At 40.4% G+C, this 576,716-nt stretch overlaps 2 protein-coding genes across 7 annotated transcripts; both read left to right on the top strand.

Moving 5' to 3' along the window:
• The first annotated feature begins 180,755 nt into the window (after positions 1-180,755).
• Positions 180,756-461,354, top strand: LARGE1 (LARGE xylosyl- and glucuronyltransferase 1). 6 transcript variants are annotated; one of them, XR_009486501.1, is made up of 18 exons: positions 180,756-180,894; positions 182,733-182,819; positions 263,217-263,403; positions 273,515-273,613; positions 313,529-313,830; positions 320,018-320,100; positions 329,552-329,675; positions 348,983-349,154; positions 392,203-392,307; positions 408,214-408,326; positions 409,776-409,901; positions 418,856-419,011; positions 428,931-429,094; positions 433,457-433,735; positions 440,593-440,739; positions 445,930-446,125; positions 450,293-451,059; positions 452,038-461,354. XR_009486501.1 is itself a non-coding variant. In XM_059846291.1 (18 exons), exons 4-18 carry the CDS (start codon positions 263,298-263,300, stop codon positions 450,488-450,490), a joined length of 2,370 nt encoding a protein of 789 aa, XP_059702274.1. In that variant the 5' UTR covers positions 180,756-180,894; positions 182,733-182,819; positions 199,104-199,270; positions 263,217-263,297; the 3' UTR covers positions 450,491-461,354. The 6 variants fall into 6 exon arrangements, 5 of the variants coding, with proteins under 5 accessions (XP_059702274.1, XP_059702273.1, XP_059702277.1 ...); XM_059846291.1 differs by adding an exon at positions 199,104-199,270 and having other exon boundaries at positions 450,293-461,354; XM_059846290.1 differs by having other exon boundaries at positions 450,293-461,354.
• Positions 461,355-536,468: 75,114 nt separating this feature from the next.
• Positions 536,469-576,092, top strand: LOC132327261 (synapsin-3-like). Its single transcript, XM_059846288.1, has 5 exons — positions 536,469-536,964; positions 548,436-548,493; positions 558,134-558,225; positions 569,735-569,891; positions 575,667-576,092. Exons 1-5 carry the CDS (start codon positions 536,648-536,650, stop codon positions 575,778-575,780), a joined length of 738 nt encoding a protein of 245 aa, XP_059702271.1. The 5' UTR covers positions 536,469-536,647; the 3' UTR covers positions 575,781-576,092.
• The last annotated feature ends 624 nt before the right edge of the window (positions 576,093-576,716 follow it).

Here is a 576,716-nt window from a genome sequence, read left to right as displayed (position 1 = left end):
CTTTTTGTCAGGCATCAGCAAAGCTAACATCAATTCCAGGGTGGTTCAACCTTATTTAAAATATTCACCACTCAGAAATTGTACTAGGCTCTGTGAAAGGGGTGGAGAAGGTAGCCTGGAGGTGGTAAACACATTGAAGCATCACCTGAATGCAGTTAAGTAGTACTATTAATATTTCAGAAGTCACTCCAAACCAGACCAGGAGAATTATTACAGAGAACACCAGACAGTTTCCAAGGTACCTCAAGTTGTCCTGTAAGACCTAAAATAGATAAAAATACAGTATGAAGAATAGATGTCTATGACAATTACTGTCACCTATACACCTTCTATCTGGTGCTTATCCTTGGCTTTTAGACATCATCAGACAGATAATGGTGTGAGAGAAGACACAGAAAAGAGTTTCTTTCTAGTGACAACCCAAGTGCAGGGCATCTTTCAACTACCTTAAGACAAACCCCAGCCAGTCTAACTTTAACTTGGTTTATCAAGAAAGGAGAAAGAGGACATGTCAGCATGGAAATGTTCTGTGGGAAGTAACCAGCTGCAGACGTTTTAAGTGAGAAGGTCAGACTACTGAGGTACTCTCAGTTTAGTGGAGAGAAGAAAGATGCCCAGCATCTTCCAAAAGAGAAGAATGTATTCTTGTAGGGCTTTTTTTTTTTTTTTTGGGTGATTTGTTTTATTTTTCTTTTAAGCCATCTCTGGCAGGGCATTTAGGCAGGTCCTGTGAGGTCCATTAATGAGTTTTATCCTTCCTGTCATCAGATTTTGATTTTACTTCACAATTTTTAGAGATATAATTTCACTTTCATTGATGTGCAAAACTCTGAGGGCTTCTTACTTCTCCCCTTCTTACATACTCCCTTTGTCTCACCATTTGTCTCTAAGACAAACATACTACCCCCCCACACAACCTTTTTGATCTATTTTTGCTTTGCACTGACGCCTCCTTCACACAGCATTCAGCACTGAGTTCCTACTCAGCTTTGATTTCTAGTAATTTTCCATCTTCCTTTGTCTCCCCACCTCTGAAGACCCACTCTGTGGTATTGTTCACAGGGGTCTTAGGATGAGGGAAGAGACGAGAAAGTTGACTCCATGTTCAGAAGGCTTGGTTTATTATTTTATGATATATAGTATATTAAAACTATACTAAAAGAATAGAAGAAAGGATTTCAACAGAAGGCTTAGCTGAGAATAGAAAAGGAATGAATAACAAAGGCTTGTCTCTGACCAATACAGTCTGGACAGCTGGACTATGATTGGCCATTAATTAGAAACAACCAGATGAGACCAATCACAGATCCACCTGTTGCATTGTACAGCAGCAGATAAGAATTGTTTACAGTTTGTTCTTGAGGCCTCTCAGCTTCTCAGGAGGGAAAAATCCTAAGGAAAGGATTTTTCATAGAACATATCAGTGACACCACTCCTGAGAAGACCATAGACTTGGGTCTTCCAACCTTTTTTTTAATTATTTCTGTATAAGAAGAAATATTCTAGATGGGCCAGACACTTTCCTAACTGCTCTCCAGATGAGGAAGCCACTGAATTCAGTTCCATTCTGAGGAGTCAGGTTTACATGGTTTTCAACTCCCCATTACCATTTGTGTACTTTATGCTAAGCACATGCTATTGACATCATATCTGTCATGTTTACTATAGAATAGTAGAAAAGAGAAAGCACTCTTCTCTGATTTACAGAATATTGAATATACCTGAAATTTAATCAAGAACACATTCGTAATGAGGCTGAAAATGGCCTGTCAAATGCTATCTGATGATTTCTTAATTAAAAACAACAATCAATCTTCTATATGAGAGGTAAGAATATTTTATTAAGGTATCAGTGTGGGACCACATAGAATACATAATGAAAAACAAAAAGAAGAAAGCTGAACACCTGCCCTACCCTCACCCCCCCCCCCCAAACCAGCAGACAAATCCTCATCTTAGTTCTATTTTTAAAACCATGAACAAATACCAATCTAAAAGTAATAAACCAAGCACAACCAGTACCTTGGAGGGACTACTCAATAAATTGCTGTAAAAACATCACCATTCCTGGTCTGATGTTTATTTCTAGAACTCAGCTCTTGTTTTTCATGCCTTGCTTCAGCAGTATGCAAGCTCTGTGGCAGCCCTCCTTTAACAGCTATCCACTTCGTACTTTTAAAAGGAAAGAATTCTCACAGAGACTGAAAAGTGAAGCCCAAGACACTTAATTCAGGAAAGAAAAAAGACTGGGTATTTTGCACCAGTCCTTCACATGCTGTCCATGGAACTGATCACAAATATTTATGATGTGGTTTAACCCCAGTAGGCAGCTAAGCCCCACAGCCCCTCTCACTCCTCTCTGTGGGATGGGGAAGAGAATCAGAAGGACAAGAGTGTGAAAACTCATGGGTTGACATAAAGACAGTTCAATAGGTAAAGAAAAAGCTGCACATTAAGTAAAGCAGAATTTGCTTATAGGATTTGTTCATCATTTCCCCTCAGCAGGCAGGTATGAGCTTGCCTCAGGAGAGCAGGGCTCCATCATATGTAGTGGTGACTTGGGAAGAAAAGGTATAGAATCGCGGACTATCCTGAGTTGAAAGGGACCCACAAAGATCATCAAAGCCTATCTTCTGGGCCTGCTGCCACTGAAAATATTCACCCTGCCTGCTTTTCCCCACAGCTTTTACTGCTGAGCAAAATGCTGTGTGTTGTAAGTTAACAAATCTCCATTTTTTCCATTGGGTTCAGTTGTCCCAGCTGTTTCTCCTCCCACCTTCCTGTGCACGCCCAGCTTCCTCCCTGGCAGGCCAGAGTGAGAAGCAGAAACAGCCATGATGCTTTAAAGGACTGTCCAGCAATAGCTAAAGCATTGGGGTGTTGTCAATGCACAAATCCAGAATACAGCACCCCACAAGCTACTAGGAAATTAACTCTATCCAGGGAAAACCAATATGATCAATTAGCTCTTCTCTTTGCACCCAATGGATCACTATTCTACTTGTTTATCTTTCCCACAGATGTCTGCACAAAGCACACATATTTTCCCAAAGGAAAAATGCCTAGTTTTGACTATCCCATACAAATTTAATCTGGGCCCCAGTGGGGCTGTTCTGTTCACAAGGAAGACCACAAAATACAGATAAGATCTGTCATACACAGCCAAATCAAATTTACAACTGCCATATAAATCCCATAGGCATGGGCTGTGCATGTCAAAACAAGACTCTGAGCCCCCTGTCTCCTCAGCCATACCCCTCCTGTACTGTTTCCCACCTTCCAGTTGAGCAATCTTCTAGACTATAGACCAGCCTGCAGGACCTAGCAACTCTTTGAGAATATCCAGCACCAAATGCCTCCATACACCACACAGGGGCAAGTTTGGGGGCATACACACATCCTTATTGCTGTGTCCTGGCATCTTCAGAAATGAAAAGTGCTCGCATTGTCCAAATGAAATCTGAGGTACACATTAGCCAGCTCTCCAAGAAAGGAGACACTGGGATTCCAGGACATACCATATTTCCCGTCTCCTGCAGAGCCTTCTCACTGCTTCTTCTGCTTTGGAGGTAGAGACCACCTCAGGCATAGCCAGGAGGTTTAAGGGAGCATTCCCCTTTACTTGGCAGTCCTGAGCCTGCATGTAGAGCATTCTGTCCAGTTCTGGATCCCTGTGAGTGATAACTACATCAAGTTTGGCAGAGTGTTATGAAGATGGATAGATGGCTGGAGAACACAGTCTGTGAGGAAAGATGGATGTAGCTGCATTTCTTCGAGCTGGAGAAGGGATGGTGGAAAGAGATTTAATTTCTGCCTGCTACAACTGAAAGTAGATTTACAGGGGAGATGGAGCCAATCTCTGAGGTACACAACAAAAACCATAAAAATCAATGATCAAAAGTATCAGAAAAAGTAAATCTGACTGGATATAAGGGAAACAATCTTCACTGTTGAGAGTGGTTAAGCACTGGAACAGGGGACCAGAGAGGCTATGTATTGTCCATAAACAAACTGGAGAACTATGGACTGAGTTGATGAGAGGGTGGAAAACTTGTGGGGCTTCAACAGTGGCAATCCACAGTAACAAGTCCAGCTGATAGTCTTATCAGTGGCATCCCACAGGAACTAGTAATGGGACAATATAATTTATTATGATTGTTAACAACCAGAGTGATGAGAGAGAGCTCACTTCTGGCAAGGCTGCAGATGATACCCAGCCAGGGGGAGCAGTTTTCATGAAAGAGGGTGTGATCGCTACTCAGAGGGACATAGACAGGCTGTAAGAATGGACTGACAGGACCATGAAATTCTAGACAGGCAAATGCCAAGTTCCACCTGAGGGGTGGAATAACCCCATGCAACAGTGCAGGCCAGAGACTGAAGGGCTGGAAAGCAGCTTTGCATAAGAAGACTGAGAGAACTGAATATGACTCCACAGTGTTTCCTTGTAGCAAAGGCAGCCAAATAAGCACTAGGAGGTTTTAGAAAAAGGGTAATCAGCAGGCAGAGGGAAGTGATTATTCCATTCTGCCTGGCACTTCTGAGACTGCATGTCCCTAGTGCAAGAGCTGTTGACATATGGGAAAAATTCAAAATTTCACTAGTCAAGACATTTCCTCTGGGATTTCTTAGCTTCTGCTGGTCAAATATTCCAGAAGTACCACAGGCACTCAGGAGTGTCACCTTGACTGACTTTCCATTGGATGTACTCGTCAGGGTACTTAGGTAGTTCTGAAGCTGTTGCATTTAAGAAGGAAACTAAATCACTCTGCAAGAAAAGACAAAATAGGTTGCAGAGCTGGCAAAGGAAACCCAACTGAAAATATGTCGTATCAGCTCCTTGCCCTTATGCTTAATAGTGGTGAAAAAGGTTTTGTACTCCCTTCAGCTAAACTGCTCCTGTCCTTAGCTCATCAGTGTAAGGAGATCCTCTTGCTGACCAGGAGTAATTCTCCTCTCTTCTTGGCCCCTGCACTTGTAATTGGAGAGAGTGAGACAAGCAAAAAAAGAAAAAAAAAAAAAGAGTTTTTCATTATAGAACAAAATTTGAAGATGAGACAGGGAAGGGAGATAGGCTGAAAAGATCTGTAAATTTTTTTCAGATGTTTCTTGGAAGGCACTTGATAAAACCCAAAATTCTGTACTAAATGTCAAATTGAGATCTTTCTTTCCCCTTCTCATATTGGTTTCTCTTACATGCAGTAACTATTTACCCACATTAGACATGCAGTCCTGAAAAGAAAGTCTGAGATACAATTTCAAAAGCCATGTGCTGCTTCCAAATAATTTATAAAAAGAGACTTTATAAATATCCAGAGACATCGATCCTCTGCTCTGCAACAGTAACAGATATGTTCAATGCACCTAATGCAATTAAAGTGCTCAGGAGAGGCAAAGATATGGCAGTGTAATAAAAGTAAATGGCTGTCAATGTTTAGCAAAGTATAAAGTGAAATAATAATATAATAAATAAGGTAGAGAGAGTCCAAAACAATGATGGTTAAAAAAACCCCGTTGTAAAGAACCATTTAATTATATCACACATGAAATGGGTACTGGTGCTTGGCTCACTGGTGCTTTCTAATCTTCCTTTTTGGAAGTCCTGTATGACTTGGTGGTTTTTCTCCCATGAGCAACTCAAGCACACAAACAGGAACAAATGTTGTATTTTTAGGTCTGCCAGTAGCTCCAGGAGGATGGTGACTTTGGGAGAGTATCCACAGGCAGGTGAAGCCCAGCACTACTTGGCCTCTGCTAGGGATGGCACCTGTGTGACTGGGGAAAGAGAAGAGCACCCTGCCATGAGATGGATGTTGTACCATGTGAGCAGAGCACATACCCCCTGTGAGGGTGCTGTGAGGAATGGATGCAATCCTCCAGCTTCCCTAAGGGAATCTGCTTCCACGCTCACAGTGCTGTTACAAGGAGGAGGGATGAAGTCCTGACACCATCAATGTTAGTAAGAAAGACAGACTCCACAGAAAGAGAAGTGAGAAACCTGCACTCTTTCCTCCTATTCTCCACCTGCTCCCACATAAACATCAACACCTGCTTTTTATTACCACTCCACTGTTGCTGCCCCTGTTCTTGGGGTGGATGTTGCAATGTGCAGTCTGGAATGTAAGGCCATAGTTCCTGAAATTATTGAACATGTTGGAAATGCAGAAACATCCTACATGTCTGGCTACTCCTGTTTCCCACTGCCTTTTTCTACATTATCATATCTTGACATTATTGTAACACTGCTTTGGAAACAGAGGACAGGATACACTTAATTGCATAGTATATTTGTAGGCTACCAGGATGACAGCTTGTTTTTAGCAACCAAACACTTGATGACAACCAAACATAATTTTTGAGTTTAGCTGACAAAGTGCCAGCCGGAAGAAGGCCAGCAATGCAAAAGATGTGGGGACTTCTGCAAACATGGCAAAACCATCCATCCACCTGCCTGGTCCCAGGGTGAGGACCCCAGTGTTGTGCTGCCCAGGAACCTCTACCAAAGTGCTGTAAAGAGGATTTCGTTTCTGGAAACTTTATTTTGACAGATTGGTGAGAGGAAATAACTTCATTTCTTTTCCTTTTTCATAGCCTCCTGTGAGAGCCCTCCATATTCCCCTACTCCTGATTCAGCATACAAATATTCTCATTGATGTTTCTTATCTGGTAAAGACTTAGCAAGGACTATCATCTGAACCACCCACAATGACTGGAAGATCATGAAAGATCATGATAGAGAAGCAAAAGCTCTCTCTATGGAGATATTTCACCTTTGATTGCTAATCTCAGATAAATGCCACACCCGGTTTTCTTTCCAGCCACATCTGAATTTACCCACCTCTCTACACTGCAGTGCTTGTAAAAGCAGTCTTTCCTCTCACATAAACCCTGCATCATATCCAGAGCACAAATGAAAACTTTTCTGTATCTCCTAAGAACTTTCAGCATATTCCTAGTGCTTTTTGTAGCCTTGGTCAGCCTTTTCCTCTCTGGTGGCCAAATACTGGCTGCAAAATGCCAGACTTTTCCATAGATGGTCTTTATCTCCCCTGATAGTCAAAGCTCCAGGTACAAACAGCTCCAAGCTCTCAGCTTCACAGTCTTTGGAAGCAGCTTTTATTCTGTGTACATGCCTTCACAAGACATGCCTAGAGACCTCTCTCAGGGCCTGAAGCTAAGATGCTCTTCTGTGACACATCCCACACTGCCAATGCAGTGATACAATGGAAATTATGTTTCCTGTGACTGCAGGCCATTGCTGGACAAGGAAATTACTGACACAATGAAGATTGTTTTGGAAGCATTAAAATAAATTTCTCCCTATTCCTCTCACCACCTATACAAAAAAGTAGTTATTTCATTCCTAAGAAGGAAAAAAGGAAAGTGGTTCTCTGTGATAGCTGAACCATAATAATCAGAACAACAAAAGACAGAGAACAGTTGAGAGAGAGATATTCGTCAATACCGCAAAATTATTTACTTTGTTTTATTTAAAAACAAATACTATATTATGCAATCCTCCACAGGAATGAAGACTCTTTTAAAGCCTCTCTGAACTTCCTTCTCTCTAGAGGCTCATTTCCTTGTTCATTCCAGTGGGCTGCTTTCCTGTGTTCTTGAATTTTCCTCTTTTCTCCTCTCAGAGGACAGCACTCCTGGATGACTTTTCCCTGTCTAAACTCCTGATGAATTGGTAGGTGACAGGTCACTGAGTCTTTGTAGGAAGCCAGAGCATGAGAAGTTGAGTTCCAGCTCTTCCCATGGCTTTTCCCTGTGTTATTCATAAGGAATCAAATTGCCCCTCAGCCAGTTACTCCCAAGTTCTGTTGTAGCAGAAAAGGTCTTTAAAACCCAGGGGGACTTTCCATTCCCTGGCACCAGGTGGTGATGCTGGCATGGACCAGCTGGGTAGATTTGAAAGCTGTAGGCATGATTGGTGCGAAGCTCCCCTTGGCAAAGTCTCCATAAGCACAGCACCCACTGCCTCTGCTGGATGGCCATGGGAACTTCTCTCTGCCTCTCTGCACTGGATGCTCAATGCTCAACCCTTCTGCACAAAATTTGGATCAAAGTCTCCAATGGATGAATCATTCTGGAGTAATATTTTTGTCCAGTTTTTCCACTGTTCAGCCTTGGAGTTGTGATAAAGATCTAATTATAGCATGAAAAAAGTACAAATATAGTAACAGTTCAAAAAAGTGTTCCAGTGGCAGCCCCACTTTCAGGGGAGAGGAAGTAAGTTAAGACTGAAGTACGTGTGTCACATTTACCTTGTAACTTGCTAGCACAGGAGGACTATTTGTAGTACAGTTGTGATATTATTTAAATAAAGTAATTTTGAATCTGAATTATAGATGATGTTTTGTACTTTAACAGATCTCAGTGGCTAAATATTTATCTTTTCCTCTTTCAGGTGTCTGTCTCCTTTTGCTGGCAGATTTCCAGTTCTCTCTGCATTGCTTCTCTCCTTTGAAAATAAGGCACTGAATAAGGATCTCTCTTCTTCAGAACTTGGCTCCTCTTTCACTTGGCTCCTGGAGTGAAAGTAATTAAGAGCAATTGATTGCTATAGAAATATTCATATTTATTATTGGTACTGCAGCAATATCTTGAAGCCTCAGCAGCTGTGATATAAATACATGTGAGAGCAATAATTGTGGTAGGGCAGCTGAGGATTATTACATTGACCAGAAGGTCAGTAACTCCGCCATCACATAGTTGGGCTCTGAAAAAAGTGAAGTAAGAAAAAAAAAACACTGCAAAACATAGTTGCAATCATTTGCAAGCAACACAAATGCAATAATTTTCAGTCTGGTTTCTCCAGAAAGGATGTCTGGGAATGGATATCTATGACTCAGTCTTTTGAGAAGCTGATGAATATGAATTGAAAGAAGAAGAATCCTCCATTTAAACTTCTTTACCGTGGGTCAGCCTAGCTTCTGCAACAGTGCCACACACTTCATTCTGCTGAAAGTTTACTGCAACCATCAGAAAATTTTGCCATGACATTAGCACAGTAGAGAAGAATTTCTGTATTTTTGTGCCTTGACTACCAAACCACCACATTAGAGCATTAGCTGCTAATATTTCTTCTGAAGTGTGTCCTATACTATCTTCCTTTTGAGGAAGAATATGTTGGTGAGATTTGTGAAAGCAGACAACATTCATCCCACCTTTCTACCACTTCTACCTGCAGTATCCCTGACTTTGACCAAGAGTGAAGCAATTTTCAATGTTCTCACTCCAAAATGTTATTTTGTCCACAAAGTCAGCATGAAAATTATATCATTGCAGTATGTCCCAAATGATACAATTTCAAGGTACTACAACAAAAGGGCTATGACAGAAATTCACACATTAAAAAAATAATAAAGAACAATTGGGGTATGTCTAGTTTTTCAAATTATGATATAATAGTTTGAAGAACATGAGACATTTCTTCATGAAAATTCCTATGCCTTATTCCTTTGTCCTGCAAAAAACCACTTTAAATAAAATTTCACCCCATAATGCATTGGTGTATTCCTATTTATATACACAGAGATTAAGAAGATATACACATCAGATAAGTGTTTGTTTGAGCAAGTTTTGAACAGTTTTATCTACTTATCCAGAGTCAAGATGATTACTGTTAGATCATGGCATGAGATGATCTAACAGTACACTTTAAATATATAAAGAGATTTTATAAAAATGACAAGGGCAAATCATTTTAATTAGCTAAGAAAGAGAGAACAAAATGTAAAAGGATTTAAAGGAACATTGTCAAATTACATTTCAGAAACCAGCTAATTGTAAAAAGTCTGTATTATGACAGTTTACACTTTTAATAGCATGTCCTGCTTCTGAGATTATTTAAAATTCTGTTGAGAAGGAAATTTCCATTTCCTGTTCATTTTTGGAAGAAATATGAAAACTGGTTTCTTGCCATAGAAGTCTCATGAGTAATTGTATGTTGAACAGTTTATGGGGTTTTACATAAAAAAGTTAGAATAAAATAACTTTATCAAATCTGCCAATTACAGCCAAATTTTCATCTTAGTTCCATTAAAATAAGTGTTTTTTTTTTAAAGAAATGTGGCATTTCTCTACCAGACAAAGAGAAATATAATGTTCTCTTTCTGCTATGCTACTGCCTGTGTTCCAGTAATACAATTTAGAACACATGTTCCAAAAGAAATATTAGTTCTGGGAATCTCCTTTTTCAACTTCCAGTTTAGGACAACTAAAAAAGCACATTTTTCAAAATTGCAGTACTTAGCTCTTTCTGAAAATGAGGCTCCAGCTCAATGTCCCAGAAAATGCAGGTCTCTAAAACAAACAGCCGTTTTGAAAAAAATTTGCAATTTTTTAAAATTGCATAAGCTTTCCTGAAGTAGCATGTCAGGGACTGAAGAAGAAGTATTTGGTGCCTTTCAGTATGTTCCTTCAAATGTGTCATCTTGTGACAGTAATTCTTCAGAGGAATGATGGGCTAACTACAGTATGCTAACACAATTGCAAATATCCTCTTTCCTTTTCCTGCAGAGATACAAATCTAGATTTAAAATTCTGTTATATAAGTGCATTACTAGTCTGCCTTAAAAACATCGCTGACAGTCTTAAATGTTCTAGCTCAAAATATTTTTCAGTGACATCAAACATTTTGTGGATTATTTCTTTTTTCTCTTGCTTTTTTTCTTCTTCTTCTGCTTCTTCTTCTTTTTTTTTTTTTTTTTTAATGCCACAGAAATATCCCACATGTTTAGTAAAGAACTAAGATATTTTTTTCTTTTGGGATAAATATTTACTATTTCCTTGCCAGCCAAAATATTTTCCTAGAGTAGACCTGCCCTGGGACTCTGTTAAGCACCATTGAGAACTGCTTTCCATTCCAAGCACTGCTATTAAAATAAAAAACTTACTGAAAAATATGAAGAAGTGTAAAAAAGTGCAGTAGAAAGCAGATATGCTGGGATAATAGGAGAGCTGGAGATGAGTGTAATGAATGCAATGAGAGCCAAGAATCTTTTGAATAACTGAATGACCCCATGAACTGTCTTACAGACAAAGATGAAGGAAGCTTGGCACAACTAGGTTGTCTAAAAAAATGAATGGTCATTGGCAAATCTGCTACATGTATTCATAATAAAGAAAAAATAATACAGAGAGAAGAATACTGTTTGGAGGGACATAACTGGTCATGACTTGACTATTGCCATAACCTTTAGATCTTGACAATGCAAGTCATAACAAGGGAAACTTCCTGACAAGATCTTCCGGCTGTTCAAAATGACAAAGCAGGTAAAGGAAGCTGAGTGCCTTAGGCTAGACCAGGCAATAGTTCAACCTGTTGAGTACACATTTTACAATTTCTTGAATTTCATATCAGGAAATTCTAGAAAATGTTTTAGATGGCAAAGCCAAGGTACAAACAAAGAAATGTTCTTCGTAGGTAAAATTGCTGACCTTGTTCCATTAAAGCTCTGCAGAAACCTTTCAAGAAAGGACTTTTTTGCGACTCTCAGCTTCTGTCACTGCTACAAATAGAGAGTGCAGCCTTAAGCCTTTGGAGGTAAGATGAACTAGATGATGCAATAGATCTTATTCATCTCTATTTTTCAGGAGTGCACAAACAAATATTCATGCCTGGGAACATTAATCACTGTTGGCTAGAGGTCTAAATCAAAGAAGGGATATAATGTACATGCTCTGCACACACTGTTCTAATGTTTATAAGTATGTAATTTCAAAACCAAATTTCTTCAAACACAGCAGTGCATCATTCAGGAGTACATTCATTTTCAAGGATGAAGTTTCAAAACAAAGTTGTTTTGAATTGCTGGGGCTGAAAAGCCTATGAAAAATGCCTTAAAAGGTGAAAACAATTTTTTCCCTCCTCTTCATTGGATAACTTTAAAAAAATATATAAACAGCTGGATTGATGTTTATGAAAGTTTCTAAAACCAATCAAGTCTTGAACTGAGACAGAGCATGAAAAATTTGAGCCCCAAAGGTAATATTTTTTTAAGAAAGTTATAAATGGCTGTGATTTAGAATTGAAATGTCATTTCCAAGCTTGTCAAGATCATCACAACTGCAATGCTACATTAACTTGTGTTGTACAAAGCTGTAGCTATAATAGAAAAACAAATTCTCCTAATTTCCACTGACCTGCAGCAAGTTACTCTGTCAGAAATCTGTTACAAAAACAGAAAAGAGACAGTAAGAAAGAAGGTGAGTAGAACTAAAGGAGAGAAGGAGAAAAGGAATAAGAAGAAATGATAATTCGGGGAATGAAAAACAAAACAGAAACAAAATAAAATCGAGCAGAACAATTTATCTTCAATTCCTCTGTTTCCCCAGAGGAGGAAAAGAGTTCTTTGGTCAATATTCATTTTTCACCACACAGTGGGGAAAAACACAAGACATAGAGATGGTAAAGAAGAAGCCAAAAAGAAGATGAAAGTTGCAGGGAAGGTAGAAGAGGTGGATAAAATAGGGAGCTTAAAAGAGAAATTATCAAGGAAAGTAATTCTGGAGGCATTGCCAGAATTCCTTGAAGAGTCCTGGAATGATTCTCTCAGTAAGAATTCAGTGAGAGCTCCACTTAAAACCATTTTTAGAAATCTGCAAAAGCAGAGCAAAGAGAGAAGTAGGCTGTGTGGAGCCTGGGTGGAGGAAGACACAACCTGGAATTGTCCAAGGCTGTCAAACCATGTTTTTTCTTCCTACCACTTGCTCTAACAGCATAGATCTGAACCCTTATCCGTTTTCTGCTGATATCATTTTCGCTCTTCTCAGATGCAAAACATGTGCCCTATATTCTGCATTTTCTACTTGTCACCAGGTGGTATTCAATGAAGGACTCCTCCATGAGTTTGAGCCACAGGCCCCACTCTTATCTTCTTCCAAACCACCCTCAGGGTTGAGCTTGATTCCTAGTTTTTCCTGGATAAACCAGGTGTCACATTACAAACAGGTTCTGATTCGTCAAGTGTGAACTAACTGTTTGCTGCTTTGTGACCCTAACCTCATATGGACAGACAACAACAGGAAAAAGCAACCTCCCCTCTCCTCTGATTACAGATATTCTCTTTCCTTTCCCTACTCTTATTTTAAACTAGCCATCCTTGCTCCCTAGCCAAGAGCAAGACCAGTTCAGTGACTCATTTCACCCACTCTGGTCTTGCTGACATTTAGAAACAAATGTCATGTAGATACTTCTCTGGGAGACGAGAGAGAGACATTGTCCTCTGCTATTCAAAGAACCTTGGTGCAACATTCTTAGCACTTTTTGCAATATTCTACATATTATGTATCTTAAAATGTATAAATGATCTCCAAATTCACCTTTATTTTAGCAAATTCTGAGCAGGTAATAAAAGAGTGTATAGCAGGCACATCAGAATAAAGTTAATAAAGCTGATAAGAGAGTGCCTAATTTCCTTCCTCTTGGGAACATATGTGTATGTTAGTTTTAGGGACACCTTGCACCAAATACAAGAAGCTTCACTTAACCCTAAGGATGCCTCATGAAATGGGTGTCACATAACAGAGACCACAAGCAAACATTAGGTACAGTGTGAGGGTAATGAAAGGCAGGTATCAAGCAGCATAGATTCAAAATTCTGCTATTTGAAAAGTTTCCATTTGGTCTGTTTTTCGAAGACAAATATCTCTGATAAATGTGTGCACATAAATATTTTGATCTGGAAAATGCTGATTCTGTAGAAAAACAAAGCTCCTTAAAGCAGAACACATCTATAAATCTCTATCCACATCTACATCTAAACAGAAATGAATTTTGGTTCTGCCATATATCAATAACCATAAAGATGCATTGTGGGACAGAGAGTCTAGTTTGTTGAAGTTCAAAATCTCTGTATTAGTTTGATGTTCCCTGGAGAAAATGTATAATTTTAAGTCTTGTAAGAGACTGTGAGGCATTCCACAGGCAAATAGCTCTATAATGCTGTGGTATGGCTCTGTTTAATGCATCTCTGAGACAAACAATTTTTGCACCAAAATATATGGGGTTTAATTTTTCACGAATACTTAACAACTTACTTCAGGAAGCAAAAATAATATTCAGCTTAATTCTTTAGAAAACAATAACATGTCTAGTAAATATGAGCTCATACACAGGAGTTTCCAGCAATGAGGAGGCTTAATATGAAAGCTGGTGTGGAGGTTGCTCTGCACCCTTAGGGGGAATGGGTAACAGGTACAAAACTTCACAGGACTGTGGTACTTGTTGACTTCCTAATGTAAAAAAGAGTGAGAAGCCTCTCTGTAGTGTAAGTCATTCCCATAACATGGTTTTGCTATTTTAAGGACAGTAAAAAATTCTAGGCATACTTTATACTGAGAGATATATAAGGATAAGATGGAATTTCATTTCGAGGGAAGCTTTTAGGGATAATTAAATCAGCTCTTACATAATTTAGGTGAACGGCCTAGGCAAGCAATTAGAAATGTATCCCAAGCTCAACAGCTCTATGACAAAACATGCTAAGACAAAGTGGATTTAATTGCTCCTTTTTTTTTTACATTAAAAATTCTGCCGGAGGTAAAGTCTAAGAGACATTAAATAATTTGTCCAAAATGTCCCCAAAGTTGATGGAAACACAGAAATTGTATCTGACACAGATTCTATAAGAATAATACTCTATGCAAACTAAGTATGTCTTCTGGGTAGCAATCACAATGGTTCAAGTCTGCCTTGATCAAAGCCAGGGTCTGATTGCAGGATGAGACCTGACAGCCTCATATTTAAAAGATTTGAAGACTGTGCAGTTAAAAGTTACAATGGTTATCTACAGCAATGGGATCTGTGTATCTTGGAATGAAAACAGGGTCTGTAATGACATCTAGTCACTTCTGATTTTAGTGAAAGTCAGAACAGCTAATCCTTAACTTTCTCTTCAAATGGTGATACACTTTTGATCATGAAACAAAGAGGAAAAAATAATGCAGAACATACACTTTTTGAGCCAATTTTTTTTTGTAGAGAGGTACAAAGGTTCTAGGTGTTGGTCACTCTTGCACCGAGAATAACACAGGAACACGCGGGAGGCAGTATTGTAGAAAAGAGCAAAGAAGGCTTTATTTAAGAGAACCGTGCGGTTTTTATAGAGTGATATGATAGATTCTATTTGACTGGCTAACTAACAAAAACTTCCTCACACACTGTCCTTGAGAAGAAGAGAAAGAAGAGTAGAAAAACACTACCTGCAGATTGTTTATACTTAAAAAGTTATTACGTCTTTATAACTCCCTAAAAATTCTTACAAGCTGCTGTGAGAAACACTTGTCGTTTCTCTCTCTCTGTCCCACGGCATCCACAGGTGTTTTCAACTGATACTTTGGATCACTTAGTAAAGGAAAATGTTCTGGAAATACCAAGAGCAGTACTCCATGTGACAGCCTTCAGCACAAAAGATGGCTTAAGATGTTTCTGCCCATTGCCTGCTTTCCTTCCTCCCTCATTTCCAACACTCTCTTGGTGCTTACCGGTGCCTTACCAGTGCTCTGTTCCATATTGCATCTATGGGTACAGTTTTCTTTAACAGAAAGGAATCTCTTACAGAGGGTTTTTGGTTAAAAACATGGAGATTTGTGTGTGCATGTGTGTTAAACAGATCTTCCACATCTTTAAACCAATCCCACACAGTAGTAGGATGGAAGGAGGTGAAGGAGTAACTTTTGTCAGGATGTAGTTCACTTAAAGTACCTCTGCCACCAAAGGGGTCATAACATGAAAAAAAGATATTTGTAACACTGTTCACAAGTAGAGCAGCATTTTCCAGTCTTACACAAAACATGTTTCTCCATCCTGCAGACTGATAGATTTTTATTGAGCTTTCTGATTGTTCTATTTTATCACTAGAGGCAAGTAACAAAGCTATTAGAGCTTTGTTTTAATTGTCCATCAGGTACTATTGAAGTCTTTTGGGTCTGTTTGTGCTACACTGTTTTTAATTAAGAGGTTATGGACCTGCTCACACCCATGAGACTCCATTAAATTTAGCTGGATGGTACATAATGCTCACTGAATTACAGCACAAAAATCTGTGTGACTGTAAACATGCTGTCTTAAGACATGTCCAGCAAAAACGCAATAAAAAGTTTAATGAAGCTTGTCAGCTTGTCTAATAAAGACCCCTGCTACTCTGTAAAGAGCTGGAAAGCACAGAAAATTTTGTCACAGTCTTTTTGTTAGACAAGATGAGCACTGAAGCCCAAGCTGAAGTACAGACAAGAAATAATTGCTTTTCATTTAGTATAGTTATGTTGCTCCCTCAAACAAATTCAGAAAAAATGTGGAAAAGGGAGAGCTATGAGTCTGGAAGGAGAGAAAGAGAGAGAAGGAAGGACGTAGTTTGCATTCTGAAATAGTTTGGTAAGAGGTAAAATGAAAGGGGGGCTGCTGGTGAACATCTGGTGAGTCCAAGAGTTCTGAGTGTTAGCACACAAAGAGGTCTTGGGTGATCAGAGTTGGAATGACTGCTTTGTTAGGAAGGTCCTTCCATTCATACCTGGGTCCAGGAACTTGTGCTGTGGAGTGCTTGTTACAGTCCACTGCATGGTATTCATTTCAGTCCGAGAAAAGCAGGGATTCATTTATTTCTGTATTTCTACTGCAGGATGTCTGAAAATCTTACAAATCTAAGAAACCAGTAGTTTTTACATTTGTTTCTCTAGCACAATGTGATTGTTTCTTTAGCACTATTTATTGTTATTTGCCACACTCACTTAATGTTCTTTATAGGTGACTGGTTTGTGGAGAATATGTGGCTGTGCTGGGGGTTTTGAACATGACTGTTCAAAATACATTTATTTTGTAATGTTAACCATGATAATTAGGAAGTTGAGGTTGGTGAAATCCATGGACACTCTAATGGCCTGGTGATTGTCAATAAATTGTTGAAGAAAATTGCTATAGGATTCTTAGGTTTTAGGCCGGATGAAGAAATTATACAACAATCCTGCTATATCCAACTTCTCACAAACCTCCCTTTTCTCTGATTATTATTCCTTCAAGAATAACTGCTTGTATCTTTCCATGGGAATTGGTGAAACTCCAAGTGAGTGAAAAATAAATGAACTATTTTGCATTATGCCTAGTTTTAAAATCTGCATGCTGCTATGTTCTTCAATGTGAGATTGATGGTATAGGATCCTGGTAAAATGCATGGATACACTCTGAATGATTAGAGAGGTTTTATGCTGAGAAATTTTTGAGAGAAAAAAATTTCTGAGAGAAAAAAATGCTGTCTGAGTAAAAAAGCTGACACAGACATTCTATGTATCCGACTTCTATTACAACTGTGGTTGTGTGTGATGCTGCTACCTGAGTTCAAGTATTCATGATTATTGAGAAATGTATAGAAAGCTGTGGGGAACAGGGGTGGAAAAAGAAAGCTGGTAGTGTAGCTTTTTGTTGGAAGTCTCTGAGAAATCATTAATAGTGTCTTTGAGTTTAAAGACACAGAAGCATATGTCTTTTTGCCTTGAGTTCCTTTTTGTTCTGAGTATCAGAAAATCGCTTGGTTGTCTTGCTGATGCAGTCTTGCCTGATGCATCATTTCTGTAGCTCTTACAGAACTTAAAGATCCTCATTTTTTTCAGTGAGAGGTAAAATATAGCTTGAGTGGAGATTATTGGTTGCTCTCATCCATCTACATGAATATAAGGGCAGATTTTGGGCTTTCAGATGTGTGATTCCCAAAGCAATCTAATTTAGAGCTTGACAAGAGGAAGAGCACCTAAAAGCAGAAAATATTGTTCCAGGAAAAGAGGTTATTGATATGTAGCTATGGGAAAGAAGACTAAAATCTGTTTTACCATAAAAGTCCTACCAGTTGGGCTGGCCATCACACACCATGAAGGATATCAGATCATCCATCCTCATTAGCTCTCTTCCTTTTCCTACCACTAGCTGTCTGCAGAGCAGGGAGCATCTAAGACGAGACAGGGGCCAGAGATTTGGTGGAAACTCTTCATTTACTCAGTCTGTGTGAACAAAAGAAACTGTGTTGGAAAGATAAGAACAGAAAGGACAGAGGAGTGCTGGACAGTTCCTCATCAGTTCCCCTCAGCCCACTATTCTCCTGCCTTCGCAGGAAACAGAAATGGAACATTTTTCAAGAGTAAATAGAGAAGAGAGAGAGGTCATGCAAAGGGAAAAAAATAAAGCAGAAGGAGAAAAAAGCAGCAAGAAAAATACTGACATTTGTTACTCCGTGGCATGGCCTGAAGGTCCCATTTTGTTTGTGTACCCTCCTGCATGCCATTATTTCAAACTTTACAAAAATATAGCCGTTACCCTGAGAGTGTAAAAATAAACAAATCCTGCAAGAAACAGGGGAACCAGATTTACTGTCAGAGGTCTAAAAATGCTGGTAGCAACAAAACATGTTATAGGGAATGGATATAATAAAAGAGAACTGTACAGCTTCTTAGTCAAACCCACATAGATTTCAACAACACCCAGGTCCTGCAAGACATCTTTCAACACCATCAAAAGACAAGGAAAAAAGTTGTCCTTATTGAAAATAACTTTCAATGTGCTCAATGGCATAAAACATCTTTTGGTTGCTGGAACCTAGCATACCAAAACCTAACTGTAGAACTGTAAAATATTTTCAGGCATCAGCAACTATCTAACAGAGATGAAATCAGGCTAGTCTAAAAGATGTATTTTACCACTGTGGGATATGCCAGCAAGACAAAATCAAAACCAAGCCTCCTTTGAACAAGCAGAATGAAAGGGTTTTGAAACAAATTCTTTGAGCTTTTTGTCCCCCATCTACTTGGGATCTTGGATTCTGATATGCCATGCCCTGGGAATATGTGTGCAGCTGCTGGAGAAGACACTTTGTGCAACTGGAGTCCAGCCTTGGGTAAAGGCAGGAGGAAGGACCAAGCATCTGTCAGCAGCTGTGCCAGGATCACATCTCACATAGCACATTGGTCTTTTCAGGCAGCTGGTCAGAGTTCAGCTCTACTCCCCTGATTTTTTGTAAAACGAGGATTATACTTGCTCACTGGAATTTCTAAGCATTTTTCCAGGAACATTTAGCCCTCATATGCAAACACATTTGTCTGAAAAGCTGCAGGAAAACTCTTATTTGCTCAGAAAACTCTGGCAAGATTTTTTAATGCATATGTTAGAATCTCTAAGAAAGCCAATGAGGAGAAGAGTGAAAAAGCAAATAACAGCTGATTCTAAGGTTTAACTAGTAACAGGGAAACTGGTATACAAAGCAGGTACTAATGCCCTTGGAGTAACAGTAATATCATTATATACAGAGAGAGCAGTAATGCTCATAGCTATACACCGTGCACCAGTTACTATGCTAAATATGCCTTTTCTTTTCTGTGTAAGAATTTCTCTGTGTAAAGTACTATGCTCAAAGACAATTACATATTTTCTCTAATTGCAGCAAAAGGGTGTTTCAATCCTTTTAAGGAAGGTGAAAGGAGATAATACTCTATTCCTTTGTTTTTCATTAATGAATTAGTTCCATTTTTATTTTTAAAAACAAATTTTCTAATGCTAAACACAGACATGACATTTGCTTGCTGGGGGAACTGGGAAATAAAGAAAAGCTCTTCATTATGACTGACAAAATTTAGTACATTTTGTAAGTCAGAATTTTTACACTCATTAAAAATCTCTCTAGATACCAAACTCACTTTACATTTTCCCTGTGTATTGTGCATGTTTCTAAACTCCCCTAAACCATCTCTTCTGTGTATTTTGACTCTCATAACATTAAACCTTCTCTCCTGCCAGAAATTTGAAGCAGCATCCAGCGGTATGGAATCCCCCACTGCAGAGACCTGGCCATTCCAACAAATAGCTTTAAGCCACAGCTGTGAAATGTGTGTTAGCTTCCACTCCTGTACTTAGGTTTCATAGACAACAAAGGTCTACTGACAATATCAGTTACTCCGTTAGCTAAAAAAACAGGGTTCATGTTGGCACCCAGCCGCCCAGGGAAGGAAAGGGAGTTGTTCCACTTGCAGCAGTTTTTGTGGAAAAGCCAGGGTGCAAGTCCAGTGAAAAAATAAGCTGGCAATATTAAAAGTCTGAAGAGGCAAATTGTGAAGCTGAGGAAATGTCAGAATTGCACTAAATAAGCATACATTGCTCTCTACTCCAGGATTCTTGTTCAATACATAGAGTGGATAATAGAGGAGATAGGAGCTGGCAAGAAGAGAAGGGATGTTCTCTGTTTCAAAAGCTGGATGGCTGAGCTTTATTTCAAATTCAGCTGCCACCTTTGTACAGGATGATGGATAAAAGTGTAGCAATAATGGATATATACAGGAAAGGTTGATGATGTTGTGCAACTCACCTTGAATCTGCTATCTCTTAACTTGATTGTCATTTCAACCTTAAACATCTTTTGATACATTTCTTTCAAAAAGCATTTTAATATACTTTAAAGTGGGTCAGTTTCTTACACCCTGGAGTGCCTGTTGGCAGGCTGTCCAGTGCCGATCTGTTGCATCCAAGGAGCTGTTTATCATTTTACTGAAGTCCTGTGTGCAGGAGTCCTGCCATCCCAGTGCCTCACTTACACTGACACATATGGCAGTGTGTCTTCATGACCATGTGGAGCTGTTCATGGGCAGACAGAAATCAAGCAGGTTTTAAGCCACTGTAGCCAATGGTGTAATTTTAATCTAGTCCTCACTGGTTCTTCACCAGAAGAGTTATGAAAACATTATAAAATCATGTGTATTGCTCATCTGAGACCTTGGAGAAACAGCAAAAATCTGATAAATGGTAAAAAGTCTGAATAACAGTAAAAAAAAGTGCAACCAGGCCATATGCATGCATTGTTTGGAGATGTGTATGTGTGCATGTATTCACGATGTATTACAGGCTCACATCATAGCCTTTCTGCAAGAACACTGCATAACAACATACTGCTTTTTACCTTGTAGTTGACTGAGTTTTGCCATTTTGCAGAATTATCAAAGAGAAAACACACTTCTCCTTCAGTTCTTTTTCTCCTGATATTTCTGAGAAGGCTGGAATCAGCACTGACCTGTGCTAATAGGAATCACTAGCCAAAACACCACAGCTGAAGAGATTGACCTTTGCCAAAAGTGAATTCATTTTGTGGAAACCAATGGACAGGGACAGAGCAAGAGAGCAGGAGACAGCTCCGACAGTAATGGGCTGTAATTGAGTTCTCAGCCTTGCTGTAAGTGACTTGGTGCTATTGTGAGTGAAAGTTGCTCTGTTTTATGCTCTTTGTTAGGTTCTGTCAAGCCCCATTTAAAATAATGAGGCCCCTTCACTCACTTTCTCTCCATGTAGTTCGTAGCAGACAAGAGAACTTTCAAAGGAAGAATAAAAACTCATCTGCAGAGGAGTATGTTGTTAATTACTGATACCCAGGATTCTTGCAGAGGCAGTCAGCCAGGTGTGACCTTGACAAAGGACAAATCAAACACACATTGTTCAGTACTTTCAGCCAACACCTTCTGTTCCCAGGAGGTTCAAACTCACTCTGGATGCCCTATAGAGCTCATGCTCTCTAGCAGCCTATCACACGTCACAGGAGCAGGATGGATATAAAGAATAATGGGTCTTAGAAGAACCTTTATGAAAGTTGTGTTTGTTTTGGGAGCAAAGGCCATGTGTGGAGAGGTGCTGAGCACTCACACCCATGCAGTTCTCCAACAGAGCTGAAATGCCCACAGTTCCTTTGCAGGTAGGACCGCTATACCGTGAATTGATTGATCTCATGTTCGGGTATGTGCTGTTACTATACTCAACTGTTCAGGGTGCCATAACCTGCATGTGACACAATATCCATTAGCTGATCCTGCTACTAGTGGCACTAAAGAAAAGATATTTTGCCCTTATAGAACTCCGCTTAATCACCTTTGAACAAAATGTAAAATATTAACCATTGTTCTGAGACAAGGATGGGTACAGGTTTAATTGCTGCTTTCTTCCCTTGTACTAAGAGGATTGGAAATCAGACACAAGTTCAGCTGACTGCAGGATCTTTACTGATCAAAGTAGGAGCTTAGGGCTTGAGGCTGGAATGTTCTATTACTTCTGGGCTGAGGAATGAAGATCCAGTTGGTTTGTCTCTATCACAGCAGCACCAAATTTCAGCATTTTTCAGTTTCTAACCCTGTTTTGAGAAAGGGGCAAATACATAAAACTCTAAGATACAAGTTTCTTTTCTTCTCCAGAATGGAAAGCCAAAAGAAATTAGGTGATAGAGGGAAAACTCTATGGAAAAGACATAAGTACCTGGCAAGCAGAACCTGGAAAAATTCATCACATGGCACCCATTCTAGCACTGAGTTTGCTTGCAATGTATGAACAAACTATTAGATGTTCCTTTGCACCTTGCAAAGATCCAGATAGGGCATAGTCCCTAGGTAAAAAAACCATCAAACAGAAAAAAAAAAAGCTGGAGCACATGCTGTGCAGAAACCTTTCTGCCTTTTTTGCCTGTTGTGGTGCTTTTTAGTAAATTCCATTTGTTCAAGAAGGAACATGTTTCATTATATAAACAAACTACTGGCATTCTCCACTCTCTCTGGTAAGCATTTCCTTCTAATAAATTGGCCAGTGTTGAACTTCAAGGCTATTGGAGCAGTATGTTGCTATTGGAGATATTATCTACCTGCCCAGAGGAGTAGGTGGATAATGTGCTCTTGCGAAGTTTAAAAAGGAGGCCCAGCTCTGGAGTTTTACTTTGCCCTCCTGCAGGAGGAAAGGTTATCCTAAAATACTGAAACAGCAGAAACAAGTACATCTGTCAGAAAACATGGCACGCAGCATGTGGCTGGGAGGAAGGGTTTCTCAAGGTTGCTGTGGTCCAGAAGAGGGACTCTCTGTAAGGGGGGATGAACAACATCCTTTCTTCACAGGAAGCAAGAAGATGAGTTGTGTGTGTTCTGGATGCCTGCCTCTTAACCCATCTACTCCTGTGTTGTCAGCAGTTTACCACACTCAGCATATGCTTTAGGTATAAAGAAAGGAAGAACAGTTTATTATTTAGTCATAAGTGTAATCTTATGATCTCTAAATTGGTGAAAAGACAAGAATTGTTTGCTATTCCAGCTCTGATCACATGTAGAGCTGCAGAAAGAGACGCAAGGCTGAGTCTGCAAGAAACCTTATGATAACTCATTGCTAACTATCCCCAGAGCTGCTGCTTTTCTTCCACAATATTGCTTTTCAGTATTCATTATGTTTTCTTCCTCCTTTCCTTCTGAACACTTTCCTTTTGCTTTTTCTCAAAGATCCCATTACCAGTACTCTCCCCTTGCTTCTAACTATCTCAGAATCAGGTAATATATTTTTACATTGGGTTGGGTTTTTTTCCCCCCTCCTTCTTTGGTGCATAACTTTGTTCTTCTTAGTATAAGAAGACTTAGACAAAGCATTGTGAACTACAGTCTTTAAGTCTGGTGTTTATTTGCCTTCTAGTTGGTTTTATCTTTAGAGCTATTTATTATTGGCTGTTCTCTTCTTTGGTGTTTCTCAGTGGTGGCACTCAGGTTCCTTTATTATACACATCAGCTGAAATTTATATTCACTGTTCTCTCATAATAGCAGTAAAAAGAAGGGAAGATACTTTATAATGGTGTCTGTTTATTAGTAGCCTTGAAGGTGTCTTTGGCACTGGTGTTGCTGATATAGTTCTGGACCCACCAGATTTGAGACACAAAGTAGCATTTGCAATGACAAAGACTTCACATTCCTCATCTTTCCAACTAGCTTACTGTCAATTGCTTGGTTGCATTTTATTAAGACAATGTTTTATGCTATTTTTTTTTACTTTGCTTATGTTGCTCGTGTACGTTTAAAACTGCTGTTCATCTTGCTGCTCAAGGCTTTCTGCAGCACAAGACGCACATGGACTATGACTTAAGGCTGTCTGTGGAAGAACTGGGGAGCTGGGAGCTATGTTTTCACATAGCCTCATCCATTAAGTTTTAGGAACTTGGTCTGGGTGGTAGTGTAGAACTACAGGGCAATAATATTCTGGATGTACATGTTCTGCCTGTCTTTTCCCATGGCACAGAACAACACAACAGGGGCTGCCTGCCAAGCAGACACCCCAAGCTCAAGGCAGAAAGCACATATAAAATAGCCAGAGGAAACTTTTGCAGTACAATCAGTGCCACACCAGTTATTTAAGAGTCACATTTGAAAAAAAAGTGCCTGGGGATAGGTTGTCAATTCTGTTTTACCTGAACCACACCCTAACCTGAGGCTTGTCTGAAAAGCTGACCAAGTAACATGCTCGGCCATGAGTCTCTGATATTCTTCAGCATGGGTGCTCACTGCAGTAGCCAAGCAGAAGCTTGGAGACTTTAACTCATCTGCTTGATGCATCATCACCTAGGGAAGAGATTAAGTGTCATATTATTCTTATTGGACTCAACTTAAGTTTTAGCATTTTTTTAAAGTTTTATTTAAGTAAATAGCTTTTGTCTATTTACAGTCATTTCTCAAAGGTGGCTTGACTTTGGCTATCTAAGAACCAATCCCCTACAAGACTCATTAGTATTGTAACTACAGATGGATTGCACGTTTGTCGTTCTTTGTTTAAAGACTTGCTCTAGGAAGAAAAGTGTTGCATTTTAAGTAAAAAATCACCCACCTTCGTTTGTGATCATCCTCTCTCTTTTATTGTAGCCAAGTCAGTAGCAAGAGAACAGAAGTAAGGTGGCTGGGCCATGCTAGTAATAGTACAGCATTTGCAGAAATATGAAATCCATGCTGAGATACTCAACTCAATCCTAAAAGCAGGGAAGTCTCTGCTGACAGTCTTGAGCCCCAGTGAGATATTATGGCTCAGTACTAGAGTATCCTTTTGCTTAAGTTGATTTTCAGGCCTGTGAGGCAGTGCAACATCCAGAAAGGTCCATTTTCTTGCAAAACTGGGAGGTCTGAAGCTGCAATGAAGTTGCCTTCCTATAGTAACTGGTCCAGCACTGCAGGAAGTCAGAATTCCACATTAGGGCTTGGAGGAGAAAGGAATCCCTGGGATAAAGAGTAAAGAGCTGTCCCCTGTGAGAAACGGGACTTAGGCAGATAGTTGAAGAAATCAGCAAGCTCCCCTTGAGCTGGGTGGGATTCAATGAGTTTGGCATAGCTCTAGGAAGCAAGAAGAAAAGCAAGGGGAAAAATATTTATAAGGAATCTACTTACTCTTTAAATGTAATCTGGATTTCAGTTTGTTTGACTTGGATATTTGGGGGATGTCTGGAAAAAACATTTGAGTTCCCAACAGCAAAACCTGGGACGCAAAAATATAATATCTACAGGGAAAGCTTTCTTTTACTTTGCTGCAAATCACTTGGCACAAGCTTCTTTATGTGCCAGCCTGCAAGAGCTTCTCATGCCTCTGATCTCAGTTTTAATTAAACTCCACTCCCATAGTGATTCTCATAAGAGACAATGCAACAGCCTGCAAAAGTGATTCAGGTGAGAGACGAGGAGCAGGAGAATGATGGAACTCTCACTTCTATCTGGGCTATTTTTATACTGCTCTCATCAGCACAGTACGAGGATGCCTTCCACTAGCACAACAAACTGCACAATTACCATCTTGTAACTGGGCCTCTTTCTCTTCCCCACCTCCACTGTGCACAGGGAGTCGTGGTTTCAACTAAACACTTTATATGCAGAACTAGAAGTTTATAGATCTTCTGTTCCTGATACTGAAGATGTGGGTTGTTAATGGCTAAGCCAGAAGCATTCTGACAATGTAATATATTATGACATAACATAACCCAGCGTAGCATAACATAAGTTGTCTTAACCCGTAGCACTTATTTCTCCCTTGAAAATCACTAAAAACTAACCTATAGAAAGCTACTAGCATTGTTAGGCTAGCAGGGAAGATCCAAGAGCCATTTCCCAACAGGAACAGCAGGCATCCATGTTGGTGTCACGGGTGAGAGGTTAAGGCCAGATAGGTGTGTTTGATGAGTAGCAGTAGTGAGTCAGCTCCCAATGACCCCACGTTCACCACGACAGCGAGGCAGACAGGAGAGGGAGGTTGAAATATAGAAAAATGAGGAGGGAAACTACAATTAAGTAAAGCTTTTTTCCTGGGCCACAAATCAGGGGAATACTCTGGGCCTCACATGCCTGCCTCCTTCAATGCCATTTGATCTCTAATTGCTGCAGTGACTTTGATGGGCTGTGATCCCCACTGTGGCTTTGAGACGAAGTAAAATATGGGCAAAGAAGGAAGATTCTGGTACATAATTCATAAAACTCCCGTGTAAAAGATCCAGTTCATGAATTCCAAGTTGATGAAATATTCAAAGGAAGATAAATATATTTGCAGGTATTAGACTCCCTGGCACTTAAAATCTCTCAGGACATTATGCCAGAGAGTTCCCAGCCATGTTAATCACACAGTGCTGTGAGTAACCTGCTGCAGAGTACACGCTCTTTCAGATAAGGAGAGGTAGGAGACCAGGCAGCTGGAGAGTCATGGATGGCACCAAAACCAGCAGCCTGGCTTCCAGTCATCAGGGTCTTAGGGTAGCTTGGTGCCCCCTATGGACTTCTTTGTGAGAGGACATTGGACAGAGTGAGAAGCCTGGGAAAGCCCCAAGAAAATGCTTCCTCTAAGCAGAGGCACTGGGTTGTTCTGGTCTGTCCCAGGGGTGCACTGAAGCGTGTAAGCCATTGGAGACCAAGTGGACAAGGCACTGGAAGGTTCTGAATGGGCAAGGGAGGGAATATACAAGTGGACAAGCCACTGGAAGGTCCTGAGTGGGCAAGGGAGGGATCACTCTGAAACATACCGGAGAATGATCTCTCTGGTATATTCTCACAGCCATCACCTGGGGATGATGGCCCTGGGGAGAAGGGCTCTGTAATGTGTTGTTGGGATCTCCCATGCACCTGGGACTGGTGACTGCAGTCACCATTACTCTGAGCACTCACATGTCCCAGCCCTGGAGAGGTGCATCTGGGTGTTGCTACCTTCAGCTCCCAGGGACATCACATCTGACATCCCAGAGTCCCTCACGGCATCTGGTACACACTCCACAAAGCATCCACACACCCCACAAAGCATCATCACTGAAGGCTCAGGCATGTCCAGTTTCTCTTTTAAGGGAGACAAAGTCTGTAAGTCTTGCCACAATAGTCAAGTTGCTCACACCTCACTGACCAGAAGGTTATATCAGTAGACAGAGAATATCTACCTGCTGAAATATGAGGGAAGCTTTACCGAGTAGAACTCATCAACCTCTCCTCCCTGTTAAGGTAGTCTCATTCTGTAGAAGTAAGAAAGTCATGCTCCCTTTTCAAAGCTCTGGTGTGAGACCTGGCCAAATATTGTGTCTGGCAGGATCTGAGAGGTCTTTTGCATGCTAGACAAGAAAGTCAGTCAGCCAGATGCAAGGTGAGAGGGAACAGCAGAGGCCATTGAACTGGAGCTTTTGAGGAGCTAGAAAGTAATATGTCAGGAAAGTGTCTAAGGTGCAGCAATATATGGACTTCCTGGTGTCACTCAGCTTATGAACTACTGTATTTTTGGAAGGAAGATTTTAGATCTTGGCTGGAATAAATATTCACTCGTCCAATTTTATATATGTTTTAGCTTTATAGATCATAGTTTCAAGAACATGCTTATAGCTGTTTTCTGTTTGCTCTTCTTGGATGTGAGTTAAAACCTCGGATTATATGATGGCAAAAGGCAAGGACAAGTCCCTGCAGTGATGACATCAATGCAATAATATCCTAATGCTTATAATAAGCATGAACTTCTTACTCAGGATCTAAGTGTGTGGCTGAGAAAACAGGAGTCACAAAATAGAAATTATAGGAATTCAGCAACACTGCAGGAGAAAAACAGTCAAAGACAACCTAAGAAATATTTTGCAGTAATCACCACTGATTGGTAGTGTGCCCCAATAATGTATTTCTTTGTATGCTTCTTAGTAGGTTCCCTAACCAGTGCTGGAAATGGGTTTCCACTGTCATTCTGGGCAGAAATCCATGAAGTCTCAGAAAGGTGTCCATATGTTCCTAAGCAGTCACAGCCAGATAAATGTAATTACAAAGATAAAACAAAGCCAGCTGGTGAGCCAAGGAAGATGTGCTCTACCTCTAAGAGTCAGTTGCCCAATGCCCAGAGTGTTGGCAATCAGATCATCCTTTCTTCTCCAGATCAGTGAAGACTGAACTAGTTGATATTTGGTACAGAAATGTCAACCTTCCTAATCTTCAGATTCCAGCCCTCAGGACAGGACGAGTTTGTCTAAGGTCAAGAATCAACTGTTCCAGAATTGCAATCAATGCCTTCAGGAAGGCAAAGGCTGTCTTAGTTTCTACTTTCTTCTCTTTCATTATTAATGCAGCTAATGGGCCTAGGGTAAATAGGAGCAGAAAATATTGTTGCCAAACATCTTAAAAGGTTTTCAGCTGGAGTCCTGAGAGCTATTACGTTTCTAGAGAGCATAGAATAATTTGTTTATCTCTTCAATAGTTATACTCTTTCATTCCATGCCATTGTGAGTTGTTTTATTTTATTATACTAGTGCAAACAGATCCAGAGAGAGACTATTTGCTTTCAAAATGAAGTAACCTATGTGTGTACATTAAGATACGAGCATGCAGACTGAAGGGTACTCCTAAAGGGTAATTTAGGTAAAAATAAAGGAAATCAGCCTGCTCAGTCTTTTTCCACAGTCAATGAAGTGAGAGAGCTCTTCTAAGCAGGCCAGTTCATGGCATTTAACATTACGTATGTAACCATTATCTCTCCACAGGCCGTAAAGTGAGGCTGGTCTGCCCCATATTATCATTATTCTCATAAATACCCCTATGGCTGGAGCATTTATTGACCCAATGACATTGAGGAAGGTTAAATCCAGCTTTAAAAACCAAGTGCATTTATAATGGATTAGATAAACTGCATTAAATCCTTGCACAGCCTCTGGAAAATGAAAATAAACTGAACTGAATAAAAACTACATTTGTTCTGAAGAAGCATCCATCACAAGATTTGAATGGAGTCAAATGGGCTTTAATTTTTTTTTTTTCTGAATACTACTATATGAACAATATTTCTAAAAGTGTCAGCACAAAGTATATCACCTGCTGTAAATTTATACCCTGATTTGCTGTGCCCTGCTTTTTCCACAGACAGACCTAAGAGTCTAATGCATTTACCCTGGAATTGCTCATCTGATTCCTACAAAGCTATTGCTATTGCAGAGGGATCTCAGTTTCCAGATTTTTCTGACTGACCTGGAACGACCTAGAGAGGTTAATAGATTACCAAGTGAAAGTGGTCAATTTTTTTACCTCTTTTTATTATTTTGTTACACAGTATCTTGTTTGGCGAATTGTGCCAGGTGAGTTTTGTCTCCATTTGCCTCAAGACATAGATTTTACTTTGTCAAAACTTTTCCTTTGTTGTTCTTTATATCTGGTCTGGAAACATTCAGTAGGTACAGACGAGTGTTATCTCAATATTTCACTTGTGATTTTACAACAATTACGGCTTTGACTAAAAATACAAGTGAAATAAAGATTCCCAAAGAACATTGCAAGCGGTGCATGAAGAAAGGTGTTTTTGAAACAGACCTAAAGTGGTATAATTGCAGATTGTTTCCCAGGTCAGAAATTAGGTGCATCATCAGAGCCATCAGGCACAGTTGCAGACAAAGGAAAAGAAGTGAAGTGCTGGTCACTGCCTGATTATGGTCTCATTTGCTTGCTCAGAGTTTGCTTGATGGTATTCCTTCCTTGTCTTTCCTTCCTTTAGCAATCTGATTATGGAGCTGTTCACTGTAAAAATTGCAGAAGCATATTTGCTATCTTAATCTTTGAAAGCTCTAAATTGCTGTGGAGACAAAAAATGCTATTTGAAATGGAACTGATTTTGGATGCCATAAGGCAGACTTTCTTCCTCATGCATTCCACACCCCTTTATTCATCAGAAAAATATGGTCCATGGATAAAATGAAGAGAAAATACACCTGATCAAAGAGCATGGGTTGATAGAGCAGATTTCTCTGCAGAAGATTGAAAGTGGAAAAGATCTCTTCCAAGCTGAGAAACATCACCCAGGAAACTTCTATAAAATTAATTTAGTGCTGTTGTTTGCCTGACACTTGAACTAGACTTAGCATTAGTGGCCAGCATCTCACACAATGTGTAAAATGCAGTCACAGCAGGTCACTTACTGGACTTTCCATGGACAGACAATATCTCTCTGTTTTACTTTAAATACTTTAATTCTGTGATGGGCACAAACAAGATTTAGTACAGAACTGTCAGCCTGACACTACAGGACACAAAGGAAGATTGAAGTTCAGTTATCTTGGGATGAACAGCTACAGTATCAAGTACCCACTGTGTATTAAGGACCTGCTCTTGAAGGAGACTTTTTGAGAAAACTAAGTTTTAAAAAACTGAGCACTGATCAGTTGCATGCAAATAAATAAAGCAGCAAATCTCCTTTCAAAGGAGACCAGGAACATCATAAAACATTTAACAAGGCAAACAGGACAAGGTTTAAAGTGAAGTGAAAAAGCAATTTATCTGCTGAATGGCACTTCACCAGCTCAGCTCTTTCACTTCCACACCAGAGATGGCTACTTATAAAAAAAAGGCAAAAGATTGTCCCTATACAATCATAGGTCAGATAAAAAGAAAAAGTAAGACCTGGTTAACTGTGTGGTTAGATAGAAACAATAGCATCAGTGGGCCCAGTAGTTCAGTATATTTTCCCCACTACCATGGCCCAGGTCTCCATGTCCTCTGTCTGACATTTTGTGGCACAACCACAAGCACGGCTGTCCAGAAATAGCTAGATTCACAGACAAAGCAGAAATTACACAAAAGGATCAAATAAGGCCTTAGTTTTGTGCCAGCCCTGATGATGTGTTTGTGTTTTCATAGAGGCTTTGTTATAACCTTGGGGAATGTCATGCTACGTCTAATTCCACACAGGATCGAGATGAGCTGTCAGTTTCCACCACAAGACAGAGTGAATAGGTTTAGAGGGAAAAAGTTCCCACTGCAAATTTGAAAGACCAGCCAAGCACAAAATCTGCTGGTTTATATCTAAATAATGGGGAAGGAGACATTATGGACAGATTCATCTCACCTAACTTCCATTTGACTAAAGAGCAGTGGCTACGATGCAGTTGGATATATTTGAATTAATGACCTTGGCTTCCCTTCATAGCTAAATGAGACCTCCTCACTGTAGCCAGTAGAGACTAGACAGCAATTCTTCCTTTTCCCAGCTTTTCACAGAATATTTTCTGGTAGTCCCAGAACCTGTGTCATGTAGGCTATTGACCAGTCTGAATAAACATGCTAAGCTGGAGTATTTCTAGTTTGGTTAGTCAAGACAGAAAAAAAAGTGGGAGAAAAGCATTATTATCATGTACTACAACTGTGCTATTTCTTTCCCCTTGTTCCTAAGTGACACAAACTGCATACAAATTAAATTTAAATCAGGGAGCATCAGGGGGATGTGAAATAGCATTATTTGGAACAGAATTCTGAAGGAAAGTGTGCAATGCATCACTAACTGTGGAGAGATGCAGCCAGACCTTCAGATCACCTTTCTTGCAGGGCCAAGCGTACATCAAACTGCTTCATGGAAAAATACAAAATATAAATGCTGTTTCTTTCCCGCAAAACACACTGATGGCTCATGCAAATGGTCACATTTAAGCAGTGTAAAAATATTGTGGCATGGCAGATGATCCACACTTAAACTCTGGATAATGTAATGACAGTAGACTGAGCTCTGTCATGGTGGGTTTTTTAAAATAAGGTATGGAGAAGCACACAGAGAGTTCCAGAAATTTCACAATTCAGTTGACCAGCAGTGGTTGATCATGTGTCCGAAAATGAGATTTTGGGGGGGGCTTATTTTTCTACTCTAATTTGTGATTATTGCTGTTACTTTGCACAGAGTAGGTCTTATTCCAAGAGTATTCCCATCAGGCTTAGGTGCAAATTTATCCTCCATTTGTAAATATGCAAAACATGAGTAGAACAATGAAGAAAAAACAGCATGTTGCTGGATGTCTATGGAGGAAGTAAAATTGCTTACACAGAAGGTAAGACAAGATGTCCTGATGATTCCTAATGGCCTTTTAATCCATGAGACCTGAATATCTGAGAGGGATAAGGAAGATAAAAATCAGAAAGGAATGTAAGACTTTGCTCATAAGTCTTGACAAGGTTAATTTGTTTTTGAATTTGAATGACAATAACTACCCACATGATCATCAGATAAATCCCACTAAGAGGGTATTTTTTTTTTCTGCAGTGAAGATAGGATGTGCCTTAGAGTATCCTGCCTGAAATTTGGCAGGAAAAGCATTAAATTGACTTTTTGTCAACACTGTTGATACATCTTTCATAAAAAACAGCAAACAGCAGTAGGAATATGAGTAAAGTTGGCTATCTCACCTTTCCTTGGATAGAGCCAAAATTAATTTTTCCTGAGTTTCTTGCTGGTGGAGGTGAGCTTAAACAAAATAAATTTTGCATTCATAGTAATTTTCCTATTTGTCTTCATAGTAATAAGCTCAAATGACAGAAACCTAGTTTGCAAAGTGTGAAGAACTGAAAAGCCATATGGGTGTATTTGTGTGTGTATACATATATAACTGGAATTACAGCTACCTTATGGAAGAGTGTAATATGAGACACAAACTTCATACCCATAGATGATATTTTCAGAAGATACTCTATACTTATTCCTAGAAGGAGTTGTTACCTCCAGATAACTTATAATTGCATAGAACAAGATATTAAACGGTAGAGAAAGTAAGTGCATGTCTTCTTCACTCCTTGAATTTATGCTTTATGAATTGACTAAAACAATTTTTAAAAACATATTTTAGCATGCCAGCACAAACTTTATAACCCAGACATCTTTATCAAGAAAATTCAGGAACCTCTATCCCACTTACTCTCAATAAAGCTTAATCTCTTAAGGGCCTCTTATTTTGAACATGGAACTTAACTCCAGATCCTCAAAGATATTAAGTCCTGTAGCTTCTGTTCATTTGAATGGAAATACCTTTGAGACTATGAACTCTAATTCTAAGCAAGTACATGTGAAAATGTCACTCTAGCGTTATGGACATATCTCCAGCTGAAAATTAAACCACATTCAACTAGAATGCACATTTGAAGTGTAGGAAATATTCTGGAACAAATCTGTGAATAAAAATGCATGATCCACCACCAGAAACCCGTGGTATTTTAACAAACTGTTGACTTATGGTCATTTTAACACTCCAGTGGGGCAGTTTGTGCACTTGTTGCTTGTAAGGCAATGAGGTTTAATATGGAGCATCATCTGATAATATGAAAATTAGTACTTTTTTCCCCATAATCTGTATGTGGGCAAGCTTACTCAGTGTTTTGCTTTCATTCCACTAAATTCAAGAAGACCACATTAAAGTGAAGTGGCACACTGTTACTCTTGAGTATGTCTGTACCTAAATCAGTCTTTCAGGTAAAACCAGGCAGTTCAGCCAGGCATCTGGAAACTTAGGTCTCTTCTATAGCCCATAAAAGTGGTGGAGAGATGTAACCATGCCAGAAGGCAATTCATCCTCCTCAAACACAGCACCTAAGAGTCTCTATCGGCTGGAGAGCAAATCTAGGCAGCCAGGCTGCAGAAATCATTTACTGTTTAGAAGGCAAAGGTAAGAAACATTAATCACATCACAAGTGTCCAAATACAGAGCTATTTGGAAATTGTAGAATTGGGTTTTTCAAGTAATTCCATGTATAGGGTAGCTTTAAATCTTCATAAAATAACCACAGTGATATGTGGAACACCAGACACAACATCCAGTGCATTTCTATTCTAAAATCCTGGGGGGGAGAAAGGTAACTACTGTGGTGCTGTTGCCTACCATGTAATATTTCAGAAATAAAAATAACTGAAATAGTTTAAAATTTTGCAGTTCAAATAGAGCCTATTTTCAGGAAAATGCGGCACTTATAATGCAAAGATTAGAATGGGAGGTGAGACTAGAATGGTCCATCCCTCCATGATTTTCTTGCATGCCAAAACACTACATTTTAGGGTGGAATTTCTAAAAAGGTGGCTGAAATCATCATAATACAAAATTTTTTACTTGTGATATTTTCTCATTAAGATAGTGTTGTATCTCACACTTCAGACTATAGGCTTACAAATGAATTAATATGAGCAGTTTACTGAAACATCTAGTCTGTGTCATATCTTTATCCTGGGATGATTCACAGATAGTAGTTACCCAACTGAAAAGCAGGTCTTTCATTAACAGCTAAGAAAGTTTAAAAGCTCTGGAGTTAAGGTCTTTGTTCAAGGGACCAAACAAATAGTTAAACTCTATCTGCAATTCATTACAGTCACTCTCTTTTTGCTACCTTAAGAAAAATACAAGTCAGTTCTTTTGAGTTCTGCTCCTCAATATACAATGCAAGAAGGAATTTATCTTATTTTTATCACTGAAAAAGCAGAGCTGTGTAACATTATGGGGATACACTGATTTTCACAGTGACCCAATAGCTTCAGTCACATGGTCCTGGAAGCAACCTAATGCATTTCAACCATTGTATTTTTGTGTATATGAAAGGCCAGAACTCTCCGTGATCCTGTGCAAGTGAAATTCAACTTCCCTTATATTGGGTTAATAAAACTATAAATGCTGCCCATTCTCCTAGAATCATTCATTCACTTTTAAATCTACTGACTGCATTTGGTTTGATGACCTTGTCTGGCAATAAACTAACTATAGATCATTAATTGTTATTGGGAAATATTTGTAAAAGCTGCAAATAATGCCTCAGAGGTATGAAAAAAATCACAAGGAAAAAAGGAAAAAACACAACGAAAAAGGAGAGAGATTCCAGCTCCATGGTTTCTTTTTTTTTTTTTCTTTCCCCTCCTGTCATGCTGCAGGTAATTCTCTCTGATGTGCAAGGCTTTCCACTAGGGTACTGGGACTCTGAGGCTGGACAAGGAACTGGCCTGCATGACTCACACCATCTCTTGGAGCAGACCACACTATGCATTACCTACACTCAAAGCAGGCCATGGAGGCAAAAGCAAACTAAAAATCTTTATTTACAAAATCCGAGAGAGACCTTAGTTAGAAAGAGATATAAAGACATGGGTGGCAAAATGGAAAGAAAACTGTATTTGGTCTATTTATCCCAAGATGAAATCTAAACTTTGTTGTCTTCCCATCTGTGTAGCTGACAAGCTTTTAGACAGTTTTTTAACCCACATGGTTAGGGAAAAGTCCTTGGGGACAATCTACATCTTAACTTATATTTATAGGACATATACTTGAGCTGAAAAAATATGTTAGATTTCATGTCTAATTATTCTTTTCAGTTTACTTGGAGGTCAATGTAGACTCTTAAATCCCTTTCTCTCTTCATTTCTTCCCCTTAAGGATTATTGATCCTTAATTAATTTCATATAAATATGTCAAATGACATCTGCATTTTATACAGACTTTTTCCTTTTCCTTATTGAGCCTAGACATAAGATTAGCCAATCACACAGAGATGATGGCAAATCTCAATGATTTTCCTCCACCTTTTTTTTTATAGGATAAGGAATAAACCCCCTTTTTTTCTTCATGTATCTTCTATTCTGCTGGTTGGGCTGAACTCGGTTCAGTTAATGGGGAAAAATAAGAGTGTTTGTGTCTAAAGCATCCTGGTTAACATGACCCAAAGTTCATGGACAAGTCACTGCACAGAGAGTGAGTGCTCACCACTGCTGTTCCACTCAGGGCACCCTCTGGTACCCCTTCACCATGGCCCTAGGCTGCAGTAATCCCCTACAACAAAGGTGAGCTAGCACTGCAATTTACACCCTTGTCCACAGTGTAGAGCCCTGGAATGGAGGGAAAGGTGCTTGCAGGGAGGGAAAGAAGTCTATGCTGATTCCTTGTACAGAGGCCTCCAAACCAGCTTAATGAGGAAAGGCTCCAGAGCTCTGTTCATCTCTCTTACTGCAGGCATCTAAAGCCATCTGGGATGCCCTGCAGTATTCTCCCTGGCTTCTAGAAGCTGCTTCAGGGTGTCCCACAGGTCCTGTGCCATGTCTGTTAGACCTCTGGGAATATTTCACTGACTCCTGGGGTATTTCAAATGTTCCCAATTCTTATGCTTGGAGGGAGTCAAGTAAGTGTTCAATATCTATGATCACACCACTCACTCAGAACACTGACATTTACCATTTGTGTGCTCCTCTCACACCTCTTGTTCTGCAGTAAAGGACCTTCACCAAAATCAGAGTCTGTGTGCCAGGAGTTCTGCACAAAGCTAATGAGAAATAGTCCCTAACCTAAAAGCATGGGGGGGGGGGGAAGCACATGCCTTGCCCAAACTTACACAAGTGATCTGCTGCAGATAAAATACCACAAATTCCTATCCTCAGAATATAGACAATAGCTACACAGTCCAGACTCTCCTTTTGTAGGGTACTTTTGCAATATCCCCTTTATCTTGTCTGCAAGAAATCTAACACCTTGCAACCCAGCAGGGTCAGTGAAGGAGGACTGTCTGAGTCTGTAAAATATAAGCTGAATTAAGACAAAATCAGGCCTGCAATGCAATTATCCCTTTTCTGCTCCTTGAAATATCTCCACTCTCCCTGCCTTTTCCTACCTTCATTTCATGCCACTTGGAGTAGGATTTATTTTCAAGCAGAAGTAGTGAATTATGTCCATTGTGCTGCAGCCTCTCATACCCTATATATCACAGAAAGCTCTTTACCAGCAATGTATTGCTGAGAGTATTTTTGCAAAAACCTCAGCTACTCCATGGGGATTTCCTTACACGCACACAACACAAAAAGCAGTTCAATGTTATGATGCTTGTATCTTTTATTCTTGTTCTGCTTGCTCTGTTCAGACTGGGGGCTGTATTTAGGGACCTAATGGGTGTCAGATGGGAGTGGATTTCTTGGCAATGACTCATAATCCCTGACAAGCTGGAATTTTGAACAGAAAGGACCACTGAGAAAACAACCCAACCCTAAATCTCAAATAACTTTGGAGAGCCCGACATTGCCTTGCCTAAGGCAGAGCTCCCATGGATTCACTCCCACTTTCACAAGGGAAAGAAGAAAATGTATCCTGTTGGGCAGCTGTGCCATTCAAGTCTAATGTTGCTACTCTCAGGGTTAGCCACTTGCTGGTAATCACTTTGTCCTGCATTATCTGGCCTTTGCAGCACAGATCAAGCTCAAGGAAGCACTGCAAAGCTCTGAGCTTGCCTCAGGCTCAGGGCAGAACCATTCCTGACACTCAAACACACAACACCCATCACCAGGTAGTGTTCCATACAGCTGAACCACGGGTCGGCAGCCTGCTGCGTGTGGATGGCACAACCTTAGCACAAAGGATTAAGTCTGAGCTTTGCCCTTGTCATTGTTGAGGTTCCATGTGCTTCTGTTTCCATTTCCTTCTAAAACTATGGGCTCAGACACAACTTTTATCGTCCACTCACTCATCACTGGGAGATGTTCATTCACAGGTCTCTCCACACAGCACCTACAGCCAGCCACCACTTCCATAGTGAGAAGGAAAGAGGCTGGAAAAAAAAATGGAGCAGAGTTCCACTCCCACTAGGAAAATGTGGAACAAATGTTTCATAAAATTAAGGAGGCAGACTATACCAGCAAACCAAACACCTTGCCACATTTCAGTTTAACTAGCAGCACATATTCAATGAAATGTTCTGAAACATGTATCAGAATAAACAGAGACAGATAATAACTTGGGGAATTGCTATATAATGCCAAACCTTTTATGTCCACTTAGTTTTGCTTTGTTAACATTTTTAAGCAGCTAAGTGCTGCGAAGACTAGGAGACAATGCCAGTAAAACACTGGTTTGCATTGCCCTGGTCAAACTCGTAGTGGAAAGGCAACCTTATGACAAATCACTCTGATATAGATTGCATTTCTGTGGAGTTTCCATCAAAAATAAGTTGTTTCTGTAGCCTCGCATTCTGAGAAATGGTCTGATCAATCAGATATTGCTGGGGAGTGCTGACAAAAGGATTCTTGTGCTGCATAATAGAAAGTACTCTATGGACACAGCAATTAGTCTGACATCTCCACCAGCCTATGACTGCCAAGAGACAGCCAAATTTCTAAAGGAGACTGGGTGCCTTTGCACTTCAGTGTTGTGAAGTTCTGCTGTTTGTTGTAGTACTTCAGTTGGAGATAACCTACTTGGAAAAAATCTAGTCGTAAAGATTTTGTCCTTTGAGTCTTTGATTCTGGCTGTTGGAAATAACTGTATTTAAAAAAAAAAAAAAAGGAAGGAAAAGGTTTATTTGCTTGATGAATCCCCAGCAGGGAGTTGCAGACAGATGTAAATTAGAACCCTTTTTAAAAAGAAAAGAAACAAAACACTCAAAAAAAAAATCATTAATTGCAAACCAACCTCAAAAAGCCAAATTGAAAAATCAACTAACTGCAAATCAATTACATACAAATAGATAAAGTAAAGAGAGAAAGAAATTGGTTGTCTGGTTGGTTTGCTTTGCTTTACTGTGTCCTGTCACAGTGGATATGACATGCACATTAGCCCCAGATGGATTCATTAATGATCAACACAGTCATTACATGACATAACAAATAAATAATTAATGAGAGAGTAGAGAGTAGAAAGCATCCCTTAAAGCAAGTGGTGGTCAAGGGTTCAGCATGCTGAATTGCCAGGAGGGAGCAGCAGTGCAGTTACTGTTCCCAGTCTTCTGCTCCCCAGAGAACAGGACCATGACCCAACATTGCTTGGTTAGTGTCTGCAAGGAAGGCAGCTCTTGCACACCATTTTAGAACAATCTTCCTCCCTAACTGAAGACTGACACTTTGTGGCTTCATTCAGTGTTTGCATCCCCTATTCAGAAAAATGCCTTTGAGTAGTACAATGTCACACAGAGGAAAATGATGGGACATGGCCTCTGAGCTCATCAGCAGGCATTCAGGCACACCAGGATCAACAACTCAAACAAAGGTACCTGGTATGTCAACCACAACCTGAAAGAAAAGAAGTCATTATGAAAGGAACAGCTGGTTTGCTGAAGCCACCCAGATCCTTCACTGGCTGCAAGAGATAAAACAGCTCCCACCTGCTCTTCCAAACCATCTCCCGCATCTCTAAAGCTGCTGTCAGCTGGATTCCTGGGGCTTGGAGCTCTGCTTTCACTGATCCCTGCCACCACTTGTGGGACACAAGCACTTTTGTATTGTGGGGCTTTAAGTGGCTCTGGAGTTATCTCAGAAATGGTTCCCAAGGCCCACCAGGCAAGAAACACAGCTCCATTTTTTAAACAAGCAAGAACTTGTAGAAGGCCAGCAGAGACAAGTCTGTGAGTTTTATTTTGTCCCAGGCACCAGTGTGTCTTCCTTCTTGGATAACACCTTCCTCTTTCCCCTTCTTAAGGGAAAAAATTAGAGATGCTTGGAGAACAGTATGGAGGAATACTTCAGAGTTGTTTCTTTGTTGAGAAATTTCTGCTGGAACATCCTTTCTGCTTTCAACAGTGGTTATACAAGGAAAAGAAAATAGAGATGCTGTCATCCCTCAGTTTTTCTCCCTTGTGTGCATCAGACTTCTTAGAGCTGTGTCAGGAAAGAGTTTGGAGTAATTTGTTTAATTTATATCTCATGTCCTGGGACTTTAAGGATTCCTGAGGTTTAGATTTCCTGAGGTCTCAGTGAGCAAATGAATATTTTGTTTTTTTCTCTTTTCCCTTAGGTCAATTAAAAAAAAAATCAAACCAAAAAAACCCTCACTGTAGCAGTAATACATGGTTTTCAATAGGTAGCAAAGGCAGTCAGTCAAATCTCCTTTATTAGCCACAAAGGAAAAGGACAAGGGAAGATGCTGTGCAAGGGCACAGGGACTGACCTGGGAAAATGTGAGAGAGGGGACCCAGAGCTTTTGGGAAAGGGAAGGGAGGGGAGGACTCTGCCCACATGGGGACAAAAGGGAAAGGGAAAGGTACAACCTGGGGGTGGGAATGCAGACTGGAAACCTTGGGGGAGCAGGGCTCCTTCTGTGGCTCAAAGTCCTAAATGAAGGGACTCACATGTCTCACTTAAACAGAAGAGAACAGCAGTTCTGTTGCCAGTTAACTCGATACAGACATACTGTCAAAGGAATATTTGTGCTCATGGAAAAACCCCAGTGATGGCTGCAGCTGCGTTTTTAAACAGGGCTCTGTTTCATCAGCATGAAAGCTGGAGTCTGCATGGAGGGATGGCACAGGCAGGGAGGATTCAATTCCAAGGCAGAGGTGCTCTCACTACCTCTCTGATTTGTGCCTGGCTTAACCTGCAATGAAGGGCTGTGGCTTAGGTTTGCTGTCTCTTTTCTCCCTCATATGTTAGTCCAGCACCCAGAGAGTTAGCGCTCAGCAAAGAGTAGCTCTGCTTTGTTTGATTTGCACCCCGCTGACATGAGCGAGGTCACAGAGTGCTTGTGTCACTGGCCTCCGAAGCTCTCTGGGGTGGAGGCAGACCCCAGAGTGCACTGGGGAATCACATATCCTCCTGTGGAGCATGGAGGGTGGCACAGCTAGCCCAGGCACCAGGATGGTTAAATCCAAATGCAGGGGAGGGAAAGGCCATCTCTGTTTAAGTGGAAACGTCTCTGATGTGGGTACCACTGGTGTCAGCTCAGAAGCAGGTCTGTCAGGAGACCAGAGCAGGGGATGTGCAGCTACTCCCTTTTCTTTGCACCCCAGGAGACCAGACCATGCTAAGGAGAGACAGCTCCTCAGAAACCTTCATGCTCTCCCACAAATCCAACCTGAGCTGTGTCTGGTTTTACATGCTGAAGCAGCAGCCTGACTAGTGTGAATATTCTCCTGGCTTTTAAACACCCTGCAGGTGAAGAAGAGACATTACTTAAGCCCTGTTTAGTGTGCTCAGCTTTCAACTCTTTTCTGGCTGCATTCACACTGCCATGCAGAGACAGGAAAGACATGGCTGGAGTGGGACCGACCAGGCAGCTTCAAGGCCTGGATGCTGAGAGCTTTCCTGAGAGCCATGTGAACATTTGCCCCCGTTACAGGATTTCATAGCTCACATCTCACACAGATTGTATCTTTCCAAGAAGGAAGACTCCAGACACAAGCATCTACAAGATGTGCTGCATGGCTCAGGACACTTCATGAGATATGAAGTGTAGCTTTTTATTCTGTTCTCAATTCTGCAGCTACTTTTCCTTGGTACCATCTTTCAAAGGCCAGCTCATTCTGTCTCAGATTTCCTGGAAAATGATTGAAGAAACAGACCAGGAAGGTGATGAGGAAAAAATAGATGAGACCCTCCCAGTCCTTGCATGGCAGCTACAGTCCTTTCAAGTCAGGGAGGATGAGACAGCAGCTGGGTTGGACTTATTATACTCCTGGAAAAGTTCAAGGAATACCCCTTTCTCATCTTGCTCTGTCTCCAAATCTCTTTGGAAACCTGCTGCTGCTGCAGCCATGTCTCCTGGCCAGACCTGATGGAGTTAAAAGGATCCAGCAGTGCAAAGAGAGGAGTCCTACAGGAGAAATTCTGAGTTGCTGCCAGTCAGTTCAAGAGGGAGCAGCAGGCAGTCATTTTACTGCCTTTCATCTGGAGCTGTTTCAGTATTTGTATTTATTTTCTTGCTTTCTTTATGGCTTTCTCCTTATTAAAAAAAATAAGAGGAGAAATAAAAGAAAATGGGATAAAAGGGAACAGCTCTTGTCTTCTATTAAATTTGAAGGTAAGGGAATGAGGATGCAAATTAGCAATAACACATCAAAACAGAAATGATGATAACACGTAGTTAAGTCTTTTAAATTGCTCCTTCAGCTCTGGAGGTAAGACAGGAGTGTGGCAGTTCAGGAGTCTGAAAAAGAACCAAGATTTGTATTTAACTTTCAACTAAGCAGAAGAAAAAAATACTCAGGAGACACTTAACTGCACCTGTGGAAACCCATGCTAAGGGCTTGTGCTCAGGAAGCAACTGGAGGGGCTAAGGGATGCTCCAGAGGAGAATTGCTGTGGACATTCCTTCTTCCTCCACAGGTAGAGACAGAGGAGGGAACATGATTTTTTACTGTTCCAACTTTTACCAGTAATGGGAAAAACTTGTAACTCTAGGCAGGGTATTTCACTCTTGTTGTGAGCTTCAATTAAGATTCTGGTCCCTCCATCCCCCTGTAGCTCACCCAGAGCAGGATGCATTGATCTGCGCTTCAGGTGCCAGCAAATGATCACTGCCATCCTCAGCTGGCTGGCTGCTGGGGCCAGGTCTGCCTCATTATTGAACTATCTTTCTAGGTGCTCAGAGATGGCTGAGTTGCCATACTGCCCTATTATGAAAGCCACAAATCAAGAAAAATTATTGTGCCAAGTTATTTTTGCCTCCTTTAAGACCTGTTTTCTCTCTTTGTTTCTGTCATTTGCTTCAGCTACTACTGCATTGCCAGTACATTGTCTTTTCCCTGTCAGAGATAATCTGCCTTCTTACAGACCTGCCTGTTTCTTTCGGACTCTCATTTATCACTTCAACAGCTGCATGGATAGCAAAATGAATGTTTTCCATGTCCAATATCTAGAGTAGCAGTTTTCAGCTATTTGGCTTATGGATACCTATCAGGTCAAGTAGATGTACAAACAACTTCAGAAATTAAATAATAATCCATTTCCTCCACACCTTTCTTTCAATGCCTGTGAAACATCCTACAGAAAACAGACATCTTCCAAATAATCCCAAAACTTCTCTAGAAAGACCCAAATCCTCTTTGGGTACCTATGTTCCACATATTTTCCTTTTATATAATTTTCCTCCCTTTTTTCTTCTTCCTCTTTTCTCCATCTGGTTCTGGTTCTTTTTCCCTCTCCCTTACCTACTCTTTTCCATACCTACTGATATTTATCTTTTCCCTTTAGCTCCATTGTCAGAATGGTGGAAAAGCTCTTCAAAAGTTCTACTTCTTTGCTGGTTAGTGCCCTCTTCCATTGTAGCGTCAGGAGTGCTCCTGACAATCTGAATACATTTTTCCATGCAGCAAGGAGATATTAATATAATGTGCCAAAACTTGTGCCTGAAGTCATTTGGATCTCACCAATACGGCTGGTCTTGGAAAGGCAATAACTCACACCACTCAGTTCCCTGTGCAGAAATGGGCCAAGCAAAAGAGTTTCTCTTTAGGAGGGATTTTCAATAGATATTGTTTGTTCCTGCAATAATGACAACCATCTGTGGGATTTAATTAAGCTCAAAAGTCAGAAACGTGTGAGAAGAAAAATTTAAAAGGAAAATCTGATTCCAGCTGAAGTTTTCTCTGGAATACTCACATGCACTAAAATTGCACAGCATTCAGTTTAGCTAGCTGGGTAAACATGGATCTGGATTGAGGTCCTTAGGACTTTCAACTAGCAACTTCACAACAGGAAAGGCTAATCTAGATGCAACATTGCCAGTCCAAAACACTCAGATAAATCAGGTCAGTTCCCCAAAACCATGAGATTACCCTCCCCACAAAATTATAAATCTCACATCTGAAAACAATAATTTCCTGGTTTCTGTCTCTTTGACTCACAAGCAGGAAGCAGGAACAAAGCCCTGCTGGACAAGATCCAGTGTGAATGCAAGATATTTAGCAATCTGCAAGTGAATTGCCTCCCATAGAGGAATGATTGGAAAGAGGATTTAGCACCCATGTATCTACCACTGTAATTGGCTGGCCTCCCATCTCTCACCTAACAGTTGTGTGCAGGCTAAGTCTGTGGAGACAGATCTAAATGTGTATTCAGAATTGTATTAGATCAAACCCAAGCCTCATTATTACAGCCAGGTGGTTTCCAAACTGGAACTAGACTGCATCCACACCTGTAGGCATGGCCAGTTCAGCCCCTTCACATCTGCCTACATAATGGTGCCCAGAGATGCCTAAACCCTTTAAGCTATCCCACATCCCTTCCTTTCCTGACAGCCATGTTCCCATGTGCTTTACTCCTTCCTTCTCTCTCTGTTGCATATTTTTTCTTCATCTCTTGCTTTTTCTCATCAGGTAGAACTTGGAGTCAGAAGTGGTACGTGTTTCAGGTGAGCTCTCCACAGACACAGAAATTCATAGCAAAGGGAATTTCACAAGGCTGCAGCACTTGGCCTATGACTTGTCAAAGTCTTACCTGTATGTGTTTAACTTTAGGTGCTGTGAAGGTGCACTTCAGGCAGCACTGAAGTCAGCTGAACTGCTCACAGAGCACGAAGTGCACTGCATGCTGAATGCATTGTGTGAGTGGAGCCTGAGGCTAGAGACACTCTGGGGCAGGACTTTTCTCCTTACAGTTATTTCTATCTGAATGATATCCCACTCAGACAATGTGTTTCCCTCTTCCCCAAGGTGCATTACAAAGGAAATCAGCACCAGGTGCATTTTGCAGTAGAAGCAGCAGAGGGGCAGGAAGAGTATGCAGCAATAATGAGTCCTCTCATGTTTTCCTTTTAAGCCCTGTCCCTGCAAAGTGCCTTGAAATTTGAAGGTACAAGGTGCTCTAAAAAGCTGTCTTACTTCCAGTCTTGCTAGTTTATGTGACAGATATGCTACAGCAAAATATGATCTTCCAGGACATGAAATGTTGTTTTATTCCATGAGTGACCCAGCTTGAGAAGCAGGCCGGTGTTCTAGGATGCTCGGCAAATGATTCTGTCAATATTACATATCATGTCACTGCAAAATGGACTTTCTTACTGCCAAAGCTTGGGAATGCCTGTGCTAATTAAAAAAAAAAAAATTAAAACTATTACACTGGATTTCACGGTTTCTCCAGGAGACAAATGCTCCCTATCAGTTTTGGCCTAATTTTTATTTTTTTTTTTTGTGTAGATGTGCCTTTTTAAAAATGGAACTGCTTTGTAACTGCATCAAGCAAAAGGTGGCTGAATTTTCTTCAGTGTTTGGAACTGCTATACAAATTTTTAACCTCTTTCTCCATATTCCCCCTCCCCTCAAATGAATTAAATTTAAAAAAAAATGCAGGAGGCAGAGGTCCTCCCTAGCGATATAACAGTAGAGCCTTCCTTTTCCTTTGCAAGTCTGAGCAGCTAGTATTATCTGAACACACAAATCAGAGTTATTGTGCACTTTATAAAAAGGTACATCTAGTCTATGAATAAATTTAGCATAAAATTCACTGTTCTCCTGAAACCTTAGGAATTAATACAAAATCCCTTGCTGACTCCAAACAAATAGTCATTATAGGTTTTTCAAGTGATGACCATGTTTCCTTGGTGAAGCATCTGGTGAAATTACCTAAATCAGCTCCCACTGCTTGGAGTCGTAATATTCTCACCATACTGAAAATCTTTTTAAGGAGTTTGGGTGAGAGTGAGACTCCAGGTATGATTTCATTCTCCATCAAGAAAAATGTTTCCTGCATCGTTGGAAACTTGGTATTGCCAAATTCAAGCAACCTTGAAGTCTTGGGAAGCTCCAAAATCTTTGATTGTATTAAAAACTTCCTAAGATTTTTAAAGAGAAAAATAATGTGATATTTTTTCCTTTATTTTGCTGTCAAAGAATAACCCAAGTTTACTCAAGTTTTGTGGCAGTGGTGGGAAATTGATTCTTGCCATCTGAGCTGAGATAGACTAAATTGCTAGTGTCCTAGAAAATGAGACTAATGAGAAAAATTCTATAACCATGTGTTTCATGCGTCAGAGGTCTTACAGAAAGTCCATTGGTTTCCCATGGACAAACCTCTCATTGCTGTCAGCAGGCTGCCATAGGATATAACTTTTTTGTGCCATACATTTGCCTTCTATAATTGTCTAATTTCACCAGAGTCAACAACAGTATCCTCAAGAATGCTCAGGTAGAACCAAGGCATGTGAAAATAGGACCTGCCAGTAACCTCTGCATTACAGATCTATGCTACAGATTTTCCAAGAATTAGGAGAACAATTATAACAAGTACAGTACATTGAGAAGAATTGGCAGGGCGAAGTTAACTTTAAAGAAGCAACCTGAAGATGGGTTTAGAAATTAGTGTTGAAGTACAGACTCTGCACTGACAGTCTGATGCGTCCATGCATGACTGGCCATAAGGGATATGGCTCAGAGGGCTGACCAACCCTGGGAAAGGGAGCTAGAGGACAGATCCTGCTTTCCTCCTTTTCCTTTTCTCTCCTGCTCCAGCTTCCAACTCTGAGGCTATCCTAATGATGGCAGAAAACACATTGAGAAGAAAAGGAAGTAACTACCCTTTTGTCAGTTCATTGAGCTGAATCAGGTTGCTGATGACTTGGAGGAGAGCTGGACAGTACACTAAAAGTAGAGGATGGACAGGGATGAGCAGGACAATCACTTCAGCAGAAGTCATGCAGACAGCACTGACATTTTTGCCTACTACATCTTCATTACAAACCCCTGGCTGCACTGATAGCAAAGCACCATCAGTGCATATTTCCAACACAGCCACCAGTAACTTGTTGGTTACCTATTATCTACCCATAGACAGACTCCTCCTCTCATCCCTATGACTCTGCTTTCTGGACTATACTTTCTTCAAGCGTCACATAGTGAGCAACAGGCCTATTATTGTAGCTAATTGGAAATTCCCTGCACAGTTTACTTTTTTCCTTCCCACAGAAGAACTGCTTATTCATCAAAAAATAAAATTATTCTTTGAGACAGTTAAATTGCAATGAAGTGGCTGTAAAACCACTGCCAGGCTTCCAAACCTGACTGGAAACTTCACCTGGCCTGCTACCAGCCTGCCTTTCCAGCTGGAGGACAAGTAACTCCATTTTTTGGATTCCCCTCTGCTTGACAGTTCACTCTCCTGTCAGGCTGATGAGGGATAGAAAGCCCAGACCCTGTGGGATACTGAGTTTACAAGCTTCAAAGTCCCCATCTCCCCACCTCCTGCCTGTCACAAGGCATTTAGGCTTTCATTGCTCCTGGGCTTCAGGAATGCAGGATTTCAGCTAAGGAGTGGAGCTGACAAGGAGCTGAGAACCAGGAAGCTCCTTATTCAGCAGATACTGTGAATAATTTCTTGTTTCTCCTCCCTAGGAGAAGTTGGATTTCAGTAGAAGTGGGATTGTTCTCACTTACCTCATGAATTTGAAAACTTTTGATTTTATTGATTTAAAATTAAAACAGCAGCCAAACCCTGGCATAAAATTTCTGTGTAGAGTTTCACCTACGAGTGTTCTTTGTAAATAAACAATACAAACTCCCAGAACCTCTCTTGGGTAGAAGTCTACAACCTGTCAGTCCCAGTTTTTAGAAGCATTACTGCCCCATGATAATTACAAAAATAGTCATACTCATCTGTTTAAAGAAGACAGAATTACTTTCAGAAACTACAGTTATTTAGCCAATAAATGACTCATTGTGGATCCTGCAAGGATATTATTTTGCATTCATTTTTGTCACAGCACATACTTATTGCAATTGCACAACTTATGAAGGAAGCCACAGGCTTTACAATTACTTATGGGGTTATTTTATTTTATCCTAACTTATTTTTCTTTGCTGTCACTGTGCTGTTAAATGTAGTGTTATTACAGCTTAAGCAAGGCTCCTCTCCACTAGTCAGTTAACAATAGCAGAAAGCTCAGACGTGTCTAGAGGTATTACCCTAATTACTGAAAAGCTATCCTTAAATGAAAATCAAGAGGATGAGAGATAAACACAGGAACAATGAACACTCCCCAGAGGGCCACCTTGCTTGAAAAATGTCATGGTGTCACCTGTATTATGCAGAAAAATGCTTCTTCCATAGTGGAAGGTCCATTTTCAATTCTTTAATGGATCCAGAGGAAATATCTGTACCTATAAAAGTGTAATCAAATCAATATAAAAGTGCAACCACATCAAACAAAGCAGCTGAAACAAGAAAGGCTTTGCTATTTCTATTTGATCCCATGCCAGTAGCCCCTAAGGTACCTGCATCCATGGACAACTTGAGAATTCCAGCCTTGCCAATATCACTGCTTTCATGAGGTTGATTGCTCAAGACAATTTCAGAGATGGCTGCCATGAATACTGATCATGTATTGACAAACCAAGTTATGTCCCTGACAGCAAGTATTTCAATATAACAAAGACTGAGACATAACGAAACATTTGAGAAGACTGAGTTTGGACATAGGGCTGACAGTAGAAGTTTATAACGGAAGTAAATTGCAAATCAGATTCAACACATCAGAAATGTTAGTACAGTAGGAACAGAGAAGCCTCAAAAAGTCCAAAAAGTCCTTCATCTGGGTCTGAGAACAGTTTTACTTTGCTGTCACTTCTTCTTGTGAAGAACATTTTCTCTCCCTTCAGACTGCTCTGTGGATCTGAGTAATGAGTTTTTCATTCTGCTGCCTTAATTCTTCTTTTTCTCATATATATCTAAGCTTTGGTTTTCATCTCCACGTCAAGTTTAGCATTTGAAAAGTAGGCCACACTACCATGTAGAGACCTATTGCCCTCTGCTAAAACACAGATATTTCTGTGTTCCTTTGTTTGATATGTGTTAGGCATCCAGGGTCCGCTATATTGAAGATAACACCAGAAGACAGTTGATTCAGTTGACTCTGGAAAGTCTCTGAAAAGGGCGGAGGCCAATCTGAGGGGCTGACAGCAGCCTCTGTAGATAAGAACTCAACATATGAGGTGGCTGAGATCCAGTGCAATGTAATGGAAGTGTGAATGACTGAGCCCACGGTTCACTGACCATGAGGACCAGACAGATTCTGCTACCCAGGAAAATATTACTGAAAACAAATCACAAATGTAAGTATATGTCAGTTTAGTACAAGACGCATCTAAAAATACACCTACAGTATCAGCTGAACTGGTGAATCTTGGGTGTGTGCATTCAACTCCTGTGACACCTGCTACTGTAATTTGCTACAAATACGACAAAAATATCCCTTTTATTAAATAGTACCTGTCTTTCTGAGCCAACATGCAAAGAACTGTTTGAAAATACCCAGTCAACACTTGACCTGGGTGGTAGTGTAGTCATAAGTGTTAACAGCTGAAGAAATATCTGCAACCTGGTAGCAGACCCAGTCCTATGTGATCACCAAATGGCTGCATGTGGATTTGAGAAGCAACAAAGGCACCTGTGGTATCCTGTTCTCTGAGTATGGTTCTATATCAAATTCAGGATGACCCCAACATCTGGGAATGATTGGCATCTGACTCCATGATTCAGAATGCTGAACAATTGCTTTATTAAAACTATACTATATTACATTAATACTATATCATAACTGTACTACAGAGATACCATACCATACCATACCATACCATACCATACTATACTATACTATAAAGATACTACTAAAGAAAAACCCATGACTGTCTGAGACAGACAGGACACAGCTTGACGCAATTGGCCAAGGAATCAGAACAATCCTCAGCAGAATCCAATTGGCAAATCACTTCAGGTAAACAATCTTTCTAACACATTCCACATGTGCAAAAAAACAGGAGCAGCAAGTAGAGATAAGACTTGTTTTCTCTTCTTCTCTGTGCTTCTCCAGGAAAAATCTTGAGAGAGACAATTATGTCTGCCTCTGTCCAGAGAATGTGAATGCCACAGTTCTAGAAACTGAGAGATGCACCATCTTGAAACATTCAAAAAGGCATTTAACCATTAAATAAAGATGAGGAATGAGGACCACGGATGACAAATTAAGCTGGATCATATTCTGAATTAAGTTTTATACTTGGAGCTGTCCCAAACTACCTGTTTTGCAGAAAAATGAGGATTAACAGAAAAATACTTCTCTGTTCAAACAGAAGTTGTCATTGTAAGAACATCAGTATCTCTATGAAATTTTTGTGAGAAAGGTTTACTAAGCCCAAGGGAGGACTTTAGGTCACAGCCAGAAACAGAGCCAGTAGTTTCATCCTGATGCAGATGAGGAAACAAAATGTCAATTTTTGATATTTAATGATTTTTTATGAATGAATTTTTTCTCACGAATTTTTAATATCCACACAAAGTAGAACACATTAAAAAACAGGGTCTGATTTCCTACTGTCATTAGCTGGGTATTTTCCTGGGTTAGTCCAGTTTCACATCCATACTCTGAACTAGTAAAAGCAGAGGTCTTGATTGTTGGTGTTCTGGGGGAAATTTGAGTTCTCAGAATATTTTCCAAGAGACAGACAAAGTCATGGATTGCTTTAAGCACCACCACTGTCTTCTGGTCAAAACTGGAACTGCACAAATAACATGTACAAACATAGTATTGTTAACTGTAAATTAACTTTCTCCTGGGCAGTTTGATCTGTGTTCATCCCAAAGTGAGCTATGAAAGCTCGGCAAAGCAAGGCATTAATGACAATTTTTAATTCAGTAGTAAAAAACTTGCTTCATAATCCTTATAAATAGGAGCTAATGACTGTGAAATAGCTGTAATAGTGTTCTTTTAGGGGAGGGTATGATACTTTTTTGTTGTCTCTTATCACATAAGCTGTACTGCTGTGAGAGGGACTCATGTTACCACTCACATCCAAACACTGGAGCAAATACAGTTTAAGAACAGTCGTCAGGTCCTTAAGCTAAATCTGCTTAGCTTGACCTAAATTCTCCATCATGATTCAGTTGCTCAGATACAGACTAAAAGCAGAGAAGGTTTTCCCACTGCTTTGGCTTGTTAAACAAAGAATGAAAGAGGATAACTCTGTCTCCAGACAGGAAAAATCAGGACTCCGTCATCACCAAGTTTTGGAGATACATCACGGTACCTTTAGGGTATCCATTCCAGCTCCTTATTGTGGTGCTGTTACACCAACACTACCACTTCTCACTGTAAAGACTTGCTCATAGGAAAATTGTTTGTATTTTCACTTCATCAGCAGCTAGAATTTATCATCCATGCTATTTCATCCTCATTAGTATTGTATTTTCTTAACCTTGGATATATAAATTTGACACGGCTTCAGGAAGATATCTCAGATATGATGAAAACTTGGCCAAAGCTTATCATCTATTACAAAATATTAAGCCTTCCTCATGTTGCTTGCTATGCTCTGTGCATAAAATTTGCCCAGAGCCTGGTCCTCAGACTGGGAGAGAAGATATTCTCTACTGACACCACAGTCAGCCTGTTTTGTCTCATGGCAGTGGTGGCTGCCAAAAATCCTCCATTCAAATGGGTATATTTCTCTCTCCTTTGATATCTCTGGGTGTATGTTCATAAACTACAGAAGTAAAATGTGCCTTCATCCCTGGAAAAGATTTAAAGGAGAGATTCATGAAGTGTTGCAGGTGGCTTATCATCATTTATCACACAAAGGAAAGTTGACTTCATGGCAAGTTACTGCAGCATGGGTCGTAGCAAAGCAGGGGTACATGAGTAGTGCACAGCTCTGCTTGCAAGCATCCCTCTGCTCTCGAGGTGCAGGAAGGACTGGAACATTGCCAGAGCTGCCTCATTTTCTCTCCTAAATACCAAGGGTGCCAGGGGAGAATGTGGCTCTCTGCTCACTGCTTCCTCTGACAGGAGGAGTTGTCATGGGTCTCTTGGTCTCTCCACTTCTGTTCCTGGGTCTCTTGGCTTTTGCACTGAATCTCATTCCCCTGAAGCTTAAACCTCCACTCCTATGGCAAAACAAGTATTTCTGATGGACATTATGCTTAAGTATCTCATTAGGATAATGAATGAGGTAAACAATCGGAGATAAATTATGCAAAGAGGGTTATTGTGTCAGTCTGAAGAAACCAAGGAAAACTTCATGCATTGACTCTGACTAATAATTCTTCAGCCTTTTGTGTTACTATCTTTAAATGCATACTACTAAATAATTTTTACTTTTCTTGAAGAAGCTGCCTTTGAAGATCTGCACCTCTGTATATATCCCACCAAATGGGTAACTTACAATTCATACGACCTTTGTATCCTATAAGCACTAATTTTGTGTGATATAATGAGGTCCTGGCTGGGTATTTACATAAAGCCCAGTTCTGCCTTTTGGCAGCTCTACATAGTAGCTTACATTAACAGTAATGTAAGCCCTTCACATCCATTCAAGACCTTAATTTAGCCCTAGGTAGCATCACATAATTTCATGGTAAATTATTTCTGTCTTTTAAGGCACAGAGCAAATTGCAGGTAAATTATTAATAATAATGCTTAGATCTTATCTTCAAAGGACTTTACTAACAGTAATTAATTCCTGCACTGCTTTGAGGTAGGTAGTTGCATTATTACTTACATTCTTTACAGAAGGGGGAATTAAGACAAAGGCAGGATGAGATCTGCCTGCAGATGCTATGGGATGCTGGCTACCTGGCAGGAGTGGGAGAGCATCCAGGACCAGATAAAATGCTCTGCGTCCATCAATTTGCCATTTTACCCTGCTGGAAGTCACTGCTTCTGAGACAGACTGAAGGACAGGACTCAAAGTCAGACCCTGTCCCAGCCCCTTCTTTTACAAGTCTGGCACCTTTAGTTAAACTTTCTTTTGGGGAAAGCAATTAGGAGGCTGCACAAAGTTCATTGGACCTTACTTACTAAGGCTGGTTATCTCAATCAGTAGAAACAATACAGCTGGTCTAGCATCATTTTAAACCATTAAAGCCAAATTTACTGTAGGTTACTTACTAGCAAGCTCAATTTCAAATATGGAAGTAGAATTCCAGAAAGAAGAGAAAAAGAATCAGACTTCCAAAAGATTTCTTTTTTTAATCTTCCAATGTTTGTTACCTGGCTTTCAAAAATAATTCTGAATTTTGTGTGGGTTTTAAAAAATCATTTTAATTAAGACCATATAACATTTGTTTCTACTCCTGATGGTACATCAAAGTGAATGCAAGTGGTCATTGAAATATCCTGGTATTTGTCTGCCTTCAATTATTGAGGGCAATCACATTGAGCTAATTAGAGTGTCAGCTCTTTCTGTGAATTGGATTAAATCCTGGCTTCATTAATATCCAAGAGATTGCTTTATTGTACAAAAATTAAAATGAGAACATTTCAACAGTGATCTCATGAAAGAAGGCGTACACAAAACAGAAATATGAAAAATGTATGGAAAAATAGTATTGATACAATTTTCCTGTTTCAAATCAAAATTTTGAAATGGGATCTTAAATCTGTTTTTATTTTTAAAATGTTTTCTCCTGCAGGAATTCCACAGAAATTCATATGGTTTTGCAAAAAAACTAAAAGTGGACTTAATTAAAGACTTCTTTTCTAATGAAAACTGTCTGGGAAATGTTTTCTAATCAGCCTGACTCCAGATAGCTTCCAGGATTCTGCTCACGCCTCTAGAGCAAGCTTTGTTCTCCTTTGAAATTATATGGGCCTGTATCATCTCCTTCCATAATAAAACCTCTGTTAAATAGCCTCAGGAAAGGAAATCCACACAGCAGTGCCCTCACAGAATTATAATATGCACACAACTCAGAGCTAGTCGACTGCTGGGGGTGGATTTATCCTCCCTAAATTCATCTGTCAGCAAGTGCAGAACAAGAGCTGATGGGTTCTGTGGTCAGGAGTGATGCTTGCACCCACTGCCCTCTGTGGTCCAGTCTGCTCCACCCCAAACCATGGACTGGAGATGCTTAGCTCTGTCCTTTGGCAATGAAAGAAGCCTGGGAAAACTTTGGTCATCCAGGCAAATGCCTGAAGTTGGGGCAGCTTTGCTATAGCAGCTGTGCAGCTGAAAGGATTCAACATTGGCCATGGGGAGAATATGTAAAGTCTTCTCTGAACTAGAATTGGATGTGGCCCACCTGTGTTAAGGACTCAGGAAAGTATTCCAGAGGGTCTAATTCCTCATAGTAACTAATTCCATAGTAACTAGCTGACTAGTTACTATGGAATCAGAGACTGGTTTGGGTTGGAAGGGACCATCAAGCTCCATTCGCTGTACCACTAGACCACGTTACTTGAAGCCCTGTCCAGTCTGGCCTTGAACACTTCCAGGGATGGGGCACCCACAGCTTTTCTGAGAAACCTGTTCCAGTGTCTCACTACCCTCACTACCCTCACAGCAAAGAGTTTCTTCCTAATTACTGATTTAAACCTACTCTTTTTCAGTTTCAAACCATAACCCTTGGTTCTATCACACATGCCCCTGTAAAAAGTCTCCCAGGTCTGAAAACCAAAAGAAATGAAGTTCCCACTGGAACACCACTAATTAGGGATCTAGGATGTGGTGCTTTTTTCAGATGTTGATCCTTTACAGAGTGTGATCTGCTAGTTGTTCCAGCTGTAACTAAGGAAATCACTCAGCACATACCTAAACCTGTTCTTCTTCAGCTCAGGCTTTAGTCCATGCCCAAAATGTGAAGTTATCTGTTTGGAATAGGTCACAACAAGCAAAGCCAGCCTGGTAACAGCTGGGGAGACATCCATCTCCTCCAGTGATGGTCCAGACAGCATTCCAGGACTGGAGAATAATAATTTTCAGTGGAGGAAGTCCAGGGATCTGTGATGAGGACAAGCCACCCACTGTCCCATCTGTCTGCACCCTAAAAATGACCTAGTAGCAAAACAGACAAAACTGTGCTTGATTCTTAAGCAGTTATTTCAATTCCTGTTGCACTGGAATCCAAGCTGTAAGCAATGGAGTGAACACAGCCCTGCTGTTCTTAAATTCATTTCTTTTTAAGATTTGTTTTACTTTTTCAGTTTTCATGCACCAGGAGAACTTCACGTACTTTATATTTCCTCATTTTAAGGGGAAAGCATGTGACTGTGTGCCTGCATATATACTCACTGTCTATAACTACCAGTGGGTAAGAGCCAGGAAATAAAATAAAAAAAAAAGCCCACAAAGTTTTACTTTCCTCACACTCTCAAGCACATTTTAAAGAATATTTATATAGGACAGGATTTAGGACTGTTTAAAGCCATCAGCTACAGACTGTCAAACAAGGGTAGTGAAATTTCAGTTTCCCCTTGTGCCCTGGCTGGGCCTCTGTTGCAGCAGAGGAGAGAGAGAGCTGCTCTGGGAGAGCAGCTGCCTATACAAGGCACTTTATGTCTATGTCTAGATAGGTGATTCAGACACCAAAGGAACATAGGTTTGGTGCCACCATCTTTTACCAACTCTTGAAGTTTAGTTTCATTACATACTTCTTGTTGGTGTCTCCAGCAAGTCACACCATTCTCACCCCCTTCTGTTTCCAAGAGTTTTTAAGACTGGGAATATGCGTTTGGTTGGTGACTGCACAAATGAGATGATTAAATGCTGCCTCTAATATTAAAACTGGAGTGTTTAGCTCTGGACTTCTCATAATAAAACCAGCTGAAATTAATATCTAGTTTGGTAATGTGTAGTCTTGAAATTTTTTTTTTTGTTGTTTGCCCAATAGCTTCAAGACAATGTACAAAATCCATACTAACTGCATTTTCTTCTCTGCAGGTGCCAAGCCTTTGAGTAATGGGACAGATCTCAGACAGACATCCCAAAAATCTGACTAGATGTCCACCTACATACTTTACTGTTTTTACAGGGAAGAATAAAGAAATAAAAACATCCATCTATATTGAAGCTGAGGGTATGTAAAAAGCTTTATGATTCTGTGTAGCTATTCCTCAGAGTCACTTCAAATTTAATAGTACCTGAGGTATTAAAAGGCAGATTGGTACTTTGAGTCTCAAACAAGCCAGCAAAAGATAAATTGCTGAAATGTGGATCCATATCATCTCCATTTGATGCCCAGCATATGGGCTGTTCTTTCACGGCATTGCAAAGAGAAAAAGCAGTCACCTGAGAAAGAGGGAAGAGAGAGGAAGAGAGAAAAAGTAGAGGCACATGGTACAAGGAAAAGAAAACATAATCCAAAGACATTCTTCTGCCTTCTGTTTATGTTTCTAGGGCTAATGTGCTTATGGGAGCAAGTCTGCTTGGAAAAGGCCCTGTTCTTGACTGGCTCCTTCTGTGCAGCAGCTGCTGAAAAGAGCCATGCAGTGCAAGATTGCTGCATTGCACTAAAAAGTTATTTAGTTGTTTTGCACTGGGTTCTGTATTATTGCACAGAATAGTATGTCTGTATCCTCATGAGATTCCTCTTCTATATCACGTGGTTTTTCCCTCCCGCAGAAGCCCCCGTGGTGATGGTTTGTCCCAGGTTTACTCCTCCCCTCGCGCCCTCCTCACTTGTATCCCATTGGCTGTGGTCCTCTTCCTCCGCCCCCCATTCCCCCGGGTTTAAAACTCTCCTGCCATGAGCCATCTGGTCTCTACTTTTTCCATCTGGGGGGTTGTCTGGATGATCTGGTGTCTCCTATCAAGGAAATAAATTAAGGCCTTTGCCCTCATGTGGAGAAGAGTGCTTCTTGTCTTTAGCCTTTTGTCCTATGTAAGATCATGTGGGCTGGGGTCCATAGCTAGCAGGATTGGACCCGAACAACCCAACAGGCATGGATTCTTACACAAGATGAGATCAGAACTCTGATTTGTCTCCTACTCCCAGCCTCAGTACAGGCTTGAGTGTCCTGTCTCTTGCATGGGCAGCCTAAGGTCTGAGCATGGGGTGGAGGGGGAAGAGGGAGCACAAGGTGCAGCTCCTGCCACAGTCAGGGTGATCTAAACCCCTTCCTGACCGCTGAGATCAGTTTGGGCAAAATAGCAAACTGTGTGAAGCCAAAGCCCAGGGCTCAAGTCTAGGATGAAAATACAATATAAATATAACTGTTCAGAGCTGTGGAGCATCTGGCGTGCTTGGGAAATGCCAAGGGCACTGCACAAAATCTCTGAATGCTAGTATTGGAAAAATTTCAGGGGCATTAGCTGTGCTCATGTTAAAAAGGCAGGGAAAATAAGGTCAAGTAGAACTCTTACTGGGATGAGTGTCAGAGCCAGTGAGGGCACTTTTGAGCTACACTGTGCTGTGCTCCATGGTGGTTTTGATGTTTTGGTGCCTTGTCATAAATGCAACTGCATGCTTGCAATCCACCAATCCTCAACAGAGCAGGGCAGCAAAGACTGAGACGCTCTGAAAGCACCATAGTGAGACAGAGTAAAAATTTTCCAGGTTCCAGGGTAGAAATCCATTTTGATTTAGGTTAAATGTACATCTTTTAGTTAAGCCTTGGAATCTTAGCTGTTTAGTCTGAGCTCAGGAAAAAATTGCTTCAGTGAAGGGCAGAGATAAGGGGCGGGGGGGGGGGGGGGGGGAAGACAGGTCAACTTGGCCTAGGAATTCTTTCTGATAACAAAAGAACTAGTGCTAAATGTATAGCAAAGTCTGTAAAAAAAAATTATGTATGAACCTATTGTGAAATTGTATGCATATGTATTTGGTGAGAAAGATAAAAAGGGGACCTGAAGATCCCAGAGGTACACATGCCTTTTAAGGGGAGTAATCCCCACATGCATCCAGCGCTGCAATAAACATACCAGCTTTACAACTTTTACAAAGTTGTGGAGTTTTTGATTTTCTCCGGAAAACAATAGGAATAGTCCTTTTTAAGCAATTCTGTAATCTACAGGAATATTCTTAAATTTTCCTTCAAGTGATTAGGACAAAGAGGAGTCTCTCTATTGGCTTATTTACATTAAAATAAATATTTGAATATAAATGACCAGGTATCTCTAGTCCTCTCCACACAACCTTGAATCCAATATTTTTACCAGGAATACCCAATACAAGCTAAAAAATGGGTAGATTTATTCCCACTAGTCTCACTCTAAGGCAGGTAAATGGGAAAAAGATTGATTACATGACTTGACCAGGTCAACCTGCAGGCCAGTGACAGAGCTGAAAGCAATGCTGTCATCTCCTAAGCCTCATCTGGATCCATCAAACCACAGCATTAAAATGCACAAGGCAAAGTTCTCATCTTGTTTAAGCTAGAATGACAGACTACACTCAAATGGCCAAACATGATGCCTTGACAAAGGACAAAAAAGAAGTTTCTTCAAAGCCTAGAAGAATAGAACTATCCTATTATAAAAAAGAAATTTTTTTCCCCCCAGAAGGCATGTATTTCCCAGTCACTGTTTCTCTCCATACCTTCACATTCCCAGTCAAGACTACAGCTTCCCTCCATCCTTCTTTCCTTACTTACATTTGTATAAATATTCCTCTCACCTGTCTTATATAAGAACTTTTTTTTAACTCAGGCAAGACCCTATGTCTGGGTCCTTTTACTGCCGTAAACCCATTCTGATCAGAGACACATTAACAAAACCTTCTTTGCTTTATTTGGTTTTCTCTTCTTGTTGACAGGGTGCATTGAGCTACATGATAAACATTTATAGCCAACAGTAGAAAAGAAAGGAGGACTGTAATAGGGTCTTGCTTTTTGTCTTTTACTCATAAGACTGCAGCAAATATAACTCAGGCTGCAGGTACTTTGGTGGATTGGGTCCCCAGCCCACTCTTCTAACTAAGATCAGCCCCATACTGTACCTCCAGTGAGGGAGAATCTCTCAGCTTCATTTTCAAAGTTACACAGGTTGTAAACATCAGAGAGGATAAGCAGTGACAGAGGGGAATGGTGGGAGAGACTGGCAGTGCTTTCTGCATAGCAGCTGGCAAAGAGCCAGCGGTGATTCTCCCAATCCTCAGCACCCATCATCACCTCCTTTTTCAGCTCCTGGTGGGTGTGAAGGGTCAGGAAAGGAAGGGAATGTTCAGGGTACCACAGCTAAGACATATTTTAAAAGCAGTTTCCATAGCTTCACAATAGATTCAGCTCTAAGATGATAATGAATATGTCTAGCAGTTTATAAAGCTGGAAAAGGGAATTGAGACATCTCCAAGCATGTCCCTAAGCCTTGGGAAAGAAGCTTCATTCAATATGGTTTTGTTTGCTTTCTTTTCTTATTGCTGTGGGATTAGGAGCCTCAGTATTTGTTGAGGAAAAATGAGAAGAATAGTCAAGCAATCACAATGCAATATTAGTTCTGACTCAGGGAAACTCAGGTGATGATGGTTGGGCAGGGAATCATCTGGGACACTGGAAAAGTATGGGAAACCAGAAATCAGGGTAACAGTAAGACTAATGACTAGCAAAGTGTAGAAGGGACAGTGGGCTGTGGGTGAAATCAGCATGCTGGGAAGGAAGGCACTTTAAAATGCTGATGGACCAAAAGAAACTCAATGGTGAAGAAGGAAAGAGCCCTGTACTGGAACCAGGTCTGGTACTGTTAACAGAGTACTTCTGCTGCTGCCCAGGTTCACCTGCATCTCAGAAGATGGTCTAGCATTTATTCTGTTTCAAACTGTCTTTCAATGGAGAGATTCAACATTCATTTTAGGGTTTGTTTCCTTCACTTAGTACTAGAATTGGAAAGTCTGTCCAAACCATGAAAGACTTGTATGATACAGTAAGACTGAAAAGAGCAATTCTTCCGAAATACTTAAGAGTAGGAAATATCTGAGAGGAGATGTAAGATCCCATATAGAGCTCAAGGCCTCTTTATAATTAGTGTGTCATGGTAGAAACGGGGAAGGAACTGAGCCTGTACAGAACACCAGGGACATAATATTATGATTTTTTTTTTAATTGCGAGAAAATTATGAGGAAAATGGTAGAACCCTATCACTTGGAACTACTTGAATAAAGTCTTAGTTAGTAAATCAAGAACAACTCTACATTAGGAAGATGTACTGGGTAATTATTTAGTCTCCAACATGTTTTTTTTACAAACTGCTTGGACTGATCTGTTCTTTAACCTCCTGACTCTGCAGAATCACCTCTCTACCTCTTTTAAACGGCTGCAGTACTATTGACTTTAATGAAACAGGGCTGATTTTGCCATCTGGATTGGCTCATGACTACTTTTGAAAAAGGAATTCTTTTCATAAAGAAAAAAAATCCAACAAAGGATTAGTTTCCAAAGGCACTCTTTATAGTATATATATTAGATTCATGTGCTTCTCTCAGCTTTACAAGGAACATGGATGAGAAACAAGTTGCATATGCACAGTTCAATCAGTGTTGCAACCTACAAGGTAAAATCAAGAGTGGAATATTAGTAGGACATCATTCTGGCATAGATAAAGCATAGAAGGAGCAAAGATACTCCTAGACTCATGTGTGTGACAGCTACACATGAGGAAATTTCTCTCCAGCATATTTGCTGCCATAGGAGAGCAAATGATCGTTCAACTATGTCTGCTGATTTACTTTAATTATAACACATCGGTTATTCTCCACCTGCCCACTTGATTTCTTTTAAATCCCAGTGGGAGGTGGGGTGATGGTCAGCACTGAGACAAGGATGTGCAGACTTCAGGCAGGGATGAAGAGGAAGCAGGGCTCTGCAGGGCACACTTTCTGTGACAGCAGATGCAGGTGTGAGGACAGACTGCTTAGCAGCTCACTGTACAACACGTCCCTGTGTTTACCCCTGAGAATGTTTCAAGCCCATGAGGCTCTTGGATAGCATTAAATTTACATGATTTAGGAATACAGCCTTCTTGGCATACAGCATCAACAAGAAACTGAAATAAGGAGAGGCTAAAGGCATTCTAAAATTCTTAAAATACTTCTTCAGGTCCTGAAGATTTATCCCCTATGGAGAAAAACTCCTCAGGCGTTGCTCTGACATCTGTGCTAGCAACTCCTCTGGGTTTTCCAGGTTTCTGTAGTGAACTTGTCTTCCTGGGAAGCCTTGCTGGGAAAAGACAAGCAACCTGACCTCTGACAGCCCCAGGGAGTGCATAGGAAAGCTTCACCATAACTAAGTAGCAAGGCATACTTTGAGGTTGAACCATAGCATTCCAACTAGCTATCTTGCAGTAAGCAAAAGGAGTGGGAGATAAATGGGAGGTAGCAGAAATAGCTTTCTGTACTGAAAAAAACCCAAGTCCAAATAACATTTGAGAAACTTTCAAAACCATTTTAGAGCCACAAAATACCTCTTTGAAATTTCAAAGGAGAGGTGTCTCCATGCTGGCACCTGCTATTTACATGTAGTACCTGTACATCCCATTAATGCAGATAGTGGAAATTCAGCACTTAGTATTTTGTCACAAAGCAGAACAGTCAGCAGGCTTGAAATTCTTTGAGCCAGCCATAAAAGTGGAAAATTGGCAGATGGAAATAGAGTATTTTCATAACCACATCACTGCATGGAAAGAAACGGTAGCTCTTCATCCAGTGCTCAAAAGACCAAAGATGATGTGCATCACAGCAATCCCCACCATTGTGGAGCTGAACTCTATAGGGATTTTCCATGGGAACCACACACAGCAAAGGGAACCCGTACAGAGCATCAAACATGTAGGAGAAATTAAAAACTGCAAAGGTAGTTCCGAACACTGTCTGTTCAGGTCCTGATTTCTCTCATGCCTTTCCTTCCTGTGTTATCTTCAGACCATAAGATTGCCAAAGAAAAAACCTATTATACCTATCCACAGAATTGCTTTTACTTGTTTGGGCCTTCTTAAATTCAATGAGAAAGTATTTCTACTGCTTCTATTTTAATAGGGAGGCCAGATACTGCCTCATCTCCAGGGATTTCATTTCCCGCTTGCCCTCTGATGGGCAATGAAAAAAGAGAAGACACAGTACACTTTGCTACCCACTGTAGGTAAATAATTCTTCAGAGCTATTAAGACAGTACCTTTCACTGGAAACAAATTCATGAGATTTTGAAGTTTCCTTTTTTCTATACATTTTGCAGCCACCTTTAGAGAGGTGGCAGAAGAGAGTTAGCCCTGCCATGCTGGCAGAGGGCCAGAGCAGGTACCCTCTTGCAGATTCCTCTCAGCAAGCTGCACATGTTCCTCTGGCCTTTCAGTCTCTTCAGTCATGGAAGCAGACTAACCTTGCCCTCCAAAAGTTTTAAAACATCATTTACTAAATGTGGAGTCACTGTGTTGTAAGGTTCATTCAATCCTCTGAGACGTGAGAACTTCCACAGGAGCCTGAACCCTGGTGCACTGTGAGACGTCTCTCCCAGGGCTCATAATTCATGTTTCTTTTCCAGGTTTTGCTATGCAAATTCAGGTACACAAACCTATGCCAGGTCAAGCATGTGAGCTCAGCAGTTTCCCATGAGATCTCAGGCACAATATTTACTGTAATATGCACATTTCTTATAGTTCAGCCTCTATGGTAGAAATTAATGTGCCATTTAAATAGCTTGCTGGCATTATGGTCAAATTGGTTTAAACAGCTGCATGATCAGTTTAGGAGTTTCTTTTTTTATTTATTTTCCTGGTTTTTTGCAAGCAGGGAATGAGCTGACAGGTAGATGCATCTTTATAAATGGCTTTGTTACCCATTTTTCCCTGCTGGAAAAGGACCCAATTTTGGGTCCTTTCTTCATGGAATGAACTGTCCTTGTGGTAAGTAGCTGAGAAAAATCTCTTGGAAGATTACTTTGCAATTGTGGCTGGCAGTGAAGACGTTAAGCATATACACAAGGAGTAGGGACAGGTCTGATGGAACTCTGAGGCAGAAACCAGTAAGGAGGACTAGCATCAGCAATGAAGTTCGAATAAAATCTATTTTAACAAGCTATTTTAAACAGCTGTTCTTTGAACTGATGTGCATTTTAGTCAAGCTGAAATTGGTTACAGAGTTATACAGGAGAAGGGGGGAGAATCGTTTATTTACTTAAAGGCAAGAAAAGACCTATCTGCAGAGTTTTCTGACTCTGTACTCTGTTATGTGGAGGTTGTGCCTACAATATAATTGGCTGGGAAGGAGGGCTCCTGGAAGTGGGCGGAGCTGCTCAGGTATGACCTGGAAGAATTCATCACCATAGCACCGTGGGCACGTGACCACTCAGGTACATTACACAGAAGTGCTTTTTACTTGGTGATCACACTCTTAATAATTTATTTTTTCTTCTATTTTCATATACAACTGTCCTTGTCCTCCTAATGAATTTCCCCTGAGGGCTGAATTTGGATCTCCCATAACAAAAATCATGAGTGAATCTATTATTGATCAGGAGCTAGGGCACCTCTGGGGTTAATGTTAATCACCTGTTTAGACTACCAGTGGGGAAAACCAAAGGCTGTCTCTGTTCAGTAAGAGTTGCTGCCACAGGGACCCAATTCCTCATAAACAATCATCATAGAATTCTTCAGGTTCCTTTATGGAAATTCCTGTACTTGAATGCTTACTCAGTCTAATGGAAGTCAAGAGTGCTGCCTGGAAAAGGGACCCACGCACAAGAGCTGCAGCATCATTCTCATTGCTGCTAATGCACTGCTGGATTCCCTTCAGCAGCCATATCCGGGTTTCACCAGTGGGGCGAGCTTTTCTCTTTTCTGTTTCCTACACATTCACCAATCTTTCAAATGCTCCTCTCTAATCAAGAAAAACAAACATGCATTGTGCTAAATGCTCAGTACATGCACTGGCTGGTGGAGCAGTTAAAACACCAGCCTATAATTAGACAGTTTTCAAAGCTTTCCTTTTCCTTCTGTTCTTCCCCATCCCACTGATAAAAACACTCTTTCTCACTGAGGGAGAACAGACCTCTCCTCCCAGGCATGCATTGCTTCCCATTTATGGCCATGGGAGTCACACGAGCTCATCAGGGGAAGAATAAACTCTTAAGCGAAAGAAAACTTTGACGAAACCCAGCCACCCTATGCTAGGTCTCTGTATGAATTCTAAGAAGTTGGATCTAAGGAAAATGAGAGCATATTTGCCCAAGAATTTCTCTGAAGTACAGAAAAGTCTGTTTTACTCTATTGTGGCTCTGAATGTGATGAAAACCTCAGATAAGGCTTGCTCATGACTGATATGTTGCAAAGTGACAACCTTATCCAACCCTGGTAAAAACTGAAGAGAATGTAAAAGATAAGTTGATCCCTTTCCTGTGGTTTTGCCAATTTCATCCTGGCCTGTGTCAGGAAAAGTGTGTCCGGCAGGACCAGGGCAGTGATTGTGCCTCTGTACTGGGCCCTGGTGAGGCTACACATCAAATCCTGTGTGGAATTTTGCACACCTCACCAGAAGAAGGATGTTGAGGTGCTGGAGAATGTCCAGAGAAGGGCAATGAAGCTGGTGAAGGGTTTAAAGCACAGGTCTTACCAGCAGGTTAAATGTAACCAGACATGTGTAGGCAACAGCAGCCTAATAAATAGCCTAACTTATATCTGAGTGAAATATTTACTTTTTTGATTAATCTCTTTTAGTAACAAAACACTGATGTGATCCCATTCTCCTAATTATCTCTGGTTCCAAATTAACAGAAGAGTTATAACCTCTGTAAAGGCCCCTCACACAACAACCCATTAGGAAGAGGCCAATGATCCAAGGAAAGGAACCTCATTAGTTAAAGCACACATTAGCCAACATTCAGTCACATGCAGGGACCAAAGGGAACCAACCTCACAGCCTCTCTCCTTCCGAGAGAGAAATCAGACAGTACTTTGTGTATTTCCTTACTGTATCACATCTCTGCTGTCTTATGTTGGAGACTGGCTAAATCTCTCGACTTCTTTGGAGTTCTTCCAGATTTAAATCACACAGCTTTGGATTTCAGCACTTCTTTTCTGGATTAAATGGAACAACGCTTCTGATATTTGTTAATTTCTTTCATTATAAGAGGATAGCTTTGTTGTGTAATTAACATGCTGGTAATTAAGGATTCCAGGTTGATGTACTAATTTCCCTCTCTCTCATACACACAGTCTTTTGAAATGTTATCAGCAGTAATTGCTTTAACATCTTTTCTTTTCCTGTTCCCTTTGGGAGTTTATTAAGCTTTCACTTAGTCTTTTTCTCATTTCACAAATATACACATTTCCTTAACTACTGTGAAAATTTGCTTCAGACTTATACACTTTTGAGCAGCTTGATCCACTTCCTGTGCAAATACAGGGGAATCTTCAGTGCCATTCATTTTTTCAAACTTTTACAAGGAAGATGAAAACTTGAAAGTTATGCTCTATTTTTTTCCATTGATAGAAGAAGTTCAGATAATTCTTGTGATAGCAAGGTCATTCATGCAAATGCACTAAGTCTAGCAAGTCAGCAGAAATTGGGATGGATTTATGACTGTGGATTACTATCATGAAACTCTGAGGAAGTCTTAAAACTGTCCTATGGACAGTTCATTGCTTCTGGAATATTTCTTTTTAGTGGTCTTAAGTCAAGGTGTAGAGGACTGTAAAATAACCAACAGTTTTTTCCCAGTATGATGAAATGCATAAAACAAAGTAAGTTAGCATAAGGCAGAGGATGGTTCATCTTAGTTCTTGTTCATTTTCTGTCTATCATTTCCTTAGACTTTTAAAATATTTTATTCCAAGTTTGAACTCTATGGCTGAAAGTTATAATGGGGAGCTTAGTCTGTGTGGCCAGTGAGTTTAAAAGCTAAAGCATAAGCCCATGATTTTTATGTTCAACCTTACAGCAGTTGTCCTCCCGCCTTGGTACCCATGCAGCAGCCTTGCTACCATGTTTGTAAGTTACAAGCAACACAGTCTTTTGCTCTCACTGTTGGTTTTAACTTTCTCTTTTCCAGCTATAACACATTCCTAGGACAATGATGTTAGGGATCCAGCCCTGGTAAATCCTTGGTGGTCAGTTAGACACCCTTCTTTAAGTTCATTGAGGTGTAGCTTCACTTTGTTTCTTGGAGTTTAAATGTGTGTGTGAATCCCTTTAAAAACAGTCTTAGTTTCTAAGCTGAAATATTAATATTTAGTATTGCCTTACTGCCCCAGCTGCGAAGAGTGAGGAGGAAACACGATCCAGACTTTGAATCATAAGCTTGACTCAGGTATTGACCTTGACCTGCAACTCCGACTTGTCCAAAGTCAATTCCCAGTACATGCCTGAGTCTGAAAATAATAGCTACCCATTCATCAGCACACTCTGACAAGAGTGCTCATTCTTTTTTCCTATCCCTTCACTTTCTGCTGCATTTTATTTTTCATCTGCATTTATTAGCCTCTATCTGTTTGTCTAGGGAAAACAAATTTGCTGAAATCTATGACCATAGTGGTAAAGTCACAGTGTTTGGTTGCATGCCAACTTGATGCTGCTTAGATGATAAAATAGGCTGGGAAAGAAACAACTAGGTTTGTTGCTCCCTTATGCGTATAAGTTTAAAAAGGAGTAAATCTGCATTTGTTTCCTCTTCTGTAACTTTGAATTTTGCCTGAGACCAGAAATGTGACCCCTGCTTATGTTCCAGGCCAGAAGGAAGGGAGGAAGGGCTGCTGTCACTGCCAGGGCAAACCCAGGATTCTGTTTCTGGGAAGTGAGATTTTGCTGTATGGTTGGAAGGACAAACTTGAGGCTGCTGCTCTTTTAGATCTTTGCAGAGAATGCCCACCCTGTACAATGTTTGGTGGGATAGAGGCTGATGAATGGCCCTTTGTTTTGTCAGGTAAGATGGCTGGTGGTGATGCAAAGAAGAAAAATACACCCAAAGTTCTCCTTGCCCATGCTGCCCAGAGATAAACCTTTCCATTTCCACTGACAGGCTGCAGTGGGAACTACATGCTAAGCTGATATTTGGTTGCTCGTTTTTCACATCTTAAGATTTCAGCTTCAGGAACAGACTGATTTCCTTGGGAGGGTGAAAGGATAGGATATGAAATACCAAAATACCGTCTTAACTGAGCCACACAAGGAGACTGTAACTAGCGGAGAAGATTATAGGACAGGGGAAAACCCCAAAACTGATACAGAAAAGCTGGATACATCAAAGAAACATGTAGCTTGTTATACATAAATAAGCTATCAGTCCTTTAATTTATCTGTTATGTATTTAATGCTGTTTTTCCAGGTATAAGGCTCTCTGTGGGGTCCAGTCAACTGAAATAAAGGCTGTATGTAGGACAAGGGTCTCTCTGCTGAAGCAGAGGTGGGGAAAGAGAGAATCTATGATGAGAACATATGTGATTTTTAGTCTGAATGGAAAAGATAACTCACTGCCTTTGCAGCAGCCTTATTTTGTTTACTTCTATACAAATAACAGTGTGCCCTCCATTACTCTAACATGGGAGAATTCCATGGAAACATCAGGACTCCATTTCATTTAAACTCTGATGCCCAATTTCCCTGTCAAGCGGAAATCAATGTGTTGGTAACAGGAAACCCATTCAGAGTATCATTTAGATATGTTGCTTGTGCAAAAGTCTCTGGATCTGCCCTACGCCATCCCTGTTCACCTGGGCATGATCCATTGCTTCACTCTTCTTTCCTTTCTTTCTTCTATTTAGTTAGCACTATCTTCAGTTGCATTGTTCACTTTCTCTGCCTGACCTCACATGTAATTATTATCCTCCCTGTCTGGGGGGTTATACAGAGAAAGGGGGAATCAGCAGTTCCTGGGTAAGTATCCCGATTCTCTACACAAAATCAGGAGCATTCATGTAACTGGGAAGTGAGGCTAATTTATAAACTGGAGCAAAAAATTCTTAAAACTGAGAACCAGACAGAATTATTTAAAGACAATTTTTCATGTCCAGCTGAGGGGGGAGGGAAGAGAAGGGATGGAAGAAAAGAAAGAGCCATGAGTTCCTTGCAGCACATCATAGCCCAGATCTTTTCTCATTTTATCTTCTCACATGCCTCAAGCAGCTACCTTTTTTGTCCAACTAAAATTGGTCAAGAACTTTAGATCTCTTTATAGTGGATCCCACTACTTAAAGGTAAACATGGTTTCTTGTGTGGCCCATCCCAGAGCATGGGCAGACTGAGAGAACAGTGATTGCACACTTCTCAGTGTCCACCTTCTACTGAGGAACTAGAACACAACCAGCACTCTCCACATCTCTACCTAACTCCAGCTGTAAAAAATCAGCTCCCAGTCATGTTCCTCTGACTCCCAGATATGCTCTGAGACAGAAAAAGCCAGGGAATGAACAAAGAATGCACTATGTTGGTGTAAAAATGGGAAGGAGCGATGAGACAAGTCTGGAGAATGTCTTAATATTTTGCAGGGTGAAAAGATCCCTTTAGAGAGCTCTTTGCAAGAGGAGGTAATGTGGAAGGCATCACTGCAGAGTCACAGGAAGACCACCACACCAACATTTCTTCCCTTGAAGCATTCCCTCTGATGGCAAAAGCTGGTGACACAGTCATCCTCCAGGGCTGTGGGTCCTGTGGTTTATATGAGTGCACAGCATTCCCATGAGGGACACACCTCAGTAGCTCCTGCACATGATGCTCTCCTTCCAGCTAAATATTCCCCTGCTGTCATGTCTATGTAGGCATGAACCCAACTCCTCTCCCCTTGCCTTCATACCTGCTCTTTGCCTACACCCACGTAGTGGCAGAAGGAGCTTAGCTCTCTCTGACATTTTTAGGTGGCCCTTGGACTCTGCAACGTCCATACAAAAGGTGCCACAAAGGAAAGCTTCTTTTAGTCTTCAAAGCCTGAGAGACCAAGTCTTATCTTAGAAGGATTTCAAGAATGATACAGGGGGTTGATATTCAGAGTGTGAGCTTTTTCAGAAATGTAGTTTATCCAGCACTTGCCATCAGGTTTTTTCTTTTCCTTTTTTCTGGGTTCTTTCCAGGCTATAATATATTTTTAAGTGTGACCCTCAAAGAAAGGCATAAGTAATTCAGACAATGGTGTCAGAAAGGGAATTGTTTTAGCGGGAAAGGGGATGCAGAAGAAGGGAGATGTATTGGGAGGCTAAAGAATACACCCTAAATTAATGTAATTCAGTATAGATGAGTGTAAGATCCTGGAGCCCTGGATTCCCAGTCTTGGCCTTTAATCACTGCATATCTTTTCTTGTCTTAAACCATAAGAAAATCTTAGGTTGCAGATAAAGGTTTCAAACTAATCATAAATTACTTTCAGTCCTTCCCTTGGCTGGGATAAGGGCTGAAGTACACATACACTAATCTTCCTAAAGGCTATTTTAAAGAGATTCTTACTTTTTAAAACCTTGTAAATCTTCTCTGCATATGTATCTTGTATTTTTGGCTTCTGGCTAGTGGAACCTCCTCCTGCCTGCTGCAACTGCATACTGTGGGAAAACAGAGAAGTCCTTCTTCTTGCATAGCTAAAACAATGGAGAAGCAAGATCAATTTATCTCAACATAGTAGCAAAGCAAAAAAAATCAGACCACTAGTTTATTCCTGTCAACCTCACTTCAACATTACAAATTACACTTTCTGCCCAGCCTGTCAATCAGGGGCTGTAATGCATATAGGAAGGTGCTTTCTCTTGATGAACAAATATTTCCAGGGTGGGAGGAAGCAGAAGGAACCTGACCAGCATCACAATCGGTTTGGGAAAGTTTCACACAAGAAAGACCTTAAGACCCTGCAGTGCCAAAGGCAGCCAGGAGGAGAAAGCCAACTGGAGACAATGCTGAAGAAAACTCAACAGAGAACACTGCTAGAGTCCAGGTGTTCTTTTTGTTGCAGAGGGACATTGGCCTTTGTTAACTGTTAACACCTGCAGCATTGCCAGGGAAAGCCCAGGTGATCTTTGCACACCTTCTGCAACCCCCTCATGCCCCATCCCTGCTATTTGCAGATTTCCCAGTCTGCTCCAGCAGTGGCATTTCTTGTGCTGGGGAATGTGTCTGTGAACCTTTTCTGCCTCTTGACATAACATGCTGCATGAAGATGTACAGAAGGGTCCATTGTAGCCTTTCAAGTGAATCAACTAAGCCCTGTTCTGTCATGAGTCAGGTTTATCTTCTGTGGGGGAAGAAGAGGGAGGGCTTTATGTAATGTGATAGGACCCACTGGGTCCCCAGTTCCATTAATGAGAAGAGGAAAAGATGCTGTTAGTTGCAGGAGGTTTCGCCAATAGAGTCATAGAATCATTTGCCCTGGGTAGCCTCTTCTAATGTTTGATCAAGAAAGGGAAAACTGGGAACCACTGAATTGGGAAGACAGAGGTGGACTAGGACAGACAAATAACATTGTGACAATGAAATTTGAAGGCTTCAGACAACCCCCATACCCACAATTTGCCCCCTGCAACTAGAATTCAGAAATCTCAGTCTCACTATTTCAGACTGCCTGCAAGTACCTGTGAAACCCACAAGCAGCTCTTACCCCCTGCTAGCCCTGCAAGGGGTTCCAAACACATAGAGAAATAACAATAACTACAGCAGCAACAACAAAATTAACTAACACCACCACCATTCAGAATTATAAGTCTTGAAATTCAAGTGGTCTGCCTTAGAAAATGCCAAAAGTCACCATCATACAAAACTTAACTCCTTCCCAGTTCACACAACTACTTTTCCTGGGAGATTGTGTCTTGTGTTACAAAAAACCACATCATTTTACAATAAAACTGGAGATAATAATAATAATAATAATAATAATAATAATAATTTATTTATTTTGCAATACAAATTTAAATCCAGGTACAGTAAGGCGACCTAACTAGGGTCAGGCTTGTCTGTTCTGGAGGCTCTATTGAGAGGAAAAAACCAGACCTTTGCCTAGGGAGCTTTGATTAAAAATCCAAGTTAGTACAGGGAAACTCCCATGGTTTTTTGGTGACAAATGATGATACTTGTTCTTAAATTTGCCTGGATCAAAGTGTAGCTAGAAACTAGCTGTCAAGAAGCAGTTCTGTTGGTCCTTGCAGATTAGCAACTGCTGTGTGGAGTTGACAGAATTACTATCTTTAGCACCAGTGTTTTGCTATCTCTGTACTTCCAAGTAATTTTTGAGCCAGAACTCTTGTGGAATAGAATAAGTGACATCTATCCATTGAGCCATGATCTGAAATATTAAAAAAATCTATATATTCTCTGTCTGATGGGATGAATTTTTGTTTCCCCTGTGATGATATGAGATTGCCTTTTAGAAGCAAGATATATCAAGTAATGCTAGTGAATTCAGAAGCATCTCATTTGAATTTGCCAAGAAGCTGATAAGCAGAAGATAGGAAGAAGTGGGATAAGCTTCATCATCCCTTCTGAAAAATCAAAAATCTATATTGCTCTTTCCTCGCCCCTGAAACTGGGTCTGCCTGCTGCTGCCATCACATAACCACCACACCTTCATGTTCTCTCTGCCTTCCCAGGCAGCCACAAAAAGTGGGCAGATGTGCTGAAATACACAGGATGATTGGACAGAAAAATTATCAGTGTAAAACAGGTAATTCAGGGAAACATTTCTGAACAATATGTTAGCTTCCTGAAGCTCTCAGAAAAAAGTCATAGGAATTATATCAGCTAAACATAATTCTGACACTTAATGTAGCTTTCTCTGTGTGTATACACGTGTTTGCAGATAATATGGAGATTTTCTTATTAATGACAGCTAACTAATATATTCTGCATGTCTAAAGCATCCCTAACTAAAGCATCTACTTTTTAGAATCATACATGCGCAAAATCTTAGATTGGGAATGTTATGTAATTAATCCTGAAAGCATTTCTCAGTACATTTTCATCTGAGTTTTGAATGTAACAAGCTGCATCATTGTGATACACACCATGATGTTTTTATGTGGCCTTCCTTGGCAAAGCAGAGACATTGGCTACTGTCTGAGCATCTGTAATTTGAACAGACTATCTAAATGAACACCACTATCACCTTTGATCTGAGAGTGACTGACACCTTGCTACATCTGGCATTCAGAATGAAATAAGATGTTCCAGCTGGTGCTGATAATGTTATGTTGTGCTTATGCCTGGCAGCTAACTGCTGTCCTCCAGTGTGTTAGATAAAGCTTATAAGGTTGTTGATTTCCTAAGAATGGATTAATTATCCTGATAATTAGATTAATTGGTTTTGTTTATATCAACATAAATTAAAATAAATTGGGTTAATATTTATGTTGCACTTCTTAATTACTTGATTTTGCAATTAAAGCACATAAAATTGTAAAACAGGAGGAGTGGAGGATGAGGTTTTTTCTCTCTCTGGAAATCAGGACCAGGTCTCTGAGGAGTTCAGAAGAAGTTAATACCAAGCAATTGTGTGTCCCAATGATAACATACATAATGAATCATTGGTTACTCTAACACTTGTGACACCCACCTACAGAAGAAATACAGTCTTGTGAAGATACTTTGGTACCTAACAATGTGTAATGAAATTTAGTTTTATTTTTTAGAACTGTGTACACTTGTTTGCATCGTCAGGAACATTTGATGTGCAACATCTTTGAAACTCTAGACCAATTAATTTCTAGGAATGCCAGAAAGTCTGTGACAGAAATAGTTTGGAGAGAACCATGTTTCCCAACCAAAGGAGGTAAAATTTATCACATTTTCAACTACATTTTTAAATTTGAAAGGAGAGAAAAAGTCTTTAAACTTTTTCAAACTGAAAGATTTGGCAACTCTCTTTTTTTCTTTTCATTTTGTACCAATTGTCAAACAGGCTGAGTTTTCAAAGTGTTGGTACTTGGGGGGAAAAGAAGCCTGTTATTATTCTCAGTCAGCTTTGATGCAATCCCACTGACAGCACCAGCAATGCATGTTTGCTGTATTTCAGATTTGTAAATCCACCCCCCCCCCCATGCTGGTAATGATTATCAGTATGGTGCTATATAGAGATGCATATATATACAGAGACTCTTTTAGATACATATGTATGTAGGTGTAGATTTCTAAAATACATAGGAATGCATTCCACAACCTGCACAAGGGAAATCAAAGATAGCCCACAGAAATGAAGGTGGAAAGGCTGTTCAACAACTCCAGCATAACATCTGACATTCCTCATCCACCAATATGCTCACTCATCACACCACAACAAACTGAAATGCTTCTGCTGCCCAGGTCAGGGTAACCAGAGGCACTGGAGGAGCTGCTGGGATGCTACAGACAGAGTTCATAATAGTGCCGAGAGTAGTGCTGGTTTTCTTGACTTAGGTTTGCCTCCTGACACAGCTGTTGCACCTTTCCAAAGCTGCATAAATGGTATTCCACAGCAAAATGAAAGAACCCTGCAAGTGGTAAATAAATATTGTATGACCCTGCAGGTATACACTCTGCTTGCTTTCCAGATCTGATCTGGTGATTTAGTTAGCAGAAATGTTCTGCCAGACAGCTGCAAGGGAATATTACATAATGGTTATGAAAAGTGAATTTTGAACTCTCTAGAGACCTTCTTCCCAGTGTTACATTTGCCCAGCACAGGCAGAGAAATACCTCCACTAAAAACAAGTCAATGTTCCTGTGAATCCCTCCACACACGTGTGCATGGTGAGTCCTGAAGCAGCAGGAGAAATGGCTTTGGAGAGAAACAAGTAGACATTTCACCAGCAGCTCTTACCTGCCCTCTTGTTTGCCCCTGAGAGGAATCAGTGACTGATGACATCTGGTTCTTTGGCTGCTTTCATACAAATGAGGAAGTGAAGGAAGGGATTTCCCTGTGTGCCTTGCAAGTGATGGGGCTGCAGCTGGGAAGGAGTTAGAACACATCAGGTGGAAGCCTGAGACTGTAGCCATGCTGAGAGCTCAAGCCCAGCCAAAGGACCCCAGCATGCGCACCCAGCAGCAGAATAAGCAGGCACAAAGGATTTGGGTCTCCTGAGAGGCACCAAGGTCCTGTCATGCAGACTGGATGCATCTGTCGCACAGCTTTGGTTTTGAGCACTCTCTAGGGCACTGCCTGAGGATAAGCTACACATGCAACATCACTCACGGGAAATATTCAGGCAGTAATGTATGACTGCAAGCATTGGTCCTCACGCTGTCTGAGAACAGGGAGGAGATGAGACAAATTTTGGCAAGTAAATTACTCATCATAAAATGCATTCTTCCATCCACCCCATACACACCAGAGTTTGCCCAGAAGGTGGCTATTGCATGTACAAGAGGAATGGAGGCTCTAAGGCCTTTCATCAATTCAGGACTGCCTTATTGAGTCATCCTGATGATGAATGCCTGTAGCTTGCACAAAAGTGCAGTGCAATTACTGCTGAGTAATAGCAGCAGGTGGAGCTTTTCAGCTGCAGCTGGCATGTGAGAGGTGATGGTGAATCAATCAGTGTGGAAGAGACCTTGATTTGGGAGAGAGAGTGGAAATATGGAGGAGAGTTTTTCCTTGAGTAGCCCCTGAATTTAGGGAAGAGAGAGCTTAAATTGGTTAAGTGTTATGAGTGACTGGAGTCAAATTTATTGTTCACTAAAGTTGCACCTGGAAGGAAATATATCTGAGCTGTGTGGAGCAAAGTGGTAACTATACCAGATTAAACAAGGAAGAGATAAAAACTTTAACAGGGCAAAGGAAAGAAGTAAGAATTGAGCATGTATACTTGAACAACCCCATATAATTACAGCAAGTGGAGTCTGCTGATCTTTCCAAGAGACCCAGGACCTTTGGGAAGGCTGTTTTGAGTGCCATGAGGTTTATCAAAGTAAAATGCCAAAGAAGGTGAGAGACTGGGCCCTCATTTTCTTCAGTCAGGATGTTAATTGGTGTTTTGAGTGATTTTCTGCTTCTTTTCTGGAGAACATGAGCTGCTGAGTCTCTGAAAGCACATCACTGCCTAGAGTAAAAAAGACTTGGATTTCAAGGCTTGGCTGGTACTTTCATGGTGAAGAATTGCCCAACTGTGGCTGACACAGATGTACCAGGGGAAAAAAAAGCAATAAACCAATGTTGTTTATTGTATGGTGAGGGATTCTTTTTTATGCTTGAGCTAACCAGTAAGTCCAGCCAAGGTTGCAAACTGAAGGAGCAGCTGGATCCCAGCCTGTATAGGTTGGTGTGCTGAGGCCGTCCATGTTTCCTTCACACCCCACAGCTCCTACTAGAGAGAAGGAGCAGAGCAGGGCTAGGACTGATGGGCTGGAACAACCCCTGAGATGCTCTACTCTTCACATGCTCCATGGATATCTGCTGGTAGTTGATATCCTGTGCTGGACAGTCTGGTCTGGAGCCTGGCAGAAAGCTCATCAAAATCAGACACTGGGGTAAAGAATAAAAACATATTAAAGGAGAGAAGAGGCCATGGATAAAATTGATGCCAAGCCTTATCAATCTTCTGCTTGAAAATGACAGGTGATGCCTATGAAACACACTTAAAGCTCCTGTGTGTAATAGGGAACATTCTTTTTTCCAGAATCCTAAAATAAACTGGACAATTATATATTAAAACAGATTCTATTTCTGTTCACCTGTGTTTTAGATGTCTGAGCTGTGCATGTTAGATGATATGTCAGGCAGAAACAGCAAATGGATTATTTATTTCTCTGTAGGGAAAAGGCTTGACCAAAAGCAAAGGAAGCAGAAGTTCTCTGCTGCTACAGTGCTGACTGGAAATGAGGAATAAAGTCCTACTTTGTCTGGCAGGGGCTGCCTTAAGGAGTGTCACCCTGTGCTCAAAGCACCAGTGTTGGAGCCTAGAGACCTGTGCCTTGGTCCAGAGTTATGCCACAGGCTATGAACTACATTGGGAAAGTTGCTTCAATGCTCTGCAACACTGTTTTTCTGTTTGTAAAAGAGGAAAACTGGTAACTAACTGATCCAGAAGGTTATTCCAAGGTTAGTGCTGGTGAATCACTTCAGTACCTTATGATAAAAGTTACCATAGAAATGCTTATTATCATAACCTCAGTCTTCCCCAAAGGTTAATACTGGCAGAACATAAGGAACTTGCCATCAAGAGTCAGGATGTTCATATTTAGGCAGAGACTATTTAAAGGTCAGGCTTGTATCTCGCGTTAATTTTTCATTATTTCTCTCTTTTTTTTTTCCTTCTTTGCTCAATAGGAAAAAAAATAGGAGGTGGATGAATGAAGAAAGACTCTTCTTTTTCCCCACCTCAATGTCCTCTTCATTTGCTCCCATATTCACTGCCAGTCTGCTGTCTAAGAAAAGGTGTGCACATTGACGTAGTTTAGGACACATATTCTTGCTCTGGGGGAGATGCATAAGACAGCAAGAATATAGGAGTTCTTTAAAGTCATTTCAAACAAGGCATGAAGGTACTTATAATTGTCTGACCAGTGCATGAGGAGGGAAACAGTTATTAATCACTAGTGCTTCCCTTTCTTTCTAGCATGTAAATAAGCTAGATATGCCTTAATAAAGGGGTAGGTGAGAGAATGGGCCAGATGGACACACTGGAATTGAAATGGCTCACAGCTGCCCTGGCTCTGGCTGACTGGAAACACTCTTTAGTATTCACGCTGATACTGAGAGAATGGAAAGGAAATTTCTTCCAAAAAAATGTGGTTAGAAACCCAGAAGGTTCATGGTAATGACAAAGTTTGAATCACATGGTCTCACTTAAAGAAAACACAGACCCTAAATCACTGCCCTTTCTCTCCAAGCTTGCTGGAAGGAGAAATGCTTATTCTACCTGGCTATGGTTACTGCTCTGGGCTGAGAGGTCTGCAGCTGCAGATGGAGTCTGAGTAATCAATCCAGCATTCATGTGACAATCCCCCTTGACTACCGCCTTCCTGGGAAAAATGAGACCAAAGACTCTGATCTTCAGTGCTCTTCTTGACATGCAGTGAAAGGAAAAAATGAACAAAAAAAAATCCTCTGCAAGTTTGTTTGTGTTTTGTTCCTATATTAATACCCATTGTGGGAATGGATAGAAGAGGATTAATAGTGGCTATCCTCTCTTCAATCTAATCTCCTATTGACTGAGAAACATCACATTGGGATGTCTTGAAGGAATTAACTCAAATCCTTTTAAAACTCTTCAGTGCCTTCTCTTTTCCCTTCCCCCTCCTCAACCTCAGCCCCATTCTCCCTGTGCCCCCTTATACTGAATTTGTGGCAGAGAACATGGCCAAGGAGGAACATGGGTAATCAATTAAGATGCAGACTTTACCATTTGAGATGCATTATCATGGTCTCACTCACACATCCTGAAACACAAACTCGATCTATCACATTGCAAATGAATTCAAAGTGGAAGATTAAAGAGGCAGAGAGGCACACAGTCTCAACACAAAATTCAATTAAAAAAAAAAAAGGTGGGTGAAGAAAAAAGCATGAAAGTAGGAACAGCAGAAAGAAACCTGCTCCACCTCTAGCCAAACTTTACCCTCTGTCCTGTAATTCTTCCAATAGAATCAGATAGGAACAAAGATAATTCAGGATAGTTTGAACCATGACCTGGGTAAATAGATGGGGTTTTGTCAGTTCTAAGTACAATGAAAGCATTTGCACACAAAGACACTTCTCTGTTTTCTATTTAGCCTCCCCAAAAGGATTTCTCTGGCACATAATGATGGAATGAAATGGGTGTTTGTCACCTGTGGTCATTTCAGGCCAGCAAAGAACTTCACCATCACTCTGGGGTGAGCACTAGGAAACTAATAGTATTCAGTGTACCATGTCTTCAATGGCCACGAGCCTCTGAAGTACAAAATGTTTACTCCTCTCCAAGGGGGTTGGTGCTTGTCTGTACTCCTCACCATGACTTTAGAGAAGGCAAATCCACTGCAGACTAAAAGCAAAGATGTAACTTTGTTACTCTGCAATGTTACAGAATTAGAGTAGATACTTTTACTGCCTTATTTGTTTTATTCTCATTACCCCCTTGCCTCTCTTCAAAGGTTGAGATGGTCGTTCCCACCCTGTCCAGCATTCCTCAAAAGTCATAGCATAAAGAATAGAAAAAATTAGAAGAGATTTTAAATTATGCAAGACCTTTTCTTCTCTCTCAAGTTTCCTGCAATTATTCTGAAGTATTTGTATTTATGAGATCAATACCATAAAGGCATTAAGCTTTGAGATGAAAACAGAACTAATACAACTTAAAACAGAACTGTGCATAAGTATGATCAATATGTAGGCCAATCCACAAATAAGAGCCCCCAGATCACATTCGCATCTTTATCTTTGCTCCCTGGACTTGTCCTTAGCACACATGCAAATTCTGTGTGTGGAAATCAAAGGACATGTGAGTCTGAAGGCAGGGAATGAAGCTGAAGTCATATTTTGGATCAGTTTTTACCCACTCCAGCAAGGGCTTTGACTTTCACTTTAGAAAACCACTGTCTGCTAAAACCTGTCTGCCATTTCTAACTTTCTCAGTAAAAAGCATAAGGAGCAGTGGTGATTCTGCTGAGAAACTATACTAATTACACAGCTGCCAGAAAAATACATGTCCTCTTTCTTTAAAATTGAATTGTTATGTAAATCCTACCTTTGGGAGCCTCCATGTAGAGTGGCTGAGATACCAGAGGGAAAGACGACTGCTAGATTCGCTTGCTTCCCATCTGTTTGCTCACAGAGCTGGTTAAGGAGCCCTTCCAGCAGAGACAGGAGACAGACACACGTAGAAGGTAACAAGGACATGCTGTGGATTCTTTATCAGCCATGGCTCAATTTGAGATATATTTTAGTGCTGGAATTAATTTGACGCTCGTGAAGGGGACAGGCTGTCAGCACTGACAGAAGCCTGCCTGACAGCAGGAGGCAATGAGTGGGTTTTCTGTATATAGCCTTTGCCTGGACCCCTGGTTCCTGGTGTGCAGCACCAGCTGCCCTGATCTCTGCCCCACTGCTATGCAGCCAGCAACAATCCTGGTCGTAAGTTTTTTCATGTCCTAACATTTTCAGTGAAGTATTTGCCTAACCTTTATTGATGGGCAGGGTAGAAGAGGGAGAAAAAAAAATGAAAGGAAAGAATTATACAGCCTGGAAATTAAAAGAAACAATTCTTTCGAGCTGCCAAGGAAGTTCAGGAGTCCCAGTGCCTTCACCTGGAGTCCCTGTTTTAGTGACTGGTTGAGTTGTCAGTCACTGTTGGCTGATAACTGTTGTCACTCCAACAAGAAATACTCTATTTTTCTAGATTTCTCACTTAGAAAGTGGTACTGAATCCCTGGGATAATCTCTCCTGAAAGAAGATGCTGAGGAAAATCTATGTATGTGCTGTCTGAACTATGAAATGGTTTCTGTTTCCTGTTTCTGCAGTAAGTATTTCTACTTTTGCCCTGTGCATGGCAAAACATTTTGGTTGACTTCTTGTAAAAGCAATTTCTCTTGTAATTCTGTTTCAGAAAACCTAAAATGCTTCAGCAGACAGTTCTGGTTCAACCATTTTAGAGTGGATTTAAAGGGCTTCCAAAGTAAACACAGTGCTCAAAATTAGCCTGAAATATTGTACTTTGTATAATCCACTTTGGAAGGCTCACTCATTACTAAAAATATGTCAAATATTCAGCCCCTAGAGGCATATAAAAAATTTTTAACAATGGCCGTCAATGTAACGACAAACTGCCGTTTACAGAGACCTCAATCCAAATGTCAGCTCTTATTCCTTGCTAGCATCCCCGCAAGTACTGATGCCTGATTTTACTACCTCCACTTGTGGAGAAGGCAGAAAAGACTCTCCCAGTAATTACCTCCATCAGTAGTGACTTCTAGATTGTAAGGAAAGAGCAATTGTGCCGTTTCCTGTCCTCTCCCTGCCTTTCTTATTCAGCCCGAGTAGATTAAAAAAAGGAATATATAGTGGCCTTCCACATTTTTCTGCTAAAGTTTCACAAATATTTCAGAAACATGGAAAATTGTCATGCACAATGCTTTTACTTAAAAAGGTAAGAATACTTTTACTCTGCCTCAGCAAAGAAGCAGAGAGGAAATCCTACTGCAAAAATCCAGACATAATCAATCTTTTTGCATCTGCGGTGATGCATCTGAAAAATAAGGAGCTAGCAAAGGATTTTCTTTAAAACAAGAGCAATTCATAAACTGGGCCAGACATAGCCCCAGTGTGGAGGTTTTGGCTGCATGGCAGTGCAATGCCTCTCTTGTCTCACAATCAGAAGCACACTTATTTAATCAGGCAGCACTGGCAGGGAAAGAGAGAATCTACATCCCATTTTTATTCTACCCCTGTGAATCCGTTCCCAGGAATACTGATGACCCTTCACAAGAACCATCATCTGCCCAACAGAGAGAGGAAAAACATATAGAAATGAAAAAACCAACACTTGAAAAGCAAAATTATAAGCTTGAAATACATCAGACTCATGCTAGCACACAAGGACATCCTGAATGCAGAACTCTGTTTTTTCTGTGATGGAAACTGCAGAGCAAAGGAGTTTGGGTTTCTACCTACTGCTGGGTGCATTTCCATTTCCAAAACAACACCCTGGTACTTTATTTTGTTTTTTCAAGGAGGCCTTCACACACCTGAAATCCTTCCATCATCCCAGAACTGAGAGAGAAGAAAAGGATTTGCAGGGTACATATTCTCTCAGTCCATATTTCTGAGCATGCTGTTTGATAGTTAAATAGACACAGAACTATAAAATACATAGAGTGGAAAAGCACATACAGAGAAGATACCCACGTATTTCTTTACTTTCCTCTACTCTTCTTTATACATTCGTCTCCTTCTCCTGCTAGTCCTTTATTGCATTCTGATGAAAGATATGTAATAAGGATCTTCCCTCACTGAAATTTGTTGTATTACATTAAGATATTCCCCAGTTTAAAAAACAATAAGCCACACTGGCTTAATCCATCATTCCCCTCAGCATGTAAATTATGTAATTTTTTTTTTGTTTCTGGAATACCTGGCTGTATTATAAATTCAGAGACCGACCTAAAAAAAAAAAAAAAAAAAAAAAAAAAAAAGAAAATTAGTTGAAAATTCAAAGCACCACACTGTATCAAGGTGGGATTTTGAAGGGAAAAGGTACCGAGAAGTAGGCCATTTGTCTCAAGAAGCTGGGAAAAATGCCGGCTGCATGCCAAAAACACATGCATGTGTGTGGAAACACCATACTGAGACATTCAATAGCTCAGCTGTTTTGAAAAGCCTGCTTCTAATTTAATTTTGAACAGAAAATGCCTCAAACTAACTGACTTCTATAAAAAGCTGGAGCCACTGACACAAGATAATTACTTTTGCTTCACATATTTTAGACATCAGTGGTCCTGCAGAGGTGACAGGAAGGTGTGCTGTGACAGATAGGTAAATAGCTGTGATGTCTTCACACCTCTTAGTCTAACTGTTCTTTATCCTTCTGCTCTTTCTTCTTCAGTCTTTTTGCTTCCACACCCATGCCCTTTACTGTCTGACCAAAAAAGACCCTACTTTCAGAATCTGCTTGACCCCCACCTTGCTGCCAGACAAATCAAGGTAGCCATAATAAATTAAAATTAGCTACCAGGGTCCCATTTCAGATAGAGGAAAAGAGACATTTAAAAAAAAGTTAAATCTATAAGATCATCAGAAACCATAATAGTGCCGAGCAATTTTAACACCTTAAAAGACGTTTCAACGGTCACCTCTCAAGCCTGAAATCTCTGGAATTCCTTTTTATCACATTTTAGATACAATTTTTGCTGATTTAGGAGTTGTAGAGAGCTTCTTACAAACTCAGATGAGCAGAAAATTTATCCATCCTATTTATATCTTGGCAGCACAGATTTGTTTTTATGAAAAAGGATCTACCCTTTCCCAGCTCCTCCTGCAAAGTCATCACCATGGTTTGATACTCCCATCACAAAATAACATGACTTCCTGGCCTCAGCAGCCAGTCCAAAATATCAGAGTTTTGCAGGTTCTTGCTGTCAGGAAATGAAACATTTGGATGATGAGGGTCTTTGGACACACTCCTGTAACTACAGTGGAATGCATCACAGTCCTGCTGTTTTAGAGGCAGGAGGAAGTGAGCAGTCAGAATTTATCTGCTCACCTGCTCCTGCCATGCTGTTGTGCACCAGCTTACAATGCACTCCCTCCCTCTTCCCTTTCACTTTTTCTGGAGGCACTTTTTGCCTATTCTTTAGACACATTTTTTATACCAAGTGTTTGTACTTGATCAGTTCCCTGGAGTTTTTCTTAATTCTCTCTTCTTGAACTGTTCCTTTTGATTACACAGGTGTACCTGTCCTCTCAGCAAAGCCTTTCCAACAAAAAACGTTCAAAATTCCTCAGCTGCTTGGCATTCCCTGCCATCTGCATGACAACTGTGTGCTTGTCTTTCTGGTTTGGGGATTGCATCATTGTCAAAGCTCCCTGCTTTCACAAGAAGATTTAGGGATCCTCTCAAGCAAATAATTAACTGGTTACACAAAATTTTGGTAGATTTAACACTCAAACCATGATAATATTTTCTATTTTAAATTTCCAAAGGATTTAGTAGGCTAAATAGGTTTCTAATCCCTATGTCTTTCAGGAACCTAAATTGGGTACAATGTATATTTGTGTGGGGAATTAATGAAACAAAAGAGCCGACAATTGTATTCTATTCAAAGCATAGAAGGAATAATACCCACTTATGGGGACTTTTAAAGTTTCTTCACAGGCATGTTTTAGAAAAAAAAACCCAACCAAACCAAAAACGAACATACAAACAAACAAACAAACCCATAACACCATTATTGGAGATCTCTACAGGAAAAAAAGATATGCATTCAATTTTCAAAATTGAATAAGATCAAATAAATTTATAAAGAAACTGATATTTTATTGCCAGATGGTTATATCAATTTTTTCCTTTTGAGCAACAATAAAATGTATTATTATTATTATATTTATTAAAAAAGGAAAATCCTTGTTTGGATTAAAAAATCAATTTTCATTGGAAAAAGCTTCACAGTGAAGACCCACTAATCCCATATACATTTTAAAACAAGTAATGTGAACATAAATGGGCTATTAGTTACAGCAGACTTCCCAGGACAAACCAGTTTTCAGGACCAAATTTAACCCTGTTATGAGCACTGGAATTTAACAAACTGAACTAAAAATAAATGTGAAAGCTGCCTTTGTTTTGCATTTTTTTAGCAGTGAGACAAGTGCCATGAATTCATACCTGGCTGTCATTCAGAGATGCAGAAAGACTGGAAGTGTTGAATTTTATTTTTACCTGTATTTTGTAATGAGGGGGAAAACAGTCTATTTTTAGTCATAATTTCTCCCACAGCACCTCCTTTTTTTCCTATTTTCAACAGGACTGACGTTTCCCAGTGCGGCCCCTCTAGCCAGGTATCTGCAGGAATTTCAGATCAGGAGTTCAACCACGCTGCAGGCTGTGCGGTGACCAGCTGAATGAACTCACACCTCCCACAGAGCCAGTACCTTTAAAAGTACAAATGGAACTTCTGACAATTCAGTGTCTCAGACTGTGCAGTTTCTTCAAGATTTGCAAGCCTGAGTCTGTAAAAGCATCTTTTCAGATCTGACCTTTTCCCAGCTATTTTCCCAGCTTCCCTGACACTGTATGAAATAAAAGATTTCCTCGTAGATTCTGCAGCACCTGGTTCAGAGGGGGATTATAGAGCAGCAGCTCCTCTCAGGACACGGACCTGCTTGGTACTGATGCACCAACACAAGCTGTGATAACTTGTGGGTTTAGGGGCAGTGATTCCCTGGTCCAATTTGCAGTGTGCTGGTCAAGATGACAGTTGTCATGAAAGACAGGACATCCCCTGGTGACACACTGATTTCAGGCAGCAACAGGGACCCGGGGTTAGAGCTTTGTGATTCAGCCCCATAATGAGGACAGAATAAATAGCTTTTGTGGGCATGGATTTGGTTTCGTTCTAGCTTCAGAGGCAGGCTTTGCAGTGCCATCTCCCTTCCTGTGCTTGGGGCTGCCCACTGGTGCCTATGACTAAGATACCAGTGGACCTTTGAACCTGTAGGCACAGGGCAGCAGTGTTGAAAACATAGGGTGCCTCCACTGAATGACAATGACTAGATACCTGCCAGCTGTAGTGCTTCCTTACAAAGTCAACTTTTCCTCATAATCTGTACTTAATAAATTAATTTTGCTTTGCTTTCCCCCTCTCATAGGAAAATAGCTCACATGAGTTATAGACAATAGAATTTCCACTGTCTTCAGAATAGATATTTTAAAATGTTTAAGTCAAGTACTTTTGTCCCAGGAAGAGGCTTCTGCTACTGAATTGCTGACAAAACAGTTGCTTTCACCAGGAAACAGCTGTGAAACAGAGATTTGTCTCGTGAGTAGTAAAATAAATGATAATTTGCTAGGCAGAAGGAAGACATTGGCGACCAGGATTCATGGGACTACCCTGGGCATGGGAGGGAAATATGGTGTAAAACTTACAGGCAATACTGAGAACATGACACTTGATTTAAAATGCATCAACTGACATCAGCTAAAGCAATTTACAAGGTGAAAGATCTACACTGAGCCCCTAATGCATCCTGAAATGTCTTCATCCATAAGGGTACTTTGCAAGAGAAAAAAGCTAATAGGACCTGTCTGGTGGGCAGTTTTGGAGATACAAGATTTTTGATCAACACAAAAGGCTGCAAAGGGCATGGAAATAAAAGGAGTAATCCATACAGGTATTATCCAGCCATCACAAAACACTCTCATTACAGCATTCTGGATAGGAACTCTTACTCTGCTGTAATTCTAAAGCCCTGTCAGCCTTACTGACAAGTTCATTAGTCAGTCTGTGGTCCCCTGGGCAAAACTCAGACACATGTGGGGGCTTTGTCATCCAGACAGTTTCCTAGCAGTTACAGAGACTTATAAGATCATTTGTTGCAGCTGACGTATTTCTGTATCTACATAACATGAATTCACACACTCTATGTTAAATGTTTGCAATACACACTTGATTTTGGTAAGCCCCTTGAAGTCTAGAGTAATGGAATGATGCCCTTTTAGCCAGTTTGTTCTGTTTTCCCATTGCCTTTGTTATATTTCATTCAAAAGCCAACAGTCTATGGCTGTGCATGCGTACAGCCAGGCATCGTACTGATGAACACTGCTAACAGACTTGGGCACTTGACTCCTACTAGGCCCAAGGGGTTCACTCTTGCACTCTTTGAGGGAAAGAAACATTCCTAACACTCAGCTCGCTCCCTGGAGAGAAGCAACTGTCTCTGGAAAAGCACTGAGAGATGTGGCAGGCTGGGACTGCCTGGGTAGTAAGTCCCATCCACAGGCTGTGGGGAACACCACTTCCATGAAATGCTAAAATGCTTTAGTCAAAAGAAAGGCCTCATGATGCAGTTTAGAAGTAATTTGGCTGCCCTCAAAATGAGCATCCACTCCGCACACTACTGGCCAAAGCCTTAGGAAAAGCAATCATAGGGAATGGAGTACCACTTCTGGGCAATGGTCATAACACTTTAGGAACCAGCTTCTCCCTGGAAGAGATGGTTCAGATTTCTTATACATTTTTTATTTTCTTCTCCCCACAATAATGACTTTATCAGTTTGTTGAACTTTTCAGTCTTTCAAATTACATTAATAAACATCAAGTTTTCATTAATACTCGAACAAAAAAACTTTTTTGCTACAGTATCTAAATTATATTCAGAAATAACTCAATAAGCTTCCACCTGTTGCAGAATGGTTAAGCTTAATCTAGCAAAATCAAAAAAGCCTCAAAAACATAGAATTTTTCTTATTCTCATTTTCTTATTTTTCTTAGTTTTGAAGTACCTATATCTTTAGGGAAAAGGTAAGTGTATTGTGAAGAAAGGTCTTGTTTTCTCCAAATCAATTATCATAAAGATACAGGATGACTGGATATTGATTTAGTTGAGGAGTTCTACAGAATTTGTATGCTTATCATCAGCACAAAAGTCCTGATTTTTTAGGCATGCAATTCTTACTCTTACTGCCATTTAGCCATGGGCTAAGTTTCACTTCTAGTAAGTTTTACCCATTAACCACCATTGGCCTAAAATATATGGTTAACTATTCAACTGGGAGGCAGTTTGGACTGAAACTGCACACAGCCTTTACATTGTCTTAAGAGATTGATATTAAATACTCTAATCTGAGAAAAAAATAATTGTGCATAATATCTGCAGTTGAGCTACCTACTCATAGAGCCTCATCAAATTCTTAAATATTTGCAATACCTAAACACACAGAACACAGAAACACAGTTTAGCTGATGATGAAAGGGTAGTGAGTAAAGAAAGGCTGTTTTGGAGATGAAGAGAGAAATATATCAGTGTTTCTACAGTGTCACTGATTTTGAGCCCTGAATAAAGGTGTCTTTAGCCCCTTTCTTGAATTTTCTACTTGCAAACAATATGTGTAACTTCTTGTGATCTTGCTGCTTTTCTATATGACCTTAGGAATTTCACTTCTGCAAGCTGTGTTCTACACTGCTGAAAGAAACAGGCAGTTTCTTTCAGCAGTTTCTATGTCTTGTCGTAGCCTCCTCATTCTAATAGCCACTCTTACTGTTTCCAGGATTTCATCCTGAGCAGCAATGGTAACAATCACCGTCTGCCTTCCATCTGCCAACAAACAGCTTTTAGGCTGCTTTCTGAAGTGAAGACAACCATACCTGTGCAATTGCACTGGGCGTGTCAACTTTTTTATTCTCCATGCATCTAACATTCCTAACTTTTGAACTCTGGCTGATTTCAGCTAAATTATCAGAGGAACAGTCACCTGAAATATTTTAAGCTCATTTAAACTGCTGTTGATAGTCTTGAAAAGAAATATATTGTTGGTATCCATGAAAGGAGAGAAATGTGAAGGGTGTTATCTCTAAAGAGGAAAAGTCAATTGACATTCCCGCCTTTAGAAACCAATCCAGAAAGTTTTATCGGTAACCAGACCGCCTTTGATCTGCCACTCACAGGAAGACTTGCTGAAGGCAGTCTCAGCTTTGGTTACCTGTGGAGGTATGGAAGGAGTCTAAACAATTCAGCTTCTCCAGCCCCCTCCCTGCCCCTTACATTTGCATCCCTACTCTGTTGTGCATATACAGCAGCACTCTCAAATTGCTGATTAATGTAGCCAGGCTAAATATGAGTTTCCCTGTGGCAACTGCCTCACTTCCTACCTTTTCTGTCCTTGCAGGCTTGCAGGTGATGATTTGAAACTAGCTGTGCATATCCTGCTGCTTTAGCTTTCCTCCAAGGCTTCCACAAAGGGTCCCTCTTTTCTAGTAAATTTAGACCTTTTCGAGCAGCTGTAGGCAGGAACTCTGTCTCTCTCTGAAGTTGCCAAAGGCCCTTGGCCATACTTTTTTGCTGTTTTTTTCTCAGATCTAAATGTTATCAGTGTTGAACAGATTTTACTGGAGAGTATGTTTCTCCGGGAAATGCCCTGACTTCCCAACACATGCCAACTGACAGTTTGCCAAAACCATACCCTAAAGCAAGAATTAAATTTAGGCAAATGTAAGTGCCCTGAGAAATTCCAGCCAGAAACAGAGGGGACACAGCAAGCGGACAAGAAAATATTTTATGTCAGCAAGAAAAAAGATCTCTGACTTGGGAAGTGTTTCCATTTTAATGGAAATTTTCTTCTTGTGCAGATGTAAATCTCAAAGAAGAGACTTACTCCTCCCTTGGCTAATGTGAATATAGCCTTTCTGTCAGCAGTTCTGTTGACCTGAGTTTAAAACCCTTTCAGGACTGTTTGGCTTTACACGAGGAAAGAAAACAGTCTCAAGACCAATAAGGATGGGGAATTTGGGATCCTTCAACTCTAATCTACACTCAGAGCTTCACTGTTCTCTAAAGACATCCCCATGTGTAACTACTGCCCTCCTGCTATTGCCAGTATGATTGTTTATACATTTATTGCTGTTATTAGGTAATTATGATCGAGTATCTTAACAGGAACATCATTAATTCCCAGAAACTGTAAAAATACCTCTCTGACCCTGGATTCTCTTGAAATCTTTCACCTGTTTGTTGTATTTTTAGGTAAAACCTGCAGTTATCAATTTTATTTTTAATATGAGAAAAAAAAAGTCTTCATTACAGTTTAATAATTAGCCATCCCTTCAACTAAAATTTTAGAAGCAATGTTTGACAATAGACAGAATGAGAAAAATACAGCAACCATGTAAATTTTATTATCTTTTGCCCACCACTTCATATAAAGCAGAGCAGAATTCAAACTTCTTGTGGCTTTCATGTACGATCTCAGTGGTTTAGCTCTGCAGTGGTTTTACCTGATACATTTCACAAAGAAGGACACTTCTTTGCTTTGTTTTAGATGTGGTATTCAGAAATCCCTTGGCACTAAGCCTTTGGACAGTTCTGCTACTGTTCCAGCAAAGCTCTGTCACCCACGTACCTGTTTTTGAAGCTTAATATATCAGCATGTCCAAACCTAAGCTTCCTTTTAAATGCACTTTTTTCCTGCCAAGGTCCTTTTAAAGGCACGGTGTCCCCATCAGGGTGATCTTTTCTCCTGCTCTTGCAAAATCTATGTAGCATGCCACATCAGTGATACCTTTCAGCCTCTCTTCAATTTTTCAGCTACCACAGTGATGTTTAAACCCTGTATCTCAGCATTCCAAGTTCCAAGAATTAAGGGTTGTCAGGCTGTCTTCCAAAGCAGCAAATAGGGAACCCTAAGGCCTTTGTCAGCTCTGGTCTGGGAGTAAAGGATGTTGTCTAGAGCAACTGAAGAATGTTTAATTACTCATTGTTCTGTCTCCCTGCACTACTTGTACCTTCCCCTTTGGTCAAGTATTTATCCACAATCTTCTTGAATCCTTCTGACAGTACTAATGAATAGCATCTCAGGGAGCTTTCCCTTTCCCTTTTCCAAATCCTTATGTGTTTTCTGTCCCATAGCTCTTCTAGCTTATAGCTATTCTTATAGCTATTCTATACTATCCACAGTTCCTATCCCAATGTTCTCTTCCCCATGATTCCCCTTCTCTAACCAAGCCCACAATCAGCAGCTGACAAGGCTGTCTCCCAAGTACAGTTTTCATTTTCCTCAACCCACCACCACCTAGTACCATCCTGTTTGTCTTCAAGGAAAGGGATTGCTCTCAAGCTAAGTATTTCTGATAATTCCCTCTGTTTTCTTCCCTGGACTGGATACCTAACTGAGGTAGGAATTCTCTCTATGTGCAACCAGGTTATACCTGGCTTGTCACCATTAGCCTTGTGACAAGTCTTTCACTTAGCACTCAGCTCCACAACTCACCAAGCCTGCAAGCATTGCTCCTTTTTTCATCACTCCAAAAGTTCAAAAACACCCAGTCTAGCAGATGGACTTGTGTGTGGACACCAGTGAGTTGATCCTTGACCACCCTGCTACCAAAGCACTCATTCTTCCATTATTAGCACTGAGCTGTGAGGAGGCACCCCTAGTTAAACACTGAAAAACTATTATTGGGCTTGCAGAAAAAAATTCCTTAATGATCTTTCCCAACCCTCCAGAAAAATCTCATTAGCAGCAGCAGAAACCCTGGAGTTGTGCAGAACACATCCAGTATGTGTCGAAGGAGACCATTAGTTTTCCTCCTGATGAAAGAGGCCTATGAGTCACAGTGTAGGAGTCACTTGGGGGCCAGCAGAGGTTTTGAGAATAGTGAGAAAGGACATCTAAGCAATCTAAGTGGAAACCCAGAGGCAATAGAAAAGTCACAAAAGGGGTAGCTGTAGACATTCTCAATGGAGAACAAATAAGCAGAGTGTCAGGTTCAATATGTTTTGGCTTTTGAGGCAGAATGCCAGTTTATGTTAATTTAGAAGAAATATCAGCATGCAATAAAAAATTATCTCTGCTACATAATATCTCTTCAAAGAGAAGGGTTCAGCACCTTTGGTATGAACTTGGCCAGAACTTGTTCAAAGTTATTCTTTCTCATTGGCAAAAGCAATGATTTCACTTTTCCAGCGAGTAAAGTTCAAGCAGGAATTATTCTGCCCTTATACCCCCAGTGCAAAACTAAAACATCCAAATGCACAGATGTAAAAATACCTTCAGGATATTGAAAATAACTTTTCAAATTCTCCTGTTTCAGACTATATCTAGTTAATGTAGCTAGTGATGCTGCACCAAAATCACACTTGAATTTTTGACCTAGGTGTCTTTTACATTTACATTCCTTGGTCACCCTTATTTTTAATGATGCTCAGGAACATTTAAGAGATTCAGATGTTTTCATCTCTCCATTCTCACCCTCTACTTCCCTGTCAGGGACAGCCTTCATCTTTTTCAGGGAAGCAATACTTGCAAAGTGCCAGGTATGCTCAGGTGACATTTAACTGAACAGAAATTGGGCTGCTCAGTCTCCTGAAATAACTGCACAGATTTTTTTTTAGGACTTTCCAGATATACTGACCTACGATGGACTAATTGGAATTGGAACAAAACCTTACATTGATTTGTCTTGAGCTAAGCAGGAACAAGAGCAAAATTCTTCAGACTGATGGCTATCCTGATGGTGAGTCCATGCTTCTTATTCTTCTATCTGATACAATTCTCCTATAATCTGGGTTTTGATGTTGGTTTTTTTGGTTTGGGGTTTTTTGTTGGTTTTGGTTTTGGTTTTGGTTTGGTTTCGTTTTGTTGGGTTTTTTGTTTGTTTGTTTGTTGGTTTTTTTTTAATATAACTTGTCCCCAGTCAACAGAGTGACATTTTCTGAATATTTATAAGTCTCACTCTCTGGTTTATTGTCATTTTAGCTAGCTTTCAAACAAGAGAAGATAAAAAATTATGCTTATGAAATCTAAATGCCAGAAAGTAAAATAAAAGGAAACCTCATCTTATTTTGGTCCCAAAAGTCAGCTGCAAGATCAAAGAAGGTTTAGGACTGGTGATACCTACTGGTCACCTACTGGTGACTTTCCATAGCTGTTTCTTTACAGAGTCTTGTCTCCCTTAAGTGTGACAGAGATTCACAGTTATCCTTGGTCATTTACAGAACGGTGTTCACCTCCCAGACTCACCTATTTGCAGATGTAGAAAGTAAGAGGATATGCCTAACAGCAGCAGAATGTTAAATAAATCACAGGTATCTTAGACAGTCCATGCCCTCTTTATCTGAAGAGAAGAGCATAGGATACAAACTTGGTGCATACCTTCTCCTGTTTTGAAAGTCCAAAGAAGGGGTTTAAACCTGCAAACAGTAACTAAACTTTTTCTCATCCATTTTCTGTTTAATTTTCTGAAAATTAAACATTTTCAGATGCATCTCTATCTATGCCTGGTGACAAATATTCCTTACCTTAGCATGATCTTGCATGTTACAAAGTGGTTGCTAACATCAGCAGAGCTCTCAATTTCATGGATACAAAGAGGCCTTGACCTCTTGTTCTTCACCGTCACAGAATCACAGAAATATTAAGGTTGGTAAAGATCTCCAAGATCATGACGTACAACCATCTTCACCACTAAATCCTCTCCCCAGCTGCCACAACTAGGCACTTTTTGAACATTTCCAATAAATGATTTCATCACATCTCTGAGCACTCTGTTTCAATACTTGACCAACGTTTCAGTGAGAGAATTTTTCCTAATAGCCAATTAAACCTCTCCTGGTGCAACATGAGGCCATTTTCTCATCCCTTGTTACCTGGAGAAGGTATCATCTACTGATTTGGCATGAGTGGGTCAGACTGCCCTGAATGCCATGAGCATAGTTATGCATTTAGCAGGCTGTCAAAGGAAAAAAGGGAAGACAGGGTAAATCATAATCTCTTCTTCTGCCAAGATTTTTAGATGCTTTGAATGGAAATGCTTTGTTTTATGCTATGGTGACACGGCTTCCATGTGCTGACAGGGACTGAAGGGTGCACAATGGCCCATTATATCAATTCTGGAAGACACTTTCCCACACAGAATAAGGAATCTATTATTGAAATCTCCATGATCACTGCTGCCTTCTCCACAAACTCTTTCTATCTCTCTCCTTATAAGTGGGACAGAAAGGAAAAAGAAAAGAAAGCCACAGAAAACACAATACTCCCAGCATTAGATGATGGATACTCATAGAAAAACCACAGCATCAAGACTCAGAAGAAAAGGACACAGATACTTCTTTTTCTGGATCACCTGGAAGGTACCTATGGAATCAAGCATCTCTGTCTCACCAAGTTCTGGAATACGTACATGTTCCATCCTCTCCTTCATGAAGAGGCACAAAACCAAGGGCCTCTCTTTATGCATGTCATTCTGAATCAAGGCCACATGCCTAAGGATGGTACCACTAAACTATGAGTGGAAAAGTGACAAAACCTCTTCAAAACAAAGCTTCATATGTTGTTACTTCTTACGCTCTGTCTCATGTGAAGCTGAATTAGTGAACGTATGCAAAATCTTTGGCAAACTTCCTCCATAACTTCCTCCATGTGGCTTCTGTGTAAATAAATACTTGTTTTGTGCAGACAAGGGAAAATACATAAATGCTGAATACGTAGGGATTTGTATAAACCAAAGAGAGAATGCAGTGCAAGTAGATGTGAGCATCTGAGTCCATGACTTCTGTGCAGTTACAGATTATTGCAATAGAGAGGGAAAAAGCATGGATAGGACCAAACAGTGATTAATGAGGGGACAGCCTGTTCAAGAGCATGAGACAGAGCTTGACACTGAGAAGAAGAGGCATGTTACCATAGAAGGTAAAGATGGAAAGCAAACTATTCTGATGTCAAAGGGAGAGGAAGCACAGAGACAGAGCATTACATAACTCTGCAGAGGTTTGCAGAGTCTGAGGCCATCCCTCTAAGTGTTCAAAACATGTAGACGGGTCACTAAGAGATATGGATTAGTGGTAGCCTTGGTAGTGATCAGGTAATGATTGGACTCAGTGATCTTAGAGGTGTTTTCCAACCTAAACAATTCCATGATTCTTTGATTCTGTAATTCTGTGAAGTGGCAATGCCATTAAGGGAACATCCTGTTTATTGAAAGGCAGTGAAGTTTGGGTCCATTTGCATGACACGTCATCTTCTGCTTCCTTATAGAGTTTAGGGTGGCTGTCTCCAACACAAAACTTCAGAATACAGAATGATTTTTCCTCAGATGAAAGAACAGAATGAAAAGAAAAATTGAAAAATTAGATTTTTCTAGAAAAAACAGAAGAAGTGTGAAACCAGTTTAGAAATATTTCATGAGACATACAGGAGGTCTGTGGCACACATAGGGGAAAAACAGTGTACACTAATGGCAATGTTTATGAATATATATGTAAACATCTTCCAAAAAGTAGATCAGACAAGGCTGGCAGAATCAATGAATGAAAATTACAGTCAGCACCAGGGAAAAGCATTGTGACCTAAGAATTACTTACATGCAGTTCTGAAAACAACCTTACCTCAGTACATGCTTAAGTGTTTCAGCAAAACAAGATTAAAACATTGCCATTGTCCAAAGAGACTCTGTAATTAGAACTGGACTCCCAGGATAGCATATAAGGATGAAAAATTCTCTACCTTTTCTTTTTGATCACATTTCTTAAAAAAAAAATATACTCAGAAGAGTTTCATTTACATGTCACAGACAGCTTGATCTATATTCAGAAAGAACATCATGTGCTCCTTCGATGTCAAAACAATTTTATCTCTTAAACCTGAGTTAGTAGTTAGAGATCAAGGATGCAATGCATGTGGCTCCCATTAAAGTGTTAATCTGTAACACCTGCAATTCACAGAAGTTACCATACTTTAAATAAACTAAAACTTTTCTTTTCTATTCCACTGCTGTGCAGTGCTTAGTTGCAAATTGTTTTTCTAACTTGACTTCCAACTTTGAAAAAAAAATGCAATTTGGACTTGCTACCTGTGAATCTTAATTCAATTTCCTGTTCCATCATAGATTCCCTGTGTGTCTTTAAGGAAGGCACACAGGTTGTGATTAAAGAGATAGACTGAAGCTTTGCTTCCCTTTAAAATACTTTGTAGTTCTGGCCATAGTCTCTATGACTATGTATAATATATATATAATGATACAGATGTAAAATCCCATTGGATATATCTTGTAGTGGATTAAGATTTTTCTGCCTACTGACTATCCATCACGAGCCTCTGCCTGTCTTTGCATCCAGCCTGCATCATGAGGTTGTGTGAGTGTTTATAGTCTGCTTCAGTACAAAATCAGCTAGTTTAGCCTGAATTGTGACTGAAGGCAGTGTGGGCTATTGGCACAGCTCAGGGAGCTGAGGGAGAAATAATGCCTGGAAGACAGTCAATTCAATAATAAACAGTGGGAAAAAAGGATGGGGCAATGAATAACTTGATCAGCTACACTTCTGCTTCAATACAGAGGACATCCCTGCCTTTAGGCGTAGTCATGATCCTCAGTAGCAGGCAGACAAAAGCAGGATGAGAGTAGACAGGCTGGGATTGTGGTGCACCAAAAAAACCCATCCAGTCCATTTGTCTGAAGACAAAGAATACATAGAAAACTATACTAAGAAGGGACACAGTCAAAAGTTTGTGTGTGTGCATGTGTAGTGGTTAAACACCAGCAGGAATTTAAATTCTAAATAAGCTACTCTGCTACCTCTACCCCTTCTGGTAAGGGAGGGACAAAAGCAGAAACTATGGGTTGAGATAATAACTTCCTGTAAGCGCAAAGCAATGGAATAAGAAATGCACAGTAGCAACCGCAATGTTGATGACTAAAGTGTTGAAACGGAGAAGATGTTTTACCCACCAGAAGGCACTGACCACCAGGAACAAAACCAAAATGGCAGCGGTGCCCCACAGGCCACACCCCCGGCTTCCCCACAGAGAGGTAAGATGGCGGCTGCTCCCACAGGCCAGGCCACACCACACGGCCAGCGGAAACAGAGACGAGATGCTGGGGGACTCCCACAAGCAGCATCTCCTCCCCCAGCCCAGAGCAATGGACAGCAGTGACAAACAGACCCCTGGAAGGTAGGTTGGCCGAGCTGGGTCGCATGGCTGCTCCGCTGGGCTCAGTTCCTCTCAGGTGCCTGTGCTGCCATTTTGACCTCTCCACTGCACGGCGGGGGGGGGAACCAAAAATTACTGAGGAAAAGCTCCCTTCTACCCAGAGTCTGATGAGCAAGAATTATGTCTGAGATCCTCCCTGAATATAAGCAGCTGACTCTCTTCCCAGGTTGCTGAGATATTTGGTAGATATGTGAGATTGGAGGATGGTGGAAAACACATTCTTTGTCGGATTTTCTGTCAACATATTAATTTTCAATCAAAGCAGCCACTGTTGCCTGGAATCAAAAGAAAAATTTTCCAAACAATATAAAAGCGGTATTATAAAGAGCTGTTATTTAATGAAAGCTTTCAGGTGCACAAAAATAGCTACAAGCATGCACGGCATAGGATTTCTACAATTTTTATAAGGTTAACAAATTAGTCTATCTAGCAGGTACATCCAATAGGAGAGCAGTTGCCCTGGTGACCCAGCCTTGGGCCTGCCTCTTGGAGTGTTTCCAGGGAGTTTTTTGCTTTATATCTTGTTTTGTCTCTCAAATGCTGGTGCAAAACAAGATGTCCTTGTTAGAAATTCTTTTCTGGAAAATAACAATAAACAAAATTTCAAGAGTGTGACATAGTCTGTTAGAAAGGGTTAGCAATAGTTCTCCAGTGTGAAAAAGGCCTAGAAGGTGGGAAAAGGGTAAGAAGGTGTTAGAAACTATAAAAATATATATTAAATTCTACAAAGCTACAAATATATGAAATAACTAAAAATCTTTAGGCATCACAGGTCCTCCAGAAGTGACATCCATGTTAGAAAAGAAAACAATAGATACTTCTAAAACATTCTGCCCTAAGTATTTGGAAGCTAGGAACTCAATTCTGGGTTTATCTGAGATGCCTCTTACAAATCACTGGCATTTTACATTGTCTTTTCCCTCATCTCCGAAAGATAAGTTGTGTTTGTGTCACAGAATTACTAAAGTCGGCCAGTTTTTGCTGAGAAATCTAACCTCCAATGAACCCTCATATTAGTAAGCTATGTTTTCTTTAATGAGGTCCTTACACCAAGCATAGAGACTGCTTATGAAAATTGCTTTTAATGAGGTCAGCATTACCACTCAGCATTTGGTTTACCCCGTGGAAAGGTAAAAATGAGCTCTGCTTCTGCAATGTTAGCAGATCTAGCGCAGCAATTGTTGTGAAACCTGGTGTCGGACTTTATTCTGCAGCTCCTAGGTCTTTGTGACTATTTGGAATTCTAATTTGTGGTAAAAAACACCAGTTATGGTAACAACAGAATTAATAATTATTGGATTTCTGTTTACTTGCGTCCTACATCTGTTCATCTTTCTGCCTGCTCCTACCACAATTACCTTGGCTAGTCCTCTGCCTACCCCAAGTCCCTCCCATGCAACCAAACTTCAGGTCTATAACTTTATATTTTTCATCTACTGCGGTTAGTTCAGTCCATGCTTGTGTTTGTGCTGAAGCTTTTGCCTCAGTGACAGTATTAATCTGAGGCTTCCTTCCTTTTTTTCTCAGCTGTCAATTTTTGTGAAACTTGTCAGACCTTTGTAACTTGGAGATACTTTGCCCTTTTGCTGATTCTGGTAGGAGCAACCAGCTTGGTCATGAAGGTGAGAGAGCAAAGAGCAAGCAAAGAGGTGGATGGACACAGATTTCACTCACATTTCCTTAAAAAGCCAACCTTTCAACAAGTCATTATGGTCATCAAAGAATGCTCACACTAACCTTAAGTTAACCTTAAAAGTTAAGTTGCAGCAAGTCTGCATAAGTTATAGGTCTTTGTGACCTCCTCTAGCCTTTTAGATAGCTAGCTTTCTGCTAGCACACATCTTTTTTGGAGATATGTGATTGATGTCACAAAGTCTCATTCTTGTTAATTTGTTTCAAAATTATTTTCTGAACCCTCAGAAGAAAGAAAGCACCTTTACTTCTGCTATCCCATAGGCTGTACAGTGTATAAAGGCTGCCAGTCCCTAATTGTGCAGTGAAAACTGCATTGCAATTTTACTCCTCTCAATGGAAGGTAAATTAAAATAGGTTTTTCACCATGAAATTACCCTTACTCTAATGGTCCTAATCTTCCAGGTTTAAAGGTGCTCTCCACAGCTCCCTCTCTTATATTCAGCCATGTATTGACGTTGCTCTCCCCACCACTTCCTTTTATGCATTAGTGCTTGCATTTAAAATGAAGAAAACCCTGGGAACCTCCCCTTGGAAAGGCAAGCTGACTTTTCCGACAGATACAGCTCCTGCCATGTTGCTCATTACCCTGACTGCCTCTCACATGCTGGCATGCATGTGAGAAGGGGGTCACAGCAGCTCATCCTGCCCTGGAGGGTGCTCACTTAGATGCCAGGGGCTATCTGAACCAGAAACAAAGGATGAAAGTGCTTTATAACCACCCTACTGGGACAGCAAGAATCTGAGCCAAGGCACTTTGCTGCCACTGGAAAAAAAGCCTCCATCAGCACTGTCTTCACAGCTGCTGGCACTGCAAACTAGTTTGTAGCTGTGTGAGCCCAGCTCCAGAAAAACAGCAACGCTTAGTTATGGGTCCTCACCTGCCCAAAGAAAACAGTGACTCTGTCTGTGCCAAATTCTGCCAGGTACATACCAGCCAAACCCCAGAAACACTGGATTCTCCTATGTCTGTGAAATCAGTCAGTCTGAGTCACATATGCAATCTGTGTCTAACCCCAGCCGCCAGTCCCACAAATCCAAAAAATACACACTAAAATGACATGATTATCTTATGAATCCTGATATGCTCTTTACACCTTTTGAGTCATTTTAGGCTCTTGAAGCCTTTGAGGTACACTGACATTATCTTTTCCAGCTTTGCTCCAGAAAACAAAATGATGAGAAACTGTGTTTGTAACACTGGAGGGGCTGCCGAGGTTCCTGCTCTGGCTTGGCAGAGTGGACAGCTGAGCTTCTCCTGCCATTTATAGACACAGCCTTAAGCCTGACATTTTATGGCAGAGCAAAATCAAGCTGTAAACTGCAGTGGATCATGATAAGCTTCATGAGCACTTCATCAGGAATGGGGGTGTGAAAACATAACCCCAGCAGCACCCTGAGGGAGAACTTTCCTTTTCATTATCTCTTAGTTCACTAAAATCGGGGGAAATCAAGAAATTGCAAAATTCAAGAGGTTGTGGGGAGATGAAATAGCTTCAGACAGTTAAATGGTTTTAAGATTCAAAATACTCTTTATATTTGGAATCTCTTACTATACTTATGATCTCGCCTGCCTGATGTCTGTGAAATACCTCTAGCCAGGAATCAGGATAGGATTATTCAGGGAACGGTGTTTGAATTCTCATACAATTCTAGTGCCTGTTGAAGATTTTCCGTATGGTGTCTATGCATCAATTTTCATCATTCATTGTAACCTGCATACATGATAGGTCTGCCTTGAAAAACTCACAAAGAGAGAGGTGGGGTTATGTTGGCCAAAAGCAAATGTTTGAAGTCAGAAGGGGAAAGGAGAGTCTGTGACTTTTCCAAAGCATTATTGCAAAAAGAGAACAAAAATTAGAAAGAATAATTTTGCTGAAAAGCTGGTAATGGGCATATTATTCTTTGATTTTTGTGTTCTGTCAATATATCTCAGTCTGATTCATGGGGTTTCACAGGTAAAATCCAGAGCTGGTGAAGCTAGGATTGGGACTTTTCAGACATAACAGTTTCTTGTACAAGTCTAGTAGAGTGAAGTCCAGAAGATTTAGCATCTTCCTTAGGGTTTAGAGTACTATTAAGACTTACACATCCTGCAAATGTCATCTGTTATGCAGCTCTCTAATAAATGAAGTAAGACCTGGTCATCTGTAACAGTATAACATTCATAGCTGAGGTCAGAAAGATGGGAAGATGCTGCAGGAGGTTTCCACTGTTGTTTTCATGGGAAGGCTGTGTTTTCCACATTCAACAAAGACCCGTGTGATATATTTTCTTGTTAAGCTCAGACTTCAGAGGTAATTAGGAAATTACTGCTTTTTTCTGTAGTCTATAGGATACTTTTTTAAAAATTTTATTTTTATTTATATTTTTATTTTGCTACTCTGTACCATCGGTTGATACTGACACCACAGTTGTCTCTAACTTCTTTACTTCATATGCTAAGGACAGGTCTGACAGCAACTTAACCAGAGTTAAGCAAGTACTTAACTGATCCCTCAGGAATCAGGTCTTTCAGGTCTTTCAATGTTAAAGAAGAGAAAAAAAGAGGAATAATAATGATTTGAAGTTCCTCTGTTTCTTGGTGCCCTTCTGGAAATACTTAAGGTAGGCTTTTATTTTTCTTATTTTTCTTTTTTTTTTTTTCTTTTTTTTTTTTTTTTTTTTTTTTTTTTTGAGAAACTTCAAATCACCAAACATAAATTGGCATGTAAGTAAGTCTTCACAGTACTAGAATCCAAGTAGGTTGCATAGTGGAGAAATATTTTGTAGTAATTTAGACATGTTTCATAAAATGTAATGAGTGATTATCTAATATTCTGTTGTGGCTTTCCTGTAACAGCTATTAGAATATTTTGAATACAACAGAACATGAGATAAGTTAAAAAAATAATCAGATTGAGAGATAGCAATGAAAACTGAACAGGCAAATGCAATCTACCTGAGACAATGATGCCAGATTCTTGCTGATAGTAATTCTGCATAGGCAAAACCAAATGTGAGGGAGATGCAGCAGGGCAGAGCTTTTAGCAGAAGTGCAGCTGTCTCATATTCCAAACAGTTATTGGGGTGATAGCTTCCAGTAACTATCTAGGCATTCTCAAAGGAAATAGGGTGTGTAGACCCAAGATCAGGGCACAGCAATGAGAGTTTCCCTGATGAAGGTCAAAATCTGCATTACCATTATGTGGTATTTTACAGAAGAACATTTTATCTTGCAGATGAGCAAAAGAGCGACTGTTACTATTGTTGCCAGAGATATTTTTGTGTACTATGGAAATAGTCTCCTCATCCCTTGAAGACAAGAGTAGTTTTATAGTTCAGGCCAGGAATGCTAGGCCTGATGTTAAAGCATGCCAGAGCCTGCTTGCATTCTTGTTCAGCAGACCTGGACAGAACACCAAAAAAGTTATTCCAAACAAATAAATTTAGACTATTGTTATACATAATAACATTAATTGTGGTGTTAGTATCATAATCAATGACGCTATGAATATCCAATGGAGCTTTTGCAAATACCTTATAAGCACTTGTAGTAGAAGAATGTTGCTGAAAATTAATGTATTCACACTGTCTTCAGTATTCTTAGCAGCAAAAACTTCAAGCAAGTACCAGGAATTCAAGAATAAATTTTCAACAGGCAGAAACATAATGTGTGTCCAATTTAAGATGCTTCAAAGGACCCAGTTTTCCAGATCACCACCACTCAGGTCTTTATCAGAAATGCTTTAAGATGTTTTACTTCTGAAAATAAAATTCCAGATTCCCAGATTCCAAGAGTTAGGCTTGTTTCTTCAGGGATTAGAAACTATTTTAAAAGCATTTGCATTTCTCAAGTCTCAATAACTGTTTTATATTAATATTTCAAAATCTTAGTAAGTTTGCTAGTCCTCAAATTTCTTGGTTCACAAAGTCTTCAAGTAGATCTGGGATGCTTCTTCCCCTAAATGAACCCAAGAGATCATTCTAGAAATAAGAACCTTCCAGTTTCTCTGTATAATTCATGTGTGACTTCAAGAGGGCATTTCGACAGATGCAAATATAAACCAAGATGTCTTTTCAACTTTAGAAACTTCGATGCACATATTTGTTTTGTCTTCCTCCCTCCCTCCTTTCCCTCTCGTTTTTCAGGGTCACTCAGTTGAAAAGTTGCTTTGTACTTTCTGAAATAATGATATTTTTTTTTATTAAAGCAAAATACCAAGACCCTCAGGAATCTCTTAATGAATGAAAACTGAAACAGTATTTTGTCAGGCCAATTGCATGCTGTAAAAGATTCCGGGTTAAATCTGAAAATATATGTGGCTCGAGGTTGCAGGATGAAACACTAAGAATGTCCTTCTTCATTATTACCTGGCTTATTTCTTTGAGCAAATAAGAATAGTCTAGTCATTGCCCTTGGATATACACTTGCAAGTCACTCTGAAGACAACAGGATTTTTGCTGCATGTCCCAGAGCAAGGTTTTGCCCTATATTTCCAGTGATAATGAGTATTTTATCCCATTTGTAATTAATAGTTCATCCAGAGTTCTTTTTTCCCCCTTTCTTTTTTGTGGATAAACTGGTTAAAATGTCTAAAGTAATAGTGGCAAATATCATTCTCTCTGGCAGAAAGGCCAGTGTAGCAAAAGTGACAGGCTTTGGTTCCATTTCTTATTCCTTATGAACATGACTACATGCTGTTCATACATCCTTACCTGTATGGCACAGGCACAGTGTGGTGATATCCTGTTGGGATTTAGTTTGTTCCTTGTGTGTGTAACAAAACTGAAAAATTTAAATTGCATGTAATGAATCTGTGCAACTTTTTCTCGCTGAGAAATTCAAGCTATAATTTCATCAGAATAAGAGATTGAAAACCCCTTTTATCCACTGCATTACCTATCTATCTTTGGCGTGTTTCCACAGTGCATGTGCTGACGTTGTGATCAGCTTAATTTTAAATGTCCCAGGTAATAGGACAGCAAGACTTTCCTATTGCCATAGCTCTTCTGTAAAAAATCTCAGTGTCAGGAACTTGCTCAGTTATAAAATAATGCATTTTTTTATTTTCCATCATTTAACAATGTACTATCCTATTGCCTGTGCCTGTGTGGGTACTTTTCGAGTGCTTTTAGGCTATAACTGTACCAGGATCTACCCTCAAACATAGTTTTGTATCCCATTTGAGTGCCCACCCTTGCTCATGGCCCATCCCTGGTCCCTGGCTGATGCCAAATGCCTGGGACCATCCCCAGTGTCCTGCTCCCTGGCTGGAGCTGTGGATAGGACCTGGCAGCCAGGACCTGTCCTGCCTTATGGCTATGCTATCCACAGGGTCTCACAGATAAAACCCATCTCTGCATGTGCTTGTCCTGTTATTGATGCCCAGTGTAAGAGAATGGGATCAATACTATCTGGGGGATGAAGCTCTCACAACAGTTTTTTGGCCTGTTTTGATTTTCACATGAGGAAATGAGAAGACAATTGCTGTTAAACAGAGTCCTGCTGGGGATCAAAATTTACAGGAGAAAATCAGAAGCCCTGGATTGTCAACACTCTCAGGAAATGGCACAACACAGAGAGAGCCAGGCTGCAGTTACTGCAGCTCCATCACACTCTTAGCCCAGAGGGACATCTGCTCCTGGTGTGAGCGGAGCTGCTCCAGGGCGGAGCTGCTCTGGATTTCATGAAGATAATGCAGGAGCAGTTCAATTAAGAGAAGAGATTAATTAGAGAATTGCCCCATAATTACACATCCTGAGGCAGCTGCATTCTCTTTGTGTGGCTACAGACATTCCTTCACTCTCCAGGGTGGCAGAAAAGCTGGGTTTACTTTTTACAACATCCCCAAACAGGGCTTTGTATATCAGGTGTTGATCAGGGGATGAATCAATCCCACTGTGTAAATATTAAATAATATTAAATAATAGGAACAGAGTGTGACCAAAGAAAGCTGTAGTATTGCCTAGAGGAATAAAATCTTTCAGTGGAAATGAGGGGAGAAATTCCAAGAAGATCTATCAAGCTAGACGAATTTGCAACACAATAACAGATTTATTTTAGACAAGTGCAAGGTAACCAGCACTGGAAGGAACCATTTAAAATACTGATATATACTGATGGATTCAGAATAAGCTCTTATTTCTTAGGAAAATAGTTCCAGGCATCATTACAGATCATTCAGTGAAGACATCTGCTGTGCATGAAGAAGTAGCAAATAAGATGTTTGGCTGCATGGGAAAGGAGATGGTGAATAGCAAAGACAAAATTATATAAAATGCCATTGTATACAACTGGTTCTACAGCATGTTCTTACTTCGAACACTGCATTTACTTTTGGTCAATTCAATTAAAAAATCTGTTAGAAAAACCAAATAATATTTTGAGAAAGGGAAGTGAAACTTACTAGAATCACAGCAGAATGTTTCAAATAGGGATTAAATAGAAGAGAGCTAGATCCATTAATTTGGTTAGGAGGAAAGTGAAAATGCTGTGGTTTAACTTCAGCTGGCAACTCAGCCCCACACAGCCAGTTGCTCATTCCTCCCCAGTGGGATGGCAGGAGAGTAAAGGTGAAAAAGCTCATGGGCTAAGATGAAGACAGCTAAATAGGTAAAGCAGAAACCTTGCATACATAAAAGGAAAGCAAAGCAAGGAATTCATTCACCACTTCCCATGGTCAGGAAGGTGTACAGCCAGGAAAGCAAGGGTCCAGCATGCATAACAGTGACTTAGGAAGACAAACTCAATCACTCACTCCAAATGCCCTTCTTCCTTTTTCCTTCAGCTTTATATGCTGAACATGGTGCCAGTGTGCTGTAGAATATCCCTTGGGTCAGTAGGGGTCGTGGCTGTGTCATCTCCTAACTTCTTGACCACCCCCAGCCTCCTCCTCACTGGTGGGAAGCAGAAAAGGCCTGGACTCTGTAAGCACTGCTCAGCAGTGCCTAAAACATCCCTGAATTATCAACACTGTTTCCAGTACAAAACTAAAGCAGAGCCTGATACCAGCTACTGTGAAGAAAATTGTCTATTCCAGCCAACAACATCACAGATAGGAGAGAGCTCTCCAAAATACTGAAAAATTAGTAAGTTAAGCATAGTAAACAGTCTCAATTTTTCTATAATGTAGGTATACTCAAAGAATGTTCTAAAAGAACACAATGAAATATCATTAGATTGGATATCAGTAAAAATTCTTCACTAAAAAGGTGACCAAACATTGGAATGGGCTGCCCAGTGAAGTGACATGATCACCAACCCAGGAAGCATTCAAAAGATATGAGGATGTGGTACTTAGGGACATGGTTTAGTGGTGGACTTGGAAGTACTGGCTTAGTCTTTGGACTGAAAGATCTAAAAGATCTTTTCCAACCTTAATGATTCTGTGACACCATGATCATTCATAAAATAGCCTGCAATGCCCTGAGATGCAGGATGAAATTGCAGCAAGAGTATTTAGGTCCTAATTATCCATTAATGATAATGACTGTCATTTACAGGAGGGTCTCCAAACAACTGCAGGAATGCTCTGTAAGTGCCTTACTATAAAGAACAATAAGTCCCTCATTAGAATAGGTGAAGAGGCAGATTGGACTAAAATTTTCTGGAGTTCAGAGAAGATGTTAAGGTTTACAATATCTGTCACTAACCCACTGCTGTTGACAAAATGGAAAGGATGACATGACACACAGGATCTTAAAGTTTTGTTAATGTAAAATTTTAGTTTGCAGCACTGAGCATCAGCCCCACCTGCTAGACTAACTCCTGGATTTACACAGATATCCCCAAGAAGCCCATAGCACCTCTCCCTCTCCACAAACCATGCTCATTAATCTCTGTGGGACATTCTTCACAGTTTTTTAACCCACAACTGAATTTAGAAAGGTTTTTTGTCCCTTTGCAAAAACTGGCAGTGAGGCTGAGGACAGAGGGAAATTATTGTTTGGGACCTCGCAGAAATGTGGAAGATGAAGTTTAGGAATAGACACATGCATGTGTTAGGAAAGGGACATGTTAAAGTAAAAAATCTTCAAATGACTGATGTAGGGAGAAAAAGGTGAAACATCTGAGAGACAGGAGGGTACAACGAAACAATAGAAAGAGTGAAGACAAAATGGAATAGAAAGAGACTGGAAAGAAAAAGGAGTGGAAGGAAAAATTATAGCGCAGATTATTCAGAGGCCACAAAGAGTAGGAAATAAAAAGGCATATAGATTTGAGGGAAAAGAAAGGTAGGTAAGTACAGAAGAAGCAGAGAGAAAAGGCAAAGGAGACCTAAAATTAAAAAAAAAAAAAAAAAAGAAAAAAAAAGAAAAATACGTAGAAAGACAGCTTGAAATTTGCCACAGAATAAGTAAGAAAGACTGTTTCCATAGAAATAGAAGTATCAGCAAAGGTTGTGGAGAGCCCTCTAAATGGCAGAAAGCAGATAGACTGAATTGAGGATGCATGTAAGGTGAAACCTGAGAGAGAAAACATGCACTGCCAACGCCTTCCAGTGTGGAACAGAGAGTGAGCCCTGCCCCTGCTGCCCACCCCCAATTTGGAGTTTCTTCTGTGTAGGGTCAAAGTGAAAGATCCACAAAAATACAATATAATTAATGTATCTTAGTGGCATAAATGTTTGACAATTCATAATACAATGTATCTGAGAGAAAATTCTGCCTACCATCTTAAAAGAAATCGTGTATTTTCTAAACACTGTTGCCAATCCCCAGGGAAAATATACATTCTACGGAAGTGCTACAAAAATGGACCAGTTTTGTGTCCTTCCACAAAAATGTAAAGCTAATGCCTTGTTATCTATGAAGTAAAATTAATATAAATTAATTTTAGACAACTTTCAAAATTCTTTCAAAAAGCCGTTCAATATCTAATTATTTTCTGATTTTAGAATATGACTGCTACTCAAGGCATAGGTACAAATTCTACATTTCACTGACTTCCATGACTTCCTGACATGTGATTTTACAATGCAGTTCCAAAACTCAGTGTCATCCACTCTGACTATTTCTTACTCATTAGGGCCTGAGATCCAAGAACAAGTAAGCCGCATATCTGTTCTCCTACCACTTGCTTCAACAGGCAAGCAAGTTGAAGGGAAACAGGTCTAAAGAAGTAGATCTTGAAATTTTGGGCACCTTCTTGGGAGTTGTCACTGGTTTTTGTGACTTTTTAGTAACATTATCAGTGTTACCTCCCTTGCCTTTTGCCCATTTAGATAGTTTCATGCAAGGTATTCTACAGCTTACCTGTGCTTGAACACATCTGGTCATGCTGCAGGGCAAGGAGAGTAATCTACTAAAAGCAGTTACTGCATTGTCCTTGGCTGTTAATTGCAATCTGCTTAGGTGTTCACTGCTTTCATAACACATCTTGTCCTGGTCCAATAAAAGCACAAACATCAGATGTTTGGCTTTTTTTTTCCTATGTATTTAATCAAAATAATAAGCATTTGACTTATTTCCTGACCTCCTACTAAGCTTGAGATATATATTTATACTGTAATTAGGATGTAGTTAACAACTTCCTGTGAGTCTTTCAGCTTTTTCATTTTTGCAGGTTGAATCACTGTCAAAACCCCACTTTCTAGAGATTATGTTTTGGTTCCTGAAGAGACTTCAGTCATCTCCATAATATTTTTTTATTTTGCTTCATTTAAATTTTGCAATTAATTTTCAGACTGGAACAATGAATAAGCTTAGGACTGGGTGGAAATGGTAAGGGTTAAGAGACTTTTTTGTTTCTATCAGATCTCCTTTCTATTCTGATTAATTTTCAGAAGTAGCAACCCCTCTTTGATCTTCCAGTGTTGATGAAAAGGTGAAAAAAAAGATGGAAGAGACAAAAAGATGGAAAGAAGCGTTGGTTTAAAATGCATATTAAGAATGAATTACTATCTATAATTTAATATTACTTATTCTTTCTGCTCACGGATTTGAAAGAGTGATTTGGTGTAGGCAGTTTCTTCAGGTCTTTGCCAGTGATTTCAGAGTCAGGATTTTGCTGCTGCTTGTCCATTTCATCTGGGGCTGTCTTTTACTTTCCTTCTTTTTATATCTTGAAGAGTAGCTCTGCACCCCCCATTCTATCCCCACCCTTTGGCAGAGCAACTTTAATGGAAATAGAAGCGAAAATGAGATTTACCTTCCCCACAATATTTAATTATCCATAAGACATACAGCCAGGCTCATCTCCCTGGACTTTCCCTTAGTTATACCTGACCATCCTGGTTAAACTCTTTGATTCCCATCCTAACAGCTCTGCATTCTGTACTCAGCTTAGAAAGGGATGGATTTCTGTTGCTGCTCTCAGCAGTGGGGTATCTGATGCCCTGTGAGTCTTGAATCATTTTTACCAGTGGGAAAGGAAGTCCAGATTTAAGCAAGTCCTCATGGACAATAAATTCATATCCACTGAATTTAGCAGGGCTGCATTAGTGTTTATAACTTCCTAGCCTTTATCTGCACTCCACTCAGAGCATTAAAACAACTAGTTTTGTGGCTCATTTTATATATGCTTGTTTATCATTCCCAAGAATAATTTGATTTTATTCTTTGTAGACCATTCTCCTGTGGCTTTTTCCTGTTCAAATTCACCATTTAGCAGTTATGGCTTCAGTTCAGCAAAGCACTTAAGTGCATGCTGAAGCAAATGCATTCTAAATGTGCAGAGACATATGTTGCTGATATATCATTAGGACTTAATATTTATGTGGACACACTGCCTAGCAACCCAGCCCTGTTCCAGGAGTTCTGCTGCTGCTGCTGCTGCGTGTTGTGCTGCCACAAAACAGAAAGACAAACACTGTTCCCAGAAGCTTCCAGACCTGAGCTTGATATACTCTATGTCCCTTGAATGTGTAATGAATATTAACCTGTGTACCCACTGCATTATGCTGAGGGTTGGAGAGCTGAGGTAGCTCCCCTTTGTTGATAGGAAAAAATTAGGCAGCAAAACAGTCGTCAGTGTCAGCCTTTTTGCACCAGCACTGCAGCTGAGCCTATTACCCCTCGTGGGCTTTATTTATTTTTTTTTTTTGGAATTAGGTTTGGAAGCTACACCAAAGTACTGCTTCCAGTATTCAACATCAAAATTGAACATTTTGGTCATCAAGAGAAAAAAAAATTAATGTGCTATATTGATTACATGACCATAGAGGATTTGCAAGCTCCTAAATATGTGGTACAGCAGATAACAAATCAGTGTTACAAAGAAGACCAACCATTATATTAAAATATCAATTTGCATCCCAGCATAATTTTGTTCTTGCATGGTTTATTCTGTTACGAATTTCTACTAACTTTTTGTCAGGTAATCAGTCTTTTTGAGTTTTGACAGTCACTCTGGAAAGCTTTATTTTAACTCTGTAACAAGATGGGTTGAAAAGGCCATATTTTTTTTTTAAGTCCTCACAAACTGGGCTTTAGAAACTCAAACTTCTATCAGTGTGTTTTATATATATTTCATCTTGTGCTCTCCTGACCCAGACAAGGCAGAGAAATAATTTTAGATGCAAAAGGGAGAGTAAATTCCTCCTCCTGCCTTCATTCCCAGCTTACAATTGTTAAATGGGAATGGCTCTGTAAGAAAATTATTCTGGAACAGCTTAGCTCCTAATTTATTGTGTCCAAACTGCCTTGTTACACTCCAGCATTAGATCTGTCTAGTTGTTTGAATGCTAGGCTAGTACCAAGAAGATATTCCACCTACTCTGGAGACCTCCACACATCTCTCTCAGGTCATTTTTAGAGGCAGATAAAAAAATTAAAAAGCTTTTGTGTTTAATCCAGCATGTAAGCCTCCTCAACCAGTTATGAGGATCTGATTGTGCCCTATCTCATGTGATAATCACTGCTGGTCTATCTATTTAACGCTCACTAGTTGTTACTGTGGAAAAGTGCTGAGACCATCAAGCCTTTGGTCAGTTATGGTAGGGACCCTCCTGTGGTCCAGAGGCCAAGGCAAATCTCCTTGTTTTAGCTTGACCTGCAGATGGTTTTCAGATCTATTAAAACATTGTCTATATCCTTGTGTACACTGACACACACAACAAAAAGGCTCATTAGGATAAATAAGAAGAAGATGTGCTCTTGTGCCTAACAAGGACGATATTGCAGTCTCCTGGCTCCCATTCTGCTTCAGGTGGGCTTTAACCCTGCCAAGACAGTGCCTGCTCCCAAACCCCTGCTGCAGAGCACCCAGCACTGCTTGCAGACACTACAGCCTTGCTGCACACAGAAGCCTCGTTCACACGTGAATGGCAGGCAACTACTACTCCGTCACCTTCCAGGGATGAATTCCCATCTGCACCTGCCTCTTTCCCCACTAGCACCATGGATGGAAGCCACTGCTTTTGCATTCCACTTCCCAGTCCCATGTCCTTTGGGGGATTTTGATGGTTTTTAATCAAATGTTTAAACTCATAACATTTAAACTGAATATTCCTATCTTCCCAACACTGTTTTTCCTTTATACTCCAGGGTTTATTTCCTTTTTATCCTTTAAAAAAGACACCAAACATTTTTATTGCTGAGGCAAATAAAAGAAACTGCTAGGCTGTGGAACAGAAGCAGCAAAGAATCCTGAGAACAGAGTTTGGTCATCAACACAAAAAGAATGTGCTATAAGAAGTGCAACAAGAGCATCCAATTCACTAAAAGGCTTATTCTTCCCTTTTTCTTTCATCCAGAAGTAGCCAGTAAAGGCAAAATAGTAAAGAAGGCACAGGGAAGCATACTGACCACAGAAGCCAAGAATTCCAGGGAAAGATTTTTGTCACAAATAAACATGACTTTGGTGTCTCCTGTTTAGATTTTCTTTACAAAGCCTGAGCCATACCCATTTCTCAAATGGGTAATTATTTGATAACTAAAATTGCAGTTTGAAAATTACTTACGTTTTTTGCAAATCCAGGTTGGATTTGCAGACTGCTTTAGCCAAAATGAATAAAAGATATGTAAGGGGAAGGGTGGGTAAAACTGAAATGTTTCAATTCCACATTTTTACAAAAGTTTGATTTTTGTTTGTTTTAATCTTGAAGTGTGCTTTAAAATCAAGTGGAACAAAATTTTTATTATTTCCCTATTTTTCATTTCAGTGTTAAATAAAATCATCATTATTGAATTTTTTGTCTTGGTGCAGAGGAAAATTTCAAGTATGTTTTGACAAGAATATTTTATTCGTTTCAAGCTATTATCCTTTGTAGTCCCCTCCTTTCAGTTACAGAATTAAAAGTTTCAAACGCTAGAACAAATCACAAAATTGTTTTGTGCAATCAGCAACTTTGTTTGACAGAGACAGAAGAATTAGAATAGCAAAGGGACAGATATTTATTAACAAGGTCTCTGGAGTACAGTTATGTCTGGCACTTGAACTTGAGGAGCTTCAGAAACAGTGCTACACAAAGAAGAGACACCAGATTGGCATGGCATAAGCAACTCAATATCAGATAGGGAACAGTATATTAAATTAGAGGCCAGCAAACCAAAAGAAATTCTGGTAATTTAAATTAAGATGAACTGTCACAGCTGAACCAGATCAGCTGGTACAAAACCCAGGGGAAATCAAAGGTAATTTGTGTGGTTAAAAAAATGAACGTGCCAAACCTAAGATTACGTCTTTCAGACTTTATCAAGGACTGTGCAAGCTTCATGTGATGTGTGTGCCACTGCCACCAACTCCTGGTTCCCTGGTACTTTAGCAAGCTTGCTTACTCCCTGGAGCCCTCTGAGGTGTTAATTGTTTGGCCCGCAGCAGTAGCCTTGCTCTTTGTTGTCCAGTAATAACCAGTCCCTGTGTCATCAGCATTAGCTGTCAGTGTCATCATACAGCAGTAAAATCTGAGTCTGAGAGTTGTTTCACAACAGCTGCTTGTGGCCTGAGAGGGAAGGAAGCTTTCCAACTCCACACTCTCTCTAATGCATTTTGTTTTTTGAGTCATGTTCTTCACCACCTAACAGGACATACTTTCAAAGCCTTTGGACCCTTTTGCACTGCTTGAGGAGAAGGATGAAAATGACAGAGGTAGCTACAGGAATTAGCTACCTGTAAAACAGCAGAGGTGGCTGAGGCTCATATTTCTACACTTCCCAGCCAGTGGCCAGCACAGGTAGGAACAGACTGTTTCTGTGAATGTGGTCAGTATATCCTGAGCAGTGTTAAAACTTCATACAGTATTGGCAATTTCAGCAGATAACCTGTTCAACATCACTTTGTGTTCAATGCAGTTCTGGGATAACTGTAGAGTTGCCACATTACACCTCAGTCGCTCTGTGTTCAGCACACGACTGGCTCTCCCCAGACCTGCACCCAGGTTGGCATCTCCAGGGATAATTCTCAAGGAATTGGTAGGAAGAGCATCCTGTGAGTGAATGCACTGCATCATTGTGCTCAGGAGTCTCAAGTCATTGTAGATTCCCCCCGCCCCCATTGCTTTTCCAGATTAGGCAAAAAGAAACCTCTTATAGTTAAATATTCATACAGCTTGAGTGGGAAAATGTTGCTGCTCTTTGCATGCATTAGGCACATCTTTTCAATTGAGAATGGAAAAACAATGTTCAATGTTCAAAATCCGTAAATGACTTGCATTAATACCTTTATCCCTTAACGCATGGAACATAAAATTCAAAGTTTCACTGAGACTTTTTCAAAATATGTAGAGGTTGTTCCTGAATTTTTGTAAGAAGGACCACTCCAGGGAAAGTGTATAATAACTCTGATGGGAAGTCTGTATGCTTAAGAAAAAAGAAATGAGAAAGGATCCTTATATCTTCAGCTTAGCAGATTCACTGGCTTACCTATGTGGCTGCATTTAAAACTTTGATATAAAGATTATATGTACATGTAAAAGTGAGGCTCTTTCCTACAGACCCTGTGTACTGTACATCCATTGCTCACAGAGTGCAGTTTTTCTTTGGATTCTTGTTGTGACACTGAAGATGAAAGAGCAGGCTTTACCTGAGAAAGAAAGAAAGAAAAAGGAAAAATAGAGTACAGATAGGGAAAGAAAGGATGGAAAAAACAGTAGGAATGAAAATGTTTGATGTTGCATTTGCTATCTTTAATTGAAAAAGGTAGAAAAGCTGTGCAAAATCCCATTATCCTTATCCTGAGGAATAGGGGTACTGAAGATGTGGTTGCAGCTGGGAGGGAGAATATGACTTCAGCACTCTGCAGGGTTCATGGAAAAAGAAGATGTGTGCCCCACACAATGCTAATAGGTCCTGGTGCTGCTCAGAGCCCCTCCAGCAGCAGCTCCTATATGCAGTTAAGATGGTGCTGGATCCAACATAACCTGGGCAGCTGAGCTGGTGTTATTCTGGTCCCAGGTCCTTCCAATACTTCCAGGGACATCACACTAGAAGCAATGGATCCCTTACGTCAGCTAGTCTATGGATTTCTCTGCTTAGAAAAAAAGGCATACCATCAGAAGGAGACAGAGTGCCATATGAAATGTGTAGTTCCAGGAGGTTTTTTACTTACTTACTTACTTTTTACTTACTTTTTTACTTTACTGACCTACATTTTTTACTTACTATGAAGCCAGAGATATCCCTGAATGTTTGCTTACTGTTATTATTTTGACTGCCCCCTGACATTCAATTGCCAGAGTTTTATTTCAAATTTAGTAGGTCATGTTTCCTTTGCTGTTACCTTTTGTCCTGACAAAAATAGGTCCAAATCAACTTCTCAATGAGAAAATGGGCTCCAGTATTTCACCCCTTCTGTAATTTCTTCCCTTCCTTCCCTTTTTATTTCTGTCTTTCTACAGCATTTTCACTATTTTTCTTTTCCTTTTTTGTTTTGCTTTATGGCATATCCAGTAAAAATGAAGTATGGTAAAGGAGTGACCAAAAATAAATTAATGTGTGGTTATGGGTATGTCCACATTTGATGATGGTGAGACACAGAGAAAATAATCTACATACAGCAAATCTAATAGCAGAAGTTAGCTGAGCTTTCCCAAAATGATTCAGGTCCACATTTAACCTATCAGCATTTGCTTTTGGCAAAGGAAGTGCATCTTTCCATTTATGGAATCACAGAATATGCTGAGTTGGAAAAGAGACATAAAGATCATTGAGTCCAACTCCTGGCTCTGAGGAGACCATCCCCAAGAGTCACACCATGTGCCCAAGAATATTTCCCAAATGCTTCTTGAACTCTGTCAGGCTTGGTGCTGTGACCCCTTCCCTGGGGAGCTGTTACAGAGCCCAGTCACCCTCTAGGTGAGGAACCTTTTCCTAATGTCCAACCTAAACCTCCCCTGACACAATTTCAGGCCATTTCCTTCGGTCCTGTCACTGGTCACCACAGAGAAGAGATCAGGGTGTGCCCCCTCCTCATCCCCTCACAGGGAAGTTGTAACTGCAGTGAGGTCTCCCCTCAGTCTCCTTTGCCTCAGGCTGATTAGACCAAGTGATTAAGCAGGTTGCAGGCTGGAATATGAGTGGTATTTATCTGCATTGCTGATGTTAAGTCAGTCTCAGTGCTGGTTCATCCATAGGGGTGAAGCCCAATTTGTGCAATGTTCCCATCTGGCAAATGGCATCTAGGGACATCACTGTAATATAAGGCAGGGATTCCTAGGGAACAAATAGTGTTCAAAAAGTCACTCAGCAGACTGGTGATGGGACAGATATAAGTTTATAAGCCCAGGCAGACATGGAAGTGTTATTGCTCCCACAGGAGACAGCTGGTGCCTGCTGGATAAGTTCAGGAACAGTTCTGTAGTTCAGACTATAGTGTCATCCAGCCCTGAGCTCAGCTTTGACTTTTTCCTTCCCACATGTGATTTCCAGCAGCCCACTATCAGACTGACATTTTTTCTCTTTGCTGCTCATAGATGGCTTCCTTGTTGTTTGGAAAATCCAGTGGGGCGTTGTGACTGAGCCCTATCAGGGGGGTTGACAGGTTTGTACACACACTGGGTAGAGGCATCCAAGAAATACTGATGATATCTCATATGTGAAGGCAGAAGAGAGAATGAATTTGCTAGGCTGAGCAAAATAGGCTTCAGCCCATGAGCCTTGAAGAGGCAATCTGGCCAGTCAAGAGTTTGAATTTGGTGCATGGGATTACTGAGATGCATGAATGGAAGGCAAAGAAAGATGAACAGATTGAACAGCCATGGGAAAAGAGAGACATCAGATTAGCAGGAGAATTCAAGGAAGAAGAACAAATAAAAACCACAAAATAGTATCTTCCTCACCAAAGATGACTGCTATGAGCATTGCACTTCCTCCTTACCACCCCCCAGGAAAGAAATTACATTTGACTTTCATGCTTTCCTCACTAGTATCCCCGTAAGGAAGAACAGCCTTTTGAACTTGCACATTCATAGAGCAGAGCAAATCTCTTTCCTGGCTACATCAGGAGATTCTTATCACTCTTCCTAACCTGACAGAACACTTCTTACATAGGTCTTACATTTACTGCAGGTCTTCCCCACAAGTTCAGTGATACAAGTATTCACTGTCTTAAACTATCCCACCAAGAGGATAACACGACTGACCCTGAATTTAAGTCACTGTGCTGCTAATCCAGGAGGATAGGCTGAGTACCCAAGTCTGCTAAAAGCTGTGGAGTTTCCTTTGGTTGCCGTCTGCCCCCTGGAAAATAGGAACACTCCTTTCTTCCTTTATTCAATATGTGCCTGGACATGGGTAGGCCCAAGAGATGCAATCACTCCTCCTCCAGCTTTGATCCTGTGGAACAGAAAGCAGAAATGCCAAAATATCTGTCCAAGGGTAGCCATGAGGTTAGCCTGGCCAAATATTTCTTATTGGTCAGAGGAAACACTGAAAGGGCAGTCCAGGATTGGTCGGTCTTATCTAGTTTGGCTGTAACCTTTTGGAGGAGGGTACTGGCTGCCAGTATGGGCTTTACCTGTTAGGAACTATGATCTCAGTTTTCTCTCTTGTCCTTTCCTCCCTCATCATTCCCAAGAGCATTGTGGATTTCAAAATATTTTCTTAGTAGCTTTGTTTTGTTTTTTTTCTTTGTTGTCACAAATGTCTAAAGAATCATCTGGAGGTGTATATGCAACGTGAAATTTCTCACAGTTTGGGCTGTCTTATGTCTGTGTTTTTAGCAAGGTCAGCTCCGAGAAAGGATTTGTCTTCTCTTGTATGCAATCTTTGTCATTTTGCCATTTGTCTGGCCTGTTCACCAAGTTTCACTGAAAAAGTCAAGCTCTCTTCTACTCCTTTCAAATCAGGGCAGCAGCCATGCACTGCACTATGCTCGCATGAAATGCATGTGTGTCTGTGGGGAAGGGGAGCAGAAGCCACCTCTGTATGGCCTGTCTTTGATCCAGCCCTGCTTTGCTTTGGACACTAGCTCTTCCTTGAACAGGATCTTGTATCAGGCAGTGTCCAAGAGTCGCTTCTGACCTAGGTTGTTCCCTGATGCTGTCTCAGTGAGACAGGCTGTAACACACAGAATACCAGATACCCTCACTTGCTCTGCCATACTGTCTTACAGGGAAAATCTACACCTTTCAAAAGCCAGTGACCAAATTTTAGCTCTTAATTCCAGTCACTCAGACTAAATAGATCACATAGGAGAGAACATCTGTCACTGAAGAAGTTATTCAAGGCCACTTATATATATATATATATATATATATATATATATATTTCACTTTAAGCAACCAGTTTTTGAAAATCTCAACATCCTTGAATACAAGTGTTGTCTGTTGACACAGCTGCTACTCTCTTGCCATTGTCTCTCAACCTTCTTTCAGCCCGATACATCACAACAACACAGCTGAAAGCGTCTCTGGAGGCAGTGTAAAAGGCTTCTCAGCTCCCCTCTTTCTTCCCACGCATAGCCCACACAACCACTGTGCATGGCTTGATGACCCTGTCTGCTAAAACGCGGTTGCTTCAGAAGAGGTGGGTATATTCCCAAAGACTGCAGCTTCCACTTTAGGCTTCCTTATTTAAATATATACATGGACTGGAGGTAAACGTGATCCAAATCCAAAACTCAGCATGCATCTGGAAGATTTATTTGGGCCTCTGGATCTCCTTTTAAAGCCATTTGGATCAAAATTCCTCCAAGTTTCACAGCTGTCTAGATGTACACAGTGAATAGTGATGGAGCAGGTGTGGTAGGAGTCCAAGACACTATGAAGTGTGGAGGCAGAATTCTAGTTCCAAGTAGTATGTCTTTCATGGCTTAGTATGGGACCCCTTCAGGGATAATAAAGCTCAGAACTGTGTGCTCAAGGAGAGCCACACCTTGCTGATACTGCCAGCAATGATATCCTTCCTGCATCCATACTCTGTGCAGCAAACCTTCATGGTAAGAGAGTGTGTTTTCCAACTGGAAAACTACTGCCAAACCTTCTGTATTAAGAAGAGAGCACTGACTTGGACACAGAAGCTGAGAGAAACAGAAAGAGAAGGTGATTTCAATTTTGCAATAAAAGCAGAAATAATTTTGCTAAAAAAAAAACCCCCAATTATTTTGCTTTTAAAAATTGGTTAAAAAGCACTGGAAGAAGTTTTTCTGTCTACTCCTTGACATTTCCCTGCTCCTCCAGGAATTCCAATTTAGCCTAATTAGGCTCTGTTTCTCCTTCATTTGGGTTCCATAACTCATTAGCTTCCAGCTGGGCAACTCATGATTCTAGGATGTCTAATTACCTTCTTCTAGCAGATATCCTGATTGCCTCTGGTCAAAAAATGCTGATCCAGTCCCCTCAGCTGATCTGAACTGATCTCAAAATGAGTTGTGTCATTAGCCCCTTCTAATTTCAGCCATTCTTTCTACTTATTCCCCTTGGCCAAGATCAACATCTCGTGTGACCTGATGTGGCAGAGGACCAAGAATATAATACAACTGGTATTTTAAAGGGGAACACTCACTAACTCTATTGGTCTGCATTATTTTGAAAATATGAAGAAGTTTAGTTTGAGGTTACTGAGGCCCATAGATGGGTAAGTATCTTCATCTTTCAACTAACCACAGAGGCCAGGTTTTTTTATCTTCTTTTCAAGGGGACATTAAATCCATTTTAATCAGGTATGAGACCCTAATTCAATTTTGACTGTTTTCTGGGACCATATCCAAAGTTAATTTGTCATAGTCACATTCCAGTTTAGCTCAGTCAGGTTCAAAGCAAAGTTTATAATATTCTTTTAAATTTGGATAACTCATCAATGTACATCTAGACTTTATTAACAGGCTCATTCCATTCTTTTTGTGGTTCAGTTTATTCAGATTTAATTGACCGCTTTTCTCTAAAGACAAAAATTCTCCTGTTGCAAGAACTAATCCTTGTTTATCTACACAGATAATAATTTTTGTCTATAATAAATGCCCCAATCACAAGACATCTGTTGTAGCAGGGAAGAATTGCACAGTTCAAATTGTTAAGACAGATCAGGATTGAAGTGTTTCGTTGATTTATTAATGACAGGTACTTAAATGTCAGTTAGCAAAATAAACATTTGGGACATAGTGTCAGCAATAAACCAGCTGATAAACCATAAGACCAAACTCTTACACCCTACAGCTTTGTACACCTACACACTTCTAAACATATTTTAACAACTAGTTCAAAACTTCTAATCCCACCAATATACACACACAGAATTAATTTTCCAAAGGTGGGCTGTGTGGGTACCTCCACACCCAACTATTAGAGAGCTATAGATTATCAGTATCTGGGACTTAATGAGTAAGTATCTACAACATGATCTCTTATGTTTGCTCTAAATGGCATTAAATTATGTTCTCTCTTTCCAGTGGCCTCTTCCTGTCTTGCTTTCCCAAGCTTTATATAACAATTTCACTTGGGCTGCAGAGAATTTTGAAGACATTCCAGAGAATCATTTTCTTATTTCTCATTGCTGTAGACTATTGTTTCCAGACTAAAGGCTGCAACTAAAGTGTCATTTTCCTATGTGGAAAAATAAAAGAGACTTATCCTCTCCCTAGAACAAAAGTGTCTGCCTATTGTCTGTCATGAATAAAGGCAGCTTTATTCTAATATATCCTCACTAATAATAGAAAAGTTCTGTGCTGATATTCTGCCACTCACCATGCTCTGGTAATTCTGTCATCTGAAGGTGGTGAAAACTGTGCTTCAGCTGTAATTGAGACAGTCCTTCCAAATCATTGCTCAGCAGATGGTCACTGGGTACAGGGCTGTTACCACTACCCTAAAATCCCTACTCTGATCCAGGTGCTTATGGATACAAGAGAGTTGAGGAAGTGGCTTGTGTTGCCATTTCCAGAGTAGCATCAGTATTTCAGGCAGAGCTCTGTATTTATGTGGCAATGATCTCTGGAGTGAGCCAGGGACATGGCAGTGAATTCATCCTTGTGGTGTCACTGCAAGCACATCAAATCTGCTTTTCTGCTGTGGAAATTGATACCTGGAAAGGTGTCTTATTTAAGACCACACAAACTAGGTCAAAGGGATTAGACTCTGGAAAATATGTTTAGCCAAGGGACTATGACTTTCTTCCTGTCAGGATTCTGAGTTTCAAAACTGGGATACATTGAACAGATGATGTTCAAATAAAGCAGTAGGGCTGATCTAAAGTTTTAAGAATTTCCACCCTAAGAACTGTATATTGACTTCATTTTCTCATTACTTCACCAAATATTTTGACATCCAGTTGTGAATTTAAGTTTCCCTTGAGTTGTTACATTTCCCCATTAAGTGACAATTTTTTATCTGTTATTAAAAATTTGTCATAAAGACCCTGGCTATGGCATAGGAAGAAGATGCCTTTATGAGGATAAAATATTTTTCTTTTGCAGCAACCGTGTTGTCAGAAATAATGGGTTTTTTCCTTCAAACTACTTTGATGGAACATTATTTCTCTTATGCCTATTTATTATAACCTATGATTTGGTGGTTTTTGATTTTAGTGGAGATAGTTAACTCCTTGGCTTAGGCATGTTGACCACTTTGTCTAAGTCAACATGGGTTATTCAGGTATGCAATTTAAAATGTCCTTTTGCTGACATAGACGAAATGTGGTGCATCCTTCCATAAATGAAAACACAGATTTTGCTATTAAAAGGGTCAGCTGATGCAACACATTCCACTATTTCAAAAGAATAACAACTTTGTAGAAGTAAATAACATCTCTACAAGAAGTAACTGCAGCCTCTTTAGCTGCAGGTGAATGTGCTCCCTCCCACTAGCACTCCAAAAACTGGGTTAGCTGATATTTTGCCCTGATGTGCCAACAATAGTATAATATGATAGATTAATCCAAGGCAGTTACAATTAATTCCTAACTAGTTTTAATTTAATTTTCCTTTTTACATAAACCAAATTTACCTCTGTGGAGGTGTGACATGTCTGATTACACACAGAGATGCTGGGAGCAGCCATGCTTGAAGAGGGAGGGAGAAAGAGACAAGAGTGAGGTCTGAGCACAATGTGATAAGAGATCAAAGCTAACAGAGCTCCTCAATATTTCTATTAGCAATAATTCAAAGGAACCTGCATTCCCAATGTACCTCTGTAACTGCTTTAATTGCAGAGATAATGACTCTGAATCCTGGTAAAGAAAAGGAGTCAGGGGTCGGTTCTCTGAGCAGCAGAAATTATGGAAATTAGAAAGTCTAGTTAAGGTAAATAATCCTTGTAGCCTCCTGCTTCCTCCTGACTTTAGAGTATTTGGTTTTCAGCTCGTGAGAGAGTAGCTGAGCAGTGGATGGTGATGTGCATTGGGCCTCTTGCAGGAATCAGAGGCAAGTTTTACAACTAATGTTAAGCTCTGCCATAGGCTTCCTGGTTTTCCTCCCATTATGACCTTCTATACCAGCTCCAATAACAAGTTTTTAAAGCTTTTTCAAAATTTCCTTCCCCTTGGTAGCATAGGCTTGGTTGAGCATGTGTGTGAGTTGATGTGTGTGTCTGTGTGCACATCCCTGTGAGAGCCCATGGCTTTGTAGTGATTTCTAATTCTTTAAAAGCTTATGGGCCTCATTCCCAAAGCACAGTCTGTTTAAATATTTTCATTCAACTGGAATTACATATTCCAGAAATTTGAGAAGTTTAGCACCAATGGTGGCTTTAAATATTTTAATATATTTGAAGACAAAACCTTTCATTGTGACTAGATTTAGCCCATGGGAATTTTAAGGAAGTGGTAAAGCTCAAATCACAGGGGCTGTTGCTTGGCTGTTGTGACACTCTAAAGCAAAGGTTAGAAAGCAGGAGACTGACAGGGATTTTAACTGTCCAACACACACAGGCAGCCCAAGGGCTTGGCATGGCGAAAGACTTATTGGTGAAAGGAGAAAAGGCTTGCACAGAAAAATAATCATGAAAGTGACACCCAGCAGAGATATAAGCATCCAAAATCAAGTGGAAAGATTCATCAGTGCCAGAATCGTGCTAGGTGTTAGGGTACAAAGACAAATTTCAAATATCGAAGAGTTTAGATTCAAAAATCAGACTTTTCAGCCCAGAGCTGCGCCTGGTTGCCCATCCAGAGTTAAGCTCCTGTCAAACTGCAACCTGGTTCTCATCTGCACTGAGCGGCTTTGACCTTCCAGGTCTCAGGAATACAAACACACTTCCTGACAAGTATCTTGAAGCTCGTATGAAAGGAGGTTTGCCAGCCTGAGTGTCAGGGAATGGGGATGGTTCACTGTGTGCTACAGCTCTTCCCTGTGTCTCATGATCTCTGTCTGGGAAGGCAAGGGCAGCCACAGATCTGCTCTATCACGGAGCAGAGCCTCAGGATGTGGTGGTGTTCACAGGGGTCCCAGGAAGAGGGAAGAGACAAGGATCTGACTCCATGTTTCAGAAGGCTGTTTTATTATTTTATGATATATATTATATTAAAACTATACTAAAAGAATAGAAGAAAGGATTTCATCAGGAGCCTAACAAGGAATAGAAGTGGAATGGAATGATAATAAAGTCTTGTGACTGAGAGTCCAAGACATCTGGACTGTGATTGGCCATTAATTAAAAACAAGCACATGAGACCAATCAAAGATGCACCTGTTGCATTCCACAGCAGCAGATAATCATTGTTTACATTTTGGTCCTGAGGCCTCTCAGCTTCTCAGGAGAAAAAATCGTAAGGAAAGGATTTTTCATAAAACATGTCTGTGACATCAGGAAGACCTTCAGTAGTTTTACAGATACAGGGCACAGGAAATAATTTTGAAGCCATCATTGCCAAATCCTTTCCATCTTTTTCCATCTTACACAACAGCAGGAAGGGAGAGCCCTGTCCTCTCATAAGTACCTGATTCCCATTGACATCAGTAGGGATAAGGCATTTAAATACCTTGGGGAATCAGAGACATTGCTGGAATGCATCTGTGTGAAGCAGTCACCACAAAGATGTGTGTTTATTTGGCAAGGTCATTTCTGACACCCACTACTATAACTTGCTCAAGAAAGCTCAGCACTTGTCAGGCTTGTAAACACCATGCAGACAGTGTGTATGAAATCCTTATCCCATTGGATTCCACATGGTGGTCCATACCACAGGTTTTTAAATCTCACTATCACCAGTCCAAAGTACAACACTGTGAAAGGTGACAGGCAGCAACCCAGAAAATCTTCAAGAGCTGATGGCTTTGATCACACCATGTAGTTGCACACTCAGGGTCACAGGAAGTGATTTCTGTCTTTGAATTTGATAATTTCTGAATACAGAAGCTCTGAGTTTAAGTGGAACTGAACTAAAATAGGTTGCCCGGAGAGAGAGATGGATACCCCACCCTGGAAACATTCAAGGTCGGGTTGGGTGGGGCTCTGAGAAACCTGGTCGGGTTGAAGATATCCCTGGTCATTGCAGGGGAGTTGGACTAGATGTCCTTTGATGGTCCCTTCCAACCCCAACTATTCTATGATTCTATGATTTTGTTATTGCTTTTCTCCTGTGTTATTTATCTCTAAGCAGTAACCAGGACTACATGAAGTTAAGAATCAAGTTTTGGGTATGTTTGGTAAAGACTGAAAGCTACAGCTGTTTCTCTTATTCTCTTTCCAGTTACTCTGTCAAGATTTCTAGCTGTTTTAGAGATTATTGCATTGATCCTCAACCTTCTCCATCCAGTTTTCTATAAATGCAGAGTTCAGACTATCTGGACAAATCTTTATCTCATTCATTTGATTTTCTCTACTCATGATCTAGCTTAGATCAATTTTATTAATAATACAACTAAAATTTTTGCACTGCTTTCCAGGTGGACTGTGGAGGTTGAAGTGTTAATGTTCCTATTTTCTCACACATTTCACATTTTCAGAAACTAAGAAAACCTACTTTATTGCTTCTGTGCCAAGCACTCTGTGCTTTGACCATGTTAATTCAGTACCATCCTTTAAATGTGTGCTGGAAAGCTAAAGGTTGTAACATATTTAATGTAGCTTTTCACTGAAGTGGGGCATATGCATATTTTTTAAAGCCCACATGCAAGAAGGATGCCAGAAGTTTGATTACATTTGGATTTTGCTTCACATTTGCTATTTCTCTTGCTGTCTCTCTGTTCAGGGACACGGTTATTCCATACAGTTTCTGTGTCAGTAATGTCTATCTGCCATGCTTGACTGGCAATTACCACTCTTCTCTCTCAGCACCTTGCATTCTTCATCTTATACTCCATCTTATACACATCTTCAGCAAAGGAGAAGAGGGTCATCCTGAGAAAAACAGAAAAGCAGTGACAAAACCAGAGAAATTAAAACTAAATATAGAGATCTCTACCTCATCTTACCTTTTCCTGGGCCACTTTGCAAAGCCTTGCAGATGTAGAAAATAATCTTTTTGGGGATGATGATGGTGATCGGTAATCAAATAGGCATTTACCTTGCTTAGGTACCTGGATTTGTGGTCAGGATCTAGCACTTTGATTCCAGAAGTCTTCTTCGGGTCATCTTTCAGCATTCATTAAAGGTTTAGAAATTCATTTGAACAATGGAAATTGTGACCGGAAAGCAAACAGCCTTTTTCAGTATTGTGTAATTGTGACATCCCATCCTTCTCTCAAGGCCAGGTTTTCTACTAGATACCATTCTAAGGCATATCTATTTTAACCAATGTCAGCTTTCCTAAATTCTACCAGAAATCCTTCCATCATGAATATATTCAGGCACAAAATGGCCTCTTAAATTATTGATCAAATGTTTGGCTTTTCTTAATTCTGTGGAAAAAAATCGGCAATTGCATTTGTGAGGGAATTGCAAGGGCCTGTTCAGTTCTGTTTAGACCAATTATTATGTTTATGGCTCCAATCAATAGCATATGGCATTTAGTAGAAAGGAGATAAATTTAAAGTATATACACAGCATTTGCATCCAGAATTCTGAATGAGAAATAACAAACTTCAAAGTAATTATTTGCAGAGTTCTACACTGTACTTTATCAGGCTTGACTTCATGCTTCTTAAATGAACTTTTTGAAAAGTTTAGAGGAAAAGCATTTGTGTTTGACTCATGCTGCATAACGGGTAGAAGAACAAAGGACAGATATTAATTGAGTATATGAGTTTACTTAGTAGCAAGACCATCCTGACTCTCGGGCTCAGAGGCTGACCTACTGATAAGGTAACCAAACTGGTGATTGGATGCTTTAATTGTAATAATTATTTCCCCATTAGGTATAGGGATCCTGCTGTCTTCAGCACTACACTTTAAGGCAGCAAGGTGACACTTTGCTCAAAGAGCTCTCTAAGATGTTAAAAAGCAGCTGCAACATGCACAATAGAGAACACGAGATCAAATCCAGGCTGTGGCAGCTGCAAGAGCAGGCATAAACACAGGACCTCCACTCAGCTTGCTGGTATTGCCCAGTGCTGCATTGGCAGGCTGCCTCTGCCCCCACTACTGAAAGCCGAGTGTGGAGAAGAAATCTCAGCAATCTTCAGCACTGCTCAGCTTACTCATTATGCTGATGTACACAAAGTTCTAAGAAACTTCAAAGAGAACGCGAGACGTGGTGCTGCACATTGCAATACACTCAGTCTTCATGCTTCCTAATCTCCATGTATTTTTGCTTCATAGCAGCTGCATTATAAGATTTACCACTGGTACTGCAGCACTGATTCCATTTCAGGTGGCTCCCACAGACCTAAGATGTGACATAGCAGCTGACTCTCATTTTCTATGAGAGCCTTAAAGGTTTTGACAGTCCTATGGAAGGAACAGGAAGTTCTTAGGTGAGACAATTCTAGTATAAGTATAAAAGCAAGGAAAAAAATCTCTTTGAGACTAAAAAAGAAATTTTTTTCACTTAAACAGATGATACTTAATTAACAAAATCCTAATGCTGCTCCTGAACACAATGTTTTTTGCTCCCTCTGCTGGCTCTGACAGGGCAGCTCAGCAGCACCTCTTTGCCAAAGCAAGCTGCTGGTGGCTCTGGGCACAGGGGTCAGCGCAGCTGGTGTCTCAGAGAATGGCTGCAGGAGTAGCTCTGGCATCACTGACATTGTACCCACCCCTTCTGGGAGAAATAATAAAAAAAAATTTAAAAAAAACCCCAGCAACCCAGAAAGCACAAATCTGATAAAAAAGTCACAAGAAATCATCATTACAGCATTTTAGAGTGTGCATCAGACTTGCAAATCCAATCACATCTCACTTCAAGGCAAAATTAGTGAAAAAAAATGGAGAAAGTTTGCTCTCAGCTCACACAGAAAATGTTGTTGAGTGACATAAAAACAGACATATGAATCTCACATAAATAAACATACTGCTAAAACAATTTCTTCTTAGGAAGATAATCCCTCCCTTAGCTGAGATTGAATCTATTCAGATCTCACCACGGCCACTTCTTCACTGAGCAGTTACAACCCTGATCCAAAATAAAGATTGAGTTAATTACATTCACAGGTGATACAAAACCAGGAATTGCTGCAAATCCCAAGGAGAACAGAGAAGTAATGTGGATTGCATTTAATTCCATGTCACTTCTTGTACTTGCCCTGTAACTGTCAAAGCTGAGAAAGAAAGAGAGCTTGAAAATAAAACAAAATTAGATTCAGCCTGGGAAAATTCACACAGGGGAAAACTCTTCTGGTACTAATTTTTTTTTTTTGAGGAAAGGGAAATACTTGAAGAGCTGACTGGTAAGAGATGGATGGTGGGAATGAATAAATGAGTTACAAGTCTGCAATGCAATGCACTGAAGAGAAAAGCCAGTGTGATTACAAGTTTCTTCCACATGAGGTTATGTAATCATGCAGGAAAGATTAAAAGATCTAACTCGGCCAAAATCAGGTTGTTGCTTTTGATGGGGTTCATTTTGTCCAAAATGCATGCCTCAGCTTACGGAGTTTGATTAAACTGGGGGGAAAATAGCACCCACCAAGCATGGTTAATTTTCCTGATCCCCTATAAAACATAACTCAAAGCTTCAGGGGATCACAGTCAGCAGGACATGTACCTTGTAGAGCACACAGTGGGGAAGCGTTGGAGTGGACCACACACAGCTGGTGATAGGGTTTTCCCAGGGATCCTGTTGTGGCACTGCAAGACCAAAAATGAAAGTGGACCTGGGAGCCTGAATGAAAGATAAATTTGAATTGCCTAAAAGATCTAGGTTGACTATCTATGGCTAGTCTATTTCTAACAAAAAAATAATCAGCAAAAAGAGAGCTGGATCCATAGGGGGTATGACTTTAAAGAAATGACAGGTAAGTGAGCAGAGGATTTGAAGAACAATTTATCTGTTGAAAATGTTCTAGTAATGAGCTCTAATAGACTGCTGAATAATCCCAGGGGAAACAACAGAAGCAGTTCATACATTAAAAAAGCCCTGGTCAAAGTACTAATGAACAGAAAAAAAAAGGACAATCCTGCAATGGCTGCAGAGAGATGACAAGACAAGCTGATACAATCTTTAACTCACATTATTCTATATCAATGCATCACTGAGCACACAGGAACAGGAGTGAGGCCAAATTTAGCCCTGGTAAAAGCAGATTAATCTGTTTAAAAGACGGGAGATGGTAGATTATGTGCACTAAGCTCCTGACAAATATTATCACCCAGTAATTCCTGAACCGTACACATGCATTTTAGTTGTTTTCAGTATTGATGGAGAAATTCAGAGTGCAAGATGCCACTCAGTAGGTGGAAAATGTGTTATATCTTTTGATAAGCTAATTCAGCAGTTAATTATCCTGATTCTTTAAAACATGCTCTTTGATTCCAATTTGATTTTTTTACTCCTGTTTTCTAATGATTGGGCTTCGTCATGCCTTTGCTAAAGAGCCTTCAAACACTTTCCTCCCCGCATAGGCAATGCAGCCTGCAAACTAATCTCCATGAAGTCAAATTAAGGCATTCAATCCCCAAGAGAGACGTGATTTAAAACTCATCCCTCCTGTTGTTTTCTCCTATTGGCTAATTTAAGTAGCTCTCTTCTCAGCATGCTGGCTCTAGTGAATTCTGTTCCTTAGCACCCAATCCTCCAAAGTGTTGTTAAATCAGGAATGAAGGATTTGAAAGCCAGGCACTGCAATGTTCAGTGTTTGCAGTGGAAATACATTCATTGATCTGTGTCCCAGGCTTTGCAACCCTAAAAAAGAAGACCCTAACAAGATATACCTATCCTATATGGATCCTGACATCTCCACACCAATATTTCAGGAGTGCTTTATTACCTCTGCAATTCCTTTCCTCTAAATCTGAGACCTTGCTTTATGGAATATTCAATTTCAAGTTATAGAGAGGGTATTTAATGCCACTATTAACAGATGTTCTAATAGATTTCTAGATAGTGACCCACAGACAGGAGCTAGTGAATTATGAAGAGAAAAGGGTGAAGTAAATTCTGACATGTTATAAATGGATGCAGTGACATCAGGTTCATAGAAAGTCAGTTTTAAATCAGTCATAGGTCAGACTTCTGCTTATTTTGTGGGTCATAGTAAAGAACTGCAACATGTAGAAAGATACCAAAAATTGGCAGGGCCCACCAAGGATCTACTAGATAGATCAAGAGTGAGTCATTAACCTATTCAACTAGAAATACCTGAATAGAATTATTTGGCTGAAACCTACTGGAGAACTAGCTCCTTCATGGCTCTGCAAGTGGACGAGGCAGCTGGAAAACCTCAGCAGTAAAGAATCAGGAATTCATGGTGAGACATACGAAGTCAAGTGCTTCACAGGCAGACCACTAAGGTTTGGGTGAGAGACAGAGAGGAGAAATGCAGGATTTTACAAGTGAAGTTTTGATTAACTGTGGAACTTAGCAAGCTCAAAAGAAACCAGTCTGGAGGCAGTTCAGAGGCACCATAGCTGGGAGACTTAGCCAGCTGGTCAGATTGATAGACAGCTGCAGGGAGTAATTCAGCCCAGCTAAGGTCTGATTCACCCTCTAGAAGTGCCAAGTTTTGATTTAGATCTTAGGTAAGACTGACTCACTCCCTGAAGGTGCCTTTCTCCAAAAGCAGTAGAGAGACCCTTCTGTCTTTTAGAAGGGGCTAAAAGACAGCTGGAAGGACCGGGTCTACCCACAACTGATTTTCACTGCAGCCTGTCCCAAACAGCTGAGCCTGAGGACAAGTTGCCTTCAGGAGTCTGGGAAAGGGTTTGTGCAGGTACTGACTCAGAGAATTTGGTGCTTTCCTGTGAGAGAAAGTCATGATAAGGGAAACTCAGGGAAGTTATATCCCAACAGAGGGAAGCACATGATGTCAGTTGGCAGGTACCTTAACAACCAGCCTGATGAGATTCTCACTAGGAGCAGATTACAAGAATTGCATGAAGGCCAAAATCGTGATGTACATTTGCAATTTTATAGCTATTACTAAGCATGTGTGTTTCAGCTGACTCTGAAGAACCAATCTAGAATAGGTCATACCTTTCTAATCCTAAACTAATAATCAGTATTTATTCTTTATTTAAGGAAGAAGTATTTAGTTCTTTTAGCTATCTAAGATATCTGTATTTTTGCCTTTACACATCTTTCTCTCTTGATTCCATGTGGTTTTGAAATCTATCAGGTGAAACATACACTGCAGGATGTGGAAAGTTGATCTTCCTACTTGGTCCTGTCCTTACTATACTGGTGATTAGTTGTTTCTTAATGCTATTGTGAAATTTTATTACTTTGTATGAGGTGCCACAAGGCTCTTGGGTGGACAAGACAATGACCTCGTAAAAATTTGTGTTTGGATGGTGTATAAACTATACAGTTGACAGTCAAGCCCAGGGATAAAATATTGCCTTTTACCTGCTCCATGCAGAGAGGTACTACAGAAAAATTATTTCCCAATCATTTCTGCAGATAAAACTCATTATGACTTTCTCAATTCTTAATCAATACTTTAAAGGCCCTCTGTTTTATAGAACATCTCATCAATATTTTATTTATTTTAATAATTTATCCTTTATTACAGAACCAGATGGAGCCTGCGGCACACTTGTCCTCAAGAAACCAGAACAAGGAGGAGAAGGTGCCCAGAAACCACATCACCTGGGATGAAGACTCGCATTTTCCTCCCTCCTGTCCATATGTTAGCTAAGTCTTGGGTTCAGTCAGAGGAACTAACCATATCCAGTGGTCACCTTGGGATGGCAGGCTTGTGGAGAGGAGATTTTTCTGCTCTCCTTAACACTGATTAACTGTGGGAAATGCCATCTGTTCCTGCAGAATGGCTCACATCTCTCAGGAGACCTTAAAATCATTTGCCAGGTTTCCCTGAGTGCTCTCTGGACTTGGGGGAAAGGAGCAAAATGTTGTGATGAAAAGGTCCATCACAATTCATTTCTCTGAAGCTGGGAAGCAGAGTGACAGTCATCTCAGCTTAAGTGTCTTGGGTGCATGATTTTGTAAAATTGCCCCTCACCCTTTCCTGCATGTATTTATAAACATGTATGATCCCAATCAAGGAAAGGGATTTTTTTTTTTTTTTTAATTTGAGGTGTAGGTCTGAACTGAGGGGCAGGTGAAACTGGTGAATTAGAATAAACAAAGTAAACAAAGACAGTAGACAACAGAGCAGCAAAGGAGAGCTGGAAATAGAAAATGCAGAAGACAACAAAAAATCAACCCAACTAGACAGGTTGCTAGATGTAAGATGTTGACGCAAATGTGTTCAAACAGTTTTGTATCACGGGAAAATCAGATTAAATACAAGAACAGTAGAATATGAAAGAAATTGTATAGAATAGAATATAATGGTAACAGATATAAAGAAGGGGAAAAAAGTAAGGGGAAGGAAAAGAAAGACCTAAAGCGATTGAGACAGAAAAAGCACATAACTTTTTATTATTTTGCAGTGCAGAACAACTAAAATTGGTTCCTTGTAAAACAGGCAAATAGGCAGACAAAAGGGTAAGATTGGACTGACGCTTTTCTTCCCTCCCAGGCACAGATTAATCCTGCTGGTAGTTAGATGCCTGACTGTTCTCCCTAAAGCCTGGAATATTATTGCCTTAAAATCACTCTGTAGTCAATGACTAGCAAGACAGTACCTCCAGGAGGGAATTCAGACAAATTCATCTCTCGCTTTTGACTGGAAGGACTCCAAGGTGATGAGAAGCCAGGTCTCAGTCCTGTGCCTACCTCTCAAGCAATCTTTCTTACTACCCTACAAGCCTTAATCTCTGTGTCCCTCAATTTATTTGTGTATAGAGCCCTAATCTGCACACTCACAGCCACTTCTCATCCTCAGAGCAAAGGCTGCTGCAGAGTCCTTTGCCAGGGCACAGGGGTGCTGTGCATGCCACCACTGCCTCTGTTGAACATCTTTTGTGAAGAAATATAACATTTCAGTAGGTGGATCTGCTGATACATGTCAGTCACAACCTGTAGCAGTGCATCTCCCACACTACACTATGATCTCAGAAATGTTCCTTAGACCTCAGCCTTGAATAACAGCACTTGGGCTAAGCTCCTCTTGAGCTTATCAGAAACAGTGTCTGTTCCCAGGAACTTGTGCTATTTCATGAGCTTGTTTTTTAACAGCCTTGGAAACTTACTTTTCTTGCCTAACAATGCAAGTGGAACAACAATTTTGAACTTTTAAAGAAAGTTACTGACCCGAGTTGTGACCAGGATGGAAAATTGCTACAACTAAAGACAATTCTCTTGAAAATCTACAAACAGCAGTCCTAACTGAGACCCTTGGAACTCAAACCAAGACAACTTTCTTGTGCTTTAACTTTCATATTAAACCTTATTTTGCTGATACCTTTAGTGATGATTCCCTGAGCAACCTAAATCACCAATTCATGACACATCCTAAGACACACTCCAGGTAAAACAACTCAAGGCTTGTCTAGAGCCAGAGAAGGCCACATACACCCAACTCTGCTGTGGCAGGAGAGTTGCAATTTGAGCTAGGAGAAAGCAAGTCAGTCCCCTATGCTTTCTGAACTTGCTTAGGATTTAAGGACTTTTCCAGCTGTGAAGAAATTGGTAGCTGCTACCAATCCCACTAAGTTCAGACATTGCACATCTTACATATTTCCCCTTCAACAGCTCCATCCCTTTCAACAAAATGCTTCATTAGAGTCACTGAGCTTAGCAGAGCAGCAGAATCATTCTTTCATTTGTCCTTTCCCTATCCACTGCCCAGGCCTCAGAGCATTTTAAGTCACAACACATGAGCCCAGTCAGATGCTGACATGGTGTGACAAGCTTTGCTTCTCTGGCATCTCTTTTGTTTAAAACCCTGTCGATTACATTTTCGTCTAAAACACAGGATGATTTCCAACTTTACGCCCACAGAATGATTCATTTGACTTCTGAGGTGTCTGAAAGCTTATGTAGATACCCTCCCAGCATCCCCTCACAGAGAAGAGGGTAAAAAAAGGGGTGAACATAGTTATTTCTTTTGCGTCCAGAACTTAAGGGCATACTCAAGCTTGATAAATGCTCTCCTCATGCTTAGTGGAGGGTTAATTAAGATGGAGCAATTGAAGTCAATGTTTAATTTAGTCCTAATAATGCAGACGTCTTACATGTTCCTTGAAACCTGCCATACTAGAGGCAGATGACAGCAGTGGTTTTTACAGCACCAATGGTAAATGTATGCAAATCCCTACATTATTCAGATTAGACTTTTGCTACGTGGAAGCAAAATGGTTTCTTCTGGACCTAATTCTCACAGAAGCAAAGAAAAGATCCATGCAGACAAAGGCTCAGTTCTTCCAATAAGAGAAGGGCCAGGTGAAAAAGTGAAGATAGAAAGCTAACCACCTGTTTATCCATTACATATAGGAAGGATTCATTTACTTTAGAGAAAGAGAAGCTCAGAGAATGGAAAAGATTTGCATCCATGAAAAAGCTTGTAAAACAGATCTGCCTACAGAATATCTATTGGTTATAATATGTCTGGCAAAGGACAATACACGGACAGAAAGGAATTCCCTGCCCAAAGAACCTACAGCCAAATATTGGTACTTTCATGGCTAAATATTTTTTTAAAAATCTCTGTGGTAACAGAAGTTCACAGCTTTAAAGAACACAGTGAAAGTGTAGCGCCTAAATCTATTTATAGAGATGTGTAGGAAACACAGTTAAGGAGAGAGACAGTATATTAATGGGAATGGCTTGGCTATTGAATTTCTGGAATTCAGCACCAAAGTGAAAGAGCCTAAAGGGAGAAAATTCAATAAGGGCTGAAGAGTTCAGAGGGGCATGCAAATAGTATCTTTACTCAAAGAAAGATTTCATCTGTACCACTACTCATCCATCTGAGACCTTTCCAGTCCAATATTTCCCTAACCTTACAGTTCAAAGAGCTGCTGGGCAATATCAGTCAAGCTTGGTGAATTGTATGACTTTGAGCAATGTCCTTTTCACAAGTAGTTCAAACAGGTCTTGGGCAGGGATATATGACATGACTTACAGGGAGAGGTAGAAGGGAGAACCATGGAGTCTGGCTAGTGGATTATCTGAAAGAAGCACAGGAAAATGAGGCCACTATCACTGGTCTACCTGGAATCCAGTTCACTACCCGCAAGGAAAGGGAGAGATGCCCTGTGAGCCACCCACCTCTGAGCTGCTTTTGATGTATCTTTCTGCTCCCCTGGCCCTCAGTGAGCCATAATGTGTGTGAGGACTTAACAAAATTCTGCAATACAGTTTGCAAGATCAATGGAACTGACCCATCTCTCATGGGCTACTCAAGAGAACAGCCACAGAGACTACCCTGTTCCCCAGGACATAATGCTCTTTTATTTGGCAAAAGGAATGAAAATTAAGAGGATTTTAAGGAAAAGGGTGAGCTGCACACAAGCAGGCACAACTTTAGGGGAAAAAAAAAAAAAAAAAAAGGAAAGAAAAAACTAAAAGGTTAAGAAAAAACAGGATTTTGGAAGTGTCATGGTTTGACCCTGGCGCAATGCCAGTGCCCCCATGAAAATACCTTCTCCCTGGTGTCTGTTGTGAGAAGTGATCAAAAATAGAGCAAAGCAGGCTCCAGCTTAGGAATAAAAGGGGAAAAACTTTATTAACCTACAACTATAAAGAGAAACACACAGAACTCATAATGAAAACTTTCCAAAAGCACTCCTCCTCCCCCCCACCAAATTTCCAATACATCCACCCCTCAGATCACCAACTCTCAGTCCATCACCACCCTTTAGATAATCAATTTTCAGTTCATCAAGGAGAGAGGAGTCCCTCTTGTACCATAGGCTTCCCCAGGAAACACAGCTGAAACCTCTTGTGTTTCCATGTCACACGTGGCACCGCCCGGAGATCATTTGCCGTTGTGACAATCTTCCTTCCATGCCCAGTGCTCTCACCACTGCACATGAACCAGAGCTGCTTCTAGGGTTTTCTTTTTTAAAGGGTGCTTTGCCCAGTTCTAAAAAAGCACAGTCTCTCACCTTTGGGACACCTGTCCCCCCCAGATTTCACCCCCTGGGGCCGAGGGGTCTCAAGAACAGAGATCATCTTCTTCTTCCCTGAAGACGGAGGGCACCACCACCACCCTCCTCACCCGCCGTCTCTGTTCACGCACTCCTTCGCCTAACATCACTGCACTCTCTTGGCTCTGAGCCATTGCCTCCCCCTAAATGCAGTCTCTGTGTCACAGGAAAAATGACCATGGCTATACAAGAAAAGTCCAGCCAAAGACCACTCCATCATCTCCTCCCACCTAGGATTCTTCTCAACTTCTCTCCTGGCCCATTTCCTCTTATCTTTTCTCTATCTCTCTTCTCATTCAACTCCAGGAGGATCAGCATTTGTAAGGTTTCCAGCATCCAAGAAAAGGGTTAAAAGTCTCAGGCTCTGCCTGTCCAGAACTCCCATGGCTGGCCCTGCCCGGCACCTTCTCACAGCACCCCCCCCTTTCTCCTTCTCGGCTGGCTGTGCTATCAAATTTCAAGGTGGCACAGACACAGACACCAGCTTGCTCTCTCTCTCTTTCCTGGGGGGGGAGCAAAGCCTCTCAGGGTTCCTCCACCCTTCCATCCTGCAGGGGCCTTCACCTCCCTTCTCTGTCCAAGGCCCTGGCCTACCTCACTCAGGCCTCGTGGCTTCCCCTCCCCCACCCAACCCAGAGCCGGGCAGGGGAGGTCTGACCTCTTACATGGACGGAACCCAAGAGAGCTTCCTCCTGAGCGTTCTCAGCTTTTTACGCCCCTGTGTTCTCAGAGGCGTACCCATGTCCTCAGTGGCCACACCAGGTGCCAATATTCAAATCTGAGCACCTATTGGTTTGACCACAGCATCCCAAAAAATTCACTTCCTCTCAAACCACGACAGAGAGTTTAAGAAAGAAATGAGCATCAGTGTGGTGGAAATGGAAAAGCTGCTATTGCATGGAGCTCATCCCAAACCCTTCTTGGGGTCTGGCTTTTTGGGCTCAGGATCAGTTTTGCTAAAGCCACTTGTCTCTGGCCTTGAAGTTAAGACAGAACTCTTTGAGAAGCTTTTGGGAGAGCCTTCCATTACCCATTATCATGTTCTTTTTGGCCAGAAACTTACTGACAGTTAGAAAAGATATTTTGCCCCTTCTCCAATAAAATGAGATAAATAGCTGATTTAATGATGTAATGACATCTACCAGTGTGGTAAAAAATGGGCTGTAAGTAGTAGCTACATATAGAGAAGGGTGACTTTATCATTGAAAAGTTTTGATGGAAAGCACTATTTTCATTGCAGTCAGAATATTTGCCTAGAGAATCACTGTTAATCAAATCCTCTTAACAAGAAATACAAGTTAGAAAGCTAATTTCTTTCATATAAACTATCTTTTCAAGAGAAAAATATGCTCCTTTTTCTTTAATGAAAAGCTTTTATTTTAGGTTGCCTTTAATGCATTGTTTCCAATTGACAAACTCCTCTCTGAAGCAGAAATTCTTATTAGTCCCCAGGCTCATGATAGTTTAAGGTAGTGACTGTCATCCTGTTCCTGTCATTTCAGTCCTTAACATTGGCCCCTTGTCCCTGTAGCATTGCTTTCTTCTCCTGTACATTGACAGTATTTCCCAACTTAGTATCATTGAGGAATATCTCCTATGAGGTAGAAATGCATCACTTGGGATCAATGGTGAATGACATAGACCTATGTGATAAATCAGTCACAGGGTAACTGTGCCTAATAAATGTGATTGTGTGATACATCCCCAGTATGGAGACAGAAATACTTCTGCCGTTGTATAAAAAGGTGGTCAGGCTGTTTATCACCCTCACTGTTTCGCAGTGAGCTGCTGAAAGAACTTAAGAGAGAGTAGAATGGCTGCATCATTAAAAGATATAGTACTGAGACTTCCTTGAACAAGACACCATGACTGTAGGAAAGATGGCCAGGAAAAGAAAAAGAAAAAAAGGAGCAGATACAGAGGGGAAGAGAGAAGGAAAGAGTGTTCTTGAAATGTGTGGAAAAATGTATGTAGGTAGAAAATAGATGCAGTGGAAGAAAAATCAGTGAAAAGGGACAGATAGAAAGAAAGCAGTAAGACCTATGGTGGTTTAGGATTGTATCTACTCTAAAATTTTGCCCCAAGAAAGGTGTTTGAGAGCAGCAGGGAAAGGCAAAATGGCAGCTTAGGAGTAAAACATTTGAAGTGAGCTGGGCCTGCCAGGCAAACTGCCGTCTGCCCCAAGTAAGAAGTTTACAGAAAATATCTTCTTACACTTGGAGTATGACAGAGATAGTTTTAATTTGTATTGTCTCTTATTTTTCTTTGTTTATTTGATTCAGTTGACTCACTGTGCACCAAATAACTTGAGAAAATGAACACAGATGTGGAAAGTTGAAGCAGTCTGTTTTAGCAATTTGTGAATCAAACTATCAAACTCTTGATTTCCCCCCATCCCCCCCCCCCCACCCCCCGCAAATATTCTCTTGTTTGGAAAGGTCCTAGCATTTTATTTTATAAAAAGACAAAGATTTAACTCCACAATGTACCATTCTGCTTAATCTAAGATAAAACTTTCATTCTTAAAAAGAAAAAAAATGTTTGCAGGTGGTTTTGGCACCAGTGGTGAGCCCATAATCTGCTGCATCTCAGATGCACATTTGGTGTGGATGGCAACATGGCACTGAGCGCTTGCAGGGCTGCATGTCTTTGCAGAAGTGATCACACATTTAGTGAAGAGGTATGGTAGCAGCAGGCAAGCCATCGCCTTGGTGCCAAGAATATGGTCCTTCTACATGGAAGCACAGGACAGAATTCTTAATAAGCCATTCTCGCCAGTTTCCTTATTTATAACCCCTTTCCATCTCAGTGCTGTCTCAAGACACTTGGATGCTTGTCTTTCTGGGTAATTTTTTTATGCCAACCCATCTGACAGTGTGATTTTCTATACTTCCCTAACAAGTGTCTTCTGAGCCTGAAAAAGTGTAGATAAGTGAACTGAAAAACAAGGAAATCATTTGGATGGAATGGTCAGAGGGGGTGAGAAGTCTCTAACCCTTTCTAGTGTTCCTCAGAAAAATTTAAGGTTGAGGGGCTGTTGGGGGATTTATTTTATTTTATTTTATGTTTTTTCTCCCTATTGATTTCTGTTGTGGTAGCAGATGCTCTGTCTAGTGGGCAGGTAAATTACAAAACTATCAGGTTAAAAAGGCACCAGAAATGGCCAGATCAGATTTGCAGATCCCTGGACCTGCTAACACAAACGGAGAGGCCACAGGCAATAGCCACGGTTGTCTGTGGCAGGAAACCACCTCGTGCCTTAACTCTGCCCACATCACACGTAAACAAAGATATCTTTCTGATTCTTCCTATCCTGAGCCTCTTCTGTGGAATTTCTTAAGGGCCATATGTTTTCCAGTCCTGATAATAAAGGAAGACATCTCTCTTGATCCCACTTCTGCCCAATTAGACAGTCTATTTTTTAGGGCAGGAGGAGGAAAATAATTTGATGATACCTGAGAACGCCACAGTTTTTCCCAGTATCCTAGTGCATTTTGCTAGGAAGGCACAGTATTCAATTAATTAGTTAACACTTGGCAAATGAACAAGAACAGGATATGAGGGAGGAAACCACATGGAAGTGAACAGCCATGTGTGGAGTATGAATGACTACAGAACAGAGAAATCCAACAACTCTGTAGGAAAGGAGGTGGGAGTTACAGCAGATCACGAACTGAACATGAATCCACAGTGTCCTGCTGTTGTGAAGAAAGCAAATATCCTGCTGAGCTGTATAAACTGAAGAATCGTTTGCCAAGTCCATGCAGTAATCCTGCCACTTCACTCAGAGGTGTCCATGAGCCAGCCTCAAGAGCTGCAGCTGTGTGTTCCACCCTGGGTGCCAAACTCCAACAGTGCTTTTAGGAAATCTCCAGGACCATAGACTTTGTTTAGATTTGATAACCTTCACTGAATGGCAACTAAGAAGTAGTAATTTTGTTCCTAATACAAACAGCCTCCCCACTAACGATAAATATACTTTTGTGCTATAATACTTTACATCAGCATTATGTATTTATTAGCCAAAATAAGAATTTAATGCAGAGCATCTAACAAATTATGTTCCCTGTTAATATGTATCATAATCATGGAACATAATATCTTCTCTTTGTTAAAATACATACATGCTTTAAAAACTTTGAATCTGTATTTTAAGCAATACATTAATTCTCCTCTTCGTACTTCACATCTTTCCTGAAATGATGACGAATATTTTTCTCTTCTTCATCAGTTGTTTGACTAGATCAGGTTCAAAGCTAGCACATCTCTCAGACACTGCATTCAGATATACTTCCCTGCTTACCTGAAGGCTGAAACTAAATCACATTTCCAAAGCCCCAAGATTACAGGGGTTGTTGTTGACAAAGTCGTCCAGCGCACAGGCAGTACTATCAGCTGTTCACCCCTAACTCTGAGCACAAGTTCACAGTGCAGAGCTCCTCACCAAAACCCTCCCTGAAGGTTTGCACACAGCTCATATTGCATCTCTCTTGTATAGTGAGATGTTCCGTTCTGCTCCGTTCCATCGCTTTTGACACAATAAGTCTGATAATGATACTCATGGAGTCAGACACTCTGTTTTTAAGTCAGCAAAGTTCAGCTTAAGAAGAAACTGGGAACAAGCTCCTACTTTTCTGTAGTCTCAGGGAAAAAAATTAAATCCATTGTTTATCTTTGTTCCCTTTACAAAAATATTAGGTCTCACAGGTTCACCCTACTTGCAAGTTTACCAAAAGTGTTGTTGCCTGGTTGGGCATCCAGAACAGCATAAAGGATCAATAGTGGTCTACCTCTACCATTCAGTCTCAGTCTGCATTTCAGTTTTCTACTGCATTTTTAGAGGGACATTGTTGTTAACCCAAGCCAGTGTAGAGGACATCCATCTTCAACAACCATTATAACTGATTTGTATCCATCATCTGATGAACAGATAAGATGAAAGAGTTAATTTCCTTCAAGAACATATTGCAACAATTGGATTTATGTATTGTAAAGAAGAGAAGAATGAACAAAAACATAACTGTCTCTAGAAATAAATATAAAACTGCTGCAAAGGAAAGAATCAAGTTTGGTTCATGGCTGTGGTGGTTAAGGTGGGAAATAATGAGGGAAAACTGAAAGCAAGATAGCGTCAGAGAAGTTTTCACAGTAAGGGTAACAAAGCATTGCAATAGATTTCCTCCTTTATTGCAAGTTGTCATAGAACTATTCTGTTCTCCAAGAGATTTCGAGAGAACTCTCCAGTAACTTTACTGAGGGCTGAGTAAACTCATAGTTAAAATTCTTTCTTAACAACAGTCTGAAGTTAGGAAGACAAAGTTTTTCTGATTTGGAAGCCTCTGTTTCCTTTGAGAAAGCTAAGTTTCATATTAATATACTATTTGAAATTCACCTTCTAACCCATATCAGGCAACACTGAGAATCTTGGAATTCTCTGTGCCTTTGAAAATTTCTTCCTTGGAAAATTGGTCCTGAGGCCCTTAGCAGAGCTGAAGCCCTTCACTTCCTTCAGTCTCAGTGAATGTGGCCTGCAGGCCTACAATCTCATTCAGTGTCAAGAGACATTAATTTCCCAAGGTTCAGATTCGTGAAGGCATTTAGGCTCTCCAATAAAGTCTTACACAATTCAAATGATTGAGAAACCTAAAACATAGTTATATAGCTAATTTAGACCTAAAGTCTTAAAACTAAAGTACTTTGAAAGGCCACAAGACCTTTATAGACCTAGACCCCCCCCAAGACAAGGAGTATTTAATCTTCAGTGTTTTCACTAGAATGAGATGCTAAATGCTGATAATATTCAGTACCTAGGTGTCTTTCAAAATAAGACTTTATTTTTTAAATCACATATGAGCTTTCAAGAAATTGTCCATCAACCTTTATTTCAATGCCTTCAAAAAATGCTTATGGTCCTTTATTTTTTATCAGTCATCTCTGTGAAAAACCCTGGAGCTCAAAATAGTCCCTGTACAGTAATTCAGAACACAACTCAAGACGTTTAGCATTAGCTAGAGGTTTGGGGTTTCTTCTTAAGCTTTGTTTGTTCTCCAGCTTTTATGGAATTTATCAGAATTTATGTTCTTGTATGTGTAAATAAACACCCTGCTGCCATGTCAGTAGATGGTCTATAAATCAGGGGAATAAATAAACAAACAGACTGGGCCTGATTCACCAGGATGAAGCCAGCATATGAAGCTCCCAAGTGTTTCCTCTTGTTCTAGCATATCTTTTGGGATCATCACTTGAAACAGCTTACTTTGCCTTACAAAGTGAGTATAGCTATAGTTTTTTTCAGTTTCTGGGTTTTTTGGGGGGGAATTTTGTTTGTTTTGTTTTGTTTGTGTTTTGGTTTTGTTTGGTTGCTTTTTTGGTATTTTACTTTTGGTAGTAGTCTAGCTTTAGAACATCTTGTTGGCATCAGTCAGAAGCACTAATACTCCAAGTGTTAGTCTTCTAAGCATCAGTAAGGACCTTCCATTGTCAACTGCTTCTCCAGCTTAGGAAGCATCCATGGTCAGGAGCACAAGTGTAGAAGAAGAGCAAAGGATCTCACAAGTCTGTTGTTGCAGAGCAATGTCCAGCATAGGGTGTCTAATGGTACTTCCATGCATGATCATATAAATTACCATAGTCTCTATTTCAAAAAGGTCAGGATTGACTTTACCCATTGTGTTACTATTTTGCTGTTTATTCCTCATATTCTTTTAAATATCTCCCAGCAGATATTTGTTCCAATCTGCTCCCTTGAACCTTAGCATCCTTTTCAAATTTGAGAAAGCGTCAGTGGATTGCACTCATGCCATGCAGCTGTGAAGTAAAAACCTCCTGTAGCTTTGTTTTTCTTTGGTGGTTTTATGCTTTGTTTTTCTTTTTAACAAAGCTGACTATTAACTGTTGTGGAGGGCAGATCTCATAACTTGAGTGTGGCAAGTGGTTTACCATTTCCATCTATTTATTACTGTGGAATGCTGACCTGCAAATTTTGCATGCGTTCCCACAACCTCTGAAGTAGTACTCCAACAGGATATAAATACAGCTGTGCTGCTGTCTGCACTATCAGAGCAGGTTCTCAGCTTATCAGCAAGGAAAGCAGAGTACATGTTGGGGCACTGGGAGCCCAGAGAGCTAATATCTTCAGAATTAAACACACTTGCATGAAAATTACCTAGAGCATGACTACACTTCCTAGTTACACGTCATTTGTATAATCCAAGGGTTTAACTGGGATTTTGCTGAGCCTGTGCTGACTCTCTGATGTAGAGAAAGCTTCAGCTATTACAACTAGTAGTGAGTTTGACCTCTAGATATTGAGATTTATCTTATCCATACTGGTTCAGATAATGTGTCAGATTCATAATGTGCTGATGTTGCACCCTCATGGAGACTCTTGGAATAATTACAACATGCCTGAGCTAAGCAGAGGAACAACATTTCCTTCAGCAGTAGCAAAGTTAAAGTGAAACAAGCAGCATGGTAACAGTCTCTGCTATTTCAGTGACACTGGGCTTTTTTTGCATATGTTACTGTTTCTGATAAACACCTTTGCAATTTTTACTCTGCATGGCACCTTCACCTTTCAATAGGTTGCCATTAAAACCCACAATTACTTTTGCATTGTTTTCCTCCAAAGTCACATTAAGGCCATCAAAGCTGTTGACACCCCCCCAAAAACCTTGAGTCTGGCCGAGCAGTTGCTACATGTGCTCTGGCTGTGGTTACTGAGCTCCTCATCACTGTCTCACAACCCTGTGTGCTCAGGGAAAGAGCCATGGGTTTCTTTTGTGTTTGTATAACACTTATCACAGCAGAGTCCTGGTTCAGAATTAGGTAGGATGAATAGATCCTCCCACATTTCAAAAAAAACAAATAATAATGACATTGAAAAGAAGGAAAAATGTACAGCAGAAATAGCTGCATTGCCAATTGATGCAAGTCAGAGGGATGGTATTAAATTTAACCTCCCACAACACTCCAAAGTTAATTTGAGGTCCATGGGATTTTTAAGAAGAAACACGGCCTACTTTTCTGAATAGTTAGACAAAAGGGTTTTTGTTAAAATGTACTAAACTTGCATTAAGAACAAAATAAATTTAAAGATTAAAATTTCCTCAAATTAAAAGCTTGAATAAGCATTTTCGGGGAAGGAAGAGAATCTCTGCTCCTGAATTTGCATAAAACCTTTTAATGGAGGGTTTTATTTAAAGCCCCCAGGTAACTCCAGGGGAGCTAACATTTTCTTTGGGAGAATGGAAGAAGTCAAATGCTGAAGTTTGTTTCTGTGACCATTTTTACTGAAATTAATTCTGGGGGTTGGTGGCAGAGAAAGCATGCACATTTATATGGTTGAGCATAAGGACTGATGATTGCTCCTATATATGGGCTTTTTTTATGCTTTTCAATCTTATGCTCTGTTTTGTATTTTCTTTTTCTCACCTGAGCTTCATGTAAAAACTCACTGAAGCAGAAACCAAAACTCCAATTGCTCCTGGCTTCCACAACAGAGAATATTTCTCTGGTGAATATTTAAATGTGTATCCCAGTAAAGGAAGCAAATCAAGAGGAGGTTTTGAGGGAGAATAATTCTTGAGAATCCTGTAAACCAGGGATAAGGGCTGAGCTGGACCTCCTGATCTGAGGAGGGGGTGGAGAAGGTTCCTGTGATTAATTTCCTTTAGAAATGCCCTTCTATGAAAGATAAGAAACTAAAAAGAAGAATCTGAGCATGCTGGAAGAGAAGTTGTTACTCAAATGAAGCTTTTCCTGTGCCAGAGACATCAGTAACAACTTTCTCCTGAAGATTTGTTAGTGATGAATAAGATGGGATGGAAGAGCCAGCACAGCTGCCTTTGCATGGCAAAAAAGACAGTCAAGCTCTTGATAGAGGGAATGGGCACTGGAAATAGGAGAATGGAGGCTGGAGCCAGGTTGTGGTTACCTCGTGCTCATAAACCCTTTGGCTTGCAAAAAAATTGCTGGCTAGGGGAACAGTGTTGGCTGTAAGCAGCACCACTCCAGCAGAGCAGCATCATTAAAAATTCACATGCTGAAACATAGCTACTATGGCTCTAGGTACATATCCTGGGCTTTATGGGACACAACAGCTTCAGGGAGGTGTATCTGAGTTTTAATCTAGGGATTGCTGATTTGCTCACCAAACAATGTGGGGAAATAGCTTATAATGCTTTGCCCTAAGATCCCAGCTGTTAGGTGGATCCCTACAGTAGTTTACATGGAGGTGGGTGAGGCAGAGTCATGGGTTTCGCCTGCAGAGCACTACATTACTGCAGCAGCAACATCTGACAGACATTTTAAAGAGATGCTCTTCTCCTACAGCAAAGAGGGAGTGAATAATTGCACCGTAGGGACACCCCTGGCATGCAGCCATTTGTAGTTAATCAGAATTATTCGTCTGTTTGGTAAACTTTTATTTCTTTTATAGCAAGTGGAAAAATTGACTAAGGATGCCACGAAGAGTTACAGTAAACATACCAGCCTGGGAAGCCTGTGGAGACAAGGTAAGGAGCATGCAAAAGAATCATTTACCAAGCTTGTTTTCGGGTGGTAATGCTGAGCACAGGAAGTCTGCTCATATTCTTTATGGTGAGACTGGTCAATGCATCTCCCAGTATATCCCTGAGATGGGTTGTATTTTAATAGGCCTGGCTTCCATAGAGAGCAGCTTAATGCTCCACTTGACAGATGATGCTTTGCTGGAGGGCTGGCAGCTCCTGCCAGGGCAGCGTCTTGCTGAGGTGTCAGCATCAGGAAAGAGCCCAGTTCAAGGTGTCCATCTCTCTTGTACACACACACACACACACACAAACACAGACACAGACACACAGACACAGACACACACACACACACACACACACACACATGCACATGCACACAGCCTGTCTTCTGAAAGGGTTAGCAGAAGGGAGGAGGAAAGCAGCAAGACCTATTTAACAGGTGCAGGTGGCTGATGCTGTAACTTTAGCCTTTCACAGCCTATTTGCTTCAGCTTTAATGAGTATCATGGAGAAAACTGATCTTCTCTGTCCACACAGGCATTCACAGGGGTTGCTGAAACCAGGAAAAAACTGAAAGCAGAAGGGGCCAAAAGCAGGGTCTCCATCTGCCCAGCTGTACATCACACCTACATGGTTCCCCATCTAGGGCCATTCTCACCTGCAGCACTTTCTCTAAACCAGTGGTGGAGTTTCCTCAGCAGAAATCTGCTGTATTATTCCAGGAATAATATTTCCTCATTATCAGCCAAGAGGGTCTGATGGACCAAAGGGAATAAGTCTCTGCTGAGAAAGAAAGATCATTGATCCAGCATGTGGCATTCATGACCCACATTGTGAATCACAGGTGTGTGAAAGACCACTGACCTTTCCACCCTGCTGGGAACACATACCCTGTTTATTTCCCCTCTCCAGAACTAAGCTTCCTTGCTACATGAAGAAGGAAAGAGCACAGAAATAGCAAGAAGAAATCCAAGAGTTGCCAGGATAATTCCCTATTCTTATGTTAGACAGATTTATTAAATACTTCCAGCCATCTGAGAAGCCCAGACCAAGGGTCTTACAATGAGTACTACTATGGGGAAAAAATATATATTAAGCTTTCTGCCATTATCACCAATACCTGCAGCTTGACTCTTGACTATTTATTTGTTACCCTCATTTCCTGAGGAAACAAGCCTTATGAAATCATTCTTCTGCCTGCTGCTTTCCTACATCCTAAAGTCATTACCTATTTTCAACCAACCTTTCATGAGGTTTCAGAGATTTGAAACACCTATCCCTTGTAAGAATTGGGTCTGGATAGAGGAAAGCAATCCAAATCAGTGTCGTCATAGAAGGATAGGTTTCAGAGCGAGCTCCGTGGTTACCTGCTTTGCTCAGCCTGCCCATGCAGGTCTGTTGCCCAACAATTTTCTCTCCTGAATTAGGGGCACAGGAGGATGATGCAAGTCTCATGATACAGCCAAGGAAGTGGGCAGGCTATGAAAAGTCCTGTAAGCAATAACATTGTACAGGAATTGGGGGACAGAGAGTTGGGGGCTTGTATAGAAGCAGGGGTATTAAGGCAGGCATTACTAATCCTGCTACTCTCAGAACATAGTATTTGTGGCGGTGTCAGCAGCACTAGCTACGCCCCAACCCCAACCATAGGAGCTGGTCAGTCATAGGACTGACTAAAAGACAGTCCCTCCCCCAAAGGACTGCTCACTAAAAGCTTGCTGGCCATTTTTGTGGAGTCATTTAGGCCTTCTTTCAATGCATTTAAGCCTTCTTTCATTTAAGCTTATCACCCATCGAAATCATTTAAAGAAAACCCTTGGCTTCATCTGGGCTATTTTCCAAATAAGGCCCCAGGATGTGTGTCTGGTTGTACTAAAGACCTGTGCAGTGAAGTGAGGAGTGAGGTGATATTGTGGTAAATACCCCACACAGGCCTTAGTGGCCACTGATCCTGTGGGGGTGCCCTGAGTACCAAAGCAAGCCTGTGCAGTTAAACAGTGTGTTGAAATTTCCAGTAACAATCTAGGAAAGCATAGGGCAATATTTCAGATAATGAGGCAAAGTTATCTACTTGTCAAAAGTCAAACCTGTAAATTTAAAGGACCCTATTCTATTTTGCCTGAAAGGAGAAAGGAGTTAAGAGAGATTTTATTGAGGTATTCATAATTACATGAGAAACAGTGAAAACTAATCTGTCTGTACTTTTCATATTGTCACATAGTGCAAGAACAAGGGGACTCTTAAAATGTAAATTAATAAGCAGTACATTTAGCGCTCAAATGTATTTAGTGAATAATGTTACAATTATAGTATATATAAATAATCCACCAATTTCCATAAAACTATCTGATAAAATTCACCTATTACAATAGTTCATTTCCCAATTCACTTTTCATTATTCAAAATCCTTTTGAAACCCAAGGGAAGCTGTTGGCCAGGGATTGTAAAAGGCTGTATATTTAGAACAAATCCGAGGAGTGGACTGGCTTGTGCAGTGTGTTCTCCTCTTCACAAATTCACAGTCCTAGGAAGCTAAGGACACTAATGCAAAGACTATCTAAAAGGAAGGGGGAAAAAAGAGACCGCACTGGATAATTTCATGACCATTAATAATATTTGTATCTATACAAGCTAAGGTAATTATAATGGTAATCATATCTCATGCTTCAGAGCCTAAAGTGATTGCCTACTGAGGCCAGGGAAGCCTTGGAGAGTTTCCATTGAAAGGAAGATTAGAAATGCTTAAGATTATTTAATTTGGTCATAATGGACATAGCAGAAAGAAGCCACTTATTTCCCCTTTTAAATGCTTTTCCTTTCTCTTTTCTGAATCAGTTTCTTCCCTGTTGGCTTGACCTGTAACCTGGTATCCCCACTGGCATCCGCATTTTTCCTTGTCCATCTGTTTTGTTTCTGGGTCTTCAAGTTTTTCCCCAGAACTGTCTCCCAGTATCTCAGCCTATTCCTCTCGAGCTCATTCACTAGATAGCACCCCTTGAATGTAAAGAGGCTTTTCTTGCATCCAGTGACCTTGACCAGACTTCATTAGCAATCCCTGTTCTGACCCAGATCCTCCCCAAGCAGCATCAGCCTGTCTCCTTTCTTTGCGTGTGAGCAGCACCTTCCAGCACAGGAGCCTTTTCAAAGCAAGTTCTCCAGCTGTTGGTATTTCTCTGCCCCAATCATTCCCCTAAGATCCATAGTCTCTATTATCACAATACCAGCATCAAACAGAACAGTCTCATTTTGCTGTTTTAAAAACTAAAGGAGGTGAGTAAATAATTGGAAATGCCTCATGTTGCCTTTTAGCCATTTCAAAAGTTGCTGCAGGATGTTATCATCTGATTTTCTCCTTTCCCATCCTTCTGTCTTTTTGTGCCTTCATTACATGATGAACCCATATGGGCCAGATCCAGAAAACCTCTCACAGAGAATTTTAGATGCTTCCACAAGATGAGATCTTCACTGACTTCAGTGAACTTACATGTGTAATAACACATGTGAGAGAATGTCAGAAATCAGCCTCAGGCAAAGAAGACGTGGTCATTCTCCACATTTACCAAAAAAATGAGACAGGAAAGAAATAGCATCCTTTTATTACTCTGTGCCACCTGCTCACAACAACATGGAATAATTGACAACAAAGGCCTGCTATTTTCCTCTCCATGCATTGCTTCTGAGCTGGAGTTTATGCCAAAGATATGACTGTAAGGTAGTTCACTTTAAGACACTTCAGAAGAAGAAAAGTATTAACTTGAGAACTGAAGGCAGCTACGCTAAAGGTATGGAGAATTATAGATTATAAAAGGAAGGCAAAGAAAGCACTACTAGTCAGCCTTTTTGATAATAAAAAATAAATTGGTGGCCATTGAATGAAATTACAAAGCAACACATTACGAGTGGATGAAAGGCGATGTTTACAAAAGGTATAATTAAACCATAATATTCACTGGTCTAGATATTGAGAATGATCATTCCCCATGTTCAAGTGGTTCAGCATTTATATAAATAAAAAGAACATCTGCAAGGACACCAGCTAAATACAATTACAAGGGCTATCAATTCTCATGCTTCAGGGCATGGTTACCTGCTGAGGTCAGGAAGAAATTTCTTCATGGTATAGCACTAAAAAGTAAAATGCATTATTGAGCATTGATGAGTATTGGACACCTTATTAGAAGGACCTGTAATCTGCTCCCCTATGCAATTCTTTTGTTTCCCCATATAAAAAATCAGTGAAGCATTTAGGTGTGTGCTTAAAATCCATTTTAAAATCAATAGTACTTAAATGTGCATAAATGTAAGTGTTCAATTAAGTGCTTTCCAGAATAGATACATTAAGCAACTACTTAGATTTTTAGACGTATTGAAGCAGTTTTTGGTTCTGGTCTGATGTTTGGTGTCCAAATCACAGATTCAAAACCAGTAGAACTTACTGTATCTCTTATATTATCAACTCACTTTGCAGAAACTCTAAAAAACAACATGCTGTCAGTTCTAAAAAATGTAAATCGTTCATCTCAAAAACTCAAAAATTTGTGACTATAGCTCTACAATTCATTTGTACAGATAGTCCAATATGTATACAGGCATAATCACACGGGTCTAAAATAGTTAGGGTATTCATCTTGGGTATTCTTTAGTGGAAATAAATTGAGTTTTGACATCTGCTATAGTCTCCTCCCTCATGTTTGTATCCCACTGGTTTGTCTTGCAGTTCTAGGCAAGGCATCGGCCAGACATGGAAGATATTTGGAGATTTAAGCTGCCCTTTAAACTTTGAAGCCCATCCCTTTTTACCCTTCTTTCTTCTTAGAGGAGATATAATTCAACCCTCACAATTTTTTTGAGTCAGTAGTTGGGCCCTGAATACAGAGGAAGCACAGTGTTGATCTGGTCTCCTACAGAGCCAGGACATAGCAGATACTCCCAGTGTGGGAAGGGCTTTGATCTGGAGAAGGTCACAGAGAAGTACAAACAGAAGCTTGAGAGTTATTCACATCCTTCTCAAATGTTGCTGACAGGTTTTGATAGATAAAGGAGACAGGGGTAACTGAAGAAGCTGAAAAATAAGCCAAAAAACCAGGATCTTGTAGCCTATAGATTTACTCAGTGAAAGGCAACTCAAAATATGGCCATAATGGTGGGAGAGATTCCTCCCCTATGGGTCTGTCTCCTCTGTTTTCCTCACTGGACCAATTGCACCTTTTGGAGAGGCTGTGGCAGCTCACCGGGGTGGCTGGGAGGGCTCCAGCAATCACAGCAGACAGTAATTCTTCCTTCCAGAGGCTGAACGTTCAGCCTGAGCAGCACTCAGAGGGACCTACATGCTGAGATCAAGGGAACATTTCCAATGACTTATGAAGGAGCTGAAATTAGGCCTTTATGGAATACTAAATAATTAAATCAGACCTCATGGAGACCTCTAACACTTAAGAATCAGCACTTAATAGCACACAGAAAGGCATAATTTTCAGATCTGTGCTAATAAGAAAAACCATAAATTGAGGGATTTTTCTTAAACAGCTCCTTTGTTCCCCTGATTGTTAAACATAACAGTAAAGATGTTGCCTGCAGTAGTCAGGCATACATCTTGAATTGCTATTTTCTTCCAGCTTCATTTAAGATAAAATTTAAACTGCTTAATTTAAATGCGCAATCTTTGATGCCTATAAAAGACTGACTTGCAGGAAGTATTAAGCAGATGCTTTCTGCAAATCTGTTCTACTTTAGTCATTTCTAGTTCAGTGTTGAAAACATTTCCAACCTGGTACCTGACCAAATTGAATACTTCTATGATGAAAGAACTGGCTTGGTAGATGAGAGGAAAGCAGTGGGCATTGTCTACCTGGACTTTCCTAAGGCTATCAAGGAAGGCTTAATCCCGTAAATTCCTCATAGACAAGTTGTTGGAGTATGGGCTGGATGAGCATACAGTGAGCTGGATCAAAAACTGTCTGAACAGCTGGGCCCAGAGGGTGGTGATCCTCTGGCACAGTCTATGTGGAGGCCAGTAAGTAGCACTGTGCCCCAGGGGGCAATACTGAGTCTGATTCTGATTAGCATCTTCATTAATGATTTGGATGATGAGGCAGAGTGTACTGTCTGCAGGTTTGCCAATGACACAAAACAGGGTCTAGGGGCTGATACTCCAGAGGGCTGTGCTCCCGTCCCAGAGGGACCTTGGCAGGCTGGAGAAATGACCTGACAAAAGCCTCATAAAATTCTACAAGGGGTCTCAGGCGCCAGTAAATGCTGAGCATGATCTTACTGGAAAACAGCACAACAGAAAAGCACCTGGGATCCTGTTGGACACTGAGTGGAGAATATGCCAGCAGCATGTCCTTGCAGAAAAGAAGGCCAGTGACATCCTGGGCTGCATTAGGAGCAATGTTGCCAGCAGGTCAAGGGAGGGGATCGTTCCCCTCTACTCACCACTGGGGAGATCACATCTGGAGTGCTGGGTTCAGTTTTGAGCTCCCCAAGAAAAGAGAGACATGGACACATTGGAGAGAGTCCAGTGAAGTCCACTAAGATGATGAAGGGACTGGAGTGCCACACATATAAGGAAAGGCTGGGAGAGCTGAGACTGCTCAGCGCAGGAAAGAGAAGGCTTGGAGGGAGATCTTACTATTTTGTATAAATTTCTATAAGGAGGGTGCAAAGAAGATAGAGCCAAGCATTCTTCAGGGGTTTTTAGTGACAGGACAAGGGACAATGGGCACAAACTGAAACACAGGAGGTTCTCTCTAAACATCAGAAAATACTTTTTCGCTGAGGGTGACCAGGCACTGGCATAGATTGTCCAGGGAGACTGTGGAGTCTCTACCATTGGAGATATTTGAAACTCATCTGGAGATGGTCCTCAGGAACTTGATGGTGGCCCTGTTTGAACAAAAGCAGAGACAAGAGGCCACTTCTAATCTCACCCATTCTGTAATTCTCTGATAACCAAAAGTCACAGGCACAATTGCATGTCTTAGCCTAGACTCTTCTGTTTAAGCAAAGGGAGAGTTAAATACTTTCAGAGGAAGTTTCCATATATTAGATTTCCTTTATCAGTTAGAAAGGTCTAATATGTTGAGAACTCCCTTGCACATGAAATATTCTCCGTAGTCCTAGTAATGTAGGAGAACAGAATTGGCTCAGAATTTCCTGGTCTTCTAAACCATTAGCATTTCCTATAGAATAGTATATTCACTTATGATTTCCTTTTAATATCGGATTTATGAAAACATTATCAAAATATGTACTCAGCACTTCTAAAGAGTTCATGTTTCTGTATCTCCACTCTGCTGTCATCAGACAGAGCTCTACATCCCTTTCTTCGGCAGGTCTCATTTTCTGGGAGGGCTGCAGAAGTGCTCAGCATTTTCTGGGTTAACACTCAACAGAAGTGAAAATCTTTATCTCACAGTGTGTGGACAAATTGGTTTTGAAACAGCTACAGAGGGTCATCAATTCTTCAAACAGACATGGTGTGAGTATCCCATAAACTGAAACAGCCGGTGCTGCACGGATTCATCTGGAGAGGTTATTATTAGGGAACTGGGGGGGGCTTTCAAATGCAGAGATGTAATTTATCATGACCAGGTTTTGTTAGCAAGGAATTTAGACAGTTTTTGTTATTGCAACCTAATAAGTCATTTTATCAGCATATTTGTTTCCTTGACTGCTGACACCTCGGCAACTTTCATATCTTCTTAGTATCACACGGCAGGAAAACAACTGACAAATAAAGAGAAATCACTGGTTGTGAACTCACTGAAATTGCATATTCCATCTGGGAAGCTTGGATAATGCAGTTCAGTTATAAAGCAGAGTCTATTGAAGGTACACAGGTCTCTTGCTCTCTCTCTCTGTCTCATCCTTTACAGTATAAAGAAGGAAGACTCTGTAACGAAGGGAATATGTCATGAAATCCTTCCCAGATGCTTAGCTACAAGGGAAACTGGCAGCTGTGTTCCTCAATACAGAATAGGAAAGGGTCCTAAGAGGAAGCTCAGGGTAATGACAGCACAGCTGGGCCTCCCTGCTTTACTCCTTCACCAAATATTGGAAGACTTACAGAGGTAACTGCCTTACCCTAGTTAGATCTCTGGACCTCTGCATAACCTAGGGTCACAAACCGGTGTTTGCTCCCCTTAGAAAAATCAGCTCCAATTTTGTGCTGCAAGATCAATCTCTCCTCATTTAGCTAATCTCTGCTATTGCTGAATAATTAACCACTTATTTGACAAGTACTTTGCATCTTCCTGTGTCCCTGAATCCCCAACCACACACGCAAACAGAAGGCCAATTAAAAGTTCATTTACCTGTGACCCTCTGGGATTGCCACATGCTGTGAGAGTCAATGTATTTTTCTTCTATTAGGGTAGCAGAGAAGCAATTTTTGAGGTTTCGGTGCATCAAGGAAAAGTATGCAGACAGAATAGTCAGATCTCTCGTGTGGAAATTAAATGGAGAAAAGCCCCAGCTTTTTTTCAATTGCTGTAATGAACAAAAACAGCCTTAGGAAGGGAAACCACAGCCCGCAGCTGGAAGGGCTTTGTAAATCAGAGACAACTTCTCAAAGTGTTCCTAAAAGCTGTGACAAAGCTGCAAAAGTACAGAAGGGATTTTCCATTTCCTCTGACAACCACAATGGAGTTAGCAGGCAGTCATAATCACTGACACAGGGTCCAGTTGTAGCCTGTTACTAGTCTTGTCCCACAAAGTCCAGAACTGAGCCCAGTATTGTTTAGCTTGTTCATCAATGACTTGGATGAAGGGCCCTGATGACACCAAGATGGGAGGAGGGACCAATACCCCAGAGGGCTGTGCAGCCCTTCAGAAAGACTTTGACAGATTAGAGAGATAGGCAGAGATGAACTGTCTGAAATTCTACAAAAATAAGTGTAGGGTCCTGCACCTGGGGAGGAGTAACCCCTTGCACCAGTACAGGCTGGGGTCCCACCTGCTGGAAAGCAGCTCTGTGGAGAAGAACCTGGAGGTCCTGCTGGACAACAAGCTGTCCATGAACTAGCAGTGAGCCCTGGGCCAAGGAGGTCCATGGTGTCCTGGGGTGCATTAGGAAGGGAATTTCTAGCAGGTCAAGGGAGAGGATCCTGCCCCTCTATTAACCCTAGTGAGGCACACCTGGAGTGCTGTGTCCAGTTTTGTGCTCTGTCCAATACAAGAGAGATCTGGCACAGGGAGGCTGGACCAAATCACTGACGGTGATCCCTTCCAACCTGACCCATACTCTGATTCTGTGACTTCAGTGAAGTTACTTCTGGTTTTACACCAGCAAAAGTAGAGTTGGAGGCAGTGTGAAAGAAATCACCAATGAGAAAGGAGAGCTCAATCCACCACCAGTGAACTTCTGCCCACCAATGGCAGTTGTATGCACAGGAATGAACGCTCCACCATAGTTAATGAAACCATTTATTATGAGCATACAGAAGTTGTTATGCTCTATTATTTAAGTATTCATAAATAAGCAATTATTTCTAGCTGTACTTTGCAAAAACCTTCTTTCTTTTCCTTCCTGGTTGAAAGTTTCTGGTCAGTTCTGGAAAGTTGACGGGTCAGAAATCCTTTTTGCTTTACTGTAAGCTCTATTTGATACCCTCGGTGTCATTTCAGTTTTAAGGAAGGCACCTGTGTTGAGCTACACTGCTGGAGCTACAGGATAGTCAAAGAGAAGAGCAGGAACCAAGTGGACTGTGCAAGTTATATCCACCTGCCAATGTAAAAATAAACCCTGAGCCAGCCTTATTTGTCTTTTCAAACCACTTCATGTCAGAGAGCAGGAGTCGTGTCAGAGCACAGGACCCCTGCAATGAACAAACAGGGGAATTAATGTTCTCTGTGAGGCAGGGATGGAAACAGGTAATGTGGCATTTGTGACAGCTTCCCTCATTCTTTGGGAATTCACAGCACAGTTTTAGATCAGTTCAAAGTGAAAACTAAGAACAGTAGGAGAGGCAGAGCTAGAAAGAAGCCTTGGCTTTGGGTGCCTATATCTGAAGGCAGGATATCGTCTTTGCAGAATATTTACCATGTACATAATTAAACCCCTAAGTGCCAGCTGAACTGGAAATCATGCTGTGTGGTGCCTCTCCTACCATCTGAATGACTGTTAGACAGTTGGCTCTGTTTTGACACAAAAAATGCAGTCCATCATAGGCCCATTAATCTGTCATCTGTTGCCTGCTTGTCTCTTTTCCCATTTAGTTGTGTGCAAGATGAAATATTTTCCTCCTGATGCTTGTCTGGTTTTTTTACACTTCATTTTCTTTGCAGTTTTTTATATACCCACAAAGAAATAGCCTCAGAAAGTCACACTGCCAGCCACAATCATGGATTGACATTATATTGGCTTAAGTAATAAACAGCCATCCTCATGTTTTTCCTTTCTCTTTCTCATTACAAAGCTGAAATGAACAAATTATTAATTAGATGCCAGCCTCTGCCCCTCCTCCTTTCACTTTAAATAACTTGGAGATAAGCAGGGGAAAAGTTACCAGGCATTGTTATGCATTCATTACTGTGGCATATTAAGCGGAGAGCCAAAGTAATGATAGAGTATTGCAGCCAAAGAAAATTACCTGTATTGTTATAGGCAATTGAGGCACAGTCAGTTACATGTACACAAACCACAGGTATTATTTAAAGAGCAAGTAGTTATGGGGCCAAGGGACAAGGAGTTTAAGATAAATACTCTCATGAATTATTTACGGAAAGACTGTGGAAGATTTTTTTCCCAGAAATAATTGCAAAAAGTAGGCACAAATCAGGCTATTTGCTGAGCTGGTCTAAAGGAATACATAAGTATGTTGTGTTTCTGTGCTGAACTGTGCCAGAGCTGTTTGGTCCTCTATGCAAGGGGAGAAGTTCTCATTTTGTCTATTTTTACCCCTCAGCAATGAAGAAAATAGGATAAATGTTTATCCAAGAATTACAGCTCTACGTGACCCTCTTGATTTGCAAGGACAAAAACCTCCCAAACTTTGGAATATTGCCTTTTGGCCTCCTGATGTGTTTTTACATACCACATAGACAGCTCCTGAATCCCACTTCTTCCTAAAAAGCATTTTCCTTTTCAGTCAATGAAAAAGAAGAAGAAACTTTTGAGAACCATGATTCATCATGAGTCACGGTGCCTCAGTTTTGAAGTACGCTAAACATAAAAGTTAAACTTATCTTTCATTTCTTAAGGAAAGAACTGGGAATAGATTTGCAAATATTTTCAGTCATCAGAAGATTCAAGAAAATGCTTTACAGCACCTTAATGGGCACCTCCTGCTCCCAATAGGCCCAGATGGACATAATTTGTGCCATGCTCATCACGACATGTTCTCCCTTCCCCCAGTCTCTCTTTCTGCCCGTGGAATCATACTTCTGCAAAATAACCAGAGTATCTCCGAACAAAAATAAAATAACTCAGTAAAATGACAAATAGATAGGATTGGGCACCAGCAACAATTGCATGCTCATTGTGCTATGGGCACTGATTTTCTGGAGGAATCTGTGTGTAAAGATGAAGATGCTATCTCTTAGAGATACTCTGACACAAGGTTCATCAAAGCTTGAAAAGCCACTATATTGCTAGCAAAATTTATCAGACTGGATGTCAGACTCCCACTGGCTCTCACCCAGATTCCAAGTTATCTGAGGAATTATTAGCTAAAAAGCTTCTTTAGATCTTGTCAGCGGCATCTAGCTCACCATGGATGTAGATAAGATTCACAGTTCCTGACAAAGGAGATGGGATCTGACTCCAGGGCTCCCTGTCCTATTTTAAGAATGCAAATTCTTAATGGCTGTAATGAGGGATGAGGGTGTTACAATTAAACATATTGAACTGATAATTTTCAGATTTTTTTTTCTTTTTGAAACAAAAGGTTTAAAAAGACATTTATGAAATTCTCAGTGAAGGAGAAGGGTCAAAATATCTGGGATACATAAGAGATAAACAGTGAAAATCAAATCAAAATATTTTAAAATTATTGAAATGAAATAGATCTCTCTTCTTGAACTAGTTTTTGTGTCTGGGGAGGGTTTCTCACAGCAAACATTTTTAAGAGATTGATTTCTTTGTTTTTGCCCAGGTTAGGAATAAATCTAAAATTTTAAAAAAACCATAATGGGACTTGAAGCGTTTCCCACTCAGCATCATTAAAAACAACAAAGTAGAACTGCTTGACTCATATGTAGTTTGGGCAACATAAACTTTGAATACTTTTGCTTGCCCTGACCAGACTAGCAACACCGTGATTCTACTTATTCCATTTACTGTCACACAGTTAAATTTACCCAAACTGGTACTTAACACTCTACATGGGACCTTGCTAATGGTCTTGATTAACCATCCTCGAGAGTTTCTTGCATTCACATTGGAACTACTTGTGATTTCAGGCAGTCAAAATATGCATTTATGAAACAGTGAGAAGACAAATGTATGACTGCGTGGAAGAATACAAGCTCTTAACTTTCACAGATTATGAAAAAGGGAAAAAAAAAACCAACCAACCAAATCTCTCTGGGGTTTGTCTAACAAGCTTAATTCAACAGATGAAACAAGATCTTTGCAAGGGGAGCCGTGTAAGTTCATCAGAGGTGAGACGGCAGTGCTGCTGCCACACGCAGCTGCACCGCACCCCGCAGCCTCCTGGATCCCAGGCCGTGCCTCACCCTCCTGCCTCTCTGGCCGAGGCTGAGCTGCCGCTGACGCAGAGCAGGACAGCTCTGCTCCTCTCCGGAGCGCTCAGCCCCCCTGCGGCTTGGCTCCCTTTGCTGCTCCCCTTGCTGCTCCTTCCTGCGCAGCCCGGGCGGCCGCGTTGGATTATCCAGCTCCTGTGTTTCTATCCTGACTCCAACTTGGTCCCTCCCCGGTCCACACCCTCCTGGGCCCTGTCACAGAGCATCCGAGCTGCTTAAACACTCTCTGATCTACTAGGGAGACTGGAAGCACCGGCTCACATTCCTGTTTCTTTCCCAATTACTGATTTTTTGCAAGCACCTTTAGAAATGTCACTTTCCTGGGTTTCCTGACACCTCCCTTTGTAGGTCTTTATTTTCAACTTTTACTCACTTCAACTGCACTGATGTTTCTTATGTGGGATTTTTATCTCAGAATAAGCATAAGCATTTTTTAAAGTTTTGACAAAAATGGTTGAAAAACTCCCTGAAATGAGGCTAAGGGGTGAAATCACTCTTTTGCCATGACAGCAAGTAGGTAAAATTTATTGTCAAAACTGTGGTGGCCCCATTCTTTGGAGGATGGACACAGTACCTGGTAGAGGTGGCCTTTCCCTCTTCTACTGTTCCTACAGAAAACTGCTTTTATTTGGCAAGGTTGAGCATTTGAGATATTTAATTTGTGCTCATTACAACCTTGTTAGAGCTTGGCTGCTAAGTGTTTGAGATGTTTATGTGGCCGGCTCTGTTGTGCAAGCATTGCCCTTGAGGAGGTCCTGGGTGAACTCTCTCCAGGGCAGGAGAGGGCAAGCAGCACTCCAGGCAGGCAGACAGGAAAGCAGAGGGCTGAAACCTGGCTTTCTCAGCACAGAGATTCCTCCAACAGGGAGAAGGAAGGACAGTGCGGCCCATTGTGCTGGTGGAAGGGGAGTTTACAGGGCTCTTGGTGAGAACAAATGAACAGAGAAGTCTAAAAGACAAAGAGAGAAGAGAAGGAAGTGGAGAAAGAGAAGAGGAAATGTGAGAAAACTCTCCAGCCCAGTTCTAGCTGCTGAGAATGCAGTCTTTTCAAATTTGCTTTTCTTTAGGTTGTGGAGTAAAATTTCCAGAGTAGCAGGAGATAAGTTCTAACACTTGCTCCAGGATAACTGTAATATCAAAAAGCATACACTGTATTGAGTTATCGCCAATTAGCAATTGCTTCCACTGTGATAAATGGTCTTTGAATTACCAAACTTTCAGGGTAAGGAACTCCTAGAGAGTAATTGCAAGATGCATACATCTGAAGTGTTTATGTAAATGCCTTTGGTTGATAATAACAACAACAATAATGACAATAGAAAATCCCCTGGTTTGTATGGTTGTGGTTGCTCAGAACAGCTGTTTTGATGAGACATCTGCCAGTGAAACAATTTAGCCTGAGGATAATGAATAACTGTTACTTAACTGAAATAGTATTAGCATAAACTCTGTTGAATGGGGACGTATTTGGCCAGTGAGTAGTGATTTCTTGGTACTTATCTAGGTGTTTAATAGTGAAAATTACAAGCTTGTTCCAAAAAGAAATGAATTAATGAATAGTCAAACAGGATATACTGTGATTTTTTTTGGTTGCTTTAGTTTGGAATGCCTTAAAGGGATCATGGCAGAGAGAGAATTATTCAAACTTAGAGAACCTTTGTGATGGGTATTAGAAATGGTGAAACACTGATGATCATTGAAAAATCAGTAAGAGAGATCATCGATGTTTATCTTCTCCTCCAGAAACTATTAAATTATGGAGATATGATAATTTGCATCCCTGTTTTATGACATTGTTTTTTCTCATCTGAATCTTTCCAGATATCCATTATGCATATAATACACACACACACACACATACACACACACACACACACACACACACACACACACACACACACAAATGTTTCACCCACCTGACTCTGGATTGTTTCCAAGTTGGATATTTTTCTAGGTCCTATTTCAGAGTGCTGAGGCAACGGCATAAAAACTTGTGGGCAAGAACAGGGGTATGTTGGGATCAATGTTAAATCTGTGATTTTTGTAGACTATGATAGTACATGCAAAGGGTAAAACCCTGCTTGTAAGTGGTAATGTAATTTTCTTTCAAGGGAGATGGATTCTGCATGTGTGTGTTGGCTGTTATTCCCTGGCTTTAAAAGAATGCTAGCAAAGACTGTGTTCTTTATGAAATAAGCTAAAATAATGAGGTGGAATGAGAGACCAGTGCAGTGTGATTCAATTTGTTGGGCCAGATCTATGAATGAAGTTAATATGAACCATAGGACCTTTGAACACTGTGAAAAGCTAACTGCTATTTCTCTTGAGGAAATGAAATTAATTCTTTCTCTCATAAGAAAAGGAGGCTGTTACCCTACTAGTGGCAGAATTTACTAGATTTAGAAGATTGGCAGATAGTCTCTCCTCTCATTCTTTTTTAACTGTCTTTTCCTGGATGCATCTTCTACCTTTACATACACCATGAAATGCATCTCATTTCATGGTGAATATAAAGGGAGAAGAGAGGTCTTGGGATTTGGAAGATGGAGAAGTCTTTGTTGATCTGTGAGTGACTGGTGTTTGGAGGTCTCTAGAGAAATATTCATCATTTGGTCAGTAAGCCTAACATTCCTGCCTTCACTCTGGAACCCAGAAATTATGAAATTACCATTTGGATAATGTTCATAAAAGAATTGCAATTATTTCAAATGCATTGAAGTATTACTTGATGATTGTATTACTTGATTGATTACTTGATATGTCAATATAGCTGAACATACATGTACCATTCCTGTTGTGGTTTGAGTGTCAGAACTGTCTGGTGAGAATCATTAGGAATGAAAACATGTGTTGGAGCAAGGCAAGTAGACTATCTTTTAAGCAGGAATTTTAGTCTGTGATTCATTTGACCTATTTTAGACACCTACACTAAGACAAGATGGATCTGGAGAAGTGAATCATACCCATTATTTCTATATTGCTCTGGACTCCTGTTGAAACTGAAGCAGAGTTTCTGGGAGCTGCTCTAATTTCCTCAAGATAGAGCTCACCCAGGAAAGTTCTCCAGCAAGCAACAAGAATCAAAGGCACCTTTGGAGTTTCTAGCATAGCTATGTTACTTAGAAATAAGAAAGTCTTTCTGCTGCTGGCTTTTCTGACAGAAGCCCTAAATTCAGTTCCAAAGGCTGGACAGCAATACTGATTTTGGAAAGTAAGACAAGACCTAGAGTCAAAAGACCTCTTTCACAAAGACAAGTCTTTCTTGTGTACTCTTAGAGGCTGTCATGAGCAGGGAACTACTGCTCCTTTCAGCACCTGAGGTAGGACTGAAGAAAATTTGAAATCTACAGGAAGGAGATGCTTTTGTTTGTCTGAATGTAGGTGACTGCTGCTTGCTCCAGAGCTGCGATTAGCGCTCTCAGTTAGTGGCCTCGCTCCATAGCTCTCCACCTTTCACCAAACATCTGTGTGAGTGAGCTGGGATGACTTTTGTTGGTGACCTGGTAACTTCTACACCAGCTCTTACAAATCAGGGCAGTCTGATTTCAATTCCACTTCACATCATGCTCCTTGTCATGCCTGGCTTCTGTGAAAAACCACAGAACACTTTACATGGGAAGGGGTCTCAGCTGGACATCGAGTTCAACCCTCATGCTTCAAACTGACTTTAAATTTACATCAAGTTCATTAAAGCCTTATCTAGTCAGGTTTTCACTGTATCTGTGGATGGATATTTCAAGGTACAGCTCTATTCACTATAGACACTGCAAATTTTGCTTACCTCTGTGCAGCCACAGGCTGCTTTTGAGTAAAATGCTGCATTGTGGCCTGGTGCAAAGCACATTTGAAATGTACCTTTAGCATGTTATAAAGCACTGTTAAAAGGGTATGCAACTAAAAGGTCCAAGGTCAAAAGGAGAGATGTTGGCCTGTAAAGAAAAGGCCTTAGGGAAACTGGTACAGTATAGCAATTTGGAGAACTGGCACTGAGCTGAACTGAACTTTTACTTTCTCCAACTTCACAGACTTACTCTTGGCCAGATACCTAAACCATTTGGCTCAGTATCATTCCAGAAGCAGCCACATTTTCAAAGTGAGGCAACAAGGAAATAAATCACCTTTATTAAGTGAAAAGCAATCGCTGTGCATTCTCTGAGGAAAAGAAATGTTGTAAACAGGAAGATGCATTTGTCTCAGAAAACTCAGATTCCAGTAAATACATGCATAAATTGTGCATGACTAATTATACATACAGTCTTATGCACAAACTTATATACAGAAAACGTGAGTATTTTATTATGGTTTGAGACTTGTTAAACAGCTTTGAAATTCTTGCTGGAATTTAAAAACTGGTGCTGTGGCTGCCTGTCTCTAAGGACAGCAAGTCAGATATAAGCTGTCAGGGTTGGTAGGAAATATTTTAGCCTAAGTTATTTTAAGAACTAACTAAAAAACTTCATGTTATTGTTTCTTCTTTTGTCTAACTCCACCCTCCCCACACCCTGCAGATACACACAGGTCCTCTGCACCCTTTAGAAACATTGAAAACACCTGATTTCACACAGGATGTTCTTGTTACTCTGTCATGTCCTAAGGTACCTGTGCTTGAATCAGAGGGTTCACACTAACTGCTTCCTTTGTCCTGGCTTTGGAAGAACATGAAACTTTTGTGTACACTTGTGTACATGAAGGCTCTGCTGTGCTCTCACCAGCCTCTTGCTTCAGTCACAGAAAGATCACACAGCTGGCGAAATTGTTTTAGCCCTCGCAACCTCTGGCTGATACAAGGTTCATGTACGTTGACCACGGAGGCCACTGAAGTCCCTTAATGGCCTGCTTTTTATTATATTTGTCCCCATCCACAGAAGTAATTACCAGGGACCTGTGCTGTCCCTGTGACTCTTCACAGCTGAGCTCTTCCCAGAGCCAGAGGACAGTGCATATTCATAGTGAGGAAATAAGATCAATTCCTCATCCTCACATAGCATTTTCACTGGCATTTTTGGAGATAACAGGGAGGGACCTTCTGCATAAATTTAAAAAAAAAAAAAAAGAACAAAAAAAAAGAACAAAATACTCTGAACAAATCCTTTGGTAAGGGGTAATAGTTTCTTATTCTGTGTCTAGTCAAGGAATATGCTTATTTATTGACTTTTTTTGTGAAGTAAAAACAATTTTTTGGCCTCATAATTGCTCTGTATAGTCTCCAGAATAATTGTAAGATCTCCCATGAAGGGAAAGTGTGAAATTATTTGTACAATTGCTAACAAAATGGGTTTTAACCCAAAATGGGTTTAGGAGTGGAGCTCTCTAGTGTGCTCCTCTTAATACTAAAAAGGAATAGTCATCTGGAATGATTGCTGGAAGTACCATAAATGAGCTCTCTTCTGACACCTCTGTTTTAGAATAGAAGAGCTTTCTTTCCCAGATGCACACACACAATTTGGGGACCATTTGCTCTTGTTTATGACTTTTTCCCCCTCTGATTGAAGTAACCTTTCCACTGTGAATGTATAGGTCAACAATCCTTCCTTCTGCTACAGGAACTCAATTCATTGCTGAAGGGAAGAATAAAAAAAGAAACACATTCTGGATCTAAAGGGAACAAGACTGCAGGTCTGAACAAGACTTGCCCTTGGCATTTCCTCTTGCCCTGCTCCTGCAGGCAAGCAAGGCTACAGGGGCCCTCTGTCACTCTTATGGCAATACATTTCATTTGAAGTAAATGTTACCCTAGTCCACTGATGCCATAAAGAATAATGTTGGTATAAAGTTTAAAGGAGTGATCTCAGTTGTGGAAAGGGCAGTGGCAAATTTGGGGAGGCTTTGCTTTGACCTCTCTTGATCTGGACTTTTTTGATTAATGCACACAGAGTAGCCCAAAAAAGAATCCAATAATAAAGTGATTAAGAATGCTGAACCCAAGAGTCCCCCTGACTGGCCAAATGTGTGTGAAACAGAGGGACTCCTGCTCACACCATGTTGCGGGTGATCATAAAACAAGATTTTGGGGACTTCAGCTTCCCTTTTGGGAAACTAGAAGTTCCTGACAAGAGTTGTTGTCATTGTACAGTTAGTGCTTCACTCAAAGGAATCCATTTCAGGGATGAATTGTAAACATGTCAACAAAAAATAGCACTGACATGAGCTCTTTTAGCATTTCTCACCAGTTTTTCCCCATACTATACGTTGTCATTAAAGAGTATTTAATGATAATGGCAAATCAGAATTGAATGCACAGTGGTCTTTCTCCAGGAAGTCGGGCTCCAGCTCTCTGAGGTAAAGGAAAACCTTTAACATACTCGTGATCTTCCTACTATCCAGGAAAAGTATTGGAAGTTCCCTGGTTTAGCCCATTCTTTATGTGAAAAGCAAAATGATGACAGGAGTTCTCATGCTAAAGTTTACAGTTTAAAAGTACTTTTAATCCAAACACCTTTTTTTGGTTTTATCTTTTTTTTTCCCTCTCAAAGCTATGTGCTCTGGCAAACAAACATCATAAAATCTCTTCTGAATCTTCATGAGTACCCTGATCTGGACATTAGTGAACCAAAATTCCTCGGGTGTGGGATGCTGACACCTCACAGACTTTCCTGAAAGGATAAGAGAGACATAACGAATAAGGACAACTCTGAAAACCCTCTCCTGGCTATCTTCACACAACAGAAAAAGTGAAAAGAAAAACATCACAGGAAATATCTGTTGCTTTTCTTCTACTCTCCCATCAATCATCACCATGTGGGAAGGCTCTCCTATTCCAGAAGCAAATAATCTTGGAAGGTTAAATATTGCAGAAATTCCAGGTTTTAATGGACTGAGGGATTCTTGCTTTCATTCTTGCTTCCCCATGGTTCCATGGCACAGGAAGAAAAGAGTAAGCTCTGCTTGCCAGAGATGTTTACGGAAGCAATAGAGGCTTGCTGGCTTCCAAGGAAATGTTTAATGCAGTATCATCATCACTATCCTGGGGCAGGAATGCAGCAGGAACTGTCAGCAAGATCTCTCAATAGGTGGAGGGATCAGTGCATAAAAAAAAGTGGCAGTGTGCAAGTATGTCAGATTTCACTTGAAAAGTAATTTTATTCTGTGGTTTCCAAGGTCCTATTACTATTCCAGCTAAAGGAAGGAACACCCTGAATTTATAGCATCCCATATCTTAATTGCTTGAGCAAGTACCTGCCAGTGTAGAGAAGGGCAAGAGGCTTTTAGAGTAGTAATAAAATTACCTGCCCCTACTACACATTTCATGAGTAGATCTCAAAATACTTCACAAGAGGAAGTCAACTTCACTATTTCCATTCCATAGAAATGGTTTATGACGTTGATATTATAGTCTCTTTTTATGCCTCCATACACTAGGAAAGGATTTTATAATGGAACAAAGTATTTTGTAATGGGTAAATCACTACTATTTAATTAAGATAGCAATGGGTGATGCTCATCAGCAGTTTTAAAACATTCCTGACTCCACACCTTTGGGAATATCACTTTTATAGGCAAATAAGAAAATACACAAAACATAGGATTTGCATGGGAGCTTTATTACCTCTTTTATTTCCATAACTACCACTCAAGTCATTCCTCCTGGACAAGGAAGAATAAATATCCTCAATGCAGAAAGTTCAGTGAAGTGGCAGAATTATCTAATGGCTAATTTAAAGATGAACATAACCAGAGCAAAGAGGTGATAGTTCTTTATACTAGCTGAACTTGCATTTCCTGAATTCCTCTTCAGAAGAATGGTGGGTGTCTTTGATCACAGCACTTCTCTGAATCTCTGATTCTGTTGGGGCAATGATGTGTTAAAAGTTTGGCATTTTAAAGAACAGAAGAAAGGCATCTTGTTGCCAGCATTCCAAGCACTAGCCGCATTTGAGAATGCAAGCTTTATATTTTATGTGTGATTGATACTGTATGGTATGCATGTACACTAAGAATTTACTGATTTTGAGATGCAATTTCTTGCTTCTAAGAGTGTACCTTTATAAGGAGTATCTGGTATCTTGAATAGTTTTCTCTACTTTTGTAGGATGGCAGCAGCTTTCTGCTCATCTTGTTCAACATTAAAAACAAATAAACCACACCAAACACATCAACAGAAACCATCCCCACTTTATTGTGAAAACCTCTCCTTCAACATTTTTAACATGTAAATATTTTAATAAAGAAACATCTGGTCAGTTTTACAGAAACCGTGGGTGAAAGTACCCTGAAGGTAGTCAGTGCCATTCATTGTTTTGCTGAGTAGGCATTCCAAACCCAGCATATGATCTTGTGTTCTTTCCCTAAATCCCAGGGTTAATTCAATATAGCAGGAGAAAAAAGAGAAGAGTTTGCTTTCTTAGAGTGTTATTAAATAAAGCATTTAAAACAATAAAAATTTAGTTTTCTCTTCTGTTGAATGCTGTATTTTTCCCACTTAGTGAGACCTGTTGTCTCAGAGCATGATTTGTTTCACTGCTTTGGTAGGATTTCCCATAGACATACCCATACTACCTTTGGACCCTCCTTCTCTAATGCCAGTGGCAGTACAGAATTCAGCCCAGAATATTTGAGAGGTGTTAACTCAGACCAGTTTTACTTTCTGCTCTAAACTTAGTGCTACTATTGCTATGCTGATACAAATTTCAACGAGCTGTAGTTAGAGCTATGACAATGACTTTGTAAACCCTAATTTTTTTCCCCTCAAAGCTTGTTTTCATCCAGATATCTATTTTCTTTTGATTTGGTTTTTAATAAGTTTTTTTCCCCTGCAATTTTGGGGAAGAAACAGAGAATAACTGCGCTACAAACCTATATGGCATATCTTCCGGAAGAGTGTAATCCATAATTGCTGGTGCCATTGGATCTTGAAAATTTCACATAGTCATCTGTAATGCCACTGGTGAAGAAACTCCAGCAGAAAGTGGCAGGGAGAGGAACTGGGGAGGATAGGCCAAGGGGGTTGCTTGGGCAGTGAGTAGCTGCGGTAATCCGTGGTTTTCCTGGGCCTTATATGAGTCCAATCCGGCTAGTTTAAGACTCTAGCCCACACAGACCCGCATAGACGAAAGTAAAAGACGAGAGGCGCTCTTCTCCACGTGGGTGCAAGTATCTTGTTTATTGGCTTGGTGCAAAACACAGGTGATGGGGTCACCCAGGTAGAAAAGAGGGTGGGGAACTCTCGCACAGGAGGTTTTATACCCTAGGGGATGTGGGAGAGAGGACCGGAGCCAATGGGATGCCATTGGGGAGGGGCGAATTACCTATGGGACAGGCCAGCTGTGTATAACAGGGGGGTTGTGAGGGGGAGACCATGTAATAAGGGAGGGGGAAAACCCATCTACTTGACCCAACATTCTCAGTAGAAATTGCCCATCACCAGTGCAACAACAACTAAATAAACTATTTAGTGCAATACAACAAGTAGCCTTCTTATTTCTCTGCCATATCTGTTAAGCTCCTGCCAGGAAATAATTCCTGTGTCATGGACAGTAACATCCAAATCCTAAGAGAGCACACAGGAGCTGTTCCACAGCACCCTGTGCCTGCCAGCCCAGACAAATATGTGATGGGATAGGAGATCATGAGTCCAGGGTGAGAAACCACAAGGATGTATCATTCGTTAACACCACCCACAGCCTGCCTGCAGATGTGGGACCCGAGAACAGAGTGCTCATGTGGAGAATGTCAGGAAGCAGAAGCGTGGTAGGCTGCCTGTGTTGGCAAGTGCGAGATTACCTAACCCATGGTTAGCATGCAGTGTAGGCAGGTTCTATTAGCAAAGTTCAGACCATGATGTACTAATTAAAGAAGAAGTTGTCCTAGTTGCTACGGCAATGAATGCTTTCAGTATTGCTGCTTCTACCTCTACAAAGCATGTTCTCAGCTGTCCCTTCAGTTGTGTTTGTCAGATAAAGGGCTCAGGACTTGTTGCTTCAGTCATTACAGTACTCCTGAGAGCTGATTTACAGGTCAAGAATAATAGGTGAAAAGAATGTCATGGAAAAGTGGTTTAAAATGCTGCTTTATCAGTTACCTATCTGGGGACAAGTACCTCTTAAAACATGGGTTTAGGTTACATGGTTTTGGTTTTTTAAGCTCAGTTCTGCTTCTTTTGGGAAAGATGAAGACAAGATGAGGAGATTTGTATGCTTTAGAATTGGTCTGTCAGCTTTCTGTGAGGAAGAGGCTGACTGAGTGCTGGAGCCAGCCCTAGAGTGAAGGAGATGTAATGGTTTGAATTTTTTATTAGTAAAGAAGCTGGCTACCACCAGACAGGCATCTTGCTTAGCTTAGTCTCATGAGAAAGCATTCTCTGATTCATTATTCCTCTACCACAATACATACTGTGCACAGGCAGCTGCTAGAAACAGAAGGATGCATCAACATCAACAAGACTGAAAACTGCATATTGTGAAGTTAATGTGGAAGTGAAAAACAGTCCTTGTGGGGTGGTCCACAGCTGGCTGTAAGTCCCACAGCAGCTCTGTCATCCTTCTTTCTCTGTGTGAGATTTACGTCAGTTCTTGAAACTTACGCGATTGTGTACAACATCTTCAAAGTAGTTTTTTCCTCTTTTAGAAACCCTCTCACCAGTGCTACAAATCTTTTTCCTCTGTCACTTTTTGGGGAAATGGTTGTCTGGCTGTAACTTTGTGAGATTCCAGAGCCATGATCCTCCTGTGTCTTGGAGATGGCCATGAACATGAAAATTCTCAATAAGAGAAAACTATGTCTTTCTTTGGGAGACAATAGAGATCTAGATTCATCTCCAGTTTCCAGTATGCTGGGCCACTGTATTTTTTCTCCTTATGCTTTTAATTCTTGAAGTAATTTTCCTCTAGCTGCCTATTAGACTGGAGAAAATTCCCTTTACTTAATCTTCTCCCCCGCTACCTCAATGTACACGTTGCAGTATGTGGCATCACCCCCCCCACCAGCTGGTTTGTTACTGCATTCTCCAAGGAATAAGCTACCATTTTCCAAAGACCCTTGAAACCACTGAATTTCACTTCTAACTTCCTGAGGACCCTAACCCCAATCTGACATTTATTTATCTTTCTCCTAAAAATGCTCCCTCTACAATTTTGTCTGGTCTAATTTTGCATTGCAAACTGCATTGTCATTTTGCTAACTGAAATGTTTCATCTGCACTGCATTCTGCTAAAAGGGGCTGTGAAACCCTCACAACACAAAAATCTTAACTGTACCTCAAATTGTACTTTACAAATGAGCAGAAACCTCTTGCTGCCCCAGACTCATAGCATAACTGGATCTGCCAGAATCTCTTGCTGCCTGCTGGAGGCAGATGTGGACTGTTAGACTTTGAATATTTGGGATAAAGTTCTGATAAAAGTCATTCTGCCCAGAAACCGCTGAATCTAAATTCTTACCCTGAGTTAGTTTGTCTTGGTGGTTTGGTCATTGATGTGCCTAGGGTTTTTGGGTTTTTTTAACAATCTTTCTGTTAAAACTGGAATCAGAAACGATGAGACCTTGGTGGTATGACTAAAGCAGCATTTTCATTTGCATTTTGGTGGGAGCTTCATCAGTTTACAAGAAGAGACAAAAGCTGCTGCAAATATTCTCACAGTCTACTTTGAGGAGAATTGTGAGTGCCCCCACAGGAGAAACTTTTGCCAAACCTAGATATTACTAGTCTCAGCCGTCAATGTTCATCTGGAGTTCATCCTGCCTGATGCAGTCTTGGTCTGTGATGAAGCCTGGTGTGTCAGTCCTTGCCAAATTAACAGGTAACTAAGGAAAACAGATATTGCTGCATATAAAACACTTTTGCTGCATATAAAATGTACTAGCCATTGTAAAACCACTTGGAACAGTCTGCTTAGATAAGATACTAATGCACTTATTGGATTTGCTGACATTTAACAAAGGAATTTACTTTGAAGATAATCCGTACTGGATACTAAAAGGGACAGGAGTCCTTGCAAGTAGCCAAGAACTCCAAGAAATTGGGGATTGTTTTCTATACTGTGTTTATAAATCAAATATATCAGTCCCTGCTTATATTCTGTGTTCATTTACACTCGGAGCTGATATTCCTAAAATGTCCTCTCCTTTTCATGAGAGATTAGATCAGGGATAGGCTCAAATCTTTTATCTTGACTTCACTCTTGTATGTAACATTTGGAGGCTGATTGACTTTATTTACTGCACAAGCTCAGAGTAGGCAAGAGCCAGCATAGCTGTTTTGCCATTTCCCTTTAACCTCTACAGAATGATCACTGTTTTACTCACTAATGTTCCACTGCCATCACATTTACTAGTCTTCCTATTCAAGCTGGTTACTGATGGGACAGTTGGGCTCAACAGTTAATAACTTGTCAAATTAACCTTGTGAGGCACATATTTAGTGGTATAAAAAGTGTACTGCATTTCCAGGGAGGAGGTTACAAAATTAACTAATGGTATTTTGAATATTTCACAAGTTGGATGAGATTGTTGAGTTAGTCATTCAGCACACTGGGAAAGCTGTGAGCTGCAATGAGGTTTGTAGCCTTCCTTGTTTATTCTTGTGATTTTCTCCCAGATTTCATCTTAATTACTTCCTTCAGCTCTCTGAAACATCAACTAATGTTTTTACTTCATTCTTTTCATTTATTTTTGCATAGGTCTCTGGCTCCATTGTTCACCTCCACCTTTTCTTTTATCATGTGGCAATTTCTTCTTCCTGACCTATTCCTCTCTCCACCCCCTCCTTTTTTTTTTTTTTTCCCTTCATGTGTTCTTAATACTTATTTTTGTTCAGTCTTGAAGACCTGCATTCAAGGACCATCTTCTCACTCAGACATTCTCAACCTCTTCCAGAGTCCAAATATTTGCCACTGCTCCTTAATCCTCCACCAACCCATTTCTGCTTATGGCTGGAGCATTGGATTTTGTCTTAGCTGAAGAAGAAAGAGCAGCAGTGACTTTTAGTGTTGGCCGCCATCCCTCTTTTCCTCTCATGTGTTTCTTCTCATCTAGCAATTGCCAACCGTTCTGGGCAAACCATGAAAACGTCACCAGACTGGCAGTTTTCCATTTCCCAGCATGCTGTTATCACCAGCACCTTAGGGTTTGAGTTCTGCATTAAACACCAAAGATACCAAAGATATATTAAGATTATGTAATGTTCTAATCAGGTTGTGTCTTTTTGCTAAAGGAAAAGATCCTCTTATGGGCATTCCCTATGCTTTTTATAGAATAGCACTGTTAAAAAAAGGCTTGCTAAATTTCAGTGCCTACAACAGTATGAGCATTTAAATGTGTCTATTCCCAGATGAGAACCAGCATTAACAATGAGTTAGCTCTTAGACTGTAAATCCCACCAACGCAAGCCATAAAAGGAAAAAAAAAAAGAAGAAGAAATCAAGAAATAAGCAGCGAAGTTCTTCAGTGACTTGTCTGTGCTCCAGACAACTGTTCTTTATTCTGGCTACCTTTTACTCCCTCCCACTGACCAGATGTTTGCACTTGCAGCCACGAATAACTGCTTTTAAAAAATCAAGGGAATCTGGAAATACATAAATAGATGAGAAATTTGGAAAAGGATTCCTATAGCTACAGAAGTACAGAAGTCAGGCTGCTTTTCTTCCCCTCTGAAATAACATGTGTCAACTGGAAAATTACCTTTGTATCCTATAGATATTACTACCTCAGAACTTATTTCCCAAATCAATATTTTCATAACAGCAGTAGTAGATTCCACCTAACTAGTTCTTTTTTTACTACTGCACCTTTTGATTCCTTCTGGAACAATTTCTTATGCAATAATTGTCTCAGACTGCTTAATTCTCTTAATCCTGGCTGTTTTCTCAGTGGTGATAACTGCGATCACAGCTGGTTTTTCATGGCCCTGGTATAGAGAAAGCAGCCTGCTGAGCCACAGCTCACCTGATCCACACATGGTGCTGCTCTGTTGCAAAGGCTTACATAACCTTTTAAAAGCCTTCTTGATTTCCCTGTGAAAACTGACAATATGCAGTGCTCAGCATATCTGTATATCTTTTCCACAGCTGTGGTCTCAGTACCCATAGCCTTTGGTGACTCACTGAGGCTAGAGATGGGATCTTCAGTCTTGTCCTTAAGAGTTTCAGACCTCCATTGAGTCACAGCATTTGCAACAAACTCTGGAAAATTTCTGAGCTCTTACAGCTTGACATCATAAAAATACGAAAGTATAAAGAATCTGTTTGAGATTACTTGCAGTGACTAGTAAAATTAACTTGTTTTACCACCAAGTTCCTCTCCTCTGAGTTCTGCCTCTTGGGGCTTATTTTACACAACCTGTTCAGAATCCTATCTGATTTCCATTTGTTTGGGGCACAGCTTTTAACAAGCATATCAATTAGAAGCAATGTAATTTTTGTCATTAACAGCCTTATCCAGTCAAAAAGACCTTTGTGACAACATTTCCAGCAAATACATTCCAGCCTGGTGTACTGTTGTGTTCATTTCACCTAAACTTTGTAAATACATGATGCAGCTCTTTGATCCATCCTCTTTGCTCACTGCTCAGTCCAAGTTCACACTGCAGTGTTATTTCTGGTGTCTGGTTTGCTTTGAGATGGTCATCCCCCAGTTTTAAACAGCAAATGCACTGCTGCTGTGCTTCATTAGGAGCTAGTGTCTAGGTCTCAGGAAAGCAATAGGTTTAAGCAGCAGTACTAGAGGCAGAGCTGGGAACAGTCAGAGTAGCTACAGGAAGAGGCTAAGGAATTATTTGCACATTATACCCAACTGTAAAATTCTCTATTCTACTACCCAGCTTAGCCTAGTCAGGCTGACAATATCGTGTGAGATCCCAGGAAATTGTTGTTTGCCCTCAAGTATGGCTGAGGGTCATATGGAATTTAGACACTTAAGTTGGCTGTCTGGTGATGAAGAATGGATCTGCCAGAAACATGGTAAGGTTTCAGCACTACCAGCTGAAGATTTGGTGCTCAGTACTCAGTATACAAATGAAGTTTCAAAAGCTGCAGATGGAAATTTTCTTTTTTCTCTTACCTACTCAGAAGAGTCGGTGTGAATTTAAACTGGTGGGGACAGGATATTTTTAGTATTGGAGTTTAGAGATTTCTACTAAGTACTTGTCCTCCCGCACTCTTCCTACTTCATCCATATCTTTCTGTCCCTGGTGAAATGACAGACACAAAATGGAAAGCATATTGTTGTGACGGGGTCCCAGGATGAGGGAAGAGACAAGAAAGTGGACTCCATGTTCAGAATGCTTGATTTATTATTTTATGATATATATTAAAAACTATACTAAAAGAATAGAAGAAAGGTGTCAGAACTCAAGACATTCCTTTGGGAGTCCGGAGTTTCCTGGGACCCTTGCCAGGGGGCTCAGAGACCCTAGCACACAGCCCAGAACACCAGCGTGTTCGATTACGAACCACAGAACAACTTGTCACCTTTATAGAAAGAGATAAAAGCCACAATAGTGTAAATAGTGTAAGAATAAAATAATTGCAGAGTCTAAATGTAAGTTTTAAGATTTTTGGTATAGGAGTTTCTGGTGACAAGATAGAAAGATTTGGGCGTGTCTAGCCTTTCTTCTTCTTCTCTACCTCCATTTTGTCTAGTGATGTTAGCACTTTTAGATTGGTCTAAAGTAGAAACTCACTGTCTAATATAGATGATAAGTATTAGAAAATAATTGTAAATATTATACACGTAGTTTGTAGTATATAAAGATAACACCGCCCTAAGAGTGAGGAGAGTGCCTCTGGCTGTCCTGCCAAACGGATCTCAGCTAAACAGAGAGAAAGAACTTTATAGATAAGATGCAATAAACAATCTTGAGACCGAAAAAATGAAGAGCCCTGACTTCTTCTTCAAGCACCGAGCTGAGAAAAGAAACTTTCGAACTTTTCTCGAAGTCACTCTGACCAGCTAAAAAGAGACCCCAGCAGAAAGGATTTCGTGAGAAGGCAATTTAAGAATAGAAAAGGAATGAATAACAAAGGCTCAGACTGACTGAAATAGTCTGAGACAGCTGGACTGTGATTGGCCATTAATGAGAAACAATCAGGTGAGACCAATCACAGATCCACCTGTTGCATTCCACAGCAGCAGATAACAATTGTTTACATTTCCTGAGGCCTCTCAGCTTCTCAGGAGGAAAAAATCCTAAGGAAAGGATTTTTCATTAAACATGTTGGTGACATATTGTTGCTATTAGACTCCTAAAAGGAACAAAAAAACCCCAAAAAAACCCAAACAAACAAACAAAAAAAAAGAGTAAAAAAGTATCTACATGTTTCCACCAAAATTAACTGTCAAGTACAGAGTTGTGGAGCTACTGACTTTGTTGTGCAATCCTGTCATTCAAAGAATGTTGATCAGTCCAATATATGTTAAGGTTCTAACATAGAAAGTGTCATTTTCTCACTAAACTTGGTGTGGATCTGCAGAACTACCCGGTGAACAGGCTGGAGACTGGGCCTACTGAAATTTTCTTGAAAGGATGCCTTTCAAACTGCATATTAAGCATCAGTTATACCAGAGATGTACAGTATGCTGAAACTCCATTGCACTGCATATTTGAGGCATATTTGTGAAGTCAAGCTCTCTGGCCAACCTAAACACTTTGTGACAAATAGCTTCAACTATGTCCTTCTTCTCAGGCTATTCTTTGCAGCAGAGGAAACTAAAAATTAATATTTTCCAAAAGGCTGACTCCTTTCCTAGCAGTAGGAATAGGTCTAGAAAATCAACTGGAACATAATGTCAATTCAGCTGGTAAAATTCCTCTTTAAAATCAACCTTCTAATGTCCTAAGACAGTATTCTCTGCTTGCACCTCTGCTGGCTTTCACATTTTCTGACCTGAAGTTAGTTACTTAGAGGTTTTTCCAGCCTAAATTGTTCTGTGATTGTGTGTTATGGACATTCTGCTATCTGTTACAGGTTAGGTAGGCCACAACCTTCTTTGTTCTGAGCCTAAATGTGCTCAACAGTAGAAAGAGAGATTATCAAATTAATCATTGTGTGCACCTGTTTACTAGCACATATAAAAACTGATCTACTGAGGTGACAGGGCAGATGGATGGAAGATAAGCAGTAAAGGCTGTATCTTCCAGCATCCAGTTTGTCCTCCAGGTGTCACTTGCATGTAAGCCTTTACCATGTGAATGCTGGTTGCTGGGATTTTCCTTCTGCTCATGTCCTGTTACACCAATCCTGCCAAAATATTCTTAAAAAAATGTCATTTATTAATGACCTGGTTTCATAAAAATGCTTAGAAAGAAAATATCTGTTGTATTATTTCAGGGATCAAATCCCAAATCTGATGGCAGAATTCTTTCTAACTGTAGCCAACAACAAATACAGTTTGGACTATTATAATATTCTGGGACCTTCAATGATATCTTGGCATCTGACCTTTACTTGTGCCTATTAGTAGGTTTTGGGGATTTTTTTTTTTTACCATAGGTGTCATCATTAGAAAGAAACTATGAAAAAAATCTTCCTGTTCATATAGGCACTTGTGAGCCACGCAGTCAGTACAAGCTTGAAGCAACAAAATCTTTGCTAAGACTCCATCATCTCCATTCCTGTAATATCCAGCCTTACACACCAAAGCTACCTTAACAGAACATTGCTGTGGTTGCAAACTCAAGTACACAAAATTAAGAAATGACAACTAAGTTCTCACATGCAAACAGATTTTGATACCCTTTTTTTCAGATTATAACATGATTATTAATTACATGATGACAGAGTGATTTCCACCAGACCCTTACTTTATTTGATGTGCAAAAGGATCGGGTGCCAACTTCACAGAACTCTAAGGTATCCTTTTCTATCTTAGCAACATGTGATTTCTTCACCCAGATAATCCTGCTTTTCATTTTGTATCCCAACACCCCATCAAATCTCTTTTGTTCTCTCTCCTATTGAAGAAATAAACTCACTATTGTTAATTCCAGTATTCATCCCTACCCAGTCTTGATTAGAGAGGGATATCCAGTTTAGAAAAAACTCGGTTTTTCTCTTGCAGTGGTGAAGAGAATGTTTTTTAAAAATCATTTGCTGTCAGGGATCAGCAGATGTAAAGCCTGGTAATGATTCTAAGGAGAGTGAGCATTCTTAGTTGGTGTGTTAGTCAAGAAAGAAGCAGAGGTCTGAGCTTACTTTATGGGTATAAATTCTTTAAGGATGCAGCTGTTCCCTTTTATCAACTTTCTACTAAGCACATACATATTTCTAAAGGCTCAGTTAAATAATTTTTTTTTTCCTTTAATGTTCCCAGACTGGTATCATTGTTCCCTAGCAGAATTCCGAAAGGATTTATAAACCATCCCTAGTTCTGAGGCTCCACCTGCCAATCAGCCAGTAGTAAAAATTCCAACACCTCTCAAACTTATCACAGATTATAGTGCAGAAAGAGGACTTGCACTAATCCTTTCTTTCAATCAGCTAATTGATAAAAATGAGGTAATAATGAAGCTGAGTGATTGCCCTAACAAAGCTACCACTGCACTTGGCATAAAGCCCACTCCCAAGGAGTAGCTGCTTTTTCACGTAGATCTGGGAGAAGGCAAGGAAATACAGTTCCTCCTGCTGACGATCACTTGTCTTGGCTGCATCTACTTTGCACCTAGTTATGCTGAGTGGAAGAAGGTGGGCAAAAGTTTCAAAGGGATTACTGGAAAAATCTCTCAAGTTATAACCTCTCACTGGAACTGTTGTAATGTCAAGCTGACGTACGAACAATAAAGTACCACACTTGGAAATATTTTCAAAATGGGCAAAGGGCACAGTGACAGGATAGCTTTTTGATTCCAGCAATGAGCTCTTGTATGTTAGTTGGAAAAGTATTGTTCAAAATTATTTTCTCTGTAGATTAAATTCTTCCCTTAATGGACTTAAACATGCGCTGATTTCACTGGAAAATTTGATTGGACTGGTAATTTCTTTAAGGTGATGCAGGAACTGTGAATTCTGACACCATCCATGGTGTAAGTATAAGCTTATGCCTTTCCTCAGTAAACAATCTGATAGAGACTGCAATTTCGGAGGAAGTAGCAATGCTAGCACCCGTGTGGCTGCCAAGCTCAAAAAGACAAGTACATGCACAGAGTGTAAAATATCTTAAATTTCTTGGGCATTTTTTGTGTCTGATGTTGGATTCCTTCAATGTCACCTTCAGACTCTAAAGGTCTGTCCAGTTTCGGGCCTTGTCTGCTTGGCTTCTAGTAGGTCTGACAGCTTTTAGCTTCACCCAAATGAAAGGAAAACCCCCTACCATGTCAAGACACAGTCTGAAGCACAGACTAGTGAAGCATTGAAGTACTACTCTGAAAAAGAGGTGTTTAATGTTGACAGGTTCATTGGCACTAGTATTGGTCTGGCCTTGTTGCCTGACCTTAGCATCAACTTCCCTGTAACTGCTGTTGAGACTGAGGATTATCCTCGTTACTGACAGTTTCACTGCTGAGATGGCGTGACCTGTCCTATTCTTTTGCCAATGTAGCAAGTCCAGATCATAGCTCACAACTTCTGAAATGTCAGCAAGAAGACAGAAACTTTCTTCATCACTGACAGTCCTGCACAGAGAGCAGGATGAAGCTCACAGTCACACCTCATACCCAGAAAAAGAACATTTTAGTTTATTCACAGTACATTTCTCAGATACACAACCAGCTGTGACCACTTAAATAAGTCCACGTTAGCTGTTCAGACTATGTTCCCTGTTTATATTCAGAAGCATGTACATACATTTTCTCTGTGCTTTTGTCTGACAAGGACATGAAAGTGGACTTTGTTCTACAAATTTTGTTAAACTGCCAGAAAACTTTCATACAGGGCATTTCTATTGTTGCAATGGTCAAAAAGAAAATAAGCCTGAGTCATTAGTCAGGATCTGGGGTTTATTTTACTCTCTCTTCACTGGAAAGTAGCAGCTATAGTGCACTTCTACTTTCTAGAGAAATCCTCCTAGAAAATATTCAAAACAAAACCTTCATAGGAAAAAATATGGAAGTTCTGGTGTGTGACTGATAATTACTGTCTTTTATTCTTGGCCAGAAACTTTCCTATCTGATACATTAGGCAGTGATCCTTATTAAAAGGTTGGGGGTAATTTCTTTTCCCTTAGTACCTATTTTCAATCCAGGTACTTTTTTCATACAGATTCTAAAGGCCTGACTATCACTACAAAACTTCAAATTATTTTAACAAGTCTTGATATTGTGCTTTAACTTGTAAGAGGATCTGTGTTTTTATTATTCATCCATCTATTTTAATTTAGTTTACATTTTGTATTTACACTTACTCTTTAGTCCTGTATAGATTTTTTTGTTGGTCAGACTTAAAACACGTTTAATATAAAATCAGCATTAATGTGAAAAAGGCCAGATTACTACTGACAATCTGAGTACCTGAGGAAGCAATCCAAGCATTTATAAGGCAACCTCCAAACATGCCCAACCCACTGAGGCAGGGACCTTGGAGCTGACAGAGTGTTGCTTGAACTGCACAGACCTTGAATGCACATCTTAACATTATTCACATAATCATTATTAGGCTCACTATTGTTGGCTGTCTGAAGAGGTTGTTTTATTGTGGGAATAATTCATTTCTCACAGGTATTTTCTGAGTTCATGCAACTGGCAGTTATTCCTACATTGTGGAAGAAACACTGTCAATGATAGAATGAGCCTTCCTGCTCTCTTTAAAAAAACAAGACACCAGTCTTCAAACTAATGTAAGGCCACTTTTCTTTCTAATTAGTACCCTGGCTCTGGGGAGGCCTGTATTGGTAACACTTTCAGAAGTTAATGAGTTTGTTCTGGAAACAATTAAACCTTCCACGTATAAAACAGGAATTGCTAATGGAAAAAAAGGTCTTGTTGTGATCAGGTAGAGTATCCTCTTTTTCACCAGATAGTGAAAGATGTTCTCAGATGAATTGAAATCTAAATGTATAAGGCTAAGACTGGAGGAATAATACATACTGTGCTTTAATATTTCTAGAAAGGCTGGCAGATATTAATTATACATGTCTACAATTCAGTTAAGGCTTTTCTTAGTTTCAGCATTCACGGTGCAGCAATAAGTGGCGGAGTGTAACTAAAGAAACAATAACAAGAAAGAGACACTAGATCCACTGTTTGCTTTGCAGACAGGTGAAGCAGTCAAATAGAAACAATTATTTTAAAAAACCTCATAAAAGTGTGTGTGTATATATGTTTTCCCAGAACATAGACTAGGACATCAAGGGTATTTCAGCTCGAATAGCAGTGAAATCAATGCAGCTGCTCCACTGACTGTGACATACCTTGATTTAGGCTTAAGAGTGCCCAGATCACTGTCCCTTTCCTAGTCAGTGAAATTTGAAATTATTTTAAAGTTTTTCCAGTGCTACTTTTCTTTCCCACAGGGCTCTGAAAAGGCAATATGTGTTAACACAGATCAATTAAGGTACTGTTAATCATCCAGAATTTTGCTGCAAATAGCATAGGGGTTAAGATTCCTTGGCATTAAAAAAAAAAAAAAGGGGAAAAAATAAATTGTGTATGAAATTAAGTATTTTCTAAGTTATGCACATCAAATTATCAAACTAGTAATCAATTATTTCTGTAAGTAGAAACACAAGAGTGTCCTGACCATGGTAGGACAAAATTCATAGAAGTACTATCAACCTGAAATCAGATTATCTTCATAAAATTAGAGTTGCATCATATTTGTTCTGCGTATCTTCATTAGTTTTTATTGGTTTAAAATCACTAATCCTTAAAAAAGACCAACCAAAAGAACAAGCAAAAGAACAAAAGCTCCCAACTCTTCTCTAAATGTCTGAATTACAACAAATGGAAAGTAGTAAATGGCAACAATGAAAGGAAAGTACACACAGAGTTCTGTCAGAAATATAAAGCAATATATATTTTTCTTATAAGGCATAACACTATGTAAGCCTCTAGTTATGGGTGCTTACCTTTTTACAACTAGAAGTACTTTTTACAACTAGAACTGAAATCTGGGAGAAACCAACATGAAAATGAAATTAACACAGAACAATCTGTGTTAACTATTTCTAATCTAAACTATTGTCTAAATTTTATTTTGGTATAAGAGAAGTAATTTCGGAATAATAACTAAATTTCTTTTGCATTCTTAAAGCTTTAAGTTTTCATGACGTTTTCTGGTTATTTAAAGGCATTCAGTTTACAAGCCTTTATTTTTTTCCAGTCCCTATAATCCCAGACAATCTGAATCTTGCTACCTTGCTTTCTTGGGTTTTGTTTTTTTTTGGTTTTTTGTTTTTTTTTTTCCCCTGTAACATGCACAGGAAAATCTCCATTAAATTTTAATTTACTGTCCATTGTGGACAGTATATGTAAAAGAGCTTCTACTTCATGCTCAAGAACTGGGAATTTATTTTTCCAGAGTAGATTAAATTTCACTTATTTCTTGTCTAAATGCCTTTTCCTACTACAAGACATGCCAGGCAGCCTGTTCTGCAGTACTCAGCCTGTACTCATTGCAGCAGCAGATGGTAACAAGCATCTCAAGGGTTAGGACTTGCTTCAGACTTTTGGTCTTGCTCTCCATGCTCTGATACTATCAACAAGTTGTGCAATTTAGCATTTAGAAGAAAAGCAATTCACAAATGAAGAGTCACAACTTTCTGTGGACCAGTTAGCACAATCCAGCTAGCCTGCTAAATCAGATTTGACTTTCTGTTCACTGTGACAACACCCTGAATTTTATGAAAAGTAGCGATTTCATCAACTCCACATAAAAGAAGGCAATGAAGAACTTGGCTTTGTCCATGCATATCCCCTATCTTGAGTGTGACACAGCAGCATCTACGTCACTAGGTATTCAAAATGCTGATTAGCCACAAGTGTGTGTGTGTAGGAATGGGGACAAAATAACCTCCTGGTTTTCAGGAATATTTTAGCTTCTATTTCATCTGCAGTATGTAAAGTAGAAATGCACTTTTCAGTCCCCTTCTGAACAAAGCACTGTCTTTTTTTTCTCAAAAGACCTCATAGTGGTTCAATTCAGCTAGAACAATGAAGCGACTGTAAGAATGTAAAAAGGACTTCATTGGTGTTAAATGCGAGATTAACTTCATGCACTTTATAAGTTTGAATACTTGTGGGCTTTACACCTCCCTTTCACAAGAAATGGTAAAATGGAAAGTAATTTTATTCTTTTAATCAAAAACCAGATAATCCATAAGTGTGCAGGGTCTTATGGTCAGACTTATTATAATTTTATTTGCTGATGTTCTGGTGTAGTAATATCATAATCTGTTTGAAGTTCTGAACTGTTGTGCCTAATCTCTTGTTCCAGTACAAAAAAAAATGAGACCAAATACTCAGGTTATAATTTTACATCATTATAAATCAATCCTTTAACACCATTACAAAAATGACATGTTTCTATTAAAAAAAAAATCTGGTTTACAAAATTTTTAAATAATAGGACTATTAAAGCTTTGAGGTTTTTGACCTAATGAAATGATCATTTAAAAAAAAATCTATATGCTTGACATTACTATAGATTTTGCTTTTTTTGTTTGTTTTCTTTAACATGCAAATAGACATCTCACTCCAGAACCTGTGTAGTTTCTAGAGAAACCTTCCTCCTTGCTGAATGACATCTGAAGTGCAAATATTTGCATCTAATTTCTTCTACCTGTCCTTGGCATAAGTATCCTTCTGCACTGCTTGTTTACTCAATGTCCAAAGCAATTGCCACTTCAGGATTTTCAAGGACAAAGACTGATACAGCAATTTTATTGTGACTATGAAAAAGATTACTTGCTTATAAACAGAATTTCTGAAAAACTCTATCTTCATAGGCAGTCATTCCTCCTGTCCCCGTTAGGTTTTGTAACCTCATGGTAAGCACCCTCAGCTGGAGCCTCTGACAAACGTTGCTCTGGGTTTGGACAACTGTTGCCTTTTGTGAGTAGGTCACCAAATCGACAGATACAGAGCAATTTAATGTGAGACATTTTGTCTCAGTATGATGTTCCATCATTTGTCATGTATGGTGGCATATTAGATAATCCTAATAATCCATGCTGCTCTTAAACCCTAAGAATTCTTGTGGGTTCTGAAAGTTCCCTGCTCTAAACAGAACATTAAGAACCTCCAGAAATTGTTCAATATTATGTAGGATCTGACGCTGGCAAGTTAGTAGTTTTGAAAACATAGCATGAGGCTGGAAACTATGGAGCTGCTGAAAATTATAGTTACAGAGAGTGGACAGCCTGGTTTTCTTAATAATGAAGCTGTACACACAGCTCTGCTTCATCCTCCCTACATCCCCAGAAATTTATTCCTTGTGACTGTCACCAAAGCAGTTGCAATCCTTCCTCAGTGCAAGAGAACATTATTACTTTAAGGCTGATCCTTTAGCTTCACATAGGAGAAAGGTGAAAATTAGTCAGTTCAGTACAGCTAATTTCTGGCTTTGATTTGCTCATGAAAATAAGCACATAGACACCAATCTGTATGCAACCACAGCTATTCCAGAAAATCCTTCCCAACAGAAATAAATTACTTTTACAGATAAGCAGAGTTGGGTTTTTTCCCCTGCAAAATGCTCTCCTAGTTATCACAGTATGTCAAAATTTTCAGTTAGTAACGCTTATATATCAGTGGCATATCCAATATCATGATTTACTTCAGTTCATCTGGTATCACTCTTGACTAAAGCATCAGGAAAAGGATGCTGCTGCTGGTAGAATAATAAGCTTGATGAACCAATACCTAATCAAGTCTGCCAAATACTATCTTGTTATGAATAACCTGTTCCAGAGTTCATAATACTTTGGTACAGTATACTGCAAAACATAATTTCTGCCCAATAAAGAAACTTGTGCATGAGTTACAGCATTCAGGCAGCTGAGGTAATGAGAGAAATTAGCATTCACGATCTCTTTTAGAGAACAACACATTTCTCTTAAACTATTCCCTTATCCTTCTAGAAGAAGAAAGCAATTAAGTCCTGATTACTAACCCAATTACTCATACTTTTGATTATTTACATTGCTACTCAAAGCACATGTATACTTTGCTTCATCTTCCATTCTAAGAATGGATCAATGCCTTTCTAAAATGGGTTTGTACGCACATTTGTTCATTTCTGTTCTCCTTGCATATTCCTACTGGAATTTCTGGCACACTCTACAGCTATAAAAACAGGTTATCATACAGTCCTCTCAGAATGCTGATGTACTGCAACAATCCATTTTACACTGCTAATGAAGTCAATTTATGAATTAAAAAAGTCGTTGATGGTTGCTCTACGTGCACGAAAAAAAAAAAAAAAGGTACGTTTATCACTCGACTTTCAGCAGCTGACAGCACGAAAGGACACATCGCAGGGACACGCTCCTTAGAAGCACACATGTAAGCCAGAAGCCGTCATATTTATTCATTCCTGACGCAGTACCGGCGCTCGGAGTTGGGTCTTCCACCGCCGCCGGCGCTCGAGGCGGGGGCCGGGCCGCTCCGCGCCCTCCCCGCACTTACCCGCGCCGGGCGGCGCTCGGGACCGCCGGCCAGGCGGCGGGCGCTGTCCCCGGGGCCGCGGGCCAGGCTAGCTGTCACGGTGCCGGGGCCTCTCCGCGCTGCCCAGGTGTAGCGGCCCGGGGCGCCCCGCTCCGCGGGCGGGCACTGCGCGGCGGCGGCCACCGCTGGTTGGGCACTCGGCGCCTGTCGCTGGGCGGCGTGAGAGCGGGCTGGCCCCGCCTCGGTCCTCGCCTCCGCCCGCCCAGGCACAGACATGACACAGACACACAAGCGCTGCAGCCGCCGCTGAGCCAGCCCGGGGCAGCGCGGCGGCGGGCGTGCGGCTCCCGGCACCCGCCGAGCGGCAGCGGCGGCTGCTCCCGGCTCCGCCTCGGCCCGCCGCCCGGGCAGCCGCGGCCCCGACACCCGCGGTCCCGATACCCGCGGCCCCGACACCCGCAGGGGGCAGCCTGGCACCGGGCGCCGGAGGGAGCCGGCGGGGGAAGGCTGACAGCGGGGAAGGGGCGGGAGGCGCGGAAGGAAGAAAGGAAGGAAGGAAGGGGAAGGGGGCAGCCTGGCACTCAGACTGGGGGGCGGTCTCCAGGCACGGGCACGGAGCGAACCCGGTCGGAGCGCGGCACCCAGCGGTCGCTGACTCGGGGCCCGCAGCAATAGCGGCGACCGCGGGGGTGCCGGAGGGAGCCTCTCCGTGCTCGGCTCCGCGGTGCCGGTGACCTTCCCGGAGCTGATCGCCAGGCCGGGGCAGGGCCTCCTCTCCCCGCGGAGAGTGTGCACCAGGCCCCGGGGAGCGGGCAGGAGGCTGGGCCGGAATCCCCCGTTGCCCCTGGGTCCTCCTGGCCGCCGGCGGGGCCTGTGCGCCGAGCGGTTCGCCGCCGGGGAGAGGGGCGGGGGAAGGCGAGCGGGACGGACGGACGGACGCGGCCGGGCTGCACCTCGGGACAGCGCGGGTCGGGCAGGCCCCGGAGAGAGCTGAACTGGGCGGCGGAGGAGGCGGCCACCTCGGCGGCGCATCCCGGGAAGAGTCGGGACCTCGCCACCGCCCTCCTCCTCCTCCCACCGTTAGCGGCTCCTCGTCCCACGGAGAGTGGAGCTGCCGCTGCCGCGCCAGCTGGGACACCTCCGGAGCGCCGGGCTGCGAGGACGGAGCTGGAGCTGCCCGCCTGGAGCGTGGGAGGGGGAAGGACCGCTTGCTTGCTCGGAGCGGCTGGCGCTGAGCGCCCGGCCCGGGAGCCACCCGGGGAAGGTAAGCACCTTATTGTCGAGTCTCTGCTGCTTTTGGAGGCGAGGGGCGGGGGAGGGCAAGAAACAATCGGTGAGTGTCTCCCTTCCAGCAGCCGGGGGAGGGGGCACCCGAGTCCGGAGGGCAGGGCTGGCAGCTTTATGTGCTGGATTTTTAGCCCCATCAGATCCGGAATTGAAGAGATGCTCAGGCGGAGGCGCGCGTGTCGCTTCCCGGCACAAAGGGGCACGTTCCCCCCGGGCGAGGGAGGCTGCTCCGCTCTGCTCCGCTCGCTGGCTCTGCTCCGGCCGGGCTGCGCTCCCGCTGCGCGCCGGCCCCGGCCCCGGCCCCGCTTCGGCTCCAGTCCCGCCGAGTGCCGCTGCTCCCCGCCCGCGGCCGGGAGAGCCGGGGCTGGCGGCCGCGGCTGGGACGGAGGGAGTCGAGCCGCGGGGCGTGAGCGCTCTGCCCGCCCGAACGGGACCCGGGGGCAGAGCCGGAGTTCGGCTGGGACGCTGAGCCGAGCAGGGTGACTTCCCAATCTCCCGCCAGCCTCCCCTGAGAGCCTGCAACCCGAGAAGCGCTCCTTTGGGAAGGCTTCTGCCATTATCTCGTATTCGAGAAGGGTGTCATTTAGATCATTAATCCCTGCGCACCGGGGGCTGGGGGGAAAATAGCAACTTGCGGCCCTGTGGAGGTGACGTGAAGTTTGACAATATCTTATGTAACACTTTTGGAGAGATTCCTAGTTTTTCTGTTGTGCCCAGTTTTAGCAAGCAAGTGGTTTTTCTTCTTTGTAGAGCATCAGACAACCGATTTTTGTGTTTTCACCTCAGTACAATGTCTCCTGCTTTGTTCAACTTACAACAGGGGTACTGGTACACAGCATATAAAGCCTACTTTTTCCCTACGTGCATTTTTAAATGAAAATTAGCCACTTTAGGCATTTGAACAGTTACTAGAAGGTTTACATTTTTCTGTATGTATTTCACATAGCACTCTTAAAAATACGATAGGAAACATTTTCACAGCACTGATTGTCATGCATGTATTCTGGAAGGTATGGATGGCAGGTTGGAAATAGCAATAAATCCAATGTCTTTTAAATATTCTTAGCTTCTTTTTAGACAGTTTTAGTGCTGGAAATGCTGGAAAGACTAGAAAGCACCAGGCTAAATAAAGTGCTATGTTAAAATTAGACCTGGCAATTGCCAACAGGTCAGCATATTTTATTTAATGATATCTGCTGAATACAGATTTAATTTTCTGTGTACGAAATATTTTTTAAACTTGTTCAGAAGCAGAGGGAAATTTGATGAATGGGTTAAAATGTTGCCTAGTTTCCATAAGGGGTTATGTCTTCTACCAGGGAATAAAACCCAAAGCAAAAATAGAAAGCTAGCCTCACACACAAAAAGACAGAGTAGTGATTTGCCTCATCTCTTCAGACTCCCACTGAGTCGCTAGGGGGACTGGTTTGGGTGGGCTTCTTCCCCTCATTCAGCGGTGAAAATGCATAGACTGTTGTGATGATACCTATGAAACGTTCTTTTTTCTAGCCTTGTGGAAGAAATTATGCTGCAAGCTTAGAGGAGAAATTATATGTTGAAACTTGGGTGATGAGTTAAGGGCAGGGATCTTCTAACAAAGTCATTTTGCTCCCTGCTTCAAAGGAGATAGACGATCAGAGGTTAGTTTACTTATAGGAATAGGACAAGCTAACAAAAAACCTTACATCGAATGTCTTCACTGTGTTTCAGTATTTTAAAATGAAGAAAAGTGAAAGAGGTGTCCCTATACTTCTTGAAAACTGGCTATTGCTGGAAGGTATTCCAAGTTTGAAATGTGAAATTCTTACCACTTAGGTGTCCTGTGACGACCCTTGATCAGAAAGGCTGCAAGTCATGTAAGAGCCGCAATAGCTGCAGAGTCTCTGATGGATAATTGGATTGGTAGGTTGATTTTGATTTTTTTTTGTCTTTTAATTGTCTACTGTAGTAGTTGGTGCCTCTTTTCCATCCTGTTGATGTTTAATTCTTATGATTTTTTGGTTATGTTGTGTGTGGCATCTTTTGTGTTTGAAGTATATACCCTCTTCTCAGGTGCTGGTAGGTAAAGCATAGCTTGGAGGTATTTGGCAGTATGGAGCAAGATACTTTTTTTTTTTTAATGTCTGAAATATACATGACAACTTATTTTCTTTGTTTGGATTATGTGAGAAGATTGTAAGTTTTCTCAGGTCCGGAGAAATACGCACTGGTTTTCTATAAAGGAGCACTGAAAACAGTATTACTTATATCTTGAATTCTCTGTGCCAGCCACTCAATCTGCAGAAATTCCGGAGTTCAGTCCTCAGAAAGCCAAAGTGCAGAGTAGGGATGAATGACTGCATGCCTGTTGGGAACATTAAGATCTGTCAGAGGCTTGATATGAAATTTCAGTGCATAGGACTTTAATATTAGTAAAAGTATATTGCTTCTGAATTAATTATTTTAGAAAACTGTAAAATTAGGACTCTTCCAAGTGCCCTTAACTCCCTGAACTGAAGTGTTCTTAAAAACAATGATTTTGAACTCGTGAGACTACTTTCTACTCAAATGAGTGGCTTTTGTTTTAACCTGGGATAAACAATTAGTTGTTAATAGACCCTTACTGGAATACTCTCCTCTTTTATCCTTTGTCTGATTATTTTAATTTTTTTATGTGGCCTTATAAGAGCAGTCTTAAAAAAGACAAACACAGACATAAAACCAACAAAAAGCAAGCTTTTTTTTTTTTTGCCTGATGTTTATAAAGGCTAATAATTGGTAAAATTCATAATCTGACTGCAAAAACTTTGGACTGTATGCTAAACTCTCTCTACATGCAAACTCCTATTGATGTTGATGGGAGTGTTTATTTAGACCCTGAACAGCAATTAATTTTTTTTTAAATGTGTATCTATCCTTATTTCCTGTCTTGTAAGAAAGCCTATGTTAATGAGCTCTTGTCAGCTTAGAAGACTTTTCATCATCTTTATTAGAATAAATTAACAAAATGTCTGTTTTAAGGATATGAGATTTCTGGTGTATCTTCTTTTCCTGTAACGTGTCTGTGATAACATTAAGATTCGTGTCAGAAGAGAACATAGTGCAACAGTGCAAATTTGCAGTTGGTTATTCTTCGTAAGCTTCTCTTCATTCTCTTCAGAGTTGGCTCTGTTGGTTATTTGCCTAATGCTGTGGCTAAAGAACTTTCTCAAAAGTAGTTTTGTGTGAGGAAACATACACAGTGTCCATTGCAGGGAAATGTACACACGTTTCCATTGCAAGTAAACATGCACACATGTCCATTGCACTATTTTTGCTCTGTTGTCTGGCTTTGGCTCATCTTCCTTTTGGTAGTGAATGCTAACTTTAAAAAACAACCATTGTTGATTAATGCTGGCCTTAAAAACAGTCATTGTTCATTATCCCACACTTGGCATAATTTAAGAGCTGGAGAGTCAGAACCAGCTCAAGGAAGATATTTTTAGTTTTTCTTTTTTTAATTTCCTTTTCATTGAATCACTAATTTTTCTCTTCCTTGTGATACACCCACCTGAAGATAAAGGTTAAGAAATGAGGGTTGTACCTTCTAGGGCTTCATTACTCTTTTGGTGTTGCTTGGTTCAGTATTTGAAGGTCTTGTATTTGTCAGAGCTTGTTCAATGCACGGCTGTAGAAAGGGAACAGCAGATAAGAAATTCTGTTTTATTTGGAAGTTGGTAGCTCAAAAATCAAGGAGAAAATTGCTAGAAAGGATTATCCTGGCCTTGGCACTGACTTTGAAGAAATCTGCCAAGGCTGGAATCCTTGTTTAAGTGCCATCTGTGTCAGAATTAGAAGCAAACTGTGCACAGTAGTTCCATTACTCATTTTAATTTGCAGATCTGACCAGGCCTGATAATGTTTATAGTAGTATGCACATCACCTTCTTTCTTGGCTGTAGCTACTATTTCCACAACAGCGGGGTTAACTGGGTAGAAGCTACACTTAAAATTATCAAAAAGAGCCCCAGCAATGTCCAGCCTGTACTGTAGCAAAAAGTCAGATCTGATCATGTGACCCTGGTGGTGGAAGAAGCTGGAAATCTCAGCTGATGCAGGCGGAGTGCAGCCTTCGTCTCTAATCCCCATGTAAGGTAGGTATGCCTGAGAATAATAAAAAGAAATAGATTGGTTTTTAAGGCTCGAGTTCCCTGTCCTCATGGCTCTGGTTGCTTGACTAGTGAATGCTAGAAGATAGGTGCTATTGCCACTCTACTTTTCTCCCATGCATTTTTGTGTATTGATGAGTCACTTCTGTTAGTCCACATCTATAGCAATTTTTAATCCTCAGAGAATAGTTGCATGTAAGGACCAAGGCTATGTGTGCTGGTTGAGGGGCAGCTTGTCAAGGGTCAGATCAAGGAAGAGTGGGTTGATTTTCTGTTTTCCCAGAAATCTGTGAAAATTAGAGTAATTGTAGCAATTTCTCATCTGCTGTTGTTTGGCCAAACTGCAAGTAGCAGTGGTAACACCAGAATCAGAGCTTTCTTAAATAGGGACACCATCCCATGTCAGTGTTAACCTGCTTTCACTCACATGTATTGAGAGTTACAAGAAAATGTGTTAAGAAAAAAAAAAATTAAAAAATTAAGCAACCCTCTGCTTCCTTCACAAGAAATGTTCTGCTGCTTAAAACTTCCAGGGAAGTTAAGTTGTTGAGTTGCATCTCTCAATAGCTCCTCTACAGTTTATCCCAGAATGAAATATTAGCATACAGAGTATCAACATTTCACTACTACCATTAGCTTTTAGTTTTTATCTGCTGGTAGACATTTGGCAGCTAAGACTTAAGACTGGGAGAAAACTAGAAATTGAAGAATCTTCATTTCAATACGAAGAAGAATGAAGGATTTTGTTTTAGCAGGACACAAAAGAAAGGGGAGAGAAACGAAGGGAAGGAGTTGTAAATTTTTATTTATTTACTGAAATAGTAAACTACTTGCAATTTCTAGATGGACTTGGGAATGAATTTAAGTTGTCAGCTTGGAAATCTGAGTATTTCTCATTGTGGAATGACAGGTGTCACTGAATGGTGGAGTGGGGTGAGCAAGAAGAATTGAGAACTAGTCAAATGAGGTGATGTTTTCAGCTGATACTTATTTTTCTCAGTCTGTCTTCTACTGATGAGATTTCATTGTCTCCCTCTTTCTGATTTCCCTGCTGTGCCCCTGAACCTCAATACTAAATTCTCTTGGTGATTGTTTTCCCTTCTGTCTTCAGTTAATGCTGCTTCTAATCAGTACTGCAAATGGGATTTTATGTTTAAAAATTACTAGACTTCACTGTATGAATCTGCTTAATTCAATATTTTTCATGTCGAAGGTTCTGGAAAGGTATATGCTACTAGTTAGAAATAAGAAATGAAACCCCATAATTTTAGCATTAATTAATACCCAAATATGTGTTCTTTAGATGATGTTGATCTTAATAATATTAACTTTCATTGTTAACAGAAGGGATGTATGAGGCTTCCTGGTTTTTTTTATATATAATGAACTGGCATTCACCTTGAAGCTCTTCAAGCAGTGGTTAAATTCTGTATTTTTGTAGTCTCATTGTTTTTCAGTCCTAAGACTGGTTCTAGAATGTAACTCAGATTTAAACCTGTAGGTTGTCATTCCTGTAAGACAAATTTTCAAAGATAAAATATTAGCTGGCATGCTTGGGAATTCTTAAGTGAGATAAAGATGGTTCCTACTGCTTTGAAAGGGTGCAATTGTCTGTATTTTTGGATTTTTCCATATTGAGCATACTGTACAATTAGATGCTGTTTTATCGAAGTAGAGAATTGGAGCATTGAAGAATGAGGCTCCTGTAAAGGTGGATATGTTTTTGTTGCTGTGATTGGTTATAACTTCGGTCCTTGATCTTGATCTTCCAGAACTCTTTAATATCAACTGCATTAATGTGAAATCTGATCCTCTTCAGTGACTATTCCAAGTAGTAGAAATCAGTAGGTGGTGATGTCATGAACAATTTTTAGTACTAGAAGAGCTGCATGTTGGCATTAACTTCCACTAAGCAAAAATGATCAGTTTAAGAAATGGTAGAAGCTTTTAGTTGTCGATATCTTCCTCCTTGAGATTTGTGTCGTCAAAATGGGGGTGCTACAAATGAAGAAAAAGGGAAAAAAATCAGCACTGATAGTGAGTGTATTGGACTATAGGATGTGCTAGTGGCTAAGCCAAACCATTTGGTGATGAGCAGGTACTTTGAGAAAGAAGCAGTGTGTATGGGAATAAATTCTCATCCTTCCATAGTTGCTCTCAGACCTCAGGTGTGAAGAAGGGAGTTTAGCCACAGTGGCTTAAATTCCTACCTTTCCTTCCAAACATTACTGTCTGCCTGCCTTTTCCCTTGTTCCCCCTATAATGCTACTGCAGCTTAAAGGCTGCTAGGTTAAAATAGTAGCTTCTAGCAAACTTTTGGGGTCATTCAGTCTTACACTGTTCAGGTTAGACATGTAATCCTTCATTGTTGGAACACCTCCTTTCCACATGAAGGCTTTGTTTTGGGAATGATTCCTGCACAGCCAAAATCAGGATGCTTTCCAGCTGGTTTGGAGAGTGGAGAACCTTGCATAGTAATGCCTTGCAATATGGTTATCAGTTTTGGGGTTTACATCTCTACTGTTGCTATCCAGAGTCTTGCCTCTTGCTTTTTTGTGCTGTGCTGGGGAAGTTGGACTTAAAATCTCAATTTATTCATACTGCCAATTGCCACTACTCCTAGCCTGGCACCTGAGGTATATCCAACTGCATCATATACTAAAAGCATGTGAGGTGCCGCTTAGTAAGCTTAGATCTTGATTTATATTACCGTTGCAATGTGAATTAACTGTGCACAGTTGGTGAATGGGTTGAGAAGAAATATGTTCCTAACATTTTTTCTTTATTAAGATGAGCAAAAATAGTAATATTGTGCCACTAGTATGTATGGAATGGAAACTGATGACAGTATTTTTCATATGCAGAATAACTTTGCCAATTTCCTAGTCTTAGACGTGCTCTGGAAATAAATCAGTAGGTTCCTGAATGCTTTTCAGAGCTGCTTAGAGTGAGGAAAATGACAGTGTAGAAAGATAAACCCATTCTTTGACAACAAACTGATGCACTGCAGGTGAAGTGATTTGAGCAAAGTTGCCTAAGTGGTTAATCAAAAAAGCAAAGAGCAGAACTCTGGTCTCCTGAAAGAGTCACTGTCCTGTGCCTTAAACATGTGAACTATGTGAATAGTTCTTGTCTTTGGCAATAACTACTGTTTAATATAGTTGTGCTTTAGATGATGAAACCAAGTCCCTAATGATACTTGGCATACAATAATTATATTGTGTAAATATTCAGAATTTATGTGCATCTTAGAACAAACAAGCTAAAGTTAATTGACAAATGGAAAACAGACAAAATAAATGGATCCAAGTGAAATTTACCAGTACTCTTTGTTGATATAGAGGCAGTGCTGTGACCAGGGGAAGAAAGGAGTGTGTTTTACTTCTCGAAAATGGAAAATAATACAACACTTAAAGAAGGAAATGGGAAAATGCTTAAAGGAGTAAATTAATTTATGGCTTGGTATTTAAAAGTTGGAGGTTATTGTTCTTTAAATATATGGAATTTGTCTATGGGCAGGTGGTGCTAACAACCTAGAAAGTGTAACTGAAAAAGACCAGTGCCATGTTGCTGAGCAAGTTTGTTAAGGGTGCAGGGGTGGAGAGAATGAGAGAAACAGCATTGAGGTAAATCCATGTTTGTCAGGTGTCTGAAGATGATGAAATTTGATAGAGAGCAATTTTTTCAGGCATCCTAAAGCTCTTCAGATTTTTCACAGTGAGAGTTTCTTCCATTTCTGTTCTGAGTTTAAAAATTGCTGTATTACGCATCAGCAGTAAAGATTTCTGGATCTGAGGTTAGTATTCAGAATTTTGGAAATAATTAATTTTAAAGCATATTTTATTGAATGTGTTTGAGTTTTGTTCCTCAGTTTCATCTGTCCCGCTATTGGACACTGATATATTAAGAAAGGCCCAAGTTTTGTTTCCGTTAAGATTTTTTATTTTCCTTTTGTCCTTAACTTCATACTTTAAGTTGCTGTATATGAAAATAATGTGATCTGAGAAGAGATCTTGACATTCTGATTGAATTAGTTGAATTGTGAATGTTATACAGAAAGCAGTTGTTTATTCATTTTATTGAAATGCCTAGAGGCTCTGGTTGAGAGAGGGCTCATTGCATGCTGGGTGAAGCACAAGTACACTGAGTGTGCCTGAAGGATACTCAATATATTATCAGGAAGGCTGGTCTAAACCAGAGCAAAACACTGGTTTGTGGCTGGGAGTTTTCTGTAACAGCAGTGCTTTGAAAGAGTCAGGTAATGGTTGAGGTTGGAAGGGTCTGCTTCAGACCATCTGGTCCATCACTCATGCTCAAGCAGGGCCACCTAGAGCCAGTTGCCTAGGATGAAATCCACATACTTTTGAGTATCTTCAAGGATCAAGACTCCATAATCTCTCTGGGCAACCTGTGCCAGGGCTTAGTCACCCTCACAGTAAAAAAGTGTTTCCTGATGTTCAGAGGGACTGAACTGACTGTGTTTCAGTTTGTGTGTGTTGCTTCTTTCGCTGGTACTGAACAGGATCACTGAGAAGGATCTGGCTCTGCCATCTTTATACCCTTCCTTCAGATACTTATTCTTGACATTCCTCACTAGTTTTAGCTCCAGGTGGGCTCTGGCTTTCCTGGCTGCATTTCTGCATGCTCAGACAGTGTCTCTGTACTCCTTCCAGTCTGCCTCTTCCTGCTTCCTCATTTTGTATGCTTTCTTTTTGTGTTTGAGTTTTGCCACGATCTCCATTTTCACCTGTATAGGCCTCCTGGCATTTTTGTGTGACTCCCTGCTCTTCGGGATGAATGTTTCTTGAGTTTGGATCCTTGAGTATCAAGCAGCATTCTCTGACACTCTTTCCTTCCATGGGCTATTTTCAAGCAGGTCCCCAGAGAGACCAAAATCTGCTATCCTGAATGCCAGGACTGTGATCTTGTTTTTTTTTGCCCTTCTCCCTCCTGTTGGTGTAGTGAATGCCACCAGGGTCACTGCAGCTTAAGGCTGCCTGTGACCTTCATGTCTCTGAGGAGCCCTTCCTTTTTAGTAAGTATGAGGTTCAGCACAGAATGTGTCATTGTTGGCTCCTCTATCATCAGTTGGGTCGTGAATCTGTCAGTGGTCTCCAGGAATACTCTAGATGCTTATCCCTGGGTATGTTATCCTTCTTACAGATACCAGAGTGGTTTAAGTCCTCCCCCATGAGGACAGGGCCTGTGATTGTGAGGTTGCTGCTCCCTGTCTGTAGAGGGCCTTATCCACTTGATTTCCTGGCCAGGTACCCTGTAGCAGATGCTCACTCACAACAGTGTCACCCGTATTGGTCTGCTCCCTAATCTGTGCCTGTAAGCTCTCGCTTCGCTCATCATCCATGCCCAGAGTAAGCTTCATGCATTCTGATGCCTCCCTCATGAGAGGTATCTCCACCTCCAGGTCCTTCTGACATGCCCTTCCCAATGAGCTTGTATCCCTCCTTTGCAGCACTCTATTCATGCAAGCCATTGCAATGTGTCTCCATTCATCCCAGCAAGATTATAACCATGAAACTGCACATAAATCTTGAATTCCTTGTGTTTACAATATTGATATTTATTCATGCAAAAAATAAATTCCACAACAGAGGGAAGCAATTCAGTTGAAAGCACTGTTTTTGCCAGTATAACTGTGACTAGTGTGGCAGCTTCTTGTAGCCAAGTGACATCAATCAGCAGTCACTCTTCACACCATCAACCAGCCTAGCTGGGGTGTCAGAAATTCCCAACACAAGAAAGCACTCCTGCTCAAAAGTGCTTAGAAAATACAGAAGAGTATGCTGAAGTGTTTGAAAACTGGTGGTTTGTACTTTCCCCTTTTTCAAATTTATTGGACTGTAGTTTTAATCTCAGTAATTGTTGTTTGTGTAATGCATGCTTATTTGTTGGTGGCTTAGTTTGTTAAAATGCCTTTGGAAAAAATACAGTCTGTATTCCTGTGTTGAGATTTACTGAAAGCAGCAATATGGGATGATTCTGAAAAAAATCACTCTAGTTTTAGGACACAACTGATTTTCTCTGTTATATTGCATTTTTTTACATTGATAGGGTATTTTAAGTATATTTTTATATTTGACTTGAAAGTGCTAAAATAAAATATTACAGTAGTATTTAATATAATTTTTGTACTATCTAAACAAAAAACCTTTAGCAGGATCGAGACAGATCCCACTGCACCTGCCATGTGATGGTAATTTATGAAGATGAAATGCATCTAACATGGCAGGAACTGAGTCATTCATCACAGACAGAAAGAAATGTAAGTCTCCTTGTATTTTTTGTCTTTTCTTTACCTAAATTCACCGTGCCTTTCTGAGTTTGTGATACAACTATACTTGATCACCACAAATTTGTTCCATTTGGTCTGTTTTGAGTCTGGTACTGAGATAATTTTTGGGACTTGGTGTCTTTGATTAATCAGAACAACGTGGAATTTCTAGTGGAGTTTTAGTGGATTTGGTTTTGAAGCAGGTCAGTGATAATACTATTAAGACAGAAGCATTTTCAGGTTCTGTTTGTAATATTGATTTTCATCTTTCTAGTGAGAAATGGCTGTAATTGTTCTGATTTTCTCCGATCCATTTTCAAATCCTCATTACTTCTACCCAAGGAGATTGCTACATGATAGCCTAGGATGTTTTCAGTTAGATAGTCCTGTCAAATGCTAACCTGGAGCCAACTTCCATGCTTTTTCTGCTGACTAGACCTTTCATCTGAGTCGTCTGAGGTAACCCAGTGCAAATTCCTCACTGGTAATCAAGCCTGCTCAACTAGGCTGAACAGTGGGAGGATGTGAAACCTGTGCCTCTTGCTCCTAGCTAGCTTCTGTTCCTTTCTCAATAGCAAGTTCGAGCTTCTAATTTTTCAAAGCCCTCCTCAAAACCTGAGTGGGTATGTTTCTGCCAGGTTCACAGGGCTTCAGGTTGGGCTCTTAATGAGCTGGATGTTAAATACTGAAGTGAAAAACTTGGCCATTCTTGCCTTGCTTTTTCTATGATCTGTCTCCCTCAAATCAGTGCTGCTGATAGTGGAGTGAGGTGCAGACGAGGACCTGTCAGAGTCCTCGTGTTTGGGATTAACTTGCTGTCCATCAGCTCCCAGTGTTTCCTGTGGGGGAATACTGGCATGCAGGCAATGATGCTTTGGGATGGCATGGAATTCTCTGAAGGGATCCCAACAGTGATCTACATTAGTAGTGTTGCACACCCCAAATTAATATGAATGTAGCAGATGATGCTTTGTGATGAATCTTTTTGCATAAGTCTTTCCTATTAGAGGTGGCTAAGGAGCTACACAGCACCCTAGAAAAGGAAAATGGAATTCAGAGCATGCACTGACCAAACTTTAACAAATGACGTCTTTGTATCTATCATCTTGACTCTACTGGGCAGGTGTGCCTTTGGAAAGGCAGTAATGGGTACTGCAGAGGAAAAATACTGTTCTTAATAAGATTGTAAAAGCTTTTTTCATGGTGGTATAGAATAAAAAAAGGTGTTGCAGGTTTAATTTGAGAAAAGCAACAGGAATTTCAGTGGAAAAGGTATTAGAATTGAAATTAAACCAGGTCTGCCAGAATCTCTCAATATTCAGTCATATAGTACATCTTTGTTCTAGTACTGCAGAACGTGTTTCAATGCATTGCTATGATGGAAATGAAACCACAGTTTACTAAATTAAAATAACAGCCATCCATCCATTTTGCTACCAACTTCTGCATCCTCTCTTCTTGCTGCCTTGGACTGAAACAATGGTGCTTTTATATCTTGGCATGTTAATATTTGCAAAGTGTTTTTGAAAGCTGAAATGCACAAGAAAGGTGCTAAGTATTCTTGCTTTCATTTAAAACTAATTTTCCTTTGAGGAGTTCTTGTCATGGCTTATACTTTGTGTGAAAACTGGAGGGGATGCAGTGATTCTAAGAATTTTGGGCTTATGGAGAGGAGAGCTTTTGCTCTAACACTGTGGCTCAGGAGTATTTTTTTGATGCAGGCAAAGATCTGTATTGTAGAAGCTGCTTTGCTAAGGGCTGGCATAGGAGTGTGTCTGAGATTGTTATATCAGAATGCAGAATGGGCTGTGCTTGATGCATTGAATTAATCTCTTGAAGCATCAGTGGATGTCCAAGGTGCTGTTTTGCTTGGTAGGGCTTTTTCTTTTCTTTCCCTGCATGTCTGTAGCTAACAGGTGGACTGAAGTTTTGGTTTCATGGGTATTTATTTCTTAAAAAAAGCCTGAATATTCAAATAAAGTAGAGATTCTCTAACCAGACTTGGAACAGTTACTGTGAAATTTGTTGCCATTGTGAAACTACATGTGGGGGGAAGAAGTTCTACAGAAATTGAATTAGAATGCTGACATGTCTAACTGCCTGTCCCATGTTTATATTTATTAAACTGATAATTAGTGAATGCTCTGGGTCTTTTAGGAATATCTTTCTTTGAGGTGAAGATAAGTATGGAGTGTTACAAAGTCAAAATTCTTATCTGTAAAGTCATTAACTCCTATGAAATTATTTAGGATAAATGCTGATCTGTAGGCAATTTTCAAGTTGTTCTCAATTGGCTAGGAAATGCAGACTCATCTGTGTTATTTTTATCTGCATGTACATCTAAAACATTCAGGAGTTGAGAAACTGAAATGACTGATTTTAAACAAAATGTAAGCTGATACAGGTCTAATTCCTGTAAATACAACTTAGAAAATTTTATTGGGTGTATTGCAAATCCATTGAGGCTTGCTCCAACTGTGTAGGAATGTAACAGCATGATGTCTGTCAGTTTAAATTTTGGAGCAGGACTTGAATACATGGTCCTCAAAAGTTGTAAGAACTGCTCTCTTTAGTGTTTTCACTACCTCTTAAGTTTTTCCTTCAGTAGTTGTCTTTATTCAAGTGTGTCTTGGTTTAGAAATGGTTACCCCCCAGTGAAGTGGTCTCACTGAAACACTCCAAACCACACACTGCTTGCTCACTTTCCCTTTTCCTTTCCCCATCTGGTGGACTGGAGAGGACAACTGGAGGCACAAAAGATAAAGGTTGAGATATGAACGATTTATCAGAAACAGCAATGAACTAAGGAAATGAACAGTAACAGTCCTAATGATAGAGTATCCAAGGAAGAGGTGGATGTACCCAACTGTTCCCTCGGCCATGCTGTGGTACCCCGGGAAGGACCTTTTCCTCCATCCCCAGAAAATGACCTGAGGAGGAACAGAGTAACCTCCAGTCTCAGTCATGCCGCTGGCTGTTGCAAAAATTAACCCTGTCCTGGCTGAAACCAGAACAGAGTGCATATTTATTTACCAAAGAAGGTGATGGAATATTTCACAGGAAAAATGCAAGGCTTAGATGGTGTTACATCTCCATGTGTTTTATGGGAAATTTCATGTTGTAAGAAGCATATTGTCTCCTTTACAAATGTGAAATTGTGTTGTAAATGAAATTTCTTAATTACTGCTCAGCTTTGCTAAGCTTTTTACTTTAGTCAGCAACTGCCTTGCTGAAAAGTACCATAATTTTGAAGTAGGAATTTAGGACTGAAGATTTCCAACCCATTTCTTTCTTCCTCATCATTACAAGAATAGTGGCTTAGTAGTCAGGAAGAAAAGCATTCTGGTTTTGTAAATACTACTCAGGTTTTCTTGTATTAGTAGATTAGAAAACAGTATGCTTGTATTTCTTCTTCACCTTCACTTCTGATTTTGCTTCTAGTTTTTGGACCCCAACTGTCACTATACTGCTTCAGGTTTTTACTGATTAGGTTTAGATCCACATTTTGGATCACATGTGTGTATGTGTCTGTAGGAAAGAGGGCTTGTCTTGAGACCTACAGTTTGCACTTAGGGGGAAAAAATAAAAAGGAGGTTGATGGTAATGTAAGCATTTGGGATGTTTTTATTTATGTATTCTGAAAAATATTCTTAAAAATAGAGAAGTGTATGTATCTGTAGTGATGTCTGTAATTTTAATGGGGTGAGGTGGCATGATGACCTGTATAAGGTTTGTAGGCTACTTGGTAAAATCTTGTAATTGTCTGCTTAGGGTTGCACAGAGCATCGATTTCTCATTGTATCTGGAGTTCCAGGTTAAAATCTGAATTTGTGCAATTCCAGCATATTTTCTTAAGTCTTCATTTTGACTTGGACTGTGAAAAGTTTACACGCTGCAGTGCGTAATGAATATTCTAAATATTGTCAGTGACGGTGGTGGCCTTGTTTGAGAGGTGATTACTCCCTTGTTGCATCCCCAAATGTGTGGTTGCTGCTGATTGCTGTGCTTGCCTGTTTAGTCTACAGACACATATTTCCCTGGTTTAGCCGCTTGTTTTCCTTACCCTTGGATTTTGTGAGCATCTTTTGAACAAGCATAGGTTCTTCATTAGATGTTTGCACCATGGTGAGCGCAAGAGCTGTGGGTCTTTGGTGGTGCCTGGCAACCACAGTCTGGGGTGCTGAGCATTATTCTCTGTAATTGAAGCATGCACAGTTGGACAAGACAGGCAGAGCTCATTAAAAGCACACTACTAAATCAAGTTTACTGAGTGTACCTTTAATTCTTACCCTAGACTCTATCTTAACCTGTGAGAGGGTTTTTCTGTTTGCCATTCATAACTACAGGGGACTCTAGCCTTCAGATAGCAGTGGTAGTAACAGCTGCAATATGAAAACGGAGATGGAGGTACTAAAATCAAAGAGGGACAATGCAAAAACCAGTCTGCAATGCTCTGGGATAATGGCCTGAAGCCACATATCCCTGTGATTTATGCACTTGCTTTATTTGTTATCTTGGACAGAAAGCTTTGTCACTGAAGAGATTTGATAATAGCCTGTTCACAATGATTGTAGTCTCTTGAATTCATGTAATAAACCAAATAATTTTGGGCCACTTATGGGTTTAGTCATCCTTGCTGTATACATTTCACCTCTGATTTTGCTTTCAATAGCTTAGATCAAGGTAGATAAGGACTTTCTACTCACTTAACTCTGTTCCATGGTGGTACTATATAGAAATGTCTTCCATTTTGTGCTTTGATATATTGGGACTTTAGTAAGATACTCATGTACTGCACTTGCAGTATGTGTTATGTATAGTTGGTATATGTGAATATAGGTTGGTAAAACTTGCAACTTTGTGTACTTTTGACACGTACTGCAACAGGTAAAGGCCTATATTAAGATAAGCAATCTAAAGCAGAGGAAAAAAATTAAGACATTTCTTTACTTTCCAACTTTACTGCGGCTGCAGTTTTACAGTAGTAAATGATGCAGTAGTAGAATATGTAGGGGATGGAAGTGAGTTTCAGACCTCAGGCACCCAGTTTATTCCAAGAGATGTGCACTCAACTAGCTGAGGAAAATGTATGTGGAAGAAAGGTTACATGCTTTAGCAGGGAACCACCAGATTGTAGTGCTGTTTTTGAGGTGGAAAATCTGTCTGAGAGGAATTTTTCTAGGAAGGAATTTTTTCTGGAAAGAAGTACAAATGATGCTTTTTCTCTGACTGTGCATCTTCTCACTACATTAACACATTGCCTTTGTTTTTAATCCATAACCTTGTGATGAAAAAGGTTGTTCTAGTGCTAGTCTTTTATGTCCTCTAAACTGAGTTGGCTTCCCTGCTGTGACTTCAATAATGCATCATTTCCTAAGTTCAGAGGATTTGATGTGTTTAGGGTGAATTTGTGACTCACTGTTAGATGGTTAAAAAGAAAATAGCTGTAATGGGTTGGATGCAAACTGCTTCCCCAGCTTCTCTCCCATCCCGCCCACTACCATGCAGAAGCATCTGTCTCTCATCTCCTCTTTGCCTTGTGCTATCTGTGAGTGCATTTTGGCAAACATTTTATGAGCAGAAATCTTTGGAAAACCTCTGAGACAAACTAGCAGTGGTGAGAAGGGCAAGTACTTCTGTCTTACTAGATATCTACTTGTGCAATAGAGGGTTATGCTATGGCAAATAAAAATATTTCTGTAGTAAATGTTACTACAGCAAATGAACCTGTCTTCTCTAGCTCTGCTGAAATGCAGCATCTCTCTGTTTGTAACTGTTACAACTTAAAAAACAATCCAGAAAATTTTGGCTGAAATTCCTCGTATAAGTTAGAAGATGCTTTTTCTTTCTATGTACTTTCATGAATATGTTCTGTCTTTTGAACTATCTGAATGCCATGTAAAGGAGGACATTTTTCATTTGAAGATTATGACTGTGTTGTGCTTTCTTTTTAAAATGACATACTTTTTATATTTGCAGATAGAAATGATGACTGAAATATTTTCCATATCCTGAAGAAAGACTGATGGTGGGCAGACATTCATAGTAATTTTAGTTGTTGCTTTTTATATGTGCAGGATGCATGTATTGCTTTATTATTTTGGACATGTGTGTCTGGTGCTTTCAGCTTTGGAGCATAAAGGTGTGTAAACCCCTACTTTTAATTTTACGTGAACTTGCTGCAGTGATTTTATTTATTACTTTCTCCACTGATATGCGGAGGTTTTTAGATAACATACCTGGAAAGAATGAAATAGCATGTTCTCAAAGCACCCCCAGATCTTTTGCAAGTAATGCTACAGAGAAGGTCAGCAGTGTCAAACCAAAGACTTTTGCTTGTTCCTCACTGTGTGTCTCTTTGCACTGATATGCCAGAAGTTTGTTTCTACTCTATTTGTATTTGGAATCAGCTTTTTGCTTGCTTGTACTGTTGCACCTTGAGTTGGAAAGAGGTATTATGTAAATTCAATCACACTTAAAAGCAATCCAACAAAAAAAAAAAATCAGAGCAATAAAACTCATCCTTTTTTAGGTACGCGAGATATTTATTTATTGGAAGTACTCTGTCAGTTCCTTGTGGAGGTACTTTCTGCATGGAAATGGCCCTATTCAGTGTGTTCCAGTCACTCACAATGGGCAGTAGAGCTTCTGGACACAGAATTCCAGTAGTACCAAAAGTAATCCAAATAGACTCAAAGCCCGAGTATTTATGTACCTGGCTAGGAAGTGTCACTTTCAGATTTAAAGGACTTGATTTCAAACTCCCTGTAACTGAATGAAATGCCTCTGCCTCGCTTCACTGACTTACGGCTTATGAGATTCTTTAGGGTACATATGATTTCTGTAAGAGGAAGCCATGTCATCCTACCAACGCCTGGGGAGAACTTTTTGTGGACTTCTCCGAAGTGCTGCAGTAGTAGTTTGGTTTAACTGACTTCATGCTTCTATGTTAAAAAAAAAAAAAAAAGAAAGTTGTATGAAGGTTTGGCCATAGACATGTGATTTGACTCTAATTGTTTGAGGAGAAGAGATAGGTAGGCTTCCTAATTTATTTAGGATTTTTATTCTTTGCATATGCACTTACTGTGGTGTTGCTGTAAGATGCTTTTTTGCTTTTATTAATGTATTTTGGTACAGGGTTTGTATTCAATTTTATTTCAATTTGATCCAGTTCTGGTTTTCTGCTCCTATAGTTGTAATATTGACAGTGACTGTTGTCAGGATCTACTTCCCTTTATATTGCCCAATTTTAAAACAAGAGCATGACAATAAATTGTGTAGTGTTTTGTTTTCCCCCTAGGGGTAGTTTCAGAGATTAGCAGGACAATGAAATAGTAGGGGAAAGCATCTGGAAGGTAAGGCTTTCCAGATGGATATCCTGTTGAGATATAATAGGGGACATGCTTGGTATTTTTGTTTTGTTTCATTGTTTAGGAGTGTAGGGTGCTCTGCATTTCTTAGTCCTTTCATTTTTCATGGTTTTTTTTTGGGGGGGGGGAGGGGGTGGGGGGTTACTTTCCATAATGAGGTGTTTGCTAATGCCAGAAAAATCAATCTGATTATCTGGCCTGATGATTCAGACTGTAGAATTCCAACAGCTATTCCCCATTACAGGAATTAAGGAGTCCATAAATAAAGGTTAAACTATATCTAATGCTGAGATTTTCATCTGTTAAGATTTTGAGTCAAAGAAGGTCTCACATTTTATGGTTTGATCACTGATGGTTTCGTCTTGTGTTATCAGTTGTGTTTCCTGTTTTTTTCCCCTCAGGTATTTCTGTAGGAAGCCAATTGAGTACTATTGGCTGGAAGCACAGACCATTCAGAAAACAGTGCACAAATGCCAAGCTGACCTAGAGAAAATACTCAAAGGGCAGTAATCTAATCGAAAACCATGGAAGCTTAAAAGATTGGAGGGACAGCTGTACCTGTACTGAGGTTAGTAGTAGCAAATATTGAATGGCAAAAATGATCACGATTTTTCAAAGAAGCTTAAGAATATGGCAGCACATTTGATTAGTAGGTCAGCTGGAATAAGAAAAGACTTTACATTTCTCTGCAAAACAAAAGGTAACTATATCCAGCAGATATTGAGAGAATGGGAGCCAGCTAAAGTTTCAGATTAACTTCTCTAGCAAGATTAAATGCTCTATGGTACCTGAAATTCCTCTTTCCCACCACCCTTCTAAAATTTCTTTTTGCTTTCTGGCTGGCCCAAGACTTAGTATTACCAGTAAAAGAACATTATCATCCTACATGATGACTTAAAATTGAAGAAAAAGCGCAGTTAATGTTTCAGTTAGAGTACTTAAAATCCATTTATCGAGATTTAAATGAACCTGTCCTGTATCTAGAAAGAAGCAAATTCTTTTTCCCTTTAAGGCTTACCCTTTATTCTCTAATCCAAGCATTAGCCTGATATTTTTCTGAACAAAGTAAAAATCCATAACTGAACTTGGACATTCTGCTCCCTTTATAACCACATAGTCTACTGTTACTTTCCTGCATTGGAGCATTAAGTTGTAACACAGGTCCTTTTTTGGTTACAATAAAAAATCTTTCATAATTTGAGTTTTCTTCAATAAAACCTTCCTTTTATAATGTGAGTTTTCTCAGATGCTTTGTGATAATTGGTCATTTTGTATGGATTTTTAGTATGGTTGCCTGAGTAATCTTTATAAGAGCATGAGAGAAATAAGAGGAGGAGGAGCAAAAGGAAGGCTACGGGACTGGCTAAATCCCAAAGCAACTCAGATTTAAATGTTCTGGTTTTGGGGTAGGCATCTGACTCGAGCCACCCCCAGTTGATATCTGGAGAGGGGGTGTGATCAGCTTTCAGCCATCCCTGAAATTCACTGTGGAAGCAGAGGTCACGGTCAGTATCAGGTTCAGAAGATCAGTACTACTCTCTGTTACCCTCGAGAGGTTTATTAGTAGGTAAAACTTGACTAAAGCACATTTGTGTGGAATTCCCTTCAGATCCACATCAACTACTTCTAAGCACTGTTAAAAAATTCATAGTGGATTAAAAAGTACACAAGTTCCTCCCTGAGCTTTTCATTCAAAGGTCTGTTATGGAAGTCTTTTCCCTTTCTACCCTGGGAGCACACACGTAACTTTTGGTTGTATTTGTGAGATCTTTTTCCTACGAATGACAATAAATCTCTAATGGAGAATTTTTTCTTTTTCTTCAAAATTGATCCCTGTCTGCTCTAAACAATTGCACTGTTCATGTTCTAAAAATTTGTGTTTAGTTTCATCCGCATTTGAATGGAGAATACTGAGTTTCTTTTATGTTTAAAACTTGAGAGGGCTAATGAAGAAATAAGTTTGTTTTGTAAGTGGAATAACTCCTGGACCAAGCCAAAATTACTAATTGACATGTATTTTTTGCTCATATGTTGTGTGCTAGAGCCATTCCATATATTACCTCTGTTATGAAAGATGGTTCACCAACTTTCCGATCAAGGATTGCTTTGTGTCTTTCCATTAAATTTGCAAACACAAACAGGGAGCAGGGTAGATTAGTTTCTTCCCTTTAAAAACTTCTTATTAAAAGAAGCTGAGAACCTCAGTGGCTGCAAATACTGATTTTTTTTCCTTTATTTTTTGTCCTTCTTTTCACCTCATAGAGGCTTAAAAATATTTACTTAGTCCAGATTTGGGAATTCAGGAACAGACTGCTGCATTAGCATGTTTGGCCATGTTTTGCTTTCTCTTGCCAGGAATTGTTTTTGTATCTATTAATTGGAGCTGTTGCCGTCCATGCCCAAGTAACAGCAATTTTTACATGCAGAACCAGCATACCAATTGATAATTAGCCACAAGTTCAGCAGCCCACTCCCTGGTATATTGGTAAAAGTTCACAACTAAAGTACTGCCTTCATCTCATGGATTCTGTTTCTGTTTCAAGTTGATATTAGAAGCTGGGGATAGTTTGTGACAGTAGTTCCCTTGTGAGTGTTAGAACCAAGCTAATAAGCACCATAGCTTAAAGAAGGGCGGTCTGTTGGGGTGACAGCTGGCCTGGACACTGAGTGTGTAAATACTCCTTATGTTCCTACATGGGAACCTGTAAAGGATTCTTGTAAAACACAAAAGAAAGGGTATGTTTAGTTAATGGTGCATTTTTCAACTATTGATAATAAAAGTTTCATAAAGTTGATAGCTGTACTGTCAAATTTCAGACTGTAAGTTGTCCTCTTGGGTAAACTGTCCTTACTAATTTACACAAAATTCCAGGGAATTTTGTGAATACTGCAGGGGAAAAAGCAAGAGTTTGCAGGTATATTTTCATGCCCAGTGGAGGACAAAATGAAGTGATTATCGCCTTCTTACTCTTCAGATTATATTATTTTAAAATCATGGCCAGGCTGCCTTTATGATGATTTCAGGCTCTTTAAAACCTGAGATCCCTCTGTCAAGCCTCCTGTCAGTGCACATCAAGAAAGGGGTAGATAACAGCACCCTTAGACATACTTGAACACTGCTGGCATACAAGGAGAGATTTGTAAAATACTAACATTTTATGAGTTTTGTATGACTGGTAATGTGTGTGTGTAGAAGCACTATCTGGACTAAGCAAAGCAGTTAGAAGCATGGAAACAATCTACTTCCATGTGTACTGTTGTCTTGAGATTGGTTTTGGAAGCTCTTACTGATTTAATTAGAAAATAAACTTCTTTTCCTTTTAAATACATTTAAGTTTATTTTTGTTTTCTTGTTCTTGATCGTTGTAATCAATCCAACTGTTTGTGAATGCTTGACCATCCATAGTATGCAAGCCAAAAGCCTGGCAGACGAGGCCTTGTTTTCTTTAACATCTTCCTTTGTACATTTTGTTTGTGTCACTCAAGATGTTTAATCTTTGGACTCTTTTCTTGAGGGTGACATATCTGTGTAAAGTCCTCAAGAGCCTTTCTAGAATTTTGTGCCTTTATTCTATGTTTGTTGGGGAAGAGATTTGGTTTTTTTTTTTTTTTTTTTTGGACTTTTTGGTTCTTGGGTATGTTACCGTACATTTGCAATCCCTTTTTTGGTCATCTTGTCAGGTCTTCTAAAGGTTGTGGTTCCTGATGGTGTGGAATAAAGGCAAAATCAGTGCTATCTCCCTCAGATGGCTAGTACACAGCAGATAGCCATGAATGTATATTTTATTCCTGACTGTTCTTATCTATGGCCTTTTTTTGAAACTTGTAGTGGCTGGGGAAAATTTTAATTTTTTTTTTTTTTTTTGGTAGACCATGACAAGCTCAAAGATGAGGAAACAGTCCATGTTGGAGCTGTGTTTACCCCACGGCCAGGGACCTGCCAGGTCCTCTGCTGGGACCTGGAGGCAGCAGCAGAGGTTTGGGGGACCCTATGAGATGCTCCCTTGCAATTGGGCTGGGAACTGAGAGTAGGCAAGAAAGCTGCTGTGTTCTGCCAAGCTGGAATAGAGATTTGGAAGAAATAGTTTCCATTTTCTGACCAAATTACAATTAATTACGATAATTTTGCCTGGAAGGGACTGATGCTGGGATCAATGTGAGGTGGCCTTTTTCTCATCTGAGAGTGTCGTGGTTTGAGAGGAAGTGAGTTTTTTGGGATGCTGTGGTCAAACCAATAGGTGCTCAGATTTGAATATTGGCACCTGGTGTGGCCACTGAGGACATGGGTAGGCCTCTGAGAACACAGCGGGGTTAAAAGCTGAGAACTCCCGGGGGAAAGTCTCTTGGGTTCCGGTTAGTGGAAGAGAACAGAGCTCCCCTGCATGGCTCTGGGCTGGATGGGGGAGGGGAGCCATGTGGCCGGGGGAGATAGGCTGGGCCTGGGACTGAGAAGGGAGGTGAAGGCCCCTGCAGGATGGAAGGGTGGAGGAACCCTGAGAGACATCGGGCAGCTCCCCCACCCCCCAGGAGAGAGGGGGGAGTGCTGGTGTCTGTGCCTGTGCCACCTTGAAAATTGCCGTGGGAGTTCTGGGCAGGCAGAGCCTGAGACTTTTAACCCTTTTCTTGGATGATGGAAACCTTACAAATGCTGATCCTCCTGGAGTTGAATGAGAAGAGAGACAGAGATGAGATAAGAGGAAATGGGCCAGGAGAGAAGTTGAGAAGAATCCTAGGTGGGAGGAGATGATGGAGTGGCCTTTGGCTGGACTTTTCTTGTATAGCCATGGTCAGAACCATTTTTCCTGTGACACAGAGACTGCATTTAGGGGGAGGCAATGGCTCAGAGCCAGGAGAGTGCAGTGATGTGATGCGAAGGAGTGTGTGAACAGAGACAGCGGGTGAGGAGGGTGGTGGTGGTGCCCTCTGTCTTCAGGGAAGAAGAAGATGATCTCTGTTCTTGAGACCCCTTGGCCCCAGGGGGTGAAATCTGGTGGGGACAGGTGTTCCAAAGGTGAGAGACTGTGCTTTTTTAGAACTGGGCAAAGCACCCTTTAAAAAAGAAAACCCTAGAAGCAGCTCTGGTCCATGCGCAGTGGTGAGAGCACTGGGCATGGAAGGAAGATTGTCACAACGGCAAATGATCTCCGGGCGGTGCCACGTGTGACATGGAAACACAAGAGGTTTCAACTGTGTTTCCTGGGGAAGCCTATGGTGCAAGAGGGACTCCTCTCTCCTCAATGAACTGAAAATTGATTATCTAAAGGGTGGTGATGGACTGAGAGTTGGTGATCTGAGGGGTGGATGTATTGGAAATTTGGTGGCGGGGAGGAGGAATGGTTTTGGAAGGTTTTCATTATGAGTTCTGTGTGTTTCTCTTTATAGTTGTAGCTTAATAAAGTTTTTTCCCCTTTATTCCTAAGCTGGAGCCTGCTTTGCTCTACTTCTGATTACATCTCACAGCAGACACCAGGGAAGAAGTATTTTCATGGGGGGCACTGGCATTGCACCAGGCTTAAACCGTGACAGAGAGAAAAAGCAGTTTCCTTATAGGCTGGAGGTTGTAGAAAAGGTTTCTGATGGCACATGTTTTTGACTCATATTTCTTTAGAAATTTCTACCATTCCAGAACACAGTACCATTGCTGTAGGTAGTAAGGGGTTTTTTTTTTTTGCTAAATGTCTTTATACTTTGCAGTAGTTCCAGCATGTACTTTCTCAAAAATTTTGTAGTTTATTCCTTTGGAAATATAGACACACATGGTAGAGAAATACACCTACAGCAATTATTTTTTTCCTTTAGGGATTGCCAAAAGGAGCCCTGGTTGAGCCATGGGGCTAAAAGCAGCTCCAGGATCTCTACTCCCTCACTTTTCATGTTATGTGACTAATACCCACTTGCATGTGCAAGGAGAGTGTGTGCTTCTCAGCTTTGTATAGCAACTCTGTTTCCCTCCAGATTTCCACACAGGGGACACTACTTCAGAGATAATCTGGGTCGATGTAATGGACACCTGAGATCCCAAGTTTGTGGCTGACAGTCTGTGCCAGAAATGTGCTCTACTGCTAAAAACTGCTGTTGAAAAACCAAACCAATGTCAAGCTATGTGAGAGGAAAAATCAGTTAAATGAAAGACGGTAATCAGTGCTGAAAGTTCTTGGATGTTATTATCTGTTTTCTCAGGGGTTTTTAAAATTAACATGGATTGAAATTTATACAAAATTGAGAGAAAAATGACATTGCCCCTGGAGTGTTTATGCTGAGTTTAGCATGGTCAAGTTCTCTTCTTTTTTTTAATATTTTAGTGCCACTAAAGGAAGAATAATGGAACAATAAGCATTGGTATTTAGGAATCCAGTAGCAATAGAGGTACTGCGTCTTAACTGTTGAACTGTCAAGTTGCTCAAAGATGTGTCACATTAAAAAATGTGAAAGACTAAAAAATCAAAACCAAAGCACTTTAAGATATGTCAGAATTAAAGTTGCCTGTGTGCCTGCTGGTTAAACATGTTGTGCAGGCATTTCCTGGAGGAGATAGGAAGCAAATACTTTACCTTACAATATGATTTGACTTGACAGCTTGGAACTTTAATGAGCATATTGTTCTGAAGAACATTTTGACCCAATCAACTTCTGTGGTACTTCACAGTCAGAAATGTAATTTTCTATTTTACAAGCTGAAATACTTTGGGGCATTTGGGTGGCTGTGACTCTAATCCGTGTCTTTTCCTATAACACCTGAAAGGTTGACATGTTGATTGACCTCACTGGTAGGCCAGCACCATGTGTGAGAGGTGGGCATACAAGCACTTACTGCTCAGTGATTCAGGACAGAAAATGTATACAGCTCAATCAGCAGCGATGAAATTAAAGAAGTGATCTCCTTCTGCCGGATTTAAAATTGCAAAGCATGATGTAACAATGTGAACAAACTCAGAGGGTGGGGAGACAGGTAGCATTGAAAACCCCTCAGATTTGGGATTTTGGCAGAGCTAGAAATGAATGGAAACAGGACCTTATGGTAATGGTTGTGTTTATTTTCCAACCTGAGTTATCACGTGTGCTCTCTAATACTGGATAATCAAGCCTTTATTGCTGTCTTTTGCAGAACAAAAGTTACTTTATTTGTTACTCTTTCTCCTCTTTCATACAGTTTTTAAAACAGTTTAAATACAGAGTTGGAATACTGGCTGGTCCTGACTAATCACTCCAGACTCATGCCTCTTCATGGGTCTGTTATAATAGGGGAATTTCTCATTCTGCTTGTTGTCCTGAGCCATTTAAATGAAATATAAGTGTGCAGAATATATTACTAACACTGGGAAGAGCTGAGTAACCGTCACGGTTATTTGTACATATAATTTTTTTTTTCTTCTATAAGAGGTACATAAACCTTGTTCTCTACTAGATTGAAGTGGTGGGTTTTTTTTGGTGATAGTGATGATGGCATCAGTGGGAAGAGAGGTGGTAGAAGTGGTAAAATGAAAGGCAAGAAGCTCTTTAAGAATGGCTGAGGTTTGTCATTGTCTTGATTTACAGGGCTGCAGTAAATAGCTGAGCTGTTCTGCAGTATTCGATGCGCTGTAACATTTTGAGTTCTACTGGAGGAGGCATTGTTAGCAGTGGAGTGCATTTAGAGAGAAAAAGTTGAGTTCCACTTGGTCCCTGTATTCATGCCTTACAAAAAATATGAATGTAAATGCTTTCAAGTCCCTCCTTCAAAATTCATTTTTCCATGTAAAAAATTGTCTTGATTTTTTTGGGGGGCAGAAGTCTGGGATGATATCTATTATTCTAGAGATATGTTTGAAGATTTTGTTCATAGTTAAAGTGAAAAACACCAATCACTTTTTTTTTAAAATTTTAAAGATTTAATAGTAATAAAATAGTTATAAAAATAATAGTACAATTAGAGTAATAATAATTTAGACAATTTGAATTAAGACAATATGAGACAATAAAAACAAAGAGTTACGGACGTCTGGGTACCTTTTTCTGGGCAGCACAAGCCCAAAAAGGTCACCCGTTAACAAAGGATTAACTCTTAAAAACAACAGCTTGTTGCATATTCATACACTTCATGCATGATGCATAAATTCCATTCAAACACAGGATTCGGCCTGGTCATCGTCAACTTCTTCCTCCTAATCCTAACAGCGCCTTCGAGGCGGGAAGAAGTTCGTTTCTTCTGATAATGGAGCAATAAATTCTTTTTCTCCAAAAGATTTAGGTGTCCTGTGGCTGCTATCTCGCTGCAAGTCCTTTCTTTAAAAAATAGTACCCTACATAGCACAGTTTCTATTTTAACAATTTTTATAACCTAAAACTATATTTAACACACTACTGAAGAGAATTAATACAGCATTACTTTCTAACACAACACATATAATATTCATTTTAATATTTGCAAAAAGCCAATCATAAAATACGCATTTTTCACAGTTAAAGACTACAAAGCTGAAGTGCACAGGTTGGGAAAAGTAGGTCCTGCAGATCTACAAGAGCTCAAGTTCTTTGGGGTCTGCATACCAGGGGTTTCTGTCAGCTGTGCCAATATCTTAAGTGTATGATGCCAAAAAGTGGACTTTGCCAGCATTTGTACTTTTCCCATTCTTCAGTTGGCATCATGCCGTCTTTTTTTTTTTTTTCCCCTGGGCAGTCTTAACTGGAATTATTTGCAGCTTTTGACAGCATTTATTGTAATAAGAGAAAGCACCAAAAGGTTTTACTTTCCTTCCTGGAGCACGTAGGAGTGCCCCTTTCATCTCCAGCAGGCTGGTAAAGAATTAGTGTCATCATTCCTGCCAGTTTGCCCATTACTGGTGGGTGATAACTATGTTTAGTGAATAATGGACACTGGAAGTTGTGGGGTATTTTACTGCCCCTAACTCTCTCGGTGGACAGCTGCCAACTTCATCTGTCCTTAAAGTAAACCAAGAGAATATGTAAGCTTTAAAATGAGCCTCTATGTAAGTGCTGGAGAAGAAGCTGTTTTCCATGAAATAAGAAGTACAAAAGCTCATAGAGTTGTAAAAAAAGATATGCTGGTAATAAACTTATTTTAGAGGATGACAAAATTCTTATTGTCTGAAACCCAAATACTGCCACACTGACAATATCAAATGTAGTGTGACTTGACTGAGTTTAATTATCTATCTCTTCTTCAGAGATGAGAAGAAAAAAAAAATGGATTTCTAAGATACTTTAAAAAAAAGTCTTATTTGTCTTATGTTAATAAATTTCTTTGGAACAGATAAGTCAACCTCATTTTAGTTAGAGAGACGTGTCAGTAGTAACGCTGGTTCTTTTAAGCCCTTATGACTTCCTGAATATAAACACAGAATGCTGCTTGTAAAAAAAAAAAAAAAGAAAGAAACTACATACCACAGTTTTGTTTTGTATTTTAATATACTTACTATGGCCCACATTTCCACTGTCCTTCCTGAAAGCTGGATTTCATGGCATGGGTGGCATACATACCTCAATTCCCTTTATTATCTCAAAGAGTCAATGCAGTGTCTTTCCCAGTGGTGGAATTTCAGACTCCTAAGTCCTGGCTCTACTGCCTCTAACCAGCGACTGGGTTTAGCTAAGTTCTTGTACTTTGATTATTTTCTCTTTTAGAAATGCCTGTCCTGTGGTATATATAATGTCATCTTAAACAGTTTTAAGAGTAGAACAAAAGTAGAAGGCAGAAAGTACTTTTAGAGTAGCAAGTTGTCTACAAGCTCATTTGTTGTTTCTAAGCATCTCTAGATAGATAGAACTTTGATGAAGATCCATACGGCTTGGTAGATAATGTGGTGAGACTCCTGCAAGAGCTTCCCCAAAACTCTCTAGTCTTCCCTTCCTTCTGCAATGCCATTTTGAAGTCGTTATGGAAACGTTGATTGTCTTGTACTCCTAGATCTCTAGATGTCCAGCAGCAAATCTTAAAGCTCCCTTAATGTTTTTCATGGATTTGTCAAATAATTTGCGTTGGAAGGAACCTCAGTTGGAAGGAAATCTAGTTCTACCTCTTGCTCATGGTACAACTTGCATTAAGCCAGTCAGATCAGCTTTTTTACAAATTAACTTTTGAGTTAAGACAGTATTAGACATAAGGAACATTTTTACAGCAAAATCCCTGTAAATGCCTAAAACACATCTTATAGATGTTTTACTTTTCCTTGGTTGTATTTTATGAGCCTCTTAATTTTCTTTCCTTTCAAGCAGCATTTTCCTGAGTGTTCTGTTTGTACCAATGGAAATACATGCTTTTGCCTAATGACTTTTATTGAGTTGCAGGCAGCTGGAACCATGGCTGCCTTTCTCTGCCAGTGTGGAGAAACAGGGGAGTGGGAGGAGAGACTCAGTGTGGAGAATGAAACAGTGAAAGGAGACAGGAGATATGGAACTCATGTTCAGTATCATTGCAGTATGTTAAGTGCCTTTTCAAAATGTGTTTGGGAGAATCACACTCAGTGGTGTTTGCTGGCAGTGTTCAGAGCCTGTAAGAGTACAGATTTGGACATGCAGCACCACAGCTTGAACAGGGTAACTCCAGCAGGAAGGGAAAGGGAAGTGCTACCAGCTACGGGGCACCATTCTCTAAGAAGGTGAATTTTTTGTTGTTGTTGGGGAATGAAAGTTACCAACAATTTTAAGTGTCTGTGAGGAAGCTGGCCTGATCTCTTAGTGTACTTAGGTTTTTCAGTACTGCTGCCTGTTTTATGAGCACTAAAACTTGGTTGTGCTTTAGAAGAAACTAAGCAAGATGTTGTACTATTTCAATTACTAGACAAAATAAAATTGCCAGTGCTCATGGGAAAGAAGCTGCTTCCACAGAAGCTTAAAAGGAAAAACAAGGAACTTGGCTTACCTTGAGTACCATTGATGTTTGTCAGTGAAGTAGTTTCAGAACTTGATAACTAAGCTGAAGGGAAATTATTACCTGTATATACATAGCATTCTGTGAAGCTTTATAGTAAAGCAAACATAACAGAAATAATTGCTAGTCTTGGAGCAGTATGTGACACCTAAAGGGAAGGTTTAGCTGGTATTGTATGTATGATTCATGGCAGGAGCAAAAGATAGGAAACGAAGGCGGTAGTTCTGGGAAGCTTTCTGATATATATGGATCCTAAGTAGTGTTCCATTTGTTTAACCAAAAAAAGAAAAAAAAACAGTGTTTTTTTTTTTTCCTCTGTTGGGGATGCTATACAACCTCGGTTCTCTCAAGGGCCAGGAGACATGAAATATTGATGCAATGGGAGATAGTTCTGTAGCATTTTTGACAGAGTACCATGGGGTAGGTCCTTTCATCCCTTTTATGTCTTATGTGAGTTCTGAAATTCTGTTCTTCAGCCAGCCAAGTTGAGCTCCCTTCGGAAGTGGAAACTTCATCAAGTACTGGTGGTCATTCTGTTAAATACTTTAATTCAGGAGATAAAAAGGGGAGCTGGAGCTTTGTGAAAGGAGGCCTGTGTCTAATTTTGAGAAGTCAAAGTTAGGCTGCTTCAAAAAGAAGAAATAATCCCTCACACCCCTTTCTGTTGTCTCAGGCTGCCTTTGTCGCTCCTGGGAGTGACAGTTCTACAGCAGGGCTTTGAGTATTGTTGCAGCCGTCTGATATATGTAGATATGTATGTAAATGAAAATCTAAGATTTGCAGAAGGCAATAAATCTTGTGTCCATTTGCCTTGCAGAGTTTCTTATCCACAGTTGGTGAGTGGGTGAGTGTATTTGTTACTGGCAGAGCCTGTCGAATCTATAATATACAATTGTTTTAAAGAAAGGGATATCTTAATCCAACTTTCTAGAATGCTTCCCAGTACTAAAAGTTTTATAAGAAAAGCACTTAGTTTAGGCTGGAGGTTTTGCCAAGATTGGTTTCCCTGTCTGGGAGTTGGCATGGTTATAGCTGTTATTAGATATTCATTTTACTGATGGTGCAATACATTGGTCTTTCAGTCGCTGAAATTATTTATCCTGATCCCTTTATGAGAAAAATTTTGATCTGCACTTCTATCTTGCCTTCTCTTAGCAGTTCATGATGTAACCTTTTTTATTCAGATCAAAGACTACTTTCTGGAGCTTTTATTTTTAGATATTTATATATATATATGTATTTATTATTATTTTCATATTCAGTGTCAAATTAATTTTGGGAATGTGCAGTGATCCTTGTTTTCAGGATGAGCTGTTATTCTTCCCTCCTACCTCACACCTCCAGTATGTATGACTTGTGAGTAAGCTTCCATTTCTGCCCTCTCATCTTTGAAGCTGGCAACCTTATCTTTTCTTTGTCCTATGCATATGTACATAGATGCAGTGTGCCTGTGCTGTAGAAGCTGTTTACCACAACTTCTTTCAGGGGAAATTATTTATAAAGATGGTATATATTGCCAAAGAATTGTCTCATAAACCAGAATATCCTATCTTGTATTCCTATCAAATATGATTGTCTGCAGATAATCAGACAGTCACATATTGCAATTCTTTTTCATTAATGTGAAGATTTTGTGTTTATTCCTTGCTGCAGGAGGGCATCAGAGTATTTGAAGTGATAAAACTTAACTCTGTGCTGTCCAGACAGAAATGGTTAGGAATTATTTTAGTGTGTTATTTCACCATGCCATAGGTGTCAAAAGCAAGGGGGATTTGATCTTTTGGTCCGTGATATCTTGGTGAGCTTTATAATTTAGTCACATGAGTAGATACAGTAGTCAACAAGTAGATTGGCTCATTCTGAGCTACTCCTAGAGAGGAAAATCTAATCTGTAATTCTGCCTAATTTAGGATTTGAGAGGTGCCTAGGAGAATGGTGTTTTGTACCTATTCTTAAGTGTTCTGTACCTTGGAATACTTATGTGACTTCATAAATGGTCTTACATTGTAGTCTTGGTTACTCTGCTGTAACTCTTGTAGTCTTGGTTACTCTACTCTCCTTTCCCACTGTAAAAAGGAGGTTTTAGATGAATTGTATTTTGGTCTAACAGTTCACTTGAGTTTACTGTCCAGTTTGTACAGGCAGTATTGATATGGAGGTTTGTTACAGAATTTTCTTTTGATAGTGGTTTATTTCACATGAATATGACTATTGATTCTATGTTAATGAATCCAAGTTAGCCCACGCTAACCTTTTCACTTCTTTTCCTCAAAAGCATGCCTTCCTTATAGAAGGGCTGGAGACTGCTGGGGAGAGGAGAGGAATTTGGTCTTTTTCTGGTAAGATTCTGAAAGTCTGAATTCAGTGGAATGGGAAGAGCAGGAAGAAATATAAATGCCTTTCCTTAGCCACAGATGAATTTTTGAAGAAGAACAGCTGTTGTGCATAGGAATTGAGGGATGCACCCTTAATAATGTGTCCCTTCTGGAGATGTATGTAAATGCTGTGTTTTTAGTAGAATGTTAGTAGGAGAATGGTACTAGGGCTGTTAAGATTTTGGGGGAGTTTTCAGGCTACATTTTATGTATTACTCAAAAACTTTACTGTGCCTATTGTGAGGCGCTGGAACATCTTGCCCAGAGAAGCAGTGGATGCTCCATCCCTGGAAGAGTTTAAGGCCAGGTTGGGTGAGGCTCTGAGCAACCTGGTGTAGTGGAAGGTGTCCCTGCCCATAGCAGAGGAGTGGGACTAGATGTCATCTTCAAGGTCTCTTCCAAACCAGACTCTCTCATGATTCTGTGATCTACAATAGGTAGGTCTTAAAAGAAGCTCCAAAACTGGTTTAGATGGGGAGAATGGTGATATATGACTCCCTAAATAAGTCAGATTCAAATGTGTCGTCTTGTGTAGCAAAAATTTTTGCAGGTCTGAGGTTCTTTGCCCTGTGTGGAAGGCCTGCATTTCATATGTGGGAGATCTGTGTTTAAACTGAGGAGATAGCTTTGCTTCTCTCACTGACTCATTAAGCCATGACCTGACAGCACTGGGTAGCAAGTGCCTGAACCCCAGCTCCTTTCTTCAGGGGTGATGCTAAAGCAGTAATGACAGTTAAGTCAGCAAGTGCAGTCAGTGCTCCAGCTACGACCTTTCATGCCTAGGCTAATGCTGTCTGAGCTAGAGTAGTGCTTGGACTAATGTTGTCTTCGGTTCTTGCTGAAACATCTTCACTGAAGATACAGGCCCCAGACAGTAGACTTACTCCCGGTGGCTTCCAGAAGAAATTTAATTCCTGATTTATATTTGTGTATTTGAAAATCCCCTTCAATCTTAGAAGTTGAGTGCTTCATTGATGAAGTTTTTCTAAACTCTTGAGTTTAATCAAAAAACATGATAAATCACTAAAACAGACGTTCTTTCAGACAACGAAGGAGGATAAGGAATAATCAAATAGGCAGCTCTCATTCTGGTAGTTGGAAATAAGGTGTTCCTCTTCCTTTTATTACTGTAGTGAAAGAAAATCAAAGTTGTTGGAAGGCAAATTTGCTTAAATCCACATTCTTGCCCTCTGCTCCTCTGTAATTGGCATTGCATGCGAGTCTCAGAACCATAGGTATATTTGAGAGAAATACAGTGTTCATTTTTCACCTAGACTCCATATTGTGAGGCTTGAAATCTCTGAGAAAAAAGATTCAGCTGGAGGTGTCACTGTGGTGCTATGCCTTTAGTTTTGTGCATATCCTCACAAGCTCTCATACATACATAAATAGATAAAACTCAAGTATGTACAGTCTTTCACATCCAGATCAACATGTGAGGACATAATTTGACTCTTCTGACTTCATATGGAAGTTACTGGGCAGAGCCAGGGAATCTGAAACCCATGTAAGTAATTGCATGTGTGAAATTTTGCAAAGCTATGGCAGATAAAAGCCACAGTTAGGAGGTGTGATCACAGCTTCTGCAAATAAACATACCTCAGATTTAGTGAGTGTAGGAACAAGCAGAGGGTGGTCTCCAGGTTTCATCCGCACTGGCACTGACTAGTCCAGGGCACCTGATTCTTGTGTACTTGGCCACTGAAACCTGAATGTGCATGTACCCAGTGCATGTCAGATGCGTTCTCCAGGCATGTTACATCTGTTTGCAGGATGGCTCAGGACTGTTGCAACCCACAGGGAGATTTTGGCTGCATTTTTTTTCTTCTGGTATATTCTAGCTGAGCAGAGTGGCTGATTGTTACGTGTATGACCAGGTGACCCATCAAGTAGATGAGGGAAAGGCTGTGGATGTATTCTGCTTGGACTTTGATACCGTCTCCCACAGCATTCTGGAGAAGCTGGCAGTCCATAGCTTAGGCAAATATCCTCTTCCCTGGGTTGAAAACTGAATGGCCAGGCCTAGAGAGTGGTGATCAATGATGTCTCATCCATTTGGCTTCTGGTCATTCATGGTGTTCCCCAGAGCTCAGTATTGGGTCCAGTCCTGCTCAATATCTTTATCAGTGGTCTGGATGAGGGGATCGAGTGTACTCTGACCAGATGCACAGATGACTCTAAGTTGGGCAGGAGTGTTGATCTGCTGGGGGCTGGAAGGCTCTGCAGAGGGATCTGGACAGGCAGGATCCATGGGCCAAGGGCCAATAGTATGGGATTCAATAAGGGCAAGTTCTGGGTCCTGTACTCTGAGCAATCTGCTCTACTTGAAGGTGTCTCTGCCCACAGAGGGGAGGTTGGAACTAGATAATTTTCAAGGTCCTCTTCCAATCCAAACCAGTCTATGATCACAACACCCCCAGGCAGTGCTACAAGCTGGAGGAAGAATGGCTGGAAAGTAGTCCAGACAGAAAAGGACCTGGGGATGCTGGTCATCAACAGCAGCTGAACACGAGTCAGGTGTGCTCAGGTGGCCAAGATGGCCAGTGGCATCCTAGCCTGTATCAGATGTAGTGTGGCCAGGAGAACCAGGGCAGTGATTTCCCCCCTGTCCTAAGCAGTGGTGAGGCTGTGCTTCCAATTCTGTGTTCAGTTCTGGACACCTCACTGCAAGGAGGACATTGAGGTGATGGAGTGTGTACAGAGAAGGGCAGTGGAGCTGGGGAAGGGTTTGGAGTGTGAGTTATATGAGATGTAGCTGAGGGAGCTGAAGGTGTTTAGTCTGGAGAAGAGCAGGCTCGGGTGACCTTATTGCTTTACAGCTGCCTGAAAGGCTGTGTCCAGGTGAGGATTGGCCTCTTTTCCCAGGCAACTGGTGAGAAGAGGAAATGGCCTCCAACTGCACCAAGGAAGGTTCAGTTTGGAAATCAAAAAGAATTTCTTCACTGAAAGGTTGTCAAGCATTGGAACAGGCTGCCCAGGGAAGTAGGGTAGTCACCATCTCTGAAGTGTTTAAGAAATAACTGAATGTGGCACTTAGTAGCATGGTAATGTCTGGTCAGAGATTGGACTTGATGATCTTGAAGGTCTTTTCCAACTGTAATGATTCTGTGATTCTATTATGTGAATTTTGCTCTTATTCCATGAATTCCAATTCCATGTCCTAAAGCAGTGAGCAGTAAAGGATAGGCAATCCTTGAGCCAAGGCTTCTGTAAAAATTTTATGTGTGAAATCAAGGATTGCACACATAGTGACTCTGGAAAACAGGGCTGTTTTATTAAACATGTCACTTTTTAAGAAGTTAGTTTAACTTGATTAAATCTATTCTGTGGGTACTTTCTTTTTCCAGTTGAATTGTTTCAAACCAAGTAGAGCTTGTGATTCTGAGCAAGCATGTTCACAGTCCCTAAACGCAGTCCAGTTAATCTACTCAAAGTTCCCCATGTGTAGTTAACATGAATTGATTGATTTTTCTCAATGTCCCCAGGTAGACAAACTAGTCTCACTGACTTTTATCTATTTACTGCTAGCACTGATTTCTGAAGGCCTGTCTAACTTCTACTGGGGAAAGTCAGTGTTTCTTCTGTGCTCTGTACCAACTTTTGTCCACAAAAGTTAACCAAGTGAAAATGAGTTACCCTTTATCTTCTTACAGCTGTCAGTTTTATCTTTAATGTGATGCTCAGCTGAATACCAAATTTGCTCCTATGCTCACTGACCTTTCCTCATCAGCTTACCAGGATAAAAATGGGTGGTGAAGGGCTAAATGGAAGATGCAAAGTAAAAATGACTCCAAAGTAAATGCACCTATTGAGTAACAATCTCCTTAATGAATTTTATGTAGGTCCAGGCACGCGCTTTAAAAATCAGCAGCATTAATGTGAGATAATCTTTGAAGCATAAAGAGAAACAAAATCATGTTTGTATTTACAGAAGTATGATTTGCAGCCCACTCAATACCTGATTGCTCTGGGACTGAAGACCTCCCATATGGAAGTAGGGGGTAAGAACAGCCCAGGCTATTTTTGCAAATGCTGTGTTGTGTTTTTTATTGTTGGCTTCTTCTATTCCCAATATGGGCTTTTTCTTCTGTGGTAGTTGTAAACTTCATGCTTCATTCTATACTTCATCAAGTCATCTTTGCAGTTGTGTTCTCAGATTGACAATTGGTTTTATTTCTAAATAGAGAATATTATTTCTCTTCATACAATGAGGTCAGAACAGAAATTTAGAATCAGAATTGCATAAAATTGTAAAATGTGCATCCATTTATGTGAAGTTTTCTAAAATAACAGTGATGAGATGCCGAAAGCCAGAACTTTGCAGCGATGAATGTTGATTGTATAGAATTGACAAGAGAACCATGAACAGTGGCAGAAACATGTAATTGACACTGTCCTTACTTGGCTTCATTTGTAGTGTCTTTTCAATAGTGTAAAATTTCCTCACTCATTTCAGCTCATATTGTGTCTTCTCACCATTCATTTGACTGTGTTGCTGTCCCCTAATGGTTTTATCAGGAATGGAACTTAATGTGGCATACAATGTGTTGATGTTTGTTTCTTTTATTTGCACGTGATAATCACCAACTATCTCAGCAAAGATCTGGGAATAGTTTCTTAGCTGCAGCTGCAGAGGAAGTAAAAAAAATAAATGTATTTGCGTGTGTCCTATGTAAACGGGCTTTTTAAAAAAATAATTTCTCAGCATCTGTTACAACATATGAGAATTATTTTATCTTAGAAGCAAATTTCTCAAGTCTGGAAAATTTTTCCTGCCAATTCTTTCCAGCTATTATTTGTGCCATTTAAATGGCACTATTTTAATCAGTGCTTGCTGTATTAATTGTGAAAGGGAAAACTTCATCAGTGACTGCCATAACAAGCAGTGCTATCGAATAAAGGCACCTGAGAAAGTTCCCAGTACTGCAGAATGAGTTAGACTTGCTGTAATTGGAGCACTGTGCATGCTTTAATTGTCATCTTGGTTAGATTAGTGGTGGAAATGTAATAATTTTCGTAGTTAAGAAAATGAATGCTTATAGTACAGTGGTTTCCTGAGGCAGATGCTGTTCTTTGGGCTATTTCATGGTATGGATTCTAGGTAAGGTTAGCAGAGGGTGCTACAGCAAGGCAGCTGGTGCATTGATACAAATCTTATCCTCCATATACTGCTAATTGCACTTAGAGTCTCAGGGCCTTTCATTCTTCTAAGGACTGCATTCCCTTCATCCTGCTGATTATAATAGTATTGGAATTGCCTTGCTGTGAAGTTTGTTTTCTCACATGTCAATGTTGATATCTGGCTTTAGTAAGAATTTGATATGTCCTTTGAAAGGTTAGTATTGCTGTTGAAAGCATAGTAGAATACATCAACTTTTGGATTTTCTAAAAATAAGTATGTTATTGAACCGGAAACAGTTATATATATAGTAATATATACAATATATAGTATAAAACCATGGTGATCTCAAGGGAGCTTGTGGAAACTCTAATATAAAGAGTTTCTCTGACCCTTTTTGTTGTGGCAAAGTGTCTCAAAACAAAATCCCATTTAAACAATGCTGTGCTATGTTCTTCTCACCTTATTTTGAGACTCGACTTTCCTGAAAATAGAAAGGGAAAGAGGGAGTGAACAAAAAAGCCCCTCGAAATAGTAATAGCACAGATTATTTCTCAGCTTCCCCAGTTATAAGCAGCTTGTGGACAGGTGGTCACTGTTCTCTGTCTAACACATATGAGGCTTAGCAATCAAAAGCAATTGTGATTGTATGTTGTCACCTTTTTCTCTCAGTGCTTCTCTGAATGTTATTTAGATTATTGCGGTCACAGATTGTTTTGGATCATAAGGGCCACAGTGAATGCTTAATTTTACTACCAGTCTTTTAACTGTGATACACATTTTGAAATCTGCAGGTCATAACAGTCAGAAATCCCAGCCAAAAATCTGTCCTGTCCCTCTGTAACCTTGTTATGAGAACAGTTCTTCCTGGAAAAGTTAATGACCTAACAAAAAGGAAAGTTGGATATATGGTTAGGGGAAAGCTAGTGTTATCTCATAGTGTAGATGGGAAATGCAAACAACTGTAATATGGCCAAATTGTGTAGGTCTTAATCCAGAGTTATGGGTAGAACTCTTACCTCTTGAGTCACAGCCCATTGTATTTTTCTAGAAAATCATAATTGTTTTTGATCTTCATCTGTCAGTTAAAGTTAACAAGGAGTTTCTGTGCCACTGAAAATTGCACTGAAGTGTAATTGTAAACCCTATGGAAGATCAAAGCAGAGGAGAAAGTGCTTTTTTTCAGCTCTTTTATTTGAATTCATTGCTTGATCATCATAAGAATTTCTATATTTCAGTGCCCAAATCTGTGCTTTTTCACTTAACTGGTCAAGGAAGCATTTCTATACTCATTGTTGTCCTGTGTAAGTACCAGGTCAAACAGTCGTGGTTTAAACCTTCTAGCGTTATATTTGAAATTAATTTCATCCTTTTTTGTCAGTAATCCCTCCTGATTGATTACACATTTGTCAGTTTTAAAGCCGTGCACTAACTTGTCTGTATAAATACTTCCCATTAGAAATTGCTTTAAAAGTTCTGAATTATGTTTGTTGCCATAGCAATACTCAGTTAAAGATTTGTAGAATGGGTTTTTATTTTCTTTCTGCCACAGGGGAATTCAAAAGTAGATTCTAAATCTATTTCATATACAGGGGCTTCAGTAGTACTGTGAGCAGGGGAGATCGCTGGGAGGAAGGGAAGGGAAAAGTTGTCTGGAGCTTAAATCTGTTTCTGGAGCACTGACGGTGTCTGCAGTGATGGGAAGGCTTATGGTGTGTGATCCTATCTATTTGAGTTTCAGGGGACCTTCTCTTAAAGCTGTAACTGATATGGAAAAAAAGCACCTACAGAAGAAATCAGTGTTCTTTGCCCATTCTTGTTTTCCCATCTAAAATATGATGTTCATTTGTATTTCTTTATTTTGAACTTCAAGAATTTGAAATGGTGCCATTCTTCTGTGGATTGCAAATGTAGGCTGGGCAAAAACTAGGCACCAGAATCATAATTCATTTTTAATATCTCATTAGTTGTCTTCAAAAATCTGTTTTGAGTAGTGCCCCGTCAATATTTAAGTTTTTACTGGAGCATCAGCAACTGCAACCTTAGTAAACAGCTGAAACTCCACACAGTGCTAATTTTTGAATACCTTTGATTAAGTATAATCTGAAATCTCTTCCCAATTTCAAGATTAGTAGGAGGCCTTGGGAGAGTTTGCTGTGAATGAGTTCACACTCTTGCTGACTTTTTCTAGACTTGGCTGGTCAAAGAACGCTGTACAAAAACAGTCTAGATTAACTGTATGTGATATTTTGTTACTGAATACTTGATTTGACAAGTGTTGTAGTTTACAATGAGATCTCAGTATTTTTATTTCTTCTGTGGAGGATTCCACCTCTTAAAGTCTGAAAGAGCTGTTCGAATTTCATGTGGTGTCAAGAGCAGTTGTTGTTTCCACATGCCCAAAGTGTTATAGGAGTGTAAAAAAAGTGGGGACAGTGTTGGAGTGAAGGAGAAAAAGCAAAATCAATATTTTGTCTGTATCTGTTGATAACAGAAGTTTCCTTTTTTGATTGGAAAATTTAAAGCTTGAACAAATTGTACTATAATCCACACTGGCTTTGCTCCTATTCAAGCAGAGTATCTTTTTTCCTTTCTTTAATTGAAAAAAAAAACCCTCCACTTCCCCTTGTTCTAGGAAATTCTGCTCAAGGTTTGTAATCATGCATTTATTTAAAGGGTTATTGGGGGTTGGGGGAAATTATTCAATCCTGCATTTCATGGAAGTTCCCCAGCTGTTATCAGAATCCATGTGCAAACTGAGAAATGAGATCAGTCCTTGCAGCACACTCATGTAATTTTTAAAATCAGAAGGTTGCTAAAAAAACCAGCATTTTAAAATAGATTCTTTTTATTTACATCTGGGTTTTTGAGCTCTTATGGTTCAGCTCTTCAAGCTCTTAAAGCTCTTGTGATTTGGAAGAAAAACAAGTATCAGGCAACTTGTAGTAATTGCAAGAGCTGCAACAGTGAGATAACAAAATATTCAGAATGCAGTTTCTCTTCACTAAGGCCCTAATTCTGCAAGTACATGAACCATACATTCACTTTAGTAAATCAAGCAACCCTGTAGGGAGTGGACAATTCTTGATGTTGAAGTTAAGCATCTGAAAAGATGCTGCCTGGATCAAAGCTGTAGCTAGCTTGGTTTCAAGGGCTTCTGGGTGTTTCTTTAAGATACTGGCAATTTAGTTTACTCTGAACTCATAGGAGACCTATTGTCATTTAAGAAGTATGTGAGGTCCAATATTTGGCTTGTTTTTAGAAAGACCAGGAGAACTGTTAAACAATAATATTATTACAGAATGTGTAAATCTAGAGTAAGAAATGTGAATGGGAGATGTTGCAGACTGCAGACAAGTCCTGATGCTGATCTCTTCTCTGGTCACCAGTGACAGGACCCCAGGGTACAGCAAGAAGCCAGATCAAGGGAGATTTTGGAAAAGACATTAGGAAAAGGTTCTTCCAATGTTTGGGTGGTGGAATGGGCTCCCCAGGGAAGTGGTCACAGCAGCAAGCCTGACAGGGTTCTAGAAGCATTTGAATAAGGCTCTCAGGCACGTGGTGTGACTCTTGGGGCTGTCCTGGGCAGAGGATGATGATCCTTGGACTTGATGATCCTTATGGATGCATTCCAGCTCAAGATGTTCTGTGATTTTCTTTTCTTGAACTTTTTTTGAGCTTGGAGGTTAGTCAGTGTAAAACACAGAAAAATTGCAGGTGGGATCTCCACACTCAGGCTGTGTTCTTCCTGGTTCATACGTAGCTAGCAATTCTTTTCAGATTCCTAAATTCATCAATTGAAAGCAAAGCTCTCATCCTACTATAAACTGTATGGGTGATTCTACATTAGAGGAAGGGAATTACATGTACCTGTCTCTCTCTGCCTTGAGCTGAACAAGAATCTGGTTTGCTACAGAATAATTTTCCCCATCACCTAAGAATGCAAACATAATGCTTCCTGTAAGTCTACAGTAATCATGATGAGCAGAAGAGTTCAAATGTTTCCTTTTGCAGTGTTACTGTCAGTTCCAGAATTGCATATCATAAACCTGCTTTCCCTCCAAAAAGCAATTATGAGATTCAAACCCATGGAAATAAGTACTAGGCCTTTATTATTTAACTACTTCATCTTTTAAGATTTTATTTTTCCATGCTGTAGTTAAAACTGAAAGTTACTTCTTAATAAAAGTATAGCTCTTCATTCAGTGGTTTTGTGCAGAGTCCGTGTGATTGCTGGAGACTGGGGGTCAGAGTTAAAAGTCTCCATCACCTAGAAAACTTGGGAATAATAGAAATGCTTCTCTAAGTGCAGCATTGGTTATGGCAAGTAACAGTGTGATCTTTGAACTGTAGGTACTTCCTTGTTTCTACTGTAACTCTTCCTTATGATACCAGGAAGGAGGTTTCTGGTTCAGGCTCATGCTTTGAGTCCAAGGGAGGTTGAAAGTGGGAGGGGGAAGGGGAATAAAGACTCCTCTAGATTTTTGATGTTTCTGAGCTGGAATAAATGAGGTATTGATACTTCTCAGGGTGAGAAAACACTGTTGATATTAAATACTTCTAGCAGGCTTGTTGATGTAGTCATGAAAAGACTCAGGGAGACCATAAAAGATTTGTCCTTGCGTGTCTACTTTTTAAAAGAACAAAGATGTAATGGGAGAGGGAAAGAAGATGATGAAAAAGTAGACTGGGCAGCAAAAGAAAACAGGAAGGGAGGAGGACAGAAAAGGGCAAAGAGAAGGCATTTTTAAGTTAACAAATCACCATGCTTCTTTCTGCTACCTATAAATTATTTTTGAGAAAAATGTCTGATCTGCAGACCTCTCTTGTTCTTTATTCCTTTGGCACTTGGTGCAGCTGTCATTCATTTTTCCTACATTCAGCTAGTTTAGAGGTAGGGCTGTTAGATTGTGCTAGGATAGGTGAATTCTTCATCAGTCATTCTTTGTGCAGTACATCAGTAAAGAACAGTGAATTGAAGTGAATTGAAGACTGGCATATTCAAATTGTTTTAAGAAAATTTCTGCACTAATACAACTTATGAGTTTGTGGTTTGTTTTAATGATGTAAATAAAAGGTGATGCTGGAATGGGATCCTATGTTTTGTGAATCACCTTGTTTTAAATAGTAAGAGGTTGCCGAGTCATAGGTGCTGGTCAAAATAAAATGTTACAGAGAAATTAAATTGCATTAATATTAATAAAGTGACCATTTCTGTCTTTAAAATGGCTGAATTAAACCAGCATAATTTTAATAGAATGAAACATGTTGTGCAGTGTCATGGAACCTATTTTGAAAGTATAAGAGCAAGAAATATTTTTCAGTTTTTAAAAAGTTTTAAAAGGCTGCTAAATATTGTCAGTGGCCACTACTGATTAATTATTAGCAATCCAGCTATTATTTGAATTCTGTATCAGATGTTCAGGTGCATATTCATGTACATGTATGTATAGAAATAATGTATGTATATTTTTCTTTACTAGATATCAGTTGTTGAAAAATATTGTTATTGACTCACAGAAAACAAGGCTTGCTGTAGCATTCACACAATATGCTCTTTCTGCTGGCACATTTAACAAATGGGAATTCTAGAACAGTATTGCTCATGGGAAGACATATACATTTATTGTCCTGTATTTGATAGAAGGATTTTGGTAAAATGTGAGTGAGGAACTACATAAAATTTAGCTGTGTTAATTTCAATTTTTATTACAGGTACTAGGGAGAAAAGTAACAGTGTCAAAAATAAGACAATAAAAGTGGTAGGAGAAATAACCACTAGTATTTGAGCTTTAAAACCTGATCCATGAATAGCTGAAAATCTGGGTTCTTTTATTTTCCAAGTTAGTCATAGTATCCTGGTAGATGCTGGGTAAGTGTGGAAAGGAATTTTGATCTATTTGCCTTAATACTCATGTGATTAAATGCCAGCTTCCACAGCTGGTGGCTTGAGGCAGCAGTTTATTGGCAATTGGTGGCAGCAGTTTTGGATTCAACTTTGTCAATCAAACTCTTGTCACTTTTTTTGAGATGCATTGTGCAGAACTCCCAGCTACAGGAGTTACCTTCCATCTTGGAGAACCAAGTGCCCTTGCAGGCAGCAGTGAGTGTTTCTAATAAAAGAGGCCAGGCTACATGATAGACCAATTGTCAGCCATTCTCTGTACGAAGTTGGGAGAACTACCAGTAATCCCAGAGGGAAATGCAAGAGACCTTGCTATGATTGAAATAGCTGAAAAATTTGGAGCAGCTAGAGGTGTGACAAGTAGTACAGCTCGTGGAGTGTCCAAGCTCTAATTACTGTTTGTCAGAAATGTGTTTTGTTTTTCATACTTTAGCCTTGTATGATTTGTAACCCTAGAAGGAACGGACTCAGAACTTGAAAAACTTCATAAATGTTGTGGAAATACAACCAGCTAGGGGTTTTATTTAATTATCTGTACCCTTGTGTTGCAGCCCAAAGGAACTTTCGTAGTAAGGATTTTATAGTTGTGATAGAAAACAGGGGCATCATTAAGTGCTGGTCCTTGCACATCTCTTTCTGACGCGTTACCTGCTACCTTGCAGAGCATAACTGCCTGGAAGGCCGGCACGTTTGTTATTTCCTTACTTCACCAGCATGACCTGCTCATTCCTCTTTTATGCAGTGATTGCATTCTCTTCTTGCCTTGTCATTCCCAAGGGAAAGTTTCTGGTTGACTAATTATGCCCAGAAGCATATGGTAGCAGGGCAGCTTCATGCACGTTTCCAGTATCCTTGCCTTTGAAAAAGTTAAACAGCACCATTCCCGTCTCCTCTTGAGGAATGTGTATTACTTTTTTCAGTGTATGAGAATATTGTGTGTGCTTAGAAGGGCCCTTGATTAGTCAGGTGGCAGGCTCCCATGGTAGCTTTTTTTTTGATGGGGCAGAAAAAATGGAAGAGAATACTTCTACTTATTTATTGTTTAGAAACACAAGAAAAACGCTATTTTAAGAGCAGAAGAGATGAATAGCAAAATGAATATTTGTTCACTGAAGGCTTTCTGGGAAAATTGGAAAAATGGAAAAAATCTAAATTTTCTCTTGTGCCTGGATGATTTTCTGTAGGCACACAGTTTGTGGTGATTGGGAGTGGGGCTGTGGCTGAGCCTCATCCCCAGTGGGTTCCAGCTGTGAGAAGCCGATGACCAGCATTGACAGCAATGAGCCATGGAGTGCCCAGGTGCACTGACCAACCACCAAAGGGAACACAGGGCACACAGGTTCAGTGCATGAACACGAAGGGTGTGAAAGTTTGGACTAAAGAACAGCAGGACCAGATGCTAGCAGCCTTCTGAAGTGACATGCTGTGATTCTGGATGGGCAGGCACCAGAAGCCTTCTGATGTGGCATGGTGTTACTCTGGGCAAATGCTTAAAGCTTTCTGAAATTGTATGGTGATACTCTGTGTATTGTGGATGTCTCAGCTGCGACATATGCTGTGACAATTTTCCATTCAGAAAGTTGTATTTCAGGATAGAAATTGGATCTGTGAAACTGCATGGTTCTGGATAGCAAGGTGAGAAGATAATTAACTGAGCTATGTAAGGTCTTCATTACTTGATTACTTCATTACTTAGTTACAACACAGCTTGGCATGTTCAGTCTGTCCAGGATTCCCGGGGAAATTTGCCATTTCTCCTAATGCAGGTATGGTTTTTATTTTGACCTTGGGAGTATCGCCAACCGGGTGTCTATATACAAATCACAGATGGGACAGGACTGCTGTGGAACGTGCCTTGAGCTGTTTTATTTTTCAGCATCAGTCTCATTACATGGTTATGACAATGGGAAAATGCCATCAGCTCACATCCCAGGCAGCAGACCAAGAACCTAATGTTACAGCTCTCTTCATAAGCTTTTTGACCAATCACACAAAGCAGAAGCGTATTGACAGTGGTTCCATCCAACCGCTATAAGTACACGTACCTTTGGTTCAAACAAGGCTTGCTTATTTAGAATACAATGCCTGCTTGTAAGCCTTAAAACACAATGCACAGAGCTCCATTATTAAGCTTCAAACTTCCTAATATCTTGCTAGATCAAGTTTTCTGCAGCTTAGGAAGTTATCCTAGACAAGCATTAATACACCGACCATTGTTCTATTTGTCCTTGCATGTCTACTTTTTAAATAATTTTTCTGCTGACCAATCTCACGGCTACTGCTTAGCTCTAATCACAGTTCTGTTGTCTCTGAGGCCTGCCTTTTGTGGCTTTCCCAAAACCCTCTGATTTTGTGGATTCCCACATGGCAGAAGTAGCAATCTCTAGAAAGTCCTGCTGTTTTGATACCCACAAAACTATACAGTACATAGCTATTAAAAGAGACTATAATGCACAACAGCAGCTAGAAGCTCAGCTCTGTCTTGGAGTGAGAAGCAGAATGATTCTTGAAAAAGATCTGTGGACAAGCAAAGGACTTGTCTCTGCTCATAAAATGGTAATCATCATAGTCAGTGAAGTGTGATGTAAACCACTGTGGGACATGCCTGCAGTACTTTACTTTGCATTTTATAATTTGCAAAACAGAACTTACTTATTTATCAACAATTCTGTCATACTGCATTTAGCCTTTTGACTGTCTCTTGTGGCTTGGTTTTCCCTGACAGATTCTGGATCTAGGAGTCCTATATTCCTTTCAGGGGGATTTTCTAGTGTGCACTCAATTTGTTTGACACCATCCAGCCAATTACTGCTGTTGCTGTTTTTACATCTCCTCTTTGTGTTTTCAATGAGGGTAGTCAATATAGCACATTCTCCACGTTTAGGACATTATCAAAATTCTTTTATAATGGAGATTGATTTTTAAGCAAAAAACTGGGCATGAGGATTTCTTGTTACCGTTGATTTATCTGGTGATACATTGAGATATTTTGGTTTATACTGTGCTACTTTATAAAGTCTCTAATAATTTGGTTTCTAAGTGCTATTGCATCCGTTATAGCATTATCAGTAAAGCATAAGATAACAAGGTAATTTACTCATACATTTTCAGGAAAATGTGTTTTATTTTTCATTGCTTCTTGTTGGATTCTTGAAATGTTTCAGTTATGTGACTTAGTTATGTGTTGTGACTGCTCAAGGTACTAGATAACTTTATGTGGAAAGAACAATATATTCTCATGTTTTCTGTGTGGGTAACAAAGAGGTGATAGACACTGGCATGAAATTGGTCCTGGTTGAAGTCTGTGTATATAACCAAATTTGCCAAGAAGGGGTATAATGAGAAAAGGTAAAAAATGGGTTTGCTTATTTGTAGGCTTTACTTTCTGTAGTTTGACAGACTTCACTTCAATGCCTTCTAGTGCGTAACCCTTCATTAACTGGATAGCTTGCATGAAAAATTGAATGAATTATTAAATAATAAATACAGCATACTTCAGAAATATCAATTTGGGGTTGAATTTTTTTTTTCATTTTTTTTCATGAAGCAGAAGTACAGGCTACCCAATCCAAGTCAGTAGCCTTCTCCACTCAAGATTGTTAAGGTATTGGGTTTCATACCTCATTTTAACCTTCTTTAAGAGCATGGTTTTTGCACAGACTAACTCAACATGTCCTGCTCTGTGGGTTCGACACAAAGAATTTTAGAAGAAAAGTTAGCCTTCTAGCAAGTGTTGGACCATAAGATCTGTGAAAACAGGAAAGAAAATCCCAAAGGATGAGAAAGAAATCCCCTTAAGGTGAATATCCTGTATATGCAACCTGTCCTGTGTGGTTGAAGTGCTCTTTATAATAAGCGGATGTGTAGTTGTCTAGAGCTTTGTTTTCCAACATCAGCAGGCAGGAGAAATATGTTAAACATGGTCAGTGCCAAAATGTCCATCTTGTCTGTGAGTCTGTTCTATGTGATTTACAGCAACTTGATCCAAATTTCAGTTCATGGGCCAGTCTGGCCTGGAGCACGATTCCTTCCATTCATCCTCCCGCCTTTTCCTTAGAGAAGGTGGACAGTGACTCTTCTGGGCTAGAAAGTCAAATGACTCTCTTTATATAAAGGCAGCTCCTTGGAGCAAGACCTGCTACCACAGCAATACTGAATAAAAAGTGATGGGGATTAAACAGTGGCATGCCTCACTATACATGTCTTGTGTGTTCCAGTCACAGTTTCCCCTGGAACCGCTCACAGCTAGGATGTAGGAGTCTCATAGTTGTGATCTGCAAGTTTAGTTACACAAATGGAATCGTGCAGATTTAAGTTATGATTCTCTGAAGTGTGACTTTTACTCTAATCTGAAAGAAACAGTGGTATAGATAAGGGTATGAGGGTCTTTACCTGAATAAAGAATAACATCTGGCTTTACATGGAAACAGTTTGTGCAAGACTTTGACAGACTTTTGCTTTGTTTTTGGCTGAACACCTGTAGGGGTTGTGTTAACTCACTTGAGGAATTACTTGCAATATTTTCTGATTGGTTTCCACCTCATTCATATATCATTTATTCTGTGCTTAACACTACATCCTTGATTAGTCCCAGTGAGGTACAAAGAACAACTGTTGTGTGTTGACGTACCTTTACTATTCAACTAATTTTTTGGCCATGCCCAGTGCTACCCAACAGCCATCAGGACATTTTACAGCCAGGATGCTGGAAGTCTTTGCCTGTACTATTTAGTCCCCCTTCTTCCCTCCCTGCCTGCACTGCCGCCTTATTGTAGGTTCTTCTTGCTTATTACCATCTTTTCTCATGTTGACTCTTAGGCTTAGAATTCCTTTTTGCATCAAAAGCTGGTTTTCTTGACTGAATTCCTCCTTAAAACGCACATCCTCTGCAACCCAATCATTGTGTGCATGAAAGAAAATAATGTTATATATATTAAACTAAAATCTATAAATTTCACTGCCTGTTCTGAGTACCTAATAAATGTTCCCTCTTTTTGTTGCATATTTTAAGTTGGTTTGGGCAGAGGTCATCTCTTTCAGTGGTTTGCAAAGTGTCATGTAGATTGAACGCAGTAATAGGATCCAATTAAAATTTAGCTTTTGCCTTTGATGCTGTAACAGTCTTACAGAAGGAATCAATACCAAAGTATTCACCTCCAAGTGAAAGAGTTAGTTGTTCTTATTCAGTTGGACAACTTCTCTCAACTCTAATCTGTCTGCCATAATCTAGAACCCCTTTTCAAGGGAGATCAGTAACTAAAATGAAGAGTTATTGCAGATCAAGAGAGAGGTGGCTTGGCAAAGCTGGGTGAGATTAGCATACTGCAGACTTTTTTCTTCAGTCAATGCTGCAGTTTCCTCATTTTGTGAAACTTACAAATCAATGTAAGGATAAATAATAAAACTGTAAGTATTGGCAATTACAGCATTGGTTTTGGAATAATTATGATGAGTATTTACTGGGGATTTTGTACTGCTTTTGACTGCTGAATTCCCCAGAAAAGTAATCTGAAACAAGGAAATTTAAGTCTGTTGATAACGTATCCATTCTTCTCAGTTACCTCCTTTGAACTGCTTCAAATTAGTCCACATGTTCCTGGGGTGTCTGCTACAGGGTATTTGGATGACTGAGGACATAAGAATTTTGCATAATTGTACTTTTTAGACTGAAAGATATTTAGGGAATGGGGAAAACGTTGTGTTGTACTGATTTTATATAGGTTTTCTCCTGTGTTGTCAGATCCCTTGAGTAATTATCCTGATAAATAGGGCACCTTTTTTTTTTTTTAATTTGCCAACTGTAGACGTCCGAAGACGACATGATTAGTGTATAAAGCTATTATGTAAATCCTCTTTGCCCCAGTTTAAGTTAATGCTCTACATATGGCATGCCCGGTAGGATGAGAATTCTCTCCTTACTCAATGCATAACTGTGCTGCTCTTGGTGTGTTGCTAGAGTGGGAGAGCTGGTCAAGGGGTTTGTAAGTACTGAAGCAATAATTTTAGTTTTTCATGTAGAGGATACAGATGACTCACTCCTTCTGTGTTGACTGAGAAGCACTGACATGAGACTGTTCTGTAAATAGCACATGTTCAGAAATAGGACATCTCCCACCCCCATTAGCTATGAAATCAAGGTAATGTAGCTATTTAGTTTTGAAACAAAAAGCAGGAGGAAATTTCAGCACTTGTGGCAATCTAATATTGCAATCTGAGATAAAGGAAAATATATTTCCACTTCTCGATGAGAGGTTAGATTACTAGCTATCATCTAGTAGATAAAGAAAAAAAAAAAAAGGGTTACTTAAGTTCCAAGAAGACTGGTAGGAGAGGAACACAAGGTTTTCTTTTTTTCTTTTGAAACAGCATTTCAAGATTTTGCAGTAAAGTCTGAGAGTTTCTGAAAGGAAAAATGTATGATTGGTAAAGTGGTTTACAGGGTAGTGGGCTGATAGCTGAAGAGTTTGAAAGACGTTTTGTTATGCTGTTTGGGGGTTTTTTTTGTTGGTTTTTTTGGTTGGTTTTTTTTTTTTTTTGATATAGAATAGTCATGTTGTGACTAAGAATTCCTTGATTGCACAGCTGAGAAAGGAGAGAGTCACACCTTGATCTCTCTCCTGGAAATTCTGGATTCCTATCACATTTACCTGTGTCTCTCAACCTGGATACAGAGGGGGAATAAGAAAGAACCCAAATCAAAGATGAGAATTTAAGGCAAGTGTGAAGTCCTGCTCCTGACATGGAATTAACTCAGCAGTAACTACAGGATGGGGGCAGACTGGGTGGAAAGTACTTCTGCGCAAGATGACCTGGGAACCCTGCTTGATGACAAATTGGATATCAGTCAGCTGATGTCCTCAAAGCAAAGAAGGCCAGTTACATGCTGGGTTGTATTAGCAAGAGTGTAGCCAGCAGGGCGAGGTAGATGGTGGTTCCCCTCTGTTCAGTGTTCCTGAGACTGTGTGTACAGTACTGGGCCAGAGTTGGGGCTCCCCAGCACAGAAACACCTTTCCAGACTTGCATGTGTGTAGTGGTGAACTACTGATAACCTTTGAGTAGACGTAGAGGATTCTGATACTTAAGCAGTTAAATATGAATGACAAGATTCTGTATCCCAGCTACCTGTGTTGATTGTGTACATGCTTACCCTGACTCCAGAACAGAGTGTCTGGGTGGCAGCTTCTTTGTTGGCTGAGGACTAGAGTGCCTCACAACTGCTGTTTTAGTCTAGGGCACAAATGTGGATACTTGTTGTTTTTCAGCAGCTGGTAAAAGTTAACTGCCTGCTTCCTGGTAACCTGTGCACACATCACAGGTGAGAATTAACCTATTTAGTTGTACCTTGCAGCAGCACAGCTATTTTCTGAATCATCCTGAATCAAGTTCGCGTTAGTATTTACGTTATATATTCACTGCTGTGAAAGGATGACCAAAATCTACTCAGAGACAAAAGATCTGCTTTTATTTATGAAAATATACAGTATATTTGAAAGCTCCACAGCTGCTGTCTGGACATCTCTTTTACTTCTTTACACATACTTTTGCTCAATCTCCATAGCCCAGTTTTCAGGTTTTCCTTCTCTTTTTGGGATTAATTCAGTGATTCCCATGGTGAATGAGATTGTTCCTATTTGTAGAATAGCCTTTAACACACATTCAGTGCTGAAGTTTGTCACCAATGCAGAAGAGTAGATCTCTTTTTAAAGAAAGTGAAAATACAGAGTAGACAGCTCTGTAACTTTTAATGTAATGAGAGGATGAGAAAGGAAACATGAAAACACCATACAGAAATGATTGGGTGGTGATTAAAGTGTAGTCTGCATCTGGCCTGAAACCTTAATGAACGCTGTTCTGTTGTTTACAGTACAGATGATAATGCAGGGTGTTTAGGGAAGGCAGGCTAGCTCTTGGGAAGGGGTGTATAGACATGAAAATTACCATTTCTGAGGTGAAAGCAAACTGCAAAAATTTAATGTGTTGGAACTGAACAGAGCTGAAAATCCCTACCTCAAAATATTGAAGTAACCAGCCCATGAAATTGTAAATCTGCTGGTTAGGATTTTTTTTAGAATTGCCAGATAAGAGGTTGTTTTATGTGGCTAGAAAAGGGTGGCTGTGGTGTCTCTCTTTAAAACCAGAGCACAGATATTCCCTTGACTGCATTCCACTTTTTAGTTTGATCTCAATGCATTAGTTTAGAACATACTTTGAGGAAGGGAGTGCTTACAGACATGGAGGTGAACACCAAATGATAAAAAATGCATCAGGAGTTTAGCAAGAGAGATGCTAATACCACACTAATCTGCTATCTAAAATGGCAACTAATTTTTAAAAAGGAGCAGGAGTCTTTATTTATTTGGATTTCAAAATGTGATTCCCTGCTACCTGGGAAAATACTACTGAAGATTAAAAAAATCAAGTTTAAAATAAGGAGTGAAAGGTGGCAAGAGAAATGACTGATGATGTGGAACACTGGAGTAGTAGACAGAAGTGCTGGACAGGAAAAGAGATGCATTATATGGATAGCATGCAGATGTAACACCCCCATTTATGTGTTGGAAATGCTGTTGTTTGAAAATGACCCCATTCCATTCTTTCCCTTCATTGGTCATCAACTGCAAGGTGGTTATGAATTATGTATGTGATGCAATCCTAAAGGAGAACAAATATGATCTTAAAAAGGATCAGGCAAGAAAGGTGTTTTTGCAAATTTGGAAATACTGAAACCATTGTACTTCTGTAGCTCCCCTGCAATGCTGTACATCCAGAGCATTACGTACTGTGTTCAGAAAAGGTGATTGTAATGTGGAAAATGAGCAGAGGAGAGGTAGTGCTTTGGCTGGTCTGGTTATAGAGGTAGTGGCAGAGGAGTGGTGTGCTGCCTACTGTGAATGCCTTGTGGAGAGAACAGCACAGCTCTGGGAAGAGCTGTGTCTGCAGAAAGGAAGTACAGTGCTGTCTTTGAGGTCTAAAACACATTGCCAAAAACAATTTTCTGGATTATGAGACATTTAAATATTTGATATTCTTAAAAGATTGAAGATAATATTTTTTAAGCATGTTCAAATGACTGCTGTGTTAGGAAAGTCCCCGGTAAGTTTCTGTGTTTTCTTAGAATGGACAGCATTGCTGCTCTTGGAGAACAGGGTGTTTGTGCTCTCTCATTTGACCCAGTGGCAGGAAAAATTACAGTTTCAAAGTTAGAATGTTACTTGGCTTGAAATGCACAAAGTAGGTGTTGAGGGCATTATCTGGATAGTTGCATTATTTATTGAAGGAACCTCTTTTAAACTCTGAGCTATAAACAGAACTGAGAGTTCTTGAATCCCTTCTTCCTGACATTCTAATTTGGTGTTCATTCAGGATGGCAGGGAAGCTCAGATCTCTACTTTCATGACACCCTCAACTGGTTGCTTTTCAGACTTCTGTCTGATACCTCTTTACAGATCTTCTGGGTTTTATATCAGTAAAGAGTTGTCATAACTCTGACTAAATTTCTCCCGCTTTTTTTGATGGTTCAGTTTTCAATCTCTTCTAATGTCAAAACACTATTTGTTCTGCTAACCACAGTGCTCAATAGTACACTGAGTATGGAATTTAAATGTAAAACAGGATGCTTCATAAACAGCTGAACTAATGAGGACTGATTTTCTATTGAAATGTATCCTGTTATCCTAATTTACCTCTCTACAAAACATTCACAGATCCCGCTCATATCACCTACTTACTTGGAGAATTAACAACAGACAGGGTGGTTAGTGCAAACCCATTTACATGCTAAAGTGTTGGATAAAGATTGAGGTGTAATTACCTTCCTTCACTGGGAGTGCTCACTTTTTTCTTCTTTCTGTGCTCTCTTAGTTGCCAATTTTCAGAAAACTAGCAAGAATTTCATCTATTGAAAATGTTGACACTCTGTCAAATTTAGATGAAATTATCCAGAAGTTATGAATAGGAAATACCTAGAGAGACAAGCATTCCTTTTCACAAGAAAAGAAGTTGAAGACTTTCACAGGAAACAAATCTGCAGTCATTTCAGATCTCAATCATACCTAATAGAGGAGGTGAAAGTCTCTATGTGTTTTCCTTCACAAATGATTTAAAAAATACAGCTCTGAAAAGTCTTGTGAGGGGAAAAAAGGTGATGCAGAAAGGTGTGTGGTGCAGGAGACACAAGTTCTGATTATGTCTCTCTATCTCAATCCTCTGTGCTAGGTACTTGCAGGCAACAAAAACATTTCTTTGGAGACATTAAGGTATGCAGCTTATTTTAATCTTATTTTAGACAATAGGAGTAAAGGACTGACAGCCTTTTAGGTATTTCTAGCTGATTGGTAAAAGCAGAGACGATCCTGGAGAATCATGGAAGACTTGTTCTTTTTCCCTAAGTCTAGATTATATAGTCAGGATCTGGATCTTTGCTTACTGACCTTGGTGATGTATAACACTGAGTTGACAGATTCCACTGGATCTACTCTGTGTTTGGTTAAACACTACCTGATTCTTAGTTTTCACCATTCTGGTCAACAGACTCTCAATCAACTGACCCATCTTTCTCCAAGCTAGCTAAATGATAAAACTGAATGAAAGAAGATACATTTTGAGCTAATTTGGCTCAGGAGGCTTCTTGTCTCCTTTTTACCACCAAAGTGGACAAACTGCTGATGTTCTTTTAAAAATCCTTATGATACATGAAATATCTGATGATTTTTAAGAAAGATATTTCCTGCTTCTAAAAATGCTGCATGTGCAGTGTGAATATTTTAAAATGTCAGCCCATTTATTGACACAAATATGAACACTGTAGACTTAAACAGGTTGTGCATGTTCTGTTTAATACAAATGCAAACTGTGTATATACAGAGTAAGAAGTGTGTATGTTTTTCTGTCATGTCTGTGCATAATTCCATGATTCCATAGGTGGGTTGGATGGCTTTGGAGGTGCTTAGACACAAAAAAAATTTTGTTTTATGCTTCCAAATAATGGGATGCTGTTAAAAAAGTTCCTATTCTTGAAATTCTGGATTATGTGAAAATGAAAATATTTAGCATAAATTTTGGTTACTTGATGTTTGCAGACCATGTATACTTTCTATGTTAGTAGAAACCAGTTATAACAGCAACTGAATCTTCCTTTTCCTACATGCTTGGAATTTATTGAAATTACCAAGTAACTTCTACTAATTGGGACAGTTTGAGTATTTTTTTGCCCCCAAGCACTTTTCACAGTCAGAATAAGTCAAGTGGGAAATGGGGCAGAGAGGGTGTGAATCCTTTCATCCTTTTGGCTGGGCAGGAGCTGGATGTCAAACAGTTGAACAAAGGGAGGAGTTCCTAGTAGTCTTCTTTACTTACCCATGGATTTCATACACCTGCTGTTTCTGGTGTTGGTTTTGCCTGTAAAGAGAGCAGGTGTGGCTTAGTACAGTATGTGATACAATTCTCATTCTCCTCCTAAATTCTCATCTCACCTTGTCTGTAGATTTGCTGATTATCCTAAATGATCTGCCTCAGGTTTCCCTTCTGTTTGGTGGATGACACTGCTTTCAAGATGTGATGAGCAGCAGTCAGTTGAGGGCTTGTGGGTAAGCAGGGGAATTGAAACTTCATTTTTTAAGCAATGTCTATGTTGCAGGGGGAAGGAATCCATGTTCTGTAGTCCTAGGCAAGTATAAAAAACTATAGCAGGAAATTAATTTTCCTAAGTTCATTTGCTTTTAAGGACTAGGTAAGATTATCAGTCTTGAGTGTAGGTACCTCTAGAATAGTACCATTGTTTACAATTTAGACTTAGGATTTTTCTTCTGATTACTTTGATTTTATGTGTAAAAAGAAATAGGCATAGTCTTCAACTCGAGCTACTTTTTATTTTCATGAAGGGATTAAATTAAGCTATATAAATATAAAGGATGTATATACATGGATTTTGGTTCTTACAGGCTTTTTCATCCTTTCCCTTTGATTTCACAGACAGCTCTGTATGAATGATTCTTGGAAGAAGGACAGTTAAGTGGTAAAGGTGCTTTTCTCCATAGGATTGCTAAAAATGGTTGTTCAACTATGATTCTACTTCATGTTCTAATGGAAAACTTGAATTGAAAATTAAGATTAGAATTCAAATACCCCTCAGAATAAAACTGAGAGCAAAATGCTGTTTTCAGAACAGTGTTTTTTAAGAGGGCTTGTTGTTTTGTTTTCCTCTAGGTCAGTAGCAAAACTTTTATCCTTTTTAGCGAGAGTATAAGTATAGCTGGGCTTTTACTGAGCATTTCTAGAGATCTCAATTTTATATGTTGTCTAAAGAAATACTAGGGTGTAAATGGAAGATTTTCACACAAGGATTAAACAAACCAACCCTGTCTTTTTATCTTTGGGAAACTGGCCAAATACAAGGAAGGTTACTTGGATAGCCTTTACTCTGTCAGTGTAGTGCTGCCAGCTTCTCATGTCATGCTTAGCTGATCCTGAGCACCTTGTTTTGGATGTCAAGTTTTCAGTGAACTGGTTTACAAAGTCTCAGATGAATTTTTGTAGGACTGCAGATGTCTAAAAATGGAAAAATTGCTGTAGGTTTGGTGCACTGTAAGCAAGGATTTGTACAAAGTATGTGTTGGCCATATTCAGTTTTGGTTTTGGTGTTCTTCCCTACCTGCTTCATAGTGCTGTTCAATCTTTGTACCCTGAGAAGTGTGTGCTAACTACAGAGGTACAGCACAAAACCTCCCCTAGTATCATCTCCTTAAAATCACAGGTTAGATGGTCCAAAAAGTAAAAAACTAGTGGCCTACAGAACCTTTACACAGACAATTTCAGAGGCAGGTAAGACCTCTGCTGTAGGGTCGTGTGCTTTCTTGATGGTTCTTGATTTTGAAGGATGATACAAGAATGAATGAAGGATTTCAAACTGACACAAGATGCCCAACAGGTACTGAAGTTATTACTGACAGCAAAGTAATTGCACAAGCTTTGTTCCCCTAGGAAACTTAATTAAAAACAGAGGTGAGGTTTGGATTTAACAAGGTAGCAGTGCATTTTGCTCACGGCATGTGTTTTCTAAGAAGGAGAACATTGTAATACTTTTGTAACAGTGTTACTCTAGTTCTGTTTTGTGTTCTGGAAGCATTCTTTTTCTGTTTATTGAACTTACTCTACCACAGTTTTTTTTTCCCCTCAGAATTCTTTTCCATTTTTATCAATTAGCTAAAACTGGCTGCATTTGTTCTATTCCATCTTCTGTTGTCCCTGTTGACTGAAATGTGTGTTGAGCTTATAAACCCCTTGGACTGCCCAGAGACATAATTGTTTGTGCAACCAGACTTTTTAATCATGACACTCAGTTGGAATGAATATTTAATAATGCACATCATCTATACTCTAATGCCAGAGGCAAGCTCATGCTGACATTGTAATGTGAGAGGTGTTTAATACAAAAATTATATATGTGTAACTATATGTACAAGGGTTTTTTCTCCTACTTAATATTGATGCTCATTCTTTTGTGCTCTTAAACTGGTTAAAATTCTTATCTGTTGATAGACTACAAGCATAAAGAGCAAATCAAATGGCTGTGAAATTACTTTCTCTCAGAAATTGTCAACAAAGAGCTATTTTCTCACTAGATCATGTGTATCAATTTTCTTGCAAACATGATATGAAAATATGAAGTTTTAGGCTTTTTTTGAATGTTTTTCAAAATGTTGAGTATCGTTGCAGTGGAATAGGAGATTTTAAGTAGACATTGATTGTTTATTTTGATTAGATGTAAATAGTATTATTTGATTTCCCTGTAACTTCAGACATTGCAGACTTGTGTACATAATTCAGTAGCGATCAGATAAATGTAAATAGCTTGCTTTATTTATTTTTTTTTTAAGAAGAAAGATGGTAGGAATATGGATTGCATCCTCCTAGCTTCTACAGTAGGAGTTATTATACTACTGGAGTTGGGGTTGGCAGTTAAGTATGCAGCCCTTTCATTCTCCCCTTAGGCCTTAATATTTGGGTCACTGGGGCAGAGGACTGGACTGAGAAGAGAGTAACTACACAGACTGTCTTCTAAACCTTACAATATATCATCTTCCAAGTACAACAGCGTCTCAAAGGAATCCTGGTGCTTTATATACATTATCAGTTTGGCTGCACCTTACTTGATTAGAGCTTTTTGAGTTACTAGTATTCAAACTACTGTGACAGCAACTGGTAAGGGCTATAATGAGTGATTTGTAGGAAACATGGTAATAATGAGAGCTTTGAAACCAGGTGACTGAAAGGGCAGTGGGATGGTCTTTATTGGGTCTCCACATATGGTAAGCAATCTCGGTTAACCCCCAAAATAACTCTTGGGCAGCTGCTGCTCTTTCAGCTGTTCATTAGCTGCTACAGGAGAAGCCCTGGGACTCTCAGGGAGTGTTACTGTATTCTGCAGATCTGTGTACCTCCTGCTTAAGCCAAAGCTGCTGAATTTCTCTTCTGGCTTGGTATTTACAGGCCCCAAATATGACTGCAGTGTAGAACATGTGAAAATCAAAGCTCTCAGTCATTAGGACAGGAATAGGAGTGAGCTGAAGATGGCTGCTTTACACCTATTCTTCTGTTAGCAGTGGAGTATCATTTGAGTTAGAAAAGTTGGTATTTTTTCCTCCCCTGATGTTACCCTTTTGAAGGAGGTTGCTCCTTCCCCATCCCCTGTAGTGTCCTGCCGTTTGGATGTGGTAAGGAATTGTTCTATTACAAACACAAGAACATCTATTAATTGTAAATGAAAGTTAATAGATTTCAATGCATGTCTTATGTATTTTTATTTTTAAAAGGTTCTGTAGAAATAATTTTAATCAGGTAAATCATAGCTGTGATTTAATTTTGTGTCATGCAAAGGATTTTATTAATATGAATCCATGTTTCCCGACTGAAAAAAAGAATTCACTGAAAGAAAATCTGAAAAATTATCTTGTTGTTTCAGAGGGCTTTTGTTTGCCCATCCTTGTCAGTTGTGCCTTGCTAACAGCATGGATTTGGGACCTTACAAAACCCTGTGCCAGGCAAGGTGGTTTTTACAAAACCCTGTGCCAGGCAAGGTGGTCTTTCCAGATGTTAATGGTTTCACTACGTAATTACCAATACCTTTTATCCTGTTTGATGTGGTTGTCAGATACGGAGACAACTGCAGCATTTATTCATATGGTTAAACCCTTGACCAGTCTTGTGGCCATGTATCAGTAGGTATGATACATGATTTATATTAAGTAAATCAGTTTTGTCTTGGAAAGGGCATGAGGCTTCTTTCTACTTTCTTGAAGATGGAAACAAATACTTTTCATGAGCTCTAGGTGGGTTTTATATATGTGCTGATAATCTGGTCAAGCCATCAGCAATTTGTCTCTTAGTTTCAGTGGATTGAAACTGGGATAGAATTGTAATTTTAATCTTAAAAATGTTGTTTCTTATTATCAGAATTGATAAGACCTTGTAGAAAATGCGGAAAATAAAATTCTGGTACCTCTTGTTATTCCAAGATTCAGAAGGAGTCACCCAGCTCATTATCTTTCTACCTGATGCTTAGAGATGGGTTGGGTATATCTCCTTCTAACTGCTGTTCTAGAATTGATAGCTTTCTTAGTGTCCTAGGTTGACTATATGATGCTTTTATCCCCAATCGTCTCGTTCCGTTTATGCTGAATAGTAAGTTTTGCACCTTTAAGACTTGCTTCAAAGATTGAGGGGGGGAGAGGAGGCGCGCAGTTTGTTTTCAGACACTGAACTCACTCCTGCACATTCCTGCTCCTGGACTGCGTTGTCTGCGGATGAACAGACGGCGGGACAGGGATCTCTTTTTTTCTTGCTTTTTAGTTAGTTTAGCTAGCTGAGGCAAAGAAGTTCCCTGGACTGTGCTTTTTTTTTCCTTTTTCCCCTTTCTCTGGACCTGTTCACACCTGCTCTGGACTGAACAACCATAAGAGCACCAGCAGCTCTCATCGGTGGGCCGGGCCTGGGCCACGGCATTTCCAGCGCCGGAGGGACTGATAAGGGACTGAGTGAGCTGAACTGGAATCTGGGGAGGGGACTTTCTGGGTTTGTCATCTCCTTTGGAGCAGCAAGGAGTTTTATTGTTTAATATTAAGTTTTCTTGTTTAATAAACAGTTTTTTTCCACTTTTCTCCAAGGAAGTATTTTCTCCTGGACTGGCTGGGGGGAGGGGTGGTAGAATCCGATTTCCTAGGGGGGCCCTTTGGGGGTTCTCTCCCAAATTTGCCCTGAACCAGGACACTTAGCAAGGCTAAAATTGAGGTTTTGAAACCATAAGGAAAAAAAAGTGAATTTTAAATTCTACTACAACATGGTTGTAAAAAACCATATATAATGTTAGAGTGGTTTGGGGATAAACCACGACATGTTTTGTGTTTAGCATTGTCTTTTCCCTCAAGCTGTTCTCACACTGTCCCTCCTCCCTCCTCATTCTCCCCTGCCCTGTTTTTAACTTGGCTTTACTAAAGGAGTGGAATTGCCTCAGTGGTAAAAAAGCATTTTCTCAAGTACTGGCCTCAGCCTGTAGTTGCATTGCTGGAAAGTAGAGATGTGTAAGGCCAGATCTAGTGTATTTGCAGGCTTGTTTTGCTTATCCTTGGCAAGTTCTGCTCTTGTCTTCTTTCAGAGACTATGAAAAGGACTGCACTGACAGTAGGTAATACTGAGCCTATTATTTAACTAGGAGATGCAGAAAACACATGCAGAGTTTTATTTGCAGGTTCAAGGCCAATACTGTGATCTGTGTTGACAGCATCCATGAGGTAGTTGCTTTTCTTCCCCTAAAAGGTAGAAAAGGCCATAGCAGACAAACTGGAATATTTTGGAAATGCAGGGTTAAGGATCTCATACAGGAGATACACCATTTAGTAGAACAGCGTGGTATTTAGGCAGTATTTAAATTAAATACATTAAAGACATGAAATACAGATGTCTCTGCTGTTATACTGCCTGTGATCTTGCATGTTGTAATATCAGCCCCATTCATCACACCAGTAATAGAACAAGTTGGATTATGCACTTCATTGTTCATACTTCGTGTCTCATCATGGAGTACAGAAACAAGGTTTTTCAGTGCTCAGAGGGGCTTGTTTCAAATGTTGTTCGTTTCCCTTGACAAAGAAGGACAGACAGCTCCCTCCATGCCTGAAGTACTTTGTTTAATATATCATCTCTCCAAGACACATTTTGAAAGGGTGCAGCCTTAAATATGGTGCTGTCAAGGGGAGTTATGGCTACAGCTTTTATTACTGCTACTTGCAAGAGCAAAGAGATAAAGCATGGGAAACATGCAGTAACGATGGATGTGTTGTTCTGATGCACGCTGCTGTAGCTGCAGTCACTGAGCTTCTGTTAGTGAAGATGCTTCCCAGAATGTAATGGTGTATCATAGTCAGAACGCTCATGGGAGGAATTCTACCATTGGAAAGTTTTGTTAAAGAGAAAAGAAAAAACCCCAACATCTTAACAACAGTTGGAATGACGGCCTTCCAGCAGTTACTGAACTGAGATGGAAATGAGCCAAAAACTAGACCTAAAAAGAGTCGATGAGTTGTTTGCAGTTACCAGCGGGGTTTTTTTGGGGTTTTTTTGGTGTTTTTTTTTTTTTTTTTATTCAATGATAGGGATCTGACTTCAGTAGCTAAAGTAGTGGCATCAGTGTTTTGGTATCTCCATGGTAGTTGCACTGTCTGCCATCCCACACAAAGTAGCAGTGAATTTCTTCCAGAAACTGCTAGCTGCAGAATGCAGCATCTTCTCAGCACAAAGAGCTTGTGCAGAGAACAGGGGTGGAGGATGTGCTCAGTGCGGAAAGCTTCCTGGTGGTCCCACTGCACTTGGTATAATGGGAGAGATGGTACAGCAAGTATGAAAAACCATTTGTAACACACCTTTCTCATCCCATCACTTAAAAAGGCACTTGGAACAAATTGAAAATAACTGTCTGGAATTCTGTGGTACTAGCTGGGACTGCTCTGATGTCCATGATGCAGCTAGCATTCTTAAAATACAGCTCTTGCAGGTGAACCCCATAGTGTAGAAATGCAATTGTTGCTATTAGACGTGAATTTCTGCAATTTAATGTTAAGACTCCCGCCACCACCATAACATAACATAAGTTTATTTGCCCTTTGAGATTGTTACAGTCTTGTGTCAGCATCCTACAAATGCTGAACATCACTGTGAGCACCGTGGAAGAGTATGATATTTCGTCCTTTGCTTAGGCTGGAAAGAGGTGATGTTTGAGTAAGAAATGAAGAAGCTACCCAGGGATGGCTGAACACTGGGAGATCCTGTTCTATAATTTCTATAACATTAAAGAAGTTTTCTGCAGGCTACTGTTGCAAAGGTTTCAACAATGATAGGAGGAATAGCTAATCCTTTAAGTCAGTGTTTAAGAGTAACAAATACCGTGGTCTGTTGCAGTGTATTCCAGTGTGCAGTGTGGCAATGGCATATGCCTGTATACTATTGCCATAAAGGCAGCTAGAATGGGATCCTTATGGCTCTGGTGTCTTCTAGTGTCTCAGTGTTTCTCTGTTCCTAGAGAGCTGAGCTGCCTTTGATGAGAATCTCTCATTTGCTGGGAGATGACAGGAGACACTGTTGGAAGAGTCACTCTTTCAATGCTCTGGCTGGCTGCAGTGCTTGTGTGTTGTGCTCGGGTGTCCTGACCCTTCCGTCTCTGTACTTGAGTGCAAGTCCTGACAAAGGGCTAGAGCATCTATCAAGCAAGCTTCTCAATGTCCTGCTCCTCTTCAGTTCCTGCTCCACCTTCCACTTCTTTGCACCACCATAGCTAAGAGACTCTGAGAATGTTTCATTATGTTAAATTATATTTGATTATGGGGGGAGAAGGTTGTGGATGAAGTTGTTCTCTAGCAAATGATCAGATGGCTGCAGCTTTTAAAGTCACTTTCTAACCTTTCAATTACCTAACCACTCGCTAGAGTACCTAATGTTCCTTTGAGTTTTCATACTGATTTCTCAGTGATGCTTTGTAAAGAAACTTGCACTCTGCTGTTGTGTTTTAATACTTACATGTATGAAGCTTTCCAATAAATTAAATTTTGATTCAAAGGGAAGTATGCAGAGGTCAAAGAAGGTACATGTTGTACAAACTGAGTTACCATGGGTAGGGCTTAGGCTCAACATTTCATGACCACAGTTGAAGCTTGGTGGCATAACATGTTTCAGGGGCCTGTTTTTTCTGTCAGCAGTGATGCAAGAGCTTTCCTCTGCACAAAACTCTGATTTTCTTGCACTTATTTTTAGCCTGTCAGGCATGTGAGTTTAACTAAAGGGAGCCTGATTTTCATGGAATATTGAATTCTGCTTTATGAAAGTGGACCTCCCACTAGGATGTCTTAAATTAGATTCTCAAAAGCAATGATTCAAAAAGCTTTGCCACGTTAGGAACTGTATATCTCTATTATGGAATAAAGTGGCAGACAATACTGAAGGTTCAACAGAGGTATGCCAGTTGAGGTATAACACTTGAAGAAATACATACAATTCCTGCTTACAGAGGGTCTGTGCAATACCATGCATCACTACACAGACATTTTAAAGATGTTAAAAATCTAACCAATATTTGAGACAAAGACGAGACAAACAGGCTTAAACCCACAAGTAGTATGAATAGGTAGAAGTTTTAAGAGATGAATGGTATTTGAAATGACTCAATAAGTGCTATCAGGAGGACTCTGGAATAATCACAGCATAAGAAGCTAAGAGAAATTACTTTTATTCATAGGCACTGCTGGTATATAATTATCAAAAGGCTGAGTCAAAACCGAGTAAGTCTGTCAAAAATTCAGTATGTGTCAGGAATTATTTTCTAGCTAATAAATGACATGGCAGAAATCTTCCCCTGAAGAAATTACCAGCTCCTTTGCATATATGAGTGGTATGTAATGGGAATAAGTGAATACAGAGTCAGCAATTGTGTGAGGAAAGAAGCCACATTACTCCTTTTATTTTTGGCTGTGCCTGAGGTCAGAAGTTTCTTTGTTCTTTCTTTACCTCCCATTAGAGCAAACATAGTCTTGTTCTTTTCTCTTAATGCTCTTCTTTTCCCCGTCCAACTTTTTTGTTTTGTTTAAATAAAGTAAAAATGTCTATCTGTGTTGCGAACTTCGACTGTGTGGGCTCTTTTTTTTCAACACTTGCATGTTATTGAAATGTTGCATTATCCTACGTGGTAATAGATTTCAGAGAAAAAAATCTTATTTTAGAGGCAGAGTAGTGGAGCTGTTATTTATTGAGTTAAAACTTCAAACAGTAATACTTATTGTGCATATTGTTAAAGCACTAACCACACCAAGTGTTTACAGTATATAAGGCTACTTCTGTAGTAACGTGCTTTACTTACCAATGCTTCCACAATTTTGCATACTAGAGCTTTGTGAGAAATTGACTCCCTTTGTTTTGCCTTTCAGCTTTTAAACTCTTTGTGGCCCTTGCTGTTGTTTGCTTAGAAGTTGTTACTTCTCCACCAAATACAATGGGGAGTCCATTCATTTGCTTACAGCTGGAAGAAGTTAAATAATATAATTGATTGTATATGTGATGCCATGCTTGTAAGTATGGTTCCATTTGTGGAACTGGAAGGGGGAGCAAAAATGTTTCTTGGATCACTGTTAACCAGTGTCTGAACTGTAACAAATGTGTAGCTGCTTTGTGGTTGTCACTCTGTCTTTACTGTGGCGGTATGGAATTTCACAGTAACATCAGGGAGAGGACTTGGATCTGTACACATCACAGATCTTGGCCTGTTGCTGCTGGAGGAGGGACTCTGCCTGGTTTTGGTATTCATGGATGGAGCTCCATTAGAGAAAGCTGTCGTGTGTGAGAAAAGGGAATTAATTACTGCATCAGTACAAGTAATAACAGTAGCTGTTACTAGCTTTTATTGACTGTACAACATTCAGTTGCTGTATCCTTTCCTGGTCATTCATTTTATAAAAGACAGCAAGAAAAGGCTTGCATGACAAAGGTATTTATACTTGAGTGATGCAGAGCTCGTTTTCCTGTTTATGAACAGAGTTCCCTAATTATTAAAATCCCAGCATGTACAATGCTTAGGGATAGTTATTTGATTGTGTGGCATATATTTTCACATGAGACTATGCAGTAAGCATGCATTAGTGAATGGGATCCTATGATTCAGCATCCCCAAGCATGTTGGCTTCTGCAGCAAGTACGAAGTTTTCTGCTGTGAGCAAGGCATGGTATGGCTTTTTTCAGTGCCTTGGCCTGGGAGCACAAGTGATCACAGGTTTAGCAACTAGTGTGACAAAATAATAGGAGAAGGCCTGTAGAAAGGACAGGTGATTTTACTTCAACAAAATACATTTTTCCTTCTCATGCTTAATCTTTCACTGATTTCACTTTCTTAACATATTCAGAAGCACCTAGATGTGCGATCAGGTGATGGGGCTAGGATTACTTACCAGGACAGGAAGGATAGAAGATGCTGGCTATTAAGTCCTCATCATATCTTCTCCATTTTTCTTCTTGATTGATGATCACATGGGGTTTTTTGACTGTACCTTTTGTACTCTTTCGGAGTTGACAGTGATTGCAATCTTGGCCCTTTCATTCTGTAGCATCGCTCTAAGTCAGTAGGCAATGCTGCTGATTTCTGTACTGTCCTTGTCTGGGTGGTTTATAGCTCTAATCCTGTTCTTCCTGTCTCCTTCTTTAATGATTTAATTTTGTCCTTTATTTTCTAAAACCAGAACTCTTGAGAAGCTGCATATAGCAGTGCAGTTGATAAGTGGTGTATTTGGGGGTGCCCATCAACATGCAATATCTCTTACTGATTCCTTGAATGTTTCTTTTGGTCCTTTCACAATGTTTCCATTCATATTTCATCCAGACTCTTTTTCATAGTCCTGCTCTCTCCACATTTAATTGATTGATGGGATGAGAAAAACATCCTTTGCTGTGTGAAAGTGAGTTCTGTAATCCCTTTGATCTCTCTAGTTCTGGAAAGGAGGAGATACATTGTAAAAGCTGTAGGTATAGCCTCTGTTTTATTCTCTCACAGCCATGAGCACGGACAACTTTCAGTAGACCAGGTTGCTCAAAGCCCCATCCAGCCTAGCCATGAACCCTTCCAGGGATGGAGTGTGACGGTGCTCACAGGGAAGAGGGAAGAGATGAGGATTTGACTCCATGTTTCAGAAGGCTGATTTATTATTTTATGATACATATTATATAAAAACTATACTAAAAGAAGAGAAGAAAGGATTTCATCAGAAGGCTAGCAAACAAAGGAGAAAGAATGGAATGATAGTAAAATTTGTAAATGACCACACAGTCTGAGACAGCTGGACTGTGATTGGCCATTAATTAGAAACAACCACATGAGACCAATCAAAGATGCACCTGTTGCATTCCACAGCAGCAGATAATATTGTTTACATTTTGTTTCTGAGGCCTCTTGGCTACTCAGGACAAAAAATCCTAGCAAAAGGATTTTTCATAAAATGTGTCTGTGACAGTGGACCACCTACAACTTTTCTGGGCAACCAGTTTCAGTGCCTACGAACTCTCACAGTAAAGAATTTCTTCCTAATATTTCATCTAAACCTGATCTCAGTTTGAAGCCATTCTCCCTTGTCCTGTCACCACATGTCCTTTTAAAAAATCCCTCTCCCTCTTTCTTGTAGGCTCCCTTCAGGTACCAAAAGGCTCCTATTAGGTCACCCTGAGGCCTTCTCCAGGTGGAACAAATCCAATTGTCTCAGCCGTTCCATGTAGGAGAGGTGTTCCATCCCTCTAATCGTCATTCATGGTTGGACTCACTCCAGGTCAATGTCCTTCCTGTGCTGGGCACTTCCCTCACCCTGCCCCCAGGGTATGTTTGGCTTTCTGAGCTTTTCTGATCCTTTATGAATTGAAATCTTTGCCTGAAAAATGAGACTTTCATGCTCCCTATGAAAGCATCATGGATTGAGAAAAAGATAGAAGATACTGAATTCATTAGTTTATATTGTAAATAAATGATCTGAAAGAGAGGAAGAGTGTGCATATATTGCATACATAATAACCAGAAGAGATAATGTATTATATGGGAGAAATTGCTTCTGTGAAGAGGTTGGGAAATGTTTATTTATTTTCCTAAGAGGCATTATCAGTGATAGAAACGTGAGTCAGAATAGCTATTTTGCAATAACAGCTAATCTTTTATAGAAGATTTTTGTTTCTTGCTAATATATATGAGTGATAGCAGACTATGTGTCTTTCTTTTTTACAGATTCTTGTATATTATGATTAGCTCTTGCTTTTCCAGGGCTAAGATCACAGCTCTTGAGTGATGAAGCAACCTTGCTTTTATTTGAGCTCAGATGGAGAAAAGGTCTTTCATTTCCTTTCCAAAATCTTGGTATTTGCCAAACAATATGAAGATGATTCAAAGTGATGTGTAAAAAAACCCACTAAAATTAAAAGAAAAATGGTAAAAGATATTTTTAATACTTCTACAAGCCTTGTCTTCTTTTTAGCAAGAGAAGGGGTGACTCGACCTTTCCATTCTGGGGCCTATTTTTGCATTATAATGTAGGTCATAACTTCTTAAAACTTACATATTTGAAGCTAGTTGCTAATTCTATCTGTATTAATTTTACTTTTGAATTTGAGACTTCATAAGACCTTGTTTTGAGTGCATATAACTTCTGTGAAACTCTCTAAATCTAGAACTTGTGACCTTTAATAAAAAATGAGCATTTTTTTCATAAAATCAGAGGAGAGCCCAGGTTAGGAAGGGCTTAAAAGGTCATTGCTCCAACCTTTTATGGAAAAGGGAGCCTAGATTTGGATATCTTGTACTGTGTGCAGTCATGTCTTCTTCAGTCTTTACAGAAGTGGATTTATTAAAAGGTAGACTTCCCACTATGCCAAAGCATATTTTTAAAAATATTTAATTTTGGACTTCCTACAGTATTGGCCTCTAGATCTCAAAAAAATCATTGTGGCACTCCAAAAAAGCCTTTGTAAAAATAGTTCATTTTTTTCCTAAACTGTGATTGTTACCTTCCGCTTCAAATCTTTTAGGGATTTGATAAAGGTTAATGAGAAGATTGTCTTCAATAAATAACTAATAGTCTGTCCTCCACTATTTGGGTCTAGGCTTCCATCTTCTTTATTCTGCATTTTGATTTTTCTGTTGTCTTCCTAAAAAGCAGTAGGGTATCTCTCAGCCACTGCTTTCCATCTGTGAAGAATTTGGAGGATAATGATGCTCCCACAGGTTCTGATAAGATTTTCATGCTGTCTAAATGTGAGAATTATGGAGGTCTAAACTAATAATTGCAGTGTCAGACTTTAGTGTGAGTGTTGGGAAAGTAGGAACTAAGCATGTGTGGAAGGAGGGGTCTCTGTTTTGCAGTTGCCAGGTACCAAGGGAAGCAATGATTGTTGACAATGTGGGCATTACAGAAATTTTTTTTTTTAATCGGCAGCAGCTTGTAAGGTCATTACTGTCAGCTTTGTTAGTGTCCTTTTTGCTTTTGCTATCATTCTGTTTGGGTATGGAAATGTAGTGCTAAGCTTTTTCTAGTGGGTTTTTTTTGCAAAACACCTATTCAGGCTGTAACCTCCCTTTTTCTGATTCTCTGCAGAGCAAAGTCACATGCTGTCTCAGGAAAAGTGATGTTAGCTCAAGTGATTATTATTGTGCATAGCTCCCCTATGAGACTGCTTTTTCCCCTCTGACCACAGTCCCCTGTCACAGCTCTGGTGCTGTGCCCTAAAACCATGACACTGTTAACTAAACAAGAAAGTTCATGAGTGTTTTTTCCTAAAGTCTAGATTGTGAAAATCAACCCCACAACTTGTAAAAAGGAGCATTCGCTTCCATGTCTTTAAAGCAGAAATGTAAACCCAAATTGTTTCAGGTTAGTTCTCTAAATTCTTCATGCACATAACATGAGACACCTGCTTGTGTTCTGTTCATGTGCACAAGGTGGCCAGTGTTAAATTAAAACAACCCATGTAAGCTTGGAATGAAAGAGCAACATGATTATTGTAATGCCAGCTTTTAAATACAATAAGGATGTGCATTGTCGGTGGAATGGGTATGAGTAGGCAGGCAAAATCTAGGTCTGCATTGGGTTCTTAGGTAACACTGAGTAGGGATGGACAGGAAAAGGTCAGACCTTCATGATCCCTAGGCTAGATGGTGTCTAACCCGTGGCCCTGAGCCCTGTCTGTCCCCAGCACAGGAAGAACATACTTTCTTTGCTTTTTGAGTAGCATCATACAGAGCTGTTTTTGCAAGTGTTTGCGGTCTTTTTTTTTTTTTTGTCTTTTTTTTTCCTTTTTTTTTAAAGATTGTGTTGGAGTTTCCTGTGTGAGATCAGTTCTGACCAGTTTGTTAAAAATGGAATTTATCCCTCAACACATGTATAAACTGCTGTGAAAAATGTTGCTTCTTTTGGAAATAATGTTTCATTTATTTCCCAGAGCTGTAGTTCAATACTAAATATTGGGCACATGCAAAGTTATAAGACTTCAAAACAGATTTCTGGAAATAATCCTTGGAATTTCTTTTGTTTAAAAATGTTTGAGGGGAAAAAAAACTAGTGACTGTTTAAGTGTGACGCTGAGGACTTCCTGAAACAATTCATCCCCAAATAATCATGTCTTAAAAAAAAATTAGATGCAAAAAGCCCTAAAGGAGAATTGAGGTGCTTTCTTAATTGTAATTTTAGACTGTGTGTAATGTTCAACTGTGTTGCTTAAGAATTTGTTGATGAGTGAGAGAGTCTGAGCTGGTAGGGTCTCTTAGGTGGTGAAATGGAAAAGAGCATGCATGGCTCTGTGGTAATAATGCTTTTAAAGAGGAATAATTTGCAGTTGTGGTGGTGAGCTTTGTCTTTGGAATCTCAATCGTCTTAAGGTCACGTTTCAGGCTTAGTCTGATAATAGACAAGGCACCTCAGTCTGCCTTGTTATGCTCCACTATGGAAGAACAGAGTATTTTTTTTGTCTGGGTACTTTGAGACTGAAGGTCTGTAGGGACAAGAACTTGCTCTGTTTGCATATCACTTATTAGATATGATTCTCCTATGCTGAGCTCCGTAGGCATAGTCTCCAGGAGAAGGAGTTTCTGCGCTGGGAAGAGGAAAAATGTAAAAACTTTGCCATTTTGACTGTAACTAAGTTTCTGTTTGCACAGTATTACTGTTATTTGCATTACATGGGTAAGCCAGCCGCTCGCCTCTAGCATTCGGTGGGAGATTTTTTTCTCACTGCCTGGCTGCTTTGTGTTTTTCCGCAGCTGGCAAATGCGTGCCATTACCTCTCGGTGCGTGCGGCTGGCGGGGACGGATTGTCGCTCCCGTCCCTGCGCGCCGCTGCGCGGCCGGGCCCTTCCCGCGGCCGGGCCCTTCCCGCGGCCGGGCCCTTCCCGCGGCCGGGCCCTTCCCGCGGCCGGGCCCTTCCCGCGGCCGGGCCCTTCCCGCGGCCGGGCCCTTCCCGCGGCCGGGCCCTTCCCGCGGCCGCTGCCGCGCCACCTGCTGCCCGGCCGGCCGCGCACCGGGAATCGCACGGCCGGCTTCCGAATCTGCACCCTCCTGCTGGAACTCGGTTATACGCTTAAAAACAACTCGGAGGGCAGCATCAGGGTGTGTGATTTCTGTATGTCACCCTCTTACCTGGAACTCGGTTGTTTGCTTGGAAGCGTTTAGGACGGCAACAGCAGCCTGATTTCTGTATGTCTCAGTTAAAAAGTTTCTTTGAAGTACTGGGAGTTAGAATGTGTCTAATTCATTGCTACCTATAAGGAATTAACTGGTCTAGAATTTTAGGTTTGAAGGGAAAAAGTGTTGATGCTAAGTAAGTAGTTTGCCTTCTTTGCCTGCTGTAAATGCAAACTCAGGAAAATGCCCCAAATAAGCTACCTTTGTCAAGTATCTAATTAGCTGAGCTGTTCTGTTTCAGCACAAGACAGGTTATGACTGGAATGATAAAAAAGGGAATTCTTTTATAGCCTAATTTTTAGATGAAGAAAAAACTTGCATTTGATCACAGCTGTTGATTTTTCTGACAGCTCCAGAGCCTGTGACTTGTTCCCCATTAATACAGCTATATGAAACTGTTCTTTTCCACTTTACCTCTTATTTGGTGTGGCTTCAGCATTTTCTGCAGCTTGATGTGGTCCAGCTTTGTCCATGTTAACAATTACTGAGGCCCAGCAGGAGTGGATGTGTAGAGTGAAACAGTCAGTGCAGAGGACCAGATACACAGGCTGCATTCATACAAGGTTTTTTACAGTAGTCTAGTTGCAGTCTTGCCCCAGCCAGCTGAGCATCCTTTAGCACACCGTCTGGAATGTAACTTCTGTTTTTTTTCCATCCTAAAGGTATCCAGTTTGTCCCCTCTCAGCCTCCTCAGTCATGTAGCTCAGTCTAGAATAAGAAGGAATGTTTGGAGAGATTACGTCAAAAGGGATGAAAGTGTTCCTCCTCTGAATTAGAATGCTGATGTAAAATCACTTATTGAGTTATTTCTCAGTTGTAGCTGAAACTGTCTGCTTCTCTGTGTTTTTCCACATTGATTCACCAAAAGGAATAGGGGTTGAATTTGTGAAACGTATGTCATGGTAGCTGTAGGGTTTCAATTGATAATATTACTGCTATTAGCATGCAGATTGAACTTTTTCCCCCATAAACTTTAGAATTCTTTTACCTTCAAGTCATTTATAGTCCTCATGTAGCAAAACAATTTTAGATGTTCTCATCCAATATCTCTTAACCTCACAGATGGCAGTAAAGCCTAAACAGAAAATCAAGCATGTTATAAGAAAAAAAACCTAAAAAAATACACAAAATGTGTAGATCTGATTCATTAATCTTTGTTAGTGGCACTTAGACAATATTATTGAGCTACTGTGGTAAAATATTAATGAGGATTGAGATATTGCTTAGATGAGATTTTCACTCAGTTGGGCTCTTTGGCTTCTTTTCTTAACTTTACCGTTGACTTGCTGGGTAATGAATTTTTCTTAAACTCCTAAATTTTTTACCTTGAAGACCCAAGGAAGCCCAAAGATATTTAAGTATTATTACATTTAATTTAAAGATCCAGGAATCTTTATATCAAGATATGTTACAGGAATGTTGGAAATGCTAAAAAATTTCAGACCCTCAAAGGAGGGATGAGAACAGCTAAAACAATTCTGTTTATACTGCTAAAGTATTTTAGCATCAAAAGCAGTAAAATATTCTCCCAAAGAACTGTTGTAGCATTTCATAGTTTTTCAGCTGATAAACCCCTGTGTTCGTTTCTGTTCAAAAGGCAGTTTTCTCCCCAAACTCTTTCATGTAATTATTTGCTAGCATCACTTTAAATATTAGAAGAATGACACATAAAGTGTTTGATCATATCATGGAATATAGCTTTGAAGATGACAAAAAATACCTCAAGTTGTGTTGCACATTCAACATTGCTTCTTCCAAAGTGTTTTTAGACACTAAGAAGACAAGAGTCAACCTTTACAATTTTGCTTTACTTCATAGAACTGGTTTATAATATTCATCTGTAAATATCTAAACATGGATTCTTGTCTGTATGTGTATAATTGGTAAGGTCTTCTCAATAGTTAAAATATTCAAGAGCCTCTACCTTGATTGGTTGCAACCTACTCCAGGCATCTGTTTGTTAGTTTATAAACATTTTGTCATCACAGTATGCGTGTTTGGAAGTCAGTTAAATACAGCAGACACATTCTGCCCGAATCAGACTCAGAAATTCCAAAAGCTGCATGATAAGAGCCTGAAATGAGATCAGTATCAAGTGATGGTTGGCACTCACGTCCAACAGATCTGTGCATTTCCAGTAATGCCTTCAACAGTAGTGCTAACCCTGTGATTTTCTCAGAAACCAGGAGGAGGTGACATTTTATTTCAAGATCCGTTCTTGAAGTTCTAATAAAACTTCAGCATTCATACTTACTAAAAATGAAAAGTTCATGTTTTTGTAGTTGCATATGATTTGAGATACAAGCTTTCAAAGCTTTCCAATCTGAAGGTGCTGTTTAAGAAAATAAGAAGTGCAGTCCCTTCTTCCCCTCCTCAGCTGCTGGGAACTCTCTTCAGTTCTGAGACACCCAGGGTTGTCAGGCTGCTAATGCATGTTGTTCAAATGGCCACTTAGGCAGAAAGAAGACATATTACCTTAGTTTAGAGGATATTTTACAGGAACACCATTTTCTTTAGCGTATTTTCCACTGTACTATAATTTTTAGTAGTCATTAACCCTCCTCTCCAGTTATCTACAGCTTCATTTTCTTATTTAAAATGGTGCTCATTGTTGCTTTCAGTATATTTCACTGTCTCTCTGTTTCAAAATCAGTTTGCAAAAGTCTTTGGCTGTAGAGATGCTGTAATTTTAAGGTCAGCCATATCAATAAATATTAACTGGTTTCTTTAATCTCTTGAAGTCTGTTTAAAAAGTAAGGTATTCTTCCAGCTGCTGTATGTGAGCTAGGAACTAATATCTCTCACAAGTCTGCAAACGGAAAATTTATTCCATAAGAGAGTATGTAAACTGTACAAAATACAAACAATGAACATCCATATTAGCATTTAATCAAGTTGAAACCTTTCAGGAATAAATATATTTTCCTTTTAAAAGAATATTTCCTTTCAGGGGAATTGAATCAAATGTAGGTGATTTTGCTTCATGCCATTGAAATACAAAGTCAATGAGTATGCATTTTGGAGGTAATGCATATTACTGGTACAAGCATTTTTCACTGTTTTTCCCCCTGCTTTTACTTTTTTTGGTTTTTTGTGTGTGTTTTAGATAAAAAAATTTAAAAGTTATGGCCGAAGAATCAACCACTCAAAACATAATTAAAGGATAAATTACAAAATTACATCTAAATGTCAGCAAATGTCTGAAGACTGTAGAGGGCATTTTTAGCATGTTATAGAACAGATATTTCAGCAGCCTTACTGTTGAAATTTCCAGCTTTGTTGTTCTTAACACACTCAAAGCATACATTTGGGCTGGCTTCACTTTATCTACCACCAGAGCACCTTCTAATAACTGAATACATTTAAGTGTCTCTTAGTAGCACAATATAAGAAATATAGTCACCACAAGATATATGTCACTACCTTGACATTTCCATAAAACAAGGCAAACAAAATGAGTCTTACAATTTTGAATCTTTTGTGACAAACAAGGAGAAAGAATTGAAAGTTTAACTTCAGGACTTCCAAGACCAAATTCTAAGTTGCCTGTAAAATATGTGCAGCTCATATTTTCCCAGGAATTAGTGGTGAAAAAAATACTCTAGTTTTCTATTAACTTGTTTATCCCGAAGTTAACATTAGTACTGTGCTTTGCAAGTGATGACATCTTTTAAAAATTTGGATCATTTAATTTGTGCATATTCTTTAAGTTTTCAGGTATTCTCAATGCAGTTTCATTGCTACATTAGAAATAAAGGATTTACCTTCTCTTTAAGCTCTGCAATAAAACATATAATCACTGCATGTATTTTATAGATCCATAGGTCTCATCCACAGGAGCAAAAAAAACAAAGCCATCCAAGCCCTTTTCAGCCTTTTTTATCAATTGAAAAAGTAGTTAATAGAGGCTTGGCAATAAAACTTTTCCTACCAAACTGTGTCCTCATAGCTGTGGGTGAATTTTGGAAAAACAATATTATGTAATTTGTTGTCAAAATCAACCTGTCTGTCTGAATCACATTAGCTAATAATAATAATAATAAAACCCTGGACTACTTTTCTTGCCCTTCAAATAACTGCATTGTTATGTCCTATATTTTTGCATCTCCTAGCAACAAAAAAAGTTTCAAAAAGTTTTATTTTTAGAAATGTGCTAGAATTGTTTTCCCAACCATTATATTTTCATGCTGTCTCACTGACAGGTTCCCATGAGCAAGTGAGAAAGCTCCTCTGCTGAAAGTGCAGTCAGTGATCTATAGTAGTTTCTGCTCTCTGTTGCAGTATATATTGAGGTATAGCTCATCTTGATGGTGGAGCACTGGCCTTGGGGTCAGTATTGTGATCCCAGTCTCTGTACAGCTACAACTGAATTGACCTCATTTAGTTTATGATCATTTAATCTGCAGTTTACTTGGCCCATAGATTCAAAATATTGTGTCCCTGTGTCCCGTAGGGTTATGATAACAGATAATGTGATGCTTGTGTTACAAGAATAGAGTAGACCATCTATAGGCAACAAAACTGACACTGCAACCATGAGGGTTGTACTGCAAAAGGCATTGCCTCCAGAGGATGTCCCGGTGTGGAGGCCAAGACGTGGGAATGGCTTGGCCCCTGTGGAACAGACTGGCTGTATCTGTGTTGTGTAACACAATAATCCTCTGTTTGGATCCCAAGAGAGTGTTATTTTTATTTCTCTTTGTATGATCCCCAAAAACTGCCACAGTTCACCCAACTCATGTCATGATGCAGAGGGGTGTGTGTTTTGTATTTCTTGAGTCATTGCATGATGGCAGTGCCTGGAGGCAGCAAACCTGCTGAGGCAGTACTGGGGGAGTGTTACAGTGCACAGGGAGCAATCTTATCTATGCTGTCTGTAGGGAATAGCCCCTATGGGAAGTCTTGTTCAAAAATTCCCCTGGTTCTGTGTCAGAGGAACCTACCTGTCTCACCCTGCAAGGAAGCCCAGGACCTAGGAGATACATGGAGAACCTTAGCAAATCACAGATCTGGAACAAGCAGGGGAGCCAAGTTACTAAAACATTGATATGCATGGGATTATTTTAACTGCAGCTCCATTGCTTAGACTAACTTCAAATGTATTGTTTTGGCTTTGGTATCAGTTTAAGTAATATTTATATATGTGTGTTCTTAAGTATTTTTGTATAGACAAAAGTAAGTATTAAGTATTAATACTTAAGTGTTTTTGTAAAGACCTATTTAAGGTTTTCTTGTTTTTAAACTAGAAAGATCTAATATGTGGAATGTTCCCGGAATCAAACTTCAGTATAGAAAGCTGAAGTTTCAGCATTTCCTTTGCAGCTGTGAATATTCATAATAAAACTTTCAGTCATTTCTGCTTGATTGTTTCACTTGGGTGAAATACTGACAACAATCTCAGACTTGAGAGTAAGGATCTCTTTCACCTGAATTCTTCTCTGAGACTCTTACCCAGTCTTTGTCCTGCTCTGATGAGACTTGCTATTGAAGTCCTAGAGGGTAGCTTGACTTCTTCTCTTATTAATGATTGCCAGACACAAAAAGAGTCAAATTGTCTTAAAAGATACTAGAATATAGAAGCAGTTATTAGAGAGAATAAGAGGTGTTCATCCTCTCTTCCTCTCCTTATCTCCACCAGCCAGTGCAAAGCATGCTTTTGTTTTATATAACATGGCCATGCCTTTACGTTCCTTTACATCCTTTCATGATCCTCAACATCATCATTATCCTCTTTTCCTTTTGTTAGAAAAGGTCTGGAAACCTCCCCTTTGCCCTGAAAATTATGAATTATAATCAGATTTAAAGTGGAATTGTTAATTATGTGCATTTGAATAAGGTAATTATTACAGTATTAAAGAGACTTATTAAATATTTTATATTTATTATTTCTGTACCTTCATCTAGTTGCAAAATTACAGGAACTTCTGAAAGCAATGGTGATGATAATGAGATCAGTAGAAATTACAAACAGTGAAGTTTTCACACAAAAATATAGTGAAATGTTTGGTAAAAATCATTGCAATTTCTGGAAGTTGAGAGAGCACAGAAGCACAGAGCCCACTGCCCTTTTTCTCCAGGCAAACCACCCTCCCTCAGACAGTAGTTTTTAAATGAAGAGTAAAGAGCTCTGCAGAAGATACGTTGGTTTGAAGGAGCATTATTCAACAACCTGCTTTGTAGAGGGTTGGACTAAGTGACCTCTAGAGGTCCCTTCCAGCCTGAACTTTCCTGTGGCTCTGTTGAAATGCTAACTCCACACATGGAAAATTTGGATATTTTAGAAAGTGTTTTTGCCAGCATCTCCTATTGAGGCTGGTTTCTACCAGCTCAAAGGTGTTATCAAAGCTTTGTTTAGCTTTGATAACACCTTTCATAGTCCTTTTGTAATTAAAACTTGTGTGTCATTGTCTAATACCTATATTAATCTGTGTAGTACTGAATAGGAAGCCATGAGACATCCATGTTTATAAATTCCAGTTTATCAAGCCGTGTTCCAGTGTTCAAGACTGTGTCCTATGTGAAATAACCTAAATCCACAGCTGCCTTTACTACTAAAAAAAGTGTCTGACATCAAATTGTTCGGCAAGATCTTTGCTTTTCTGTCAGATAAAATGGAGTGTGGGGTGTAAGCACCTTTCCCATTAATTTGTAGAGAAACCACTCAGCCTTCAGAAAGCCTACAGAAATAAATAGTCCTTATAGCCCACTTGGATGGTATAATATTTAAGAAATAATAAATATTGAACCTTGAAACACAGGGATTTCAGCAGGAAACTTACAAACAAAGGGTTGCTCACAATTCTTGGTGCTATTTGATGTTCTGTAGTAGTATCAAAGAGCTATTGAGACTGTATAGTGTGCTTGGTAAAGCAGCACTGTGATTGTAGCAAAAGATTTGTCTTCTGCTTTTGGTTATGGTCACATATTTCCATACACTACACTTCATTACCTATTTGCTGATTCTTGATGATTCAAATAGGAAATAACCAGCAGTTCTTGGAATTTTCATTTCAACATCTGTTTCATTTTATATAAATATGATAAAAATATTTATGGGTTTGGTAATATTTAGGCAATAGTAATGAGGTGAGAACTTTGTTGCTTATATAAAAAATGCAACTTTTCATCAAGTTTGAGAGACATAGTCCATAGTTTTTGTGAATTGATGCTAGTTGAATGGATCTTACTAAAGCTATATTGATTTGTACTAGCTAAAAGTTTAACCTGGGATTCTCTGTGTGTTTCAAAGTGAATAATTGTTTATGTGCATGTTCATTCATGCATAGCAGAATAACTATTAGTTTGAATTTTAAAGATTATCATTAAATGGCCACTATTTGTTTTATGACTATGTACAAAATTGTGGCATCGGAAATTGCAGAGTTGCAGAGGAAGGGTCCTCTGTACATTGCCTAGTCCAACACCTTGCTTAAAGCAAGCTCAGCTAAAGGAGCTTGCTGGAGGCCAGTTGGGTGTTGAATGTCTCTAAGGATGGAGGCTCTGCAGCCTCTTTAGCTGTGTCACTGGGGAGCACAGACCTGGACACAGCATTCCAGTTGTTTCTCATCACTGCTGAGTAGAGGGGGATGATCTTAAGGAGAGCTTAGGTATTTCAGCTGTTCTCACACACAGAACAATTCCTCCATCTGATCTTCTTGGCTAGTCCTTCTTAAAACACCTGTATTCATCTATTATCTGATTGCTGCAGCCAGGTGTCTCCTGTCACTCAGTAGCAGCTGCTCAACTGAGTTTTGACCCACGGGATCTATGCACCTCTCAGCTCCTTCCTTCTTACTGTCAGGATTGAAGAGAGACCCACCTGGGTACATTTATCTCTTTCTTTATTTTTTTTTAAAAATTAATTTGCCTGATTTAATACAAATATTTATTAAAGATCAATTTATAAGTATGATGCCAGCTTTTATTTCCATCTGCCAAGTAAGTAGCTGCTGTAAACATGCTATGAATATGTAAGCATGTTATAAACTCTCATGTAAAACGAACTTGTAGTTTGGGATCTGTGCAGTAAAATAAAAGATGGGGGGGGACTTTCATGCTTTTTAGAATTTTTTGTAGTAGGGCTTTTCTTCATAGAGAGTTGGATTTTTTTTGTCAGGGAGGAACAGTTCAAGAAGTAATTGTTCTCTCCTGTGCAAAACTTTCTAATGAATCTTTAATCAATTTCCTTTTTTTATGTAGTGGATTCTAATGGAGGTAAACACTGCTTTTGAACAAGCACCAGGAACTTCAGTTGAGAAGCAGAATATCAGCATAAAAATTGCAGAGAAGGGTTATGTATGATGCACATAGTGCCCTACTCCTGTTTTAAGTAGTGTTTTCTTTTCTATGTAGTTGTATGCACACAAGATGAATGGACAAGCCCGTGGCTTGTCTCTCTTTGATTATGCAGTGGAAAGAGGCTCTGGTGTAGAGGCTGGCAGATCAGCAATGCACCAACAAACTGGTGTTTTCTTCGAGGTTAGAACAGATAGCATATTACCAGGTTTTTTGGTTTGGGTTTTTTTATTTTTTAATTGCCTTTTGCCACTGCTTTAGGTGAAGATGCTTGGATTTGGAAAGCTATGTCCTTTTTATAAGTCTGGAATTCATACATATAATAATGCTGTGGCCTGACTCTAGACTGTGATTCTGAAGGAGAGCTGCTTTTCTCTTGAAAGGGCCTGTATCACAGGTATGTGATACTGATGGCTGGCCATGGTCTCCAGTATGTTCATAATTCAGTGGCATTGGAATCTCAAATTCAGAGGTACTCTTAGTAGCTATACGTAGGGTGTTGTTAGAATTCTGCCATACACAAACCAAACCAGGCTCTGTTTCACTTTCTTTGAGTTGTGCTGAGTCCTTATATAAGATGGGGAGTCAGGAAATACTGATGCTGTATGCCCATATAGCTGGGAAAGTGGAGTAAAGATGGGGTTTGGAGAACTCCTTGAGAGAAAAGAGGTCAGTAGCTGCTTTAAAAGTAAGTATAATTCTTTGGTTGCAAATGAAATGCTACAGGCAAGATTAATCTTTCTGTCATGATTGTATTTTGTTGCTTCTCTCTTTTCTCAACTGGTTGCATTTTTTTCCCCCTCATATTAACAGTGACATTTTATTGGAGACTTAAAAAAAGATTCTTGTCCTGTTGGTCTTAGATTGTCTTATTCCTTAATAATAATTTTTGAAGTTGCAGGCTTTCATTCTTTTGAATGAAAGTGTAGGCTTGAAAGGAAAAAAGAATACCATTAGAAGTGTATATCTAAATATATATATGTACATACATAAAGGAGTACATGGAAATGAAAGCAGAAAAATATGAAAGCATGTTATTTATTTGCTTCTCTCTGTCTGTGACTACTGTCAAGAGAGATTCCATTCTTGCGGTAGTGTTTCTTACAGCTGGAACCTTCTAGAAAACTTTGATTAACAGGGCACTAATAGAATTTTCCTTAAGCCACAGCACGTACTGAGTGAAGATATAAAAGATGTCAATCCTGTGGGCCCTCGGAGCAGTTAGCACAGTTCCAAGGCAGAACTCATTTCTGCTGTCAACTTACTGGCTATTTTCTCTCTTACAGATAGGACTGCTTCCTTGTAACTAGTTGAAAAAGAGTGCATTTGGTAGCATTTGGAAACTCTGCGTAATCTTTTACTTTAAAGTGGCTTCACAGAACTTGTGAGCTGAGTTTGAGTGTATTCCTAATCCTTCTTTAAAGTCATGATACTGTAGGATTAGGAAGTCTGATTTTGGGATTCTCCAATGCCAAGGAAATTTGGAGTGTGGGAACAAAAGGGGCCTTAGATTTGTTTCTGTATTAATTTCTTCTGGGTGGAAAAAGAAGAGATTGATGAGAGGAGAAATGGCATTTACTTTCAAAATGCTGTTTCTGTTTGAAAACCTTGAGAAGTGGAATATATTAACTATCCTGGTTTTGACTGGAATAGTGTTAATTTTGTTAGCAGCTGGAACAGTGCTGTGTTTTGGATATGAGAATAATGTTGATAACAACCTGATATTTTGGTTGATGGTAAGTCATATGTGCTCAGATAAAATGATTTTTCAGTTTCCCACGCTCTGCCAATGAGGAGCTGCACAAGAAGCCAGGAGGAAGCATGGCCAGGACAGCTGACCCAAAGGCCGGAGATATTCCATAGCATATGACAACATGCCCAGTATACAAACTGGGAGAGTTATCTGGAAGGGGCTGACTGCTGCTTGGGAACAGGCTGGGCATTGGTCAGTAGGCAGTGAGCCACTGTATTGGGCATCACTAGCTTTTTCTTGGGTTTTATTCCTTTCTCTGTCTCCTTTTCCTTACGGTTACTGTTGTTGTTGTAATAATAATGGTGGTGATAATAATAATAATAATGTTTTACCTTATTTGAATTATTAAGCTGTTCTTGTCTCAACCCATGAGTTTTCCCCTTTTCTGACTCTCTTCCCCATCCCTCTGGAAGGATGTGTGGGGAGCAAGTGGCTGTGTTGTACTTAGATGCTGTCTGGGTTTGAACCATGAAAATTAACAGAGAAATGTTTAAATAAATAAAGATTCATAATTTATTTTTTTCATATTGTGTTTCCTAGTCTTGAGTTTATTCTACACCCTGCCTTTATAGTACCAAACTTTCCTTTAATATTACAATGTCACATGACAGCCGGCTCCCATGATAGGAAGACTGCAAAGCTGCAAGATAAAATCTGACTGTCTAATAAACCCTCATTATCAACATGTAAAAAAAAACCTCAGAAAAATACTGCATAAGATACTGCTTTTTTACTTTATGTTATTTATGTTTTTGACAAAAATCTGAAAAATCTTCCATAAGGGATGAATGCTACATTGATACAGAGCCAAGAGAAAAGCTTTGCAGCAAAAATTGTTCATTGACTCTGTGACTGCAAGTGTGCAGAAAGAGAGCAGAGAGACTGCAAGAGCAAAAAGAATTAGATAACATTAATTTAAAAAACACAACAAAGCCAAGGCACAGAATTGCTGTGTAAACAGCTTTAACTGCATATATTTATTTCCAGTGGCTCTGAAAACAAATGGAAGATTACTGGGAAAAGATTAACTGTTACAAATGCAAGGAAATGTTTGGAGCAGTTAGAAAAGCTTTTTATAGTAGAGCAGTTAAATCTAGTTAATTGTGTTTGGTTTGGTTTTCATAATTACTTGTATTGTTTCACAGAACTCCTGCTGAATGTCTGACATAGTCGAGTTCTCATGCCGTAATTAAAAGAAATAAATATATAGAAACTGAATGCCAATGTGATTAGTGTTGTGTTACATACTTTAATATATGTGCTGCTCATACTGGTTGAGAGCTGCTTTATACCTTTTTAATTTGTTAGAGTAATTTACATTCATAGGGCAGAGGAGCTGGATTCCATCCTCCATATCAACCTGTTCAGAAACTTAACTTGCATGGCTATTTAAAAGAATATATAGGAAAAAATCGAATTATTTCTTAAATATGCCACCCCAGGATGAATTAATCCACTAGCAGCACTATAACTCAGAGTCTGTATGTTGTTGCCCTGGAAATTTGTATCAGTACACTTGTAACAGTGTGGTTTCAGAAACTGTGGTGTTGACTCTTCATTGTTACCTGTAATTTTTACAGGTGTCATTGATGGGAGCAGTATCAAGCCAGTATGTGTTTCAGTGCAAGATGTGGCTATTTGCCAATGACTGTGCCTGGGAGTTTAAATTTTCAGAGGTTTATTTTTCTTTGCACAGACTGATGTCAGTGGTGCATGCTAGTACATTTAAGGAAAAAAAGGAATTCCTAGTTAAAATAAGTGATTCTGTGCATTTTATAATATACATACTTATAAACACAGAAGCCCGGGAAATTATCAGTGTTTTCTCAAGCAGGCATGTAAAGGACTCTCTTCAGAGTTCTACAAGCTATGTGCTATAAGGAAAAGAAATGAAATGTAATCATTATCCAAATACAGTGAGTAAAGATAAGAGCTCTCCACAATTTATCTACTAAATGTGTGTCTCTGTCTAACACAGAGTGACTCTAATACCACAGTCGCAATATTAAGTCTGCCCACATATTTTGTGCAAAAACTCTGTGATGAGGCATTTATTGCCTTGAAAAGCTGACACAATGGAATGCTTTTTGTGCTGGCTCTGGACAAATTATAGTCCATTTTATCAGTTCCAAGGTCAGAGTACTATCATGGCTCTTAAACTGTAGTGTACTAAAGTGGGCTCTATTGAATGTTCAAGGAACAGCTGTAAGTTTGCCTGATTACTGCAGCCAGGTATCTCCAGCATGGGAGACTTTTTGTCTGAACCTATTTCTCTTGTCTACATTCTCATTTTTGCTGTAATTTAATTTCAGAATTGATTTTTGCTGCAATATATATGGAATTGTAGAACTAAGACACTCTCAAGACACACAGCAGCCATTGTTAACATGTCACTGTAGAAATGATACATAGCTTGTATCAGCTCTAGTCCTGGGTTAAGCATAAGTCAGAGGGCACTGTTATTAAACACCTCATACTACCGGAATCTCTTCCTTTCCCTACCGTTCTTGTAGATTATTTCTATTCTTAGAATTGAGAAACCTAAGCCCTTTCACACAAAACCTGAAGTAGATTTGCATGGACTGAATACTTCTCTTTCCTTTTCTAACTTGTTTGCTACTAGCCTTTCCTTCCCTTTCAAAAAAAACCTGCTATCAATATAAAACATTATTTTTATGCTCTGCAAGCCTGCACTGGTGTGAAAATGTTTGTTTTCCTGTGAATGAAAATCATCATATGTTTTTTCTTGGCCCCTCTGAAATGCAGAACAATTATTTCAAATTAAGATCACTTTTTTTTTTTTTCCTGATAAAAACTGTGTTATTCAGTAGAATCAATTTCTCTCATGGCATACGGTCTAAAGCTTCTGATATCCCCTCTGTGGATATGAATATTTCCGTGTCCATTTTGCACTTTCTCTTCTCCCCTTTTACACAGCAGCTCATCAGCACTGCTTTTTGGTCTGCAAAGTGGGTAATTTCAGTAACATCTCTCTACCCCCAAACTTTTGCTTTCCTTTTTTTTTTTTGGTTCACTCTCTTGAGTTCACGACCAATTGCAGACGGACCACTGATTCAGTGGTGTGACTTCTGCTCTTTGGGAGCAGGTAAAGGAATGCGGGTGGCTTTCTCTTATCTGCCATGAGACCCCAGCACACATGGGCATCAAAGATCTCAGAGTTCCTGTAGAATAAAATGAGGACAAAATGTAAATAAAGTTGACATCTTTTGGTAAGATGGAGCTTCGTGTATATTTCTGTGATGTGTTTTATTGACTTACTGTCTTAGTTTGACTTCTAAAACTTGTTTTATTATTAAGAAGATGTGGATAATTTTGAAATGGGTACCACCTTGCAGTTGCGGCAGCCCTTTTTTAGCCCTGTTTTTTAACTATTTTGGAACACTGGCATAGTCTATAAGTTTCTGTAGAGTGATAAGCTGTTGAAATATTTTTCCTTTCCTTTTCAGGGAATAATATGTGGGAGGCTGTGGACAATTTGCTTCCAACATAGGAACAGCTTTGGGTTGGGATTCTGCACTCCTGAGAGAATGCTGGGAATCTGCAGAGGGCGACGGAAATTCCTGGCTGCCTCTCTGACCATCCTTTTTGTCCCAGCCATTACGTGGATTTATCTGTTTGCTGGGAGTTTTGAAGGTAGGAGAGGAATAATGGCTGATGGGAGGGTGGTGGGGTGTTGGATGATTCATAGCTGGGCAGACAAATGTAGATCAGTCATCACTGATTTTATTTAAATAAATCTCATTTGGCTTGCATATGAAATAGTTCCCAAGGTGCAGATTTCAACAAAGGGCCTTCCTTACCATGTTCTCACTACTGAGGATGCTCACTTAATTACTGGCCACAATTACTTGGTTTTCCACTCATCTTTGAACTTGGAAAATGTGCAACAACTCCCCCTCTGCCCAGTCTACTAATCTTTTCTCTGTATTTTCTAATTTTTAATCATTGGTCTATCCTATGCCCTGTAAGATTTTAACATGTCATTTCAGATATGGTGAACACAGAAAATCAGTGAATATCTATATAAGGTTTCTTTTTATAAAATTAGTTTGGATCCACAACCACCTGACTGTCAGTAGATTGTTTTAGTTGGAATATCTTTCTGTCCCCGTCTTTTTTTAGATGGAAATCCTCCAGCTTATAGGTACATTGACTTGCAGCTATGTAATGAGCACTTTTTATAACAAGATATGGAATAATCACTACTTTGTCTTTTAAATTACCTGTCCGATGAAGTTTTTTTCCTGGCCTTACAGACGTTCAGCAGAAATACTTCAGTTAGAGGAGGTTCAAGGATTCTGGCTCTCCTGCTCTTTGCTACTTTGTAGCTTCTTTTATTTGTTTGTTTTTTTTATTGTGGAGGTGAAGCATTTTATATTGGGCAATAGGTCTGTTATTTTGGTGAGAGTAAAAAAAAAAGTCGTTCAGCCTTTGTCGTTGCATTAGCATGAGGAAAGGTGTTCCAACCTTGTAAAAACTGTTCAGTCACTAGTTTACAGTCTGATAATTTTAAAAAGGCATTGTTAAAATTTCAAGCTTCTTTCATGTATCCTTGGCTGACAAATCTGTGCTGTGTTTGGAAACAAAAGAGGTTTCCATGTTAAATCACAAGTAAGAACATGTAAAGATTTTCTCTGTATGTTGCATATGAGTCTGAATTAGTTATATTCCATGTACAAATATTTGTTTATGCAAATGTATTCAAGTACTTAAAATTCTGCCTTAATGTGCAGTAACTCCATGAGCTCATTCTAGAACGAAACACTTGTGGGATTCATGTTAAATTGGAAATATGAGGGGTGCTAGCTGCATACTTAAAAATAATGATCTGGCAGGCAGAACAGTACTGATTTTGTTTGATTTTTAAAAGCTGAGCAAATGCAGGCCTCACCTTTTTGCTTTTAGAAGAATGTTATGCTGCTATGTCATAATGAATATTTTAATTGTGTCCACAATTGATAATGCCATGGTGTTTTAAATTCCTCTGTGAGTTGAATCCTTTGTTTTTACAGAGAGCTCAATACAAATCTTGAAATTTGCTGTTACAGTGTATTTGAAGTGACTTAAAGCTTTCACTGTGAATTAATCTTAAATGCAAGCTAGGGAACAAAGCCCATTACCTATTACAAAGCCTTGCACTGGAAAAGGACTGGAAATTATGTACAGTTAGTAACTTTATTGGTTATTTTTCTGTATCTGTTTTCTTTTTTCTTAATTTTTGATGGGGATTTTTTAATGTTTCTTGGTTTAAAAAATTAAGTTTGGTTAGATACCTATTTAGCCAAATAACAGCTTGCATTTTTCTTAACTTGTAGGTATTAAGACAAAAAGTTAATGCCATTTTGTTATTCTGCATGACTTGGTTGTTTGTTTTTTTTTTTTTCCCTCCACTGTGGTTCCCACAATTTACTCACGTTTGAGCTCTCTGTGGAGGTTGTAGTGAGGTGGGGGTGGCTTTCTTCTCCCAAGTAAAAAGCAGTAGAACAAGAGGAAATGGCCTCAAGTCGCACCACAGGTGGTTTAGATTGGATATTGGGAAAAATTTCTTCATGGAAAGGGTTGACAAACATTGGAACAGGCTACCCAGGAAAGTGGTTGGGTGACCATCCCTGGAGATGTTTAAAATATGTGTATATGTGGCACTTAGGAACATGGTTTAGTGCTGGACATGGCAGTGCTGGGCTAATGGATGGACTCGATATTAAAGTCCTTTTCCATCATAAACAATTGTATCATTCTTTGATTCTCTAACTGAGTAGAAATTGCCTCACTGCAGCATTGTGCCTTGGTTTGAAAGCATCGCCAATGTAGAATCCCCTCAGCCTCCTGGCACTTGTTTCTTTTGTTAATCACAGGGCTAGAAATTTTCTTTTCAGTACATGTGGTTTTAGTTTTGAGTAAATGGTTCTTGTTAGACTTTTCTCCACCAAATTAAATCAATACCTGGTATTGTCATAGATTCATTTAATTATTCAGTGTGGGAGGGACTTCAGGAGTTCTCTAATTAAACTCCTGCTCAAATCAATGTGGGTTTTGGAATCAGGCAAGATTTTTTTATGCCTGTATTCAAAAGTGTCTTAAAAACGTCCAAGGACAGAGAATACATGGACTTCCAGATACAACATGAATGAGTGCCCCCACTCTTTGAGCCCAACATTCTGGATAGTTTTTCACACATCTAGTAGTCCACCCATATAAAGGGTAAAATCCCAGCTTGGCTACAGGGATACTGTGCTTAAATTCAAGGGAGATTGAATCAACTGGTCATGTATTCATAGTCATTTCATCACAGCAAGCAGTCAGGTTGGTCAAGCATGATTTACCCTTGGTGAATCCAATTGCCATGCCAGGCCTGGGAATGTTTCTGTTTGAAGATACTTACATACAATAGTAAAATCACTGTGATCTTTGATTCACTAAGTAAAAAGGTTGGCCTAGCTGAGTTGCCATAGCAAAAAATTTTGTGGGGATTTTTTGTTCTTCTAAAGTTTTTTTCTTTGTTTGTATGTTTTAGGACTCTAGACTCGAATCTCTGGTATGAAATCCGAAGTGCTGTGTCTGCCTCATATGTTCTTGATGTAATTAGGAATTACATTACTCATCCATGTGTTTATATCTAAGAACTAAAGTTATTCATTTGCCATAGCATGGAAGTGGGATCACATTAGAAACCCTTTAAATACCTTGTTAGTGAATCTGTAATATAAAATATGCCTTACTGCAGTCTGTTCCCATGTCCTGCTTTTTGAATAGTTTCAAATTTCTTAAGACAGTTTTGTTTTATTTTGCATTTTGTTCTCTTGTCAGAAAGTACATGGCAGCCTGCTACTTCACAGTTGTCACTTGATGCTTCCAGTGAGACCCTTCCCTTAGGATATTCATTGGAGGTGGTGTTACCCAAGCTGTGACAGCAGTAGCTGCTAAAAGCCTCATTAATCATGCATAAATGTCTATTAAGGTTATGAAGAAGAATATTAAAGATGATACTGAATATTCTATGGCCTTTGAATATACCTGGTTACTGTTGTTTTTAATAATGCACAAGGACAGCATAATTTCAGTTATGTGTTACTTTGAATGAAAAAGCTAATTGTTCCAACATTCTTTGAATTTATTCAAAAGACGAAGTAATAGAGTAGGAAGGGTGGAGTGCATTTAAAACAGGGAAGAGAAAATAATCAAATAATACATGATGAATTTTCATTATAAAGAAAATAGCAATTTCACTAACTAGTGGTAGCTCCATAAATAGCTTAATTTTCCAAGCTATATGAAGCAGTTTTCTCTCCCCCTTACCATGAAGGTCATGTAGAATAAAGATTTGGAACTGTAATTTGACCATGCTTTCTGCATTACTGATTCCTCAAAAAAAAAAAAAAAAAGGAAAAATAGTTCACTGTGGCTGTGTGACCTCAGCAGATTTACAGTCATCTCCATTTTGACAGGATGAAAATACTCTTGAGTTACCAGTCCCTGTGTGGTGGATCCACTTGAGGTTGAAATCCTAAAGTATGTGTGTAGGGCTCCTGTGTAGAATATATTTCCCAGGAAAGAGAGAGCTGGTAATGTAACCTTAAGATGAAAAATTGAAAGTTGTGTGAGATCCTGTTGGGGGTCTGTAAAGGAATAGTTAACTTAGGTTTCTTTTAATTGCTCAGGTAGCATTTTAAAACAGAGCCCGCCTTCTTTCCTGGGACTTGCTTTCCTTGGTTGTCCTCTTTTCACTCCAGTGTTGGGCAACTATCATTCCCTGACAATTCATTTCAGTCAAAGTCATCTGTAGACACATGATTGAAGCCGGAGTTGGGCAAACACCTCATAAAATACAATAAAATAAATTGAAGGAAGGCTGCAAATATTCATCTTAGTATTTAAATGGATTCACTTTGATGCTGTTCACACTCTTTTTGTGTAGGTTTCCATAAATATCTTAGTGAATATGTTAATTGAGAAGACTGTCTATGGGAACAATGAGTACCCAATTTTAATATTCATGGGAAGTAGATTTTGAAATCATATTTGTGAATACTTGAATCAAAAAACTGATTCTAGAGGTTCAGCTTTTTTCAGTTAAGTGCCAAAAGTTTATCACATGATCTGTGTGCATGATGAAAACTGCCCGAACTTTTAATGCTTGCATTAAGTGGCTCATAGAATGAGGCAAACAAATAAGTAATTACTAAAATGTCTATCAGACACTTGCAACTGATGAACAAACATCAGAAAATAATTCTCTCACAGACAATGTAATCAAAAAGACACAAAACATACAATTTCTTTTTTTACTATGTTTCCTTCAGTTGGCCTGAATTTTATCAGTTACGTGTCTCAACAGGATTAAACATGACATCCAATGTCCATTTAAAATAGAAACTTCCACATTTGTATTGATCCTGTATTTTTAATAAAGTTCTGGGAGAAGAAGTCCTGAAAGGGTGCCTCTGCATATAAGTAAGGGTGTTCTGTGATGAGTGCCTGAACAGGTGTACAGGAGGTGTGTGTTTAGTGAATATTGGCTCTCCTTGGTTAAAAAGTCACCCTTTCCATTCTGGAGTAAATACTGCTGGCTTACTCCTCTTTTGTTACACTTATTCCAGGTGATAGAGAATTGCCACTTAAGCACCTCTGTCTCTACTGCAGTCAGTGTACCTTCTTAAATATCTTTGGGGATCCTACCAGAGTAACATCAATTATTAGCAAAGATCTCAAGCTTATGAGAAGTTTTGTTGCTCCTGGGAAACTTGTCCTTTTATGAAACCCTGGTGATTTGGCTATGCAGAATGCTGATAAAGGACCAGAAGGTCCATGCTGTGAAAGCTGAGTCTCGTTCTCTGCTCATCATCTTTAATGAAGGAGTCAGTGATCTTATGGCTTTTTTTTTACAGACTTGAGAAGCTTTATATGTCCATCACCTAAGAAAATAAAATTAAGTGAATATTGAAAGAGTTTGACTCCCCATTTTATAAATAAACAGCCTTCTTGTAAACAGTGACAGGAAATTTGAAGTAGTTTCTGAATCAAAACAAGAATGGCCTTATGCCAGGAGTGTCAGCCAAAATATACCATGGCGATGAGAAGCTTTTGGAGGTCAAGTGGTGGAGTTAGTGAGGAACCTGGATTTTTTTTTTTTTTTCTTCTCAACCTATTTTTGATTAAACTTAGAATTCTGCAATACAATTTTACCCTTTGCTAGTAATGTCCCTTCCCACTGGAATGTTGAAGTTGAATATTGAAGTCAATGTTGTTTTTTCTTCAGCTTGCTAGGAGTTCATTCTTAAACTGATACCCTGTCATCTCAGGAGAAGCCTTGAATCTTGCAATGGCCGCTTCTTCTGTCAGTGTGCTGTGCCAAGTGAAAGCAAGCCTGCATTTGTTTTTGGAATTCCAGTAGAGAGGGTGCATGTTTTCTTTAGATGCTTATAATTTTAGTGCATGCTTTCAGAAAAGCAAAGTAAGCTGTGGGCTTACCTTCTTTGTTCTCTGTACAATCTCATGGTTGGGTGGAATGTTTCTTTGCTTCTAAACACCACTTTTCTCTTGACTTTCTTTTCCTCGACAGCTCTTAATTTGTCATTTCTGGCAGAAACATAAAGGTCAGAATAAAAAGGAATTCTTTGACAGGTATGAGGGGCCAGCTTCTTTGGAACAGCAGCTAAATGAATATAATCTGTGGGATTTCTCAAGGGTTTTGTTTCATCTTGGTCTTTCTCCTTCTTTGAATAAACTTTTGGGAAAAATGCCATCTATAAAAGTTGCATTACACAAAAAGGAGCCAATATCTCCCAAGAAGAGGGGACATCTGGAAGCCCAAATTCTTTTAGGGCTGTGTCAAAGACTCAACAGTAGGACTGCTATTTCCTGATTATTCCTTCTCTGTTTAAAAGATGGGTACTTACTCATCAAAACGTGGTTTTTAGTATAAAAACAGAAAAGCAAGGTGAGCTTAAATGTCTTGTTAAAAATAAACTGAAAAACAAACCCCAAGAAGCAACACTTGGCTTTCTGAAAAAAAAGTGTGCAATTTTAAGTACACCAGAACTCCTTTGTGTGCTGGAACTAATGTAGCCTGACTAGCTGTGATTGATACCATGCAGCTGATTGATGTTGAAGTTGCTTTTCCTGCAATTTATATAATCTAGCTCCCTTATGGATCTCCTGGTATCGAAATAAATCCTGAGCTCCTGCTAGGAGTATTTCTCAATGGTAAAATGTTTGGCATCTCTCATCTCTCTCTCTCTCTGTGTTCCTGGCAGTTGTAGAGGCTTCATAACCTCTGACTTCTTTCCCTCTAACAAAGTAATTTGAAATTAATCAATGAGCTTTGGGAGCAAACAGGCAAGCAGGTCAACAAATGTATAAGCATAAGATGAAAAAATATGTGAAAAAGAGATACTTTAAAAGACTGAAATGAAAATTTCATTTTTGATTCTCAGAACAATTAATTTGGGCTGTTCAATTTTTCTGAATTTTTTGTATTTAAAATTTGTAGGGTGCTTTTCAGATCAGAAAAAAGTTTGAAATCAAAATCTGTCTTGTTAGACAGCAAGTTGTATATGAAGTGCCTTCCAGCACTTTTGAAACTTATATTTTGAATTTTTATTTAAATGCCTATACTACTAGAAGGAGGACGAGACAGGACAAAAAGATATTCAAATAATTACTTCATACATTGCGTATGGTCATTCTTATGTTCTGGAGATTATACTCTGAAACAGTTTAGGAAAAGCAACTGAGTGGGAAGGTTGATACCCTGGTTTTTTGGTGGATCTGTTTTAGGCATGCTTAGCTTAACAATACCAGTATCTTCAACACATCTCTTTAATTTAAACCCTCTATACCCTTTTCAAGCCATGAAAGCCATTGAATTGTTCAGCTGATTAATTTTTTCCTTCCCTTGAAGTTTTACCTCTCTTGTGTTGCTTTTCAATTCTTGTTTCTAGACTTGAAAGAGACTCTTTTTTAAATATATCTAGATATCCTTGGACTATTAAATGACATGCACAACTAACTTCAAAAACATAGTCTGACAGCAGTCATCCTGGTTCACTCAGCTTTGTAGATACCAACAGAAAGAGGAAAAGTTGGTGACCTAGAGACTGATACGTTTTTAGCCTGAGATTCTCTTCCAGTTTAACCCTGTTCAAGCTATTTGAGCCATCCTGCGACAATAATTCTTTCTAACCTGTGGTATGACTGCCCTTCTATAATTCTGTGAAATGGTCAAAGTCCAGGATGTAAACATCAAGGTTTTAAACATTTTTTTTTTTAATTTTATAATTCTGTTTGTCTTTCAAATTGCTGAATGTCAGAGTTGGCAGAGATGAGGAATTGGGGGGGAGAGCTGAAAGTAGTGAAGTTAAAATTGCAAAAAAAAAAAAAAATTATAGAATCATCACATTTTCCTAAATTAAATTCACAGTACAAAGGAGACTGTGCTTGTTTGGTATATTTACTTTAAAAAAAATAATTATAGGCCCCATTAAAATATTGTATTGTGTAAATGAAATTTTTCACAATGAGATACTTTTTCCAATGAACTTGTAATAATGTCTGCACCTATTATAGAGAGGAGGTGTGTGGTTTGCTCTTTGCATAGTGCTTCCCGAACTTCTGAAATGCCCAGTGAAATCACCACCACCACCAAAAGCTTTTAAACACCTGGAGTAGCTTACAGTTGCTTGAAGAAGCTTACAGAAGCTTGAAGTTAGTAACACACCAGGGTCCTGATAGGAAAACCAAAAACGTGTATCTACAAAATTATCTCAAAGGATGATTTTAGCACAGTCAGCCCTGCTTGTGTTGTTGTTGAGCAAGCACAGGTGATGTCAGGGGTAGAGATGCCACCACCATGAGAAGCAGGGGAAGCCTGGGCAGCTTGTGGACTCTTATCTAGCCACTGAAGCCTGAGCCCCTACATCTTCCAAGAGATTATGGTTCTTCCTAAGCAGTTTAAACCCAGTGCAGTTATAGCTGTTGGTGCTACACTAGGATCTTCATTTGGCTCTCTAGACACAGGATTGGGGTTGTCATAGTGTAGTTTAGAAATCAAAGAATGTTACATACTATTTGTGTAATACATAGAAGTTTAGTTCTGGAGCTGAAATAAAGCAATAGCTAGTAAGATGGTATTATTCTTTTATGTTGAAAAGCACTTGGAGGAATTGCTGGAATAAAAAAGTGTGAAAGTTATCAGTTTCTTGTGTGATTAAGTAGAGTGGAAAAAATAATACCACAAAGTTGTTGTGTTTCTCCCCAACATTTTCTTTTCCCTACAATTTTTCCTACTTTATCATTCATCTTTCCTTATTTATATGTCATTGTATCTCTCCTAGACTAGTTACAACAGTCTTTGCTTAATTTGTTTCAAAATGGATCTGACAGACAAATTTGTAGATTCTTCTCAAAATTACACAGAACAGTTACTGATGTTGTATGGGCTTGTGAAGATTTGTAGGTTTTTACCATCATAGTGGCTGTTAACAATCAATGTCTCTCACATCTTCCATAGCACAGGCTGTATTATTTTGTAGAATTGATAGAATAATGCTGGCTGGTAATTCCTGCATCTGACCCATGTGTTCTAGATACACCAGAGCTGTTCTTCTAGCCAGATTTCTAAACTTGATTTTAAAGCTGGTGGAGGATTCTAGCACTTCTCTGAATAAATTATTCTGTCTTGTGAAAAAAATACATGCTTTATTCTCTGTCCACATATTTCTGGCTTCAAGGTAAGAAGTGAAAGACAAGAAGTAGATGATGGGGAAAAAAAAAAACCAGAAAAGGATCATTTTAACAGTTCCACTTTCATGTAAAGTGAGTAATCATGATTATGAGATATAGCAGTACATAAATTGCACTGCAAAAATATCACATTGAGGACTATAGATGAGAGTACTACAGTGCTACAGCTCGCTCACAACTTATAGCTGTTTAAAAAAAGAGATAAATTTATAGGATAATTTCTAATCTTCCCATAGCTAGTAGAAACTAGTTGTCAGGATGATCAGTTGCCATCCCAGTCCAGAAAAACTAATTTCCCAAGCAAAATATTTGTTTTGGGCTCCAGGTTAGTGTACCTCTTCAGTTGTGAAAAATAACCCTTCAGAAAGGATCATATCAAATTTGAATTGCAGGTTAATCATGGTTATTAAATTTAAGAAGAGAGATGTATTTCAGCACTAATTTGGCAACCAATTATTCATGGGATCAAGGCTTATAAACTTAAAATCTATCAGTATTGTATTCTCAATTTTACAAATAAAACATAAAATCACTGTAGTGTTTACAATTTACCTTTAGAGCATTAAAACATGGAAGATTTCTCATCCATTTCTTTCCCAAAGTTAAGGCATTCAGCATTCTAAAATTGTATTGGAATCATATCACCACTTTAATATTTCACCATCACTATATTTCCTGCCTGTCATTGGATTTCATTTAACCCAACTCTGTGATTTTGCTTGTTAACTTCAGCAGGAATAATGTTTTTGGGTGAATGAATGCTATAAAATCTGCTTTTTATTCTCTACTAATCAAACTGTTATAATGTGTATCTCAAGGGATCCACACTGACTTTAACAAAGGATTCTTTTGGTCTGAAATGTAATACACACAGAATGGTTTCTAGCAGTATTAACTATAATGGATTTAGCTATTTCACCTCTTGCTTCAGTGCGTTACAAACCCAAGGGTTTACGGTAAAAATCTCAACAGTGAGGTTACATTTTCTATAATATTCTTATAGGAACCAAGTTTACAAATCCATCTGCACAGCAACACATAATTACTGGTTTCCAGGGAACTCCAGCTAACTTTCTTCAAAGCTTTGCCAATATACACAGAGGTAAGTAAGTTTGAAAATAACAATTATCTGACTTATTTGAGTTGGGTGAAGGTATTTGTTGCTTGTTCATGTACACTTGAGTGGAGATGTGATAAATTAAGGGATCTTTCCTGTAGAATGCAAATGCAGTCATTTAACCAAACAATTGAAACCTACTATTTATCTGCTTTAAATTGTATGGCTTTGTTTGCCCATGAGCTGCCTCATAGTAACATGACTTCAGAGTCACTGATGGTGACTCTCTGCTTCATACTGAGTTTTTTGCTTTTAAGAGACTTAAGAGCAAATGTCCCCATGTTGTTTTTTGTGGCCGTTTTTCCTCTCCCCAATTTTAACTGTTTGCATATGCTCCCTTTCAGCTGCCATACGTGTACCTCAGTGATGTGATATTAATAGCAAAGATTAAGCAGTTTCAGCTCATCAGAGAAGAGATATTAATTATCATCAGGCCCAATGAGAAGTTTAATTTTCTGCTCTCTTTTTTCCACTAAGCTGTGGTGGCTGCCACTTGCACCGATGTCTGTGGGACATTTAATAACCTGCTTCTGAAGGTGCATTTCAGTGGTTTCTCTACTTTTATTTTTTCTGTCAATCTCAGTGAATTTCATCATTTTAGGCTTTAATTGAAAACCACTGTGAGAAGATGGAGAGAAAAAAGTTAATTCTTGAAAAAAGCTACTTAAGGGACTCATGGTTTTTACTGTATTCAGGAGGAAGATGGGTTAAATCAAGATACTGAAGACTATGGGAATTGTTGTTTTGGTGTGTGACTACCTGCTCCCCTTGAAAAATTCCATATCCTCCTTGTCCTCAGCTCCTGTGTATATGCATTCATTTATTTGTGCCTGAGATGTGTGGTTAGAGTTGTGGTGCAGTATGGATGATGTGGAGTACACTGAATCAGGGAATGACAAGAAAGAGTCCACATTGAAAACTTCATAAAACAGCTTCTAAAATGACATCTGTACTAATAAAAGCACTCATGTGGGGTAGTAGACTAGTTGACATAGCAGTTGCTGTTCAAAATGGCATGCCTCAGACTTGCATGAACTTATCTTTCAGAGAAGCCCTAAACTTAAAAAATTCTTCCCTGAGATGATGCTACTCCTGTCACCTGTTAACTACAACCAGACAGTGAAGTATTGATAGGTGATAATGTTCAATCTACATACCCCCCTATTTCTGGGATTGTAAGAAGTTTTAAAAGCAGAGGGTCTCCATTAGGAGCAGCAGGAAATTACCATTTTCTAAGTCAGAGAAGGGCAGATCAGACTAAGATGAAGCAACACAAAGAGCTCAAAAGAAAAATGGTTAGTCTTTTCTATGGTCTTCAGATAGACCTCATGTGTAAGGTTGTGGATGTGTGGGCATGTGGATTTGTTGGTTGAACAGTGAGGTTGTGGATTAATTTGAACAACATATGATGTGAAAGCACTCAAGTAGCATTTTAAGCAGGTCATAATTGTGGATGCTGCCATTCTTGCAATGCTGGCTCTGGCTGCCTGGTTTTGAGTCAGTGTTTCTCCTGTTTGGAAAACAGATCCCTTAAAAGTTGAAGACGCTCACGCTGTGCACCTGAGATCTTTTATTCAGAATCTCTCATTGCCTTTTAAAATCTCTTAGAAAATCTGACTTCCCACCCTGGTACTTTTCTGTACTGGAGGGATTGATTTATTCTATCTTACCAGGAAGACTCTTCTGTAGTTGCACTATTTTAGCTTCCTGAAAGGCCTCTATCTACATTGGTCACTTGGGATGAACCTTGGAACTTCAGGCCTCTTAAGTTTTCAAGTCACAGAAACTTGCTGAGCTGTATTAGAAATGGTCTTTTAAAAAGAAGTTTTTTTACTCTTAATAGCCACTTTTTCTTCTTGGAGAGTACAGCTACAATAGGCCAATAATTCTAGATATTAGCTTAGGAAAAAATAATATTACACATTGCAATTGCTACAGCTAAAGGACAGAACCCTTTCCACCAACAAATCTACAACAAATAGTACTGTTTTTCTTCAATTGGCCTGATAATTTAATTTGCAGATTGATTCAGGGGAGGCAGATCTAGAATGGTATTGTCAACCTGAAGCAAAGCATAATGGTAATTTTGTGGGGAAAAAAAAATTGCATCATACTGCAATCTATGAACACATCTGATGTGTAGAGGAGGATGAGATTTTTAATTTCTTTAGTTGTTTTATTAAGGGCAAGGTATTGCCCTTGCAAACAAATTGTTTGGGAAAACATTTAAATAGACTTTATATATTTAATAGTTAATAGTTGTTTACCTTACATATCCATCGGTACATTACAATTAATAGAAAGACCTTATAGTATTTGAATCTTGTGTAGAAATACTCTGCTAAGGTCCTGGCACATTGTTAGACTGCATGTAAGAATGGAATAATCTGAACCATTCCTGAACAGGGGTTGTTTTTCTGCTAGTTACTGTTTGATTGTGTTAAAGTAAGGTGCTTGATCTAGTAGCTATGGTGAAATAGCCTCTGGTTAGAGGGAGACAAGTAATGGAAGACTTCCACTGGTGGAAAAATTGTCTGTGGTAATTTCATGTGGTGCTTGTTGGAAGAATCATATTTGCAGCAAGTGAGAGCAGGAATCGCAAACAGAATTGTTGAGAGTTGGAACCTGATTTAGTGGCTCTCACAGAAAAGAAGTTCTAATGATGTGGTGAAAACTGAGAAGGTGAGAGCTTAATTAGGAATGGAGGAGCTAATGAATGAGAGTGAGGAAGGAGCAGTTCTCTGGTGTTACTGACACTTGTCGTAAACTCCAAGCTGAATGGAGTACTTGCAAGCTGGCTTTTTTTAGTAATAATCCAGGCAGAAAGACAAGACAAAGGACAAGATAAGCATGCATTGCAAGTAGTGGGATGTAGTAAAAAGTCTATTCATATGGAAAAGAGAAAGTATTATCTTGAGGAGTTAGGAAGACATGGAGTTCTATTCTGAAAGCACCATTTGCAATATCACTAAAAGCAGCCTTGCTGGCTTGCACACTAATCTTGCATTTGAGCATCGTGTATGTGTGAATAGATTCAGCTCCATGAAAATGTGTACATTCCAAGTTATTCGTTAGGTTTGCATCTTTTGAAATTACAGGAAATTTTTCAATGTGAAACCTGTTCAGAACATAAAAGCTACCAGTCAAACTTGCAAATTGATGATTAATATTTGGTAGTCATCAAGGGTTTATGGATTTAACTGAATCAGTGTTTTAAAACTGTAGAAAGTCATAAATAATTGCTAAGAGAGAATTTGGTGTTACAAGGAGCATGGATAACCTGCTTATTTGGCCCTCTCAAGAGCAAATACAACATTAGATGAACAATATATTAAAGAGAAAAGGGATCCTGTAAGTGAGGCATTTTTGGTGGTGGCTGATGGTGGAAAGATTATTTAAGGCTAATTTAAGTCTCTAGACGTCCTAGTACTTTCTATTATTAGTCTAACTCAAGAGCAGAGGCTATACATCATCAACCCTCTATTAAGACTGCTGATGGTTATGTGGTTAAAAATAATATGAATATGAGAATAATGAAAAGACAATGACTGCAACTTGATAAGGAGTTCATAGTCTGCCTGTGTACTCTAATGAACAGTTCCAGTGTACCACAAAAAAACTGAAGAAGTAACTATATCACTCAAGTTTTGGTTAATTATTCTCTATTCATATAAAAGGAAAAGTACATTTCTGGATGCTGAAACAGAAGAAAAGGAAAAAAGAGACAGAACTGAGAGACTCAATATTGTTTCAGGATGGCCTGTTGAATGAAATCATGGCTTGAGATTCCAGATTATGGGAAAAACCACATTCCTCTTTAATACTATAGATGATTTGTGTTTAAGAAAACAGCAGAATGTTGTTATGAAATTGATGGCAATGCCAGCTTATGGGTATGGGAGAAAAAAAGTGAGAAGGTCTTTGTTTCTTCAGATTGCAAAAATAGGGTAAAACAGATAGAACTTCACATAAGCAGTAATGCAACATGTTTGAATTATTATTTCTGAGGATGTTTGTTGAGAAAGATCTCTAGTACAGTCCTAAAGGATATGGTAGAAGGTCAGTCCTCTTCTCCAGCTGTTTAAAGAGAGAAAGGTTGATAAATAGTGAAATTCTCAGGAAGACAAGGACTGCACATTTGTATTCACTGCTGCAATCTGACTAGACTTTTCATTGTGTACAGGAGTGGATTTGATCAGAACATAGCAAGTTACAGCCTGAAATTGTAGCAATGGGAGATTTAGGTAGAGTTTGACAAGAGGAAAAGTAGCTCTAAACAGAAGAGAGTTCAAAGTGTCCTGATAGATTGTGAAGAGGAGTTGTGGAATCTCCCACCACAGATTTTTTTAGAACAGAGCAGTACAGTGGCAAATTAAAATCAGTGTTGGTAAGTGTAATGTAAGGCACCTTGGAAAAGAGTAGTCTTCATACACTCTAGTGGATTCTTAGGTGACCATCACTGCTCGTGAACTGAATCTTGGATTTTGAATAAATATTTCTATTAAAGTTGGATTTGAAACTGGGGGATAGTTGGTGATATATATACGTCAGTAGCCACAGGCACAACTTGAAAGGCCTTGGTAGTTATTCAGATGGGAGACTTAATTTAAGAAGAAAGAAAGAAAGAAAGAGAGAAAGAAAAGAAAATAAAAGTTTTTTTCCTTTTCTTTACCAGATTGAGAACTTTCTAAATACACAAGACAGGGCAGAGCTTTTCACAAGCACATACTGTTAATACCAAGACAAATGTGTTTTATCAGATCAATAATGCATTTAGGAATGCAAATAGAAGGAAAATATCTGTTCATCAGATCAGTGTATTTCTGACACAGGCTCTCTGTGGTATTAATGAAAGATAACTATCACTAGTTTTAATGCAAAACTCAAGCTGTTTAAGAAAGGGCTTATATGATATTTCAGCCTGGGACAACTGGGCCTGAGCTCAATAACTGCAAAGGTCCCTTCTAATCCTGTGTGGTATCTTTGCAAATATATTCACTATTTGCTTCATGGAGCTCTCTTGGGTTCCACTGAACAGGAAATAAATAATCTCCTTTGCTAGAGAAGGTGCATTATTTGGAGATTATGTTTTGGCTTCTTCATGATTTTAAAACACCATTTTTAAGGATTAAAGCACCAGCAGAGCTGATTATTTAATGGTTATTACTTGATGAGGTAATGACACTTGGCTTATTTCCTAAGCACTTTTTGATCTACTGATGAAAAACGCTCTATAGGCTAGGTAATATTATTGTTAACAATAGTGGAGTGTTGGGAACTAATTAGTCTCACCAGCCTTTTTAGGCAAGGGCAAAGAAGTGTTGATGGAGAAAAAGGAAAGGAATGCTGTTAAGTTTTAGGAATGCTTGAGTGTGACAGTCTCACTGGGTAACATGAACTACTCAAAGGTCTTGGGTGCACTCGTGTGAGAAAATGGATTTCTTTCAAAGTGGGTGGTTCAGGGTTTATTTGGGGAGTGTGTGTGTGTGATCAGGTTTTGGTAGTGTGGGGAGTTACAGGGGTGAGTGACTTCCTTGAGAAGCTCCCCTTATGTCCAACAGAGCCACTGCCAGCCGGCTCCAGGAAGAACCTGCCCCTGGCCAAGGCCAAGCCCATTGGCCACTGTGGTAACACCTCTGGGATAACAGAATTAAAAGTTAAGAAGGGAAAAAAAACCCAAACTGCAACAGAAAGAGCAGCTGGAGAGAGGATAGAGAATATGTGAGAGGAAGACAGATGGGGAGCAGAATGAAACCCCCATAACCCCAGAGGAAATCATTAGCAACCTGCTATGCTACGTATTATTTATAATATATTCCCTATGTAGTTTTGGGAAAGCTTGATGTTGATGAAACCTGGATAATGAAATCCAAATTTGAGACTAGATAAGCACTAATGAGTTATTTTTTCACCATGTAGACCTTCAGTAACCTTCAAGATATAAATGAATTCATGGTAATCTTTTATTACATTTTTTTGTGAATATGACAAATTACATCTATTTTATAAAATAAATATGACTGTCAAAAGGTTAAATGAAATAACTCTTCTTTGAGAATTTGAGTGCCCATGGGGAAGTTATCCAGCCTCTTGGCTTTAATATTCTTACAATCTAATGAACTTGAGACTGTCTTCAAAAAACCATAACAACCAGTTTCTCTGCCATTAACCCCATGAAATGAAATAGCTTCCTTTTCTTTCTACTTGACATCTTACATAGGTGGAAATTTTCTTGAAAGTCTTGGAAGTAGTACCAGTTTAAAAAAGGTATCCTGTAGTCTATGTGTTAAAGAGAGAAAGAAAGAGGTGGTGCATCAAGACTGTTACCAGAAAAAGCAGAGTAATTTGACCACCATAACTGTTGTTATCCAGATAAATACAGGAATATCTCTGTTTCTTTCAAGTTTCTTTTGAAACTTGAATTCTTTTGAATGGGGAAATATTTCCTGGTTTCATACTTTTATGTAACTACAGCTGTGTTGTTGTGGTGGGTTAACCTTCACTGACTGCCAGGTGCCCACTGAAGTCACTCTCACGCTCCTCCTCAGCTGAACAGGGGGGAATAAAACATAACAAAAGGCTTATGAATCACCCCAGTACCAAAACCTTGTCATGCAAACCCAATACAGTGGTAGACCTCTTATTACTCATGCCTTACAGATAGTTGTACCTAATGTCTGTAGTCCCTAATTTCTCTGCTCCTAATTCCTTGCTGAAGGCTTTATTGTTATTCTGTACATATGTTTGGCTTCACAGTAAACTGTGACAAGAACAGTTCATCAGAGAAGGGAGAATTAAGTGCTCAGTTGCTCTTTTGAAGTTACTAGATGCCCTTTCTTCTGCTTTGCTCTTTTCCAAAAAACACACTGAATGGTCATTCTGACTACCTCAGCTTACTGGACACAATTGAAAGCAATTTCCCAGTGCCTTGTTTATTGATAATTCTTAGTGATCACTGTGGCTTTTGTTTCTTTCTTACAGAGTTGCCTGGAATGTTTTCATGTAAAACTCTCTTTTCTGATCAATGATGAGGGTAAAAGCAGCAATAAAAAAGAAATTAATTGGAACTGTTTTCATTTTTCCTACTTTCACCATTTCTTACTGCATCACAGCCTGTCACTGCTGTGCTCTGTTGCTCGCTGGCATGCTCACCTGCACCCCTGTTTTCTCTTTCACATTTGTGCTTGCTTGCTCTCTACTTTCAGCCTCACTCGCTCAAAATCCTGTAGCTGTTCTCCGCCTGCACTTGCGCTGGTTCACACATCCCTCATGCTCTGACTTTTTCCTCAGTGTTTGCACACCTTGAAGCCTTTTAAGCCTTTTGTGTGGCACTTCTTTTTTTTTGCTTCATTTCACTCTCTCTCTGTCACACATGTTCAATTTTCTCTGTTCCATTGCTGGATTCCTGGGGACATATCTGCAGTGCTGCCTAGTGGGAGTAGGGGCTGCTATTCTAGTATATCTCTGATAGTGTTTATGTTCCTTGTTCAGCACCAGTGATGATGTGACCAGAAAATTTTAACCACTGGTAGTTTCCCTCCACATGTACATCATTACTTTTTGCTGTCTCTGTTTAAAAAAATAGCATCATTTGCTTTCTTTTTTTTTTAAATTGATTTTCACTAGAGGAAAAAAGGGGTTATTCTTGAGATGTAAAACCAAGCAACATTGTTTAGCAAAGTTATAATGTGTTCTCTCTGAAGGACCCAAGGAGCCTGGAAATGAAACTAAAAGAAAAGTGTTGCATCCCCCCAGTTAAAACAGATAAGATCCAATACGGTTCAGATTTTCCTTTCTATACAAGGAAGACATTTCAGACTTGAGAATTCATGCAAGTCAGATGGGCATAGTTCAGCCTGTCTAATGCTTTCCTATGATGCATATTCTGCCCTGTAAATACCTGCTTAGTTATGCTTAACATAAAAAACAAAAGTAGAAAAAACCCAAAAAACGTCAACCACTGACTGCATTTTATGTTTTTGTTTTGGGACTCTTTTTTTGTCATTAATTATCCCCTTTATGAGTAAACTCCTAACCAATGTAGCTTTCTGTTCTTTTTTTCATACTACTCAGCTATGTGAGATTTTTGCATCTGTTTTATTTGTACAAACTTACATTCTTGTATTTTGGGCTTTCACTGAAGAAAATGTGATGAGAAGTCATGTGGCCAGCCAAGAGAAACAAGAAAACAAGATTTTCAGATAGTTAAAAATTTCTTCACAAATCTATGCCCTGCTTCTCTCTGCTTACTTTTAGTCTTTTTCCTGCTGGAAAAGGTCGCCCAGAGAAGTTGTGCATGCCCTATATTCAGAAGCATTCCAGGGTCAGGTTGGATGGGGCTGTGAAGCAACCTGAACTTAGTGATTGATGTCCCAGCCCACTGCAAGGGTATGGGACTAGATGACCTTTTAAAGGTCTCTTCTAACTCAAATAATTCTCTGATTCTGTACTGAACTATTAGTGGAGGGTGTTGGTCCTTAGTTTTAGCTAGTTGCCCGATGGTTTTAGTGTTATTTCACTGCAGCTAAGAATAAATAAAAGATAATATATGATTTTGCTTTACAGGGAGAAGAAGCTGTCTCTTTTTCAGTCATTTATGATGAAAGAGAAAAGGGGTGCTAGGAGGGAGATTTTCAGATGTTTTATAGAAATAAAGCAATTCATTGTGACAGGATTTCAAAACTCAATATATATCTACATTGCATTTTGAAGAATTGCTGTCACATGTGCAGTATCCACTGCTGTAGGTAAGGTGGAATAGGGATATATTGGGAGTCTGTGTGCAGCCTGAGGTGATCTAGCCTCACCGGTGTCAGTGTCTGAATTAGTTAATGGAAACATCTCTAGTGTGTCTGCATTCGAAGCTGCCAAAGTTACAGAGATAATGGTCAGTCTGAGGAGCAGAGGCAAGAAGGGAACCTAGGAGTAGAGAGACTGAAAAAGTGCTGGAGGAGACCAGAGGACTTTCCAAGTTATCTGCATGACTGATCCATCCTGTTATGTCTTGTCTCTCAGCCAGCACCTGCTTGCTTCCTGGGAAGCTTTGTATCTGCCACTGGTAGGCACAGAGGGCAATTTCTCTCCTACTTCCCCCATCAGAAATTCACAAAACCTTGGGGCAAAATAATTATCAGAACTATCAAATTATTAACTAGTTGTTATTGGAGCAATCACTGTTAGTAATTATGGGATATTATTTTATTATATCTTTGTAGTTAAAGTAGAACTTTCAATGTCTGAAATGCAGTTTGATTTAGAAGATATTTAAAGGACCATTATGAGGGGCATACCTAAAGGTATGTCCTTTTTTTTACAGTGACAAAAGAATATAATTTTGTACAAAGAACTTTAATAGATCATTAAAGTTTGAAGTGCATTTTACTTTGGAAGCAGAGTTTGAAAGGGGAAGAAATGTTATTCCCTGTCTTTAATATTTTCCTTGACTCCTGGGTTGTTTGAATTTCCAGTAAATTTGGATTTTGCCTGTGTGACAAAAGTCTAGAGCAGAAGTCCACATTACCAGAGGAATGAAGAGCAGTTTGGACTTGCTAAATAGCAAAACTGTGCTTGTGTTATGCCACAGCTGCAAATGGGGAGATACTACGTGCAAGTAGGAAACCTAAACGTGCTTTCCCTTGTTCTGGCCAATACAGGGTGAGATTTTGTGGGAGCCAAGAGAGGGCATGAGCAGGACACAGAGTTTATGCTTTTCTACCTCATGTCATTGCTGGGGTCAGGGAAGGGGACTCTCCAGGAGAAGGGCTTCTTTCCTGGCTGAGAAAATGTGGAGGGAGCCTTCTGGTGTAAATTATTGGGAAATTTTTCAGTGTGAATCATTTGTTGTAGCTTTTTTAAATTAATGTTGTTACTGTTACTGTTTGTTTTCTTATCTCATTGCCATTTTCAGTAAATTGTTCTTATCACAACCCATGATCTTTGCCTTTTGTGCCTCCAATTGGAGGTGGGTGGAAGAACTAAATTGGGGAATACCATTCCTAAACCATGACAGGACTGTATAGGAAATGGCAGGAGGTAGTGTACTCCTAGCTTGGTTTGGTTATAGTGGGAATTCCTCCTGCCAGCTGCACACTGGGATGTGAAATGCAGCTGCTTTACTGCAGAGCCTGACATGGGCTGCCCATCCTTCCCTCTGTGCCCTCACTGATGGCTTTCTTCTGGCTTTTTGAGATGTTGAACAAAAAATAGACATGTAGTGAGACAGCAGGTTGTGGGGAGAGACGCCTGATATCTGTATTTGCAACTAAAGTTTTCACAAGTCGCTATCTGTAAAAATGTAGCTTAGTTTGTTGTTAGTTTCCAAGTCTGTACCATCAAATGAGTATAAAACTCAAATGAGTATTAAGGAAGGGAATGAGTTATCAGCTCATTGGAGGCAAGGAAGAGAGGACACTAAGATACATTCTAGCAGATAAATCAAAGTGGACCTCTCAATTTTCTTGAAATTTATCAAAAAAAGAAAACTCAGTGCTTTTTTTTTTTTTTAATTCCATTCATTTCTTTAATGAGTATTTGAAAATCTTTAACCTTCAAGAGTAATTATTCTCTAAGTCTTATCCATTCTTTCAGTTTTGTAGATATTTTTCTTCATTAAAAAAAAAAAAACGGATTAATTATAAGAAGATGGATACTTATCCTAAGCTTCAGGCTTCTTGGCGAGTCCTAGCCTGTAGCTAATAAATGTTATCTCTGGCAATTTAAATGGTTTTTCTTTTAATTAAGTTTTTTAAAAAGTGGGCATATGTTAAAAAATTGCACAACAAGGTGATATATAACTGTCATGAATGAATTAAACTCACCCATAGTAAAGCTTCATTATGTACCTAATTTCAATGTCAGAAAAATAAAAGAAAGATTGTATCTATCGTGGTGTGAACAGAAAATCCTTCTCTTTTCTTAGTCTGTAAATTAAGAAAATGTAGTAGTAAAATCACAAAAATGGACAGAAGGAGAAAAGAATTTATATAATTCCTGAAAATTTTAAATACTTTAAACACTCTTAGTTTTAAAATATTTAACAGAATTTAATTTGACTGATGGTGTCTCTTTGTCTAGAAAAAATATTCCATACAGTCTTGTCAATCCCAAATACTTTAATATCCTGCATTTTGAATCACAAAAATCATGACATTGAATTTCTAGTTTTGTTTCTAAAGTGACTCTGCATCTGTTCTCCTAAAAATAAGTCCTCATTAGCTACCATTTAGGTTATGAATTATTAGATCAGAATTTATAACTAGATAACAATTTCAAATTTTTCTTTGGCATTCTAAGGAATGAAAAAATCTTCTTGTTATAGAAAAGAAACTTTGAGTAGCAGTTCACGTGTACATTCGCATTAATTAAGACTGTAAAAGGTAAGCTGTACTTGTAAGGCAAGTACATGGAATTTTCATCTAAGTGAATTCTGGGTTATTTTATCTCTCTTAAAGTTCTAAGGAAGATTTGTTGAAGAATTATGACATCTCAGGTAGTACTTAGGAGGTGCATCTTATTTTCCTGTTCACTGTCTTTATTACTTGCAGTGTGGGAGTGCTGAGTGCTGTTTCTCTCTAACTCCAAGACACAGGAATCCTTAGTTTTCAGAAGAACAGCCCAGGGCACAGCAGCCTTTGGGAAATTCTGTGATAATCCACAGCAGTTTGCACTGTCATATGAAGCTGCCAATGGTTGTACTGCCACTGGGCAGCTTGGTAGGACCCATGGAACTTGGCCTCCCATGCTTGTGGTAATTTCCTGTGGGCTTACTTGGAAAAGAGTTGAGAAATGGCTGCTTCCTCTTTGATTGGTTGCCTTCCAGGTAAAATATGGCAAGAGAGACCCTTGTAGATGAAGAGCAGTGAATATGTTTGTTTAGACCTTGTGTGCAGAGGTGGAATTGTTAGTGTGGGGCCTGATCTTGTCAGCAGCTTCAGTGAACTCTGTCAGTGTGCAGTTCTCAGGACCAGTTTTAAACTTTGATGGAAGTCATAGGTCAATTGAGTTCAAAGCCATTAAGGACATCCCAGTTGTCTGAACTGGTCTTTGATGGGAAGCTTGTGTAATCATTAGTCATTTTCGACTACTAAAATGTGTACTTTATCTCTCATTTGAAATTTGTCTTCAGGTTGGTGGTTCTTGCTAAATCATTTTCCGTAAGATTACAGGGATCTTCCATTCCTGCTCTTCTCTTCATGTGGAGGAACTAACATAGTTCAGTCAAGTCACTTCTCAGTTTTCTTCTTGTTAGCTGAACAGTTTGATCTCGTTCAGTTGTGGGGCATTATCTCTAGTTTTAACTTTTTTACTGTCTCTCTTCTGAGCCCTCTCGAGATTTTCAACACACTTTTAAAAATGCACATGACAGAAGTCATAGTGGTATGAAATAGCATTCTCATCACCACTACATAAAGAGGTACTACTTATATTTATCACATCCTGCTCTTTACTTCCCAATAACACTTCCAAGTACCAAATGAATTACACTCCTGGTTCTTGAAACTCTTTTTTGAATTATCTTCTTACCTATGCTGATTTTAAGTCCCTTCCATGATCAATATTTTCCAAAATACATGATTCTATTTTATGGATAGAGTCTGCATTGTTTGTTCTCAAAAATATTCCTTTGCAGTTGGACATAATGAACTGCATTTTGTCTGAGTTGGAGGGATTGCCCTGTCTTTAGCATAATTTTCACTATTAACTTGGTGTTGAGTGTAAAGTTTTGGGGGTTTTTGGTTGTTTTTGTTTTAATTTTTTTTTTTTATTTCCAAAGCATCAGTAAATGTTAAATAGGAACCACTATATTACTGAGGACTTTGAGATCCCAACAGGTATCCCTGTTTCAGTAAACTTGATGCTTGCAAGCATCAAGTTTACTGAAAACTACTAAAACTAGACAAGTTTTAGTTCTTAATGTAGAATGTCCTGGTATTGTATCTTTTTAACAAGAAAATATGTTACTGGATCAGACACCTTGCAATGTCTTAATATGCTAATTTGTACATCTGTGCATAATATTTAGTTGCCACCTTTAAATCAGATGAAAAGATAAAATCAGTCTTACCAAATTTATATTAAAAAAGGTGTTATCTTTAATTATATTCCTATCAATTAGTTTTCTGTCTTCTGATTTCTGCTTGAACTTTTTCATTACTTTAAGTGCACTTAGTGCATTTGGCATCAGTGCAACAGGCCCAAGAATCATCATGATCATTTTGTTTCTCCTTTTTGAGTACTGACACAGAATAAATACTCAGGTCAATAAAACAGCCTGTCCTTTCTGATAGGTATTGTGTAGTGGTTTTGGCTGTTTCTGGCACAAATTTCTTCCTTTATTTTTGAGCAAACTGTCTTCTTGTGGTTATTTAGTATGGACCACTGGATAGAAGATAGCCTGGTTTATGTTCCTGTTAAGAAAAGTCACATCTTGAAGTTGTCTGCAATGCAACTAATTATATTATGTAAAATCACAGTGCTTCTTCTGTTCAAAAATTAAAGACTTTCTAAAGTCTCTAAATAAGGAGAAAGGTCACATTCAGTTCATTTAGTCTGCCAAACATGCAGTTTTCCAAGAGTTGGTATGTGCTGAGTAGACATATTTCTCATCTTTTCTTGTCAGCATATTAGCTTCCTTCATTTTTTTCAGTCAAGTATCAAAAGCTTTTATTGAGGGACTACCCTTCTAGCTTGAATCATCTGGCTCCAAGACCCATTTTGAAATTTTTCTGAAGCACCGTTTTAAGCCTGTGTTGGAGCATCATGGGCTGAGTTTACACAAAGGGGCACTACAGTCCAAAGAACTGGATATGTGTATCCTTGCACAATAGCTCTACCTCAGTGTGACTAAAGTGGCTCTTCCAACTATGCACCACAATGAGGCTCCACAAGGGAAAATTATGAACTTTCCAATCTCCTCCCTGTCTTTCTAATTCTCTATTTGTCTATTTTGTTATTGCAGATATCATTGATAGATAAATGGCTGATTTATAGTTTTCATAGCTCTTAAATAAACCACACAAATTTAAAAAGGGAAACTGAAAAATGTTCAACCTACCTTACACAAAGTGTTCTTTCTTGAGTAATGTTGGAGTTCATACACCTGACTCCCCTTTAAAAATTAAATGGAATACCTTTTTAAGCAATTGCTGCTACTTACTGCAGTGAAGTCACTGTTTCAACACCTCCAAAAGTAGTTCTATCTTAGTTTTCCTTGGGACTTGGATTTTCTCCTGGAATTTAAGTTGTAAAACCTCTTGTTATTCTTGTTCCCCACAGACAGGACCATCTGGACTTTGTTATGTTGTAATTGTGGAGAGCCTAATATTTTTGTTTGTTAGGATTATGGGATTAGTCTGGCTTTTAAATAAAGTGAAACAGACATAATCTCATTAACATTTATATTACTTCTTTCTTACTTTGGTTGCAGCTAGTAATACTCAAGTGTAAGTTCTGTGTGATTTTGTAGATTTTGGTGCCATGATATATGGCAGCAGATTAATGAAGTTTGGCTTTGGCTGGCTTCACAGTGGAAGTGTGATAGTACTTCATTAGTTCACATGCCTTAAACATTTGGATTCCTGCACTTCCAAATTCCTCTTTGAAATTTCAGAAATATGGTTCTCCAGGCTGTCACTGGGCTCTGAGATGCACATTTTTTAGCTTATCCATATTTTTTTTTCTTATCTGATTCTGCTGTCTTAGTCCTTCACCAAAATCATTGACATTAAGGAAATTTCTAGTGTGCCAGGTAAAAAGATGCAGTTGGAGTCTTCTGCATGACGTAGGCCGCAGGATTTTTTATTGCCTTTTACAAAAACTTGTTCTTGATTTTAAAATACGCAGAGACAGAAAACTGTTGGTGATTTTTGGTGAGTTATGTCAATGCTTGTTTACTTTTTTTCTCAACATTTGGATTGTGTTTCTGTCTTTTATTTTTGAAAATTCAATTATCAATCTCTGGTTCCTGTACCATTCTCTTAAAATTGGAAGTCTTGTTGGAGTGAACTTTACTGTTTCCCTAAAGGATATGAGCAAATTGCCTATTAGCCATACTTCTGTTTATCTGAGTAGATTTCTGTCCTTCAGCAGTTCAATCTGAAATAGGTTTTCCAGTGCTTAGGCCATTCTGTAGGTCTTCACATAAATTATCTGACTGATTTCCTTGTTAAATAAAGATCACCAGAACAGAGCAGTATTCCATATTCCCCAGTTACATATATAAATATATACAATATGTACAAATACACATAGGAAAATATAGAAGTGTTTTTATAAAGAACTGAGATTGACAAAATGCTTCCATTCTAAATGTCCTTTTTAAGAGGCTTACAGTTGTTCACAGACTGTGACTGTTCAGGATAGAATTTTACATTTTGATGAAAACCCTATGCAAGACTTTTTAATTATTTGAGAAAATTGCTTATTTTCCAGGAGAAAATAATTTTCCTTGCAAATTTGATCCAATTGCTGTTCAACTGTAATAGGATATAATTTCATTTATTGTCCCCATTTTTGCCAATTCTGACTTTTAGAAAGTTGCCTATTGAGTTGAGGTATCTAGCACTTTGCTTAGAAGTTTATGTACTACATGATGAGGAGAGGACAGGTACAAAGATACTAATTTAAATGCTGTAGAGATTTACAAAGGATAGGGGATAAAACAGTGTTATCTGTCTGTCTTGTTTGGAATTTTTTTTTCTGTGAGTAAGTGATCTGAGCAAGATTTAACTTGAAAACTTCATGGGTGGTATGAATAGGACCTTTCACAAGGGCAGGTGTAAATAACGTTGGAAAAAGCCCCCATGATTTTGAGAACATGATAAGGTATGAAGCTGAGATGCTGTGCAGGAGTAGTAGTAAGTGACCTGCCACTGCCATTTCAGAATGTTCTGAGAAGGTAAGCTATTTGAGTAGGAAATCAGTGTGAGTATTTTGTTTATATACTGTAAAACAATTACCTAGAATTGAATTTCAGTGCAAGAAGAGGCTTTGGTATGTTGCTATGCCTGTTAATTTAAATGCACAGAAGCCAAGAACTTTAGAGTTACAGCAGCTGTGGGAAACATAAGTTGGTAATGTTTATATACACTTCAGAGCATAAATTTCTTACCATAAACAGCAATGCAAAACACTACATATGTGCAAGTGGAGAGAGCAATGGAGACTTCAAGAACCATGGATGAATTTGAATTTCTGGACTTTAAATATGGAGCCCCAAGCCTGCACTCACAGCTTGTTTCCCACTGAATATGTACGATACAAAATTAGTTACCTAGGTTAAGATACTTGCTGTTTTGTCAGTTTGGCTTCAGCTTCCTGAACTCCCCACCTTGTGCAGCAGAGATCGAGAATTCTCTTTGACTGGATGCTTTTGCTTTTAGGTAGTAGTTAATACTGGCTGAGAATCAACTTAATTCATTTAATGCTAAGTTTCTTTATGGCCTGTAAATCATGTAGGACTGGTGTCTCTGCTATTAGTGGTTGTTGGCTCTATTCATAATAGTTGGTAATAAAAGAGAATAGGTTGGGAACTTTTTGCTCTCTCCTTAACCCACTATTCATCCCTTGGTTGCTCAGGAAGCATGTATAGTAAAATTGTCTCTGTCCACTTGGATTGATTTATTCTCTGTTAAGCATCAGGTCTACATATTGTTGTGTTCATTTCTGATATGTTTTAGGGTGCTAGTTTGTAAATACACTGACTCTGATGTTCTTCTAATCCATCAAATCAGATTAATCAGTAAGAAATCATTTCTCTGTTTTGAAACAAGTTTCTTTTGAGAACATGCTGGTGTTTCATTGTGTATTTTGTGGCCTTTTTCTGATGCTTGTTTTGATCTGAAACCTCTGAAAACACACCAGATCAGCAAAAATCAGGGAACTTAGACTGACCTCTTTGACTATATTTGCTAAACACGGTAATTTAAGAAATAGCTGTGACAGCATGTTGCCTTTTTTTTAAATAATAGTTCTTTTTAAAAGATATAAATATATAAATATATTTGTGGTATAATAATTATTATTTTATTATAATTATTTTTGTGATTTAGCAGAGGCTGAAAGAGATCGTATCAGAAAGTCGGAAGTTCTACCTTTGGTATCAGTGGGCTTGTTTCAGAAAATCTTGATGGGTGGTGAGATGGAAGGTTTATTTACTCTTCTATTTTTAAACCTTTAGGGAACTACTTGTCACTTTTTCTCTGCCATTAGCAGGACTAAGTATATTTTTGCTCTCACACATTACCTGAGATCTTGCATAACTCCACTGTGGCAGCTGTGAGAGCCTGGAGAATATCACTAATTACTGTGAAACTGATGATGTCAGTTTCTCGTCAGTACTAGTGATGTCTAGATGCTTCACCATTGTTTCCTTTTGAGAGTTCCTTATTATCTGCTTATCCTTAATGATTGGCAGTTTTTGACACAAGGACTGGTGTGTGTCTTTGTGCTCTCAACTCCGCTGCAAGTTAAAATTTCATCACTGTGTTCTTGGAGAAGCTTTCAAGGCTTTTCTCAGCAATCCTCCTTCAAAACATGGGCTAAGTTCACAAACTGCCTAGAACCCTAAATGGCAACTCCTAAGTTAAAGAGAGAGATGAACAACTCAGACCATCTTCTGTCTGGCAGCCTGACCTCAGTTCCTGTAAGCTTCTAGGAGCAGGAGGATGGTTTAGCTGAAATCAGTGCATTGCCGTTGGCAATCTGAAACAGCCCATGGCTACCAGCAGGCATTGGCAATCTGAAACAGCCCATGGCTACCAGCAGCCTTTCTAGCACATCACAAGTAGTTGAGTACCAGAAGGGACACTGTGTCTACTGGACACACTTCACAGTGGCCAAGAGAGAGGGACAAAGCCAGGAGAGAGATGCTCCCTGCTCCCCATGACAGCCAGGATTCTGGATGAGGTCTACCACCTTTGCCATGCCAGTGGTGCTTTGGCCATGTTCAGCCTTCGGGGATTTGGGAGGAGAAAGCAATGCAGAGGAGCTCTGAAGCTTGCTGGTTTATAGCAGCTCTGACAGATGTATGGCAATGTGCTGTGCTTTGGCAGCAGCCAGCAGCAATACTGCCACTTGCCAAGACAATTGGCAGCAGATGGCTTTGTCCAATTCTGCCATGAAATTCATTTAAACTTAAAAAGAGTATTGTACCTGGAGCTGATTCGTTGCAAGAAAATGAGATTCCTTGTACTCTAATTTTATAAATTGTGAATTTCACAAGTACTTATGAGAATCCAGATTATTACATAGCCTCCTCTCCGCGGCCTAGCACCATGGTCATGCAAAAGTGAGAAAAGTTCAGTTGTATTTTTCAGTGATATCAGAGGCAGATTTTCTATATTTACCATAGCTCCTAGGGTAACTTTTTTTAAGTGGATCACAGCCGAGGAAATTTTGGACCCACAGTTCCTAATCTGTGTTTTGTGCAACTGTGTGTCCAAATCTTTATTTTGGCAGCTGACCCCATGATGAAAACAATACCACATTGCAGGAGTACATGCCATCTGTGATAACTTTTTAAATATAATTTTTGCTGCAAAATAGCAAGTGCTTAATGTAGTCTCTCCTCTAGCTTTTCTTCTATATTGATAACCAGAGTTCTCCTATGAGTTTGAACTGCTGGTCTTCATGGAACTTACTGAGAAAAAACAATAAAAGAAAGACATAATAGAAGATGTCCAATTTATACTCTTTTAGTGCTAACCTGAGCCTTACAGAATCTTCTGTCTCTGTAATGTTTGTAGTTTTGTTTATAAAATATGTTCATATAAGTAATAGCAATAAATGCCAGAAAGCCATGCTGTTTTCAGATGAGTGTGATTTTGTCTCTACCATTCTTCCCACTGCCTAAAGCCAGGCAGTCTACACCTATTTCTTTCAGATAGTTGCTTTTTTAAAAAAAATAAAAAAAGAGACAGACTTTCATGAATTAATATCATTGTTGGCCAGTATTTTTTTAACTTTGGTGACAAATTGTCCTTATGCTTTTAAAAGCTTAAAAAAAAAAACCTACAAACTCAACAAAATGTTTTGGAAAATACATAGTTTGAAGAAGAAAGCAAATCAGTAATTTTGGGTATCCAGTAGTTTTTGTGCTTGGATTAAATGCTGTTAATATAAAAATAAATCTATTATTCTGTAAAATGTTTAGAAAGCTAAACTAGCTGAACAGTTTGGAATAACTTCCTATTTTGTGTTAAAATTTAAGTATTAACTAAAAAGGCACAATCTTGACCATCCTATTTTGAAAGTCTTGAAGACTATTTATTTTGAGTAAGAATGTGCTTTTCAGTTGTACCCAGGTGATTTAGGAGCTGGGGAAATAGGCCCACATTACAGGTTCAAAAGTATCTGAGAGATTTAGGAAGATGAGCACAGCCTATTTGTTCTTGTAACTGATGACTGCCATTCTAAAAATCCCACTTCATCTCCCAAGCTTTATTTATATGCAAATTGCTGGTGATTAAAAAATACTATTTATAGAAATCTGAAGGAAGGAAAGTGTGAAATACTGCAGTGGTCCTAAGGAGTGTATTTCTCAAAGCACCTCCCCAGCAGACAATCATTTGTATCTTGTACTGGTAAAGCATTTCCAGCATGGAGGCAACTGCACCAGTAAAAAAACCTCTCTGTATTGATGTAAGAAGCTGCTTCCCCACAATGGAATGTACTGCTGGTGAACATGAGTTTTTTTCTGGTGTAATTGTATGTACTCACAGTGCTTCCACAAGGATAGCAGTTCAGTCAGGGATTAAACATTTTCATACCCCATTTCATGGCTCACGAAGTCTCTCTGGAAGCTCAGGTAGACTGCCAGAAAGCCTGCAAAATTCCTTGAACAAGGATTTGGTTGTTTGCTTGTTACCAAATAAGAGAACTTTTAATATAATAATAGAAAATGAGTACCGATTGTTGTTTTGCGTTTAATTTTCCTGAACTCTGCTGGGAAAAAAGGTACTCTGTGGAACTCCTTTTGTATTGGAGCTAGTGAAGTGAACAGGGAGTGTTTTAATTTTAATCGGTAGACTTACTTAAGAAGAAATTAATGAACTGTTCTTTCAAAAATCTTTTTGTTAGTATTTCATATTCACAGTGCACCATCACATAAAGATGTTTCATTTGTGAGGCTGCTTGTTATTTTCTAAAATACGGTTTAACTGCTGCATGGTAGCACAAGAAGTTCTGTTCTGATTCTGAGATTTCTGAGCACAGGCAGCCTCAGAGCCACTGTGATGAATGGAGCAGCCTAAAACTAGGCTTCATTTATCAAAACTCACACTTAAGAGCTGACTGAAATGCTTTGGTCTGTTACCTGCACAAAGCAAATGATCACTAGTAGGACAGGGCACTAGGCTGTCTCATTTATTAAAATAGGAAAGAGTGTTCAAATTTGAATTTTTATTATGAGTATAATAGATGTAAGGCAGAATTTAACATCTTCCAAGTCAAATTGTTGCATTACACATCAAAATAAAAACTGTATATGGTCAAACCCTTCAGTAGGAGCCATGGGCATAAAAACCTTGTTTCAGGTTTGTGGGTTTTCTCCCCTTCCCTTCAGCAGCCCTTGCATTTCCTGAGGCTTGTGTGCTTACAGAGCATTGGCAGGTGCCTGCCCGTCCGAATAGATTTGTAATAAGTCCTGGGATAGCACATTCAAAATAATATTAAATCTCATGTTCAAGAACAAAGTTAGTCTTCTATGACTTCATAAAATCAATTTGAATAAGGATAGATTCCTAAAAGTGCACCTACCTGTAATCTGTGTCTCTCAGGCTCCTCAGTGACTGTTAATTTTAAGGAATGTGATTCTAAATCATCTACGTGATCTTCAAGACCTTATTTTTTTACAAAATGGTAGAAAGACATAAAAGATTCCAGATAATATAATTTCATTGTAAAGTACCAGCATGGGGGGTTTAAAAAATTAAATAATACTCATCTTCTCCATCACCTAAATGAAAGCAATAATTATGAGTGCTTTTCTATCTCATCATTCTTCCTTCTCCCAGTCTACACTGGAACTAAGAATGAGAAACAAGAAAAAAAAAAGAAAATTAAAAAGTTTTTGATAACTAGACTTTTCTTGATAGCTGGGCAATAAATTAATTTCAAAGAAAGATAAAAATATAGGTTTGGCAGAGCAAGCTGTTCTGGGAAAGAGTTCTCAATCACTGTCTTAATAATTTTTGGCCTGCTAGATGTGTGGTAGGATTCTCCCTCATCTGAATTATAAAGGGAGTCACCACTGTTTTTACTAACATTAGTAATTTTCTTTTTCTCTCAAGGAAAGTGCTGATGAATATGTCACTGCTTATGGAGAATTGCTCTTCTATAAATATGCCCTTTGGTTTAGATTTATTTCTTATACCTCTGAGTAAGTCAACATTACAGAAGCTTGAGGTACTAGTTTTCTAGGATTTCATTGTCCCCTGAAACTAGGATAGGTGAGTTTAGTAATATATATGCTCTTTAGGTTACCCTAGAATTGAGAAGTCTAAAGAGTTTGTGTGCTCTTTTTTTTTTTCTTTTTCCAACAAATTAACCAGAAGTCTACCAGATGCTTTTCCTTAGTAAAATTGAAATTAGGGTTAGCATCTGCCAGCATCTGCTATGCTTATCTCAGACCCAGTAGGTGTTGTTGACACCTTTGTTTTAATGGCTCCATTTCTAGGTTTTCATTATGGTTTTTTTTTATTTTTCTGGTTCATGTTCTCTATTTTAAATTGGATTTGTACCTCCTTCTTGCTATTTCCATTTTACAAAGCCAGATATAAAATGTGACCTCAAGTTACTGATTTCCATGGTTCTCGGAGCAGTGCTTCACTGCTCTCTGCATACTCCATTGCACTAATAGTTTAAGCTCTTTTTCCTGAAGACATATATAAGCCCATCACTATACTGGGTTCAAAATTCTCCAAGCACTGAAATTCAATTGGCAAGATACACTCATTGTGATTTATTGGTAGCTTTATTGGGGGTCAGAAATGGAACAATTTGGAGAGTGCTCTTTATGCTACCCTTGTGGCATAGGAGGAAAGTTTTCATACACCACTTGAAAGTGCCATTGCTGTAGCTGTCCTAACCTGCAGTGCTCATGAAGCTACCATGCTACTGCATTTCCAGAAATGTTGCAGCTGAACTGATAGCAATTCCAGATGGACGTTTTTATTTCCCTCTAGAAGCCTTTAATAGACATGAATAGACACAGACCATACATGCAGCAGTCCTGTGAGCTCCACAGTGTCCTATTTTGACCCTGGTGAATCAGTTCCTGAGAGAGACAAAAGTCTCCAGTTGTGAATTTTTCTCCATTTCTTCCTGATCCATTTTTTTCTTGTTCCCAGTGGCATAAGTCAGCTTTACTTGTCATGGATCATATTTTCTAAGACTTGCAAGTGGCAGCTCTGCTCTGACTGTACTCCAAGCCTTCTTTCTCGAGCTGCAGAAATTAGTCTTTAGAATATTTCTGCTTTTGGTCCCAGCATAGCCTTTGAGAGCAGCCCTGTTCAAGAAAAGTTTGTGCCACTGTTGTTGAAAGGATGGTACTGAAGGCAGATTCCCTTAGGCTGTGCCCCAGCTCATTTAGGAAGCTCATACTCATTGCCTGTGCTTCTGCTCTTCCTTCTAAGGAGCTGCTGCAGTCCCTTCCTGCAGAGTTTGTAAACTTTGTGAGGTTGTGCTAAGATCAAGTGTTTCTTTCTGGTTGTGGGAAAAGAGTTTTCTTAAGCACATGTATCATGGCACTGCAGTTTGTCAGGCCAGTGCCCTGCAAACTGTAACCATTGTTAGGGTTTGCATCTCTCCCGGTAGTACATGCAGGAGTGCTTTGTGCTTTTATTTCTGCTGTATACACGTGAGCTAAATGAAGGCAGAAGTAGTTCTGGTATTTTGTAACTTGAACTTGCTTATACTTGAAATTCTTGTATTCATTCCACATTGTACTTTTAGGAGTGGCATGGCATGGTATTGCTATGTTATACCTTATGTGAAGGAGTAAGAGATACAAGCATTATTAGGATTTAATTTGTTTCCTTTCTGGACAGGGATTTTACCTGTGGCAGTAGCACCATCCACATCCCTGTTCTCTAAAGCGGTGTATGTTCCTCTTCTTTCAGCTATGCAGCTCCAATTCTGGGCATTCCAGAACAAGATAGTATTTTCCTTACCATCCTCCATCTACACTTATCTTGAGAATTTGGTTATATATCTCTCTGTTAAAGAGAAAAAGAGTGAACAGCCTGCAGAGCACTAGCAAATAATCTTAATTAGTTTTATCCAAGAACATGATTCTTGAAGCTATGCAGAAGTGATTGTTGGTAAGTAAAAGAGATTTTTTTTCATTGGGTTTTCTTACATATTTCTCCTAAATAGACCATTGTCAGTAGGTTAAAAATAATTTTTTGCTGCTTCATCTTAAAACACGTAGCCACAGTTCTTGGTTGTACCTGTAGCTCAGTGCCAACTTTTGATTTGATTCATGGAAGGAAAAGCAAAAAGGGAAAGAAAAAAGAAATGTAAAGTGTTAACAGTACCTCTGTGGTGTCTACTTCACAGGTTTTATGGAAAAATGTGTTTCCTGTAATTGGTTTTTTGCTGTGGTGAGTACAAACCAGCAAGGATTAAGAGAGGAAACAAGCATTCCTGAGTTGACAAAACAGCCTGAAAAGCCATTCCACAACAGATAGAGGAGCATTTTGATCTGTAACTGTTTCAGAGTGTTTTTGGTGACTGCTTCTAATCATCTCTCCAAAAGGAAAAAAATGACTCCCACCTTCTACAGCCACTGTGTCACTGGGATTTGTGCCCACTTCAGCAAGTACTGAATTTTGCAGTGTCTTAGAGTATTTGAAAGTGAAGGCTCAAGCTGTTCAAGCTGTTTTAGGTTGCATTTATAGATGAATTTCTATCTAATTTAGAGAGTCCTCACCCATATTAGATGCTTTATATCTTGAATATTTCTGTCACTTCACCCCCTACTTAATTACTTTCATTCTTCCCTAATTGAGTTTAGGGTAATAACTTTGATAACTCAGACACCATCTGGCATGGGAATACAAATTTCACAAGAAGAAAGCAGCAAAATTGCACTTGAAGTTCAGCAATATTTCTTCCCATTCTTTTTTAAGAGATATAATCAAAACCAGGAGTGAAAATATTGTCATTTCACAGTTTTCAAAGAATCTTGAGCCATACCAAATCTAGAGATGTATAACTACAGAGTGTACCTTAGAATTCCTCACAAGTGCTCATTCTGTTAAATACAAAAATAAGAACATAGTTGTGGCTATGTGACTGAGGCTTGAAATTAAGCTTATTTTCACATCTCTTGTGTGCAGCTGATAAAAGCCAGTTGGTTAGATTAGATATACCTGGGCTGCTCAGTTTGGAAGGTATGAATTCATTACATAGGCATTTTACACTGCTTAATCCACAGAGCAGGATCAGCATCAACCCATTATATGAGGGATTACAGTCTGCACAGCCACACAGAGGGTGGAGATAGAATTTGAAGAAATTTCGAAATGGAGAAAGGAATTCGGGGAATGCTTTGCTCTGGAATCAAGGCATTAAGGATCATCAGGACCTGATTATGAGCCAGATGCAAAAGGCTTGAACAAGAGAAGCAGAAAAAGGTGGTGGTGGTGAATCAAAAAGGGAAAAGGCACAGCTGTGAAATTAAATACATGGTAATTGCTGTCTAACAGATTTGGAGATTTATATGCTTGGCAGAGTTAAACTTCAGCTTTTTAAGTACTATAGTGGGACAGAGTAGAAATGATGGCATTTTACCTTTATTTAAGCATTCTTTCCTGCAATCTGGACATCTTTTGAATGCCCAGTTTGGAGAAGGAGAGAACCCCATAATGTGTACTGGGGGGAGATCAGTGAAAATAACATTTTTCAGTACAAAACTTTGCCTGCAGAGCCCTCTCAAGGATAGTTCCAACAAAAATAAACAAACCCTCAATAATTCTAATAGATAATAAATACTTGTTAATTTTGTGTATTATTTTATCAGGTATAATCCTGTAGTCTTTTGAAGTTCTACTGAAGATTACTAAAGGGTATTTAGACTCCTTTAAATGCCTGACAACTCTGAGGATTCTCTTAATTCTCTTTAGGCTGAATTGATGGATTCCCCATAGCTGTCACAGACTTGTCACAGATGCTGGCCCTTCCATTTACTCAGCCTGCCTGACGTATCTGCCGCAATGGTAAAGCATAAGGCATTTGAACAATCCTAAGAAAAATTTTGCATTGCTAGTTCAAAGGGCACAATTTACTATATCTAAAATGATAAGTTTTTTAAAGCTTTGTCTTCTGGGTTTTTTCTTCATGATAGGTGATGCTTGTTCAGCTTTTGCTGCAGGGATGAAAGCGAGATCTTAATGAAAAAGAAACAAGCAAATAGCACTGATATTTTCTCATGTAGCTCCCAAATTTGACTTTCCAGTAAATCTAAAAATATTGCAAGACTTTAAATACAGTTTTAATACAACTTTCCCATTTGATTGGATGCAGTCAGATTATTCAAGAAAAGAAAGAAAAGCATTGTCTGATGGAAGTCACGATAAATATTTGTGCTCATCAAATAAGAAACCAAATAATTTCCGTAGAAGATGCTAGTGTAAGGTGCTAGTGTGAATTTTAAATATGTACCTGCTGAAGTTACAGGTTCTCTAGAGAGGGAAGACTGTCTCTCAAAACACAAAAAATCACAATTAAATGTCTTGTCTATTAGAATTTTACTGTAAGGGACAGGATACATATTATATAATGTTAGACATGCAAGATCATCTTTAGAGGAAAGCATAAAGTCAAGAATAGTATAACTCAATAGCTGTACTGTTTTAATGATAGTTAAGACCAGAAGAAGGCATAATTTAGAAAGTAAACTTGGTAGTAATAGGACTACAAAGTGTTCTTAGTCTGTTGCCTGCCTCAGTTTTTACTGGGTAGATGGTCTTAATTTAGGAGGGATAAGTCCATGATTCGTTATTTTCTGTAAGATACGTATTGCAGCAGCCTGTTCTTAAAGGGAAAATACAGGTGATGGAAGCAATGTTCTTTAGCATTCAGTCCTCAACTTTAGCCTATGTCACTTCTTAACAGCTGATTTCCATGTCTAGATTAGCTCAAATCTATATGGAATATATAATTAAAAATAGTAAGATCCTTCCCGTTTCCTGAAACAAGATGGGAGCAGGTGAAAAAGGAAGCCACCTTTTTCTCTCTTCTTTTTTTCCAATCATGTTGTTTCTTCTTTCGCTTGACCTTTAAAGGACTTTTACAGTTGCAGTGTTTTTGTTATGTAGCTGATCTATTGGTTTTTTTCACGTCTGATTGTTCTTTAGGCATAAGGTGTGTTAAATTGGGTTTTTTCAATATGCAACAATTTTGGTCAAGTCTCTGTCTATTCCACAAAGTTGTTAAGATAAAAGATACTTCAAATGGCAGAAGTGAATAAACCTATAATTATATTAACGAAGGAAGATGGAGAGATACCTTTAGTGAACATCTGTCAACAGAATAAAGAACAATTGCAGGACTGTAATTGACCTCTAGACACTACAATACAGTAGTTTTTGTAAATGCCTCTGCCTTCATCTTCCCATTATTGCCACACAGAAACTTGTCATAGAACTCAATTATTTCGTAGTATATATCAGTGTAGAAAGGCGATTGCCATTGGCCCTGCATCCAGTCTACCTCACAAAAGCACTCTTAAAAATCCTACATTGTCTGTACTTTTTAAAGAGGTCTCATACAGCATATTCTACTTTTGAGGGGCACACCTGGAAGTAATGAAAACTTGGGAAACTAGAAATCTATTTGAGAAAAAAAAATAAAGGAAATGTTTGCTTAAAAACATGCAAATCTTGTCAATTTAGCACTACCGCTCTAATTGAGTAAAGCAACTTTATTTTAGAATAGTAAATAAGTTTGTCAGTAGGGCTTAACCTCAGGGCTTAACTGCCATAAACAAGAGTAAGCATATTCTTTAGAAATCTAGTTTAGGATCCTCAGTGTGCATTAGGATGTTTCTGTGCACCACAGCAGAAATGTGAATTAGTCTCAAAGATCCTCCTCATCTGTTACAAGACAAACCCTTAGTAAGCAGAACAGCTAAGTCTTGCTCCCAGTTCACTGGTTTTAACCTTAATAAACTTTTGGCTGCTTGAAAATGAAAAATCTCCTTTGCTTGCTTCACAAGAAGCTCAGCAGGTTTGTGATGGGGCACAGGGGACATAGCCCACATTCTAACCTAAAACAGTACGGCACTGGGTGTATTTGTGGTGGGAGATAAAAATGAGTAACCCCTCTGTGCTGTATGCATGTACATATTGTGCAGTGTTAGACCTGTGCTTGTTTTCGTCAGTTACCAAGTGTTGCCTTCTGCTTACTTGAAAGAGGATTCTGTTTCTGATACACTGTCTTCGCTTTTGTAACAAAATAATAACACAATAAAAAAGAGTATTTTCTTAATGTATTATAGGAAACTTAGGTCACTGACAGAAATTAAATCTCTATCTACCTGATACAGCAATCAGATACATCTGATAAAAAAGCAGTTCTTAGAAACTTACTATATCTTTGTAGAAGGACCATTTCCAATATATTAAAGCTAAATACTTTTTAAAAGGTAATGTTGAGTAAATTAGTGTGAAAAAGAGGTTCCATATGACATGTCAATAGAGTCTGATCACCAGAAATTTGTTGTAGCACTTGGATAGATATTTGGCCACACTGAAGCTAATTCTGAAAGCACTGTTGACTTCCATGAACAACTCATTGCTATTTAATACAACTTTAATTTTTGCAAATAATCTAACTAGCTGCCCTTAGCTAATTTATGTACTGTTGTTGTAGGGGTATTTCTTCTGCCATGACTGATTTTTACATCTACTATTTTAAAATGATGTGTGTTTAATTTCTGATGTCATAGCCATGACATGTAACTTACCATCTGTATCACTGCTGAGATGTTTCTTTCCTCTGCAAAGTGTGTTAGCAATTTTGCTGTATATAGTACATGGTGATCTGGTATGACATTTTTCTTTGTGAGGAGGACAGGAAACTAACTCCAGAGTTATTTATCTCTTGTCGTAAGTGAAGATAAATGTCATAACACTGATCAGCCTTCATGTGTCCTGAATATGCAGTTATTTGCATTTTCCCTTTGCTTTTCTTTGGGATTTAAGTGGCTGAAATGACAGTCACAGCAAATGAAGTGCTGAGAATGTGTGGGGAGAAAAGAAGACTCAATACTCAAAGATATTAATAACTTTTGCAGTGTTACATCATCAGATGAATAACACTGATGTTTGCTTGTGTAATCTTCAGATAGATTTATAAAGAAGAGCAATCACTGATCTGAAAATTTTTTATTTGCCACTTGACTTTTTGTATATGTGTTCATATCTGTTGTTGTTAGCCTGTGCTCTATAAGATTTGAAGGTGTTTACTGATCTTGGTACTACTAAGGAAGAAATGCTGTGGTGCAGAATTTGGGTTTTTTTACTTACTTCTTTATCCTTGAACAATCCTTGATGCTCAGTCAGTATTCAGACAGTCTCCTTTTTCAGCAGCCTCAATCAAAATACCAGCACATGGTTCTCTGATGGCATCTCTGTGCCAAGGGAGATTAAGGGATATAACAAGCTTTTGAGCAGGTTTCAGCATCATCAACCAGCCTGAACTAATACTGCAGCATTTCTGTTTATGTGCTGAAAGTCTGTTTATGAGATAGTGTGTAACACTGCTACCAGGTGACTTCCAGCAAGGCACACAAATTTTGCTACTAAATTTTAAACCATTACTTTAAAGAGAGTGGCCTTCCTAGAGGTTGACCACCTGCATTTCCTTAGACCTCCCTTTTTCAACCCATCTGCCATGTTTACCTAAAGCCAAACTTTTGGGTTACTTTTGCTTTATATTTTTTATCATCAAATAAATAAATCTTTTGCTTTACTGTTCATTGTTGTCTATTAAAAAACTATTCCGGTCTGTTAATAGTAAGCCTGTAATAGACTCAAACCAAAGTGATAGGGGAGCTACATGGAGGCACAGGTAGTTTTGTTATAGATTCCACAAAAGTCTTCCCAATTTCTTTTCATGTTTCCTTATCCCTAAAGGGACTGTGCCTCTAAACTCCTTGGGTATTAAGCAGATCTGGGCATGTGTTGTCAGTCATGGAATTATGAAAACGTGGAGAACTGAAGAGATAAATGTAATCTAGGCATGGTGTGTTTATCTGTGTTCTTGACACGGCAGTTAATCAGGGGGGCATGGATATTACTGGTGACCAAGTAGCACATTCAGGAAATGAAATTCTGACCTGCAGGAAGTAGTATGAGAAAACGCTTAACAGAGAATCTCATAATGATACTGAATTTTCCACTGCATCTGAAGGTCACTGGGAGCTGATGGACCAAATCTGGAGTTACTGTGTGTCTTTTAAGGTGACCAGGCTACCTTGTCACAAACCAGTTGTTGCATGGTTTTTAGGTAAGGAAGTTAAGGTAAATGTTTAGAGGAATGTGCAAAACTGTCTTGTATTATTCTGGTTGAAATGAATTTTTTCCTCTTGTGTGGGGTTAGGATTGTTTTCCACTGTAGCTTGTAGATGCCAGTGTGTGCAAGTGCATTTCTTTTGAATGGTTGGCCTGATGAGGGTGAGGAAGGATATGCAAAGCAGACTCTCTTGCCCAGGTTCCCCAAATCCAAGAGCTGTACAATCAGGAAATGCATTATAGCATCCATTGTTGCTTCAGCAGGGAAAGCGTGCTTTACATATGCAAATACTGCTCAGAAGTTTAACTTAATTATCAGCTGTAGCCTCTATTGATGAGCAGCTGAGGCTAATCACCAGCAGCGGAATTGGAATTAACTACTCCTAGGCTTGCATTGAGCCTGCTTGTCTCTAGCTTGTGGTTTCTGTGGCAATTGCAGAAACATAGATATATATATTTTCTAAGTTTATATGTACTTATTTCTTGTACTTTCTGTCCTCTTAGAAAACACTGTAAAATGATGCATTTTAGGCTTTTCCCCTTCCTATCTCTTCCACACTGAGCAGGAGCCAACATAGAATAGCTGCAGTCTTTTACATCCCATGCCATGAATGATAGTCACAGTACAGCTGCAGTGACACATTTGGGCACATGCTTTACCTCAGAGAGCTGTAATGGCTGCCTGCTGCTGATTATACATTCTGCTATATCAGGACCAGTAGTCACCTTAACACAAAGCTCACACCTGAACAGAGAATACCTGTGTGTAAGATACCCAAATGGTTAATGAAAAAAAAGATGCTGCTTCTCCATAGGAAATTTTCAGATTAATAAATCCCATTGTTTTCCCTCCCACTTGTGCTGTACACCAGGGAAATTCAGCTGGCTACAAATACTTACCCTGCAGATATCATTCATATGCCTTTTCCTAAGTGTGCTTTATTATTCGCATCACACTCCTACAGGCCCTCCACAGCTTCCCTTCTAATTATTCCCTGCTTGCCCATTCCTATGAATAACCAGTGGCATTCACCCACATTCTGCCATTTAAGGCATTTAGTAGTCCATCCTACTATGAATTGGATTTCTCATTTTCCAGGAGGTGCCACAATTTATTTAAATTCATCCAGATTGAAACTCTAAAGAATTATAATTGAGTTGCTGAGGGTTTCAGCTTCAGGGCACAGGCATCCACCAGGCAGTGGTTGTGGTGGAGGTGGTAGAGGGGAATGCTTCAGGGCAGAGGCAATTGGGCTGGCTCAGACCAGCTTAAGCTGAGTTGGATGTGTTGCGCTGCAGGAGGTGAGAAGCTCTGTGTGACCCTCTGGGTCAGCTTAAGCTGTGGGAATGGTAACCTCTAACTGAACGGGGATTTATATCTGTAACTGACCTAAAAGAGCTCATTTATTTGTACCCTATGTGTTTACTGCTAATTGTGATGAGGTTGTTTATGACAAAAAGTCACTGCTAAGGGATAGCCAGTCATTGCTTCTGTAGAGAAGTGTGTTTGCCAAAAACCTCACAGGCAACACCTCAGGGCCTGGTAGCATGGTCAGAGGACAGAAGGGGCATTGACCCTCTCCTCCTTTCACAGGGTGCTCTGAGTGTTGTTGTAGGGGATTTCCCTGCAATACGCCTTCAGGGTCCACACACATGAGTCTTTCTTTGGCAGCCTTGACCTGCCTGCAAAGCTTCTGAGCAGAAAGAATACCCCTCTACCTTTGGGGAGTTGGAGCTTCCTTTTCTGCTCTTTCTCCCCCGCTTCCCAACTGCTAAAGAAGTGGTTTGCCAAAAAAATCAACATCTTTACAGGAATGAGACTTGGAGAAAATAACAATTTGTCAAGAGCACAGATGGCTTATTTAGAATCTAATAGGTATTAAGACATTATTTTCCCCAGGCTTTACTCCTGATATTGATAATGTGTTATCTTTGCCAAGTTCCCCTCTTGATAGCATGTTATCTTTGTCAAGCCAAGTCCCTGATAAAATCTTATTTTCCCTCAGTGCTCACTCTGATAAGATACTATTTTCTTACATCTCTGCTGCCAGTAGAAAGGAGGGAAATGTTATTTTTAGTCTCTTTCTTGAAGAGGCATATATATTGCCAAGGCAATGCAAAACAGGGAAAGAAAGAATGAGAAGAGCGAGCAAAAAAAATATTACTTTATTCTAGACAAGGAAATGAGCAAATATTTTAAGACTTATGGGCCCTTGTTTTGAATATTCTAATAAGCAAACATTCATAACTAGCTAATGAGCCTATATTTCTTTTTAAAAAACTATTTTTAAAAAGTCACATCTGTTTCCAAGAAGGATGTTTATGTTTAGATTTTCTTTCCCTATTTCTTCCTGCATTCTATTGCTTCATGCTTTTTCTTTACCTGGTATCTTTTACTCTTTACCATCCCTATTAGAGAATCCCTATCAGAATTGCATTGTCTCAGCCAGCACATAAACAGCTCTCTGCAGTTCTGCAGCACCATGCCATCATTGATGGTACAACTGCAAACCTTTTCTGAAACGCAACCCCTTCCCCATTCTGCATGCAGAGCAAATGCAGCAATGCAGAGAAAGTGGTTCTTGACCCCTCCATTTAGTTAATTTAAGAGACTGGAAGTCATGTCTTGAACAAGGCAGGGGACAGCTTTGTAATTTATGAAGTCAAAATTTGCCCTGAGAAATTGTTTCTGTCTCTACCACTGAGTTCATTACATGGTGTTCTTAAAACGATATTGCAAGTGGCTGCTAAGTACTTTTCCCCACATTTCCTGGATTTCCAGCTTGCAGACTCCTACATTACAGAAATGTTAAGCTTATACTTGTTGCATGTGTAGCTGTCCTCTGAACACTTGGTAGTGCAGAAAAGGTTGAAAAACTGTATCAGACCCATCTCAGCTGTGCATCTGAAAATGGCATTTTCTGTGAGAATCTGTTAAGGACTCTACAACTTCTTGCTTGACTGTAAAAGAGGGACTGATAATATCACCTTTCCTTTAAAAACTTTTAAAAAGATGTCACTGATCCCTGTGCTGCGTTAGGATAGATAGTAGTGAACATCATAGGCCAGTGAAGGAATAAATAAATCTTTTTTTCATAACAGGTTATGTATGTGTGGTCACAAACAGAATGATAAGCTGAAACAACCTGCTAAATAGCTGTGATCACCATCCATCCTTTGCACACAGTGAGGCTGATATTCTTTGGAAATAAAGTGGTGATCATGCAGGATCCTGTCAGCAGACAAAAGGGAATGACAGCAAAGATTGAACAGGAGACCATCATTCTCACATTTCCAAACTTTTAAGTGTTTGACTTCAGTGGATGCTTGACCCTGGCTGGAGACCAAGTACCCACCAAAGCTGCACTATCATTTTCCCTCTTCAGCTTCACAGGCAGAGAAAATATAATGAAGAGCTCATGGGTCAAGACAAGAACAGAAAGAGGTCAGTTACCAATTACTGTCACAGGCAAAACAGACTCAACTCAGGAAAATTAATCTTATTTATTACCAATCAAATGAGAGTAGGGTAATGAGAAATAAAACTCAATCTAAAAACCCCACTTTATTTTCCACCTTCTTCCCAAATTAAATTTACTCCAGATTTTCTCTCCCTTTTTCCTTGTAATAGTGCAGGAAAACAGGGAATGGGGTTGTGGTCCATTCATCACATGTGGTCTCCTTGCTCCTCTCACTCTTCCCCTACTTCGATGTGGAGTCCTTCCCATGGGACATAGCCCTCTACAAGGTTCTTCTGAGAGAGTCCCTTCCATAGGCTGCACTTGTTCATAAATTGCTGCAGCATGGGTCCCTCCCATGGGGTGCAGTCCTTCAGGAACACACTGCTGCAGGGTGACACCCTGACATGGATCACAAATCCCACCAGCAAGCGTGCTCCAGGGTGGGCTTCCCCACAGGCTTACAGCCTCCTTTGGGCATCCACTTACTCTAGCATATGGACCTGTGGACCTCCATGGACTGCAGTGGCACATCCGCCTCACCACGGTCTTCCCACAGCTGCAGGGAAATCTTAGCTCTGGTACCTAGAGCACCTCCCTTCTGCACTGACCTTGGTGCCTGCAAAGTTGTTCCTGTCCTGTATTCTCACTTCTCTCCTCTCTGGCTACAATTGCTTATGTATAGTAACTTACCCCTTCCTTGTGGCCACCCCATAGGCAACCCCTGTTTGTGATGGGCTCAGCCTTGGTCAGCAGCAGGTCCATGTTGGAGCCATCCAGCATTGGCTCTCTAGGACATGGGGAAAGCTTCCAGGAGCTTCATACAGAGGCCGCCCCTGGAGCCCCTCTTCTGCCGAAACTGGCCAAGCAAAGTCAGTGCACTTGGCATGTCTGGTGTTCTGTTTGTGAAGGCTTTTTTTGTATGATATGTTTAATTTCTGAATCCACTGCTTGTATAGGGCTATTTTGTGTTGTTATCATATTTCAAAAGTCTCATAGCTTCTCAGTGATTTCTCATGGGCAGCTCCTTACAGCACTGACTCTTCTTCACAGCCAACAAACACCATCTCTCTTCACAACCAGCTAACCCACTCTTTTGTAGCACTCGTCTTATTGGACACAGCTGTGGCCTGTTAAGGGCAGGCCTGTTCCTAATCTTTGGTGATTAGTACAGCTGCAGCTCCTCAGGTGTGAGGCTACCTTCTGCACTATTTTCTTACATTATATCCCTCCACAATTTTGTTCAAGGAAAGGACATCGAGAAAGTAATTTTCCTGTATATGAACAGCAAGCAATGACGTGATTCTTTAAGTAAGGCTGATCTTCAGTGGAAGTGAATGGTTCAGGTTTGGGCTCAATAAACCATGTTAATGTGTTCCTAAGTATACTTAACAGCAGTGGAATCGAACACAAATTTAGTACTTAAAGAATGTGCTGAAGTACTTAAGTATGATTAGTATTGACTGAGTCCAAGCCTGATGGTTGATTGGCATCTCCAGTGCAAACAGCCTCCCCTCACTAAATAACATGCAACTTAACACATGTGTTGTCCATGCCAAATCTTGAGAAGGACTTAGTAGTGATGAGGAGATGTTCTTCTGCCAGAGCTGAGGAAACTTGTTTGGACTATATGAAAAGGCTTGGTTGTTACTTCTTATGCTGGCTCTGTCAAGTGAACATCAGCCTTCAGTGCACTTACTGTGACATCTTTCAGTGTTACAGGTTTCTACCTCTGACACGTGAAAAGCATGAGCTTTTAATTATCTCATACCATGTTAGGATGAAGAAGTTCTGTACTGACTGACCTGAAGTAAATTGCCTGGACTATGTTTCACTGTTAAAATGGTTGTTAAGGCAAGGTTTTCTACTTCCAGCTGAGATCACTGCAGTGTTTCACAAAAAGTTGTTGGAGGAAAAGAATTGGTAAGTGTGAGAATAGGCACTTTGGGATGCCTTAGCACCTACTCATGGAGGCACATATCTAAAGCACCAAAATGTCAGCAGAATGAACTTCATTCATAGCTGCCCAGATAGCCCTACCAGATAGGACCTACCAGAGCAGCCAGCTGAGCAAAAGTGCATGGAGTACTAAGGTGTCGGGTGATTAAAGCTGAGCTAGAACTCCAGAATAGAAGGGATAGTTTATCTGCTTACACCAGGTTTTTACGTCTCTGTAGTCCTGACTGCAGTCTTATTTTTCTTTTCCCTTAGGGTCCATGAAGTTCTCCACAATGGTCTTGATGTGGGAAAAAATAATTGTGCAATGAACTTGAAATGGGTTTGAGCCCTTATCAGGGGAGAGTAATGAGCGTGGCTGCCTGCTATCCCATTTCTTTCTGCAAAATACTGGCTTTTGGTTAAAATTCTTATGCTGCTAGTCTTCATAATGGGGAGAGATAATGTGAATTTTCAAATGTTGACATATGTGAAATGGAGGCATATCTTGTATCTATAGTCAGACTACAGATTCCCTGGGCAGCGTAACTTCCTCTTACCTAAAAAGCAGCCTAGAGTTCACTGCCATTAGTTAGTTAATTTTAAAGGCATTGCATGCTATTAGGCAGGGGATGAGTAATGGCTGAAACATATAGAAACCTCTAGACCATGTCAAGATGCCAAAACACAAGTAGTTTGTCCTTTCTAACAAACAAAATGTAAAAGTTTTTAAAAACCCTCCCAAAACATGCTCCATAATTTTATGGGCCTCAGTTCCTAATACAATTGTAAGCACTTTAGTTCAGATCAGGGTTGTCTGGAAAACTTGGGATGCCTGTTTCTGCACTTTTCTTCTTTAATTCAGAGAAGATTTTCCTTTCCTACACTCTGCTTCTTTCTCCCTCACCCAGTTAACCCTTGGATAAATGTTCTTTTTTCTCTGTGGCTCTCTCCTCGGCAACTTTCCCGTGCCAGTGGGTCCTTCTCAGGACTATCAGCTCTCCCAAGTCTGGTGACTACAAAACAAGGAACTTGGCTTTAATGCCTATCCTTTAAGTTCTGTATGTAAGAAAGAAAATGTCACTGGTTCAGTCCTTTTCCTTTCCAAGGAATTATGCTGGATTGCTTTCTGATTGCTTTATTTTGTCCAGTGTCCTAAGCATTCTGCTTAAGTTAGTATTAATGAATTCTGTTGCCTTAAATTTAAGTGATTGCATATATGCAGCAAGATTCAATAATCCATAGAATTCATAACTTACATATTGTCAAGTTTTCTGAATTGTTGGACCTAGTGTGATGAGAAGTCATTGGCTGCTGTCAACCATGAAATAATTATTCAGCTTTGTGTTTGGGTTTTGTTTTGTGGACAGTGGAATTATGCAGGTCTTTGTAGGTACAGTTGTGTTAGCACAAGTCTGAAGTAAAAGGCTTGACACAGAAAAAAAAATTAAAGTTGAAAACTGAAACTGCCAAAGTTCAAAAAGAGAGCAATGACCCCAAATTAAGAATAAAAAATAATGGCTTTATTATTAATTATTACACTATTCAAAAGTGCACTACTTGCTTCAGAGCATAGTAACGTTTGTGTAGTGCTCCCTGGGACATCTTCGGTCCCAAAGTCACACAGACCTCATTATGTGTTATGTTATTTTATTTTGATTTGGATTGGATAAAAAGGGCCTAGACACCAGCTCAGAGCATTGTGCCAGTTACTAAAAACTATAAAATTCAAGTTCAGTGAAATCAGTTTAACTCTTCTACCAAGCAATATACCCAATCAAATGTCAGTGGTTCCTTACATTAATCCACTTACTCCTTCTTCAGAGGTGAGATGAAGCACACAGAACTAAATTGAATAGTATCTTGCCACCAGCCTTGCCAGCCTCAGATGTGCAAAAATTATGAGTTATGCAATCTCTGAATTTATTAAAAATATTACTTTATTTCTGAGTATTAAGATCAATCTCTGAGTACTTTTGGTTTTATAATTTTATTTCACATGGGTCCTGTAATTGTCACATTAGCATTTGCAGCAGAGAGCTGGGATGTGAAAATATACCAAGTACATGATACACCTGAGAACAGTGAGCAATATTAGTAACAAAACATGACTTGTCCAGCTGTACGAACTCTGAAGAGATCATTCCAGAAAATATTTTGGCAACTTGTAATAAAACATAGATAATTTCTGTAGTAAATCAGTGCATTTCAACTAGTTGTACATTTCAGATGAAGAGCCTAGCTAGTTGTTTAATTCCTGAGAGTATTTCCTTACTCTTTTTTCACACCAGCAGAAATATTTGCTACTGAGAGAACAGTAGTAGAGTTACTGGCACTTAAAGCCAAGGCTGCATAAACACTGGGCTGGTCTCATTAGCTGCTGCAACTTCAATCTGAAGCAATAAGGTGATATTTTCTTTCAGTCCCTTTCTCAGACTATGCTGTTTTTTCTAAATACTGTGTAGAAACAGTTGAACTTTTCTGATCAGTATATCTACAGTTGTTCAGATGTAAAAAATGGTATCATTTTCTAAAAGATAAGAAAAACTTTTAAAGTTTTAATTTTGGAAAAGCAGCATTTATGATCTATTCATTTATGTCCATCGAATAGGTAAAGATATGTTTAATTTTTTTCCATATTTTGAAATTTTGATGAATGTTGTTCTGAGATCCACTTCCATATCTTGCTACCTTTTCTGGTAATTATTTGAAGCTAATTCTGAATTCAGTGATAAAGGCAGGAAGCAATGAGTTAATATCTGTGTTGACTGGATATTCTCCAAGTAATGAGTTAAGATAGCCAGTGAAGTCCTTGGCTAGGTTTGCAGTGTAACTGTCTATCTGATGAGAACACAGGTTGGTTGTTCTGTGGGTGAGAAAAGGTGCTGTTTTTATCTGAGAGTGTCTGCACAATACACTCTTGCTGTCTAGTAATGGGGATGCAATAGAATCACAACCAAACGAGTCTTAGTTTCCTTAGCTTGAGTATCAACAGGTGAGAAATAACACAACTTCAGTTCCAGGTCTTCCAGGCTTGGTGAAGAAAGATAACTCAGTATTCTATTGCATGTCTAATTGTAGCATGGCTCTCTCCTTTATGTTGGCATTTCTCTGTTGCTGCACCCATTATTTTCAGGCTTATCAAATATCTCATTACATTTTTGATAACTATTTGCTGGAGCATTCAAGTTTCAAGAAGTCAGTGGCCAAACTCCAGAATTTGTCTTGAGATGTTTTTCAGTCTCAGATTTATCCATAACCTCTGCTAATGGTAAATTAATAAATTACATTTTTTTTTGTAGAAGATAGCCTGCAAGAAATGCAAGATATTCAATCCAAATGATGATAAAAATCAGGATAATGATTTGTATACATAACAGGAAGTGTGTATACACACTCAACACTGTGAATTAGAATTGAGGATTTGATTTCCATACCAATTTTTTTCATGAAGTCAGTTTAGAGAACTGCTCATCATTCATGTAAATGTGAAACAATGGAAAAGAACAAGCAATGAACAGGTCTTTATAGCAGGGAGATAGTTTTGAGTTGGTGGGTGAAAAATGTATTTGTTAGGGAGAACTTCTAAACAATAACTACATGGTTTCCATTTTATACACCACTCAGCCTGTTACTTGTTTGATAAAGTCAATAGGATTCTCTGCGCTGGAAAAATCATTAAATAGCAAAAATGTCCCTGTACTTGGCACTGATGAGGTCACACCATGAATCCTGCTTTCAGTTCTGGATATTGAAGTGCTGGAGCATATCCAGAGAAGGGCTGTGTAGCTGGGGAAGGGTCTGGAACACAAGTCCCATGAGGAGAAAGTGAGGGAGCTGGAGGGATTTACTCTGGAGAAATGGAGGCTCAGCTATTGCTTTTTAAAACTGCCTTAAACGAGAGTGTAGCCAGGTGAGGGTTGTCCTCTTCTTACAGGCAACGAGTGACAGGATGAGATGAAATGACTTTAAGTTGGGCCACAGGAGATTTTGTTGAATATTAGGAAAAAATAACCTAATGGCAAAGGTGGTCAGGCATTGGAATAGGCTGTTCAGGCAATTGGTAAAATCATAATCCCTGGAAGTGTTCAAAAACCATGGATGTGAATATGGACGTGGTTTAGTGGTGGATGTGTTGGTGCTGGATTAACACTTAGACTCAAGGACTTTAGAGGTTTTTCAACCTTACAATTCTATAATTTTGTGATTTAATACATGAAGTTAGAAAGTTACATCAGAGAAATACTTTAGTATAAGATACTCACATATCATCACTGCAAAGGAATTTCTTGCTAATTATGACACTGTGGATAACTCTCACTGTCTTTTGCTTTGTTTTAATTTGATTTTCATTGGACATTTTTGAGATGCTTTAGTTGAAGGTGTGGAATTGAACCTTTTTACTTTTTTTCAAAATTCCACTGAGTCCTTTTAAGCCAAAATACTTTCCAGAACTTGGCCCACATGTGTATTGAACATTTCTGTCCTGAACCTCTCATTTTTCAGCAAGCATATAATACTATGTTGCTGAATAAAACCCATCTGTTCCACACATGTGAATCAGCTGGAGCTACTGTTTGGCACAAAATGATTGCCAAAATGCTGTCATTTGACTGTGGAGGATGTGGGAATAGGAAAATTATTTCATCTTGCATGCATTTCTAAAATATATTTAACTGTATATTAATGGTCTTTGAATTAAATCCTAATGCTCTTGACTGTCTTCCCAGACTAGAGACTGGCAGGCAGCCCTACGAGAACAAAGAAACACATGCTTATCTTTTGGTGTGGTTTGAAAATTAGTAGGACCTGTAGCTCATAGAATTCAGCATTTGTTCAAGTTTACCGTGCACTTAAGCATGGCTTGGGAGTGCCAAGTCTGCATAAAACATGGCTGTATGTGAAGCGCATCTCTGCCTCACAACATCAACATTAAAGGAAGATGCAGCTGGTGTGTTCTGACAGAAGTGCTCTGTTTCCTTGTGGTGCAGATGGGAAGCCAGTGTCGCTGTCCCCGCTGGAGTCGCAGCCCCACAGCCCTCGGTACACGGCGTCGAGCCAGCGGGAGCGCGAGAGCCTGGAGGTGCGCGTGCGGGAGGTGGAGGAGGAGAACCGCGCGCTGCGCAAGCAGCTCAGCCTGGCGCAGGGCCGGGGCTCCGCGCACCACCGCGGCAACCACTCCAAAACCTACTCCATGGAAGAGGGCACCGGCGACAGCGAGAGCCTGCGGGCTGGCATCGTGGCGGGCAACAGCTCCGAGTGCGGCCAGCAGCCCGTGGTGGAGAAGTGTGAGGTAAATACACCAAAGGAACGCGCCAGAAACAAAGCTTGGTAGATGTGGTCCTTTAAGGACGTTGCCGATCCCCGTTTCCTTCTCTGGAACCTTTTCCTCCAAAACCAGCCTCTTAAAGGTCTGCTGTGTGCAACTTTTCAGTTATTTTTTTTTTATTATTCTTTTTAGAAAAACCCTTAACATATTTGTCATCAGAATATCTTCTGAGTTATTATTTCATCACAGCTTTTTGTCTTTTTTGACAAAAAAAAAATCAGAGCCTTGCTTCTAGCTGACTTCAGTACAGCTCTGCGGATAAAGGCCTGTGGCGAACTGACCCCGTGTATTTTAAATAATAATGACCCCAGAGTGCTTAGAAAAGCCTTATTTCTTTGTTTCTGTGCCTATATTGAAACAGTTCTGGGTTCATAATTAATTAAATCGTGGCTCGTGGAGCCAGCCTTTGTTTTTGATCCGCTTTGAGGAGTGTATGGATGTTGCTGTGGGAGCAGGTGCTCTGTGTGAGTCGTGCACTAGCGGTGTGCTTGGCTGCAGGGAACAGGCGATCTGCTTCTGAGACCGTTTTGGTGTGGTCGGTTTGGTTTTCCCCATTTTATGTCAGTACTTCTGTGGATGTCATCCAGATACTTAGTTGTGACATGTCTGAATGATGACAGGTCCAGATATGAATAGACCCAAAACAGAAAGTCTCGCTTAAAGGCCCTGTGACAATCCCAGCTGATAATGTTATCAAAAATAACTTCCTCCATTTATTTCTACAAAGAGGGTAATACCATATCACCTTTTATCTTGCTTGCGGCCATTTGGAAGATAAAAGTTGAAAGAAAATTAGTATGAGAGGAAAAAGAAATCATAACTATCTCTTTATATAAATTCTATTCAATGAGAAAATATCAAATACAGTTTGAAAGTGAACTACTGCTTTCCAGTTGGATATCTTTGTACATCAATGTAGAAAAAAGAAAGCAACGTTATTGTAAGGAGAGGGAAAAGAAGGCTTTTGTTTTTCATTTTCCCTCCTCCAGATAATGAGGGCCTGATTTTCCTCAGTATGAGATTTTTGGCATTTCTTTTAATCAGGCCATCAATCAGCAAACCTCACTTTTCCCTTATTATTATATTAAGGAGTGATGAGCTGAATCTCAGTTTTTGGTTGTTCAGTGTACCAACCAATCTAGGACACAAATAGTAGCTTAGTGTAGGGATAGTTTAAATGGCCTTACAGTTTATAGTGTGTTTTGCTAATGAGTTTGCTTGCTTAGTGGGGTTTAGCACTCTGCTGGAGGCAATGCTTATATAAAATATGAAATCTCACATTATTTGCCATCCCCCTATTTCACTCCGCACTATTTTGATCTCAACTTCTTACTCTTCTCTTAAGGAATTCAATCTGTAACTCACTTACAGCAATGGAAGTTAAAATGAAACTTCCCTATTACCAGATTTGCCAAGGGTCTCATTTATTCTGTTCGTGTAGACTCTCGTCCTGTGTTTGTGTGAGGGACATCTTGATGCCTTTCATTCTCTGATTCTTTTCTGTGTTTCAGATGTGTAAACAAAGTTTTTTTTAGCTTCTGGAATATATCACAGGAAGAGCTGACAAATTGGGTAGTGAGAAAAAAGGATTCTTAAGAAGAAGACTCTTGCTCTGGTGGACTCTAAGAGTGCCAGGAATGGGTTGTTCATTTCATTGAGTCTGTTCTTAGAGATTTACTGGTGATAACATTTCACAATCTAATTTGGGAAGGTCTTTAATGGTGATTAAAACATTTGAAAATGCAGTTACAATGAATGAACATTAAATCTCTGATAAAGCATCATCTATGTGATGTTAATTGTGATCTATATCAAATAGCTGTGGGTTTGTTGCATTCCAGCCACTGCTTCCTACTCTTGCATCACAGGAGAGCCCTTCTGATACTTTAAAATAGACCAACATTATACTGCAAGAAAAAAATCAGACACCCAGACAAGGGGCTTCTCCCTTGAGCAAGCAGATGCCCATCATGCCTTCCCAGTAGTCGACCATTTGAACACAAACCTTGGAAGTATAAGTAAGCATAGTCCTTACACAGATGTCAGGACTAGCAACAGGCTTCAGAAAGGGAGTATAATGCCAGTGAAAGTTAACAAAATTGTATGCCTTTTTCTTACAATATTATTCCAGTATGTTTCCAGCTTGTGCCTCCCTAAACTGAGCATTTGCTTGAATTAAGTGTGTATCTATAAATATTTTTGAAAGAGATTATATATTAGGAAATTGATAATAAGCGGTATAGTATTTAGTGGCTTAGCAAGATACTTAACATTGAAGCATATTTAGAGGCATATTTGTATTGTTCCTGTTCTCCACAGTGTTGTTCAGTAGGGTTAAGTGTGTAGTGCTCCACAGCCATCAAGAACAGATCCTCACCAATATCAGCAGTGTAACACAAGTAAAGCAGATGTTTCTGCCACTGGAAAAAAAAAACCAAACTGGAAACAAACACAAGTATTTTGTAACATACTTGAAATATCTCTTAATCACATTAAGCAATTATTTATGAAGGATTTAATATCTACAATGGAAAGCCTACTGGAAAATTACCGAGGTATAAAATGTCTTACCAAAGATTATTTTTAACTATAAGGACTAATACAGATTTTTAAAACTCATTCTTTCATCATTCCAAAAAGTAGCCCAAGGAGGAAAAATTTTTGTGTATGCTCATCTAGGCACTGTATACTCCTCATCAGTATGGATCTGGGGCCCAGTTCTTCGTGTGGTTTTGGATTTTTTCTTCCCATTAATATTATCCTAGAACATGAAATACTGCATTTAGAGACTGGTTTTTCCTGGTGTGTAGTGGCTGAGGTAACAGTTTTGGAACTGCGTTAGCATACACCTTGGTATGACTTAAACTCCCTTTCCTAAAGAAGCTTAGCGTCCTTAAGTGCCTTGAAGCACCTACACCTGAGTGCTTCCTAAACTATTTACAATTAAAAATAATTCAGTTGGTGTCCCTGATCCTCAGCCTGTTGGGAGAATGTTGTGATAAACTTCCACAGTTTTTTGGTTACCTCTTCATATCTCTGTGTATAAACAGAGGAAGAATTCATTCACTCTGTGTTGTCAGGTGTATCGTCATTTCATTTGTTGCTGCAGTGAGTTACATTATCCAAAAGCATCTCCAGTGAATGACCTGGGTCCAAACTCCTGCAGCAAGTGGTGAACACATCTATCACTCACTTTGAAGAGAGCATTGTAGGAAGATGGACACTTTGAATGCTCAGTTTGGTCCTGCAGCAACTTTGAAACATCCAGGCTAGAGTGTGGCTAGTATTATCTAAAACTATCATGGAATGCCAACAGTAAAGGGGCAAGTGTAGCATGCACAGCCTTGTGTGGCAAGTTTGGTGGGTGATGTTGGGCCAAACAGGCAGGCTGACACTTGTAGTGGAAGTTGGAGCATTCTTTGGTCACGTGGCTTTAGTCCTTGGTGTTAGCTGCAGTCATTGGGTCTGGAGGCTGTGTGAATCACAGTGGCCAGTTCTGGTGGGATGGGGAATACATTCTTCCAGCCACCTGCAGATGGATAAAAGGAGTTTGGGAGAAGTGTCAGTTTTCAAAATCTGGGAGGTGATGCTTACAGTAGCATGCTCAGGAGGATGCAAGTTCTTTCAAGTGCTTATTCCAGCCATATCTTGCCAGAATCTGGGTACAGCCAGCTGCTCTCAGTCCAAACATGCATTTGGAACAAGAGTGGAGAAAACTGGAAATAATGTTTTTCCCCGTGGGATGCAACATCTGCAGACAGTTCAGGTTGATAACTTCATTTGGCTTATCTGTTTTTCCGCTGACTTTGTTTAACAGTTAAACAATGAGAGAAAGGAAAGTTGATCAGGGAAAGGAGGAGAATAGACTGAGCCTTGAAGCATGCTGCAGGAAAAAACTTGGAATGAAAAGGTCTTGATTTCTGTTCTCTTTGAGGATTATTGCTCTTTTGTTTAACTGATTGCAGGCAGGAATAGAAGTGATATGTAATATCAAACACCACAGAGAGGCTGAGCAGAAGGTACATGGATGCCTGTGTCTCTGAGCTGAAGACGAAGAGAGCATTCAGAAGTGTAGTAAGTGCTGCTCTCACTGTGTCCTGGCTGAAGCAGCATCCAAGGCAACAGCAGCTACTAGAAGACAGCAAGGAATGCATGCTTTCAATTCTGAAACAAACTGATTTAGTAAAAGGAGAGCAGATGTGGGCAAGAACTTGACAGAATAAACTCTAATTTGGAAGGCAGTTGTAACGTAGAGAGAGTGGCTTTGAGGAGAGCTTTTCTGGCAAGTGTATGTGGTATTAAACAATGCTGACAGTATATGACAGTGCTACTCTGTGGAAACCCCTAAAATGTTTGTTTTCTAGTCCAGTGCCTTCAGGTGAAATGTTTAGAGCAAAGGTGAAACTGTTCTCAGTTAATTTGATTTTAATTGGCACTGATGGGAAGGATTTTAGGTCTTCCACAAGCCTGGGAGGGGGCCCAGGTGACAATGAGAGAGGAGGCAGTACATGTAGGATCAGGAATCAGTGCACCCACAGCAACCCATGCCAATGAGTACAGTACAGTCTCCTGCTACAATAAAAGTCATTAATAAGCAGTCTCTGTTCTCCCCTCTTATCACAAGAGAGAAACACAATTGATTTTTGCAAAGTGTTGAGCATGCTCAGCTCCTTTTGACTTTAACATAAATTTAAAGTGCTAATACCTTGCAGAGCTGCTGCCAAAATGTACTACAGTATCTTTTCTTTCTCACACCTCTCTGGACCGACAGTTCTCTTATTAATTCAAGTCCTCTTAAAACATCAGATCTTAAATATGCCTGAGCTTGTGAAGCATAGCAGGGCTGGAGATAGCCGTGATGTTCATGTGGATGTTCCACTGTGGCACAGCCACATGGCCACTTGTATGATTCAAATTGTGCCTTGTACCAGGCAATCTTAATGGATGGGGCTGTGGGCTCTTCAGACGTGCCCAACACATGGCACTTCTTGTGTATATGTGCTTCTGTTACAAGCCAGGCTTTGGGAATCTGTGACTATCTGAGGAGACAGAATTCCTCATTTGTTCTCAGCATAGTGGGCATTCTGTGGAAAGTGAGAGCTGTGTGTGTGAGAAACCAGCTAACCAAGCTTCAAATGGAAGCCAAATGAGGCTTCCCTGCAGTTTCACAGCTGTGTCCCCAATGACAGCTTTGTGCTGACAGCATGGTGATCTCTGCTTCATTTCTGTGGCCACTAAGAAACAGAAGATCACAGAACCTGGAGTCAAAACTTGCTAGGATTAATTTTTTTTTTTTTTTGTCCATAGGGAGCAGAAATGGCTACTTTTTAAAAGCAGAGCAGAGTAACGTGATAGCATTTTTCAGATTAGTACTTACTGCTAAATAATGACTCGTAGCGCCTTTTCAATTTTCCCTTTCCTCCTGAAGAGATGAGGAAACCTCTGCCTCATGTAAAATGGGAGGTAAAAAGGCACAGAATAAGTGATAATTTACCAGTGTCATGAGGTGGAGAGAATGTGTTTGTAGGGGTTGTGTTTAACTTCACATGAACGCTGCCAGAACAGCCCATGCTGGTAGTCAGAGGCAGGGAGGTGGCCTCTTGCTGTCACAGCCTGTGTCCCATCGCGTCACTGGGATGCATCCAGCCCTGGCAAACCAATACTCACAGTCATGTTCATCCATGAGAGCTTGCTCACTCCCTCCGTAGGGTCTGTGCATAAGACAGAAATAATACAAAATTTCTGAGATCATATCTGCTTCTAATTATCAGACATAATTTTAAATTTAATTCAGAAGATTAAAAATATCTGTATGTTTTCACACTCAGGATTTTGTGTGCTGCTTACTTGGGGAGGGTGTGTGTACATACATGCACTCGTATGTCTTAGCTAATAAATGCAATTCTATTCAAACATCTGATGTAATGTAGTGGTAGTAATGACTTTGGAATGATGATGGTGCTATAACTCAATTAAGATGTTTTTAGCAAACTGCCTCAAGTGGGTTGCAAACAGCTGCAAAACACCCACTCAAATCCCTGACAATTGCAGCACTAAACAACAGCAGTGTCATGTGTGTGCTCTCCTTAACAAATGATGAACACAGGAGCAGGCTTTAATTTTTGTTCTTCTTGTTCCTTTTCTCCCACAGACTATCCACGTTGCCATTGTCTGTGCGGGGTACAATGCCAGTCGGGATGTTGTCACACTCGTCAAGTCTGTCTTATTTCACAGGTAAAGGTAGCTTTCTTTTCCTGTATATTGTATATTTGATTATTATATATAAGTGATTATTATTATATAAGTGAGCTTTTTCCAGGTTTACTATGTTACTTCAAAAGAAGGTCAGATTCCCTCCCCTGTTCCTTTCTCTTTTTAAAGAATGAAACATATAATTCATGATAATCTCAAATAGATTTCACCTGTGTGAAGATTTCTACAGTGAATAAGAGGGATCAGAGAACCACCTGCTACTCCTGTTGCATTGTGGGAATAGGGACAGTATCTATCTTCTCTGTAAAGCATCTGCATGCTCCTGAACGCTGTAAAATAATGATAATGGTAATAACAGTGTTGTATTCATTTAGCATGTTTCTGGTATCAGTTTATGGCACAGGTGTAGATGATAAATTCACACTGGTTGCTTGACTGTCCCAGATTCCAATTTTGACATTTGTTTTTGAAGTAAACGTGCTGTTACAGTCAGTATATACACTATTTCAGTAAATTCAGGTGCTTTATTCTGGCTTTGGAATGGCTGCTGACAGCCCCTCAGAGGGCTTTGCAACCTGGTTTTAGCACACTTTGCTCCCAAAGTTGAGAGGCATAAATGTACATTGAAAACAAAATAACCAATTCCCTTAATAAACAGCAACTCCAGAAAAAGAGAGTTCACATTAAACTCTGTGTGGGTGTATGTGTGTATCCATGGTCCAGCTTAGAAATGCCTCTCAGAGATGCTTTCCAATGATGTTGCCAAAAGTGGATTAAAATTAGGGAAGTGATCAGACTGCTTGACTCAAACAGGATAAATAGACTAGCAAAATATGCTTACAGTACAAACAGCTTATTAAGGAGGTAGTTTCAATATGCTGCTTTTTTTTGAAAGACAAGGGTGAAATTCAAGGGTGAATGACTTTTGTTCATCTCATGTGGTAATATCTTCTTGTGTCTAGCATGAGTGGTGCATTCCAGTCCCACACTTTGCTCCTTATGTTTGGCTCCAGCCTCCTGCTGGAGACTGCTGTCTCCTCCCTGACAATGGTTTTAGTACACCATTTTATCATTTTTTGTAAGCTTCCTAAAATAATATAAATGCTCACCTTATCCAGTATGAAAAAAGACTCCGTAAGAATTGTTTAATCAAAATAGGAGAGCATTCCATTATCAACACACAGTCGTAGTGCAAGTCTTTTGAGAAGTATCATGTTCATTTTAGATGGGGGTAGGACCAGAAGAACAATGCTAAAAAATATAACAAAGGCAAAAATGCAGTAAATATCCATGTCATTGTCTTTGGAGGATTTTACTGAACGTTTCAATTCTGGTGAACATTAAAACTATATCTATTTCCAATTAGAAGTTTGAATTGTTCAGTGTAAACTGGGTTTACATTGCAAGGATGTGGGGAGGTTTTGTATTTTTTTGTTGTTTCTAAGGGATTTAATGGAAAATGATATTTTTGTGGTGACATGAGTTATCCTAGTGGTAAGCTTCTGCCTGTTTTTCTATCCTAATACTTGTATCCATTTTGAGAAGGCTTGAATCTTTCTGTTTCCAAATGTTCTGTAAATAATAGGAATCTCACAGCTCAAAGGTTTAAACAACCTCTCCCTGTGTTCTTTAGAGGAAATGTCCCTGCTTTACTTAAGGCACTCCTGAGAGCAGATAGCAAATTTATAAACGATACTGCCATGTAATTAAATTATTAAATAATAACAAATGAAAATATTAAAACAAAAAAGGTAATTAATATTGGCATTTCTAAGTCTGATGGATTCTGCCTCTGTCAAGAACATACTGGTTTTGGTCTGCACTGCTGCTCATCTCGGAGGATATGTTGAGCTCAGCAGAGGTGGTCAAGATAAAGTCCGGTATAGCTAATGAAACCTGAGTACATTTCAGATAACCTATCTCCCTTGTTTGCTGAGAACATACTTGAAGACAAGTCTAAGTCCATTCCTGCCTAGAACTAGGGTTTCTCACTAGGTATTAAATTGTTTGCTAGAAAGAGAAGATATTCTCAGAAAAGAGACAGACATTTCTTTCTTATCTTCTAGAAAACACAGGCTTCTTAAGCATCAGTTGATGCTATGACTCCATGACCATGCTTCAGTAGCACTCCTTTCTTGTATCTTTATCTTTGGAATGGCAGTTTTGTAGAAGGATGCAGAATAAGCAAAAAGAAACAGCAAACTAAGCTGAATATTGATTTAGAACTAAGTTTCTTTGTGTTGGTTGCCATGTGCAAACTGCTGTTTTGGAGACCACTATGAAATTCAGAAATGGTGATGATTGGAAAGGCTACTTTTAGTTGCTATGATCTATTTAATTATAGGAATGAAGAATGGAGACAGGTCGTGATAGTGCATTTAGGAGGATTGAGTTAGGAGAGTTGGCAGTGGTTGGTTCAGATAGTCAGTGCTTCATGATGGCAGCATCAGGTTTACCTCTGACTTGAGGGTAGTCAGTGAAAACAGGCATGGAGATGTCTCTTCTTCTAACCCTAAATATGCACCAGGAAGCGCATCCTAGCTGGCATTGTCCAATAAGCCGTTGTTTGAAAGGTCTGTATGCTTCCAATGGAGAATTTTGCTTAACAAGAAGTTTGCTATCCTAATTTCTAAGTTAGGCTACTGGTTCTTCATTTCCAGTATCACCACATTCAATCTCACATACAAATATAAGTTTTGCAAGAACAGAAAAAATATGCCAAACTTAACTGTCATAGAGATTTTGTTTTTCCTTCAAGACACCCTGAATTCACTCTACTGATTAAGCAGCTGACCCCTCAAAGCAACCAGGCTTAATGTCCTCACCTGTCTTCCTGCACCTCAGTTGGTGTTTGTTGTAAGACACTGATTTCAGTGACTCTGTCTGGAATTCATGAAGATGGTATGTCCTTCTTTTGGCATTTCTGTACAGGTTAGTAATTAAGGCATGTTTTAGCATGCATTTTGATACAAAACTATATACCTAAATTCCCTACTTCCATAGGAAATCCCTACTTCTCTAATAGAAAAGCTCTGAGAAAAGGAGGCCATGTCAGTCTAATTCCAGGGAGCATTAACATATTTGTTAGACCCCCAACTTTAGCTAGAGTGCTAGATAGAGACACAAAACAGCAGGAGTGCTGGGTCATTAAGGATAAATGCTACAGGCTTTTCTGTAGATGGAGTGTGCTGTGTCCTCTCTCTTGCATGAATGTATAGCAAATCCTGCATATTGAACATTTCAGCTCTCCACAGGCCTAAACACCAAGATTTGAGTCATACCATATATATTGTGAGACTTAGGCAAGCTACTTGTTCAGACCATTTGAGAAACCATATCTATCTTCAGGTTCCAGAGAGTGAGAAAAGGAGAGGAAAGGGGTAGTGTGATTGATTCCATATAAGAACACCATAGTTCAGAAATGTGTTTCATTCCCAGTGACAAAGGAGCTAGATTCCAGTTTTGTCTTTCAAAAATGTATGTTCCAGCCACAAAATCCAGCAGCTTTTAACACCCAGTTTGACAGAACTGACAGTCTGTTCTCAGGAGGAGACTCAGCAGAGCTGGGATAGTGCAGGGTGTGCAATCTGATAAATATGCATTGGCAGCGCTGCACAGAGGGAGGCTTGTAGAATGAATACTCAGTTCTACTCTGCAACTTTCCTGCTTTCCTTTCTTGCACATCCAGTTCCCAGTTATGACAGATTTTACAAAGCCATTGCAGGGCTAAAAAAAATTATCTCTGAGTTTAACACAAGCCAATCACCATGTCCTAAGAGCAGCCTCACTTTAGTTGTTCCAAACCAAAAGACTAAACACTAAAAATTTATTATATTGGGTCAAATAGGCAGAATGAAGTGCAAATACTTTTGGAAACAGTGATTATAGTGGTAAGCTAAAAAGCACCTGCATTTCTTTTCCAAAACTGAAGCAAGCAGTTTCCTGTGGTTGATAGCGTTCTTTGCAACTATTGGTTCAAATTACATTGGTGATTTTTCAATGTTTTACTCCATTTCTGAAAACTGCAAACCTTAGAGTGCTACAGAAACAGCCCACAATCCTAGTTACATATTAAAAAAGATACTTTCTCTGTTCAGATAAGTCTTGAGTAAGAGCTAAAATGGTTTTTCAAAGACATGCCTAACACTGTTTCATTTGGAAACAAAATAAAAAACAAACTTACACAATTATAGCATGTTTCTGGCAGTTAGGTCAGCCTGACAATCTGTAAACAATTAACTTCTCTTTTGTGCCAGCATGTACTGTGTTGGTTTTTTGTGCCCTTTTGGTTTTTTCCCCACTATGTCAGTCCCTCTTCTTCACAGGAGACACTGCATTTACTTTTTTGGCTGTACTCTCCATTTGTGCTAAAGCAATAGTGGCATAGGAGTGTGGAGGCTTTGTAAGGAATGGAAACAAAACCAGACAACCAGACAAATGCTTTTTAATAGGAAGTTGCCTCTTTGCTTTAAGAAGGTTGCTTGTAACCTTAAAGTGTATGTCTGAGCATTTTTAAGAACAGGATATGAAGCTGTGTTACAGAATGCTGTATGAATAATGAACTCTTTTTTTTTTTTTTTCTTAGAACAAGTAGAATAAGGCGAAGCAAATGAAAATCTAAATTAAATTAAAAGGATGACATGTAATTTCGAAGTAAAAGTCACAAGTCAACACTGGCTGATAATTAAAGCTTATATAATCTAATGGCTATATTCCATTGAGACCACTTTGCCTTAATGGAGTTAATTTGAGAATTCAAAGCCTCTGACAGTGTTTATAACTTTTCTAATGTGTCGGTCTCTTTTGTGTGAAGTTATTCTGGCAAAAAAAACATGAAGCGTGACCTGGTTTCTCTGATCCATATAAATGCATCAACAATACACACTTTTTGTTTTTTCTTGCTGTCCTAACAATAGATGCATAATGGAGAAAGCAATGTTTAGAAAAATCTGCCCATGATTTACTTTTAGTACTTCCCAAAGAAATTCTGTAAGTAAACACAAAACAAGAAGATCCATGAGTGATGCAGCAAGTGTGTATTTAGGCTCTCTCCAATAGCTTGGGGAGCATTTTCATCAATAGTGGGTGTGAAGGGGTATAAAAACATCTTGAAGATTTTCACATTAAAATTTTTCTCATCTGAGAGAGGGATTGTCATATGGCCATTAGGAGAAAAAGTTTCCCAAACTGCCTTTTATAATTCCTGTTTGAAGTTCCTGTAATCATTTGTTACAGATATAACAGGTACTACCTTGTTGTGCTTCCCTTAATAAAGTATAGGTTTTGGAAATAAACCCCCTGGGCTACTGACCTTTTCGTATTCTTAGAAAATAAAATTCCTCTGTTGCAGATAGAGAACTGTGTAACCAAGCAGCCAAGGAGCTGCCTTTTGAGTTACTGACAATTGAGCTATGGAATACTGCAGAAGGGAATAGTGAGCCTTGGTTCACTACTCCCTTTTTCAATTGTAGATTTCTGTATTTAACTCTGTGGCAGTGGCTATTTGAAAAGAAAGGCCAACAAATGCTTGAGTAAGCAGATCATAAATCTGATGAAGAGTAAGACATTTTGAAACGCAAGAATAAGACATCATGATAAGAAAAAATGTAGATAAATGGTTACATTGGAATAGACTTCTACATTCATGGCCTGACTTTTAAAAAATTGACATCTTTTCATTTTCCTAACTTTATAGGACCTCAGCAATTTTGAAAATGAGGGCATTCATTCAAACTCCTATATTTAGGTCTAAGAACCTATATTTAAGCATCCATGCTTGAAAATCTTGGCTAGAATCTCCCTTTGTTCACTTTTGAGGAAAGTAATTTAGGAAAATAAATGTGTGCTATTTACATATGATTTACGTTGTCAGATAGTGTTCTGATCTTAAGGTGAGTGAAAATAAGTTAATATAGGAAGATTTGCAGTTTTCTGAACAGAGTACTTAGAACCTTAAGTTTCCACTTGATGGGAAATGGCCATATTTTGGAACTACATTTTACCAAATTAAGACATTAATGCATCAACATTTCCTGTGTAGCAGAAACTGTGAAAAGTTGTAGTTGGTAGAAGTTCAAATGTTCAAAATCATTGAAGTAAAAAAGATTAACTATTTCTGGACCTTGTGAGAAATTCTATGGCTGTTTCAATACCTGCTTCTGTAGTAAGGAATCTGGAAGACCTGGGGCTCATTGTTCTGAAACCTGGAATACTAGAAACATTTATTCCTGAACAGATTAATTCACATGAATACTGGGGATTTTCCAAAACCTGTTAGTTTTGTGGGAGAAGTTTATCACAGTTGCCATATATTGACCCATGTTATTCCATAGTTGAAGAAACTGTCCCCAGTACAGTATAGTGATTTCTATCAGTACAAGATACAACCAGCCTTTGTGTGTGTTTTTTTAGTTCTCTTGATGTGCCTAGTGGAAAATGAGCAAAATGTCCCAATTTAATGAAATTCTGCTTTCAATGGAATCCTTCACAATATCCTGATTGTCATCCCCAATTCTTAGAGGCACTGATTCAATCATGTTGTCAGATAATCATGACTTCCCTTTCATATATCTCTTGAGAAAGATTTGTCATCTTGCAGAATCTCTTCTGTATCTTTGTTAATGAATGTTGGTTGATCTTCAAGCTTTTAAACTTGTTTCTTAAACACTTTGAAGCAATCCATATCTTTTAGGCTTCGCATATTGCAGACAGCAGAAGAGGTGAAAGATGTCATCTGTGTGTATGCTAGTATGGTAACCTTCAGAAGGTCTTCCAGCTTTGAGGCTGTACACTGTTGGCTTCCAGCACTGTGCTAAACCTCACCATTTCACAGTACTGAAATTTCGTCTGGAGTAAAATTTTCTGTGGCTGATGCACATTTAGTTGTAGATGTCATCAGGTCACTATACTGTTTTGGGGATACATTTTTGTAAGTGATAATTTTTTGCCTTGCCTCTGACACACACTTTCCTTCCAGCTGAATCTTTACCATGAGGCTAACAACTTGAAAGAGATTTCTGTGTGGGAGTACAGCTATATTTTTTTCTTTCTCCCAGTAGGAGATGAACTAAAGTAAATGTCACCCACTTGTTCCCATATAAGTTTCATACACTCTGGGTCATTCAAATAAGTATAAACTGCTACTGAACATCTGAGTGTCTTTGCGTCAGATTTTTTCTTTTCAACTAGTGTGTTTCATCTTTAAATATTTTATATAAATTCCATTTAACTAAATTATCATTTGAAAGAAGACAGAGCCTTCATTTTTTTAACTGATTTTTTACTCTTCTTATTCTACTTTAGAATATAAGATAAATTTCTACTTTAGAATATAAGATAAATAACCCAGAACAAAAAATTACTGAAGGAAATTACTGAAGAACACCAGCTGGGAAATAGTCATACCAGAATCTAGACTCAGTCCCTCCTTAGCAGAGGGGAGCTATGTGGGATGTGTATGTTGATATTGAACATTTATTTGCCTTGAGATACCGCTTTGCCGGTTCCCAAAGCCACCGGTGTTGTCCTTTGTTTCTCTTGGCCTTGTCTCTAGCAATGAGATGTATTTCCTGATCACTGCTGTTTCCTGATTCTTTCTTGGCAAGGTGCCTGGTTACTGCGGAATCTGCATGAGCCAGGATGTCCTCTTCTACTCTCCTGCTGGGCTGGTGAAGCAAATGTAATTGCTGTGATCCCTTTAGCTTGGTAATGGGACACTCAGCAGCTGGCAGCTTGTGCCTTTTCCTCTCCCCTCCTCCGTCCAGGACAAGCTAGAGATTGAAAGACCTTTTTGTCTTTTGAAAAGCGTGTTGTGGCTTAGTGTTTTGGATATGGTTTAAGGCAGATCAGCTGTGGGTTTATTCTGCCATCATGATTAGCTCATATATAAGGCTTCTACCCAGCCCTCTTCTGCTTTTCCTGTAAGCACATGATGTGATCCACAGTGTCCTTGAAGCCAATACAGCAGCTTCACTGGCAGCCCCAAGTGCTAGGCTGGATCTGCAAAATCCAGGTGTACATTGCTTCTCACAACAACCTCCTCTTTCTGCTGAGGGGTCTGTTAAAATACTATGAACAATTATATGTATTTTTACATTTTCCTGTGGACTTTGTTCAGTGGGAAGCAGTATTACTCATCAAAGCAAGAAGAGAAACATTAAAAGGAAGGCACACATTTTTCATTAATGTAGAAAATTGAGAAAAAATAACTTTCATTTTTTGGGTTATGCCCAAAAGTTTAATGGAAGTATATTGGCCTGAGCTAACATAGTTTTCCTCACTTTTCATTCACACTGAAAAATGCAATAGCATCACTCATCTTCTGCTTTAATCAACATCTGAAACTAAATACTTCTCTTGTTAGATGAAAAATACCAATTAACAAGTACACTCATTTAGCTTTACAAATTCCATAGAAATGAGAATCCACTATTCCACTCTAGGGATCAAAGAAAGGTTGATCCCATGCTGAAGTCTAAGCAAGCCATTTTTCTTCTTAGTAGTGTTTTCAAAGTCTGTCCTTTTCTGCTGAAAGGGAAGTTGCTAAGCTAGGGGTAAACGTGGAAGACTACAATTTGTGACTAACTTGCACTGGTAGGTTTCCTACCTCAGAAGTTATGATCAAATTTTGTTGCTTATTTTCTCACAAAAAGGGAGGGAGGTTATGGGAATTAAACATGGTATTTATAATGTCTGAGTTCACATTAGTATAAAAAAACCCATACACTTTGTCAGAGCTTGCCACTCCTGCTGATACTGGCTTCACCTGTCTTGTTTTGAAGCTTTTCAGTTAGCCTAACTCCTGTAATTACAGAAATGAACCCAGATCTGGTGTTTTGAAGTAAAAATGTTTCCTTTCGTCATGCCTTTCTCTAACCATTAGGAAAAAAGGATGTGGTAAGATTTGCAATTTCATTCTGTTCACTATGCCAGTGAATAGCTAGAAGGCACTCACCTGAAACATCTAATTTTGGGTTCCTATGGGACAGTTGTTGGTTCCCCAAGATTGCTTTGTAGAAAAGTTCTTTGTAAACTCAAGGGTCCCAGGATTTCACCTCATTCAAATTGTTATATAGTCTTCTTACCATAAAGATAAATTACCAGGTTCACCTAGAAACTGAAACAATAATTTCCAAAGCTCAAGTCCCCAAAGGGATATTAACTTGGCCTTTTATTAAGGAGCTGGTGCATGGGACAAGACTCTTAGATGGTATAAATCATCACATTCTGCTGGAGTCAAAGGATCTCTGTGTTCATAGCCACCCAGAAACTGACTGAGTATTGTGTTGTGGTCATGTGTATTCAAATTGTGTCTCAGCATTTTGGCCACAGAGCAGGACTCCACCAGACATGCTGCACACTCAAAACTTGACATGGTAGACACAGATGAAACTTTGTAAATTCTGATGTTGTCCTTTAAGAACAGGAATTACAAACCTTTGAACTAATGCGTTTCTCTCCCTTCTCATATCAGGCGGAACCCACTCCACTTCCACCTCATCGCAGATGCAATTGCCAAACAGATCCTGGCAACTCTGTTCCAGACGTGGATGGTCCCTGCTGTGCGCATAGACTTCTATGATGCTGATGAGCTCAAGGTAAAGACACACAGAAGCAGGTGTCAGTCATATACTTGTCATTTGATGTCACCCCTTTGCTCCTCATCTCCCTTGACTGCTAAATTGCAGGGGAACTACTGCCTAAAAATATTCTCCCTGATGACAACTAATTCTAACTGACACGATTGTAACCCCAATTACATGTATCTGGAAGATGCTAAATGGCTAAAATCTGTGCAGTTTCTCTGGAATGAGAGCAGCTAATGAAGCGTTTTGTATAGCAGCTTAGAATTTTACTTGCTAGCAAGAGGATTCTGGCTGTCCATCTGATCACACTATGTTTTTTTTAAGGATACTTCTTCCTAGTAGCAGTGGTGGAATCTTAAGAATCTTGCTCAATAAGCCCAAGTCTGTTACTGGAGACACTTAACTGCCCTGCATTCCTCAAGCACAGGTGTATGAAACTCTAAGTACACATATTTCGACAAGGTGGCATTAGTACATAGTTACCTTTTTTGTCTGGATGCCCTTCCAAAAAGAATGATTATGAAAAGAGTTCAATCAACGGCAGGGAGCCCGGGGGGAATCGCTTACTCAAAGTAATTACCTTTTCGTACTTAAAAAGTTTAAATCAGAGCATGGAGGCACAGCACTGATTTTGAGCTGTATGGTTTTTTGCCTGTGGAGGTAGAATGAAGTATTCAGATTTTAGCATTTGAAGTTGGTGGCAGTAATTTGTATGACTTACCAGACTGTTCTGAACAGGACCCTAAAACAAGGAAAAAAATCAAAATTTAGCAAAATGCTGTACTTATTAAGGGGGAAATTCAAAGCACACCACGTTGTGAAATATTGAATACAGAAAGCTTTAGAAAGAGATGGAGAAGGGAAAAAAGTGATTCTTGAGAAAAATACTTTGTTTCTGTTTTTATTTTTCATTGGTTCTTTTACGTGAAGCCATAAGCTGATATTAACCTAATTAGCCAGAGATCTTCCTTCTGTTCTTTATAGCTTCATAGCAAGGAGGAGTTTTTTCCTACCAATCTTGTACGTGTCTATGTTACATGTGCTTTTCTGCAAATTGTAGGGTTTTTAATTAGCCTCTCAGCTGGGGAAGAGAAATCTCTTAGTGTTTTCCTTCTGGTCATTTGGGTATGGTCCAATCTAGTTAAGTAAATAATAACCAAGAGAGCTTACTTCAGTGATCCTCAATTTCTGATTTATAGGCAAAGCACTGAGCAGATAAGAGGCTACAGAGCAAAACTGTTTTGTCCCTCCCTCTTCACTGAGCCTTAATTTTTTATATGACTGGTGACCTACATCAACACTAGACTATCTTGCATGTAACCCATAGGCTTTAGGTTGAGGAACACTTTTTGGCTGGATGCAGGTATTGATGCATAAATAGGTCTTTCCAAGTTTGCCTCTCTTGTTCCGAGCTCATCGTTTTCCATACCAAGCAATTTCCCTGATTTCTTTGGCCAAAAAGAAATCACAGTTTATAGAATTGAGCATAGGAGAATGTGACAGACACTGGCAAAGGAGAGCAAAGAGTTATAAATATAAACTGAGTTTTAAAAAGCCAGGAATGATTCTGGCTCATATCCAGATCATTCTGCAGGTTTTAGCAAAGACGACAGAGGAGCTGTTTACAGACAGCTGTAGGAGCTCATCTCATTTGTTCCTTATGTAGCCCCTAGAGAGGATTTAATGATTGGTTTGGGTTCATGTATTTCACCTGCACTCTTGGGAGCTGTATTTTGCTGCCTGGTGTTAAGAAAACATAGAGCTGATGCTCGATGTTTACTAGAAAGCCTGTCTTTCTCTGAAGTGATCTATGGATTCATTGTTACAGTATATACTATGTTTCAGTTAAATGACCCTCCATAGTTCTTTTTTAAACCTGCAATCAATACCAATTTCTGACTTTTAAAAGGGTTTAAACTGAGTAATGGCGTGAGAACTTTCTGCTTAGCTTTCATTCACTGATGTTCGGTTATTTTGGAACACATTTTAGCTGCTGCAGAAAACATTTCATTTCATGTTTGTTTTTTTCCCATTGGATATGTATGAGCTTTCAGCCTCTTCCTTCTAATGCAGCAGGAGCTGGCATATTAGATTAAGCCTTTAAGTCCTGGGAAAAGTCCTGCTTCTGCTCCTGTTCCTGCTCAAACAGTGGAAGAGAGCACATAATATTAGATCCTCCATAAATAATATGGATGCTTTTTTGTTTTCAAGTTGCTATTTAGAATTCAGGCAACAGTTTCCAGTAGCATATTAATTTTTTAAAAGGCAGAATTTGGAGACTAAAGTATTTGGTATTTGGCAGTGTTTCTTAACATATCCTGCAGCTCTTAAAATACATGCTGTTTAGCTTAGAGTTAGAGAAACCAGTGTCCTGAAGAAAGGCATAGAAAATTAGTCTTGGCTGTGGCTGTTGTTTTCTCTCAGCTTTTAGAGGAAAACTGGACACTTCAGTGCAAGAAAGGGAAGACAAGGTACCACGGATTATATCAGGATTTCTAGAGCCAGCAAACCAACATATCTACTTTTCTGCTGTGAATTAAGTATGTCAGATGTTCCTTTTAAAACTTAGAGAAGACTTATTTTTCCTTTTGCAAGGTGACAACAGCTGTTCACATTCCTGTTGCACCACAAAGAGCCTAGGTTCATTCTCTTCATAGAAGCAGATGCTGCCGAACTACCAGCAGCCTGCTTGGAAGAGAGATGGAGCACAGGAAAGAATGGCCAAGGAAAGGTATATCTTTGGGTACATGATAAGGGATGGGATAGAAGAGGAGGAGACTTCACTGTGGAGCTGAGCCAAAATAACAGCATTTCCAGGAAAAAAGTCAGACACAGTTGAGATGGCAGCTTGCTGGATGTATTTCTTTAAACCAGTTAGTTTGAAGATTTTAACAGCCAGTTCCACTAAGATGCTTGTAACCTTCCCAACATAACTTGGCCTGTCTCCTCACTGCCTTGCCAATAACCTCAAGGGAGATAGATGGGTGCTTAAAAGCTCTCCCCCAACTCACTTGCTGTTGGGATTTGGAACTCTCTCCCATTAACTAAACTTGCTACATGCAGTCAGTAATCAGCAATAAGCATCCTTGAAGTGTAGGCTGCTGATAATGGTGCCGGTAATTGAACTATTCCACAGCTCCATACTTCATTCTTGCTCTACTCAGTATGGCCCACACATAACTCTTCCAAATTTATGTGGCCACATATGGCTGTGACTGCAAACTGGAAAGTTCCTTGGCAGTGTAAATTCACTTTATATGATCATTTTAGTTGTTTTAGTCAGCTTTGGTCCTAATGCCTAGATGTATCTATTACAGCAATGCATCCCACAAAATAACTGGAAACTGAAAATGGTCTTCTTTGAGCATTAACTAAAAGAAAAAAAATACTTGTGAAACATTCATCTATTACAGCTGTAATTTGCAAATATCAGGCTGAAGGGTATTGTGGTTTTTTCAGTTCAGTCTTACATGAAGAAGCTCCAGAACAAACTATTGAAGGTGTGTAGCTTGGGCACTTGGCTTCTGCACTTCATTGTTAAACATGGAATCTCGTGTCAGTTCACTCCCAGGGAAATGCAGGCATTAAATCCATTGTGATCTGCACTGTCCCAGAGCAGAAGGAACAGCCGATAAGGCACTACTGTATGTGATAGGTGGAATACAGATGAGGTGAGTTTGTTTTCCCAAATGTTGCCTGACACACTGGTGACAACATCAGGTGAACTGAAGAAGGAAGAATGTAGAATGAGCAGTTGCCTGTTCTGCTGTGGGTAAATGGCCCAGATACACAGTCTTTTAATCACTGATAGAGCAGAAAAGCCATCTCCTTTAAATAGTTTAGCCTGCATGTGCTGCAATTGATTTATGAACTTGAAGGGATGGTGAATAGGTTTTTGTAGTAGATGAACATTTGATCTAAAAGAGAAATATGAAAGGCTCCATTCGTTGCTATATATATGGACAGTATTCCAGCTTTTACTGTTCCCAGAAACAACAGACCACAAATCTGAGTACCAGTGCTGCATTAGGTGATTTCCTATCAGAAATGTTGACATCTGCACACTCAGTCAAAATCAGTAGTCTGATTCAGCACAACCAAACTCAGGTAATGCATGGCATAAAGATCACCTATCTTTGGGCATTTACTGCAGTATAAGGTCAATTACTTCTTAGTCACTTTCATCTGAATTTTGAAAACAGTTCACTAGGTCAGATATTGACATCATTTAGACAGACATCACAAAATACTCTGAGTTAGAGGGGACCCACAAGGATCATCGGGTCCAGCTTTAAGCAAAGGGTCCATAGAGAGATTGAACCCATGACCTTGGTGTCATTAGCACCATACTCTAGACAGCTGAGCTAATGGGCAACCTGTGAAACTTAAGCAGAAAAATAAAGTTTAATTCTTTAATTATGATTGTACTGTAGTTGGTTCTCAGTGCTGAGCCTGTGTGCACCCCTAGTGCACCTAAATTCCCACAGTGGTCTGGGAACTCCCAGGCTTGTTGTCTGCACAGATGAAATAAAGGACTAGTTTGAGACAGCATCCCAAGTTGAAACTAGGCGATTGATGGAACTGCTGGCACAAGAAGTATTTGACAGCTTGTTACAGGAGTGGTCCTGGTGGGAATTTCAGAGAGTTCTTAAGATTCCCCAGGCAGATCCTGCTGTGCCTAGACCAATTTGTATGCTTAAGCATGTCGATTAACATACTGGGCAAAGAATCTGGCTGTCCCACATATTCACAGACAGTTCCTGCTGCAAAGTTAATCAATTGTACAAGAGTAAGACAATCAATAAGAACAGTTCCTGCATGTGTAGAAATGATCACGTAGGACAGTCTATTGTATATACTTAAGATAGTTAGGAAATGTTTTGTACATAGGTTAAGGTGATCTATAGTGACACATAATACATATCTTGCAGTGGTCAGGTATGGCCGTCGGTCAGCTGGGTTACAAAAATTGTACAGAAACACATTTTAGGGAGTCTCACCCAGTCCAACTAACATGACTCTGTAAGAACCCTCGCTATGGAGACTCCCTTTACCATCTAGACAGCAAGTGTCCTGTCTGGCACATTGTATTGTCCATGCAAACATTACTGTAGGTCAAAATCCCAATAATGTTAGTTGTTTTAAAGTATACTCACTATGTGAATGTCTTTACAGTAAATTGCACTGAAGGTAACTCAAATGCCATGAAATCTTTGGATGCCAGCGGAAGCTCTTCCAATGAATGATAGTAGTGATAAGGCTGTATGTATTGCAGTATTGCAATATACCAATTTTGGAGGCATGATCAAACAAATACTTCTAACAGAAGTAACAGCAGCTACCACCATCGGAGCGTGGGAGAAAGGGATTCTGATTGGCAGCTGGGAAGATATGAGAGTGTATTTGATGAACAGATTATTAGCTTGGTGGTTTTCACATCAGTTTAAGAGGGTGACAACGATAGCAGTGTTGATAAAGCCTTGAACAATAAAATTGGTCAGCATTCTCCTGCCTTCCATCATCTTCCTAGTCAAGAAGTTCCGCTGGATGTTGCAGCCACCTATAACAATCTGTCTCACATTAATAGTGACTGACCCCTAAACTATCATGGATTGTAAGGGTTTGACTGTATTTGCATTGCACTGCATGCAGATAATATATTGTTAAGGGAAGTGCAGGGTTGTTTGTCTGTTAAGTAGTTCACTACGTGCCTCAGAGGCTAACACACAAAGTTATGAAGGAGAAGTGTGCTTCTTCCCTTCATTTCTTTTCCACTTCATATGCAAGATCTAATTGCTATTAATGCAACACAGAATGAGAAACCTGGCATCTGTTTATATTTACATTCATTTACACAGCAGTAAGTATTCAGTTAAAGGGTTTCTATGGCACTGAGGTTTTGATCTAAAACTCTCACATGTTATGGGGGGCTTGCAGTGCTCCTGCATTTCACCAGCCTTTTGTCTTCCTGTAAACTGGCCTACTGCACATGTCAGTGAAATGATAAGCATTGACTGCTGCTGCTTCCTGTCATTTCCCCTTCTCTTTATTTTTTTTAAATATGCAAATCCAAGATTTTGGAAGATGAAGTCTATAATCAAAACATTTTACAGATTTGTGTAACTTTTATGGCTTATTTTTAGGCTTGAATTTCTACTTTATAATTGAGATTTTGTGTATTTGCTAATGGACATATTGAATACTATAGAGGCCTGAAGTCTCAGGTGGTAAAAGATGTTTGTGGTTGTGACACAGTGCTACCATGTTAAGAACAGAGTCTTTTATCCATTATTTTCAGTAAAGATGACTGGAAATTAACAGACCTGGTTTTGTAAGCCAAGATATTTTCCTTCAAACTGTTTGGGAGGAAATTAGTATCCACCAAGAAACAGATAGCAATTCAAACTCCCAAGTACAGTGGAACCTTTGTGAAGTCTGCCTCCTGTGCTACATTGTGCAGTGCTTCTCCTACTATTCGAGAAGAAAGCCTCATGTCTGACTTTGTAAACCCCTTGTACTTTCCTACTGTTGGTGCTTTGAAAAAACATTGGAGTTCTTTGTTAGTTTTATAATTTAGTTCTAATTGCTGTGGGCCTCTCTGCAGCTCCACCTTTTCCTTGGTTCTAAGGAAAAGCAGTACAGTTGTTCTGTTCTGTGTCCACCTGGAAGATGGGGTAGCTGCTCTTTGTAACATATGTGCAGTGAGGACTAAGGAGCTAGTTCTTTTCCTCTTAAAATCACCCACATTTTTATCATAGTAGCTGGCTGTGACATTTCAACAGCAAGGGTTTTTGTTTGGCATTCAGCTTCTTCAACACTGCTCAATACAGCAACATGTACTGCACCTCCGGGGAATGCAATTTTAGCAGAGAATTAGAAAAAGATGAATAACTTCACATGAGATTTTCCAAAAATTATTCAATTTGACAGAAATTAAAAAGCATGCTCTGGAAAAGCCTAAAAAAGACAGAGTGTCTCAAACTAACTTGGGCAGCTGTTGTCTGTTCCATGCATCCCCATTACAGAAGCTGCTTTCTCAGAACATTATCATCCACCTGTGAGAAATGAGAGCATTTTGCTGTCCTTACCTTGGATATACAGAAGTTATTTGAACACTTTGATCTGCGTGAGGGGTATAGGTTGTATATCTCCTGTACTTGCTGGAGAGAGTTAATGGTCATCCTGTGCTCCAGCACTATTTCTTTCTTTGGCACCTGCAGGTAGAAAGCTGGTAAGGCATATAATGGCTACAGTTAGGTGGTCTTAGCTCTTAATGGCTTTTCACTCGCTCACATGGACACCTCCCTGTCAAAGGGCATTCAATTACTCGCAGAAGAACAGCAGTGACTGCTCAAGGCATTCCTAGTGAGGATCAGTATTGATGTGAGCATTTTATCAAAATTTTTAATGAGCCTTGCTTCTAGATTTACAAAGAACTGAAATATATGTATTTCCATGTCAGATTGATAAGCTGAAAAATATAGGAGGCTGCAAGGACTCCAAGAATATTCTTGATTCACAACCAGGGAGCTGAAACTATTAGGTTTCTTCACTTGTAAATGATGTTGGCTTATTTGTGGTGTTGGCTTATTTCTGAGAAACAACTGAGATTCAGGGAAGTGTTGGGAATAGATCAGATGTGAGCTGCTTCCCATGGAGCAGTTCAGCAGGCAGTGTAGGAGCCGAGTCTTCTGAAGGACTGGGGCTGAAATAGTCATTCTTGTGGAGAAAAATGATGCTCACCTTGTCTGGGCACCCTTTTTTCTGTGGCAAGTTTTCACAGCAGTGAAAATGACAAAGTCATGCTGTGTACCTGGCACAGCACGAGCATATGCTGAAGTCGTTCTTCTCATGGGTCTGAAACCATCTCAGTCCATGTAAAGGCGTCCAGGCTGATTTGAGTCTCAATGCTCGCTTTAAAGGAGGGAACATGTAATAACATTGTTAATGAAATGCCATTGACATCACCTCTTTTTGAGTCAACTCAGTATGAGAACATTTGGACTTCTAAATTGAGAAATTTTGTTTCTCTTAGTAAAGTTATCACATTTCAGGTCAATCTGCAGTCCTACAAAGTTTCGTTTTCTGAGATACATAGTAAGGTTATTAATGAGATGCCACTGATGATAATTTGACTTGAGTAATTTCTCTTAGTAGAGCTACCTCTTTTCCAATCAAATTATTCCATCCTGTGGAAGTTTCATTCTTTGAGCTGTGGAAGTTTCATTCTTTGAGATGGTGTCTAGGTCTCACCCCTTCAGAAACAAAGATGAAAACTGAGTAGTATTTTGATCCCCTGTTAATTTTCCCATATACTCCTCCATTACTTCAGATTCGACCTCTTTCACAGCTGAATGGATTCCACAGTTTTTAGATGACACAGATGAAAGCCTTTAAAATAGTTCCATCTGTATTGTTTTAATGAGACATTTGGGACCTGTGTTCACATGTCTGATTGCAATTTTATCTGATGGTCTTTAGGGTGAAGCTCCAAGATTACATGGAATTAGGGTGCCACTGGTGGACTTAGCCCTCAGACAGATGTTTCAAGAAGTTGTAAGAGTTACATGCCTGCTACTTCATCTAAACACTAATGCAAACTCACTGTTATCTGAAGTATTTGATGGTGATTAACCAGAAGCAGGGCAATTAACTAGACTGATGTCATGAACTTTAGTGTTTCTTGCTTTTGAAGGAGCCCAGTTTTCCCAATGTCTTTATTTTCTTCATATTGTTTCTCTAGTTAGTGCTGCATTGTTTGAAAGACAATGTAGCTCTTTCTAATAACAAAGAAAAAGAACACTTTTTCACCCTATCACAAGTGCTTCTTGCACTAGGTTATTGTTAATTTGGCTTCATAATTGTAATACCTTTTATCCTTTATTATTCTTTTTATTCTAGATGTATTCCTGGAGCATTTTAGTCCCTAGGAGTTTTGATATATTGTAATACTTAGCACTGGAGAAAAGAACACTGTTTTATGTAATTTTTATTCCCATGAAGCAATAATTGCTATATAAGAAGTTGCACTCACCTGGCGTCCAGCTCTGCAGAGTGGAGGTTGATTTGTTTTCCTGGAAATTCTTTGCTTTTGGTGAAAAAAAGAGATGTAAGAGTTCTTCATGGGATATAGCATTTATTCCACTAGTTGGATGTGTGTTCCACCAACTAATGGCCTTTTCTGGTGCAGCATTTTCAGCTGTTGAAGTTCAATTATTCATACTCTTTAGGCAGAAATAGTGTAAGTTTAGGTCTGGAGAAAGGTTATTTTACTGGTGAGATGCCTGATAGTAAGTACGGATTTTCTTTTGAATAGAAGAATGGATCCTTTTTTTCATAAGTATTTGCTATGTTTTGACTTTGGGTTAAGATATCAGATATCTGGTGGAAGCTGCATTCCCACATCCTTTCCACAAACCATCGTAGGGCATCAGGAAATGTTCTTCACTGAGAGGTTGGTCAGTCACTGGAACAGGCTCCCCAGGGTCATGTCACGAAGCTCATGAACTCTGGTCATGAGTCCAAGCCTGACCATGGATGAACCTATTAGTCATAGGGATTTGTTTTAGGTAGTCCTGTGAGGAGAAGGGACTTGCACTCAATGATTCTTATGGGTCCCATCTAACTTGACATATTCTATGATTCTTTATTTTGCAACTCTGGCTATCAAATACTGTTTTGTATGGATACAAACTGAATGGGAATCTTTTAGGTTTAAAAGGGTGGGAAGTCATTCCCTCAATATTCTTGGTGTCTGGTTGGGAATGTTTTTGTGCATGATTACTAGTATTTTACACCTGCAATCTCCTCTCTCAGGTATTACTTGGTTAGCAATAGTCACTGTAACTGTCCTGCAGCCTTCTTTAATAATCCTTACAAAAGGATTTTTCAATAAGGAAAGAATCTCACTTCAGATAAGTTTTTGTCACTGAGTTACTGCTGTTGTCTGTCCAACAAAATGTGCTTATGAGGGATATGCTGTTGCATTTTATCCTGGATAATGCTATGATGACACCTGTTTGTTATCCTGACATCATGCAAAATACAGGTTGTGTGCTGCTGGGCTTTGACCCCAAGAGCTGCATGGAAATGTGCTAGAACATGGAATGGCTGCAGCTAACGTGTATGTACTTGCATAGTTACTGAAGTGAAAAAGCTTCAGTACATCAGACAGTGATAATATTTTCATGGATTTATATCTTCCCTGATGAATTAGCACAAAGAGCTTGTTGATTGAGTTCACTGGCAATTAAAGCGGGCAATTGATCTTTCTTATCTTTCCACACAGATGAAGGGAGAACGGCAGCCCTGAGTTTTCACCACTGGGTGAGGTCTGGCCAGATCTACCTGTCAGTCACCTTTTAGCAGAAAGCTCTGGATTCCTGCCATTTTATCTGCTTCAGCTTGTTTGTCTCTCTTCACTCATTCACTGACAGGAAGAAAGTAAAAAAAGGGCTTTATCTTATCTTCTAGGAAAGATTTGTTCTTTTGCCTCTTCTGGAGAGGTGGGACTGGGAGGCTTTTGTTTGGCTGGTTCTCCCTGACCTCTCTTGAGATGCTCAGACTCTTTTAGGTCCTCCACCCTTGGCTGCTGCGCTGAAAACAGCTGTGGTTGAGGCCAGAGTCCTCAAAGGCACAAGAAACAAAGAAACAGCACTAACTGAGACTGGCCAGAATTTTTCATTCTGCAGTCGCATTTTGCACAAATGAAGAAAGGAAAACAAAGAGAGCATTCAGCATTTTGAAGATAGCAAGAAACAATGAAGAAATTTAGAAAGTCTCAAATGAGAGTAAAGAAAAGGACTCAAATAGAAACTGGCCAGTTGAGTTTTATGGGGCTAAATAAGGTGGGACAAAAGCCAGATAAATACCCAAGGGGTGAGGGAGGTAGTCCCTAAAGATCACAGTAGTTGAATTACATTTTGGTCCTTTCTTTTCTGAAGAGGCTGTATGGCTGAATGTTTTGTTGCCTGAGTGGCAGAGACCAAAAAAAAATCACCTACATCAGTTTTAGTTTATGTCTGCAGTTGTATCCATATAAAGCATGGATAAGCTCTTGGCACCCTCATTTAATTTTGTTGTTAAGGAAGTTGTTTTGAAGAAGCATCCTTAAATTAGGTTTTTCCCACTTGTCTGCCCTTTGTGTGCCTGTGTGTATTGGTGAGAGATTTGGAAAGAAAATTTAAAAAAAGAAAAGAAAAAACCTCCTCAACATCAGTCAGACAGTGTTATGGAATTTGCTACAGAGATGAGAATTAATTTGCAGTTATTTTTCTTTGCTGTATGCTGATGCTGATTTTGGAGGATTTGTTTGTTCTGCCTTTTTAATATCTAATCTTCATTTCCAGTTGTGGCTTGCTCCACGGTTTCTGCATTTGCTCTACATTATCCAGGACCCAGAGGTCCAAATAATCATCCATTTCTATCTCAACCTTTTTGCTCACTTTTATTTGTATCCAGACTTGTTGCACACATGTGTGGAAGATACCATCTGTTTCTTAAAGTGAAAGATGAGGCAGAATCCTATTAAAGTCACCAGTGCTTCTCTGATGAGCAAGAACAGCTGCAAAGGTCAGCAGAAATAGAAGAATTATTTTAGCAAAGATGTATAAATTCTTTTCTCCTTACAATTGTTTTTTAGAGTAAGTTATTATTATTTCTTAAAATACTCAGAAAACAGAAATTCTGAATCTAGAAAAGTTACCCAGCTTTGCTGGATTTTTGGTTTCCTTGACAACCAAAATAAATAGTAAGGACTTGTTTTGGGGGGGAATATCAATATAATCAAAACATGTGAATCACCTGGGAAAAAACTAAATTCAATGTGGAAGTTACAAGTTATCCAGCAAACATTAATAGAAGAGTCTGGTTTTGTTCAAATAAGGCTCTTCTCTTAATGTTTGCTGGATGCCTGACAAGGATGGAGCAAAGGCAGTGATTTTCTGAAGGTGAGATGCAATGAGATTCATTTTGGCTTTCCTTCTAAGAAAACTGTTGGTGGTGACAGTAGTCTTCTTTCTCTCAGGATCTGTGATGATTTGGAATTTCTCAATCTAGGTTCTATTATTATTATTATTATTGTCAGTGTTACCTGGAAAAAAAAAAAGTGCAAAAGACAGGCATGAATGTTTACCCATATTTAAATGGTAACCAACTTGTCTCCTTCCTCAGTGATTCCCAGTTAACTCAGTCTCTGCAACAAGATGTTGATACTGCTCCCCTGGAAGCAAGAGAGTGAGAAAGGGGATCAGTCACACATCCCAGCAAAGAGGTTAGATATTGTGAGGTATAGTCAATGTAAAATGGGAAGGATTATCCTGGAACTAAGCCTGAGCCCTGCTAGTGCTGCTGGAATTGTGACTCAAGTTTCAGGAATGTGAGAAGAGGTATGGCATATATTCACAGCAGGATGTTCTCCCTGTGTGAAAAACAGTGATGAGAAAAACCATGCATAAAGAATACTTCCTGTCCTCTGCCAGCAAATCAATATTGGTTTTTTACCCCCTCTTTTTAGGCTTTATGTTGCAAATCACAGAATATGATCCTTATTAAAGTGGTGGCAGTATTTCCCTCCAGTTTAGAAGTGACATGAAATCCCCAGTTCTGTTAGCTTTGTCTGAAATGAAGGCCACATGATTTAAAAACCAATATCTTGCTACTTGTAGTGTTCATAGTAGCAGCAAAGCACTAAGCAAGTAATGAAAAAGCTGTGAAAACAAATTGTCAGCTGAGTCTAGAAAGTTATTTATCCAGTCGGAGGAAATAACAATTTTTATTGTTACCTGATTCACACATCAGAATTTCAGGGTTGTTCCCTATGCCTAGGATATTTTTAAGGGCTGCCTGAAGCCAGCAGCTGCATAAGACTTTGTCTGGTTTTGCTTCACAGAGATCCCTGCTGCTGGAAGTTCTTTCACCATGTAGATTGCACTGCTTTTCAGATCAGTGTCAGATACAATTCAGCTACAACTTGTGCAGATTTAAAGTACTCTGTGATTTTGCTGTGGCCTGGAAGTTTTGCTATGTTTGCCTTCTTTTAAGATTTCAAACTTAGTTTACGGTCTGACTGACGCAATTTTCAAGATGGTGCCCATGCTGAAGTTGTTTAAGAGCAAGTAGATGCCAATTACTTCTGGATATCCATGCTTCCATTGAGTCATGTATTACAAAACCTGATTCAAATTTCTCTTTTTTTTAATCAGTCTGTTCTAGGTGCTAGGTATTTTTAATTGCAAAACCTGGCATGAAGGCTCTGGGGAGGCAAAATCTACAGACTGCATTTTCTATTTCCCTTCACCTTTTCTGTTTTCTTAGTTCTTCTGTTTACTGCTGGCTGTTTCCCCAGCACAGGAAATCTGCAGCCATTAGTCTGGATAGTGATAGAATTGGGTTCTGTTTGATCCCATTTATGAGCCTACCTCTGAGGTGGGGAGGAGGCATGCAGGTGGCACCTTGTGCCTCAGGGCTGCTGATTCTCAGCCTGGTGCATCACTCCATCCAGCCTGACCCAGAGGCTCCTGCAAGGCATTGACCTTCGTGGTGCTTTTGTGGAGTCAGCCGAGCAGCATGGGTGTCTTTGATCTGGAGTGGGAAAGGGGATACTATATCATAGCTCTGCCTTATTTTGATTGATTTTTTTCCCCCCCAAGCATACCTGGGAAGATGCAGTGAATGTAGTGACAAAATCAATATGGTATTGGAGGTTACATTTTTCCAGGGTGAAGTATTTAAGGACATGCTGCCAGAAAAAACACTTTATCAGCCAAAATTCCATCTTACCACGCTGAACAAGGAGCACTTTTTGTTGCTCAGAGGGTTTTGTGGTGCTATATATTCTGTGGGACAGTGAGGAATTTCTTTAGGTAAATGGAAAAAATACTGTTTAACAGAGAAGGGGTGTCTGACAAAAACCTCATGAAGTTCAACAAAAAGTGCAAAATTTTGCATATGAGAACTAGCCATGTACCATGACATGCTGAGGGTTGCCCTGCTGGAAAGCAGCTTGGTAGAAAAGAATCTGGTGGACACCAGGGCATACAAGAGCCAGGAATTTGCCCTTGCAACAATGACAGCATTAGACCCAGCACTGACAGCAGATCAAAGGATGTGACCCTTCCCTTCGACTCAGCGCCGGTGAGGCCACACCTGGAGGTCTGGGTCAGGCTGAGTTCTGGGCACCTCAGCACAAGAGAGACATGAAAATAATGAAGAATCCAGCCAAGGGCTACTAAGATGATGAAGGGATTGAACCACCTCACGTGCAAGGAAAGGTGAGAGAGCTGTTCATCCAGAGAAGAGAAGGCTTGGTGGGGGATCTTATCGTTGTACATATATACTTGAAGGGAGGGTGTGAAAAAGACTGAGCCAGGCACTTGTCAGAGGTGCCTAGAGACAGAACAAAGGGCAGTGGGCACAAGCTGAAATACAGGAGGAGCCCTCTGAACATCAGGAAACATTATTTTACTGTGAGGGTAACCAAGCACTGGCTCAGGGTGCCCAGTGAGATTGTAGAGTTCCCATCCTTGGACATAGTCAAAAGCCATCTGGACCTGGCCACTGGATCTGGGTGGCCGTGCTTGACAGGGGGAAGTTGAACCAAATGACTCCCAGAGGTTCCAAGCTTGACATTCCAAGCTTGTTCTGTGATTTTGTGGTGCTTTATTGAGTACAGCCCATTCATCAGAAAAAGTCAGGATAGAATTTTCTTCTGGTAGGGAAGTAATCAGAAGTCTTCTTTAATGGGGGAAATGCTTTTAGAATGGAAACTTCTATTTATAGAAAAGAAATGCAGTCTTAAATTTATGCAGTTGCTAGCTAAAAGTTTTGAGAGCTTTTTTTAATGGTACTATTATATATCACCTTCCAATCCAAGAAGCATGTAGCAAATCAGGCTATTAGGCTTTCTGTCAACCTCTAGTGCTTCAGAGAAGATGGTAAACAATAAGAGAAGCATATACAGTCCTACAGTCCCATATAGCCCTAGTTTATCTTTCCTCTGGCTTCTGTTTTGATGCTTCCCTTTGTGTACATGTACATGCACTAAGGCAAGACAGCAAATACATAATGTCTTTTCTTGTGCTTCATCTCACTGCTCTGTTTATCATGATGTTAGTAATGTGGAAAAGACAAGAGTGAGTGCAGCAAAGTCTTATTAGCAAACAAAATGTCTTGGTATGCAAGACTGATAACCTTTAAGAGCATGAGGTTTAAATAGAAATGTAATAATAATGGAATCTAATTAATTGGACTTTTACCAAATATAAAACTGTATCTTAACTCGATCTAATTCACAGATGAAAAATCCACCAAAATTTATTAACCAATAATAATACCACCAGTAGCTCCAAAATTTGGTGCAACTCGCTGCAGGATGAGAATATATATGGGGAGCAGTATTGGTATAGAATTCCCCTGGGTTTATATTCTTCAGTAGGCATCTGCCACCATCTACTTTATGATGCCAGCTACTGAGCTCAGTGGGTGATTGATCTGACACAATACAGAAAGAATTGTGTCAGAAACTCCAAAGTTTTTTGTCCTTCTGTGTTCCTCACTATCATTCTGTTCTGCTGGTACTGTTTTCCAGACTTGTTTCATGCTAAGTCTACAAGTCCAAGCCTTCATCCCTTTTTAAAGAGGTTCAGGTGACCTGCCCTTGTACAAGATAGTTCTCTTACATCTGTGGAGCAGTCAGTATTCACCTGGGAAGCCTAGGCAAGTTTCCCCATCATCTGTTGTGGGGAAAAAGAGCACATTAAAATAATCATACAGTTCCATAAAGAAGTACAGTGTAAGAGTCAAAGTCTGGCTGGATATATTTGTGATGACTTGATACAAGAGTTGTGCTTTGTGATCATAATGTGTGAGCAACCAGACTCAAGTGTTTTAAAAAATAAAAATACCTAAATGCTTGGGAATGTAGTCACTAGACAATTCATTCAAAGAGAACGAGCCACCATTCCCCCTTCTCTCAGTCAAGGAAACATTTTAAGCTCTATGTATGAGATTCCTCTGTTAAAAAATGACACTTTTGCTCACTTAATGAGCATTTATACAGTGGTAGCAACCGTAAGAAAGCTGAGTCAGGCTGTGCACAGCAACTGTGATTTGGTCAGCTTTTCTCAGAGATTCAGCACAGTTAGGGAAGAGAACTTGCTGGTGAGGTATACCTGAACGTAGAGACTGTTGCTCCCATCTCTCTGGCATTTACCAAGTGATCAGTTACATGGTGCATGCAGACTCATGGGCTTGTGATTTTTATATTCAAATAATTTAGATATTTTAGTTTGTTTTCAGTCTTCAGTTACTAAAAGAATAAAGATGGTTCTGATGAAAGATCTTTAGTGAGTAGACACTATTTCATTTAACTTAAAAGAATCCGTGTCAGCGCCAGCTAAATGCTTTTATTTACTCGTCTCTCATGAACAAAAACAGATCTTGAGAGCTAGAGATCCAAGGTGTGCTGTTTCTGCTGAACTGGGAATTGTACAAATGGCAAAGTATGTCGCACTGTTTTGTTTCACTCACTTTTACTAACTCTATTTTTTTAATGTTGCTGGTGTATCTTCTAGGAATATTTGTTCTATGAAGGCAACTCTAATCTAGCTTGTTAGCAGATGATTCACAAACATGCCATATATGTGCCATTTTAAGTGTGCTAGCCACACAAAATTGTAGTAAAACTTACAGAAAGTATTTAGATAATATTTAGAAAAATGGTTTTTCGACCAGAAGCCACACTCTTCTTCTCAGAAGGCAGAGTCCCTTCCTCCTGCTCCCTGCAGTGTTTTGACATGATACAGAATAACCTCAAGGTCGTTGCCAAAACCAGGACAAGGACTAAGCACTTGCTCCGTGCTGTGCCTGTGTATTTCCTCACATAAGTCTATGTAGTGAGCCAGAGAGTGAGCCTTCACAGCACTCTTGTGAAGCGTAAGGAGCTTTCCTTGCCGTGAATTTGCAACTGTTACATTATTCTTGAATAGAAAAGCCATGAAGAAATTATGCTGGCGGCTAATTAGGATCTCTGTTTGAGTCTTAATTAACTCTGTATCATAGGAAAGGAAACTGGGGATAAATTGAACTGATTGAGGGTCCAGGCTTCAATATATCCTCAAATCCAACATATGCTAGCCAGTTGTGTTGGACCATTTGGAACAGGGGCTGCCCCCTTCATTTTTAAAAATTATGCTTTCAGACATCAGGCTTCAGGATGGCAGGCTTTGCCTTATGTGTGCCAGATCAGAAGGAGCTGCCGGACATGGGTTTCTTCCCTGCAGTGATACATGGCAGTGGTAGAAATTGGGAATTCTGAGAGCAAAGAAAATAACTGCACTTTGAAAGTGATTTGCTTTTCCAGCCACCCTTTACCTTCCCTGCTTGTCTCAGGCTATTCATGCAACATATGAACCCCTACCCTATTAAACTTATTTGTATAAGCACACTGGGTGTTTTTCTGGAGAAATATTTCAGCTAATAAAATGAAGGACATGCCATCCAAAATTAATAACATAGCAATGGATAAAAGCCAGCTCAAGTCTGTAAAATGTCTAACACTTTTAACATGTCAGGTATGACTGGTCTAGCACAAGGATATCAAGTGGCAGATTCAAAACAGTATGGTTTGCAGAAGCAAAGTAGATACTGTTTTGCATAAATTAAATATACCATGATGTGGTGGTCCATTCCAAAAGCCACAATGTAGGAAAGCAGGGACCACAAATAAGTAGAGTTGTGAGGGTGTGAATTTGAAATTATCTCTGTTTTACGCAGAAGATATTTCTGGGGAGCATTGAGTTTTCAATAAACCAACCAAAACTTCATGCTTCAGTTTGTACTTTCTGGTTTTATTCTATGAGAATCTGCTTTTCCTGCCTTTCCCCTGAAATTCTTGTCTTTCTCCTTAAAGGTTTGTTCTACTTCCCTCTGTCTTTTTAATGAACTTTGCAGTGGGGGAGTGCTCTGCCCTGGTACAGGAATCCTGAGAATACAGAGAAAAGTTCTGTGCCATTTAAAAGGGAATAGAGGAGGTCAGCTTACATCATCAGGCCTTGTTACTTTATATTCAAAAAGAAATGTGCTCTAAGCACCTATTAATAGCCTTTCTTCAACCATGCTTCCAACTTCGAAACATAGGAACTCACACTCTTACAGAAGGTTTTCTCTAAGGATTTTAGGAGAAATGATTTTTTTTTGTGCAAGTGTTGTTTCATGTAATAAAATTTACAATGGCAGTGAATAGATATAAGAAAGCTAAGCAACAGAATAAATCTCCTCAGTTTTATGAATACGCTGAGTTTCTGTTTACTTTTTCCAAAGCGTAACATGCCAGGATAAATCCTGAAATCTGTTTCACTCAAGATTTTGTAGATAAAATACTAATTTACGTTATTGAGAGCGTAGCTCCAGGGAAAATGTAAAATCTGGGAATTGTAGTGCATGCCCCTTAAAACAAACTAGGAGTTTCAGACAGGGAAATAGGAACTTCTCAAAAACATGTAATGACCCACTTTAAGCAGAAACTTTCGAAACTGGAGAACTTGAGTCTCACAGAAGGAAAACTAATGGAATATCCCGGTGTCAAGAGTACAATATATAAGAGAATTTAGCCTCCCAACTTTTATTTTAGAAGATGTACAAATGTTTCTTTAGCTCTTACTGAAGAAATTAAAATGTTTGAAGTTGCCACATTCAATACATAAATACAAAAAATGTGGCTGACAATTTTCTGTCAATTTCTCTACTTTTGAGCATGTCTGTGGGACCTCAGTAGTTTTAAGTTAAAAATGTAAGGCTTAAGGTAAATTTGCATTTGTAAGAAACATTTTTTTTGCAATTTTCCGGCCCATTATTTCAAATGATTGGCCTTTTGAAATTCTGACCACCAAATTTATAAAAAATATAAGGAAAATATTGTGCTTTTTACTTCTGCATCAGAGAAAATTTTGAGATGACAACTTCTCTTTTGGTTGAAAATGAAAGTAATGTACAATACACCTGAGGTTTTAGACTAAAAATGTCTTACAGTTTTATAATGACATGTGGATGCCTCAGAATGAATTCTACCAGACCAGAAAGGCTCAACTAATTTTAGTTATATTGTGTGAAGAGGTTGCCTGAAAGAATTTTTTTTCTCCAAGTTTTCAGAAACTAGTACGTTTCAGCACTTAAGAAGTAAATTTAAGTACAGGCTTTTAGATGACTTTCCACCTCACAGATCTTCCACTATGACTATGAAAGAAACTACTTTCAGGAAAATTTTCTCTTTCTAATAAAGATTATTTTTTCTTCCTCTTTCTGACTTCCCATTTCCTGTCAAGTCTGAAGTGTCTTGGATCCCCAACAAACACTACTCTGGGATTTACGGGCTGATGAAGTTGGTTCTGACTAAGACTCTTCCTTCCAATCTTGAGCGAGTCATTGTCCTCGACACAGACATTACATTTGCCACTGACATTGCTGAGCTATGGGCCGTCTTTCACAAGTTCAAAGGTATTTTAATGATTTTTTTACTGTCCTTATTCGAGGGGCGGGGAGAGAATGATGAGGCAAACAATACAGTATGGGTGAAAGGGCTAGCTGAGGTTTTGTTAAATGCTTTCTCTCTTTCAGTTTTTGGTGTTTGAATGTAATTGTTCTCTTTGTGAGCTCTTTTCTCAATGATGTTCTGTATAGATGAATTGACAACACCAATTATCTATGTAGTTTGGTTTATTGGTCTGATTATTTGGGGCAGGTGAGAGCCTGGCAATACAGTAGATATTAATGAATTATGAGCATGCTGTAGTTATGTACTGTTCAATACCTCTTGGAAGAACTTGGGTTTCATTATTTTTTTTAATTAATAAAACTTATTATTACTTTCAGTTCAACTGTTCCATGTAACTACTGAGAATGCATGAAGTTGAGATCATTCTTGAGCCCGTGAGGAAGAAGAAGGGAACAGAGTTACACATGTGAATAGAAATAAATTGCTGTTTGGTCCTCTTAATAAGTTGATAAAGGGGTCTGGATTCTAAGCACCTAAAATAGTTTTCCCTACCTATTCCAATTTCCCACAGCTCCTTGAAAATATACTTCATAGTCAGTCTGAGAAAGGACTCCTTTAGGGTAACTATAAGGAAATGATTACAGAAAAGTTCCCCTATTACCCTGTCACAAAGCAGAGCACCTTCTGGCTAGCACACCACTAAAACCATTTAATTCTCCCAGGTTTGAGTGTTGCCAGCTGTTCAGAGTCAGAGACATACCCTATTGTTCTCCTCTTGCCCTCAGCATATGTATTGCAGTGCTGGTAAGTGCAGAGACAATCCAGCATCCTGGTTTAAAGGTTAACAACCCTGTAAAAGTGTAGCCTTGATGTGTTTCATCATCTCTCTCAAAATCTTCTCAAGCTAAGTCAGCCTAAGCAAATGGGAGTATTTATTTAGAGAAGCTAAAATACATCACTCCATTAGGAGGGAGCCAGGAAAGAGCACATTTACTCTACTTATCCCCTGCTGAAATCCACAAGGCCTGCTTTTCTCAGCTCTGTTCCAGCTCTGGGACAGGACCTATTATCTTCAGCTCTATGTCAAGGACTGGGTTCTAGTGCTTACTTGTTCATGCATTTGTTTCCATTCCCTTCTGTGGATTCACTGATGTCTTTTCAGCAAGCCAGAAGCAGTCACCTTTTTGCTTAATTTAATTATTTACAAGCTTTTTTTCATTAAGAAATATACAATTTTTCCTCCTCTTCATGTATTGTTCAGACCTCTTCACCAAGCCTTTCCCTCCACTGAACCTTGAGTTTCATGTAAACAAACATATACCCTGACAACCATAAGTAATATAAATGTATGCATAGGAAGTAAAGCTGAGCTATTGTACTGTCTCACTGTGTGCAGCTGTCCCATTAATAGCCATATTGGACTGACTACAGTGTAATAGCATGTCATAGCGGGAAAAGAAATGTGGATAAAAAGAACTTGGGCATAGAGGACTGCATGGTCAAAGAGAGCAAAATCTGACTTGAGACAATGAGTGGGATTATCTCCTTATAATTTCTGTCACAATTTTAATTAAGATCCCTTGCTTTTATACAGGGGGAATAAAACCAAGCATAAAGACTGCTTGTAAAAAGAGGAATGTGGAGCAGAGGCAGATGTAAGATTGAAAGAAAATACAGGCAGAAAAAATGGAAATGTGGAGAAGAATAATTAATGCAAGTAAAATGTGTGTGTAAATCAGTCTCCATAGAGCTAGGCAAGAATGTTCATCTGATTCGAGCTGTGAAAAGCTCTAACTTACACATGGAGACAGAATTGCTGTGCTGCTGCCCTCATTACGTACATAGCAAAACTCCCAAATGGATGATTTTGTAAGTTGTCCCATATGTCTTTTTAATTCCAGCTGACCACCTGCTTCTCCACAGTTTTTTAATTCTGGCAATAAATTGATCAGTGTCTACATCTGCTCATCTCCCAGGCAGTTGTGCACAAACAATGAGGAGATGAGACAATGCCATAGCTCCAGGTGTTGAGCTGGGGTGGGAGAAGACTTTGGATCCTAAATGCTGCAGAGAGAGGAAGTGTCCAAGCACAGGCTTGTTCTCCAGCCCATGTCATAGGCTGCAGTTCCATTAGCAAAGGTGACCTCGATGATGGTGACATCAGAGTTGAGTGTTTAAGGGTAAGAATCAGAGGGAGAGCCAACAAAGCAAATACCATGGTGAGAGTCTGTTGCAGGCCACTCAGCTGTGATGAGGAGGCAGAAGAAATAGTCTGTAAGCAGCTGGGAAGTCTCACAGTTGCTAGCCCTTGTTCTTTTGGTGGGCTTGAACTTACCAGAAAGGTAAGTTGAACTTACTTAGCAGACATCTGCTGGAAATACAACACAGGAGAGAGGAAACAGTCCAGGAAGTTCCTGGAGTGTGTGGAAGATTATTTCCTGACCCAGCTGGTGAGGGAGCCAGGCAGGGGCAGTGCCTGGCTGAATCTGTCAGCAGATCTTGCTAACCAGGGAGGTCCCAGTGGGCTGGAGATGAGTAAATGCGATGCCCATTTACAGGAAGGGCCAGAAGGGGCATCTGGGGAATTACAGGCCTGTAGGCCTGACCCTGGGGCCAGGGAAGATCATGGAACAGGTCACCTTGAGTGCTGTCCTGCAGCATGTGCAGGACAACCAGGGGATTGAGCCCTGTCAGCATGGGTTTGTGAAAGGCAGGTCCTGCTTGACCCACCTGATCTCCTTCTGTGACAAAGGTGGCTCTCCTTAGTGGATGAGGCAAAGAGTGTGGATGTTGTCTACCTAAACTTTAATAAAGCCTTTGACATGGTTTCCCACAGCATTCTCACAGAAACTGGCTTCCCATGGCTTAGACTTGTTCTCTGGATAAAAGACTGGCTGGAGGGCTGGGCTCAGAGGGTGGTGGTGAATGGAGCTAAATACATTTGTCAGCCCGTCACTGGTGGTGTCTCCCGGGGCTCAGTACTGGGGCCAGTTTAATTTAATATCTTTGTAAATGATCTGGATGAGGGGATCAGATGCACGCTTGGTCCACACCAAGTTGAGTGGGAGTGTTAATCTGTTGGAGGGCAGGAAAGCTCTGGAGAGGAAGGATCTGGAGAGGCTGAATCAATGGGCCAAGGCCAGTTCTGTGAGTTTCAGCAAGGCAAAGTGCCAGGTCCTGCACTTGGGTCACAACAACCCTGTGCAGCACTACAGGTTTGGGGCCGAATGGCTGGAAAACTGCACAGTGGGAAAGGATCTTTCGGTGCTTGTCAGCAGCAGCTGAAAACGAGCCAGTGTGGGCCCGGGTGGCCAAAAGAGGCCAGTGGCATCCTGACCTGTATCAGCAATAGCATGTCCAGCAGGACCAGGGCATGGATTGTCCCTCTTTTCTCAGCGCTGCTGAGACAACACCTCAAGTCCCATGTTCATTTCTCGGCCCCTCAGTGCAAGAATGACATTGAGGACCTGTAGCATGTCCAGAGAAGGGCAGCAGAAAATTTCTTAACAGAAAGGGTTGACAAGCATTGGAACAGACTGCCCAGGAAGTTGTCACCATGGCTGCATTTCAAAGCTGCGTAGATGTGGCAAGTAGGGACAAGGTTGAGTAGGATGGACTTGGTAGTGTTACTTTGGTAGGATGTAAAGGTCTTTTTCAACCTAAATGATTGTATTGTTCTGTCATTCAATGGAAATAGAAGGAAAGGCAAGTAATTTGGAGAGATACCGATACTCTTTTACTGCTTTGCAAAAGTTTGGCTTAATTCTGTGATGCTTCTCAGTTTTTCCGAAGTGTCTTTTTATTTCTCCTGCCTGCATTACAAAAGATTGAAGGATTGTCTCATGTCATGAGCCCTAAATATTCCTCCAAAGGATATTTTACTAAACTAATGTTTTAATTTCTTCCTTGTTTCTCTCCCAGAAGTCTCAGGTAAGTTCATGATGATTTCTTGGGGGCAATCTAGAATGTTTGCTGAAATATTACATAAACAGAAGTGCAATAAAACTGCTGTGAAGGGAAAGGCTAGTCTCTAAAGGAACCTCTCATTACACCCAACCCCAGTTAGGAGAGCAGCTTTAGACCTGCTGGGTCTCATTCTAGAAATGTTCTAACAACCAGTTGCTGGCTAGAAGGCACCATTATAAACTTGCCTACACCAGGATGCTTTTTGTGCAAATTAAAGAATTTTTCACATCAGTGCAGGAAAGGCAGGAACTTCTGTCTTCAGGTTACGGCAACATAACTGATGAGGCGGTCCAGCATAGCCTTTTCCAAATTGCAACCACACACAGAGGGAAGGTACTAGAGTCTGTGATTCTTTCTGTGCCTGGGAAGACTTTTCTTCCCAGCAAAAACAGTGAAAAAGGGAAACCAGTAGCTCAGATTCCTTTTTTCTTGGACACCGGGTTTGGAAGAAACTCATCAGGTTCAGGACTGTCTTGTTATCTAACCAGGTCTGATTTGCTGTGTAGCAGGTCCTACAGTGTGTTTTAAACAGCACCTGTAATACCCAAAGTCCTTGTTCTGCAAAGGTTCTTATTCCAGTTATCTTAAGAGTTGCTGAAAAGATCAGACCCTTGCATAGTAATTTAATATTTTAGATGGTAAAGGTACTACTCCATTCGCTCTGTAGATGGAAAAAAGGCAGTAGGATTTCTTAGTAAATCATTGCTCTTCTGCCCTTTCCTGATAAGCTCTTTGCATATATGCATATATATGCATATGCCCTTACAATAAGTGATCCAACTGTTCTGTAGCAGAGTGCAGAAATTTAAAAATCTCTTCTTTGAAGTGGCAACCTTAGGCTTTGGGAGAAATTTACACTCTCTTTGGTAGCCTGAAACACTGTCTCAAGCAATGTAACATTTAACAGTTTCTCTTAGGAGCCAGTTGGGGATTGTGTAATTATTAATCATTTTATATACAAGCTTCAATCTCGATGCATAAATATGTCTTTGGGAACCCATAACTTAAATTTCAAGAGTCATATTCAGCTTTTCAGCTGGGATTTGGGCATTTTGCTTTAGCTTCATTCTCCATTGCTCTAAAGATAGGCAGAATGTTTTCTTTTAGGACTGAGATACATCTCCAAAATATTGACTTCAAAGGTTTGAGTCTCTAGCCACTCTGGTGCAGATAACCTGTCATGCATGTTTTCTGTGACTTAGTTGACACTGATTATGTGTCCTATTCATCTTTCACTAGATTTTGACAGTTCTAAACTTGAGAAAGTAACTAGCCTAAGGGCAAAAGTGTGGGACTGTAGATCATAGTGTATTCTTGGATGAAGTGCTGCAGAGTGTTTTAGACAACAAGGATTAGTAACCAATATGCTTTTATTGCAGAAACTGTGCAAATTCTTCTAAAAAAAAATGAGTCCAAAGCTATGTTCTGTGCCATCAATCTTAAAGTTCTTATAAAGGCCACATCTGCTAACTGTTTCATTATTCTTGCTCACCCAAACTTTTGGTCCTGCAGTGTGGGTTCTTTTTTTCTAAGGTTCTGATTTTTAATTTTACTGGATGTTAAATATGGATTCTCAGGATTTAATTTATTTTTGACCTGACTACAACAGTCATCATAATTCTATGTCTTACAAGTTGCAGTTTCAGTCTGGATCACAGTCTCTGTGTGCTGGGTGCTTCACATGTAAGTAGCAAGAAACTCTCTTCCTGCTTTACATTGTCAGGTGACAATTCCTGTGTCTGCCTTGTTCCTTTAGGATATTGCTTTGCATGAGTCACAGCTGGGACTCACAAATGAGACCTGAATAATCCCTGTAGAGATCAGTGTTGAGGAGCTCTGTATTAAATTGAATACTACATCAAAGGGCATTATGATATTTCTAAGTACATGTCAAAACTCAGAGGCTTTATTGAACAGTGATGTCTTACTACTACTGCATGTTAGCCTCACAATCCAGCAAGCTGATACAATGAATATTTTAAGTACTTTTAAACAACAGAGACTGGGTAATACCCAGCAAGTGCATTTCAAATAACTCTACTCATAAGTCACCCAGAGAATATAAGCTACCACTGTTGTTCATCTGTGCAAGTAAGTCTTCCCTGGAAAGGTGGCCTCCATTAACCAAGCATACAAGAAGGAGAAATAGCAAACTTGACAGGAATACTGAGATTCACATGTTCATACTTTGCATGAATAAAAACATGCTATAGAAGCTGTTTGCTTTGTGTCAGGAGCTCAAATAATGATAAAAATCCATACTGACATCATAAATACCAGAAAAGGTCAGCAGCGATTTTGGTGCAGGATCAAGTGCCCAGAGCTGAAGAGGGACTGGCACATAGTCAATCCCAAACTTAAAATTTGCAAACACTCAGCATGTGGGTGCTTTGGCATATTACTCTGCAGAAAGCCTGAGGTAACATTCTAGGTTCATACTATTTATGCAGCTTCTTCAGGAAAAAGTCCAAACAAACAAAAAAGAAAAAAAAAAAAAGAAAAATCATAACCGTCACAAATTTAAGCATCTTGTGTAGGGATTTTAGTAATTATATTCCTACAAGAACTCTTATATGTAAGGTTGTAATGTTACGTACATGCAGAACTTTTCATTTGTATGAGAATTTTGCATGCCAGAAAGTGAGATGCTGATGGCTCTGGAGAGAAGCAGGCAGAGTCAGCAGGTGCTGTATAAGTTTCCCTGAATTTGGCTCTATCAGTGAAGCCCTGTTTTAATAAACTATACCTGTCATAGCTCTTGACTCTCCTGCAATGATTGTGCTTTTTATAGGTGTGCTGTTCTTGTGATGATGTAAAATACTCGGTTGTTGCCAAGATTAAAATTTAAAATTCAGTGACACCTATGGCTCAAGGCAGGATTTGAGCCACAGAATTGATTCTGGGCAGGTTCTGTACTTAAGTCTGTCAGTTTACACTGAGTAAATCATTAAAGCTTCCAGATGATTTTGAGACAGGATCTCTGCAGGCTGACACAGTGTTCATGTCAAATCCTGCAGAGATCTTTCTGTTTCTTCTGGTCAGTAAAACAGGTTTTCTTTTCTTACTAATCAAGAGAAAGGCATTAGTAACATGCACCTTAGTGTGTATAAAAATCCATGATATGAGTCAGTCTTTTTGTGAAGGAAACAGGATCATATTGTAGCAGAGTGCATTAATAAAATTGTCAGGCAGCTATTCAAATAGTTTAAAATTATCTGAGTTTTTATAAGTGTCAAGGCCGAATGGCACTTGTCTTTGCTCATAAAAAAAAAAAAATCTGTTAGCTTCTGAAAGATTTGTGTAAGTATTTATTGGTTAGAGTACAGTGCATAGCTAATCCTAGGGTTATTACACAAATGAAATACAATTTCTCATTGAAAAGGTCCCTATGTAGGCTCTATCTGCTTAAGAATTTCTGTTCTTGATTCTTGCATTGTGGTGCATTCTTCTTTTTTGCTACAAAATCTTTGAAGCTTCATTGATAAAGAATTCTATTAGTTAGCTATAGCTGATAGAAATACTGAGGGGTGTTGTGCTCCGGTGTCTCACAATGCTGTCATCATCTGTGTGTGAAACTAGGAGAATACTGATTTATTTTGGAGAAGAGAGAGAGAAAGTAAGGGGTTAGGATATTTGGGAAGAAAAGAAAAGTTTCTAACTGTCATTGAGGGTTCATTTTGGTGACTGTAATTAGGAGGGGATCAAACAAAGATGTGGGACTTGCTGATTCTGTGGGTCTAGGAAAAAACACTTCTCTCTTTCCACACTTGTCAGATAAGCTGAGTGGATGGAAGTTCTCCTTTTTTTTTCTTTTTTTTTTCCCCTAATTGCAGTTTGCTTTGCTGTGATATTCCTTTATTGAGAAGCCAGTATGCGAGAAGGTTGACCTCCGTAAATGAGCTCCAAGGGAGAGAGTTTATTATATGGATCAGCATGTGCACATTCTAGTTTATGGATTTTAATGTGACAAGGGACATAATCAGAAAATTCTGATTATGAATTGCTGCCAAAATAGAATGGCTGCAGTTTCTGAAACATCTGTAGTTCTATTTTAGCTGAATGGTTCTTTATTTGTTTCTGCCATCAGGGAGAAATATTTAGAGGTGAAAGGCCAACCATGCATAGAAATAGGGTATAACTCATGGTGGGGTAAATTGTAAAATAAAATAAAAGATTTGAGTTCTTTATTTTTCCATTCTGATTTCCAAGGGGTGCCCTTTGGTCATGTTTTCAAGCTTTTTCCAATGGGGGATAGAGATGTTTTAATTATAAATGAAAACTGATAATTTCTGTCCTCTTTTGATACCACAACTGGAGATTTTAGAATAAAAACTCTTCACATGCTACAAGATTTGTAATAAAATTTTGTTGGTAACACTGTAATTTTGAGGACTTTTTTCTACCTTCTCAACCTCAGTGTAGTGCTTTTTCTACATTATTGTTCTCCAGTCTTTGTTAACCTGCCACTCATTCTACAGCTGTCTTTTTGGCTTAGATGCTATGATGTATCAAACACCAAAACTAAACATTGTATGACTCACAGAGTGTTAAAGCAAGAAAAAAACCCATTTTCTCTTCTGAGCTCTTTCTTCAGGATTTAAAGAGACTTTAATTCTATTAATCTCCAGTACTCCAGCTGTGGAGAATGGACCTAGAGCTTTTTTGAACTGCCTTCCAAATATTTATTAAGAGAAATCAGGGCAGAGCATGGCATCAAAGGAGCAAAGTGCATATCCCCATCTCCTTGACTAGCAAAAGCTGTGCCTCCTCAGAAGCTAGAAAATCCAGCTCCCACAGGGTACAGACTTGGAGAAGGAGCATTTGTGCTTTGCATGTTTGTTATTGGCAGGGGAAAATGTATTTCTGGGAATGAGTTGCCAGTAGGCTGTGCTAAAAAGGAAATATATAAGAACAAGGGGTGGGAAGAAACCAAGGAGGAAAATAATAACTCCCCCATCCAAACTAAAAAGGAGACATCAATCAGGAGTTGCTGTCCACCAATAAATGTTTTAGGTTGATTGCTTTCTCCTTTAGTCTGTTCACATTCTTCTGCTTCCTTTCAGGTGCATTCAGTACCCCTGGCGTGTCAATTTACAACTTATTTAATTATATTTTGTTTAGAGTGCTATTAAGAAAAACCCAGACATTAATGTTTGCCTGTCTTCTTGGGTGGAACCCAGAAATTAAGCCCATATACTGTAAAATAATGAAGCCACAGGGGCTAGCTTCTTAGCTGGACAACTGGCTCCTCGTAGGGTTGAAGCACCCCAGGCAAGCAGTCTTAAGGCCGGAGACCTCAGCCCTTCGGGGGCTAAGTGCCCTAGCCCAGAATACCACACAGCCGTGGCCTCTTAGCAAGCTCAGTGATTGTCAGCTCTTAGTGAGATCAGCTCTTTTGTGGTTTCAGCTCTTAAGCTTGCTAGAGGCTCTGGCTGGCCGTGGCTTCTGGAAGGCAGACAAAGGAGAGAGGAGGAGGCTGGCTTCAGAATGTTCCACGATGATTTATTCTGAGGGTTTCACGAAGGGTCCGAATGCAGCTCTTCTAACGAAATGGGCCAAGACAGCCTCTTTTATAGGGTTAGGGGGGATTGGAAACTGACCAATTGTAAGGGTTAGGGAAACTAGCCTATGGAGTCATAGAGAGATAAGCAGGCCTGGAGGACCAGAGTGAGGACTTCTGGTTCAATTCCTATGACTCAGCAAATACCTATCTCTAAACATCCATCCACGGAGCCAAAGCTGGCCCTGTGCCTGCTACAATATACTAATCCCTGTGGCCAGTCACTCTGCATTCCCTGGGTGACAGTAAAGCAGAGCAAGTGCATGAGCAGGCAGTGAATATGGAGGGAGTAGCAGCCTGTCCACGAGTTATTAATGTGTAATGATAAGTAACTTCTGCATGTGGGAAAAAGCAAGGCAGAAGAGACACATGGGTCATTCACCTAACAAATGAAGTTTACTCTAGGGTTTGATAGTTGTATTAATAGGACTAAAGAAAGAATGATATTTAATAACTATATTTCCCTGCCTAAGGCCCTCATTCTAATCACGTGCAATCTATCAAGCACATACACTTTTCACTGCTCTCTGTGACGTGCATTGTAATAACTTGATATTCTGTTTTCTCCCTCTCCAAACCAGGCACATTCTCTGGACCTGCCTTGTTCTGCATTAGCAATCTATATTTTTAAGGACCTCAGGCCCCATTTCCAATTACAAAGCTCTCATTTGAGGTTTCACCTTTTTGGTTTCATGCTGCAAATTATGCCTGTAATATTGTCCTTGGCAGCACATGGATTTGAATGGGGTAAAGTGGTGTAGAGAAAATCTGTCTCTCTGGTTCAAGCTGTAAGGTAGCACATATTGCCCAGAGGTCAATGGCATGATTATCCCATCAGGAGGGTGAGTGCATGGTATTGCTCTCTGCACAGCCAGGGACAAGGGAAATGTGTGTACAAAATTAAACCAATTTATTACATAACTGCATTAAGACTGTGTACAAATGTACCATGAGCAAAACCTGGGAGCAGCTACATGAATTGGAAGTCAGACATGTAATTGAAATCAGTAATCAGTCCAATTTTGTGGGAAAAGTAGAACCTCCACATGCTTCTTTTTTCCAATTAATCTAGAGAATCAAGGATGTTTGAACCCCTTATTTTAATCCTAGCAAGCTAAAAGGAAAAAAAAATTAGCTTGGTCTGTAATGGGCCACTTCACTCTGCATCTTTTAAGTGTCTATATTTTACTTGAATTTGAAGCTGGCTCCACTCCATGTTCTTTGCAGTAATCTCTAACAGCATTTAGCATGGGCCAAGCAGTTCAATTAAACCGAGGAGCATTACTCCCTCTGACTCCTCAAGGTAAATATTTTTTGTCCTTTGCGATACTGCTAACAACAAAAAGAATTTTGTCCTAGTCCTTCTAGATGCATACCAAAAGGTGATTGATAAACATACAGTACAACTAGGGGACAATTTTTTTTTTGTCCCCACAGCTTTTCTTTATTCATATTTTATTTCTTGCATTTATTCACAGTGAAATTCATAGTCCTGAAAAGAATTTGGACCTTTAGTGCAAAATCCATAGTTGAAGTAAATTTTGCCCAAGTTCATGTCAGTAAAAGAGATGCACATTAGGCATTTTATGGTGAAAAGCCAGGCCAGTTCATTTTTCCTTTGCACTGCCTAAATACTTAAAAGGATCTCAGAATCTAAGCTGATGGTATTCCTGCTTCGGTGTAACAAAAACCCTGTGTCAGCTGCTTCTGGTGTGTGTGGTTCTGGGATTCATTCTAGAGCTGGGACTGAACATGTCAGCAGAACAGATTCTTGAAAACCATTAACTGCTGGCACAACAAAGTGAAATCCTGGATCCACTTATGTCTGTGTTTGGGGATACAGTGGTTTTTTTCCTCTCTGCTTAAGGACTGGGAGAGCTGTCAAGTAAGTGCTGTTCTGACACACCAAGAGAATTTGTGTGGTGGGAACAGAGGTGGATAGCAAAGGAGGTGATACAGCATTCAGTGGTGATGTTGACAAATGTGTCAGAGCATGAACCATCTGAGGATCTAGCACATGCTTACTGCTTCTGCCCTGCTGAGATGTGTGACTTGGAGCAGTACTGAAGCCCTACAGCAAAGTGAGCCATCGTACTTTTTCTCTTTCAAAATTGTCCTTGGCTGACTCAATGCCACCACTCTTCTGTCATCAGCACTAAATGTCTGCCAGTTTATGTTCACAGCAACTTACTGAAATGCACATCGCCTCTGAAAGTGGCACAGGGTTTTCTGAACTTCATTAATTCATTGAATTGTCTTCCTGCACATGTTCTCCTTAATAGACAGTAATACTTTTTATTTCTGTGTGCTTCAGGATGACATTATTGCAGGTGCAAAGTGACTTCTCTAGGGCTTTGCCAACCTGCTGCAGAGTCATATTGGCACCAATGTTTGACAGTACTTGGAGGCTCATGCTCGTTCCCATACTACTGAGAAATGATGATCTGAATATTGTCACACTGGTGTTCTAAAATCCTGAAAGAGTGCATCTCATCTGGTAAGAACTACCTTTATAAAACTTTGGAGTGAGCAGGATGCTGCTGACTTCTATCAGTAAAAAAGTCTGGTTCCTGTATTCCCTGATTTACGTTAACATTCCTGCTTTGAACTTACAGCTTATTTTCTTGATTAACTAAATAAAGATGAATAGTTGGAACAGCAATCTTTAAATATGTTCTCCTTTCAACTCTAACCCCCTGTTATAGCTCAAAAGTAAAAAGAGTTGAGTGACCTCAGCCAGGTCTGATGTGCATGAGGGCTGAAGTGCATAAGCAGGGCAGCAAAGGGATGCTCTTCTGGGGTATCACTTTTGAGGCACCTCAGCAGATTTAGAAGAGAGTGTTCACACAGAGACAATTCTCCTTTTGTGATCATTTAATTCTTTCAAATGTAGTAATGGGAAGTGGATATAGCTTGGTAGATAAAGGAGAAAGCAATGTGGAGATTGAATAGAGTGACAATACTGAGCAGGAAGAAGGAATAGGAAAAGGGAGAGGTGGGAACATATCCCAAGTTAGTCAGGATGGTATATCTTGAAACCTACGATTATTTAAGAACACCATATATCACAGTAATTTTCTGTGGAGCTATTTAGAGGCAAGCACGCATATCTAGAATATTTCTGCATTTTCTTGGCATTGACATCTGACTATAAAAAAAACACTTGCCAAGGGGATAATGAAGTTCATGGTAGCAGTAAGGAGTTAACACAACATTTAATTCAATGTAATTTTGGCCTGTCCCTTCTACCATCCCCTCTTAGCTGCAGTCAGCAATTAGTCTACTGTCACTGCCACCACCTTTTTATTTGTATTGCTCTATGGTGCCAGAGTTTGTTTATGTACAAACACCTCCAGACATAGTTTTATTTAAGAGAGTCTTAAGATGCTCCACACACCCGTTGCCGTGAAGCCAAGTGGTTTTCTAAAGTGTTTTGATCATTGTAATATTCAATCTAGATTTTTTGGGGGAAAGGAGGACTGAGAATTATTTATAAAATTGAGAAGAGCAGTGATGAAGCTCTGTTTCTGGGTTTGTTTTTTTTTTGCTTTGGTTTTATGCTATTGCTTTTAAAAGGTTTAGTTGCCATAACAACCCAAAGCAGTCCTGTATTACCATAGAAACGTGCTGTTGTGGGTGACAGTTTTTATGAGAATCCTTTTTTTTTTCTTCACATAATATATTTAATGCTGGCCTTTTACAGGTATATCACAGCACACTACAGAGGTTTCAGAAAGTGTCGGAATGACATAATAAGCAACAAAAATGAAGCATATGGTTAAACCCAGGAAGGCTGTCTGGTGTCATGGTTGACTAAAAAACAGAAAAAGAGTAAAATCAAATTCCTAATGCTTAACTTGGAGGTCAGAAGTATTGAGCTTAAAGCAGGGCTGGCTAATCAGTCTACATGAGTAAATATTCAAAAAACCCCTAACAGAACAGGAGTTGGGGCTTTGATTGTGTACCAGGGAATTAGTGTAAAAACTACTTGCCATGATAGTTGTAGGTGTGAAATTGTGGGGCTTCTTTAAAGTTCTCTGCATGGGGCTGCTCCGTGAGACTGTTGGGAGGCTGAAGTGAGAATTGCAGAATGAGGCAGTATCTCACAAAGCTGAGAGGGGTTCCTGCTGAGAGCTGGCTCCAGCTGCATACTGATAGCCTGCAAGCCTCAGGTGCTGGTTGGGACCTGGCATAGTCCCTAAATTGTTTGTGATCTCTCTGTTTTGAGGACTTTTCCCTCTTCCTGTGTGATACCTTTAATGGCTGTGCTCTTCATAGCCTCTTGGCTTCTGAAAGGAATAGTAATGGAGCTTTTCCTTCCACTAATCTGCATCTCCATCTACTCATTGTGTAACTCTCTGGAGCAGTGGATCACTGGAGCATATCAGCTCTCCTAAGGCCTCATAGATTACTGGTCATCTTTCTGTCAAACTTCAAATTGAAGTTACAGACCCGTTGCAAACCATATCCTCTGCCCCAGCAAACAGAGTGCACACTACAGGTTCATAGTCTTATGACAAGCCACACAATTTCTTCGGAAAGAGGCTAGAGAAGCATAGTCAGACAGCTGTGGAGATTGTTATTGATCACTATTTTTAATGGGGAGACACAGGTCTATTAGTTTCCTGTAATCAGTTGCATCAATGATGAAAAAATTTTTCATTCCTGATATGCATATTTTAAAGAACAGAAAAGCTTCCAGCTAGGATCTTGCAATAAATCCCCTTGCCATAGTCAAGGAGACAGGAGGAATTGCTTTACACTTATGCTTTATGGTTTCTGACCCCTCTGTAAGCCTAGACAAGTCTGCTGTTACTTCCTCTCATTTGACCCTCAATTCTCCAGTCCTCCTTCTGAATGACTCAGCGCTGGGAGTAGTAATTAGTTGGGAAGATTATATCCTTCTTACTTTCTGAATGCCTCCCTCTAACATGTTCAAAGACATGATATCCTAGAATGGTTCTTACCCTTAATTTTCATTGTATTGGAAAGCCCCTCCATGATCTTGAAGTTTCCAGATGAGATGTCTTCCATCTAATCTAAACAGGAATTACTGGACATGATTTCCTCCTAGTTCTTCTTCAACTCCTTTTTCCAGTCAAAAATTTTCAAATTAATAAATCAACACTTAAATGTTGTAAATACTTGCCTCTCCTTTTTCTTTATCTTCTTGTAACATTGATGTTGACGTCTACTCCATGAAAAAAATTTAGCCAGACTTCAGAGGGATTTCTGTACAACCATGAAATTAGTACTTGTTTCAGTTCAATTACTGAATACTTACCATCATGCAATATGATTTCTACTCTTTTTTTTTTTTTCCCTCACTTGTTTGAAATTACTCTTAAGTATGAGATAAACTCAGGTAAAGAAGCAAGATTGCAGTGTCAGGAATCATGTTAGGGGAGAATCTAGATCTGGATCTGGAATATGTACCTGTGCAGAAGGAGAATTTGAGGAGGTTTCCTTTTAAAGTGAAGCAAAGGTAAGGAGGGGCTGCAGGTTGCAGTACACTCTTTGCAAACCCTGTAATGAAGCAGATGTTGGCCTAATCCACAGTATTCCCCTGGGACTGTCAGGATATTGGCAATAAAGAACAGAGAATCAGCACCACCTTGTCATAGCCAGTACAGTTGGTACCAGGTAAGCATGGGCAGCAAAAATGACACTTAAATATCAGTGTGTTTCAGTAACAAAAGAGTTCATGTGCTTCGAGCTGTTTTGTCATTGAGGGTGTGACACCAGTGTTTGAGCTGCCTTCTTTTTCACCTTTCTTATGGTTTACAACTTGTTTCCTGTCTTCCCATACCATGTGTTTTTACCAGAGCATTGAGGTCCATCTGCAGTTTCTTGCTTGAACACACTTTCTGAAATGGCGCGGCATGCTTCACCAGAGAGCCAGTTCTGTACTACCCCAAAAGGTAGAAAACCTTTCCCCAAAAGGTAGAAAATTATCAGGTGCAGACTTACTGATGAAGGTCCCTGTTTAGTGATACAATAAATAAAAGACTAGAGATGGAAATGTCGTAGCTGCCTAGCACTAAGTGGTATCTGATTTAATGTCACTGATTCTTTTTTTTTTCTAAAATACTAATGGAGTAATTATTGTGAGAAAACTTACCATGGATCAGATACCATCTGTCTTTCCATTGTAATCCTAAAGTCAGCCCAAGCTCCAAATCATGTGTTCTGGCTAATGCAGTAGAAATGTCATCTGTGTCAACATTTGACTGTGTATGAGGTTCGCTCTGCTGGGTGATTCAGTCATGAGCAGAACCTGTGTACTAATGAGCATGGAGCCATTCCTGGACTGAGGCTTGGACTAACTTGGTTGGAATATCTTGTCCTAAGGTACCTTGCAATGAAACTCTGGCTTTCACTCTGAAGGCAGGTGGGAATGCAAATTTCTTATGCTGAAGTTTGGAAGGCAGATTCTTAAGTAGAAGAAATTTGATTTTCATTATCCCAAGCTGTGATTAGTCTTAATTTATCCCTTGGTAGAAGAGGAAGATGTTTAATAATTTCTCTACCAATATGTAAGGTTTCCAGGCTGGCAAAATTAAGAACTAAAGATTAGGTTAGTAATCTCTGGAAAGTGTGTTGAGACCTGGAGAGCACCTTTCATTATTTTTGCCCCTTTGTGACCAATGCTTGAAAAAGCGGTGATAAACTCTGAAGGAAGTTGCAACTAGAGTTCAAAGCAGAGATAGGAGAGCTGTCATTTAAGGCTGAGGGCTTTTCAGGGAAGAAAAAATAAAAATCACACTTACATATCCACCTCTGCAAAAATGCACTGGGGATATCCTTCTTTAGATGTCCAAAATAGCTGATACTTTTTGTTCCTCTCTCCAGAGACTGCCTCTGTCTGGCCTAGCTGTCAAGCAAAACATGAGCTTGTTCCAAGGAGCTTTGTAGCTCTGATGTCTTGTTCATAGTCCATTGTGAAAGGGCAAAGAGGAGGCAAACTCCTTCAGATGAGTCAGGATAAAGAAATGTCACGAGTGTTTTATTAGCCTGAGAGCTTGAAGCACCCTTACCAATTCCAATGCCCATTTACAGCCCTGCAAGGGGGATAAGTATCTCTTAGCAATGTTTTGAAATCAACCAAATCCAGAAACTGCCATGAGTGAAATCGTAAAATATTAGTTCTAATGATACTTGAGCAGGAAGACAGGTGTAGTTGCATCACAGCTTTCCCTTATAGGCTTAGAATATACACAAACTGAAGCAACTTAATTATATGTTATGGTTGTATTTCTAGTACTGTTGGTGAGGAGGTATATTGAGATAGCAGGGTGTTGTAACTATTTTGCCTCAGATCTCACCAAAATTTTACAGTAACTGTGTAGAATTGCTGTGTTAAAAAAACCACCATTTTTCCCTTCAGGGGATCTTGCAAGAATGTGGTCCATTTTTCACTTAAAAAAACCAGTGTTACTAATGGAGATCTCAAGGGAGACATTCATGAGATTAGGCCAAGATCCTTGTCTCATTTGCCATAGACTCAATCTAGAGCAATTTCATTGCTTTCATTTAAGCTGTCCTTGGATTTATATTGGGGAAAATTAGATGAGAATCCAGCTTTTAATTAGAAAACAGTGCATGTGTGGGAGGTGCAGTGGGGTTTTTCCCCTAAGACAAGAGACTTCAGTGACCAGCAGGTCTCCTAGAAGTACTCATACCATCTATGCTCAACAGATTAATTTTTCCTGAAAAATAAAAATGCATGAAATTCTGTTAAAAATCAAGAAAAAATGAAGGAGCCATAATTTTGGAAACTGTAAAATGTGGATAAATTTGGTGATTGTGAAAGAGAAGTTGTGATAGCTTTCATTTAGCTTGGAATATCTTGGGATTTGTGTATTTCCATCTGAGCTGTAGTTTAAGGATCTCCTGTTTTTATTCCTCACACTATAGCCCATGTTAGAGTGGCACAGTCCTATTCCTGAAATGCCATTGCATCTGTCAGTGGCAGGTTAATAATTACGCACTTGCAAGCTGATGTGATTTCATGTGAAGAATCACAAAGCGATTGAGCAATGGAGTGCAGGAGAATCAGCTGAATTTGAGTGTACAGCTCTGTTACAAGGGCATTTTAGAAGTCTGGTGCTACATAGATGTGGTGTGTCTGTCTGCTGTCAGCAAGGACCAGCACTTTTTCTTTCCATGCTATTTTCCACATTACAAGTTCAGGCAAGACAGCATTAGAGGCAGGAGGGTCTAACTTGAGCAGGGGCTGAGTGCCAGACAGCCTCACAAGTGAAACAAGAGCCAAGGATTTCCTGTTTTTCAGTTTCTTGTGACAAGCACAGCAGATTGTAGTTCTCTATTGTGTAATATACTGCTTTCCACCTATTTTCACCCCATTCAGTATTTCTCTCTGGGTTTCTATTCCTCAGGTTTATTAACTTGTAAGTTTTGTGTGATGATTTTTTTTCTGCACTGTTGTCCCTGTATAACAGGTCTCTCTGTAACATTTCTGGTCTGGTGGTGTCTGCAATAGCTCTCCATATAATGGCATTTACACTGGCAGTCAGGGTGCTTTTTAACCCACTTTCAGTTTTGTGAGCATTTAGTTGATCAGCCTCAGCTGTAGAGAGTAGAGACATTTTAACAGCCCAGTGTATCACATGTCAGGTTTTGTGGACCTGGCCAGAGGTCAGAATGAGGAGCATGTATGCATCAGCACACACTTTTTGTAGCTGTGAAATAACTACAGGATTCTGTTTTTATTTAATACGCTGTTTTTCCCTTCCCTCTCTTTTTACTTTTGGGTTTAATCCTCTCTTTATATTTTTCCTAAGTCATGGGTTATTATTTTCATAGCCAGTTCCATTATGAATGCTTCTCCTTTTATGCTGAGTGTCAGTGGAAAGGATGTATCTGACCCATCTCCACTGCTCACTAAGTCAGCTGCCTTTGAAGTACATGTAATAAACTTACCCTGATGGTAAAAAGAAAAGCCTCATTAGTTCCAGCCTGTATTTGGGATGCACCTCTAATCCACACTTGTTCTGCTTCATTCTTTTTATGTTTAATTATTGATACACCTTACATGACTCATACAGTCTTATACTGGCAAGATACTTTCCTGCGTTTTCCCACCCTCTTTAACATTTTCACTTCCTCTCTCAAAACCTGGGTCACATTTACCTGAGGGTGTGTGAAACATCTGGCAAAAGCAAAAGAAACCCATGTGCAGTAGGTTGTGATGGCTGAACTGGGCAGTAAATCCCTCCTAGCAGACTCTCAGGCAGAGAAATGTGACAGAGCTCCAAAGACAGGCAGCTGCTTGCGAGGAAATACTGTGTCCATGGCACACCGGCAGCTCTCCTCAAGAGGTCATGGTGCAGCAAAACCCAAATAAAACAAGATGTCCAGGACACAGTAACTCTGAAGCTCACTCCCATCTGATAAATGTTTAAACGTGCTAAACTATTTAGCGTGGCTTGGACTCATTTGTTTACCAGTCTCATTTAATCTGTGCTGGAATAATTATCTTCATAGCAGTTTATATGGTGCTGGGGTTAGATTTTTGTAACAAAACAGTGCTGATGGTACTCTCATGTTCTGCCTTTTGCTGAGCTGTGCTTGCACAGCATCAAGGCCTTCCCAGGTTCCCAGTCTGTCCCCACAGTGCCTGCTTTGGTGGGCACTCAGTAGGCTGGGACGGGACACAACCAGGCAGGTGACTCTCACCAGCAAAAGAGTTACTATTCCACGGCATTCAGCAACATGCTCTTCTAAAAGGGAAGAGAGGTGGCTTTAGGGGACTAGACATCTTTTGATAAGAATCTAGCTGGGCATCAGTTACCCATAGGAGTAACTGTGTGGCATCACTTGTTTTGATTTGTTTTCTTCCCTTCCCTCTTCCTCTACTTCACTTATCGAACCATTGCTTGTTGGTTTGGGTTTTTTTCCAGTCGGAACCCCCAAGTTTTCTTGCTTTTAATCTACCTTTCCTCCTTCCCAGTCCCACTGAGGGAGAGGAGAAGTGAGTGATGGACCGTGTGGTGCTTTTTTGCCCACTGATGTTAACACAAAACACAGGTACAAGAAGTGCTGCCAGTTAGCTCTCAGTATGGGACCAGTATTTCTTCATCTCTGTTGTATCCTGGTGAGCTGCATGAACATTTGATGGCTACCAAAGTGATACCACTTTTGTTGCAAAACCCTGGCATTGAAAAATATGCAGGTAGCTGTGCCAAAGTAAAGGTATCATCATAGCCTTCTGCACACAGGAGAAAAAACACCTGTGTAAGAAGGGATATGTGAACCTGAAATACTGACTTTAAGAGGTTAAATCCTGAAACCTGCTGTAAATGGAACAGTCTACCATGATAAAACCCTCAAAGATCAGGAGACCTACTTAAAAATTAGGATGTCAAGAAAAAAGAAAGTATCCACTTCTTGTTTGTTGTCAGGTTCATTGGTATTACACTTCTTTGCTTTTCATAGCAGTCATAAGAGCAAAAAGCTTACTCTTTAAAAAAAGCAGTAATCACCAACTTTTTCCTGTTACTAGATACTTCTAGAATATGCAATACTAATAAACACCCCCAAGGTATTTTCAGGGCTTCTGGTGCCTAACCCCACAGAAGAAGGAAGATACTGTACTGTAGAAACAGAATTAATTGTCGGAAATTAATTTCTTCAATGCTTGAGAATGTTTCCAGCCCCTGCCGCAAAGCACAGTGTGTTCAAGAAATTTCACAGTAGGGACATTTTGAGTCCTCTAAACCCATTTCCATTTGTCAGGAGCAGTAGATTTTGCAGATCTTAGAATATTAGTCAACATTAAAAACAAGTAACAGGAGTCAGGGATTTATTAATATATGAAAGTATGTTCATAATCTACTTTTAATTGGTAGTGCTCCAGAATCCTACCTGAAACACATATTATCAGAATAGAAGCTGTCATTTTAGTATACAGGGGTTAAGTGATAATATATCAAATCCATGCTTCTATGAACAGAACGAGCTCAAAAACAGTGTAGCAAGTATTGGCATAATCAAGCCTCTGCTGCTGTGTTTTTGAAAGTTCTTGTTCTGCATTCAACACTTCTTTCCAATTTTTTAGCATTCCATAATAAAACCCATCCACCAATGTCAACAACTGATGTCTCTGCTCATTTGAGAGTCTTTTATAAGGGTAAAGCTTGGAGTTCAGCATGACCACAGTGAGGTGAAACTAAGGTAAAAAACCCTGCCTCCTTGCAATGAGTTTGTTGATTCAAATCCTCCACTAGGATTAAATTTGAAACCCATTCTGTTAGGCCCCTTTAGTTTTAGCATCTTGTCTCTTCCAATTAATTTTTAGAGTCTTTTTGAGAGTGTCTTCTGTCTCTGCTGTTGAAGGAAACAACCTCTGCTGGAACCACCTTTTCCAACCTGCTTATGGAGTCAAAAGAAACCAAAAATGTATGTGCCACTTGGAAGCTATGATGCAGAGGCATGTGGCATCAGGAGGGTTAAAGAGCCAGATATGTTCAGCAGGTAGCTTTGTTCACCTGGCAGTTGCCTAGCAGGTAACCTGTTGACTTTTTCTGGAAAGGGCTTGGAAAATTACTGGGAAAGCTGAGCATGTATGAATAAGAAGTGGTTGAAAGGGGGCATCTCTTTTTTACACTATTTTCTCTAAAAATTTACCTGCTATGCTTTTAAACTGATAAGATCATCACTGGGTGTGTGCCCCTAGGAAGATAATGCCTCTTTCTGATACTCTGTCAAATCCCTAAATAAAGACCCCTTGCAAGGGAGAAGGAGACAATTTGGCCAGTTTTTCAGAAGTGCTGTTACTAAAATTTGTGTGAGCTGTGGGTGTTTTGGCTCCTTTGAGAATCCAGACTCTCTGGAGAGCATTCACACTCTTTTTTTGTAGCAGGTCTCGTATTTTTATTCTCAATTCTCTCACTGTCTTTTCCTATTAATGTAACCCTCACAGGTCGTGCGAAACCAAGGAAGAGGAGGAAGGGCAGAAGGTTTAAGGCAACTCCCTTTCCCAGTCACTAGCATCAGGTAGAAAGAAGTCTTCCATTACTGACCTGCCAAATCTATAGCTCCTGATTCAAGACTGGATTGTGCTATGATTAATGAAACATGTTTAGTAGTCTCATTTGAGCTTTTAATGGTCTGTTATCTGCATTATGTCTTTAGCATACCCTTCATTATGATTGATAGCCTGTTTGGGAGTTAGGAGCAGGGTACAGGGCTGCTTTGAGGTGTGCACGCTGAATAGAGAAAAGTGAAAATGGCTTGGTAGCATTTGAAGTGCTAGGTTAATCCTTTAGGAATCCTTTAGGATGTATCTCTGTGAGAGCCAATGTCTGCACATGTACCTGAGCTAGTTAACTGCACTGGCAAAATGTTGTGTTGCACTGATAGTTCCTGCTGAGAAATGGCAAAACTACACAGTGGCCAGTGCTGCATTAACACAGTTGTAAGGCTTTTGCTACTTCAGCCAGCTAAGGTATCTCTGCCAGACACTGTGGTATGCCAGGTTCATCCACCTTTCCTTTCCTGTGTGTTTCAATCTTTTCTACAAGCCATAACATGCTTCTGTTCTTCCCTACATCAGCAGTAGGGTAAACACAGCTCCCTCTTGTATCAATCAATTTCCTGTGTCTTAAGTTTAGTGGGAGGATTGCTGACATGCAGATTTGGATGTTATTTAGCCACTTGTTTTGCCACCCATGAGCCTGCAGGGATTATGTTGCAGGTGAGAGAACAACCTTGAGGAGTACCTAGCAAGCATCTACAATTTAAATTTAATGACCTTATTTAGTGAAGTACTTAATCATAGACTGAAGTGTTAAAGCTCATGAGTAGTCTCATTGACTTAAGCAAGATTGAAAATGATGATGCACTAAGATACAGCATTGAGTTAGGGCAGATAACATCAGAGCCTGTCCTGGCTAATAGATTCAGGGCCAAGTGTTGCTCTCCACCAGCATCCTTTTTTATCCCCCTCATTGAACAGTGTCTGCCAAATGTGGTCTTTCCAAGTGCAGAGAATATATGAAGTGGTAGCTTCCTCTTAGGCCTTTTTATGCTGAAATTTAGGCTGAAGTTTAAGATCATTGAGTTTAGAATTGGGAAAAAGATGGAGCAGTCAGCAAAATGCCACAGTTGACCATGACAAACTGCTGCTGCTCCCCACTGGCACATGCTATGGCAGATGTTGCATGCCTGAGGCTACAGAGCTCAATGATCCCTAGGAAAAAAGTGCTCCTGCCCACAACTATTAAATTCTTAACACTAAAAATAGCTTCATAACTACACATCAGCAGGTTAAAAGTGTTTTCAGCAAGAAAGGGAAACTAACTGGAAACCTCCAGTTTCTGTATAAAACTAGTTTTGGCCTCTTGCTTGAATTTCTGAGCTTTCATATGTCATAAACTGTTAGTATAACCGTTTTGATCAGTTTTTTATAAATATTAGGAATATATCACCTCTGTGTCCATCTGAACATGCACCTGTCAGTTTGCTTCTCACTGGTCTGTCTATTGTATTATTGCATGGAAGATGTGAATTTTGTCATCCATTTCTTCATCGTCTTCATTCATGTTCATGAATTATTCTGGTCATTTATTGCATCCTAGCCGTGCATTTTGTGGATATCTGGTTTTGGTAGCAGCAAATATGTCAGTTTAATTGCTTTCTCTTTAGACTCAAACTTTTTAATATTAAGTTGGTGAGTAATCATCTTATGTTATTGAGGATACTAGGGCGGAAAAGTTGTTACTGGTTCTCTTTGAATTCTTTTATTTAATAAAATGAACTACCTAAATAATAATCCCTCCCCTCTGTTTCTGAAATGCTATTACTTCCTTTTAGGCACATGGGAGCTTCAGTCTGTTTGCTTTTTAATTAAAAGTAAGTTTTCAGCTGTGGCTTTTTATCATCAGAATTTTCTGTCACCTTGAAATGAAGGCTCTGGCATTGTCTTTTAAATTATGGAGCACTGACTGACGAGGGGAGTTCAGTTTAGAGTATACATTAATCTTCTTAGCTACTCTCATCAACCTGACTGTCCAGCCTGCTGTGGTTTCAGTATTCCTGTTTGCTGTCCCTCCTCTGTCTACCCACCAATATGTATAAAACATCAATATAATCTCTCCATGCTTGCTAATTACTGAATTCTGTATTCTTTGTGTTTTGACATGTTACAAACAAGGTTGTGTCTGACATTAATAAGTTGGTGCAGAGAGCTTTTTCTTTGCCATTTTGTTACCAGAACTTGGAGTTGAAAGCAGCTTTGCTGGGGAAGTGACTTTACTCCCTCTGGGAAAGCATTGTGTGTCTTTTTTTTTCTTTTAACTTTACTGATATGCAGAAGATCTAAAAAGCTAATCCTTTAAGCAGAGATGAACTAATTTGCAATCTTAGCAACTATTTAGACTCGTCTGTTGAAACAAGGAAAAAGGTTCATGATTTATACACATTAACATTGTCACAGTGTATTGGCAAACTTTGTTGCTCATGAAAAAAGTTGATAAAAATCTATAGAGGGATTGAGAAGTAGAAGAGCAGTTCTACCAGGTGGAACAGCAGGGATCTGAGCTCTGCTTCCCAGCTTGCCGCAGACATAAGCAGGCACTTTGCTGCCTCTGCAGTCCTGGGTTCTGTTTGTGGGTTCCTTTCTCCACTCCATTCTGTCTTGCCTAGTCATTACAAGGTGGGTATGTGTATGTGTAGAGGCCCTAGCTCTGGATAAGCTCCCCCTGTCCACATAAATTCCTCAAAGGAATAAATATTTTCCTCACTGAGCCCTTTTTACACTGGGAATTCACAGTTGCCTCTGATTTATCTCATGTTTAGCCTCAGTGGAATAATTGCTGAAGATTTACTGTGCATACGTGAAGTTGTAGCTGTTTGGTTTCACCGTGGTTTCTGAGGGCCATTTTCACTACACCTGAATGATAGCTGTCAGACACTTTTAGAGGGCAAGTACTACCATTTTCTGTGAAATTGAACATCTAGGGCCACTCATGATTCTGGTACTTTCTACTTGCAGAGTTTCTCCCCTTGAAAACATCACATTAGATGTACTCTCAGTGATCAAACAGCAATATACACATCCTGCTATGCCATTCTGGTAGCATTTCCAAAATCATGGTTGGATTCGTTTTCACTTGAAAAGTGAAAGTTGTTAGTTTTAGTTTAGCTTGCTCTTCTAAGGAGCTAAATTTGGGCCATTCTGCATTAGAATTCATAAGAACCAGTTTCCCAAATGGCAAAGCCTCTCCTACGCAGCGTGTGCTCCATGGAGCGTGCCTTGGCCAGAGGGTGCCTTGCCAGCAATTCTGTTCTTGGTCTGACAACTTTCCTCACCGACTCGCCTGGAAAGTGGGAGGTTGCTAATCAGCAGCAAAGACCAGCAGCTGGTGTTTTTATGAGAAAATATATAAAACCCAGAAAATACATGAAAAACTTCATTCTTCTGTAGTATAAATTTACCAAGCCAAATTCTAACCTGCTACAAGTTGGAATGGCTCCATTTGAGATAAAAGGAGTCATACCTGCTTGCTGTGTCTGAATATTTACTCCTTCAAGTCAGTTTGTGAGGGTTGAATGGAGGGTCCTCATTCCCTGTCACACAGACCCACACCACTGAATCACTTTATCAGGACTCAGAGCAAGTGCTATTGCTGACATATAAGACCACCCTGTAAGTATATTTTATTCAGTTTCCCTTTAAAGCCAGAAGTGCTGGCAAGTTTTGAGGACTTGACAGTACTGGTGTTCACTGGAGCACCCTTGACAGATATCATCCAGGGACACACATGCCTGTGCAGCAGAACACATCAAATTTTAATGCAGACCCAGATACAGTTCCATTGCTCCAATATGGTCTACTGTACAAATTGAAGCTGATAAATGGAAATAAATCTGAGAAGAGAGCAAATTATTTGTGCAAAGGGACAGGGACCTCAGATTTTCTAGTGTCAAGTCCAGATTGAACTTAATGTTCAAAGCTACTGCAACATGGCTATAAAGTGGCATATTCTTTAGAACAGTCCACTAAAAAGAAATTTAAAAATCAGTGAACTAAGTTATGTACTGAACTAAGTCTGAGGTTATGAATCAAATTAGTTAATCTTCAAAAAGTGATTGACATATTCTTAAAGTCTTTGTTACCCAAAATAACCTTAAAAACCTTCTCACAAGCCTCTATGATTATCAGCTCCCCAGCAAATTAACTGTACCACAGTCGTGTCTTCCTGTAGTTACTGATTAGCCTAATCAAAGTAAACATATATAAAGGAGGGTTGGAATTTTTCTCCCCTTTCCAGTGAAATATGACCCTTATTCAGGAATATGTCTCAATCTGTCACCATGGAAATCATTTGATGTCACAAATATGAGATTTTAAAATGAGTTAATATGTCAGGCAGGTAGACCAAGACTAATTACAACGGAGAAAAATTAATTTTAATACACATGCATTTATTGACAGTAAGTAATGACTGGAAAGGAAATTAAGCAACAGCTCATGATTGTTAAGTGGTCCAGAAGAAATACATCAAACTTTTTATGAAAGCTGCTCTAAGTATTTAAATCACTTTTGGATTATACTGTGGAAACATTTTAATATGTGCAGTATCATACACCTTGGAGCTTACGAGAGACCTTCACTCTACAATTCTTAGGTAGAATTCATTTCCATCATTTCCATTAGCAGTTTCATATGCTTGTTTCCATATCTCCCCCTCCCCCCCGCCCTGTACATGTTATTGTTACAAGCATATTTATAGTGTTAGTTTCTCTCTCATTCACAGTGCCTTACTAATAAAGTACATCCAGAAATTATTAGAATTATTAAAAGAGACTCCTTTTTTGTTAACCTTGTTCAGCAGCATTGATCTAGTTTCTGCTGCTTATGGACATATGCATGTCTGTAGTTGTGTGAGCAAAAACTCACTGAAATTACTGAGTGTTAGATCTTGGTTTTTATTGCACATATATTCACACAGACTGTTCATTTAATGACTATTCACATAGAACATTTATTAACTGGTTTTGCTGTTTTTGAGAGCAAAGAATCAATTGGCTGTTTCTCAAACAGTAGACTTGAAATGAAATTATTATAAAAATTTATAATATTTGTTTTATCTAGCTTTCCTTCTTTTTCCCTTTGGAAAATTATTTATTTTACCATCCATGCAGCACAGGGAATAATAAAGTTTAGCTGGAGGTAGATTTTTCATCTTAGTTGTCATTTGAAGAGATTCTGACAAGATTTCTTAGACCTAAAAATCAATTCACAATACTTTATTCTTTGATGTATCTGTAATGACTTTGTAAAAAAAATTTTTTTTTTTACTTTTTTGTTATGGCTTTCAATTAAAAGGAAAAAAAAAAGGATTGATTTGCTTTCTGCTGTAAGAAGTAGACATCCAGTATGAAAAATGACAACACCTTTCTCTTCTGAGGGGAGATAGTAAGGATTTGTATTAATAACCAACACAGTTCTTCCCTACTGGGATTTCTTCCAGCCAAGATGCTAGTCCACATAGAAAGAAGTAGCTTGAAGTCATTCCATCCTAGTTGACAGTGGCTAGAGAATTAAGTCCAAATCCTTGCATTTTATCCACCAGTAGATTATTCCATTCAGTTCTGCAGCCAAATGAAGTCAAACCAAGTTCAGGTGTTCATTTTTCAAAACAGTTTTCTAAATGTGACTGTAAAAAATATTTTCATGGAAACATTAAAATTTCTCTCCCAGCTCAACCATTACTTCAGATGTTCTTCAGCGCAGTCCATAAAAACACCAGGTACCTGTCTCTCAGTTCTCCTCTCCTAGGATTGCTGTGTCTCATAGATGGGAACAATGAGAGACAGAGAATATTTTGGACCTACTGGCCTTAACTGAGCAACCCCACAATGTTGGTTCTCCCTTCTGGTACTGCAGAAGATAAATCTCAGGAAGAAGAGCTAAGTCTTAAATTTGGTGGGTTTTCCCCTTGTTGGTTTCAGGGGTCAAAAATATCCTTTGTTCTACACACACTTTTTTTAAGAAGCAAGGTTTCCTTATTTTCCATTGTTTCTGTAAAACAAGAACAGGATAATCCCTTTTCTCCCTCAGAGTCCTCTAGCAGAGTGCTAATGTTGAGTAAGAGCTCATTGAAGTGACTGGCAGCTTTACTTTAAGAAGAATTCCTGTGTGTAACCTCTTAATATCATGGAAGAATACTACCTTTCTGGTCTGGAAGCTGTCCTTTTTCCAGTCATACATTTGCCTGATGTGGCAACCATCTTGGGTGGAGGAGAAAAGTATGCAAGGAGATAACTTTCAAGGTGGTTTGATTTATCCTAATGCTCTTGCCAGTGAGTCACTGCTGTTTTGATCATTTTTGGTTTTGAACTGCAGACTCAATAGATTGTAAGAAGCAAATGAAGGGAAGTGTTTTTTTCTCTTGCAGCAATTTAGAAAATGATTTTTATGTTTCATCTACACAAAGATGATTTAATTAAATACTTTAATCCTGGCCACAAATAATTTGTATAGTGGTTCAGTGAGAGAAGTTCAGTATTGTCTTGTTATAGAGCATTTACTTAATCCTGTCGTACCTGCTCGATAATTACTCTCTCAGATCTGTCCTTGCATTAGCTACAAAATTAGCTTAGAGGACTTGAAGGAAAAGAGGAGGGAAAAAAATCCTTCAAATTAGTTAATAATTTATGATTGCTCTTGAGTCAGCCCTCGTTCAATCTTTCTGAAGGGTGAACCTCCCCATCTGTCATGAAATTAAATAACATTCGTACTTTTCAGTTTCTAGAGCTGGTCAGAATCTGATAATGACATATAAGTCTTTTCTCCACTTCCAAAACAGATAATGATCTCTTTTTAATGCCTTTGTGTCTTAAGTCACATCTCACATTAATATTTCTTTCTTTTAGTGCAGACATACTCCTGCAATTCGCTTCCTTGCAGCATTGATCTTGTAAGCTTAAATGGAAATTTTTTTTTTTTTTTTCATGGAAAGACAGGAGCTCAGTTGCTCTTCATCTGGTGATAAAAAATAAAAGGTTGTCCCAGAATCTGATCTATACCTTGGAGTTTGTTTCCTCATGCAATTAATGGGCTAAGTGACAGAAAAAGAGCTCTAAATTCAATCAGAAGGTCATGTCTTACTTTAGAAGGACAGAAACTAGCATTTCATGTGTTATAGAGGAGGCCTTGGGTTCTGCTCTTTTTTGTTACTTTGAGTAAGTAAGTGTCACTGAAAATGATCCTTACATTTCTTACTTCAGTTTGCAAAGCAGAATTGACCATCCATATCTTACAGCATTGAAGACAGAGAGAAAATCTTACAAATTAGACAGAAAACAGACTTGTCAAGAAGTTTGTTTCTGAAAACACTTAGGGCATGACAGGAAGCAAGTGTAGGTCCAAGCTAAAAGTACTGCTGTTGAAGTGTGGAGTTAAGAAATGACCCAGGGGGTCACTTATGACACTGTAATAGAAGGTGACTGAAATTGGATGGATTAAAATACGAGTTAATTAGGATACACTTGAAAAAAAAAAATCTGTGCACAAATGATACTGCAAGAGTTATTCAGAATCACCTACATTATCTTTTGTGTGTGAAGAGTACATCCTAGGCAGGACTGATTGGGACTACACAATGTGATTTTATAAGTGAGTACAATGTTTGTGCGCCTCCAGAAAAGAATCATGGAGAAGGAAGATCAATTCTGCCTTCTAAAAGGGCAGAGGTAGAAAGTGAACTGGGATACTGAAGAGACCCTTGCACAAATCTGCCCTCAGTGCTCCCAAAGGATTTACGTTTTTTAGAGATTAGAACAGATTATCTATAAACATCCCATTTACTGGATGCTTTTGGAGCCATAAATTGATGTCCTGACAATTTTGTTTGGAGTGATTTAAGAAATCGTTGCTATCATCTCTTCAGTATTTTTCCATGAGCTAAATGAGTAGACTTTATGAGGACTTACTGTCCCTCTCACTCTCCATACAGCCATTGTAGAGGAGCAGTGGAGAGGGCTGCAGCTAACCCAGATAACTGGACACCAAGATGAACTGGGTGGGCAGTAACTCCTGCTGTGGGAGGGTAATTTCTCAAATTAATGTGCTTGTTTCTGCAGCATTTATGTGACTGAGGTCTGAATTAATTCTCACAGTGTTAAATCCAATGGAAGTAAAGATTTCATCACTACATTTAACTGGGTCTTACTGATCTTCCTTGCATGACGCCAAAATTGTCTTCTATATCACTCTATCATTCTTTTTTTGGCTTACTGCCTTTTTAATCTGCAAGTGTATGTATAAACTTCTTGCTGTTTTTTTAGTACTTGAAAGGCAATCCATTTTTAATTTGCTAAAATATTTATTATGTTTCTGTTATAATTTGTATTTATTACAGTGCTTAATGGCTATGCAGCCTGACTGACAAAAGGTGACATCAGTTTCCACTACGTGGAACTATGAGCCACTGAAGGGTCTGGTCTGACATGTGATTATCTGATGAGTGAGGGATTTCTTTTTTTCCTACCCAAGAAAGACTGGGACGGAAGCCCTTTGTTTTGTCATTTATTTCTTCTTTAACACAGAAGAGGCTTATGATACAGATAGGCTGGGAATAATTTTGTCATACTTCCCTCATGCATTTATTCCCTTTTTTAAGAGCAGGTACAGTGTACTATCTGACATTTGTGCTTATGGGGGAGTGAGTTTGCTATGTCCATTTTAGAGATTTCAGTTTTAATTTTGTTTTCCATCTCATCCTTAAACAGGTGAAGAGGAAAATGGGTAAATAGAAATTTACTGCTATTTGACTCGCTGTTTTTACCCTTTTGATTGCAAAATTTATTGAGGTGCAAGATAGATTCAAAATTCATAACAGCATTTTACTACTTCATAAAGCAGACGTTGCTTACACTTCATGCATTAGTAGGGATTAAGGGGATTAGCGGATACCAGAGCTGCCTGCCCTTTGCATGCTTTCCTGCTGCAATTGCACACTTGGCTTCCTGCTTCCCAATGTCCTCAAAATTCTTAATGCTTAATGCATCTCTCTCGTTTTACTGTGGAAATATGAGGGTTTTCAATATTTGAGATGATCATTTTGATTCTTTAGTATTTTTGAATGAACGCTTGAGTGCTAAACCTTGCTATAAAAGTCACTTCAAAAAAAGCAGTAAAATTAGGCTGGGATTAAAAAAGGGATACTGTTGTTTAAATTTAAATCTAGGTGGAGTTCCTATACACAATTAATAAAGAAGTTTACAAAAGTTTTTCCAAACGTATTTTTAACCTCTCGGGTATTTTAAGTTCCGCTGCTGTGCCTGCCTACAGATGCTGTTGTTTTGCTGAAGCCCAGCAAATGATAGCTATTTTCAGCCTAAATCCATTTTACATATTGCCTTTCCTGCACATAACCTTTTAGAAGGTCCACACAAGTTGACCTCATTACAGGGGATGAGTTTGTGGGGTTTGTGGAGTGCTAGTGTGATGTTTTCCATACTAATGTAGGGGAAGGAGCGCTCAGCCAGAAGAGGGAGGGAGGATCTGCGTGAGAAGTTGGAGTGATAGATAGGTCTGCTTTTTCATAGATGCAGATGACATGCGAGGCAGTCTGCAGTCTGACCAGGTGCAAAGCCCTTCAGCTTCCAGGAGGAGAACCAGGAAGACCTTTCTAAACATTTGAACCGGTAGACTTCTGCCCTCTTCTTGCTTTTTATCATATAATGTCAACGTTATCCAGTGAGCAAACTCCCAGTAATGAACTCTGGGTCTCTCCCCATCTGTTTCACTAAATGCCATTTGGAACAAGCGTCTTTTCATTTGACAATAAAATCAATGAAGGAAATATTAGAGGCTTGAACGATATGATGTGCAGAATACATTATGGGACTTGTTGTGTTTCGGTGGACAGCAAGTCTTGCCCTTTCTTCCTGTTATCACCAACAGATCTACTTAGTGAAACTGGTGCCTTCTGCTAATCTCTCACGTCTTTGCCTTTGGTCTTCAACTCTTTTGCAACACTTCAAAGACTCGCTGACTCAGGGCTGTGTGATAAAATTCTTTATGTCCTGTGCTCTATTGGCCTCACATTTTTCATCTATTTGTCTTAATTAAAGCCAGACCTGCACTAACGAAATAATTAAACAACAGAGAGAGAAAGGGAACTTAAGCTGATTTTCATAACACTTATTTTATCCCTTTACTTAGTTAAGATAGCCTTCTTCCTCTTTGCTCAAAGATTCTTCAGAACAGCAGGAATCACTCATTACTAAGCCAATAAACAGGGACAAAAAGGAAATATCAGTGCTGAGACAGACTTGTGTTAAACATCTGAAAACCACTGGTACTATCCACAGAGTGATCTGCAAAAGACTGAAGAATGGGGGAGTTTATTGCTTTTTCCAAGCCTTACTGGATTCTGCATCAGGAATATTAACCATTTTGTAGTCATTCTAGTAAAATGTGTCATATGAGTAGTAAACAGCCATAAACTAAGAAAGTAAAGTAGCTAATGCTTGCTAGCAATCTACAAAGCATCCTGCACAATTTATTCTGGGAGCTGAAGGTACTGAGCTCAATGTGAGCTCAAGACGGCTACGTAATTTTACCTTTGGACCCATCATGACTCTAGTATTGGACATGCTGGCAAAACTGAGCCAATGCAATGTATGGTTTCAACTTGGGTTCATAAGTAAACATATTTTCAGCAAGAGAACATCTCAACCACTTTATCCTTCAAATCCAGATGTCTCCAGAGTACAGGTGGAAAGACAGAGAAGAACATAGAGAAGGGATGGTTGTTTTCAAGTTTAAGACCAATTCTCTGCACATTTATTAGGTATTTGTAGAGGTCCATCTCTTAATGAGAAAATCACTTACAACGCTTCTGTTTTCCAAGTTGTTCTTTTCTTCTTCTCCACTGCCTGAGTGCAGAATCCTATTTAGGGAGGCTGCAGCTCACTGAAGAGGTGACCTGTCTCTGATTGTACAGCCGGTCAACATAAGAACGAGAAACAGATCCCAGGACTCTTGAGCCCATCACTAAAGCATGAGATGTCTGATAAAGCCACTGTTTTGTAGCATCTGGCAGAAGCATCTCTTACTCTGTAGGCTCAAGATGCAAAACAGCAAGTTGTTGTTTGGTATCAGAGCTGTGTCCTATTTCCTGATACAGGTTTAATTGTGCTTAATCATTAGGTGTGAACAAATATTTGTTATGTCACCTTATTGTTGTCTCATACTCCTGATGCATAAATAATTCCTAGCAGTAGTGTCTGTGAGCTCTAGCCTGTCTTGAAGCCAGTAATTAAAAGGATAAAGTGAGCTGTTTACACAAACCAATTGTCAGTGTAGTAAGTGCCCTTAATATCATTGGCAAAAAGTGCTAGGCAGGTAGCATCATCTTATTGCAGTCTGTGTCTACTTAAGAGACAACTTCTGAATTTTCATCTAGAAGAATTTGCAGAGGCTGGTAAAGCCACATAGCCAAAGGGAAATGCAAAGCTTGTTTATTTTTTTAACAGATCTGAACCCAACAGAAGGGAAAAATAATGCCAACATTGTTGGATTTCAACACCACATGCTATAACTTGGCAACCCTTTTCACATTAATCAGATGATTTCAGCCCTTTTCTATATTTTTTTTCTGATTTGTTTTGATTTTTTTAACTGTCACTAGAAAACCAACCCAACCCTTTTCATAGTGTTCATCTTGGGCAGAGGGGCTTCTGCCTCTGCTTCTGCATTCTGGATTTTCTCTGATTCTCAGGGAGAGTACTTATGATACATACACTGATTTTTGCTTAAAAACATTCTTGGTGGGTTAATCAATTTAAAAGATTTGTTCCCTTTAAATAAAAAGAAAGGGGGGCTAATATCTTGCTGTTAATACATGATAACTGCCCAAAAGGATACGAAGTAGGAAGCTGTGCACAGTTGCCTTGAGCAGTCATTGGAATATTAAGAAGCTCTTCCTTTCTTTCTCTAATTCCTTGCTAGCAAAGAAGTTTACTGTTCCAACAACCTCAGACAACAATCACTGAAACCTGATGAAGGGTAGTGATGCAGTGATGTAGTGAAAACGAGGGACAAACAGACAGCTTTGAACCTCTGTTACCCAGTACAAATATGAGTTAAGATCATTCAGCTAACATTTTCACTACTTATTAAAAATGCAGCTGCCTGCACATCCAGAGGAAAGTGATGGGACATGCCTGGAATCCCAAGGGATGTACCCAAAGTAAATCTATGTCAGGGCAGCACATAGCATTCAGAGATGTGGCAAGGTAAAACTCAGCCATCAGTGGGCCCAGTGAGCTGACAGCTGCTCGAAGGTGAGCTGAGTGGGGATTTCTGAGCGATTACTGGCAGTGACAGTTTAGGCACTAGGCTCTCATTAGGGACAGTTTCTCAATGTCTAAAATCGGTGCTCTGGCTCTCACAGGTCCTGGAATCTGTTCCTAGATCACCACTCACCTCCCCAGTGACCTTGGAAGTGTCACTCCATCACCATGAGCCTCAGTTTCTCCTGCTGTAAGTTCTCCTTAATGAAGTGCTGCTACTGAAAAGCATCACATCAGCGCCTTATTGATCACACACCTGTGTCCTGCTCCCTGTGACTGAGACACGTTTCACAGATGGGCTTTGTGCCAACAAAAATGTGCCTATCAGGACCTTATCCTATTTATAAAATTGATGCGCTTAAGACAGGCAGAGTCATAGTGCGTGGACAGTTACTTTCCTGCTCCTCACAGTTTTATTGCTTATCTTTGGCAGAAAAAAAAAAAGGCATTTTTTGTTCAGTGATCACTTGTTCCTTCATAGCCCAAATTCAAGCAGTGGCTTTAAAACCTTGCATATTCCTGAAACTCTGGATCCTTTCTTTCAAATCAATGCCTGAATATTAGAAGGGGTGGATTTGAATTGACTTTGTTCACAAGGATGTTTTGCTGCATTCAAAGAAAGAAGTTTTCAATGTTACAAGAGTGTGGAGTTTTACATAGAATAAATCAAAAATATAAAAGGAGACCATGATAAGGGAAAAGCCATCGGTGTCAATAAAAAAAGCAAGGTGTGTAGTCAGAGCAGTGGGTACATCTTGCTGACCTCCTGCAGCCTGGTTATCAGGAGGCATTTACCAGCTGGAAACAGTTTGTGTGAAGTCTCCTATTGCTTATTAAATATCTATTGTTAATTAGATGTCAGTTCTACTGCTGGGACTATTTGTACTATAAACAGTGACATAAAAACAGAGGCGAGGAAGGACTGGCTCAGCAGCCCATGTAGCTGGTGTGGGCCTCTCTTCTGCTCAAGTTTACAACTGCACAACCATTTCATTCTTCTCCAGACTCCATGCTAGAGCACATTTCATGGCAATGAGTTGGGCATGTCACAGAATGGATCCATGTTGGAAGGGACCACAGAAAATCTCAAAAAGTTTTGTTGAAAAATGAAATTTTTTTTTTTTACCTTCACTTACCCTCTTGCACTCAGCTGCTGAGTCTCCATTTCACTGAAATTCTGCAGATAAAAGTGCTGCAAACATTAATGATAGATTTACTAGCTTTGCTGTAGTTGGCTGGACTTTCCACTGTCCTCTTAATTTTTCTAACAAGCTCCTTGGAGGACACTAGAAGATGAGCAGAAACCCAATATATTTTCTTCTCTTGATTGATTTCATGCTTTCATCTTTCGTTATGAAGATGAATCAGATCTAGGTCTTCACCCCAACCTTTCTCAATCCAGTTCTGTATACTTCATCCTCTTGATCACCTTTTATGTATGCGTTTTGAATCCTCCCTCCTACCACATACAAAATATTTGTCATGTTTCTCTCTGTATAGACTCCTGCTAAGTTATTTTTCTTCTCCAGTCTGAGCTGCTTTAACTTCTTTTGTCCTTGTCACATCACCATCTCTGAGTGAAGAAGTCAGCTGATAACCTTGTTTTACATCCTTGTTTCAGCCTTGCCAGAGTTTGCCTTTATTCCTTTCACTTGCTCTTTTCTCTTCCATTGAGTCAACCTGGCTCATCTTGACTTTCTCTGCCCTTGATTTATTGTATCTACCTCTTCCTCATTTGTCTACCATCCATTCTTATCAGGTATTCACTGCCTGTATCCTCTCTTCTTCTCCTGGCACCAGTGTACTATGCATATGATGCTCCTGTGGAGCGATCTTCTCCTTTTCTGAGCCAGTCCTGCTGTACCTTCAGTGAGCTTCTCCTTGGTCTCCTTCTCATCCAACCTGTGCCTTAATAACTGTCTGTGCAGTTTCTCTCCATGAGTATTTAGTCCACTAAGAAGGAGAAATGATTGCTGGGGAACAGCAACGTACTAAATGCAAATGAGATATCAAGCAAAAAAGTTTAACTTTTGCAGGAGGCATTTTTCCCTGAAGCCTTACATTTCCATATGTAATTAATAAGTTCTTCACCACAGAGACTTTTATTTGCATACACTTATCTGTATATATTTATGCATGTATGCATGTATGTGCATGTGAATGTGTGCATACAAATATAATGCACATATCTGTCATGTTTGCACACCTGTGAAAGAAAGTCACAGCAGAGGTTAAAGTATTCAATTCTGCTGAACACAGTGTGTCATACAAGTGTATGAGACAGTGTCAGACTGTATTTTTAGGGTCTGGCACACTTGTGTTACAGAGCATCCACGAAGTTTCATGTATGTATTGTACATTGGATTCATGCTAAAATTTTTTTAAAAAAATATAGAGGGAAGTCCTCAGGGATTTTGTGCATGAAATAAATTTTCAGAGGTAAGTCAGGGCATTTGTTGCATGAGAAGACAGAGTCTCTTTTAGGAAGGAGAGAAGACATGGCAGTAGAAGAGAGAAATGAGCCTGGGAGCAGGAAAAAAACATGCATTTATATAGACAGTGCAAGAATTGCAAAGGGCAGTGATAGTGAGGATGAAGAACTTGAACTTGACAGCGATCTGAAGAGGTGGATGAGAGATGTGGCAGGAGAAGTGAAATATATGGAAGCCACTTATTTTGTGTGAACCAGTATATGGTCAGGGGCAGGAAGGCCATCAAGAAAGGGTCAGTCCCTCAGACAAGTCTTAGTATGAAGTGCAACACATTCAGCTGGTATGAGTCAGCTTAAGTACACTAATTTCATTTAAATCATGCTGATTTATACCAGCTAAGGATGTGGCCTCACCTGTTTTAGAAAGGAGGGGTGTGTTATGCAGGTGTTTAAAGGCTAAAGAAAAAGAAATCAGGAGAAGGAGAAAAGATGCAAAGATTAATCAAAGATTTTTAACTCTGAAACATGCAGAAAATAACTGCTTTATTACACCACTGTAGATTCAACTAGTCCTGACAGTGTTCATCAGGCTTGGTACTGGCCAATTTAGAATATTTCCAGCATTCAGAATATGTACGTTTTCCCCTCTTCCCTTCTGTCAGTTTTTATTCTCTATTTCTATGTCTCATTTTGGCAGCAGAATGCTGGAGTTCTGAATCCTGCCAAGCCTGAATCTTAAATGTTTGTTGAGTCCTTCTCCTCTCTTTCAGCTTACACTGAATACCTGCACTGCTCTGGCAGTATTTGGCTGTATCTCCAGCATTTGTGTCTATATTAAATTCCTAATTATCTAAACCATGGCTCTTAGAGTAGTTAGAAGTAGCAAGACAGAGTTCTGCTCTGTTCTGCTTTAATAGTCTCCATGGTGTAGAAATTTCTTACTTATGTTTTTAGAGGCTGAAAACTACTTTGCACTTGATTTTAACTTTGAAGGCTTCTATCAAATACAACTAAACCTTGCAAATCCAACAACCAGGAGAAGTGAGCTCAAACAGATCTTTTCTGTGATACCAGCTCACCCTTTGGCCATGGGCAATCAGGTGACACCCCAGACCTTCCTTCCCCTTTAATATGCCTTCTTATTTTCCCCTTTCTGGAAACAGTCTGATTCCTGAGTGTGGGAGCTCAGCACATCACTCCTGATGTCCAGAGCTACCGAGAGAACCCTTGGGGGGCTCGGGAGTCCTGGAATGTTGCAAAAAGCACTTGGTGGCTTGATTTTGATCCATCTAGAGATGTGCCACCGATGTATGAGGAAATGGAACATGCGAGAACCACTCAGGTGTGAATAGTGAAGGGAAGATATTATTATAGGGTGAATTACAAATTTTGGGGTTTTGGTACGGGGGGTTGTAGAGACAAGATGGAGGAATCAGGCGTGCCACCAGGCTCTTCTTTCTTCTTCCTGTCTTCCATCTTCTGGAGTGGTGTTGGCATTTAGAGATTGGTCTGGGATGAGGGTGTAGTTAGTGACGAAGATGATAGGTATTGGGGACAAAAGGTAAATATGATATATGTAGTTTTTGTTATAAAAGATGCGGCCGCCTTGGGGGTGGGCAGAGTGTGCCTTTGGCTGCCGTGCTGGTCAGATCCTTCGGGCAGAGAAAGGACTTTATAGATAAGAAATAATAAACAATTCTGAAGACCGAAAAAACCTAGCGTCCAGACTCATCTTTTGAAGCCCAGTGTGCAAGAGCCATCCTGAGCGTGTGTGGGGGCAGAGACAGACAGCCGACCCCATACCTGAGAGAGTGCAATCCACACAGAGTGTTAGCAGTAGGTCCAGTGCTCTTACTTTAATTGCATTGGAGTCATGTAAAAGCCACTATAGGTTTAAAAGAAAAAAAAACTTCCACTAAAGAAGATGTTGAAAGTACCTGTAATAACTAATATTTTACTACTATTTTTATTGTTTTTTATAGCAAAATACATCAAGGCAAGAGCTGAGGTTAAGGTGCTGTGTATCATAGACTGTAGAGAAGATGAAGTCCTCTAAAGCTGTGAGAAAATTAGGGTGTAATAGGAAAATATTGTACACAGGCACCAAGACTGGCACCAAGAAAAAGCAACAGATACCAGAGCCAACATGAAAAATAGCTGATACTCATTCAGATGTGTCATGTGCCATGAGCCATTGTATCCAGAGGACCCCTATTAAGAAGAGCCACCACACAGCTGCCCTGTTGTGCTCTGTGTTGCACAGTTGCTGCTTCCTGCTACTGGAGACAACTCCGTGCTGGATGGAGCTTCAGCCTGGCCACATGCTGCTGCTCTTGCCCTTTCAGTAGAAAGTAGCACACACTTACTAACTCTGAGGATTTACATTTGCAACATGTGAGACAGACAAAATGGAAGAGGGGTTAAGTTTTTTTCAGGGAGAATTGAGCAAGAGGCTGTTCAGTGTCACCCAAGAAATCAGTGTCACAGCTGGGAGCAGAGTTAAGGTCTGGAGTCCCCTTCAGTGTCTGAGTTACAGCATAATGCTTTCCCCTCCATTAGCCACCAAAAATCTGTGAAGCAAAAGCAGAATTAAAGGCAATGAGTTGTCAGGTTCAGAAGTGTCTGTTTTTCCATGGAAACCTCTTCCCAGCAACAGCCAAGCTTCTCATTGTGCAGGAGCTGTCAGGCAGCTGTTCTGTGCAAAATGCTGTAGCTGCAGCTGCTTTCTGGAGAAGTCTCAACCCACAGCCAGGCAGCACCCAGCCCCATTCCCAGCAATCCAGCTGTAATTCTTCCTGCCCGGTAATTTTTCACAGTGGTCATGCCAGAATCATGGCCTTGTTTTCTCTTGTCTGGCTGTTAGTGGTGATGTATGAAGAAGTAAGAAAGACAGCTTAATTTTCATAAGCTAACTTGTGCCTGGAGTAACAGAGAGTGAGAGGAGTGCACTTAATCATAACTGCAGGACCAGAACAGAAAATGATAGAGCTTTTGCTGTTAGTTGTGGTATTTTATTATAATAACTCTTAGGAAGAAGAAGCTGTGAACCTTTCAGAATGCTGAAAGGTTCAAATCCATTACGGCAGGCACTGTGTTCTCATCTGCTGGAAGAATAGCTCGCATAACTCCTTTATGCTTGCCTTTTCCAAAAGGCTGTGCTGGGAGGGAACTCTAGTCTATCCTGTCCAGAAAACCTGAATTCAGAACGATCTATGATCAGAGGTGAAGTGAACCTGGTGATATTTCCTGCAGAACTGTGAGCACCTTGCAGGGAAGGCACAAAGGGTGGCAGAGGGACAGGCTGGTCGTGGTCAGAGAGCTGTTCAATGTGCCTGCTTGACACCATGCATCCCTTCGGCCAGGGCCTCATGTCTGTAACTTTGTGATAAACTTGAAAAAGTAAATAAGTAAATGAAATAGCTGGTACTGGACAGATATTCTCACAATGATTCTTTAAAAAACAAAAATTCATTAACACACTGAATGAAAGCTTCAGAGTGAATTTTTAGTTGGTTGCAATTGGAAGGGCACAACTTGGGATTTTTTTTGTCTGAACTTTGAGATACAGGGAATAATGTGGTCTATAGGTTATATATTATGCATCTATATTATGTGTCACATTGTTTTATATTTTTTACCATGAGGATGGTTGTACATTTGTAGATGTTATTTTGATATCTTCAGATCAAAATATTTGGGGAATATCTTCCAGAAAATATTTCTGATTTTTTTTTTTCTGTTTTGATTCAGAATGAAAACCTTTTTGGAAACATTAATATTTGCTATGTAGCTGAAGTTCTATTTTCTGGATACTTCTGCCTTAAGTCAAGACCACAGAGACAATGTAAAGGAAAATAAAATATATTCTTTGGCAAGACAGCAACACTATTCCAGCCTAGAGAAAATAGAAATATAACTAGAGATGATGGAAAGCATATCTCCATAATTTTATCCAAGGTGGCTTGGGAGACAAGCTATCACATCTGCCTAATAGGCTTTTATGCACCAGTAAGAGTTACAACAGCCTGACAAGTCACATAATGCTCTACCCTAGGACAGTGTGTGAACGTGTGCACATTCCCAGGCTGCTGCAAGAGCAAACCAGAGCGTGTTAGCTCATACATTTTACTGTGTGTTTGTGACAAGCTAAAAGGGCATGTACAGGCAGTTATTTCAGCTCAGCTGATACACAGTAAGTCACATTATCTGATCCATGTATCTGAGCCTTAAAGCTTACATGATGTTAATTTCTGCCTTCGTCTGTGTCCCGTATGAAACCTCAAGGAATACTGGTGAAAGTGAGATTTTTTTCTGGTATCGTCAAAAATAAAGGGAAAATACAGAAAGAAATTATACAACTAGAGTAGATACATGCCAACATAATTTCCTGAACCTGTTTTAGTTTATCTTGGCATGAGAAATAATAATTGAGAAATAAGTATTTCAGGGGTAAGTTATTAGAACTGAGATTTTGGACTGGTACATGGGAAATGAAAACCATTGGCAAGCATTAAGTTTTGTTCATTTTTCCTTATCCATTGGTTTAGAGGCTGAAGTCTATAGCATGTTGGGAAATATGTGAGGCTAAAATAATGAAAGCAGATAGATGCTCCGTAGTAAAGTTTGTTATCTGCTTCTTGCGAATGGAATTCTTACATTTCTTTGATGGTAGCTGTACTATCCTGAGAAAGATCTGTGGACTGCTGAGTTGTGAAATGTACTATTAGATTATGGGTGGGGTCAGTCTCTTCCAACCAGCTATGCCAACCCATTCCAGCCCAGCTGCACCTGCATTTTCTGTTGGTTTGGTTTTTTTATTTTTCCTCATCCCTTATTAGCCAATGTTTCTTACCTTGATTTATTCTACTTTAACTGAAAGGGAGTGTCTATAAACAGGCAGACTTCCGGCTTGGAGTCAACAAATGTTGGCTTAAATTGTGAACTTCGGCCTCTTTTTGCCTTAGGCTCCTTTCAGCCAGTTGAGATCCCTTTCATATTTCCTCACAGTATATGCCTTGTGATGTCTGATGTGCTCTCCAATGTGTCCCATGTGTCTCACAGGTTGAGAGATGCTGTCATTTATCTATATGAACAGAGCTGCTTAGGATGTCTTTGCCTCTGGCGTGTAATTTCCTTCATTTGCTTGTGCATTGCACTCTGTTAGTATTACCAGTTTTGAGAAGCACCAATATGATATGATCCTCCAGAAGCACTTTGATATGATCCTTTTGCTCTCTCCCAGATTTTCCACCTTCTTAAAAAATTATTTATGGGATCTAACATGAAAAATTGTATATATTGTATAATAAATATGTAATGGAATAGGAGATACATCACTGGAAAATAAGGTTAGGAATGTCAGGTTGTCATTAGGATAGAGTAGGATGATGCTAGAGTGGTGTGGAGTGGATTTGGTAATCTCTCAAAGTTATTTTTAGATTGATTTCCATTCAGTCCTTGAATGCTTCCCTAGTGTTCTGGCTTGTTATATTTATATGCATTGGCCAATCACTGCTGCTCACAGTTAAACAGCATTCAAGACACATCGGGGTTACTGACATTCCACTGAATTACAGATACCACAGGAGGGTATTGTAATCACCTTTCAAGCCAATTATAAAATTGAGTTAATCATATCTGTCTTTATGTCTTGTTTTCAGCCTAACCTTGTATTGAGCCATACTGAAATAGCTGTGGTTTTATGTAAGCAACATACAATGGTCATTTCAGTCTTGCAGTGCACTGCTGTGACCATAGACACAATTGTACGAGCATAGCTAGGATTTGAAAACGAGCCTTCAAAGTATAATGCTTAATTGCTTTCTCAAAAGATTGCAAAATAATTTCCAGTACTAGTCTCAGTGCCCTCACTGAGCATGTCCCTCTTTCAAAGCACCATTCCTTTTTCTTTCTCTGACTAGATCCTAATGTAGTTCTCCCCTTCCCTCCCTCCTTGGTTACCACAGCATCCTTTCAATCACTTCTCTTATTTACATTTTATACACCACATTTTAGGACACATAATTAAGTCCTTATCTATACAAACATTCATTTCTTGGTTGGTTTTTAAGCAGTGCAAACCTTCTAGACACATTTGATTTAAAATACATTTTACTCTAGCTGAAGCCAGCTGCTAATCAATGCAAGATAAACTGAAATAAAACTGAAGTCATCATTTCTATGCAGCATTCTACACAGGCTCACCTAAATGACTTCTAATTTACTCTTTTAAATTAAAACAGTACAACTTTCTTATGTAGGTAAACTTTTCAAGTCCATTATTTTTTGAAGCAAAAGGGATGTATCACTCTTTTTTTTCAGTCACTCTTTGTGACATTGAGCCTTGTTCTTCAATTGTGTTATCTCCATCAGAGTATGAACAGATCTTCATATTAGATTATCATTTTACCAACACTTAATTCTCACTAGGAAGATCCTCCATCATTGTATTCCAAAATCAAGCAGCACTCAGATTTGTCTGGATGACATATTTCTGTCAGCGTGACAAAGGTTACCGCAGCATTTAATCACTCAGGCTAGCCAGGGAAGAAGGGAAGAAATGAGCCATGCTGAATTTGCTGTGCCAGGCCTGCTTGTCTGTTACATAAGCTGGCTTCTTCTGAAGGCATGGAAGGAAGGCAGCACCCCGTCTTCTGCCTTCTCCTTCCACTGGTTGTCCCTCTCCAGATTTCCTATGTATTTTCCATGTATTTGACTGTCTTATATCTTATGATATTCTTGCAATTTGCTTGTTTTCCAGGGCAGCAAGTTCTTGGCTTGGTGGAGAACCAGAGTGATTGGTATTTGGGCAATCTCTGGAAGAACCATCGGCCCTGGCCAGCACTTGGGAGGGGCTACAACACAGGTAGGACCTGAGGGTTGCTTTGAATTAACATCTGTACCAGTCTCCTGGTACAGAGAGTATGAGATGTGGTAATTTGCACTCCCTTCCTAAGCTACAGCTAAATTTATCTTTCTTAAATGGAAAAATGATGCAATATAATGCATTTTGGAATTTCTGGTCTTTCTCTAAATGGTGTTAGAAAAGATTGTGTTGGGAGAAAAGACATTCGTTGGGGAGGAATAGAGCTTTTCAGCCATCTGACAGGTCCTCAGCACATCTCCTACAAGATTTCTGTCCACAATGCCTTGTATATAGGCCCAGCAAGAGGGAATGAATAGGAGTTGATAATTTTTTGTAGAGAAGTAAATGATATCACAAAATGTTAGCCCAATAAAGATAATAACCCCTGCAGGACACCAACAGGGTCATAATTGTCCTAATAAAATGCAAGCTACTGGCCACCAGTTTCTGCTGCCCTGAGAAAGGAATAAAGGCACTTGATCAGAGAATTTATTGGGTTACAAGAGACAGGTCTTCCCACTGATTTGTGTTAGGTATGTGAGAAAACATACCAGGTGCATAAAGAACACACACATCCACCTAAATCACTTCAATGCAGGCCTTTAAATGCTGATGCAGTGAGTTTGGTTCTATCTCTCTTTGTAATAAAAGGGCAGAACAGATGGTGAAGCCTCCATTTGGAACAGATGAGTCCATTTAAATATCCCTGAACTATCAGGAAATTACTCACCATAAAAGTGATTTTGCTACACAGAAATATATTGGATTAAATTAAACAGGCTAACTAGAAAAAGGATTGAACAAGTGGTGTGGTTGGGTCATCTGTATTTCTATATTCCTATGTATATTTATGGGAATCCCACTAATTTTTGTGAATTCATTTTTAGCCTTTGCAGAGCATCTCTGTTCTCTGGAAATGTTCAAAAGAATAGCCTAACAGAACACAGATTGGTGTGGAAACAAGATTTTGGCAGAATAGGTTTGTTTCCTAACTCTTCTTTGCCAGAATTGCAAATAGAAAGGCTAGGTCTGCCCACCCCTATTCCCCAGCCCCCTCAAAGCATGAGACAGACATAAATTTCATGGATTTTTCCTGAAATCTGAAAGCTTATGTTGTACACAGTTCAACTTGTTGATGTCAGTTCAGTTCACTGTAACACCACAAAGCAGTATCTTTTGTTCTACTGAGGAATGACCACCATCTATAGCTACCTTCTTTCTGCTGTATTTTTGCTTTTTCATTTCTGCCATTTTAATGCTGGCAGAGAGAAATCTGGAACAACCACATAAGATCAGAATAATGCAGTAATGATTGGTGGGTAGTATAAAATAAATATATTTATATCTAAAATGCTAACATTTAAAAAAATTATGTAAGGCTTTAACTTATGTTGTCTTAACTTACTCTTCCAAATGGTTTATAGGAATACCAAATGTCAGGATATCACATAAACCTAACACTGAAAGCAAAAATAATCAAATATCTGCAGTCTTTCACATACACTGCATGTGTTTATTCTTGTATTAATATATACCTATCAAGCCATACAAAATCCCATAATCCTGCACAAGATTTTATTTTTCTCACAATTTCTTTCTTCACACAACTTACCTTGTAGTTATAAATCCTCTTTTTTTAGAAAGAAAACCAGAAGGTAGATAATGTATGGAAGATTGACAAGTGATCATAAGAAGTGGAATGTTGTTTTTTCAAGGATGCGGAACAAGAGGTCACGGAGTGAAACAGTGCAACCTCTGAGAAGTAGGAAACCAGGTTATTGACAGAATCAGCACCCTTTAATATAAAATTCCTTGATTGAATTAATTGTTTGCCTCAGTAATCTAGCAGAGACTGGAGGTATACATTTCTCTGGGAAGATGAGATTGGGTCTTGTTTGACGTGTTCAGTAAATAAAAATAATTGACACTGAACGCAACGGTGTGGCCAAGGAGGATTCAGAAAACTAAAGCAGGGCGACACCAAAAAGAGGGGCAGTATCTCTAAGCAAAACACTCATGAAAGGCAGCTGTCCAGGAGGGGAAAGGCATGGAAATTCAGTGCCTAAAGCTGTACTTAGGAACTCCAAAAGGGCCCCCAAACTCCTGAAACTTTAATGAGCTGAACAGAGCTGGATCAGGGGGAGGCTCTCAGACAGACATTGCTCTTGCTCTTGGGAGAGTATTTACTACAGACCTAGGAGACAATCCTAAGAAAAGAGACTTTTATGTGAGCCTATTCAGCCAGACCTAACCCTGGCAGATTTGATTTTGAAGCACCTCTCAAAGTCAAAAGTGTTCTACTTCTCCTCACAGTTTCTGAAGATAATTTCTCTTTCACTCTTTTCTTTCTATGCCTGAGCCTCTCTGGACAACATATAGGTTGGGAGAGTCCCAAAAGGCAGATGTATTAAAGGCAAGGATGTGTTTGTTCCTTCTTTACTGGTTCTTTAAACACAGTAAGCATTTGCACTCCTCTCTTCCTTGTATGCCCAGGACAGATCTCCTTACAGCCAAAACAGATTTTCAAGGAAAGATTTTATTTGGTTGTTTTTCATTCTTCCTCATTTGCATAGGCAGATAATCCAAGTCATGCTTTAGTTGATGATAATATAATTGTTGAAAAACCAGACTAAACCCAAGGTCAGATTATTTAATTAGTGTTTAGGTGTTCTTAGTTGGAACCATTCTTTATTTGTGATAACATTCTCTTCCTCAAGCATTTTAGACACAATTCCTTCGGTACCACAACGGTTTCCAAGTTTTTTTCTTTACTCTACTGGCAAACACTCAGTAAGTTGCTTAATCAAATGCCTTTTTTATGTATCATCCACTCCATGTTGATTGTCTGCACTGAGTTAACTCTTCCAGATTCTTCATACACTAATTCAAGCACAATTTCTTGCTATGTAACTATATTATCTTTCACTGACTAAACTGTGCTTTTGAAAGTATTGCTACACTATGATTTTTCTTTTTACAGATGTTAAACGGACAGCTCCAGAGTTGCACTGTATAGTTTGATGTTCATTTCGGGAGTAACAGTCATCTTAGTCCTCAGAAAAGTATCTTATAAAAGAAATTCTAAACATAAAAGCTTTTAGTACTTTTTTTTTAGTACTTTTAGTCTGCCTTATACTTCCATCATGGTGGAGAATAGCTTTTAAAAGCAGTCTCTGGTGACTGTTAAGGCTTCTGACCACTTCTTCAGGGGGGTGATTCACCTCTGGCTTTAGTCCAGCAGAGCCAGCTTCCATCAGCTGAGAATGGCCCCCATGCCTGCCAAATGGAGCTTTGGGAAAAATCTATAATTTGGATGCTGGGGGTAATTTTAAAAAACTTTGGCCGTGGGGATTTCAGACTCCTAGACTACAGAAGCCCATACTGAAGATTTGAAGCTCATGTGAAATGCACTGCCTCAGTGGAGCCACCAGAATCTATAAGGAGGTGTCTCAACAGCTTGAGCTGAGAATTCATACTCCCACACTGGGAAATGTGACATTACCAGATTTGTGGATTGGGAACAGAAGGGAATGGCTAGCACCTAACGATTACTAGGCTACGTGTGTACTGTGCCTGATTACTCCTGTGTTTGTAATGACTGGAAGAGTGCTAGAATTAATCTCTTTCCCTTATTGTTTCCCTTAAAAAAAGGACCCTTGGAAGTGGAATTGGAAGTTGAAAGCATGTGTTACATCATTTTTGCATAACATTTAACAAATTTGAATGATGAAAGACAAGCACAGAACAGACTGTTTATACTAAATAAGCCTGGATCACATCTTGTGCTCCTTCATGATGATACTGTGCATCTTCAGTGCAGAAAACAAATGACTGGTGAAGCAGTGCAGAGTGGGCTGTTGGAAGTCATGGCACTGCCTGTGGTTCTGCTCCAGAAACCTGGTAACAGCTTTCAGCCGAGCTCCACAGGCGTCTGCTCATGACATTGTGGTAATTGTACTCGTGTGTTGGCTGCTTGGGAGAGGAGGATGTTGTCAAATTGTGTCAATGAATGAAGAAGTCAGAAAAGTCATGGTTTATAGAACCTTTTAAACCCACCGTGGTGGCCTGACCAAGCTTAGCCATGGCCCCTCTAAAGCCATTGCAATATTCCTGTCTGCCATTAGTTGGAACAGAAGTCATGTTTGGTAATAGAAGTGCTGTCATTAGGGTTGGGTCAAAGTACAGGAGCCTTTGCAAACAAACTAAAAATGCATTTTAATGATTAAAAACCAATGTCCAACACTCATTACAAGTCAAAAAGCAGCACTTTCTTCATCTACTTAGGTTCACACTGTGCCAGTTTTTTGGATTAGATTCTTCTTCCTTTAAGACACTGTGAGTTTACTCAGTAAATACTGTTCTCAGTGCAAAGTATAGTGATACACATGAGCTTTATACATGTAGAGGTGCCTTTGAAGTACAAATACTGTGCACATTGTCGAGGTAGCAGTTTAGGAATGCCAGCCTATGGTTGCTTTTAGTCTCAACAGGAAATATCAGTCTGTTTGTGTCAAAGGTGGGAAGCTGAAGCGATAATTCTGCTTTTTGATGACCACATCCCTATCTTTGTTGTCTGTAATCTGTAGCTTGCACTTAAAAATAAGCTATTTTAAAGCTGACTATCCTCAAAGAATAGCTTCATTTCAGGTCTTTCTCATGCACTTTCTAAAGCATGTGATGTACTGAGAACTTGTTTACAGCATGTTTGACATTTCTGAAATGAGGGTCAATATGTATTTGATTTTGAAAATGATGTCTCCAGCTTGAGAGGCCAATCCATGTAGTAAAGGCATTAGTGTGGCTGAGTTAGTCTACTGTTCATGGCATTCTCTCAGATACCTCATCCTTCGCAATTGAATCTCTCAGCCCCTGCAAAAACTGTTTTTAAGAAACACCACCAGACTTGCTTTGAAACACCGAAAACATTTATCTTGTGGGAAACCTGTGATTAAAAAAGATGGTCTTTAGACAGTCTATACAAGATTCTTGTTGTATTGGAGTAAATAAAATTTATTTCTTTTTAGTTGATTAAATTGTCCTAGTTTTGGAAGTTTTATTGATCTGACCTGATCATACTGTAAAGTTCTGCATGTAATGTACATAAATCAGCCATTTAGATGTAGCATTCCAATGTAATGATTTAAAAAATCATTTTGAAGTGTTTTATTTTTAGCTTGATCAAGGCAGTTCTTTATGTGAACATACATACCTTGATCAGTAATTATGTTGTCCAGCAGTCTGAAGTGCCCTTTTTATTGTAGAGGAACAATCATTAGCAGGTTAAATTTGGATGAAAGACTTGCACATAAAAGCTTAGTAAAGGCATTGAGGTGTCTACACTGAGAACAAAACCTTCTATTATCTGATGGGAGAAGCCCGGACAAATGCATAGTGATAGTAAAACCAGTATGTTTTCTTCTGAAGTGCAAGTTCACTTTCCAGTTTCTCATTGTGCTCATGAAAGTGATTGTGGAAAGACAGTTCCTTTTTGTAGAGACAGAGACAGCAGTATTAGCCACAGTCCCGAAACAAAGAAAAGAGGCATCACAGCTGGACTCCATATTTAGACTCTTAATAGGGAGCTTGGTGCCTGTCACAGAAAGTAGCAGAGTGACTAAGATGTCTTTCTACCCCATGTCAAAGTCATTCCCACTAATAGAGTGCCAATTAAATCAGTTGGATTTGGTCATAGTCAGATCACTCTCAGGTGCTAGGGCAACCTAGCATTTTGTGTTAGGGCAAACTAAGTTCAGGACAAACCTTTCCCCTTTAAAAAAATACCAAGAGACTTTAAAAAGAAGAATGTGCAAAACTGAGTGGGCACAAATCTCAGAAGAAGCAGCTCATTTCTTGCTTTTCCTCATTGTCTTGTCTTTATGCTCAGCTATGTCCTGGCTTTAATTGTTCATGCTGTAGCTCCTCTGCCATCCCTTCTGCACCAATCTTTGTCAAAGCGAGCTCAGGGAAGGATAGGAGTGCTGCAGTACACTCTATATGCAGATCATATCTACACAGTTGTACTCAAGAAAGTCACAGACATTGAAAAGAGAAGTTTTCCTCAAGTAGAATTGTTGAATTATAGGCAATTTAGGTCAGAAAAGATCTCCCGAGGTTTTTTGGCCCTCTTCCCATTGAAAGTCAGCTCAGGTTGCTCAGGGTCTTTTCCAGCTGAGTTTCAAGTTTCTTCATGGATACCTCTCAGAGCAGACTGTTCCTGTGTTCAGCCACTATTTTTCTATTCAGTGAAAAATAAAAGTAAAAATTCATATTATGTAATTAGATTTCCCTTTGCTGCAGTATGTGACTGTTATCTCTCATTCTCTCTCTGTGCATCTGTTAGAAAAGTATTCCTCCATTAAGTAGTTTTAGAAAGCAACAGGAGACCCCTCAGTCTTCTCTTCCCAAGGCTGAAGAAGGCCAGTTCTCCCAGCTTCTCCTTGTGAATGCCAGGCCTATGACCATTTGGGTTGCTCTCTGATGGATTTACTTCAGCATGTCAGGGTATTTATTTGACTGAGGAATCCAAAACAGTGCTTCAGATGTGGTCTTAAAAGTGCTGAGCCAAGAGTGGTAGTCACCTCCCATGACCTGAGGGCTAGTATAGCTTAACATGTGGAATATTGCCCCAAGGTCGCACTGCTGGCTCTTGTTCAACTTGCTGTCCACCCAATCCCCTAGAACTTCTCATGGAAATCTCCCTTCTATCCACCTGTCCTCCAGCATGTGCTCTTGATTCAGGATTAGTCCCATTCAGGGCTTTCTGTTGAATTTTAGGAGCTTTCTCTTACCCACTTGTCCAGGCAAGGACCCTGTGTAGCTGCCCAGCCCACAATGTGGTGTCATGTGTTACATTGCCTAGGACACATTCTATTCCATTCCCAGATCATTTATGTGAATGCTTAACAGTATCAGGCTCAGTACTGACTCCTGTGGAACACCCCCTGTAACTGACCACCATCTATCTGGGTGTTTTATTGCTGAACACAACCCTGCAAGCTTGGCAGTCCAACTTTGCAATCTCCTTACCCAAACTGTACTCCAGTTTGGTTATATGAGGATGATAAACAGCTCCTTAAGCAAATCCCTGTATTTCTGTTGTGAATCTAATCCTTCTCTCTGTTACTAGAAAATAAGTGGTTGTGCAGGAAGGATTATGTTTCCTGGGCTTCTTTTTTAAATGCTGTAGTTAATTTCCAGGCTTGTTCATTGTGTGCTGCTGCTTTCATTCCCCTAATCCATTTCTTAGAACGTTCTATTCCTCCTGAATCTCAATCAGTCAATAAACTGCCCATTGGGGGGCGGGGGGGTAGGGGCGTGGGGAAGGCAGGAGGAAGTTTTCTGCTTTTTCCTGAGTATGAAACTCCAAACCTCTTTGTCATCCAAATAGAAAGAAATACCTTTCAGGTCGTTCAGCCCTGAACTGCATCTCCTCCTTTGTTGGTGAGGTGTTGAGTGAACACCAGACCCAGAAAACCTATGACAGGTTCTTTCTCACTGTGCCCATTGTAACAATTAGCCTTGTGGACTACACTTAATATTAGAAACTGCTTTTGAAAGCTCTTCTCCACCATGATGGAAAGTATAAGGCAGACACTGTTAAGATTACAAGCCAGACAAAATAATTAGCACCTGTGCTGGGTGCATTTTTCCTCTTCACATAGTCCCAAGTGGAAACCTTGTAAAATTGTTGATATTTGACCCCTATTGTATATGATGCCTTTGAAGGATCAAAACCAAAAAGCCAAACATAATTTAAAGCAGTGGTCTCTGTTACCATTCACTTTTTGCTGCTTTCTGTGGAAGAATAAAACATAGATAAGTATCATTGATAAGGTCCAGATCTGATATAAATGCCTGACTCTTGCATTAAAGAGTTAAGCTGATTTACAAGAGCCAAGGATTAAGAAACAGATTATTTTGTCTTTTAAAGGTGGGTGGTTCTTTGGTGGAGAGTCTAAGATAAATTACTTTTGGAAGATGTTCTTGCTTTTAACGGGGTAAATAGTCAGCAAATTTCAACAAACCTCCTCAGTTTTCATCCATAAAAACCAGCTTTGTGTGATCCCTTTTTCCAAACATGCCTGCACACGGAGATGCCTGGACCTCCTGCACAGTAACCCTCCAGCACAGCTCACCCAAAGTCCAGTTCCTCTGGTTTTTGTAGGGTTGTGACGCTCACTCACAATTCTGGTTTTGAGGCACTGACTTGAAGAGTTCTATGTTCAGGAAGAATTAAGAGATGCATGACAATTAGTCCAGGATGGACAATTAGATGAACTCCAGGTTTGTTATGACTGACAGAATACTTTGTGTGATCATTGGATGTACAACCAGAGTCATTTCAAGTATGAGTACAGGAGATGCATTTGTTTTGTATGGGATGGATGCTTTTTACTCCTGTCATACCTGATGTCTACAATGCCAGGTAACTTAGCTGCCCAGTTCATTCTTCACTCTTGGCTCCCTGTTTATCCACAGGACACAGAAATTAGTTGGTACCCTGTCTTTCTCAGGAACCAAACTGTCTTTCATTAAAAAAAAAAAAAGAAAAAAAGTAGTGTAATTTGTTCCTCTTTCACTTCAGGAAGTATTTCTGGAAGGTAGCATGGATAGGACTACACTCCATTTGGCACCTCTTTCTAATCCTTAAGTGTGGCATCACAATATTAATATTCTGCATGCCCTGATGACATTCTCCAGTGCACACAACACAGATCTTCTGTTCCTTGCTAAAAACATTCCAGTCTAGAAAGCTGTGACAGTTCTCTCAGAATGTCATCCACACTGAGAAATGCAAACAGAATAATCATTCTGTCTGACAACTGAAGGAGCATAAACCAGACCTCAGACAAGTGCTGTGCAGGATGAATGTGGCCAGCAGGGTGTGCTCAGGAAAGAGCCAGATCCTGAGCAGAGCAGACACACTCCCAGTTGTACACACACAGCCAGGGCTTTGGTGCTCTGGGTGCTGGGAACCACTTCTTGAACTGTATGTATTTTAAAATGTAGATTTAGCTACTTGTCCAGGGCTAAGCTCCACAGGTCAAAGATGACCACTCAAAAATTTGCAAAATTCAGCAATAATACTGGAAAATTTCCCATGAAGTTTGGAAAAATGGCTCCAGGAGCTTATCTGGGAGCAAGTCAAAGGATAATTTGATCCTAGGTTATTCATATTTGGAGGAGAAAATAACATTTCTTAATAGAGGGCTTGCCAATTTAGCAAAGGTTCAGCAAGATCAAATGACTGAAAGTTCAAAGAGATGTTCAAATTAAAATAAGGAAGCACCCTTCATCAGGGTAATTATACATTGGAATAACTTATCAAAGTTTGTGGTAGACTGTCCATTATTGTAAATTTTTAAATCAAGACTGAATTTTTTTCTAGAAGTTATGCTCTAGTAGGCTCCAAACTGATTTTGAAAAATCCTATGACCTCTGTTATGCAAGAGTGAAAAATTATCCTTTTTGACTTTATCACATAAATAAGTATTTAATCAGGACTTTGTTTTTCTGTTGAAGCCACCTAAGCACACAGGCAAATGAAACCACAGCTGATCTTGTGTGTAAGAATTTACTGCATTTTAGTATTGAATAGAAGAAAAACTCTTTAAAACTTTGTAGAAATTTTTGACATTCACACCCCTCCCCCCCAGTATCACTTTTCTTTTTAAATCTCACATTTCAAAATGCTTTATAATAAGATGTTTACCTGGCCATCTTTTAGCTAGTCGCCACTTTTGGCACTTTCATGATGTCTTTCAGACATGTGCAGAGATGTGTCAGCTGATCATTGTGCATGGCAGTGATGTGAGATGTCCTTAAGACAGATCTCCGCTTCATGTGGCCTCTGCCATGGTGCTACAGTGTATAAAGGCTGAAACCTCCCTCCTCTCTCCCTTTGCAGGTCTGAGGTTAGAATGCCTTCTCTGAGGTTTAAAAGTGCTCAGCAAAAACTTTCCCAGTCTTTAGACTTTTATGAGATTTTAACAATGTGCCTCTTAAAGGGCTTTTTCCCTTCTTAGAAGCCATTTCCATAGTTTACCAAATGAGAGCTCCCTGGAATATTTCCTTTTTGCCTCTAAAATGTAATTTCTCTGTGCTATATACTTACAAGGGTCACTGAGTGCAAAGACTGTGAGGAAGCAGGATCTTTTTAAAAGCCCTGTAAGGAGCTTCTTCAAAGATGGTTTTTGCACAGGGTTCAGGATACAGGGTTTTGAGAAAGGTTACTATCCTCAATGTCTTCCTTGATGCCCAAGCAAGTACAGCAGCTGGGAATAAACCCTAGTTTCCATTTTTTACTTTTCTAATATTTTTGCTATTTTCCAGCCATGTTGTTTTCCATGTTAAGCAAATCTTTTCAGCAATTTGGGCTGTTAAGTGTATGAATTTTCACTGCTTGGGACTTCATATGCTTGGGATCTGTGTGAGAGAAGGCCAATTTCTTCAGGTCTAGAGATGATTTTTCTTTGCTGACCTCTGAAAGGCCTGTGGAATTGTTAGTTCTCTTCACAAGACTCTGGGAGATAAGAGGAGAGAGTATTACTGAGCAGGTCTCTAAGTGGCAGAGGTTTTCCTCCATAGACCTGCAAAAAGTCTTATGGCTCATGATTCCTCTCCTGCAGACCTTCTAGACTCTGGAATCAAGGAAATTCCTCTGTAGCAGCTTTGGGGCTTTAAGAAAGGTGGAGAAATTCCCCCAGAAGTGGAAGTCATTAAATAGAAGATAGAAAACTTGTTTATCTTCTTCCAAATTGCTCAGGAAGAATAGCATCTAAGCAGTAAAGAAACAGAAAACTGGGACATTCTGAGCTACAGTGAGCAGCTCTATAATAAGAATTTAGAATTGTGCTTGAGTAAAACATTCATCTTAATTCTGCCTAAGGAAAAGTAGCATACTTGGGAAGAAGAGAATAAAGAAAGTAAAAGTCTTCTATTTCATTAAATGGTCATCAGGAAGTGTAAACAAAATGTATATAATGCTTCAGGAGGAGCCAGCCTCCCAACAGAGTGACTGCACAACATTTCAAAATGCCCTCTATGACAGCTTCACTTTGAATACATGTGCAGAGCAAACGAGAGCTATTGCGTTCTGTCACCATGCCTGGAGGGACCCACACTTTGTTTCAAAACAGCTTCTCAGCCCTCTGCTGTTTTCTGAGAGAAAAGTTCCAATATGGAATCGTCATTTATTCTCAATGAACACATTGTACATCCATGCGAGTTTTTATTAGTTTGGGTATTTTAGATTGCGAAAAGCTTTTTTGAGAAAAGAAGACTGGTGCATGAAATTCATAGTTAAATAATGTATCAGGATGCTCCAGAAATGTGCTAGAATGACAGTCCTTCAGTCACATCATGTTAAAAGCTATAGAAAAATACGGGTTTATTACATTAATGATATGGCTGGTCAAATTACGAGCAACAGATAGTGTATGAACCAAGTGAGATAAATGCTGTGAATTTCATCCACACAAAGACGTAAATGTTAAAATGTGTGCAGTGGCTTGTTTTGGAAATCTAGCTTTAATTTAATGTTTTAATCCCTAACAGCCATATGCTTACGTTTTTCTGTTGCCTTGATACTGTGGGTGGAAAACAGAGGCCACAGTCAGTGGTGTGGAGCTGTGGCTCAGTGGATTCTCAGTGGAATGCAGTCCTCAACAAAACTGGTGACTGGAGCCCTGACCAGCAAAGGCATAGTCACATCCCTAACAGTACACACTGGGACAGTGTCCATTGGCTTCAAGTACAATAAATGAGAAATAAAAGAAGTTGCAGGTATTTGCTAGAGGACTCAGCAGTCAGTGTTATAATGGAGCCTCTCCTAGGACAGCAGAGCTACAAGTCTCTTCCACAGCACTTAAAACTGAATTCAAAATTTTGGTGCTAAATCTGTTTCGTAAAACGTGGTAGATTACTGCCCTAAATGTCTGGGTCAGATATTTATTACAAAATCTGCATAATTTCAGGCCTGTTTGACATTGTTTCTTACAGTCTCAGTAAGGTCATTATTTCTCTCAGACTCAGTGGTTTGGTGTGTGGTCTTCGGTGTGCTGCTTACCTATAGCAAAATCCGAGTCATTTTTTTAAAATTCACTATTGCTTTATGATATATTTTGAAGCGTGTCTTACCTGTCTGTTTTGGATATTATGATGACATCTACTTGTTATTTGTCTAACTGGTTCAGTGTTGCAGGCCTAATTTCAAGAAGAATTTTTAAAAACCTGACAAGGATAGATTCTGAGGCGCTACTCATATAAGATGGCATTGTCTCAAAGGCTCACAAAAGCATCCTGTTCCACCCAAAAGGAACAGGCAAGATCCTACAGAAAATTATTTCTTAGGAGCTACATTTTCTTCCCCTACAGCACTGTTTTTTCACGCACCTTAAAAGGCCCATTGTAATGAATTGATTGAGTTTGAAAGCTTGTCCAGTTTCACTATAACATCTCTAAGTGATTCTGTTTTGTCTTAAAATGTTGTTTATTACTTCCAGCTCTACTATGTGTTCCTCTCTGAATTTCAGGAGGAGCTGTTGTCTTTGTTCCAGAAGCAAGAGGTGGGGATGCTTGGTAGTATTCCAAGGGAAATGGCTGATCTTTCTGCAGACTTTCAATTTACTGTTCAGAAAAATGAAATAAAATATATTGTTCTGGAGCAGATTAACAAAAGCAAACAAAAAAGAAGAACAAATTTGCTGACATGCCTTAAAGCATCTCTGGAAACCATTGCTTGGTGAAAACATTGGAAGAACAAAAAAATTGTTTTAGATTGAATCAAAAAAGGGGAAGAGGATGGAAAAGGTGACTCCCAAAGTTCAGTTAGACCCAAACTAGAAAATTTATTTTCCTTTTCAGATCTTTAAATAATTTTCAATAAGATTTTTTGTTTGTATCAATTTTGAGATTAAAATTATTTTCAAGTAAATTAAGTTTTAAAATGTACCAAAAAAATTTGCAGTGTTTTACAACTGAAACATTTTAATCCAAATATGTTAATTCAGGTTTATTGCCCTGTTTTATTCAATTCATTCACCAAATTTTTTTTTGTGCTCAGGGAGAGTTTTTTTGTTTTGCTTTTGGAGCTGGGTTTTTCATGTGTCCTTAAATGACATTTTTGAAAAACTGCTTTGTTTGTTTGTTTGTTTGTTTGCCTGTTTGAGCAGTTCAGAATCTGTCAAATTTTGGTAGTTCAAGCAAAATCTCATCAAGCAGCAGGAGAGAAATGCCATTCAAGTTATAACAAGACTAAGATGTTTTCCACAAATTTGGTAATAAAGCATTCTTTATCTCCTAGATCTTTGAGATATTTACGTCTCTGGATATGCCTGAACTATTTCCTCAGGACAAAGAAAATAGGGTGTTCTGTGGCTGATCATCATTTGTTTAATACTCATGAGATGTTTAGGTTGCCACTTCTCTGTTTTTCTTTGTTGGCTGCCAAGCTTTCCTTCTGTTTTTCTCAGGTCGGTTAGGGCAGGAAGATGCTGCACTTCTCAAAAGATCAGAAGTCCTGCTGCCTGGGGCCAGATGCTAATAAAATATTCCTTTCATTTTTTGTTTTTCGTCCAGTCTCCTCTTCCCCCACCAGAGCAGATGAGAGTGAGTCTCTTTTCCCCTTATGTTCAGCTGTATGTCATCTTGAATTTAGTCTGAGATTTCTCTCAATTTGACTCTGAGGGAGGGGGATCCTGAGGCAAATATTTTCCTTTCCTTATTTCAGGCACTTTGCCTTCAAATTAATTGTGTAGATTGAAGTTAGTTAATTTGTTAAGTTTGCTTTTGGCAACACAACAATATAGTTCACTGTTTGGAAAAAAAGTAATTTTTCCTCTGTGTGAACTATTTTAAAAGTTCCCAAGACACATGCTTTTGCTTTGCTTTTGGACTCAATAACACTAAGTGAATAGTATTAAATTCTCCTCTTAGTAGAAATATCTTATTCTCACTAATACTAATGTGTAAATATTTAAACTTGCTATAAGTATTCTCTGGCAGCAGTAAATTAGAAGCCTAAATAGAAACTGTACAAAGGTGTTAAACTCAAGCCTGCGGGTGAATTAAAATAGAAATCACATTGAAATTAGTTTTGATGGTGAAACAGTAAAACTTTGCGAATATTTTCACTAGCCATGATTGCATTATAATTTAGTACATCCTTTCTCACATAAATTCCAGTTTTTTCACTCCATCTGCCTCTTCTACTCTCGGCTGCTACCATGATAGCCCCTCAGGACAGCATAATCTTGTTAGCTGCAATACCATATTCTACTGCTAGCATAAGAGTGGAAGTCAAAAAAATAAGAGAATACTGCACATATTAAAATATTTCCCCTTTTCTTCCTCAGACTGGAGGCTTAGAGAAATTAAGAAAAATTGGCCTATTGTCAATAAGTTATAAAAACTACTGTATTACAGTTAGCTGAATCTTACCCTTATTCTTTATTTTTCTTAATAAAGAACCTTCTCAGTTGCATTTCACTGCAAAGCTGACAGTTCTTGCCAGCTGGAAAAAATCCTTTGCCAGAGAGGAGATCTCCCACCCAGTTTATTGCTGCAGCACAAGGAACCTTTTTCACACTGATGTAGGATTTCAGACAATGTATAATGGCTCTCTTAGAAGCTCATGCATGCACATTACATGCTCCAAAATAGGCTTTCCTTATGCTGGAGAGAAGACAAACACACTGACATAAATAAACTGTAGCATGTTGTGACAATGCATCCCTTTCCAATCCAACAGCTGGAAGCAGAAAGGTTGACTGAAGATGAAAGGGGATCCCTCCAGCACAGGTTCCAGCATCCTTGGGAACTAGATGGACTAAATGGAAAACACAACTAAAATAGGCCACAAAATGCACTTTCAGGAGACCTTTTCTTTTTATTCATAGCAGTGCCAGGTTTTACTAGAAAGAAACTTGCCATGTCATAGAAACTAAATATAGGAAGGAACTGGAACCACTATGTCCTCTCCCATTCAGAGCAGCACTTTTCCAGGTACATTTTGTAATCCTGGTGTAGTCTGATTGGAAAGACTCATGAAATAAAGTAGTTTATCTGCCATTTTTAGTTTTATTCACCACAGCGGTTTTAGGAGAGTTTTTCTTTAACATTCAGACTACATTTCCTTTCTTTTTCTCATTACTTTTAGTTTTATCAACTTGGACTCCCTGAGGCAGCTTTTCCCTATGGCTGCTTTTTCTCATTTCGTATTCTTCTGTGTAGCTGCTATGGTTCTCTACAGTTGCCGTGATGTTTTTTTGTAAGACCTCTTGTTAAATGTCATTTGCAGATGTCATTACTGTTCTGTTTGCTTCCTCCCTCCACTAATGAAGATATGAAACAACACAGGACCCATCATTGATTTTACTAGGTGGTTTCTGTCAGCCTGCAAGACTGCTGTTTATCGGTACTCCTTCTTTGTGGTCCTTCAGTCTGCATTCATTCCCCATGGCAGCTCTCTTATCTGAGCCTTTCCCAATTCATTTTTCAAGCAGATTTTTCTAAGACGCTGTAGGAGAGGTTTTGCTTTAAAGGTGTTTCAATCCAGCTTCATTGCTTCCGCTCTTTTCCCTTCTTGTACACTAGGAATTTTGGCCAGCCAAAAAGCAACTGAGGAATACAATGCATGCTGAGGTACCTTTCTTTCAACTGAAAATTTCCAATTTGAGGATCCTGTTTTGTGCACATTTGGTGCCTTAATGGCGGGCCCTGTCAAGGTCTAGGTTGTAACCAGCATTGATAATTTATTCCTTAGAGAAGTTTCAAGGGTTGCAATCAGGTGTGTCAGATAACTTTATGTCATGTTTTAGCTGCTGAATCAGCACATGGGCAGGGTGGGCCTTGGCTGGCACGTGACATCATGGGGTCCCTTCATCCCTGCCCCGTGTTTCCCTTCAGGGGTGATCTTGCTGCTCCTTGATAAATTGCGGAAGATGAAGTGGGAGCAGATGTGGAGACTGACGGCGGAGCGGGAGCTAATGAGCATGCTGTCCACTTCACTGGCTGACCAGGTGAGTAGGACATTGAAGCCCTGTGGGACAACCACTGAGCCATGGGTTGAGGAAGGAAAGAAAGAGAGAGGGGATGAGATGTGGGAAAAGGCAAGGGAAAGCTGTTCTGCCTGTATTCCCATCTGTTGAATCATTCTGGGCAAAATGTGGAAGAGAATAGAGATTTAGTCACAAGGTTTGGTTCCTCTTACTACACTGACATTTTTACTTCCTCTGCTCATATGATTCATAAGAGGGACAAAAGGGATTTTCAAGCTTTCATTTTCTGTCCTCCCTTTTTTAACACAGAACTCCCCAGACACCAGAAGTCCAAATAAACTGTGTCTTTTCCCATTGGTTATTGTCTAATCAGATTTTAGTTTTAAGAGTCTCCTGACATTTCTCTACTGTTTCTGGCAGATGAGTCCCAGATGTCTTTTAATGTACTCCTTGCCACAACAGTGCTGCTGTCTCCCTGCCACAGATAGGAAGCTGAGGCCGAGAGAAGAAACAGTGTGCCTAAACATAGAAATATAGTTTTTCAATTTGTGCTTCTTGCCAGCTCTCAATTTAGACCCAGAAACAGAATGTAATACCAGACCTGAACCAATAATTTTTGCTCAACAGCATCATATTTATATATTTGTTCTCCTTCTGAGCTACCTCTGGCTGCTGACCAGTCACCACAAAGGAAGCACACTCCTTACTGTGCACATGGAGATGTGCACTCTGTACAGCATCTTTGCTGGGTGATCCTGAGGTTCATTAAAAAGATTCTTGCAACTTCACTGTGGTTTCAGTCAGGTCCTGAGTTGCTGTCTAATACCTGCATGGGGCAGAATTTTGCAGAGCAGAGGAGGGCTGTTTGTGGCTTCCCCTAACACCTTAGCCTCAGACTGTCCTTCTAACTTACTTCTCCAGCAGAATTGCTGCTTAGGGGCAAAACGCTTCCTGTCCCTCTTGGTGTAGGCTGCTCTGTAATATGTCCTACATGCCTTCTCCATAAAGTACCTGTAGTACTTGTTGCAACAATAAAGTGCTGGCTAAAGTCATGTCTAGTAGTTCACCTTGAAGCAATGTAGCTGCCAGATTCACTTTCCTGCCTTTTTTTAAAAAGTGGTGCAGTAATCAGTGCCAGCAGGCAGTGTGTCTTTTACTGCCTGTTATCCTCCCTGGTGACTAGAACAACCAGCAGTACAAGATGAATGTTGGTAAACTTTGCTGGAGTCCCTTAGCTCTGTGTGTCAGGAGAGCTTGTTCCTCTTGTCCGGATCTATATATCACCCCTTAGATTAACAGCACCCTCCAAGACAACAGAATTATGGAGAAAGGTTTACAGACTTCACCTTTCATCACCATTGGAATTTCTGCCTGTGAGGGGGAGAAGGAGAATCAGCTGGGGGAGGAGTTGAGACCACCTCACACAGTAGAAACAACATACCCAAATGTTTCTGGTTTTTTTTCTGCTAGGATATCTTCAATGCAGTCATCAAACAAAATCCCTTCCTTGTCTACCAGCTCCCGTGTTTCTGGAATGTGCAGCTTTCTGATCACACCCGTTCTGAGCAGTGCTACAGGGATGTATCTGACCTGAAGGTATGTTGCACAGGAGGTTGGATGGGTGGTATCATTTGGGACAGAGAATGAGGGGCTGCTGTTAGAGAAAGATGAACTGCCTTAAGTAGGGGGGAAACTAACCCATACCTTTTATAAAGACACCCAAATGGGGAAAGGAAGCGTGGTTTTGTGCATTTTGACTACTACTAGAAAATTCAAATATAGATGCTGCTTTGGGGTTTGGCAAGGTGTTAAAGAACTGCTTTGCCTTCTTACATTCTGTACCTGCCACCTGTGCCAGTGCAGCTTACTACTGAATTCTTACTGCTTTCCCAGGTCTTAGATCTTCCTAGACAAAGAATACAAAGCCTTTCCTTTTTGTACTGGACAAGCTTGAAATTCTTTACTGAACATCATTTAATAGAGTGAAATTCAGAGAGGATTGGGCAGACCCTAGCTAGAAATGCATTAGGAAAAATGTAAAGACCTTGCTCATATTTAGCCTTTGCACACACTTTACCCATTCATGTTGCCACTCATTTTTCCATGCTTTGTCCTGAAAAAAAGAAGACTGAGTAAAAACCTATTAATTTAATGAAATGAAGCTATAGTGTCAGTTTATTAGCACATTTTTCACTATTAACAAGTAGAGTATAAAAGCAGGATGAATTTTAATAGACATGGGTAAATGAACATCAGTTGTGCCCTGGCCGTTTTGAAAGATTGAACTCTGAGACTCAAATGTAGCAGGCAGAGAGTTCAGAATTGGAGCTTGTTTGAGCTTTGTCCAGGTGTAGAGTAAGACTGTGCAGCAGTAGATTCCATCAGAGCGGACTAATGGCATCAGAACATAGTAAATATTAGGTGGTTTTCAGTGACTGATTTTAGAATTCAGTTAAGGTTTGTATATTTGGACTTCCGTTTTGAGAATGCAAATGAGGTTAAAAAAAACCAACAAAGGCACAAAACTCCTGAAGAGGTTGCAAGGGCTCTCTGGAGACTATCTAAACCCCACTTAATGCAGGACCAACAGTTGCTCAGCACCCTGTACAGATGAGTGTCGAGTCTCCAAACACTGAGGTTTCACATGCTCTCTGGCCCCATGTTCCAGAGTTTCCACCCTCTTTATACAGCATATATCCTAAATCTAACCAAATTTTCCCTTGTAGCAATTTGTAGAGTAACAGCAGGAATGTTCAATATGAGCACCAGATGCAGGATGAATATAGAAAATCAATCACTTGCAACAGACTTGCAAAAGCTGTGCTTCCAAGCGACAAAAGTTCTACATGGGTTAACTGACCTGTCAAAACTGGCCATCACTGATTGAATTTCATATATAAGTTATTCATAACTTTCTATTCAGGTGTGATCCATAGAGGACAGCTTTTAAAGTAAAATCACTGTACTGTCAGTACACTAGTCACTAACTAGTGTACTGACAGTACTATAAATACTGGTTTATAATACCTCTTTGTAGGGCAGGATGAACACAGGCACTTTAAAAGCATCATGGTTTTATGCCTTGAAACAAAGTACTGATAGAGATTTTAGCCCTGCATTCATGTTGAGAATCATGTATGACAGTGATTGCAGGGCCTGAAACAAAAAAAAAAGATGTGTAACAGGGAAATGTTTCCTAAAAGATGTACTTCAGAAAAATACACCTCCCACCTGTGACATATCACAGTATTTTGCTGTGAATTAGAGGCTGAGATTAATTTATATTATTGAGACACTTAGATTGGACTCAGCACAAGGTAAGGATGCAGCCATTTACATGAGGGAAAGATACTGAAGCTGCTAACAAGGATCAAGGGTTTGGTTCTGTTACCTAAACACGGTTTGAGTCACCATAGGGACTCTGCAGTATCCATACAGGAGTGGCAGGTAAAACACAGACCTACAGGAGAAGATGTCCTTTTGGCAAGGCAGCTGATGGGCAGGCAGGATAACTGTAAGGTGCTTTCAGGGATTGAAATGTACACCTTGTGTACATCTGGATTTAGGCAGCCAACGTGTCATCTTTATGAGTGGATTTGGAGGCTTGTGGAGCTCACCTCAGCACAGATGTGTGATCTGAGTCCAGTGACTGTGTTAACTAATCTGTTTCAGGTGTGGGACATCTAACTCATATATAACACCTACAAGTAAGCATTTGACAGAAGTATTTTAAAAACAAATTAAATCCTTTCTTGCTTGTCAATTAATGAATTTATCTTTACAGCTGTAATTCAGGCTTGGTCATTGTTGCTGTATATAGTGTCACACTGTCAGTTCCATTGCAGCATAGGCAGTGAAGTCTAAGATGTGTAATACTCTCCAATGATTTTTTGGTCTGAGGCATTTTAACTCAACAAGGGGTGCAGACACAGAAGCAATTTCTTCAGCTAAACTAGACTTATTCACACTGCTAAAATTATCCCCTACATATTAAATTAGGGCTGAAAAAATTCTTTGCCTTGAAAGAGAGGTCAGAGCCTTATCTAGTGCACATAAAACCCCATGGTTTCCATAAAGCTTTTCCCATATTTAGCAATTAAAGAATTGGCCCTCAGGCAGCACTGTTTAAAATTCTTCATACAATTAAAAAAAAATTCATAGACCAATTAAAGTTGTGAATTTACATTATGAAAATTATCAAAATTCTAGTTCTGTAAAGAAACCAGCTGGTTAGGTATATGAATCTCACAAAAATTAACAAATGTCATTACCCCAAGTTAAAAATTTCACTCTTAAAATCACCTGACTTAGTCAGTTCCATGGCATTTAATAGAAATGGTACAACACAACAGATTTGGCACATTCTTTATTGCATGGTAAGACTGGAATGAGAAACAAGGTAAAACAAACCTTGAGGGTAAGAGGGAAAGAAAGACAGGTTTTGAAGTTTGCACTGGGGAATAACAAAGAATAGCGTAGGAAAGAGGGAAGTGAATGGGGAGATTTAAATTCAAAGGTAAAGCTGATCCAGTCAAGGATTCCTCAGCCAAAACAGGGTGCATTCCTCCTGTCAGACCGAAAAGGTGCTGATTTGATTCCATCTGGCCTCAAAGTCCATGGGAGTTGAGGATTTGTCATCTCTTATACACAGCATTGTGTCAAGTAAACTTGGACCCCCAGGGCTGTTGAGGGATCTCTGTGTGCGTGTGTGTGCAGACATTCTTTGCTGCTTTGTTCATATTTGTGCAAGACTTAGGGAGCAGTTGAATATTTCATATTGGCTGAAGAGGATTCTGATCACCTTTTTCTCTTTTTAGACCATGTTAAGTTGCATCTCTATCCATTTTACTGATTTTTTTTTTTCCTTTCCTGGGGGATTGGTCTGAATCTGATTTTCATTTATGTATTGCTTTTGCTGGATTAGTCCCTGCTTTTGCTTGCTTCCTGGTCAGGACTTTGTTCCTGTCTGTAAGGAAATCTCAGTTACTATGATTTGGCACAAACCTAATGGCAGAAAAAGCACTGTGAAAGAAGGTAATGAGTTTTGATACCTCTGATAATGAATCATGACCTCATTGAGTGAGTCAGTCATAATGTCTGGTTGTCAAGGATACAGATGCTATTTACATGCAGACAATCTGGTAATTCACAATCACAGAAATCAGATGCTGGATCTTCAATGGGAATGTATCAAATTATTAGAATTTATACACACTCTTACATGGAAAAATGCTTTACAACGTATTGATGGCTTTTCAAACTGGTTTTGAATACAGCTGATACTAAATCAGCAGATAGATAAATAATGAATCTCATAAATTCCTCATTGGGAACTTGTGTTCTATGATTCACTGTGTCCTCCCTGGGAATGTCCTCCACACTGGGATGACTTTGTGATATTGCTTACAGAAGTTTAAACAGCTTCTTTTCCATAACTGTAATACATCATTTCAGCTCTGCCTCAGACATGACCCATTTCACCTCTTTGTGTTCCAGTCCCTGAGCTGCCCCATACTGTCACAGCACTTCTGCTCTAATCTGCAGCACTTCTGGCATTCTGCAGCCTTGCACCTTTTAATGCCAACAAAGGAAGAGCTGCAATGAGAGAAGTGAGGGCTCAGGAGGGTTAAACAACACCCCTCCTTTGAGTGAGCATTGAAGGCAGTCTGGTGTTTCTGTCCTGCCAAACAGGAAGCACCATAGGTTTATAGGGGTGTTCTTGCAGGCAGGAGGCCTCTCATTAAACACTGGCACAGGAGCTGAAGGAAGAGAAGTTGAAGAATCCTTCAGAGTACAATAAAGACCTTTGAAAAGCCTAGGGCAGGGGCAGTCTGTCAGCTTAGTGCCATACAGCAGTGGCAGTAAGCGGGGGAGTAATCCCTGGGACCATGGGCACCAAACTAGGCAGGTCTGGGATTTGAGTCACACACCCAAATTAGGGTTGCTGACTGCTCCAACCCGAGCCTCTTCTACTTAGGTGGTTTAGAAATATCACATTAAAATCTCTGGGATGGCATTCTTATGAGGTGTACGAACCTTTCTGAGGAAATTGGTTCTTTTGTTAAACCATTCATTTCTGATAAAACACAGTTTAAAAGTAAAGTTTCTAGACATTTCTAATCATGGCATAAGTTATACATGTGGTCCATATTTGCAGTGTGGTTTGGGGCATATTTAAGCTTCTAAAAAAGCCTACTGAGATGGCATTAAAATGACATATATAGGTGGCTTTACTGTGCAGATTTGCCAAATGTTTAACTCCTATTAATTCAGTGAGAAGGGTCTGGTTGCCTAAGCAAGTAGTCTAGTTTTTTAGCAGAAAAGCTTCCTGTTTACAAAATACCACTTGTTTACCTAAATTGTGAAGTGCTCATGGGCTTAATTAAGGATATCTGTTCAGTGCCTTGCAAAATTAAACTTCTTTAAGCTTAAATTTAAGCTTAATTTATTCTTATTTCTTGCCCTTCAGCCTGGAAAGCAGGTATATAATTATACAGGATATCCTTTGCTCTCTGATTCTGGGAGGGCTGAAGCAGAGCGAGAAATTATCAAGATGTATCTTTGGGTGAAAAAATGGAAGAGATTGTGGTTAGGGAAACATTTGGCTAAATACTTTTTGAGAGAGAAAATGCTTCAGGGGAAAAATGGTTAAAGGTACCTATAGAAATAATGTATTCATGCTTATTGTTTTGTGGTTTGAACATTGTGTTTGAAATATTTAATCTTCCCAGTGATTAAATGCAGATGGTAATGTAAGGAAGTTTGCTAAGATTTTTGTTTTCAGTGTATTTCCATCCAGATAACTGTTTTAGAGCCTTCCTAGACTCCCCCAGTGTATAACATCCTCTCTTCCCTCCCATCTCAGATCCCACTGCCAGTCCACAAGGCTCCCACTGTGTCATTCACTGAGTGCCTTGGGTCAGAACCTGGGGAATAAATGGGAACTATGGGTACAGTTAGCCTCTTTTAGACCACAAACGTATGGAAGTGTTCCAGGAGGCTGGCTGTGTATAATCAGGGAGTGGTAATGGTTGCTGATTAACTAGATTGGTATTAACAGAAATGTGGAGAGTGCCAAACTGCTTAATGACAACTAACCAAGTGTTAAATAGATGTGGAATTTTAAGTTCTGATCTTTCAGTACTTAAATTGCTAAATGAAGATTAAGGAAGTGTATTTTCTCATAGTCCTCAGGAGGCTGTGATCAAGAGTGGAAAGGCTCTGTAGGTCACCCTGAAGGCTAGCACTGTTCCTGAGGTGTCTACCCAGATAATGGCAGTGGAATTTTATATTTCTAGCTGGAACTTCCTCTGTAAGCCAGCAGAGCTTTGAAATAACTTAGAAACTAGAAGAAGAAATAAACACGGTATTATGGTGCTATTCAGCCTTGGAACAGGGATGTTGGGGTAATGAGATTTTCAGTTTCTAGATTCACTTTCTCTTTTTAATGTGGAGATAACAGTCTTCAAACAAAGTGGTTTTTTTTTTTCCTTCTGATTTCCCTGTAGTCTCTTGCCAACTGATCTTCTTTATTTCTCCAATCAATTTACTGTTGTGCACAATAAAGTCTCTAATGCAGTGGCCATAGCTTTACCTGTGCAATCTTTATTGTGTACCTCACTGATGCCTATGACAGTCTCGACAGGAGTGTCTTGGCCTGCACGAATTCTGCTGTACCCAATGGTGCAATAGACCATATCAGACAGCCAGAACTGAATGTGAGTTTGTGGCTGACATAAAAAAGAATATGGTCTTTGGATGTAGTGTTGTATATCAGGATGAAAATTCTTGTTGCTTTTTGTAACTTGCTGTTCTTTTTTATGCTTTGGTATATCACATACTATTTATCTAATTGTGTTACATTTGAAAACCAGCGTGCTTTTTTGCTAGACCTGTTTTGTGGTTTTTCTACCTCAGGTAATCCGGATGGTGGCATAGTTAGTTCCTCGATGTTCTTTAGCACATCATTTTAGCACACATGGGTGTGTGCTGTCCTTTTTGATTAAAAAATCAGCTTGTTTTGATAGTCATCAGCTCCATTCAGCTGTGTGCAGTTCACTCCAGGCTCCTGACATCAGTGTACATGCAGCACCCTGACACATTTCAAATCAGATCAGATCTGAGCCACCAGCTAAACCCTTGACACTTTCCAGCTTACACACACAACAGATCCTGAAGCACGGCAGCGAAGAGCCTCTGCACTGACCACTGCAGTTGTCTGGGTTTGAAATCATCTCCCACACAACTGGGTAGACACATCAGCAAAGGCCTGGCTGTGATGTGACACTGTGTGTGTTGATGGGAATTTCCTGCAGTACCTAGGAGCCTGTCCTGTGAGTGCTTCTGAGGTTATCATCATTAGCCATGTCTGTGTTCACGGTCCCCAGGTCTCTGGGTGCTCAGAGTGCTCAGCAGCATTAGGATGCTTGTGAAGATGAGGATGCTTGTGAGTATCCAAAAGGAAACATATGAAGAGTAGAATCATTATGGAAAGCACACAAAAGGTTTTTCTTAACAAGTATTTTTGTCCCATTTGCCAATTTCTTAGCTTTCTTTGATCCACTCTTAAATAAGTGCAAGTTACTAGCAGACAGTTTCCATTCTATGCCTGCTTGTAAAAATGCATGCTGGTACCCTGTAAAACTGTTAAATAGCTCTTTAGGTTCCTTCAGCCCTGTGCTTCTGTTACATGTGCCCATTTCCCTGGAGTAGGATTCATTTGCTGAGATTTTTTTCAAGCATTATTGCCTTTTGCTGCAGTTAAATACAGTGGAGGAAATATGTCAAGTTCTTTTCAAAGAAAGGAGATTTTGATGATCCGTTTTTCAGTGGAAAAAAATCTGTTATCTTAAGTTTATGCCCTTACTTACCCAAAGCTCTTTTCATTTATGTGGTGGTCTGTATTTTCACCACATGATGCAGCAACATGTTACTGCACAGTTATGCTACACTTCTGAACATCTGGACAGATGCAAAACCAGCAAAGAATGTAGCATCACCTGGGACAAATACCTACACCAAGTAAGTTGGTCCAAATTTCCCAAATTTATTCAGTGTGTGGATGCATCATAATCTTTATTTAAGGTGCTCCTAAAACTAGGAAAAGCAATTTGCTGATATCTGAAATTATCTTCTTTCACTACAGATGCTTTTCTTCAAGTGCTTGTATGGTTTTCTGACATCCTAGTAGGCTTAGCAGTGAAATCCCAGTAAAAGATAAAGCTTTTCTTATCAGGGCATATTTCGTTGGTTTTGGGTAGGTAGACTAGAGTGCCATAGCTTTTATGGCAATATAAATACTCAGTGGAGTGACTTATTGTTTGCTGTTGTCCAGGCAGAATTCAGGCTGCATCCTGCTCTTTCCTCATCCAGTCCACTCACTGGGCAACAAATACCATGGTTTCAGAGAACTCCCTGTTCCTGTGGAGCTGTGTTGCTGACACCAAGGGAGCTGCGTTCATCTTCTCCAGGCTGCTCCTGCTGTGTGTGCTGGGCTTCAGCTCGGTCTGTTCCCTCCCTGAGCTGTGATGTTCAGAGCAAAGCTGACCATGGTGCTGCAGCTCTGTGCTGTGCATGAGTGACACAGTGTCTTCACACAATTAACTTAATGGATTTAGAGAACATCCAGAACTTCAAGCTTGGAAACATTCCCAAGGGAGACTCTTGTTTTTAACCTCTTTAGAAGTCACAGGAATAAAACTGAATACAAAGCATTTGGTGATTTCTTTCTTATGTCTAAAATATAGCCTCTATAAAGTGAAATCATTCCTGCAAGCCACTATCGACTCCCTCTTGGTTTTTCCTTGGGGTCCCATTCCCATTCACACTGGCAGCAGTGCAAAGTTGCCTCAATGCAAATGAGGATCAGGCCCTTTAAGCCAGCATTAGAGTTTAAGTCTAGGCCCCATTAGCAGAGGATAAATATCTGCTAGAAATTATAACTCAGAGGGTGAGAAGTTGTACTGCATTGCTGTGTTGTGTTAATCCAACAGAGATCAGTCTTGTTTAAATTAAGCAATGGCAAAAAGGAAGTCAGATTAAATTCAGTCCTTTTTGAACTATTTAAATGGGTGTGGGAATTAATTTCAAGCTGCTTCTTCTCAATACCTAACCAGGAAAGAAGCTGCCTGGCCTGAAATAGGGAATCAATTTCATTAGCAGAAACAGTCATGTGGAAATCTGAGATTAATGTTTAATACCTACATCACTGTGTCCCTTGTCATTCCATCTTCTTCAGCAGAGTCCATAAACTATCAGCTCCATGATTACAGTTGTGGAAGCACTTACATGGTGCTATTCTCAACACAGAGTATGTTAAGAATGTGCAGGTGATACCATGGAAAAGTTTCCAAGCACATCACCTCCAAGTAACTACTTGTGGAAGACACGCCAAAGCCTTCCCTATAAAAAGACAGAAGGAAGCCTGGGTAGTTTGGAGGGGGGTTTCTTCTGTTTTTAAGAGGGCAGCACACTGAACACACACAAAAAGAGCAGATAAAGCAAATCTGTATTCTAACAGCAGGATGTCTTTTGTCTTTTTTCCCTCTGAGGTGATTCACTGGAACTCACCGAAGAAGCTGCGAGTGAAAAACAAGCATGTGGAGTTTTTCCGCAACCTCTACCTGACATTCCTGGAATATGATGGGAATTTGCTGAGACGGGAACTCTTTGGCTGCCCCAGTGAAGCAGATGTTAACAGTGAGAATGTAAGTGGGATGTCTAAGGCTCGGTGATACAAAGGGTGGTTCAGACAAGGCACAGGATTTCTGAAGACTTGGAGTTGCTTGTGGGGGTAGTGCGGGGCAGTGGAACTCAGGAGAATTAAAGCCAATGCTCAGATTCCCAGAGAGACACTGTGCAAATCATTTAATCTCTCTGTGCCTCAGTTCCTCACCTGTAAAACCACTGTATTAATCCCATCTTTACCCTGGGTTTTGCTGCTTTTTCTTGTCTCCTTTGGCCTTTTAAAATCCCCAACAGAGGTAACATCGCAAGCTAAAATGAGGATTTGGGCTCTTATCCCATTAGGCAATCTCACCCTTAAATCTTGTTGTGGTTTCAGCTGGGATAGAGTTAATTTTTTTTTCCTTAGTAGCCAGGTCTGTGTTTTGGATTCAGTATGGCAGACCTATAACTTTCCAGGAGGTCTTGTTTCTTGCTATGTATTTGTTCAGTATACAGTGATGTCAGTTTTGTCTGGTAGATACTAATGCCCAAATAATGAAGAAGAAAGGAAAATACCAAAGGAAAATACTGGTATTTAGGTCTGTGAATTTTTGCTGTGCTGCAGACTACAGAATGAGCAAAGGCTTCAAGGTACACATAGGCTGTGGGACCGCAGGTTTTTTCTGTATATCCCTTAACCAATCAAAGCAGTATTTATGTCTATCTGCATAAAATCTGCAATCAGAACCTTTCAGACTAAGCAAATCTTTTGAAAATGATTGAAATCAAGGATGTTTACCCACAGATGTACGTGTATGTGTATGCCTGTGTCTTGGTACATATAATTCCAAAGCAAAAAACTGTTAACTGAAATGTATATACCCAGATGTATATGGACTCCTTGTGTATAATATGGTTTCTGGAGATTTGTAGACAAAGTACCAATTTTGCCTACATAGTCTGAAAGGAGATAAAAAGGAATCTGTAATACTTTATTCAGGAAAAATATTTCTAAAATATGGAACATTGTCTACATAAAGCTCAATTAAGCAAAGCCAGTATCATGTACATATTAGCAATTAAGAGGTAATTGACAATCAATGTAATCATTGAGGCTGGTAGTGTTTCCATTTAGCCTGTGAATAAAATGACCATAGGAGATGCCATTCCCATATTTTTAAATACAGCACTAAGAGATTGGATAGATGTGTTTTAACCCAAGGCACAGCTTCCCAAACACTTTATTTTATCATCTCATTGTCTTCGGAAAGGAGTGGGGCTTAACTGGGAGAGATGAGGAGGTGAGGAAGAGCAAGAGAGAGAATGAGAGAGGGAGGACAAGTGCACCAGCAGAGCAAAAGCACATGGAGGAGGAAGATCCTCTGCAAGAGCCTTTTAGACAATCAAGTGAACTCAATGTGATGAAAGACCACTAACATCCTTGCCCTTGGAGACATCAAGATACAAGAGACAGAGTAGAGGGTAGAATAGGAAGAGAAAAGCTGACTGAGACATTAAAAGAAAGACAACAATACACACCTTTATAACATTTAGAGAATGCAGGTTAAAATTGTACTGAATTCACAATATGTTGTGTGGATTCGAAGAGCATGAATGCAGTCACAGACTTCTTGCTGTATATTCCAAAGCTCTATAAGTCCTTAATAAACAGATTTATTCAGAGAAGAAGTTCCTTGGGAGCAGTGCAGATCAAATGCAAGTTCTTGCTGTAAATGGCAGTCCCTAACGTTTTAAAACAGCACATTTTACTGAACTTGTGTCTGGTTGACAGACACTGGAAATGACTAACTGTACAAGCCTGTTTCTTGTTCAAGACAAGTAGAATGCAATATGCTATATGGTATGACTTGTGTCTGAAAAAGAAATGTAACTCATTCCTCCATTTATAAATCATATATATATATATATATATATATATATATATATTAAAAAAAAAGATACTGAAAAAGAATGAGCTAGGCAATATGCGATTCCTAATTTGCCAAGAGGCACCAAAAAGTTAACAGCCTTCTATCAAAACAATCTAAAGTAGGAAAAAATCCAACTTCAGAAAACTTCAGAGTAGTCACTTAGGGGAAGACATTTGTATTAGTTGCCCTTGATATAAACTCCCCTCTAGACTTGACTATGTTCTCTTATTGTAGAACATAGCAAGCAAGTTTCAGCTTTGAGGTTATGAGACCCTAAGAACAGGATTATCTTGAAAACAACTCTTGCTCTATCTGCTGTACCATATACTGTCGCAGGTGTCCTGTTAAATACAGCACATCCCCGTGATCTATTGCAGGATTATCTTCAGAAGCAGAGCATCTTGTGAGATGAGGAGGAAAGCACTGCCATTCCTCCCTGTTCAAGAATTAGGGGGCGTGAAGTGGAAACAGCAAGTAGCAGGCTCAGAACAAAGACATTTCACTCACAATGTGGTGAAGCTTTGAGCAGGAGGTAATGTTTCTAAAAGTATACATATCCTCAAAAGTTACTCTTCTTGGAAAGCAAATCAATCAGGAGCTTTTAAGCTTTGGTGCTGGAAGAGCCACAAGTTGAGGTCTAGGTTAGAATTTTGAGAAATCTTCACTTTTACACTCCCTAGGCAGCCAGCTCACAGCTAGAGAGAGGATGCTGGCCCAGGTGAGCCTTCAGTTTAAGATGCATTCATAGGCTTCCATTAGGATTCATAAGCTTGTATGTTACATGAAAGGCTATAATTTCTGTTAAGTCAGGTATGTATGAGGTAGGAATTGCTGATTAAGTTATCTTTTCTTTTCCTATTATTTTTCCTTTTTATTCCTGAATTGAGACTGGCACCCCCAAACACAACAGGACTTTCTTACAATAGGCAATGTACATGGGTAGAAGGTGCTCCCTCAGCTGCCTGTGCTTCTGTGCACTGTGGAGCAGTGGAGAAAATGTCAGAACAGCTCTGCTGTTCATAGTTGGAGAGAATTACTTGAGCACTAAATGCACTGAGCAGTGGCTTGGTGTGAGTCTCACTCACAGTCTGGCTGTATCAAAAGACACCCTTAAGGTCTTGTTCCAATATACCAGCCACTGTTTTTCTACAGCTTAATATTTGTAGTGATGTTTTATTTACAATTCAACTTGTAATTAAGGCATTCCATTTGTAATGCAAATTTCTGTAGAACAGGAAAAGGAAGTGTGGAAGTGGGGACTGTTGGGCTGATTCTGTTTCTCTAAGGCCCCTTTACACTTCTCATCAGTACAGAGATGGCCTTAAAATGAATGTAAATTACATATCTTCCCTTTTTAAGGACTCTTAACAGTGCCAGAGAGATGTAAAGGGGCATTAGTTTAAAAGGTAATTGGACCTCACTTCAGTCTCTCTCACCCTTCCTCTGTGTATGCATGTGAATACATGTATGTTTAAATATATATTATGTCTATATGCATGTGGAAGTACCAGTACTTATTCCTTTTCTAATGTTTACTATGAAAGTATAATACCACAGAGTGAATTTTAAGAGGCCTGAAGGCCATCTTCAGATAATGTACTGCATAGTTCTGATGTAATCAGATGCTGATCTTCAGTTTCACGAAACAGGACTGTTACTAGGTTCCAAAACATTGCAAAGGAGTGGATAGAATAAATAGGGCTTAGAAACTGAAATACTGGAGGTGAAAAAACCCACTGAATGGAAAAATTTATCTGTTTATGTAAAAATGCATACATGTATGTCTACATGAACATGAGTGCTTCATCCTTTCCTGAAAATAGTCAAGCTAAATGACCTCTATGTGGCAGGAGCAGGCTGGGAGCAGGAGCCTGCCATGTGCTAAGAGTACCCGAAGTCCCCCTTGTTCAATACGTGCCTGAGTGAGGTCATGCAAAGCAGACTCTTCTCTGCAGGTTGGTATTACAGTCACCCCTTTGTCTTCTGTGCAGATTCTGGGTGGAAAATCCAGAATATGAACCAAATCCTCCTGTAAACACAGTCATTGACTTGAGTGGCCCTTAGAGCATGTCCTTAGCCACTCTATCCTACTCATTCCATGCTATTTCCCCATTTCCACACCCTCTTTCTTATTTTGATGCAATGCGGAAGACTTTTGAGAAATCCAAAAAGGCAAAGCTTATAATAATCTAAGATTTGAACACTTTCAATTGGCTTTTAATGCTTATGTCCAGTATTTTGTTCTAAAGGGCCTACTGTAAAGCCAGAATATTTCAACAGGATCTTCCTGCCAATCTCTATAGTTGCTCTATGAGATAGTTACTGTAAGCCTGATTTTAGACCAAGGCCCACACTCAGCCTTTCAGCATTCTTATAAAACGTCTTTCCTGCAGACAGCTTCTCACCAGGTACTTCTGCCAAAGCATTAAATCAGAAGGTTGAATGGAGCATCCCTCTTAGTGAAGCCTGTGTACTGATCCAAAACCCTGGGGCAGGATCAGTGGGAAGTGTATCACTGGTACCTCTCAGTTTAGGGAAAGGACAGTAGAATCCCATTAGAGAAGACTTTCAGGAAACACAGGAGAAAAAAAATGTCTGCATGTTTTTCTTCTCAAATTTTGAAATCAGCAATACAAATAAACAGTGTAAAAAAACTCCAGCTGTCCCTTAACACACTTGCTTAGATGTGTAACATCTAAAAACATACTAAGTATGTTTTTACTTAGTTACTTCTTTTGTGCAAAACCAAAGATTCCTAATATGAGCAAAAGGCTGTGCATGCCAGCTTAGAGTATCCACTAGAAAAGAGGGAGATTCTAGCAAGGTACCACACAGTATAAACACTACTAACAAATTTCTGAGTGACTAAAAATAGCATGTAAATTAAGCTTCCAAGTCAGTATCACAGCCCTGAACTCGCAGTCAGACTGATACTTTGAGTACCCTTAGCTCCTGCTGAATTTCAAGAGTACAGCCTCATTTATAGAACTGCAATTTAAAGTTACTATTTTGTGATGTCATAGCCTTTCTCTAGTAATAACAGATGGTATATGGCAGTTTTGAGGTGAAATCCTGACTCCCCCAGCTGTGTTGTTTCTATTATTGTAACTGTTATTGTTATTAAATGCTGAGCTGGCAGGCCATCCTGTTACTTGCCTGAAAGTTGCCATTATACTGCTTTCAACTGTTTATAATATTATTAAGTGGAGGAGCACATGGACTGGGATTTTTTTTTTTTTTTTTTTTTTTTTTTTTTTTTTTTTTGGTTACACTGTTATGCCCTTTTTTTTCTTTTCTCACATTGCTTTGACTTTCAGGAGGCTCAGGTCTTTGGAGACTCTATTAGGAATGTGCATGGATACGTCTGACCAGATTATATATATCCCAGTGACACAGCAGGGTTGGGCATGCTGCAGCAGGGGACCTGGACAAAGAGTGGTGTTTTCTGTGACTATTTCCTCTGAATCCTCCATGCCAGGTTCTGACTGGACAGTAGAGCTGAGAGCAAGAACCTATGTTTGGTCTCTGTTCTGAGGGATATCCATTGCCCTCAGTGATTAGTGAGCAGCAGGGAGGAGAAAAAAATCCAGATTCACATACAAAAGAGATGAAATCCAAGTCAAAGGCAGAAAGGAGAGTATTTGTACCAAGAAGAGGAAAGGACAGTTGGGTGCCTGTAGGTATAAGAAGCTGGCAGACTGCTTGAATAGGCAGCATGGGATGAGACACAGGACTGGGACTGACTTAGACCCATAAAACTTCCCACACAAGAAGGAATGGGTCAAAGACTAATTTGGGGAAACAAAAGCAAGGTGACCTACCTGTCAAGACAGTGTGCTGCAAGGGGGTCTGTGACCAGCTCAGCCAAAAATGTTTGTCAGGGGTCAGGGGAAAGGAGATGAGGAGTACTACCAAATCTGACATCTGCAGCTAAGACCAAGGGGAGCTCTACTTGGTATATACAGAACTGTCTGAGATGCTCTACATGCCTAAAAATTGCATGCTCATTTGTGTTGAATATTTGCAGTCAGGGTAAGCCATCACTTCCATTTAGCAGGAGTATTAGTGGTTTTCACATGCTGCAGCAAAATTCCTGTTGCCAGGTGGATTTGCTCAGGAACTATCCTCTTTGTCCTTAGCATAGCTTTGTTTCACAGAAGGCTCAATTTGACCCATAGCAATGTACAAAATTTTATGGTGTGGGAGGAATAGAAGTTTAATTGACACATGATTAGTCTGGCTTTTATTACTGATCATTGGAGAGACCAAAAGGACTTTATGTAGGTCATCCAGAGCAAGACTCAGTGAATGTTTTATCCTCTCTACATCATCATCTGTTTTGTTTATGCCATACTAAAGGCAACTGTTAATTCACACACTTTGAAAGTGCTAAATGTTGCAATCCAAATTGCCTACTGGTGGGAACCGGTCAGCTACACAGGACAAAATGAAACTGCTGCAGTTTATAACCAGATTTTTGTTACATCCCAGGCTGGTGTCAGTTTTCATTTTGGTGGCTGAGTTGATTTTGTGCTGTGAAACTTAACTGCACACACCTGGGAAAAGGAAAGATGATCTGAAAGTTCTAAGTTGTCATCTAAGCAGCTCAGTTCTTGTTGTGTTAGCATGATATTGAGTGGGTGACTTAAGCCTAGTGGCATCTCACCTCAACTTAAACACGTGATGAGAGAGCCTACATTAGGGGTCTTATCCCTTTCCTCAAGATCTAACTGGCCTCTAGACACATAACGTTTGTTGGTGGGTTTTGATTTTTTTTAATAAATAATCCTTCAGAAAATACCTCTGATCTTGGATTTTTAATCTATCTCATCTGATATGAAGTCCTGGGTTTTGGTGGGAAGTGAATTGTTTCAGTGACACAGCAGTTTAGGAAAAATCTAAGCCAATGACAGATTTGCTTACATTGGGAACAGCCTTAGGAAGGAAGATTCATGAGCAGAGTAACCAGTTTGCCAGTGAAAGGTACATATTGTGGTTCCATGTATCGTACAGGTCTGCCATCTGTCACAGGGATACAAAACACCTCATCTCATAGAAATGTGTTAGACAAGTAGACCTGGAAGATCAAGGCTAAGTTATTTTTCTGACTACCCTAGGTTCAAAGACTACTTTTCCTGAGATGGAGCCTGATCCCCTGCCACATCTGGTGGCCCAGAGAAATAATATAGCCCATATTTATTTTATGTATTTGTCTCTTTGTTTTGGGCATTATGCATATCATAATTCATTTTTATTTTTTGAACCAAGTTCTGAACCAAGTTCTGAACCATAGTTCATTTTTATTTAAGAACTCAGTAGCACCATGATGCTAATGAAGGCACATGTTGTTTCCTACCACAGTATTTGCTAGGACAATATCTACCCCACACAGTCTGAAAATAATATATTTTTCAACTGTGAGAGTGGCATTTCCCACATGCTAAGTGGCAAGTAGCCTTAGCATTGAAACTTTTCTAGAAACACAGTCTTGCTTAGCAGGTACTTGCTTATGAGAATACACGCTGTTTCTCTGCAGCTGAGAAACTTTTGCTGGGTTAGGCATATCATTATCCATGTTATGGAGGCATCCATAATGGGAAAAAAAAATCCACAATGGCTTTTATCAAATCCAGCTGATATTAAAGTCCTTATTTTGATCGTGCATTGTATTTAAGCATCTGTTTGTGTAGATCTGTCAGCATTCCCATTATAAACACATCTTTTCAATAAGACAGTGTGGGAGCAAACTTCAAACCAAGCTAAGAGTTTTTTGTCTTTAAATAATGGATCCACATAATATATATGCAGTAGAATAGATTATATTAGAGAAATTGTATGTTCTCTCCTTCACCTCCATCACCAACTTCATGATTTGGTGAGTTTCACCATTAAAAAGGTGTGACTTTTCAGAAGCTGTGTCTCCTCTTCTCCCACCCAGGGTTCAATAGTGAACAAAGCTGTAATTTACCTCCAAATGTTATTCTTGAACTCACAATTAAATATTTTAGCCTCTTTGCTTTCAACCCAAATGCAATCTGATAATTATTCAGTGACTGCCTGATTAATAACTGCTCTGCAATTAAAAACTTCTGGCCAGGTCATTTGTACATTCAGAAGGATAGTAAGGTACCCCTAAAATGTGCATAGCTCTTGTTTTAACCATTTAAATTTCAATCATCTTCTTAATAATTCTTTTAAGGGCACACTAATGTCCCTTTTCAAGGAAAAAACAGAAACATACAAGATGTTTTCTAGTCATTGTTATAAATATTGAGTTTAATTCAAATATTATTTGAATGTGATTTTGAAAATAGAGTGCAGGCTCAGCTGAATGATGGTTTGTAAAGAAGAAAGAATGAAAATCCAAGGATATGTAAAAGAACTCCTGATTTCTATTCCATCTGAAAGAGATCTTGATATCAATAGAATTTTTGCCTGAGTAAAGATTTGTGAAAATTCAGACTCTCATCTTTCTAATAGCAGTCCCTCTTGAGGGGTATTTTAAGATCTATGCAGAACAATAGCAGAGAAGAATGACAGCCTGATCCAAAACTCATTGAAATCAAAGTAGGTATTTCCATTATTCAGAAGAAGATTATAGAGTGATGTACAGGAATATATCAGGAATTATTTCATCAGTCTTCACAGGAAAACAGTCAGTTGTAAGCATTGCTGTGGATGGCAACCATTATGCTTATAGTTCCAAGAACAACAGCTCTTCTTAACACAGAACAAAAAAAACCCTACATTTTCCTTTTTCTTTTTTCTTGAAGATGGTGAAACTATTACTTTAATCATTCTGAGCGGGACAAAAAGATGTCTATAATTCAATAATCTTTTTAATAAAATAGTTTTGATGTACACTGTGATTTTTTTTAATCAAAATTTGTAAAATTCCTATATAATGGGTATTTTTCTCATTTGCTGATGAATGTTTTACTAATTGTTCTTACAGGATGCTTTTAAGAAATCAGATACAAAAAAGATACTTTATTTGTTACCTACATTTTAGAGCAATAGATACTCAATATCACATTTTAAAACCATAAAAAGTTTTCATCTTCATAACCTTTTGTTGAAGTTGTGACTGTTTTTTCCTTTAAAATTAATGCATTTTCAATATCCTAGCTAGATGTTTGGCTTTAAAATTACAGAATCATATAATCATAGAATAGTTTGATTTGGAAGGAACCTTTCAATGATCATCTAGTCCAACCCCCAAAATAATTAGTTTAGGAATGGAATTGGTCATCTGCATAGACATTTGGTCAGTTTTTCATTTCTACCTTTCTATAGAGCTAAAGATTATTCTCTTAAAGCTACATGTCTAAGAGACTTGGGAGTAGATTGCTTAGAGATACCCATTTTGACTTTGAAAAGGCTTGGTTTCCAAGGGAGCCAGGAAGTTATCTACCATCCTCCAGATTTCTCAAATTAGGTATCCAGAAGCATAAATCCCATTTAAAGGCTTACTTCTGGCACCTCTGCAGTGGAAGGAACATAAATCTCAAGAGAAGGAGTAATGATCAGTTAAAGATGTTACATTCCCAGCCCTCTGTCTGTGCTGGTAGCAGCAGTTACTGTTCTCCAGCAGAGGCAGCAGACTGAGAATCTCTCAGCTGAATCCGCTGCTGAGTGTTGGCTACTGGAGAATGTCTGTGACTAGTGTAAAACACTGCTTCTAGTAAGGATGAAATTATGCAACACATTGCAACATTGACTCTTGAACTTGATGAGTATTCAACCTGTGATAGGTCACTGTTTCATTGCTAGTCTGGATCTTGAAGGTAATACAGGTAATGTAGAGAATATGTAGGCCATAATAGGGTGTCCTGTCTGTGTTATGAATTTACTTGCAAGTCCTTCCTTGTAATTTCTTGTGCAGTAACAAGAGGCTCAGGAAAACCCTGCTACTCTGTACGTTCCATTCCTCATTACATCATTCTGCAATTTCTCAGCCTCCTGGTTCTCTCTGATTTGCTAAAATAATGACAAGGAAGCGATGTTTACTTCCACTCTTTGCTTGCAGCTCCAGAAGCAGCTGTCTGAGCTGGACGAGGATGACCTGTGCTATGAATTCCGCCGGGAACGCTTCACCGTGCATCGCACTCATCTGTATTTTCTCCATTACGAGTACGAGCCTGCTTCAGACAACACCGATGTGACACTGGTGGCACAACTGTCAATGGACAGGTAGGGAACACCTCTTGTTCTTCTGGGAGCATGAGATAGCTTTTTATTACAGGGAAATCTGACTGTGGAGTGCTTTGGAGAGAGGAAAAATGCACATCCATAGAAACCTAGATGTTGTCTGTGCGGTGCACACACTGTGCTACACTCTACATGAGTAGAGTTCATGAGAGGGTGACTCCTGGAGCTGAGAAAGTTATTGCTTGTTGGGATTGTCAGGCATTATTAGTCCATGGAGTTTTGCAGCAACTTAGAAAAAACAGATGTTTGTAATAGAATTAGGCAAGCAGTTGTAGCTGACCCAAGTTTTTGCATGTTGTAGCTGACCCAAGTTTTTGCATATGTTTTTCTGCACTAGAGGATGTTCATTTTGCTTTCATTGGCATTTTGCTTGCAGAAAATTTCAGTTAGTGATTTTTCTTACAGTAAGAATCAGAACTAAATATTCTAGTTTCAAATTAGGAAGTTAAAAATTATACTTTTTTTTTTTTTTACTGTGCTGGTGTGAAATAAAAAATCTCCATCTGAGCAGAGTCATCGCATCTTTATCCAAATGTTGATTCTCAGAAGAGCATTTGAGTTCTTAGTTCTTAGGTAAAGTGGAATTTAACTGGTATTTAATTTGGGGAAAAAAAATCCATTTTGTGACAAGTTCCACATGTAGGTTTCTGATTCCCACGATTGCAATTAGCTGAAATTTTTTAGAAGCTTGAAAGTGCAGTCTGGATCAAGCAGCTTTGTGAAATTTTGTAATTGTCAGCTCTCTTGTTTTTTTCTCCAGCTTCTCAGTTCAAATCTAGTCCAAGCTTTGTAGTTATTGCCGTCAGAGTAGGTTACCAAACAAATCACAACTCCTTGAGTATTATCCAGAAATTCACCATTTCCTTCAGCATAGCGCATACAGAATATAACATGGCATGTGAATAACACCACTTCTACACTAGTAGAAGGTCGGGAGTTTTCCAGGAGGGTTACAGGAATTGAGATCAACAAAACACTTACAGCCTGTTTTTAAAATAAACAAAAATGAATAAGGAGTATTCTGTTCCACAGGTGCCTCGGCACTGCATATTGTATTATGATGTGCTGTGCACATCAGTGTCTGTTCTATTGATTTTTAATTGAGGAAACTTTTCTTAAGTGCTCAAAAACCTTTGAGTAAAAAAAATAAAGAAATAAATTGAGCCAGACCCTGAGTGAGTGCCACAGTAAATTAGTAAAGCTGGTGTGTCCCCCCAGAATTTAATTGAAAAGAATGAGCTGAGGCTCAGTGCTGATTCACTGGCACTGATGCAAAGTCTGAGCATCTGTTTCCCTTTTGGATCCTCACTGGGGCACATGTTTTTATTGATAGACAGAACCACACATTTTTATTCAGGAAGAACAACCGTCCTGGTTCTGTGCAGGAAAAATGTTCCCTACTTCACTGGTGTGTTGCTATAAATTATTGATTTGAGTTGGAAATACTTTCTTTCAGTTAAAATCAATAAATAATAACCTACCAAAGAACTGCTTAGCTGCTTTGTTTTCTTTCACATCTTTCAGTTACTGCCTTATCTTTTTCCATCTTCTTTAAGCCACTTTTATTAAACTCCTCTGGCACAACTCTAGGCATTTAAGAATAGTGTCTTGGATATAAGGTGACATGCATATAAACAATGTGCTGTACACTACATTCCTGAATTATTCTTTGAAATTATGATTGGAGATGATGAAAAGCAAAAAAACAACTCCCAGCACTTCCCCTTGTCCTGTTGGAGGTGAGATTGACGTGACTGTCAGGACAGATTTAGGTTTACCTGTCCTGTAGACTTGAGGAATGGAAGAGAGGGATGCATTCTGCAAGCTAACATTCTTGTCTTTAGGTGGAAGCTTTGAGACAGACTTCATTCAGGGTTGTTCATTATTAATGAACAATTAATATAATTAATTATTATAATTATCATCTTTTGCAGTGATGTGACATTTCCTTGAATAATGGCTTGGTTGCTTCAGTGTGATTTTCATGCACGTATTTTGGCTAAGCTGGCTTTTTAAAGGCTCAGTATGTATCTGAGGTTCAGAAATCAGAGTAGGACTTAAAAAATGTGAGGTCAGAATTGGGAAAAGGAAAGACATGATAAGCAATACACGGCTTGAAATCTGAGAATCTGAGAATGAGTTGGAAATCAGCTGAGTATTCTTAAGAAGAAAAAAATAAAAATAAAGAATCTCACAAAACAATTGAATTCCAGCAAAATTCACTTAGCTGAACAGACCTTTAAAAATTTACCAACTAAATTATGATCTCATTATTATGCAGTACAGCAGTACATTTTTTTTCTCTAGAGTCTTGAAGAGAACACATTCCTCAAGACTGCTAAAAAAACCCAAAATAAGTTGGTCATGTTGTGCTTAGAAACTCATAATTCTAAGTTTTGTGGTCAAAAGAGACGTAAAAACTTATAGAGAGCAGATTATGGAGGATCACCTAGCAGTCCCTGTATCATATTTATGGGAGTAGAGCCTGTCAATAAGAACAACACAGTAAAATGGAGTATTCTGAAGGGTACTAAGGTATCCAGCTGGGAACTTGTACCACCAGAACCAAGTGTCCACTTCACTATCATGAAAAGGTTTGCATTATCAGGTGTGCTGTTTAAATAAGTTATATATGCCATTAGTCCACTGCATGGAGTCCTTAGAAGGCATTTTGCTGCATTTTTTACTAGGCAAGCTTTCCATTTTTAAACTGATGCCCTAAATTTGAGTGCTGACAGATTGGAGTCTCCTGATTAGCAGATTTGTATTATGTTGGAAAGAGGCAAAAAAAAAGTATTTTCCCCTATTTATTATTTGTGTAATCAAAATTCTAGACCCCTTATATACCTTTTAGATATTTTTTAATTGATTTGTGTTTCAAATTCAACTGTGTGTTTCAGGCTGATAATCGCCTTTGTTTCAATAACAGATAAAAAGAAAGTTATGTACCAAGTGTAGACTAGTAAGGTAATATCTCATATCTAAGAAAAAATGGTTATATCATCTTGGTATCATCACAATCATTCAGAAGTCAGACTCTGTTTACTGGTATGAGTATATCATTCTTTTTTTTCTGCAAATCTTAGGGAGATAATAGGAGGGGGAAAATATTTTCTCAGATTATGATAATGCAGAAAACTTTTCTTCCATTTTGTATAAATATTAATAGGAAAAAATCAGTAACGTGGTTTTCAAATGTAGTGAAGATACTAATTTTGCATCATCTACTCTTCCCAGTTTTTAATAGAATATCTGGCTAGGCTGCATAGGTCATTTCCCTTCATATTAAATCAAGAGGCTTTGTAATCAGTCCTTGCTATATTTTTGGGTGACACATCTCAATCTCTAGGCAATAAATTACCCAAAGCATTTAAATTATTTTGACCAAGTTGGGTTTGATTTACATTTGCGTATGAAATCTTTCCTTGTCATTTTCATCAATAGTATTGTAACTGCTAGAATTTTTAAAAAAATGTACATCAATTAAACCTGTTTAAGAAATGATTTAATGAAATTTGAGATAGTGCTGAACATATACAAATTAGTACTTTTAATGATGATTTTGTCTGAAATGTTCTTTTGATATTCCACAGCAATGCCATATCTGTCCTTCCTCCTCTCCTTACCCCCTTCTAATAGTAAATCCCATTTCTATCAATGTGTCATCCCTTTTGTCCTTTTCTCTGACAGCAAGCCTTCTTCTAGTTATTGCACAGTTTCACCTAAAGCAGTATCCCACTGACCTGTCTCTTTTAACAGCCTTTAAGATCTAACTAACTGCCTTGCAAAAATTTGGAGAAGGTTTTCCTGACAGGAGGTAAAATGATCTGTGGGTCCATATACCTCTGTCCTCCACAAGCTTGTTGAAGAGCACTGTAGTGTGTTACTGTGTGGGAATAGCTTGACCTGAAATGTGAATTGGGCACTAGACAGTGTTGAATTTTATGAGCGCCCTATCCTCTAAGTAGATCCACATGAACAGATCCTTGCAATTGCTCAAAGCTCCCACTGGATAAGTCCTGTTGTGGGTTTTCCTGTGGCATCAAAGCTTTAGACAGAAAATAATGGTGCTTTAGGTATCTGAGCTAGGGCCATCTTAGGCTACATTTGATTTGGTGAGATTGGTGTATCCAGGGTGCAGTCCATCTGTCCAGGAGGAGACCTTGACTTATCATCTTAAATAATGAATTACACTGTAGAAATATTTACTGCTTTCCACAGCATACAAAGTGTCCCCAATCTGTCTCACTTAGAGAAAGATGTCTGCATTTGGTCAGGTGAGCACAGTCACAGAGTCCCAGACAGGGAAATAGCTTTTTCTTACTCACACCCTTCTTCTTCCAGGCTCCAGATGCTTGAAGCCATCTGCAAGCACTGGGAAGGTCCCATCAGCCTGGCACTCTACCTTTCTGATGCAGAAGCCCAGCAATTCCTGCGCTACGCTCAGGGCTCGGAGGTCCTGATGAGTCGCCACAACGTTGGCTACCACATCGTGTACAAGGAGGGGCAGTTCTACCCTGTGAACCTGCTCAGGAACGTGGCCATGAAGCACATCAGCACACCATACATGTTTCTCTCCGACATTGACTTCCTGCCCATGTATGGACTCTACGAGTACCTCAGGTAATGGACAGTGAGGGAATTCCCACTGTCACCCACGATTTCAGCCTCTCCATTCCCCCTCTCCACTACCCTTCTCACATATTCCCTAAACAAAGCAGTTTGAGCAGATCTGAATACAGCAGCGTAGAAATATCCGAGGTGTGAAAATGCCGAGCAAGGAGCAAGAATTTTTAGAGTAGAAGAAGGGACTGTAACTGGAAAGTAAAGCAAAATGGTTATGAAAGAAAAAACCCAGGTCTGAATGTGAGCTTCGTTAGCCATTAGAATAATCTCCTCAGGGCTGCAGAGGAACCAATTTGAAAATTGAACTAGGTTAAGTATTATTAAATGTCCAAGAGCATCGTTTATTAGCAGAGATGTGAAACAGGCAGTTTCTCTAAACATCTCTGATTCTTAATGTCAGTGACAGAAAAAACATGCAGAGCAGTACTGAACTTGTTGTCTATGTGACACACTCTTAATTCAGTTCCTTATCTTGAAAAGAGGGTGATGAGTCTAACCAGCTCAAAAATATGACTGCAATGCCAGCGCCTGTCAAGGCAAAGTAATTGTCATAAGGAAACTGGGAGGAGTAACATCAGTGTATATTGTATCATATCGCGTGTAAGCAGGTTGGGCTGAGCAAAATGCAGACTTCGGATCCATTAACTGAGCGTTTTTTAATTAAGACCTTTTTGTCCTGCAGAGGCTGGTCATCTGAGGCCAAGGCATAGAGCAAGGAGGACACCCTGTGGCCAGACAGGAGGATGTCAGTTCCATTATGCTAACAGTTTTGCTTTTCATCTCTGTTCTAATTTGGTAAAAGTTGATCAAAGTGTTCCAGTGAGGGCCTGCCTGTAGGTGGTCCCTGTCAGTTCATAAGCCTGGGGCTTTGGAGTGTAAAGGAAAATATGCCTTCTGGTATCAGGAACTTATGGAGGAGTTTCTTTCTTTCAGGCTTAACTCTGAAAGACATTTACAGGACCAAACTCACTATTCAGAGGGGTGGAGTACCTCTTCAATGAGGAGGGGATCAGAGAGTTAAGGCTGTTCATCCTGGAGAAGTGAAGGCTCCAGGGAGGCCATATTATGGCCTTCCAGTACATAAAGGGAGCTTAATAAGAAAGATGGGGACAAACTTTTTAGCAGAACTTGTTGAGATAGGACAAGGATAAGTGGTTTTAAACTAACAGAGGGGAGATGTAGATGAGATGCAAGGAGTACGAGCATGTCAAAACGCTGGTACAGGTTGCCCAGACAGGTGGAGGGTATCCCATCCCTGGAAATATTCAAGGTCAGGCTGGATGGGTCTCTGAGCAACCTGATCTAGTTGAAGATGTCCCTGCTCACTGCCAGGACGTTGGTCTAGATTATCTTTAAAGGTGCCTTCCAACCCAAAAAATTCTATGATTTTATAAAAAGAGAAAGTAGATCTTTCAAAAACCTAAGAAAAAGCTACTTGAAAAAAAAAAGGGCTAGATGACCTTTAACAGTGCATTCCAGCTCAAACTATTCTATGGCTTTCAAGATGCTGAATTTCAGTTATATCATTGAAGTATTAGCACACTGTGTAAGCTTGTTTTCCTCTTATTTTGTTGAAGTCTTTTCAAGTTGTGCTACAAGCACTCCAAAATTATTCTGTTCCTTGCACACATTAGCTATCTCCAAATACATGGATGAAGAGTTATTCTTCATTTCTTTATTCTTCTGTTAGTGTTGCATAGTGGTACATTTTTCCAGATCAGTGCTGAACACAGTCAGGATAGCAGCTGTTGATACTGGAATTTAGTGCTAGAAAAGGAATTTGTTCTCTCATGCTGCTTCACAGTGCACGGATGGGAGCCAGCAATGAAAGGAAGAAGAAAGGAGTGGAGACAGAATGAAGTACCACCATTTCCTTGAGATATTGCAACCACAGAAATAATTCTCATAAGGTGATACTGTATTACAGAACTATGTGCACCATGATGGTGCATTGCTGATGTTTCAGAAGAAAGCAGAGATGCTCTCTGAGAGCTACTGCCTCTGAGACTTTGTATTACCCTGCCAGCCTTTTTCTAGGCCTGTACCACCTTAACTCTGCCTGAGAGTCTCTCTTGCCTGGGCATATTGAAGTTGTTAATCTGCTACTACCACTCTTTAAAAAGTGATTGGATTTTTTTTTTTTTAATACGTGGACTAGATGCTTTGGTAGCTTTTTCAGTAATGATTTTTCTAAGCAAAGTAGCAGGGAATTGCATTGAGATTATTTTAAATATGGATACTTTATGTCTTTCTGCATTGACTGTTCCCACTGCCTCTGCAAATAGCTGATTAGTGCTATCTGTCTGAATGGCAGCAATTGTTTGTTAGAGAGACGTAAAACATTTTTATCCTCATTTCCTCAGATAGAACAACCATAAACAAATGGAAGTAGTTTGGTATTTCAGGCATCACTTTGTACAGAATAAGCCAGGAAAGTCCTACTCGCTGAAAGTTTGCTGATTTACATATATTGCATATTATGTCTATGCAGATAATATATTCTCAGAAAGAAAGGAATTTTGAAAAATATTTTCAACTTATTTTGAAGGTGTCAGATGAGAAAGGTTACAACCAGTTTTGAAGGAGAAGCTGATGGAGCTGGTGGTTACCTATTGCTTTATTTATCTGTTGCTTTGCCCTTAGATTTGTGCTAATTGAGCTTTTTCATAGCAGCTAAGTAAAACCATTTCAATGTTTTTGTCTCCATCAAACACTCTTTTAGTCCTGCTTTAGTCTTCTGTGAAGTACGAAAGGAAATGTATCATTTAAAGATTTCCTGTTTAATGTAGTTAGAGGTCGTCTTGTCAGTGCCCCAGAGGTAAAGGCTTCTTCTAGTTGCTGCAATTAAGGTGTTTGGGTTATCCTACACTGATTTCTAACAGAAAACAGTGAGACAGGCTGCTTACCTACAGCTGTCACAGCTAGCATTGAAGTTTTTTCCTGACACATTTGTGTAAAATGTGCCCTTGGCTTCCAGTGACACATTTAGAATGAATTGGGACTCGGCATCCAGTCTGTCCCCTACATCAGAAGTTGTGAGGTAGTTTTGCTTATTTTTCAGCATCTCAGCTAGGGAGATAGTTCAGATTCTGCCTATTGGGGCTTTTGTTTTGGTTGGCTTTGTAGTCTGTGAATTCGTGTCTTCTGCAGGGAGGAAGAGCATTCTAATGAATTTACCCAGAAATCTCCAGTTCTGACTACAAGCTCAATGACTGCCGTATTTGTAACTTGCAACCAACCACTTACGAAATCCTGATGGTGGAAGCACATTTGAGTTAATGGACTCTCTTTTTTTTCTCAGTGTAGTGCTTTAGGATTAGGTTGCTAGTTTTTCTATGTCTGAGCTTCTCTATCCTCCAAAAATGGGAATGATCTTACTGTCTACTTATATGAGGATGAGAATTCTGTGTTAATTTTTGAGAAGAACTAAGCAAGATTAGAAGATTCAATGTGCTATCAACGTGCTGGAGTTCATTCAGCCTGTGAGGAGACTCTTGTGATTTAAGATTGATTTCTTCACTGCTTTGAAAAATATGGTTGATTCGATTTAAAATTTAACCCAGCCTTCACTGTGTCAGAATGACACACGTAGTTCTGAACACAAAGATAGCTGGGAAACAGTAGCACAAATGGTTTCCTGGACAACACTAGCACAAAGAGTGCTAGCTCTTCATAGTCATAAATCCTTACTTTGGGGTTTGGGGGAAAAGGACAAGAAAGGAAAGTGGATACTGAATCAATACTACTGAATCCAAAAATCCAGCCCTCAACAGGATAGTGCGAGAATTACCTAGTTTACCCAGTGCTAGCTTGCAAAATAAGCAAATTATTCCCTACATTATATTCCAGATATCTAGCAGCACCAACAAAATTTTCCTATTCCCTAAGTGTAACAGAACCAGCCAACCAACAAATAGCACTTCCACTCAAAACAGGAGAAAAAGTCATCCCACAGAAAAATGAAAAGGTAGATTTGCTTCCAGTGGGAATAAGTTAGAATTTCAGCTGGTTGTCCAAGGAGCAGACCACCAGCCAAGTTATGAGAATAAAATGGAAGGTGTTTTTTTCTCTAACAAGTCCTCCCTGCCATTATCACAGTTTAAATGGCCTCTGTTGTCCTTTGTCTCTCAAATTCAACATCTGAGTGTCAGCAGTGATTTCTTCTTCCCTTTGCATCAGTCTTTTATGTCATGGAGTCCACCTCAAGGGCAGATGATTCTACTCAGAGATCAGTGCTGCTTCGCTTCTTGTCTGAGTGTGTCTCAACTCCCAGCTCTGTTCTGGAGAGCCCTCCACTTTGACCTTACCACTCATACTGGTTGTGGCTGAGCTGGAGATCTTTCCCCATAGCATCCCTCACAGTGCTGTGCTTTTCCTTGGTAGCTGGAAAGGTGTTGATGACATACCAGTTTGGCTACTGCTGAGCAGTGCTGGCACAGTATCAGTGCTGCCTCTCCATCCTTCTGCCTCCCATCTGGGAGTGGGCAAGATCTTGGGAGGGGACACAACTAATACAGATGAGCCAAACTGAGCAGGGAGAATCCATGCCAAATGATGTCAGCTCAGATAGATATAAAAGCTGAGAAAAGGAGAAGGAAGGCAGGGCATTTGTTATTTAGAATGTTTGCCTTCTGGAGCAACCACTATGTGTGCTGAAGCCCTGCTTCCCGGGAAGTGGCCAGACATCACTTGATGGGAAGGAGAAAATAAAATCTTCTCTTTTTCTCTTTGTTGGTGCATACTCAACCTTTTGGTTTTGTTTTAGTGAACCGCCTTATCTCAACAGACAAGTTATTTTCCATCTTATTTTCTCTCCCGTACCCATCGGAGAAGGAGGGCTGAGAGCAGCTTGCTGGCCACTTGATGTCCAGCCAAGGTCAACCCACCATACCAACATGCACCTCAGATGCTCGCATATCTCTTGAAAATATTTCTGCAGAGTGTCCTGCTATTTTTTTTCCACTTTGGAAGTATCTCCACATCTCTGTGGTTGCCTGAATGCACCTCAAGCATCTTGTTTCCAGACCTCTGTTTCTCTTCTCTTACCTCACTCTTCGTGTTGACCTCTGTCAGTGCTAGTGATTTCAGGCTGTTCTGTCAGTTTGTTCACTCTGCTTTTTGATTTCTTCATGAAGGTACTATCATTTATTCCTTCTAATAGTTCAGGCTTTGACAACTGTATGAAATTTGCAGGTGACAGGAGCTGCAGGCAGTGTGCAGAAAGGATTGCTGGTATCGACACCATTTTTGTGGTTATATCCCATATATTAGAGAGTAAGTTACATTCAACACAAGTTGCTCTGTCTGACAGTTTTTGCTGTTACTTGTGCTTGATATCTGTGCCTGCTGCAGCTTTGGTCAGCTTCAGACTGTAAACTTTGGTGGGCAGGATTGTTTCCTACTCTTGGAAAGTGCCAAGCACAGCAAACCTTGAATTTTGCCTGGACCTTTTGAGCTCTCCATAAAACAAAGTTATAGTAACAGCCATAAATGGATGCTGCTGTTTCCTTGCAGAGCCCAAAGGATAAGCATCACTACAAATGTTACCTGCTCCTTCCTAGAACTGAATCCCCAAAGCTGTACTGCTCAAGGCTGATAGATTGCAGAGAGACCAGAAAAACTTAGATTTTTGGAAAAGAAACTATATTAGTATCCCCTGCTCTCAGAAGCGTGAAAGGGAAGAAATATTTAAAAGCATCATAAAGACTGTATACTGGCACTGCTCAACATCTTTGGAAGGTCACAAATGCTGATTGTGAAGGAGTCATCTATTGACATGCAGATATCTTGGCCTCTAGTGGTGGTGAGGGAGAAGTTACAAGAAGAAAGTACAAAATCATTTATGATAAGATGCTATTAAAATCCTTCAGTTGTGAAAAGTTAACTGAAATATGTCAGGGGCTCTTTAAACAATGCAAACTTTGTAGTAAGGAGCTGAGAACAGATTGCTTAATATGGAACAGGCCTATAGGGTGGTATGAATTTCCTAAAATTCAGATTTTATGAAGTAGTTGTGCTCATCTTCTTTTTCTGTGACAGCAGTATAAATGAATTCTAGGTATTCTGGGCTTAGGAAAATTCTTTGTTTGGTTCTTCTGTTATTTGGACAGTGATCCCAATTCCTTCAACTTAAAAGGCTGTAGAGAGTTTCCTGCTTGTCAGCATTCTCCTTGATTGCTTGTTGCAGTAACATAAAAGGCAGGACAGTGAATCCTGTTAAGAGGAACTGACTTTGACAGGGAGAGAGAGGCATATTTCTGGTATGAAATATGGAGATAATGAAATAAAAATTGAGACAGTTATTTCTAATGACAGGTATAGTAAGATGCAGTTGAGGGATGGAAAAATAACTTCTTTTTCTTTGCATTTTAGTTTGTGAGGAAAGAGTAGGCTGAACACCTCTGGCAGGCAGGATGAGAGATTGTTAAGCTGCTCCTCTGCTGTGACAGTTGTCCCAAGGCCCGTGCCTAGAAAAGAGTCCTGTGTGAAATGCATATATGGACACACACTCGCACACCAAAAGAGTCTCTGCGCTGAACAACTTGCAGCAAAAAGAAGGAAAAAGAGAGGCATCCCACTCTATTCAAGTGTAGAGCACTTCTCTGCTGCCAACGGTGTTATCAGCATTGATCAGTCAAACACACAAGCTCATTTGGAATTCTGTTGCTCTCCCTGCTCTTAGAGCAGCAGACCAAAAAGAGAAGAAAATTTGAAGCACCTGTAGGAAAATATATGGGCCATAGTTATATTTATAGTATCCTAACTGCCCATTTTTTTCACTTTATTTTGAAAAGCTCAGTGATTTGCTCAGTTGAAAATTTTCCTGCTTTTATTTGTTGTTTCTCTTTTGCCAGGAAGTCTGTCATCCAGCTAGACCTAGCTAACACCAAGAAAGCTCTGATTGTACCTGCCTTTGAGACCCTGCGCTACCGCCTCTCCTTCCCCAAGTCAAAAGCAGAGCTGTTATCTATGCTGGACATGGGAACCCTCTTTACATTCAGGTAATGGAAAGTACTCTTTAACCTGTGGTAATTATCTCTGGTTTTTATGTTCTTCTGAATATTTGGTTCTTCTCTTTCACTGTCAGCTGCATTAAGAAACTTATTGGAATTCTTTTCCCTTTTCATAGAGAGGCAGTGAACAGAATCATGTGGATATATTCTGTCTGTAAGCTCAGCATATTATCTCGTATTACAGTCCTCTACTGAAGGACTTGAGTTGTTAAATCGAATTTGTTTTATTTTCATCATTTTTTATTGTGCTACAAAATCAAGCGTGACCATTACACTCAAGCGCGTGTAATTTACTTTTTGGCTGCCAAATACTGTCTGGGTAGCTGTGTCTTCTCATGTGACCAAAAGTAATGTATCTCTGCCCATTGGTCCTCTTCCTTACTGGAAAAACAAACCCAGGCTTGTCTTATGCTCTTTTAAAGTGTGAAACAGCTGCTTAAATACCTAGAGTTCCTCTGTGCAGAGGTAGGAGAGTACTCTGACTAGAGGCTAAGGAGCAAAAAATACCTAAATTTGGAGCTTCTCTCTGAAGCAGACTTCTTTTGTGCCTGTGAACAAGTCACTTCTATTACCTGCCAGACTCTTCAGTTTTAAAATGCAACTACCAGGGGTTAACCATCTCTTGGGGGTGTGTGGTAAGGTCTGATTAGCAGACATTTGTAAAGCATCTCAGCAATGGGATGAGTACAATATGGCCTTATGATGTTGCACAGAGAGGGGGCTTAGGAGACTTGCGTTCTCTTCTCAGCTCCACTGCTCCCCTGCTGAGAGGTGCTACATGAATCACTTTGCTTTCTTACATCTCTGTTCCCCTTCTCTGAAATACAATGTTCACCTCTCCTTTTTTGCAGTATTTTGAGATCTAGAGATAAAAGCTATAAAAAAGCTAGGCATTATCAATGGCTGGAGGAGCTCTGTATCATACCTCTCTAATCCTTCTCTTACTTTAGAGCTTTCCTCACACTTTTCCCATTCCCTATGTTACACCTCTCTTGTTGCAGCAGCCACCCTTCCCTCAAATGCTTGCATGCATATATCATAGCAGACAGCCTGTGTGAGTCTGAAAAGCATAATTCTGATCAGTGTCAGAATTCTACCAGTGACTGCCTTGAAACATAAACTTGAGGTGACTGAGAGAGGCATGCTTCTGGAAAGTTGCTTAAGGATACTGATAAAGCAAGTATTTTCCCTCTGCCATCATTCTTTAACATACAAAAGACATAAAAATTAATAAGAGATCTGATAAAAAATAGTTTCCTCTCCCATAGTTGAGAGGAAAAGTCTTTCCAGTGGAAAATAACACCCTCAGGATTTTCAGATGTTGCATTCCACCAGCAGTCAGCTTCACAGTGGTGGCCTTCCACTACAGATTTCATCTTCAAGCTAAACAGCATGTTGGTGTGTTACATACACAGCTGGATTTGCAAATCCTTTCTCGAGTCTCACTCAGGCAAAAATGTCTTTAACACCAGTGGGAGTTTTTCCAAAGCAAGGTTAAGTAAGACTTGAAGGACATAAAGTCTGTAGCTGGTGTACATATTCATGTAGGATACATTTTACAAATGCTTCCTCAGTTTGTTTTGGCTCATTTCATTGCTCAAATCTGTAGACAGCCACAAAGCATCTGGGCTCTCAGCTCTGGGCTGAGAATTTCCACCTCCACCTTCAAGGTGCTTTAATAATGCTGCAATTTGCTGCTGAGCGGGTGGGAGTGAGCAGGGGAGGACTGGCATGACAGTGATTGCTGAGAGTGCCTGCAGCATCCCAGTCCCTCACACCACACGGTAGATTACAATCTTTCCCTCACTGAAATTGCTTTTGTCACCTCTTTTTGAAATGGTGACCTTTTCTACCTCTGGACTGCTGAGAAGTACACAACGGCTCTCAATTACATCCCTCGGTCACCAGCAGAAGAAAAGAGAAGACAAGTGAGCATCTGTGGCTAGCAAGGTGTGCTGTGTGAAACCCTCTGCCACAGCACGGGCTCTGTGCCAGCTCGCTGGCTCCCTTGGCAGCTGCTGGCTGGGAGTGTGCTCCCGAGGATGTGCCCGCTCAGGGCCTGGGTAAGAGCTAATGGGCACAAATGTAATCCCCACAGGGGAAACCACAGCCAGCAGGAGACACATCATCGTAGTGAGAAAGCATAAAAAGCAACAACTTATTAACTTATTAACTGATTGCATCCACAATCCAGCAAAATGTTAAAGCATCTGAGAACAGAAGTGGGAAAGTTCTTCTTTCACTCATCTTTCTCACTGAAAGGGGAAACTTAGAGGAGGCAGGGAGGAAGACCAGTCTGAGAAGAATGACTACTTCTATTTGCTAACTTAAGCTAAGTTTACTATAGTTTTGAAATTTTATTTTAAATGAAAGGAATCAGGAGCACAAGTAAAGTGGACGAGGAGGGAATGTGGTGTGTTCCAGTTGTTTTTCATGAACTGTGGGAAAGAAACTCATAGAGATTTTAGGGGGATCGAATTACTTGGTTTGGATTTGTCAAAATTGCAAGCATAGTGAAAAATATGTTGTTCCCAATTTTCGTAAAGTTCTCTGGGGATTGTCAGATTGAGTGTGGCCTTAAAATTCAATGTGTATTTAAATCTTGAGTGAGAAGGACCTGAGCAGAAAATTACATTTATTCATTGGTCCTGTGAGATGGAATACCAGTATAGATAGTGAACCTCTTCTCACAACTGCGTCACCAATAGTAAAGTCTGTTGGAAATGACTCATCCTTTAATGGGAGCTTCCTCTCTATGGACCTCCATGGAGTGTTGTCTGCTACTCTTTCTTTGCAGTACAGTTCATGTAATCAGCCATTGACCAAGACCTAGTTCCAGCAGATTATCTGTGTATGAACCCATTAATATTGTATGTACAGATATGTATGTAATCCAATAATGCTCTCACAATTCTTTTAATGTTCTCACAATTAGACTGTTTTCAGTCTAATTACTCCTCCATCACTATTGTGTGTACACCCCAGTTGAGCATCCAACATTCATTTACCTCTTTGTCAGGACCTTAGCTGTCCTTTAGCCTTTTTCTTTCCTCCTACTCACATCAATCACTCTGAAGAGGTAAGTAAAAAACTTCTGTTTTTATTTGGTTTTGTACTGTCAAATCTATTCCTTCCTTTCTTGGGTTTTTTTTGGGGTTTTTTTTGTTGGTTTTTTTCTTTGTTGGTTTTTATTTGTTGTTGTTGTCTTTTTGGGGTTGGTTTTTTTGTTGTTGTTGTGGTTTTTTTTTTTTCTCTGCGACCCCTGTTCCATATTTTCACTTTATTGTCTCTTCCCAATTATTTATTTTTCCATGCTAGTTTGCTCTCTTGACTCACAGAGGTTATACTTGAACTCCTATAGGTGCTTACACTGATACTTTCAAAAAGGGTAGAAAGAAACTGAATTATTTTTATGGTTAGTATCTTGTTACCCCCTGCTTAAATCAGTGGGAGAGTGTTACTAGAATAACAGCAGCTTTTGGCTGCTTCTCTGCAGGAATCTCTCAATTAACCAAAGTTTGTATGGGGCTTTGAAGATACAAATCACTTCCTAAGTGTTTAGCAGTCATTATTATTATTATTATTATCATAATTAATGTCAAGATGCCAGAGGTAGGATTTGTGAAGATACAGCACCCTCCACAATCTTATATCATTTTAAACCCCACATTGTGACTGTTGGGTTGGGGTTTTTTTCCAGCATAGATAGATGCACATTAGTGACTGGCTAGGTTAGCCACTCATCTCCAGAAGAGGCCAAGGAAAGGAATAGGTTTTTTGGCAATGATTCCAAAGGACGGTAGGAGTTATAAGCATCTTTGTGAATCTGGCACTGCTTGCTAATAATCTCTGAAGAATTATTTCACTGTCACTGTCATTATTTCACTGTTTTTTAATACAGAAGGTTTTTGTTTTTCCTGGTCCCTAAGTAAGATATCTGAAACTGGTAAAATCTGTTTACAGTTTAGAAATGCAGTATCCAAAGCACCATACATTACTTGTGACCCCAGTGACATGGTAATAATTGTCTTCCTGCACTGCCCTAAAGAGAGAGTCAGCAAAGCTGAGCACCTCTGATTCTTCTGTTACAAGCCATACAAATATGTCCAAATGAAAGCTCCTAGGCTGTGATTTTATATTTCTTTTTTTAGCAATGGCTTACAATGTTATGAGAATTTCTGGGATTTAAACATTACATCATGCTGTAATTTTGCAATATTTAATGCTCAAATCCCTTCACTTTTAGCATGTGAGTCATCCCTGTGAATTCAATGCACGTTACTTTAGAAATTGGCAGGATATTTGTTTTGTCCCTCTGTTGCCTGTCTATCTCAGTGTTGTAATACAGATACTTGCTATGCCTTTTTTTCATTAATTAATCTGTGAATCTGCAGAAAGAGCATCTCTCATTGATTTTTGGAACGTGTTAGAATAAGTGGGCGAGAGAGTCGTTGGCCCTGGCTCTAATGGGGTGCATTCAAGCTGTGCTAGGAAGAGACCTGCTGTGACCTAAACAAGATTAACAAAATGCAAAAGGATCTTTTTCTGTAAATCAAATTGATTACCTTACTGAAGAGCACAGGAGTACTCCCCACAATGTAGAACTTAGAGCAGAAAGCCTTTATGTGATATTTTACTTATTAATGTAATTATGCAGCTTGGTTCCTGCTATAGTAATAACCGTTATTAATAAATTGGAACATCTGTCCAGAGCTGCAGGTGTCTCTCATGACAATTATAAAATTGCCTATAAAACAGATTGTGAACCATGGTGGGGAAATAGCTAATTTTAGGGACTTTATCTGAGCTGCAGATTTCCACACCGATTTTAGAGCACCGACCGATGCAGCTGTTTGGTTGCTAGGAATAAGACACAGCCCTTGCAGTGCAGATGAACTGACTGACAGGGTACTGTGTAATGGTTTCTCACATTAGCATGAGGTACTGTTTTCACTCTCTCCTTCACCAACTAGATGTGTTTAAGCATTGAGCTCTGGGAGACATGCTGGAAATAGTCCTAGAAATTGCCTCCGACGCATCCTGAAAATGATGATGTGAACTGTAAGCTAATGTCCTTGTTTTTGAGCATTTCATCTAACAGGTAATATTTTGTTTCCTCGCCAAGATGCTTTCTATCTAATTGCCTCCCCATGTCCCTGCCGTTTATGTCTGTTTCAGGTACCACGTCTGGACGAAAGGGCACGCGCCAACAAATTTTGCCAAGTGGCGAACGGCCACCACCCCCTACCGCGTGGAGTGGGAAGCAGACTTTGAGCCATACGTCGTCGTGAGGAAGGACTGCCCAGAGTATGACAGGCGCTTTGTGGGATTTGGCTGGAACAAAGTAGCTCACATCATGGAACTGGATGCACAGGTGAGGAGATGACAGACGAGCATCTCACCTAGGGCTTTGCAGCAGGGTTGTTACAACCAAGGCTGTGTCCTGTAGGAAGGTGTCACGCTTTGCAACACCAAAGTGTTCATTTGGCCTTACTGAGCTCCTTAATGAGTGCTTCTTGAGTTGGGAACACTCTGTTTAATGCTTGTCAAGTATTAAATGAAGAGCTGAGTCTGAGTTCATTTATTTGTCAGTTCTAAGAAATTCATTGCTTTGCGGAGGCACAACGCCTATAGTGCTCTCCTCCTGACCAAAGCATTGCAGCATTTGTTGCCAATCCCATCAATTATTAAGGAACATGTAGACCTATCTGGATTTTTTCCATTAAATTGAGGTTTGTGAGTCCCAAATACTAATTTACAATTCAAAAACTAGTCATCAGTTGAATTCAAGGCAAGCATCTTTAATTTGTGGCCAAGATTTACAGCACATTTCTGCAAAGCTGGTCTTTACATTTCCAAAGTCTGGGGCTGTGGTGCTGACTCCAAATGATCCAGGTACTTGAGCCTTGGGCTACCTGCTTCTTGGATCTGCGATGGGATGAAGCTGCTGGGCAGAATTTATAATAATAAGGATGGAGAGAATGCTCAGGAGTCCCAGACTGGCACCAGAGCTCTCAGAGTTGCCAAGTCCCCGCTGCCAACCTAAATCTTAGAGGCTGGCAGTGACTATGGCTCCATGGGTTCCCAGTGCTGCTGCTCACTGAAATGGCAGGATTTGCATCACCCTGCTGTTCTTATATGAGGAGCTACCCACTGTGCTCATCAGTAAGGTCTAGGTCATGGCATTTCTTTTTAGTTTGGGGTTTGTTTTGTAGTTTTTTTCAGTTTGCTTTCAGTCCCAGCGTATGAACTAGTAGCATTCTATGCTAACCAAAGAAATAGGTTTTGGTGCTCTCTATCCTCCCGTGATAGCTTCTGCTATCAATCTGGAATAGAGCGGATCCTTCTTTGCTCAAGTCTTACCAGTTTATGTGAAGCAGAGCAGCTCAAGGCTTGGAGCAAGTTAGTGGGAGATCGTGTCTCTGAGGTGTGGGCTACAGTGTATTTGTGTGCAGGCATGTGTGGGAAGGATATTTTCTACTTCTGCTTGCAAAACCTCATGGTCACCTTCGGCTGGCAGCCACTTGCCCTCTGTTTGCCAAGGGCATTCCCAACAAATTTGTACCTACTTACATGACAAAAAATTATTACAGACTAGAAAAAACATTTTCCCTTATATTAATGTTAATAATACTTTGCTATAGCACTGTAAATTTCCAGTGCACTTTCCAAGCACTAATTAATTAACCATCAGTTGTGAAGAGTGCCAGGGTAATGGTTTGTTATTTGTTAATATGGGTAACAAGGCTTATGTTCTCAGTGGCAGCTCTTAGGTAGTATTCAGGATTTAACTCTTCTGTTCAGAGGTGTCTGCTCAGCACAGAGATTCACACATGGGAAATGGAAACAATTTTCAAAGTTGGTCATAGTGCAATTATTTTAAATGACCATTGGGTTGGAATTAACTCTGGGAAATTGTTCTTCTCAGTCTTCCAGCCTTGAGCACAGTATCACATTTAAAAGTTTCATTTTCCTCTGTAGCAATTTGGATATTGGCAGGTTCTCCCACAAATGAGCCTAGAGGAGACATGGGATGGCACAGCTACTTCCCCTGTGGCATTCCTCTGCTTTGGGGTGTGCACAGATCAGGTTGCTGCCAGCTGCTACGCTGGCTCCATTACCAGCAGGCAGAGCAGCTTCTCAGTTGTTTCACTGCTCCTCATGACTGCAGTGTCTGTCAAGAGGTCTGTTCCAGATCCCTTTCCAAGAGCCTGTGCCACTGCCATCCCTCAGAACAGGACATGGCATGGAGAAAATCATTGTTATTCTGGGAGCATGCAGGTGTCCACTGAGCTGAATGCTGTACAAATGCACAGATAATGCTAGTCTCCATCTAAAGAATTTGTAATCTAGGAGATAGGGACAGAGGTTCCTGCAAGTGCATTGCCTTCTCAACTGAGTCTTCCATGTAGTAGGGCATGGTCATTAGGAAAATTTCCCTACCTTTCCAGTGACTGTGCCACTAGACTGTGAGTGTCCCATTTCCCGGGACCCTCGCCCTGCGTATTTCAAAGGGGATTATTAGCAGTAGACTCACAGTTTTTTGAAAGGCTTTATGTGTCTGAAGGCCGTTCAGAGGGATGGGAATGCTGCTGTGCTGAACAGTTAGCACTGCAGGATGTAGATAGTCCCTGACCTGCAGTATTACAGACTTGAGGTGCAAAGAGAAAACAAAGAAAAGGTTGTACGAGGGGAATCCATCTTCCTCTGCAGATCCAGCCCATAGTTTTGAGGTCCTTTAGAGTAATTTTCTGTAGTTTGTAGTTTATCAGCTCTCCTCACTCCATGGTGCCAGCCTTTGGTTTCACATTTGGTTCCCCATTAGTCCTAAGAATCTTCTAGGTGCATAAATTCTGCATGTGAGCATCAGGTAATTTTGCTCTTGCTATATATTTTTCACACCAAACAGAAGCTCAGAGGACCCCATTCCTGTATATGACAACATTGTTCATTGGCACAAAGGTTTACCACTTTAGCACTGTCTGTCAGGGAACAGGCATTCTCAGGGGTGGGAAGAAGCTGCATCTGCACTTAGCTGTCCAGCACATACAGGTGGAACACTCAGGTTTAACAGCACAAGGGTGTTTTTTCCCATAAATCTCTTTCCCTACTAAAATAATTTGGAGTACTCTGCCTCTCTGCAGCAGATATTCTTTGTCTCTGTACAGACTCCTAAATCTACAAGTGACTGGGAATTGCAAACCAGGGGGAGTTGAGCACCACTTCCTGTAAAGCCAGCATGCTTTGTGGCTGTCCTTCCCTGGCCAGTTTCTTTTATTAATGGGTTAATGAGTCAATCCAGCAACAGCTGCAGATAGAAACTGTGAGAGAAAATAGGAAATTTGCCTGTGAAGGCTTCAAAGTTTGTTTGTAATTTGCATCTAACTCCGACTTCTTGAAATTCCATATGAAAAAAGTTGTTAGAGTACTTCATTTGGCTACAGAATAATGAGGTTCACATCCCTTACCCAGTTCCTTGCAGAAGATACCTGCATGTTGCATATCCTGCACTAGTGAACTTTCAGCTTCTCTAAGAATCAGGCTTTTTCAAGCTTTGCTCTAATCCTCATATATTTACCTGTAAAAATGGAAAGAACCTTACAGGAATCATGGAGACTTAAATCAACCATCATTTTTTTAACAACAAAAATTGTCAAAGAACTTGGTCAGATATAAAGACAATAAGTGAAGTAGTTTTACAGAAGGAGAGTTAGCACAGTATCTCGAACTTTGTGAGAGAGAACTTAATTTGAGTAAAAATGTCTCAAAGCATATGGAATTAGCAGGTTCATTTTCACACATTGCCTATAAATGATACCATATTCTCCCCTTATTTCAGGTTTATAAATAATTTTGGACAGTTTTGTCTCTGTAAGTATCTTAGCATATAGGCAAAGCAACATATGTCATGCAGTTTTGCCTTTGTAAATGTAGCTTATTCCAGTATCTCAAGCAAAATAAATTTTAGGGGCAGCACCATGTTTTTGCATGGACACTTAAGATTCGTGCTGTGTAGTCACAGCTGCGTTGTTGCAATCACACTGCTGAAAAATCTGTGTGGCAGACATGGCTTCAGGTGTGCCTTTTGTACTATTTCCCCATTATTTGGCTTATATGGGGTAAATTTTTTTGAAATAGCTGGGGTTTTTTTACCATGAGGGTGGTAGAACTCTGGGGGAGATTATCCAGAGGGGAGATGAACACCTCATTGCTGGAAACATGAAAGGATAGGTTGGGTGGGGCTCTGGCAACCTGATCTAGTTGAAGATGAACCTGCTCATTGGAAGGAGGTCAGTCTATATTGTCTTTAAAAGTACCTTCCAACCCAAAAAATTCTATGATTTTACAAAGTTATGAAGTAGATCTTTCAAAAAACCAAGAAAAAGCTACTAGAAAAAACAAAGGCAGCTTGTTTGAGATCCCTGATGGTTTGCCGTTCCTGAGACACAAACCGTGCCCTTCGGCGGTGGAGCACATTTGGCTGTGGAGGTGCCATGCGGGAGGCTGGGATCCCCCTCACAGCTGTGTCTTTGTCCCACAGGAATACGAGTTCACGGTACTGCCCAACGCCTACATGATCCACATGCCGCACGCGCCCAGCTTTGACATCACCAAGTTCCGCTCCAACAAGCAATACCGCATCTGTCTCAAGACGCTCAAGGAGGAGTTCCAGCAGGACATGTCGCGCCACTACGGCTTCGCAGCCCTCAAATATCTGACAGCGGAGAACAACAGTTAGCACCGTGGAGCCTCTGCCTGGCCAGCAGGGACACTCAGGCAAGAGCTGCTCAGCGTTTGGGGCCTGGTCTTCAAACTCCAAACTGAGAAATACTTCCTAGTTTTATATCATACTTGGCAGTTCTAACAGTAGAAATTTGAAGTGACATGTCTTCGGACTGTGCTCGTTCATCCCTTCCCCGACCGCCCTGGCTCTGTCGGCTTTAGCGTTCGTGAGGTGCCTGCGAGCGGGGCCAGCCGGGTGCCCTCTGAGCCACCCAAGGTGGGGACTGGGTAGGGGCTGGGATTGCACTCCGCTCTCTTGACTGCAGAGCACAGAAAGACCTTCAGAATATAGGATTTCATGTTGCTATTTAATAATTTGACATGCTTTTTATCTGTAAAGGAAGATCTTCGGGTCGCTGTCCTGTGAATTTCAAATCTGCACTACTTTAAAAGGGAACTTTCATCTGTGAACTTTCACAGGGGCCCTGTTAACATGGATGACCTTGTTAATGCAGGATGAGCCAAAGGTCTGAATTAGCCTTGAAAACACAGGGGACACTTATATAATACTGCACTCCTGAGAAGGTGTGTTACTGGTTCAGTTGTATACATTATATTGGTTGGTCTTTTTTTCTCAAATTAATTGTTTTATCAGGAAAATCCCCTATATCCCACCCTGCCTTGGTCCCAGTCCTAAATGCTGCTCCTTTCCTTGGTGAGGCAATATCTCCCTTGTGTTTCTTTGCCATCTTCTGTTTTGGTGGTCCAGTAAAGAAGATCAGTAGCTCTGCCAGAAAGTGAACAGAACTTGTCAGTTGAAAGTCTGTTTTCATCAGAGCAACTTGTTCACGTGTGTCTCATAAGATAAAGGGCCTGGCTCTCACCCTTTATCTCTTTTAGGGAGAAATTGGATTTTACCTATAAGGCACATTGTACCAGGGGAATACTGATTTGTAGGCTCATTTCAGTGCTGCCCATCTGTGAAGGCACTGGGCCTTAGGCATTAAGTGGACTTCTTTGCTGAACACTGAATGTAAACGAGTAAAAAGGCAACTAGTAGCCTTGGTGCTCTCCTGCTGCCTGCTGCAAGGTCTCAGAACTACTTCGTTAAAGGAGTTTATAATTAAAAGGAGCAGAACTGTTAGGAATAAACTCCCCATTGGACGGGGAGAAAAGAATGTGTTGGGAATCTGAGTGAGTGTTTGCTTGAACGTGGACTGGTCAAGTTCACAACATCGGTACACACAGGAATTTGCTGGAGGGCAAACAGGAACCTAACAAGCAAAATGCAGAAAACAAGACACTGGACTTTTTGCTATTTTCTTTATCTTCAGTATTAATGTTGTGTTTACATGGGAGAAAGAGATGAGGTGCACTACCCCTTTCAGGGCTATTTGTAATTTCTGTTGCAATGTTAATAGAGAAAGCAGAAACAACTCAGTGAGAAATGTGTCTGTCTCCCTACCCCAAACCCCAAACAACTACATGTACCAATACCACTGCCTGAGCTGGGAAATGGATCCATATTGCGTTCTGCTCACATTTTTCCATTTTGTTTTTCAGCCACTGGACCTTCTACTTTCCTCCCCACCTCATCCCTCTAGAGCTTGGTTTTATTTCTAACCTGACATTTTGTGAGAGATTTCTGTTACGGTGGAAACCACGCAGTTAAACCAGACATTTAAACTACAAATATCAGTTCATCATTCTGTGTATATATAAGAAAAGCCAAAAAAGGCAATGTCTTTGACAAGAAATAAAAAGGGGCAGGAGGCTGTTTGTAGTTTTCACTTTTTTCCCTGGGAGTGTTGGCTGCATAAGAATATATCACTGCATAATTTTCCAAAGAGCTTTTTTTCTGTTCTTAATGGCTTTATGTAAAGATTTACATAAAAAGCTAGAGAGAGCTGGGAAGAAGTGATATTAGTGCTCACTTCTGGCTAAGATATGTTCTTTTAAAAACATCAAAGTCTTAACTCCCCAAGTCCTGTATTTCCATTAAATGCACTGGTCACTGTGCTGATTGAGAATGAGAAGAACCCTGCAGCACAGGGACTGTTGATTAGCCAATGTGCAGAAAGATCCCAAAAGCTGGTCTAAGAGAGGTTACCATTCATTGTACCTACATGAAATCTCCAGTCAGAGCTTCAGTGTGGCCACCATTATGTTCCATGTGTATTCCAGATTTCCATTTCTCCTTGGCTTAACAACGTTGCCCAAGGATAGGCTGGATTTCCCTACAGCAGCATAACCTGTACATTATTTGGCTGTTCCATTAAAAGCATTCTTCTCATTATTCTCTTCTCAGAGGTGAAGGATGGGGGAGCAGGGAGGTGATGATTTGCTACTTGCCTGTAGGTTGAGTCCTGGGACCTCCTGGGTAGGCTTAGGTTTGCTGGCTGGTGTAAATAGCTCAGAGATTGGTGGTAGGTACAAAGAGTCCCTTTTTTTGTCCTTATAGACACTGAACTGACTTGTATCTGTCATGTCATATTTGTCTCTGTATTTCATAATTTGAGAGGTGTGGGTCTTGGGGGTTTTGAGCACATTTCAAACAATTTACCTGATGGCAAGTTAGGATTACATATCTGTCTATAACTGCCAGGGCTCCTCCAACACCATGAAAACATCCACTACTGTCAACAAAAAAACTTCCCTACTCAGTTATAACACTGGCTGTCTTCCAGTCCTCTGCTGTAGTAAATATTTGCTAGGAACTTTGTTACTTGATTCTCAGTTTTCTCCTGAAATCTTCCAGAAGTAGCAGATAAACCTGATAACTTAATGCCTTTGATTTATTGATTTGTTCCACCAACTTCTCTCTTGAGTCTTCAATCTATGACCTCTCCTTATCTTTGATATTTGGGAGGTGTGAGTCTCTTGTTTAGATACCACTCCAGCACCCTCTCAGTGAAGACTGATGCAAATAAATAATTTAGATTCTTGGCAATGTCTTTATTGTCTTTAATTGTTTCTTCTACTTGTTTGGGGTGGCCTGCCCATTATCTCCACTTTCTGCTTTTGGTGTACTGAGCAAATGTTCATTTTCAGTTTCAACTTCCTACTCTTTGCTCTTCAGATTCCCTCTTAGCTTTCTCAAACTCCATCTTAACTGTTACATACATTCCTTTCAGCTTTACACAGTTTTATTTCCATTCTCTGAAGGTTTCCTATTTGGTCTGAATAACTACTAAAATTTCCCATTTAGTAATACCAACATTTCCTTGACTTTGTCTTCCATTCATCCAAGGGGTACTATACTCCATGCCCTTTCTATTTTAATCTCAGAATTTCAGGTTTTCTAGTCCTTTTTTTTAAAGCCATTGATTCTTTAAAAAGAAAATTATGGTTTTGTTTTTAAGTTTACCTTGATTGTTGCCCTACTAGGTTTTGAGGGTATTTTCCTCTTTCACCTTTCTGAATGCGCACCTTTTCCTAATTAGGGGATCAGAAATAAAGTATTACAGAAATTGGGCTCTTATCTTGACATATTTTGTTCTGTGTCTCCCTTTTCCCTCTCCACTACAAAACATTGACATTTAGGAGTCATTTTCAAGTCCCAAAGCCAGAACTGTGTATTTTTCAGCACCTTTTGACATCCCACCACTGTCAGACATAATTATTATTCCAAGTAATTCCCTGCTGCCTGGCACCTAGTCCTCCTATTTTGTTTTTATGCTTCTTCCTGTGATGTAACAAGCTCTGCAAGTCCAAGTTTTGGACGAAACACCTATTTGATACCTTACCATACCCTTCTGATATGTTTCCATGATTTTTCTCTGTTGTCACAGTAGATATATCTATATATAGAGATATATACACACACCTTCAAAAGTTTGGCTTTAGTTTCCATCCTATCACTTTCTCTCGAAGGATCACCTACCATTTGCCTACATAGAAAATGTCTGTTTATCTGGAATGGTTCTTAGTATCTATCAGGTTTTTTCCCAAGTCCTAGTTGTAGTAATTCCTTCCAGCCTTGCTAGTTTTCCTATGTAAACAACCTGGTCCCACTTCAAAATTGCTATTTTTTTTTCTCTTTGTAATCATTATCTTGGATGCCATGGCATAACGGAATTTGCAGCTGTACCTGCAGTTCCATCACCTTAGTTAGACTGAATATGACAAATGCTCATATTCAGTAAAGTACTGATTTTTTACCTGGTTGGCTTCATGTGGTTTGTTGGTAAATTGTAAGCTGCATTTTCCTTTTACTGCAACAAGCAGAGTCACTTTGTAGTGTTATTTGCAGTAGCTGTTGCAGCAGAGTAATCCTGTGTTAGAGGGAAAAGCACAAAAACATCATCAGAACCATAGCTGCTGTTTCTCTCCACAGGGGAAAATAAGGCCCTAGCACAGCTGAACAGTTTTATAAATGCCCTGCACAAAGCACATTGCACATCATTTTCTGGTAGGTATAATCATACATCGTCCAATTAAATATGAAAAATACATTTTTAATGTTCTCATTTTTATGTGCAGTTCTACCCAGAAGATAATGCATTTCCTTCTCTGTCTTGCCAGTTTCCCCCATTACTCCAGCCTGCCTAATAGCCCCATCTGTTTTCAGCTGAGAAAGATTAATGGCCAGAAGCACTGGGAGTCTTGGCAAATCAGCAGAGATATTACTCTTAGGCATTGCTCAGGACATTCCTTCCTGCTCTGCCAGATACTGTATGGGTGTTCCTCAGGTTTCAGGGCAGCAGCAGTAGCAGCAGAACACAGCAAGCTCAGCAAGTGGGGTGAGTGTCATTATTTATGAACTTCAGCCAGGTCTAACACTTTCAGTGGTGGGAGTGCTAGAAAGAGAATGTATCATTGTTAGCTCAAAACATATTTTTGTATTAGGGAAAAAAAGCAGCTAAGTTTCTGCAACTCCACTAGGTGAAGCTGGAGCAAATAAGTCACTAGTAGAAAATGCCAGCCGATAATCAGGTTTTTCCACTGCAGCATTGAAAATGCAGAAGTATTGATAGCTCAGTGAAGTAATTTTTACAGTAGTAATTAATAATGTATATTTAGATGGTGTGTTTACATTCAAACACTTAGGTGTATTGTGGATTATTTGAAGATTGTATATTGTTTCACAGTATGAAATTGCTTGGAAAAGCTGCTGGCTGTGCACAGCAAATTATTGGTCAGGAAATGCTTACAAACCTTGATTTAGAAAAATCTTGCTTTTATAAGAGATTGGTTTTATGACTAGTTATACATTCCCAAAAGAGAACATAAAGGTCCTTGAGAATTTCAAAAGAAGCTGTGTATGCTTCAGTTAGCAGGAACATTTTCCTCTTACCCTTACTTGGGATTTGGGGTTTGTTTACAGAGAAGAATTATGATGTTGAGTTGAAAAAAATAATCTGGGAATTAGAAAGCCAGCCAAATATTTATTTATGTGGTCAGACATATAAACATATTTGTTCAGATGTGTTAGGGGATGCTCCAGTGGAAGTGTTAGGTCACTGAAAGTGTCAGGATGCCAACAATCTGAAGCCCAGGCTTAGAGTTCAGTATCTGTTCAGTCATTGCATGTAGCTTTTCTTCATATGGTAAGAGCAGCTTCCTCATTTCCAGCACATTACTATTTCTGTGGGGTTAAAATGTCTTAAGTCTCTGCAGCATGAATTTGTGGAAGTCACTGCACAGGTAGCAGAGGCTGCATTTGAGAGCTCCATGGTCCATTGCCATAGGACACAAAATTTCATTCTAAAAGAAATGGTTCTGACCTGAGGGTAATTCTCTGACCAGGGATTTAGACACCCTTACCAGATATGTTCAAGAAGAGGTCCCCAAACACATCAGGCCAGGTAATTCAAGCCAAGCTTAGCGTATTTCTGAGTATTATGGCAACATAATTGAGAGTCAATGGAAATGTGAATTTTCAGCATTAACAATTACATCACAAGGCTTGTGAAAAGGCTGCAAATTCAATCACATGAAAGTTAGAGGATCTGAAATTTCAAGTTGGTGGTGGGTGTTGGTGATTTGCTCGTAAAACTTCTTTCTGTCCCTTCACACATACATAGTAGGATGTAGTCTGTGCACAATTCTTTGTTCAGGTTTTTTTGATGGAGTTCTCTTTCTTTCTCTGCATAGAATTCATAATATTTGGGTGAATGAAGCAGCTGGTTGTATGATACTTCTTTTTACTTCTTCTATCATTGGGGTTTTCATAATATGATAGTAGTCTTAATTTTGAGCAAAGACAGACTTTTTTTTTCCCCCAAAGGATAGGAATAAACTGTGATTTAGGAAAATCAATTATCCCCCATGCTCTCAGGCTTTCAGAGCAGAACACCTGCAGTTCTGTTCTGCAGGCTTTTCTCATGTGGAGGGGATTCTGTGAAGCTGGTGGAAATCACACATTCAGAGGCCTTGTAGCCCTCACCCCCAGCCTACAGATGCTAACAGCTGAACTTGCAAGAGTGATGAATCCCAACTCTGTCCAGGCATGTCTGTTCCATCACTGGGATGACTCTAAGGACTATGAGCAGTCTTTCAGGTAAGCAGAGAAATATTAAGTAAATAATTGCAGGTGGGGGTATGATGGGTTTGTTTTAAGTAGCCAGATTTTCAGAGGAATGAGAAAGACATAAGCATTTTGGAGTCCCTCAGAAGACCTGTTCATAGGATATGTGGGCTGGACTAACCCCATTCTGGATTTGTAGCATTTCTTAACGAACACTGGCCAATGTGGCCCACCTGCAGAAAAATCTATGGATTGTAAAATTCTTAAAAGCCCTGAGAAAGCCCTTCACAGCTGAAAGATATTTAATTTGTTTCAATTCTTTGGATTCCCACACTGATCCTGTGGATCCCTTAAGAAAAATGAAAAAAAAAAAGACAATAGAAGCTTGATAACAGTAGGAGTCTTGACTATCCAGCCTTTCTTAAATTGTCAGCACTGAGGTCGATGGTTGGGGCAAAGCTAGAGTTAGTGAGGTTCATAGAATTCCTTCTTTTGATCTGCCTTTGGAACTGTTGTTCCAGCAGTGCTCTCCTGTGATGCTATAAGGGAAAGAAGAGCTGTCCAATGCAGATTGATCCATGAACTCTTCATCCAGTCAGACCTAACCATCAGCAGCAGGAAGGAAGGGGCACCACAACCTGTGGCTGTTTGGAGATGGCAGTAGTGAGTTCAGTATGAAATCTCATATTCTGATGATAGACTTCACTGAGCTTTTCTGCATATTTCATGTACACTTGCTGTGAGTGACAGAGACCCCTTGGGGTGAGGAAAAGATGGGACTCAGCAATTTGCTAGTCCAGAAGGAAAACAAAAAATGTGTGTATTTTATCTTGACACCTTGCTCAGTGTTTACTAGTTATATTAGTACCAATTAGTCCAGCTGACCTGAGACTCAGTGTTCAGGCCAGGCAGTAAGCTTCTGCTGTGTTGATAAGAGAATAGACAGATAAGCAAAATTATGTTTTCCATCCGTAACATCAATGAATATTTCCATACAGGTTCAAATGGCTCACAGAGAGTTTACATCTTGTATTTTTCACTGTTAAGGCTTCTTCAAAAAACAACAAAGGCAATTTTAAAAAAATAAAAAAGCTATTGAGTATTATAAGGACTCACAGGGATTAACATTCAGAGAGAGTCATCAATATAAAATATCCACCACATTAACCTTCCAGCTTCTGTCATAAATGCAGAGAATACAGGCACTATCATCATCTTTCTGTTTATGCTTCATAGAGCAAAAAAAAGGCATGTCCTAAAATACAACTTTGAATCAGATCACCCAAGACACAAATATTTTCTAAATTTTATTGCTTTCATTTCCATTTTCATAAGTGAAATTAAAGTTTGCAAAATATTTTTTATTCATGTTGTTCAATTTAGATATTTATATTCAAAGTTGAACATGAGCCAGCAGTGCCCTGGCAGCCAGGAGGGCCAGCCCTGTCCTGGGGGGCATCAGGCACAGCATCACCAGCCAGGCAATGGAGGGGATTGTCCTGCTCTACCCTGCACTGGGGCAGCCTCACCTCCAGTGCTGGGGGCAGGTTTGGGGGCCACAGCATAATAAAGATCTAAAGCTCTCAGAGAGCTTTAAATTCAGCATCCAGAAAGATGCTGAAGGGTTTAGAGGGGAAACCATAGGAGGTGTGTCTGAGATCATTTGGCTTTTTCAACCTGGAGAAGAAGGAACTTGGGGGGGAGACCTCACTGCAATTAAAACTTCCTCATGAGGGAAAGAGCACTGATCTCTTCTCTCTGGTGACCAGTGACAGGGAATGGCCTGCAGTTGTGTCAGGGGAGGTTTAGGTTTAATATCAGGAAAAGCTCTTCACCCAAAGGGTGATTGAGCACTGGAACAGGCTCCACAGGGAAGTGGTCACAGCACTGTGCCTGACAAAGATCAAAAAGCATTTGGACAATATTCTCAGGCACATGGTGTGACTCTTGGGGATGGTCCTGTACAGGACCAGGAGCTGGACTTGGTGATCCTTGTGGGTCTTTTCCAACTCAGGACATCCTTTGATTCTACTATATTTATTTTAACATATTTCAGCTTTCTTCTGCATCTATCAGACTTGAAAACATTACAGCATTGTCTGTGGAATAGAACAGAACTGAGGGGTCATTGAGTTGTCCTCCATGTTTATGCAGGGAAAGTCTTTCCTGTAGCCTGGGGAAACTTTTTTTTATTAGTTTGTGCTATCACAGGTTTTATTTCTAGCTTAGCTGTGTCTCTTCCAATAAGTATGAAAGTCTACTGGCTCATACCAGACCACTGCAAGAGTTCAGTACTGGAGCAGTGTTTCTCACATGGCACCTGAGCCTCCACACAAATTTATTCTGCAGAGGTTTTTTTTCAATTTTAATCTTCAAGCTGCACCTGATAAAAAATTCATCATTTTAAAGCTGTAAAAATGGGTTCACTATGTTTTGGTTTATTTTTAACATACTCATTTTGTTCAAAGTTTTCTGTCTACTACATCCACAGACCTTCCAGGAAAATACTGTTTTGAGAGGAAGAGAGTAATTGTAAATAGTCCTGTGTGGCTGGAATCAGCAGCGCTATGAGCACTTGAGTAATCTACTCAAGCCAGAAATCTTAGCACAGGTTTCCAATATTTACATATTTCCCCCTATTTCTGTAGGGTTCCGTTTCAGGATCCTTCTTCAGCCAGCCCATTCTTGTGTTTTACACTTTTTCTCCATGTTCCCATCTGCTGCAGCCCTAAATTCATGTTTATATCTACCTTAGGTTGGTGTTGACAGACATTTTAAAGACAATATATACAACATCCACAGTGCTGTGATCTGATAATAACTGTTCCACAGAGAAAAGACACCTCTCCATTACTGGCTCCCTTAAACTATCAATAACATGTTAAATTAAAAAAGGGGGAGGGGAGAGGGAGAGGGAGAGGAGGGAATACTAAGGCCTCTAATGCCATTAATGCAAAAACAAAACTTAATCCACTTCTCCTCCCTAGGGTACCCAAAACCTGATGAAAGGTAGCACCAAAGTGCACCAAAGTGATCTGAATACCAAATGAATCTCACAATGCCAGAATCCTTAGTTCTTAGGTGCCCAGCTACAACCATTGAGGCCCTGATTCAGCCCATACAACTTGGCAGCTGTCTTGAGACCCGTGGTGTGGGAGTTGGACAGAGAGTCATGGAATCATTTAGGTTGGAAGAAACATCTATGATCAAGTCCAACCATTAACCTAACACTGCCAAGTCCACCACTAAGCCATGTCCCTAAGTGCCACATCTACTCATCTTATAAAAATACCTCCAGGGATGGTGACACTTCCTGGGCAGCCTTTTCTGGTCATTGACATCCCTTTCAGTCCCCTTTGTTTCCTTTGAGAGTCAATGGAGTGAACAGGACTTCAGAAGAGGGTATTTCAGTTCACTTCAGCACCACATCACCTGTTGCTCTGTGAGCAGCAGAAAAGGTTACAGTGCTGGTGGTGAGCATCAGTTTTAGAGTTTCCACCTACTCATTTAAGATGGCAGGTGTCAAAATCCCCTGGAAACAAAGCAGGGCTAAGTGCTACAAGGCCTTATGCTCAATATTAGCTGACACACTTGAGAACAACAATCCATGTGACAGAAAAGGTGTGGGTGGATCAGCCGTGTGAGGGGGATGATTTGTGGACTCCAGAGACTGGAGTGCTGCATGTTGTATCAGATAGTTTGTGCTAATAGCCAGGAAAGCACTAATTTTCAGCCCAAAACCATGGGCTTCATAATGGCGGGTAAAATATTACCCCTGGCCTTGGTTGTTGGGTTGTGCCAGGTTGGTGGCAGTGTGTCAGCCAGCACATTTCCAGCAGTGCAGGTAAGAAACTGTGAAAAAGGGGTAAAATCCCCCAACAATAGCTTTTCATGTGTGTTTCTTCTTAAGACTCAAACCTCATTCTTTTTCTCTCATGGCCGAGGTGATTCTACATTCTCCAGGGGATGACTGGAGTACCATGACCTTTTAGGGTGAGGTATGCATGAAACAAGGCTTGTGCCACTAAAGATTCTGACTCTCCAACTCAGCACCTTGAATTTCCCAATATATTTCCTGAATGGCTGTCCTGCTTCAACTCTTCTTTTTCTCTTCCCAGCTTAGGGAAAGATTTTTAAATAATGTTTCAGGAAAGAGAAAAGAAAAATATGTCTTCTTTCCTTATGCTGCCCCATCTCCCAAGCACCTCCCCTCCACACCGAGTCAATTTGCATTTAACACAAACCACTTAATTTACACATAAACTTCAGTCCATGTGTAAGTTTTCTAGGTGACAATTTTATTGGGGAAAATGCTGTTAAGATTGTTTGTGTAAAGTAAATGGCTTGTAAATATTTAAAAAAAAAGGTTAATTTACAACTGTGCAATAAAATTGTAAAATAATCCTCTCAATTCCTTTCTAGCGTCTGACTTGACACATGCTGATTTTAAGAGCATACCATTGTTTCTTCAGATGGGAACAAAAAGAAAGAGGTCATGAGCTGTTTTGCTTTCAACTTTAAGCTTTTTATTACTTTTTAATTTTTGCACTGTCATTCCCTTTAAGTTGGTTTATCCCTCCAACCCTGGTTCAGTCAGACACATTAATACTAGGCTGTTCCCACTGAAGACAGGTGAGTCATCATCTGCTCCAAGTTAATCATGTTTATCTGCTTTACTTGCCCTTGACCTTCTTCCTGCTGTTGTCTCTCCTTAATGAAAGCCAAAATTTTTCCATATGGGGACAGTTTATTCAGTTCCTGTGTAAGTATGACAACAAGCAGATGGATCCTCTGCAATGGATGACAGCTCACCACCAGCATGGCAACAAATCTAACAGGTTAGTATTGCAAAGGCTTTATATGCTGTGCAGCAGCATGGATTTTACATTATATAGGAGTCCTTCTCCTGATAATGGAAAAAAAACTAACCAAAAACCAGAACCCTTCACTTTTCTATTACTTAGCCCTTGCTGATGGGTTTTTCAGGTGCTCAGAGCTACAACTGCCCCTCCCCTAATGTAACTTACAGCTGGTGTATCCTTGAGCACTAATAGGCAGAACCATGGGGCTACAGCACTTTCCCTTCCAGCTTCCTTTCTGCTTTGTGGCCTACAGCCTCTCTGCAGACATTCATTATCAAGAAAGGAGATTGGGGCAAGAATGGGAAGAAAGGTCAGCTGCATAATTCTTTGTGGTTTGTTTTGGTCTTCTTTTAAAACAGAATTCAAAGCAGATTCAACTATAAAAGTGTGTTTGCTGGGGACGACAACACAGAATTTACATTCATAGGGACCTCAAAAAAATTGGATGTCCCTGGATGTAGGACATGGAGCCTCTCTCAAAGATTGGATAGAATATGAAGAAAAACTAGTGTAAGTGGGGAAGCTAGCTGAATTTTTGGGGCAGTTTTGGACAATTGCAGAATAAAATAGGTTTTTTTTAGTACATGAATGGGCTGCAAGTCCAACAGGAGTTAGAAAAAGAGGGCTTTGGATTCATTATCAGAAACACAAATACATGGAAAAGCATATATACGTATAAGTGGGTGGGAAAAGAATTGACAGAAAAGGATGAGGAAGGACTGGAAATGTACAAATGGGAGTTTTATAAGCTCAACTCTGCAGTCATTGTAGAGAAAAAGAAAACTTGGAGGTGTAACTCCCTTAAATTCCCTGACTTTGCAGCGAGGCAAAGCTGGCTTGCACTGGGAAATGAATGATTGAGCAGGTGCAGGAAGTGAGTGGCATTACCTTTGTAAATAGCAGCCACTTTTCAATAATCAGGCTCCCAGAAGGGATCCTCTGCCTATGCCATTTCCATATTACCCACAACCCTTCCAATCCATCCACTTCTGACAAATCAGAAATAAAGAACAGTGCTTCCTTTAGGATTTATGGTGGTTGTTAATACTCCAGGACAGGTGCAGTAGGGGAGATTGCAGTGTGTTCAGTTTGGGCTCAAGAGTTGCATTTCATCAGAACAGGGAAGTTGAGTTCCCAAGATTGAAGTAGTGATGGGGCATTCCATGCTGAGTGTCCTCCAGGCTCTCGCTCTGTCTGTGTGATTTCTGGTGGTCTTTGTGTAACTATATTCATCTTCAAGCTGTTTTAAAAGAGGAGTTAGCTGGTGACTAAGGGACAGACAGATGTGGGATGTATATGTGCTTGCTGCCTCAGGGTATGTTATGCTGCTCAAGAGCCAGGTGTGAGGATGGAGATGTTGATGAGAATTCTACCACACATTTAGCAATCCAAGTTACATGAAAGAGGGCTTTATATCTCCCTAATTTGCCACTTGAGTTTCCATCTCAGGTTTCCACAGACCAAATGTGATTACAGTTCCTTCATTTTCCTGCCACACAGCAGCACAGTCTACGATTTCCCTCCTTTCTCCCCTGCCAAATGATACCATAAGAATAATGTTGCATGATGGTAGTATGAGTCACATGCTCTACCTTGACTTGTATGGTAAGGTACCCAGAGCCTCTGTGGAAAACAAAAATAAAAACCTCATTCGCCTTCCAAAGTGTGGATTTCATAACCCAGATGCTGGGATGTTCTAAAACCTTGAGCCTTGGTAATTTTGTGTTACAGCATAAATAAAAGCATAGCTTATTCACAGCAAAGCTGAGAAGGGGGTGTCAGTTGTACAAACCCAAGTACTGCCTGTGGTGAAACCAGAGGTATCAGCTGGTCACTGAATACCAGTCTTTATACACCAGGAAAAAAAAATAGCATTTTGCTGACATTTACCCCCCCCGTCTGGCTCCAGAGCTGGAAATTTCAGGTGGTAAATGGCAACAACCCCTCAGAGCTTTTGTTCCAAGCTTTTGCTGATACAGCTCCTTCAGTTATGCTGGTTTCTGATTCTGAAGGTTAATTTTGCAATTATAACTGCTGTACACATTTTGCTAAACAAAAGCCACTGTTTTGAAGTGGCCACCAGAGAGAAGATTGAACAACTCTAATGGGTTCAACTCATCTTCTGCTTCAGGGCATAACAACATTTCTTAGAAGCAATTGTTCCTCTTTCCTGAACTGCAAAGACAAGCGTGAGAATCCATATACAGTTGCCTTTCCTTTATCATGCCCTTGTATTTGTCTTGCACCAGAGAACTCCCATGTATTTCTTGCTGAGAGGAGCTCTTTCATGTTGTTTTCAGGGAGCAGCCCACCTGTTACGGCCCTGTTAGTCTCATCACTGCTCCTAGAGAGACCCAAGTTCTTGTCCTTTCTTCACTTGGTTACTTTCTCATTTCTGGGGGAGCATGTGCATACCCACACATCTGCTCATTACCTTCTCAGGATGGGCAATGTTTGCAACAAGTGGGAAACCTTTACTTAGGTTTGTGGTGAAGAAATTGGGAGATCTGTACTACTGCTGTATCTTACTGATGTGCTAGTTTCTAGTAATCTGGAGGAAGTTTGTGAAGTTGGGTTTGCCCATCAGGATTGCCTGGACAGGATTCCCATAAGGGAATCTTAAAGGAACAAAGCAACATCGAGGCACTCACAGGCAAACCACTGACTGAGAGTGCAGGCTCATCATAGATGTGTGTCTGTCAGTCCTCAAAGGGTCAGCTAAAGGAAACATAGATGAGATGCTCCCTGAACACAAATCAGTCAGCTCAGTTCCAAAATAACAGTTGTAGGAATGTGTAAGCATCACACTCAGAGGGCTGGCACAGTGCTCCATCAAACAGCAGAGACAGCTTTCAAGGAGCAGAAATGTCCCTTTGTACTGGCAGCATTTATTTATTCCTCTATTAAAATTTTTTTAACCTAACACTATTCTCAAGCCTTTGAGCAGCATTCTTCCTTGGAGCTCTTTTCTTGTTTTAGTGGCCCTGTTTTCAGCCTTTCTTCACTTCTCTTTGTGTTTTCCCGTTATGCAGTGGCTGCTCAGGTGGTGAGGCTGTGTGTTCTCATTTGGGTAAGCTGCAAGCCCACAAACCACAGGACGTTTCAAGCTGGGGACAACTCTCATGGCAAATTCCTCCTTGCTCTGTGTGCTACTGCACTCACAGAGGTGGTTTTTGCGCAATGTCACGCTGAGGTGCTGCTGGCTGGCAAAGAGTGTGGGAAACCTTGGGTTATTTCAGTGAGGCTCCATGGTTTGCCTGGGATTTCTAGGAAGGGAGAGAGCAGTGGCACAAACCTGTGTCACTGTGTTCCCATCGAGTGAACCCATTAACACAGCAGCATGTTGTTCTCCAGCACAGATGGGGGGCTTGGTACCATACATTGATGCGGTTCATGGATCAGAACTTCTCTGTCTGAGAATTGCCTTGCTGTAGGAACATCTGCCTATGTGTCATCTGGCTTAATTTCATTGTATTCCCCTTAGAAACAGTCCACCTGTTCTGTTCATTGCAGCTGAGTGTGAGGCATAGGACTTTAGCTTCAAACATCCTTTAAAATAACAAGATGCTTAATTTTCAGCTGGAGCCTTTAAAAGTCCTTCTGCTGCTGTGCTACAGATACTCCCCTCAGCTACAACACAACACAGCAGAGACCCAGCAGTTTATCTGCCCTTTCCCAGCACACTGAGGAGCTGTCACAGCCCTGACCCTGAGCTGGATGACTGCTTTCTTCCCATCTCTGGCTGTCAGGAAAGGCAGGAACTGGGAGCTGGAGGCCCCTTTCAGCTCAATGTCTCAAGTTTTGTAGTTATTTATCACACCTGAATCTTAGTGAAATGTCTGTTTCATGAGAAACAGATTTAAATTGGATGGTTCATTGGTTTGATTAAGAAAAGTGATTAGTATGGCAGGGAAACCATCTTAGTCAAAGATTTTTAACCCAGCTGTTGTGCTGAAAAAAATGGAATGGGATTCTATTGCAGATTCCAGTAGTCAATGCAATTTGCTTTACAAGCTGTTGCAAAGCTGAAGGCACAGGAACTGGAGCATTTGGTTATTGACAGGGAAAATATTTCAGCCTGTCACATCTCTGCTTGACTTTGACTAGGAGAGAATGGTGCAGGGCTGTGTATATTCATGTGTTGTGACAAGATGAGACATGCATGACTGGGTCTCTTTTTTGGGGGAAGAGATGCCATGCCAAATTTTCCAAGAAGCATGGTCAGCTGGCAGCCAAGATGGAGGTATTGTGGAGGGAGATTCTGTAGGTACTTTTATTCCTGTACCTATCCCAGCTGCAGAGTTCAGATGGGATCAAGACAAAAGGGATCAAGATGAGAAGTAAATGCTGAAACCCTGTGCTAAAGGCTGTAATATTTTGTGTCCTCTGAACAGTCATCTTTTGTACAGAGTCCTTGATGTAGGAAAGAGGGCTTAGCCCATTATAGAGCAGTTTTCTGAAGCAAGTTGAAGTTGTGGTTGCAAACTGTGACAGTGGTGAGACACTGGAACAGGCTGCACAGAGAAGCTGTGGATGCTTCATCACTGGAAGTGTTCAGAGCCATTATAGATGGGGCTTTGAGCAACCTGATCTAGTGGAAAGTGTCCCAAACCATGACAGGGGGGGTTTGAACTAGATCTAAACACCTTTTAAGCTCCTTTCCAACCCAAACAATTATTTGATTCATTTAAGCTCATCCAACCCATAGAGAAATTCCTGCAGCTCTCACCCATCACTGCCCTACTCTGCCCAAGCACCTGCCTGAATTTCTTCTCTGTTGGCACCTCAGTCCCAACTCCTTCTGGGAGTTCAGCAAGCCAAGGCACTCCCCTACTCTTTCAAGTGCTCTCCCTGCACACCAGCTCTCCTGCCCATGTCTCTCTTAGCTGTGCTCTGTTCCTGTCACTACACAAAGCAGTCCGTATTGCCATGACCTGAAGCTTCTGCTCAGACACAGGCAATATTTTAGCATGTAATGCCTGAAAACCCTTGCAACAATACAAAACTTGACTGCTTTGCTTTGGGGGACAGCTGACAGGAGAGTTAACAGCCTGAAAGAATGACCATGGCTGTAGCTCCTAGGTGAGTGAGTTCACACCCACCTCTGTTCTGTGCTGTGTTAGTTGGGACTGCAGTTCTGCTTGGCAGCATTAAGGATGTCAAGCTGCACAGTTCAGTGTCAGAGGCTCAACCAGGCACACTTTAAAGTACAGAGAAATCATGCAGCACAAAACTCCTTATCATTTACCTGCCTCATAGCTGAAAGGCAGTGGATAACAGCTCAGACCATTGTGCATAGCAAGTGGTTCAGGAAAGCCAATTGCATGGCTGTGAAGCTAATGAAAAAATAAAAGGATTTTGTATTGAATGGGCCAGACATGCACTTCCAGGTCCCTGTTTCCCCATGCCATGGCACACAGAGCTGCTCAGGGCTGTATCAGTAAAAGGGCAAGCACAATCACTGCTAGAGTGCCACAGGTCTGCAGAGGGGAAATATCTTATTTAATTCACACTTTTCAGATAGTGTTGGGACACCGTCTGGCAGAAAGGACCACCCTGTTTGTTTTTGGAGTCGTGTGTATGTGGGCTGGCATTGCCCTCTGCTGGCTGCTGCCCCGACTGGGTGATGATGGGCATACAGGGAGACTTTGCAGCTTTCTTGTCCTGCTCTCTTGTCTCAGCCTCTCCTTCCCTCTTTATGATACACGGCCTAAGAGCAGTTGTGCTTTCCTGCTCCTCTGGTGGCAGCTGGGCAGGGTACAACTTCACCACTTTGTATATGACACCTTTTCCCACTTTTCTCCTGTGGGGGTAATTGTAGTCTTGTCTTCCTTGTCTCTCTCTCTCAATACAAAAGTTATTGCCCCTCTGTGTAAGGAACATCTTTGGTACTGTGAGAGAAACTGTGTGGAAATGCTAGCAAGTGTTTTTAATAAGTCATCGAACAAATTTTAGGCATTGCAGTGTAAAATGCTGGATGAACAGGGCAAGAGCCCTTTGGAGAGTAAGAATCTGGAAGCTGAAAGATTTTTCTGTTTTACTTATTTACAGTGTACTAATTATTGACTTTTTCTGTTCTTGCCTAAGTTCCTGGGACACTATTCCCTGACGGGCACAGCCCCATTGCCTTTAGAGGCATCACATTAAATAAGAACAAAGCTCACAGCCCCAACAACCCTAAGAAGAGTCTTTAGTGCTTTTTTCCATATTACATTTCAGGCATTGCATTTTGGTATTTCTGCGCCGGTCTCAGCTTAGCTTCCATGGTTGCCTGTGTGACAGGGATGCCTGGAGATGGGAGATTCCTCTCATGCTGAGCAAGAATGAGCAGTGTTATTTTGCACTTGCAAAGATGCTTGGCAACAACAAAAATATAGATGGTAAATCGTGTAGAACTTGAGAAGCTGCTGCCCTGAAACTTTACTCGGAAGGGTTATCAATAGAGTGATGCTAATCTACTCTGAAAACAGCTGTTCCTTGGGGAGCAGAAAGTAATGCTGTTGGGGAAATCGTGGGTCTGATGAGATTTTTTTGTTTTATCTGAAACTTTATTTGCCTGTTTTACATTTGGGACTGGTTTTTGTTTTCAGCAGAGATCACAGTTTCATCTGGAGTCACACTTCAGTGCACACCTATGTGTTGCTGTGTGCACTCTGACAGCAAGAGGTAGAAGGAGGGAAAACAAGTTTTGGTTAATTATAGCCACTGTTCTGCCACTAGAGACTCCTGGAAAGTATCAGTCACCTTCCTGACTACCTCATAGCAGTCACAACTGGTTTAACAACTCAAACAAGGTGAAAGTCTGTATCAGATAGCAAAATCTCTGAGGAATCTTTGGAAACACTTGGAAGAGGGTCAGCAATATATCAGACTGATATTATTGTTGGAGATAAAGTTAACCAAGAGACATCCTTAAGGACCCAAGGACTGAACATCTGTTCCTCTGGGAGCATGGTTTTTCTCACATACCTGGTAGCTTGGGAAGCGCAGCCTGGAGCATGGGGGTGGCGAAATGAGCTTCTGAGCTTTTGGGCTTGTGCAGGACAGTTCACAGGGCACAGTGCTTCCTTCACTTCCTGCTCACTCAGGCCAGAGGACAGAGGTTCTGATGTTAAGGCCTTTGGGAGTTGTCCCTACCATGGGGGTGGCAATCCCCTTTGGAAAGTTCTATAGGATAGGAGGATGTTTCTGGGATGAGGTAACCAGGGGAGTTTGTGGTGCTGCTCCTTGTGGTGGAGCAAAGGGAGAAGACTGAGTTTTGTCAGCCAAATCCTTTGAGAACCTGTAGCCTGGAGCCTTTTTTTGTGGGAATAAGGAAGTACTTAGAAATGGGGTTCAGGATGTGCTCACCAGGGAAAACTTTGCAGAGCCTTGTCTCAGTTTCTTCTCTCTGAAAAAGAAAAGGGGATCAGGTTTGGTCCCTCTGCCTGTCAGTCTGTCTCACGTACATGGTGGCACAGGGACAGCACACCTCTCCAGATCAGGATAATTCTATGTGAAATTACCTGATGCTTTTAACTGAAGTTTTTCACTTCATTTATCACAGTGGCCTCTCTATCCCTCTGTCCTGGATGTGCACATCATTTCAGGATGACAAAGAAAAAGTTGTCTTAGGTAGGCATGTCCTTTTGCTCCAAATGCTATAGTGAAATGTCACCTCTGGAAACACTGTAATTCAAGCAAGTGGCCTATATGGGAATAGTTGTGAGAATTTGATTTGCTTAAATCTGTCTTTGTGCCCATAATCTCAGATCCTAGCATTGCCCTTTCAAAATGCCAAATGCAACAGCTTGGATCATTAGCACACTTTGAATCCTCTTACTTGGGTCATGCAAATGTGACTCTTGTCCTTTAGACAGACACTTTCACGCTGTAGGGAGAACAGGGCAGGGAAGAGGGGATAATATTTAAAATACCATGGGACAATTCAGATCTCATGTACAGTGTTGTAACTCCTATGAAACCTAACAGACCTATCCCAAGCTTAATTGACATGAAAAATTTGCTCAGGTGTGAGAGGTTTATCACAAATTCATTTCTCTCTTTGAAATTTCATTTCCCCTGCAATATTTCTCATGCAGTTTGCTCACTGCATGCCCAATTTTGAGATGTATTTCTTCTCTAGGAGCCTAATTTTCCTCTGGGTAATTCCAAACAGAAATCTTATTGAGGAGGAAGAGGAGGCAGAGCTCTGGGCGGCCTCCTTGTAGTTTGCACAGGCTGCCACAGAGTCATTTAGGCTGCACAACTTCCAGGGCTGCAGGTAGATGCTTTATTGAGCGCTGTGGTAATCACCAACCCTCTTGGCCTCTGTTATCTGTTGTTTCTTCCTCTCTTAGTTTGGATTTTTCTCTCAGTTTCATGGAGCAGTTTGTAATTGAAGTTATGCTAATCTGTTGCCTCAGTTCTTGCCAGTAAATTGGTTTTTAACTGAAGGTATTGGGCTGTGGAAGTGGAAGGGCATTCATGGGGCTCTTGCAGAGGTGACAGTAAGATAACACAGTAATGATTAAATGTATATGAGGAAAACAGAGAAGAAAGTTTTTTTAAGGAAAAACTGGAAGTGTGTGTGAGGAAAAATCAGAAAGAAAAAGAAGGAAGGACAACGAGAAGGAATGAAAGGAGTAGAAGCAGAAATACAGAAATCAAGAAGCAGCAGTATAGGAAGCCACAAACAAGGCAAAAGAAGTGATCCAATAGAAGGAAAAGCAACATCAGGATGAGGTAGTAAAAAATAAATTCTAACAAAGTTGAATGCCAAAGTGCTACCAGTCAGTGTACATAACACTGAATGAATGTTGTGTTGTTTTCCGTAGGTGTAACATACACTCTCCAGGGTGGATACTTCTAGCATCATTTTTTATCACACACCCATAAATACTTCATTCTTTGTCTATAGGAAGCTTTGAGGGTTGTGGCTATTTAGGCTTTTGTCGTTTTCTCTGGGTCTGGATTGAAGGCACTTGGCACAGTAGTTCATGTTCGGGCTCAGGTGCTTATTATTTCTTATCAGTAAAACAGTCTCACAACTGTGAGTTCAGCAGCTTTTCATTAGAAGACACAAATGGCTGACAATCTCTTGTTACAAGGTCTTTTAAGACTAAACTATACAATTAAGAACTGACACCTGGATTATTTTCCTTTTTAACCCAATAACTGATTCCACAGAGCCCGCAATGCAGATTTTTTGCCCAATTACAAAATTCTATCCAAACCCATGAAGAAGCAGGAAGAAGAAGCATGAAGAAGAAACCCAGGATGACACCCTGTGCCCTCCATCTTGCTTCCATCCACTAAAATCCCCAGAATCTTTCTTCCATACTAAAAATCCGCAAACCAAAATTTCTCACCAAGTGATACACCTACACTACTCTCAATAATCTACTTCAACTTTTGTGGATTCTAGTCTATCTTGAAGCCTAGGAAACTTTCTCCATGAATGAGGGTCAAAGTCAGTGCACCCCAGAGCAGACAGATAAATATTCCTGGTGCCCTGAGTTTCCACAGGCTTTTGGCCAGCTCTGCTCACATCCCCACGAGTATCTGTCCCCTTGGTATGTACATGAGTGCTCGTATGTGTGTGTTGATAGAAGGAGAGAGTTTGCTCTGCTCTGCCAGGTGCTGTTGACTTGTTGTGTTTGTACAGTACCTTGTAATGCACTGCTTGAGCCCAGAGAGTTGTGGTGAAGGAACTTAAATCCAGATGGCAGCCAGTGATGAGGAGTGTTCCCCATGGCTGCTTTGGGGCCAGTCCAGTTGAATACCTTCACTGGTGATTCAGACAGGGGATCAAGCATACCCTCAGTCAGTTTGAAGAAGACATTAGGTTGGGTGAGAGTGTTGACCTGCTGGAGGGTAGGAAGGTGTTGCAGAGGAATCTGGACAGATGAGATTGATGGGACAAGGCCTCTTTTATGAGGTTCATCAAGGTGAAATGCCACATCCTGCACTTGGGTCACAGCAGCTCCATGCAGTGCTACAAGCTAGGGGAAGAATGGCTGGAAAGTTGCCCAGCAGGAAAGGACCTGGGGGTGCTGGTTGACAGCAGCAGAACATGAGCCAGGTGTGCCCAGGGGGCCAAGAAGGCCAAAGACATCATGGCCTCTATCAGCAGTAATGTGGCCAGCAGGACCAGGGCAGTGATTGTCCTGCTGTACTCAGCACTGGTGGGGCTGCACCTCCACCCTGTGTCCAGTGCTGGGCCCCTCACTGCAGGGACATTGATGTGCTGGAGGGTGTCCAGAGAAGGGCAGTGGAGATGGTTAAGGGTCTAAAGCACAGGTTCTGGGAGGATCAGCTGAGGGAGCTGGGGTGTTTAGTCTGAAAAAAGGAGACTCAAGGGGGACCTGATCACTCTCCATAAGTCCCTGAAAGGAGGCTGTAGCCAGGTGGCAGCCAGCTTCTTCTCCCAGGCAAGTAGTGACAGGACAAGGGGAAGGGGCCTCGAGTTGTACTGGGGAAGTTCAAGCTTAGGAAAACTAGGAAAAATTCTGCACTGAAAGAGTGGTTAAACATTGTAACGTGCACTCCAGGAAAGTGGTAGTGTCACCACCCTTGGAAGTGCTCAAAAAATGAGTAGATGTGTCACTTCACAATATGGTTTAGTTGGCAGGGTGATATTCAGTCAAAGGTTGAACTTCATGATTTTGGAGGTTTTTTCTGGCCTTAACGATTCTATGATTGTACATGCAAATAGAGAAGTCAAACTAAGATTTTAGCTATACCCTTAGTTTTGAAAATCTCCAGCTTTCTAATGCTTGAATTTGCAATCTTGATATTTTTAACGTAGTCTTTTCTCTGTGATTGTAAACAATACTTTGCATTTCTGTGATGTGTTATGCCCAAGAATTTGATAGTTCTATAAACATTTTTTTGTGATTAGTCATGACAGTGGCTTTTTGAATTAAGTAACTATTGCCATTATTTCAGCTTTTGAAATGAATACATGTGGAGACCATACTTTACTGAGCATCAAACAGAACGTTGGTAGATCAGAACAGAGAGTCTGTGAACTTCTACATCCTGACCTGTGTTTTGACCTGCATCCACACTTCTTTTTCAGCTGAAAAAATCCTTTTTAAGATCACAGCGTTGCTTTTGTCACTCTGCCTAAGGCCGTCTCTCATCCACAGTAAGTCTGAACAGGATGTTCATTAACCAGTAGAATCTCCAGTCAGCCTGGGATTCACTGCAAAGGGCCAGATGAATAGTTTATGAATAGTAAAATGGTTTGGAAAAGTTTGGATAATGGAATTGATGTCTTTTGTAAGAGCTATGTGAATTACTAATGACAGCGTCATTAAATTCCTGTAAGCTGAGTTTAAATTTGATCTCCTTGAAATAGTTTCTTATGTGTCCATCAGTAAAGGTCTTCTGTGCATCATGTTGCCTTTTGTTTGAGCAGTGCCTGCCTGTCAGTAAGCTAATTACTTATATTTTCATCCTGCCTGGTAAACAGATCTCCCCTTGTTCTTATCGCAGTTCACGCCTCGCTTGTTTTCTGGTAGACTGCTTTATTTCTGCTGTCAAGCTAAAAAGGTCTCTTGCCATAAAGGCAAGAAATAATAAGCGTTAAAAACAAGTGCAGACTGAAACTTTATAGTCCTTTGGCTCTGTGCAGACAAAATACATCATTAATTCAGAGCAAACAAATCTTCATTCTGCCTGCACTCACTCACCTTTTCGCTCTGCTCCTCTCACTATGGCCTCACATCTCACTTTTACTGGTTCCAATTTCCAAAGAGGTATCTGTAGTTTTTCCATTTCTAGATGCCTTTACAGAGCTTTTTCAGACCACTTTCTTTGGCTGTCTTCCAGCACAGATCTTTGTCCTCTCTAGACCCAGCCAGCTTGGTTGGGTGCCATCCCTGGGCAGTGTTTGAAGCCCCTTTGAGGACCCAGTGGCGGTAGCAGCAGCAGCAAAAGAACAGGGCTTCATGTCCCGTGCTTTTGGCTAGCATGAATAATTGGGGTATGTGTCACCTCAGCCCCCAGCCAACAGCAGTCTGGCAGCACAGTTACAAACTGCTTTGCCCAAATTACTCCTCCCTCACACCTTAGAAACAGACCTTTCTTGACATCCCATCTCTTCCCTCCTCTTTGCATCCTCTATCATGTGAACTGGACTGATGGAGAGGCTGATGGTGTAAAGCAGCCTTTGCTGAAATAAGGTGTTCATTGAGGTGTGAAACCTGGTGTGAGAATCATATTTCCACCTACGAGCTTTGGAGTTCTGTCTTTTCCCTGCTCAGTGATGAATGGCAGGAGGAGGCAATAGGAGGAGTGGGAAGCCCTGCTGCTTTCATTAAGGGGAGAATGCTTACTGTGCAGTAAATTTCTCATATTTCCAGCTCATTCTGGAGCACCTTTGCCAAGATTTAAGAGTTATAGACCTATAAGTCAAATACCTTGTGAAATAGGTGTTATTATTCTCCCACTTTTCACCTGAGCTTGTAAGTAGGCCTCCATATATCTTTGGGTCACTGCACAGCACAGATTTCTTCCATGTTATTTTCCTGATGTCAATTAAACTCCAGCAGGGAGGTGATGTATGAGTGTTATTCATCAAAATAATCACATCCAGAACCTGGTGACTGTGCTTCAACAGAATTTGTGTCACAGATGAAGCCTGCCAGGAGGTCTCATCAGAACTTACTCTGGCTGTTCCCAGCCTTTCCTACAGGCAGCCCTACAACTGCTTCATCAGAGCAGAGATCACCATCTGTCAGGTGAGACACCTGGCCCACACCCTGCCACTGGACTAGATGAGCATTGTAGGTACCTTCCAAACCCTACCCTACCCTACCCTACCCTACCCTACCCTACCCTACCCTACCCTACCCTACCCTACCCTACCCTACCCTACCCTACCCTACCCTACCCTACCCTACCCTACCCTACTCTTTTGTTGTGAGGGTGGTTGGCCACTGGAACAGATTACCCAGACAGGTTGTAGAGTCTCTAACCCCTGAGATGTTCAAAACCCCATCAGACTTGGCCCTGAGAAACTTTTCTGCTCTGGTCTGGGCAGGAAGGCTGAACAAAACTGTCTGCAGAGGCAACTTCCAGACTTAGCATCTCTGCCATTCCGTGCCTCTGTGGGTCATACAGAGCTCTTGGGCTGGGTCTGGCTGCAGATTTCTTCTATGAAGTGTGAAGCAACCTTAAAACTGACTTTATTTTCTTAGAGATGGGAGAGAGCAGTGTTGTCCTTCAAGATAGACTTCACTTGCTTTAGGTAGTTCTGGGTTTTTAAAGTTAGATGAAAGCTTATGGCCCAATGTAGGCACAGATCCACTGAATTTTAGTGAAGGCACTGAGGGGTTTTTCTGTCCTGTTATGACTGGTGTGGATATATCCATCTTCACTGCCCTGGTGTGCTTCTCTGAACTTTGTACCTGACACTAGGTCACATAAAGAGGGAAAATGCTCAGTCAGATCTTCTATATGCTCACTGGCTTTTTAGCAGGCTGTGAGCTGAATATCAAGTTAGTTCCTGCTGTACACTCTACTACTACCCCAACTCAGCACCACAGTTTTTTCTAGGTGCAGTGACTTTTTCAGATGCCTTTTAGCATTTTTCTACTGTACCAACTCTCTGAGAGACCTAAGACAGGTAAAATGGTTTCATTACTCAGATGCTTGGAAAATAAGTGCTTGCATTACCATAGGACTGTATTATCTTGTCTTCTCTGATAGCCTTCAGCCAACAAGAAGTACCACTTGATCAGCTGGTTAAATTCTCCCTTTCAAGCCTACACTACCCAAAGTGAGTTGTTAGAAGAAATGAAAGACAGCCTGATGCCTGCTGTTTTGGAGGGGATATGGAGCAGGTTTCCTCCCAGCTGTTTTGGAGGGGATATGGAGCAGGTTTCCTCCCAGCCTGTACACCACCTGCTTTCCCAAGCAGTGGCCTGTGAGTGTTGCTGCCATTTTGTTGTCACTAACCTGGACATTATGATGTTGTATGGACTCACCGAGGCACTTTCAGGCCAGCATCCCAGCTGGGGATAGGCAGCTACAAGCATGTTCCAGCCAGATTCTCCCTTTACCTTCATTTGCAAATGCCAAGGGCCCTGTGGGCTGTGCACAGGACAGCCCACACACACCTTCTGGGGCTTCCCTACTGAAGGGTTAGAGAGCAGGACTGAAAATGTGTCCTGAAACAGGAGCTATGTTTCTTGACATCCAAGAAGGGCCATAGTCATCCCTTGGACATAAGAGTCTGAGCAGCACTTTTCTAGGGGATGGTATCCAAAAATGGCTGTCTGAAGTCAAACTTCTCAGGGTGTGCTTAGGCATCAAAAAAGGATGTTTTTGTTTTTTGTTTTTTAAAAAAGCAAATGAAGACTACTCAGTTTGATGTCTTCCTAAGCCAGGCATCAGAATGAAAAATAAGTGTTGAAATAACACCATGGTTTGTGAAGATCTCTTACAGGCTGAGGTGAAAAAATAAATTGAGGTTAATAAGAGAAGTCAGCAGAGGGGGGAGGCAGGAAATTAAACCTTACTATTCTCAGCACTTATTTAGAGAAAAAAATTAATAGCATTTTGCTTTTGAAGCAAACATATTTCACAATGGTTCCTATCCACTACCGATAGGAAGATAGATTGCTTTGTCAGAAAGCTGGCAGGCATCAATACAAGGAGCCCAGATGGGAAAGCAGAGATGGAAAAATAAGCAAAATGTATTCTGGCTTGGATCTTCAGTATGTATAAGGTACTGCCCTAGTATCTAATTATAGGCTGTGCAGGAAATAACAGCTATTGTTAAGTTTTCTTGATATTCCCATCTGCATGTCTTCTGTTGCTTTCAGCATCAATAGGTTGTTTAAGCTGCTGTTTTCTGTCCTCTGGCTGAATATACTCCAGAGAAAATCAGCCCAACTATTTCAACTCCTCAACTCCTTTGCAGAAGGGATTGTGGGGGGGAGGCACCAATCCTGGACCTGCACTTTGCCATCTTAAAGAAAACATCTACAGGATTTGGGGTTTTTTTCAGTTTTGGGGTTTTGGGTTATTTTCAGTCTGAATTTAAAATGCAGCCCTGTAAAGCTGCTCTTTTTTTTTTTTGGGGGGGGGGGTGTTTGGGTTTTTTGGGGTTTTTTTTTTTTTTGACACCCACAGTTACTGAAGTAGTCCTGCTTTTGACCACAGTTCAAAACCAAAAGAGGGCTCCCAGTACAGCCATGGTCCTTGCTAGTGTGGAGACGAAAGCATGTTAATACTTGTCAACAAGCCAAAGATAGAGTTGTAAGCTCCCATTCCATAGTCTGTCCTTTTCCTGTCTTGAGTTTGGAGCCAGTCACTGGGCTCAGCTCTCACTCTGGCACCATCCAGAATCTCTGTGCTCCTCCCAGTCTGACTGTGCTCTGATCCTGCCCTTGCTGATCCCAGTGGCTGACACTGAAGGGCTCCTTGCAGGCTCTGGAAGGGAGACCAGTCTGACTCAATACAGGTCAAAGTGGGGCTGTATTGGTACCCTGATAGTTTAATAATTTTGGAAGGTTTCTTGACAAAAGCATGATGAACCTGGGAGAGTGCTTCTAGTGCAGAATCTGCAGAGAACACTGAAAATAAATGAAAAATTCATATTCATTGTTACAGGTGAGGAAATATTGTTTATTTTATATTCCTTAAATAAATATGTCTGCAGGAGGAAAATGTCTTTGGAGAGACAGTATAAAGAGTAAAGGAGCTGTTTTTTTCTTTGTATGGACAGTAAGGGCCAGAGTACAGCACTGGTAGCTGAATGTACAAAATGTCAGTGCCAAAAGAAGTTAAACCACTGAGAGGGGGAAAAGTGGTGGAGAACTCAGAGATGTAGATACACAAAACCTGCTCAACTCTGCAATGAGACACAAAGTGAGGCAAATGCCTGCAAGAAAATCTTTTTCTTGGCTCAAGCATTGCTCATAGAAGCTGGGCATTATTGTCCCTTGATGATATGAGAACACGATATGTAAACAAATACGTGTGAAAACTTTGTTTCCAGTGCTGTGCAGGGTAATGTAATTATAGAGCAGTATGTTTCCTTCAGCTCAAAAAGGCTTGTATGTGAAATACTCATGGCTATAAAAGGCAAATGCAATGGGGACTAAAAAACCTGTTGTCTAGAGTGCTTTGAATGCAAGAAAAAGATAACTTGTTAGAGTGCCTGTAACTAAATATAAATTGCAAATACTAAGAATTAGGTGAGGTGCAGTTTCTTACTTTCTATCAGCATCTGCTTTTTTTGGCTTTCCTGAAGACAGATAGGATGAGGAATACAAGTAGCTGTTAAAGGGGAAAACTATAGGAATCATATGGTCTTCATACTGAATTCTGCATTAAATGGCCACATTATCAAATGGAGTTGCTCCTTTTGACAAAACCACCTCGGTTTTGATGTCAGGATCAGGTATGAAAATGCCACTTTATTTGAAAGCCCAATGGAGATCTTGTGTCTAGGAGCACCATTTGTGGCTCTGGAGCCAGATCAGGGTCCAGGAGCAACACCCCTGTGCTGTGCTCCCTCGATTGAACACCCAGCTGATTCTTTTTATTCAGCTTTTTATGAAGTTTAGTTTAGTCTAAAGCCTGTCTGTGACTCTGGTGAGTAATTGCTTGTCAAACCTCTTTCTGCAGGACTTCCTGTCTATCCTGGGTTAGGTTTCCTTCCCTGCCTGGAAGGAGGTAGAGGGTGCACACAGGAGATGACACGAGTTGTTTCTCTAAGTCTCAGAACCTGCAACTAAATGAGAGACTGCGTTTTCTAGACACCACTAGATGGTGCCTCCGGATCGCTAATCCTGGGAAAACAAGCAGCTTCGTGGCCAGCAGGCTTGGGGAGGGGATTCTGCCCCTCTATTCTGCTCTAGTGAGACCCCACCTGTGGTGCTGCATCCAGCTCTGGGGCTGCCAGCACAAGGAGGACATGGTCCAGAGGGAGCTGGTCCAGAGGAGAGCAGTGAGGATAATCAGAGGGCTGGAGCACTTCTCCTGTGAACGTAGGCTGAGAGCTGGGATTGTTAAAATTGCAGCAGAGGAGGATCTGAGAGATATAGCAGCATTGCAGTACTGACAGGGCACAGGTGAAAAAGATGCAGACAAGTGTTTTGGGAGGACCTGTTCAGCAGGACAAGAGACAATAGTTTTAAACTAAAAGAGGGTAAATTTATAAAAGGAAAACTTTTTTTTACAGTGAAGGTGGTAAAACACTGCAATAGGTTGCTCTGAGAGGTGAGTGGATGTCCTATCCCTGAAAATAATCAAGGCCAGGTTGGATGGGGCTCTGAGGGTTTGAGCCTGTTGAAGATGTCCCTGTTCATTGCAGGGCAGGGCTGGACTAGATTGCTTTTGAAAGTCCCTTCCAACCCAAACTCCTCTCTGATTCTGTGTATGTGAGTGGGGTGGATTGCACAGCTGATGGCGGCACCAAAGTTTGGTGCTGCCTGGGCTGCACAGGCAGGCAGTGAGTGTGCACCTGGACATGCAGAGCTGTCCCTTGGAAATGCCAGTGAAAATTGCTTTGGTTTTGTCTTTAAAAGATGCTGAAGCATTAAACCTCTGTTATGTGAGCTCCCCCAAAGAATAAAAGATGCTTTAGAGAGAACTTTTGATTCTGTGTAAATTGTGGGAGTTTTTTCCTTTAAGCATAGAAGGAAATTCAGTAACTCATACTTGCAAGAGGACCATGCAATTAGGTGAATCACAGGTGCAGAGGTGATCCCTAGATCCCATGGCCTGTTAGTGATCTGAAGGACTTAAATTATTCCATTAATAAGCCAGGTGTAGGGAGAAGCATATCCAAAAGAGCCGGGATACAGTTATATTTGTAGTAACAATATCAGCTAAAAGAAAGAAAGCAAAAAAATTAGGAGCATCGCCTCCATCAGGAAAAAAAATTACTTCTCATCAGCTTAAACATCACCCTACATATTTTTTAATTTTAAAATATTTTCATTTCCTGGACCCATAATCTTCCATCATAATATCAGTTTGGTCCATAAAAAATTCAAGGCCTAGAATCTTTCTTGGTTAAAATAAATAAGAACATTGAGATCCGAGTGGCCCAGACTTGTGGCTTGGATGAGTCACAAGTCTGAGTCTGACCTGCTGACTGTGGGGCCATCATGAGTTTACTTTTCTACAGTCACTGTCCCCTTCTCCTCTGTGGCAGCGTTGCCAGGTCGTGTTGTCTTCGGTGGTGGAGGAAGCAGGGATGTGGAAAAGTGTGGGAGTGGATGGAGGCCCAGGAGGGGAAGAGCTGCATTGCCCTCTGCTTTGCTGTTCATATCAGGTCTGTGCCTGCCTGAGGACTGGCGTATTGTGAGAAATACCTCTTAAGTACTCAAGGACAGATTCTGGCTCATGTAAGTCTGGGGTTACCTACGTCAATGAGTATGTTCAAAGATTAGGAAAGAAGCCAGAATGGGGCCTGCTCCAGAATGGGGCCGGCTTGTCTGACAAATACATCTGCAAAACAGGTATGTATTTGACCATGTTCTCACTGCACCAGGGCTCAGCCCTGTTCTTGATCTTGACCTATTTTCCTTCTCCTCTTCCTGTTTCTCTGGTGCTTACTCTCTTGCTACTGTAGTCATGCTGCTAAAACAAGTGTGTGTTCTGCTGGGGGATGAAAGCCTCTGTTCTAGACACCTCATGCTCTGCCACTGTGTTTCAGTGCTGTGGTTTATGCCAAGGCTGGTGGGGAGGAGAAGCCAGGTCTAGAAGCCCTTGAGGGAAGGGTGTGCTCTTTCCTGCAGTACACAAGCAAAGACAGGATGTTGCTATGTTTATCTTGGGTTCCTCTTGGCAATAAAATACTTTCCGTAAAATATCCTGAACAAACTTCAGGTGAAATGTTGAAAACCCATCCACAATACTGCGATTCCAATAAAGAACATAGTGAAGGATCAATCTGCAGTGTAGTAGGGTGGGAACATATGATGTGAAAATGCAGAAAGCTCTGAAAATCAATTGGTTTGGGTAGTGAGCAGCAATCCAGCAATTAACAAGTCAGTAAAATGATAACCTGTAAAACAGTAATGCTGTCACCTCTTATTAAGTCCCTGAATGCTTTTATTTAATCAGTCTATGTTGCCCACATTTTCAAAAGGATAATTGGTGGTGGAGGAGATCGGGAAAGTTCAGGAAATGTTTGAGGTTAATTCAGTAAAATGTATGTAGCAAAATCCATGCTTAGTAAGCTTGTATGAAAAAGGATTAATGTGCTGTTGGAATCTGCAAGGTGATGAGTCCACTGCTAGATGGCTCTCTAACCCAAGAGAAAATTATGATGCACAGTGGTTGGCACCTGAAGTGAGACAAAATCTGGCTAAAAATCGAGTTCCAGCTCCCAACAGTGAGGATAATTGGTTAATGGGGTGACCAATTGCAGGGAGGGCATGAGGTCTGTGACTTAAATCTTCATTAAAATCTGGGCTCTCACTCTTAAAGTGCTTTGCATTCCAGAGACTGGGCTTGGGCTGGATGCAGAGATTTCCACAGACATTTTAGGTCTGCTCTGCAGAGGGCGAACGTCAGCCTCTGAAATAAAGCAATTCTAGAAGAGCAACTGCAGAGCTGGTAAGAAGTGTGGTTGTGTAGGAACTGAGTAGGAGTAGGGGATTGTGTGACATAGATGAGGCTGAGATGAGAGTTTTGCATGGTGACACCAGTCACTAAAACGTGCACAGTGGTGTTCCCTGGAGCTGAGTATTGCAGAGGAGGCAGTGCAAGGTTTCTACTGTGCCTTGTTGGTTGTGCACTGGCATCCACTGGCTGCAGGAAGTCAGCTTAAAATTTCCACTCTGGATTACAGGCCTACACAATCTCCAGCTCTGGTCCTTCACAGAACATGAAGTACCAAAGGGAGCTGCTCTCATCTGTGGTCTGATATGTCATTACAGGTTGTCACTAATCTCTCTCCATTTGTCGTGGTTTGAGAGGAAGTGAGTTTTTTGGGATGATGTGGTCAAACCAATAGGTGCTCAGATTTGAATATTGGCACCTGGTGTGGCCACTGAGGACATGGGTACGCCTCTGAGAACACAAGGGGGTTAAAAGCAGAGAACTCTCAAGGGGAAGCTCTCTTGGGTTCCGTCCATGTAAGAGGTCAGACCTCCCCTGCCCGGCTCTGGGTTGGGTGGGGGAGGGGAAGCCACGAGGCCTGAGTGAGGTAGGCCAGGGCCTTGGACAGAGAAGGGAGGTGAAGGCCCCTGCAGGATGGAAGGGTGGAGGAACCCTGAGAGGCTTTGCTCCCCCCCCCAGGAAAGAGAGAGAGAGCAAGCTGGTGTCTGTGTCTGTGCCACCTTGAAATTTGATAGCACGGCCAGCCGAGAAGGAGAAAGGGGGGGTGCTGTGAGAAGGTGCCGGGCAGGGCCAGCCATGGGAGTTCTGGACAGGCAGAGCCTGAGACTTTTAACCCTTTTCTTGGATGATGGAAACCTTACAAATGCTGATCCTCCTGGAGTTGAATGAGAAGAGAGACAGAGATTAGATAAGAGGAAATGGGCCAGGAGAGAAGCTGAGAAGAATCCTAGGTGGGAGGAGATGATGGAGTGGCCTTTGGCTGGACTTTTCTTGTATAGCCATGGTCAGAACCATTTTTCCTGTGACACAGAGACTGCATTTAGGGGGAGGCAATGGCTCAGAGCCAGGAGAGTGCAGTGATGTGATGCGAAGGAGTGCGTGAACAGAGACGGCGGGTGAGGAGGGTGGTGGTGGTGCCCTCCGTCTTCAGGGAAGAAGAAGATGATCTCTGTTCTTGAGACCCCTCAGCCTCAGGGGGTGAAATCTGGGGGGGACAGGTGTCCCAAAGGTGAGAGACTGTGCTTTTTTAGAACTGGGCAAAGCACCCTTTAAAAAAGAAAACCCTAGAAGAAGCTCTGGTCCATGTGCAGTGGTGAGAGCACTGAGCATGGAAGGAAGATTGTCACAACGGCAAATGATCTCCGGGCGGTGCCACGTGTGACATGGAAACACAAGAGGTTTCAACTGTGTTTCCTGGGGAAGCCTATGGTACAAGAGGGACTCCTCTCTCCTCAATGAACTGAGAATTGATTATCTAAAGGGTGGTGATGGACTGAGAGTTGGTGATTGGAGGGATGGATGTATTGGAAATTTGGTGGCGGGGAGGAGGCATGTTTTTGGAAGGTTTTCATTCTGAGTTCTGTGTGTTTCTCTTTATATATAGTTGTAGGTTAATAAAGTTTTTCCCCTTTTATTCCTAAGCTGGAGCCTGCTTTGCTCCATTTTTGATCACATCTCACCGCAGACTCCAGGGAGAAGATATTTTCATGGGGGCACTGGCATTGCACCAGGCTCAAACCATGACACCATTGCAGTGGCAAATAAGATTTTGTGAGCTCACTGGTTTGGGTACCTATTTATGGTAGAATACATTTCTCCAATCATCTCAAGGGCTGTGTTGATGCTCACTCCCACATGACTGTAGTCAGAGGTCTGTTTTCATCCACATTTCTTTCCTTTCTGGAGTTCAGAGCTCCTTGCTTGCCTCAGATACATATCTGTAGCTGAGTTTGCACACCTGTGGTTATAAATAAATGGAATGGCATATCCCAGAGAGAGGCTGTATTGGCTTGCAAAGAGTGGTGGGATTTACTGATCAGGTTTTGTTATACTGCTGCTATCATCAGACTAGAAATGGAAGGTTTCTCATGCAGAGTTATGGTGGTGTTTGGAAAAATCAGCTGGAATGAAAGGAAGCCATCTCAATCTATTCCACGTGGAGGGATATCATCTGGGGTTCCCTGAAAACTGTCTTATCAGCTCTGCTGACAGGACTTTGGAGCTCAGTCTGGCCTGCTCAGAGTCCTTCTGTGTTTCTCCAGCCCATTCTCTGTTACATTCTGTGGCTAGACTAGGCAACTTTTGTCAGGAACTTTGAGGTCTAATGAATGCATCCATGTAGGATGTTACTCTGAAGAACAAGAAGTTTGGAGAGGAATGGAAGGGATGAGTATGATAGGTGCAGGTTCTACTTTGGGTGATAGATGGAGTGATGAAGCCCTCACGATTTCATGGTGCTCCCATCAAATAGGACTCTGTAATTGTTGCAGGACAGCTCTGCTCTGCTGTCATGAACAAGTGATGTGGTACTTCCAGACTTCTTTAAAATTCCTACTCACAAAATAACCTCTGAAGAATTTCCTTTGCTGGTGTACCACCTTGACTGCCCCCTCATGTAATTTTCAGAGACCTGAGCAGTTTCTCCAGCTGCTGACTGCTAGAAGAGTTCAGCTGTTGGAATTCCTTGAGACATAGCAAAGATATGCAGCTGTCTGCTAAAGCTGGTCCGAAGGCTAGCTGAAGTCTTTGGAGAAACTGAGAACTCCTGGCCCTTCAGTTAAGTGACCACAGAAGACCTGTAGGGATGCAATAACCACTACATTAAATAGATTTTTCTCTGGTGCGTCCTGCAGAATAACAGATACAATGACCAGACACCTGAGATGTGAACTTCATTGCTTCCTCCTGATGATGCTTGCTGATAGTGTCCTGGCCTGCATCCGAAGAAGTGCAGCTGACAGGTGGAGCGAGGGGATTCTGCCTCTCTGCTTTGCTCTGGTGACACCCAGAGTGCTGCATCCAACTTTAGAAGGACATGGACCTGCTCAAATGAGCCCAATGTCCATGAAGATGGTCAGGAATGGAACATCTCTCCTGAGGTGAGGAAAGGCTGAGAGAATTTCAGTTGTTAGCCTGGAGAAGAGAAGGCTCCACAGAGATTTTAGAGCACCTTCCAGCACCTAAAGGGAACTGCAAGAGAGCTGAAAGAGAAACCTTTTAGAATGGCAGGACAAGGAGGTAGGACAAAGAGGAATGGCTTTAAACTGAAAGAAGGTTGTTTTAGATTAGATATTAGGAAGAAATTCTTTACTGTGAGGGTGAACAGCACTGGAACAGGTTGTCCAGAGAAGTTGTCAATGCCACATCCCTGGAAGTGTTGGACTGGATTTTGAGCAATCTGGTCTAGTGTAAGGTGTGGTCATAGAAAGGGGATTGGAGCCAGTTCAGCCTTAAGGTCCCTTCCAACCTAAACCATTCTGCAATGGTTTCAAATTTGCCTCAATAATGTTTCTAAGCCTCTCTAGCTTCCAGATGATGTAAGCTTTATCTATTGCTCCCAGGATTATTCAATGGAATTTTTTTATGGTTTTTGTTACATTTAAATACCACACACACACTTTCTTTCCACTGAGTTTATGAACAAGGCCAGCTTCTGAACCATTTGTAGGTTTCATCCATTTGCACAAACACCTCATTGCAGAGACTCTGCCCTCTCCATGGTATGAATAATGCAGAAGAATTTCTCTGTTGAAGCTGACTTCATTGTTAGTTTAAGCTGAACATGAGTAATTGAACGCATTTTCTTTTCAGGGACAAGAACAGCTGCCATCTAAGCTGTTTAACCCAATTTGTCTTCTCACATTTCTCCTTAAACTTGCTAAAGCCCCTCTGCTCAGCCATGCCATATAGAAATGCATGAAATTCGTTTGGGGTTTTTTACTTGCTTGAGGTTGTGTCACAAATGATCTGCTATGCTCATTAAGCAGGCCTGAACGAGGGCTAGTTACAATTATTGTGTATACACTCCTCCTCCCCAGCTTTAACTCCTTGGTTGCCGGTTTCACACAGGATTCCACTTGGACTTCTTCAGCAGGGTGCTGGGCAGCAGTAAGTGCTTCAGAAAGCTAAACCTTCAGCAGTCAGCAATATCATTAAGAGGTGTTAACAGATTAAATATTTAAGCAGCTGATGTGGAAAATGTGGAATTAGTAGCCTGTTAATTAAGCCTTCAAAGCTATTACAGACTTCCCCATGGAGAGTGGGCACCATGGTTCCATTAGGTGAAGGAAGGAAGCCTCTGATGTCTCTTGCTGTGTATTTTTATTTAAATGGTACTTGTCCGTTTGAAATCATGAGAGGTGGCCTGAGCTTTTCTGTTCCATGAGAAATTCGGTGTTTGTAGTTATCTGTTCTTAACCAATATTGGCTATGCAGGGAGACCATGATATTCCAATTAGATGGGGAATCCTGAAGGGAGGAGGGATTTTTTCTGAAGCCTCATAAGGAGCATTAGAAAGTCAACAAGACCTGTAAAATGTTCATTCCAAGAACAGAACAAGAGCATTCAAAGGAACTCTGCCACAAAAATTCAGTCTTTCTAAATGCTTTGTAAATGCCCAATTATATTCCTTTTGATATAGTAATTTCTTCTAGATACTTGCAAATGCTATATATTATAAGTGTCTATAATCCTGGGAGTGCAATGTGCATTATAATAAGCATATATTAGGACATGTTCATATTTCTTAACTTTTACGTCAGAAAGCTTTTTCTTTTTGCTTGGCAAATCCCTCCTAATGCATGTTTATGAAGCATTTATTTCAGTGCAAATTTCCTCTTTATTTTTTTAAAAAGACAGCACAGAATTGTTTTCTGCTTCCAACACATTTCACTCCATCATAGAGGCTTTGTCCAGCAAGAAATGTACTATGGTATGAATGGGGAATTAAATTTATAAAACTATGGTTTGCATAATAATTTTTACCTAGTGTTAGTGAGGGAGTTGTTCTGCATGTTACATGTGCTGACTAAATTATACCCTATTTTTCACATGCTTCCAGCAATGGAGTTTGATAAGAAGGTAGTTAATTACAGGTATTTTAGCTGTCTCTGAAATATGTTTCCTGAAGGAAACCAGGGAAGGTGGGTGTAGAAGGGTCTTCATCCTTAGAGGAATATACTCCTAGCAATTAAATGTTTTATATTTTAGGTATCATAGATTGTATGGATTCTGTTGAACTGCTGGCATAGATCATGGCAGAAGGCAAACTGCTGTGTGGTGTTACAGGAAGGAGAAAGAGTTCTGTGCCACTGGCTGTGCAGTGGCTGTTGGAGGAAATCTGTAATGTCTCTCAACCCACCTGCTCCTTGTGTCCTATAGTCCTCTTCAAAACTGTGGAGTCTCTTGGCAAATGTTCCTTTCTCTGCAGCTGTGAAGTTGGCTCTCACCTTCCAGCTTGGATGTGTTTTAGTGGTGTCATGGTACTGACCCTGTGAAATTATTAGTACAGCATGAGATTTCTGCTTTAAAAAAAAAAAAAAAAAAAAAAAAAAAAAAAAAAAAAAAAAAGTGAATTGCTGAGCTTCAGGATAAGAACTAGGAGATGAAAGCAGGGGACCTGGGATGATGTGTGGCCCAGTACCTGTTACTGCACCAAAATAGCTGGGGATTCAACCTTCTGCATTTGACCAGTGCCATACTGGGCATCTGGCCATGGTGTATGGGAGTACTGCTGACATACCCTGAGTTACCAAGGCTGACTACAACAATGCAGGAAAGATCCTGTGTGTGATGTTCACTTCATACTGAACAGGGCTCTGGTGAGAAGAGCCAAGCTCACAACTTGCTTTCCAGCAGACTCCAAAGAGCTGCGGTTTCTATCAGCAACATTTTTGAAAGGAATCTAGAAAAGGCTCACTTTCCCACTGAAAGATTTTTCTTTTCCACCACTGAGGAAGCATAACAAAAACCTTGAAAACTGATTGAACCATTAATTTAACACACTGGTTTAAAGCTTTTAAAAAAAGATGTCTGCCCAAAGCCTTTTCTGTGCAGATGCCTTAGCCTTATCCTGACTTAAGTTTCAGTTAGTTTCAAGTAGCCTATTTACTGAAAGCAGTGAGCTAGCTCAGCAAAGGCACTTAGGAATTTAGTGAGAAAGATAAAGCTTATGTATAAGCCTTTTAGTCCTAACTTCTGAATAGTAAACAGCCCCAGTGAGACCAGGGCAATTTCCCTCTTCAGCATTTTGCCAGTGAGGCAGAGATAAGTGTAATTTAGCTGGGTTTGTTGCAGGTCCAAAAGTGATTTGCAGCCCACACTGGCTGAGCTGTCTCTCTAACTTTTGCTAAAAAGTCCCTCTCCTTTCCTTTCCTTTCCTTTCCTTTTCTTTTCTTTTCTTTTCTTTTCTTTTCTTTTCTTTTCTTTTCTTTTCTTTTCTTTTCTTTTCTTTTCTTTTCTTTTCTTTTCTTTTCTTTTCTTTTCTTTTCTTTTCTTTTTTCTTTTCTCTTTTCTTTTCTTTTCTTTTCTTTTCTTTTCTTTTCTTTTCTTTTCTTTTCTTTTCTTTTCTTTTCTTTTCTTTTCTTTTCTTTTCTTTTCTTTTCTTTTCTTTTCTTTTCTTTTCTGTTTTCTTTTCTTTTCTTTTCCTTCTCTTCTCTTCTCTTCTCTTCTCTTCTCTTCTCTTCTCTTCTCTTCTCATTTTTTAAGCAGTAGTAGGCAATGCAAAAATATGTTCTTGCTGATCTTCAGAAAATGCTCAAGTTGCTACTTGCTAGTCAGTAAATAGGTGAGAAGTGAATGAAACAGCAGAAGTCATCTCAAGTAATATAAAAAGATGGGCTCCCAAAGCGCTAGAGAGGCAGTAATTGCCACAAGTCAGGATATGAGTAAAGGTCTTCCCATGGCTGTTTCTTTGCTCTCTCTTTAAATATGAGGCTATGCTTTTTTGATGGATAATGTCTGTTTGTACTCCTCAGCTTCCATTTGTGTTTACTGGGCTCAGTTCAGTTCATCTGGGGGGAAGACACCTGAAGGCATTGCTATTGCTGCGGGTTGGATAAGGCAGGGTGCCCTTCACAGTCCATCTCCTTCCCAATAGATGGGAAAATTTCAGAATGCCTGGTCTGGTAAAAGAATCAGAGGTAACAGCTGGGCTGTTCAGCAAGAGAAGTTTTTGAGTTGTGGATGTGGTCTTTCAGACAAAGTAGAAGTAAAAATGGCACGTTCATTTTTCACAGCCTGCATGTGGCTCAGTGTTTGGTTGTCTGTCCTTGGCTGCAAAGCAAGATCAGGTGTGACCAGCGCTAATACATGGTAGCTTAATTGCAAGAAGGAGATGTCACAGCTTGAAAGAATAAATCTCCAGGTATTCTGAAGGTGTTCAAGACCTCTCTAATCTTTCTGATTGGATGAAGAAAATGTTTAACAGCAAGAAAACTTCAGCATTTCTTGTGACAAACCTTCTAGATTGAGTTGTGCTCTAGCAGGGAGGCAGCAATGTTTGCAGCTGAGTTGACTCCTTCGGAAGAAAGTCCTACTGAGCCTCAGGAATGCAGTGCCGGAGTATCTCACTTCACAGGCCTCTCAGATAGGGGGCTCCAAGTGTCAAAGCAGAAAGCAAACTGGACACTAACAAGGGATATGACATGAACAGGCTTTTTGTCTCCAGAAGTGCCTTTTAAACTTCTCAGTGGTGTACTCTGGTATGCTTGGAAAGGGACACAAAGTGAGCAGCATGGCCTCCAGATCTGCTGCCCTGAGAGCTGCACTGAGCTTGTTACCAGCTGCAGAGCTCTGATAGACTGCTCTGGCTCTTCCATGGCAGCTCGATCTCAGGAGTGAATGATGATGATGATAATCAGCACCTCACCCTCATAACTGCTTGCACCACCATTTGAAGTGTGGGCATTTGTCCAAGAAGAGTGTGATAAGAGCTCAGCTTAAACTCCCAAGGCCAGCAATAATCCTTGCATCACTTATTCTGAAATCCTTTTTCTTACAGGCAGTCCAGCTTCACTTCTCTAAGCTTAGACAACACATTGGATAGCAATTGGTAAAAACAGTTTTTATCTGCTACTTTCAGCTACTTAACCTCATAAACAATGGGTTTTACACTTGAATTTGGAAACAGGATTACCAGGGAACTGCTTTGCCTTATCCTTGCTCTCAGTAGCTGTTCATTATTTCCTTTAATTTGTAAAGGAGAAGCATCCAAAGATGAGCATCTTTTTAAAGGCTATGCCTTCAACATTTCACTTCTTTCCTTCCACCACGCTCTGCAAAATCATGGAATGACATCTGTAGATGTATTTAAATATGGGCCCTACTGCAAAGTGCATGAACACTCTGACAAGAGGTGGCTTTGCTAATGAAGCCTTTCACACTGACCTGAGTCTGAGTCAAAATATTTTGTTTGTGCCCGATTTTCCTCGAAGTTGATAGAATTCCCCTAGAACCAGCAAGAGCAAGTGAGGCTGCTGAAAACAAAATTTGAACATTATCTCTTTCTGATTCGTTAGGGAAGGGAGGCACAGAAATTATTTACCTGTGTGTCTCCTCATTACAGCTAAATGTTGATGTTTTCATGACATTCAGCAGCTCATTCCTCATGGCAGAGGCAAGCTCTGACCCGGTGTTAGAAAGGAAGCAGCTCTGTGAAGTCTGCTCAGTGCTAATTTAATGAGGTGCAGCTCAGTGGTGCAGCACAGGCCTTCAATCATAGTGAAAGGCAAGGAATCCCCTGAAGGCAAGCTGGAGGAGTTTGGCTCTGGCAGTGGTATACTTCCAGCTGGGAGATTAATTTTCTCTGATGGGTTCCATGAAGACAAATGAACCAAAATTAGTAAATATATACTGCCTGTTTGGCAACACATTTATCAATAGTTGTGATTTCCATTGCAAACCCAATGAGAGAAAGACTGGAATCTGTCTTCCACCCTGCTCCCCTTTTCCCATCAGTGGTGCCAGTGTTTTGTCTGGGTGGAGGGAGAGAGGAGTAATCAATTTCTTTCCTGTCATTCATTGGAGAAATTAGGCACAGGTAGACCTTGATAGCAATACTTAAGCAGTTAATTGGAAGTATGTAGGTTGTCCATTTTTAGCTGCTCTCTCTGGGTGCATGTGTTGAACACTAATCTCTCCCACTCTCTCAACTCTTGAAGCATCCTTGGATGCAGGCATGCTCTTTTCTTCCCCTTCCCAGCAAGACCTAGTCCTCCCCACACCCTGTTTCTCCTGGCTAGCTGAACTCTGGTGTACATGAGATAGGCAGCAGCCCTGTCTATTCTGCTAATCCTGGCATGTTTGCTGGACTCTCCCACCCTGACTTGTCCCACCAGTGGTCAGCAAAATACACTCTAACTGCAAATAGTGTCTGAAAGTGTGGGATTGTGTGACATGTGATATTAATCCCTTTCATCACCAGTTTATATTTGTATTCCCATAGTACTAAATTCCCACCCAGAATGGGAAATGTGCAGTCAATGCAACAGGGCAGCACAAGCTGGGAAGAAGAGCTGATGCACCTCTGGCCTCCAAGGGTGAAGCTTTAGGTGACTGCAGAAACCAACTGCCCAAAGCCAAAGTGTATCCCAATTTTGCTGTAGCAAGCTCCTCAGGCACTCAGCACTGTGTCCTGCTGTCTCACTGTGCTGAGAGGGTCTCGCTGCCTCGACATGTGTGCTCCAGGTGAGCCTGGTGGTGTTTGATTTCTCCTCCAAGGACTCAGTGTGGGAACCGACAGAGAGGGAGAGGGAAGGACATGGTACCCTGCAAACAAGGAGTCAGATTTTCAGGAGCATAGAGTGACTTAGAAGCACTAGCACAAAATGAGTCTAACTGAAGTTCAGAATTTAGCTAATGTGTCTAATTTGAGAGCCATGAAAATGTAACTTAGAGTCCAATACTGGAGAGTGAGTGAGATTATTAAGCAACTTTCAAAAATTTGGGAAATATATTTTCTTTTTTTTCCTTTTTATTTTCCTATTTTTTTAACCTGTTCTGTTTATCTGTCACTTCTCTTTCAAGGAACTTGATCTGAAGATTTATAAAAAGTATCCCAAGCTCAGAGCAGAGGAGGTACCTGGCATTGAAATGCTCAGTAGTTCCCTCTGAAAAGGGAGTTTCTAAACAGCCTTCCGGGGGAGCTTCAATTTAAGGAAAAGGTACATAATATTATTTTGATTTGTAAAAGCAGCAGTAGGAAAAAAAGTTTATTAGAGTCTCAAAACCTTCTACTGCCCTCAAAAACTTTCTGCTTTGTTTTTCTGCAGCAAATTCTGTACTCACATTAAATAGGCTGCATATAGTTCACACCTAGCTGTTGTATCTTAAATCAGGTCCAACTGATTATCTAGCTTAATGTGACTGATCTAGAGTTTCAGTAACTCATGTGAAGATCTCTTTGATTCAATATCTTTTAGTCCTTGCTCTAGATTTTTAAGTTTTGATCAAGATATAGTTTCAGGTAGACCATACTTTAGGTAATGTTTTCTCTCCTAGTTATGGGAGTTGAGTATGGAGATAAGAGTGTTGCACAATTTTGTTGCATACCCTCTCTAGTAAGAGAGTGTAATTGAATTAGGCCAGGATTCAGTCTTTTAATCAAATTGGCACCCTAACCATGCCCACAGAGTCCATCAGAATGCACTAATGTAGTATTTTCTTCAGTTTCTTTGTCATTAATAATGATATCAAACATACACTGAAGCATTTCTGCCCTCTGTCACCTTTCAGAACAATAAACAAAATTTAGAAAACATTGCATGAAAACACAGAAAATTTTCCAGCCTTCAGCCTGTGAGAAGAATTGTCTAGTCTGTGGAATTTATTTTTCTACTTAAAATTGAAATGCAGCCAATTTTCTCCAGGCTTTTTGCAATTTAAATTTTTGTGTTTGTGTGTGCAGCCCTACATAACCTCTATTTTTCTGTGTTCTGGGAAGCTTCCTAATGAAGCTTCTGCAAAGATAACAGTAGTCTCTCTGCATATAGCTCCAAAATGGAACACCAACACATTCTGCTGCCACAGCAGCTTTGTGTCCCCCTCTTGGGGAAGATGAAAAATGCACTTGCCTGAATTCAAAATTCAATGTGCATTTTATTAGATCTCCTTCTGACACATAATTCCTCTGGGTTTTGTATGCAACTGCTGCTAATCTTCTGTAAAAATTTTGCAAAAAAACAGATATGGATTTCTTTTTTTTCAAACTTACCCTGATTGTAGCATAACACTTGTGGGAAAGAGCTACTCTAAGACAAAACCAAAAAAAAAAAAAAATCAGCCTGAGCTTTCTTAAAAGACATGCACATCAGCAGCATGAAGTGATTTGCTGAAGGACAAAATGCCTTCACTGCTGGTGGTCCTTGCAGTACATCTAGCTATTTTCAAGTACCACAATGTTTTTCTGGAAATGCCCTGACTGGCTGTGCTGTCAAGACTCAAACCTGCACTCCAGATAGTGGCTAAGCTCTCTGTATTTCTTGCCAAGTAAGTTATAGTAAACTGCTGAACTGTCATGGGATTGAGGGTTTTTTCAGCTGTCTCATCCCATTTGATCAGTTACTATTTGATCTTATTGCTTTGCAGGTTAATAGAAAGGTACATAGTCTGAAAGCAATTCTTCAGAAAAGCTACATCTTTTTGAAGTATTTTGGGCTGAAGTTCTCTACTTCAGTGGGTGCCAGCTTATTGTGCCATGTTGTGGTACATAATGAGGAGGCTATACTGGTGCCTTCAGTTCAGCTGGCTCCCTCAGAGTATGCCTTTCTGTCCTAATAATTACCTTCACTAGTCTGCTCAAGAGCTTAAAACATTTGTGTGGTCTAATTTCAGACTGCACATCACTCATTCAATGCAATTTCTAAAGTATATGAATTGCTACTTGTGCTGGAAGGTTAATTGCTCCTCTCTAGTGAATAACCTGAGATTTAAAAATAAGGGCAAGACTGTCAAAAACAGTGAGGCTTTTTTTTTTAACTTGAAGAATGCTAGCCAAAAAAAAAAAAAAAAAAAAAAAAAAAAGAGGATGAGACACCTAGGAAATTCTAGACCACTTCAGTGTACTCTTTAACTGTTTTCCTGGAAATTCATTGGTTCTGAAGGCTTTTTATCGCTTAAATATCATCCATCCACTGAATGTATCACATTAGCTGCTTTCCCTTTTTTTTTTTTTTACAGTTCACTTTATCACCATGTGCTATCATGTAGCAGAAGTTGTAACTCTATGACTACACATACCTTAATTATTTTTCCTTTTTACATTGCTTATCTTTGAGTGGACTTAAAACTCTTGCAACTTTTTATAGTTTTGGTGGTTAAGAATTACTCTTCACCTCACTGCCCCTGTGTTGTAGCTCTTGAAGTGTCTTGCTTACCCTGGCGACTGTGTTCATATTTCATCCACTTTTTCTGTCCATACTTTTTCCCTAATATCCTTATTGCTAGTGTCAAAACTGTAGGATTTCTTGGAGTCCTCCTGTCCAAAAAACCTGCACAGGTTGCTGTCTTTTAGCAAGATTCACCACTGGGTTCCTGTGTGTGCTCATCTGTGGGGGGAAGCTGCTTGTGGAGCACCTTTGACTGACTCACCTTTGTTCCCTCACCCAAAATGGGGAAGCTTCTTTATGGGGTGCTACCTGCAGTGAAGCCAAATCCTCACTTCTTCCTATCAAATTTGGGAGTCTTCTGCCCTACTCTGTTCTGACATGATCCATGAGTGTTTAAGATATAGAAAGAAGGGTATCAAAGGTCTTCATCCAAATCCAAAAATTGCAGGATTTTTTAGCATGAGCTTATTTCAGGCTAAAACAGGTGAATTTGAGGTTCAGTGCCACCAGTAACTTTGGCTAATACTTTTCTAGAGTTTACTTATTGCTAGGGTAAGAAAGATAAGGTAGAGAGTTGCTTTAAGATAGCTGCAATTTTATGGTCTTCAACATGAATGAAGCCCTGCCATGTGAAATAATCAGCATCAAGTAAGTTTCAAAGCTGGAGATAAACATGGAGTAGAGGATTTCAAAGACAACTTCCCTAAAAATGATATAAAGCTCCTTTAATGCTTTTTGCTTGACATTTCATCATATCAAATCCTCTTGTCCATTGAAAACTTTAACAGGAAATATACTTATTCAACATAAATTGATCCAAAAGAAAATTTGGGCTATTTAAAAGGAAATATTTTTCCTCGGGGCTTCTGAACTTTTCTGAAATCCAGACATGCCTTATGGGAGCAGCAAAAGAGATGTTTCATGACAATATGCCTTTTGAGTGGATTGAGTATCTTAGCCAAATTTATTCAGTGAGGCACACTAAAAAGGTCCTTCCCCTTAGGAAGTGTTGAAATTGTTCCTTTTGACAGGGAATATATAGAGGCAAGATCATGAATCAGTGATCTTGGATTTTTTTTATTGGCCTTTCAGTCGATACAGTTGGCAGAACTCTTTGCAGTGGTTGAGGAAAACTCTTTAAAGTGATGTCTGTGAGCTGCTTCTGGTCCAGGAAAGGAAAGTATAATATATGTCATGTTAAAACTGACTTAATGAAAATTTTGTAGCTTTGTCACTTCTTATCTCAGCCTACAGAATTAGTCAGGCATTTAGCATCAGTCAAAAGGAATTTGCTGTGAGACCTATCTAAATATTTTAATGACAATTTAAGAAACATAGGCAAGCTTAGCCTTTCCTCTTCCCTGAATATTGTGGATAGAGGGGGAGGAGGAAATATCCTTTATTCTTCTAGCCAAGCAGTTTTGATTTTACAGTTGAGACTGCATCACGTATCTTGTGCCAGCTTCATGCTGTGCTAAAATAATTTACCAAGCGCACAATGCTAAGGAAGAACAATACAATCCAGGAGAAAATCAGCTCTTTTCTCATTTCTGCAAAAGAAATTGCACAGCACAGTTTATTTCAAAATAAAATTAAAAGTCATTTAGCTTTGTTCCTTCAAGCAACAAATTAATTATGGGAGAAGGAGGTAATTGCACAACAGGATTACCCTTTGCTTCCGTAGACAGAAGAGCAGCAAATCAGGGTGACAGAAATGCTGTGAGGAAAAGGGTAGGCAAGTCAGCAGGTGACCCTTTTTCCTACTGATGCATTTGCATTAGCATAATCTCATAATTCTCTTTTGCTGGATGGAATTCTATTGCAGAGAGTGTTGGCCTGGGATATGTTCATGCTTCTCTCTGTAAGAGAGGTGAGGAATTGCCTTGGACATGTAACAGAGTAAGAGCTAACTTCCTGAAAGAACTGCTTCCCCCTTCTTTCTTGGTTAGGAGATGTGAATTCCCCAAAGACGGGTGTGCAGTTTACATAATTTATTTATTGCAAGGGAAGCTATCTTAGCTTAGTTTTAGGTGGTGGGTCATTTTCTTAAGTGAAGAATGAAAAATAATAGCTGCTGCAATTTTGTCCTTCCTGGTATTATAAAGACTGCCTTGCCAGTGGCAGGGCTTGAACCAAGGTTGTGGGTGCCCTGCAGTCTAGTTTTGCTAGAAGATCTTTAAAGTGTAGCAAGTGACCTACTCAACCTAATATTCTTCTCACAGCAGGGAACTACATGGATTTATATGGATTTGGGTTTTTAATTAACTGTAAAACACTGGTCAATGAGGTTGTGTTTTAAGTGAGAACCTGTGTCTGTTAAATACCCACACATCCTACAGGCACAGTACAAATGGCACAGGACAGCTGTTGAGGAATACTTAATCCACCCCATCTCTGGTGCCCAGCTAACACTGAATGTTTTCTTCTAGTACATTGTGGACTGCTTTTCTGTTGCAGTACTTTGGAACTGATATATCCAGATGGCTTAGAACAGTAGGGATCAGCCTCGTGGAGACTTTCTGAGGGTAGGAGCAGGAGAGTAATCTGTACACATGCCCAAACAACAAACAGCCAAGACATTGCTTCCTGAGGGATGTTTTTTCTCCCTGGGAGAGGGATCCAGTGACCTATTAAGGGCAGTGCTGCCTTTATGAGCGCACTGGATAGTCAGGAAAGGGACTATTGCTGTTTAGGCAGGCTGCCTTCTCCTTTAGCTGTGATCTGATCACCAAGCGTTGGAATGTACCAGAGCACTTCATCTGGAGGGTTGAAATAAGCCTTCACTTCAGACATAGTGCTGTGGCTTTGATTTAACATTTAGTAGTCCCTATCCAAACCTACAGACTTCTCTAAGTCTTCCTGCCCGCTTTTGCCCTTTTATGAGAAACCTCCTTCACTGTTTTCCCACCTGCAAAGGGGAAAAAGGGCAGAAAATTACTGTGCTCCTTTTTTCATGAGATTGCTCTTCAGTCTCCAAACCTAAATGTGTTTAATGTTTCAGATTAATTGAAGTATCCATAGCATTTGTTGTTCAGTGTGTGTACATGAATTCTTGCCTCACATCTGTGTATATGTGAGACTAAATCCTGGCTGAACCTCAGCATTTTCAGCTAATGGCTGGGCATATTATATGATCTTTAAAGGACTCTTAGAAAAATGGCCATGCTGTGGGAATGCCAGCTTGTTCTATGCATGTTAGCTGCTCATTCACCTTCCAGCTCTTTCCTGGGCTGTGGATCAGACATTTGGTGTGCAGCAACAGGGACTCTTCGGATAGTGTGTCAGAAATGATGGCTGCCTGGCAGCCTGCTGCAATCTCTCCTCTGGAAAAATTACCAACTGTTCCACTCTGTTGACATGAAAAATACATCCTTTCAGCCTTAGCAGCTATAAACTGGGGCTGTCCTTGTGTCAGGCACGTTCAGACTCAAGAACCACTGACAGGACAGGGTTGATAGAGGTGGCAACCATCTTGCCATCTGTCATTTCTGATGTAAACCCTCTCAGTTTGGTGACAGCTCTGTGTGCTATTAAACTCCATGATCAAAGAGCATAATAAGGCTGGCTTTTTTCTGTGCATCTGAAAGGTGATTTGAAAGCTTTGTTTTAGCACAAAGATCAGGTGGCACATAACATATTCAGTAGAGCTGGTCCAGAAATATCTTCCATCCCTGGAAAGCTTAAGCATTTAAAAATTAGCCTCTCCCTTGGTCCACAGAGGCAGAAATTAACTGAGAGAAAACACTCTCTGAAAGTCTTCAAATTAGAGATGCTGAATTCTTTTGATCAGAAATTGCATCTTTCATTCTGACAAAGGAAAATTAAAGGGTTGTCACTTCAAGTCTTCATATATATACAAGTTTGAAAAATTGTACTTTCAAACTTTTCTGAGAATTTTCTGTACTTTTAATGCAAGACTGTTGTTTCTATCAAGGCTTCAACCTAAATTTCAGTTGTTAAAAATCCCCAAGCTCCTAAAGTTTTGACATATTGCATGTGAAAATTCAGAAACCATTTAGGATCAAGATTAAGGCTGTTGCCAGGAAGAAGTAGAAAGCATTTAAAGCTCCCTTCCAGCCCAAACTATTCTATGATTCTATGATTTTTCTGTTATAGGTGGGGTTTTCAGGTTTGTGCTCTACTAAGTAGATTGGGGGAGGAAGATTTTTTTTTTTAATGTCCTGTAATGATAAGTATAGTGAGACAATTAGAGATTCACTGTGGATTAAATTCCAGGTTAACTGTTTTCACAGTTTCATTTCTAACTACATTGCTCCAGATTTGCCCTGCCTTTAGAACTAATAATATCAGATTGGGAGGATTTGTTAGATAATTTCAGGGGTTACCATTCTTCTTTTTTTCAGGACTGAAATGTGATTTTAAAAGTTCATAGAAGCCCCAGAGCTAGGATACCAATAACACACTGAAGATTATCTGATGTTCATGAAAATGCCTGCATTGTTTACAGATAAGGACAGAGATCTCTTCTTGGACTGAGATTGAAAATTACCAAATCCTGTGGTGTATGTCCAAGTGAGTTGTGAAAGACAGCAGGAAAGGAAAAGGATACAAAGGTGAAAATCTGACCTTTGTATCCTGGAGAGCCTGAGCTGGTCAGTGTGCTGCAAGCCCTCTGTCATGAGAACAAACCTTGCCCCTATCTCCAGTCTCCACACCAGAAAACTTACAGACAAGAATGGCAATGACAATTGTTCTGTTGTCTGAGCTTACCTGTCGGCTTTGCTACAATACTGTACATTCATAATCCAGAATAGTACAGAAAAACCTCATTAATACAGTTTTAAAATGTTATGCAGAAAATTGTGTATTAGGGAAGAAAGGTATGATGAGCTTCCAGAGTGCTCTGGCTTTCTCCAGGACGACTATGCTGTTTCTAGTGGGTATTTACTCCTCTTCCTTAGTCTTGAGCTCCTGTTTGGTTTATTTTTTAATCATTCTATTTTCATGCTCTCTTTTAATTGTTGTCTCTAAATCTTCTCTTACCTGAATGACAGGAACCCACACTTCCATAGTAGCCATGTAATGTTCATTTGCTGTTACCTTCTGGGGACTGGGTGCAGGAAAAGCTGAGGAACATCCTGCACTCCTAGTGGCTCTTCACAAGGGAGTTGTGCTCTGGGTTTAGCAGAAACCCAGAGGTGGTTGGTCACAGGCAGCCGTGTGCACAGTTATTTGGCTTCTTCTTTCTTGTTAAAGCAAAGTCATATGTCTTGCCTTGCAGTCTTGGTGCTGGAACAGTCAGATTTGAGTTGCAAAAGCCTTTTGATGTCAAAGCAAGCTGACAGCCCAAGTTCTACCAGCGCTGTATTTCAGCTGTATTGCTTCCTGAAAATGGCTTGCAGGCCAGGAGATATTTAGAGGGGTCTGTATTAAATAAAGTGAGCATTGAAGTGTTTGGATTAAAGGAGGTGAATTAGGCAGCCAGAGGATTGAGCTGCTCACCCAATATGGCAATAATAAATGTACTGAGTATTGAGTGCTGCAGGCAGCAAAGTGCAGCTGCCATGCCTGCTTGCAGGAGGGGCAGGAGGGGCAGCAGAGCTATGTTCTTGTTTGGAGCAAAGAGAAACCCTCAGAAGCTCTGCAGTTATCTGTGAGAGTGTCTATACACCAACAAGGCTCTTTGCTTTCCCTGCTTTTTGTCTAGTCACTTGCGTGCTGCAGGACCGGCTGGTGAGTGACCGTGCAGTGCTTCTGGCCTGAGTGACAAGTCCTGCAGAGGAGCCCTTGTGTGTGCAGGATTAGGGAAGCAAGTTACTGATAGCATAGAGGTGGGAAAGGGTGCAAACAACACAACACATACAAAAAACTCTTTGTCACTACTCTAAAGTGAAAAAAAGCCGAAGTTAAGTGACAGTTGGTTTCCATGTTGCTAGAACATCCTAAAATAAGCTTACACTAGGACAAATCCAAACAATTCCTGTGGTCCTGTGCTGTCAGAATAATACAAAGTCTCCAGCCTTTAAAGTCACAGTAGGAAAAATCAAATTTATTGGGTGTTACAACTAATCTTGGTGTCATGAGGAGGGGGAAAAATATCCCATGTGATGTAAGTACACTGCTCAGCATCAACATTGTTCTCTAACAGGGCCATTTGTAATCTAGTCAAACTGGCTTAATGTTTCCTTTATATTATCTCAGTCAGGCCTCATTATTTCTGCTTATAAAAATCTTTCAAGCTAGACTATGAAAGTGTTTTCTGTGTTTGCACACCCCATTTGCAATTGCCTTATTGCATCCACTCATCTTTTCTTTTTTTTTTACACTTGCTGCAATGCGGCTTACGTGGCTAGAGAATTAATGTCTAGCAAAAGCCTAGATGCCCATCAAATTACTTTTTGAACCACCACAGACTTTCAGTTTTATTAAACCCCTCTTCTTGTGTGCTGGGAGCACCGCAAATCAAAGGACTAATGTATTTTCACAAACAATTATTACCCTGAATGGCAAAATGACATTACATGTCAGGAACTGTTAATGAAAGAGCTTTGTGTGATACAAAGAGAAGCAAGTGTTTGGTGTGTTCTGCAAGGCCCAGCTTGGACTGCATCCACACAACAAAGTCAGCCTAAAGACTTGAGGAATAGTAAGATTTGAAGTGCTGTCACCTACATGCCTGGAAGCTTGGCTTGGGGAAACCTCGGCATTTGGCATCAGGCAGGTTGGATGAATGATGCCAGATGATTCACAACAAACAGAATATCTATTTCATCAACCACTAATGAGACTTCTAAAGATCCCTGGCTGTTGCCATGAGCCAGGATAAACATTTGGTAGCCTTCAAGCTATCAATATTAAGGACACAGTGAGTGAGAGCCACTGTGGCTGTGCCCAGGGCTGTGCTACCCAAGGAGAGTGCACAACACCTAAGAAAGAGAAAATGTTCATTGTGAGAGGTGGGTGGGATGGCGGCACAGTTCCTCAGGAACACAACTACAGTATCTCAAAAACTGCTTGGAAAAGGAGACTAACCAGCAGGCTGGGCTGCAGGATCTAGGTTCAGTCATTCACAGGATCAAACATCTATGTTGCTGTGGGTCATATCTGTGTTTAGCCTACCCTTTCTTCTGTTAGACTCTGCTTTGCTTTGTTTGTTTTTCTGTTTATCTTAGTGCCTGGGAGAGGCAGGAGCTGGGACAATTTTATGTGGTCATTTCAAATGCTTTTTTCATGCTGGGTAAAGGGTGGTGGCAATATTGCTGGCACAGGAAAGATGGTGTTCAGTAAAAATAAATTGAGATTGGCCCCTCACTTCTGTCCATCTGACTTGTCCGTGCCTGCTTGCCAGCAGGCAGAAACCTGGAGCCTCAGAGCCGTCAAGAAATTCCCCCACTTGCACATCCTCAACAGATCAATAGAGCCTCAACATAAAGCAATTACAGAAAATTGGAAGAAAAACTCTGACAGTGAGTCAACAACAGTTGGGAGTGGAGGAGGAGGAAATCCAAGCTATAAAATATAAGCAGGGAGTGGCATGGGGTTGCCTTCTGGTTTTACAAATAGCAAATTCTAATATGACTTGAAAGCTTTGTTTTGGCTACTAATGTGACTGGGCTTGAATGCTTGAATAACCCTTTGACAAGTGTTTCATAATTGTTTTCCAAGACCCTGCTCTGTGAACATAACTTGAAATTGCTCAGAGGAGACTTGTGGTTGACTCTGAAAGCTGTTGATAGTCTTCCATGTCTTTCTTGAAGTAAATAGCTTTACATGAGGCCAGGCTTTATGTTTACAAAAGTCCTACACAAAAAACTTCTTCTCATTATCCCATGGCTAAATTCCCAATTCAACAAAACAGTTACATTCTGAGGTGTTTGGCCAAATCTCAACCTAAACTGGGCTGGAAGGGCATGAGTTTAAAGCAGTTAAGAAAGAAATCACGCAGCTTTGGGCTCAGGGGATTGAACTCCTCATTGACTGATTGTTTGACCATTATATGATATATAAAAACATGGTGGAGATGAGTCCATGCTTCCCTGTAGAATTGTAAAGGATTATTCAGTTTGCCTTGCTTACGGTTCCTCTCTGTCAGTGCCCTTGATCTGCTTTCTTGTGTGACAAGGAAATTTATTGACTGGCTTCATGACAAAAGCCACATGGCGGGGACCAGTCAAAGAGAAGTTGATTAGTAGGTGCATTTATGGATCCTTTTATGGTCCAATCTGAGGTATGCTACAATTATTGCCACAATGGTTTAAGTTTTGTAGTGATGAAGAAGCCATCCTAGAAGGGAGGTACAGGCACTGTGTATTACATACGATGAAACCAGAGAATGTTCTAATTCTTCCTGTTTGTCATCAAACTGCCAAAGCCTTTGTCTGTGAGACATGTAACGAAAGAACATGCCTTAAATTTCCTTTGTCTGTGTTACCTTGACAGTCTAGCATCATTGATGACAAATGGAAGCAAGATGGCATTAGCATTAGTAAGAGATTTAATTACATTTTTTCTGATGTCTGAAGATGATACCTTATAGTGCTTTGTCACATTAAGGTTTTTTTCCCCTTCTTCCTCTTTGGTGGATTTTTTTCTGTGATACTTCTCTTGATAAACTCCTAAATTTGCTGAATAGAAGCTCACTGGCTCCTGCTGCTCATTCTCCTGATATAAAATTGAATTTTTGCTTTAGTGTGATAAGCATCAGGCAGGTCCTCTCTCACCAGCTTTCTCCCACTGCAGCTCCATTGATTTAAAACTCAGTAGTTACCTTAATTTAGAACATGAGAGAAGCTTTTGAAACTACAGATTAAAATCTGGACTTGGTTGACTTCTCCATTCCTTCTGAATAGCTGTTTTCATTTGCATATAGTTTTCTTCAAGGTCATTTCAGTTAAGGCTTTCTGAAAAACAGCAAAAACTCTGCAAGTCTGGCAGTACTTGTATAGCTGTCAAAGACAGCATTGTTGTTTCAGTTAAAAAAGCCCAGACCCCACTGGCCTTTACCAATGACTTCTCTGCCTGTTCTTGGGGTACTCATGGAATGTCACTCTAAATCAAAAGGTGACGGCACTTTGTTATTCCTACAGGCCCTTCCAGGCAAAATTTTGGTTGAGAGACTTCATGTAAAGCATTGGTGTCCTTTATCCATGAGGCAAAAACAACTGCTTTGCTGTTAGGTCCTAGTGGTGTTTTGTCAGCTAGAGCTGATCAGACTGCAAGAGCTTGGGAAAACATAAGTGTATTCTCATCAGCATTTTATTTTGGTCATGGTGGTAGCTGCAACAGAAGCTTTATCAGTGATAGTTGCAGCTGAATTCCAGTGGCAACAGTTTGGCACGCTGATAAAAAGGTCACTTGGGCCAGCACACCTGAGACAGCTGTGTAGGGATTTGAGGCACAGTTACATCCAGTTTAATGAATTGTTCATGTCCAGGAATTTCCCTGGGTACTGAGGCCACCTGGCATGGAGTGGCCTAATTCTGTGACAGTAAATAGTGCTGGACTACAAACCAGCATGGCTTGTACAATCTGCCTTTTGGGAACACTCCCAGCAATGCCCTCATCATGAAACCAGGTGCAGGGATGGCTGGTGAGTATCCCAGCACAGTGTGCAGGCAAGCTTTATGTACAAATGTCCTCCCCTCAGGTCAGAAAAGTCCTGCCCGTGCCCCACTTACCCCATGACAACTGACCTGCTCTGATTATGGAACACCTGCTCAGGGTAACCCATGCTTCCACTGCAGGCTTGAAAACGAGGATCCCAAATGTTTGTGACTACTGAACTGCAGCTACTTCTCAAGATGAAAAAATCTGTGAGAAATGAGAAATTGAGAAATGTTGCACTGTGAATTGTTTTCTCAGCTAAATTAAAATTTTAAGACAAGAGAAAGAAAAGGCATGATGTGATGTAACTGACATAAATACACACTGAGAACTGAATGGTGTTTCCCAAAATATATCATGCTTGAAAGAAAAACAGAGAATAGGGGGCTGCTAGGAACCAGGCTCTGGAATATCTTGGTTTCTTCTGCAGTTGGTGTTGTTCCCTCTTTGTGTGACAAAGCATCATGTCTGTGTGAGTGAGTGAGAGATCCACTCCCCCTGCCATCTGCTCTCCTGCCTGAATAATTAGAAGGAGGAAACAGGCCCAGCTCAGGAAGAGAGGGAAGCAGAGAGCAGGCTAATATGGGGAGAAAAATATCCCATCAAAACTAGCGGCAGGCTGGGAGGAGGGAGAAGGGGAGAGATGAGTTTCCAGCCTTAGGCAAGTGCAGCCTGCAGTGAATGAGGCTGTTCACAAAACAACTGCAGCGCTTGGAGAAGGAGAGCTGTGAGGGAAGGGAGCAGCACTCCAATTCCAGGAAATGCTGTCCTCACTCACATGCTTGGGAGAGCACTGCCGAGGATGCTGGGGTTCTTTAGGCCATCACTGCAGCTCAGGATTGCTCTGCATGGTCTTTGAGGTATCCTGCACTGGCCACGCAGGAGGACTGAAGATGTGGTCCCCTTCAGAGCAAACCTGCTCTCAATATGCTCTGTTTTTACCCTCTAAGTATCTCAGTCTTGCATTTAGTTGATTTACTTCCCTTTTCAGTTAACAGTCTCATGTCATCCTTTATTTCTCAGGGCAAGAGATTTGTATTCCACATGGTCTTGTGGGATAATCCAGAAACAAGTACCAAAGACATTCTGCACAATTTGACCATCTATTGTTGACTGTTCACACAGAGGGCAATGTTAGGAGCATTGCAGGATATCTGAGCTTCCTTCTGTAGGTCTGCTTTAGGTTCTGTGGGTTCACATCTAAATGATAAATCTTTATCACCTGCATCTCAATGTAAAACCATATTTCTTTTGAGGAAACCTAGAACCACAGAAATGCAAGAAAGAACACAAATATTCTTCTGTTGCTTCCAGTGAAAAGATTTGCAGACCATCTTATGGGAAACTAAAGAAGGCAATCACTATTCCAACTGTGAATTCTGCAAAATTCTTCATTGCTAGCTAATACTGCAAGTATATAGCCAGCAATTTCATAGCCCAAACTCAGTATTATGGTTTTTTCCCAGTAAACCTTTAAATGAAAATGTGAGAAGTAGCACTGAGTGAGTTCTTCCTGGTCATCAGCCAGGACAGGGCACAGCCACCAATGCTTGTCAGTGCCACTGTATATAGTACATCATGGATGAGGTACAGACCGTGCACTGTCCTCTGGTCTCAGAGCTGTGGTAACAGGCAGTGAATGCAAGGCTGATGATGTATGGCCATGAATTATCTCTTATCTGAGTGGAGATCTTTGGGTTTGCTTTGGGATGTTTGGATGTGCAGTAGGCTGTTCCCTGCTGCTTTGCTCCTAGGACGTAATCCCCTGCAAGAGAAGAACCTCAACTCCACCTGTGCATGCACAGGCAAACAAATGCTTGTGTTCACTTTTCATCCTGTAAAAATGACATTTTCACCACTTCCCTCTGTCATGTACCTTCAGTATTTAAGCCCACACACCTCCTCCCCATGCATTTTACAACGTACCCTTTGAGAGCCTTGCTTCAGGGGAAAATGTTTCATAGGGCTTTTTTTCTTTTGTTTTTTGCATTTTTAAAGTTCTTTAATCACCCCCTCGATAGCAAAATTTTCTCCAAGTCTGCAGCTGCCCTTTTCATATGTGACATACTTTTCTGGGGACTAGTTGTGCAGTTCTGTATATCTAGCCATGGTTGATCTTGTCTTTTTTTTATTTGATTCCCTTTGTGTAAGGTTGGAGCAGTTTTTTACCAAAAGAAAAGACTTCTAGACGTTGCCTCAATATAATTCTTTTCTTCTGCAATAACAAATTCCAGCTGCATTTCTTATATTTTTGTTTGGTAGTAATGGGGCCCATTTCGGCCATCAACAAAGCAGAATGTACATATTTTATCTTCTCTCACCTTTACCTCACCCTTGAGTTTTCTACTGATTATTTGAACTTTTATTTCATGCAGTAATTAATGTGCCGTAATAAATTAATTCTTGGCCTTCTTTCTTCCTTCGTTAATGCAGGAAATGCTTTGTAGTTCAAAGAGGTTATGTGTCTGCCAGATTTCACACAACTCATTAAAAAGGAGCTTTAAATACTGCAAACAAATCAACCCTCAACTCACACAGCATGGAAGGCATATGGAAAAGCATGATGGTTCTACTTTCATATGAATCTCTCCCTTTTGCAGAGGTAAGATTGTATTTTTCCTAACTGACATTCTCAAGATTTAACTTTTTCTTCATTTTTTTACTTGTGATGTACATATTAGAATCAGAGATCTGCAGTACATAATCTCTGTTTAGTGTCCACAGTGATCTTCCTTGTATTGCAATGGTTTGAAAGCCTGGAGGACTTGAAGACATGTCAGAAGTCCTTAAGATGTAGAGCCTTCATCCACCCACAGTGGTTCCTGTTGATCTTTTTAGCTTTTGCTACAGTAAAGGATCCTTGGGTGTTTTCCTTCTCTCTTTAATAAGAGCAGACAGAAGACTTCTCTGAGGTTCTGTGGCTGTTGAATTTCACACATTGCTTTATTTGGGTAAACAGACCCCATGAAGAAGAAGTCTCAGTACAAACAAATTGATGCAGCTTTTTTCTGAAATATAAATCTCTCTGTTTTACTGGTAGTGCTTAGCATGTAGTTGCACTGGGAGGATATTGCAAGGTGTTTCTGAACTGCTGCTCCAAGTGCATTGCTGACTTACAGAATGGGCAGCAATTCCCCAGTAATGTACACAAAGAAAGCTCAGGTGCTACAGCTACAACAGTTGGGGTTCTCGGTGTTGTCTTTCCTTCTCTGTGGGGGTCCTTAGAATCTACTGACTGGAGAAAAGAAGCTTGTGTGGAAAACAGCATGTGACTGAAATGTCTAAAGGCATCTGGGAAAGAGTCCTGGATCGGGAAGGTATAGAAATCTTGAGTCTGTCCAGATACATTCAGTCTAAACTCATAAAGAACTGGAGAGAGAAGTATATCTAAGATGTAAATTTAAAACCCATGAAAATGAGAAGACACTCATCTTTTTGTAACCGTGTCATAAAGGCATGAAGCCATTTAAGCAGCAGCAGAAGTAGATACAATTAAGAAATAGGGAAGACCCTATGGTAAAGACCTGTGCCAAGTCTGACTGACCTATAGATACAAAAGTCTTCTCCTGTTCAGGAGCCAGGATTACTTTGTGGTTCTGCTTAAGTGTATTTTCAGGACGGCACCCGTGAATACCAGTGAAAATTTATGAGTTATCATTACCCCTCACTCACAGGCTTTATAGACACCACATATAGCTATTTTTTCCTACTGAGGCTGTAGACAATATTAATTTGCACCACAGTCCCTAAAGCCAGAGCTGCTGCCTTATGAGAACATGGAAGTGCACTTGCACGGCACAGAGTACTGTGCTACAAACACAGAGTTGGGGCTGCAGCAGCACCAGAACCAGGAGCAACAGAACCAGCAGCACCAGAATCTGAATTTCACCAGTGTGCTCTTCTGTCCAAGGGGACTGGCCCTGCTCGTCATACAATAACTCAACTGGAATGAGATACAAACCTGAAGGCAGCCTCACATGGTGCTGGGTGCTTCAAAGAAGTAGCCTAAGAAATGTTAGGGAAGATTGACTTAGCCAATCCCAGAAAAATTATCTTTAATGAAGAACCGGTTATTTCCCAAATAACTGTGAAGTCACACTTTTTATAATACTCCACAGGAGACACCAAAGGTACTGAGAGGGAATAGTGGTCGGTATCTGCACTGTTCTGCTGTGTTGTTTGGTCGTAGCCATTCTGTCTGCTGCTGTAGCATACACCCAGCTCTCTCAAATTCCTTTCAGCCTGATACCAGTGTCTCCTTCTCCTTTAACATGCTCAGAGGAAGGCATTTAACCACCAGCATTAAGAAATGTGTTCATATTTTTACTCTCATTATCAGTCAGCAAGTAATTCTAAATTATAACATGACTTTTCTGTTAATGATTTCTGTGTTTAATTTTGAAGCCTTTAGAGTATTTGATTCCTATACCCCTCTCTAGTGAGCTGTATTGAAATGCAGTTGTTTCTTGCCCACTGCAGACTGCTATTTGAAATGGTCCCTTAGGATGTCTGCATTGTGGAAGAATTTATTCCTTCACCTTTCTGCCACACTGAACAAGTCTTTAACCACTTCAAACAAGAGAAATCTGTGCATGGCTGTTGCGGTGTGATGTCATGGCTTGCCTCAGATACGCTGGGTTTCTCCCTGAAGATTCCCTTCCCAGGTGTATCAATCACCTCTCCTTTCCCCTCCCTCACCCCTGCCAAGTACCGTCTGTCAATCCTGGAATTCCAGAAGGGCACCTTCGAGTGATTGGCAGATTCAAAGGATGCCCTCTACCCCTGGGGGGGCATTGGGCCATGCAGGTGCCCTTTGTCCCTTGAGACCTCCCCTTCAGTACCTGCTTGGTGGCTTCCTACCCCTTCCCTCCCCCTCTCCCCGGGGTAAAAGAGCCAGCAACCACGTGGTCTGAGAGTTCTGTTGGAGCTGCTGCTGGATTCAGAGGCCTGTGGGCCAGGATAAAGCTCTGGATCAAAACCCTCCATCAGAACCAACTCCTTTCCTTCACCATCACCTTAAAGCTTCTCTGCCAGAGGTAAACCTGAGGAGCACACCCTCCATGGGAGGAGGCTCCATCCCGCCACCACCAGAGCTCCTGCATGCCTGGGCTTGCCTCCACGTGCCCAGCTGCAGCACACAGCTAGCCAAAGTGTCTCTGGGGTGAAAACACCACATTGCTGCTATTTGGTTCAGCACCAAGGGCCAGACAAGCTCAGGCACGTCCTGTCCTGCTATATTGGTCATATTCCAATACATGGCTACATCAGATTGCTTCCACATCACCTGCCTGCCACTCTACTTGTTCACCATCCCCTCCCTTCAAAATTCCCTCCCCTGCCCCCTTGTATTCCCCCTCCTCATTCCTCTTGCCTCACTCTGCCCATTTGCAACACCCTGGGGTTTGGGACAATGTGAAATCTGCCCCAATCCAGAGCCAGAGCTGTGCCACCAGGGCTGAGGCTGCTGCACAACACTACATAGTTGGGGTTTTTGTATCATGCAGAAAAATGTGTCCAGGCAATCCTGCTTATCCCGTTCTTTTCAGGAAATCCTTTCAAATCCTTTTCTCTTATTCAACACATTTCTCTCTACAGCCAGCAAAGGAATAGACCATTTTAAACAGCAGCAAGGTTTTCTTGCCAGTAGTCATAATCCCATCCCTTCTCAGAATGATAGCAGGGACCTTGAGGTGGTGAAATTACCTCCGCATTAGAATAGATGTTTTGTGTCCTACTAAATTTGAAAGACTTTTAAAAGGACAAAAAGGAGAACTCAGCAAAAATAAAAGCATTCCTAAATTCTAGTTTCCTTTCCTTAGTCACTCTAAACTTCAATTTTCCACTCCAAAAACTGCAAATGCACTTTTGAGATTTTGTCATAGAATCCTGCTTTGTATTTCAAACCTCAGCAGAAAAGACAGTAAGCCAAAATTTGACCTTGGATATGACAGGAAAAAGCAAAAAAAAAAAAAAATCAGGATAAAGTTAACTGACTGTATTGGACTTCTAGAGGACTGAAGGAGAATCCTGCTTCTAGGCTGTTAAGAAAATCTCAAAGAAGAACAACAGGACTCAGAATTGGACTTTTGCAGTTGTGAAATTATTTAATTGCTAGTAAAACTCAACCTTGGTTGAGGTGTAGGTATGGGTGAAGAGCAGTTCTCCTTTCCACTGAGAGCAATATGTGAGTCTGTTCAGGGACTGGCCATCTAGATCAGTTGCAATTCATGTTTGTGTGCTGTACGGAAATAGCAGGTGACTACTCAAAAGGGCTGGGGGAAACTGTGGAAATTCCCGAGATATTTGGGATATGTGGCAAAGTGGCTGTGTGAACTGAGACTGTGGAGTCTGTAGGGAATGCTGTTAGGTTGAATGGCCTCAGGGTACAGCATTTATCAGTTTAGGCAGCAGGATGGAAAACAGAAATGGAAAACTTTGCTTAGAAAAGATGGCTTTTCTGGCATGATGGATGGAGTTTGGATAAAAAACAGATTTTGGGGTGTCTTAATAAGTCTCAAAAATATGCCTGAAATACTGAAAAGCCTTGAGAATTCAGTAAATTAAAATGAAAAGTGATATTGAAGTTGGTGAAATGGAAAGTTTCTTCTCTTCTCTTTCTTCCTGGATTCAGTCATAGAGGATAAAACTTTGAAAATTAAGCTAGTTTTGAAAGTAAAATCATAGATGTGTGTGTCTAATCTTCCAGATATTTTTTATCTGACTTTATACCTCTGGTTAGTTAATGCCACCATTTTTTAAACTAAATTACATTTTGAGATACTGATGGTTCTAACCATCAGATCCCAAGGGGCAGTTATTCATAGACTTGAGATTTATCCCTCAATTATAAGGAAGCCAGATAAACTTGGGAGAATGAGACAGCCTCTCTCACACCAAGATGGCCAAGGGACTTCATGGATACCAGTACAGGGCTTTCCATTTCACTTTCTAGTGGCTGATCTCAGTCCTCTTCTATAAGTCCCTGAGCTTTTATGAGCAAGCAGGTTTCTGGTCAAAAAATGTTATGTTTCTCCTGCATTAATCCTATGGGCACACTGTTAAGTAAGTGCTGCAAACACATGGCTCTGGCCAGCTACAGCTATGATCCTCAGCTGAATGAGGTGTCTGGTATTGGGAAATCTCCTGCTGCACAGGCTGGCAACTTCTGTGCCTGAGCTCCTTAAACTATTGATCTGGATTTGATGGGGAGCAGCTGAGCCACAGAAAAATCTCAGAAGAGAGCTTTGAGTCCATGAAGGCATTTGTTTTGGAAATCATGGCTATACATCACTTGCCCCACGGCCGGTGTTCATGCAAAGCAAGGTCTCACAGTGAAATGTTGCCTCCAAAGCCAAGGCCACTTGGCCCTGGAGCATTTTCTAGGAAAGAAAACCCAAACACATGCAGTGTCCCACAAGGTGGTTTTCTCTAGCATGCTCTCTGGTCCTTTTTGTAGTTGCCTGGCAACCAGGGAAGGGAGGAGGAGGAGAAGGATGTGAGAGCATGGAGGCATCTGAAGAAGCAGATTATTTGTAGCAAACCAGTCAGCAAATATTATTAGCAAAACATCATTATCTGCAGCAAATCAGCTCTTGGTTCTCTTGAGCTACCCCATTGCGATAGGTCATTCCTACTGGCCCTCTTCAGATGGCTGTCTGCCAAAGGTGAGGACTGTGATTCTGCTCTAATTTTACAAGAGTTTCATCCTAGTGTGAGTCCTTTGGCAGTGCCAGAACTCTTCTTCTCCAGTGGGAACAAGTGAGGTAAGAAAAGAGCTGTGATCATTGCCCAGAGCTTCCCTGCATTGTGTTGGGTATGCTGCGTGACTGAGCAGGGCCCCTTAGCTAAAAGGAAGCCAAAGATGAGTTCAGCTTAGTTATCCCCTCTGAACATGATATTTAACCTCAGATCTTGTACATGATGTTTTCCTTAATTGTCAAAAGGGCTAGAAATTCTAAAAGGTGAACTAGGTTTTTCTAATCCAAGAAAGTAAAGAAACAGAAAGGTAGAATTTTTCATCTCCAATTAAAAATGTCCAGTGTAGGATTAGTTGTTTGGATGAAAATAAGTTTAGATGAAGCAGGAATGTGGGAGAAAGAAATCAAATCTGTGCTCTGTGAGCTACAAGCCAGAGTGTCACTTTCTGGTGAGTGTCTTGCCCATTGGTCATCCATTCAGTATTTGGCCCCATGTTGCAGTCTCCAGACAGTAGAATAATTTCTGTAGGTGGTGCAACAATAGTCTCTCCTCTGAATAGCTGACAAAATCTTGGTGCAGTTACTTTCTGTGCTGAGGGGAACCCAGAGGTAATTCTCCTGTTGGTTTTGTTCAGGTTTGGGCCCTTTGTTTCCTGCATCCTAAATGGGTACTATAACCTTTGGGATATTGCCTGTTCTGACATGTTCATGCCTGTTCTGAGTTAGGGCAGGTCCCTCTCTTTTCTGATCTTTGGGAGGGGAAAACCCATACCATCAGTAAACAGGAACACTATTTTTGCCTTGGAAAACAGCCTAGAAATGATGCTTTGCAAAGCATGGCAAAGGACTTGGTGATGTATTTTTAAAGATGATTAAAGCTATTAAATAGATTTGCACTCAAAGAGCCTCATGGAAAAAAAATACATTTGTGCTTTCTTGTGTAAGAATAGCAGAGTGGGATAAAACATGTCTTTTAAAGGCCTCGTTGCTATTGTCTTTGAGATAGCAAGAAGTCACTGCAATGAATAGCTAATTACAGAAAAATTTTAGTTAATCATGGAATCATAGGATCATTTGGGTTTGAAAAGGCCTCTAGGATCAATTCCAACCATTAGATTAGCCTAACACTGCCAAGTCTACCATTGAACTGTGTCCCTAAGAACCACATATACATGTATTTTAAATGCCTCCAGAGGTGGTGACTCAGTCACTTCCTTGGGCAGTGTGTTCCAATGCTTGACAACCCTTTCAGTGAGGATTTTTTTTTTTTCTTAATATCCAATCTAAACCTCCTCTAGGGCATGCAACTTGAGCTAGTTTCCTTTTGTCTTATTGCTTGTCACTTGTGAGAGATGACCAGCCCCCATGTGGCTGCAGCCTCCTTTCAGGTCCTTGTGGAAAGTGATGAGGTTTCCCTTGAGCCTCCTTTCCTCCAGGCAAAGCAACCCCAGCTCCCTCAGCTGCTCCTCACTTTTACTTACTGAAGTAAATAAAGAATGCCAGTAGAAAAATTGTTTGCTTTTATTTCCCTAGATTAAGAAATGATACCTAGAAATTCTTGAAAAGTTTGTTTGAAGAAGTCACTATTGCTGAAGAATGAAAAATTAAGAACATGTTTAAAGTTAAGAACATGTTTAGGATAATCAAACATGTTTTCAGTGGGATGGTAATATGCTTTTTATAGAGACCACCATACACATATGCAGTAGCATTGAAGACCCAGAAAAATACCTCAATCTGACTAGATAAAATAAATTCAACTTGTCCCACTTCAGAAAATAGCATCCCCGATACTTCTAAGGAGCCATTCCTCTTCGGCTATGCATTGCTCTTTTCTTCCTATCACCCTGTTCTTCGTTCCTCAGGTTCCTCATATTTATTTCTGCTGAACCTGCTCCTTGAATGTCTCTGCTCCTGCCATCTCACAAGCTCATTTGCAAAACTGACATCTGTTAAAGTAGCTGTCACAATATGACAAAAGAAGCTCACTTCAGCCTCGTCTCTGCCATGTATTGTGGGTCCAAAACAAGCCTGCCTGGTTTGTGTGCAGCCCAGCCTGTTCCTGCTGCTACAATGGCATTACCTGACAAATGTTTTGTGCAAGCCTTTGGTAAAATGTCAGGGAGGGGGCAGGAAAAGGAACAGACAGTCTCATTTGCAAGTAGATAATGAATTAAAGCTTTGTGTTCTGGTCAGTTATAATCAATTAGGTGTTGGACACTCTTACTAACTTGTGTATATGATATCCAGGCACTGGGAAGAAAACCCCACCAGAAGATCAACACCGACTCAACATGTTGAAATAATGCCACAACATCCCACGTAAGGCAGACTGGTAATCAATTTTGGGGCTCAAAAAATGACCTGAACATCAGGGATGGGAACACTTGTATCGTGAAAATGCATCATTTTTATTAACAGGTTTTTTTTTCAAAATTTCTTGAACTTTTGTATCTCTGTAGTATGTGTACTTTTGCTTGGCAAGTATCCTGCTTGGACTGTAATGCTCACTACAATACAATCATTTATCTATCTTTAAATTTCTCAGTTGGTTCTGATTTTCATGCTAAAGACAGTTCTTCATCTGGAGATGAAAAGGGGGGACAAGAAACTTTTGCAATTTAACTTCATTTGTCCATGTGCTTAATTTTCCCTAATTTTGGATCTGGTCCCACTTACTGCTGCTATCCTCCAAAAGGGGCTTATGCCCAGTAAGGCATCATTTCAAAGGAGCATACCAAAACTTCCACTAGCAATAAATTATCTGATCCAGAATAATTATGGGGAAGGAGAGAGCTTCTATGAAAACTACAAAACTTTCTGGAATTTTTCCAAAATAATGTACTTTGTTTTCAGCCAAGAATACCTCAGCTATTGCAATTGGGAGCCAGAAGACTTCACTGAAAATTTTCTATTAAAATAGTGATTTTCTTTGAAGGTTCCCAACAGAAAAAATATTCAGCTAAAAGAAAAGAAAAATTAGAAAGTGAACCAGCTTTGATGGAAAATATTCAACAATCCTACCAAGGATTTAATTCCTTCAGAAGAACTGTAGTGTAGTAGCCTGTCTAGCCTGTCTTCCATTTGTTTAGTTTGTCAGCTTCTTCTGACACCATTGATCCTGCGATTTTTTTCTTTTATTTGCTTTAATTCATTCCTTGGGGTTAGCAAAAGACTTTGCCCAGTTTGTTTCAACTTCCAGAGGGTTTCCCGCCTTCCTTCTCTCCCTCTCCCTCTACCCCATGGAAGTTGTCTCTGCCTTTACTGCAGCACAGATTCAGGGTCTGTCTCTCTCTCCAGTGCCTGTCTGCAGTGAAGCCCCTGCCCTTTCCTCCACCCTGCTGCGTACGTGTTCCTGCAGCAGGGCTGCCACCTCTGTGATTGCTCTGTGCACCTCACAGCTGAGCACCTCTCAGCAGAATGAAATTCACATTAGTGCTTGGAGGGCTGGTTTGTTCCTTCTTTAGCCAAGCTTTGCTCCCAATTATTAAAGCCTTTGTCAGGGAGGCTTTGATGCTAGGAATTAACTGGAAAGGAAATTGATAATCAAGGGCCATATTCATGATGCAGAGATCTCCACTGAAGGGCTCTCCCCCCCTCCCCAGCATCTCCTGAATTTTGAGTAGATTCCCTAGTTGTCATGGCAACAGCCTAATTTGCTCTCTTTTTGTGGTTTAAGTAAGCATCATGTAAAAGCTCCTCAACAAATGATGCTAAAACATCCTGAGTTTTGGTAGTGACACTGGGCAACTTGCCACATGGCTTAGTTTAATTGCTCTGAAGCTACCACCAAGTGCATAATTCAGGGTTTCCTTTAACATGGGAAAAAAGTTTGGATGGCTGCAAGGGAAAGAGGAGGAGGAAAAGAGCAGCTGCCGTTCTTCAGAAGTGAGGCAACTTCAGGAGCAAGAGGGCAGTTTTGTCCCTTTTTGTGGCAAAGAAGCCCATGGCAGAGAATGACAAAAGTTAGTTGAGACTTAGTTGAGACTGATACTTTTCCACTCTTTAGATCACTTTGAACTTGGTGAGAAGGGCAAAAGCATCCACTGATCCTGAACTTCCAGAGAAAGCAGGACGACTCCATCCTACTTTGGGACTGGATAGAGGTAGACAGCCCAGCAATTTAGGAGGTGGCAACCTCCCTGTATTGTCCCAGCTTCCTGCTAGTCTTTGAATGTGAAGGCAGTGCCCAAGGAAAGGCACTGCCTTTAGGAAAACTTCTGGTCTGTCATCAGTGAACTGCCTTTGTATCTATCCTGATAGTTGGGCTTGACTTCACCCTGGTGTCTCTATTGCCTCTGGGGGCAGAGCTGAGGTTACCCAGCCTGCCAGGCCTGAGAGAGGAGCCAAACCAAGAGCTGGTGTAGGAGTTGCTTGAGTAGCTTTCAGCTCTAGTGCAAATTTGAACCTCTCATCATTGTGGTAGTAGATAGATAGACTCTACAGAGTATATATTAGCACATGAAAAGCAGAGTGTAAAAGGTGTTCTTGGACTCTAAGGGAAGAAGAAGAGCAACTTCATCCTTCCTGTTTATTTTTCAGTAATGGTGGAATGACACATCTGTTTGTTAATACTGTGCACATGAGCATGTATTAGCAGTGGCTTTCAATATTGCTGTGAATGGTCATTAAAAATCTCTGTTGGCTGCTTGGTCTGTTCTGAGGATACCAAAGGGTTGCCCTGCTGAGCTCCTTCACTTCCACTATTCCTCCCATAACAATAAAACTCTTTAGGCAATCAAAGTGGTCTGAGGCTTGATTTAGATAATGGTGACCCTGTTGAGGGAATCTGCAATGGTCTGTAACTCTTCAAACAAAGCATCACCTTAGGAAAAACAGCAGTATTCATTTTGGAACCAACTACGTCTTAGGAAATGCAAGTATAGGTAGTTGTCTCTAGAAATTTCTGGTCAGGAAAAAAAAGTGCCAAAACAGAACACTTTAGTCATTTGGTTTGGGGAAAAACTGCCACTTTGGTGTGCATTTTTTATGTGGGGATCCAAACTCCCACAGCAGGCATGTGAAATCTCAGTCCCTGGGCAGTGCATCTGTGAACGTTTCTCTCTCAGGAACCGTGTACTTGCATCCTCTGCATGTCTGAACTGTTGGGATGACAGCACAGTTGCTTTACAGAGGATACTGTGATACTAGGCAGACTCTCCTTTTTTCCTGTGATCTGCTTGTCTTTTCACTCCCTTCTCCAGAACGGTTTCATTCTTTTCTCATGTTTTGCATTCAAGGAAAAGGCAAAACTTCTGATGCTCTGCGCTATCACTTTGCCTGGACAGAAATCTCTGCATCCACTGAGATGGTTATGACCATTCACTAGGAAAATACTGTCTTATGGGCTGAGGATGGAGGTGCAACAAAAAAAAAGGGAATGCCATGACTTAGGGGGAGGAGGACAAGAGGGATAGAATGGGAAATACAAGTGGGTAATCTAAGGTCTCCTTTTCAGGAGCGACAGACAGATTCTGGTTTTTTTTACCCACCTCTCTGATGAAAGCCTGTCAGTGGGGGTGAAGTCTGTGACACCAGAGCCTGCACACCCTTGTTGTTTTACTAAATTATTCATTCCTGTTCCTGTGATAATATAGTTATAAGGAGGAGCCTGATTGAATTTACTGTCTGGCATTGGCCAATAGGGTGATAAGGATCCGGCAGAATGGGATGACGGTGAATCCTGCTGGTGTGCTGTGAATGTGAAGCAGAACGGACTGGCAGTTTGTGTGCAGGAGGGAAAAGCAATCGGTCCAGGGCCCCTGGATTTGCAGAATAAGGAAAGGAAAGGTAAGGGAGCGGGTGGGAACAGGATTTGCCTGAATCATATACTGACCCTGTGCGGAAAGGCTGGTTTTGTTCATAGGAAAGCACTCTGCAGGCAATGTTTTCCTGCAGGGTTTGGAGGGAGCAGGAATGCATGTGGTGGCACTTGCTCAGTGCATGTAGCCTGTGCCTTTGTCTTTATACGTGCTGCAGGGCTCTATAACGCTGCATGTTCACTGAGCGTGTCTGTGCAGATTCCTGTGGTTTGTGTGGATCCAGCAGCAGTGCATGGAGCCTGTGCAGTATAAACGTAATGAGGGGAGTCCAAAGGGAAGAATTACCTCATGGGCAGAGTGGGGAAAACAGTAGTGCTTTCTGGTTTGATTGAAAATGAAAATGCCGAGGCTCTTAGTAAGCTGTTGGCAAACAAAACAGAGCAAGTGAATGTGCATCTGTCTGTGTATGTACTGGATCTGCAGTGAGATGTTAAAATGAGAAAGAGGACATCAGACTGGAGCATTAGGTGTCGCAGGTGGAGATAAATTGCCGGCAATCTGTGTAATCAGATTCTCTAACATGGAGAATGCAAGTGCCTACAGAAGTGGATTAATCCTATCTGCTGAGCTTGCTACACCTGGAAAGCAAGGGGGAGATGGGCTGAGAATCGGGACAGGTAGTGTGCCTGGTTAGGGAAACTGATGCTCAGACCATCCTGCCTGCTGTGCCTGCTGCTAAAGTGGTAGCTTATTTAGTTGCTTCCACAGATTTGTTATTTCCCTTTTAATGATGCAAATGTGAACATCTCTGAGGATCAGCCCATAAATTGACATCATCTGGAAGAAAAGGACTACATCAAGCAAATTAGCCTCTGCCCTTCCTTTTGTTTCACTGCCTTTGCTCTGATTACAAGTGACTGCTGAACAGACAGGGCAGGTGGGGGAAGATGGATTACAAATGTGGCAAGTGGGATTAAGCCGGGCAGACAGCGAGTGTCGTTTGCAGTGATGATGTTAGAATCACACTTCTGCTTACATCTTTGCAAGCATGTAAGACAAGGCTGCCCAGAATTTGGGGTAAGCTTATTCCAGTCACTAACTGGAACAGGGATCACAGGTCATTGTAAGGTATTAAAATATTTAGCTGCTTCTCATAGGGGTTCACCACCTCATTCTTTTCAAGCTGGGATCTGGAGGAAAGTGTTGCTGAGTCTAAGACATTGCTCACCTGTGGATATCTCATCTCTGTTGGAAACTCATTCTTATGATGAGTGTGGAGGGAGATATGCTTTCTCTGCTTGCTCAGAAAGCAGCAGCCAGAGGCTGCCTCCAAAAAGAAAAGGCAGAAAACCCCACAGGGAGAAGCTACAAAATGGCTTATCTTGGATTAGCCAAACACTTTTGCCCAAATAGGTTCTCCTTCCTTCCTGACACCAAATTTCTTACATCAGGGGTCAGCTTTCCTCTGCCCAAGCTTCTTTCTTTTCTGCGGTTTTCTCACATAGCCTGAAGGTTTAGAAAATGACTGATATTCCCATCAGAGAGCACCTCTCTATTCACTCTGCCCATGACATCTCCTGGAGTCTCTGGGTTGTGCTCCTCTGAGTGGTGGGCTGAGTCTGACCCCTTCTGTCTCACAGCTTGTCCATGCATCCCAAGCAGGGCCAGAGGGATACTCACTTGGTAAAAGTATGAAAAGGTTCCTCTTTGCAGAGGGTATTTGTACTGGGTGATGGAAAAAAGGAAACATTGCAGATTCCTGTAGGATAGAGGCTGGCTCTCCTCATTTCACCTGGAACAGCTGACTGAAAAATGGATCTAACACAGGACATATGGTCATAGTTGTGTTTGACTCCAGCTTTCAAAGCACTCACAGTAACAGAGTCAGTGAAGAAATGAAAAAAACAACCCTGGCCATCTGAGAATAAACTCCCCAGCATAATAAAATTATTTCCCTTTGCCCCAAAACAGAGGAAAAGTCGAATAACTTGCTTATTCACACACTATGAAAGGCTGCACAGCTCCCTGGTGCAGAGCTGTGGGAGAGGTTCTCCCTACCAAAAAGTGGGCAGATACTCATTGCTCCTGGAAAGTCTCTCTCTCTGCACATCAGAGGAAGTCCTCTGCTCTTGCTGGTTTTGGGAAGTGCACCTTTCCTGGGAGATGCCCACAGGGATTTGGCAGGAGAAGCATCCCTGTGAGGCTGCAGCAGCAGCATCCTGGTGGTGGCTTGCAGCAGTTACTGCCGGCTGGGTGCCTGCATTGTTTGCTTCTGCCCTCAGAGTCAACAGGGAGGCTCAGGAATGGGCAAAATGCCAGTGTATTCCCAGGGAAGCTGACGTCATGGCCAATTCACTGGTGCCAGACACAGTGCTGGAAACCTGAGGTTGCTTTTCTGCCATTAATTGCTCAGATGATTAATTCATGCAATGATATAATTTTCCTGGGTGGAGGTTAGGAGGTTATGTACTCTAGTAACGAGAGGTGTGATGGGATGCCAAACTCGTGCCCCTTGTTGGTGTTAAGACTAATTGGAACAAACCAGCCACTGCGTGCTCCACATCCTCCTTCCTCTCCCAGAAGGGTACAGCTTCTTTCTTGGGTTTTTTAGGGGGGATGAGGGGGTGGTGCTATGGTGTATGTGAGCAAGTGTTTTTATGGGATTTGCAGTATTGCAAATTCTACACCAGAGGACTGAACCATAATGCCCCTTAACTTTCACAGCTACTCTGCAACAAGGATTTTTGCTTTAATTATTTTCATGTTAACTACTTTATTTATGTCATTTACATTGCACTTTCCAACAAGAAAAAACAGTATTATCCTCAATGCAAAGACAAAAAAAAAAAAAAAAAGAAAAAGAAGTGAGTTTGTTTCTTGTTGCATAATGGCTGGTGTGTTGTATTGTGGTGTTCTCCTGTCAGGGGGTCCTGCTCAGTCTGTAGAGGTCTAGGATCAATTTTTAGTTGGTCTGGAAATTCCCCAGAATGTAAGGTTTTGCAGTACTCTAGGATATTTAATTCTTTTGGGATGTTTTTAGGCTAAAAATCCCTTTCCTATCTCTTTACTAGCTAAGCAAATAAGTCTAGAATTTCCAGGTGGGCAGTACAAAGAGCTGTCCTGGCCCAGACACAATTAATAGCTGATAAAGTTGCAGCAACTTGCTCTGCCAATCTCTTGGTAGGTAAAACATCTAACTTGAAATGTCAGACAAACCACCCAGGGCATTTTCAGAGCTGTTGCAAGAGCAGCAGAGCATTTTGTGTCACTCTGCCACATGGATCCCTCCCTCTCGCTCACTCCAGTGCTGTTTTTCTCACTTCAGGCCTCTGTGGTTTTGGCTGATTTGCATCCTCAGAGGTGTACAAAACCCTGGATTATAAGTTTTCAAACAGACTTGGTAAAACCAAATTAAAATCTCCCAATTTCTAGATTGGCCTTTTATTTATGGGATAAAATGGTTTTCTTTCTGTTTAAGCAGTGGGGAAGCCATGCTCTCTCTCCATTCTGGATAATTCTTCACTTTTCCCATCCTTTGTGATTTGTTGTGGTATTCTCCTACCTCATCTAGAGGTTTGAAAATGTCAAGGAGCTTTTTTAAATGCCGACAAATAATGGAGATTTGATTAGCAACTGTAGCAGATGACTTACCAGTCCAGTACTGTAGACTCATATATATCTATAATACAGTTATCATGGAAAATGAAGTGATTAAGCAGAACTAAGGATGTCTGTATTAATGGCTATCAGGTTCCAGATGTTCATCTCTTGTCTGTTTAATGAGGAATTAATTATGTCTGGGCATTTGATCTGCCCAGACATAATTCTACTATGTCTGGGCAGATCAAATCCTAAAGCAAGGGTGCAGTTTGGCTCTGCTGCCCTTAGCAGATTACACTGGCCACAAGAAAGGTGGCCCAGGGCACGTGCTTGTTATTTAGACCCCGCTCATAAAAGTGAGAAAAACTAATGACACAGAAAAGTGTTGGAAAAGTAGGAGGAAGAGTCTGTGGTGGGGCCTTTGGGGGGGAATAATCTTTTGTCTGGTGGCAACCCTCCACTGCAAAGGGCTGAATTGCCATCAGAGTGACAGGAAGAGGAAGAAAAGATTGAGTGCTTCCTAGGATGGTCTGTGGGGGACTGGCATGGGGAGAGGGGGGAAAAAGTGAATTGGAAAGACCCTTTTTCTAGGTTTCCTGAAACTGGGAGTATCCCCTCCATATCACTTTGAGAGAGTAACTACAGTCATTTTTAAAAGCACATTAAATTTTGTTCTGAACTGTCAGACTGGGATATGAACAAGACAGAGAGCTACTGTGTTGTATCAAACTCCAGCCTGAAGAAGGCAAACAGCATTATATCCCTGTGTGTCTGAAAAAATAAATCAGAATATGTGTTAAAAGAAGGTGGAAGGTAGGACAAAGGTAGGACTGAAGAGCCATGTGAAAAGCTAAACAAAGTAACAGAGAGGGGTGTGCCTCTTTTTGGAAGAAGGAAATTTTGGTTTCTGCCAAGATTTATGGGTTTTGGCTGATTTATTTCCTGCTCTCAGCATGATCCAGAGCCAGCGCTCCTTCCCTGTATACTTCAGCTGGGGAAAAAAACCAAAAACATTTGCTTCCTTGTTTCTTCTCATACAGAGGAGCAAATATACACATACCAACTCCTTTTGAAAGATGGCAAAGAGTGTCTTCAGCCAGATCTTCATGGTTTGAAATGACTGTTTGCTGAGTTCTCTTTGCTGAGTTTAAAAAGTGTGCTACCTTGACCCCTATGTTTTAATTTACAATTTAATGTTACATTTAGTTGACAATGTTACATTTAGTTGACAAGAAGGAAATAGTATTTTAACTTGCTGATTCTAGCCCTTTAAAACCACAAAGCCATTTAAGAAAAGATCCTAGTTGACCAGTTGTTCATAAAAGCCACAGCTAAAGCCACTCAGATTACTTGGAGTCGAATAAGGAGTTTACTGATTCCCATCCAAGTGAATGGAGAAAGTCCCACTCCTCTGCAACTCAGGAGCTCCAAGCCTGCTGGAAAAAAACAGCCATAAATGCTTACATCATATCTTTTATGGAGCCAATGCAAAATATTTTTAATCTAGAAGGACTGGTAGGCTTTCACCAGCACTAAATTAGGTTTATAAGCAAACACAAGGATACTTACATAGAGCTATTAGAAAAGCAAAACCAATAGCAGCAGAACAGTCAGCTCCAAGATGATTCAGACCCTTAAAATCTGTCGTTTAAAATATAGTAACACTCCTTTTTTAGATGAAGTGCATTATTTTTAATATAGGTTATTCTGGCCCTATGTGGTTGTTTTCTTTTGTAAAATATAATGAACATATCTGTTATGCCATCATCTTTCTCCTCCACTTTTAACTGTACTTTGCTGGGTTTAGAGTAGGGCTGAAGAGCCCTATAGTGTATTGCAGCCCAGGAACATATCAAAGACATTCTTGGCTGCAGATATACTTTTTCCTGACTCTGCAGAGCAAGCTGATAAACTCCAGAGGACGATGCTAGAAAATACAGATCCTTCTTAGAGAAGGAAAATCAGAAGTTTTCTCACTGAACTTGCCAGCACAGCACAAATTTTATAACCACTGCTGTACAGCAGTGTACAGTAAAATGGAAATTTGGGATAAAGAATGACCCCATGGTGCCAGAGGTGATGACACCATGTGTTTCTGTCCCTGAGTCACCACACACTTCTGGTGCACTGTGCCCATCACTGGCAGCTGCCGGGGGCTGTGGACACTGCGCATGGGCAGGGAAACACACTTGATGCATGGCGGTTTTCTGAAGTGGGCTTGACAAAACCAAATTATGCGACAAGCTAGATGCCTTTATTCTTTTTTTAGCCCCAAAGTTTTTTGATTTACTGGCTTAAGATGAGACTCAGTGCCTGTATTTCCCTGTATGTTCACTAAAGCATTGCACTTTGGCAAGAGGGTGCTCCCTCCAGCAGCTCAAGGCTGCTGTATTTGTCTTGATGCTTCCACCTAAAATAGGCCTGTGTGTATTTAGTTAATCTTTTGAGCAGACTTTCTTACTTCAGCAGTCTTGTGAAGTTTCTTTTAGCAGGAGAGAGAAGTAGGCGAGGTAGGGGGTTGCTGCTTTATACTAAAACTGAAAGAGACTGACAGGAATCCACATGAAGGTTACCTTGGTTTACTCTGGGCAACCTTAATAACTCAGGAGAGCCTTTCTAGTCTGGGCTTCCCATGCTGTTCCCCACAGGGGCAGTTTCACGTATGAGAGTTTCTTGAGGCCATTCAAGGCACCAGCTACTGAGAAACACAAGGCATAGGAGAGGATGGCGCCTGTCAAGAGGTGGAGCTGACAATTCTTATTAATGTGCAGACAGGCTTTTCCAGGGAGGATTCTTCGATGTCTCTGACCCTTGGTCACAGTTCACAGGCCTCTGGCTTTACATGCCGTGGTTCTTTCTTGAAGGAAAGTGCCACCTCTTTCTTCTGCTGAGCCCCATGGTCAGGCTGTCTCCTCCTGAGGCATGACCCTCAGAGCAGGACAGTGCCTTTAGTCACCCAGGGCAAACTCAGACCTTGCAAAGTCACAGCTGACATCTCCTGCAAAAATCATGCCAGCTGTGCAAGATCATCTGCCTTCCACCATCATCAGGATGAGAGAGGGGTCACTTTTAACTTCCAAAGTTTTTTCATTTCAGAGAGAACCCCTTAGAAGTTGATGAGAATTTTGCTTGAGCTAGAAGGGATAGAATTGACTTTGTGCTTTTTGAGATAGTTTCCAGTTAAATAAGTAGCATTGCTACAGTTTTCTCTATGCCCTGTTCTGCTAATAGAAGCAATAGCTGATGATTACCTCACACAATGCTGCAAGACCAGTATATTTTCCAAGAACAGAGTAGGTGGTGAAGAATGAATAGAGTCTTTAGTTGTCCGAATTCCTAAGTGCATGTTTTCATGTTTAGTGATAGGGCAACAAAGGCAATGGGCAGATAAAAAAACTCTGATTTTTAAGGAGAGCACAGCATCTGTCTGTTTTGTAGTACGGTCAGGGGTAGCAGCTGATGGGGGAGGTGAAATAAGAATAGAATCATAGAATGTTTTTGGGTTGAAAGGTACTTAAAGATCACCTAGTTCCAGCCCTCCGCCACCATGGACAGGGACACCTTGCACTAGGTCAGGTTGCTCAGGGCCCTATACAATAATCATATGCAATAAATAACGAACCAGCTGCCATCTCCTGCATCACTTAGCAATATTTTTAATTCAATTTTCAGGGCAACACAAACAAAAAAATCAGCTCAGGTAAGAATACTGCCAGGCACTGCCTAGCCCTGCACTGTCAGCAGCTGCTGCTCAAGATCTAGCTGCCCAGGAGAGAGCTTCTGCTTTACATCATGAACATCTGAGCTCTCCTGGGATGCTTAAGCAAGTGTCTTTGCATTGGGGCACCATGTGGTTGTGCAGTCCTTGCTGAAGTTGGGAGAAAACACTGTTTTCTTCACACAGGCTTTCAGGGAGCTGTTGCTTTGCTCTTGCTGCAGGGACTATGGGTTAACTACAGAACTGGTTTGGACCAGCTGCTGAGTATTTACAAACTAGCCTTGGAGTTGTTTTTTCAATCAGAAACTGTAAACTCATGGTGGGAGGAGATAAGACAAAGTACACAAGCTGCACTAGTGGGAGGACAAGCTCAATGATCCTAGTCTTCAAATTCATTTGATTTTTACAAGTGCTCTGCAGTGCTTTAGGGGTAATTGAAGAGATCCAAAGCAATTACCCTCTTTCAGAAATGAGATACTAATGTTGCTAACGGGAGACAAGAGCAAGTGATTAGGCTGATGATGGTGAAGGACTTCTATACATTTGTTGTCGTGCTGTGTACATTGTTTTTGCTCACAATATGGCCTTTTCTTGTCCTGGTCTTACATTTGTGTTCCAATATGAAGTGATTTAACCAGGATCACTCATGCAATTCTTAGGAAAATACATGTGGATGTACAGGGCCTGCTGCCAACATGTAAAGTTGGTTCAATATTTTGATGAAGTTCAGTGATGATAACAGATTTTATAATCCCATCACTGGGACATGTTTGGTTGCTGTTTTTGCATTGAAGCAGATAAAAAAGGGGACAGAACTCTTTGTGTCTAACCTGGTTTATTTATAAAAGATCATCTATACACAAATTTCTTATACATTGTCATCTGAGCATCAACAACAGTTTTTGCAGTAATCAGTTCTGAAACTGGACTCCAGTGATATTAGCAGTATTCATTTAAGCTGAGAACTCTGTATATCCTTCCATGTTAACAAGTAATATGTTTTTCAGGTAGATTTAATTTTAAATAGTTGCTGTACATACGTTGTATATTATTGAACACCTCTGCAATCTCTATTTGTATCACCACAGAGATCAGTCTCTCTAAAATGTGACCCAATTTAACCTTTCAATGATTTATTTTTATAGGTAGTGACTTGCTTAAAGTCCTTTAGAAAAAATAGAGAAAGGAACTGGTCTTTTGATTCACAAAACCCCAAAGACTCGTTTTCTTTTGTGTGTGCAGTCTTGAAATAAAGTGCAATATTTTGTGTGTTTTAGTGAATTGACTGCTGTACTGCAACCTGCAAGAATATCAGCTCTGCCCTTCAGGTCAAACCTTTGGCAAATACTGGATATGCAAGTGTAAGCACAGATTTTGGCTTGTCATCTGAACAGGAGGAGGCCAGGGTGAGTGCCTCTGCAAAGCTGCAGGGAATAAACTCTTTCTCAGCCTGTTTATTTAACATCTGGCCATCCATGCCAGCCATGGAAATCTTGAAGCTATGAAGTTACACTCTGGGGTTTGTGGTTTGGTTTGGTTTGGTTTGGTTTGGTTTGGTTTGGTTTAGTTTAGTTTAGTTTGGTTTGGTTGGTTTTTTAACCTGTTCTGTGCCTCCATAGTGATGACAAAGAGAGGCATTTGTTAACGGGTGGCCAGAAAATTTCAAACTTTCTGGCCTTAATGATCCTGAGAGCACAGGCACTCTGCCTGGGCAAGAGCTGGAAACAAACCTAGCAGAGCAAGGCAACTCTTCAGTTGCTACTCAGAACTCTGTGGAGTTCGGTTTGGATTCTTCAGCTGATACTGCAGTCTACTCTTGGGCATGTCTTTTTGTTTTGTAAATGCATATCCAAAGTGGCTTTTGTCTGTAAGCTTCAGTCATGTGGGACAGCACTACTTATCTCTGAAAAATGCAGATTGCCCCAGAGAGGAATAGAAATACTTTGCAATGCTGCTTCTATCATTACCCATATCATTGTGCAATTGTACACAAGTAGTGACTGCCTACCTGTCCTGCTAGTCAGGACACAGATGTGGAGAGGGAGGCTCCAGAGGGACTCTCAGATAACTTCTCTGTGAGGTTTGTAGGATGTCTCCATTTCTGTTCTGCCTGCTGCAATGCTCATGCTCTCTGTGAGCAGTAATTCACACCATGCTTGTGTGTGCACCCAGAAAGAGCTCACATCACTGCCTGTGGCTTGAGTTCTTCTCACAGTGCCTGCTGGGGCTGTCCAGCTGCAGATGCTCCTCTTTCCCTCTTCCCCTTCCTTCTCTCCTTTCCTTGAGACAGAACTTCTCAAAGCACAGAAGGAGAACCTAAAATAGCTGTGCAGATTCACCCTTTGTGTTCCCTGTTACAAAATGGTTCTAAGTGCCTGTCCTGGTTCAAGGCAATTTTGGGAGAGAACCCCCAAAGGGCTCCTCTAGGAAAGCAGATTCAGTCGCCCCTCCCCCCAACCGGTCTGGGAGAAAATACCTCCTTGGAGAAAAGTGGAAAAAACCTGTTTATTAAACAAGAAAACCTAAACAATATTAAACAATAAAACCCCTTGCTGCTCCAAAGGAGATGACAAACCCAGAAAGTCCCCTCCCCAGATTCCAGTTCAGCTCACTCAGTCCCTTATCAGTCCCTCCGGCGCTGGAAATGCCGTGGCCCAGGCCCAGCCCGGTGGCCACCGATGAGAGCTGCTGGTGCTCTTATGGTTGTTCAGTCCAGAGCAGGTGTGAACAGGTCCAGAGAAAGGGGAAAAAAAGGAAAAAAACCACAGTCCAGGGAACTTCTTTGCCTCAGCTAGCTAAACTAACTAAAAGCAAAAAAAAGAGAGCCCTGTCCTGCTGTCTGTTCATCTGCAGACAACACAGTTCGGGAGCAGGAATGTGTAGGAGTGAGTTCAATGTCTGAAAACAAACTGCGCGCTTCTTCTCCCCCCTTCAGTCTTTGGAACAAGTCTTAAAGGTGCAAAACTTACTATTCAGCATAAACAGAACAAGACTATTGGGGATAAAAGCATCATATAGTCAACCTAGGACAGTGCTGCTTTTTTCCAAGCTTTCCAACAAAGCTTTTTCATTTTTTCCCCCACTCATGGTGGCTATATACTGTCCAGGTCTTGAAAGGTTTGGTGGTTGGTTTCTTAAATAAGGCTGGCCACTTTTGTAACTCTGAAAAGCTTTGTAATTCAGCTATTGATCAGCAGGGGAAGCAGAGCTCTTGAAGCTGCTTGTGCTTGGCTCAGAGGTGCAGCATGGAGGTGTATGAGCTGAGCCTAGCAAGATCTCTGCACTCTGCAAAATAAAGCTTGTCTTCTTAAATGGCAAAACAGGGCACTGACACTGCATGACCTTTCCCCAAGCTGATAGCAGGAGACTCTGTTAAAGTCACATTGTGCTTTATTTCCATCACTGGGCACAGCCCACTAGCCTGATCTCTCAGAACTTTGTCTGGGTCCAGAATCTAACCCAGTTCCCACACTCATGTATTGTGTGTTCTGATGCTTTCAGTCTAAACATAGTATCTGGTGTTTGGAGCCAATTTTGGAGGGCTCCTACACCATCCAGCATGAGTACAAAGACTGGGTAGGCAAGCAGGCAGGAACTGGGAGATAAGACAGCCAGATAAAAGAGATTTAGTGAAATAAGGTAGGGATAAAATTTATCATTAGCTTTTTAAAAGTTATTTTCTAGTCTTAGCAGTACATCTCTGGTGATGTAACTCTTCATCAACACGGTGTCCCTACAGAGACCACATAAATTCATAAATAGCCTTCAAAACCTGTCAAGATTCTTTATTGTAAGGGAGCTAAACACCTACCCCCTGACTGTCCTGCAGAGGCTTCTGCTGGTACCACAAATGTGCTTGGCTTGCATCTGTCCAACCTGCAGCCATGTTAGAGCAGGATCTTATGCACATTTTTGGGGTTGCATCAGGAAAGCAGGCACTGGCAATGTCACAAAGACTGGGGTGCTCAGTTCAGCTCTGGGATAGGAGAATGTGCTCTTGTTGGGGTGAGAAGTGTGTGGGTACATGGTGGGAGCAAAAGGGACGTGTTCCAGAAACCCAGACATCTTTTCATGTGTCTCCATGTGATCAATACTAAAGATGTAAAAAAGTGAGGGAAAATATCTTCCACAAATCCTCAGCATGGTTTGGGTTGGCTATCACAGAGCTTGAGACAACCCCTGCAGTACTCCTGTTGAAGGTCTACCAATCCTCATTGTCTCTTTGTCAGGAATAGTCCAGCCAGTCAATCTCCCGCCCCTTCTACATCACATGAAAGAAGTGGCATCAAGCTGTCTTACAGTTGTGTCGCAAATCTTGCCCAGAATGCAGTAAAACATTGTCTTTGTCTCCTACTGTCAAAATAAATCCATAAGGGTGCTCCGATTCTTGGCTGAGTCTTTGTATTGCTACATGAGATGGGCACATAAGGTTAGAAAGCAAATGAGCTACAAAAAGGAAAATAACAGGTTTTATTTCTCCAGGCATCTGCTGTTCACACACCATCAGGTGAAGTAAATCTCAAGTATATGATAAGGGGTTCCTTGTCATATAGGGAAAATCTGGGAAACTGGAGTAGGCTGGTGCCTGGAAGGATGCAAGGGGAAGGAATGAGGCAGATGCAAATGGCAGCAAAGCTTAGATGGAATATGTTAGTACTACAGATAGTTTGGAGGACTTCAAATGTTTGAAGGAAGAATTTTTAACCCCCAGAAATAGAGAACATTTGGGAAAGAAATTGTGGTTTTGTGGCAGCTTAAAGCATGGATGCAAGAATTATGAAGTTGTGTTCAAAGCTTTTTTATTTGGAAATATGTAATAGATTTTTGTCTTATAATTACATCAAAAGTAATACAATTTGGGCTCCAAACAGAAAATCCTTCTTATCATTATAAGTTAACTAATACTTATCTATTTGATGTATATTATAATCTCTTAGTTAATTGTTTGCCCCTGTTTCACAGCCTATAGCACTTTTTTCCCTACAACATATCTAGTTCACTTTATAGTAATGAAATATTTTGTTTACAAGCATTTTGAGTAACCAGTCTTTTGTGGCAGGACTGAAATAGAGTAGAAAGAAAATGGCAGAGGAATGAGGAAGTGATCACAATCAAGACACGAGCCCCATTAGCACTGGGCAAGCTGCTGCAGTTTCCTCTGAGACCCTGTGAGTTGTCAGTCCCTGAGGCATCTCTTATCTGCATGAGCCCTAATGCATATTGGCAGGCCCTACATATTAAATACACCCTGCTTCTTGATTTTATTCAGATCAGCACTCTTCAAAGCAGCACGCCTCTCAGCTGAAGGAAATCTCTGCTCTATTAATGGTGTGTCTGGTGCCACTTTCACTCTTATCACCATGAAATCAGGACTTGCACAGTTGCTGCAGGAAACTTGAAGCATGTCTCACAGCACACGACATGAACTGCATCAGATCCAAGTTTGGGAAGGAAAAAGACAGGGCCTTCCAAGCCCTCCTTACTTCTTTCTTACAATTTCATCCACTTAATATGCAGTGCATTTATCTCTGCAAGTTCTCTGGTTTGTGCTGCTGTCTCCTGCTCTCCTTTACTATCACCATGAGGAGCCACTTTGGCAATGTGTATAACTATCAGCCTTAATGGAAGCATTAGTGTCGCTATTGCTTGGGAATGACCACAGTACTCCTGGGAAATAAAAAATGGAGCCAGGATGTAAACTCAACTGACTTTGAGATGGAGATGACTCTGTGGCATTCAAGGATTAGACACACTGCCTGCTCCAGTTGTGCTGGGTCTGGCTTTGCTGATAACCAATTATTGATGTTGAACAGACAGGCCAGAAAAGGCCTCCATAAGCTCATTGAAAAGAAGATATTACCACTGAGACAACACCACAGCCATTAGGTGCCAACAGGATTTCCAAAGTGAGACTAAAATGGTGAAATAATATATTATTTCCAAGAAGTAGCACGTTGTAATTTGTTCTTGGGGGATATTAAAGCCAGAGAGTATTATCATAATATTCAGATTTATTTTTGCTAGAAAATTTTTCACTATTGTTCATGGCTTTTGTCATCTTACTTTGCAATCTACTTGAAAGTCTGATGATCTTACAGAGGCATTTTTTCACTTAATTTTTTCACTTGTTTTCCCTCATCTTCTTTTCCTCACTTGCCATTATGAAATAATAGGCAAAAGAGGAAGCAGACTTACTCATTTGCTGTGCAAATGAGGGGGTAGCTCTTGGGAAGTGGTCCCATTTGCATTTGGTTTGATATGCACACCCCCACTATCTTCAGGAGATAAGGCAGCCCCCCTACCATGAAACTGCTATGTAGAAAGCTCTGGCAGCTTTGCAAAAGGAAAATACAGATAAGATTTGTGAAACCCAAACTTCCAGTTAAATAGCTACCCAAGCATACAGAGAGGCTTTTTTTAAGATCTACAGGAATGCAGCAATAAGACAATTGAATTATTGCAGCTTTATATGTTTCAGTGACTTAGTGAAGCATGTTGAACATTGTGAAGTGATTTGCTTCTGACAGAGAGACATCCTGCCATCTCTGACAGTCTCTCTGTTTGAGCAGAGAAATCGAATGCACAGCGGACTGGCTTCTTGTGAAAATCCACAGAAGAAGGGATGGAACTAGATGATTCTTGGATCCCTTCCAGCCCAGGCCATTCTCTGATTCTGGTGAGCTTCTGTCTAACATGTAGCAGGAGACTCGGGCTCCAGATAGGATTATTGTCTTTATAGCTCTTTCTGCTCCCCTGCCCTGGCATTCCCTCCAGCTGCAGGAGGAGGGGACTGACTTCTTGCAACTGCCTCAAAAGACACCATATGGTTCTGCTGGTGTCTGTGGAGTTTGTGCTGTAGTTTTACATGCTCTGGAAAATTTAAACCAGCGTCTACATTAGAGCTGTATTCTGTTGCTGGTGTTTGGGAAAGCTCTCTGCAAACCGAAAACCAGCATGGAAACTCTGCTTCCCTCTGTTCTTTGGGCTGGCATACAGTCTTTCCAATTCTTGTGCTTTTTGTACGTGCTTCAGGTTTACAAAATGTGGAGTATTTGGTGGGGTATAATTTTCTTTTTCTTACCCATATTGTTGTAATTTCCCAATTTACGGAATTTCAGCTGTTGCTGAAAAATAGCAAGAAATGTTTGAACATGTGAACCTGTTGAACCCAGGACTGTGGCAAATGAAATAAAAATCCAACAAAAATTCTAATTAATTTCAGAACAATTTGTTTTATTGTGCTTTCTGTTCTTCCCAAGAAATGCCAAGTTATGCCAAGCTTAGGATGCTGAAACACAGAAACCATTCAGGGTGAAAAACTGAAAGCTTGACAATAATAAATAACATCTTGCTTTCCTCTCTTTGAAATATACTAGGAATGTGAAAATACAGATTTAAAAAATATACTGTATGTGGAACGGCATCCAGCTGGATTTTGAGTTTCCTAACACAGCTGTCCCTCCACAGAGGTCGACTCCCACATTATGTCAGTATGCCTGAAGGCAGAAAGGGATCCATAGGAATGTATTAAGACTTGAATGTATGCTGAAGATGATCTGCAAAATGGATGTGAGGGGGTGAAAGCCAATGGTTGTTGCCAGGTGAGGAGCTTCCCCTCACCTTCCCACCCACCATGGGGCAGAGGGAAGAGTGCAGTCTCTAATGGTGAGGTGGGAGATAATCTCTCCACAGTGTTTTTCCATCCTGCTGCTCCCAGCATTGCTCTGTCAAGAGCAGTAATCAGATGCAGGTTGGTGTGGTTGTGTCAGTTCATTACCTGACAGCATGAGATAACAAGCTCAGGGGAAATCTAAGCATGGGTAACAGCTATCAGCCAGCTGAGCTGAGTTCCCTCTGGACACTGCTGCACATCAGAAAATAACCCAACAAGAGGTTTAAGTGAACATTCTGTTCTTGTTTTCTAACACATGTCAACAGGTTTTCTGAGATAACTTGTGACTCTGTGGAGTGTATCCTTGAGAGAAAGCAGGTAGGTGCTTGGCTGCTGTCAGTGTGCTGAGTGAGTAGATTGCATATCCTCCGTTGCTCTTCCAAAAATATCAGCCAGGAAGTTCAACTGCGTGTTGGTAAGGGGCTGAGAGTGCCAAGCTCTTGGCTGTTGTTTTCAAGGTCAGCTCCAAGTGACCTTCTTCTTGCCTAGTTTGGTTGCTCACATTGTTCCCTTTTGATTCCCTGATGGTGCTCACATTGTTGGGATTTCTTTGTGTTCCTTCATTGTCTGCTGGTTAAGCCTATTCCTGCTTGCTTCCTCCCTTTCTGCTTGTGCCTTCTCATCCTCCTTCTGCTCCTCTCCCTGTCTCTCTTGCCTGCTCTCTTTCCACAGGACTCACTCATTCTCTTGTGCCTCAGTTATTATTTCCCCACCCTGAAGTATGGACCAGATCCCCAGCCTGCAGCTCCATGGCCCAGATGCTGTTTTCCCAGCTAGCTTTCAGGAGCAGCTGTTTCACTCAGCAGCAGATGACTCCTGCTTGGTGAGAAGCAGCTGCTTGTCTTGCAACTTGAGGAACTCCACAGGAGCTGTTGCTTGGTGTGGATGCAGCCCATGGGCTGTATTTCCAGCTGTGCAGGGAGCTCCCTTCCTGCAGGCAAGTTTGTGCCTGGCACAGCATTAAGTAGGTGATGTGTCTCCGTGTGAGCCATAGGAAGACTGGTGTACACAGGGAACGTTCAACTTGATGGTGTAGAGCCAGCAGCTCTCCTGCCTGTGGCTCTGGAGTGACAAAAAACACTCAGCAGATCTCTCTTGCTTCTGATGGAGGTGTAGGCTCCTGCATTTGTTAAAATTGCAGCTCTGCTAACTTGCCAGGGTAAGATCTGTGTATGCACTGTGTGGATGTTGTGCTCTGTAAGAGCCATAGAGCCAGATTTGGCCTGACAGGCTGAGCCCTCAGGAAGTCCACAGAGAGTTTCAAGCAGTGGAAAAACGAGGTCCTAACCTACTCAGCCTGTGCCTGTATGAAAACACTTACTTCTGAAAGTTAAATAACAGTGAGTGTGAGTGATGCAAAAGCAGACTATTACACAGCAATTAAAGCAGTGTAAACTGCTGGCAGAAAAGCTCCTGGCAGTTTGCACTGTTCCCAGTGCAGAGAAGATCTCCGTGGTGGCACTAATGGCAATTGACAAATCAATACAGTGAAGCCTAAAAAAAGAAAAAAAAACCCAAAAAACTGTTTTTAAACTACATTAGCCATATCATTAGAAAAATGGAAATGCATGTAGTGAGAGGAGGACCATCACCCTGAGATGCCCAAAGTTGAGGTTCCTGGCAGGAGCCCCAGAGTGGAGCCAGGCGTTGCTCTCTGCTGCAGCAGTGTCATCCATTGATTTTAACCTCCATGTGCTTTGCCAGAGGGAGATTTCCCTGTGGCATCAGAGCTTAGGTTTCCTCTCCTTCCTCCCCAAGCCAATGGCATGCAGCCCAGTCTTAGCAGATAGTGGAGGCTGTACCAACCAGCAAAGTCCAGACTAAGTGCAATATCCCAAACTCTCTAGACAAGAGAATTTTGCCAGCTCCCAGCATATCCTGGGCAACAGCTCCCGCTACGAAACCCCTGGTGGAAAAAAATGACAGCTCACTGCAAATATTCCTGTTTAAAAGGGTACAGGAGGAGAGCAGTCATGGCCTTGCGCTAAGTATGATAAATTGTTTTGTGTGAGCACTGGGCACAGTTTGGGATGTCCCGTTGCAGAGGAAAACTGTGTGCCTTCCATGCACCTCATGGAATACTCTGGCCCTACCCAGCCTTGGGACACCCCAGGTCATGAGCCTCCATGCTGTTTTTCCCTCACTGCAGGACCCAGCAGAGACATTTGCCCATTTATTTATTTGGTGATGCTTTGCAAGTTACCCATGTTCAGTTGGAGAGTGGAAATCTCCCAGGGGAGGAAGCAGCTGTGCAAACACCTGGCAGAGAGGAAGAAGCACCTTGACAAAAATGCAAGTCTTTATGGACGCTGTCCCAAGGATACTGGCTTGTGACAAGAGCCTTGTCCAGCCTGTATGGCTGGGGGCAGGTTCCCTCCCGTGGCTGAGAGCTGCCACAGCAGGAATCAGCAGCTCTGTGATGTTGTGCAAGTCGTGCAAAGAGCAGGAATCTTGTGCTGCAAGTGCTTCTCCCAAGACCAGTATCAAAGATGCCCCACATCTTGCCAGTTAACACCAAGGCCCTAGAAGAGAGCATGCCTAATAGCTGCACACAGCAATGGCATACTCATTTGGAGCCCTTCTGACAGTGGGCAGATCTCTGGGATGCTCCTCTTTAACCAGGACTGCACCTACTCCTGAATGGATTGTCTCTCAAGGGAAGGGATATTTCTTATTTGTGTTATGCTAGGAGAAAACACGGGTTCCTGAGCAGAGGACAGCACAGCACATTTTTACCCAGTCTGTGGTATGTAAATCCCCCAAAGCCTTTGTAGGCTGTTCCACCCCAATCATCCTGGAGAGGTAACAGTGGATGGCTCAGTGCTGGCATTCACCATTCCAGCAGCAGGACAAGTATTGTGTGGGTGTATATATGGGGTGAGTAGCTAGCTCGCAATCCATGGGTACTCTCCACTACCTGCTTTTTAGAACAATTGCTGCAGGCAGTGCTACTGAAGTGCTCCCTGATGTTGTGCAGTCACAGGGTGCACCGGGACCAGGCGGGAAGTCAGCACAATACCCCGAGATACATTATCAACTGTGAATGTGGCAGGAAGCCATTAAAGATTTCCTGAGCCATTCCCTGGGAAAAGACTACCTCCAGGCTCCAGCAAAGCCAGCGGACTTGCACAGGGCTTAGAAATCAAAAGAAAAATTATTCTAATCTGCCAGTGTCAGCAGCTCCAGCAGGGAGCCCATCTGGATGGATGCTACGCCCTCAGAGTCAGGGGGGTGATGGACAGTGAGATTTGGGGATGTGCCAAGGGGCTTTTTGTAGCTTGCTTACTTCCAGGTAGGCTCATCTGAGCCTCTCTAAGGGTTTGGGGGCTATGACCAATATGGACAAGGACAGGTCTGAGTCTTTTGTCTGCAAAGCTTTGTAAATCCCTGTAGGTGAAAATAAATTAGTGCTTATTTTAAGAAAGCTGTTTGGTTGCCCCATGAGGTCTCACCCACAGCTCTAGGAGAGAGATTCATAATTTGTTCTCTTGGACAACCGGGGAAAGACAATTTTCTGCCATCAGGAGGTAATCAGAATTTGGGACTAGAGGGTGAGCAGTAAGAGAGACCAAACCAGGTGAATGCAAGGAGCTCCAGTATTTGCGGGGAGTCATTCAAAGAGACTTGAAGGGAGTTAGGCATAATTTAACCAATGATACCATGGATGCATGAGATTCATCTCATTTGATGTATGGGATAACACTCTTTTTTGTTGCTGCAAATGTGTTTGTCTCAAAAAACGTATATGTTTTACCAGTAATAATTTTTTTTTTTGTTTTTCCCCTGAATCTCACCAACCAAGACTCAAAGGCTGCCCTAGAAGATAAAAATTTCTCAGGAAATTACTGTGGAAGTCTGTCTTCTGGGGTGTGCCTCGAGTTGAAATTTTTAAAAAACTCTGAGATTATTTAATTGCTGAAATACTTAGTATTCTGAGTAAAAACAAAGTCAACATACCATGGTCAAGGGAGAAGAGTCAAATACTTATATTTCATCATGTCAGTTTTCTCATTTGAAGAGATGAGCAGAATAAATTCTCATTAAAACAAAACAAACAAAAAAAAACCAATGAGAGGGTAAAAAACTGTGTGAAGATTAGACAGCCAAGTTTCTAGTTTTGACTACCTGCAAAATTTCTACAAGTGAATTTCTGAAATCAGATGGCCTGCTAGTATCTACCAAACAACCACCAGCAAGGACCTGGCTCAGAGTCTGAGTGCAGAGAGGAGGAGGGGCAGAAAAGTGTAATTTCTGTCACTGAACTTGATCAAAATGTGTATGGGAACTATTCTGCTATTTGTTGTTTACATCCTATTTGAATTTCAGACATTTGTTCCTTACATTCAGAACCTTGCTCACAAGCCTACCAAAGATAATACAATTTTATATCCATTTGGATTATTTGCTAGTTATTCTGTAATTTTCAACACACAAGACACCAGAAATAAGGTGCCTCTCGTTTTAAAATTAACAATTATCAGAGTAATTTTTTCTTTGTCCACAGTGATAGAATTGCCAGCCCCTAAGCTAGTGCCGGCTGGTCTCTACAGACCAGAAAATGTTTGGGGATGAGAATGGTGACACATATTTTGTCCTGTTTGATTGTAACAGTGTGGAATACCACATAGCAACTAGCAGTCCTTTCTTTTGTTGATTAAGATACCTGTCTAAGAGACCAAAAGGGGATTACTTAACTCAGTCTCACAGTATGTATCTCACATATATGTCTTTGATTCTCTTCCCACAGGACAGAAGGAAAATATAGCTGACAAAATTAGGCATATATCTCCAGCACAATTTCAAGGGGTAAAGCCTGCCTGCCTGGACTTTAAGGAAGTACCCACACAGCCACAGAGGCATCCTCCAGGACTGGTAACAGCACTGCTCAGCCTTGCTCTTGCTGACAAAGTTTCCCCACAACACTGCAACGATGAATTTCCTCCGGCGGCGTCTCTCAGACAGTAGCTTCGTGGCAAACCTGCCCAATGGCTACATGATGGACTTGCAGCGCCCCGACAGCTCCACGAGCTCCCCGGTTTCTCCTGCCACGGAGAGAAAGCACCTGCAGCCACCCCAGCCCTCACACTCCTCCTCTACTGGCAGCAGCATCTTCAGCTCCATCTCCAGCGCCATGAAGCAAACCACACAGGCGGCTGCGGGACTGATCGAGCACTCGGCCGGCCCCACACCCCCCATGGCACAGAAACCCAGGATCCTCCTGGTGATCGATGACGCACACACGGACTGGTGAGTCACCTGTGATCCCCCACTAATTCAGCCCCACTTCTCAAGGAATCACGGATAATCTGCAGGGGGTGCACGGATGCTTTCACTGGAGCTGGGTAACCAGCTCTGGCCCCCAGCTGGTGTCTGTCAGACAACTTGTGTGAATGGCATAGTGGGATTTTTCTTGGTAAAAAATGTTCATTTGGTATTCATTGATCAACTTCTTCATAGCCTTAATATATGAACACACATAGGGCATTTTTGGCTTGGCAGGCTTAGCTAAGATGTCATAGCTAACAAAGATCCTACGAGGTCATCTGAAGGTGTGTTAATGATGTCATTCAGGACCTTAATCCGCTGTGCTGACTCTAAAAAGTGACTCAATCTCTTCAGCTCTCCATCTCTCTTGAGCTTTTCTTATACATGAATTATGAAAAGATAACCAAACTTTGTACTACCTGTCAAGGGCCCTTTACATGCTAAGCATAACAACAACTATTGGCAAAAGCATCTCAGGCTCAGCTAAGCCTCAAATTTGTTCAGTTCTTGCAGGTCTCTTTACAAACAAAAGTTTGGAAGTTTGTTTCCTATGATATTGGGTAGCACAGTAAACTTTCCAAAGTACTCCCTTTTGAAGTCTTCTAAAATGTTACAGAAATTACTTACTGCCTTTTGTATGCTCCTTTTCAAACCCAGCTGGTTTAGAAACTTTAGGCAACCTGTCTGAGAGTCTTATCTGGGGGAAATATCCAGAGAATGTGTTGAGAAGATGCTCTTGTTTCATCTGCCAGCTTGTCACAAAACAAAAGAGGGAAAGATTGGCCCAGGTAAGGGGGCAGTATTGAAGACTTCAAAATGAAGGAAGTTGTGTTTTTGGGTCTTGGTCAAGAGAGATTATTTTATCTTTCTGTTCATCCCACTCCACTTTTGAGTACAGTTGTCACGTTTGTTTTTCTCTATTTAACTAGAAGAGTAGGGACAAGGTGAGACCAAACTTTTCTGGTATATCTTCATAAATCAAAAGCTTAGCTCTTACCTAAAAAGAGACCATGACTGAGTACAACTAGGCCAGGCATCTTCAGCCAACTTGAAGTAAGAGAGGGAAAACAGTGGGATTTTTCTCAAAGGAAGAACAACTTCTTCAGTGAGTGGGAAAGTCCCTGCTAAGGTTGTCACCATGAATGTTTCCCTGGCCTAGTGTCTTTCATCACAGCAGCAGCCCCTCAATACCAGGTCCATCAGTCAGCAACATCAATCTGGCTCAATCAGACCTGATCTCTCTTTCCTGGGTGCACCACGAGTCTCCTGCAGGCTGATGCTCACTAACCTCTGTCTCTGCAGTGTTTTTGCAGTTCCTTGGAGATGCTGCCAGGTGGCAGTCCCTTAACACAGCATCCTCCGTCTGGGAATGGGCTGCCTTTGATGCTCCAGCATCTAGTGCTAAGCCAGCACTGTGTAGTCCAAACACTGCAATCAGAGAGCAAAGCCCTAGTTCAAAGGCCAATCTAGTTTTTCCTTGAGATTAATGGTGCTGGGGTAGTCAGGGCAGGGCAAAAGACAAGGAGGGGTTGGACCCTGCTGCAGGGTTTTCATGTTTCAAAATACACACACTTCATTTGAATCCCTGCCTTTATATCTCCCAGCTGCTGTTCTGTCATGCAGACTTTGTGGTCCGTGAGCTGAGCTTGCTGAGGGAGCAGCAGCTGGGATATATAAAAAGGAAGTAAACCTTCCTTTAAGCAAGGCTACCCATGCTATCCTCATTCCTCCACTCCTCTAAGCATTCCTCATATCCTGCTGCCTTGGATATTCCTCCGCTGCCTATAACTTAGACACTTCTGGGAATGATGGGATATCCCTTTCACTTATCCCAGCTCTCTGACTCAACCCACAAGTCTGCAGGTATCAAATGCTGCTTGCAAAGGCTCCCTGCCTTTACTTTCTCTAAGGCTGTGAGGACACTGTACAAAATTAGTGCATGAATTCATAATCATACCCTGATGCATGTATGACATGAAGAACAAAGAAAGAACATTACTAACCCTTGCCTGCCATGGCTTTTTGTGGCATGGACAGAAATACATGCCTAGAAACTTCTCCTGTTTAAAGGCTGGTCCTTGCTGAGAGAGCATAGCAATGCAACCATTCCAGTAAGCCACGACTGCTTCCTCCTGGTTGATTTTGTGTCTTCAGGAAAATCAGTGAACCCCTGAGAGCAGCACTAGAGAGTAGTGACTCCATGGCTCCGCGGATGTTTATTTTTGGTAAGGTACTTCTGAGCAACGCTAGTCACCTTCTTGTTCTCAGCCAGGGTGTTATGTGAGTTCAGGCTGAGCAGTCTCAGGAAGCTGTGTTTGCCTTGTGAGAGCCCAGCTGACAAAGCTGATTATCCAGGGATTCTGACCATCCCCTCTGCATCATGTATAGAAACAGCCCCAGACTTTGGAAGGTGAACAACAGCACATTGCTACTTCTGTGCTGGTGATTCTGGGTTTGGAAAGAGCATCATGTTTGTAATGCATTTCACCTCTGCCTGCTCTGGTCTTTCTAGTTGTGAAACCTTTGTATTTGGTTTTCAAGAAACTCTTTCCTTCTCCCTTCGAAATAGCTAACTCAAAAAATCCCCAAGAAATAACTACTGACGTGCTGCCCTATTACAAGGGTGAGGGGCTCCCACAGTGCCTCCTCCCCCAGAGCAAGTTACACAGGGTTTACAAACAAGGACCAGCTTGTTCACAGACAGGAAGGGTGAGAGACAGTGGAATCTGCCATTTGATTTCTCTTCTCTAAATGAAAACACTTTCTCAGAATTGGAGACTGTAGAAATATTGCCAAGCCAGACATTAATTTATCATCACTGTTTGTATTACAGCAAAGGGCTGCAGTTGTGGGTTAGGATGAGGTGTTGCACAATTACTTGATGAAATGCTTTAACAACCCAAATAGGCAAGTGCATGTTAAATGCACTTTAAAGGGACAAATGACAATCCTTTCTATTTTTGAGGAGCTACTCTGTCTCTGATGACACAGTGTAGCACTCAATTTCTCAGAGGCCTGAAGGAAAGAAAGAGCATCCATGGGAATCCATGGCCTGTCTTCCACCATAAAATCCTTGACGTTCTTGATGTGCAATATGCTCTGGTTTATTCCAGAGGCAAAGTACTATAAAAACAATGTGAGACCCACAAAATATGATCAGCTGCTTTCTGCATTAGCAGCAGTAAAAGAAAGGTACATTCTATTAAGAACAAGGGAACTCACCCAGCTTTCTGTTAAAGTGGCAACATTTTGACAAATTTTCCATTCTCCTCAAAGGCGCAGCTCTAGACGTTGCAAGGAAGCACGCAGTGAATTGCCATGTATGGGATGTGCATGAGAGGAAAATCCTACCTATAGAGCTCCCTTGTGCTCTTGGCTTTGACAGGCGGCCCTCAGAGGCACGCACGGCAGTGAGTGTACCTGTGCATCAACACACCAGGGAAAAGCTCATCTTCTCTGCTCTCATTACTGGCACATTTCTCAGCTGGGGAGCCTCCACCTGGAGAATGAGGCTCCTTCTGGTGGGCTGGGAGTCTCTGTGCCTTGGGAGACTTCCAAAAACGCATCCAGAGCTCACCTACAGCAGCTGCCAGAGAAAATGGAACGCAGACATGAATACACGTGTGTGTGTGTGTTGAACACGCAGCACTAGGGAGCCGACCATGAGGAAGGGGGACAGCAGAACTCCAGGTGCTGGCACATGGGCCAGTTCCAGCAGCCCCACCTCAGCCAGGAGGAAAGCATCCCACCTCTGGCAACCTCCTCTCCCACCATGCTATTAAACAAAATTATGCTCTAGCTGGAATGAATTTCTCAGCAGATCAAACAGGATTTTGCACTGTGAATTATTAACCCCCATCCTCTGTGAAAGTGCTCAGCTTTCCAGCCTAATGCTTCGCTTTTAAACAGCTTATGGGGGAAGTGATCAAGCACACTAAGGCTCCTATTAGCCACACATGCTAAAAGCATTGCTTTCTGGATAGCATAACAAAGTTGTTCTTTTTGCATTTGCTGGATATATAAGTTACATTTGTGAAACAGCTCATGTGGCTTTTCGAAGCCATTGGTGTGTTTTGTCACAGTGCTGGTTTTGCTGCCTTGCCCAAAATACAAGTGCCCTGTGTGCAGCAGTTGAGTATTGTGATTATTATATACATGAGTATTGTGAAATGCTTCACCAAAAAATAAGTCACAGAGGATAAAAAAATTGCATTGTTTTATCTCCTCTTCAATTTGCAGCCAAATCTGCCTGAACATACTGTCTCCAAAAATTTTAAGATCAAGGAAGAGAGAAACTGTGATTAGCACTGAATTAAATCCTCTTAAAACATTTGAAATGGTTCTTTGTATAACAATAATGTCATGATTCAGATCTAATTATGTTTTATACTGGTCAAAGGAAATAATCAACTTCTTTTAAAAAGAAAATTATTTTTACTTCTGAAACGTAAAAATATTGAGCCCTAAATATGTCATTTGCCTAAAAATTTGATTGTGACTAATAACAGTCTAATACTGAATTTTGGTAACATGGGAGTTCCTAAATACTGGGGTTTTTTTCAAGGAATTCCTTTTAAAAATATTCAATGAGTGTCATGAGTCATTTCATGCTTTCAGTAGGCTGAAGGTGATATTCTAAGGCTCCTATTAAGAGGAGTATTCCTGCACCTAACTCATTTAAACATAAAGAGAAGTTTTGGAGTTTAAGCTCGAATTTAGGAATTTGCTGGTAAAATTGCAAACTTTTGTCTGTATTTCCTGATAAGAAAGTCCTAAATCATCTAACATGATGGTCACTGACAATAGATTATTATGAATAAGGTTTTTTTACATAGTAGTGAGCTTTTAATGTTTCACAAGTTCTGTGCAACAATGGAGCAATAATTTGAAAAAACTTACACACAAAATTCACATTTTCACAAGTCTGGTTTAGAAGCCCTTATATTTTTTTCCTGCATATGTAAAGTATCTTGGGATCTAGTCCCCCTAAATGAAAGGTGATACAGAAATGTGAAGGATTAGTATCATTACAAAAATAGACACAAGGAATATGGAAAACATTCCCCACCAGGCTGTAACTATGCTAATGCAAGTCAAATCTGGGTCCTTAATTACTTTACCAGAGTTCCTATAAATGCATAGAATTTAACCTCAGAATGTACTGCCTAGTCCTGTACATATAAAAAAAAAAAAAATCCAACAAACCCAACCCTCAGATATATTTCTCAACGTTTGTGGGCCAGATTTCTTCTGCCTGAAAGTGTACAGCCCTGCCCCAAGATTGGTCCAAGTTAGGCCAGTTCCACTGCTCTCAAATTCAAGGAGAACTGAAGTAGGCTGGAAATAAAATTGCAAAATCCTCAACAAAAATTGATACCCCTTGCAAACAGCTCCAGGCCATATTATTTAGACTTAGCAACTTGTAAATGTTCCAGCAATGCACTATTTTGATAATACACAAAAATTAAATTGCTGCCTCACGTTGTACTTTATGCAGTACCCCACCTCCACCCCCTACCCTCCTAACCCCAGCTCTTTGTGGTCAGGAGGAATGTGACCACAGCACAGCCTGGGTGGGGGACCAGACCTACAGCAAAGTGTCCTTCCTATTCTGACAGCTCAGAGAAGCACAAAAAGCTGTGCCCAAAAGCAATAGTGCTGCACTAACTAGTGCTTCTGCTCTTGGTGGGGGATTGCTTTGATTACCCCTGTTTGATGAGCAGAAGGTGCCACAGGAAGATGCTGGAAGGCCACTATTGTGTGGGACTCCACAATTCCTTGAATAGAACAAGTGGCCTGAATGGTTGTGTCTGCAATGGTTAAAGTGCTGGTGGCTTGCCAAGCCAGGTCTCCCCAGAACACAGGCCTTCAGAAAGGGAGGACTCACAGGGAAAGATTTTAAAAACATTTCTCCCTTGCTGTCCCAACGCTTCCCTTGCCATCTGCATTCAAGCCAAGAAAATCCTCCCAGCCCTGTAGGGTGGGACCTCAGATCTCATCAAGGACCTCACCAGGAGGACTTCCTTTATCCAAAAAAACCCTAATCCGTCCTGCCATCAGAGCCCAGCACAACCCCCTTCGGGTGAGGCGTTCCTTGATGTGATCCCATAACTAATAATGTTTTGGGGGTGGTTTTACAGTAACCAGAGTGGGCTGGGTTTGTGGTTCTTCCCAGAAGGCAACAAAAGAAGTCTGTTCCCACAGCCCATCCAAGGACACTGGAGACACACCTGTAGTACTGCAGAGCTGGCTCTCTCTTCGATGGCCACAGCAAGTCAGGTGGTGACAGCACCAAGAGCAAGGTGATCTTGCCCCAGGGAGGAGCAGGGCTGGTCACAGCACTGCTGTGCCCCAGGGATAGAGCTGAAACTTCTATGGAGCTCCTGGCAAAGTATCAGTGTATTTATGGTTACCTTTTGACCCACCACAAACCTGAGATTTGCTCACTCGTCCTTCCCTGTCGGTATGTACAATGTGAATACCTTTTCCTTCTTTCTGTACTGTGGTCCATCCAACTTTTAATTCAAGCCTTGTTTTCTGAGGTGTCAAAGCACTCATCCATCACTCTTATTCACCATTCTGACACCCTCATCCCTTGCCCCAAGGTACTCTTGCAGAATAAGTATTAATTACCAACCAGTCCATCTCAGAGCTGAACACTGCATAAAGGTCTCTGGGCCAAAGTAGATGCGGACCAAAGCTCCAGCAATTTGCAGACCTCAGCATTTATGGAGTGATTTTGCCCATCCCTATGCCCTGGGCAGTCAGGAGCTGACCATCTCAAAATTTCTTACTATGTACAGCTGAGAATTTCTGAAGTGGGGAAAAGTGGTGGAGCGAGTAAGAACTGGCTCCTGAAAGGAAAACCTTCCTTATTTTCAATCTTGAAAAAAAAAAAAAAGGGTACTCCTCCTCCTTCCCCTCCCTGCTGCCCTTATAGCGTGTAGGGGCTGGGGGGGGTCGGAGCATTCCAGCAGCTTCTGGCCAGTATCCTGGAAACTGCCTTCTTTTTCCCAGTCTCAGCCCCTTTTATGAAGGAGACAATACAGTGAGTGTCTTGTGCATCACTTGGGCCCCCAGGCCCTTTGACATGGGGATTTTATACAGCAGCTCACCACCTCCCCACCCTCCCTGAGGTGCCCCCACACCCAAACCAGGGGGCTTCGCCTTTTCCTAGATAATTCAGAAAGAAATTACAGGCCTTATTTTCCCAAGGGCTCAAGAGAAATATGTGTAATGTGATGCCAGGGAAATAATTCAGATAATTCCAGAATTTACCCATGGATGCCTTTTGGTTTGTTTACCCGGGTCCCTTCTTGCCATTTCTCTCCTTCTTTCTTCCACCCACTCGCTTGCCCACCTCTCCCTAAGAGTCCTGTGCATTTCTCTCTTCATTGTGTTTTGCTCTGGCCCCTCCACGGCATAGGAAAGGCTGCTTCCTGCTCTAGTTAAGTCGTTTCCATGCAAAGTTTGGCTTGGCTTTCTCTGCTTGTTGTGTCTTGATCCAGAGGCACAAGCTCAGTCAGAGGATTTGGAGAGATTTGTCATTACAACATCCTAGTGTCCTTTTGCATGGTCTCAGCGAGGAGAGCCCATTTCTGGGCTGGAGGTACAAGCCAGCTCTTGAGTTTGTAGCTCAAGGCCTCTGTTGAACAGTGATAGAGGTGTGAGTCAGGGTTCACTCACATCACAGGGGATTTGGGCTCAGGCTTATTAGTTCATCTGAAAAATGACTTCTCAGTTTCCAAGACAGCATTCCAATATTTGCTGTATCAGTTCCACTGAGGTCTCTCTTAGGAAGATCTGAAAATCTGTGAATTAGGTAGCTAATGGGAGGTGAAATGATCATTTATTATTCCCTACTGCTGGTAAAGGTACACTCCATATCTGACAGAAAATTGTTGTGTATGCTTCCTCCAGCCATGGTAATTGAGGCAGACTGGGGCTGGTTTACAGAATATCTCTACAAAATAAACTTATATCCTTTCCAGATAACTTCATAAGAAGAGGCGTTGGGTTTCTTATGTCCCTGTAATAATTTCAGAGCTGGGGCAGAAAGCAAAACCTAAGTTTGTTTGATGCCTTTGCACTCATAAAATACATCCTTTCCCAGAGCATGCAGCTTCTTAATCAGAAAGAGAGAGGGGTTTGAGGCAAGCTTCTTTCCTGCAAGCCGGGGCAGACATTTGTCTGTTTATCACAGTGCTTCCTCCCTCCCAGTCCATGGGGCCACATTTAAATGGATTGCCTGGCTCTAAGAATCCCACCCAGGAACTGCTCTTGAGCATGGCCCTGCAGTTTTCTTCAGTCAAAACATGTTTACATGCTAATTCACTGAGATCACAGCAACCGCACCAGCCCATCTGCACCCTTCCTAGCCAAATTATAGCTCTGTGTTCTGCTGAGCTGAACATCTGACATGCTTTAAATAAAGGGGTGGCCAGCCAAGCAGTGGTCAGTGCTGCAGACTGCCTGGGAGAGGCGGTGGGTCTGTGTGGCCAGTGGCTTGCCCAGTGTCCCAAGCTGGGGGCATTAAGCCCTCCTGGGGCCATGAACTGCTCCTCTCATCACCGGGAGCTGAAGGTGAGTGGGGACACTTCCAAGATTCCCAGAAAGTTTTTGGACTGGTCTTCTGGGCACAGCTCCTCTGCTGCACTACAAGCTGCCTAGATAACTCTGCAGCAGTCAGGTCCTAGACAGAGGTCTGGAAGAGACTTGCTCAGGTGGTTTTGGGGCAGAGAGCATCCACAAATGTCTTGTAAAGCCAGGATTCTGCCAGAAACATCCATCTCTCTTTCTCATGCATCCCCACCACAGCAGCATGGTCTTCCTTTCCTCTGTCTCATGTCCACTGTGAGGACCACAAGCCATTTCAGACATTGTGCAGAACTGACCAGAAGTATCATACCTCTTGCAAGAGGTTTGATACTTCCACAGCATTGGTAATGATTCCAGCTTGCTTAAAATTTGAAGGGCTCCAGGAGGATGCTAAGGCCATTTTTCATTTCATTGTGATAGCCTCTACTGCCTATGGGCTCCAAAACCCTATGTGAGAATTGAAAACACCACTGCATCCATTTCAGAGATGTTTTAGTAAGAAATGTTTTATTCTTACCCTGGGCTGTGTCAAAATGATGGGCAGACCAAAATATTTGGCTGCAAATTGCTTAGCACCTGTAGTCTTCAGAGGCACTCAAAGCAGGTTAAGCTTCCTGAGGGACTGTTTTGGGAAGAAAGTGATATATTTTACTGTTTAAGGAAAGCTCTAGGGACATTGGATGAGACAAACTGTGGAAAGAGGGATAGGAGAGAGAGGTCACACCGAGTCTAAGCTGAGGCCCCTTGCACTACTCCAGCAGCTCCTGAAGCTGGATGCACCCTCTGTGTGACCACCCATAAGCCCATCCAGTATTGCAGAGAGGAGAAGGAGGGTTTTGTGCGGAGGCTAATTTCCTGGACCAGGCAATGGAAGTCCCTTTGATGCCTCTGAACCAGGCTGAGGACTGTGGTCAATCACACTTCATTACAAGCTAAAGCAAAGTATCATTAAGGAGTTTGCTGCCACAAAGAGGAGAGGCCATAGAGAGAGGAAGTGTGTTCCATAAATGTGGGTAAGGAATATATATTATGAGCATGCTGGGAATAAAACCAAACTTGTACCAGGGAATAGTATGCCTCAAATTTCAGAGCAGTTCCTGTGAGCTCTCTGAAAGCTTACTGCAGTTTTTAAGAAGTCACTGGTTCCAGCAATATCCCCAATGTTTAGGAGTGAGGAATGTTGCCAGACGCTCTTGAGCCATGCCTCCAGAAATTCAATCGAATTATTAAGTGCATTTAGAGTTCCTGTTTATTGTTGGAGTCATGATGTCTTAGCTTGTCTGCTGAGTTGTTTTCTTAATTCAATGCCCATAAATTAAAAAAAAAAAAAAAAAAAAAAGAGAAGGAAAAATGGGCAGAGATCTGCTTTTTATACCAAACAGGGTTTTTTCGAGTCACCTGGTCTTGTTTACACCTGGCTACTACATTGTCCCTCACCTATGCAGAAGTCTTACAGGCTGATGGATGGGCTGTCTGGTAAGGAAAGTGTGATACAATATTCAGATGTCCTTGTTAGAATTAAGCAGAAGGCCTTTGTCATTTTTAATGTATTTTTTAATTATAATGAAAAATTTTTACTCCATTTTGAGCCAGAATGAAAAAACAACTTTTTTATTTACACATCACATTTCTGGGGGAGGGGAGCATGCAGCTATAAACTGATGGGATTCAGCCATGGGGAAAATTGCCTTCCTACTGTCTCTCCTTTTTTTATTGGAACAAATAGACACATAGTAAAAATGTGAGCCAGCTTTTTTTTTGTTGTTGTTTTTCTCATACTATAAAATAGGGAGCAAAGCCGGCTTCCCCTCATTTTCCTTTACTTCTTTTTTCTGTCCTGTCTTTGCCAATTGGAAACAGAACCCAGAGTTACTTTTTCTCTGGAAACAACTCTTGTAGGGCTAACCTGTTTTCAATGCTTTCCAAATAGAAGAGCCCTTTGGAGCCTACATGGCCTCCTGAAAGTTTATAGGGGAGGAGGACAAAATAAATTCATATTTTCTTCTGTCAAGCTTGTTTGGTGAGAGGAAGAATTGGAGAGAAATATCTACAGGGAAATTTATATTGGCAATTTCCCCACTGACCAATCAATATAAGGGGCATTATACATAAATATGAATACAAAAAGCTAAAACTGCCTGTCCTTTTCCTCTGTTTTCTTCTCCAGCACTACTGTCAGCCTTCCCCTTGCATGAAGAACCTACTAGAAGTGCTTTGTTGTCTGCATAGTGTGAGGAGATAGGAACAGAGGTGGTGGAAGGTGCATGTTCTTCTCACAGCAGTGTTCAATCCCAAAGCAAACACAGTTTCTGTGATCAGGAGAAGAGTTCCTTCATCAGTGACTCTGCAGAGATGCAGATACAGTTTCCCTAAATCAACAGCAAAAAGGAACAGAAGTGGAAAGCAGCTCTGAAGTGAGAGAGCATGAGAACAGGCTTCACAAGTACTTCAGCTGTGATGATAAACTCCTTACTCAACATCAGAAGAAATTCCCGATGCTGTGCCACATGTTGTTCTCCTTTTACAGAATAAGGATTGAGTATTAAATGAGATATAGCAAGGAATCACTGATTAGAGTTGTTCCCTGGAAAAGATTAGGAGAACATTTGTTTTTCAGTTTGAAAATTAAATGAAAAAGTAACAAGCCTTGAAGGAACTTTCCAATGTGGTTTTCATCTGGCTTGGCAGGTTTCTCCTGGAGAACAGAAAGGTAAAAGAAGATAGGAATTAGAAAAACATGCTGTGACCCAGATAGAAATTCTTTATCAAAAAAGGGAAATGCAGAAGCAAAATCGTATGTAATGAAAGCCAAAAATCTTATTTAACCATGTTTATCTCTCTTGTTTCTTCTGCAGGGCCAAATATTTCCAGGGGAAGAAGGTGAATGGAGAATTTGATATCCGAGTGGAACAGGTCAGTGCAAAGTGAATTTCTTTCTAAGGAATATATGTGGACACAGCTAGGGAGAGGTATTCTGTCCCAGCAACAGTGATGAGGTCCATAGCCTGGTTTTTATGTGCTCCACTGGGCACTGGACACATTCTGCTTCCCTGTTAGCCTTGGCACCAAATATTCATTTCAATTGAAGCCTCTTCATGTTGGGGTCTGTCCCCTGCTCTGTGTGTTGCTGCAGTGTCTGTCAAAAAGTGCCATATGGACTGAGATTGGATCTGTTGCCAAAAGAGAAATTATTAATAATAATAATCATCTGCAGGCACCCAACTTGAAAGCAGGCATAAGAAGAGAGAGATGTTGAGATAAAAAGGTGGGTCTGAAGGAATCATATGCTTGTTTTATACTCATTAGGACTATAAAAATGTTTGGGTGGGTAAAGAAAGCTGCTGAATGTTGTTTGAATGACCTGATATTTTCTGTTTTAATAAGGCTGTGGATTCTGCATCGTGTGAGTGTACAGATTATTAATGCAGTGCTTTTGAAGACTTTCTCAGGACCCATTGCCCTTGAAAAGGTGTTGTTTTTCTTTTTAAAGGAGTCCTGTCCTGTTTTCTATGACTGTTCATGAGCGCACATGTTCTGATCAAACTGTGTCTGGGACAGATTTGTCTTTTTTATTGATATCACACTTGTCAGTCTAGGTGGTATTAGCAAGAATAATTCTTCCTGGCATTTCCTTATGAAAGTCTTTATTTTGTTGTCAGCTTTACCAATTACCCTAAAAGAGAACAGGAAAAATTTAAAAATTTACAAATCATCCTACTCACTTAGAAGCATGAAACCAAATAATTTAAGTTTTCCCTTCAAGCCTCTGATCCAGCCCTCTCCATCATTTAAAGCAGGTTCAGGTTCAAAGCTAGACTTGGTACTCTTCAAAACGGCCTGTTAATTCCTTCCAAAACCTCTAGTGTCTGCCTTTCCCCTCATAATCCTTCTCCTCAGATGTTATTGCACTTGTAGTCCTTATAAAGAAACTGCCTTCAAATGTTTGGTGAGTGCAGAAGGTCAGGAGTGGACTCCTGATCCTTCATGGGGGATCAAGCTGTGACCCTTGTCACCATCACAATGTAGCTTTTCACATGTCCCCACTGGCTCTTGTAGGGAGGCTTTCCCAGTTTACCTCTTGAAATCCTTCACATAGGCTGAATACCCATGTTCCAGATGAGGCAACAAATTGCTCCAAGCAAAGACCACAATGCAATTTCGCTGGTGAGGACCACAGCTAAGCCCCTGCAGCTTTCATTCAATGCCCACAGAGTGACTGCAGCATTGCCCGAGGGAATGAAACCCCCAGTGGGTAGGAGAGTTGAGGAATGGAAAACAAGGATCCTGGCTATTTCCACCTTTCCCCTCTCTGCCACTCAGATCAGGTAGCCTGGCCTCCATTTAGTGGGCAGGGAGCTGCTCTTGACTCCTCCAGACCTCAGAAGGAGAAGAGATGATGACTTTTCCCAGCTGGATCACTATTCTCCAGGGAAACACAGAGGCTGCATTGTCAAGGGCAGTCCTTGAATCTGACCCCAGGCCTCTCTTGTGTATTGTTAAGGTCAAGAAAGAGGCACTGATTCCTTCAGACTCTGGCTTTTTCTTCCCTTCTCATTTTGTCCATCCATCCTTGCTCAGTATTTCTTGATAGTTAATTTTCACTTATTGCTTCTACCCTATTTATTTGGAGCCTTCCTAACTTCACCTCTTCCTCAAGCAGTCCAGGAGCCTAAACTGTTGTGAGAACAGGTCCCCCGAAGCTGAATGTTGACCTTTTATAGCTGAAAAATGAATGTTCTTCCATAGTCTTCTTTAAAAAATAAAAAAGAAAATAACTGTGTTCATTAACATGGCCCACATCTTTCTCTGTGAGTTCCCAGCTCACAGCCTTCACTCCTGTGACTCTCCCCCAAAAGGCACACAGACTGTGCCATGGTGCACAAGCCTTAACCTGGCTGTTCAGTTTTGAATAAACTCTCCATCAGAGACTTTGACTCTTAGGCACCTCTTGAACCATTTAGTCTGCTCAGTAAGTTCATTTAGTTTTTCATTTTTCCATGTGATCCTGTATCAGATAACCACACATTATTAACTCAGCCAGAAATGCAGTTTGCCTTAGGAACTTTTTTTAGATTTTATAGGCAAAAAAACACTTTTGATCTGAAAGGCTAAATAACAAAGAAGTTTGAATGGCAGAAAGCAATGAAAGGAAATATCCAAATGTTAAATACTCTTGGAAAACCACACTGGGTAAAAGCCTTTTTTTACTGACTGTGCTAACTCATTTGCCATTCTTCCAGGCTGTCCAGTGGTTGGTTTGAACTTTTTCTCTCCTCTTTCATATTCATCTCTGTTACATTTTAATTTTTTCTAAGCAAGCCATTTTAGCAATCTGTGGGGGAAGCAGAACAGGATAGTAGGTGATATTTTTTGAAAGCCGTGCTATCACTTATTGGTAATGCAGCAGGAGTGCTGCAAGCAGCAGTGTCACTCCCTCTCTCAGTTATCTAAACTGGCTGTACACCCCTACCAGCTCTCCTGGCTGCCTCCTCCCTCCTCTGAGGAATGCAGGACATATGTGATCATGCTGTCCTGCTCTGTCTGTCCCCCACACCCAGCTCTGTGGAACACATTGGCTCACTTCAGCTGAATTCCAGAAACAGGTAGATGTTTGAAGATAGTTTCTGCAAGAGGTGAATCCAGTTCATCTTAGACACTGGGTAATACACAGGGAAGAGACTACTAAATGCCATCCTGCTGCTCAGGGAGCTGCTTCTGCAAGTCTCAGCCTGTATGAAAATAGGTTTCATGGACTCTCCAATAAGGTTTTCTGGTTCTTTGGCACTAAGTGAATTGCACACCTTGATAGGAACCTCAGGCCCTAGTTCTTCATGTCCATTATCCCCAGGAAGAGACAGGGGTTACTGTGGGCATCACCTGGTGCCAGTGGATGAGGAGAGAGCTGGCAAGGGCACTGTAGTGTCTACACCACTCTCCTGTCATTCATTAAAATTAATGTGAAGCCTGACTTTGTTTCTACCTTTGTTTCTTCTCTTCTGATCTTCAGTGTAATACTGAAATCATATTTATAATATGCCTTAAAGGCTGAAGGATTTATTATTGTCCACCATTTAGTGAAACCAGGCAAGCAGTGCTATTGCTTTCTTCCTGCTGGCTGGAGGGAGGGAGGTGAAAGGCTTTGGTGGTGTAAAGCCAGTTCAAACACTCTCCTGAGTCATGGCCTCTTTTTCTATGGAGGCAGTTTGGATTACATTTTGCTTTTTTGGGTATTTTTCCACTTCTGTAGCAATGATAGCTATTCATGAGACTGATTGAAACACTGGTCCAAAAGTAAAAATCTATTTGACCTATTCTGATCAAAACCCTGGTGTTTTAAGTTTTACTCAGTATGGGTAAAGCTCTAAGCTTTAAGAGAACAGCTGAGTCTAAAAATACTATCTCTATTTTATGCTAAAAATAAGCTGCTTAGATCTTGACCCACATTGTTGCTTTTACTTGTGTGGTGATTTCTAGCTTTCAGAACTGCAGTGTATGCATCTCTAGTTCTTTTCTCTAGAAATGCAAATACTAAAAAAGTTCTTTTAGAAATGAAAAGCATGCGTTTGAATAAATGGCTCTAAGACTAAGCTGAACTTAAAGAAGAATCTTAAAGTGCCACGGGAGTGAACCACATTGCTTTCAGTCTCTCACAAATAAAAAAAATCTTGCTTTTATCTCCTCAGTTCTTCATTGGCCAGAGGGCAGGAGGCATTAGAAGCCACAGTATACTGAGGAAGAGGAGAAATTATACAATAGGCCCTATGCTGTGTCAGATGTTTTTCTTCATTAGAGAGAAATTAATTCAGCACCTCCTTCCCCACCCTCTCTATGCTGTCCCAGAGGAAACTAAATCTTGTGTGCTCTAAGGATTTCTGAGGTTTTCCATTTGGATCATTACATACCTTGTGTGGAGTCTCCTTGGGCATGAAACATGCCCCTTGCTCCAGGGGAATGCCTCATGGCCATATATCCCCAGCACACCCACAGACAAGCAGAGGAGCGTGAGAGAGATGTGGCTGAGACCTGACAGCCACAGACACATCAGACTATGACCTGAGGGAGGGGGGCAGATCAGGGGGACACTTGACACCTGTCTGGAAGGGCAATGTCTGCAAAGCAGGAGATGTGCAGAGCAGGGTCACTGGGATGGCTATGGAGAACTGGTTTATGAGAGGAGACTGGAAGAGCTGAATTTGTTTCTCCTGCCATAACAGAGTATAAAACAGACATGAATATTTTTAGTAAATAACTTGGTGCAAGTCAGGGTTTTCACAGTGCCAAGCGTAGCAAGGGATTAAAGCCTGTGGTTCTGATGGGCTTTTCCAGTCCTGTGCCCTGCACAGACCAATGAGGGACACAACAGGCAAGAGCAAGCAGCACCTCTTAGAGAGGGTCCACCACCTTCAGGGTACCTTTCCTGCAGGTATTTCCCAAAGGAATTTTAATTTGTTCACAGACATTCTCCCTGGCATTGGCTAATTGATGGTGGAGTGGGGTGAAAAATGTGAGAAGGGACTCATGAAGCCCAAAGGTCCATCTACATTTTTATCCTTGATGTTTGTTCACCCTTTTCCTTCCCACCATTTCCTTGCTGTGATGAGGTGGGTCCATCTGTCCGTCTCACACGCATTTTTCTTGTACAGCTCATTCACTTGTTCCCACTGTTCAATTTACTTTCAGGGAATGATTATTCAGTGAACTCCTATATACATGCTTCTGGAAAAGTCTTGTGGTATAGATTATGACTCCATTGGCAGCATTGTCAGGAAAAAGTTGTACTTGGCAGTCACAGAAGATAATTGTAATACAAGTCATGAAGTCCACCTCCATTGTACTTCCCGCCCTAAAGAGGTATTTTCATGTGTGGTGTCAAATGGTCCTTTCAAAAGGTAGTCTGACAGGTCTGTGTGTGATGAAAGAAAAACTAGCCTCTTGTCAAACAACAGTATAATTTTTATCCATTATATGTTTAGGGTTTGGGTTTTTTCCCAGCTGAATGCCAGAAAGCAGTTCAAGAACAGCAAAGGAGTTCTCATAGCTTGCCACATGCAAGCATTCAGAAACCATGAATAAAGGGAGAGCTAGCAAGAATTACTCCAAAATCATTATTTCCTTAAATGAATACTATCTTTTTCTTTTTTTTTTTTAAATTTCATTGGCTTTTGGGAGTTTACAGAGTTCATGGTTTTGAGCCATTTCCTGGGACCAAAATATTTAGAAATGTGCATTTTCTAAACCTCAAATTTTCAGGTAGTCACATAACTTCTGAAATGAAAACTCAGGAGACAATTCTGAATGCCATCAGAGCTGATGCACCAAAAGGTGCTCTCACAGTGAAGGCACGTGGACCTTCAGCACCAGCATTGTTTCTAGCCTAGGAGAATGCATCCCAGCTTCAGGACATGTAAAGAGCACTTGAGGAAGCTGCTCTCAGAGCCGTAAAGCAGCATTCACATCACATATAGACTCTCTCCATTCTATTCTCCCAGAGAACAATCCTAGTACTGGGGAGAGGTGGGGAGCAGGGTGCCTGCCCAAGAGAAAATGTCTCAGGAAAAGATATGGGGAATCAGGATGTGTAATCTCTAATTCTGCATGCATACATAGCCTCAGCCCTCATCCCACAGGCATCCAAACTATCTGCCCACCTTTCTGCCTGTGCAGTATTTAGGGATTGCTTACTTTCTCCTTGAGATGCTTGTAATAGCTGTAGTGAAATGTGCTGCTTTAGGAATGTAGCCTGATGGGGGCCTTTCCTTGTACATATTGGAAGATCCACCAAAAAATAAGGCATAAAATCCACAGAGGAATGCATGAGATTTGATTGTACAGTAGCAATTCCTCATCCCAAGTGCCTAAGCCATGGCACGGACCAGGCTAGTCAGTAGGCCAGACAAAGCAGTGCAAGGATTACAGTGGATCTCAGCCAGAATATGAGTTTAAAAATAGTCACACTGCTGCATGTATGACAAATCCATGCTCAAGCATATGGTTGACAATTTCACATATGGAGGAAGTTGTGGACTTGCCAGAGAGAATCCCTGTGACAACAACATCTCTGATCAATTCACTGAAAAACATCACCTACAAGAAAATCTTACAAGAATAGGACTACTTTTGTCTAAAAAAAAAAAAAACAAACCCAAAAAAACCAAAAGGAAAAATAAGTCTTTGAGGAATAAGTCTTCAGTTTCTGCAGAAAGAAGTAATGGACACAAAAAAAAAAAAATGCTGCCTTAAAAAGTAAGGAGGGAGATCTAGATTGGGCTTTGGGGAAATTTTCCATTGTTGTTAAGGTACAGACTGCCTGAGGAGGTTCCTCATCCATGGAAGATGGAAGAAGGTTATTTAGTATCTGCACACAATGGCAGAGGCAGGGCTGGTCATGCCTTAGGAAAGAGAGAAAGACTATGTGATGTCTTGAAGTCCTTCCAATACAGCTTTCTGTTATTCTGTGAAAAATGCTTAAAATACACCTTGAACATGTGCTTCCCCTAAATCACTAACAGGCATAGCTACCAAGCCAGGCATTTCTACTATTGCGTGATTGAAAATGACAATATCTTCCTGTTTTAATATCAGGAAACAGAAACAGACACTCTAAAATAGCTCGCCAAAAAGGTCTCCAGCACACAGAGGACACTGATGGAAACTGAGAGTACCTTAAGGTTTAGTCCAAATGATTTGGAGAATCTTCCAATTCTTAATACCTGAAGGAGGCATTTTTGACAAAACTGTGATCAAAGTAGCTGTGGGCATCATCTCACATCTGAGCCTCACAGAGGTATGAAATATTTCTACTTCCACAGTCTTAATACATTATTCTTCAAGACAGGTTGTGTCACGTTTGTCACACATGGTTTGCTTTTGCCTTAAATGTTTTTGCAGCCACTGGCACTGCTGCAAAGTATAAAACACCATCAGGCTAATGCAATGCCTTCTTCTGTTCCATGATTCCTAATGCAAATGACTCCGCAAGGCCACAGGGAGCTGGGCTCTCCTGTTTTATGCATAGTTACCTGTCACTCTATCTGCATGGGCTGCTTTCAAAGACCTCTTTGTCTGCAAGGTAAACTCAGGCTGGAGATGATCTCAGAGCTGAAATCCCAGCCAAGGGAAGTCATCGGGCTACAAAACCCACAAAGTTAAAAATACAGGGAGCACTGGAAAATCAACAGGAAACTATTTCTGCTGACTGAAGGTTTTAGCCTTCTTCCAAAAGCCAGCTAGCAGCGGCCTGTTGGATGGAACAAAGCAGCTACATGAAAGGAGCAGTATTCCTTAACTTTGTCTGTTAAAGCAGAAGTGAATGCCAGGCAAAGGTCAGGATTGTCCCTCAGCTCTGATTGTAGATCTGGACGTTTTGGGAGTGAGATAGCTGAATCCCCCAGACCCTCTCTACACTTCTCTCTACTTGCCAGTGTTCCCTGGACAATGGTTGCCAAAGGGGATTTCTCCTTTTCTTCTGGTTCTTGACATTAGCAGGGCCTGAAATTGGTCCTGGCAGATTGGCATGAATTGCTCACCAGCTTGGGGGGTTCTCAGGCCTGTTTGCAGGTCAGGTGTCTGAGCACAGCTTTGTTTGTCCTGACTGCCTCAGGGAAACGCTTGTCAGACCAACTTTGTCAGACTGCAAGTGCCCCTCATCGAATGAAGACTGCCCATTTTCACCCCCAGCAAAGAGGAGTGTTAAGCACTTTACTGCAAACCAGTATGGAAAAGAACTTTGGAAGGAAAGCATAAAAAGCATGAAAACACAGACCTAAAACTTCCCTTTCTTGCACTGGTGTTCACATCAGATGATGCATTCCTCAGCAACAGAAGCTGGAGGTCCAGTTCGACAACACTCTGCTCTCAGAGTGGGACATCTCTGAGGCATACTTAGACACAGGTGGAAAAAACATCCTTTCATCTCCCCAGCCCACAGAGCCTCTGGAGCCAATGTGTAAACTAGCAAGCTTGCCATGACCCGTTGGGGACATCACTGATGGTGCCCAAAGAATCTCATCTTACAGAGTTTGTCCAAGGTGGACTCCTCTCTCCCTAGATCTCCTGAGATTTTTCAAATGTATAAAAGGCAGGTGCCTTTCAGGGGTACATGTTTGCTCATCTGTGATCTGATAGGGTCACTGAAGAAGCGTGGCTGTGGCCAAGGCAATACAATGCAATCTCTCATGAGTAAAACCCAGGCAGTCACCTGAACCACTGCCAATCCCTCCCTGTGGGTGTGTGTGTGTGTGTGTGGGTGTGTGGGGGGGTGTGTGTGTGTGTTTGTATGTGTGTTTGAAGCAGAATTTATTTCTTGGCAATAGGAATTTTCCCACTCTTTTCATTGTAATTGGGAGTTACAATTATGTAAGATCATGTTAGGGTGTTACTTTAAAAAGTTTGCACCGAGCTGCAGACATGAAATCTCATTACATCATTGGGTCACCAGTCCACAGCCATTGCTTTAAAATTACATGGATTTTAAAAGGAAAGTTGGAAATTATTTTTTCATTTGTCGTCTGGCCTTTGAGCCTTTACAGGTGCACCAATTCTCCATTGGCAAGTTTTTTCCATGAGTTCATGAGGACAAAACACTTTTTGGTTTTTTCACTTTGTTTTTGAGAGCATAAAAGTTGTTCCTGGCACTATCTTTTGGTTCCAACTAATAGAAGTAGCAGAAGAACATTAAACAGTACAAGGATCTCAATAAAGTCATTAGTATTAGCAGCACCATCTGAGTGTTCTGGTATTAGACAGGTACTGGTTAGAAGATAACTGCTGCCCAGCCTTCATCATACTAAGTCTGAAAAAAATGTCATAAAAGGAAGGGGGGGAAAAAGACTCAAAGGGAGAAGACTAAATTTTCTGCCTCAAAAAATGAAACCTGTTTATTCATATTTATCATAATCACCCCTGTATCTTTTGCTCCCTGTGGCTGAAATATCCCTTGCCAACCTTTCCAGCCTTGCAAGTCATGCCTCTTTTAAAATACAAAGTGTTTTAGTGATTGAGCAGCTCTCTAATTAACTTACCCAGCTTGGCTAACTCTTTAATAGTAAAAATCTTAGTAAGCAAATCACACCAGGTGACCTTTGCTTATCACCTTCCTGCTGCATAATGAGGTTTAAAAGGGTTTAAATCTTTTGTATTAGGTTTATAGTTAGCCAGTGGCACAGCAGCCAACTCAGACATAACTCTAAATGGATGTCTCCAAGTGGAAACTTGGAATTTGAATTCAAATGACCTTACATCTTTTTATTTTTATTGCTATTATTTTTATTATTCTTTCCTGTGTGCATTTTTCAGCCTGCTCATTCTTAATTCCTTCAGTACTTATTACTGCAATAAGTCTAATCCTGTGTACTTTTACACCCTAAGTGTGGGAGCCATAAATACTTCTGCAGTCTCTCAGTGCAAACCAGCTATAATTGGATCTCCAGTTGCCTCAGAGAAAAAAAAAAAAAAAAAGAAGGAAAGGCACATTCCAGACAAAGAAAATTCTGTGTCTGTGTGTTTGTGTTTCTGCCACCCCTGAGTAACATTTTGTCCTTTTGCTCCATTCCAGGCTGAGTTCTCAGAGTTGAACCTGGCTGCTTACGTCATGGGTGGCTGCATGGTGGACATGCAGGTCATGAGGAACGGCACCAAGGTGGTCAGGTGAGGAGCACCAGCTGGTCTTGAAAACTGGCTTTGTGGATCATTGTTGGGGCAAGCAGGTTAGCCTCACAGGGTGACAAATATCTGAATCAGGGCAGCACAATCCTGGTAGCTTCAAGGATTCTTGGAAGCGGTGAAAAGACTGGCCTGACTCTGGTGGGTTTGTATCAGGTCTCAGGTGCACATTATGCCATACAGTCATTGTTCTGGTCTAGACCCTTCATACAATAGCAAATGCCTCCTTTTCAGGTTCTTTTTAGCCTCCAGACTCCCAATAAAAGGGACAAAATATCTTCTTCTCCCTTGATTTTTCTCTCCTTCTCTGTCAACCAGCCCTCATTTTAAACAGTGGCTCTAATTCATTAGCCTACCTGTCTTGGGCCCTGATCCCAGTGGACTGCCCTTGCAATAGCCACTAAGCCCAGATGACCAGATCAAGAGCAGCCCCAAGAAGAAGGACTTGAGGGTGTTGGAGGATGAGAAGCTTGACATAAGCCAGCAGTATGCTCTCACAGCCCTGAAAGCCAACCACATCCTGGGCAGCCTCCAAAGAAGCATGGCTGGCAGGGCAAGGGAGGGGATTCTGCCCATTTGCTCTGGTCTGGCTACCCCCCACCTGAAGCACTGCAGCCAGCTCTGGGGCATCCAAGGTAAGAAGGACGTGGAGCTGTTAGAACAAGTCCAAAGGAGAGCCCTGATAACCATCAGGAGGTTGAAACACCTCTCCTGTAAAGACAGGCTGAGAGTTGGGGTTGTTCAGCCTAGAGATGAGAAGGAGAGACCTTATGGGACCTGAAGCACCTAAAGGGTACTACAGTAAAGTTTTGCAAGGACATGTAGTGATAGGAGTGGTGTAGTGATAGGTTATTAAACTGAATAGGGGTGGATATAGGCTATATACCAGGAAAACATCCTTTACTGTGGGGGTGGTGAGGCATGGGCACAGACTGCCCAGAGAAGGTGTGGATGCCCATGCCTGGCTGTGCTCAGTGATGGATGGTGCTTTGAGCAACCTGGTCTAGTGGGAGATGTCCCTGCTAATGGCAAGGGGGTTGGAACTAGATGACCTTTAAGGTCCCTTCCAATGCAAACTATTCTGTAAATGTAAGATCCTGATGCTTGTAGCCTGATTTGCTCCTGAAATACCACTGTTTTCTTTATGGGAGATTCCCAGTGCTCTGGCATTGCCCTGTGGTATATCTCAGAGGTAATACCTATCTCTGTTTGATGGGGATTTCTGTCCTACTAGCATTACTTCATAATTGCAGTCATTGCAAGAAGACTCTTCCCAAGCAATGCTTCTCCAATCACACATCCAAATCACTTCCCAAAAGCATTTCTCCCCTTCTTTCAAGCCCCAGAGTGACAGCAATTTGGGGCTAATGTTAGATGCATCTTTACAAGTTCTATGTAAAGAATAGTGTCACATATGTGTAGGATGCCTCTGCTGACCTTCACCAATATTACCTATTATTCTCAAACCTTCATCTTTATGGGTTCCTGTGATTATAACTCTACATTTCATCTTTGATACAATAGCTCTTTACTGTTTGTGTTGAAATCTCATTGTTTTTCCAAAGTAATTTTCTTAGCCATCCAGCTTCTTTTTGTACAGTTCCTTTGCACTTTTTGGTGTATTCAGGACCTTTGAGTTTAATACTGTTGACATATTTAATCAATGCTTTTTTCTGTTTGCAACTAGTTCGAAGTTAGAGGTAGAGACACATAATGTAGCGTGCAGTGATGTTTTTGAAAGGGATTATTATAACAGCTGAAAAACAGTAATTTTGAGCATGCTGGCCTCAATTTAATTTCTCAAAATCTCATTTCCAGTCCAAACAGTGCAAAGCAAAACATGTCACTGTCAATTAGCTATGACTGTGGTCCATCAATTCATTTCAGGTCGTGACATCTCTCTTAGTACATCCACAAGTCTCCATTTGTTCTCTGGCAAAATGTCACGAGCCTCTGCTAAAAACCTTTAAAGATGTGTCTGTTACATGCATTTGCTTTCTCCCTCTCTGTTTCTGAGTGAAACAAAGCATTATGTCCCATGAACCAGCTGCTGGAGCACTCATCAGACAGTGTGCTGTGCTAATGCACTCCTGTGTTCGCTTGCTCATGGTGCTGGAAGGTTTCCCAAGAACCATTTCCTAGGTTGATCACATCTTCATTTTCCTTCCTGTGTCTTTCCTCCCAAAGCCATTCATACATCTGGCAGAAAGATCTTGAGCTATTAAACTGAAACTGAAGACAAAATTTATTTTACAAAACTGTCTGGGGCACAGTGTTCATGTTTCTGCTCACAGTGAACACACAGGTATTCCAGCTACCATTTTTGCATGGATATTTATATGTGAATTACATGGGTTTTTGAATGGCATTAGCTCAGGAAGGTTTTTGTTTGTTTGTTTGGTTTTATTCCTGCATGTTTAAGGACACATTTTCATTGTGGGAAGCAGATTTGGTAAATATATACTTGTCTGGATATGAAATTTATATAGCATATGCTACATGCCATAATCCTTGCAACCAGCAAATATTTGTTTACAGCCTGTGCTGTTATGCCTCTGTTGTGCCCAGCTCAGTAGGTTTAAGAGCTCAGGTAAGCCAACTTCCACAGCCACTCCTAGCAATACTCTAGAAGGTATAGAAATTAAAACTTTTTCACATTAGAAGGACAATTGTGGAACTGGGCTGTGTACAGGCACCTCAACCCATCCACATGGGTACAGCTTCTTCCCACTTCCTTCAAGTCCCACAATCCCATCCATAGCCATCTCCTGCCTGGCTACAGGCACCTTTCAGAGTGCCCAGCCACACCTTCAACTCATATGTGTGCATCAACCCTGCTGCTGCTGTCATCTTTTTTCCATCACTTATTTGGCTTCTGTTAATTATCGAGCAAAACATTCAGTCAAAAGTCAGAATGCTTCTAGATGGTGAAATATAATACTCATCATATTTTTTGAATACCTGGAGTAATGGAAATCCTACTGACAATTTATAAGGAGATAAATACAACACCACCTTGCTAACAACCACATTTGGGATTCTCCCCTGCAGGAGCCCAGCCTGCTTCACATTCCTTTTCAAAGGGAGAGCAATAGAATGTAGCAGGTTAAGGAAAAGACAGTGAATATACTACAGACCAGTAGATTTTAATCGCTGGAATAATAAATTTCTTAAGAGCAACAATTAATATTCATATTCATATTAAGCAACCACTGGGCTGCCCTCCCCAATTTGGCATTACGTTTTCTGATAAACTATCTAACAATTTATTAGCCTATTAAATTCTGTCATTTTGGAGCAGCTCTCCTAGTGCTTTCTTTAAACTGGAAATACCATACAGAACCTGTAAAGCAAAGTTTCAACTAAAGTCTTTTTCTGCTGATCACTTGGTATATTCTGACACATGGATTTTAGGCATTCCTTCACACCCCATGTCAACTAATTTGAACTGCACCAGGAAAAAATTATGGTTCTTTTACCAGGAAGATAAATCCCCTAGTAAGAAGGTATAACAGTCCTTAAAGCCTTCCATTTACCACTTTTGCCTCAGGACAATTAAAAAAAAAGAAAAAAAGATGCTTTGGAAATATTATTGGCAATTTCAGAAAGGAAAAACATGGACATGCAGACTCCTAGCCTGTGCATCTTGAAATAAGTAGCTACAAGTTAGCAAACAATCTAACTGAAGCCAGACATTACTTTGCTTGCCTGAGTTTTAAAACAAAAGTGGCTCCAAGAATTTAATTTTACAATAACAATGTTCTGGGTCTCCAGCTTCTCTTTTTTAGCTACTACGTTCTGCACATCTGTAGGAGGGGGTGGGGCATTTGAGATAGTGTCAGCAAAATGTGCTGCTGGAGACAGAGGCTATCATCTAACAAATCTAAAAAACTGCATTTGTGTTTTCTGTGCCAGTTCCACCACGGTTTGTGAAGGCTCCATCAGCCTGTTCAGCACATTTCCTTCATAGAGCTGGCCATGAAGCATCTTGTGCAGCCTCTAGCAAGCACTTTTCTATGTCAGTGCCCTGTAACCCTTGCCCTGACTGAGGACACTGGTGGGATGAGCTGGGCACCAGGAGCAGTGTTGGGTTCAGCCAGGACTGGTGGGGTGGGGAATCTCCGACCCATTGGTCTTGTTACCCCAGCACTTATTTGGAAAAAAATGGCAGCAGACCTTCCCTATGGAAAAGTTAAATACGGGAAGCAGGAGGTAGTGTTTATTCATCCCAAAGGATCCCTCACCAACTTAGACATAGAAACTCTTACAACAGAGAAATGGAATCATTCCTGGGTGCAAAGTACTGGTGGAGTACTGAAGAGTGTGTAAAAACAAGCGTGGGTTTATGCCTACTTTTAAAACACTTGGGTGGATTCTTCATTCTCCTCCCAGTGCATACACAACCTCTTTTTGGACAGGTCTACCCACACAAACAGAAAGAGACAGAGTGAACCATCTGGAATCTAATTTACTCTAGAAAGCTCTTGGACTGTGTCACTTTTACTGGGGTTAGATGTCAGGAAGGGGATTTTTATTTTCACATTCCTCTGAAGGTCCCTTAATATCAATATTTTGGCAGTGTAAAGAGGCTGTCAGTGTTGGCACTGCACCCACTCTGAGATGCGTTTATGCTTTCATGATATTATAAAAGTGTCTAAGTAGAAATGAAAATTTGGGCTGTGTCTGTTTCTGACAGCAACATTTAGACTCCCAAACTCTGATCTCAGGTTCTGTATTCAATTAAATTCTTGACTGTTGGGCTTCAACAGACTTCAGCTATTAATTCCAGTAGAGAAAAGGCAGGGATATGTTGAAAATCTGGACAGCTCTTTTACCTGGGGAATACTAATGTCTTCAGGAGCATTTCAGACCTTTATGGATATAAATTAATCATGCACCAGACTGCTCTCATCTCCCGTCTCCCTGTAGAGCTTCCTCTTTTGCCATTGGGGCCAATCATCCAGCAGAGAAAGCACATTTTAATGTTTTCATGGGACTTGTCAGAGTGGTGGCCATACCACTTTGAGTGTGGTACACAGGCTCCATGCAACCCCACAGCACACACAACAGCTGGTGGACGAGGAGAAGCCCAGGGTCTGATGCAGGGAGAACCCTGAGAGGAGAAGCGGCCCTGGCAAGTGTAGAGGGGTGTCTAAAATGGCAGGAAAGGAAAGAGGAGCAGCACCCAGGACAAAGCCTTGCTGTGGGGAAGATCTCTGCCATGGAATGATGTTTAGCCCTACAGGCCTTGCCTGAATGTGGCCTGTGTGTGTAAGGTGTGTGTCTCCCCTGCTCACCCTGGATGATGCGCCCTTGCTGCTCACCGCCGTGGTGGGGTCAGTGAATTCTCTGGTTTGTCCACACAAATCCATTCATTCCTGTAGTTAACACTGGCATTCCTGTTGCTTCCAGCTGATTCAGTGCTTCTACGATTCCCTGTGCTGTGACAATAGGACAGCAGCACGTTGAATCGCCATCCCCAAAATCCCTGAAAGTGCTTTTTTCCTTAAGCATATTTTCACACTGCAAGCTACAGTACAGTCACAGCATCAGGAGGCAAATCTTTTTGCATGGGAAAGGTAGGGAAGGAACTAGCCTACTCACAGGTGTTTTCCTGCTATTCAGAGCTTGCAGGCTCCAGGAGATGTGTAGTCTGACTAAAAAAGATCTGTCCCCTCCGGGATGCCAGACTCTTTAAAGCCCAATGAGGACACTGTCCTCTACCCACTGCACTTTTCCCATCCCTATAGGTTCACTCATCCCAAAGGTCCATGGAGAAGCAGCTGCCTGAAAGGGGCATGTAGGATTTCTATCCTACAGAGGCCATGCTTGCTCACCACACAGTAGTTGTACTTTACTAGAAGGATGTTTTCTTGTCTCTCCAGGACAAATTGTTCACAAGAGTTGATGGTTTCTTGCAGTTCTTCTACAGGGACAATGCCTGAGAACGTCATGGGAGTATCTGCTGTTTGTGGACACTGATGTAACAAGTGTTGGTAGGCAGTAGGTCATTGTCCAGCTTCTCATCTTCCAAGAAGCTTGTGCCAAAGACAAACTCCAGCCATTGTCAAATTCCTGTCTTCTTTATTTTAACTCTTGACCCTAATTAGGGTCTTTTATGAAATGTCTTTTTCTAGTTGTTGTTGTTTCGGGAGTTGGGGGTGGGGTGTGGTTGGTTGGTGGGTTGGTTGGTTGTTTTGCTGCTTCCAAACCAAATTTCTGCAATTTTTTGTGAAGTTGAAAATAGGAGAAAAAATGGCACAAACTGATAGGGAAAGTTTAGGTTTCTAGCAGCCAGATGGAAAAATATGTTGAACGAATGGTTTTCCCAAGTTTCACAGAAAGTGCCACTCGGTGGAGTACAATATGTGCTATGTATTTAACACTGAGAAACATTTGGGCAATATTTTTTTAATCAATGGCGTAGCAATCCATAAAGGTAATGGAGAAGTCTGTGTAACAGCCGGTAAGCTTTTGAAAATTCAGTTTGGGCAAGGAACCAGTGTGCCAAATGACCACTTTCCTCACTGAAATACCCTACAGAGACAATGAGCTGGGGCAAGGTGTCTAACAGGGCACCCTGGCAAGCTGCAGTTACATATGAAGCAATTTAACACCTCTAGTAAACACTTATAAACTGAGAAATTATTCCCATATGGGGGATGATCTAACAATGTTTTTTTCATTAATACCTCCCCTCTTTTCACCTGCCTGTTCCTGTCCTCAATTTTTTTAAAATTTTTTTAAAATTTTTCTTTTAGCAGGGAGTACAAAAGAGAAGAGACAGTGGAGTGTGATGATTTATGTATTTATTCTCAGTTTACTTCCACTTCAGCTCCTGCTGCTAAACAGCTGCTGGGAGGCCTGCTTCTCCCCTTGGGGTTTGCTGATGTCCCAGATGAATAATGTCCCCCCTCACCTCCCCAGCAGCTGGCGCCCAGCCGACGTGCAGGCAGGATGCTGACAGTTATCAGGAAAACATTTGGCATGCAGGCAGCTGCCAGAAAGAAAAAGTCACTCTGAGCAGACCAGGGTGGGGAGCATTTCAGATAGTAAACTACTCCCTGACCCTTTTTGCATTTACAGTAATTCATTCCAATAAAGAATAAGCCGCCAGGGTCTAGAGCACCCAATAATTAGTTAATCCAGGATTAAATACAAGAATTATTCAAAACTTTTGTACATGGTTTCAGTCTTGATCATCTATTTTTTCTTTTATCAATCCTGCCATAATTTGTCTCCTTTCCACATGGGTTTTTACTAAGGCTTCTTCCAAAGAATGGCAATCATCCTAATGTCACCTCAGAGTTAGCCCTGCAATGAATATGGTGCTGGGACAGATGATTTCCAGAGATCCTCTCCAACCTAAATTACTCCATGACTTTATTCTGCGATGTTGGAAAGTATTTGGATCACCTTCTGTCAAAGCTTAGGATCACAAGCATTTTGAAGGCAAGTTGGTGTTGGCAGGTGTGGTTGTTACTACTTTCAGGCTTTGTCTGAGTCCACATGCTTTTCCTTGTCAAAGTCAATCAGTTTAGAAGTAAAATATATGGCAGACTATTGAGACTGCCAAACTACAGTTCAGGGAGTGTGTGACATGATTTAATGGTTAGCTGAGCATTGACCTGTGGCTGAGAAGCAAGTCAGAACATCTTCCACACCGTCCTCATCTGCCTACAGTGGTATTGGTCCTACTGTAACTGTGATTCCTGGCTTCTGATGCTTTTGCTGCACTAATCTCCCACACCTCCCATGTTTTTTACTCAGCTATTCTCTATTACAATGTTAAAAAAAAAAACAACCCTGCTTCTCTCCTCCAGCCTAGTAAGGAGAGATTATTTTTTATTCTATGTTGCTTTCTTTTTTTTCTAAAACCAGCTCTGTGTTATCTTATTTATATGAGCAGTCACATTTGTTCTTTCTTTGTATAACTTCAACAGGGTTTATTTCTTTCTGTAGAAAATATGACAGGAGGTTTTGATGGAAATGACTTTTTTTCTTAACAAATTTCCCACTTTACTAAAGCATCAAACAGAATGTTAAAACTACCACTGAGATAGGTGAAAATGTCGTTGATTTAATATTAATTTTCAGTAATTTAATAACAATGCTATTAACACCAAAGCAACGCACATATAGGAATTTGTAAATGCCATTTTCTATTAGGTGTCAGACACCTGAGGCACTGCATATTTGAAGGGATTTTTTGCACTTCTTGGGCAAAAGTTGCAGCCTCATATGGCTTGGACTTGTTCCTCAGACGCTTCCCTGAAGGCTTCATTAATTGCCAGTAATGCAAAATTTGTTACATCATTTTTCTTAATTATACAGTTCTCTTCTTCTCTTTGTCATGCCAGATCGGAAAGGCTTTGGAAGGGAATTTAGTCAGAGTGTCTTGATCCCTGGGAAGTATCTGAAAGCTGAATGAAGTCTTCTAGAATAATGGAGGGTAGCAAGAACCTGAAGTGAGGATGTCGTCTTCAGTGTCCTGGGAAGGTCTTTTTCTATTGACACAAAGGGCAAAGTGCCTTGTAAGACTGTCAGTCTTCTAAAAAGAGAGCAGGAGAGCCCATCCTTCTCCAACAAGACCAGGAAAAAGCTTTCTCATCCATCATGGTGCTGAAATATAAAGCACCCTTTGGCTACAAATGATTATGCACAGCAGAAGGGGTCATACAGAAGTATTTTGATAATCACAGAATTGTTTGGGAAAGACCTCTAAGAGCATTGATCCAGCATTAATGAGCACTGGCATTTTCACCACTAAATCGCACCCCTAAGTGCCATATCCACATGCCCTTTGAACATTCAAGGGGTGGTGACTCAACTACTTCCCTGGGCAACTGTCTCAATGTTAGATAACCCTTTCCATGAAGAAATTTTTCCTGTTATCCACTAAAGCTCTCCTAGCACAGCCTGAGGCCATTGTTCTTCCTCTGCCTGAGGCTCTCTTGTCCTATACCTTGTTACCTGGGAGAAGAGGCCAATCCCCACCTCAGTACAACACGTTCCAGCACCTCCTGTCTTTCTTCCAGTGAGGGACCCAACACTGAACACAGGATCTGAGGTGTGGCCTCACCAGTGCTCAGCAGAGGGAGACAATCTGATGTGTTGATCACACTGTTTCTGATGCAGGCAGTGTATTCTTCTGTGTTCTTTCTTCATGCCCTCAAATATCTTTGTGCTTCGGTGAGAAAAGCTGAAGGACCAGGAAGCAAGCCAGAGTTATGGCTATATGCAGAAATAAGAAATAGGAGATCTCTTTAAGGGATGAAACCTCCCAGCAGGAATTGTCATTATCTTCTCTACCACAAAGCAGGCTGGGGAGCTGCTTTCTGCACAGAAATGTTATTGATAGTTATTAATTTTGCTGCTGGTCTCCGTTTCTCCATACAGGATCTGGTGCTCTTCAGCTGATGTTTATTCTCAGCTAGTCCCAGGCCTGGCACTCCACTGCCTTGTTCTCAGTATCCATGGGAACATTCACATTGTTCCACAGCTCAAAACAGGGATTCAGTGTCCACCTTCGCTTTAGAGATTCACTCTTCATCTGCTGCATGAGTGCCCTGCCTTCCTACAGGACACAGAGTTTGAGAATAGGCTTTTCTACATTAATTCTGTATTCTTGTGTCCATCATCTAAGTGGAGAAACTCTTTCTTTGCCAGGATCTGAAAAGACAAGAGCTTTTTTCCTGAGCTGTTGGCTGGCAAAAGTAAAGCCAATGCAGGCAGTTTCCCAGCCACTCTGTGTCCTCCCCCTCTCAGAAAGCTGGATGAAGAGAGACATGCCCAGAGCTCCTGCCTCTCCAGGCACCACAGCTGTTCAGTAACTCAGCACAGATACCGAGCCCTGGTCCTAAGTAGCTGCTTAATCCTTCTTGGGGACCTGTGCCTGCCTCCACGGTGCTTTCTACACAGCAAGTCCAGCAGAATGGAGCAGCTCAGACTTTCCAAGATTTGTACTCACTTGCTGTTTCTCAGCAGGGGTCACCACTTGCCTCATCCCCATTGATACCAGGGAGGTCCATAAATCAGCTGCACAGTGATAGCACAGCCCTCATGGTGCTCATTATGCATCTCGCTGCTGGAGGAAAGCACCACCTTTGGTGCCAAGTACATTAGGGAACATGCCTAGGTTTAAAAAAACTCCATGGGAGGGAATAACAACATTTCTACAGCTTGGCCTCTTGCATCACAAAAGCTGAGCATGCTCCTCACCGTGTCTCAGGCGGGTGATAACAAAAGTCCAAGGTCAACAAACAAAATTAACAGCTTTAAAACAACAAAGCTGTGCTGGGGTTTGTGTACAGTGTTTGTTGCCACAATCTGGCCCAGAGTCACCATCTTGCATTTCCCTGCCAGAATGATGGAAATATAAATAAGGGCTATAAACCCAAAGTATTTCCAGCTTATACATCCAAAGGATAGAAATTATAGTCTCTTAGAAGGAAAATGTTTGAGGGTAGTGAGGTAATGGGACCTGGTTACAGAGATCATTTCTCTGAAAATCTTTAATGCAGCATGGAAATTTTTCAATGTCCTTGATGCAACCTCTGTTAACTTGTAAAATAATCCCTTCTTTCCATGGAAAAGCCCCTTCCATCGAGAATGAACTGCTGAGCTCCATTTTGGGAACCATTTCTTTCCAGCTGCTGTTTCCAGATATTTTTGAATGGCTTTGAAGACAGAGTGTCAGCAAGGAATAAAATCTGGCTGCTTGAAAGATAATCCATTGCCTGTTGGCTTACCTAGAAAGGGCCTCACTTTTCTGTGCATTAGCTGAGGGCTGCTGCTGCTGTTGAACCATAGGAGTCTAAGCTCCACCCTTGCTAACTAAAATTCTGGAAGTCCATGCCGTGAGTCACAGCAGCGTATGAGGGGCTCTGCTCATTTGATTAATTACATTGCCATGCCTGCCCTTCACTTGTTGACTCACAGCCATAAGAGCCTGAGATGTGCTGCGTATGTAGTAAACTGATTGAAGGGGGGATGTGGGTCAATGTATGGATGTGTATGAGAGCTTTTTGAAATCCCTTATGATCTTCCCACCCACTGGGCATTGCTTCAATACGGAGCTCAATCATCAGGAAACAAACTTGCTTCCTCATCTGCGTTGCACATTGCAACGAGCTTGCCGAGTACAGCCAAGCTTTCAGAAAGAAAAGAGAATCCCCCCACCAGTGAATTTATGACCCTTGGCTCTGCTTGTGCCTTGTTCCTGTGCATTCCTGAGTGACATGGAAACTGCAGAAAATCTGTTTGGCCTGTTTCTATGCTCTCACACTTGCAGCTATGTTGGATTTTTCCTTTTTTTCAAATGACTAGGGGGTTTTGTTGGGTTTGTTACATTATCACACAAGCAATACACCCCGAGAGGCCCAAGAGAAGAGCAAAATGCGTTAGTGAAAAGAAAGGGGAAGGATGGAAAAGAAACAAGGAGTGGTTAGTGGAGCATTTGAAAGTAAAACACCATTCTCCTTGTCTCTTCCAGGTCTTTCAAGCCGGATTTTGTCCTGATCCGCCAGCATGCCTACAGCATGGCACTGGGGGAAGACTTCCGCAGCCTCATCATCGGCCTCCAGTACGGTGGCGTCCACACGGTCAACTCCCTCTACTCCATCTACAACTTCTGCAGCAAGCCCTGGGTGGTAAGTGATGATCCAGCTCTGCTGCATGTCAGCACTGCATCCGAGATCTCTGGCACCAGTGGAAAGCCCAGCTCGCCTTCCAGGGGTTTCAAAGGAGTTGGTCTCTTTAGGTTAAAATCTAAACAACCTAAGGAATCCAGGTGGGAGTTGTTGGAGGAAAAAACCTACCAGCACCACTTCTTTATCAGCCTCCAGTTGTATCAAGATGCTGTTTCTTCATCCTGAGCAGAATGTTTCCCTTGTCCCAGACTCAAAAGTATCACCAACGGCTGACAGCGCAGCAGCACCTAGATTTCTTGTAAGGCATGGGAAAGACCCACATGGGAAGAGGTAGAGAAAATCAGTCCAGTCAGGGTCAAATCACCACACATGTAGAGTTTCTCAACAGTCCCAGAATGAAATGCAGTATTATCATAAAGTGTTGGTTCATTGAACCTGAAACACTGTGCACTTTGCAAAGAATTAGGCTGGGCCAGCTCCTGATGAGGGCAGGGCAGTGTTTTGATATTTTGCACTGGAAGATCCCTTCACCCATTCTTTAAATTTTGTCAAGTTCACATGAGAATCTCAGAAAACCTTGAAAAATATTATCATTTGATTTTCTCAGCCCCAAATCCCCAGACCATTTCTATGACCAGCTCAAAGGCAGCTGCAGAAGCAGGAGAGTTGGAGAGATAAGTTGGCCACAAGCCACAAGAGTAAGGCTAGCCATGGCAGCACCTGCAGGAGGAAGTCAGATCCTGATACCATTTTGGAATTGGTGTATGGGTTTTCCAAGCAGTTTCGTCCCAAAATGTCTTGTCTGGTCACTGATGCTTCCAGACTGGAAATTTCCCTGCATTCTTCAAAGCAGCAAACTACAGTATATGGATGTGAGAAGGAGATGGGGCTTTCCAATATGACACCATGGAAAACTTTTAGATGTGCTTTCAGGAATTCCCTTACTCATTGAACAGATTGAGCCTGGGGTGAGATGGAATTTTTATAGCAAATGATAACTATCTTCTTCATCACCTAATTAAGTGGGGTTTTATTGTTGTTTTTCTCCTTGGAATAAATATCCTAGTGGTCCTCAGTGCATTGGTTTGTAGCTCAAGTCCAGACGAGGTCTCAGACTTTTATTTCCCTGATTGGGCAGTGTTGGATTTAGTAATTACTTACTAAAATGGTACCGGTGTAATAAACAGAGTCCTTTCAGTTTTCACCCCTTTTACAACATTTGTAGGGTTTGTTGAGACCAAAATAAATATCTTGTCTTTTCCAAAAATGCTGTCATGCAATAATCAGGGTAGTGAGAACAATCTCACTTTGCCATCACTACATAGGTGGTCAATGTACATTTGACCTCAGTTTCCATTGGATTTTTCAGTTCCAGGCTCAGTACCACACCTCCACACTGTTTCTGACAGTTGGTCCTACGCAAAAGTGCATTGGCCCTGATGACCAGACAAAAAGCCTACACATTTACACTGCCTTTTGCTGACAGTTGACAGTCATGTGGTCCATTCCATCTGATTTTGGGGTCAAGTCAGTCAGGGCTTAGTTGACAATTTGCAACTCATGCCTTGTAATAATGTTTCTGATGGTGTGAAGAGGCCTCAAGATGTGGAAGGACTATTTTTAGACATCTAAAATAAAAGAAAACAAACAAACTTAGCACATTAATAAAAGGAAGAAAAAAAAAAAAAAGCAGTGCTGGGAAGGCAGTGTGGGAGAACTTGGCTCTGCCAGCAGCTTGGCTCTAGCTACTCTGGTCTGGTTGTGCCATGCTTTCCTCACAGGGAATACAGCTAGCACAGACAGCCTTCCCAGAGGAGTCAAGGAAACCACTTGCAAACAATTGAAATAGGTTTTCAGGATGCCTCCTTTCCTTGCTGCCCCTGCAGACACATCACCCCCAAACCAGAGATTGTAACGTGCTCAGCAATCTAAGATTGCACTGAATAGGCAATGTTCAGATGGTATTTAAGCTCATGTAGAGATTACAGTGGGGTATTTGAGGGCAAAAAGCTTCACTGGCAGCAGAATCAGAAAATTTTGTTTTTGTGATAGCTGGGAAGTGAGAGATAGGGACACTTTGGTGCATGTTCCACTTTGATTGCAAAACAGGCATCTTGAAATAAGGGATCTGCATAACAAAGATTACTGGAAACTTTTTGGATCTAGAAAACAGTTGAGGTGCATGAAGAAATGAAATTAAATACCCCTGGGAAATGTGCTTTTCACTCTCATTTTTTATTTTCTCCAAAAATGGTTCCATTTCATAGAAATGTTTATGATTTTGTGGAAGGGGATGAAATTGAGACTGCTTTTCCTTGGCAGTTTGCAACCATATTTTATTCTCAGCAACTTTAATTACAATCAGCTGAGTTTGGATTTGAGTTTACTCAAACATGCAGCCCCATTTTTAATGACATTTGCCAGGTTTCCAGTTCTGCAATACAAAAACTTCTTCAAAGACTAAAACAGGCACAGTTTGAATTAGATGTTTCTGAGAGGAAAGAAAAAAAGTATTCAGGTACTCTCACACTCTGAGAGAAACATCTAAGAAATCTAAGATGGTCCCAGAACTATTGAGAAGAAATACTACAAGCACACTAAGCACAATGTTTCAACAACCGATAATAATTTCTGTGTTAGAATTCTAAGTTGCAGTCCAAAATACAGTGGAAAGAATGCTCAGAGTAGTACTCACACTGCATGCAGGTAATGTCTGTAACTGCAAAGCAACTTTTGCATCTGTAAGGCAGCAGAAAACATGAAGTCCCCTCGTGAGTCCAGGGACTCCTAGCCAAACTGTTACTGACTGTCAAGGGATATAGGCTTCCTGATGACCTAGGCACATCCAAAATGTGTGAAAGGCCTTAAGATGCTATGAGTGGATCTTTTTATTTCTCTGCAAAGACTCCCTGCATGTAACTCTGATCTCCAAACAGTCAGGCCAAGGCATTTCCCTTGCCTGAGTGTTCCAGGTACCTTGTAGCAGGCTGTACCGCTCTGCCTTCCCCTCTGTGTTATCTGTGGTCTGGATGCAATCTCACTAAAACCAGTGGAAGGACAGAAAGCCAGAACTGCTGCCAGCATGTGGAAGGTGTGGTTATATCTAGCAGAGCTGCTGACAGCAACGTTCCTACCCATCTGCATGGGGAGATGTTACTTGAGCTCTATCAGGTATCTCAGAGGCTGCTGCATCACGTAACATGGGAGTCTCTTTGTCAACATCCTGTCCCTAACAAGTGGTAAAAAAAGAGAAAATGGGAGGGAACTGTCCCATGAGGGGCAATACCAAAGTCAGACCTTTTTGCAGACTTGGCCCAGTGACGAGGCTCCCAGATGTCTGAATCTCTCATCTAAAACACTCGCTATTTCAGCAACAGCCAAGAGCTGTATGCTTCAAAAGGAACAAGTCAGAACATTGTCTATCAGCTGCTCAGTTGTTCCAGTTATTTTGTTTGAGCTGTTTTCCCAGGATAACTGTACATTGCCTCAACATCACAGTGTCCATGGTTCACCAGGGCTGCGTGCACACACAGCAAGGGGCATGGGCTGTTCTCAGACAGAGTGTTTTTCCTTCTCTCTCTGTCTCTGATTCATTGTGTTTAACTTTTAAGCCCTGTTTGCTCACCTGGCTTGTCAAAACAGGGCTTTATTTTTCTTTTCTAGAATGTGCAGGGCTAGTGCAAGTAGTTGAGAGAAGCAAGCTGTCCTCCTTCCACAACATCAATACCCTCCTTGCCAACAATAATTATTCTACTTTGGGAGTTTTTCCTCTTATCTTCTGATGCATGTGAGGGTGGTGGTGGTGTTAGTGATGGGATATGCTGCCTCTTGATGTTTCCTGGATTTTTTTTAAATGCTGTGTTTTGAACTATGAGATTAGGAAAAGGATTCTTTGCATTTGTCTAGAAATTGGCTGGCAGCTGCCTCTTCAGCATTTGGCCTGGGTCTGGCACACACCTTGCAGCCTAATTTTTTTCACAGTGACTGCATGCCAAGATTTAACTCTCAAAGCAGTTGTTCTTCTCCACCAGCAAATTAAGTTTCAATTTCTTATGTAGCAATTGTTTCACAGTCCTTAGACTAGCCCAGTAACCAGGAGAGAAGCCTTAACAGCACTACTCAGCAGAAAACATCCTCAGTACCTCTCTCTATCTGCAGTGTAACCTTGGTGTTGTGATTTGGTGCATTTACTGGCTCCAGCTGTTGCCCAGAAGTTCTCAGAACATGCAAGACTAAGCTGCTAGTGCTATTGTGGAGAAAAGGAGCTTTCTTTTCTTTCCCTTCTTCTCTAGATGACTGTTTCCTTCCCTTAGGTGACACAGGGATCTCCTTCAAGATTAATACATCCCTGCCTTTGATGGGCAACTTGAGAAACTTATGCAAAGACTTAAAATCTGTCCTTACTTGGCTCAGGGTTGAGATCTTATTAAATAACTTGATTTTACCTGATTCTGAGGGGCTTGGAAACTGAATTCAATTTATAGACTATGTTGTGAATAGGACTCAATGGGGAACTCAGTCCTACCTAGCAGCTCAGCAGGAACCAATCCCCAAACACTATATTCTCTTATGTAGCTGACAGTCCAACCACTTCACCAACAGTCGTGCCAGTTCAGCACTCTGTGGTTACAGGGCTGTGTCTAAGCTCCTCCTGAGATTCTGGGATATGCATCACTCTTACCCCTCTTTGGTATATGAACCCTACTTCAGAAACATTTTCTGTCATGGTTATTAGGTTTCTCCCTTATAGTTCTGATTTTTTCTCTGGGTAATGAATGATGAATTGAACAGGGAGGCTGCAGAAAAAATACAGAATAGTCTGCTAGCTTCACAGATGGCTGAAGTGGAGCAGGAATTTGCTGTGACGTGTTACACTTCTGTCAGGGTTTTGGAACCTGAACAGAAATCAAAACTTAGTCCTACCATGGGGAGCTTTGTGTCTGGTTGGGCACAACCCTGCAGGGTAAAAGGGTTTATAATGGTGATGATAGTGGTGGTGATGGTGGAGTTCATGCTGATGGGTGGGGACAATGACAAATGTTCTCCCTTGTGTGTGAAATACCAGAGTGGCTGCTGTCCCCATTGATGTTATACTGCTCTCTAGATACTGTCCTCACAGACTGGTGCCTCCCTCAGACCTCATGGTAGATGGGACAGGGACAGGCAGATGAACCCCCCTCTCTCTCATCATTTATGAAGGGCTGTTGGGGGCCCTTGGCTCACAATAAATGTCAGTTCTGGTTAACAGAGGACTCTACCCCCTTGGTCTGACACTCAAACCCTCTTGTAATCGCTGTTCCTTAGCAGCTCTCCGGCCCTCCAGCACAAAGAGCCTTCCTTGGATTTGGTTGTGAGGAAGAGATCCAAAGGACAGCTTTGGTTTATTTGGTCTCTGATGGGAGTGGTGGCACTGATTTCCTGGCTCTATCCTCTACTAAGAAAGTCTCCTCTCCCCAATTGCATTTTGAATGCAAATCTCTTGTTCATAGTAGATCTGTAAGTAAATGCAAACTGATTCCCTTCTGGCTCTTGAATCCCTTCTATGCTCCCTTAGTCCAAGGTTTGGGTACATAGGCTGGCTTGGCCATGAATAAATACAGCAGCATTATATTCTCTTGCTGCTCTCAGGTCAATAAAGCAAGGTGGGAAAGACATGATAACGTTTCTTTCACCTCCTTCACCACTATCAGAACATTTTGCAAGCATTTGCCTGTTGCTCAATAAGTCACTGACATCCACTGTGTCTGTTTTTTGTTCCCCCTCCCTCACCCCAAGTTCTCTCAGCTCATTAAAATCTTCAACTCGCTGGGCCCTGAGAAGTTCCCCCTGGTGGAGCAAACGTTCTTCCCAAGCCATAAGCAGATGGTGAGTAACTTTGCTTTCTTCTGATGCGACTATGGATGAGATGGAGACAACTTATGCAAGCTGAGCACAGGAAATTGTGGTGGGAATGCTGGGAAGAGTCTAAATTTTGCTTACAGAAAAATACTAGCTAAAAAGTGCTATGCAAAAGGCACTGCTTGGGAACCTCTTTCCTTTCTTGCCCAGCCCTCCCCTAGGTCATGTAAGGGCCCTGAAAAAATGTACAAGAGGCTCAAAGGCTCAAAACTAAAGCAGAATTCCATTTTAAAACACAGTCAACAAAAAGCTCATCCCTTAGAGCAAAGAATCACTCTATTCAGACAAACTGGATTTTCCCTACTCCTGGAATTGTTTAAAATATTCTGACAATTTGGAACATAGGTCCTAAGAGATGTTTGTTTCACAATGTTAGTTCACTTGGTCTGTCATGTGCTCACCATCCATGAAACATTTATCAGCCTGAAGGTACTCAGGGTAACTTGGAGTTCTTAAAAGAGTTTGTTTCAGCTTCTCATGTTTTCTTTGCACATGTTTTCTTTGTTTTTCTTTGCTTTGGGGTCTGGTCTTTCTGTCAACAGCTGAACACTCAGTGCCCTGTGTGACTGTTGGGCACTGTACCAAACTCTCAGGGCACCTTCCAAAGAAATCTGCATAGGTGCCTTTAGTCCTGGAGAGCATGGCAAAGAGAGGGGCTTTGTTTACAGCTGGTCATGGCTCTTGTTTTCCCTGTTAAAGGAAAGACTAGTCCTTTGTGAGTTTTTGCTCCCAACTTACATCCATGAATTACTGGCTCTTCCTACATGGCTGAGGCTTTGATGAAACCCTGTATGAACCATGACCCCTTGTGTGACCACTGGCTGGCTGAGCCAATTTCCCAGGCTTGACTGTGAACCCTAGCAGCATTGCCAGCCTGAACATGAGGGTTGTTGAGATGTCAAACTAAGGCTCAAAAATATTCAATCC

Source organism: Haemorhous mexicanus, chromosome 5 (genome assembly GCF_027477595.1).
Source record: "Haemorhous mexicanus isolate bHaeMex1 chromosome 5, bHaeMex1.pri, whole genome shotgun sequence".
In the NCBI taxonomy this organism is placed as follows: domain Eukaryota; kingdom Metazoa; phylum Chordata; class Aves; order Passeriformes; family Fringillidae; genus Haemorhous; species Haemorhous mexicanus.
This window is presented reverse-complemented; position numbering and strand designations above follow the sequence as displayed.

What these genes read in the sequence shown, in the direction of transcription:
- LARGE1 (XM_059846290.1), top strand. Translation starts at nt 263,298, where the DNA reads ATGCTGGGAATCTGCAGAGGGCGACGGAAATTCCTGGCTGCCTCTCTG. An exon ending in GTTTGCTGGGAGTTTTGAAG is followed by an intron (nt 263,404 to 273,514) that starts GTAGGAGAGGAA and finishes ATATTCTTATAG; the next exon opens with GAACCAAGTTTACAAATCCA. An exon ending in TCATGGAACTGGATGCACAG is followed by an intron (nt 446,126 to 450,292) that starts GTGAGGAGATGA and finishes TTTGTCCCACAG; the next exon opens with GAATACGAGTTCACGGTACT.
- LOC132327261 (XM_059846288.1), top strand. Translation starts at nt 536,648, where the DNA reads ATGAATTTCCTCCGGCGGCGTCTCTCAGACAGTAGCTTCGTGGCAAAC. An exon ending in GATGACGCACACACGGACTG is followed by an intron (nt 536,965 to 548,435) that starts GTGAGTCACCTG and finishes TTTCTTCTGCAG; the next exon opens with GGCCAAATATTTCCAGGGGA. An exon ending in TTGATATCCGAGTGGAACAG is followed by an intron (nt 548,494 to 558,133) that starts GTCAGTGCAAAG and finishes GCTCCATTCCAG; the next exon opens with GCTGAGTTCTCAGAGTTGAA.